Here is a 525,663-nt window from a genome sequence, read left to right as displayed (position 1 = left end):
GGTGGGAACCGGATGGCCAGTGATACCTTCCACAGCTGCAGACATATGTCTGTTTTGGTGGGGCATCCTGGACAGGTGGGGGTGGTGTTCACTGAAAATTGGAGAAACGTATTCAAGATTAACGATCTTGAGGAGAGGATTGATAAACTGTTGATGAAGAGAAGTTAGTCTGTCTCCATGACTGACCTACTGTGTACATGTGGAATGTTTTGTTTGTATCTTTAGTTGTATTGCACAGGTTTCTGGTTGAAATGGTTGAGATCTCTGTAGCTCTGCTTGTTATACAGGGGCTGATTTTTTTTAAAAATGGATCCACCTTTAGGGATGTATTCAACAGTGACTAAGATAATGACATTACTTCAGCAGATTGTCCCTTGAACATATGTTTGATGTCGGCTGTCTTTAGATAGTCTTCCCAAAGACACAGGTGACCAGGACTTGCAAGTGGACCCAATCTGTCCTTGAAGGGAACTGGGTGTTGTAGCACATTAGTTGCTGGCCTTTCGATAGCAACCCCCCCTCTCTCTCTCCCCCCCCTCCCCCCACCCCTCTCTCTCTCCCCCCCCTCCCCCCACCGCAGCCCCAGCCCCAACTGTAGAATGAGTTGGGGTCAGTCTCAATTCAATTGCTAGTGGGCGTGGGCCCAAATCACAAACTGCTCTTTTGGTGCCACGTTTGCACTAAGTTGGCATGGCTGATGGCTGAGGAAAGGAACTCTGGAACCCGGGGCATCATTTTGGGGTTTGAGACCCAAGCCCGTTCTTGGGGCAGAAGAGAGTGTGATTTACTCTACACCTTCTCTACCCAGTCGTGCTCGCTGTTGGTGCTCGGTGCCTGAAATGAAAGTGTTTGTTCCTCATCAAGATGGCATCTCTCACCTTGCTGAGGGCTGAACCCAAAAATATTCTTGGATGGCCAATGGCAAAGAAGATTCTTCAGGGGACGTAGGCCAAGATTCTGTGTTGACCAGAGTATCCTTGTCGTGCACACCTTCATCCATCTCTCTGCCACACTGCCCCACAGTGCTGGAAGAGTTGATGTTACTAAGCCATGAGTTGGCTGAGGTTTGCCTGTAATGTTATTTTGGGACCAGCAGTGTGCTGCCACTTTACCTCTTGACAATGCCTTTTCCCTGGTTGTTAGTTTAATGCAGTAAGGATGGCAATTGGAGCCGGGTCACTGTTCAAACACTGTCACCCTGTAGTTCTACCAGAACCCTCTTCACTTGTTACGTGAATGGTTTGGTTTGCTAGAAGCATCCCTTTACGCTTTGCCACTGCCCCCTGTTCCAGTTCAGTTAATGCCACAGTGCCATAGCCTCAGGAGACACAGGAGCAGCAGCGACAGGCACAATAAGTCAACTGGCTTCCTTCGATGTTGTATGGTTCTGTGATGGGCCTGGGGTGGAGGAGAGAGTCGGTTCATATCTGAGCAGCAGAGATCAAGTGCTTACTGGGCTGGCCTTCTCTTGCCTTGGTGATTGAGAAGGGGATGTCTTGAGGACAAGGTTTCAGTGGTGATCTTTCACCTGAAACAGACCAAATTGGGCTGCCCGTCATCGGGTCACACTGAATTCACCTTTTGGAACACTGGCTCAGTTGAGTGAGTTTGATGCTGAGTAACGATGGGTCACATCTGTTGTGAGAGTGTAAAGTAAACAGTCTTGCAGAGCTGTGCAAGATGGGAGGAGGGTGTAGGCACCAGAAGTTGGTGAAGTTCACATAAATGTGTAGTGCAAATGCATTGTTTTGAATTCTGTTGGGGGAAAATGGTTCTTTTAACCATGCTGTTGGTTTGACAGATAAAAATGGTGCCCTGTCCCAGTCCATCACTTGTTATTTTGTGCGCATCTTGAGTTTCGTAGCTGGATTTTTAATGTTTTCTCTTCAAGCCATCGAGCCAGAGTATGCAGCCTGTCTCTGTTTTCCCCCCCACACCAGCTTGTTGGCACACTGATACTTCAAAGAAGTCTTCCAGATCTCTTAGCTGCTCTTCAGAAGCCTCTCTGATGCTTCCTCCCATCTCTCCCAACACCAGTTGGGGTTTTTTTGCCTTTCATGAGCTTCACAGCTACTCCAGTCTCAGACATTGGGCCTTGCCTCCATATTGTCAGATCAGCAGTCGCTTGTCCTCCTGCTCGAGAATCCCCTTTTACTTTATGTGGAACCCGTGGCTGTTTCCTTCAGCAAGTCCTCTCACTGGTGCGTCCAAAGTACACGTTCCTGTGGTGAGGTCGTGAAACCACTTCCAGCACCTTGTGGATCGCACCTCCCCCTCCCCCCACCACCCCACCACCTCACCCTTCCCCCTTCAAGATTTGTGCTGTCCCAACTGTTTGTTCTGACCCACCCAAGCACATCCTCGGCGCGGTAGAGATGTCACATCACCTCTTGGCTTGTGCCACAGAAGCACCTACACAGTTGGGTTTTCTACTCTACCCACCCCGCCCCCAAATCGCTCGGCCCCAGGGTCCCTGCAGCCGTGTGAGCTGAACCTCCCTTGGCTGGGCTTACTTGAGTAGCCCTCCATGTCCCCCAGTGTTTAGTTGTTGTTGAGATGAAGCACGTCAATTATGGAAGGCCTGGGTTCAGTGTGTCGAACTAGATGATCTGAGATTGTATCCAAAGCACCTTTGCTATATAGGGAGGGAAAAAGCCAAGCTTGGGTTCCTGCTGCTGCTCACTGTTTCTTTGCATGTCGCTTGCAGGAGATGTGGTTGCCGTACAACTGTGCATTGAGTAGCATGTCATGGGTCTTTACTGTCGGTACATTGAGGAATCAGTCTCTTGGACAAATCCTGGAGCAGAGAGAACACTGGTCCAGGAATTGGTTGCAGATGATAGGATACTAGTTTGAAGTTGGGTTCAGTCTGCTCAGACAGCATCTCACCTCTTCTCCTCCTGTCACCCCCATGTCCCTCCCACAGTCAGTGAAATAAATGCAAATCACCCTGCCCTTACTCTCTGAGTGAAACAACTTGTATGCACTTTGTTAACTTATTCTTTTGTTGATTTGATTTTTGTTCCCGATTTTATCTTAATTATCGGTGTTGTGGCCCCAGCACTGCTGAGAGAAGTAGCAGAGGCTGCCTGGTTCTCTGTCCACCCTCTCATCCCACTCTTGAAAAGCCACCACCAAGGCCCTCTGTTCAGCTGTCAACCCCTGCTCATTACAACGTAGCGCACGCACCCTTTGTGTGATCTCACTGCCCAGCCTTGAGCGCACGCACCCCCTTGTATCCTGGCACTGTGGTGGGTTCTTTAGTGCTTGGCACAAGTCTTGTTCCTTGGATGTTAACGGACACCAAAGTTTATCCTTAAAAAAAAGTTTCTGATTAAATGTCCTAACAGGAAGAAGAACAGGCACACGAAGCAATGTTTGATCAGGTCAGGGGTTCATTTGTCGAAGGATTTCCTTGCGCATCAGCTGGAAAAAGTGCGAATTCTGAGGCACCTTTAAGTAACATAGTTCCCAGAGAAAGGGGGGACATTTGTACGCTGGGTCGACCAAGACACATGGTGGCCCAAACGAGATTCTAACTCGAGGGATTCTTAATCTTAAATCGGTCACGGTGAGAGATTCCTCGTGTCTGATTTTTGCTCCATCAGGAGGGAGGCCCTTGGGTCACTAACCAGCGGTTAGACGAAGCAGTACAAGCGCCAGGAAGCGGGGGGGGAGGCAGCATCCGCTTGGCGCGTTCAGTTTTCCGATCTCAACTGAGGCAGCTGGAGAATTTCAGAACGAGGATGACAAGTCATCCAGGGTGTCCCCCCCTGTCCTGAATACCGCTCAGTGACTTGAGGTGGGAGTTGGGGGTGGGGGGGGGGGGGGGGGGGGGAGGTGAGGGGTTTGGGGGGGAGGAGGGGGTGGTTTGCGAACAGGTCACAAGGTTGAACTGTGGATGCTGTCCTGGATGCACCGAAGAGGTGAATCATGGTCAGAGAAGAGAATAATGGCGGGCAGGCTCATTCACGTGGTCCTGCTGCACAACAAGAATCTGTAGAGGAGGAGGAGTGATTGGCTGATTGGCTGATGCGATGTACGACGCAGTTAAGAAAATGGGCTCTTTGAGGCGTGTGCGAGTGCTGTGTGAAACCCTCAGAACCCTGTGGTTGCTGGGAGTAGGATCGTGGGAGGGGAAGATGTTGGCCGGCCTGAGGTGGAGAGGTAGAAATATTGAAACTCGGGGGTGGGGGGGGAGGGATGGAAAAACCCGGGGGGGGGGGTGGGGGGGGCAGGGTGTAGGAAGGAACGGGGAAAGTGTAATATTTTTTGTACAGCAGCTGTTACATCTGCCCTTGCATTAACCTGACTAATAATTCAGCCCCCCCCCTTTAACTGAACTACCAGTGTTTGGTATAATTGACACTTGAACTAGATTTTAGCAGTTTTGTAAAGAAAATATATAAATCGAAAAAATGAGATGCTGCTTTTTCTACTAAAGAGTCACATGATTTTTGTATTTTTGTATCGCAACTTTATTGTCCAGTGATGTTTTCTATTACTAATGCTTGTATGTAATGTTAAACATGGACATGTGACTCTGTAGATATCTAGTAGATACCTCAGTTTTTTTTCAATTTTAAAATCTTATTTTTTTTCTCTAAAATAAGTATATTTCGGTTCTGCAAAGACTGACAGATAATTTATCTTTTAGTTTAGTTGGGAGATAACATATGATATATAAATATATATAAATATATATATATAAAACAGTATGCACACTGTAAAATTAAAAATGTATGAGGTCCTGAGGTATAATGTTTGACAATGAAAATTTGCCAAATAAACGCTTGATTTCTGTGAGAAATTTACTTCCGCGTCCTTTGTGTGGGCATTTGTGTCGTGGCTCGTTTGGACAAGTTCGAGGTGCAATGCAAGGTCACGCTGGGCAAGTTGTGGACATTGACACGTCTTGATGTGACCTGAGTTACACGCATTTCAGTAGTGTACAGGTTTCAGTAGAGTGTACACAAGTATGGATATTTCGGTTTCTGCCTCTCAGAAGTGGCCATGCTGCTTGTGTTGGGGACAACTCAAGTTGGTGAGTTGGGGAGGGAGAAAGAAGAAATAGAACATGAACCAAAGAGGTAGCAAAGTGCCTTTGTTACCTCAAGACACAATTATTCTAATTCACCCCTCCCCGGCCTCCCATTCGAACAAAGTCATTGACCATTTTCTAGGTAAAAACATATCGTTGCTCCGCAGATATTGAACGATTGGCCAACATTCAGGAGAACTTTCAATATCCATGGAACCGTTCAATTAGCGCTGTGAACTTCAGCTCATCCAAAACTCTGCTGCCTGTGTCCTGACTCGCACCCATTCATGTTCACCCATCAACTCTGTGCTCGCTTGGCTACCAGCAGGTGCACAGCCTGGAATTTAAAATTCTCATCCTAGTTCTCAAATCCCCTCATGCTCCCTCCCAGTCTCTAACCTCTTCACATCCTCCCAGGATCTTGGCGTTCCTCCGATTCTGGCCTCTTGTCCACCCCCCGATTTTTTTATCACCACAAACTGGTGACCCTGCCTTCAGTTGCCCTGAGCCTTAGGCTTTGGAATTCCCTCCTTAAACCTCCCTGCTTCCCTGCAAGAGGAAATTTGAGAAGGGTGTTTGAAGTCATGAGGGGTTTAAGATAAATAAAGAGGAACTGTTTCCATTGGCCGAAGTGTCGAGAGGCAGAAGGCACAAATTTTGAGATGATTGACAAAATAACATGAGGAAAATCTTTATTTTTACACACAGTTGAGTGGTTAGGGTGTGGAATGCACTGCCTGATAGCGTTCAGCAGGAGCTTTCCAAGGGGAATTGGATAAATAATTGAAGGTTAAAAAAAATACAGGAATATGGGGATAGAGCCAGGAATTGGGATGAACTGGATTACTCTTTGAATGAGCCAGCACACACTCATTGGGCGAGTGGAGTTACTGTCGCTGGGTCAAAAATCTTGCAACTCCCTTAACAGCGCTGTGGGTGTACCCACACCACATGGACTGCAGCAGTTCGAGGCGGCAGCTCACCACCGCCTTCTCGAGGGCAATGAGATGGGTAATAAATGCTGACCTCGCCCAGCCGCGCCCACATCCCGTCAGAATTTTTTTTAAAAGTCCTCTCGCTTAGCAATTCGCGGCAAATATTCCATGTCCGTCTTGAAAGATTGACCCATGTGCAAGGGAGCACCTTTTGCACATGCAGTCTGCTTATTCAAAACAAGCGTGTTTACAGTCAATAAAAGGGCACACAGTAAAAAATATATCCAACTGACACCAGCAATGGTGCTCTGCATGACTTTGTATGACTTGTTCACTTACTCAAATCAATGGCATCACAACATGATCTCCTCAAGAGCAGAACCAAGTCACTGGCCATTTTCTAAATAAAAGCATATAGTTGTTCTGCAGGCATTGAGTTTTTTTTTAAAAATTCGTTCTTGGGATGTGGGCATCGTTGGCTAGGCCAGCATTTATTGCCCATCCCATTGCCCTTGAGGGCCTTTAAGAGTCAGCCACATTGGTGTGGGTCTGGAGTCATATGTAGGCCAGACCAGGTGAGGTCAGCAGATTTCCTTCCCTAAAGCACATTCGTGAACCTGATTGGTTTTTACAACAATCGACAACGGTTTCATGGTCATCACCAGACTTTTTAATTGAATTCAAATTCTACCATCTGCCGTGATGGGATGCAAACCCAGGTCCCCAGAGCATTACCCTGGGTCTCTGGATTACCCAGTCCAGTGACAATACTGCTACACCACTGCCTCCCCAGAATGAATGGCAAATGGTCAGAAGAACTTGCAATACCCATGAAACTGCAAAGTTAGTCCCTTCAATTGCAAACATTAACAAAACTGAAGGCTTCATGCAAATGAAATGCACCAGATCACTGACAGGTACCACATCCAGACAATTACCCCTTGCCTGTATTTGTTGTTCTGTGATTTGGAGCTAGCCAAATGGGGAAATGGTGATAATGTTGCTGAACTGGTAATCCAGAGGTTAAAAAACAGAAAGTGTTGGGAAAACTCAGCAGGTCTGGGCAGCATCTGCGGAGAGAGAAACTGAGGTCACGTTTCCAGTCCACGTGACTTCTTCCGAGCGAAAGAGAGGTAGAAATGTGATGGGTTTGATACTGTTTAAGAGGGAGTGGAGTAAAATAGAAGGTCAGGGATAGGTGGGAGCTCAGGAGAGATTGACAAAGATGTCACGGACACAAGGCAAACGGAGTGTTAATGGTAATGTTAAAGAAGGTGCTGATAGTGGAATGAGGGTAAGCTGGCAGAACAAGGGTCAGCGCTCTGTGAAGGCACAACATAGAAGCTAGTGACAGGTGGCCCTGTGGTGGGGTGAGTTGTGGGAAAAAGGATAAAGATAAAAAATATAAAAATAAACAAAATTGAATTAAAAAAGGGGTAAAGATGGAGAAGAGAATTCACGGTTTGACTGTTAAATCCGGAAAGCTGTAAAGTGCCTTGCATCTTAATATTGATTTCAACAACTTCAGACCATGAACTCTCTCCTCCATCCTTACCCCTTTTTAAATCCATTTTAAATTTTTTAAATTTATTTAACTTATTTTTTAATATATTTTTAATATCCTTTCTCCCCAACTGCACCCCCCACCCCAAAGAGCCATCTGTCACCTGTTACCATGTTGTGCTTTCACAGAGCGCTGACCCCTGTTCTGCTATTAACACATCCTGCTAACTTACCTTTACGCCACTATCAGCACCTTCTTTAGTCTTTAACGCTACCATTAACACTCCATTTGTCTTGTGTCCATGACATCTTTGTCAATCTCTCCTGACCTGTCCACCTATCCCTGACCTTCTATTTTGCTCCACCTACTCCGCCCCCTCTTAAACAGTATCAAACCCATCACATTTCTACTTCTCTTTCGCTCTGAAGAAGTCATGTAGGCTGGAAACATGACCCCCGTTTCTCTCTCCACAGCTGCTGCCAGACCTGCTGAGTTTTTGCAGCATCCTCTGTTTTTATTTCAGGTTTCCAGCATCCACAGTATTAAACCTGAGGTCCAGGCCAATACTCTGGGAACATGGGTGCTGGTGGAATTTGAATTCAGTTAATAAAAGCTGGTCAGGTGATGGTGACCATGAAACTATCCATTTGTCGTTTCAAACCCATTAGGCTCACTAACGTCCTTCAGGAAAGGAAATCTTCCATCCTTATCCGGTCTGGTCTACATATGTCTCTAGACCCACAGGAATGTGGTTGACTCTTAACTGCCCTCTGAAAGGGTGTGGCAAGCCACTCAGTTCAACAGCAGTTAGGGATGGGCAACATATGCTTGGCTGTGTCCGAGGCACCCGCATCCATGAAAGACTAAACAAGATCGACCCCTTGAGGCTACTTAGCCAGTACAACGCATCCTTTATCAGGGGTAGCTCAAACACATCAACTTATTAAACTGACATATAATATTCCAAATCAGAAACCAATTTCACTGCCTAAATTCAAGGCTTTTGCAGTCACCCTCCCTAAACAAAACAGAGACAAAAAAGTTTGTTGTTTGCAACTCAAAGTGGTGACTTTATGTCCCCACTGACTCCTCCTCCTGAAAGTACCATGCTCTAAGAGGACAATGGCGACCATGGACTTGAATTGGATTTGTCCATGATTATGCTTTGCAAAGTACTGCAGTGGTCTGCCATTGCCTTCTGCAGAATGGCTGACCAGGAAACTCTCCTGATCTTTCCATCTTCCAACATGGAACATGCCATTTAAACAAAGCGCACTGGAAGGGTTTACAGGCTGATAATCAACCTGTTTGGACACATTAGACATTCACCTTCCACGGACATCAAGTCCTGAAGTGGGACTTGAACCCCTAGTTTAGGCTCCTACCACTGCACCACAAGACCTCCTCCCCAAGCTCACCACTGAAGCCAATAATCTTAACGCGATATTGCATTGTGAGACGCTACTTCTTCTGTGAGAGGGGCTACCCCAGAAGCCAGCTCAGAGGGACATTCAAAAGGTCATAGAGATAGACAGAAATTACTTGTTTGTGCTCTGGTCACTATTTCTATCATTCCTTCCAAAAGGTTAACTTCATTCCTATTTGGAGAACATGTGGCCATTAAATATCTGCCACAATGCTAACATTTGTTTATGATGACTCACATGGAGGCATATCATTTGGGAGAAGGCAGTGAGCCTCCTACCCCGTCTCGCCGTCCACACACTATTAATTGGCAGCCAGAAAGGAATATAAAAAGCTACATTCAGAAAGACCTTCCACGTTCTCATCGAGTCACAAATCTCTTCCCAAACTGCTTTACGCAAGTGAACAGCAGGCGGTTTGATGAAGTGAATGATCAGTTCATCTGTTCTGTGTAGCCAAGGAGAAATAAAGGCCTGGACTTTGGCAAAGTGCCTCAATCTCTTTCAGCAGTGCCACGGGATCGTGTACATTAATGAGAGGGAGGGCAGACGGAGCCACGCGGTGACATCTCGTCCAAAGCAGCACTCCTGTCGCGCGGAGGTGGCAGGGACTATGTTCAGCTCGAAGTTCCGGGGCGGGGCTCAAACCCACAATTCCCTGGTACCTCACGACAACAGATGCACCAGCTGAGTCAAGTCATTGTGAATCCCAACTTGCTCCGAAGTCCCATGTCACTCTAAGTTGCCATTTTGGTCAAGCAAGCAAAACGGCTGAGTGCCATATTTCACTCAAGCAATCGTCCCACTTTCATTGCCAAACAGATGCAGGATGGTGCTAGCTCTGGCTACAGACCATCCTAACTTAGCGGCCACCCCGTTCACCTGGAAGAAGGTGGTGAATAGAAAGGATAGCAATGACAATTTCCCCTGAAGCTCGGCAGGATGATGAAGATAATAAAAAAATCTCCAATTACTCCCAAACGCTTATTTAGTTTTCTAGAATTTGTCAGAACAGGTCTTTCCACTCTGCTTAAAATGCCTTTAAGAGACCAGAGGAAATCTCCTGCTCCTCAGATTCCCAAGACAGCGAGTCCAGTGTTTGAGTACGTGCTGTTTAAATAAAACAGGCTCACAGCCTTTGTGCTCACCAACTCCAAGTTCTACTTATTGCAGTTGCTAAAATTGGAAATGTACTAGAAGAGGTCAATTTGCAGGGTTATTGGCAGAAAATGTTACATTACGGGGCTAAACTGCAGGCCTCTTTCAGAGAGCTGCCACAGGCACGATGGGCCGAATGGCCATCTTCTGATTCTCACCATAGTAGCTCACTCGTTAGAAAGGAACCTGTGCATCTATCTGCTTCCAGATGACTATCAACGAAAGCTGGGCGTTAAAGTATACATGCAGTCACCACGACCGACAAGAATTCATCCTCTCTGGGCACGTTCCACCAGAAAGGAACAAGCTCTGTCAACCAGCTTACCACTGCTAGAACCTACACCCCAATCTTACCGCTACCCGTTTGGCATTCATTTCAGTGAACACGCTATCAGTTCTCTGCTCCGGGCAGGGCGAGGTAAGGCACTCCTGTTGGGAATCGTGGTCAATGATGCCCCTCCTGCCGCTATCAGACAAGATTAAACCGCAAAAGTCCACCAGTTGTTTAAAGTTGAGCGCACATTTGGAGACCGTCCAAACAAAGCATTGCTGCTTTGGGAAAACCAGTGGCCAGAAATCAATGAAAGGAACTCGTGTGCTCCTACCTCCAATATAAGAACAGAGGCTGCAAGTCATGTTTATTTTGCAGAATGAACAGAAGTTTTGTGCTGGAGAATTGGAACAGTAATTGTCTTTTTTCTAGCCACATCTGACATCAAATGCACCCAGGTTCAATGCCCAGGTTCAACGCCCAGATTCAACACCCAGGTTCAATGCCCAGGTTCAATGCCCAGGTTCAATGCCCAGGTTCAATGCCCAGGTTCAACGCCCAGGTTCAACGCCCAGGTTCAATGCCCAGGTTCAATGCCCAGGTTGCACTTGTGGTTCACACAGCTCTCTATTATTGGAGTCCTTCTTGCCACATGCTGTAGGCCTATTGTTCGAGATTGATTGCGATGATTGGGGCTTGGTATACCTGCTACTGAAAACTTCCTGCAGCCAAAGAATTTTATAGCACTGAAAGAGGCCATTCAGTCCATTGAACTTGTGCTGGCCTTCTAGAGACCTATCGCATTAGTACCACTAGTCCTGCCCTTTCCCCAGAGCCCTGCAAATGTTTCTTTCTAAAGCAGCCCCCACCACTAAAAGCGAGCATATTAACACAACTTGCCTGATTCAGGAGCTTCAGCCAAATGAGCTACATGTTTGTACATTCTTCTCTGAAAGTTATTTCTAGAGAGAGTTCTTTTGTTTACAGACTGTAGCCAGTCTGTTAACAACTGCCTTATTCTTAATATTGCAAATGATTTGTACTTTGTATCCTGAAACTGGGACAAAGAGGATCTTATTTTTTGAAAAACAAATTTTCTTGGTTGCACTCAAGAGTATCAAACAGCAATCTAGAAAAAGGAGTCAATCTAGATTCTGAAAAAAAAGGGAGGAGTTGAGGAAAATGTTTCCCAGTCTCTATCCCTCTTTTGGCAAGTTTTGTGATAAGCTCGCACCATTCTGCATTTGGTCTCCAGCCCTGGGGTGATGCATACAGGCTTCGGAGAAATGAGTCTTTCAGCCAGTTGTTATATTTGGTCAAGCAAAGGCTGTTTCCCACTTTGAATCTGCTGGCACATTTTGAAGAACTGAGGCGGTCTCCTTGAATTCACAAATAAGACAAGTTTCCACATTGGATGTTTGCCAGAGTGAGAAGGAGGCAAACAGCCAGACAATCATGACTGCTTGAGAGGGTAGGTGATTATTCCTTCAATCTGGCCAGGAATTGAACTCCAAACCCATGGGATATCTGGGCAGCGTTTCAACCTGCTCTTCATTGCCTGAGCGCATGGCCGAACATGGTTGAATGGCACATTAAAGTGAGACATTTGGCAGAAGGAGGGCTTCATGTGGACAGTCAAAGTGTAGCCGTGGACGGTTTGGGTTCTGGATCCAGGATTCCTCACAGTTGGGACAATTTATGAAACAGCAGCTGGTATGTTAACCAAATTAAAGAAATGAATTAGAATATATTGTTATATCAGAGATCTCTCACAGCACATTGAAACATCATGACTGCAGTGGGACTCCTTGTTTCAACTGCTTTTTCCTCACAGGGTTTTACTTATCCCTCTGCCATTCCTCCATCGCCCTTGGTGTCTCACTCTGTCCTCATGAGCAGCAGGAAAAGGGGTCACCTGTGTCAGTGCAGGGAGCCAAATATTGGGTTTGTATGGCTCTGACACATTCCATCACCAGGTGGTACTGTGGCGTGATCGGGTCAAATTATGAGGGTAGGTTGCATGAACTTGGCATGTATCTTGTTGAGTTTTGAAGCTTACGGCGTGATCTAATCAAGGCGGCTGAAGTGATTCAATTGGGTAGATATAGAGAGACCATTTCCTCTAACGACAGCATCCAGAAAAAAGGGGCCATAACAGAGCTCAGCCGTCGAGGAGACGAATTTTGAAGTGCTTTTCCACGCAAAGTGGAATTCTCTCTCCAAAAACGTGTAGCTGCTTGGGGACACTTTCAAGTCTGAGACAGATAGCTTTTTATTACGTCAAGGGACATGGATGTTAGTCTGAGAAATGGAGCCAAGATAGAGATCAGCCATGATCAAACTGAATGACACAGCAGGTCACAGAGCTAAATCGGCCTATTCCTTTTTCCAAAATTCCTACATTCCTATGGTTCAAGGGAGCTCTCCCCATCTGCCTACTTTAAACCACTCTTTGTGTGTCGACAATGATAGCCCCATTTCCAAACACTCCTGGATGCACTGCATCATACAGATGCCCATTATACTCAACAGGATGATTTACTGAGTCCAGATATTCCCAGTGTGTCCAATTTGACACGACCAACCCAAGGTTTTTGGATTGTATTGCTACTATCAGAGCTGGCCACCAACAAATTCTAATCATTACCATGTACAATGCTTGCAAAGACTCCTTCCAGCCAGACTGCTGGCAATATCAAGAGACAAGCTCTGCTTGTGAGTTATTCTAGCCGACCTTGCCAAAATAGAAAAATAATCCCACTAATCATGAGAATATAATTGCCACCTATGATGAGGATCAGCGCCTAGATCCAGAGCTGCAATATCCTGCACACATTACTATTTCAATTTATACATTCCAAGCATAGTGGATCCAGCATTACTCAGTTCTGCCGAAGGGTCATGAAGACTCGAAACGTTAACTGATTTCTTCTCCACCGATGCTGCCAGACCTGCTGAGTTTTTCCAGGTAATTCTGTTTTTGTTATGAAGTCTCCAGGTCTGGCAGCATCTGCGGAGAGGAACACAGTTAACGTTTCTGTTGAAGAGTCATACGGACTCGAAACGTTAACTGTGTTCCTCTCCGCAGATGCTGCCAGACCTGTTGAGTTTTTCCAGGTATTTTTATTTTTATTTTTGTTTTGCATTTACAGCATCCGCAGTTTTTTGCTTTTATGAAGTCTCCAGGGGTGTATTTCACAGTAGTTTGGTTTGTAAATGTTTAAGAATGAACTTGCATGCAATAAGGACACATAGATTGCAGCGTTCAGGAAGGAAGCTCACAGCGACCTTCTCAAGGGCAATTAGGGATGGGCAATAAAGGCTGGCCCAGCCAGAGATGCCCACATCCCGTGAGTGAATTTAAATAAAAGACTCGCATTGCTATCACGCCTTTCACAAGGTCAAGATGTCCCAAAGCACTTCAATGAAGTACTTTTGAAGTGTAGTCACTGTTATAATGTTGGAAGTATGGCAGCCAGCTTGCTCAAAGGAAGCTCCCACAAAAAGCAACGTAGTACTGACAAGATAACCTTTTTCTTAATACGTACATACAAACATACGAATTAGGGGCAGGAATAGGCCACTCAGGCCCTCGAGCCTGCTCCACTATTCAATAAGATCTGAATTGATTGTAGCCTCAACTCCACATTCCCGCTTTCCTCTGGTAACCTTTAACCTTATCAAGAATCTATTAACCTCGGCCTTAAAAATGTTCAAAGACTCTGCTTTTGAGGAAGAGAGTTCCAAGACTCACGACCCTCTGAGAGAAAAAATTTCTCCTCATCTATGTCTTAAATGGGCAACCCCTTATTTAACCCCTTTATTTTTAAACAGTGACCTCTAGTTCTAGATTCTCCCACAAGAGGAAACATCCTCTCAATATCCATCTGATCAAGACCCCTCAGGATCTTATATGTTTCAATCAAGTCGCCTCTTACTCTTCTAAGCTCCAGCGGATACAAAACTAGCCTGTCCAACCTTCCTTCACAAGACAACGCACCCGCTCCAAGTATTAGTCTAGTAAACCTTCTATGAACTGCTTCCAATGCATCTACATCTTTCCCTAAATAAGGAGATCAATACTGTACACAATACTCCAGATGTGGTTCACTAATGCCCTGTACAACTGAAATAACCTCCCTACTTTTGTATTCAATTCCCCTCGCAATAAACAACAACATTCTATTTGCTTTCCTAATTATTTGCTGTACCTGGATACTAACCTTTTGTAATTCGTGCACTAGGACACCCAGATCCCTCTGCATCTCAGAGCTCTGCAATCTCTCACCATTTAGATAATATGCTTCTCTTTTATTCTTCCTGCCAAAATGGACAATTTCACATTTTCCCACATTATACTCCATTTGCCAGATCTTTGCCCACTCACTTAACCGATCTGTATCCCTTTGTAGCCTCATTTTGTCCTCTTCCCAGCTTACTTTCCTACCTATCTTCGTGTCATCAACAAATTCAGCAACCATACCTTCAGTCCCTTTGTCCAAGTCATTTATGTAAATTGTAAAAAGTTGAGGTCTCTGTGGCACACCACTTGCCACCAGAAAATGACTTATTTATGCCTACTCTCTGTTTCCTGTTTGCTACCACTCTTCAATCCATTGCCAATATCTTACCCCCCTGCATCATAAGCTTTTATTTTCGACAATAACCTTTGATGTGGTACCTTATCAAATACCTTCTGGAAATCTAAGTACAGTACATTCACAGTTCCCCTTTATCCACAGCACATGTCACTTATTCAAAGGACTCCAATAAATTGATTAAACATGATTTCCGTTTCACAAATCCATTTTACCCCTGCCTGATCACCTTGAATTTTTCCAAGTCCCCTGCTCTCACATCTTCAATAGTTGCTAATGATATTGATTGAGGGATCAATATTGACCTGGACACTGGGGAGAACTCCCATACACTTCTTCAAAATTGAGTCATGGAATCTTTTCACCTGAGAGAGCTGATGGGCCTCAGCTTAACATTTCATTTGAAACATGGCATGTCTGACAGTCCGGCACTCCCTCAGTACTGCACTGACAGTAAAAAAGGATATATTTGCATTTACACTCAAGTGCAAACCTAGATTGTGCGCTTAAGTCTCTGGCATGGGACTTGAACACACCTCGAACTCAGAGGTGAGAATGCCATCCTCTGAACCACGGGTGACAGTTAGATAAGCATCTTTCACCACCTCAGGAACACCCGCTTTCAATGTTTGGGTGCTGGCTGATGGTGGGGCTGGGAACTGGGGGGGTGGGGAGAAGGCACATTCCTGCATGATGAACAGAGGTGACATAAGTCTTGGAAAGTGAGAGCCTTTGTGAGGGTGCGTGGACAGGGGACAGGTGAGTCTGAAGTAACTTTATTTGGCGAGTCTACTCATTGGAAGTTCTGTTGTGCTCCCGTTGCTCCGCTTGCTGTTTCACTTGCTGCTCTTCCTCTCCTGCATGTTCATCCTCCACATCCTGCGCAAGCTCCCAAGAAGAGCCTTGTTGGTCTGTCAGCTCTGGTGAGGGCGGGCCCACAAATAGGGAAGCGATGATACCTTTAGTGAGCCAAACGCTAATAGTTGCCAACCAAGCCTCTGGTATGTCTTTCTTCCGTTCCTTTTCCTAATCCCAATAACAGTAATTCCGTTTGAAATTCCCTTTAATTCCAAATTAAAGCCAGAGTTTAAAGAGGCCTGAGTGTAAGTCCTGACCCCACTACCAAAAGACTAAAAAGATGCATTTCAGGCAAAGGATCACCAAACCTCTGTATCAATACACAAAATGATCATCTCAACAAGGGATCCATTTCAGTGCAAACTTGGAGCAACTCTTACTGCCACAGCACCTGGTTACTTGAGGTGGAAATGGAATGTAATAGGGTGAGAGGGGCTCGGTACACCTCCCTCCCCCCCATTTTAACACATCTCGACTCGACTACACCTTCCCCCCCCCACACCCACATTTTAACACATCTCGACTCGGCTACACCTCCTCCCCCATTTTAACACAGCTCGACTCGGCTACTCCTCCCCCCCCATTTTAACATAGCTCGACTCGACTACACCTCCCCCCCCCATTTTAACATAGCTCGACTCGACTACACCTCCCCCCCCCCATTTTAACAGAGCTCCACTCGGCTACACCTCCCCCCATTTTAACACAGCTCGACTCGACTACACCTCCCCCCCCCATTTTAACACAGCTCGACTCGGCTACACCTCCCCCCCCCATTATGCCACAGCTCGAGTCGACTACACCTCACCCCCCCATTTTAACACAGCTCGACTCGACTACACCTCACCCCCCATTTTAAAATAGCTCGACTCGGCTACACCTCCCTCCCCATTTTAAAATAGCTCGACTCGACTACACCTCCCCCCCCATTTTAACACAGCGTGACTTGACTACACCCCCACCCCCCATTTAAACACCGCTCGACTCGCCTACACACCCCCCCCACCATTTTAAGACAGCTCGACTCGACTACACCTCCCCCCCCATTTTAACACAGCTCGACTCGGCTACACCTCCCCCCCCCATTTTAACACAGCTCGACTCAACTACACCTCCCCCCCCACAATTTTAACATAGCTCGACTCGTCTACACCACCCCCCCCACATTTTAACACAGCTCGACTCGACAACACCTCCCCCCCCAATTTTAACACAGCTCGACTCGACTACACCTCCCCCCCCATTTTAAAATAGCTCGACTCGACAACACCTCCCCCCCCAATTTTAACACAGCTCGACTCGACTACACCTCCCCCCCCAATTTTAACACAGCTCGACTCGACAACACCTCCCCCCCCACATTTTAACACAGCTCGACTCGGCTACACCTCCCCCCCCCCATTTTAAAACAGCTCGACTCGGCTACACCTCCCCCCCCATTTTAACATAGCTCGACTCGACTAGACACCCCCCCCATTTTAACACACCTCGACTCGGCTACACCTCCCCCCCCCATTTTAACACACCTCGACTCAACTACACCTCCCCCCCCATTTCAATATAGCTCGACTCGGCTACAACTCCCCCCCCCATTATAACATAGCTCGACTCATCTACAAACTCCCCCCCCCCATTTTAACACAGCTCGACTCGGCTACACCCCCCCCCCCATTTTAACATAGCTCGACTCGGCTACACCGCCCCCCCCATTTTAACACAGCTCGACTGGGCTACACCCCCCCCCCCATTTTAACACAGCTCGACTCGGATACACCTCCCCCCCCATTTTAACACAGCTCGACTCGACTACACCTCCCCCCCCCCCATTTTAACACAGATCGACTCGACTACACCTACCCCCCCATTTTAAATCAGCTTGACTCTACTACACCTCCCCCCCCATTTTAAATCAGCTTGACTCGACTACACCTACCCCCCCATTATAACACAGCTCCACTAGGCTACACCTCCCCCAATTTTAACACAGCTCGACATGACTACACCTCCCCCCCCATTTTAACACAGCTCGACTCGACTACACCTCCCCCCCCCCATTTTAACACAGATCGACTCGACTACACCTCCCCCCCCCATTTTAACATAACTCGACTCGACTACACCTCCCCCCCCATTTTAACACAGCTCGACTCGGATACACCTCCCCCCCCATTTTAACACAGCTCGACTCGACTACACCTCCCCCCCCCCATTTTAACACAGCTCGACTCGACTACACCTCCCCCCCCCATTTTAACACAGCTCAACTCGGCTACACCTCCCCCCCCCCATTTTAACACAGCTCAACTCGGCTACACCTCCCCCCCCCATTTTAACACAGCTCGACTCGACTACACCTCCCCCCCCCCATTTTAACACAGCTCAACTCGGCTACACCTCCCCCCCCCCATTTTAACACAGCTCGACTCGGCTACACCTCCCCCCCCCCATTTTAACACACCTCGACTCGGCTACACCTCCCCCCCCATTTTAACATAGTTCGACTCGACTACACCTCCACCCCCCCATTTTAACACACCTCGACTCGACTACACCTCCCCCCCCCCATTTCAACACAGCTCGACTCGACTACACCTCCACCCCCCCATTTTAACATAGTTCGACTCGACTACACCTCCCCCCCCCCATTTTAACACAGCTCGACATGACTACACCTCCCCCCCCCATTTTAACACAGCTCGACTCATCTACACCTCCCCCCCCCCATTTCAATATAGCTCGACTCGGCTACAACTCCCCCCCCCCCCATTTTAACATATCTCGACTCATCTACAAACTCCCCCCCCCCATTTTAACACAGCTCGACTCGGCTACACCTCCCCCCCCCATTTTAACATAGCTCGACTCGGCTACACCGCCCCCCCCATTTTAACACAGCTCGACTCGGCTACACCTCCCCCCCCCCATTTAAACACAGCTCGACTCGACTACACCTCCCCCCCCATTTTAACATAACTCGACTCGACTACACCTCCCCCCCCATTTTAACATAACTCGACTCGACTACACCTCCCCCCCCCATTTTAACATAACTCGACTCGACTACACCTCCCCCCCCATTTTAACATAACTCGACTCGACTACACCTCCCCCCCCATTTTAACACAGCTCGACTCGACTACACCTCCCCCCCCATTTTAACACAGGTCGACTCGGCTACACCTCCCCCCCCCATTTTAACACAGCTCGACTCAGCTACACCTCCCCCCCCCATTTTAACACAGCTCGACTCGGCTACACCTCCCCCCCCCATTTTAACACAGCTCGACTCGACATCACCTCCCCCTCCCATTTTAACACAGCTCGACTCGACATCACCTCCCCCCCCATTTTAACACAGCTCGACTCGACTACACCCCCCCCCCCATTTTAACATAGCTCGACTCGACTACACCTCCCCCCCCCATTTTAAACACAGATCGACTCGGCTACACCTCCCCCCCCAATTTTAACACAGCTCGACTCGATAAACACCCCCCCCATTTTAACATAACTCGACTCGACTACACCCCCCCATTTTAACACAGCTCGACTCGACTACACCTGCACCCCCCCATTTTAACACAGCTCGACTCGACTACACCTCCCCCCCCCATTTTAACACAGCTCGACTCGGCTACACCTCCCCCCCCCCATTTTAACATAGCTCGATTCGGCTAAACCCCCAGCCCCCCCATTTTAACACAGTTCGACTCGACTACACCTCCCCCCCCACCATTTTAACACAGCTCGACTCGGCTACACCTCCCCCCCCCATTTTAACACAGCTCGACTCGGCTACACCTCCCCCCCCCATTTTAACACAGCTCGACTCGGCTACACCTCCCCCCCCAATTTAACACAGCTCGACTCGACTACACCTCCCCCCCCCCATTTTAACTTAACTCGACTCAGCTACACCTCCCCCCCCCCATTTCAATATAGCTCGACTCGGCTACAACTCCCCCCCCCCCCATTTTAACATATCTCGACTCATCTACAAACTCCCCCCCCCCATTTTAACACAGCTCGACTCGGCTACACCCCCCCCCCCATTTTAACATAGCTCGACTCGGCTACACCGCCCCCCCCATTTTAACACAGCTCGACTGGGCTACACCCCCCCCCCCATTTTAACACAGCTCGACTCGGATACACCTCCCCCCCCATTTTAACACAGCTCGACTCGACTACACCTCCCCCCCCCCCATTTTAACACAGATCGACTCGACTACACCTACCCCCCCATTTTAAATCAGCTTGACTCTACTACACCTCCCCCCCCATTTTAAATCAGCTTGACTCTACTACACCTCCCCCCCCATTTTAAATCAGCTTGACTCGACTACACCTACCCCCCCATTATAACACAGCTCCACTAGGCTACACCTCCCCCAATTTTAACACAGCTCGACATGACTACACCTCCCCCCCCATTTTAACACAGCTCGACTCGACTACACCTCCCCCCCCCCATTTTAACACAGATCGACTCGACTACACCTCCCCCCCCCATTTTAACATAACTCGACTCGACTACACCTCCCCCCCCATTTTAACACAGCTCGACTCGGATACACCTCCCCCCCCATTTTAACACAGCTCGACTCGACTACACCTCCCCCCCCCCATTTTAACACAGCTCAACTCGGCTACACCTCCCCCCCCCCATTTTAACACAGCTCGACTCGACTACACCTCCCCCCCCCATTTTAACACAGCTCAACTCGGCTACACCTCCCCCCCCCCATTTTAACACAGCTCGACTCGGCTACACCTCCCCCCCCCATTTTAACACAGCTCGACTCGACTACACCTCCCCCCCCCATTTTAACACAGCTCAACTCGGCTACACCTCCCCCCCCCCATTTTAACACAGCTCAACTCGGCTACACCTCCCCCCCCCATTTTAACACAGCTCGACTCGACTACACCTCCCCCCCCCCATTTTAACACAGCTCAACTCGGCTACACCTCCCCCCCCCCATTTTAACACAGCTCGACTCGGCTACACCTCCCCCCCCCCATTTTAACACACCTCGACTCGGCTACACCTCCCCCCCCATTTTAACATAGTTCGACTCGACTACACCTCCACCCCCCCATTTTAACACACCTCGACTCGACTACACCTCCCCCCCCCCATTTCAACACAGCTCGACTCGACTACACCTCCACCCCCCCATTTTAACATAGTTCGACTCGACTACACCTCCCCCCCCCCATTTTAACACAGCTCGACATGACTACACCTCCCCCCCCCATTTTAACACAGCTCGACTCATCTACACCTCCCCCCCCCCATTTCAATATAGCTCGACTCGGCTACAACTCCCCCCCCCCCCATTTTAACATATCTCGACTCATCTACAAACTCCCCCCCCCCATTTTAACACAGCTCGACTCGGCTACACCTCCCCCCCCCATTTTAACATAGCTCGACTCGGCTACACCGCCCCCCCCATTTTAACACAGCTCGACTCGGCTACACCTCCCCCCCCCCATTTAAACACAGCTCGACTCGACTACACCTCCCCCCCCATTTTAACATAACTCGACTCGACTACACCTCCCCCCCCATTTTAACATAACTCGACTCGACTACACCTCCCCCCCCCATTTTAACATAACTCGACTCGACTACACCTCCCCCCCCATTTTAACATAACTCGACTCGACTACACCTCCCCCCCCATTTTAACACAGCTCGACTCGACTACACCTCCCCCCCCATTTTAACACAGGTCGACTCGGCTACACCTCCCCCCCCCATTTTAACACAGCTCGACTCAGCTACACCTCCCCCCCCATTTTAACACAGCTCGACTCGGCTACACCGCCCCCCCCATTTTAACTTAGCTCGACTCAGCTACACCTCCCCCCCCATTTTAACACAGCTCGACTCGACATCACCTCCCCCTCCCATTTTAACACAGCTCGACTCGACATCACCTCCCCCCCCATTTTAACACAGCTCGACTCGACTACACCCCCCCCCCCATTTTAACATAGCTCGACTCGACTACACCTCCCCCCCCCATTTTAAACACAGATCGACTCGGCTACACCTCCCCCCCCAATTTTAACACAGCTCGACTCGATAAACACCCCCCCCATTTTAACATAACTCGACTCGACTACACCCCCCCATTTTAACACAGCTCGACTCGACTACACCTGCACCCCCCCATTTTAACACAGCTCGACTCGACTACACCTCCCCCCCCCATTTTAACACAGCTCGACTCGGCTACACCTCCCCCCCCCCATTTTAACATAGCTCGATTCGGCTAAACCCCCAGCCCCCCCATTTTAACACAGTTCGACTCGACTACACCTCCCCCCCCACCATTTTAACACAGCTCGACTCGGCTACACCTCCCCCCCCCATTTTAACACAGCTCGACTCGGCTACACCTCCCCCCCCCATTTTAACACAGCTCGACTCGGCTACACCTCCCCCCCCAATTTAACACAGCTCGACTCGACTACACCTCCCCCCCCCCATTTTAACTTAACTCGACTCAGCTACACCTCCCCCCCCCCATTTCAATATAGCTCGACTCGGCTACAACTCCCCCCCCCCCCATTTTAACATATCTCGACTCATCTACAAACTCCCCCCCCCCATTTTAACACAGCTCGACTCGGCTACACCGCCCCCCCCATTTTAACACAGCTCGACTCGGCTACACCTCCCCCCCCCCATTTAAACACAGCTCGACTCGACTACACCTCCCCCCCCATTTTAACATAACTCGACTCGACTACACCTCCCCCCCCATTTTAACATAACTCGACTCGACTACACCTCCCCCCCCCATTTTAACATAACTCGACTCGACTACACCTCCCCCCCCATTTTAACATAACTCGACTCGACTACACCTCCCCCCCCATTTTAACACAGCTCGACTCGACTACACCTCCCCCCCCATTTTAACACAGGTCGACTCGGCTACACCTCCCCCCCCCATTTTAACACAGCTCGACTCAGCTACACCTCCCCCCCCCATTTTAACACAGCTCGACTCGGCTACACCGCCCCCCCCATTTTAACTTAGCTCGACTCAGCTACACCTCCCCCCCCATTTTAACACAGCTCGACTCGACATCACCTCCCCCTCCCATTTTAACACAGCTCGACTCGACATCACCTCCCCCCCCATTTTAACACAGCTCGACTCGGCTACACCTCCCCCCCCCATTTTAACACAGCTCGACTCGACTACACCCCCCCCCCCATTTTAACATAGCTCGACTCGACTACACCTCCCCCCCCCATTTTAAACACAGATCGACTCGATAAACACCCCCCCCATTTTAACACAGCTCGACTCGATGACACCTTCCCCCCCCCATTTTAACACAGCTCGACTCGACTACACCTGCACCCCCCCATTTTAACACAGCTCGACTCGACTACACCTCCCCCCCCCATTTTAACACAGCTCGACTCGGCTACACCTCCCCCCCCCATTTTAACATAGCTCGATTCGGCTAAACCCCCAGCCCCCCCATTTTAACATAGCTCGACTCGACTACACCTCCCCCCCCCATTTTAACACAGTTCGACTCGACTACACCTCCCCCCCCACCATTTTAACACAGCTCGACTCGGCTACACCTCCCCCCCCCATTTTAACACAGCTCGACTCGGCTACACCTCCCCCCCCCATTTTAACACAGCTTGACTCGTCTACAAACGCCCCCCCCATTTTAACACAGCTCGACTCGACTACACCACCCCCCCCATTTTAACACAGCTCGACTCGACTACACCACCCCCCCCATTTTAACACAGCTCGACTCGACTACACCTCCCCCCCCTTTTTTAAATAGCTCGACTCGACTACACCTCCCCCCCCTTTTTTAAATAGCTCGACTCGACTACACCTCCCCCCCCCTTTTAACATAGCTCGACTCGACTACACCTCCCCCCCCCATTTTAACATCGCTCGACTCGGCTACACCTCCCCCCCCCCATTTTAACACAGCTCGACTCGACTACACCAACCCCCATTTTGACATAGATCGACTCATCTAAACCTCCTCCCCCCATTTTAAACACAGCTCGACTCGGCTACACCTCCCCCCCCCATTTTAACACAGCTCGACTCGACTACACCTCCCCCCCCCATTTTAACGCAGCTCGACTCGGCTACACCTCCCCCCCCCATTTTAACACAGCTCGACACGTCTACACCACCCCCCCCCATTTTAAAATAGCTCGACTCGGCTACACCCCCCCCCCCATTTTAACACAGCTCGACACGTCTACACCACCCCCCCCATTTTAATATAGTTCGACTCGACTACACCTCCACCCCCCCATTTTAACATAGCTCGACTCGACTACACCTCCTCCCCCCATTTTAAAATAGCTCGACTCGACTACACCTCCACCCCCCCATTTTAACAGAGCTCCACTCGGCTACACCTCCCCCCATTTTAACACAGCTCGACTCGACTACACCTCCCCCCCCCATTTTAACACAGCTCGACTCGGCTACACCTCCCCCCCCCATTTTGACACAGCTCGAGTCGACTACACCTCACCCCCCCATTTTAACACAGCTCGACTCGACTACACCTCACCCCCCATTTTAAAATAGCTCGACTCGGCTACACCTCCCTCCCCATTTTAAAATAGCTCGACTCGACTACACCTCCCCCCCCATTTTAACACAGCGTGACTTGACTACACCCCCACCCCCCATTTAAACACCGCTCGACTCGCCTACACACCCCCCCCACCATTTTAAGACAGCTCGACTCGACTACACCTCCCCCCCCATTTTAACACAGCTCGACTCGGCTACACCTCCCCCCCCCATTTTAACACAGCTCGACTCAACTACACCTCCCCCCCCACAATTTTAACATAGCTCGACTCGTCTACACCACCCCCCCCACATTTTAACACAGCTCGACTCGACAACACCTCCCCCCCCAATTTTAACACAGCTCGACTCGACTACACCTCCCCCCCCATTTTAAAATAGCTCGACTCGACAACACCTCCCCCCCCAATTTTAACACAGCTCGACTCGACTACACCTCCCCCCCCAATTTTAACACAGCTCGACTCGACTACACCTCCCCCCCCAATTTTAACACAGCTCGACTCGACTACACCTCCCCCCCCAATTTTAACACAGCTCGACTCGACAACACCTCCCCCCCCCCATTTTAAAACAGCTCGACTCGGCTACACCTCCCCCCCCATTTTAACATAGCTCGACTCGGCTATACCCCCCCACCCATTTTAACATAGCTCGACTCGACTAGACACCCCCCCCATTTTAACACACCTCGACTCGGCTACACCTCCCCCCCCCATTTTAACACACCTCGACTCAACTACACCTCCCCCCCCATTTCAATATAGCTCGACTCGGCTACAACTCCCCCCCCCATTATAACATAGCTCGACTCATCTACAAACTCCCCCCCCCCATTTTAACACAGCTCGACTCGGCTACACCCCCCCCCCCATTTTAACATAGCTCGACTCGGCTACACCGCCCCCCCCATTTTAACACAGCTCGACTGGGCTACACCCCCCCCCCCATTTTAACACAGCTCGACTCGGATACACCTCCCCCCCCATTTTAACACAGCTCGACTCGACTACACCTCCCCCCCCCCCATTTTAACACAGATCGACTCGACTACACCTACCCCCCCATTTTAAATCAGCTTGACTCTACTACACCTCCCCCCCCATTTTAAATCAGCTTGACTCTACTACACCTCCCCCCCCATTTTAACACAGCTCGACTCGACTACACCTCCCCCCCCATTTTAACACAGCTCCACTAGGCTACACCTCCCCCAATTTTAACACAGCTCGACATGACTACACCTCCCCCCCCATTTTAACACAGCTCGACTCGACTACACCTCCCCCCCCCCATTTTAACACAGATCGACTCGACTACACCTCCCCCCCCCATTTTAACATAACTCGACTCGACTACACCTCCCCCCCCATTTTAACACAGCTCGACTCGGATACACCTCCCCCCCCATTTTAACACAGCTCGACTCGACTACACCTCCTCCCCCCCATTTTAACACAGCTCAACTCGGCTACACCTCCCCCCCCCATTTTAACACAGCTCAACTCGGCTACACCTCCCCCCCCCCATTTTAACACAGCTCAACTCGGCTACACCTCCCCCCCCCATTTTAACACAGCTCGACTCGACTACACCTCCCCCCCCCCATTTTAACACAGCTCAACTCGGCTACACCTCCCCCCCCCCATTTTAACACAGCTCGACTCGGCTACACCTCCCCCCCCCCATTTTAACACACCTCGACTCGGCTACACCTCCCCCCCCATTTTAACATAGTTCGACTCGACTACACCTCCACCCCCCCATTTTAACACACCTCGACTCGACTACACCTCCCCCCCCCCATTTCAACACAGCTCGACTCGACTACACCTCCACCCCCCCATTTTAACATAGTTCGACTCGACTACACCTCCCCCCCCCCATTTTAACACAGCTCGACATGACTACACCTCCCCCCCCCATTTTAACACAGCTCGACTCATCTAAACCTCCCCCCCCCATTTTAACACAGCTCGACTCGGCTACACCTCCCCCCCCAATTTAACACAGCTCGACTCGACTACACCTCCCCCCCCCCATTTTAACTTAACTCGACTCAGCTACACCTCCCCCCCCCCATTTCAATATAGCTCGACTCGGCTACAACTCCCCCCCCCCCCATTTTAACATATCTCGACTCATCTACAAACTCCCCCCCCCCATTTTAACACAGCTCGACTCGGCTACACCTCCCCCCCCCCATTTTAACATAGCTCGACTCGGCTACACCGCCCCCCCCATTTTAACACAGCTCGACTCGGCTACACCGCCCCCCCCATTTTAACACAGCTCGACTCGGCTACACCGCCCCCCCCATTTAAACACAGCTCGACTCGACTACACCTCCCCCCCCATTTTAACATAACTCGACTCGACTACACCTCCCCCCCCATTTTAACATAACTCGACTCGACTACACCTCCCCCCCCATTTTAACACAGCTCGACTCGACTACACCTCCCCCCCCATTTTAACACAGGTCGACTCGGCTACACCTCCCCCCCCCATTTTAACACAGCTCGACTCAGCTACACCTCCCCCCCCCATTTTAACACAGCTCGACTCGGCTACACCGCCCCCCCCATTTTAACTTAGCTCGACTCAGCTACACCTCCCCCCCCATTTTAACACAGCTCGACTCGACATCACCTCCCCCCCCATTTTAACACAGCTCGACTCGGCTACACCTCCCCCCCCCATTTTAACACAGCTCGATTCGGCTACACCCCCCCCCCCCATTTTAACACAGCTCGACTCGACTACACCCCCCCCCCCATTTTAACATAGCTCGACTCGACTACACCTCCCCCCCCCATTTTAAACACAGATCGACTCGGCTACACCTCCCCCCCCAATTTTAACACAGCTCGACTCGATAAACACCCCCCCCATTTTAACATAACTCGACTCGACTACACCCCCCCATTTTAACACAGCTCGACTCGACTACACCTGCACCCCCCCATTTTAACACAGCTCGACTCGACTACACCTCCCCCCCCCATTTTAACACAGCTCGACTCGGCTAAACCCCCAGCCCCCCCATTTTAACACAGCTCGACTCGACTACACCTGCACCCCCCCATTTTAACACAGCTCGACTCGACTACACCTCCCCCCCCCATTTTAACACAGCTCGACTCGGCTAAACCCCCAGCCCCCCCATTTTAACATAGCTCGACTCGACTACACCTCCCCCCCCCATTTTAACACAGTTCGACTCGACTACACCTCCCCCCCCACCATTTTAACACAGCTCAACTCGGCTACACCTCCCCCCCCCATTTTAACACAGCTCGACTCGGCTACACCTCCCCCCCCCATTTTAACACAGCTCGACTCGGCTACACCTCCCCCCCCAATTTAACACAGCTCGACTCGACTACACCTCCCCCCCCCCATTTTAACTTAACTCGACTCAGCTACACCTCCCCCCCCCCATTTTAACATATCTCGACTCATCTACAAACTCCCCCCCCCCATTTTAACACAGCTCGACTCGGCTACACCTCCCCCCCCCCATTTTAACATAGCTCGACTCGGCTACACCGCCCCCCCCATTTTAACACAGCTCGACTCGGCTACACCTCCCCCCCCCCATTTAAACACAGCTCGACTCGACTACACCTCCCCCCCCATTTTAACATAACTCGACTCGACTACACCTCCCCCCCCATTTTAACATAACTCGACTCGACTACACCTCCCCCCCCATTTTAACACAGCTCGACTCGACTACACCTCCCCCCCCATTTTAACACAGGTCGACTCGGCTACACCTCCCCCCCCCATTTTAACACAGGTCGACTCGGCTACACCTCCCCCCCCCATTTTAACACAGCTCGACTCAGCTACACCTCCCCCCCCCATTTTAACACAGCTCGACTCGGCTACACCGCCCCCCCCATTTTAACTTAGCTCGACTCAGCTACACCTCCCCCCCCATTTTAACACAGCTCGACTCGACATCACCTCCCCCTCCCATTTTAACACAGCTCGACTCGACATCACCTCCCCCCCCATTTTAACACAGCTCGACTCGGCTACACCTCCCCCCCCCATTTTAACACAGCTCGACTCGACTACACCCCCCCCCCCATTTTAACATAGCTCGACTCGACTACACCTCCCCCCCCCATTTTAAACACAGATCGACTCGATAAACACCCCCCCCATTTTAACACAGCTCGACTCGACATCACCTCCCCCTCCCATTTTAACACAGCTCGACTCGACTACACCTCCCCCCCCATTTTAACACAGCTCGACTCGATGACACCTTCCCCCCCCCATTTTAACACAGCTCGACTCGACTACACCTGCACCCCCCCATTTTAACACAGCTCGACTCGACTACACCTCCCCCCCCCATTTTAACACAGCTCGACTCGGCTACACCTCCCCCCCCCCATTTTAACATAGCTCGATTCGGCTAAACCCCCAGCCCCCCCATTTTAACATAGCTCGACTCGACTACACCTCCCCCCCCCATTTTAACACAGCTCGACTCGACTACACCTCCCCCCCCATTTTAACACAGGTCGACTCGGCTACACCTCCCCCCCCCATTTTAACACAGGTCGACTCGGCTACACCTCCCCCCCCCATTTTAACACAGCTCGACTCAGCTACACCTCCCCCCCCCATTTTAACACAGCTCGACTCGGCTACACCGCCCCCCCCATTTTAACTTAGCTCGACTCAGCTACACCTCCCCCCCCATTTTAACACAGCTCGACTCGACATCACCTCCCCCTCCCATTTTAACACAGCTCGACTCGACATCACCTCCCCCCCCATTTTAACACAGCTCGACTCGGCTACACCTCCCCCCCCCATTTTAACACAGCTCGACTCGACTACACCCCCCCCCCCATTTTAACATAGCTCGACTCGACTACACCTCCCCCCCCCATTTTAAACACAGATCGACTCGATAAACACCCCCCCCATTTTAACACAGCTCGACTCGACATCACCTCCCCCTCCCATTTTAACACAGCTCGACTCGACTACACCTCCCCCCCCATTTTAACACAGCTCGACTCGATGACACCTTCCCCCCCCCATTTTAACACAGCTCGACTCGACTACACCTGCACCCCCCCATTTTAACACAGCTCGACTCGACTACACCTCCCCCCCCCATTTTAACACAGCTCGACTCGGCTACACCTCCCCCCCCCCATTTTAACATAGCTCGATTCGGCTAAACCCCCAGCCCCCCCATTTTAACATAGCTCGACTCGACTACACCTCCCCCCCCCATTTTAACACAGTTCGACTCGACTACACCTCCCCCCCCACCATTTTAACACAGCTCGACTCGGCTACACCTCCCCCCCCCATTTTAACACAGCTCGACTCGGCTACACCTCCCCCCCCCATTTTAACACAGCTCGACTCGGCTACACCTCCCCCCCACCATTTTAACACAGCTCGACTCGGCTACACCTCCCCCCCCCATTTTAACACAGTTCGACTCGACTACACCTCCCCCCCCACCATTTTAACACAGCTCGACTCGACTACACCACCCCCCCCATTTTAACACAGCTCGACTCGACTACACCTCCCCCCCCTTTTTTAAATAGCTCGACTCGACTACACCTCCCCCCCCTTTTTTAAATAGCTCGACTCGACTACACCTCCCCCCCCCTTTTAACATAGCTCGACTCGACTACACCTCCCCCCCCCATTTTAACATCGCTCGACTCGGCTACACCTCCCCCCCCCCATTTTAACACAGCTCGACTCGACTACACCAACCCCCATTTTGACATAGATCGACTCATCTAAACCTCCTCCCCCCATTTTAAACACAGCTCGACTCGGCTACACCTCCCCCCCCCATTTTAACACAGCTCGACTCGACTACACCTCCCCCCCCCATTTTAACGCAGCTCGACTCGGCTACACCTCCCCCCCCCATTTTAACACAGCTCGACACGTCTACACCACCCCCCCCCATTTTAAAATAGCTCGACTCGGCTACACCCCCCCCCCCATTTTAACACAGCTCGACACGTCTACACCACCCCCCCCATTTTAATATAGTTCGACTCGGCTACACCTCCTCCCCCCATTTTAAAATAGCTCGACTCGACTACACCTCCACCCCCCCATTTTAACATAGCTCGACTCGACTACACCTCCACCCCCCCATTTTAACATAGCTCGACTCGACTACACCTCCTCCCCCCATTTTAAAATAGCTCGACTCGACTACACCTCCACCCCCCCATTTTAACATAGCTCGACTCGACTACACCTCCCCCCCCCATTTTAAAATAGCTCGACTCGACTACACCTCCACCCCCCCATTTTAACATAGCTCGACTCGACTACACCTCCTCCCCCCATTTTAAAATAGCTCGACTCGACTACACCTCCACCCCCCCATTTTAACATCGCTCGACTCGGTTACACCTCCCCCCCCATTTTAACATAACTCGACTCGACTACACCTCCCCCCACCATTTTAACACAGCTCGACTCGACTAAACCTCCCCCCAATTTTAACACTGCTCGACTTGACTACACCTACCCCCCCCCCCTTTTTAACACAGCTCCACTCGTCTACACCTCCCCCCCCCATTTTAACACAGCTCGACTCGACTACACACCCCCCCCCCCATTTTAACATAGCTCGACTCAACTACACCTCCCCCCCCCATTTTATCATAGCTCGACTCGGCTACACGCCCCCCCCCCATTTAAACACATCGTGACTCGACTACACCCCCACCCCCCATTTTAACACAGCTCGACTCGGCTGCACCTCCCCCCCCCCCATTTTAACACAGATCGACTCGACTACACCTCCCCCCCCATTTTAACACAGCTCGACTCGACTACACCCCCCCCCCAAAATTTTAAGACAGCTCGAATCGACTACACCCCCCCCCCAAAATTTTAAGACAGCTCGAATCGACTACACCTCCCCCCCCATTTTAACACAGCTCGAATCGACTACACCTCCCCCCCCATTTTAACACAGCTCGACTCGGCTACACCTCCTCCCCCCATTTTAACACAGCTCGACTCGTCTACACCTCCCCCCCCCCATTTTAACACAGCTCGACTCGTCTACACCTCCTCCCCCCATTTTAACACAGGTCGACTCGGCTACACCTCCCCCCCCCATTTTAACACAGGTCGACTCGGCTACACCTCCCCCCCCATTTTAACACAGCTCGATTCGGCTACACCTCCCCCCCCATTTTAACACAGCTCGACTCGTCTACACCACCCCCCCCATTTTAAAATAGCTCGACTCGACATCACCTCCCCCTCCCATTTTAACACAGCTCGACTCGGCTACACCTCCCCCCCCCATTTTTAAATAGCTCGACTCGACATCACCTCCCCCTCCCATTTTAACATAGCTCGACTCGACATCACCTCCCCCCCCATTTTAACAGAGCTCGACTCGGCTACACCCCCCCCCCCATTTAAACACATCGTGACTCGACTACACCCCCACCCCCCATTTAAACACCGCTCGACTCGCCTACACCTCCCCCCCCACCATTTTAAGACAGCTCGACTCGACTACACCTCCCCCCCCATTTTAACACAGATCGACTCGTCTACACCTCCCCCCACCATTTTTAAACAGCTCGACTCGACTACACCTCCACCCCCCCATTTTAACATAGCTCGACTCGACTACACCTCCTCCCCCCATTTTAAAATAGCTCGACTCGACTACACCTCCACCCCCCCATTTTAACATAGCTCGACTCGACTACACCTCCCCCCCCCATTTTAAAATAGCTCGACTCGACTACACCTCCCCCCACCATTTTAACATAGCACGACTCGACTACACCTCCCCCCCCATTTTAAAATAGCTCGACTCGACTACACCTCCCCCCACCATTTTAACACAGCTCGACTCGACTACACCTCCCCCCCCCCATTTTAACATCGCTCGACTCGGCTACACCTCCCCCCCACCATTTTAACACAGCTCGACTTGACTACACCTACCCCCCCCCCCTTTTTAACACAGCTCCACTCGTCTACACCACCCCCCCCCATTTTAACACAGCTCGACTTGACTACACCTACCCCCCCCCCCCTTTTTAACACAGCTCGACTCGTCTACACACCCCCCCCCCATTTAAACACATCGTGACTCGACTACACCCCCCACCCCCCCCATTTTAACACAGCTCGACTCGGCTGCACCTCCCCCCCCCCCATTTTAACACAGATCGACTCAACTACACCTCCCCCCCCATTTTAACACATCGCGACTCGACTACACCCCCCCCCCAAAATTTTAAGACAGCTCGAATCGACTACACCTCCCCCCCCATTTTAACACAGCTCGAATCGACTACACCTCCCCCCCCATTTTAACACAGCTCGACTCGGCTACACCTCCCCCCCCCCATTTTAACACAGGTCGACTCGGCTACACCTCCTCCCCCCATTTTAACACAGCTCGATTCGGCTACACCTCCCCCCCCCATTTTAACACAGCTCGATTCGGCTACACCTCCCCCCCCCATTTTAACACAGCTCGATTCGGCTACACCCCCCCCCCCCATTTTAAAATAGCTCGACTCGACTACACCTCCCCCCCCCATTTTAACACAGCTCGATTCGGCTACACCCCCCCCCCCATTTTAAAATAGCTCGACTCGACTACACCCCCCCCCCCATTTTAACACATCTCGACTCGGCTACACCTCCCCCCCCCATTTTAACACATCTCGACTCGACTACACCTACGCCCCCCCATTTTAACACAGATCGACTCGACTACACCTCCCCCCCCCATTTTAAAATAGCTCGACTCGACTACACCCCCCCCCCCATTTTAACACATCTCGACTCGGATACACCTCCCCCCCCCATTTTAACACAGCTCGACTCGGCTACACCTCCCCCCCCCATTTTAACACACCTCAACTCGGCTACACCTCCCCCCCCATTTTAACACACCTCAACTCGGCTACACCTCCCCCCCCCATTTTAACACACCTCAACTCGGCTACACGCCCCCCCCCATTTAAACACATCGTGACTCGACTACACCTCCCCCCCCCCCCCCCCCCCCCATTTTAACACAGCTCGACTCGACTACACCCCCCCCCCCATTTTAAAATAGCTCGACTCGACTACACCTCCCCCCCCCATTTTAAAATAGCTCGACTCGGCTACACCTCCCCCCCCCATTTTAAAATAGCTCGACTCGGCTACACCCCCCCCCCCATTTTAACATAACTCGACTCGACTACACCTCCCCCCCCATTTTAACAGAGCTCGACTCGACTACACCTGCCCCCCCTTTTTAAAATAGTTAGACTCTACTACACCCCCCCCCCATTTTATCATAGCTCGACTCGGCTACACGCCCCCCCCCATTTTAACACAGATCGACTCGACTACACCTCCCCCCCCATTTTAACACAGATCGACTCGACTACACCCCCCCCCCCCATTTTAACACAGATCGACTCGACTACACCTCCCCCCCCCATTTTAACACAGCTCGACTCGACTACACCTCCCCCCCCATTTTAACACAGATCGACTCGACTACACCTCCCCCCACCATTTTTAAACAGCTCGACTCGGCTACACCCCCCCCCCCCATTTAAACACAGCTCGACTCGGCTACACCCCCCCCCCCATTTAAACACATCGTGACTCGACTACACCCCCCCCCCCCATTTAAACACCGCTCGACTCGACTACACCTCCCCCCCACCCATTTTAACACAGCTCGACTCGACTACATCTCCCCCCCCTATTTTGACATAGATCGACTCATCTAAACCTCCCCCCCCCATTTTAAACACAGCTCGATTCGGCTACACCCCCCCCCCCCATTTTAACACAGGTCGACTCGGCTACACATCCCCCCCCATTTTAACACAGCTCGATTCGGCTACACCCCCCCCCCCCATTTTAAACACAGCTCGTCTCGACTACACCTCCCCCCCCCATTTTAACACAGCTCGACTCGGCTACACCCCCCCCCCCCATTTTAAACACAGCTCGTCTCGACTACACCTCCCCCCCCCATTTTAACACAGCTCGACTCGACTACACCTCCACCCCCCCATTTTAACACAGCTCGACTCGGCTACACCTCCCCCTCCCATTTTAACACAGCTCGACTCGGATACACCTCCCCCCCCCATTTTAACACAGCTCGACTCGACTACACCTCCCCCCCCTATTTTTTCATATCTCGACTCGACTACACCTCCCCCCCCCCATTTTAACACAGCTCGACTCGGATACACCCCCCCCCCCTATTTTAACATAGCGCAACTTGGCTACCGCCCCCCCATTTTAACATAGCTCGACTCGACTGCACCTCCCCCACCCCCATTTTAACATAGCTCGACTCGAATGCACCTGTACCCCCCCCCATTTTAACACTGCTCGACTCGGCTACACCCCCCCCCCACTCCATTTTTACACAGCTCGACTCAGCTACACCACCCCCCCCATTTTAACACAGCTCGACTCGGCTACACCCCCCTCCCCCCTCCATTTTAACACAGCTCGACTCAGCTACACCTCCCCCCCCATTTTAACACATATCCACTCGGCTACACCTCCCCCCCCATTTTAACACATATCCACTCGGCTACACCTCCCCCCCCATTTTAACACAGCTCCACTCGGCTACACCTCCCCCCCCCTCCTTTTAACACAGCTCGACTCGGCTACACCTCCACCCCCCATTTCATCAAACCTCAACTTGGCTGCACCTCCCCTCACATGTTAACATAACTCGACTCAGCTACACCTCCCCCCCACCCCCCCTCCCCATTTTCACATAGCTGAACAAGTTTTTGGGGAGTCTAAAGAGGAACTGGTGGTTTTTGTGGAGGAAAGTTGAAGCTGGTGAGTGTGAGTTGGTGTCCTGGATAATCGCATATTTTCTTCTGCTTATACACAGCAGGGGTGGCCACAGATCCAAACTCCTAAATGGTGAATTGAAGACTGATGGCGGATAGTGATGAATACATGGACATTCGTGCAAGCGACAGAGGGATACACCATGGTATCATTAGCTTGAGGGCTGTGACAAGGGATTGCAGTCAGTTTCTGAACAGATATGTGAACTGCCTTACACATGTGCATCAAAGCATCCTTATTTTCTAAATCAACTTATGCTGATTGAAACTAAAGCTGACCATATTTTTCAGTTCATACTTGGACACCGTAGGAGGTATGATCAGCAATTTCGCAGATGACATGAAAATTGGTGGTGTCGCAAATAGTGAGGAGGAAAGCCTTAGATTACAGGATGATATAGATGGGCTGGTAAGGTGGGCAGAGCAGTGGCAAATGGAATTTAATCTTGAGAAGTGTGAGATGATGCTTTTTGGGGTGACTGACATAGCAAGGGAATACACAATGAATGGTAGAACCCTAGAAAGTAGCAAGGATCAGAGGGACCTTGGTGTACATGTCCATAGATCCCTGAAGGCAGCAGCACAAGTGGATAAGGTGGTTAAGAAGGCATATGGGATGCTTGCCTTTATTAGCCAAGGCATAGAATGTAAGAGCAGGGAGGTTATGTTAGAGCTGTATAGAACTCTAGTTAGGCCACAGCTGGAGTACTGTGTGCAGTTCTGGTTGCCACACTAGAGGAAGGATGTGATTGCACTGGCGAGGGTGCAGGGGAGATTCACCAGGATGTTGCCTGGGCTGGAGCATTTCAGCTATGAAGAGAGATTGGATCGACTAGGGTTGTTTTCCTTACAGTAGAGAAGGCTGAGGGGGGACCTGATAGAGGTACACAAAATTATGAGGGTAGATAGGGTAGGTAGGAAGAAACTTTTCCCCTTAGCAGGGATGCCAATAACAGGGGGCAGTGATTTAAGGTAAGGTGAAGGAGCTTTAGAAGGGATCAGGGGAAAGGTTTTTCACCCAGAGGGTGGTGGGAATCTGGAACACGCTGCCTGAGGGGGTGGTAGAGGCAGGAACCTTCACCACATTTAAGAAATATTTAGACAAGCACTTGAAACGCCATAGTTTACAGAGCTAGGGGCCAAGTGCTGGACAATGGGATTAGAATAGAAAGGTGCTTGATGTCCGGCACGCACACGATGGGCCGAAGGCCCTGTTTCTGTGCTGTATCACTCTATGACCACTGAAGGCACTCTGCTGTGGACTTCTTTCTGACCTTTTTTTTTAAAAATCGCAAAAACTTATTCTTCTTTCTTGGTGAAATCCTGTGAACTGATGGTTTCTGAATCTCTCCCGTCGATGTTTGAGAAATGAGACACAGTCAAAGATTGAGAACAAAAGACCGCACGGCACCAAAACCGTATTCAAATTCACCCCCATTGATTGAATTACACCCATGGCGAGTTCTGACCAGGTACAAACCTATGCGGGGCAGGTACATCCCATAACAAGGTGCTCGTGTCACTGAATCATTGCTGAGTTCTCTGAATTTCCACCAGACCTGAGAGAGACCTCAGCCCCCTTGTTTTAGGACAAAAACAAAAATAAAAAACACCTGGAAAAACTCAGCACCTGCGGAGAGGAGCACAAGTCATGCGGACTCGAAACGTTAACTGTGTTCCTCACCGCAGGTGCTGAGATTTCCCAGCTATTTTTATTTTTGCTCTTGTTCTGAATTTCCAACATCCGCAGCTTTATTTTTAAGCTTTTCTCTCTTGTGTTAAGAGTTGGGCCGTTCTGCCGGTGTCCCCCGCACCACAGAGCGCACACGGTGTTTTATTTTTAATTTTTACTGATTTAATGTTACAACTTGAAACACTTGGCTAACCAACAGACATTGTTGTTGCTGCCGCCACCTCTGTAGAGGTTTTTGCGACAAGTTTAGTTTCTGGTACCTCCAAGCGGCTGCGCTACAGTTAAAAACATCTTCGATTACAAGCACCAGGCGGCTGTGGGCTCTTGTGAGAAGCAGGAATGAGAACTCCCTCCCTCCCTCCCTCCCTCCCTCCCTCTCTCCCCCCTGCATTGCCCCGATGTACTAGCTGCAGCTATCCTCTCGAACCAGCTGAGGGAGTCAGGGCTCTTCTCACTGGTGCATTCTAGCCATGGACTGAACTCACAGGGAGAGAGTTCCATAGAGGGAGCCGTTTGCAGCACTGAGCGGTGACAAAGTGGGTTCAGGTTTCTCCCCTCTCCCCCCCCCGCCCCCCAGCCCCTTCCCTTCCCTCCCCTCTCCCCCCACACCCAGCCCCTTCCCTTCCCTCTCCCCCCACCCCCAGCCCCTTCCCTTCCCTCTCCCCACCAGCCCCTTCCCTTCCCTCTCCCCCCACCCCCAGCCCCTTCCCTCCCCTCTCCCCACCCCAGCCCCTTCCCTTCCCTCTCCCCCCCCAGCCCCTTCCCTCCACCCCCCAGCCCCTTCCCTCCCCTCTCCCCCCCAGCCCCTTCCCTCCCCTCTCCCCCCCAGCCCCTTCCCTCTCCTCCCCCCCAGCCCCTTCCCTTCCCTCCCCTCTCCCCCCACTCCCTTCCCTTCCCTCCCCTCTCCCACCACCCCCAGCCCCTTCCCTTCCCTCTCCCCCCACCCCCTTCCCTCCCCCCCACCCCCTTCCCTCCCCTCTCCCTCCACCCCAGCCCCTTCCCTTCCCTCCCCTCTCCCCCCACCCCTTTCCCTCCCCTCTCCCCCCACCCCCAGCCCCTTCCCTCCCCCCACCCCCTTCCCTTCCCTCCCCTCCCCTCTCCCCCCACCCCCAGCCCCTTCCCTCCCCTCCCCCCACCCCCAGCCCCTTCCCTCCCCTCTCCCCCCACCCCCAGCCCCTTCCCTCCCCTCTCCCCCCACCCCCAGCCCCTTCCCTCCCCTCACCCCTCACCCCCAGCCCCTTCCCTTCCCTCCCCTCTCCTTTTGCTTTGAGCTGCATTTCCTGTCAATGCAATTTCCATTGCCTGGGATTCCACACAGCACCGACTCCAGGAATGTGTCAGGGTACGAACCCTTCCCGAAAAGTTTTACATATATATTTTTTTTAAAAACCCAGCCTGAAGCGACACTGTGCTTTATCACTTGCTTGCCAGCTTCAATGCACCGAAGTCCTGGTCAGATGGAGAGGTTTTAAACCCCACCTTTTTATGTTCGATTGATTATAATTCATTCATTCGCGCGGTCGCTCACCGTGTGTTGTCCAGACCCATATTTACAACGTCCATGGACAAGTTTTCGAAGAATCATGGAACGGTGCAGCACAGAGGGAAGCCATTCGCAGTTCTCCAGTCTGCGTGGGAGGCGGTGGACCTGGACCCATTGCTGCCTCTCCACAGAATCGTTAGGGTGTAGAAGGAGGCCATTCGGCCCGTCGTGTCTGCACCAGCTGTCCCAGCATTTTAACCTAGTGCCAATCTCCTGCCCCTTTCCCCGCAACCCTGCACATTGTTTCCATTTAAATAACCATCCGATGCCCTCTTGAATAAAACCATAGAAAAGTTACAGCACAGAAGGAGGCCATTCGACCCATCTTGTCTATGCCAGCCCGAGGACACCAAGGTGCCCTTTCTAATCCCACCTTCCTGCACCTGGCCCATAGCCCTGCAGCTTACAGCACTTTAGGTGCAGATCCAGGTACTTTTTAAAAGAGTTTAAAGTTTCTGCCTCTACCACCAACTTGGGCAGCGAATTCCAGACACCCACTACCCTCTGCGTAAAAAAGTTCCTCCTCATGTCCCCCCTACACCTTCTGCCACTTATCTTGAATCTATGTCCCCTGGTTCTAGAATTCTCCATCAAGGGAAACAAGTTTATCCTGTCCACTCTATCTATTCCCCTCATAATTTTGTACACTTCAATCAAGTCACCTCTCAGCCTTCTTTGTTCTAAGGAAAATAACCCCAACCTATCCAATCTCTCCTCGTAGCTACACTTTTCTAACCCTGGCAACGTGCCTCGATAGAACCCGCCACATTTCCAGGCAGTGCATTCCAAAACCCTAACTACTCGCAGTGTGTAAAAGGTTTTTTTCCCACTTTGCATTTGCTTTTTTTGCAAAACACTTTAAAACTGTGCCCAGGGGAGGGAGTTCCCTCTTTCTCCGCAACCTCTAAATCCTGGCACAAGGCAGGATCGCCGCATCTTTCACATCCTGCAGACGAACTTTATGAAGCTGTTCATCTGCAGAGGATATATCCCGTTTATTTCCTCCCCTCCCGTCCGACTCCTGCTTCGCCCCCCCAGAAAGAAACCGGGAACTGTGTCAGCCAGCATTGAGAAATATTCTGAAGAAGAGTCACATTCAACTTCAACATTAACTCCCTTTCTCCCTCTGCCGAGGCTGCCAGAAATGCTGATTATTGCCAGCACTCTGTGTTTTGAGTTTGTGAAATGCTCCGTTTATTGCTCTTATCTTGACTTGGTGAAGGACTGAGCCTCTGCACACTTTCCAAATGAGTGCTGTTCTCCCCCAGCCTCACCAGTTGTGCAGAAAGAAGGGCACCGAGGAATACTCCTCCTTCTTGCATCCACGTGTCCTTCCTGGTGAGGGGCTGTGGGACAACGGGGAGGGGGTGGATTTGAACAGAGAGATGAAGGTGAGCTACTTTCTTTTGGTCCCTTGACTGCGTAGAGTGCACGTGCAAAGAATGCTTTATTTTGTTTTTGAGGGTGAAACTGTGAAGTTGGAAAACGTGGGATATCTGAAGACTGACATCTTCACCCTAGGTTCACTGGCACTGCGTGAACGAGCGACCACCTTGAGCATTCCAAAATGTTCTTGCAAACAACGTTGTCTATCTGCACTTTAGTCAACAGCAACAACACGTGCCCCTGAATCATGCGGGCACTGCAGTTAAGGCAATGGTGTAGAATTATTTGGCCGAGATCACAAGGCTCACTCATGATAAATGAGCTCGAGATGAGTGAAACAGAATTGACGTTTCGAGTCAGGATGACCCTTCTTCAGAGCAGTACTTCTTCAAGGTAGGCGTTCCTGGAAGAGAAGTGGCAATGAATTAAACACAAAGATAAAAGCAAACGGAATGATGAGGCTCTGAAGGAGGGTCATGCGGACTCGAAACGTTAACTCAGTTTCCCTCTCCACAGATGCTGTCAGACCTGCTGAGTTTTTCCAGAATTTTCTGTTTTTGTTTCAGATTTCCAGCATCCGTGGTATTTTGCTTTTATCAAGGTGAGTGCTTGCATTACCGTGTAGTTTTGATGCAAGCTATTGTGTCCTTCGACATTCTTACGTGAAATGTATGGAAAAGCTGCTGCCGGCACTTTGCTCCCCGGCATTGGGTGTCTCAGAATTCAATCTTGCCATACCTGAGCCCGGAGGACTGACAACCTTCATTGATAGAGCGCCGTCAATATAATAAAATGTCCCAAAGTGCTTTGGAGATGTAGAAAGGGATAGTGGAAGGAAAAAAATAACTGCTCAGAGAAGGATGGTCCAGGAGATGTGCATTTTCAAAAAGGTTTTTTTAGAAGAAGGGAGATGGGGAACAAGACAGAAAGGATTGGAGAGCTAGTTTCATGACAACAGGCCGAGATAGCCATGGGCTCTGTGGTGGCTAGGTTGGGCATGGGACAGCAAAAGAGGCCTCAGTTGGAGGCCATGCACTGGATTGTCAAGATGGATGAGGGTTGCAGCCAGGTCCATTGAAGAGCATAGAAACATAGAAACTAGGAGCGGGAGTAGGCCATTCGGCCCTTTGAGCCTGCTCCGCCATTCATTATGATCATGGCTGATTATCCAACTCAATAGCTTTCTCCCCATATCCTTTGATCCCTTTCGCCCCAAGAGCTATATCTAAATCCTTCTTGAAAAAATACAATGTTTTGGCCTCAGCTACTTTCTGTGGTAGCAAATTCCACAGGCTCACCACTCTCTGGGTGAAGAAATTTCTCCTCATCTTAGTCCTAAATGGTCTACCCAGTATCCTCAGACTGTGACCCCTGGTTCTGGACTCGCCCACCATCGGGAACATCCTTCCTGCATCTACCCTGTCTAGAACATCCTTCCTGCACCTACCCTGTCTAGTCCTGTTAGAATTTTATAGGTTTTTATGAGATCCCCCCTCATTCTTCTGAACTCCAGCGAATGTAATCCTAACCGACTCAATCTCTCCTCATATGTCAGTCCCGCCATCCCAGGAATCAGTCTGGTAAACCTTCACTGCACTCCCTCTATATCAAGAACATCCTTCCTCAGATAAGGAGACCAAAACTGCACACAATATTCCAGGTGTGGTCTCACCAAGGCCGTGTATAATTGCAGCAAGACATCCCTGCTCCTGTACTCGAATCCTCTCGCTATGAAGGCCAACATACCATTTGCCTTCTTTACCGCCTGCTGCACCTGCACGGTTACCTTCAACGATTGGTGTACGAGGACACCCAGGTCTCGTTGCACATTCCCCTCTCTCAATTTATAGCCATTCAGATAATAATCTGCCTTCCTGTTTTTGCTACCAAAGTGGATAACCTCACATTTATCCACATTATACTGCATCTGCCATGCATTTGCCCACTCACTCAGCTTGTCCAAATCACACTGAAGCATCTCTGCATCCTCCTCACAGCTCACCCTCCCACCCGGCTTTGTGTCATCTGCAAATTTGGAGATATTACATTTAGCTCCCTCATCTAAATCATTAACATATATTGTGAACAGCATGTCAGGGGAGGATTTTACATTCAATACACCAGGGAGGGGTGGGCAGTCAAATAGTTGAGCGGTGCAGGAATGATCGGTGACTGGGCTTGTGGCTACATTTTGCATCACAGAATGAACAGCTGGGAGGGGAGCGCACATGGAGCAGCACTGAGAACAGCTAGGACTGGGAGCTCACAGTTCCCAAAGTGGGAGGCAGGTGAGTACAGCCTTGTTCAAGAGAGATGAGTTTAATAAATGGTTAGGCAATTAAATTCAAAGACAAGGCATCAAGATACAAATTCGCTTGGGTATTCAGAGTGTTATATCGTCTTATAATTTGCAAGGGAGTTTGTGATGGTTATATTTGTAGGCGTCCTTCCAGCAATAAAGTTTGGGAAGCATGGAGCTACTTCTAATGGAGTTGAGGCTCCCAGTTCTTCTACTGGAGTTTTTTATTTTCTCTGCCTGTGAAGACTTAGGTCTCAGCCTCCTGGACTGTGCACAGAGTGGAAAGTGAGAGGCATTTTCTACACGTAAAACCGTCATGCCAACTGTTGGTCCTCAGGATCAATGGCTGAAACAGACATGATCTATTTTTCAGCCTTGTGAATGTTAGTGGGACAATGAGCTGTCAGGGACCACATTGCGCAGGCCTCATCATAGTTCCTGGGGTCCGCTGAATTCAGGAACTCAGGAATCGGTGTTGCACTGGCCCAATTTTGATTCAAGACCTGGCCTCACTTCTTCGGTGCACTGACGCCAATGCGAATCACCGATGACCTTAGTTTTTGTTGCACACGGCAAAGCCACAAAGGGCCCATTTATTATAGTCACATTCCACTTTTCAAAATAGGTTCTATCCTGGTTATGAGCACTGCCTTTTCAATGGAGGGATGGATTTTATTCGTGAAGCCTTCAACAGGCTTGGCAACACTCCCTGACCCACAGGATGGCAGAGTGGCCATTAAATTAAAAGCGCTTAAATAGAATTAAAAGTACATCTTCTGCCACTCTTTGCTCGCCCCACCCTTTGCGAATCTCCCACCTAAATTATTTGTGAAAAACCTTGACACAACCAATTAAAATGGGCCATGTCCCTTCACTAAATATTGCCGCCGAGCTGTCAAACCAGCCTACAACCAACAGTGCAGTACAGAACAAGATTGGCATGGTGGAGACAAGAAAGGAGGGCTGCGTTCAGATGTGCCTCTGATCGCTGTCATCTACATGAGAGAGAGCGAGAATAACACTGGACATCTGTCTTTCCATGGTGAATCAATGGGATATATTTTCACCTTGCCACCGGGACATCATACAGGCCTTGGGGATCAGTCACCCGTTGGAGCAAAACTGCCCGCTTTTTCATTTCAATAACAGGCAGCTGATCTGCAACACCAAGGCAGCAAGTCTAAAGTCTAGCTCAAAACAATTCACAAAGCAAGCGTGGGAGAGCATTTGTGAAGGGGGAGCACCCAATTCTCCAGTGTCTCTCCAAGGTTTCCATCAATCTTCAGCTGAGGGTTTGGCCGACAATCGATGGACTTCTCTGGAAATGAATGCTCTGTTGGACAGTCAGAGGGGGCACGGTGTAAATGTACATCAACTTAAATCGACTCTGTTATGGAGATACAGTAGTGTGAATAAGACTAGACAAAATATTACTTCAATATAATTCAGACTTATAAGCAGTCAGAATTTGAATTCATGAAAAATCTATCTTGGACAAACCTGAAAAGTGATCATTTGAATGATGGTAGTTAATCCACCAGGTAAAGTAGTGAAAATTGGACAGGGTGTACAGTGGGTGACCAAATCAATACTATCACTTTCCACCATCGGATCCAGTTGAATGACCTTTTACTACAGGGGCTGCTCTAAATATAGGTGGATGCTACACTGAAGGCACAATGGTCCTACGGCCCTCCCTCATGATCCATCTTTTCCTGGCTTCTTCTCCCTATTGGCAAACAAGCCAAGTGTCTCCCCACTGAGCTCCAGGAGACAAATTACAAACAAGAAAGGGGCAACTGACAGAAAATATAAAATATCAGGAGTTAAAACATATCCATCATGCTTATTATTATGAATAATTATTTCTGTCACTAAATTTATCTTCTTCTATCGCTATGAACTTGTTCTTTTTCCTCTCCAATTCTTCCTCTCCCTCAGACCTACTCAGCATCCTATTCCTTTCATATCCTGCTCTCCATCTTTGTCTCATCAATTACTTGCTGAAGGTTGTCTATGTCCTCCTTTGATTGTGACTGGGTTTTAAAGCAGCCTTAAATGAAAGTGGCAAAAAGAAACCATTTAAATTAGAATTACTGAAGTCGAAAGATTAATTTTACTAATTTAATGCAACGTATAAAGATTGCCTTAAGGATCTTGGTTGAGTGCTTTAGAAACTATCTCGCAATTCAACAATCTTCAACTGCTGCAGTGCTCCTCACAGTGAAAAATGCCTCGAGTAAATGAGGAAAATGATGGAATGGCAGAGACAGGCTGAAAGCACAATTCAGAGAGAGAGGATTGGAAAAAGTATTCACAAGGAACAAGAGGAGAATTTTCCAGGAGTATTCTGAAAAGAGGGAGGGTAGGTTGAGGGATTTAAGGAAGAGTTCCGAAGGAGAGGAGTGGAAGAACAATCAACAAGAATGGAGTGCAAGGGGAGCTCCAGACCCTCAGCACTGTGGTCAACTCTTAGCCAACTTCTATAATGGCCTAGCAAGCCACTCAATTGTGTGAAACCTGCTACAAAAATTCTTGGAACTTCCTGCCTAACAGCGCAATGGGTGTACATTCATCATGTGGACTGCAGCGGTTCAAGAAGAGGGCCCCTCAATGCCTTCCCAAGGGCAATTAGGGATGGGCAACAAATTCTGCCCTTGCCAGTGATGCCCTCATCCCGTGATTGAGTGGGGGCTAAAAAGCCACCTTGGAAGAAACAGGAGGTGCAGTCAGGTGATGTCTGGTTGAAGGGAAGGGCACAGTTGGGATGGGAGGCAGGTGCTGAGGAGGTCTGTAAGCAGCACTGAGGATCATGAAGTCACTGCAATGGCAGGGTATGGGGAACGGGGAGATTTTATAACAGCTGGTTAAAAACAGGGCTGCAGTACAGGTAAATCAAACACATGGCACAGTATTCTCAGAACTAAAGTTGTTTGCACTTCTGGCATTTTTGGCTCCGACCCCACAGCCATTTTGTTGGCCCAGGATCCATGGAATGCTCCATCAATCAAAACAAGGAGAAAAATCAAGACCCACAGAAATTTTATGATTATTTGTACACAAATAAAACCACAAGGACCCACCAATCTGTGGAGTAACCCTTTACACGTGGATTTCGATAGAAATAGGGCTTTGTTGGTTGTTGAGCAGACAGGAGGCATTAGTAAATAGCTTACAAAATCCGTCAAGAGTTTAGCAGGAACATATACGTCAGATGTGAATGAACAAGACAATATTCACAAGGAACAAGAGGAGAATGGAACAGTTACTTCTGTAAGTGGGTGCAACAATTATTTCAGCGACTGATTAAACCAGCACTTGGTTTGAAAAGTATCACCGCACTGCTCCCACTGCCAGATCAATTAGAGTTGTTTTTCTGCCCTTCCAGACATTTTCTGTATCTCTCATGAGCTTTGACGTGGGGGGTGGGTGGGGGTGGAAACAGAACCAAGGGATTACAATACTGGCAGGGCAAAACTTCCTGGGCAATCATGTCTCATGGATTAAACAACCCTCTCCAAAAACAAACAAACAAACAAAATAAAAACTCCTTCTGGTTGAAAAAGGATGTGTGTCTCTGCATCCTGGTGCACACTTGAAAAAAAACCCTGACTTGGCTCTGGGTGTGTACAGATGTGTACACATCTGTCTTCAGCTGATTGTTTATTATTTGCGAAGCTTACACGTCAACATGCACTGGACGTTACACACGGACACGGACTGATTAACGTTAGGAGCACGGTTGGTTATTGCGGAGAGGGGGGTTCAGTTCCCAAAGGTGACAATCTTTTTCAACCAGAAGGATTTTTTTTTTTCTGGAGAGGGTTGTTTAATCCATCTCTAAGGAAGGAGGGGGGGGTCACAGCTGCTGGCAGCCAATGCCGAAGGAGGGTGAAGCTCACCCCGTTCAGCGCTTCGGTGGCCAAGTGCAGATCACGAATTGTGTGACCCTTGGATTACACTTGATGGCTGTTCCCCCAAACCGGAGAAGGGGGGAGAAGACAAATGTCTCCGGGGGTTGGGGGGGAGCACAGGCGTGACTAAACGATAAGGAGATGCTCACAGGTAGATTGGTGTCCGAGAGGACACAGTTACAGACGCGAGGTGACCGCCACCAGAGTTGTCGGAGTGAAAAGGCAGAATGTTCAGAGACTGTTGCACCGCTCGCCACCCACGGGGGCTGTGGGCTTCCGAACAAGGGTCTTCAGGTCTTACGGGGGCCACTGGGACGTGTGTTTTTCCTTTTTCTTTATTTTTTTGAGAAAAGGCGATTTGATTGAGGGGGGCGGGGGGGGTGGGGGAGTTGTCAGGTGGGCGGTCAAACCTTCAGGACTACGTTCAAGAGCAGAGTTGGCAATTGCTGTTCAACCCTGATTAAAATGCGCCCGTGAGGAAACTAGCTGGGATGTTACCTATGAGGGTCGTTTAACAAGCTGCCATCTATTTATTCCATTACCTCCCCCCCCGCACTTCACAGCAGAACAACCAACACACACAAAAAAATCACTAGCTTTTAAATGGGTTAACGCCTCCCCCCACCCTGTTCAATTCACACCCACCAGGACAAGGATTGATTGATTGTTTAAATAGGTCAATAGGAATCGATAGCTCAAAATGTTAACTATTAACACCCAACTCGCTCCCTTCTCACTGCCACAGGGATAAATCGAAATAGCGAAAGTTGGGAAATCCCTCTGCGCGCTCTGCGGTGGACGGAATTTCTGACGCGCGGGGTGGGGCGGACGCGGCGTAGTAGCGGCGGGAGGAGCGGCGAAGTAACGGCGGGAATAAATAATTCCATGAATTTCCCCTTCCGACAAGCGGACAGAACCTGCTCTCTCGTCGTGTGCAACCGGTCGACACAACAATGCTTGAATTGACCCGATCATTCATAATGGGCGCACACCCTGGTTGGAGATATTTACAGATAAATCCTATTTACATACACATCCAAAGATCTGGACAGTAAACCATGTTGCATTTCCTGAGAAATCTTTCCGATAGTGTGACTGAGCGGGAGCTTGCTCAGGGCTGGAGCTGGGTGGACCCAGGGTTGTCCTGGGGCGCTGGTGAAGGGACTCGGACTCATCCCCCGTAGTTGTAGTCTGATTCGTCGCCGTCGCCCTCAGTCTTCATGGAGGCAGGACACTGGATCCTGCCTATCTCCTCCAGGGCGCTGGCTAAGGAGTCAAGGTCTCTGTCATTTTGATGCTGCGCCTCCCATATGTCCAAGAGGGTACCAGCCGGGCTGCTCCTAACCGCAAAGTAGCTCAGGTTCCTGCCAAGCACAAGGACAGAAAGGCCACAGTCAAGAGAGTTTCAGGATCCCTAGGCCATCTAATGAAAAATCAGTCACCCATCAATGTCCTGAAAACTGATCCAGTCTTTCTAAAGACTTTGAAGAAGGTGGTGGGGAGGGGGGTCACACAGACTCGAAATGTTAACTCTTGTTTCTCTCGCCACAGATGTTGCCAGACCTGCTGAGTTTTTTTCCCCAGCACTTTCCGTTTCTGTTCCTGTCTCTCTAAAATTGGCCACTTGCCCACTTTCGAGGATACTTTAAAATTGATCTATTGCAACCGTCAAAGTCGAACGAAAATTGGGGAGAGATGAGCAGTGGGTGGTTGCTCCCGTGTCACCCCTTCTACAATACCACCCAAAGTAAAAATGACCTCCTATGTCTTCTGACCTTAGATCTCACTTGGGTTGAGAGTTGGGATCTCTGCAACTGGCTCAGCACACCAAGGTTGAAGGGCAATGACCACTGCCCAATGACCCTGCCAGTCCATGGTATCTACTGGGAGTATGTATGTATGGAGATAAAAACAAAAAGCTAAAAGCTACTGCGGATGCTGGAAATCCAAAACAAAAACAGAATTACCTGGAAAAACTCAGCAGGTCTGGCAGCATCGGTGGAGAAGAAATCAGTTAACGTTTCAAGTCTTCATGACCCTTCGGCAGAACTGAGTATGATACTCAGTTCTGCCGAAGGGTCATGAAGACTCGAAACGTTAACTGATTTCTTCTCCACCGATGCTGCCAGACCTGCTGAGTTTTTCCAGGTAATTCTGTTTTTGTATGTATGGACACTGGCTCGGAACTATCAAGGTGGGCAGCCATGCCATTCGTAGCTGAATGGCTTACCAGAGCTGGATATCTAGGCTGAACACCGGCCAATCAGGCAAAGTACCTGAGGACACCTGCCGGCGATGATATGTGACAATAACACCTTTAGAAGAAGAGAGCAGAGAAAAATACTGGGAAAGGGGGACAAAAACACAGATCATTTAGTCCACAGATCCTGTAATCTTCTGCCTCTCGGTGGTCATGTGATCGATATCTCCTCTTCACAACCTCTAGTCAACTGAGGAGATACTGACCCTGTGCCCTTACCATCTCTTTTAGTCTCAAGCAAGGCCAATGTGTGGGCTACTGCACTCGGTCACCTACCACTGTTGTTTCTGTTCTTTCCATCCCAAGACAGGACTTGATTTTACAGTTTCTCGGTTTTGGCAATGCTCCACAACAGGGGTTCTCAAGCTTTCCTGTGTTGGGGATGGAGTCTTGGCAAACATTAGCGTGTTGTTGGGAACACACTTCCTATGACATGCCCATGTAAATAGTGACTCCCTGCCCAGGACAGCCTGCAAATATTGACACACACACACACAGGAACTCCGAGGACAACAATCCCAACTTCTGCAGTCTCTCCGCATAACTGAAGTCCTTCAAAGCCAGGTACCATTCTCATAAATCACCTCTGCGCCCCACTGCCACACTGTGTCATCCTTCCTGAAGTGTGATGACCAGAACTGAATACAGAAAGGGGGCTTCAGCATCAGGTGAACTGAGGCAGGGGCAGAGTCAGGCAATGTTACCGAGCTGGAATTAGTCAGTTTTGGTAATGGTGCGGCCACGGGGTCAGAATAAGATACTGAATGGCCTGATTCAGCCTCAGACAGTTGCCACGCAGTAAGGGAATGTCACTTTATATGACCAGAGAAATTATGCACACTCTGGTTCTCAAAATGCTCCTTGCATGGTCCTTCTACATGACTAAAGCAACACATAACTGGAGATCAGCCTAAAATAAGCCTTCATTAGTCCCTTTCCCTCACTCTGGCATAACTGCTATACACAGACTCCAGACTCAAGCTAGTTCCGCTCTTTTCAGATACGCCATGGCAATATGAAAATGATTGTGCAAACTTAAACCTAAATTAAGACAAAGTCTCACTTTTAGGGAGGTTCTGAGTCACCAGCTTGCCCCAGTTGATTTGCTTTGCTTTCATTTACCTGTCGATGTGGAGTTTTTGTGCTAACAGCCGCCAGTCTTTGCCTGAAGCACTGGGAACGTCAAAGGTGGAACAGATTTTCTGTCTGATGGAATACGGGATCTTAAACGTTTTGGGACCTGCTAAAGTGGCCACATCACTTGCAGCCTGCGCACAGAAGTGAACAGCTTCTCTCTCGTTCTGTAAGAGTAGATCGGGGTGTTTAACAATCGTCAACAATTGCAAAGAGCTGTCACATTCATACTAAGGTAACATATATTGAAAAGAAAGTTACTCCTTGTCACTAAAGTATAATAGCTCTCATAATATTATTGTGATTTATTGTAAAAGTAGGTTAATGGTGGGATTTGGATAGCGTCTCTGTGTGAGATTTAATTACATCCTGTCGCCAAGCAGACTGCAGGTTGTACTTTTCAAAAGGAGTAAGGTGTAGAAGTGTCTTTAATATGTTAATGAATAAACATGGTTGGGGTCTCAGTATGTAAGGTGTAAAGGGAATTTGCATTTTTAGATTTGGATTTGGTTTACAAAGGGATCTCAGTCTGTTAATAGCTAGACAAGCAAGTTAAGGAATGTGTTTATTTTTCTCAAGGGTATTGACAACATAGTGGTAACATCAAAAGATTTATATAATGAGAAAGGTAAAGTTCCACAGACATATGGACAATGGAATTTGCACATTAAAGGGAGAAACATGTATAAAGGAGGCTAATGCTGCGTGTCAGGAGGAAGGCATTGTAAGATCTACCAGAAGTGTGAGAAGTCTCCAGTTTTTGTGCATTAAGTCTGCTGTCTACAGAAACCGAAGCTGGGATAAAGCCACTTGGAATTCCACTGTCCAGGCTGTTCTGTTAAACTTGCTGGGTCTATCTAAAATCCATTTCTTTTTAACTGGAAGCCAGGTTAGTTAGGGGTTTTAGGAGTTATTATAGTGGTAATTTGTCGACCTATGTATGTGCTACAAATCTTTTCTGTTGTTGATAAATGTTTAATTTAATTTTTTTTAAAAAGTCTCTGAAGTCAGCGGACTCATTACTTCTGAATTCAGGCCATGTATCTCGAAATAAATACAAATTGCAAAACCGTTGTGATAGCGTGATCAAGTTTCCCTTGTGGATTTGATCCACCTGGCACACATCATCTGCCACGTCATCGCACTTCTTCACACAGGTACCCTGCAGACCATGTCCTCAAAACATGCGTTCCAAATATATTGTCCAGGACCATAGTCATGCTGGTGTATTATTTAAGAAAAATTTGTCAATTGGGAACACCTCATAGCAAACCTTCCAAATAAATTAATACTGCTGGCTGAAAGAAATATTGGTGTTACTGTGTATGATTTGTCTGGTGTCCTGCCATCCAAGTACCACTTACAATCAGCTCATAGATACACGAATATACTGGATGCAATGAGGTATGCAGGGTACTCTGCTTGCATTAATATACTCTTCCTTAAAAATCTCACAGAAATATCTCTTTCCGATAAACAACATGGACAGATCCAAATGATCACTGAATATTTAGGCATAAGACTGACGTGAAAAAGATTTGAGTACATTGTGTATTAAAAAATTTTTTTTCCAATTCCCTAAGCGAAGGCTCCTTGGAGGAAGGAGGAAAAAAATTAATTGAATTAAAATATCCTTTCTAAAAATTATCCCAGAACTGGTAGTTCTCCACCTCATAGAGGACTTGCGTTGTTATTCATAACCTAAGTGAATTTCATTGCGTTTCTGCAATGCACCTCAATGTGAAGAGATGAATTTAATAGAGCAATGTTGTCCATAATATAAGACGTAGGAGCAGGAGTAGGCCATTCGGCCCATCGAGCCTGCTCTGCCATTCAATGAGATCATGGCTGATCTGATAATCCTCAACTCCACTTTCCTGACTTTTACCCATAACCCTCGATTCCCTTACTGATTAAAAATCTGTCTGTCTCAGCCTTGAATATATTTAATGACCCAGCCATTACAGCCCTCTGTAGTAAAGAATTCCACAGATTCACTACCCTCTGAAAGGAGAAATTCCTCCTCATCTTTGTTTTAAATGGGTGACCCCTTACTCTGAGATTATGCCCTCTGGTCCCAGACTCTTCCACAAGGGGAAACAACCTCTCAGCATCTACCCGGTCAAGCCCCCTAAGAATCTTATATGTTTCAATAAGGTCGCCACTCATTCTTCTAAACTCCAATGAGTACAGGCCCAACCTACTCAACCTCTCCTCATAAGAAAATCCCTCCATATCATGGATCAACCTAGTGAACCTTCTCTGGACTGCCTCCAATGCCAGTGTATCTTTCCTTAGATAAGGGGACCAAAATTGTTCACAGTATTCTAGGTGTGGTCCAACTAGTGCCTTGTATAGTTTTAGCAAGACTTCCCTATTTTTATACTCCATTCCCTTTGAAATAAAGGCCAACATTCCATTTGCCATCTGTTATCTGTTGAACTTGTATGCTAGCTTTTTGGGATTCATGCACAAGGGCCCCCAAATCCCTCTGTGCTGCAACCTTCCGCAGTCTTTCTCCATTTAAATAATATTCAGCTCCTCTATTCTTCCTGCCAAAGTTCATAACCTCACATTTTCCCACCTTATATTCCATCTGCCAAGTTTTTGCCCACTCACTTAACCTGTCCATACCTCTCTGTAGACTTTTTGTGTCATCCTGACCACTTACCTTCCTACCTATTTTTGTGTCATCTGCAAACTTGGCAATAGTACATTTACTTCCCTTATCCAAGTCATTAATATATATTATAAATAATTGAGGCCCCAACACTGATCCCTGGGGCACTCCACTAGTTACAGGTTGCCTGAGGATAAATGCTCCCTTTATCCCAGCTCTTTGTCTTCTATTAGTTAGCCAATCCTCTACCCATACTACCCCCAACACCATGGGCTCTTATCTTATTAAGTAGCCTTATGTGCAGTACCTTATTAAACACCTTTTGGAAATCCAAATATTTAACATTTACTGGTTTCCCTTTATCTATCCTGCTTGTTACCTCCTCAAAGAATTCTAATAAATTTGTGAGGCATGACTTCCCCTTCATGAAGCCATGCTGACTCTGCTTGACTAGATTATGTATTTCTAGATGCTCTGCTATTACGTACTTTATAACAGACTCCAACATTTTCCCAATGACAGATGTTAAGCTAACTGGCCTATAGTTACCTGTTTTTTGTCTCCCTCCTTGTTTGAATAAGGGTGTTACATTGGCCATTCTCCAATCCTCTGGGAATTTTCCAGAATCTAAGGATTCTTGGAAGATTACTGTTAGTGCATCCACTATCTCTGTAGCTACTTCCTGTAATATCCTAGGATGTAATGCATCAGGTCCATGGAAATTATCGGCCTTTAGCTCCATTAGTTTCCCTAGTACTTTTCCTCTAGTGATTGCTATTATGTTTATTTCCAACCCCATTTTGCCCCTTGACTATTTGGTATTTTTGGAATGCTATTAGTATCTGCTACTGTGCAGAAGCAAAGTATTTATTCAGCTCCTCTGCCATTTCCTGGTTCCCCATTATTATTTCCTCAGCCTCATTCTCTAAGGGGCCTATGTTCACTTTGGCCTCATTCTTCCTTTTTATATATTTAAAGAATCTTTCTGTCCGTTTTTATATTACTTGCTAGTTTACACTCAAAGCTTATTTTCTCCCTCTTTTTTTTGGTCATCTTTTGTTGGTTTTTAAAACTTTCCCAATCCTCTGGTTTACCACTAATCTTTGCCACATTGTATGCTTTTTCTTTCAATTTGATAATGTCCTTAACTTCCTTGGTTAACCATTGGTTGGTTTATCACCTTCCTTGAATCCTTCTTCCTCACTGGGATATATCTTTGTTGAGCAGCTAATCTAGTTATGAAACTGAAGAGGAATTGGGCTCCAGTCCAGTGAGTGGTTAAAAAGCTTCTTCAACTCAGATTATGCCAACTATTAATGACATCTGTACAATTTCCCTCTACAAAACTCAACGATGGCCACAAAGAAGGTGCAGTATTATATGAAGAAGTGGACTTTCTCTTGAGAAAGGAGGGGTAATGAAGCCGGAGTCTCCTGCAATCCCCACAGTCATCGGCGTAAATGCTCTTGATAGGTGTCAGGCCACAGTTCCCAGGAAGACATGTCTATGGATTGTCATTAACACCATTCTTGGGGAATACAGTCCTGGTGTGGTTTTGCTGCTGGACTAGTGATGCTCAAATTTGGAGTATTAATTCAGGTATGTGAATTCAACTGGCAGTTTGAGAACTTGAAATCAGTCCAAAAAAATCTCTAAATAATAATGAACATAAAACTGGATTGTCGGAAAATCTCAACTTTTTTTTTTTGGGATGAAACCTGCTGTCCATACCAAGTGTGGACCTGAATCCAGTTCTACACCAATACGACTGATTGTTAACTGTTCCCTGAAGTGGTTGAAAAAGTCACTCAGTTGTATCAAACAATGGGCGACCAGGGGTTGGGAATAACTTACATTTATATATCACCCTTCCAAGATGCTTCACAGGAGCATTTTAAAAGAATATTTGACACCGAGCAACGTAAGAAGCTTTTTGTTAACGTTTTAGTTTGACAACTCGGGTACAAATGTGAGGCTTTGTAAGATTGTTATGTTTAGGGACTGTGTCTTTAGGGTAAAATAGGGGAATGAAGGCATCATGTGATTTGTTCTGAATTCTACTGACAACAAGCCTGAGTGGCTTGCTTACTCAAGGTTAAAGGGGGATGGGTAGGTTGTTTTACTAGGAAGATGATGCAAAATATGCACATTTGTAAACAATGACCATGCAGCTGTCCTGATGGTGGATAGACTGTTAGTCTCCAAGTCACGGGGAGGTGTTAGGAATGGCAGGTCTTGTAAATGGTTATACTCTAAACTGTCTATTTAATTCCAAAATAGTATGGAGTTGTGGGGCTCTAGAGGATAGCTAATTACCATTTACACCTGGATACAAGACCCTTGTGATTCACATAGCCATGGAGATGGGTTTTGAGACAGGAAAAGCCCATTGGAAGCCATTCTAGGAGTGAGTTTTCCTAAACACCACTGAACCTCATAGACAGGGTCAGTCTGCATGAATATGAAAAAGAGAGAGAGAGAGAGAGAATGAAGAGATAGAGGTAGCAAGTCTCTATTGTTCACCATACAAAATGATGGTGGGAGCTCATGCTTAGATTGAAGAGACAAAAGTCTGAAGAGTTTAAACAAAGCTGGCAGATTTGCCTTGCTTTGGATAGAGGGGGGGGATCTCCAGAGTAATCCACACTGTGAAATTTAGATCAGGGAGTAGAAGTTGTCCAGCTGGAAAAGAAAAAAAAAATAGCTAAGAATCACTTTGGACCGTGTCCTGGAGAATCAAATGTCTACTGAGGGGACAGTGTAAATTATAACTACAGAGGGAGATTTTCGGTCATTTTACATGTTAAATGGGGAATCTTGTCTGTAGTTTAGAATATAAGCTGCCTACTGAAGTAGTGTTTAGTCATGTTGCTTCGAGTTTGTGTGTCACAGTAAAAGTTTTAAAACTTCAAATCTTGTTGATTGATCCTTTCAGCCATTTACTGGAAGTATGAATTTCTTCTTATAAGTTATCAGTCTCTACACAGATCGTAACACCTTCATCAGAACCAGTGAGCCATCGGTGGTGAACTTTGTTTCTCCCTCCACAGACCTGCTGAACATTTCCAGCATTTTTTGTTTTTATTTCAAAGTTTCATCATCTGTCGTGTTGTTGCTTTTGCAGGGAGATAATAGCACAGGCGACCAAAAGATTAGTCTAAGAGGTGGGTTTCAAGGAATGCCTTAAAGGAGGAGAGAGTCAGAGAGGCTTAGGGAGGTCATTCTTGAGCCTCGGGTCCAGACAGCTGAAGGTGCTGCCGTCGCCATGGATCAACTCAAACTGGTGGCGTGCAAAAGGCTGGAATTGGAGAAGCACAGAGACCTGGAAGGGCTGTGGGGCTGGAGGAGATTATAGAGATAGGGAGGGCGGGTGGGCCGCAGAGAGATTTGAAAGGAAGGTTGAAAATTTTAAAATCGAGGCGTTGCTGTACCAGGAGCCAATATGAGTCAAGGAGCGCAGGGCTGATGGGTGAACAGGACTTGGTGCGGGCTAGAATATTGATTGCAGAGTTTTGCATGGGTCCGAGTTCCTGGAAAGTTGGGTGTCAGGCGGGAGAGCATTGGAATAGTTGAGTCGAGAGGGAAGAAGGTGTGGATGGCAGTTTCAGCAACACATGGCCCGAGTTAGGGACAGAGATGAGCGATATTACGGATAGGAGGTAGGCAGTCTTGGTTATGAGGCAGGTACGTGGCCAGTCTTGCCAGCAACCCCCACATCCTGTAAATGAAGTTTACAAAAGACCATTTATGACACACCAGGATGAAAATAGTTAATTGTGGGCTGCATACTTTGACAAAATGTTCATTAAGAACCTGCTAAAAATGGCCCATGGTTGACTGAAGGGCTAAGCTTGCTTTAATCACAGAGTACACATTGTCCTCTACAAATGGCAAGTTCTCACAGAGCATCTGGACCTAAGTTGGCTGAACTACCTGACACCACAGGATCTGAATTAATCCATATGCAAGCTTGATGAAATCTGTAAGGCAGCTCCTGTCAAGGCCTAAAGGAAGGGCCACAATGGAGAACTAGAGCAGCTTAGGTTTAGAAGAACTAGTCATCATGGACTTGACCTCATGGAGAATCACGACTTGGAATGTTTCCTCTTCTGTGCAAAGGATCTAAAACTACGGATTTTTGTACAACTTGTTTCAAAAAAAAAAGTAAAACCTGCAGGTTCCTCTTAAAAAAAAATATAAGTAAATATATCTCACCCTCAAACAGAAAAGAACATTTCATAGAATGATACAGCCCATTGCATCTATGGCAGGTGTCTTGAAAGAGTTGTTCATTGAATCCCACTCCCCTGTTCTTTCCCCATCGCCCAGCAAGATTTTCCACTTCAAGCATTAATACAAATCCCTTTTGGAAATTATTATTGAATCTCCTTCCACCACCTTTTCAGGCAGCGCGCTCCAGATCTCAACTTGCTGTACTAAAGAATTCTCCTCCTCTTGCCGCTGGCTGTTCTGTCAATCACCTTAAATCTGTTTCCTCAAGTTGCCACTGAAAATACTTTCTCATTATTTCATCTATATGAAACCTTATGCTAAACATTCACTCTCTCCACCACCACTGACACACAATGGCAGCAGCTTGCCAAGGCTCATTCAACAGCACCTTCCAAACCCACGGCTGCTAACATTTAGAAGAACAAAGGCAGCAGATACATGGGAACACCACCACCTCAAAGTTCACCTCCAAACCACTCACCATTGTGACTTGGAAATATATCCTTCACCGTCGCTGGGTCAAAATCCTGGAATCCCCTTTCTAACAGCATTGTGGGTGTACCTACACCACAGGGACTGCAGTGGTTCACCACCTTCTCAAGGGCAATTAGGGATGGGCAACAAATGCTGGCCTAGCAAGTGATACCCATATCCTGCGAATGAATTTAAAGAAAGCTTCATAAATTTGAACGCTCCTTAACCTCGCCTGCTCGAAGGCAAACAATCTCAGATTCTCCAGTCTCTCCATGTAACTGAAATCCCTCATCCTTGGTACTATTACAGTAAATCTCTTCTGTGTCCTCTCCAAGGCTTTAGCACCCTGATACTTAAATATAGCCTGCACCACATGGGGTAGATTTTACCCTCCCGGCAGGGTATAAACAACCAATTTTTATTTCCATGCTTCCTAGGACAGGCAGTGTCACACCTGGATGGAAGGTTGAACATCTTCAGGATGCTTCCCTTTGCCTTTTAATTTTGAATGGCATTCCGTGAAGTGGGAACATTTGCTGGGAAACATGCCTTTACTCACAGATTGAAATGGCAAGGGCCATTTAAAAATGGAAGCCAGTTAGGTTTGAGATGGCCTCAACAGTTGAAGCTTCAAGGTCAGAAGTTGTCTCCTGAGGGACTGTCTTATAGGCTTTCTTGCAGTGCCAGCAAACAAACAAATCAAGACAAAACATCAACACCAAGTGAGCTATAGACTTTCTTTTCCGAAAGGTTTGTTTCAAATCATGAAAGGTTTAGGTCCAGTAAATATAAAGAAACTGTCTCCAATGGTTGAAGGATCGACCAGCAGAGGGCACAGATTTAGGATGTTTGGCAAAAGAATCAGAGGTGATGTGAGGAAAACCTTTCCTGTTAGGTTTTGGATTGCGCAGACTGATAGGGTGGTTGAGACAGATTCAATAATAGCCCTTACTAGGGAATTGGACAAATACTTGAAGGAAAAAAGATGCTCAGGAATGACTTGATGAACCGAAGGGCTCCCTTCTCTGCTATGGTGGTGGGGAGTTAAAACTCGGACAGGGAGTTTAAGTTGCTCTGGCAACAGTCACTTTTACATACATGTTCTAGTCTGAAGCTATGGATCGTGGTGCTCAGGGCTCGAGTTTTCATTCCATCACTTGGCTGACCAGGAATCTCTCCCACTCTTACAAATCACTGGCACGTATGGGGAGGATTTCCGCGTCGCCATGTTATGAATGCACCTTCCTTGGCCATCACTTTCCAGAGCAGGACTCAAACCCAGAGCTTCTGGCTCAAAGGCAGGGATGCTACTACCCACTGCACCACCACCAGCTTCTCCGCTGTACGAGTTCAGAATCTAGCTGTCACAATGGTCTCGAGGCCAACCCAAAATCTAGGCTCCCCATAGAGAAACGTGGCTACGAGGTTTACCTCGAGGATGGAGGTGTTGAGATGAAAGACCTGCTCATCGCCTTTTAGCTGGCGGACGCAGATCTTACAGGAGAGCTGTGTGGTTGCTGAGTTGAATCTTTCCACCCTAAAGGCACAGGGCAGAGGCTGCTGGTTCCTGCACCAGATATGGGAAAAGGCAAATTCCTGCTGGAGACAGAAGACAGAATCAGGCTCCCTCCAGAAAAAATATATATATTTTTAAAAACAATAGATCGACATTAACAAGAGTTCTCGTCTACGGTACTCCTGAATCTGAAGAACAAGATAGAATTTAATTACATTGACACAAAGAGTGAAGTGAAAGGGGATGTGACGAATATATTCTTGAAATATACACTTGTAAGCAGGTTGACTTTAAGGGGTGTCCCTAGGACATAAAACAAGCACAAGAGAGGCATGGAAATACAGAATTCTCAGTAATTTTGTTTTCTTCTTTCATGGGATGTGGGCATTGCTGGCAAGGCCAGCACTTGTTGACCATCTCTAACTGCCCTCAAATTGAGTGACTTGCTAGGCCTTATCAGAGGGCAGTTAAGAGTCAACCATATTGTTGTGGGCCTGGAGTCACATGTAGGCCAGACCAGGCAAGGATGGGAGATTTCCTTCCCTAAAGGACATTAGTGAACCAGATGGGTTCTTATGACAATCGATGATAGTTTCATGGTCACTGTTAGACCAGCTACTGTAGTGGGATTTGAACCCATGTCCCCAGGGAATTAGCCTGGGCCTCTATATGACTAGTTCACTAACACTATGCCACCATCTTGCCCCTAAATGGGCTTCAACTAGTCTTGAGTGGCATCCATTAAACAAGAGTTGGAAAAACCATCTGGTGACTGATGGCTGGATGGTTAAATACAGACACAGGGCCACATTTTCCTTCATCGTGGAGGAAGTTAGAAAGCTTTTTGTATGTGTTTTAATGGACAACACGATGGCAACTGAGTGCAGACGATTTTGTGAAACACAGATACTGGGACAATTATAACACCCTCCCGTGACCCCTCGCACTTCTCAAGCTCCTAACAAGCCTCTTAAGGAGTACAAATATCAACGCAGTTGGAGGCTGTGAGACTTGAATGAAAGTTCTCCAGGAAAGCAAATTCCTCAAAAATTATCCGCAGGACTCTGCAAGGAATCGGAGCTCGGGCTGTTGACCGGATGATACTGATATTTGTCTGTGATGCTGTTTACATTGCTTACAAGACCATGGACCCATAGCCCTTTCTCCTCCTCACAATGCTGCCCATTTCAACAATCACTCCTAGGCTCGCTGACATGCACAGGCTCCTAGTCAAGCAACATCTCATCCTTATTTTCAGGTCTCTCTATGGCCTCGTCTCTCCCTATCTCTATAACATCCTCCAACCCCACAATCCACCGGGATAGCTCCACTCGTCTCATTCTGGCCTCTTGAGCATCTCAGATTTTAAATTGCTTCATTGGGAGCCGTGCCTTCGTTGAAAGCGACCTAAGGTCTTGTTGGATCCTGGTCACTAGTTTAGTTGAACTAATGGATCCGGGTTGCACACTTGTTTCAGGATGACTGAGTTGGTACAGTAGACATCGCAGATCAGTAGACAGCTCTTATGTACAACACATTCTGTTTATTTACAAAAGAACTCAGCAGCTACACTTGTGTGCTTACAACTCAAACCCTGTCTCTACATTGCAGACTCTTACTCTGGACTACTCACTACTGACTACAGACGAAGAAGGTAGCCCACAGTTCTCCGTCATTGGATAATAAGATCATAATAATAAGTTCTAAAACATTCTTCTTAAAGGTATATTACACATCAGATTACCACAGGTCTGGAAATCAAATGCCCAAACCTCCCTAACTCTCTCCATCTCTTTCTTCCTTTAAGATGCTCCTTCAAACATATCTCTCTGGCCAAGTTTTTGGCTCTCTACCCTAATATTGCCTTATACGGTTCAGTGTCAAATAAAACTTTATAACTGCTCCTCCAAAGTGTCTTGGTATATTTTATTACGTTAAAGGCACAATGTAAATATAAGAAGTTGTTTGAAAATCCTTTGAAGTCAGAAAATTATCCTCACACACTCAATCAATAATATTTAACATAAGTTAAATATTATGGTAATTGGGACTACTGTGGGTGGAATTGTGATTCAGCTATTCAGTTCTCTGAGGCTGAACCAGACTAGGTGCAGCTTTGACGCCCTCCCTGACCCTCAGCTGAGCTTCTGACCCCATAATCCACTCCATCACCAAGCCTGCCTACTACCGCCTCCGTGGCATCACATCTCTCCATCCCTGCTTCGCTTCATTAGCTGCTGAAACCCTGCACCAGGTTACCACCTGACTTGCTTCAACTACTCCTCGCGCTGGAGAGTTCCAGATCCTCAGCACTCAGATTACATAAGAAATTTGGATAATTATAGGCTGCAAAAAAAATCATCTTTCATTAATAACACTATTGCACCTGTTCATACAAATAAGTATTCGCCAAAAAGTTGTCACGGTTACAGGAGTGATATAAAAAATTGCAGATGATCATTACAGAGCTAACAACGAAAATTATTAATTATACCTATTGGTAGTATTTGCATTCAGATATTCCAAGGAATTTTTACTTAATGTTTAAGAGGTACATTAGCAATTTACAAAACGCATGTATTACTGAAACGAATAAATTAACTTTGTATTTAATTACACTTCCCAACGCTCAAGCAAACATAAAAATAAATGGGTTCATATGTAATATTAATATCAGCCTTGGTTCACTGGGTAGCACTCTGGTCTCTCAGTCAGAAAAGTTCAAGCTCCACTCCAGATGCTTGGTCTGGGATTTTACGCTTGCAAATCGGGTCTCCTGCCGTCCAGCGCATGTGTGAAATCCGGTGTGGTTATGTTGGCCTGGGAACCTGACATCAACAAGGTGGTTTCCCATAATATGTTTCCCAAAATGTATAAATCCTCAACAGGCAACTGAGCTTGTTGATAAGCCAATTGACCAATTTATCAATGGGGGATGCAATAGCATAGTGGTATTGTCACTGGATAACTAATTCAAAGGTAACTCTAGGGACATGGGTTCAAATCCTACCATAGAAGATGGTGGAATTTGAGTTCAATCAAAATCTGGAATTAAAAGTCTAATGGTGACTATGAAACCATTGTCACTTGTTGTAAAAACCCATCTGGTTCTTTAACACCCTTTAGGAAAGGAAATCTGCCTACATATGACTCCAGATCCACAGCACTGTGGTTGACTCTTAAAAGCCCTCTGAACAAGGGCAATTTGGAATGGGCAATAAGTGCTTGCTGAGCCAGTAATGCCCACATCCCATGAATAAATAAAAATTATGTTGCCCATGTCATAATGTGGTTGACGTGGGCAGGCAAGCGAGAGTCTGTTTTTTAACCATCTAGGTGAAAAAGCAGGAAGGAAGTGGGGTGCATCCTTTGTAGGGGGGGTGCCCTGGCCACATCAAAATGATACTCCCCTTTTGTGCCTTCCCAACTGGCCTCTAAAAGCTGACCCCTCCCACCCCTCCCCTTCTCCCAAGGGTACCCGAACCCTCCCTGCCCAATAAAGCCTGAATTAACTGAGTCAAGGGTCCATTGCTATCTTCATGTTATGATGCTATTGTAACATGTCATGCTATCTTAAGCTATGAAGAGAGGTTGGATCGAAGAAGAACAGGGACGTTCTCCAAGCATCCTGACCATTACCATCAAAAAAATGTCTCCAGTCATTTATTCCATTGATGTTTTTGGGGCATTGCTGTGCACAAATTGGCTTGTGTGTTTGAAAGAAAGGTTTGCATCTATGTAGCACCTTTCCTGTCCTAAGGTTGTCTCAAAGCACTCGGTAGACAATTGAGTACTTTCGAAGTTTTGATCTGTTGTAGTGTGAGAAATGTGTTGTTACTTTACAACGGTTTAATTTTAAAAATTATTCTTTCACGGGACCTGGGCATCGCTGGCTGGGCCAGCATTTATTGCCCATTCCTGATTGCCCTTGAGCAGGTGGTGGTGAGCTGCCTTCTTGAACCGCTACAGTTCATGTGGTGTAGGTACACCCGCAGTACTGTCAGGGAGGGAGTTCCAGGATTTTCAACCCAGTGAAGGAACGGGGATATATTTCCAAGTCAGAATGGTGTGTGGCTTAGAGGGGAACTTCGAGGTGGTGGGGTTCCCATGCATCTGCTGCCCTTGTCCTTCTAGGTGGTAGAGGTTGCAGTTTGGAAAGTGCAGTTGAAGGAGCCTTGGAGAGTTATGTGTATTATTGGCATTATATATTAGTATGTGGAATTCTCCTCCCCAGACAGCAGTGGAGGCTGGGCCATTGAAGAGTTAGACAGATTTTTGATAGACAAGGGAGTCTAGGGTTAGGGAGGGCAGACAGCAAAGTGAAGTTGAGACCACAATCAGACCAGCCATGATCTTATTAAATGGTGGAGCAGGCCTGAAGGGCTGAATGACCTAATTTGCTCCTAACTCCTATGATCCTATGTTCCTATAAGTTGCTACAGTGCATCTTGTATGGTACACACTGTTGTCACTGTGTGTCAGTGGTGCAGAGGGTAAATGTTTAAGGTGGCGGATGGAGTGCTGACCAGGCTGCTTTGTCCTCGATGATGTTGAGCTTTTTGAGTGCTGTGGGAGCTACACTCATCCAGGCAAGTGGAGAGTATTCCATCACACTCCTGACAGTTTTTATATGGCTGGTCTAATTCAGTTTCTGGTCAATGGCAAACCCCCAGGATGTTGATAGTGGGAGATTCATTGATGGTAATGCCATTGAACATCAAGAGCAGATGGGTAGATTCTCTCTTGCTGGAGATGGAATCTAATCATCTCCCATTGACATTCAATGGCATTACCGTTCCTACCATTACACTTCAAAGGCACTTATTGGTTGTGAAGATCATGAACGGTGTTCAATAGGTACAAATTACTTCTTTCTATCTTTAAAAAGAAAGGGGAATAGCTTTGCATTTGTTTCAGGTTAGTTTAGAAAAAGAAAAATCCAAGTCATCCTTGATCTCTACTCGATGCAAATAAACTATGAAACCCAATGGGGCATAAATTCATCTCGGGTGGCACTGAACGGGAGGTATTCGAGCTTTTGCCCATTATATGCAGCACTTGATATTCGGTTCCATTGCAGTCAGTGGAATTGCAAATTCTACCCCAACATTTTTGACATCACCTAGCTCATGTTAAGTCCCAATGTGTATGTTTTGCATTCGTTGTTAAACCTTCATTTTGTGTTTGCAGACAACTGCAACTTCTGAAAGTCGGAAATCATCCTCCTGACTGAATCACACGAGCATTTTTTTTTTTAAACACCAATCCAACAGCTTCATGATCACCTTCACTGACAGCAGATCTTATTTAAATTGTTAAACAGTGCGATTTGATCTCACCTACTCAGAATTTATCTGGACTAAGATTAGTTTCGTTACGTTATCACCAAGCTGCCTATGAGGGAGGGTGTTTTTGCACTGGCAGCTCACTGACCCACATTTCAAAACGAACTGAAGATCAAAATCTATCGGCGCCCACCTCCTCCCCACTCCGCAGACGTCTCTTGATCCTGTTTTACATTCCATCCACCCACCACCTGCCTCTTTTACACATGACACCGAAATTGGGCACATTGGATAATTTTTTTATGGGTAAACATTCATCCACTGTCACTTCTGGGTCTGCATGCATGCTCTAAGCAGCACACAAATGAATAGAAAGTACCTGAAATACACTCAGTTGTTTGATTCTCCACAAGAATTGGGGTACGTCAAGCATGGAGATTTGAAGGCCGTAGGAGTTTGCTTTGAAGTGTAAAGTTCTGGGCTCGTCCAACAGATTTCCGCCTTGGCTCCTCTCCTCGCTCATCACTTCCTGGCATTGAAAGAGCACAGCAGTTAATATTTGCCAGTGAAGAACACATTCTCTCTCAGTTGACAGGTACACTTACAGGTATGTGGTCACAAGAACTTTCTGTTGTGCAAGTGAACAACAGGATGAGTTTGTAAAGTTGTAAATCATTCAGGGCAATTAAAATAGAAAGGCTGCATTTCTATAGCGTCTGTTCGAGTGTGCCAGGAAAATCCCAAGGTACTTCATGGCTGTGGAATTCTTTCAGAAGTGCTTTCAACTGCCCTGCCCCCCACACCCCCGGCATTAATTGCCGGACATGTCAATTATTGCATTCCCATATCAACTGGAGGACGAACAAACTCTTCATTATTGGACTGTACGATTCTTGATTGTAATTCAAACAACTTTTATTCTCCTCCATGTCTCATATTTTTTTACAGCTAATGAACAAAAGCGGCAAAATAAAATTTAATAAGAAACACAACTCATTCCTGTCCCTCTGACTTACCTCCCAGGTGGCCCGCAGCAGTGCCCCGAAAAGAAATCTACAATTCCTGGAGACTCCAGGGCAATCCCGGGGGATGAGCAACCCTAACTTCACTGGATACTAAGGAAGATACAATGGCCAGAAACGAGCTGCAAACCTGAACTTCAAAATGACTATGACTGAAGTAGAAATGACAGTCTGCATGAAAAATCCTTAGATCAGTAACACAACCCATTTCACTGATCAGAACCGGATCTATCAGTGACCAGCATCACAAAAAACAACCTTGAATTCCTCTCTGCTGCAAAGGCTGTGGAATTGGCTGCCAGTAGATGTCAGCCTGGTAGTTTACTTGCCAGTCAGAAGGTTGTGGGTTCAAGCCCCACTCCAGCACCTTAAGCATGTCATCTAGGCTGACAACTTAGTGCAGTACTGAGGGACTTCTGCATTGTCAGGGGTGCCACCCTGAATCACACACATGCACACCAAAGGAGTCCTTTGAAGGAGCTATCCAATTAATCCCACTCCCACTGTTCCTTCCCAAGAGCCCTGTAATTTTTTTTCTGTTTCAAGTATATATCCAATCGCTTTTGAAAGTTATGGTTGAGTCTGAATCCGTCACCCGTTTACACTGTAGATCATAACAATGAGCAAAGAAATTCTCCTCATCTCCCCTCTAGTTCTTTTGACAATTATCTGCAACCTGAGCCTTCAGATTACCAACCAACCTGTCAGTGAAAACAGTTGGAGTGGTTAAACTAAGGTCCCATTACCCTCCCATAAAACAGCCAATGGTACCATTCAAAGATCTCCTGGCCAATATTTACCCCTTAACTAACAATGCCCAAGAATGGAAGAATGGACATGTTGGGCAACTAAAGACAGGAGTGTGTGTGTGTGTGTGTCGGGGGGAAGGGGCGGGGCAGGGTAGTTGGAAGCACTTCCAAAAGAATTCCAAAAGAACATTGTCATTTCAGTTTCTATCACTGTCGTTTGGGGGCCCTCATTGCACCTAAATTGGCTGTACCGTTGTGTACATCACAGCAGTGACAACACTTGAAAAGTACTGCAATGGTTGAAAAGTGCATAGGAGCGTCCAGAGATGTGAAAAGACACCATATAAGTGCAAGTCCTCCATTGTCCAACATGCACAGTGCAGCTTCCACAATTATGGAACAGAACCACTTGTTCAGAACACGTAGCCCATCAGTGCTACAATCTCCCTTTGGTGACAGCTTTCTACAATGCAAAGGAAAACATATTGCACATTCAGAAAAGGAGAGTTCACGTCGCAGGGTTGAAGCCAATGAGAGATGCCCCATTCTCTCTTGGTCAACTACGACCCTTGGCCTAAGCAAGGCCATCCGCAAAAAAAAAAATGCGGAGTTCAGAAACTGTGGGAGGCCATTTCCTTAATGTTACTTTGCTTTTGGGCTTCTGTGTGGACAGAGGTGGGGAAAGAGCCACACCAGGAGCTTGTGCACCCGAGGTACAAAAACAGCAGTGGGCCCTGATGAAACTCCTAATCACAGCCTATGGCCCCCAGTTTAACCTAACCAACCAAAATCACTGGAGAGCGAATTTGGACAGAATGTAAAAAGGTTTTGAAATTGGGTTTCAGCTTTCCTGATATAAATACTCCACTTTGTCCATGATTTATATTCTCTGGTTATGAATCTCCCCTGAGTTTACGTTTTAATTCTTTTCATCTGAGAACGAAGTTTGATCTGACTCACATGACAGGAAGGGGCTGATTGCAAAGTGGTTTGTGATAAATTTGTCACACTTTCTTGTGTGACAGGAGAACTCCTTTTATTAGACTAATCTTGCGAATTCATTTTGCCGTAACTTATGTCCAATTACAGTAGCTAATGATCATTTCTTCAGCACTGACAGCAAGGAGTGGAGGAGGGGAGAATTTCCAGCCAGCACGGAGACTCTGCTTTCTGAATTCTTAGCTCCGTAACACTGGTTTTTAAACCCACCATTTTAGAAGGAGCAGCACCCAGAATACCACTTGCATTTATAAAGCACCTTTATCGAGGGAAAACCACCTGAGGCGCTTGACAGGAACGTGGCCAAACAACAATTGATACTGGGCCACAGGACGAGATTCTAAGGACAGGTGACCAAAAAACTTGGCCGAAGAGGCAGGTTTTAAGGAAGATCTTAAAGAAGGATAGAGAGGTAGAGTGGTTTGGGGAGGGAATTCTGGAGCTTAGGACCTATGCAGCTGAAGGCACGGCCGCCAATGGTGGAGCGAATGAAATCAGGAATGGTCAAAAGGCCAGGATTGGCACAGCACAGAGGACTAGGGGGGTTCGAACCAACCATTGTTACGTTGGGTCGAAAGCATCATCTTTTACACGTATATTACATGTTACAAACAATTTACAATACAGTAACAGGCCATTCTGCCCAACCGATCTGTGCCAGCTATGTTTTACTGTTACATGGGGTGTGCACTTAATAAATCTGCGATACTTAGTATTCAATGTATAAGAATGTAATTGATTTGAGGCATAATTAAAAGTAGGAGCACTCATGCGCGAACAGGAGGATGGTGTGCTTTACCAGCAGGATGAAGATGGATTGTTTACCAATGTCACGGTCACATAAAGGATGTCATTTGTAGAATTGATGAGGACTGCTTCATTGATGTGGCAAGGGGCGGAAACCCAATCAGAGAGGCTGAAACGTGAAGCTGCAGGAAAGCTGAGGCCACAGATCTGGAAGGTGATAATATGTTCAAGGGCCTTGGAAAGGAAGAGGTGATTGCAGTTGGGCCGTTAGTTTACAAGCTCGGGGGGGTAAATCGTGGGTTTTGTGAGGAGAGGGGTGGTGATGGCAGATTTAAAATGGAGGAGCACATCACCTGAAAAGAGGGAACCTCATTACGTTCCCCCACAATCAGAGCGCCAGCACCAGGAGATGAATGACCTCCTCTTGTGCTGTAATCTCTATTCATCTTTAAAAGCTAGCTGTCCCTTATTGAGACTGACCCCAGAATGATTGAGAAATGTTGGTGCTAAGCTGAATTCAAGGTTATGTGCCCAGTGGGATGTTTCCCCCAACGTGGACAGTCCACTGCCCATTGTGCTATCTATCAGGTTTCAGACTGGAGCAGTCAGTTTTGACATGTGAAGCTCAAGTACAAATCAGCTCTGAATGAGGCTCTCAGTTCAGAGTCATCACGTTCACCCAGAACCAGATAGGGAGAGAGATCAGATTAGTTAAAAGTGTCTTAAGACTGTGTTGCCTGACTGCAACCTGTGTAGAGAGGTTCTGGCTGTATAAATCTCATGATAGGACTACTACTAGTTATAGAGGGGGCTGGATACCTCAGATGGTTAGCGTGTGGTTCAGAATAAAGCCAACAGCATGGGTTCAATCCCCATTCAGGTTGAGGTATACTTGGGACCTGCCTCCTCTCCCTGTCCCTGACAGCAAAGGCCTACCTTTGGGAAGAGCACACATGAATGAATGAACTAGTTATAGGTGGGATAACTGTCCATAACACCTGTTACTTACGACCAGTTACACAGAGACAATCAGCAAATTGCTTTATTGTTGGTAATGAATGAAATCTACGTGGTACCAGTATTATTATTAGTTAACAATGCAATTTCAGTGAATTACTATGAGTTACTGGTGCAATCAAAGTTCCTCCCATTGCTGGTTTCCACTCTGCAAATCAGTTGCCCAACATTGCTTCCCCCTCTTCTCTGCCAGAAAAGATGGAGGAAGCTGATTCAATGGCAACTTTCAAAAGGGAATTAGTTGAAAACAAAAAATAATGCAGGGTTATGGGGAAATAGTAGGGGACTGAGACTAGCTAGATAGCTCTTGCAAAGGCACGATGGACCAAATGACCTCCATCTATGCTGTAAGATTCTAATTGTTTGCTCCATACGAATATTCAAAGTTTTCAAATAAATGTTTGCCTCAGTAGTTGCGCTAAAGAAAGTGGAAATTGAAGGCTTGGAGTTTGATGTGAATCTCTCTTGCAGTAAGTGAATGTAAATCAAGCAACTACTTTCTTTAGTGTGTAGTACCTGTAAAGTACTTGGAATATCGTCCATACAATATACTCTGAAGTTGTACTCAAGAGAACTGTAGGACAAACGCCCAAAGACAGCGAGCTTCAGTCTTTTCTCTGCGCACTCTGTGACTGCCTCACCCACGAGTGCATATGTGCCAAGGTGGTCCAACAGGATGTGACAGGAATGGGAATCCAGTAGGCAGTAACACGATGTGGTTTCGTCTTCAAGCAACATCACTTCCTGCAGAAGATTAATGAAACATTGGCAAGTGAGATACAAATTCACGCCAGCAACAATACATCCAATTACTAATAACAAAAACAAAAAATACTCTGAGGTTTAGATAGAACCTATGGAGAGAGAAACAGTGTCAACAATGGCCGCAATTTTAACTTAACCCACCCAATGTGAAATTGGTAGAATCTGGTGTTCTGCACCCTCCCCTCAATCCATAAGCAATATTACTCTCCATTGCAGTTAACAGACGCCAGTCCCATGGGTATCCTGCCCAATGAGTTAGATTAAAACGAGTCCCAGAATATGGGTCAATGATCCTTCATCAGATCCTTCATCGCCCAATGTGTCTGTCTTATTCAAATTGAATAACCATGAAGTTGCAGCTAAATTCTCACCTTGCAAAGAATTAATTTGCTTCCCATTTTAAAGGTTATATGGCCTTCTGAATATTTGCGTGACATGCTGAACTCCTAAGACCGCTTTCTTTTAAAAAAGTGGGGTCAGTTGGTTAATGGGGAAGGGCTCCTATGCTGTTCATTAAATTCCACTTGATTTTCACCCTTTCATTTGGACCTTAGCACACCTCAGTAATAAAAATGCTTACACAATGGCTCAGAAAACTTTTCTTGGATGAGAAACAAAAACAATTCAAATTCTTCCCTCCGATTTCGAACCAGCGTTGAACCATCGAAATGCCTTTGTAACACTGAGATAACAAAGGAAGATTTGTCGCAGGGGTAGAGGTGCAGTGTTGCAATAAAGCTGGAGTAAAATTAACACATGTAGCAATTGCCATTAGAAGATGGTTAGCAGAACAGTGCAGTGCACAAGTGACGAGAGCAGAAATGGTGGTAACTTATGTGGAAAAAAGCTGGGGAAGATTTGTAAGGGATGGCGATTAAAATTAATTTAAATATTAAATAGGAAGTCTGATTCAATTCACATTAATGTTGTCTTAATTAACTAAGACCTATTCTTCAGTGAGCCCTCATTTACACAGTACCAGGCGATTGTTTACATGAGGGCATAATGAATCTACTTAATCACTGACGCATGTGAAGTGCCTTATCCACTTCAAACAGATGAGGCTGTGCACATGCAGACGCACAGCGGGTGACCAGAATCTTATTAAAAGTGAAAGATAATATTTCTCCATTTCTCCCAGTTTGACTGCTACTTTCATGACTGATATGAATGATTTGAACCATTGCAGAATGAAACACAGTGCCTCTTTGGAAATCCGTACCACGCAACACATCATGAGCTAACCTCATTCTTTAACATAAAAGCAAAAAACTGCGGATGCTGTAAATCCAAAATGAAAACAAAAACAAAAATAAAAATAGCTGGAAAAACTCAGCAGGTCTGACATCTGCGGAGAGGAACACAGTTAACGTTTCGAGTCCGAATGACTCTTCATCACAACTAAGGAAAAATAGAAGAGAGGTGAAATATCAGCTGGTTTAAGGGGGGGCGGGGGTGGGACAGGTAGAGCTGGATAGAGGGCCAGTGATAGGTGGAGATTGCCAAAAGATGTCATAGACAAAAGGACCTCTCTTCTATTTTTCCTTAGTTCTGATGAAGAGTCATACGGACTCGAAACGTTAACGGGAACCTGATTCTTTGTTTCTCTTGCATCAATATCACAGATAAGAAATTTGAATGCACCAGGCAGGAAGCACTGAGGCAGCAAAAAACAACCCTTGCACTTGAATGAACAGATCCCAGGCGAGGGAGGGGGGTGGGGGGTAGGGTGTGGGGGGACATTTCTATTGGATTGATTTTGGGTCTCGTTACTGTCAATGTCATATTAATTACATTTTTAAGGTTTGTTCATGTCAAGTACATTGTTAAGGTTAAAAGAAACAGGTGGTGGGTATTAACTGTCTTTGAGCACATATAAATAGAGGATAGCTGGGACATTGGGTTATGTGAGAGGAGAGCTGTAACTCTTTCAGAGTCAAACAATTAAACTCTCTCAACAAGGAAAAGCTCTGTGTCTTAGTTTCAGCTTCACCAGCTGGCTTGGATACTGTTAACAATTACCTGGCCGTTCCTTCATCGTTGCACAGCAAAAATTCTGGAACTCATTCCCTAACAATGCTGTGGTTGTCCCTACACCACACAGACTTCAGCGGTTCAAGAAGGTGGCTCACCATCAGCTTCTCAAGGCATAAGCAATAAATGCTGGCCTTGCCATCACGCTTGCAGTAACCCTCAGCTTAAAGGGAATGGAAAGGTGGGCGGGGGAGGGCATAATGGGGGTTGGGTGGTGATGATTAGGAAGGGGAGTGTGACTAAGAAGAAAGGTAGTGGTGGCTGGAAGGGTAAGTAGTGGTCAGTGGTGATCGGGAAGGTAGAGGGTGGGTTCTGGAGAGTAACATGGAGTGGGGCTGGGGTGGTAGCTGCCAAGAGAAGCCCATGTGGCTTGAACGTGGAGCTGGGAACAAACACATTCAGGTAAGGTTGCAACCAGCTGTGGTCCCTTGAAGGATTGCCAGTTTGGCGTGTGTGAATCCAATGGGCAGAATTGTGTCCTTGGTGGGCGTGCGGGCTCCACAGGCTCGGCGGCGGGCGGACAGCCAACCCCTGCCACCGAAACGGGGCCCACCGCCATTTTGAATAGCCGGTCTGGCCGACAGGAAGTGCTATGCGCTTTCTGTGTCGGGGAGGGGGAGGGAATCCTCAGCTGTCAAAGTGCGCTCTCTCGCACATGCGCGTGAAAGAGCGCACTGCTCCCTGAGGCAAAGTGCTGTCTCAGGGAGATTAGTAACTGTAAAAAACTTAAAAAATAGAAAAATAAAAATATTATTAACATGTCCCCCTCATGTGACAATATCACACGAGATGGGACATGTTAATAAAAACGACATAAACTTTATTAAACTTTTAAAAAACGGACATGGAACCTCATCCCGCCAGTGGATGAGGTTTCATGTGTTATCAGGAGCCCACTGGGGCTCCTGGCCTGCCCGCCAGCCTTAAGGTTGGACGGGCAGGTCTTTAATGATCTTAATTAGCCTGGCAATGGCCTCAATTGGCCATTGACAGGTCAACGGGCGGACAGCTGATTTTGCTGTCCGCCCGCCTTCCTAAAAATTTAAAGGGGGTTCCTCCCGATGTCATCCCATATCACTTTCCCGTCGGAGAGCGGGCCCCGCCCCCAAATCGCTGACGGGAAAATTCTGGCCAATATTGCAGAGGGGGCCTGAAACAGGCGCTAGGCCCCTCATTTGAATGTGTAATGGACAATGAGAATCAAGGTGCTATTTAAGTGGAAGTCTTTCTTTCTTTCACTTCCTTACTTTGCCTGGAGCTACAAGAAAATATGGGAAACGGCCATTTGGCCCATCAAACTTTACTGTTCACCTTTAATTTCCACCAGAGAAATTGTGCCCAAATCCCCCCGCTTCCCTATGGAGAATTAAAATATTTGTCCATCCTCACAGGCAGACTGTTGAATGGCTAGACAGTGACATTCTCTTATCACAGCACAGTGATTCATATTCTGGGAGAATGTGTTAATCTCAGACCATCCATATTCCTGTAATTCTCTCTGATGTGATAACTTAGCTCCTTTATTAAGGAGTGAAGCCAGGTAGCACTGTCTGAGACTTATTCATTTTCAACCTGTGTCCTTCAGCTCTGTACCCCCCCGGTCTAAATCAAACACAGACTGCTTAAGTCGCCATCATTCACTCAGCTCTCATGGTGGTCACGTCGAGACATTAATCTTCTTTACACCAGGAAAACGAGTTAGCCGGACTTCAGTTTAATGTCTCTTCCGAAGGGCAGCACTGCTGACGATGCAAAGCCACCTCGATGCAACACCATCTGTGCTGTTGGAAGGACAGCGAGGAACACAATGTCATTTTATTCACTCCTCCCTGCTGGCCAGTTTAATGGATGGAAGCCGGCCCTCCCTCTGCTGGCTTAAGGAGAGTTTCTCCGAGTCCCAGCTGGAAGGGCAGTTGCCAACTGTCCAGTTTTAGGCCACAAGAGTCTGAGTTTAATGACAACAACAACAATTTGCATATATATCGCGCCTTTCGCGCGACGAAAGCTCCCAAGGCCTTGAGAGAAGTGTTATCAAACAAAATTTGACGTATGGATAGCTGAAGAGAATAGTGGGCAAAGTTGTAGGTTTCATCGAGCATCTTAAAGGAGAGAAAGACAGAGATGTTCGGCGGGGGGGAACTCTTGAGCTTCAGGGCCTTGGCACCCAAAGGCATGGATGCCACTAGAGGATCATTTAAAACTAGGAAGCCGCTCGTGGACAGGATCGGAGAAGCGCAGATATCTCGGAGGAATGTAGGTGGGGAGGGGAAAGACGATGATGGGATTTGAAAACGAGGTTGAAAATTTTAACGTCAAGGGGAGGATTAAATGGGAGCCAATATAGGTCAGTGAACGCAGGGGCGATGGGTCAATGGGGCTTGGTAAGAGTTAGGAAACAGGCAGGGTTCTGAATTAACGGGTGCTATCCAGAAAGAGGGCAACTGAACATCAGAATTTTTTGCCGCTTCAGCACTTTACGATGTAAAGGCCTTAGTTATTAAGGTTTTCAATGAATTCTCAACAGCCCAAAAGCAAACATCAAGAACAAGGGACAACTTGCAGGGCTAATGGGAAACAACGGGGCATGTTGGAAGGAATGTCCTCCTTCTGTGACGTAAGATTCTCTAACTGAAACTAATCCCACCCTGTGTTGCTATCTGCAACTCTCTGCGGTCTCTGCATTCATGAATTACTGGTGTCTTGTGCATCCTCACTTTTCTTTGCCCCACCATTGGTGGCCAGGTCTTCAGCTGCTGTGCTCAAAGCTCTAGAATTTCTGTATTTATTATTCATTCAAGGGTTGTGGGCTTCACTAGCTAGCATTTATTTCCCATCCTTAATTGCCCTTCAGAAGGTGGTGGTGAGCGGCCTTCTTGAACTGCTGCAATCCACGTGGTGTAGGTACACCCACAGTGCTGTTAGGGAGGGAGTTCCAGGATTTTGACCCAGCGACAGTGAAGAAATGGCGATATATTTCCAAGTCAGGATGGTGAGTGGCTTGGAGGGGAAATTCCAGGTGGTGGTGTTCCCATGTCCTTCTAGATGGTAGTGGTCGTGGGTTTGGAAGGTGCTGTCTAAGGAGCCTTGGTGTGTTTCTGCAGTGCATCTTGTAGATGGTACATACTGCTGCCACTGTGCGTCGGTGGTGGAGGGAGTGAAGGGAGGGAGTTTGTGGATGGGGTGCTAACCAAGCGGGCTGCTTTGTCCTGGATGGTGTCAAGCTTCTTGAGTGTTGTGGGAGCTGCACTCATCCAGGCAAGTGGGAAGTATTCCATCACACTCCTGACTTGTGCCTTGTAGATGGTGGACAGGCTTTGGGGAGTCAGCAGGTGAGTTACTCGCCACAGGATTCCTAGCCTCTGACCTGCTTTTGTAATTCCCTCCCTAGACCTCTCTACCTCGTTCTCTTCCTTTAAGATGCTCCTGAAAACCAACATCTTCAACAAACTGTTGGTCCCACGCTCTTATTTAACTCGGTGTCAAACTTCGTTTGATAACACCTCTGTGAAGCGGCTTGGGATATTTTACCACGACAAAGGCTCTGTATAATTGCAAGTTGTTGGTATTGCATTTTTGGATGCAACAAAATGCGGCAACCCGCGTAAATCATTCACCATCCACGCGAGAAACTAGTACAATTATTCAAGAAAATATAAGCAGAAAGCCAAAGAAATTTGAAAGAGGAACATTGACAAATTGTTGAGCAGTGCTTTGACTGTTCATGCTGCACCCCGTGCTCTAAGTGTTAAAAAGCTGTCTCTGCTGCTATTAATGAAGCTTTGACGATTGCTATTTTCTCGCACTGAACAGCAGAACACAAGCACGACACACTTGTAAAGCCAATTAATGCAGATCGGGAAAAGACACAGTAAAAAGAGGCATTTATCCGTAAATGGTCTGGAGGAATTATCGGCACCGAATAGAGTTCAGTGTTTCGTGAGCAAAATACTTCGGCAGAGAGTAAAGAGCACAGTGGGAGAAACCTATTCTGCAATCTATGCATTAATACGTGAAACTTTAATGTCACCATTAGCTCGAGATTCTCATTTCAATAAGTGTCCTGAAGCAAATACATGACCAGGGGCCTTAAGGATGGTGAAAGTACAGGTTAAGAAAGGTCCATTCATGACAGTCGCCCTGGCTTTGTGCATCATTAGTCAACAAGACAGCCCATGTATGAGGGAATGTTTTTAATGTTATAGTACAAAGCCTCAGATGGAGCAATGCTTCATTCCATTTGTTGCTATGCAGAATACCCACCCAGTCACTCGAGCATAACTTTCATTGGCTAATCTGAAAATCAGATGGGACTTGATTTCTCATCTGGAGGGCAACACAATCTTCCCTGAACATGACAATAACAGTAAACTGTATCTACATATCACCTCGAATAATACAAGTCAGAAGGAGGCCATTTGGCAATCGTGCCCGTGCCAGCTCTTTGAAAGAGCGATCCAATGAGCCCCGCTCCCCTGCTCTTTTCCCATCGCCCTGAAAATTTCTTAGTTTGAAGTATACTCAATTTTCCATTGCAAGTTACTATTTAACATGCTTCACCACCCTTTCAGGCAGCCCATTCCAGATCATCACAACTCGCTGTGTAAAATCATTTCCCCTCATTTCCTCCCAAATCTTCTACCACTCCCTTAAATCTGTTCCTTTTGGTGACCGACCGTCCTGTCAATACAAACAATGCCTCCTGACTTACTCTGTCACAATTTTAAACACCTCTCTCCAATTTCCTCACATCCCAGCCTCTCTCGACTCTCCACCGAAATGAGGTCCCGCATCCCTGCTACCGTTTCAACAGATCAACCTCTCCAAAACCGTGACACCTTTCCGAAAGCGTAGTGCCCAGAATTGGCCACAATACTCCATCTCAGGCCTAACTAGTGATCTATAAATATTCAGCGTGACATCCTGTTTTTCCTTGTTTTTACATTTGATTCCTCCACTTATAAAGCCGGGGGTCTCACATGATTTTTTTTTTCATTTTAACAGCCTTCTGAACCTGTCCTTCAACCTTCAAAGATTTGCCAAATTTGTCTCCAGGTACACTCAAGTTTTGCAACCCTTGAATTTGAGGGTGCACGGATGGGGGATGTACCAGAGGAAATGACTGGGTCTGAAGGTAAGGAATGTTTTGTCTGGGGCCAGGAAATACTTCAAAGGTGAGGGAGTGGTTGAGAAAAATTAACAGGAAATGGAAGAGCAGGGGTTTAAGAGTTTGAGCTTTTGAATGCTGTTATGCGTTATTTGGGGAAAGGTTATTCCAAGGGCGATGTGGAAGGAAGAGGGGGAGGTTAAGGAGGTCAAGGGGGTTGCTGGAATAGAGTGTCGTTCAATTTCTGGACTATAAGGTTGAACCACTAAACTTCTGACTTAGAGGCAAAGTTTTTGCCAGCTGAGTTAAGCTGCTCTGGATTGTGTTTCTTAGCTCTTCATTCTTCAGCACCTACGTAATCGGTTGTCAGGAAACAGATGAGTTTCCTAAAATCTTTCCATATTTGTGTTGATGCAAAAGCACCAATCCACCATGGGAACAGGTTCCAGTTTATGAGCTGATGAGGTGGTGGGTGTTAGCATTATATAAACCTATTCATTACTTAGAAGTCTATTTTTCATGTGTTTCTAAATTCAAACCAGGATAAACTGCTGCTCCTGTGTTCACACTCAGGGAATTGAAATCAAAATTTCTCACGATTTCTCTCCGACTCCGAGATATTCTTTCTCAGGACCCTCATTTTTGATCAAGGGTTACTGAGTTATGGAACCAAAGTGGGCAGATGGCTCTGCCTTCTTTCTAAGACCAGATGTGCTCTCACTGAGGCTTTGTATAGCTGCAGCAAAACTCACACTGTCACTGGCCAATACATTCTTTTTGTGCCTCTATGTTGAGTTTTCCTGATTTTGTTTCTTAGCTTGCCCTGCCCAGCCTTAGTAAACTGTTACTAAGTCCAATTTGAGCCTTTACAAAAGCTTACAGAATATTTCCCCTATAATAGGCCATTTATTTAGAAGTAGCCTCATTGGTTTATGTTTAATCACTGCTGTCTGCCCTGGACTGCTGCGCAAGCGGGACGTGTGTACCTGTGTGCCTGAGCCAATGTATGTTGGGTGGATCTGGGATCACATATAGGCCAGACCAGGTAAGGATGGCAGATTTCCTTCCCTAAAGGACATTTGTGAACCAGACGGGTTTTTACGACAGTCAGCAATGGTTTCATGGTCATCATTAGACTTTTAACTCTGGACATTTATTACATTCAAATTCCACTATCTGCAGGGTGGGATTCAAACCTGGGTCCCCAGAGCATTACCCCGGGTCTCTGGATTAAGTCCAGTGACAATGCCACTATGCCATCACCTCCCCTGTAAAAGCATGTTTATGAAGTCCTTGTGTAACTTCCAACTTTAATAACTTTGGATGTGTGCAAAATAGAAGCAAACTTTAATTTGCACAGGAAAGGATAATTCTCCAAGTTTTCACACAATATAGTTCAAATTTCTAGGCTTCAACCTAATTTCTGTGATACATCATTCAATCCGATTTTCCAACTCGTGGAAAACATTCTCCAGTTGCTGCTGAGTAATTTCATGAACATCAACACCACATTAACATTGAAATAACTTCATGAAATATGCTTTCAAATGCTGTTTACAATTTGCTTCTATCACATGCAGATATACAATAGATCACAGAGATCAATATACAAGTAAAATGTACACACCCACAACAATACACACACACACACATACACACACACACACAATACACACACACACACATACACACACACACACAATACACACACATACACATACACACACAACAATACACACACACACACAATTCTTGCTGATTTTTTTTGTTCTGTACTTCAGTTTTAAGACAGCCTGCATCAAATCGCTTAAGATCACCAAATCTATTTAATCTCTCACTCTTTGAGTTATGCATTGTATCTGAACTGAGGTCCAACAATAAATCTATTTTCTGTTGAATCACACAGAGATCCACAGGAGGCCCAGGCCCGTTTTGACTGAATATGTGGGAAGCATGATGATGCCCAAACCATCGTCCAGGGCAGCAGGGCCAACATTTTTTTAAAAAAAAGGCTATCTCAGTAACTCTGCTGGAGCTGGGCGAGAGAGAGAGATCTACAATGAATGCAAAAAGTGTAAATGCGTCCATTGCGCGCAATCCGCTTCTCCAAACTTACCTCCCACTTTCCTGTCAGTGTCTGTCTCTTCAGCTTTATGCTCCAATGCTCTGAACACATCATTGCACAGTGAGGGATAGTCAGAGCAATGGGGTTGGACAAGGTCAGACCCGGCGGCCCACAGGTGACCTCAGGACTCAAGATTATCTCAGCTCCTTCTGGCTGCAGGCTTGAAAGAGGAAAGAGACAAAAAGACAAAAACTGATTAACACACTGATTCAGAACGGCCTGGCTAGAAGTCAACCAGTCCACTGGATGCACTGCAGAACAATCATACTATTAATATAGGTTCATAATCACAATGTGCCAACAACTAACACGCCTGTACAGTACCCTCTCTCTGTTATTTTAGTTGAGGCATTTACTGATTTTTTTCCCAGGTCGGTAACTCCTTAGTTAAAATAGTAGACAAAAGAAGGTTTAATGAACATGTTAAATATTTGGACTTGAGTGTAGACAATTGTCATTTTGCTATCACTCTGGGACATTGCGATTACTGTTTGTAGCTGGCAAACAGGTCACTGAGTAAAAGCTTCCAGTAGCAGTCAGTCTGTGACAACAGGGGCTCCCTGGAGGAGTTTGAAAAGTTCACTTCATTACACAGAAGTCAAAGAGGTTTAAAAATAAAAGAACTGTGACTTATAAATTAGGCTGTGCACTCCCTCGAAGGTTGATGGAGATCCCTGCAGAGTTTCTGATTTAACTGCCGGTGCTGTGTGCTACCGACCTCAACTCTTAAATACTCTGGATCTCCTCCAAAACTAAAATACGAAAGCTAATGAACAACAGTGATCCGAATTTAATAAATACTACTCTCGCTGTTGCTCATGGCAAGCTGGAGGGAATGCCGCTATGTTACGACAGGAACATTGTATGATATCACACACAATGTACTGTTCTGTCTAAGGTGCAGCAGTGTCCTTGAGACTTGTCTCTCCGGCCACAAGTTCGCTGCTGTAAATAGGCGCAACCTGAGGCCAATTATAAACCAGCTGCTGCTGCTGTGTCATTTGGCTGTAGGATTGCCAGTTGTTCATAAATCCCTCGTCCCTCTATCTGGGGACGGTGGCAGGGGGGGGTGGTGGGGAGGGGGGTTGGTGGTGGGGTGGGCGGGTGGTCGTCAGAAGTGATCAGGGATTTTTTTTTTTTAACTTGTTGAAGAAACTTCTGGTCCAGTGGTTTGATTTTGATTTGCTGCTGTCCTATGATGTTTGAGCCCATCAGGGGCTAGTTTGACGCAAACTTTATAAAAATGCCACCTTTTCCAAGTGTGATGGATGCTCTTGATGAGCGGCCTCCAGAGAGATACACAGATTATAATAAGCATTGATTTTCTCTGTTGGTTTTCAATTATGGGATAGAATAAACTGAACGCCTCTGGTGCCTGAAATAACAACAGCCACCTCTCCTCAAAAGCAATTCAGTTCATGGAACGTTTCACTGGCGTGATAAATCCAAATATTTATTTTTCTCCTTTCTCAGTTGATAATTAAAAGAAGCTACTAACAAATGCAAAAACAGAAAATACAGGTCACATTGATAACACTGTTTTAGATGTACACATTGGCTGTACTTGTGCTGGGGAAGGAGCATGAAGACCTGAGACTCTCTTCTCTTGCTCTCTTTATTCTACTTTGGCAGTGTGGTTGGTGCTGCTCTTTAGTGACACGGGTTGTCATGTTGCTGATGTAATTCTTTCTTCTTTCTTTTGATTATGCATAAGCAATTGTACCCGCAGCGAGTTTTGTCAGAACAATAAAAGTGTATTGGGATATGAAGTACTGATATTTTTACAGGAAAACGGAATAAAAATTTACCTAGTCAGGACAAAAGTTAGAAAATGTACCCATGAATTACTCTCTCTGCCAAATATCTACTCCGCTCTTGAGCTTTTCTTGACTAAATATCAAATTTAAAAATAAAAAACAGCAGCAAAGTATTCATGAAAGATCACCGGTCTTTATATGGCACTTTAAAAGGTCACTTAGCAGTCAATTATTTCAGCATCCAGTTCCTGTTGCTATGCAACAAGGCAAACAATTGCACACAGCAAGATTCACAAAGTGCAATTAGGTAGACAACCAGTTAAGCTGTTTTTATTTGGAGGAATGTTGGCCTGGACCCTAGAGAAGCTCTATATCCTTCTTTCAATAGTGCCACAGACTTGGTTGCATTCATCTGAACTGGGGATTTGGTTTAATGTCTCATCTGAAGAATGGCACCTTCAATGGTATAGCACACTCCTGGTATGATACTGAATGTCAATGCAGATTATGTGCTTTTGTTCTGGAGTGGAATGGGACTTGAACTCACAACCCTCAGGTAGGAAAGAGCTATCAATAGAACAAAGCTCAGGCACTAAACCAGGATGATCAAATGATGACTCGTGGACATCAAGTGACCATGAGCCCTGTTAATCTGGCCCAGAAATCCCAGGCTGTTCAGTCCTATTTGCCTTTATTCATCAGCTTGTTCTACTTGAAGTTCACGAGCCTATCTGGTTGAACTGCTTTTGTCACTGCTGCTGCACTTGTAATGCCTGAATCTAAACACCATGAGCACTTGCTTGTGAGGACATGGATTTAAACTTTATACATGGCCTTTAAGGCTTCAAAATAGTCACTCGTGATGATTAAAGACAAAAAACACAAAGTTAAGACTAGGATAAAATCTGCACCAAAAATCACATTGTACTTCCCACACTTTCTTCCAATTGAGCTGTGTTGGTATGTGCATGCAAAAACAATGAGGGAAATATCACTGATATTTTGAACTTTTGAAAATGCATTGATCAAATTCTCTCATGACATATAATGAAGAGTTTATTTCTGATGATGTCTCAAATCCAAGGATATGGCCTGGAGCAGGACCATCCGTCTACAAAGCTGAACATATCACACCATGGTCAAAACCCAGGAGAGGTTATTATTTATAACAAGACAGAGAGATGTTCTTGCAATGCAAAGTGCATGAATTTGCTCTCTGTTCGCGGAGGGAAAAAATCGCAAACCTGTACCCCTGTGGCAGCCTGACTAACTTCCCATGAACAGGAATACAAATGAGCACAGCCAGAAGAACCATCTATCTTTAGATGCTGGTGTTGACTTGGGACACAAAAACATTTGATGGTACTGTACCACTGCCACCGAACCCTGAAGCTATCAAGCCCAGCTTTAAACCTTTTGTATCTCACTTTGTGCTTAAATGTTCCAAGCAACGGTTTTGAAAAACATTCAGACTAATCTGACTGAAAGGGTCTTTTTTGTTTCTTCAACAGCCAGCAATAGAAATCTTTAAGAGGCTCCATGCACAGACACAGAATGAGTTGGGTAAGCTTTGCCCAGTCTTAAATATACACAGCAAGGGAGCAAGAACGGGTGCCCCCTTTGTTGGGCCTGTTCACACAGATTTTAGGATTTTCTTTACAACAAATGCCCGTTAAGTTTCCAGAGGTTTGAGCTGATATCAGTGCATTGAGGACAATGGTGCATAGGAATCAAAGGATCACAGAAATTTACATGACAGCTGGAGGCCATTCGGCCCTTCGTGTGTCTGAATTGGCCAAGGGGAGAATTTTCTCCCCGGTTGGGCGGGCCATTAGGGAGCAGGTGTGGGCGGGCGGGGAGCCAATCGCCGCCCACGATCAGCTCCGCACTGCCATTTTGTGTGGGCAGGCCAATTTAAGGCCCGCCCAGCGTGAGGTGTGGCTCCCAAGGATAGCAGGAGTGGGCGGGCAAGTGGCGGCAGGAGTGCAACGACCACCGGGTCCTGTGGCGACCCGGCAGCCTGTTCAAATACAGCGCTGGCAGCCTTGCAAAGGCTTTTCATCATGGCCAGTGGAAGGGCTCCCCAGAGCTCCGCTGGAGAGCAGGCCTGGCAGGAGGGTAGGCCAGCAGGACAGTGTGCCCCTCAGTTTTCTGATGAGTACCTAGCTGCCCTCCCGGATGAGGTGGTGGCAGCACGGCGGGAGGCAGAGACCCCCCCGTCTGACCAAACGTGCCTGGGAGGTGGCGGCAGAGATAGTCAGCTCCCCTGACGTGGTGCGACGCACGTGGGTCCAGTGCCTCTTGCGCTCGGGAAGGGTGAGTACCACGTTGGCAGAGGTCACTTAACACAGCAGGGTAGGCTTTCGCCCCAAGCACTACCCCTCCACCCCCAACTCTGAGTGCAGTTACAGCATTGAATCCTCCACAGCATGTGTCCCTTGCTGGGTGGGCCAGCAGATATTGCCCATGCCTAGTTCACCCTGAGAGGGTAGTGCTGAGATGGGTTCTGCACCTGCAGCATGTGTGACACTGACACCCAGAGTACAGTTTTGGGGGCAACCTCAAGGGTCTGCACCAGGCGCAGTGCTGGGACTGGGAAGCACGTCAAAGTCAGGGTGCTGACTGACTGAGAGGGGAGCTTCTAGGTGGTGGGCCACCAATCCATCTGCTGCCCTTGACGTGCTTGTGCATCCTTGCTTTGCAAGGTTTGACCGTGTGGTGTCAAATGTAATGGAGGCAGTATGTGGGCAAGTGGGGGGGTCAGCCCTGGCTTCTTGGTGTGAGTGTGCGGCAGCTGTGGGGTGACCAATCACTGGAGTTCTGCAATGTCCCACTCTGGCTGGGGTGGCAGGGATGTGATGGGAATCCAGGTACAGGGTGGATTAATCAATCCTCTGCTCTCCTTTTCAGGAGAAGACTGTACACAATGTGCCATCGAGCGGATGCGGACTGGTGGAGGCCAAGCCCAGTTGGCCATCGTCACCAGATACGAGCAGGCGATGGATCTGGAGAGGCGCCATGCGCCCAGGTCCACTGGTGGCAGTGAGGCTGGGGTGCCACAGGGAGGTAGGCTTGGCGAGCACTGAGGTCACCATGTGTGTCCCAGCAGCCATGGCACTGCTGAATGCTCAGCAATTGAAGTTTCCAACGTGGGTTTCCCATTGATTATGGAAGGATGAGCGCATACTGAGCCGGGGGACAGGCATGCCCATGGAAATTGTCTCCACTTTAACTAATCAAATGTCCTTGTTCTTCCTTTCAGCCTCACCGGAGCAGGGCCAGAAGGATGAGGCAGAGGGGCTGCCTCTAACAGCTGAGGGCCCTGAACAATTGGACTCATCAGCATCACACCATCTCTGCCAGACAGGCACCAGTGCAGATACCAGCACTTTGGTGGGAATTAGATCATCGGCTAGTGTCCCGGGGCATGGGCGGTGAGGGCACTTCACACCCGCTTGAGGTGCGGGCGAAGGCAGAGAGTGTCCATGGCGCCGGCAAGCAGAGGACTGCTGGGAACCAGGCACATGCTCGGTCGGTGGCTGATGATGGGCCTCTGGAGTCGTCCATGAGGCAGCAGATGCTGGAAGCGCAGCAGGGTATGTGGGAGGATCTGGTGGAGATACATGAGGTTATGTGTGGCTTGGTGCCCATGCTGGAGGAGTCCACGCGGAGCATCACCGATGCAATGAGCCTCATGGCCAAGCACCATGCTTCCTCCACGGAGAGAGTGGCAACTCTCGTGGAGAGCTTCCTCCAGGAGACCAATCAGGGCTACCTGGGTTGCACTCAGACCTACAAGCCCTCACAGTGACATTGACCTCAGCTGGTCAGTGCCAGTATGGGAGATGGATTGGGTACCAAGTATTCCAGCTCGGTGCCCATCCGTCAATGGTGAGCAGGGAGGTCCGAAGCAACCTCATGTTGGCGCACGAGCTGCCTGTCGCCTCTGCGGGCTCCTCTCAGGGCACTCCGGATGAGGGCAGCAGCTCCTCTGCCCCACTGCCAGTGACCATGGGATCCGATGAGGCTGCGGTGACTTGGGAGATGCCAGCCGTGGCACTGGCCGCTCCCTCCCAGACGGGGCCATCAAAAGCTCCACGGGCCAGAGGACACCCGCCAAGGTCATCAAGGCCAACAGCACAGCAGAGTGAGCAGGCTGGCTCAGATGCCAGTGCCAGCGATGGGGGAGCACCTAGACCTAGCACCCGGAAACATAAACTTAAGGCACCTTAGGCACATCATGGGTTTCTCACTGCTGGTTTTACGTTGCCCCGCTATGAGTTCATGACCACTCGGTGTGATGCCTAACACCTTTGTAATTATTTTTTTTTGAGCTTCATTTTGTTAAATCATTAAATTTTGATATGTGAACAAGGCTCAGGGTGATTCCTTGCTTCTGCAGGTGGACGGGAACCCATGATGTTATGACTGAGTTGCTTTACATTGAGATTTATTGACAAAGCCCTTAGTTAATGTTACTATCCAGGCAGATTTAGCACTCAGGTGTCGAGTATGGAACCTGCAGTCCTGGCTTGTGTTAAACATCCATTCATGATGGGCTAGCTGAAGATTCATTGGATTAAAGCCTCCCGGGTGTCCCTGCCTCCCTGGAGGATGCCCGGGTCAGCGTCTACCCCCTCAGCGTTCTTGTGTGCGTGCTCATGGACTCATCGTGTGCAGCCGGAGCAACTGCGTCGACATCTTCTTCCTCCACTGTGTGCCCCCCTTTCCAGTGCCAGATTGTGGAGAGCGCAGCATGCAACCACTATCAGCGATACACGATCTGGGGGGTACTGGAGTGCGCCCCCTGAACGGTCCAGGCATCAGAAGCGCATCTTGAGAAGACCGATGGTTCTCTCCGCCACAGCCCTTGTGGAGGTGTGGCTCCTATTGTACTGCTGCTCAGCTTCTGTTCTTGGATGGCGGAGAGGCGTCATGAGCCACCTTTTGAGGGGATAGCCCTTGTCATCCAGCCGGGCTGGAGCACTGAAGAGCCCCGGCACCTGGGAGTGTCTGAGAATGTAGGCGTCGTGGGAGCTGCCTGGGTACCTTGCACAGACTTGTAGAATCTGCATCCTGTGATCACACACTATCTGCACGTTCATGGAGTGGAAGCCCTTCCTGTTGACGAAGGCACCGGGCTCACCTGCTGGCGCCTTGATGGCCACATGTGTACAGTCTATAGCACCCTGGACACGGGGGAAGCCAGCAATGGCCGCGAAGCCTCTGGGTCGCTCTGTCTGATTGGCCTCGGCCCAGCGATAGTGAACGAAAGTCAATGCACACCTGAACAGAGTGTCTGTCACCTGCTTAACACAAGTGCGGACAGGTGATTGGGAGACTCCGCAAAGATCACCCACCGAGCCCTGGAAAGAGCCGGAGGCATAGAAGTTGAGGGCAGCCGTGACCTTCCATGTCAGTGGCATGGGGTGCCCACCCACACAGTTGGCACAGATCTCAGGGCCAATCATCTGACTGTCTCCCTTGAGAGACGGACCCTCCTTCGGCACTGCACCTCAGACATATTGAGGTAGCTGCTTCGCCGCCTATATACCCTGGCAGCAGGATAGTGGCATCTTCTGTGGTCCCTTCCGCCTTGGATCTCCTGTTGGCCCTGCACCCCTTGCGCCTGCGCCTCTCCTCCCAAAGTCCTCCTCCCCCTTCTGGTCCTCCCTTCCTCCTCAGAGAAGGTGCCTCCAGTGGAGAGCACAACTCGCATTCCCAGGCTAAGGGAAGGCTTCCTGAAACCAGCAGGCCCCAAAAATGATGTTGACTCAAGAGTCCTGACCTGAAGCCTGTTACTCCTGTCCAAGCAGCTGCGAAGAGTTTTGAAGTATTCCTGCTCACACAGGCAAGTATCAGTAACTTGAAGCTATTTAATGTCTGACAAATAACACTCGCGACCCTGCTCACCCCTCTTATCCCGCCCGTGGATGAGGTTTATACAAATGTAGCCCACCCGCCTGCCTGTTGCCGTGTGTGACGACCCGAAAATCGCACGGGCCCTGAAAAATCTCCGACAATTGCTGCCTCAAGGGCCTGTTAAGTGGCCCGTGAATTAATGGCGGGTGCGCATCGGAGATCATCGCGCGCCCGCCCACCGAAACATCGCGATGGCGCGTGGTGATGTCGGGACGCTCGCCTGACGTCACCGCGCGTCGTTTTATGTGTCGGCGTGTGGGTCCCGCCCCCAGCGCGCCGACGAGAAAATTCTGGCCCAACAATCACCCATCCCACTCTGGCCCCCTTGGTCCATAGCCTTGAAGGTTACGGCACCTCAGGTGCATCAAAGTACCTTTTCCCATGTTCTAAGCGCTTGTGCCTCTACCACCCTCTCAGGCAGCAAGTTCCAGATCCCCACCACCTTCTAGGCAAACGGTTCCCCCTCTAAACCTCAGACTTCTTACCTTAAATCTACACCCCCTGATCATGGGCCCCTCAATCAAATGGAAACAGGGGCTTCCGATCCACTATCCATTCTATCTACCCTTGGTAAGCAACGGGACAAACAGTCTTCTTAATGAGGCTTCAGGATTGAGAAATAAACAGGGGAAGGACTGAAATTGGGATGAATTAGAATGGGTGAATTAAATGTCAAATCAGGTATAGAAAGAGAGGGAGAGAAAGATTGGATTGAAGGAAAAAAAGAGCCCCCACAAAAAAAATAGAAAAGAAATAAAAATGTAAAATTTGACATATTTTAAATCTTTAAAAGAAATTACAAACTAAAGGAATAAAACTCCAGACACCTTGACTTTCTGGGTAACACAGGTTAACTGACAGTTGCACTTTTCAAGTCGGTAAAAGGACACATATACCGATAAAAGCGAAACTTGACTTTCTTTGGTGAGTTTAATGGCCAATAGATGGTGCAACTAAAGCCACTTCATGAAAATCATGGGGCAGAATTTCCCCCCCACCCCGTCAGTGGGGAAGTTCAGGAGCGAGGCCGCAGAGGTGCGCCTCTGATCGGGGGCGCGCCACCATTTTGCGTGGGCAGGCCAATTAACGCCTGCCCAGCACGAAAGAGTGCACTCATCTCCCTGAGGCTAAGTGCCGCCTCAGGGAGATCGGCTCTACAGTAAAAAAAATCTTTAAAAAATAGAAGAAAAAAATTTCCCTGACATGTTCTCTCATGTGACACTGTCACATGAGTTGGGACATGTCCATCACTTTTAAATAGACTTTAATTACGTTTTTCAAATCCTACATGAAACCCTGTCCCGCCCGTGGATGAGGTTTCACGCTTTTTCTGAAGCCCGCCAGGGCTCCCGGCCTGTCCGTCAACCTTAATCTTGGACAGGCAGGTCCGTTAATTACTTTAATGGCTCTGTTAATGGTCTCAATTGGCCATTGACAGGTCGGTGGGCCCACAGCTGATTCTGCTGAGCTCCCGCCTACCTGAAAATTTAAATGGGGCGCGGTGACGTCGGGAGTTCCGCCCAAGGTCACCGCGCGTTGTTTTACGCATCGGCAAGCGGGCCCCGCCCCCCCCCGCTTGCTGACCGGGAAATCCTGGCCATGGGGGAGTTGTGCGTGATGCCACTTTCATAAAGTTAATAAATTAGCGGCGCAAATTGGCCAGCAACTTGTGATGGTTCACAATTCACTGGTTATCGGAGCTTAGGAAAATGTAACGTAATTTTATTGAAGCACCTAAGACTCTGAAGGGGCTTGATTGGGTTGATACTGAGAGGATGTTTCCCCTCGTCGGGGAATCTGAACCTGGGGGATGGGGGGCACAGTTTCAAAATAAGTCTCCCATTTAAGACTGAGGTGAGGAGGAATTTCTTCTCTCAGAGGGTCATTGATCTTTGGAATTCTCCACCCAGAGAGCAGTGGAGGCTGTATAATTGAAGATATCCAAGGCTGAGCTAGACACATCTATGATCCACAAGGGAATCAAAGGTTATGCAAGGGTGGGGAGGGGTGGGGGTGGGGGGGGAGGCTGCAGGCAGGAAAGTGGAGTTAAGGGCAAAATCGGCTATGATCTGACTGAATGGCGGGGCGGGCTTTTTAAATTCATCTCTGGGATGTGAGCATCGCTGGCTGGGCCTGCATTTATTGCCCATCCCTAATTGCTCTTGAGAAGGTGGTAGTGAACTGCCTTCTTGAACCGCTGCAGGCCATGTGGTGTAGGTACACCCACAGTGCTGTTAGGAAGGGAGTTCCAGGATTTTGACCCAGCGACAGTGAAGGAACAGCCGGTATATTTCCAAGTCAGGTGAGTGACTTGGAGGGGAACTTCCAGGTGGTGGTGTTCCCATTTATCTGCTACCCTTGTCTTTCTAGGTGGTAGTGGTCGTGGGTTTGGAAGATGCTGTCTCAGGAGCCTTGGTGAGTTCCTGCAGTGCATCTTGTATATGGTACTGCTACTGTGCATTGGTGGTGGAGGGAGTGAATGTTTGTGGATGGGGTGCCAATCAAGTGGGTTGCTTTGTCCTAAATGGTGTTGAGCTTCTTGAATGCTGTTGGAGCTGCACTCGCCCAGGCAAGTGGGGAGTATTCCATCACACTCCTGACTTGTGCCTTGTCGATGGTGGACAGGCTTTGGGGAGTCAGGAGATGAGTTACTCGCTGTAGAATTCCCAGCCTCTGACCTGCTCTTGTAGCCACAGTATTTATGTGGCTAGTCCAGTTCAGCTTCTGATCAATGGTAACCCCCAGGGGGTTAACAGTGGCGGACTCAGCAATGGTCATGCATTATATGTCAAGGGGCGATGGTTAGATTCTCTCTTGTTGGAGATGGTCATTGCCTGGCACTTGTGTGGCACAAATGTCACTTGCCACTTGTCAGCCTTAGCCTGGATATTGTCCAGGCTTTGCTGCATTTGGACATGGACTGCTTCAGTATCTGAGGAGTTACGAATGGTGCTGAACATTATGCAATCATCTGTGACTATCCCCACTTCTGCCCTGTGATGCTGGGGACATCGGGAGGAGGCCGAGATGGATCATCCACACAGCACTTCTGGCTGAAGGTTGTTGCAAATGCTTCAGCTTTATCTTTTGCACTGCTGTGCTGGGCTCCTCCATCATTGAGGATGGGGATATTTGTGGAGCCTCCTCCTCCAGTGAGTTGTTCATTGTCCCTCACCATTCGTGACTGGATGTGGCAGAACTGCAGAGTTTAGATCAGATTTGTTGGTTGTGGAAACGCTTAGCTCTGTTTATCACTTGCTGCTTATGATGCTTGGCACGCAAGTCGTCCTGTGTTGTAGGATAACAAGTTGACACCTCATTTTTAGATATGCCTGGTGCTGCTCTTGGCATGCCCTCCTGCACTATTCATTGAACCAGGGTTGATCCCCTGGCTTGATGGTAATGGTAAAGTGGGGGATATGCTGGGTCATGAGGTTACAGATTGCGGTTGAGTACAATTCTGCTGCTGCTGCTGATGGCCCACAGCACCTCATGAATTCCCAGTCTTGAGTTGCTAAATCTGTTTGAAATCTATCCCATATAACATGATGGTAGTGCTACACAACACAATGGAGGGTACCCTCATGGTAAAGATGGGACTTCGTCTCCACAAAGACTGTGCGGTGGTCACTCCTACCGACACTGTCATGGACAGGTGCATCTGCGGCAGGCAGGTTGGTGAGGATGTGGTCAAGTATGTTTTTCCCTCTTGTTGGTTCCCTCACCACCTTCCGCAGACCCAGTCTAGTAGCTATGTCCTTTAGCACTCGGCCAGCTCGGTCAGTAATGGTGCCACCGAGCCACTCTTGGTGATGGACATTGAAGTCTCCCACCCAGAGTACATTCTGTGCCATTGCCACCCTCAGTGCTCCCCCCAAGTGGTGTTCAACATGGAGGAGCACTGATTCATCAGCTGAGGGGGTTGGTGTGTGGTAATCAGCAGGTGGTTTCCTTGCCCATGTTTGGCCATGAGACTTCATAGGGTCCGGAGTCAATGTTGAGGACTCCCTCCCATCTATATACCACTGTGCTGCCACCTCTGCTGGGTCTGTCCTGCCGGTGGGACAGGACCTACCCAGGGGTGGTGATGGTGGTGTCTGGGACATTGTTTGTAAGGTTTGATTCTGTGAGGATGACGATGTCAGGCTGTGGCCTGACTAGTCTGTGAGACAGCTCTCCCAGTTTTGGCACAAGCCCCCAGATGTTAGTAAGGAGGACCTGGCAGGGCTGAATTTGCCTTTGTCGTTTCCGGTGCCTAGGTCGTTGCCAGGTGGTCCGTCCGGTTTCATCCCTTTTAGACTTTGTGGCGGTTTGATACAACTGAGTGGCTGGCTCAGCCATTTCAGAGAGGGCATTTAAGAGTCAACCACACTGCTGTGGGCCCGGAGTCACCTGTAGGCCAGGTTTCCTTCCCTGAAGGGCATTTGTTAGCCCAGATGGGTTTTTCTGACGATCGGCAACGCTTTGTTGAATTCGAATTCCACCGTGTGCCGTGATGGGATTCAAAGCTGGGTCCACAAAGCATTACCCTGGATTACCAGTCCAGTGACAATACCGCTACACCGCCACCTCCCGCAAAGCTTGAGGGGCCAAATGGCCTCCCTATCTACCTTGCGACAAGTTGCTTGTTTGCACATGAACAAATGAATTGTTCAGGTACTGACCTGGCCCTTTTTCGCTGGGTAACAGGTTAGTACAGAATGGAGAGCAGGTGGGATGGAAAACCTGTAAACTCTTTGATAAAGGAAAATGCATCCACGTGAGTGACCATGATTGAGCCTCTGGGGAAATACAGCAAATGCATGCTCGCTGGTTTATGCTCTTCAACTCTTAAGTTATGTTTAAGTCGCTATGTAAATGCAAGTTGTTCTTCTTTCACATCGATGAACGACAATTCCATACTATTCTTCTCAATGCCTGCAGATGTGCGTGCATAACTACGGAAATTGGTCACAAGAAAATGGCCCAAAGGTATTGTTGAAAATTCAAGGCACTGAAAAGGAAGAACTTGCATAACATCGTACGTTTCTCAGGATGTTATCAGGGAGTATGATAGTCACTGGAATAGTAATCCAGAGGCCTGGACTGATGATAGTGACCATGAAACCGCTGGATTGTCATAAAAACCCAACTGGTTCACTGAGGATCTATCAGGAATGAAATCTGCCATCGTTGCCTAGTTCAGCCTATATTTGACTCCATACCCACGTCAATGTGGCTGACTCTCAAATGCCTTCTGAAATGGTCGAGCAAGTCTCTCAGTTGCGTTCAAGAAGGTGGTTCACCACTAACCTCTTGAAGGCAATGAGGAATGGGAAATAAATTCTGGCCTCATCAGCACTGCTCACATTCTGTGAAGGGTTAAAGAAATATTTATTGCTGCGAAAGGGGGTTTCATTGAATAAACAGAGAGACTGCACATGGACATTCATGTAGGCGACTGCAGATATGAAGGAAGCTGCCACAATGCGTTTATCCTAGGGACATAGGACATAGGACTTAGGAGCAGGAATCGAGCCTGCTCCACCTATCACAAAGATCATGGTTGATCTGGTTGTGGCCTCAACTGTACTTTCCTGTCTGGCCCCACCCCACCCCACCCCACCCAACCCCGATCCTATGACAGATGATTGAATCACCAGTATCTCCAGGAATATAGCTACACAACATGTATGGGTTCTGAAGGACTGAGGTGCCATCGTTTGCCAGAGTGTGTGACCGCTGCTCTAAACTATGAAAACAGGCTGAATGAAAATACAGTGAGGCAAGAGGAGGTAAGTAGATGAGGCCATGCTGAGGCAAAGATTCCCTACTTGCATCAGTCTGGCAATGAGCAATTGTACAACTCTGCTGCGTGCGGTCACTGGGTCATGACCCTGTTTGGAGTTCAGTCCTCAAGTAATCAGTCCAAACCTTCACTTGGTGCATCAGACCTATTGCTCCTTTTTTTGCTGCTTCATGGTTCGATACCCCGGCTTGCCTGCACAGCATAAAACTGCTTTCAGGTTATTACTACAAAGCTGATTTTCCGATTGAATTGCTTGCAGTCGCGCATGAGGGCATCTCGATTCATGAGTTCATGGACAGAACTGACTAGATTTTCTGAGATGTGTTCATTTTTAATGCGAGAAATGGAGTCGAGCGGTCTCGTGCCGTTTGCTCGGGGGGAACACAAGGGCTCCACAGCACAGGAGTGGTTTGATTGGCAATCGCATGGAGAAAAGCTGTAAGGGTAACTAGTGTGAGAAAAAGAGACATCTCACCCCCCAAGTCTGACAAGGATTGTCCTTCTGGGGGGAAATACACCTCAGGGATGTTGTTGGAAAAAGACATAGAAAGCTTCACTGTGAGGGTGGAAAGGCTCAAACCTCCCACTAGGCCCTGAAATTGGTATTGTACTCCATTCCCTGGAGCGATTAGCACCTATTCTTCCGAGTTGTGAAAATAACGGAATCAAACTATTTCAAGGAAAGGCACCAGTCAAGAATCCTCGAGCAGTGGCCACCGGACTAGAGTTGTACCCTGTCAAAATTCTGCAGTGAACAATGGAAATTTGCTTCCTCGCCCATTAGATGAATCCTCCTCGGTAAGGCAATGGTGAGAAACACGAGAAGAAGCAAAGCACCATCGTGCAGAAAGGCAGGGAAAATCGCAGTCAACCTTCTCAAGCCCAATCATAGAACAGCATGCTCGGTTGGGTATGATACTTCCTTGTCTCTGCCGCTTCACTTCAGACTTGGGTGAAGCACTTAGTTTGGCATTGGCAGCATTCAATGGGGATGGGCTTTCTTTTAAGTTGGGAAGAAAAGCACAACCTAATGATGATCAAGGAGGCTCTAACTTAATATATCTTAAAGAATTTCCTTCAACTTGTGAGGAAGCCACCTACAGAGTTCTGAAGCATGCAGAGTATTGAAGTGGTAAGATCTTTCTATGGCATTGACTGCAGGGCTTAGAATTTCCACTCTTCCTCATTCTCTTTTTTCTGTCTGCTTGGCATTACTCTCTCTGGATTATTTCACTGACAAGTCTGCAGGCTTTTAATCACTGTCGTGCTGTGACTGTCACTGCAGAAATGTCAGAATAATTTGATATTTTGTGAATTGTAATTTGCATGTAAAATGACAGATAAACATTGCTTTGAAAAATAGTGATTCAGGGAAAATTTTGTTTTGCAATTATTCACTTCCCATTGGGTGTCGCTCTATTCTGGTGGCAGGCAAAAGGAACAAGAGCTCTGGGGCCATCACTGGGATTCAACAGCCTTTCAAAGTTGAAACTTTTCTCAATGAACGACCTCATTATTCTGTGAGGGTTGCTAGCAAGTTAAACCAGGAGATTCACTTAAGGAAGCCTGTGTGACACCCAGCTCTGGGGCTCAACCTCAAAATTTTCTGCTTGGCACACTCAGATGCCCAATTGATTGTGACTCCAGTATATTTAACTTAATTTCTCTGTCATGTGTATGGATATGATATGCATTCAGCATAATCCTGCTTCCTCATGCATGTGTTTCTGTCCCCTCGTTTCGTGGATTCCTGTATCACAAGTCCAATTTCGTATTAATCACACTTCTGACTTTAAATTCAGTGCCAAAGGTTTATCAAGGCTAGGGCACAGGGAATGTCACCAAGATTAGAGCTGATTTTATTTTTGCTCCTGTGCCAACACTAGGACAATTGGTAACTTGCATGCTTGTCCTGGTAGAGGTGCATGAGTTGGAAAACAAGGCTGCACATTTATTATGATAGTTTCAACATGCTCTACATCTGGGAAGGTAAATGGTCAACCTTTTTTTTGGGTTGTAAAGAGGTTTGGAAACATTGGTAGAGATTCCTCCAGCATTGGGAAAATTCGGTTGGAGCTAAATGGTAATGAGCTTTTTGACTTATTCAGAAAACTGCCCATGTTTAGTATCACAACCCGCTGGTATTCATCTTTGCATTGAGACTTCAAACAGAGGCCTCCTCTGCACTCTCAGGTAGATGTTAAAGATCCCATGGCACTAAAGAAGAGCACGGGAGTTCCTCGGGTGCCCTGGCTCATGTTTATCCCTCAGCCAACATCTCTAAAACAGGTCATCTGTTTTACAGAAAATGCTGAAAATTCTTAGGAGAGAGAGCGAGAGCGGTTCAGTGGGTAGCTCCCCTGACTCTGAGCCAGAAGGGTCCGGATACAACTCCCACTCCAGGACTTGCCCACCATGGAGGAACCCAGCCACTGGCGCAGGCAAGCTTGCGTGTACTGGTGCTAGTCCCCCCACTGGATAAATGCGGAGGGTTTGCGGTAGAAAGGACAACTGGCTGTGAAACCACAGGTCAAATCGCCATATGAACACACTCGACCTCTCCCTCCAGCAGCACCGCCGCACACTTTTTCAAAGCTGCGCGTGCCCCCAGTTTCATTTTATTCTTCGCCTCATCCGTCGCCTCAACAAGAAACTTTTTCTCTTTCTCTCAAGTGCTAAGGAACGCAAGCTCCAACAACTCATCGACTCCAACACCCATCTGGGACCCTCCACCCCTGCTTGTCCCTCCGTCCTCACCCCATCTTCCAATCCCAGCCCCAGCAGCGTATTCACTATACCCCCTGACCTTTCCCTCTCCGATGCTGAATGTTCAGTGCTCAGCAAAGGACTTAGTTTCATACCCTTACGCCCTCATCTCAATGAATTTCGGGCTCGGCATGATGCTGAACTCTTCTTCCGCCGTCTTCGTCTCCGTGCTCACTTCTTTGGGCAGGAGTCCTCTCCCCGCTCAACGGATCCTTTCACCCACCTCCAATATTCTCCCTCCACTTGGACCCCTCCCTCTGGATTCTTACCTTCTCTTGATCTTTTCATTGAGAACTGTCGGCGTGACATTAGCCGTCTCAATTTCTCTTCTCCTCTCACCCATTCTAATCTGTCTCTCTCTGAACTCACTGCACTCCGTTCTCTCAGGTCCAACCCCAACATTGTCATCGAACCCGCTGACAAGGGTGGTACTGTTGTTGTCTGGCGCATTGACCTCTACCTCGCGGAGGCTGAGCGTCAACTCGCAGACATTTCCTCCTACCTCTCCCTGGACCATGACTCCACCACAGAACATCAAGCCATTGTTTCCAGGACTGTCACTGACCTCATCTCCTCTGGAGATCTTCCTCCCACAGCTTCCAACTTGATAGTCGCCCAACCTCGGACGGCCCGCTTCTACCTCCTACCCAAAATCCACAAACAGAACTGTCCTGGCAGACCGATCGTGTCAGCCTGTTCCTGCCCCACGGAACTCATTTCTCGTTATCTTGACTCCCTTCTCTCTCCCCTTGTCCAGTCCCTTCCCACCTACATCCGTGATTCCTCTGACACCTTACGTCACATCAACAATTTCCAGTTCCCTGGCCCCAACCGCTTCCTCTTCACCATGGATGTCCAATCTCCCTACACCTCCATCCCCCACCAGGATGGTCTGAGGGCCCTTAGCTTCTTCCTTGAACAGAGGCCCCAACAATCCCCATCCACCACTACTCTCCTCCGTCTGGCTGAACTTGTTCTCACACTGAACAATTTCTCCTTTAACTCCTCTCACTTCCTCCAAATAAAAGGTGTGGCTATGGGTACCCGCATGGGCCCCAGCTATGCCTGTCTCTTTATGGGGTATGTGGAACATTCCTTGTTCCAGTCCTACTCCGGCTCTCTCCCACAACTCTTTCTCCGGTACATCGATGATTACTTCGGTGCTGCTTCATGCTCTCGTCGGGACCTGGAAACATTTATTAATTTTGCTTCCAATCTCCACCCCTCCATCATCTTCACATGGTCCATCTCTGACACTTCTCTTCCCTTCCTTGACCTCTCTGTCTCAATTTCTGATGATAGACTGTCCACCAATATCCATTACAAGCCTACTGACTCCCACAGCTACCTCGACTACAGCTCCTCACACCCCACTTCTTGTAAAGACTCCATCCCATTCTCTCAGTTCCTTCGCCTCCGTCGCATCTGTTCTGATGACGCTACCTTCAAAAACAGCTCCTCTGACATGTCCTCCTTCTTCCTTAACCGAGGTGTTCCATCCACGGTCGTTGACAGGGCCCTCAACCGTGTCCGGCCCATATCCCGCGCATCCTCCCTCACGCCTTCTCCTCCTTCCCAGAAACATGATAGGGTCCCCCTTGTCCTCACTTATCACCCCACCAGCCTCCGCATTCAAAGGATCATCCTCCGCCATTTCCGCCAACTCCAGCATGATGCCACCACCAAACACATCTTCCCTTCACCCCCCCTGACGGCATTCCGTAGGGATCGTTCCCTCCGGGACACCCTGGTCCACTCCTCCATCACCCCCTACTCCTCAACCCCCACTTATGGCACCTCCCCATGCCCACGCAGAAGATGCAACACCTGCCCCTTCACTTCCTCTCTCCTCACCGTCCAAGGGCCCAAACACTCCTTTCAAGTGAAGCAGCATTTCACTTGCATTTCCCCTAGCTTAGTCTACTGCATTCGTTGCTCCCAATGCGGTCTCCTCTACATTGGAGAGACCAAACGCAAACTGGGCGACCGTTTTGCGGAACACCTGCGGTCTGTCCGCAAGAAAGACCCAAACTTCCCTGTCGCTTGCCATTTTAACACTCCACCCTGTTCTCTTGCCCACATGTCTGTCCTTGGCTTGCTGCATTGTTCCAGTGAAGCCCAACGCAAACTGGAGGAACAGCACCTCATCTTCCGACTAGGCACTTTACAGCCCTCTGGGCTGAATATTGAATTCAACAACTTTAGATCTTAAACTCCCCCTCCCCCCATCCCCACCCCGTTTCTTCCCCCCACCCCCCCTTTTTTTTTCAATAATTTATATAGATTCTTCTTTCCCTACCTATTTCCATTATTTTTAAATCTAAACTAATACCTTGTTAGTCTTTCCACCCCACACCCACTAGAGCTGTACTTTGAATATCCTGTCTTCCATTCTTAATTAGCACTTTTCTCAGACAAATGTCACCACCTTCGACACCTCTTTGACCCTTTTGTCTGTGACATCTTTTGATTATCTGCTCATCTCCACAATCACCACACCCTCAATGTGTCTCTTCCCCCACCCCCCACCCACCTTAAACCAATTTATATTTCTCCCTTCTTCTAACTATGCTTCAGTTCTGCCGAAGGGTCATGAGGACTCGAAACGTTAACTGATTTCTTCTCCGCCGATGCTGCCAGACCTGCTGAGTTTTTCCAGGTAATTCTGTTTTTGTTTTGGATTTCCAGCATCCGCAGTAGCTTTTAGCTTTTTGTTTTTATCTTTGGGTCAAATAAAACTGATGGCTGATAGGAGGGGTGAGCAACCAGCATTGTGACAACCTGAATCTCACGTGGGAAAAGCTGAAAGAAACAGGAAGGCTAGAAATCTGACAGTATTCCTGGAGAGACAAACAGTGTTAACACTTCACGTCCACGAGCTTCCATCTGAACAGTTCTCATGAAAGCTCACAGACCTGAAACATTAGCCTCTTTGACCCTCCTGAGGTGCTGCCTGACTTGCTGAGTATTTCTAGCATTTTCTGTTTTTATTTCAGATTCCCAGAATCCTCAGTATTTTGCTTTTGTATTTGGTTATATAGCCACCGTGGGACCTGCTGCACATAAATTGGTTGCCGCATTTCCTATATTACAACAGTGACTGTAGTAGTAGGAAGTAGTAGCAGTAGTGCACTCATGTGTAGTAGAAGGGTCAGGTACATACAGGGTTAAGGTGGAACTGAGTACAGGACCACCCACACAGTGGTATAAGAAGGCACATGATTCAGAGTCAAGGTCAGTCTAGAGATGGACAGAGAAGGATAAAGACCTAGGATAGTGTCAGCTCCTCAACTGTACCCTCTACCGAATATATGTATATAGTTATGAGTTGTCAATAAAGGCTTGCTATTAATATACTCAAGATCACGACACCTACTTCATGGTGTCCGAAGCAGTGTCCTTCCGTGACTACACATTGAAAGTACTTTATTGTCTGTAAAGTGCTTTGGGATATCATGCGATCGTAAAAGGCGCAAGATAAACCTCAGTCTCTCTATATGAAACAACTGAGGCTAAAGCGCTTAAAGATTTAATTTCTGTCAGTTAGACAGCATATGTTGTTAGAATACAACAATCAGTAATGTTTTGTTAAAAACTAGGTGAATCACCAGGAGAGATACACCCAATCTCAACATAATTAGAAGTGCACTCATGTGTTATTATAACAATCTATAATTAGCTGATGTGAAGATAATTATTTATAATAAATACCCTTAATAGTTCTGATATTTCATTTGGAACTTTCAATAGCAAAGTACTAATGAAATGAAGCATTGTGAATACATAATGACTATGTTTTTACTTTTTTTTAAACCATGCAATTAGATTTCAAAGCTTTAATTATTTACTGTTAAAAGTATTCCAGGCAAACAACATAGTTTCATGCTTTTTTAGATGCAATGCCCACAAGCCAAATCTAAGATCAAAAGACAGCTCAAAATGACCAGGAACCTCAATGTATTTTTCAGATTGTTCCCTTGTCTGTGAACTATCAGACCATGAAAGGTCTCTTTAATAAATCCAATTCTCCACTTCAGTTGGCCGCTTAATTTCCCTCACACCCCTGGATACATGGAATCTCAAACATGCGGACTGCAACCTTCCCCATTCCACTATGCACAGAATTTAAAAGTCACATTCACTTGAATATTCATCAGCTCCTACCTGTTTTCACCTTGATTTACTGCGAGATACATTTCCCATGAATTCCCCTCCGGAATTGCTCCCAGTGGAACCAATAAATGGACCCCTGATATGAAAGAAAATTTATCGTTAGTGTCACAAATGAATTTATAAATTTTGTCAAATGTAATTATCATCAGTAAATGGGACTAGGGCTGAAGATTATCAATGGAAGAACGAGATTATTTATTCTGACCCGAAGATTATTTGAACAGGGAATACTTTACCAAAAAAGTTAGAAAGTCAAACTGAATAACATTTATAAAGGAATTGATTGAGCATTGGAAATGATGCTTAATAGCTGGTATGGGGAAAGGACAGATAGATGAGTGGACAGCTCCAGACTCAAGCTAGTATGGGCATCGAGGCAACCGGGCTGGTCGGTTCTGTGTTGTGACTGCTCCAATTTTTTCATGTGAAGCTTTCGAGGAAAGCTGGCAGGCATTGCGGCCAACCATTATCTTGCAAATGTGACCTGCAAACCTGCTTCATCTCAGCCTATTGACTGAAGATCAAAATGTGTGCGCAGGTTTTTCCTTCCAGTCTGATGCCCGCTCAGTAATTTGGATTTGTTTTTGCTGTTTGTCTGCTGCTTTGTTTCTGTGGATGTAAGGGCTTGGTCTACCACATACCTGCTGATGATGGGCATTGGTGACAGGAATTGGAAAGCATGCTGGGGGGCCATACATTCAGCCTTACAACCCATTGAACAAGCGCATGCAGGAACTCAAGAGATCCTTAGAGAGTTTGAAGGTTGGAGGAAGTTACAGGGTTCATCCAAAATGGTAGGGTTTGTATCCCTTTCGGTTCTCAATGTGATTCAGATCTCACATCTGCTCAAAGAGAATTGGAAACTGCGACTGTTGAACCCTGATGAACTCTGGCAGCCATTGGAAACTCATCACAAGCGCTGCATCACGGGTTGTAAACACAGCAAGGTCATTTCTGCTCTGTAACCAAATAATAAATAAGTTCATAAAGAACAGTTTTGCAAGTTCACTGTGCCTAGTGCACAATGGCAGTCTTTTCCTGAAGACCTTGAGTGTGTCCAGAAAAAAAAACATAAATCAGAGAAATTTGGGACCCATTATGGGAAATACCAAAATGATTTGGAACTGAGAAATTTTTCCCCTGTTGGCGTGGGACCAAATTCTAAAATATAGGAATTTCTCTGGACCATGAAGTTCATACATTTTGTCAAAGGAAGGAATATACTGACACTAAGGTGAGTATTGTCCCTTCTAACTCAAGGGATAAATGTTTCAAAGCTTTGTCATTAACTTTAACGACTGGTAAAATTGGGAAGCTGCAAATTGGTGAGAGTATAACCTCACAGCCACTGTTTTATAAGTCTCTGAACATTTAAGCTCTGGGGAGGAAACCGATGTGCCTTTTTTCTGTTCCTTGGTTATAAAACAGATGCATGGCAAATCATTTTAGCAGAGATATGGCCTTCATCCATTCTGTACCACAGATCCTGCCACTAACTTTGTGGGACCCATTCTTAAGAAGTCTGACTAAAATAGGCATTAGATCTCTGAATAGGTTAACTAAGGGCATAATGCCTGTCGAAGGACCGTCTACAAAGTTAATCATTGATAAGCAGGGCAACTAATGGGAGATTTATTTGTAATTGAAGAAAAACTTTCTGTGGAGCCAGGGGGAGAAGGAGTGCTTTCCCCAACTTCATTGTCATATCCACTGCCTTTCCCTGGTCACACTCCCCCATACCCATTCCACACCCCTCCGTCCCTCCTGGAACTTAGCTGGATACTTGTGATTCAAGTGTCTCACGAAGAGCAGACATGACAGGCGCCAGTAGCTCAACCAGGATGTTCATGCAAGAGCACGTCAGAAGCTGGGAATTCTGTGCCGGGTAACTCACCTCCTGACTCCCCAGAGCCTGTCTGCCATCTACAAGGCACAAGTCAGGAGTGTGACGTAATACACTCCACTTGCCTGGATGAGTGTAGCTCCAACAACACTCAAGAAGCTCGACAACATCCCGGACAAAGCAGCCTATTTGATTGGCACCTCATCCGCCATCTTAAACATTCACTCCCTCCACCACCAATGCGCATTGGCAGCAGTGTGTACCATCTACAAGATGCAATGCAGCAACTCACCAAGGTTCCTTTGACAGTATCTTCCAAACCCCCGACCCCTACCACCTAGAAGGGCAAGGGCAGCAGATGCATGGGAACAACATCTCCTGCAAGCTTCTCTCCAAGCTACATAGCATCCTGACTTGGAACTATATCGCTGTTCCTTCACCATTGCTGGGTAAAAATCCTGGGACTTTGTCTCTAACAGTACTGTGTGTGTACCTACACTACAAGGACTGCAGCAGTTCAAGGCAGCTCAATGTCACCTTCTCAAGGGTAATTAGGAACGGGCACTAAATGCTGGCCTAGCCAGTGACACCCACATCCTATGAAAGAAGAAAAAAATAACGAGGCTTGAGAACCAATTTCAGCCTCGCCTCAGTTGGGGCACAGGCTGTCCATGCAGTGGTCAGTTTGGGCCTGGAAACCAGTTCAGGCTGATCTCTGCCGTTGTTCATCTCTACATGAGTGACAGGAGTTTTCTATCATAGTGTTCATAACATTCCTATTTTAGATATTGCCTGTGTTTTGACAGCAATATCACAATGGAAAAAATGGTTTGCACCTATTTCTATTACAAAAGCAATTTTTGGTTGCTTTCATTACCAAACAATATGCTCATGAAGTAGCTACCTTTGTGCAGCAAACAGTCCCGATGGACTGCAAAATAATACTACAATTGAAAAGTGCTGCAGAGATGTGTTTCTTCTCTGTGATATTGTAAAACACAAACTGAAACCCTTCTTATGCCACATGATTGACTGGTCGGAAAAGATCGATACAAACGGATAGTCCAACTTCGTGTTTCATGTTGTAGTTTAAATAAATCCTTCCAAGCTGAAATGGAGAATCTTAGCTTCATTGTTACAGACTCTCAGTTGCTGACCTAAATCTGAAATCCAGCAATTAGTTGGACAATAAGGTGCAAAACCCAAATTAAAGTGTTTCTCAAAGGTTCTAGATGTTTCAGACAGGCTGTTCATTTAACATCTTACAGGTTTTTGTTAACATCATAAGTTCCCCAGGTGACTCTTGGTTTCATTGATCCTTGGGCTGGATTAATGCCACATTCCTTAAGGTTCCAGCTGTTGCAGTCTCCTCTTGGAGGGAACTCAATACCTCAGGACTTCAGCTTGCCTCTGGAGTCTTCTGAGTGCTGCTGCCTTTTCTTCAATGGAGGCCGACCTTAGCCCCTGTGTATTCGCGCAAAAATAACAGAGACTTTGCTCTGAGCATTATTTTTGGTATAATTGTATTTCAGAATGCATCTAAGATTCTACTAGGAGTAGCACAGCAACAGAGACATCTCTGTGCATTCACAATCTCATTAAAATGCAGCAAACCAAGGCTACCCTCTTCCAGATAACAAGTTGCCATCAATTTCACAAATAACCTAAACTGCTGCTGTGCTGAGAAAGCTGCAAAAATGAAGAATTAGGAACCAGGTAACTAATTAAAACTCACATCTCAACTGGTGTACGACCATGCCCTGTGCTTTGATGCCAAGGTCAACAATATACAAGAAGAAGCTCATGGACAGATTACCTCTAATTGCAGAGAAATAAACTAACGCCTAGGTAGAATTTTTCTACACTCTGTCGGTTAAGGCAATTGTCGAAAGGATGTTTCTTCTTGTGGGTGACTCCAGAACTAGGGGGCACTGTTTTAAAATTAGGGGTCACCCTTTTAGGACAGAGACGAGGAGAAATTTTTTCTCTCAGAGAGTTGTGTGACTTTGGAATTCTGTGCCTCAGAGGTGAGATCATTAAATATTTTTAAGGCAGAGATAGATTCTTGTTAGGCAAGGGAATCAAAGGTTATTGGGGCTAGATGGGAATGTGGAAATGGAAACACAACAAGATCAGCCGTGATCTTATTGAGTGGGGGAACAGGCTGGAAGGGCAGAATGGTCTACTCCTGTTCCTATTTCTTATGTTGTTTCCCAAATTCCAGAGTAAATTTTCCCAGACGAGCAGCTCATCACAGTGGAATCAAGCGGTGTTTTCTTTTAATTTATTAATTCCTGAGAAGTGGGCATCACCGGCAAGGTGACCATTTATTGCCCACCCCTTCCTGCCCTTGAGAAGGTGGTGGTGAGCCTTCTTCTTGAACTGCTGCAGTCCATGTGCAGTTTCGGCAGCCTTATCACAGCACCCTTGATTTTCCAGCAGTTTCTACAATGGATTCATTGTTTCATGCTCTTGAAAAGTGTGGAGTCAGTGCAATGAGGGGGAGTCCATGAAAAATTTGCTTTATCCATCTCAGGCAAAAGTAAAGTTACTTCCCCCCCAAGGGCTTCAACAATCTCTCAATCTCAGGTAGGGTTCAGCCTTTCACCCCTCAAGAGAAAATACCTCCTTGAACACAAAGTAAATGATTAGTTTTACTCATAAAGTGAGTCTTAAATCGAAGGGCTTGTACCACATGGTAGAAACTCATCATTCTTCTGGCTGCTGGCAAACATCATCTACAGTGAAATCTCAGGAGTGAAAGTGTATTCTGTACGTGGAGAGAGTGTTAAAGTTTCTTTTCTTTTGGCTTGGCATGCTCGTGTATTTGCAGGGGCAACAATGACTTGTATTTATTTCACATAGAAAGACAAACCGTGGTGTTCCACAGAATGGGTAACAGAAAAATGGATGAGGAACCAATGAAAGAGAGACTGGGAAGGGTGATCAAAAGTTTGGCTGAACAGGTAGGTCTTAATAGGGTTTTCAATGAGGATCTTAAGAAGGAAGAAGGAGGAAAAGGAGAAAAGGGGGAAACATAGAAAGAGGAGTAGACAATTCAGTCTCGTTCGATTAGAGTTTTGGCAAATCTGTACCTCAATATTATTGACCCACCTTGTTACTACATCTTTTGATATCCTAACCAACAAAAATCTGTCAGTCTCAGTCCTGAAAGTTTCAATATCCATAGCCTTTAGGGAGAAAGAATTCTACATTTTTCCCACTCTTTGAGTGAAAAGGTGCTTTCTGATTTCACTCCTTTTGTGCCCCCTTGTTCTGGATTCCCCAAGGAAATAGCTTCCACATATACTCTATTAAATCCTTGTAACACATCAACTAAGCCACCCCTCAACCTTCTCAAATCAAGGGAATACATCGCAAGTTTTTGCAATCTGTCCTCATAATTTAACTCGTTAATCCCTGGCACCATTCAGGTGAATCTGTGCCGCACCTCTTCCTCAGCCAATACATTGGTTGGTTTCTGAAAACTGCATGCAGTGCTCCAGAGAGGTCTGGCCAAGGTAGGTTCTGTACACCTGAAGCATCATTTTTTCCAACCCACATCCCCCCTCCCCACACACGCCAACATCGCCACCGACCCTTTGTATTCCAACTCGCTTAAGCCAAAGGTCAACATTCCATGAACCTCTTTGAAACTTTGTGTACCAGAAGCGATTTGTCTACCATGACACCCTAAATCAGTCTGCTCCTTCAGTTTCTGGTCTCTTTGATTTGTCTTTCTAGGATCCAAAGTGGATGGCCTCACACTTTCCCACACCGAATTCCACCTGCCGCAGCTTTGCCACTAACTTAATCTGTCACTGTCACTTTGTAATTTCCTGCAGGAAGAGATAGAGAAGCGGAGGAGTTGATTGAGCATTGGAATTTCAGAGCTCCTGAAGAAAGAGACACAATTCCTTGGGATATCCTGTAAATATAGACACACTTCCCCGGAATTCCTGCGAATACAGATAGATCCTAGGGATCTCCTGCAACACTCCCATGGACCCCTGAAAATTCAGGCACAATTCCATGGACTTCATGTCAATCTAGACAAAGACCAAGGAATCTCCTGCAAATATAGACACCCTGCCAATTATACAGTTATATATTGGAAAACGTTTTCACCACAGAAGTAACATGTTAGTGAGTAAAGAAATACTGAAAAGTGTAGGATATAAAAATTGTAAACTATGTGGTACAATCGGCCTGATACAGTAGACAGAAAACTAAGGATCTCATGTAGTCACTAATTGAAAATAAGATTCAAAACCAAGCACAAATTGAAAGTGTGGCTTCTGAATCATGGCCACAGTATATTCCAAATAACCCAGTGTTGTGTTATTGTAATGATATAATACCTTGAGCTTATTTACTGTAAAAGACACAAGGCAGCAATCGCTCATAAGGATTGGGTAAACACTACGTGGATTCATTTATTAAGACTAGGGACATGAGAACAGTTACATATATGTATCAAGCTTAAAGACATCAGAGCTGTGTGTATGTGCTCTGCTCAAATCAAAAGTGAAACCAAGACTGGATCACATGACTAATTTCCCTTCCAGTGATGTCATACTGATATTCCTTAAAAGCGTATTACAACATTCTACACCACAATCAGCTTGAAGCTGTTATTGTAAAAATGGGACATCATTACGAAGGCACAAGAGGTGAAACCTTGGTAGCCCTTTACCTAATTACACTCCATGATTTGTTCTTTACTCTGCATTTAATGTAATTTGAAAATGTCACCCGTCCATGTTTTGATTACTGATTCTTTTGCCTTACACTGAACCTCCGTGGTTCTGACATGTAGAGGGCTCTTAACTCCCTGTGCACATTGAGAACCACCTTGAGATTATGAGATGCTTCTGAATGAAGGACTACTTAGAGCAAGTGGAATCTTTCTCAGCCTGTCCCAGCAATTCTAAACATGGAAATAGTTAGTTGCACAAAGGAGCGATCAACAACTGTTGTTTGTGGCTGTAGGATGTAATCTCTCTTAGTTTGTATGCATATGGACATGAATCTCAGGGAAGAAATTGGCTTTGGAGTGTGCGGCGTCAATTCATCAGAATAACACTTGGGTGCAAAGGGTTAAATTCAGAGGCGAGATTGCATAAACATAGTTTGTAGTCCCTTCAATTCTATATCTAACCCATGCTACACTTCCTGTAGGTATAACACAATAACAATTTGCATTTATTTAGCACCTTTAACAAAGTAAAACATCCAAAGGCACTTCATGAGACTGTTATCAAGTAAAATGTAGCACCAAACCGCATAAGCAGATATCAGCACAACATGGAACTATGAGGTAGGTTTTAAAGAGTATCTTAAAAGGGGAGAGACAGATGGAGTCCGAGGAGGGAACTTCCGAGCCGAGGATGCAGGCAGCTTGAAGGCACGACCACCAATGGTGAAGCGATTGGGCAAGTCAAGTCGGTCAGACTTGGCGGAGAGCACTCTTCTCAAAAAAGCATTCAGCTCCCTTTCTGTCACTCTTACTGGTACAAAGTCTTAGTCAGACCCTGCCTAGAGTGCTGCGTTCAGTTTTGGACGCAAATCTCAGGGAAGAAATTGGCCTTGGAGGTGTGTGGCGTCAATTCATCAGAATGACACTTGGGTGTAAAGGGTTAAATTCAGAGGCGAGATTTGCATATACATCGTCTGCACTACCTTCAGTTCAGCAGGTTGAGGGTGATCTAATCAAGATACAGAGAAAGAGTTTCCTTAAGTGGGGGAAGCCAGACAGGGCATAATCTTAAAATTAGAGCTGGGCCATTTAGGGGTGAAATCAGGAGGCACTTTTTTCACATAAAAGATAACACAATGTTGCAGCACATCTCCAGCACATTAAGCTTTTACAACTCCTGGAAATGGTGAAAGAAGAAAACTGGTCCTCATATTTTGACTTTGGGCCAATCCAGCATTGCTCATCTGTGACCTTATGTTGTACTTCTAACTGTTTCTATTGTTATAAGTATTAGCGCAGTACAGTATTTATTGAAGGGTGTCGTGATAATGCACACAGTTAACGTTATGACTTCTCCTAGCAAGTACCCCATTCAAATTCATTGTGTATGGATGTCAGTGCAAAGGATGTCAACTGGCATCTTCTATAACAATGTCACTGCTGTCAAACTAATGTTTTAGCTATTCACAGTTGAATTTCAAGTGGGCTATAAACTGATCCCACTGAATTGTGCAGACAGTAGATGCAATGTGTTGGCAGAGGTAGGTGAGTAGAATAAACCTTAATGATTCCAGTAACTACAGTGAGAAATTCTTCCTATTAAACAACTTCAGGGGAAAGAAACATAGAGGGCAATTCTATGTTTAATTCTCTGTACTCGGAGTTGGTATTCCACATCACCATTGTTGCTTCAACCTCTTGCTACTGCCACTGCTTTGTGAATGGGTGAGGATGGGCAAGGGTCGGTTGGTTTGTTATACGTACTATTCAGTGAACAGTAAAAGCCCGATACAATGAATGAAAATGGAGGGAAAGTTAGATCAAAACTGGATGAAGAAGATGAAGAGGCTCGCTTACGGAGAAATTGGTAATTTACTTTACCAATCAGTCAGCAAAGAACATCTTTAAATGAACACATCTTATGCTGACGTGAGGATTGGGAATCCATATATAGATCATGCTGGTCTGTGAGAATTAAATATCACCAGCAGCTGCAATCACTTGGATTCACAACACCTACGCAAGCTCTCGATTGAAAATACAAAATCCTGATCCTATCCTGAAAGTAATCATCAAAACAAGCATTTGTAGGTTACTTGCTTGACTATCAATTGTGGATTCGTGGACAAGGTACAATCAGTGTTATTGCAGAACCATCAACAAATCTTCAGAGCGAGGTAAAAGGAGATACTTCAAACACTTGTAACTTCCTTTGGTTCGGTGAGGTTCAGAAAGCCTGTTTAATATGAAGTCACTGATGTTCATTTAATGTAAAGGTGCAATCCCTGTTTAAAACCAAGTGTAAACTCCCTGTATAAGAGAGTGAAATTTGTTTTTGGCAGTGGCTGTAGATGGATGAAATCAAATTGGTAGCAATGGGACAGTGCAGAGGGAGCTTTAATCTGTATCTAACCCATGCTGTATCTGCCTTGGGAATGTTTGATGGGATCGTGTCAAGGCAGCTTTCCATTGTATATAACCCATGCCCAGCACAAGTTTGACAGGACAATGCAGAGGGAGCTTTACTCTATATTTAACAATGCTATATCAGACCATTAGTGCTGACAGTAATGTTTAGCGTTTGAAAGAGGGAATAGTCCATTCCCCTAGCCCCAACATCCCCCACTCCAATTAACATAACATTTGAAAAAAACAGTCTCTAACCAAGAGCTTATTTTGAAGTCCTTGAGCACAAGCAGCATTATCTACAGTAATATTCAGCCCGTTCTGAATACATTTCTGGCTTTTGTGTCTGTACTAGAAATTGCATGCACGATTCACACATTTGCAATAAATTATTTTTCCCATCAGACGTGCTTGTTGAAATGCTATCATGCATTTAAATTTACAAGGCAGAGTTCCATCTTTAGAGTGATGAATTTACCCAGTGCATAATGGTACTCAAATTGTATACAGCATTCACTGAACAAATCTTTATAGAATGATCTCTGATATACCCTTTCTGAATCACAAAACAATGAGCTTTTCCAGCTGCAATGATTAGAGTTAAAAAGTCGCAACTAAAAATCATAGCACATCACTGTTTCTAGTCCAACAGCAAAGTTCAGCTTGTAACTTGGTAGCTCTAGTTAGCATTCGTGAATAAAAAGACATTTACTTTCATTTGCACTTTCAGCACACAGCAAATAACCACTTGCATTCAGGGGACCCAAACTATTACAGAATCATTAGATTTTCCAGTAAAGGAGGCCGTTCAGCCCACTGAATGTGTCAGAACACATTCAGCCTTTGTGTTGGTTCTTTGAAATGAATGCACTTTCACCTCTTGTTTATGGATTCAGGTCCCACAAGAGAAATGAGCAGATAAGATTAGGCTGTCTGGAAGTGCTGCACTAACAGAGGGCACTGCCTTGTCAGACAAGACATGAAGCCATTTGCTTGATTCACTGAATGCAAAAGATCCCGTGCATTATTCAAGGGGGAGCAGAGAGTTCTTTGACATCCCTCTCCCAACTAACACTACCACCAACTGATTAAAAGCTCATTCATCTCAGTGTTCTTCCTGGGTCTTGCTACTGACGTTCTCCTCACGATCACTGAATTTCAAAGAAACTCGTGGCTTGTGAAATGCTTTCTGAGACGTTTCTGACAAGCCTGGTTCATTCCTGCATTGTTGCAAGTCCCCCTCGCTACAATTGCTTCAAAAAAAAAGAAAAATACTTTCACGCAAACATTTGGGCACCTTATAGGAAATTAGGTTTGCACAATGCGTTGTTACAAAGGGCCAGCACTGTCAGGCCCACGTAGCATCGGATAATGGGATGCATTTGTGAAAGGGAAGTTGGTAACTGCCCCAATTTACATTTCCACTACATTTCTTGTTTCCTGCTTGAATGTTGCTGGATCTCGCTGGTTTGCAGTCACACGAACCCCTGCCAAACAGCATCCCGGCAAAGTGACCATTCCTCGTTTGTAAGCCCGAAATGGTGGCAGACCATTTAAACGTGGTGGCATCACAACTGAACCTGCCCCCCACCTCCCCCATAGCCGTCGCTAGATCACGGCCCAGTATCCTTCCTGCTTGTGTTGGCACTGGGTGAGGATACGACTAGACTCAGCTCAGTCAGCCTTTTAAAATCAAGTAGACTTCCTGCAAAGACTATTAATGCTCACACGTGAATAATGATCACTAGTGAAGAGACTGGTTATCAGCAAGAATGTCCCAACCAGCAGCGAGTGCTGTCAGGAGACGATGGAGGCAGAAAAGATGTCAGGGAAGGAAGTAAATCAGCAAGTCATTGTTATAAGAATATCCATGTCCATCACCTGGCCAGCTTCTATTGCTGAGATACTACTGTCATTTAGCAAAGAAACACTGAATGTATATTCGCACAATACTCCACTGATTGTTATTTTCGCAGAGGAGTTCAGCTAACAGAAAGATAAATATAGGGGGAATTATAACTATTATAAATTATAAATAGGGTGGAAATAAACACAATTTTAGAAAACTGCACTCCAATGTCAGGTGAAAGCTCAGGATGCAGTGCATAATCAGCAGGTCACAATCTGTACATCAGTGGTTTCATAATTTCTCTATTTCGGTGGGCTCCCAGCCAATATCTGCACAGGAGCCATGGGCAAATATTGAGAAAATCCTGGGGACTCTGTGCAAATCCTGACACAATCCCGGAAAGTCCGACCTTAACTTCTAAAAGGCAGTGCCAGCTCCCCAAAAGAAAATCAGAACAGAAATAAGCGAGCAGATTAACAAACATCCAAAGATACGAGAATCTAATGATAATCGGTACCTGGGGACCAAAGCAAGTCATTTGGGACCCAGCAGGAAAACCTATGCAGCAGATCATGGTGCGAGTGTGAACTCTGACAGCTTATCAAACCAACAACAATTTGCACAAAGCCTTTGGCGTAATTAAACATCCCAAGGCGCTTCACAGTAGTATTAACAACATAAAATCACACATCAAGCCACATGATATGAGGACAGGTTGGCCACAGAGGTAGTTTTTAAGGAGCGTCTTAAGGAGGGAGAGGTTGCGAGGCGGAGAGGGTTAGGCACGGAATTCCAAAGCTTAGGGCTTGGCCAGCTCAAGGTATAGCCACCTACAGTGGAGCCATTAAAGCTGTGGATGAGCAAGAAGCCAATATTGGGGGAGTGCAGACATCTCAGTGGGTAATAGGGCTGGATGAGAGAGAGAGAGAGAGAGAGAGGGATATGGAAACAAGGATGAGAGTTTTCAGATCGAGGCCTTGTTCAACGGGGAGCCAATGTAGGTCAGCAAGCACACCCCTTAATTTGTTAACACTATAATTGTTTTGAGGAGTACTGTTTTTGGGAGAAGCAGCGTGTCTCACAGATTGTGGATGTAAATAAACACAGCGCCTGCTCTTATACAAGATGCTGTGGTACGTGAGAAGCATTCTAAAATGCAGTCTGTGAGAACACAAGTCACCTCTTTCTATTCCAATTATAGTCATACAGATTATTTGTTAACTGTAGGAACCAAATCATTGACTAACCATGTACTTATGAAGAACCATATGCTGTGGCATGAAAGCTAATTCAGCTGCAACAATTCAGCGTTCAGTGGCTGTGAACTGATAGAGCAGATTTCACAAGATTTATTGTGGTGAGAACACAGAATCCTCTAGGAACAATAAAAAGGGCATTCAGTTTAACAAGCCCATCTCTTTGTGATAGATTAACCCACACCAGTATCTGCAATCTCACCCTATCCCTCACATGCTCCTCTCTCTCCAGCAGCACAACTAATCGTCTCTTGAACTCAATCACGCCATGGTCACTTCTAACACTTGCCATCCAGTGAATGGAACGGAGAGATGGTGAAAATGGTGGCTGGCTGCTTCTCACTGGGTTCTTGACAACTCTGTGCTGAGTGCCTTTCACCCCTCATTTTTAAAATGTATCCATTCACAGGATGTGAGCGTCACTGCCGAGGCCAGCATTTATTGCCCACCCTTAATTGCCCTCGAGATGTTGGTGGTGAACTGACTTCTTAAACTGCTGCAACACCCACTGTGCTGTTAGGCAGGGAGCTCTACAATTCTGATCCAGTGACAGTGAAGGATGGTGTGTGACTTGGAAGGGAAGACACAGTTGCAGGCAGTGGTGTTCCTCTTCACCTGCTGCCCTTGTCCTTCCAGGTGATAGTGGTCATGGGTTTGGAAGGTGCTGTAGAAGGAGCCTTGGTGAGTTGCTGCAGTGTTCCACCTCACTGGGCGACCCATTAGCATTAGCATTTAAATGATGCACTTTTGAGCCCAGTGCAAACTTCACTGCTGATTGCGGTCACGATGAACTCAGTGCTGGAATTGCTGGAAACTTGGCAGCAATTCGGAAAAAAGCAACAACTTGTATTCTTAAAACACCCGACACAATCACAGCACATTCCAAAGCATTTAAGAGCCAATTAGGTACTTTTCCAACGTGCAGTCATTGTCCTTAAGTTGGAAATGTGTAACAGCCAATTTGCGCACAGCAGGTTCCCACAAAGCAGTGCGATCATAACTAAATAATCTGTTTTAGTGATGTTGGTGAGGGATAAGCATTGGTCAGGATACCGGGGATAACTCCCCTGCTCTCCTTTGAAATAGTTTAGGTCCACCTGAGAGAGCAGACGGGGTCTCAGTTTAACGCCTCATTCAAAAGACAGCACCTCTCTGACAGTGCAGCACCCTCTCAGTACCGCACTGGAGTGGCAGTAGAGTCCTGGCCAGAAAATGGCCAGCTAAGTTGAGCAGTTTTTTAAGGTATTCTTGTGGGACAAAAGAAGCAGCACTAGCCCTCAGGTCCTCACAGGGAGTAGTGGGTCTTCCCACTGTGGGATTCCCTTCCCTTACCCATCTGCAAATGCCTTCAGACTACTTCGTGCCACCACTTATCTTCGTGCTGGGGTTGTTCCTTTCTGCTGAGTGGCATCCCACTCCTGCCAGCCAGCAAACTTAACATTCCTGCTGGGTTCAGGCCGAAGTCAGTCTTGGAACATGGAAACTAGTTCCAGGAGTTAAAACCAGGACAAGGTGAGGGTGCCGTCAATTATTTTTAATATAACACTGGCGTAACAACAGATGGCAGTAGGATGCAAAAGTAAAGAGGCAACTTCGGGCTATGATTGAGCATTATAGTAGGTAGTGACCTCCTTCTGAGCTAGAAGCTCCAGGTTTAAGTCCCACTCCAGGACCTGGTGTTCATGGAAGAAGAGTTCATGATGTGGTGCAAACAGGTTAATAATCATCCTGCTAATCTTCCCCACCATTCCCCCAAAGGAGGAAGAAGTGTGTGTGAAGATATGAAACAAATGAGCAATGTATGAACTATGTGGCAGGGCTTGGTTGGTAGCACTCTTGCCTTTGAAATGGAAGCCTGTGATTTCAAGCCCCATACCAGCAGTTCATCAAGCAATCTAAGCTTTGTTGCAGGGCTGGAGGGGAGCAAGAAGAGTGCTGCCCTTTCAATGAGAGGTCAGAATCCATCTTGTCATGTGTTGAACTATAAAGCAGTTAGCTACATGTGAAGTCCTCTTGGACACATCATAAGGGCCTGTATAAATGCCACCCTTTCCTCTTCCTAAATAAGGAATTGAACTTTGGGTTATGACAAAGCATCATAGTCAAGGGAGGCTCTGCTCAGTTGTCTGAATTAATGTAAAAGCAAGTGAGAAACTAGTTTGCACGTTCTTAGCTTCATACCTTTCGTCGGCCCCTCCAAGCATCCACCCAGGCAACCGAATATGCCAGAAGTCCTGTTTTCAGCCCTTGTAACTGCAGTGGGGAGGTGCTGAGAACTTGACGCATTGCTTCTTGCGTGTATTTTATCAACACCTCTGTTATTACGAGGGTAAGTCCGGGATGATACCCTCCCGTGATACTCCACTCCATCTGCAACTCCAAGTGAAACCATTAAAGAACTTTGCACTTTAACTTTGATCCCCGGAAGAGAGTCAAAGAGCGGCGACTGGGTCATGAGTTCTTTGTTCACGGGGTCCTGGAAACAAATGGGTCCACTATATGTCCTGCTCACCGTCAGGTCGGGCTGCATTGCTGGGTTCAGAAGCAGAGAATTACCTGGAAAAATGAAATAGAAAACAATATTACTTTTAACCTAGTGTATTTTTAAAAAAAACTTATTCTGTGTCGCCGAGCAAATATCTGAGTGGGTAAAAGCATCTCTTGATGGGTTACTCGTCAAAAGAGACTAGAAGGATTCAGATTTCCTGTATGCTGTGAGCTACATTGGCTTGACTGGGTAGACGGTGGGACACTGTTTCCCCTGGTTGGAAAATAAAGGGTCGGCCATTTCAGACTGAGAGGAGGAAGAATTTCTTCACTGTGAATCTTTGAAACTCTTTACCCCAGAGGGACGTGGACACTCAGGCCGGAATCTGCTGTGCGGTGAGTTTGGAGGTGGGTAGGCATTTAATCAGGCACGAGGGTGGCAGGTGGGGTTCCCACAACCCTCCCACCTCCATCGCGATTAAGTTTGTGGTGGGAAGGATGGTCTTTCCACCTCGCAACCAATTGAGGCCTCATCCCACTGCCGTGGTATTTCCTCAGTGGCAGGTGAGGGCTTGGCACACAGGGAGCATGACAAGCAATCCTGTATGGGGTTGTTTGAGGGTTCCCAGAGAGGTCCCTCGTTCAAAGGCACAATGGGCCTATTTGTGGGGACCTGGCATTAGGAAAGGGTGGGGGCCCTCACTGAGAGCCACCCCTTGCTCCAGGTTCCAGACCCCCTCCCCACCCTGAGGACCCTCACCCCACAACCTCCCCCGCCCTCGCCATCAACTCACCCAGCGATGATCTTGGGCCTTGGGTGAGTGCAGTATTGGCAGCCGCCATCACCTCCCCAGTGACTTTGCTGTGCATCAAAGCTGCTGGCCTCTGATTGGCTGGCAGCTGTTGGCTGGTGGAGGGGTCCCTGATCCCAGGGAAAGGACTACCACTGGCCTGTTAAATGCCTGAGTGGTACAAGATGCTGTCGACCTTCCTGGAAAGAGATGACATGGGACTTTCGCTGGCTCTCCAGCCAGCGGCTGAGACCTCTGCCATCATCACAAGACTCTGGCCTCAGTTAATGATTATTTCAAGGTAGAGACTGATACATTTTTGGTGCTAAGGGAATAAAGGGATATATGAATAGTGCAGCAAAATGGACTTGATGCCAAAGATCAGCCATGATCATGTTGAATGGTACAGCAGGCTGCAGCCACACCTGCTCCTAATTCTAATATTCTTACATTACAGGAATTTGGAGCACCAGAATTGGCCTCAGCATCCTCAGGGGAAAAGAATTCAGCCAAAGTTTCTGCTTCTGATGACTACAAATTTGAACGTTGGGTGAGAAGAGTGGTTTGGCTTTGACTTTTGGTGGCCTTAAGAGCCAAAAAGTCAATGGTGCTATGGATGGTGCTGGGTCTGGACTCTAACAAGGAGGAACTATAGGCATAATCAGGGTATTTACTTTAAAACCAGTTTATTTACACTATTTACAGTTTGTACATAGTTGGTTAATGGGAAGGCAACTCTCCTCAGAGAGCTGCCCATCTGCTGTCTTGAGTACCTGGCATATGACTGCCTGATGTCAGTGTGACAGCATCATGTACCTCATAGATTAGCATGTCCTTTCTGTTAACCCTTTATACTACAAGTGGCAACGTATAGTTGACAAGAGTTACCGCCTTCAGGAGGTGAGGGAGGAAATAGGAGGGCAAAAACACCCCACATGTCTTGAACAGTCCAATGTCAATGGTATAGGTTGCCTGTTTCCTCCAAAAAGGTGGCACATTGGGTTACAAATCTTCCCGTAAATGAACTTCGGAACAAATTATTAGGGTTTGCCAACAAGCAATTTACAATTAATCAATCAACACAAAGTAGGTATTAGTGACAAGCAAGGACTGACACCGACCCAGTGTTTTCAGAAAATTCAATTTGATTACAAAGTGGTTGTGCCGAGGTATTAATCAGCTGCACGCAGAACAGACAGAGTGTTTTGTCAATGACAATAACGGTTGAATAAAGTGCTTTCAATTGATTCAGTTTATCTGTTTATTCTAGTGGGTAATGCTTTTTGTCCAAGTGCACTCGGCTGCAATTATGAAAGCAATTACAATGATTCAAATAGAAAATTACTGTCCTGAAGTTATTAATCTACTTCCTTTAAGTCTTTGCTTCTCCCAAGGTAAACAGCCTTCCCTTCATTTCCAAGGAACACTTGTCCACAAAATGACAATGACCTGTATTGTCACCACTCACTTAAGTGTCAGGTTTTAAGTCCCTTCACGTTTCGCATACTCAAATAGCAGATTAACAGGTTCTGTAGTTACCTTGGTGAATATTAAATTGAAGAGCACTCATCTAAGTGGGTCAATTTCACATTATCCTGGGAACTCTGCCAACGCCTCTCTCTCTCTACAGAGCTAGCTTCAAGGAGTTGTGCAACAATGACCTGAGGTGAATTAGCCATTGGATTGTTCTCCTTCCCCTCACAGCTGCATGTGGTGGAAGGTCAGTGTCTTCTGGCAACAATGTAAATGAGATGGAGAAATCACTGACCCACACTCAACCGTGTCAGCAGGATGCAACTACAGCACAAATACCATAGAGTAAAGATTTTACAGTTTTATGAAAGACACTGTGAATTTGATTTCCCCTGTTTCCTTCTGTGTTTGCCACATATCGGTGGGAACTGTCCAGTAATTGGTTAATGGTTATGTTCATGAGACCATGATGTTGATGATGATGTCAGTGTGACATCAGAGTTGAATGACTAAGAGGCTCCAAGAGAGCTGAGCACAGAACAGTCTGTGACCTGGAAACCATGTGCTGACTGTGAAGGCTTTTTGAAGTTAAACTATACCGACTATCTCAAGTCTGTCAAAAGGAAATAAAACCTCATCAAGGTAAGACAACAAGACATGGTAACAGGCTGAAGGAAGGTGGCAACAGTAAAACCTCTTTAAAACAGAAACATCAACTCCTGATTACTATTTTTGACAATATCATGGATGTGGGGGTTAAGCATTTCTTCTCCCTGAAGCTGGGGCGAGTGGATTTCTGGGATATTGGGTTCCTGCATCTACTGGATTGGTGAGGCTATTGTGTTGCCACAGCTCACAGGAAAATCAGCCAACTCAAAGTTCGCCTTCCTAATGGAACCCACCCCATTTTCTACCGATGGATTTAAAATGGATTAGAAAATTGAGGAGGTTCCTTTATAGACCTGCAATCTTTCAGCCAACTTTCCAATGTCGACTGTGCCCCATAATCCAAAGCCCTCCTGGTCCTTTCTTTTTTTAAGGATCAATTAAACATTTCACTAGAAGTAGCAGGTGTTTTTGATGTGAATAACACATGGCAACCACAGGAAATCTTCCTTCCCCAGCAGGCCTCACCGGACTTTACTTGTGTCTTCTCTGAGTATATAAAATATTGATTGGCCTGTTCATTCAACCTCAACTTGTAAACATACAATTCAAAAGAACAATTCTGCAATAATTAATTTAAAACCATGTAACACACAGCAGGCACTAACCCTGTCTGGCAGCCTTGAAGCTGAAGGATTGGAAACCACCGGTTAAAGCTGAAGAGTCAATAACATCGACACCATATTCACTTTGACTTCTTCGGTACAATGTGATGCCCACGACAAGCATTGCAACTGCTATCACTGCTGCACCAAGGCCAGAGTATAAAGCCACGTCGCTGTTGGTCTCAATACCTAGAAGAGGCAAATGTATTAGACACAACAGTTGTTAGTCGTCATTCTTTGTCTTCCTTAGCCAAGCTGTCAGACATTTACAATGATGACAGCTGGAACTGACTGATTCTGTGTGCACCAAGTCACAATTTTATACCCATCCTTTTTCACGGACAAAAAAAGCACCAACACAGAAGTGAAAAATCCTGTTCCCAAGCGTTTCCTCAATCAGATATATTTTTCACAGAAATGAACTCCGAATAAAAGGGCACCGGATTTTGGCCTGACAATCTCACCCATCCGGACCAGCATTCCTCCAACAACCGACTCCACCAAAAGAAAAAACCAGACGAATTGGTCAGTCATTCATCTAACTTCTGTTGGTGAGATCTTGCTGTGCACAAACTGCTGCCTCACTGCTTCTGCAGCAGCAGGACATGGCACTACAATTGTAAGTGGAGGTGAAGCGTAGATCTGTCTGAGGGAGGAGATTTTGCTAATGTTGTCTTTTTAACCATGGCAATAGAATGAGATGTAATATGAGAAGAAAAAGACATGCAAAAATAACTTGGCATTGACAGTTGAAAAAGAAACCTCCAAAGGCATTTGATGCCCAATGCATCTCCATGAATGATAACACATTTTGAGTTACTGCCTGCACATGCACATGTTACTGTTTGGCTTGTTGACAGTTTGATTTCAGTCATGGTAGGATTAACAAACACTCCGGTGTAATGAATACACTCATAACACCCAATGATTATATCACTTAAGCCACCTGAAGACAATTAACCAGGTGCAGCTGTTTAAAAAAAAATAAATGCCAATCTATTTTACAAAGTAATAAGAACAAGATTCATTAAATTACCATCGGCTCTGCGTAACAAAATGGTTTCTTTTTCTAGAGCCCATTTAGTTCAAATCATTGAATTGTTTCAGTCAATCCCTCTTTCATGTCAGAAAATGATGGGGTCGTGTTTATCGATACTCACACCAACCGCTCAAGCGCAGGCTCTACATTTCTGCGAGAACGCAACACTGTCAGGAGCATCATCACGAAAAACAAGAAAGAAAGACTTGCATTTCTGTAGCGCCTTCCATGACCTTAGAGCTTGCCAAAGTCCTTTACAGCCACTGAAATACTTTGGAGGTGCAGCCACTGTTACAGTGTAGGAAAAGAGGCAGCCAACCTGTGTACAGCAATATCAGTCAGGGCACTGGGGAGAACATAGTATCATGTGATCTTCTACATCCGCCTGAGAGGGCAGACAGTGCCTTGGTTTAACATCACATCCAGAAAACAGCACTCCAGTAATGCAGCACTCCCTGAGTACTGCACTGGGAGTTTCAGCCTAGATTTTTATGCTCAAGTGGGACTTGAACCCACAACCTCTGAACCAGAGGTTAACCTCTGAGCCACAGCTGACGAGATGACACTATCTAAGTGTAATGACCACCCATGTGATTGTGGGCTGGTTGGTTGTTATAAAAGCTCATTACTTTGGATGCTGACCATTCGACATGTGTAACAGCCTTCAAAAATGTCTAGGTGGCTAAATAAATCAAATTGCATTTTTATTCCATGAGATTCTTGAACTTTCAAGAAACATACAGTTTTAGGACTGGATTCTGGAATCCTGTCCATTTCCATATGAAAACCACAAATTGTCGCTCTTGAATTTTTAATAATTTGAATTTTGTGATAATCACTGAGCACAGTATTGGATAACAATTCATTCCTTTTCCCATGGTGGCATCCAGTTCATGTAGGACCCAAGCAGTGGCTAAGATGTTGATGATTCTTCAGCTATCTTTATTTTGTTTATGGGATCTTCCTTCCACAATCTCTCTGCATTTGAAACACTTAATGAAAATGATCTCTATAATCAAGGCTTTTTTAATCCCTATACCTCTTCTCCGACTGGAGGACTATGACAATGCTTGGTTTGCGCTTACCCCCACCAAACGCCTTGGCAAGTTTTCTACGTTATGAAGGCGCCAAACGAACACAAGTCATTGGCATCAAATTGAAGCTCTTCCTCAGATAATGAGAGCTGCTAAAATGGAACAAGCGGAATAATCTTGCTCTGAGTGTGTTTAGTCCTGAAATTCTGAACTGAGTGGTTTTGTGGTGTGGATTAATGTCCATTAAGGGAATCAAAGGAGACGGGGATAGGGTGGAAAAGTGGCGTTCAGATAGAAAGTCAGCCATGTGCTTACTGAATGGCGGATTAGGCTCGAGGGGCTGAATTGTCTACACCTCTTCCTAGTTCTCATATTGTTAAAGTTACGAACATAGGACTAAGGAGAAGGATTGGGCCATTTGGCCCTTCGATCCTGCTGTGCTATTCGTTAAGATCATGGCAGATCTGGTTGTGGCCTCAACTCCACTTGCCTGTCTGCCCCCCCATAACCCTTGTCTCCCTTGTCTATCAAAAATCCATACAACTCAGTCTTGAATAAATTCAATGACCCAGCCTCCGCTACTTTCTGGAAGACAATTCCATAGAGTAATGACCCTCAGAGAGAGATTATAAAGAAGGCAAAGTGAAATAAATTAATTTTGCAGCAGTTAGTATATAAATGCTCTACATTCCTCTGCATTCCTATCTGCTTTGTCCCCACGCCTCCATTGAGAAAGTCAACAACTGCATTCTCAGTGGCCAATACAATAAAACTTACATAAAATAGGAACATCAACAGCAGGTGTGGAGAAGCTATAAACCCAACTATTCCAAGATAAGAGGCATGTCTATAAGTTATTGATTAAAATCCACTATTAACACATTCAATACCAGAATTTACAGGGTGTGATTTCAATGCATCAATGCTTAATATATTCGCACAGAATTCTTCTGTTTGCTATTTGAACAGCTGCACTTAAACAGGTTAATTCCTCTATTAAGTAGTAATTTCATGTGAGAACATTAAGCATTCATATGCTGCCACTTTACAGTCTCATTTCTGGGATCTAATCCTGCATTTTTGCCAACAAGCAATTGATTTCTGTTAGTGAGTCACCATGATCAAAGGCAATTTCACTGTGTGGTTGAAACTGATATGCATATGCCCCACACAGTACATCTTATTTGTGAGACCAGGGTGTATATATTACAAATTCAATCTCCCAATGCAAAGCACAGTAATGTACGCTGGGAGCACACATTAGGCAATTATGCCTGGATGATTAATTTTCATTTTAATGGATAGAACACCCTGGGGGTGTTTGTTGACTTCTGTGCTTGAGTTTGGGGTACAGGTCGGTAAAGTCTATCCTCGTCCACTCATGGGTCTTCCAAAAAAAGTGAGGAATGTTTTATGAAAATCAGACGAGTTGAGAAAAACCAACATTTCTTGGTTTGAGAGAAAATTTTATGCACTTGGAGAATGGGGTGCATTGCTTTTCGAGATATGGGATGATCAGACTTTACTGCAGGCTATCTGAAAAATGTAAAGATTGACATTGCAAGACACTTGGGAAATACTCAAACCATCAAGGTGGTGTACAGAAGAATGTATTAAAATATAAAACAGATCTGTGATCCAGTGTGTGCCGCTTCTCATTATTGTAAAGTTCTGGCAGGTGTCTTCCCACATAAGTAGAGCAACACATATTCTTTCTTGTCGGAGCTGAACCATTGGTATCAAAGGAATAACTTATGAGGAAAGACCAAAGAGGTTGGGACTTACTCACCTTGAAAAGAGGCAACTGAGAGGTTTTATGGAAACGTGCCCTCTATTAAACGACAACAAAAAAAAAAAACATCAATCTGGAGCACTACTTGGAAGGTAATCCAAGAACAAAGGGGGCATAGTTTTAAAATGGCTGTGTGTGGAGGAAGAGGCTGAAGATTTTTTTTTCACATTTGTGAGCTAAGATGGATTTACATGACCTCCCTCAACTGCACTTATCTTGTTAGGTACGGCTTATTTCTAGGAAATTAAAACTAGAATGATTAGAAATACTTACTTTGAGGCTGGACTTCCTGCAGAGGGGTCTGGCCTGTTGAGAGAAACAGAGCAAATAAATTAGTAAGTATGCTATAGCTTTGTATGCAAATGCTATTTTTCATTTTGGGTTCCATTTACTCTGCAGGTTTTTTTCTTGTTGCAACATTTTGTCAGCTGGGGTGGATCATGTGTGGATTGCAGATGCTCTCAGTAGCTCCAAACGTGTGTCTGATGAGCTAGCGGGAGGCACATCTCCATGGAGTATGATTGACAGGATTCATATTTCCCCTGTGTCTTGCCTAGCAACCCTCGACAACAATCTGGCAAACTCATCAAAGTGGATGGACCAAAGTGTCAGACGCACTGTGGTTTTGAAACTGCGATCGAGTGACGAAGAGCAAACCTTAACCACTTGACTGCCAATCCACTTTGAGGCAAGCAACTCTGACCGCTAGCTTTGGCAGCGAGCGTAGCTTCTTTCACGCTCCGTCGCTGAGAATAACCGAAAACAGAACTAGCAACATTTTTTTGCAAAGTGGGTGCAGGTGCAGTTTTTGATTAATTTTTATCTGACAGTTTATTTCCTGTCTCTCCTTGCTGGCATGTGTGTTCCGCTGGCAGCTTCTGAACCCCTTCAGCACAGTGCCCAAATGCCTATTCTATCATGTCCTCAGGGTCTGGTTAGCATCATGACGTCTATACTTCAAGGCTTCCTGGCCCCCCCAGGGTGAACTACTACAAGGTAGTTACGGCCTAGAATCAGGCCTTTCGGCCAAACAAGACCATGTAAGTATTTATACTCCACATGAGCCTCCTCCCATCCTTCTTCAGCTAACCCCGATCAGTGCATCCTTCTATTCCTTTCTCGCTCACCTGCTTATCTTAAACGCATCTGTGCTATTCACCTCAGCTGCTGCCTGTGGTAGTGAGTTCCATGCTCTGAACGTGCTCTAGCGTGAAGCAGCTTCTTCGAAATTCCCTGCTGGACTCATTCTCGGAAGGGGCAGTGAAATTTCTTTCTCACCTCACTGAATGGGGCCACATGCATATCAGGAACAGCCAAATCAGCACACGTTAGTCAGCAGCCCTAGGATTCCACTGTTCTGGGTCACTCAGTGCTGGTTTAGTCATTGAGCCAGCTCTCTCACTTTTCAAATCAATCATGCAGAGGTTTTAGCTTTGTATGATTCTTAAGTGCAGATATGCCACTGACGATCAAAATGCAACATTGGTACATGTTCATATTTATCTGGCGCTGGGAATTCTGAGCTCAGATTTCTATCCTGAGAAGCAAGGGGTCCACTTCCCGATTGCTGGACAGGATGAGGAAGCTACCCATCTCATGCTTCATAAACAGTACAAGCTTGACTCAGATTTGGTCCTCTCCCCTCTGCCAGGAGCCCAGTCCAGTCCCAGTCTGTCATTTGCCTACACACTTGCTGCATTTCCAAGTCATTCAATGTGTGTGAATTGCTTTGACAGCTTTTTGAGAGGCTTGATTCAACACAAAATGAGTGCATGTCTTCTCTTTCTTTCTGATGAGTAAAATTGGATCATTAGGAGTCCCAATTTATTTGAAGACATCAGCAAGCTCACTTTGTGTTCTGGAGCCAAGGCCTCAGGTTAAATAACTGGTTCCTGAAAGTCAGTGAGAGGGATTTAGGATTATCGGATGCACTTGTCTGATTCCTTGGTCCCCTGATTTGGTAAATCTAAACTTTCAACAGAAAAGGCATAAATGGCAGGAAATGAGGCACACGTCAACTAGATGGAGAGGGTAGAAAGGGCAAACATTTTAAATATACAGAAATATCTGAGAATCATTTAAGCATAGAATGATTACAGTACAGCAAAAGGCCAGTCAGCCCACTGTGTCCGTACTGACTCTCTGCAAGAGCAACTTAGGTCATCCCACTGCTCCACCTTTCCCTCGTAGCCCTGCAAGTGTTTTATCTTTGGGATAATTATCTATATCCCTTTTGAAAGTCACAACTGAATCTACGAACACCACACTCAGAGGGAGTGCATTCCAGATCCTCACCACAGGCTATGCAAAAGGGTGCCTTTGGTTCTTTTGCCATTCTCCTGAAATCAGTGCCATCCGCTTGAGGCCAAACCTCCAAATCTTCCTTGCTTTTGTACACTATGCCCTATTTATAAAGCTTTAATGACCACTTTCTCAAACTGCCCTGCCACCTTGAACAATTTGTGCACGTGTATGCCAAGGTCCCTCTGCTCCTATACCCCCTTTAGAATTGTATGCTTGATTTTATGTTGCCTCTCCTTGTTCTCCCTACAAAAAATATATCACTTCACACTTCTCTGTATGAAATTTCATCTGCCACATGCTCACCCATTCCACCAGACTGTCTATGCTCTCTTGGAGTCAATCACTGTCCTCCTCACAGTTCTCAATGCCTCCAAGTTCTTTGTCATCTGAACACTTTGAAATTGTGCCTTGCACAACCACAGACCAAGAGAAGAGAATGGTCTGAATGCCGACTGGGGACCCCCACTTTATACTTTTCTCCAATCTGACAAATAACTGTTCACCACTACCCCATGTTTCCTGTCATTCAGTCAACTTTCTATCAATGCTACTACCATCCCTTTCATTCCATGGACTTCAACTTGGCTGCCAAGCCTGTTATATGGCACTTTATCAAGTGTCTTTTGGAAGTCCTTGCACACCACATCTACCCTTCATCAGTCCTCTCTGATACATCATCAGCAAACTCAATCATAATAGTTAAACACAACTTGCCCTTAATAAATCCGTATAGGCTTTCCATAATGAATCGAGATTTGATGAAATGAGTCTTAAATTTTTTCCTGAGTTATCATTTAAAAGCTTTTGCACCACCAAAGTTAAATTGACTGGGCTCATCCTTACACTTTTTTCTGAACAAGAATGTAATATTTGCAATTCTTCAGCCCTCTGGCACCACCCTTGTCTCTAAGCAGGATTGGAAGATTATGACCACCTCCACGATTTTCACCCTTACTTCCCCCTGGTCCTGGTGACTAATCAACTTTAAGTACAGAAGGCATTTCTCATACCTCCTCTTTTTCAATTTTTTGCCCATCCAGTGTCTCAACTACCTCGTCTTTTACTACGACTTTCGCAGCATCTTCATTGCTAGTGGTGAAGACAGTTGCAAAGTACTCATTTAGTACCTCAGCCTTGCCCCTACCTCCATTTAAGTCCTTTTTCATTCGTCCCTAATTGGCTCCACCCTCCTTTTACTACCCTATTACCATATATATGTCTATAGAAAACTTTAAATTTCCTTCACGTGAGCTTGGATGTTGGTAAAATGGGAAAAACACCAAGAGGGAGGCAAATCTGGACACAGCAAATAATTACAAATAGTTTAAACAATTTACGAATGCTGAGCGGCACATGTGCAGATGATGATCACAGGGTGTGCCACTATCTCTTTTATCTCTGTTATCCTTGAAGAAGTGAAGGAGCCTTGCGGAAAGATGAGGGAAGCTCAACTTTTGCATTCCAGAAATAAAAGGGAAACTCACAAAAAATATTAATCTCTAAAATTAAGGTTAATTCAGATTATTACGCACATGCAAGGCTTGTAAGTGACAGCTAGTGAAAAATAAAACTAGAACATATATTAAGAAGAACTGAATTACTCAGAAGTTGATAAACGTCAAGTGAAGTAATGGTCTGAATTTTTTTTAAAAATATTGCCGAATACCACGGGAAAGCATTTCAAATAATGATTTGCTTTGCAGTGCAGTGGCCATTGCTATGTGGTGGACAAACCAAACTATGAATGACCAAGCAACGTATGAGATGCAAAAATATTGGGGTTTCTCACTGAGCAAATGCAAAGGATGCAAGGCAACCCTGTGCAACAGTGGAACATGAGAAACACATTCACTGCAATTAATTGTGGAGCTTCCTGTTCTTTCTAAATATGAGATGTGGCAACTCATTTTCTTTCACTATAGTTCTCGTAGTTGGCTTTTACCTTGAAATAACGACTGTCCACTAAACGGCAATTAAAAACACTCTCAACAGGTTGCTTAAATCAGCGTAACTAAGTGGGTTTTAGTTTTCAGTTGCTTCACGAAATACCTGCCACTACGTTTACGTACTTTGAATGCACAGCCCCTCAGTACAATTCTCCGACTCCTGGCTCGCTCCCTCGCAGAATTTTCCACCATATCTCGGTTCAGGAGCCACGCACGCACGAACTCTTTGGTGTTCGCATTCAGAGGAGCAGATTGACCACCGGTTCCAGGGTTCCCAGCCACCATCCACTTCGATACACAGAAGGAATAAACAGAAACATGTTTTATTTTTTTTACGAGGCTCAGTTACAGGCAGGCCAGGTGAGAGAACATGCCCTCTTCTTTTGTGATGCTGTCCATGCTGCAATTTTTATGACCGGTGGTAGCTGTTAGTTGAGGCAAGAGCTTTAAAGGCAGAAGTGGTGACCTGACTGTGGGCAAACATTAATTTTCTCATCTGTTTATTTATCACGATTAGCCAAGTAAAACTGCACCGGGCATGTTCAAACATGAGAGGCACTGGAGAAGATGCAAAAGAAAGACTTACAAGGATGATACTGAACTGAGAGGTTAGACCGGCTGGGAAAGCCGAAAGTGACTGAGGCTGTTTTCCCGAGGAAAGTGAAGCTGAAGACTGACCTGACCGAGGTCTTTAAGATAATGAAAGATTTCAACAGGGTAGAAGTAGAAGTGTTTCAACTTGCGAGGAAGACCGAAACTAGGAGCCATAAATCTAAAGATAGTCACTCATAAATTCAATAAATAATTCAGGAGGAACTTCTTTACCCAGAGCATGATTAGAATGTGGAGTCTTCTGGCATAAGAAGTATTTGAGATGAATAGCACAGGTGCCTTTAAGGGGAAGCTGGATAAGTACAGAGAGAGTTTGATGAATTAAGGTGAGGAGAAGCTCAGGTGGAGCACAAACATTGGCACAGACCTGTTTGGCCAAATGGCCTTTTGCTGTGCTGTAAATTCTGTGCAAGTCTATGTAATTAATCTGTTGAATTGATTGAGCCATGAATTAACATATGCAATTTATCACCCAGGTCATAATTTCTCTTTCAATATAATAAAATGTTGCACGATTACCACAAACTGTAAGAAGGGTTTACGTTCAACATGCTTTTGCACAAACATGTGCTTAGTGAAATGCTCTTTCATATTTACAAACACTGGATGCTAGGGGGAAGCAATTCCTATAAGGGAGTATGCCGGATTTTTCCAAGTGTTTGAATTTAGAGGGGGACAAAAAAATTCAGTGAGGTTATTTACAGGAGTGTAATTCTCCCCAGTTGAATTTCCTCAATGCACCGTGCTCAGAAACAAGAACACATCAATATGCCGCAGAGAATTTCCAAGTTTGAGACACAGAGACCAGAATTTTCCAGGCTCTTCAAGGAAGGGCTGGGAGGTGGAAAGGCTGGCAAAATGATGCAGGAAGGAAGTGCCTAAAGTCTTCCTGCCGCCATGCCATTATGCCAGTGGCGAGAAAGTTGGCAGACATGGCCACCCACCGGGAGGCCAAATGAGCCATTTAGGTGACCAATTAAGGGCTACTTTCTGCCTCCGTGGACATTTTGCCCATGTTGGGGGGGACTGCCCAGTGAAATGTGCCATGTAAACCTGACGTTAGTAGGTCTTTGTTAACCAAAGGTATTAATGGATTTGGGGCAAAGACAGGAATACAGAGTGAGGATAGAGATCATCCATGATCTCAGTGAATGGTGGGATACGCTCGAGGGCTAAGTAGCTTCCTCCTATTTCTATTGGTTTTAATTACCATTAGGATTAACATTGTTAACCCTCCTCCATGGACGCATGTGTAGAGTGCTGACTCTTTAGGATTCTTGTTTATCCACAGAATAAATCCAGACAACCTAATTAGGCCTTGAATTAAAGCTCAAGTCTCCGAAAAATTAGTGCACCTTTACAGAGGAGGCTTTTCCCCAACGCTTCAACAATAAATCTTGATGGCGAAAAGTATTCCACTAATTCAATAGCTCCACAGATGTGAGCTCCTCTATGAATACACTTTAAAGATTATGATCAAATGATTAACAGAGAGATTTAAGACAAAATGTCTGGCACATTGCAAATGGCAATGTTGGCTTTGATTCAACTTGTGAAGGACGCAGCTGGCTTTTTTTTTGCAAAGGGATCTTAATAAAATTAAAAATGGAGCTAATGCTGATGATCGGGGCCTTAACTACTTGGGCGATAATGACAGACTTTAGAACTGAACGGTTGAGTTGCGTGGAAAGACGTGTGTAGCAAGGGTCAGAGGTCCACAAAAGTTTTTTCAAAATTCATTCACTGGACATGCACGTGGTTAGGAAGGCCAACATTCAACATTTGTTACACATCCCGACTTGCCCTTGAGAAGTTAGCGAACTGCCTTCTTGAAACGCTGTAGTCTGTTTGGACTATAGTTCCTTTTGACACAACTAAGTAATTTATTAGGCCATTTCAGAGGGCACTTCAGAGTAAACCAGATTGCTGTGGGTCTGGAGTCACATACAGGCCAGACCGGGCGAGGACGGTAGATTTTCTTCCTGAAAGGACATTAGTGGACCATCTGGGTCTTTACGATAATCCAGTGGTTACATGGTCACCATTACTGATACAAGATGTTTATTCCAGGCTTAGTTTATTAACTGAATGTAAATTTCCCAACTGCCCTGGTGGGATTTGAACTCATGTTCCTCAACTATTTGTCCAGTAACACAAACACTTGGCCGCTGACACTGACATTATCCCACTCACAAACTTCCCCACTTTGGAAAAAAAATCAACGATATTTTTGTACTCATATATGCAAAGTCAGACTTCAGCATGACTTGCACAATTTGCCTTATAAATGTTTTGCATTCGGTGTATTGAACCCAGCCCCCCCCATCATGTCAACAACCATGATGTATTCGAGAAAGGCATTCCTGAGCAGTGAATCCATGACGACTGAAAGAAAATGTGGTGAGCGGTGCTCTGAGCGAAGTAAGTGATACAGTGCTTTTTTTAAAATCGTTTTCCTCGAAGAAAAATATACTCTTCAAAAAAAATTTTTTGCAATTACTCCCAATCTTAACACATAGGGAAGAAAATTGCAGGGCTATGGGGAAAGAGAAAGGGAATGGGATTTATTGGACAGCACTTGCTAAATGTAGTAAGGACACCATGGGCTGAATGGCCTTCTTCTGTATGAAAGGATTCTATGAGGCTAAAATTTCTTCAGCAGCAAGTGAAGAACAGTTTTCTGTTTCCCACCAGTGTCTCTTGATTGGTTGTACTTCCCTATAAACACTGAACACGTGCAACTGAACAGCAAAGGGACTGCGGCAAGTGTTGGGGGCAGGAGTGGTGGTGGGTGGGAGGGAGCATTCAGGTTCTACCAGCAGGTAGTGTTCGCTCCAGGATCCAGAGAAAGGGAGGGGTGCCTAATAAAGATGCGTGACAGAGGAACTCCTCTCATCAACCACCCGTCCTTGACGGGATAGGTGCGGAGGGGTGCGTGGGGCGGGGAACGGTGAGGGTGCTTGGTACCAGCAAAGCGACGATGGAAAAGAATGTGGTGGCCTCCCATGTGAAGTTCGTGTTGAGACCTCACCCCACCCTCTTCTCCAGAGATCGGGTCAGGCCTCGGTTCTGGGTGCCCCATTACGGGAATGACATTACAGCCATCAGCAACGTGCAGATTTCCTGGAGTTGGGTGGGGGGGGGGGCGCGGGGGTGAGGGGTTTGGTGGGGTGGGGTGGTGAGGACAGCCGAGAGATGCCAGTAAAATTTACACTCGAGCAGAGAAAGCTAAGATCAGTTTTATCTGGAATCACGGAAGGTTTTGACAGGCTTTGAGTGATGGACAATTTGCATGTGACCAATCCAACGTTTTCTACAGTCTTCCGATCTCCTTTGGCGTTATTCCTAGACTGATGGGAGCACTGCTGTGATGTTTGGCTGCTCATCTAGCCTGCCCCTTTAAGGAGATGTTGAGATGCACCCTGTGGGGAAGTGGTCCAAACACTGAGCTCCATCAGAGGCGAATTGCTGGTGTCTCTCTAGGCTGGCTGTTTCTTCAATTCTCTCAATTGAGAAAGGCCAGGGGGGCTGGATCTCTCCTGTGGGCTCTGAAACCCACCATCAGGCTCAAATAAGGGTCAAAAGCCTGCACCATGTGGGAAACAGTTACTCAATGGGGCGGTCAATTAGCAGCTGGAGGATGGGCTTCCCATCCAATTATGGAGAGGCCTTACAGCTTGAAAGCAGAGCAGGATGCAGTGGAAGGTAAGTGTGGGAGAGGGTGCTTCAAGGTGCCCTCTCTCCTACTTATTTAAAGTTTAAATTAAACATGGCTTTTGCCGTCAGGTCACCCCTGTGGGGTGGGTGGGGCAGCCCCTCCACAGGCTGGCCTGTGGCTGCTGCTGCACCCAGGCAGGCAGGGAAGTGCTCCAAACCTGCCTGGACCACTGGCCCACTGACCTGCCACTGGGCGGTCATGTCCATGCAGCTAAACTGGCCCCTGCCACCTCCGCGAACTGTTGACAGGCCTCAATAAGCCTTTGATGGGTTTAATCGCTCAGCCCCAACCAGCCTCTGGAAAAATGGCCGGTGGAGGTGGTGGGGGGTGGGGGGGGGGGGGGGTGTGGTGGGTGGGGGGCAGCAGGCAGGGAGTCAGGGGACCAGCATGCAGGCTGGCTGCACTATTTTTAGACCCTGCCCGCCTCCATTGCCATCCCCGGCGGGGGCTGGAAATCCAGCATGAAAAATCAGAAAATATCAGCAGAAAATGACTGACTCTCTTTCCTTGCCCTGTCTAAAATTGTTTAAGAATAGCAGGTGGAAAATTGTTGCTTTTTTTATACAAAGTGCGATCTCTGAACTCTGATGTACAAGTGTAACAAATGGCTTTCAAACTTTTTACAGACAGATATCTGGTACAAGTAATGTTTGAAGTCAAATTGAATTCATGGAAAGAACAGTGATGATGCAGTCCATTAAGAGCCTTTAAACCAATGAAAGTTCAAGGAGTGACTCAGAGTTCACCAACTATTCAGCATTTTCTCACTATCAAACTATTTTGCACCAGAACAACTGAAACAGGAAAAATGATGAGTGAGAAAAGTTTTTAGTTTGTTAATTAACAGTCATGAAACATATTCTAATCTTAATATGTATCAGCGATCCAAAGTCAAGAATTAGAAATGTATGCACAGGCCAAACTAGACACTTAACATCAAGTTCAATAATTTCAGATCGTAATTTCTTCCCCCCTTTTTTTGGATGGGAGCTATTGGTGATGATTCTACAATTCCCATTTACACCTCTACTATGTTAGTTTCCTTTGCTTGTCCCATTACCATCTCCTTTTGCCTTGCACCATCATCCCTTTGGTCATCTACTCTATCCTACCCTTCCCCTTTGTTTCTTCACCCTTCCCCTGACTCTGCATTTGCTTAAAACCAGTTACGTCTCAAACGTTTTCCTGCTCTGATGGAGGATCATCTACCTGACAAGTTAACTGTGTTTCTCTCATCATAGACATTTCTAGCATTTTCTGTTTTTATTCCTTCATTACCACTTCTGTGACTCCTGAATGGCAAGAATCCCACTGATTGTAATGATGATGGAAGGAATCTGACTGGATTTTATATCAACTCTGTGAGCATCATCCACTTTAATCTTTTCTGATTGTTGTACTGTTTCAAAAAAATTTCTAATTTATTACCTTCAAGCAGCTAAAATTGCTCAATTCCTCTGCCTTATATTGGTTTCAATAATATGGCTATCAAGTATAAGGTATTTCAGTGTAATGACAATACCTATCACTCTTAGTGCTCTGCTGTGCAGATCCAGTCTTCATGACCATTAGATTGACAAAAATCTATATTAACCTCTTATGGCTGCCAAGCAACCACAGTGTTTGCAATTTTGCCAGTTCTTTTATTTTCAGGTTGAGGCTCTAACCTGGGCAAAGGGAGGAGCAGACAATCTTCTGCACTGAAGTCCCTTCGCAAAATGTTCCTCCATTGAGTGGTGCTGGGTTGGTGCAGGTCCGTGTTCGTTTTTGCCATCCTCTGCCACAATGGATACTACAAGGCGACCATTCTGTCCATGTCGACCAGGCACCATTCACTGAAACAAAAACACCAGTTAGACATATTAACTGCGCTGTGAAGTTGATGAGCAGAAGCAGATTACTGTCTACTCTGCTGGCTAGGTGACAGCCTAGGCCCGGTGTGTAATGTTCCTGCATCTGAGTTAGAATGTTGCGCGTTCAAGCCCTGCCACAGAAACTGTTTCTTCTGCAATACTGAGTGGGGGTGCCGCACTGGTGTTGATGCTGGGCTGGATTTTATGCTCCCTGACCAAGGTTTGAAGGCTGGTAGTGGGGGTTGGGCGGGGGGGGTTGCTCATTAAATTCAGTGAATGGCCTTTCAGATGCCTTCTTGCTCACCCCCTGACCTGTCTCCCGTTTTACAGTGGACAGAGCATGCATCAGGCGCCCGGTCAACACCGCGGACCTATTGGGGCCAATTATGGCCACGTGAAGGCCTCACCTCACCCCGCCACTATTTTACCTGTGGCAAGGTGAGGCCCACACCATGCAGATGGCCCCACAGCTTTCAGAGGGCAGGGTGGTGCCGGGCATGGAGGGTACTTCAGTTGGGGGTCCTGCTGATACGCCAGATTTTCCTTCATTCTGGCCTCCATAACCTCCTCTTCTTCAAGGACTGGCTGTAGCCCCAGCAAATCCAGTGCTGATTGGCTAAGATGTGACTTCTTCTCCAGAGGGTGGAAGGCCATGTACCAATTAACCTCCCTCCGAGTGTAAAGTGGCATTTTTCTTGGGCGGGCTCCTGATGGACCTTTAAGTTGGGGCGGGGGGGGGGGGCCATGGGAATCACGACTCCCTGTAAGATCCAGCCCATCATCTTTCAGATGACATACAGGAGCCAGAGTAGATGCCATTTGGTCCTTGGAGCCTGCTCTGCCATTCAGTTACATTATGGCTGATCATCAACATCAATGCCACTTTCCAGTACCACATCCACATCCCAATTTCCTTCTGACCCAAGAATGTATCAATCTCTGTCTTGAATATACTCAATGACTGAGCATCCACAGCTCTCAGGCGTAGGTAATTCCAAAGACTCACAACCCTCCGAGTGAAGACATCCTCCTCATCTCATTCCGAAATGGCTGACCTAAAACGTTGGGGCGCTGCCTGCCCTCTCAGGTGGGTGCAAAATCTCCCATGCCTGGGAAACATTAATCTATAAGCCAACGCTTAAAGCCTTTTGCTGATTTATTTCCAAGCTGGCTGTGAGAGTTTTCTTTGCTTAACAAGTCTGCCACATTTAGTACTTCACAACAGTCACCACACTTCAAAGGATGGGCTGTGAGTGCTTTGGGCCATCCTGAGGTTGTGAAGGGCACTATGTAAATGCAAGCCTTACTTTAATCCAAACATTGTAAAATGGCTGTACTTCTTACCAAACACAGTCAGTGTGGCAGCTGTGCTGCGTCGTTTGGCAACCACATTTGAGGCAACACAGGTGTAGTTGCCTGAATCGGAGAGATGCGCTTGCTCAATGATTAGATTGTGCTCTGCCGTGGTGTAAACGTTCGGGTCACGCTGAGGATCAATCGGTTCTTCATTCTTCAGCCATTCGACCTACAAAGCGAGACAAAGGAACTGCTGAGATGTAAGTTTCCCAAGCAACACTTTCTGAGGACCTAAGGGCATAAGAATTCGGAACAGGAGTAGGTTATACGGCCCTTCGAGCCCAGGTCCACCGTTCAATAAGATCATGGAATAATTTTAAAGCCAACTCCAATTTTCTGGCGTGTAACCATATCCCTTAATTCCCTTAGTGTCCAAGAATCAACCTATCAATCTCCATCACGAATATATGAAGCAACTGAGCATCATTCTGGGCTCGATTATTCCAAAGGATCACAACCCTCTGAATGAAAACATTTTTCCTCATCTCAGTCCTAAAGGGCTGATCCTTTATCCAGAGACCATGACCCTTCAGTTCTAAGCTCCCCAACCAGGGACAACCAGTCTCTCAAGCAATTAATGTGCAATTAATGTGCAGTTGAACAGGTCTGGAATCCCAGAATCCATATCCATGCAGAAACTCTGCACACAATACCAGCGGTACAGCAGCACCCCTACTCCTTGCAGATCTTTCTCATGGACTTGCAACTCTTAACTCTTGAATGTGTGAGATATCCTGTTCCATGTCCATGGCCAAAGCCCACCAGCAGCCCTTGGGATCCTCCCTGGCGCAACTCTCTCTGGTGATTTTGCGGCATTCCCGGGTGATACAGGGGCAAGCTTCACAGGCTGGTTAATATTTCGCACAGGTAACCACCCCTTCTGCTTATTGAATTAAGAAACTAATATTTTGTGCCCGTCAGTAAGTGATAAATCCCAGCTGTAACACAAATTACGTTTTTCATTTTTCACCAAATTTATAATGAAAACTGTGATCCCCGGGGGTATTTTCACTGACTCAGGAGAGTACAAGAAGGTTAATATTATTCAACTACTTAGAATATCAGATGGCGGCTTTTCATGTAATAAAATACCGGTGATGAATGGCCAACAGAGCTTTCCTTGTGATAGTTTTTTCAGTGCATGTACAAACTGATAGTTCTTCAAAATTATCTACTGTTTAAGAAGGAACATAATTGCTGCGGCAGTCACCATGGTGACAGTCACTGTCTTTCGTCTGGTGCCTGATTATAAGGAAGATGTCATACTGAATGATTTTGCAATGCAGCCTGCGTAGATCAAAAAAGGGACACTTTGGTATTAATTATCCGACTTTAGAAATTCTCGCACTGGTATTTGTGCGCTAGTCTTAATTGCCACGCAAAAGCTACATCCCTGCGATTATTCCGGCCCTGAATGCGACTTGTCCTTGGCTGTTCTTGGTACCGATATTTCAGCTCATATGTTTGTTCAGGGGTGAGGGGAAACAACAGATGGAATCTCTCTGAAACCATCTCTTAAATGCAATCCATATGTGTCGCTTATGTGCTTATGAAGATAAGGCGACTGCTTGCCATTCGTTCATTTCCCAGTATCTCAGAAAATCTAGCCAACAGCACTGCTTCCCTCCCCCAGCCAGCCCCATGAACATTCACTGCTCATTGCCCTGCAAAGCACTCGCAGAGATATCTCTCAGCACACATTGGAGTAGAAATCACTCATGGCCAGAAACAAAGGTGCGCAGGCTGCACAAGCTTGAACTGGGGATGGGGGGGGGTAGTAGTGGAGTGGCAGGAGATCCTCGGGAGCGCGGTGGGGGCTCTGTGATAAACCCGTAAAAGTAATCATTTTACCTCCCATTTTGGTGGCAGCCAAAGGCCCGTTCGTATCCTGCCCCGTGCAGGGCAGCCCAAATTTGGCATGAAACAGTCGCTCAGCCCCTGGTGGACATAAAATGGGCTGATGCCTGTTTTAGACAGCAATCAAGAATGTCCAAACAAAATCTTCAAACTTCGTTCGGTCACTGACAACACTTCGGAGATCCTTGAGGCAGCGAACAAAATTCCGTGACAATTGGTACTTTTAACTCTGTTTTTCATTCATAAAATAGGGGCAATGAGAACCCAACCTTCGCTAAACATCCTTCGCCTCTGTATGAAGACATTCGGCCCCCAATTAAATTAATTCACTCATTTCCCTGGAGGAGTCCAGCATCTCCATCGACAAGGGCAGTTGCAGACCTGTCGATCCTCGTTACTAACATCTGGGGGCTTGTGCCAAAATTGGGAGAGCTGTCTCACAGACTAGTCAAGCAACAGCCTGACATAGTCATCCTCATGGAATCAGACCTTACAGATAATGTCCCAGACACCATCATCACCATCCCTAGGTATGCCCTGTCCCAGCGGCAGGACAGACCCGGCAGAGGTGGTGGCAAAGTGGGATACAGTCGGGAGAGAGTTGCCCTGGGAATCCTTAACATCGACTCCGGACCCCATGAAGTCTCATGGCATCAAGCCAAACATGGGCAAGGAAACCTCCTGCTGATTATCATGTACCGCAGCTGATGAATCAGTGCTCCTCCAAGTTGAACATCACTTGGAGGAAGCACTGAGAGTGGCAAAGGCATGGAGTGTACTCTGGGTGGGGGACTTCAATGTCCATCACCAAGAGTGGCTCGGTAGCACCACTACTGACCGAGCTGGCCGAGTCCTAATTAACATAGCTGCTAGACTGGATCTGCGGCAAGTGGTGAGGGAATCAACAAGAGGGAAAAACATACTTGACCTCAGCCTCACCAACCTGCCCTCCGCGGATGCATCTGTCCATGACAGTAGGAGTGACCACTACACAGTCATTGTGGAGACGAAGTCCGGCCTTCACATTGAGGATACCCTCCATTGTGTTTTGTGGCACTACCACTGTGCTAAACGGGATAGATTTCGAACAGATCTAGCAACTCAAAACTGGGAATCCATGAAGTGTTGTGGGCCATCAGCAGCAGCAGAATTGTACTTGAACACAATCTGTGACCTCATGGCCTGGCATATTCCCCCACTCTACCATTACCATCAAGCCAGGGGATCAACCCTGGTTTAATGAAGAGTGCAGGAGGGCATGCCAGGAGCAGTACCAGGCATATCTAAGAATGAGGTGTCAACCTGGTGAAGCTATAAAACAGGACTACTTGAGTGCCAAACAGCAGAAGCAACAAGTCTTAGACAGAGCTAAGCGATCCCACAACCAAGGGATCAGATCTAAGCTCTGCAGTCCTGCCACATCCAGTCATGAATGGTGGTGGAAAATTTAACAATTCACTGGAGGAGGTGGCTCCACAAATATCCCCATCCTCAATGATGGAGGAGACCAGCACAGCAGTGCAAAAGATAAGGCTGAAGCATTTGCAACAATCTTCAGCCAGAAGTGCCGAGTGGATGATCCATCTCGGCCTCCTCTGGAGGTCCCCAGCATGACAGATGCCAGTCTTCATCCAATTTGATTCACTCCACGTGATATCAGGAAACGGCTGAAGACACTGGATACTGCAAAGGCTATGGGCCCTGACAACATTCCGGCAATAGCACTGAAGACTTGTGCTCCAGAACTTGCCGCGCCCCTAGCCAAGCTGTTCCAGTACAGCTACAACACTGGCATCTACGCGGCGATGTGGAAAATTGCCCAGGTATGTCCTGTACACAAAGAGCAGGACAAATCCAACCTGGCCAATTACCGCCCCATCAGTCTACTCTCCATCATCAGTAAAGTAAAGGAAGGGGTCATCAACAGTGCTATCAAGTGGCACTTGCTCAGCAATAACCTGCTCGCTGATGCCCAGTTTGGGTTCTGTCAGGGCCACTGAGCTCCTGACCTCGTTACTGCCTTGGTTCAAACATGAACAAAAGCTGAGCTCCCGAGGTGAGGTGAGAGTGACTGCCTTTGACATCAAGGCAGCATTTGACCGATGGTGGCATCAAGGAGCCTTAGCAAAACTGGAGTCAATCGGAATCAAGGGAAAAACTTTCTGCTGATTGGAGTCATACCTAGCACAAAGGAAGATGGCTGTGGTTGTTGGAGGTCAGTCATCTCAGCTCCAGGACATCACTGCAGTAGTTCCTCAGGGCAGTGTCCTAGGCCCAACCATCTTCAGCTGCTTCATCAATGGCCTTCCATCCATCATAAGGTCGGAAGAGGGGATGTTCGCTGATTGCACAATGTTCAGCACCATTCGTGACTCTTCAGATACTGAAGCAGTCCATGCAGCAAGACCTGGACAATATCCAGGCTTGGGCTGACAAGTGGCAAGTAATATTTGCACTACACAAGTGTCAGGCAATGATCATCTCCAACAAGAGAGAATCCAACCATCATCCCTTGATGTTCAATGGCATTACCATCACTGAATCCCCCACTATCAACATCTTTGGGGTTACCATTGACCAGAAACTGAACTGGACTAGCCATCTAAATACTGCGGCTACAAGAGCAGGTCAGAGGCTAGGAATCGCGCGATGAGTAACTCGCCTCCTGACTCCCCAAAGCCTGTCCACCATCTACAAGGCACAAGTCAGGAGTGTGATGGAATACTCCCCACTTGCCTGGATGAGTGCAGCTCCTACAACAATGAAGAAGCTGGACACCATCCAGGACAAAGTAGTCCGCTTGATTGGCACCACATCCACAAACATTCACTCCATCCACCTCCAACGCACAGTAGCAGCAGTGTGTACCATCTACGAGATGCACTGCAGAAATTCACCAAGGTTTCTTCGACAGCACCTTCCAAACCCACGACCACTATCACCTAGAAGGACAATGGCAGCAGATAGATGGGAAATTCTCCTCCAAGTCACTCACCATCCTGACTTGGAAATACATCACCATTCCTTCACTGTCGCTGGGTCAAAATCCTGGAACTCCCTTCCGAACTGCATTGTGGGTGTACCTACACTACATGGACTGCAGCGTGGTTCAAGAAGGCAGCTCACCACCACCTTCTCAAGGGCAACCAGGGCTGGGCAATAAATGCTGGCCCAGCCAGTGAAGCCCACATCCCATGAATGAATAAAAAGAAAATCAAGTCTCCATTGGCGACAGGGCAGCTTCATACACTAAGTCCTCACTTAAGGTTGTGGTTGCATTCCTGAAAATTGTGACTTTAAATGAAACAACTTGAAGTTAATCATGGGTTCCCACAGGAATCAATGTAAAAGCCGGAGTTAGGTTCCTCCGGACATTTCTTGCCTGGAAAAAACCATGTATGAGTTGAAATACTGTACTGTACATGTGCAGCACGATGCACTTGTAGTTGGAGTAATTGGCAAAATAAAATAGATCACTGAATACAACATAAATACTCTTTACATTGGAATGAGATTACAGTCAATCACCCAAACAAGCCCTGAGAAGCACAGCTTCCGTGTCTCAGCCAAAGCACCCCTGAAACTCAGCTCAACTTTTTGCAAGCTTTCCTTTCCCACTCGGTTTCTTTTTCTGTCTCTTCTTTCCCACTCTGCCTTTGTCTCTCCTGACAGTTTTCAGGGGTCAGGGAGGCTACCGACGGAGCCGGGGATGGGGGAAAGGGCGGAAGGAGCCGGGGGAGACCACGGAAAGAGCCATGGAGGGCAGGTGAAGGAGCCCGAGGCCCCGCTAACTTGTCCACGCCCCCACCCCTCCCTCTGCTGCCTGGGTTACGCACGCTTTCATCACCCGATCCGTGGCCGGCAGCTGCCCGTCCCTGCCTTGCGATCCCGCTCCCAGATCTCGGGCCTCGCGCTCTCAGCCTGGACCTCTGGCAACTGCGGCAGCGGCTCTGGCCTTAGAACATGGCTGCGGCTGGCCCAGAGTTCGGCGCCGGCGGGGGGTGGGGGGGGGGGGGGGGGGTGCAGAGCACAGGCGGGGGGGGTGGGGCCAGAGCGCAGACGATGTAAAACTGAAAATGGAGACGCAAATCGAAAAAAGAGCCCAAAAGAAGAAAGGACTTTGAAGCGAAATGACTTTAAGTGGGGCGACTTAAAGTGAGGACTTGGTGTCTGGTGCACTTTTGGTGACGGCTGAAGTGACCAATCCGTGAGAGGCAGGTTCTGCCACAAGTACCACATGTGAAGTGGTTATCGGGTGTTGTTGTGGGTTGTTGCTTTCGGTGTTGGCACCTGTTGCCAAGCCGCTGTATCCATTGATCGACAGGACGGCGCATCTGGGCCTACAGGTGATGTCACCATTTTCCTCGGTCATCAGCTAATGTCTCCCAGGTGTAAAAATGGATCTTATCAGCGCTCGTATCACGTTTGCAAGCATCCTTGAAGTAAGAGCTTTCGGCATCCTTCCAGTCACTTGGCTCCGACTAATACGCCACACAGGATATCCTTATGTGTGTGACAGTCTTTCACCTTGCCCAAGCCGGTGAAGTCACCTTTGCTTGATGAATGCTGAAATACTCGGGAGCTTTGCCTTTGAGGCCATCTTTGCCACCTTGTCCTTCCATGAGATGCTCAGTACGCGCCACAAACAGCAAAGATGAAAGTCGTTGAATCCCTTTCTTGCTAATTCTTCCAAGTTTGTGCAATTCGCAAAGAGGTATGAGCTATAGCTTGCACCGTGTTTACTGTGCAAACAGCGTGATGACACGTGTATCGCGCTTATCCAGTTTTCTGGGAGCAAAATCAGGTGTCACAAAAATTACTGCAGGGGAGTTGTGACCAAATGCAACTCTGACGGGTCGCATGTGAAAATCCATTCCTCGCGGGGAGGAAAATTTAGCCTAAGTAAGGTTTAGAAACGATTTTCTCTGCTCCCTTTTATTACCCTCCTTCGTCAGATTTGAAGAGGTAAACATGCTGTTTCTCACTGATGCGATCCATCTGCTGTTGCGTTTTGTCCTAGTTGTTTAAAATGTAAAAGGGCAAACACTGTTATTTTGCTCCTGGGAAATCAATGGTTTAATTCTAATCGGCAATAGGGGGTCTTAAATTGTCCTGTCACAATAACACTCAAAAAGGATGAACTGCTTCAAGACAGGTAAACGCGCGGCTGGAATCAAAATCTAGGTGTTGTAAATCGAAGCATGCCTCTAACTCTGAAAGTCCTCATTCGACGGACATATCAGCCCTATTGAAATTCCAGTGTAAACCCAGGCTCCTGGCTAATAATGAAAAGATCTATAGTGGAAATGCAAGGACATGTATAGATTTGTTCAATAACCCTGTATTGGGCGTCAAGGGATAACTTTGCCTAATTGGTACATTTGTTCCAATTACGTAGAATAATTGCCACACGCTGATTGACACGGCAGTCTTGAAATGAGCTCCGTTAAAGCGAATGGGAGCCCAGTCAGTCTGAGTGTGGTCAACTGCGGCTGCTGCACCCAGCAGCCTCTCAGAACCGACGCCCTCCTTTAACAAGTGCAACATTTCCCATCTTTAAACAATCAATTTGAGCTGGTACTTAAGTGTTGCCTGCAAGGGGACGCCTCAAAGTTAAAAAGAAACATACATGGTATCGGGCAGTGGAATCTAGCTAACGCTGATTAATCAAAGATCCACATCAACATATTTATCTTGTTCTCTTGCACCTCTGTGATTATGCTGTGATTTCATCGAAACAATTAAACACATTAATCTTCATTGCATGGCATTTGTCAGCCACATTCTGGATACAGAGGCCATTATATTCCCTCGTGCATTGTCTAAATTAATCCATGGGGAAATATTGAATCACTTAATCGCGGTGCAGTCATGCAACCCCGGTAAGCACATCTTACCTTCATCAGGTTTAATATATTTCTCATTATATACTGCAGCCACTCAGATGAGTGTTGCTTTTCGTAAATCAATTTGTCCTATTTTCCTGGTTTGGCAGATCCTTATAGAATGAAAGATAGAAAAGGGGCCACTTGGAAAAGCTGAAGTCCTGCCTAAACATTGATATGAATCCATCAAGCTTACAATTTCACAATCCAGCTCATGGACTGGAATGTTTATTTTTAATTTAACACTCAGAGCCCTGCTGCTTGCTAACAGATACCACGGAGAAGCAAAATTCTTCTCTCATGACCTGAAGAAATTAAACCTAGGACTCTATTTTTGGTCATTGATCTCAATGGACAGTCAAATTGGGCTGGTGGCAGAGGCAGTGTTTCACCCAATCCTGCAATTTCCTGATGGGCAAGTTAGGCTCAAATTGCTCCCCTGGGGCTTAATTGGCATCGAAATCTGTGCATCAAGACAATCACAAAAGCATTGATCCTTTGCCGCTGCCACGTTTGCGCAGTGTTAAATGATCAATTGTTTTGGATGAATTTACACAACAGAGTAAATTGGCATTCAAAGGGAAAAAAATGGGTATACTATTGACAGAATGCTTACAGAAGGTGATGGCACAGTGGTATTGTACGAGCTAGACTAGTAATCTAGAGCACCCTGGGGGCCCGGGTTTGAATCCTAGAATGGCAGATGGTGGAATTTGAATTCAATAAAAATGTGGAATTAAAAGCCTAATGAAGACCATGAAACCATTGTCGATTGTTGTAAAAACCCATCTGGTTCACTAATGTCCTTTAGGGAAGGAAATCTGTTGTTTTTACCTGGTCTGGCCTACAAATGACTCCAGGCCAACAGCAAATGTGGTTGACTCTTAAATGCTCTCAGAAATAGCTTAGTTGTATCAAACGCTACAAAGTCACAAAAAAGGAGTGAAACCGGACGGACCACCTGGCATCAACCTCGGCATTGGAAACAACAACAGCAAGCTCAGCCCTGTCAACCCTGCAAGGTCCTCCTTACTAACATCTGGGGGCTAGTGCCAAATTGGGAGAGTTATCTCACAGACTAGTCAAACAACAGCCTGACATAGTCAGACTCACGGAATCATATTTTACAGATAACGTTCCAGACACCACCATCACTATCCTGTCCCATTGGCAGCACAGACCCAGCAGAGGTGGTGGCACAGTGGTATACAGTCAGGAGGGAGTTGACCTGGGAGTTCTCAACATCGACTCTGGACCCCATAAAGTCTCATGGCACCAGGTCAAACATGGGCAAGGAAACTTCCTGCTGATTACCACGTATCCACCTCCCTCAGATGATTCACCACTTAGAGGAAGCACTGAGAGTGGCAAGGGCACAGGATGTACTCTGAGTGGGGGACTTCAGTCCATCACCAAGAGTGGCTCGGTAGCACCGCTACTGACTGAGCTGGCCGAGTCCTAAATGATGTAGCTGCTAGACTGAGTCTGTGGCAGGTGGGGAGAGAACCAACAAAAGGGAAAAACATACTTAACCTCAGCCTCACTAATCTACCTGCCGCAGATGCATCTGTCCATGACAGTATTGGTGTGAGTGACCAACGCACAGCTGTTGTGGAGCCGAAGTTCCTGCCTTCACATTGAGGATACCCTCCATTGTGTTGTGTGGCACTACCATCGTGCTAAACGGTACAGATTTCAAACAGATCTAGCAACTCAAGATTGAGTATCCATGAGGTGCTGTGGGCCATTAGCAGCAGCAGAATTGTACTCGAACACAATCTGTAACCTCATGGCCCGGCATATCCCCCACACTACCATTACCATCAAGCCAGGGGATCAACCCTGGTTCAATGAAGAGTGCATGAGGGCATGCCAGGAGCAGCATCAGGCATACCTAACAATGAAGTATCAACCTGGTGAAGCTATAACACAGGACAACTTGCATGCTAGCATAATCAGCAAGGGTTAGACAGAGCTAAGCAATTCCATAACAACGGATCAGATCTAAGATCTGCAGCCCTGCCACATCCAGTCGTGAATGGTGGTGGACAATTAAACAACTCACTGGAGTAGGAGGCTCCACAAATATCCCCATCCTCAATGATGGAGGAGCCCAGCACATCAGTGCAAAAGACAATCTTCAGACAGAAGTGCTGAGTGGATTATCCATCTCAGCCTCCTCCGGAGGTCCCCAGCATCACAGATGCCAGTCTTCATCCAATTCGATTCACTCCACATGATATCAAGAAATGGTTGAAGGCACTGGATACTGCAAAGGCTATGGGCCCTGACAATATTCCGGCTGTAGTACTAAAGACTTGTGCTCCAGAACTTGCTACGCCCTTAGCCAAGCTGTTCCAGTACAAGTACAACACTAGCATCTACTTGGACAAGTGGAAAATTGCCCAAGTATGTCCTGTACACAAAAAGCAGGCCAAATCCAACCCAGCTAATTACTGCCCCATCAGTCTACTCTCAATCGTAATGCAAGGGGTCATCAACAGTGCTATCAAGCGGCACTTGCTTAGCAATAAACTGTTCACTGATGCCCAGTTTGGGTTCCGCCAGGGCCACTCAGCTCCTGACTTCATTACAGCCTTGGTTCAAACATGAACAAAAGAGCTGAACTCCTGAGGTGAGGTGAGAGTGACTACCCTTGACATCAAGGCCGCATTTGATCGAGTGTGGCATCAATGGGAATTAGGGGGAAAACTCTCCCGCTGGTTGCACAAAGGAAGATGGTTGTGATTGTTGGAGGTCAGTCATCTCAGCTCCAGGACATCACTGCAGTAATTCCCTAGGGTAGTGTCCTAGGTCGAACCATTTTCAACTGCTCCATCAATGACCTTCCTTCTTTCATAAGGTTAGAAGTGGGGATGTTCGCTGATTATGGCACAATGTTCGTCACCATTTGCGACTCCTCAGATACTGAAGCAGTCCATGTCAAAATGCAGCAAGCCATGGACAATATTCAGGATTGGGCAGACAAGTGGCAAGTAACATTCGCACTATACATGTGTCTGGCAATGACCATCTCGAACAAGAGAGAATTTAACCATCGCCCCTTGACATTCAATGACATTACCTTCACTGAAGTCCCCGCTATCAACATCCTGGTGTTACCACTGACCAGAAACTGAACTGGACTAGCCATATAAATACTGTGGCTACAATAGCAGGTCAGAGGCTAGGAATCCTGTTGTGAGTAACTCCCCTCCTGACTCTCCAAAGCCTGTCCACCATCTACAAGGCACAAGTCAGGAGTGTGATGGAATAATCCCCACTTGCCTGGATGAGTGCAGTCCACTTGATTGGAACCACATCCACAAACATTGACTCCCTCAACCACCGACGCACAGTAGCAGAAGTGTGTACCATCTACAAGATGCACTGCAGAAATTCACCAAGGCTCTTTAGACAGCACCTTCCAAACCCACAACCACTACCATTTAGAAGGACAAGGGCAGCAGACAGATGGAAACACCGCCACTGGCAAGTTCCCCTCCAAGCCACTCACTATCCTGACTTGGAAATATATCGCCGTTCCTTCACTGTCGCTGGGTTAAATTCCTGGAACTCGCTCCCTAACAGCACTGTGGGTGTACCTACAACGCATGGACTGCAGCGGTTCAAGAAGGCAGCTCACCCCCACCTTCTCGTGGGCAACTAGGGATGGGCAATAAATGCTGGCCCAGCCAGCGAAGCCACATCCCGTGAGTGAATTTTAATAAAAGCATTCAGCCAAGAGGTCCATGCTGTTTATGCTCCACCTGAACCTCCTCCCATCTTTCTTCATCTAAACCCAGCTCCCTCTTGGGCGGGATTTCATGGACCCCGCTGCCGGGTTTGCAGGCAGTTGGGGCCCATAAAATTCTCCGGATGGCGTTCCTCCGGCCTCCCGCCCGCCCCATCCCCAGTGGGATGAGTGAGGCCTAGGGCTGCTCGCCCATAACCCACTTGAACCGTTAAGTGGGCAATCGATGACAACTTAAGGGCTGTTTGCTGCTGAGCCTTAATTTTAACGCTGGCGGCAGGAGATCAGAAGAAGGGGGGGAACTCGGCAAGTCTCGGGTTGGAAGTCGGGGTGGTGGGGGGGTGGGATGGGGGGTGTGTGGTGGAGGTGCCTCCTTGCTACATTGGAAAACCACACCCCCCAACCACAAGGTCTGCCACCCACGGGTGCTCCCCCGATCTCTCCATCAAGAACCTCCACCCCTCTCTCCCCACCTCCCTGGGCCTCAACTCCTCACCCAGCCGTGAGACCACCCGCACTTACCTGGCCCTGGATTCCGGGACTTTGAACCTTTCCAGTCCCAGTTCTGGCTGCCATTTTATGTGGGTGGGCTAATTAAGGCCCGCCCAGCGTGATCTCCGCCCGGAAGCGCTGTGTGCTCCCTGTGCAGGCGGTGTTGGGGGTGGTGGGGGGGGAGGATATTCCCTGAGCAGGTCTGTGTGCGCGCGTAAGAGGCAAAGTGCTGCCTCAGGGAGATCGGTTGAACTTTTAAAAAGTTATCAAAGGTAAGAAAAAGTTTCCCTGACATGTCCCCCTCATGTGACACTGTTACATCAGCTGGGACATGTCCATTACTTTTATTTAAAAATTTTCCGAACATTTTAATTCCCTCATGAAACCTCAACCTGCCCGTGGATGAGGTTTCATGCTTTTTCGGAAGGCCGCTTGGTCTCTTCGTCTTAAATTAGCTTCCCTTAAATTAATCTATGTTATTCACCTTGACTACTCCCTATGGTAGCGAGATCCACTTCCTCATCACTCCCTGGGTCAAGAGGTTTCTCCTGAATTCCCTACTGGGTTCATGAGTGACTAGTTTGTACTTGTGACCTTCAGTTCAAGTCTCGTCCGCAAGTGGAACTCCCGCGCCCATCGACTTCCCACCCAAGACCAGCGCAGGGGGACTTGCCGTGTTTCCCCCGCCTTCTCCTGATCTCCCGGCACCAGCATTAAAATTGAGGCTTGGCAGGAAACAGCCCTTAAGTTGTCATTGATTAAGGTTGGACGGGCAGGTCCATTAATCTCACGCACCCCGCCGAACTGAAAATCTAAATGAGGCAGGGTGACATCGGGACGCACGCCCAAGGTCACTCCGTGTCATTTTACACGTCAGCGAACGGGCCCTGCCCCCGCTCGCCGACCGGAAAATGCTGCCCCCTATCTCCAGCCAATTAACGCTCCTTGGATACATTCCCCGCTGCCCCTCCAGGCAGCTGGGTGGGAAACAATGCCTCCCAAAAAATCCTGCCCCATGTGTTTATCTAGCTTCCCTTAAATGAATCTATGTTATTCACCTTGACCACTCCCTATGGTAGCGAGTTCCACTTTCTCATCACTCCCTGGGTCAAGGAGTTTCTCCTGAATTCCCTATTGGGCTCATATGTGACCAGTTTACACTTATGACCTTCAGTTCAAGTCTCGTCCGCAAGTGGAACCACCATCTCTACATTATCCTCTCAAACCCTTTCATTATCTTAAGGACCTCTATCAGGATTATAACGCACAGCCTGGAAGCAACACTAGGTTCCAGGGATTCCTGTTCATCCCCTGGTGCCCAGTGTTGTAAGGGCAGCAGACAAGAGCTCGAATTTTTAAGATCAGGTAGCCTTTGCAACTGATTTCGGGTGACTGGCTGCACAGACTCTGGCACTTGCAGTTAAAGGAAATAATTTATCTGCCTATTGCCCAGCACAGTGGCTAATGGTAAAGTAGCGCTGCCAAAGGCATGGAGATGCACCCCAACCAAATCACGACATCATATACACAGGTGCAATGAGGCAAGGTGAATTAGTGAGCAAAAGTTTCCAAGGGAATGGGCTGTCAGAGCGTTCGGAGAAAGCCTGATCGTAGGCTCTATGAAATTGGGTGTTCCGTGCAGGACAACTTCAGAATTTCCAAAAGGTTCCTACGCAAGTGGATGAGGAGCAACAAGGAAGATTGGGTAATCAATGGGGTACCAGGGGCAACCCGCAGCACTGGTGCCTGTGAAGGTCGAGACACTGGTTACGTCAGGTGCCCACTGAAAGTTTATTAAATTAAGCCTCGTACATGTCAAGGAAAAAGCCCAGCCATCTGCTTGTTGTGGCCCATCGTGACTCTGTTGTGCATTGCTGCTTTTACAAGGCCAGCTCATGTTCTTCTGGAGCTGCTCATTGCATTTCCTTGAAGTCCATGACAGTAAAGCAGGCTTGAACAGGTAAAAGCCAGCAATTTATTTTTTTTTCATTCGTGCAACAGTGTAAGTATGTTTGACGTCATGTGCTTTTGTTTAGTGAACCAGTGCACTGTTCAACAACTTGTGTGTTTCTGTTAAGTGAGCCACTATTGTGCGGGGAAGAATATGAGGACAAGAATAGGAACATAGTGACGAATTTATCTCGGTGTGCTCATCATCAATGGGTCTTGCACTGGAATGGCTCTGCGATGAATCTGCTGCGTGGAGGCTGCATGCACGCGTGCGATTCACTGTACACTGTACATACTCTACACAAAACAGGGGAGTGCAAAAAAAATTAATGGAAACCTCAGAGCCTGTACCCATAATATTCATGCATAGCTCTCCTGGTCTTCAATTCCATGTGTGAGCCACCAATCTGGTTGAGCACCGTGGATGGGTTGGGTGGAGGAGGTGAGTTGAAAGAAAAGGCTTTGGTCTTCCCAGTGTTTAAATTGAGAAAGCGCAGTCCATCCAAACTGGATATCAGAAGAGCAGTTTGACAGTCTAGTCGAGAGGTTGCTGATTGCGAATTGAGCTAAATTTCTGCAAAAAAAGAACCCTCCACTCCCAGACATAAGCTGTGTGACTTTGATTGAATTCATTTTTCCTTATTATTGTTGACACAAATCCGTTTTGAAAGTTGGAAAAAAGTCAGAAATATGCAGTTGTTATATATAAGTAGGTGTTGAGTCAGCTTTGTGCACTGTAAGCAAAGGCTGAAGGGAACTGCAGACTGAATTTTAATCAAATAAGTGCTGCAGGCTGGTGGAGACTTGTTATGGGGAGAAAGGGCAGGTGGAAACCTGTAAGAGAAGCACTGTTTCTGAGGACCTCCTCAAAAGGTTGTAATAACAGTTAAGATGTTCTTTCTTTTGTGACGAAATCAGTAGTTTGTCAGCTGTTGTCTGCATTGATTGTGGTTCCATAGCCTGCACTTTTTGAGACAGCCCCTAACTGAAACAGAAACCCAAGTCTCCAGGTTTCTGGCAGGGGAGTTGTAAATTGGAATTCAAGGCTGTGACATCAGACTTCTGAAAAAAAAAAATCAGCCTGTAGCTTAGGTTGCTAGGGAAACAGAAGCTAATTGGGAAGAATGGACGAAGCTGAGAAGTCAAATTTCAGCCAGTGTTCAGAAGAAATACAGGGCTTTTAGCGTTTAGGTTTTTCAGCAGAAGGTGAACAGTTCAATGATGGCGGAGCAGCTGTGCATGTAAGACTGCTAAAGTGGAAAGTTGTGGCACTGGTAGAGAAGGAAACCAAAAAGTCTGATCCTGGGAGTTGCGAAGGATGAGGAAAGGTGTGCCTGTTGGTGGACACTGTACCCTTGGAACTCGGGTCTAGTAAAGCTGCTGTCGGATGGGAGTTCAGGCCGAACTTCTGTGTGAATGAAGGGACTAAAAATCTACTTGGGAAGAACAGAGTTTTGAGGAACTTTGTTGCTGAGATTATTGCCACAGGTGTTGTTGGGACTAGTGAAGAATTCTGAGAAGTCGATCTTTGTTGTATTGTCTATTTAAAGTGAAATTTATAGTTTCTACAGAAAGTAGTTTGCCTGTTGAGTCATGTTTAATTTATGTGGATTTGGTTTTGGATTGTTACAGGAAATGTTTTAAAAAGTGAAATCTTGTCGTCGGTTTCTGCTGTTGGGGTCATTTGGGAAGTTTTGATCTTTCCACAAGGATCCTAACACTTAGCAGAAACTGATACATTTAAAAAATATTAGTATTTCATCTGAGACAAGTGCTTGGGAAATGCTGTTCAAGCTTCAACAACTCTTAGATGTGAATGCCTCTCCCTAACCCTCTTCCTCTTTGCTTTCTTCTGACCTCATCACTCATTCCAATTTCACTCTCTGTTGAATTTTCACTGTTCCCTCTTGACCTTCCCCTCTCTGCCTCCGCACCTACCATTTCAGCCTGCTCCCACCTGATCTCCACTCTCCTGTCCCCACCCATCTACATCCGTGACTCCTCTGAGGCACTCCACCACCAACTAATTCTGGTTTTGGGCCTAACCATCTCCTTTTCACCATGGACGTCTAGACCCGCTGCACCTCCAATACCTGTCCCAACATGGCCATCCAGCCACCCTGAGCTGGAAATCTTCATTGAGTTGGCTTCCAATTTTCAACCCTCTCTCGCCTTTACATAGTGTTCCTCTAACTTTACCTTTCCTCCACTTCTCTGTTCTGTCACCGGGAACAGACTTTCCATTGATATCTACTTCAAATCCATTGGCTCCCAAAATTACCTGAATTATGGGCCAGATCTACCAGCCTCCGGGTCGATGGGGACCGGGCATACGACCCAAGGTGCGCATTGGGACCCCGCGGAAGTCCTGACGAACTGACTCTGTGAGAAATGCCCGGGAAGTTTGAACTTCTGATGGATAATTCTTCTGCTCCCCAGACACCCTCCAAAAAAGACTCCAACTCTGAGTTAGATTTACTAACCTGGATAGTTACCCAGGAAATGGTAGACAGAAAAATCCTAGTCTAACTCCTGGGTAAATGTACAGCTGACCCCACACCCCCACCCCGACCCACCCCTCAACCGCCCGACTACACCCCCCTGACCTGAGCTGACTCGCCCCAACCACCTGACTCCCCACTGAACCCCCTGACTCATCCCTTGACTCCTATGGCTCCCCTCCACCCCACCCAACCTGACTAACCCCCGTCAACTGAGTCTTCTCTGACCCCCCGACCTGACCTGACTAGCCCCTGAACTGACAAACCCTCCCAATCCAACCCACTCACCCACCTGCCTCCCTACCCACCTGCCACCATTCCACCTCACCCGCCAGCCAACCTGCCCACCTGTCACCCTACCCACCTGCGATTCTGCCACCTTACCTACCTGCCACCCTACCGCCTCACTGACCTGCCATCCAACCCACTTACCCAACCCACCTACCCATTCATTCATTCATTCATCCACTCACCCATTCACTAACATTTACAGTGGACACTTAAACTTCTTGGGGCAACCAGTGTCGTTAAAAAAGGGGGCATGACTTCTGCGCTGATTCTCTTTGCTGCTCTTTACGAGGATTCCTGTGCTGAGGGTGCACATCTGCATTGTGGATCAGAAGTCTGGCCTTTTTTTAAACGTACACAGTTAAGTGGTTAGTTTTCTGTCTAATCGGATCGGATACAGGGATTCCAACTCTGAGCCGAAGATTTGGGCCTATAATTCTTCCCACTCCGCTTCCTGTCAGCACTTCCAGTTTCTCCAACTTCGTCACATCGGCATGATGGTGCCAAATTCCACATAAGACCTTCCGAAAAAGCCATCCTTTCTCTCAGCTGAGGATTCCTTCCATTCATGATAGGCACAATCCTTAGCTGCATGTCCCAATTCTTTCACTTCTGCCTCTCCCCCCACCCCACCCTCCCTAGAACCATTACAGGGTGCACCTGGTCCTCCATTTCCACATCATCGGCCTCCACATTTGACATGAAAAACCCTCCACCGCTTTCATCACCTCCAAATTAATCCCATCACCAAAACCTCTCCCTCCCCTCCTCTTTCAGCATGCTGAAGGGACTGTTCCCTCTCTGACCCCCCAGTGCATTCCTCCAGCACCAACTAATACCTGGGTCTCCCTCCTCGCTTTCTCTGGCAGGTAACCCTACCTCCCTCTGTCCTCAGATGTTGCCTGACTTGCTCAGCGCTTCCAGCTCTTCCGTTTTTTTTTGTCTCAGACTCGCAGCCCCAGCAGCATTTTGCTTTTTGTAATAAGGCAGTGTTATTGTTCTTATCTGGCATGTCAGCCTTTTTGAACAGAACCTGATGCAGCAATGCCTAGTGCCTGGTTGGAAAAAGATAACAAGTATGCTTAAATATGCTGATTGAAGCTGTGGCAGGCTTGTGGCATGGGGTCAGGAGGCAGCAGGGAACATTTTGGATCTGCTTCTTAGAATTCATATCAGCACCTTGCTAATGTGGAAGTTTTCTTATTATCTTTGGGCTTAATCCAACGAACCAGACTTCAAGCTGTAACAGTTGGAGCTGCTGAATCTGTATGCTACATTCACATGTCACAGAGTGATTTGTATTTAATTTCAGTGCAGAGTGGATGATGCAATGGCACCAGTACAGAGTAAAGAGGCATCAACCGACAAACAACGAAGCCAAGAACGCCTGGCTGTTCCCTCACTCAACACAAATAAAATATTGCGATTGGCAGGATTTTCTGTGACAATTTTGCACAAGGAGAGGATCAGTAAGCATGCAGTTGGCAGGAACTGACTCTGTTAGTGTTTCTTTGAATCTCAGCTGAAGCCCCTCACCAATCTGAGCATATTTAACAAGATGAAAGTTATTTCAGCTAACCTTAGTTCACTTTCGCCTAATTCTAATTAATGCACAATGATTCCGGTTCCATGACTTCAACACATAAGACATTTTAAAAGTTAAACATTGGTAAAATGATCCTTCAGTTTAACTGTCAGTTCTGGAGCCTCTGAGGGAGAAGATTATAGGTTCAAGTCCAACTTTTCAAAAAATTCTTTCACGGGATGTGGGCTTCGCTGGCTAGCCCGGCATTTGTTGTCCATCCCTAATTGCCCCTTGAGCAGGTGGTGGTGAGCTGCCTCCTTGAACCACTGCGGTCCATGTGGTAACCCACAGTGCTGTTAGGGAGGGAGTTCCAGGATTTTGACCCCCAGCGACGGTGAAGTGATATAGTTCCAAGTCAGGATGTGGCCTGGAGGGGAACTTGCAGGTGCTGGTGTTCCCCATGCCCTTAACCGAGGTAATAGAGGTCACGGGTTTGTAATGTGTTGTCAAAGAAGCCTTGGTGAGTAGCTGCATCTTGTAGATGGTACACACTGCTGTCACTGTGCATCCGTGGTGGAGGCAGTGAATGTTGAAGGTGGTGGATGGACTGCCAGTCAAACTGGCTGCTTTGTCTTGGATGGTGTTGAGCTTCTGAGTGTTGTTGGAGCTGCATTCATCCATATGGTGGACAGGCTCTGGGGAGTCAGGAGGTGAGTTACTTGCCATAGAATTCCAAACCTCTGACCAGATCTTTTAGCCACAGTATTTATATGGCTGGACCACTTCTGTTTCTGGCAAATGGTAACCCCCAGGATGTTGATAGTGGGAGATTCCATGATGGTAGCACCACTGAATATCAAGGAAAGATGGTTAGATTCTCTGTTATTGGTGATGGTTATTGCTGGCACTTGTGCAGTGTGAATGTTATTTGCCACTTACTAGCCCAAGCCTGAATGTTGTCCAGGTCTTGCTGTACATGGACACGGACTACTTCAGTATCTGAGGAATCTTGAATGGGCCTGAACATTGTGCAATCATCAGCGAAAATTCCCACTTCTGACTTTATGATGGAGGACTGGTCATAGATGAAGCAGCTGAAGGTGAATGGGCCTCGGACACCACCCTGAGGAACTCCTATAATTATGTCCTGGGACTGAGATAATTGACCTCCAACAACCACAACCATCTTCGTTTGTGCTAGGTATGACTCCAACCATTGAAGAATTTTCCCCCGATTCCCTTTGACTCCCGTTTTGCTAGGGCTCCTTAGTGTCACACTTGGCTAAATGCTGCCTTGATGTCGAGGGCAGTCACTCTCACCTCACCTCTGGAGTTCAGCTGTTTTGGACCAAGGCTGTGCTGAGGTCAGGGAGTGAGTGATCCTTGAAAAACCCAAACTGAGCGTCAGTGAGTAGGTTATTGCTAACTAAGTGCCACTTGATAGCATTGTCAACGACACCTTCCATAACTTTGCTGATGAGTGAGAGTAGACTGATGGGGTGGTAATTGGCTGGACGGATTTGTGCATCTTTTTGTGGACAGGACATATCTGGGCAATTTTGCACATAGCTGGGTAGATGCCAGTGTTGTAGCTGTACTGGAGCAGCTCAGCTTGGAGCGTGGCTAGTTCTGGAGCACAAGTCTTCAGCACTATTGCCAGAATGTTGTCAGGGCCCTTGGCCTTTTCAGTATCCAGTGCCCTTAGCCATTTCTTGATATCACATGGAGTGCATCAAATTGGCTGAAAACTGGCATCTGTGATGCTGGGGAGCTCCGGAGAAAGCTGAGATTGATCATTCACTTGACACTTCTGGCTGAAGATGGTTGCAAATCCTTCAGTCTTGTCTTTTGCGCTGATGTGCTAATCTCCCCGATCATTGAGCATGCAGATATTTGTGAAGCCTCCTCCTCCTGTTAGTTGTTTCATTGTCCACCACCATTCACAACTGCAGAGCTTAGATCTGATCTGTTGGTTGTGGGATCACTTAGCTCTGTTTATTGCATGTTGCATCCACATTTTGGTGTGCAAGTGGTCCTGTGTTGTACCTTCACAAGTTGACATCTCATCTGTAGCTATGCCTGGTGCTGCTTCTGGTAGAGTGGTAGAGTGGGGGTTGAGACTACAGATTGTGTTTGAATACAATTTTGCTGCTGCTGATGGCGCACAGCGCCTCATGGGCACCCAGTTTTGAGTTGCTAGATCGGTTTGAAATCTATCCCACTTAGCATGATGGTAGTGCCACACAACATGATGAAGGGTATCATCCATGTGAAGATGGGACTTGATTTCTACAAGGACTGTGCGGTGGTCACTCTTACCAATACTGTAATGGACAGATGCATCTGTGACAGGTAGATTGGTGAGGACAAGGTCAATTATGTTATTCCCTCTTGTTAGCTCCTTCACCACCTGCTGCAGACACAGACTAGCAGCTATGTCATTCAGGACTCAGCCAACTTGATCAGTAGTGGTGCTAGGGAGCTACTCTTGGTGATGGGCATTGAAGTCGCCCACCCTGTGTAAATTCTGTCCTCTTGCCACCCTCACCTTTGGTGTTCAACACGGAGGAGCTCTGATTCATCAGCTGAGGGGTGGGTGGGTGGGGGGGGGGGGGCAGTAAGTGGGAATCAAGAAGATTTCCTTGCACATGTTTGACCTGATGTCATGAGACTTCATGTTGTCCAGAGTCAATGTTGAAGGTTTCCAGGGCAGGACCCTGTCAACTCGATACAACTGTGCTGCCATGATCATAATGGCGGTGTCCGGGACATTGTCTGTAAGATATAATTTGGTGAGTATGACAATGTCAGGCTGTTGCTTGACTAGCCTGTGGGACAGCTCTCCCCATTTTGACACTCGCCCCCAGGTGTTGATAAGGGGTGTTATATGTAGGGTCAGCAGGGCTTGGCGTGCTATTGTTGCTTCTGATTTCTAGGTCGACACTAGGTGATCTGTCAAGTTTCATTCCTTTTTGTAGACTTTGTAGTGGGTTGTTGCAACTGAGTGGTTTTCTCGGCGATTTCAGAGGGCACTTAAGAGTCAACCACATTGCTGTGGGTCTGGAGTCACAAGTAGGCTAAACCAGATATGGACGGCAGATTTTCTTCCCTCAAGGACTTGAGTGAACCAGATGGGTTTTTACAACAATCGATGATAGTCACGGTCACCATTACTGTGACTAGCTTTTAAGTCCTGATTTTATTAATTGAATTTAAATTCCACCAGCTGCCATGATGGGACTGGAACCTATGTCCCCAGAGCATTTGTCTGGGCCTCTGGATTACTGGTTCAGTGAGATTACCACTCCACCACCACTCCCCCCTACTCCATAGCCTTCAGCACAAAAATCTCTGCTGATATTTCCAGTGCAGTACTAAAGTGAGTCCTGCATTGTCAAGAGGGGCTACCTTTCTTATGACTCACTCAATGGGCAGCACACGCGTCTCTGAATCATACGGTGTGGGTTCAAGTCTCACTCCAGAGGCTCATAATCTAGACTGACACTTCCATTGCAGAGTGCTGCACTGGCAGAGGTGCTGTCTTTTGGATAAGTCATTAAACAGAGGTCCCGTCTACTTTCTCAGGTGGACGCAAAAGATCACATGGTAGTGTTGAAAGAGGAGCAACAGGGTTCTTGCCAGAATCCTGGCAAGTATTTGTCCTTGAATCAACATCACTAAAACTGATTAACTTGTCGAGCCGTTTGTGAGAACTTGCAGTGCACAAATTGGCTGCCATGTATCCTGCATTGCAACAGTGGCTGCACATCAAAAAGTTCCTCACTGGCTGTAAAGTGCTTTGGGGGTCCTGAGGGCCTAGATGCATGGACAGGCACGCTGCTCACCTTGCTACACGAGAGTTAAAATTTGGCCTCTGTAACGCTGTACAGTCAACCTTCTGGGAAAAAGATGACACCAACGAACAGATGAATGATCGTTGCACATTACATTACATGCACCTCAGCAAGAACCGTTAACAGGTCAGCCACGTCCTGTGCATGTTATCTCCCCACAAGAACTACAAGTAGACAGTGTTGTATTCTTTTGGTCGCCTGAACAGTTATTGGATATGGAACGAAGACACGTAAATGGAATTAAGATACAGATCAGCCATGATCTAATTGAACGGAAGAGGTTTGAGAGACTGTTCCCAAGTACTAAATTGGCTGTAAAGCATTTCCGGACATCATGATGTCATGAAAGGCATACTTAAATGCAAGTTATTTCTTTCTTTGATTGGCCTGCTGCTGTAACAGACCCACGGAGATCTGTATCCCATAACTCAAGCAGTCAGCGTACTGGGCCTCTGCTCTGTACCAGATGGCTCCTCAGCACTGCTAACCCTTCCTAATCTTGTCTCACCAACTCCTGCAATGTGCGTAGCTGTCCATGTGCCTGCTTCGTGTGCAGGTGGTGATGTCTGTGTGCTGATCCTCCAAAGTGGCTGGTTCTCCACGGGGTTCCCTTAGCTCTGTGAGGAGAGCAGATGGGACATTATCAGTACATTAACACACTTATCCCATTTGCATTCTGTATAGCAATCCAGGCACTATTCAAGCATTTGTGCACAGGAAGTGTCTATGGACACATTCATCGAGCCTAGCGCACAAATCACAGAATTTCCAATTGATATGACTTACCGTGAGTTCACGAAGACGCTCAAATCTCCACCGCTGCGATCGTTTTCATGCACTCTGTTCCAAACAAATCCATCATCTTTGATCCGTATCTTGAGGTCTGGAATTCACCAACTGTTGTGTGTAGAAGAGCATTACTTAAGGAGTTTAAAACATGGGCATCTGGCCATGGAAGTTCCTTTCTGCAGGAGAGGAGGTTAGGGATCCAAGCTGATCTTACTTAAGAGCAGCGGTGCCTCAACTTTGTAGTCCATGCTGGTCCCTATGAAGTCAAGTTCAAATGAAAGCTCCTATAAATTTTCATTTTCTCATATCACTGTTGCTAATAGATCTTGCTGTTCTGATCTAGGTTTTATCTAACAGCAGAGCCTAAATATAACCCTTTCTGACAACGTTAGAACATGAGAAATAGGAGCAGGAGTAGGCTATACGAGCATGCTCAGCTATTTACTCGGACCATAGTTGATCTGGAGCTATTCAGGTCGGACAAAGCTGCAAACCTGAACTGGAAGTACGAACGGGACTGGGGTTTCAAGATCCAGATTACCAAAGCGTAGGGTCTGCAAGTTGCCAGCAGCCTGGAATTTAAGCAGTCTCAAAGTAGATGACCAATGGACGGAGAAAGGGAGACTCCATGACTGAATGTCAGAGCCACATCCAGGGGACATGTTTTTAACATGTGTAAATTCTTTATTTTTGATTTTAAAAAGCTCTGTGCCTCAGGGAGCTTTCGTTGCGCCCACCCGTGCGCATGACCAAACTTCTGCGCTGGCCCTCCTCCCGCCCCCGCCCCAGCAGCGCTGAGCGCTTCAGTGCGCATTTCACGCTAGCTGGCCAATTAACGACCGGCCAGCATGAAATTGGTTTCAGCTTCACGACCGCTCCCGGGCCCACCCCCGGGCCCACCCGCCCCACCCACCCGACAAGGTAAAAATCCTGACCGTAGAGTTTGTTTTGAAAGATAGTCAACATTCCATGGATTTTCAGTCTTCAGATGAAGCATGATTTGAGGCTAGGAATATTTGGACGAGGGTGTGCGATGTAATATCTGTGTTCACATTTGCTGGAGCACAGGAATAGGAATATAGAAACATAGGTGCAGGAGTAGGCCATTCGGCCCATCGAGCCTGCTCCACCATTCAAACAGATCATGGCTGATCATCTACCTTTGTGCCATTTTTCCTCCCTATCCCCGTATTCCTCGATGTCATTAGTGTTCATTAATTGATCAGTTTCCGCCTTGACCATGCTCAATGATTGCACTTCCACAGCCTCTGTGGTAGAGAATTTCCAAAGATTCAGCACACTCCTCATCTTAGTCATACATGGCCTGCCCCTTATTCTGAGACTGAGTCCCCTGGCTTTAGACTCACCAGCCAGGGCAAACATCCTGGAGGGAGTATGTCATAACAGAATGACCAGTTTACATAAAGATTGCTTATGACTCAGTGGCTTGCTAGATATAATATCAGGGGATATTAGGAGTCAGCTAATGTGCTAGATTGGAGCCCCATATTCCTGAGGCTGAGTAAGGGCACGGTATTCTCTTTCCTGAAGGACATGAGTGATCCAGTTGGATTTTTCACCACAATCCAGCAGGAAGATTTTGCACATATCCCATATAGTTGTGTGTTAAACAGTGTTGTTGGAACCTAAAATGTAATTAAGTGGGAAATGGAAGTTGACAGGGTATACACTTTAATTAAATGATGGAAAGAATGTTTGCTGCCTCATTCCCCTGGACAAACAGAAGACATCCCATAATTATGCAGCTTTCCCTTGTCTGAAATTTTGACGAATGAGCACAGAAACGCTAAGAGAGCAAAGCCCTTTGTGATTTGGACAGTGCCTTTCAAGGAGTTGGAAACACAAAGACATTTTTGCTGACAACAAATAAAGTGGAGTAATTAGCCATTTAATGGAATATTCCTTGAATTCAATTAGAAGCTAAATGCAGTTGAAGCATCGTAATAAAGTTGACAAGAAATCTCGTGAAGCTTAAACGTCAGATTAGCTCAGTCGGTAGCGCTTTTCTAGTCATCACAAGATGTAAGCGCGGAAGTTGCAGCTTGGAAACAGCCCAACCAGCGCATGTCAATGTTTAACTCTCCACATAAGAAAACAGTTCTCATCAGATTTATTCAACTTGTATCCATCCTTTCAACTTCTCTTCCTTTTTTTTTGCTTATCCGATTTAATCTCGAATCTTGACATAGTGTGGGCCACAGCCACTAATCCTGGAAATGAATTCCACAGATCTCTCTGTGAACAAGCCTTTCCTTGCCTCTGCTTTAAATCTCTTGCATTTAAGCTTATCACGGTGGCCCACTGTTCTTGGTTTCCCGCTTCAATCTGCACTCCGCTGTTCTCTCAACATTTCAAATGCTTTTATTACACCAATGTGTAACCTGCTTTATTCTTTATATTAAAAAAAAAATCAATGGTTCAAGTCTCCCCCTCATACTTGTTTCCTCAGGGCCAAGCAGTTTCCAAGGGATTCTGCAATGTTCCCTTTCTGAAGCCGCAATATCCTTCCTGTGGGGGGGTGAAACCCCAAAGGGCCCACAAGATCGAATCTCGGAGCATCATTGACGATTGACTTTTATATTCCATCCCTGTTGAGATCGAATTTTATTTGCTGTTCTTTTAAGACCTGAGGTGCTGCCTTTGGCATTTTGTGAACCTGTCCCCACCCAATCCTTTTGTTCTTCCGCAGATTAGACAGGATTTGAGAAGAAATCAAGGAGAGCGTTTTTTTTTTTGCCCCAAGGTCTAAAGCTCGCTGTCTGAAAGGACGGTGGAGGCAGAGACCTTCTCCGCATTTAAAAAGCATTTGGATTTGCTTTGGAAGTGCCCCCCCCGCCCCGCCCCCCAGATGATTGAAGACGTGGGAGGTGGGATTAGGAGGGGGGGTGTCTTTTTTTCAGCCAGCACAGACACGATGGGCCGAATGGCCTCCCTCTGCTGTGCCGTAAATTTACACGGGCTGGATTTTATGGGGCACCACAGTCCCTGCAAACTTCCAGTCCGGTGGATTGTCCTGCAAGTATTTAATGGCCGTAAGGCCATCAGCCTAAGCAATTCTCTATTATAAGCAAATTTAAATCCACTTTGTTATTGTCTATAAAATACCACGTTCTGCCTATGTGGGTCCAAGCCTCACACATAGGCCCCGGTACATTATCAATGTTGACACTTTTCTTCACTTATTCTTTCAAGGGATGGGAAGGGCAGCATTTGTTGTCTATTCCCAATTGCCCTTAACCTGAGAGGTTTACTAGGCCATTTTCAGGCAGTTAAGAGTCAACCCCTGTGCATCTATCTGGAGTCACGTGTAGGTCAGGTAACAATGGCAGATTTCCTTCCCAAAGGACACGAGTGAACCAGGTGGGGTTTTACAACAATCGATTCACAGTCATTATCACTGAAAATAGCTTTCAATTCCAGGTTCAGTCGTTTATTGGAGTTAAATTCCACCAGCTCCCCGGGTGGGATTTGAACCCATGCCCCCACCCCAGGGCATCCGCCGGGTCCTCGAGATTACAGATCCAGCAGCATTACCCACCGGGCCACCGTCTCCCTGTCTTGGGTGTGGTAGTGCCGTCGGTGCGGATTGGTGGGTGGGATTTTCTGGCCCTCACACCAGGGCGGGCATTGTCGCGGGCGGGGTGGGAAAATTTTGCAGAGCTGTTGTGAAAGTCAGCGGCTCTCCAAACTTTGCCGTCCCGCCCGTGAGGATGCCCGCCACTGGCGGGGCCCGGAAAATCCTGACGCAGGTGTTAAACCAGGATTCTGTCAGCCTGTGAGGGGCAATTCAGGGTGACGTGCAACCATGGTTAACGTTTCGAGTCCATCTGAGTCCTCTTCAGGGATAAAAGCCGTGAAGAACCCTGTTTTTAACTCTGCTTCTCGCTCCACAGATGCTGTCGGAGCTGCTGAGTTTTCTCAGCACTTTCTGTTTTTGTTTCAGGTTTCCAGCATCCCACTTTAATCTGACGTTCAACATTCCAAGGCACTGTTTTGAAGAAGAGCTGGGAACTCCTGGACGTTTTCTTGGACAAAATTCCTCACTCAGCCAGGGCCTGATTAACTACTCGTTCACCTCGCTGCCTATTGTGGGATTGCACAGCGCACATCGTGGCTGGCGCATTGACTCCCAACAGTCGCAGAAATAATTTGGCCCCTCCAAATGGAGCGTCCTGAGAGATACAATAACATATGATACATCGAGGAGAATGCTCCTTTCTTTTATCCAATCGAGTTTCCCAGCAGGCGCGGACAGGGCCCACTTTTTACCCATTTTAAAAAGGAGTTACTCTTGGGAAAGCTGCTGACAGCCGGACTCCCACTGCCTCCTGGGAGCTGAAGCTAAATATAAATGCTGCATGATGGCGAATTCTACCAGTTACTGGAAATCTGGTTAACTAATCCCACTGTGTCTGTGAAAATCAAATGGAAATGCTCAACTGGATGATCGGAACTGAACTTCCAGCAAAATGCCTTTCAGATAATGGCGTATGTGGATAATCAAGAGGCCCTTGTGTCACCATTATGACATGAGAAGCAAAAAAAAAGACTCACTGAATTTCTTAAGTTATGCCTGCTTACGACAAATCAAAAGCTGCTTTTTACCTTGGCAGAAGGAACTCCCTCGGGGGGACGACAATGCAAGATGATCTTCCCTTCTAGGGGAACCTCTTTCGCCTGTGGATCTTGTTCAAAGTTTTTCCTCAAATCTATTGGGGTGGGGGGGGGAAAAAAAGTCAGCAGGTTAATATATTTTGGAACTCCACGACTAACTTACACCCCTGATCGGGGTTGAAGGTTCAGGTCCCACCGTGACTCGCTCATGCACCCCATGGCTGACGTTGCCTTGGCGCATGTACACAATGCCACCTGGGTGAGGTATCAGAAGGTGCATCGTGCCAATGAATCTGTCCACAGCAAGAGCCGGCATTTTAGAGGAGGGGGGAAAGTTGGGGAAAGAGCAATTGGACAGCTCTTAACAATGAGCCGACACAGGCAGAGTGGGCTGACTGGACTCCTTCTGCGCTGTATGATTCATAATTCATTCAAACTGGCACAATCATCTGACATTTTATAAAGCCTTGGCAACTGACATTGCAGCTCAGTTTTAATTAAAACCTCACTTTTCTGCCCCATTTGTTCTGTTTCTGTCTTTCCACTTGGTCTATTTGCTGTTATGATTTGGAATGCCCTGCCTGAAAGGACGGTTGAAAGCGTAACTTTCAAAGAGAAATCAGAAAATACTTGAAGGGGGGGGTGGAAATTGCAGGGCTATGGAAAAAGAACTGAAGAGTGGGACCAACTGGAGAGCTGTTAAGAATTGCCACAGGTGCAATGGGCCCATTAACCTCCTCCTGCGCTGTATCATTCCACGATTTCAATCATTTTGAGAATTCACACTGATTATAAATGATGCACATGGTTTCCAAGGTCTTATGAACCTTATTGTAAAAAAATGAGGATCCAACTTTTTGAAAGAGGAAATAAACCCTCGAGGAAAAGTTTTTGTTCACAGTACTCAGACATTTGATGGAGAAAACAAACCTGTGACCATCTTCTCGAAGTAACAGAGGATGGACAATAAAAATTCTGGCCTTGCCAGCAACACCCAAATCCCAAGGATGAAAAAAAATAATTATCAAATGGTGGTACAACTTCAGAAGCAAATGGGCGAAATGTCCACATATTGTGTCCATCCAACCTCAACAAAAAGGCAAAGAGGAAGAAACTGAGCCTGTCAGTGATGAACTTATGTCGTATGCTGCCACAGTCATACAGTCATTGAATCATTGCAGCAGAGAAGTCCATGCTGTCTCTCTTTACAGCAATCCAGTCCCATCCCTTCACTCTATCCCTATTGCCTTACAAGTCTATTTCCCTCAAGTGCCATTCAATTTCTTTTTGAAATCATCCTCGGAGGCAGAGAATTCCAGGTCACCACCACCTGATGTGCAAACAAGTCCCTCCCCAGATCCCCACGGCATCTCCTGCCCATGTCAAATCAATGATCCCTCCTGTATATAATCGTCAGTGAATGGGAACAGCTCTTGTTTGTCTACCGTGTCTAAATTTGTCATAATCCTGTGCACCATATCAAAATCCCCCCTCAATCTCCCTTCTCCAGTGAGAACAACCATGTTCCACCAACCCAAACCTGCAGCCAAAATCCTCCAACCCTGGAACCATTTTGGTAAATCTCCTCTGTACCCACTCAAGGACTCCCAAACCCTCCCAAAGTCTGGTGACCAGAACCAGACAGATACCTCAGCCAAATTGAAAAAGTGAGCATTGTATTCCAGGTGAGATTTGGAACAAGACAATCACTTTGTGATTATTACTAACTCATGACCAGACGCATCAATTTTGACATGAATTTTAATCTGCAAAGAGAATAACAGATTGGCAATGCTAATTGCATTGCAACAGATTATTTTTATCATGAAGCTTTACGATTGCCACACTTGTTCTATAATTTCTCAGGAAGGTCTCCTTCTTCCCTTTCCAAACCGCTGAAAACTATTCGACTGAATCTTTGGCATGTTTACATCGAACAAAGAGTTGTGAGCAGTGTGGCTGACATTAATAACCCAATAGGAGAATATCAACAGGAATCGCAACCTGCAAGACATGGTAATTGGAGTGAGTGTTTGCAAGAGATCCGGTTCTTTTGCTCAAGGTGTAAATGCTGTTTTCAGTGAATCTTCTTAATGCCCTGCTCTGAACCACCAGCATCATCACCCTTGATTATGTGTCTCGCATACGTCCATTTCACTTAGAACGTCACAGGGCACTGGATTGCACAACAGGATGAAGAAAGAAAGGCACACACACAGAATGCTTTGAATTGTCTAATTGAAGCAGATCCTTTGCATTTTATAACGCTAACGTGTCTGTTCTCAACATAGAAGGTGCCTGACCTGCTGCACGATTTCAGCATTTTCTGTGTTTGATTCAGTTTTTCAGCATCTGCTGTCTTTTGTTCTTTGGAACACTTGAGCCTATGGCCCAGAGCAAGGAGCTCCAACTGAAATTGGTCAGGGTACACAAACTGAATTGCCGGTTATTTGGGCTTTTATTGGGCTGGTTATTGTGGGCAGGGTACCTTGCAAATGCTGACACATACCCAAGGACCTGCTGTAAAGACTGACACACTCCCAAGGGCCCCCAGTAACTGGAAGCACCCTCTCAGGGACTCCCTGCAAATACTGGAATACTCCCAGGGACCCTGTGAAAATACTGACACACTCCCATGGATCGCCTGTAAATAGTGACACACTCCCAGGGAGTCCCTGTAGATGCTGATGCGTTCCCAGGGAACCTTGTAAATAATAACACACTCATAGAGTCATAGAGGTCCACAGCAAAGAAAATGGCCCTTCGGCCCATCGAGTCTGCACCGGTCAAACAAGTACCTAACTATTCTAATCCTATTTTCTAGCACTAGGCCCATGTATGCCATGGCATCACAAGTGCACATCCAAATACTTCTTAAATGCTATGAGGTAAAGTGCTTTTTTTCCCCAACTTCCAATTTACTGAGTCAGACCACAAAGAATAACAGTTCTGTTCTTGTAAAGAAAACGGTTTCATATTTGTCAACAGAAATCATGGGCTGAATTTTCCATTTGTTGGACGGGCAGGGCTGACCCAATCGCGGGCCGCGGGGTCATTTTACGTGGGCGGGCCAATTAATGCCCGCCCAGCGTGACATCCACACAGAAGCGCTATGCGCTCCTTGTGCGGGTGGGGGGAAATCCCTAAAATCGAGAGTGTGCTCTTTCGCGCATGCATACAAAAGAGCGCACATCTCCCTGAGGCTAAGTGCAGCCTCAGGGAGATCACCTCTACTTTTAAAAATATTAAAAATAGAGAAAAAAAAATTCCCTTACATGTACCCGTCATGTGACAATGTCACATGAGTTGGGACATGTTCATAATTTCCATAACAACTTTATTAAAATTTTGAAAACCCTACGTGAAACCGCATCCCGCTCGTGGATGAGGTTTCATGTTTTTTCTAGTTGCCACTGGGGCTCCTGGCCTGCCCACCAACCTTAAGGTTGGATGGGCAGGTCCCTTAATTGCTTAATTGATCCTGTCAATAGCCTCAATCGGCCATTGACAGGTCAGCGGGCCGGCAGCTGATTTTTCTGTGCCCCCGCCTTCCTGAAAATTTAAATGGGGTGGGATGATGTCAGGGGTTCCACCCGACGTCATCCCGCATCATTTTACGCATCGGTGAGCGGGCCCCGCCCTCCCCTGCTCGCCGACTGTAAAATCCTGCCCCATGTGTGGGTAAGTAAACAGTAACTGCAAAATGGAGAAAGCAAGAAGTAATTGCTGAGAATGGGATCTGTACTGAACCGTGACTTGGTGCATACCTGGGGCTGCACTCTCAGGGAGAGGTCAGTTTTCCTATTTGGCATAAAAGGGGGCAGGAACTCTTGGTATTGTATGAGCTGACTAAAAAGACCTAAAACCTGAATAGCTCGGAGAACTCTAAAGAGCTGGGTGTTCTCCCCGCAGTGGTCAAACTGTGAACCGGGATGTTATTGGTTGGTCGGTTGAAAAGGAACTCTGGAAAGCTACATCATCAGGACTGCTGTGACCGAGAGACAGAGGGTTCATAGAAGTTAACATTCCGAACTGAATATTTAGTTCAACAACTTCAGATCATGAATTCCCTCCTCCATCCCCATCCCCTTTCCAAACCCCCTTTTTCCAATAATTTATATATATTTTTCTTTTCCCACCTGTTTCCATTATTTTTAAATGTATTTCCATCCATTGTTTTATCTCTACCTTTTAGCCTATTTCGATCCCTTCCCCCCACCCCACCCCCACTAGGGCTATCTGTACCTTGCTCGTCCTGTTTTCTACCCTTAATGTCACCTATTAGCACATATCTTAGCTAATGTCACCACCGTCAACACCTCTTTGTCCTTTTGTCTATGACATCTTCGGCAATCTCTTCTTTGCCTCCACCTGCCGCCGAGCCGGTGGGGCTCGCTCGCCCACCAAGGGCAAAATCCTGCCCTATGTCTTGCCGATGATAATCGTAGCTGTGAAGTTCGAAGGTGAAAGCTGTTGGATCGGAATCCTGACCTACCCTGCGTGAATAAAGAACCTCATATTGCCAAACCGTGCAGCCATGTGGTAGCACATTTTGTGCGGGGAGTGATGCAGGGGCTTGTGGCCCTTTAAGATGTATCTTTGTTGCATAGACTGTTTAAAGTGAAATTTTCTTCCTTACTTGAAGTGTCATTCACCTGTTCATTCATGTTTTATTTACTTTGATCCTGATTTGTGTTAAAGTAATAGCTACCAGAAGTGATAAAAAAGAAACTGGGGGGATGGTCCGCTCCTGCTCCCGTTTCTTCAGGGTGTAGTGTAAAAAAAGGGGCGAGTGAATCAACATCCATTTTATATACCCTGTCCAATCCTATTTTCCATCAAAATCAATGGAAAACAAAATCGAAGGGGAGTAAAACAGGCTGGCAAATGGCTATCATCTGGTTTGAATCACCCCTCGAAGATTAAGTACACCCACCCTCAGGAAGCTAGTTTGAAAGACCTCTGCTGTTAAAAAAAAAAATGCACGCTCTTGGATTTAACTGCACCGAGCAGAGATGGGAAATCTTCCACCTCGTTCCTGGGTGGCATTCATCTCTCGTAAATGCTCATTCTGAAGCACAAGTCGTGATAAGTCTGTCCAAAGTGCAAAAACTGGCCTATGCATTATTCAGACCCTGTAGTCCAATGCTGCACTTGGAGGTTGCTTGCACACTGTAATTCACACATTGTTCCAGTGTGGAATTATTCAGGGAGAAATCACAGTTTGATGGAGCACCTACGCTACAGCAGCCAAATCTGGATGGCCTGCATAACAATGGGCTAGCTGTTAAGTTCAGACTTTCAGTTTTGTGCGTGTGTTGCTGAAGTAAAACAATTGGTCATCAGTAATCACTGTATTTTGTTTTCTGCTTACATGCTATTCGCACTGTAGCTTTTCTGCTTTTAGTTGTTCCCTGTTGACTCCAGGCGACGCAGAGGCACCAGTAATCTTCTGGACCGTGAAAATCTTCCACTTGCTGTCGAGAAACATTGATAAGGACCTCTCGAACACTCAGCCCTCCAAGAGAAGAAGAAAAACAAGGACAAAGTAAATAAAGGCGGATTTACCAATCAGTTTATAGGAAATAATTAATTTTTTTTTTAAATGCTGGCCGGACAGCATCTCTCGGGAGAGAAGCAGAATGAACATTTTTGATCAATGCCTTTTCATTCACCAACCTGCGGCGTTAACCCTGTTCCTCGCTGCACAGATGCTGCCTGACCCGCCGTGTATTTCCAGCATTTTTTGTTTTTAATTTCAGATTTCCAGCCCCTTCAGTGTTTTGCATCATGGAAACATTGAAAACTGAAGGCACAGAAGGAGGTCATTTGGCCCATCGTGTCACTGCCAGCACAAAAAGAGCCACCCAGCCTTATCCCACCTTCTATCTCTTGGTTCGTAGCCCTGAAGGTTATGGCGCTTCAAGTGCATGTCCAAGTGTTTTTTTTAATGCATTGAGGGTTTCTCTCTCTACCACCCTTTCAGATAGTGAGTTTCAGACCTTAAGCATCCTTTGCATTTCCAAAAAAAAAAATGCCCCTCTAGGGACGCGAGAATAAGGGAAGCAAACACGTGGCTAAAGGAGTGGTGCGGGAAAGAAGGGTTCCATTTTATGGGGCACTGGCATCAGTATTGGAACAGGAGGGATCTGTACCGCTGGGACGGTCTCCACCTGAACCGGTCTGGGACCAATGTTCTAGTGAAAAGGTTAAATAGGGTGGTCAACAGGACTTTAAACTAGAAAATGGGAGGGGGGGGGGGAAGGAAGGGTAAAACTCCAAGAAGTATGACTAATGGGAAACAAAGCAGCAGGTTAGCGTGTGGGGGGTGGATTCAACTTCATGGAAAATTATGAAAAAACTGAAAAGAAAGGAGAGCTCAGGAGAGGCTATTAAATTCTCCAGAACACAAAATAGGACAGAGTGTTTGGAAAAGGCTAGGAATCTAACTTCAGACACATCAGATAAAAGGACAACAATGAAAAAGGGGACAGGAAATACAGGACTGAAGGTGTTGTATCTGAATGCACGCAGTATACGAAATAAGGTAAATGAGCTTGTGGCGCAGATTGAAATTGGCAGGTATGATGTGATGGGCATCACGGAGACATGGCTGCAAGGGGATCAGGACTGGGAGCTAAATATCCAAGGATATACATCCTATCGAAAAGATAGGCAGGTTGGCAGAGGGGGTGGGGTTGCTTTGTTAGTAAGAAATGAAATTAAATCGATAGCAAGAAACGGTGTAGGGTCAGATGATGTAGAATCTGTGTGGGTAGAGTTGAGGAACCGCAAAGGTTAAAAAAAAAACATAATGGGAGTTATGTACAGGCCTCCGAACAGTGGTCAGGATATGGGGCACAAGATACACCAGGAGATAGAAAAGGCATGTAAGAAAGGCAAGGTTACAGTGATCATGGGGGATTTCAATATGCAGGTAGACTGGGAAAATCAGGTTGGTAGTGGATCCCAAGAAAAGGAATTTGTGGAGATGGCTTTTTGGAGCAGCTTGTGGTGGAGCCCACTAGGAAACAGGCAATTCTAGATTTAGTGATGTGTAATGAGGCAGATTTGATAAAGGAGCTTAAGGTGAAGGAACCCTTAGGAGGAAGTGACCATAATATGATAGAATTTACCCTGCAATTTGAGAGGAAAAAGCTGGAATCAGATGTAATGGTATTACTGTTGAATAAAGGCAACTATAGAGGCATGAGGGAGGAGCTGGCCAGAATTGACTGGGAGATGAGCCTAGCAGGAAAGACAGTGGAACAGCAATGGCAGGAGTTTCTGGGAGTAATTTGGGAGACACAGCAATAATTCATCCTTAGGAAGAAGAAGCATACTAAAGGGAGGACGAGGCAACCATGGCTGACAAGGGAAGTCAGGGACAGCATAAATGCTAAAGAGAAAGCATACAATGCGGCGAAGAGCAGTGGGAAACCAGGGGATTGGGAAGCCTGCAAAGACCAACAGAGGACAACTAAAAAAGAAATAAGGAGGGAGAAGATTAAATATGAGGGTAAACTAGCCAGTAATATAAAAGAAGATTGTAAGAGTTTTTTTTTAGATATATAAAGGGTAAGGGAGAGGCAAAAGTGGACATTGGGCCGCTGGAAAATGACGCTGGAGAAGTAGTAGTGGGGAACAAAGAAATGGTGGAGGAACTGAATAGGTACTTTGCGCCAGTCTTCACGGTGGAAGACACGAGTAACATCCCCAAAGTTCAAGAGAGTCGGGGGGCAGAGGTGAGTATGGTGGCCATTACCAAGGAGAAGGTGCTAGGAAAACTGAAAGGTCTGAAGGTGAATAAATCACCTGGACCAGATGGATTACACCCCAGAGTTCTGAAGGAGATAGCCGAAGAGATAGTGGAGGCGTTAGTGGTGATCTTTCAGGAATCACTGGAATCAGGGAGGGTCCCAGAGGACTGGAAAATCGCTAATGTAACCCTCCAGTTTAAGAAGGGAGTGAGGCAAAAGATGAGAAATTACAGGCCGATTAGCCTGACCTCAGTCGTTGGTAAGATTTTAGAGTCCATTATTAAGGATGAGATTTCAGAATAATTGGAAGTGCATGGTAAAATCAGGCAAAGTCAGCATGGTTTCATCAAGGGGAGGTCATGTCTGACAAATCTGTTAGAATTCTTTGAGGAGGTAACGAGTAGGTTAGACAAAGGAGAGCCAATGGATGTTATCTACTTGGACTTCCAGAAGGCCTTTGACAAGGTGCCGCACAGGAGGCTGCTCAGTAAGATAAGCGCCCATGGTGTTAGAGGCAAGGTACTAGCATGGATAGAAGATTGGCTGTGTGGCAGGAGGCAGAGAGTGGGGATAAGGGGGTCCTTCTCAGGATGGCAGCCGGTGACTAGTGGAGTTCCGCAGGGGTCAGTGTTTGGACCACAACTTTTCACTTTATACATTAATGATCTAGATGAAGGAACTGAGGGCATCCTGGCTAATTTTGCAGATGATACAAAGAAAGGTGGAGGGACAGGTAGTATTGAGGAGGCGGGGAGGCTGCAGAAGGATTTGGACAGGTTAGGAGAATGGGCAAAGAAGTGGCAGATGAAATACAACGTGGGGAAGTGTGAGGTCATGCACTTTGGTAGGAAGAATAGAGGCATAGACTATTTTATAAATGGGGACAGAATTCAGAAATCTGGAGTGCAAAGGGACTTGGGAGTCCTAGTCCAGGATTCTCTTAAGGTTAACTTGCAGGTTGAGTTGATAGTTAGGAAGGCAAATGCAATGTTGGCATTTATTTTGAGAGGACTAGAATATAAAAGCAGGGATGTGCTGCTGAGGCTTTATAAAGCTCTGGTCAGGCCACATTTAGAATATTGTGAGCAATTTTGGGCCCCGTATCTCAGGAAGGATGTTCTGGCCCTGGAGAGGGTCCAGAGGAGATTCACGAGAACGATCCCAGGAATGAAAGGCAACATATGAGGAACGTTTGAGGACTCTGGGTCTATACTCGATGGAGTTTAGAAGGATGGGGGGGATCTGATTGAAACTTACAGAATACTGAAAGGCCTGGATAGAATGGACGTGGGGAAGATGTTTCCATTAGTAGGAGAGACTAGGACCCAAGGGCACAGCCTCAGAGTAAAGGGAAGACCTTTTAGAACAGAGATGAGGAGAAACTTCTTTAGTCAGAGAGTGGTGAATCTATGGAATTCACTGCCACAGAAGGCTGTGGAGGCCAGGTCATTGAGTGTGGTTATGACCAAGATAGATAGGTTCTTGATTGGTAAGGGGATCAAAGGTTACGGGAAGAAGGCGGGAGAATGGGGTTGAGAAATTATCAGAGATGATTGAATGGTGGAGCAGACGCGATGGGCCTAATGGCCTAATTTCTGCTCCTATGTCTTATGTTCTTATGGTCTCTTATCCTTCCACCAATTACTTTAAATCTACGCCCCCGGTTTTTACCTCTCCGCTGGTCAAAATAGGTCTTTCCTATCCACTCTATATGGGCCCCTCGGATTTTTATACACCTCAATTAAATCTCCACTCAGCCTCCTCTGACAGTAGAAAACAATCCCAGGCTATCCAATTATTTTTCTCATCGTTAAAATTTTCCAATCCGAGCAACATCCTCGTAGATCTCTGTAACTTCTCAAGTGCGATCACATCCTTCTTGGTGACCAGGCCCATGCGCAGTACTATTGTTGTGGTCGAAACGAGTATTTTGGACAGTCCTAGCATAATCTGAGTGGGCAAGAATACTGATCACCAGGACCTGGCTGACGTAAAATGCAGCGAAACCTCAGTGCAGCCCAAGACTTTCTGCTCAGTCAGTGCAGGTGGAACCAGCAATTCCTTGAAAACCCCGTTACCTCGGCTGTATTTCTGGCCTCAGGACCGGCATAAAAGCGGAGAGAGAGAGAGTGAGAGTTCGGGGCCACAACATCGGGGAGGGAGGGCAGGAGTTCGGGGGCATAAAAGCGGTGAGAGAAAGAATTTGGAGGGGGGGCCATAAAAATGGGGAGAGAGTGCGAGAGAACGGGGCCAGAAAAGCGGCGAGAGAGCGTGTGAGTGTTTGGGGGCCATAAAAGTGACGAGAGAGAAAGAATTTGCGGCCATAAAAATGGGGAGACAGTGCGAGAGAGCGGAGCCAGAAAAATGGTGAGAGAGAACCTAGGCCAGACCAGGTGAGAATGACAGATTTTCTTCCCTAAGGAACATCAGTGAATGAGATGGGTTTTTACAACAATCGATGATAGTTTCATGGTCACCATTACTGAGAGTGGCTTTCAATTCCAGATTTTATAAATTGAATTTAAATTCCACCAGGTGCCAAGGTGAGACATGAAGCCGTGTCCCCTGGGTGTTAGCTTGGGCCTCTGGATTATTCGTTCAGGTACATCACTGTTACACCACCGTCTCCCCCTCTTAAGAATAGGTTATTGGAGTGGGTGATTAGGATCAAGAAAAGGATTGGTCCATGGTTAAGCTTGGCAAAGTACTGCAGTGGTTTGCCATTGCCTAATGAGAAGGCACAGATTCAAAATAATTGGCAAATGAAGCAAAAGCAATATGACAAAAAAACCTTTTCACGCAGTGCGTGGTTTAGGTCTGGAATGCACTGCCTGAGAGTGTGGTGGAGGTAGGTTCAATCAAGGCATTCAAAAGGGAATTAGATTGTTACCTCGAACAGAAGAATATGCAGGGCTATGGGGAGAGGGCAAGGGAATGGCACTCATGGCACTAGATTCTTGATAAACAAGTGTGGGTGAAAAGTTATCAGGGGTAGGCAGGAGGTTACAATCAGATCAGCCAAGATCTTATTGCATGGCGGAGCAAGCTTGAGGGGCTGAGTGGCCTGCCTACTCCTGCATCTAATTCGTATGTTCGTATGAACTGCTCATTTGGAGAGCCAGTGCAGACACAATGGGCCGAATGGCCTCATTCTGTGCTGTAACAATTCTGTGATTGCATGCCTGTGCAGTGGGTCAGGGATTAAACTCCCTCGTCACCCCTGGGTATTCACACCAGTCCGAGGACACAAATGCACCTCGGCAATCGATAAGAAACAAAGATCGTTTTCAGAGTCAAGAAGCTATTCCTGATCTGATGTGGCCTGTGCTGAATTTACTCTGATCATGCCTGCATTAGCCCCTCTGGCAATCCTGCTTCCGTGCTCCTGTGTCGACCTCCGAATTAGGAACACTGGGGCTTCTCATTCTGTGTTTTTGAGGTGTTTTCACCCTGAGAGCACCCAGGAATTGCAAAGGTGCAGTTTTCACTGGGGGCAGGAGAAAGACAGGACTGTGGCACAGTGCTTCCCTAAACCGGTTTCCAATACTGTCCTCCCTCCCTCCCTCCCTCCCTCCCTCCCTCCTTGTTGATAACTGAGGCAGGCTTTGTCCGTCAAGGGTAGATGAAGTTGAGATACAGACTAGCCATGATCACACTGAAAGCTGGTACAGACACGAGAGGCTGAATGGCCTCCTCCATTCCTACCTTCCCTTTTTGCCCCACCTCCTGATCCACTCAGGAACGGCCTGGGAGGGGGGGCCCAAAAAATCTCAATTATTATTGGTCCATGCAATACCAAGGCCAACACAGATTATCATTAAAAAATTAAATAATCATTTTACAAAGCTAAATGAACTCAAATCAGAGCTTGTTGTTACGTAGCTGTTATGTTTTAACTATGGGTCACTTTGCTTGCGATCCGGTTGCATCTGTTGGCGGGCGAGTTGATTACAATATATGGCAAACACAGAGACCAATATGATATGAAGCACGAGCTATTTAATTACACAAACAACAGAACGTTAACATGATGTTTGCTTCTCCAGCCAGACCCTACTCCAGACTAACATTAACAATGGTAGCCCGCACTACACAGCTATTGGGTCTTACAGTCACATGCTGCACAATCTGCTCACAGGCTCTTAAAAGTATATTACACCTCAGATTACCACAATATCTGACTAGAAGGTAAAGGATGAAACACTTGCAAGGCATTTCACCAGCCATTCCAGAAATCTCACTTGCAGTAAATGACAGTTACTGCAGCTAAAGTTGGCCATCGATTTGTAAATAGCATAAACCTAAATTCAATCCTGTTTTTTCATTGATGATGTTGGTTGAGGGAAGAACCTTATTCTGAACTCGTCCCTGCTATTTCTTTTTCTTTCACAGGATATGTGCATCACTGGCTTGGCCAGCACTTTTATTGCCCATCCCTAATTGCCCTTGAGAAGGTGGTGGTGAGCCGCCTTCTTGAACTGCTGCAGTCCGTGTGGTGTAGGTACACCCACCGTGCTGCTATGGAGCGAGTTCCAGGATTTTGAGCCAGCGACAGTGAAGGAACGGCAATATAGTTCCAAGTCAGGATGGTGAGTGGCTTGGAGGGGAACTTTCAGGTTGTGGTGTTCCCGTGTATCTGCTGCCCTTGACTTTCTAGGTGTTAGAGTTCATGGGTTTGGAAGGTGCTGTTGAAGGAGCCTTGGTTAGTTGCTGCAGTGCATCTTATAGATGGCACACACTGCTGCTACTGTGCGTCGGTGGTGGAGGGGGTGAATGTTTGTGGATGTGGTGCCAATCAAGCAGGCTGCTTTGTCCTGGATGGTGTTGAGCTTCTTGAGTGTTGATGGAGCTGCACTCATCCAGGCAAGTGGGGAGTCTTCCATCACATCCCTGACTTGTGCCTTGTAGATGCTGGATGGGCTTTGGGGAGTCAGGAGGTGAGTTACTCGCCGCAGGATTCCTAGCCTCTGACCTGCTGTTGTAGCCACAGTATTTATATGGCTAGTCCAGTTCAGTTTCTGGTCAAGTTAAGCCCCAGGGTGTTGATAGTGGGGGATTCAGGGATGGTAATGCCATTGAATGCCAACGGGCGGTGCTTAGATTCTCTCTTGTTGGAGATGATCATTGCCTGGCACCTGTGTGGTGTGAATGTTACTTGCCACTTGTCAGCCAAAGCCTGGACATTGTCCAGGTCTTGCTGCATTTGGGCACGCATTTTCAGTATCTGAGGAGTTGCGAATGGTGCTGAACATTGTGCGATCATCAGTGAACATCCCCATATCTGGCCTTATGATGGAAGGAAGCTCATTGATGAAGCAGCTGAAGATGGTTGGGTCTAGGACACTACCCTGAGGAACTCCTGCAGTGATGTCCTGGAGCTGAGATGATTGACCTCCAACAATCACAACATCTCCCTTTGTGCTAGGGATGACTCCAACCAGCAGAGAGTTTTCCCCCGTTTCCCATTGACTCCAGTTTTGCTCAGGCTCCTTGGTGCCGCACTCGGTCAAATGCTGCCTTGGTGTCAAGGGCAGTCACTCTCACCTCATCTGTTCTTCCAAAAAGATTTTCTATTATCCATCTGAACAGGCAACTGGGGCCTCAGTGTGATAGACATATTTTCATGGCAACACCAGTGGTAAGGGAATGGGGTGGAGGATTGATGGGCGTCAAGGGTGAAACACCATCATCCACTGTTTCTTCTGGGATATCCCAGTGGAGTGTCCAAATATGGCTGGGTGTAGGGTGCAAACAAGGATATCTCCTTAGTTCCTAGTGTTTCTGTGATAATAACACTAAGGAAGCAAGGGAGGGAGAGAATTTCAAACTGTGAGGATCCCAGCACCTATAAGCATCTAGCCATCCCTCTATTTTCCTCTTCAACAGTCCCAGAGGTTGTGAAGCTCCTTAGACGGCTCTCATGATCTCTTACACAACCCAGGTGGGAATCCTGCAGGCAGCCGATGCCATATATTAATTGATCCTGACCCCAGGAAGTTGAGGGTGCAGGACGGGTGAAGTAGAAAACAACACCCCTAGACCCTGTCCCAGCTGTTGGAATTGGGTGTAAGGAGTTAGAACTGGGTTGTAATCCTTCTAATTTTTCCTTGGTAGTTACTCTGCTAAGGCAGTCGGAACCATCCAAAGTTTCCAACTTTAAATAGGAATTTCAGAGGGTTCCAGAAGCGGGTAATTGTCCAACAGAAGTTGAAACTTCCTGGGCAATTCCCATGCAGCCCTTGCCTGGAAACTTCCAAACGGTGCTCTAGAACATCTTCCAGGGGACCTCCTTTTGGCGTACACCCCTCCGGGAAATGGAAGATCTGGGCCTAAATTTATGTCATTGGCTAGACACAATAATATATATTGAACTTTGAGGAGACAGGAACCAGGAGGCGGGACTGTTTTCAGGTCCCAAGCCTGCCTCTGGTGTAGTATAAAGGATCAACAGAATAGATGATGGTATAGCACTGGCATCTGGCAGTCGTGTGCTAGGTACTCTAGGCAGCAGACGGGCAACTCTGAAAGGAGATGTGCCTTCTCCGTAACCCATTCTATAGGTACTGTAAATAGTGTAAATGAACTAGTTTTTGAGTTAATACCCTGATATGCCTACAGGTCTTCCTTGTTAGAGCCCAGACCTAGCACATTCCACAACACCTGGTGGGGAAAAAATGGATGTGGACAAGACCCGAAAATACCAGAGGCATGGAGACAGGGTTCCCTGAGCAAATAAGGGCAGAAGGCAGGTTCTTGAAGCTGGAGAGCTGATCAGAGACCTTCCAGTTCGACAGGAGCAGCAGGCTGCAGTGAAGGGTAAGTTGGAGAGGGGGTGCTTTCAATGTGAAGGTGCCCTGTCATCAACTTTTCATAAAATAGTGAATGGAAAAAGGAGCCAGAACACCACTGTAATGGGGGTGTGTGGTGGAGGGGAAAATCACTCTTTGTGGCAGCTGTTACCTGCACCTGCACCAGGCAGGCAGGCAGGCAGGGAGGGCCTCACGTAACAGGGCTCTTAGTGAGTTTAATTGGCTCCCTGCCTCGTGGAACCCGAATCTGCTTGGGCAAAACTTGCCGACACTGGGAATGGGGGTCAGGAAACCAGCTGACTGGCGCTGGTGTTTTTTGGTCTTGTCCACATCCGATCTCAACTTAGGCAGGTCTGAAAATTCTGTCCAAAAGAGGAAGGCGACATCTAAGATCGCTAAACACAAAAAGCTGAGAATCAGAGACAAGCAGAGTTACAGGAGGAAAGTGACAATTTAATTTTTTCACTATGCAATGTTACCTGAGATACACCAGCTAACGGCAATTTATTACCTTGAGAAAAATATATAAGGCATTTAATTGCGCAGCTCTAATTGGCACTCCTATTTAGTACGGTACACACAACTCACTTCACTGTCCAGTTATTCATAGTAACAGCGATAATTTAACATGAAAGTTCAATTGTGTTTCAATGTTTTAGCATAAAATTACAATTAGTGTTACTGTCAATGGCCTCCACATCTTCCTCTCAATACAGCAGCGAAGAAACATCTGCCACATAATTACTGCAAAAATACAATTTGTCAAAACATAGCCATTAATTATGCAGGAAAGAATTTGAACAACGTCATGGATTCTGTACAAAATTGCACAATGTACATTGTTGTAAAAAAGAGAATAAAACTCTTCTTTTATAATTCTGCTGTATTCAGTGAAGGATTTTGGGCACAATATGATTTGCTGCAAATATGTGCCTATTGAAGATTGTTCGCAGTGCAGTGAATGCAATGGACTCCGTTCTCTGTCTTCTTTGGCCTGGTTTCCACTCGGGGTACAATCTATGCAAGTATCAACTAGCCATGACTATCTAGCCCAAGCACCCATGCTTTTTGGGTAAACCACGTGAGTAACAAAGGGTTACTTGTCATGTGTCAGCTGCGGCTCAGTTGGTAGCCCTCTCGCCTGCGTCAGAAGGTTTTGGGTTTCATGCCCCACAACAGATGTGATCACAAAATCTAGGCTGATACTCCAGTGCAGTTCTGAGGGAGTGCTGCACTGTTTGAGGTGCTGCATTTCATGAGAAGTTAAACCATCTGGTTTCTCCAGTGGATGTAAAAGATCCAATGGCACTGGCCCTGGTGTCCTGCGCCAATACCTATCCCTCAATGAACATCACAAAATACAGTTTATCTGATCACTGTGGCACTGCCGTTTGTGGGAGCTTGCTGTGCGCAAACCGGTTACCATGTTCCCCATGTTACAACACTTGACAAAGTATTTCATTGCCAGTAAAGCACTTTGGGACATCCAGTGGTTGTGAAAGGCACTCTATAAATGCAAGTCTTTGATTTTACTTCATGAGGGGCATGAGTTTGAACCCACCCTGAGCAGCTGCCCACAAGCAGGTACTTTCTAGCAGGAGTCGCTGAAAGCTAAAGGAATCCTGTGGATTTTTCACCCTCAGCAATGCATCCAATAGTGAGGCTAACTGCGGAAACCTCACTGGTTGCCTGCCCGAGATTGGAAAAATTGTGGCTGGAGTTCCTCTGTCGTTCAAGGCCACGCCTCATGCCACGCTCAGATCAGTCCACGTCTTCGACACATATTGCACCCTTCGTGACCACAGGATGTCCAAAAGCACTTTACAACCGATAAAGTACTTCTGACGTAAAAGATCCAATGGCACTGGCCCTGGTGTCCTGCGCCAATACTTATCCCTCAACGAACATCACAAAATACAGTTTATCTGATCATTGTGGCACGGCCGTTTGCGGGAGCTTGTTGTGCGCAAACCGCTTACACGTTCCCCACTGTTGTAATGTGGGAAACACAGCAGCAAATTTATGCACAGCAAGCTCCCACGGACAGCAGTATGAAAATGACCCTAATATTAATTTTAGTAATGTCAATTGAGGGATAAAGACTGGTCAGTGTTGCGGTGTAAGTCCCCTGCGCTTCTTCTTAATTTACAGTTTAATATCTCATCTGAAAGCTGGCAGTGAAATACTCCGTCAACACTAACTTATGTTTATATTGGGCCACTAACGCAGTGAAATGTCCCAAGGCACTTCTCAAGAGCATTTTAAAACAAGGTATGACAGCAAGCTGTGTAAGAAGAATATTAGGTCTGATACCCAAAAGACAAGTAGGGTTTAGGGAGAGTCTGAAAGGAGGGATGTGGGTTAGTGAGGCGGAGGGGTGTAGTGGGTGGGAATTCCAGAGCTTGGGGCCGGGTTAACTGAAGGAAAGCAACCAATGTTGCTGTTACTAAAATTGGGGAGGTACAAGAGGCCAGAATTAAAGGAGCGTAGATATTGCGAAAGGCTGAAAGAGATTACAGAGATGCGGAAGGGTGAGGCTGAGGAACGGTTTGAAAACAAGGCTCAGCACTGCACTAGAGGAGTGTCAGCTTTGAGTTTTGGCTCAAATCTCCAGAGTGGGACATGAACACTAGAGAGTGCTACTTAGTGAGCCTCGAAAATTCTTAATTCCAACTTAGGTTTCTTCACCCATCTGAGAATTTTTTCCTTTTGAATATTACCATCTCTTCTATACTGTTTACCTGGCCACACCAGGTTGATATCATCAGTTATACTATTACTGGAAGTCCCCTGCTCCGTACAATTTGTGACGTGTCAAATTGCAAAGGCCAAAACAGACCAGCTGCACACCCCCATAAATCACTTTCCCAAACAGATCTTGGACCGTTTATCCTTTTTTGCCTCCTGTTCTCAAGCACATTAATCGAGCCACCTCCTTCCAGACTCTCTTCAAAGCTCCAGAACTTGAACTTTATCCAATACCTGATTTAAACTTAAGGGGCTTTACTCACATTGAATGGTTTTGTTCACCATTATTAAAATAGCTTGCATTTGTAAACAGCTCCCCAAATATAGATGTTTCACAAAGGCCTTAGCAAAAGATGGCTGTGCAGGAGATAAATAATTTGGGCGAAGGAGTGGGGGTGGGTGGTTGCGAGGGGTGGTTGCGGTGGGGGGCGGTGGTGGGAGTGTGCTGGGGATGGGAAGGAAAGGGGATCAAAGAAATGTTGGAACAGAAAGCTTCCAAGAAAGCTTTAGAATGTCGGGTAGTGAGACGCAGGGATGTAGAGAGAGAATTCCAGAGGGTAGGCAATAGCGGCTGAATTATCAGCTCCCATTGTTGGAGTAGAAGTTGCACTCAAAAGGCATGAAGCTGGAGAAGATTGTTGAAATGAGCTGGAATGGGCACTGAACAGCAAGGCGATCAGGGGCCGCTCTGCACGGCCTGCACAATAACCCCCCTCCCCCCCTCAACACATGAATAACTCAAACATATTTTACCGGGGACCCCTGGGCACAGGGATTGGGTAAACCTCTCCCTGAACGGAGGGGATTGAAGACCAAATTCGCCTTCTCCTCAAAGAATTCCAGTTGGATTCTGAGGCACATCTTATTGTTCCAAAAGGCAGAGCAGCCCTTATGCTTTCCATGTACATGAAAAGAGAATTCACAGTTATTTTCCCCAACAATCGATCCTCTTTTCCTATATCATTCCTTTATCAGGGCCATGGATCAGAAATTCAGCAAAGCACGCACTTTGTATGATTTTCCAAACTATTTAAATTACTGGTTGGAAAATGGAACACAGTGTGCCTGTGAATTTATGATAGGCTTCCCTTAAGTCTCATCTCTCAACTCTCTGCATAACCCCACAACCCTTGCCCTAGACTTGGTACCATGCACATAAAGCATTTCTGAGTTTCATGACAGAAGCCTTTTGAATTTACTGAGCAGCTGCAACCTCCTTCCTGATTTTCAATGACTGGAGGAATCATTTTGAAATAAATACTAAATCAGCTTCTGTCAAGATAAAATCCTGGTCTGCGGAAATAATGTTTGCGAAAAATAAATGGAATAGGCATGCTTTTCCCTGCAAATTTTAGCTCAGCAGATGAAAACAATGGGCGGGATCTTCTGGTCCCGTCTGCCGGTAGAATCATAGCGGTCAGGACAGAAAACCTGAAGGGTCAGCCCAAGGTCCGTTGACTGGAAAATCCCGGCTGGTGTGTCATAGAAATTAAAAGTAAAAATATTGCTGCCAGAAATGCTACTGGTAACACCAAGGATCTCAGACATTACCAGAAGGTTTTACACATCAAAACAGCCTTGTGCACAAAGCCAGAAACTGGGCAGAGGGTTCTTTCTATTGCGTCCAAACTTTTAATCAGGCAGCAAATTCTCACAAGGGGAAGAAAACTTGATAAAATTTTATATGAGACAAGGCTGTGGTGGGGGGGTTGCCAATGCAGACATTGGGCAGGAAAGTGGAGTTGAGGTAGAGGATCGGCCAAGATCTTAATTGTAAAATGGATCCAAGCCACATGGTGAAGTATGAAACAAGATAAATCTTCTCCTTGAGAGTAGGTTTATTCAAAGGATTCAGCATTACAGATCTCTGCCTCCTAACCACCCACCCACGGTCCCAGCTGACTCTCTTAATACTCTTTCTTGAGAATAACAAAAACACAGGTGTGCAAATTCACAAATTAACAGATTAAATTAAAGTGATAGCCCCTGGACTAAGAACTGCAACGAAAGGAAAAGGCAAAATCTTAAAGGAAACTTATCAAAATCAAATCATAATGTGGTTTTGGGGGCTGATGATGCACTCCAGCCCCTGCGTTGCCCACTGGTCACGGAAGGCCTCGATCGTGCCAATGGACACCGCGTGCTCCCTCTCCAAGGACACCTGGGCGGGAACAGGGAGTGCTTCCCACTGCGGGCCCCAGCAGGAATTCGTGCCACATTAATCATGCAGTGGGTGGTTTCCCGATGTTTGGTATGGGCTGGATGGCGCATGCCTCACCGTCATATTCAGACCCCGTACTGAAAAGGCACCCAGGCAGCAACCGACCCAACGCTCAAGGAGGAGAATGCTTGCAGATCACAGGGAACTCCGGCCCCAAACTCAGTGATGCCACCCTAGGAGACCTGCTAAACTGAGTGAAGACCAGGAAGGGGCGGCCTCTATCCAGAGGTTGGGAGGTGGAGGCTGAATCGACAGGCGAACACCAAATGGGAATAAGTCTCCAGGGTGGTCAGTGCCCATGGCTTCCAATGGAGGACTGTCCTACAGTGCAGGAAATGGATGAATGACCTCATCCACTCCATCAGGCTAAGTGAACCCTCAACTGCTCACACTCACCTCACTGACTGTTAGAGGGGACATGGGCCTCAGTGGCAATGTGATAAGTTGATGCCTCATAGCCCCACTGAAGTCCATCCACTCTGCAGGCGGAGAGGCTACTGTGGGTCCCTGACCCTTCCACACAGAGAGCTCACAGGCTGTCTGGGAGGTGGGGGAAGTGGGGAAGGGGCTCAGGTTTGAGGGAACCAGCAAGCACCACTAATGACATGCTTCTGTGAGCCTTTTTCTTATATCTGCATGTTTTCGCCACTCTGGAGTGTGCTGCCCCAGAACTCTTGTGGACAACCCAATCACACGGCGCACAACCCAGTGAGTTATTTGTAAGACTGGAAGCATGAGAAAGATACCTGAAACCCAATAGCTCTCAACCCCACCCTCTCCCTTTGTGCAGGAAAAGGCATTATAGGAGACAAAGGGAGAAGACGGGAGGGGGACAGCCTGACCTCAAGAACCTGACCGACTTCGAGGAGCGGGCAGCCCAGCTGGGATTGGAGGGAACATGACTGAGCCTACCTTGGTGGAGGGGTTGCCAGACGGCCTCCATCCTGTAAGGATACATGCATGTCACATGGAAACCTAAGGGCCAAGCGTTCTTCCATGTTGGAGGCAGCTCATGCAGTCACTCGCTCTCTCTTCTCTCACTTACACCTGCCAGCAGGAAGAGGGCAAAGCAAGAGGACGAAAGCCCTGTCCAGAAGTCACACAAGCCCACAGAGTTCTGAGGACAATGGGGAGGAGGAAGAAAGTGCGCCTGTAGACGACTTGCAGCAGTCACCTGCAACCTCCACCAGTGGAGAGACACCTTGGTGGGTGCTGGGTAGTTCAGGAAGGGTCTCACATTCTGGTGGTCACTGCACGGACATGTGTTCGCAGAAGGTGGGGTGCTGGGAAAGAGGCGTCTGTGACATCTGAGTCAGATGACGAGCCTCTGCGATTGGCTGCTCACAAGATGCTGGTGAGGCAGGAAGAGACCGGAGAATGGCAGGCAGAGGTGGCAAAGGCCCTCAACAGAGTGGCAGATGAGGCGAAGGAGTCCTTCTGCCTGCTCTCTGATGAAGTGTCCTGAACTGTGCACACATGGACGTCTCCATGGGGAGGGTGGCGAACGGCATAGAGCACCTGGTCCAGCAGGTTATGCTGGAGATGTGCACAGACCTGCACTCCATCACTGTAGCCAAGGGTGGGCTTTTGCAGTGGCTATGTGAGAGGGCAAAGGGACACCTCGACCTCCCTCCAGGTGCCCCTTCCCCTCAAGGAGTCAAGCAGGGGTCCTCAGGCACCCAAAGGGAGGAGGAGCAGTAGTTGGAAACCCCTGATCCTCCACTCAGGACTCTCTGAAGATGTCCAGCCCTTCTGAATCCTCCTTCCCTGTGACCCCATCAGCCTCGCCCTCTGTAACCACATAGGGGGCAGCTGCCCCACAGCAGGACAGCCAAAGTAAGCCGGGTCTTGGATTTCCAGAGGAAGGCCACCAAGGTCATCCAAGGCAACACGGTCCACTGATCAGCAGGCTGCCTCTGCTCCTACTGCAGATGGTGGGGAAGTGCCTAGAAGAGTGGGAACGAAAAGTTCAGGAGTTTTGATTTCACATGTGGTTGCACGGGTGCACTATGCTTGTCAATCTTATGACACTTCTGTAAACATAGTACACTTGCACTTTAATGAGACCTGATGTGGTTTATTTGTGATGCAGTCCAGGCCCCCCTCACCCTCCAACCAGCTTCCGAGGGAGACCCAGGCTGGGGTTTATGCACCCCCCCCACTCCCCCCCCCCGCCCCCGGAATCAGGCACGTGCAGGGAGGCAGAGGTATTTGCCAGGGCCCTAGTGAGCCATGAGCAAGAAGCCTCCCGTGCACGCTGAGCTTTGCCCTTCACACTCTCATCTATCCCAAGGTCCGAGCATTGTAAGTACTACATGCTGCGGTTCCCTTCAGTTGTCCAGTTGAACTGACCTGCGTCCCTGCGCCTCCCCAATGACCCAACTCCCGTGCAACATCTTGAGATCTCCACCACGGGGCTCTGCATGGTTGCTTACAGTCTCTGTTGTTGTCATCTTCGAGGTCCAGTCAAATACCTTTTCCCCTCCTCCCCATATCAATTGACACCCCCACCCCTACCCCCGCCCCCAGGAATCATTTTTGACGTCCCTACAGTTCCCCTTCAACCCTCCCCCATCACCCTCCATCCTGTGCAGGTGAATGTCAAAGTTCCATAGCTTCACATGGAGCCCACCACCACCCCCACCCTCATCCTGCGACTCCCAGAACCCGCTTCTGATTCTGTGCCCCCTCCAACAACCCTCAGCGCCCCTTCACCCGCCATTGCAGGGCCCTCATCATCCTACCCTACCGGCTCCCACTGCCCCCTTTAACACTCACCATCCCCTCCTATCACCAATTCCCTGAGTATGCCCCCCCCCAGGACACGTCTATTGACAACACAGACTCCTCCCTCTAAACCCCTTTCCCTCTTCCCCCACTGCCCGTTCACATTTGCTACCCTACCCCCACCGCCAGCACTCGCCTTCCCATCCTCCCACTCCATTCCATGTCCCCCGCAGCATCTCCCACCCCTACCATCCCCAACCACCCCTGCCCCACCTCTTCATTCCTCTCCTTCCCGTCTAATCACCCCACAGCAAAGAGCATCTGCCCCCACCACCACACACCCCCTGCCCTGCCCCACAACAGTGCCTCCTGCAGCCATCCACCTGCAGATTGAAAATCCACCCCCTGAAAGAAGCTACTGTGAGAAGATCGCCCTCCTGGAAACTGCTACAGTGAGGAGGCCCACCAGTGGTTGATGTCCCACCGACCCACTGCTGAACGTGGTGTTCAAGGGTCCGGTTGCCGCAGGCCCCCATCTTCCAGCCTGAAGTCCAGGGGCTGCCCCGGGCATCTCCACGCCACATTGGTCCAGACGCGTTCTGGATCGGTGTGACATCCCGTTGGCGGCGCAGGCAATCGGGCGGGGGGTACGATTCCAGCCGGACCTTCATTTGCATCGCGTTAACGGGACGCAAAATGGTTTCACGCCGGCCTCTGGCGGGAATGGCGACCCGCCATGGCGGGCGGGAGCGCAATATCCTGCCGTTATTTCACGCCGGCGGGAAACTGCTTTTTCAGCTCCCGCCGCATTGTTCCGCAGAAACCCCGCCCCCCCCTACCCGCCGCTGCCCATCTGCCATTAATCCCGCTGCCTGTGGGAACTGGAAAATCCTGCCCTATATCTTTAACAACATAATCAACCAACTGTTAACATTAACAATTGGCAGAGCAGGCCTACTCCTGCTCTGGTTCATCTGAATAAGGGCCAGATCCATATCCAACTCTGGGCCACCTGATATTGGACCCTCCCTGGACTGACTAATTTCGGTCTCTCCCTGGTCTCTAGACGGCCCATTATTGGACTATGTCCAGTTACGAGGCTCCCTGAACCTGATACCAAATGATCTCCAGACCACTCAATATTGAAGTAAACCTGGTTTCTTGGTGCTCATATTGAACTATCTCCACTCCTTAGGCAGCCAATAATGGACGATCTCTGGTCTCCAGGCCACCCCTTATTGCAGTATTTCCAGACAGCCCAATATTGGACTGCCACTCCACCCCCTGATATGGGACTATCTCCAATAGCCCTTTTGCCATTAGTAACTGGCCAGTCCATTTAAATGACGGCCTGCCCTCTACATAGCTCTGCCCAACCCTCCCTGGAAAGGGCACACTCTGCCTGTTGACTGTGCCCTCATCTTCATCTCCGCAAAAGGCAAAATTGACCCCAAGAAGTGTGATGCTGATATGGCGCAGATATAATTTTATAATACCACAATAATAAATGGACCCTTGGATTTTCTAGAGATCGATTAATATAGTAGGTCTTTTATTAATGCATTACCTAAGGCTGTGGCACACAGTACCTAATTTTCCTGTCTTGGGAGAATTATCTTTATACATAAACCTTGACAAAAATCTCTACATCGTTTAAATTTTAATCTGCTGCATTATTAATAGAGCAATGTCCTTGTTTAAATTACTTATGTGCATTCCCGCTTTTAATATGAGTTGGGCGAGAGGTAGTGGACATTCCTTAGCTTAAATCTGTGCCCTCTGGTGACTGACCAACAAATCTCCGCGCTTGCTCAGTCTGCATCTCACAAAATGCTAGATTTTCACATGACTCTGTGGCTACACACTGCCTCCATTGCAGAGAGGAGGTGGTAAAGAATTTGTCAAAATGTCCTGCCTGCTTCTGGTCTGCACAATCAAAATTGGGTCCCTCTTTCTCTCCTTTGAAACTGGGAACAAATCTTATCCATAATCGATGGTGGAAAATCTCTCACGGAACGACAAGAAGAGATTCTGCCTCTTTCGCTTATGCTGACAATGTAAAATCTTGCATTGTCCATCTGAAAAATGCATTGCAACACGCCTCTTTGCATTAACACCCCTGTGGCAACACAGTGCCAGCCAGATTTCAATGAAAGGGAAAAAATGTTCGCACTGACTCCACTATTCCTGCTGCTTGTCCTTTACAATTCTCTCTCTTAATTTACCAAACTTATGTTGTGTCTGGATGAACGATGTGTGAAGCATATGATGGAGGGTGAAGTATCAGTTATTCCCAATGGAAGAAACCGTTGTAAAGTTTCTGTAAGATCAGAAGTCCGATAATGGAAGGGTTTTGATAGAGTCGAAAAGGAAAAAGTGTTTCCACTGACTGGATGGTCAGTCACCAGAGGGCACAGATTTAAGCTAATTGACAAAAGAACCAGGAAGAGAGGAGGAGACATTTTTCTTTTACACAAGTTATGATTGAGAATTCATCACCTGAAATGGTAGTGGAAGCAGAATTAATAGTAATTTCCAAATCCTGATATATACTTATGAAGCAAAAATTTTTAGGGCTATGGGGAAAGAGCTGGGGAGTGGAATTTATTGGTTAGCTTGCTCAAGAGTCAGCTCAACCATGGTGGTCCAAACAGCTTCCTTCTGTGCTGTATCTTCTTATGATTCTCAACAAAACCCCAAGAAGAATTATATTGAACTTTGCTGTTCTCTGCAGTTGTGATCAGTAGAGTTGGGCAGATAGGTGACAGGGAAGCAATACATTTTGGGACAAATAGCAATAGGATTAATTGATAACCTCATAGTGAACGCACCACTAGGTAGCAGCGATGATAATATAATTGAATTTTACATTCGCTTTGATGAGAGACGAGTGTGTCCAAGACTAGCATTTTAAACTTAAATGAGGGCATGAAAGCGGAGCCAGCTAAAGTGAACTGGCAAATGAGGTTAAGGGATGGGTCAATAGAGGCTCAGTGGCCCACATTTAAAGGGATATTTCAGAAAACCCAGGATAGATACATTCCAATGAGAAAGAAAAATTCCAAGGGAGGGGCCCACCATCCGTGGTTAACTTAAAAAGTTAAAGACAGTATCAAACTTAAAGAAAAAGCATATAATTACGCAAAGACGGGCGGCAGGTCAGAAGAATGGAAAGAATGTAAAGGACAGCAAAGAATGACAAAAAAATTATTAAGGAGGGAAAACTTTGAGTACGAGCGAACGGTAGCTGGTAATATAAAGATGGATAGTAAGAGCTTCAATAGATATTTAAATAAGAAAAGATTAAACGAAGTGAGCGTTGGTCCTGTAGAAAGTGCATCTGGGGAATTGATAATGGAAAGTCGGGACATGGCGGATGAACTGAACAAGTATTTTGCTTCAGTCTTGATGAGAGGAGACACAAGTAACATCCCGGAAATAGCTGTAAGTCAGGAAGTGGAAGGGAGGGAGGAACTCAGGAAAATTACAATCACCAGGGAAGTGGTACTGAGCAAATTGTTGGGGCTGTGGGCTGACAAATCCCCAGGTCTGGATGGACTTCATCCTAAGGTCTTGAAAGAAGTGGCTAGTGAAATAGTTGATGCACTGGTTTTAATTTTCCAAAGTTCCAGAGATTCGGGGAAGATTCCATTAGATTGGAAAATAGCAAATGTAACTCCCTTATTCAAAGAGGGAGGGAGACAGAAAGCAGGAAACTACCGGCCATTATGCTTAACATCTGTCACGGGGAAAATGTTAGAAACTGTTATCAAAGGTGTTATAGCAGGGCACTTAGAAAAATTCAAGGCAATCAGGCAGGGTCAACATGGTTTTGTGAAAGGGAAATCAGGTTTAACCAATTTATTGGAGTCCTTTGAAGGGGGTCACATGTGCTGTGGATAAAGGAGAACTGGTGGGTGGGTGTACTGTACTTAGATTTCCAGAAGGCATTTGATAAGGTGCCACATCTAAGGTTATTGCGGAAAATAAAAGGTTATGGTATTTAGGGTAACACATTGACATGGATAGAAGATTGGTAAGCTATCAGGAAGCAGATAGTTGGCATAAATGGGCCTTTTTCTGGTTGGCAGGATGTGACGCGTGGTGTGCCACAGGGATCAGTGCTGGGGCCTCAACTTTTTACAATTTATATAAATTTGCTGATGACACAAAGGTAGGTAGGAAAGTAAATTGTGAAGAGGACATAATGAGGCTACAAATGGACATAGATAGTTTAAGTGAGTGGGCAAAGATCTGGCAAATGGAGTATAATGTGGGCAAATGGGAAATTGTCCATTTTGACAGGAAGAATAAAAAAAGCTCAGTATCTAAATGGTGAGAGATTGCAGAGCTCTGAGATTCAGAGGGATCTGGGTGTCCTAGTGCATGAATTACAAAAGGCTGGTTTGCAGGTGCAGCAGGTAATTAGGAAAGCTAATAGGATGTTATCACTTATTGTGAGGGGAATTGATTACAAAAGTAGGGAGGTTATGCTCCAGTTGTACAGGGCACTGGTGAGACCACATCTGGAGTATTGTGTACAGTACTGGTCTCCTTATTTGAGGAAAGATGTAAATGCATTGGAGGCAGTTTGGAGAAGGTTTACTAGACCAATACCTGGAATGGGTAGGTTGTCTTATGAAGAAAGGTTGGACAGGTTTGGGTTTGTATCCACTGGAGTTCAGAAGACCAAGCGGTGGCTTGATTGAAACCTTTAAGATCCTGAGGGGTCCTGATAGAGTGGATGTGGAAAGGTTGTTTCCTCCCTGTGGGTGAATCTAGAACTAGGGGGTCACTGTTTAAAAATAAGCAGTCACTCATTTAAGACAGAGATGAGGAAATTTTTTTTCTCAGAGTGTTGTAAGTCTTTGGAACTCTCTTCCTCAAGAGGCAGTGGAAGCAGAGTCTTTGAATATTTTTAAGGCAGAGCTAGGTAGATTCTTTATTAACAATGGGGTGAAAGGTTATTGGGGTAGGCAGGAATGTGGAGTTCAGGTTCCAATCAGATCAGCCATGATCTTATTGAATAGCAGAGCAGGCTTGAGGGGCCGAGTGGCCTAATTTTTATGTTCACATGTATTTTCGTATGTTAAGATTCTTACCACCGGCAGCAAACAAATTGAGCAACACACATTCACAGATCGTTAAGTGTGGGAGTGAAAGTAGAAAAGCCCAAAAAAAGGCAACTGTAGTAGGATGCATATAGTTTGGATAAAGGGTCGGTGGAAGATGTCGAGTGAAGGGTTAACATCAAAAGCATCTGATACTGATGTAACTCTGATGTAATATCACACGACTAGATTACAGATCTGGAGGGAGGAGGTCTAACCATGTGCAGAGTCCCTAAGATGTACAGAGAGCTGTAAATAAATGATAATGGTTTGAACAAACTACAATTTTGAACAGCTTACTTAGGGAAAGTAGACAAACCGCAAAGAACCCCATCTGGACCCCGAACACATGACAAAACAGCAGCTGGAACTCATGGGTGGGAGGGATTTTCATCTCATGGCTACCCATTTCTTAGCTTAGCATAAACACGAGCGGCATCCAAGCAATTTTTTTAAAAGGCTCACTTATGGTCCGCAGTCCACACAAGGTGATTTAGAGCAGGTCTTGACATAGGCACTCAATGTTCCTGCCCAAAGCAGGCAGTGTTTAATCCTTACTTGTAGATTAGGGTTTCAGAACATCATTTCTGTCTCGGTGCACATTGCTATTACAAGCTCGTTGACCGCACCCACACACCCTGGATGGTACTAGGTGAGAGGCAGTCATTTCCAGTGATATTTAACAGGAAACTGCTCCCAGGTAAAACACTGGAAAGGTATGGGAGACATTTTACTTCCTTTGCAGCGCAGCCTTTGGCTACTTAAGGCCATTTCAAGTGCAGTTTGTGCACAACTCAGTTCTTAAAAAGACTTCTGACAATGCATGCTTTTAAAACTGTGGAGATCCTTCTGGTCATTTCACTCTGGATAAAAGAGGAACGGGAGCATGGAGAGGCAGGGAAAACAAATTGAGAGATGTGCTTGCAGGAATACTGACTCTCCAAGCAGTCAAGGAGGCTGCACTGCTCTAAGGAGGCTGCCAGAGCTGTGCCGTCTCCTGTAACAAAATCTACTGCTACAGTCAGCAAATTCAATTCTGCCCCTGGACATCTGCTCTCCGTCTGACCAACGCTTCAATTCCATCCCAGCACATCCACTCAGAATGTTAATAAGCACCTGAGTGAGAAGACGGGTTCGTGTTTTGGGTGCAATACCCTCAATACAATCAATTTGTTTTATTATTTCGTGGAATGTTAGTGTTGTGTGAGGCCACCATTTATTGTCCATCCCTAATTGCCCTCGAGAACATAACATGTAAGAACATTAGAAATAGAGCAGGACTAGGCCATTCTGCCCCTCGAGACTGCTCCACCATTCAATACGAACATGGCTGATCTGATTGTGGCTTTAACCCTTAACTTCGCTTGCCTGTATCCCATAACCCTGGACTCCCTTGTCAATCAAACATCTATCTAACTCAGCCTTGAATATATTCAATGACCCAGCCTCCAATGCTCGCTCGGGAAGAGGGTTCCAAACACAAACTCTGAGAGAAGAAATTCCTCCTCACCTCAGTCTTAAATAGGAGACCCATTAGTGCCACTAGTTCTAGACTCCCCTAAGATAGGAAACATCATCTCTGCATCTGCCCTGTCAAGCCCCCTCAGAATCTTACAAGTTTCAATAAGATTACCTCTCATTCTTTTTTACTCCAAAGAGTACAGGCCCAACCTGCTCAATCTTTCCTCATAAGACAAACCCTTCATCACAGGAATCAGGCTAGTGAACCTTCTCTGAACTGCTAAAGCTGGTGGTGAACCACCTTCTTGAACTGCTGCAGTCCACCTGGTGTAGGTACAGCCACAACGCTATGAGGGAGGGAGTTCCAGAATTTTGATCCAATGACAGTGAAGGAGTGATGATATAATACCAGGTCAGGATGTGTGTGGTTTGGAGGGGAACTGAACTGGACTAGCCGTATAAATACGGTGGCTACAAGAGCAGGTCAGAGGCTCGGAATCCTGCGACGAGTAACTCACCTCCTGACTCCACAAAGCCTGTCCACCATCTACAAGGCCCAAGTCAGGAGTATGATGGAATACTCCCCACTTGCCTGGATAAGTGCAGCTCCCACAACACTCAAGAAGCTTGACATCGTCCAGGACAAAGCAGCCCGCTTCATTGGCACCACATCCACAAACATTCGCTCCCTTCACCACCGATGCACAGTAGCAGCAGTGTGTACCATCTACAAGACACACTGCAGAAACTCACCAAGGCTCCTTAGCATCTTCCAAATCCATGACCACTACCATCTAGAAGGACAAGGGCTTCAGACAGATGGGAACACCACCACCTGGAAGTTCCCCTCCAAGGCAGTCACCATCCTGACTTGGAAATATATCGCTGTTCCTTCACTGTCGCTGGGTCAAAATCCTGGAACTCTCTTCCAAACAGCACTGTGGGTGTACCTACACCACACGGAAGCAGCGGTTCAAGAAGGAAGCTCACCATCAGCTTCTCATGGGCAACTAGGGATGGGCAATAAATACTGGTCAAGCCAGCGAAGCCCACATCCCGTGAATGAATAGAGAAAAAACTTGCAGGTGGTGGTGTTCCCATGCGGCTGTGGCCCTTCTCCTTCTAGGTGGTTGGGGTTGCTGGATTGGAAGGTGCTGTCGAAGGAACCTTGGCGAGTTGCTGCAGTGGATATTGTAGATGGTACACACTGCTGCCATCGTGCGCCAGTGTTGGAGGAAACTCCTTCCACAATCAGTGGACCTTCTAAAACTTTGTTCACTTGGGCAGGCAGCATTCTGTGCAACTCCCAGAAGACATGGCTTAATTTCACAGCTTAAACTTGTCATCATCATTCTCGACACCTGTGTGCTCATTAATGCTCATTACTCATTCAGGCTCTGTCTCGGAACACTTTGAGAAAATATATTCAACAGAATTTCACAAATAGATGCGGGTTCTGTGACTATTTTTCTAAAATAAATGTGTAACTGTCTTGAGCTGCCTCTCCTTATCATTTCAGTGTCAAAATTCAGATTGTGGCTTATTCACCATGTTTCTTCATCTGTGATTTTAATTTTTCCGCTGTATGTGGCTGGTTTCAACACTTAAGGTAATTTTGTGGTTTCCAAGCGGATGAAGAAAATGAAGAGGGCCAAATGCAATGCCACCGGGCTGACACTCAGTGACCAGTTAACGAGGATAATGGGGCAGATGCACAGGTCATGCCACCATTGACTAAATATGTTTAGGTGACATTAAGTTGTGGATAGCTTGTAGGTCATGCAGATTTGTAACATAGTTTTCTTTAAGCTGGACATACTGTACTTCTGCAGCGTTAAGTGCTCTTGCTTCAAATCCACCCACTCTTTTTTGGATAGTACTCACAGTGGAATGACTTCTTCTTCCACCTTGTGCCTATCTTTGTGGGTTTTTTTTTCGTTTTCTCTTGCTTTTTGACAGGGACTCATCCTTCTTATCTCCAGAACCATGCTCATCTTCTGTTGAAACATCTTTAATGTCTTTTTCACTATCTGTCTTCTCTTTTGCTCGGTCACTAATTCTTCTTACTTTTGCAGAGTACCCTTCTTCCAGTTTTCCAGGTGATCTGGTAAGTTTTTCAACATTCCTGGATTAGTGATAGAACTGTATTGTCACCCGCTTGTCATGAAATCTTCCTCTTCATCGGCCCGGTTGGAGCCATCCCTACCAGCTGTCTGAGCACGTGGCCCTGGTTGACACAACATTATAATCAGGAGCAAAGGTGCCACCAACTTTCCTAAAAGATCCAATGTCACTATTCAAAGGTGAGCACAGGAGTGGAATGGGCCCTCACTTAAGGCTGAAAGTTGTGGAGGTAAGAGTGACGAAAGGCCATGGAGTGGGTTGCAATGAGAATGAGGAGTTAGAAATCACAACGTGAGAGGGAAGGGAGTCTGATGGAAGTTGATGCGACCGAGTTATAGATGAACAGGGCATTACATGGGAAACGACCAAGGAGACAGTGTGCGAATGAAATGAAATTTGAGTTGCAGTTTGGAGGTCATAGTGAGTACATGACTGGAGAAATGGTTGGAGGAAGAAAACATATTAAAATGTATTGCTTCAGAAATTACTTGTGAACATGATAGAGTTCTTCTCCCTACCCACACAATAATAAGCTTCTCAACACTTTGCTAGGTGGCTAGGTCCCTTTTTTAATCTGAAAATGTTTGTTATGTTGGTGTGTGGGAGCAAACGCTCAGCAGCAAATACATTCTGCCTCATCTCTTTCATTACATTTTGCCAAGGGCTGACACTTCTTTCTGCCAATGTGCAATACATAAAACTTGAAAGCGGTTGATCCAAATGAAATTTGATGGCAGAGTCCTCCAGCTTATTCCCTCCCCTCCCCATCTAGTTCAACATTATTGATTACCTCTTGCTCACTTTCAAGTCTTGCTGCTACAACCTGCACCGTTAATGGGCCGTGGGCCAGGTTGTGCAGGCCACAGCTCGAGCACTGTGAAAAATGCCTCAATTCCCACTCACCCGTTGCATGAAGCTCTGCATGGAGAGCGCTAAGTTGTGTCAGAAGTGCATTCACAATGCATGCCACTGAAGACTTGGCCCTGCGTCATCGAGAGCTGCAAACAGGACTAAACATTCTGGCACAGTCCTTTATAACAGGGATTGGGCAGGAGATGCCTGACAGGGAGGAGGAGATATAAAACATATCCGAGGGGGTCTTCTAATCAAGACATTTAAAATGATGGATTCTGCATTGTAGGATCATAAATAATGACACGGAATTGCTACTTTAAATTCAACTGTGATAACAGGAGAAAGAAATAATGGGCATAATTTTACTGCCCCTTCGCTTCGGGGGGACGGGGCTGTAAAATGCGGCAAGCCGTTCAAAAGTCCATTGACTTCGGTGGGACCACAAAATCCCGCCAGCGTAAAATTCCGCCCAATGATTCCAGCTTGGGAAAGCGAAATTTAGCACCGTGTTTAACTGAGGGGGGTGGGGGGGGGCGTTTGGATGTCAGTGAGAAGCAGTTTCTACACTGTTGGCGGAAAGCTTTTCACAACAAGTGGGTAATTTTGACTGTGGGCATCGTGTGAAATGAACATTAATAAATCAGCATTCCCCTTTCCCATCTCTCTCCAACTTTCATATTAACTTAGTTCAATGCACTTGAAAATCTTGCTATCACCCCTTCTGCAGTGACACCTGAAAAGTGCATGGAATTGCCTTCCAGGCTCCAATGCAACCACTTCGAGGTTTTGCAACTCGGTGAGAAAGCTCCTCACTGGAATCAGTGATTTCACAATTGGATGCGTGCGGGTACTTATTGGCACAATTAGCATCCTGAGGAGATGTCAATGGGGATATTTTAAAATTGCTTTTAACTTGGCTCCAAATTTTATTTGAGCAGCATGGGTTACCCAGAGCTTAGGAAACTGACCAGGGAAACAGAGGCCAGTTTAAGCAGAGGTTCAGGTGAGCAAAGAAAACCCTGGAACACTTTAATAAGCAGCAGATGCCAAGAAGGACGAACTGCAGCCTCCTGTCATGAGGCAGGATGGCCAAAGGCGCTTTCATATCGCATATCCATCGGTAATCTTCTGAAATGAGTGAGCTGCCGGGTGAAGAGCGCATTAATAACCTGCGCTTCCAAGTGTGGCAAGACAAGTAAAATGATGGATTATGCACTGGTGATGTGTTGACTCCTGGTAAAGGGGCACAAATCCAATGAAATATCCATTTTGGAAGTAATTTCATGAATCCCCACTGCCAAAAGGGACAATCTTGTCTGCTGACAGCACAGACTGCCTCCCTTCTACCTACAGAAGCCACCTAAAAAGCTCAAAAGGCAAAACAAAGGTATTTTTTTATAATCGCTCCATCTTTACGTAGAATTACAGAGAATATACAGCACAGAAAGGGGCCATTTGCTAATCTAACTCTGTCAGCCTAACCCTCTATTCCTTTCTCACTCATGTGCTTATCAAGCATTCCCTTAAACACATCTATGTTATTCACATCAACTATTTCCTGTAGTCAGAAGCTCCACATTTTCATCACTGTATGGGCAAAGAAATTTCACTTGAATTCCTGATTTCTTGATTTCAAGAGCAAAGTACCCCAGCTGGTCAATCCTTTCCTGATATGTATAACCTTGTATTCCTGGTATCATCCCTGTAAATCTTTTTCGCACCCTCTCCAGAGGCTCTATATCCTTTCACAATATAAAAAGAAAGACTTGCATTTATATAGATCCTTTCACAACCACTGGATGTCCCAAAGCGCTTTAAAGCCAATTAAGTACTTATTTTTTGACGTCTAGTCACTGTTGTCAAGTTGGAAATACAGCAGGCAATCTGCACACAACAAACTCCCATAAACAGCCATGTGACGATGGTCTCTTTTCATCATGTTGGTAGCGTGCAAAACATTACACAGGATGCCAGGGGTAACTGCTGTGCTCTTCTTCAAAGCAAGTGGATAGAGCCCCATTTTAACCTCTCACCTGAAAACAGCACCTCCAACAGGATAGCACTCCAGCACAGGAGTGTCAATCTTGATTTTTGTGCTTAAGCTCTAGAGTGGGACTTGTACACAGAACCCGGAGACTTAAAGGCAACAGCGCTACCACCTGAGCCACAGCTAATGCACCTTGGTCCCCCGAATGGTACACAGTACTCCAGAATTGGTTTAACCAAGGTTCGACACATAACTTGTCTACTTTTCAATTTTATCCCTCTGCACGCTAGTGCTCAGTTTGCTTTTGTTATGGCCTTGTTAACCTGTGTCGCTACTTTTCATGATTTGTGCATTTGTACTTCCAGATTCCTTTGTTCCTCAACCCCTTTAGATTCTTACTTTCCAAGTAATATATGACTTCATTATTTTTCTTACCAAAGTATAATATTTCACCCTTATCTGCATAGAAATTTATTGGCCAATTACGTCCCATTTTTACTGATGGATTGGATGCTAGTCTGATCTTTATCAGCAGGCCAGTTGGGGTGACCTCAAGCTGTGCGGGTTTAGAGCACAAATGTATCACTGCATTTGGATTAAATTCCTATCTGTTGTTTGAACTATGTTGCGAACCCATTTAAAATAACAGTTTAATGCACTTTGAAGTGACAGGAGATGGTTGCCTTTTGGGTTTTGCCGAGGATTTTTTTGCCCCTGTAAAGGTTATGCTAATTAATGAGGAATATACATTATGTTGAAAATTGAAAAGAAAATGATTTCGTGCTTGTAAATTTGATGCAAGTGGATTACGCTTTCAAAGCAATTTGCGTTGAAAGGCAAAGAATCCAAGAGTAGCCATTGTACTGAGATTACCCAAATGATTTGCTATAGGCCTGTACAGGTGACCTATTTTTACCTCAGAATAATGAGCACGCATTTACATTCTACACTGAGAAACTACCACAGTTGATGTATAGAAGCTTCTGAGTGAGATCCAGGTTAACAGTCTGATACTTTACTGCATCCCTTAATCTGTCATTCATCCTGTCCATCTTCCTTTCAGCGTCTTCCTTCTGTGACAAAGTTCGAATTCTACAAATCTCCAAACTCAGACCAGCTGCACGGCGCTCTCCCATTTCACATTCATGCTGGGAGCACCACTGCCTTCTAATATATTCTGCAAGCCTCAGGCCAACCCTGAGAGGTTTTGCAGAGCCAACTCATTGACTTGCTTCCTGTGCAATCAGTCAACTGAATGTGTTACTGAAATCACCATCCTGTGTGACAGCAAGTTCAAGGAAAAAATTAAGCTGCCTTACTTTGTTTTCCGTGAGTAGCTCACCCAAATGCTGGTCTTCTCTAATTCTTGATTCTACTTCACTATATCATGGGGTAAATATCATCTAACATCCTGTCTCTGGCAGACATCTAACACGCTTTAGGTGCCGCACTCGAAAGTTACTTTCTTCTGGCCTGGAGCTGGGAACTTACCTGCCCATAGGTAAGCTTTCCTCACCCACCGCCAATGACTTCAACTTGACGTCAGCATGGGCCGGATTTTACGTTTTTTGGCCCTGGGCGAGAAAGGCCGAATGGACAGTCAGTTGGTCCGCTCACTCCCACCCCTGCCCTTCCAGATTGTCAAAACAAGCTCCCAGCGGGAAAGCAGCCAATTAGCGGCACAAAGCGAGGGCTCCTTGACCAATCCGGAGTCGATGCCGGGTCGTCATGCGGCAGAACAGGTAGTCCATCTCGACTACAAATTTAAAGGCCCCCTGCTCTCTCAATCTCTCTATATTTCTTATTGGAGGGCTCCCAAAGGTTAATAAATTATGTCATAAAACATTCCACCTTCACCAACAGGACCTGCTGCTACATGCAGCCATGGTCCCAGCGGCAGGCCTTTCCTTCTGCCTCTTCATACCTGCCGTAAAGCATCCCCGAGCTTTCTCCTGTCTGATGCCCAAATAATGAAGCAGGCAAAGAAAAACTCCATTCAGTTGGCTTTTTAATAGCCCCTTAATTGTAATCTAAAAATGGCAGGTGGACTTCCAATGTATGCGCCCTCTTGCCTTCTGTAATATCCATGACTGGTGCAGCGATGGTGTATTACTGACCCAGCGTCATCGCGTCATACTTTACGTTCGCATGGTGGGGTGGGGGGGTGGTGGAGCCGGCTCATTTGTGGCCATAGAATCCAGACCCATATGTCAATTTGCAACATCGGAACCAGCCACAACAATACAGGTCCACCTCAGAAGCAAGGCAACAGGCATATATGACATGGTTCCAACACTTTTTTCCACCACTACCAAAGGCAGCTGAAAGGCAAGGCCGCCAATAGTGGAGCAATTAAAATCTGGGATGATCAAGAAGCCAGAATTGGAGCAGTGCAGAGATCTCAAAGGGTGCTAACTCCAAGAGGTTACAGAGATAGGGAGGGGTGAGGCCAAGGATGAGAATTTCATGATTTCTTGTAATGTATCCTCTGACTTAAATGTCAGCAAACCTACAGGGAAGCCATGAGACAGGAATAAAAATGATGTGGAAACATATGAGAAATGGATAGAGTGGAACGGCAAGAGTCCAAAGAATGGAAACCTGGAAGGAGTGAAATATGAAGAAGCTGAAGAGTTTCAAACTTTGTTGTGAAGACATCTTTAAAAACTAAACACACTTAATATCATTGACGGAAGGAAACTTGCCCTCCTAACCTGGTCTGGCCAGTATGTAACTGCTATTCCACACCAACATGGTTGACCCTTAACTGCCCTCTGTCATGGCCTGGCAAGCCACTCAGTCACATCAAACTGTGAACCAGGGTTGGGATGGACAAAAAAATGATGGCCTTGCCAGGGATGGCCGTATCCTGACTAGTAATTCTTTTTATATGGTCAAGTGCAGAAGCTTAGGAAGGTTCATGTCACTAATGCCACTGTCACTAAACTAAAACTTTGGCACAGTGGCATTGCGCTGGCTGCAGTGATGGGTATGTTTACCAGACAAGTTAGTAGCTGTGACTTTACTGTAGTGATCTGAAATTCTAATAACCTATCTGATAACCTGTGAATCACTACATTGCTAAAATTAGTTTTTTTTCTAAATCACAGACAGTTAAGTGTTCAGGCTGGAGTGAGAAACATTCATTTTTCAAAGCATGTCATTTCTAGCCTCTTCTCTATTAAGGGTTCTTTGTCAGGCATTAAGGACATTTAAATTTGTGCTTAGACATGGTGTTGCCTAGCAATGATGAAAATTAAATAAATGAAACAAAAATTCTCGAATTGAAAGTCGTGTTAGTACAATAGTGAATGGGATCCAAGATCTTTCAATTTTAGTCAAAAGAGATTGTAAGAAACAACAATCACACAATGCTGGCCTCATTTTCATCTTTTCAGTCAGCCAGATCGCAGATTGAGGGATATATTATTGAGCTGTACAAATCAGGAAGGTCCTACCCTCAGTCCTGGTTTGTGCAGAGTCGGTTGAGTCCAAGAAGCAGCGGGGGGACATGCAGATAACCTCAGCACGTCTGGTCCAGGGAGGAGAAGCCCATTCTCACTCCTGCTTAGTTTTCAGTGATGTTCGCTGGAAGGAAGCACCTGTTCATGCAAACAATGGTGGAAATCTGGAACTCTCTTCTCCCCCCAAAAAAGCTTATAGGCTTCAGGCAATTGAAAATGATCAAAACTTAGATTAATACGGGATCCTCGGACTTAGTAGTAGAGGAACAGGTACCAAATCAAGGCAGCTGTGCTGGACCTTTATAAAATCTTGGTTAGGTCTCAGCTAGAGTACTGTGTTCAATTCTAGGGCACCTCACTTTAGGAAGATGTCAAGGTCTTGGAGGGGGTGCAGGGGAAATTCAATGGTACCAGAGGTGAGAAACTTCAGTTATGTGGAGAGGCACTAGAAGCTGGAGTTGTTCTCCTCCGAGCAGAGCAGGTTAACAGGGGATTTGACAGAGATGTTCAAAATCATGAATTATTATGCAAGAGTAAATAATGCAAAACTGTTTCCAGTGGGTAAAGTAGCCAGGTTTAAGGCGGCTGACAAAAGAATCAGAGACGACATGAGGAAACACATTTTTACACAGTGAGCAGGATTTGGAATGCACTGCCTGATAGGGTGGTAGAAACAGATTCAGTAGTAATTTTCAAAAGGGAATTAAATAAGTAATTAATAAAAAAAAATATAGACCTATGGGAGAATATTGGGGGCGGGGGGGGGTGCAATTAACTAGCTATCTCTACCAAACAGCTAGCAAAGGCACAATGGGTTGAATGGTCTCTTTCTATGCTATATAGTTCTTTGATTGCATGATAGATTTTTTGTCAGTGCAGCATATTAAGAGTAACAGGACCAAGATGGAGTTAAGATACGTATTAGCCATGCTCTGATTGAACAGTGGAACAGTCTGAGGGGCTGAATGGTCCACTCCTGTTCCACATTTATTGTGCATGCTGAGTGATCTCAAGATTAGTGTGGCTGGGCGGATCATCCCAAATTTGCACCAAGTGCGGTAGCGGGCGGGAAAAAGGCCGTCTTATCCGCCAGCAACAATGGCGTATCGTCCCATTCCCGCCTCATTAATTATGCAGCCACAGGAAACACGCTGGCTCGCTGATTCGTTAACGCATCTCTGGGATGCCTTTTGAACACCATAGAGGCCCACCACCATGTCCTTTACCCTGGCTCTGGCTGCAGGAGGTCCATCAGTCTCCACTCCGGCTTGGGAGGTGATGGCAATAGTGATCAGTGCCAATGCTACACACAAGAGGTCAGCTATCCAGTGCAGAAAATGGATGAATGATCTCACCTGTGCCGCCAGGGTAAAGCAACCATCTCATCACTCTAAACTCACACACTCACAAGCCCATCACACATTCACTGGCATCTCACTCACTGCCAGCTCAAGGGACATCACCACCCACTCTTACACACACACCCTCACATCTCCATCTGGCCTCATCCCCTATGGAGACTGCCTCCTCAGCACTCACCATCTTCAGGCCACTTGCACAGATCAACATGTGCCCCCCACACATCCCCACGCACACTCCTCCCCCAGTACCGCCCTCGCCCTGCAGCGTCTTCCCTTGCCTGAGGCCACTTCTCCCCCTTCCCCAAGCAGGCCCTGGCCCTGCAGCCATTGAAAAGCCAGCCCCACCTAATGGCTGGTCTGGCAGGTAAGAGAGCTGCCCGTGAGCCGCATTAAAAGTGATGCGGTGCTGCCTGTGATGCCTGGCGCTGATGACCGCAAATGATGCCTGAAGCAAGGTAGGCAAACAAACCTCAAAGTCCCGGGTGAAGTGCAGCTCACCAGGTGCACGTCGCTTATGTACAGTTGTGAAACATGTCAGTGTGATTGCCCAGGTGATCCAGCGTGAGGGGATGATTCCGGTGAGCAGGACATATAATGATATGCAGATATATTACAATAAAGTTCACAACGCCAGAGGGCGGGAAAGGCAGCCCGCCGTTGACAGGCGGAGCGGACGATTGCAATCTGGTTTCATGGCGGCGTGAAACCGACTCTTAGCCTTCCCGGCCTCTTGTCTGCTCACGCCCGCCATGACGCCTGACGTCAACGGGCACGGAAAATACAGCCCCCTGTAAAAACAATCCATGTTCACACAGGCTGCTGACACTCATTCATAGTTCAAGCACCGGGTGTGCGAGGGTTGCGCATGTCTATGGGACAAATACTCAGCATGACTGATCCCTCAGGACAATAAAGTATTAAAGGTGAGACAGTGGCATAATGGTGATGTCACTGCACTGGTAATCCAGAGGCCCCCCCAGCTAATGCTCTGGGCACCTGGGTTCAAATCCCACCAGAGTAGCTGGTGGATTTCATATGCAATTCATAAAAATATGGAAAGTGCAGCTAGTCTCAGTATTGGTGACCATGAAGCTATCATCAATAGCTGTTAAAAACTGGGTCACTAATATCTGCTATGGAAGGAAATCTGCTTTCCTTACCTGGCCTCTCGACAACCTGGTTGACCCTCAACTGTCCTCTGAAATGGCCTCACAAGCCACTCTGTTCAAGGGCAATTTGGGATTGGCAACAAATGTTGGCCTTGCCAGTGGCATCCACATCCCATGAAAGAATTTTTTAAAAACTGGACATGATAACTTGCTACTTCCGTTTGTCTTGGCGATTAATTAAAAAAAAAAATCACACCCATTATCAATTCATAAATTGGGTTTATTCGCTAGTGTGTATCTAATGTATTATGTGACATTACTTCACCCACCATTTTACTGGCAGTGTTAACTAATTTAAGGTAAGCAGGGAAATCCATCAATTGAAATTGCAGGGAGAGAAATATCATACATACCAACAGTTAAATACCTGGTCACAGATACCAGCAACAAACAGTTCTTTGCTGAAATGTTTAATTTAGGGGTTGAAAGTCAGGTTAGTAAAATCCTGACAGTCAGATATCTGGATGATTCCGGTATCAAAATTAAGTGTAATAAAAATAATCGGCACTATTTGTCACTCCTTATCTATTTTCACTGCCAAGCTTTATAGATTTTTTTGCTAAACGATTCAGTTCAATGTCGTGCACCATATCAACGTGGAGCAAGTAGAGAAAGATGAAAAGTTAATTTCAAAGAAATAAACTTTATCTCAGTTGTTTTGTTAACCGAAAGGCAAAGTTTGTAGCAGATATTCCATTTGATTGGTCCGATTTGTGTAAGATACAGCAACACAGTGAGGAACTAACACATGGAGAGGTTGCAGTTATCCCAAAACCACTTCCTTATGCGAGGCCTCTTGGTGGGGGGGGGTGGGGGCGCCCAAGAGGTGGAATCTTCTGTTCACAACGGGTGTTCCGCTCGCTGCCTGAAAGAGCGGCGAGACACCCACACTGACTCGAAGGAGGAAGGGCCACTGTATCTTCTGCCCATTAGGCAGTGAAGTGACCAGTGGTGGGGCCTTCCTCCGGACCGAGGACCCCGCAAGACAACCTCCCGACCGCCAAGAGCTGCCGGCTGATCAGATGAGCGGCGGGCTCTTGCACTGCCACGGAGGAGACCGTGAATGTCGCTGGCATAACACCCCCTTCCTCGCCCCCCATCGGAGTCCCAGGATCGTGGAGCGACCCAGGAGAAAGGTAAAGGCTGTGTGACGGAGTGGATTGGCGGGAGGGGGTGGGACCTTTCTCAGGGTGGGGGTCGCAGGGAGTGGGAAGGGGCCCTTAGGAGGTTATTAACTGGCCACTTAAGGGGCTCAAGCGGAGGCGGGGTGAGAAGGTGGACCATGGGCCTTCCCGCCCAGAACTTACTTCCCGTGGAGGGGGGGAAGGCGTTAGGTATTCCGGTCACTTCACCAAAATCCTGACAGTCGGGTTTTTGAATGGTTACAGTATCAAAATTAAGAATAGCTTAATTAAAGTAACTGCTCCCAGCAATCCTCAGGCTGCGCAAATTCCGTTAACTACCGATGTCAGATCTGTTTGGAACAGGCACATGGTTTAAATTGCGTGTCTTGGAGCCCTGTGCTAAGACACGTGCTCAGAGTCCCACACCCCGACATTAAACGGGGAGCTATAACTCCCTCAGCTCGGTGGAAGAGTGGTGGCCGAGCAGTTAAAATCCAGGCGGTTGACTTAACGACCCATTCTTGCTCTGTCGGAGACTTATTACAAAATGCCCTTCTGTAACTCTTTCGAGTACATTCACAGTTCTTGACTTTTTTTTTTGTTCAAAGTCCTGGAGTGGGACATGAACCCACAACATTCTGACTCAAAGGTGAGGGTGCTATGAACTGAGCCACAGCTGACACCTCGCCCTTCTGTACCTTGGGCATGTTTTCAGTGGAATGAGAAGGTTCACAGGTGATATGTGTTAATGTTGGAATCTTGCAGCAATGGAGTGCATGCTTTAATTGGTAATTAAGAGCAGCCGCCCCCCAGTTGGGTAAAGATGAAGGAATCATTGAAAGAGTGTGAAAAACAGATTACAGGGGAGGTTGGGGGATAAGAGGAGTCTGTGCCATTAATCTGTAGTCTTGGAAATAAACTTGGCTTAGGGAGAAGACTGGCTTCAGGTTGACGAATTAGAACAAAAATTAGCGTAAATCATGGAGTATAAGTCGATCTGACCTATAAGGTAACCGCATTTTCCCAGCCCCAAAAATCATGCTTTTGCATATACTTAAGAGTATAAATCAGCCCCCATTTTGAGCCATGACACGTTATACTTTCATGAGTAGCGAGCGTCAAGTTTTCACTCCACAAATGCATGTTTTACTTCCCGGTACCTTATAACTGGGTGCAGGGGATCAAGCTGGTGATACAAGCTGTGTATTGAAGATGGCTGCAAGTTTAAGTCATGTCCCATTCTTTGTTTCAGATGCTGATGGCATTTCAAAATGGCGACGACCCATGCCCTAATTCACTTTTATACTCGGCGTATAAGCTGATTGCTGTTTTCGAGGCTTCAAAGGTTGAGTTATATGCTGTGATCAATAGTAAATAATTTCCTTCAGAAAATGAAATGTTGGACTACAGTGTACAAGACTAATTTGGGACATGACACGTGGTAAGTGCAATGCGCTTGGGAGGAACAGATGCCTTTGAGCCTGTGTTTCCCAAATCTCTGCACCACTGGGGGTTTTCCTTGCCTTGTGTCAGGCACTGTTACAGACTAATGGAGAGAGATTTATTGCTACGATTAGGCAACAAGTCCATTATTATCATATCGTGTGACTGCCAGGTTGGTGGACGGTGAACTAGATGGACATTGGGGTTTCTTCTTCCAGCAATTCTTGGGTTCCTTCGTGCTGCTGGGTAGACCTGGCGACTGCTTGTACCAGGCGGGAGCCTCATCAATCCACATCAACTGGGGTCCCAAGACTTTGGCACGATTTTAATGTCCTAGATGATTGTCTGTGGATACTCCTCTCGGTAAAAATCTAGTGGACATGGTCCAAGAAAGTCAGAGTAAATGTCTTTTTTTGGGTGGGGTGTGGTCAAGAGGAGCAGGAAAGCCCCCCCCCCCAATTGTCCAAGAGTCAATGCCACTCAGGGCTTCCTCCCCTTACTTCAACCAGACCACCTCTGGGACGTGCCTTCCAGCCAGGCTAGTCAGTCTCTGAGCCTCCTGATATTGTCCGATCTGCTGTTGGCGAGCTGCAGGGAAGCCCATTAGGGGGCGTGCAGTTGGCTGAATGAATGTTAATGAGGCCAACATCTCCTGACAAAGGTCAAATATCTTTTTAAAAATGGGTGATGCTGTGCACATTTTCAAATGATTTAAACTAAGCTGGGTGTAGGGCCTAACAAAATCTATTAAACGCTGCACTGGAGTTATACAGCAAAGCACCACCTTCCCATGGGGGTTGCACATTGCTGTAGTTTGAAGTTTGGACTCCAATCCAGAAATTACAACCTCACTTTTGTATTCTTGCACATCAGAAGCCATCTCTTCACAATGCAAAAAGTAACCCAAGTTCTGACTTATTAAGCCAGTTTCACCGTCTGTCTGAGCAACCCACTGATTCTGGTCTTTTTTTTTTGACAAACAACGCAATTCCTTTCCAAAACTCTCCAGGTAATTTATCAATTATTGTTTTCACCTCCGTGAGCTGAGGAAACCAAAAGCAGTCAGAAAAGAATGAGTGAAAGGGTTTGAGTGGAATTGCATTGTTCATCAAAGAGTCAAGAGCAGAGACAGCTGGTCAGCCAGTATAGATGACTTCATGCTTGGACAGAGCCAGGTGACTAAACTGGAGAGCTTGCAATCCAATCTTAAATCTATGCACAGTAAGTGATCACGCCAGCTCAAGAGTTTACAATCTGGAAATATGAATAGGTAAGATAAATATGAGAAAGACAAAACGTAGATAAGGTCAGTAAACCAAAGAGTTAGACTGCGAAGGCTTAAACGAGTATGTGGAAGATTGATGATTGGCATAAAGAGATATAGCAAACACATACAGCTGAATTTAATGGTAGCGGCAGGGTCCTGCTGCCAGTCAAACTCACTTTGGTGGTCAATGGTGTTGGTTACAGGATTTGTCTGTTAAGGAAGTCTTTGCAGTCTTCTGTCTGTTAATAGCAAGTCTTTATTAACTATTTGTAACTATGTACATATACACAGTAAAGGGTACAGGCAAGGAGCTATCTCCATGTCTAGATCTCTGACCAACATCACCCTGACCCTAGCTCTGGGGCATGTGCCTTCTTACATCACTGTGTGGGCGGGACCGTACTCAGTCCCACATTAACCCTGTATCTATCAGACCCTTACGCTACAAACAAAACCCATGGCTGTATTTTGTCTGCGGAAACCAATTGATTGGCTCTCGCCAGGGCTGCTGTCACTACTAAGGCTGGCCACCCACCCCCGAGAACTATCGCCCAATCAGAGAGCCTGAACCTGCAGGAGGAGGGCACAAAGATGGACGTGCACATCCAGAACCAGCTAACTGGGATCTGTGGCCAGTCAGACAGGCGGGAGTTTGCTATGCGCTTACTGGCTGCTGTGTTTCCCAGTGGTTGCTGTTTTGAGATCCAGGCTTATCGTGTCGCCAGGAGGATAGAAACTACAACTCCCAGCATGCCTTGGGATTTTTTCACCTGAGCAGAACAGGGAGCAGGCATCACATGTGCAATACATCAGAACCTAAAGAAGGGTCATATTTGACTTGAAACATTACCACGGTTTCTCTCTCCACAGATGCTGCCAGACCTGCTGAGTTTTTCCAGTACTCTGTTTTCATTTCAGATCTATAGCAGCTGCAGTATTTTGCTTTTATTTAAATGAAAAAGTCTTCCATATGAAATTCATTCATAATTTCAAAGATTTCCACAAAGCTACCATCCCAGCCTTCTCTCATCTTGAGACAGGCACCCCAACCTGTTCAATATTTCTGAATGTTCAACCCACTTGCTGGGCTATTCTGGTTTTATGGATGTTTCCATTTTTCTTTGAACTTGCTGCTGCCTCACCTAACCTGGAATCACCTGCAGCCCTAAACGTTGGCCCGATCGTGTTGATGACTAGCAAGCACAGCTTAAGCCTGGAGGACTGGGGCCATTGGAAATTTGACATGTTATGCACAACTAATCAAGATTCCTGTCACAAACTATCATCCCTTCTTTCTCACTTTGCAGCAAATTTTTGTTCCAATTAGTAACATCCTTCTTTATTCCAAGACATTGCACTGCAGCTGCAGGTGCCTTTGTGAGGCACCTCATCAAATGCTCCTTGAGATCCACTTTGTAACATCCACTTAGTTCAGTTTCATTCATGTTGCTGTTCAGTTAGTGCCTTTCTCCTTCTTAATGCTCCAGGATTAGTGGCGCCCCAAAGGTGGAAAAGGAAGAGCAACTCTCCCACAGGCTCTTGGTCGGGGCATTTTATTTAGATAAATTAATTAGGAAGGCAGTAGGTAAATCAGGGGAGTGGTGTTTCAAAAGAAGCTCAGAAAAGGAGAGTTTCTTCCAGAATCGAGTGGGACATGGACACCAATCTCATCTGGAACATTTTCCTTTTGGACAACGTTGCTTTTCTGGCAAGCAAACGACCCAAGATTATCCAGATGATGCTCCTGGTACAACTTTCAATACCTAGCTGCAAGCTTTAAACGTCAAGCATGAAAACTTTCAGCACAGCACCTGTCCCCCAATTTATACCCCCGATTCCATTATGTCCTGTTGAAAGCATTCCATTTGCTCCTGTTCTTATACATTAATAGCTCTTCATGACAATGTGATATTATTGGAAATTATTTTACATTGGATTTGCAGTAGAGTCTGTGTCTGTGGGTGTGTCTTAATTGGATTAAAGCCAGCTAGTCTGGGTGCTTTGATGTACAGTAGTTTTGAGATGTAAACAGTAAGGGAGAGGGTGCATTTGCGTTTTGTTGAATAAACCATTCAAAGACTGAGGGTGAAATCTTGCACCTAGCTAGGAGACACCAAGCAATATGTTTATGTTACCAATAAAATTGGTACCATGAAAGGGGTTTTATTGTTAGAAGAGGTAGAGTTCAAAGGGCCTGGTGCTACAATGAGAATTTGCATTCAAAGGGAAGGTTAGGTATATACAGAAGAGATTTGTGTGTGGATGTTGGAGGTATGTGATATCTAAATGCCTGTAAACCTCCAACTGTCTGCAAAGGAAACAAATTGAAAGGAGCCTTATTTTGAATTTGTAAGATAAAATGTGCTTTGCCTGCTTGTCTGTTTAAAGTCTATGGGTTGTTGTTGCCTTGGGGAAGATATTTATCTGGGAGTGATTAATTTGGGGATTTGTTTAAAAGTTATTATGGTAGTAATTTGTAGGCATGTGTATGCGTTTAAATTTGTTGTTAATTAATAAATGTTTAATTTAATTTATATAAAAAATCTCTGGAAGCTTGATGGTTTCATTTCTCAATTAAGAGTTGCATCTCAAACATACCAGTTGAAAATCCAAGACCTTGGGCACATTGCCTTCTCCTCCAACCAGTTGAAGATACTGAGCTCCCCTGACTTTCCAAATGTTTCCATGTTCCTCTGAGCTTCTAGCTGCCTCACACAAATCCATCTGCAATCCAAGATATTTTGCTTTATCCCCTTCCCCGATATCAGAACATATAGGACTATAGGAAATAGGCGCAGGAGTAGGCCATTCAGTCCCTTGAGCCTGCTCTGCCATTTGGCTAGATCATGGCTGACTTCTACCTCAATGCCATTTTCCTGCACAATCCCCATATTCCTTGATATTTTTAATATCTAAAAATCTATCGATCTCTATCCTGAATATGCACAATGATTGATCCTCCACAGCCCTCTCGGGTGGAAAATTCCAAGAATTCACCCATCCTCAGAGTGAAGAAATTTCTCCTCATCTCAGTCTTAAATGGCCTGCCCCTTATTCTGAGACCATGCCCCCTGGTTCCCAAACAGGGGAAACATCCTTCCTGCATCTACCCTGCCAAGCCCTGTAAGAATTTTGTAGGCTTCAATGAGATCACCTCTCATTCTTCTGAACTCTGGAGAATATAGGCCCAGTCTCCTCAATCTCTCCTCATAGGTCAATCCCACCTTCCCAGGGATCAGTCTGGTGAACCTTTGTTGCACTCCCTCTCTGGCAAGCGTATCCTTTAGGTAAGGAGACCAAAACTGGACACAATGCTGCAGATGCAGTCTCATCAAGGCTCGAGACAATTGCAGCAAGACTTCTTTACTCCTGTACTCAAATCCTCTTGCCAAAAAAGGCCAACATACCATTTGCCTTCCTAATTGCTTGATGAACATGCATACAGTCTTTCAGTGACTCATGAACAGGACACCCAGATCCCTTTGGACATCAACGCTTCCCAACCTCTCACCAGTAAAGAAATACTCGGTCTTTCTGTTTTTTTCTACAAAAGTGGATAATATAATGTAATGTCATATGATATAATATAGCATCGTCAATAAACAGTGTGAATGGTTCAAGCATGGACACTGGGGTCCTTGGATACTCAGCAGGTCATAAGCTCCCAGTTAAACTGCTTTCATAAGTTACAGTCCATTAGAAAAACAAAATGGTGATTTTCCTCCTATGATCTCACCTATTTCAAGGAGCCTCAAGTGCTCTTTTAGCACGATGCCCAATACACTTGCCACAACATCAAAAGGAGACGAGAATATATTCTTAATTTATCTCCTGCTTCAAACATTCAACCAGCTGGAGGCCCACTCCAAACACCAAATGGAGCAGCGTCCTTTCCCCCACTCCTTAGTGCAGCAGTTTCTGCACATACCCAATGCAAAGAATTCACCTCTGTAAGAAAACAACCTGCCCTGGAAATACTTTCAAAACGAGGACCTCAGGATCGGTGAATTAAGATGGGCTGAATGGCCTTTCTCATTCCTAATCCCCCAGTCCGCTTGGTCAGCAGTTTGTCCACCAATTTAAAACAATCACTCGCTCCAACGCCAGCACGTACGACCTACAGAATGCACTGCAGCCACTCACCAAGTTCGACAGCAATTTGCCAAACCCCAATTCCATGACCTAGAGGGACGAGGGCAGCAGGAGTATTGGAACAGCATCACTTCCATAGCCCTGTTCAAGGCACACATCATTCTAATCTACAAATGCGCTGCTGTTCCTTCACTGTCACTGAGCCAAAATCCTGGAATTCTCTTACCGGCCAAATACAGTGGCAGTGCCTTCATCACACAGACTGCAGCAATTCAAAAAGGTTACTACATTCTCAAGGGCAATTCAGAATGGCAATAAATATTGGGCTTGCCAGCAACATTCATATTCCAAGAATGATTTTTTTTAAAAAATGATCTTAATCTTGTAAATTGTCTGAACAGGGCTGAATTCAAAATTGTTGAAATAAATACGGTGTGACTGTCTGTTCATCTCTTTTTTCATTTCTTTGATGGGATGTAAGCGTCACCGGCTTTGTTGCCCATCCATAATTGCCCTTGAACTGAGTGCCTTGCTGGGGGCATTGCAGGGGGCAGTTAAGAGTCAACCATATTGCTGCGGGTCTGGGGTCACATGTAGGCCAGACCAGGTGAGGACAGAAGGTTTCCTTCCCTAAAGGACATTAGTGAACCAAATGGTTTCTCACGACAATTGAGTCACCATTGCTGAGATGAACTTTTTCAATTGAAAGTGAAATTAAATTTAATTTAAATTTCACCAGCTGCCATGTTGGAGGAGAAGTGGTAGTAATGTCACTGGATTAACAATCCAAAGGCTCAGGCTAATGCTTTGGGGATACAGGTTCAAATCCCATCATGGCAGCTGATAGTCTCGGTAATAATGACCATGAAACCATTGTCGGTTCTCGTAAAAACCTATCTGGTTCACTATTGCCCTTTAGGGGAGGAAATCTGGTCTGGCCTACATGTGGTTCCAGACCCACAGCAATGTGGTTTACTCATACATGGCCTAGCAAGCCACTCGGTTGTATCAAAAGCGCTATGAAGTCTCAAAGGAATGAAACTGGATGGACCACCTGATATTGGCCTCGGGACCTGAAATGGCAATGGCACACCCAGCCCTGTGGGCCCTGCAAAAGTCCTCCTTCCTAACATCTAGGGGTTTGTACCAAAATTTGGAAAGCTATCCTACAGGCTAGTCAAGCAACAGCCTGACATAGTCATATCTTACAGGCAATGTCCCAGATGTCTGTCCCACTGACAGGACAGACCCATCAGAGGTTGCAGCACAGTGGCATGCAGTCAGGAGGCAGTTGTTCAGGGAGTCCTCAATATCAACTCTGGTTGCCATAAAGTCTCATGGCATTAGGTCAAACCTGGGCAAGGAAACCTCCTTAATACAAAAGGAAAATACTGCGGGTGCTGGAAATCTGAAACAAAACGGGAAATGCTGGAAAAACTCAGCAGGTCTAAAGCGTCTGTGGAGAGAAAGACAGAGTTAACATTTCGAATCCTTATGACTCTTCTTCAGAGCACAAGGAAAGATCTAGGAAACCTCCTGCTGCTTATCATGTACCGCCCCCTCTCAGCTGGAGGACTCCTCTATGTTGAACACCACATGGACAAAGCACCGAAGGTGGCAAGGGTAGAAAATGTACTCTGGGTGGGGGACTTCAATGTCCATCACCAAGAATAGCTTGGTAGCACCACTACAGACTGCGCAGCCGAGTGCTAAAGGACATAGTTGCTAGACTGAGTCTGTGGTAGATAGTGAGGGAACCAACAAGAGGGAAAAACATACTTGACATAAACCTCACCAATCTACCCGTCGCAGGGGCATGTGTCTATGATATTATCGGTAGGAGTGACCAGTTGAGGATACCCTCCACTGTAATTTCTGGTACTACTGCTGTGCTAAATGAGATAGATTTTGAACGATCTATCAACTCAAAACTGGGTATCCATGAGGTGCTGTGGGCCATCAGCAGCAGCAGAATTTGTATACAAACAAAATTTGGAACCTCCTGGCCAGGCATATCCCCCACTCTACCATTACCATCAAGCCAGTGGATTAACACAGATTCAATGAAGAGTGTAGGAGGGTATGCCAGGTGCAGCATGAGGTGTCAATCTAGTGGAGCTACAACACAGGACTACTTGTATGTCAAACAGTGGAGGCAGCATGCGATAGACAGAGCTAAGCGAATCCACAGCCAATGGATGGCATCTAAGCTCTGCAGTCATGACACATCTAATCATGAATGGTGGTAAAGAATTAAACAATTAATAGGAGTAGGAGCCTCCACAAATATCCCCATCCTTAATGATGGCCAAGCCCAAAAACAAGCGTGAGGTATTTGCAACCAGTTTCAGCCAGGAATGCTGAGTGGTTTATCCATTTTGGCCTCCTCCTTAAGTTCTCAGGATCACAGATGCAAGACTTCAGCCAATTCGATTCACTCCACGCAATATCAAGAAACAGCTGGAGGCAATGCATACTGAAAATGATATGGGCCCTGACAACAATCCGGCAATTCTACTGAAGACTTGTGCTCCAGAATTAGCTGCGCCCTTAACCAAGCTGTTCCAGTCCAGGTTGAACACTGGCACCTACCCGGCAATGTGGAACACTGCCCATCTATGTCCTGTCCTCAAAAAGCAGGGCAAATCCAACCTGGCCATCAGTCTACTCTCGAACATCAACAAAGTGATGGAAGGTGTTGAAGACAGTGCTCTCAAGTGGCACTTACTCAGAAACAACTAAACTGATGTTCAGTTTGGGTTCTGCCAGAGACACAGCTCCTGACCTCATTCTTGATCATAAATTCTTTGGCTCTGAATGTGCTATGTAGGAGTACTGAACAATTTCATCTGAAATCCGTCTCTACACTTGTTTAGTGAAGGAAAAGCGGGCCAACAACCCCGCTAAACTAGACAAGCAAGCGAACACATAAAGTGAGTAAGCCACTGTGTAATTTCAGGCCTTCACATTCCAAATACTCTCACTAAGTATTTTTCCTCGTCCGACCTCTTTATTTAAGTCTCACCCAATTGTTTTTCACGAATTGAGATTGTTCATTCCAGCTCCTATATTCAATGCTCATCCAACTTCATTAAACAGCTTCACTCAACGCATTCTCAGTTTTCAACTCCATTTCTTCTCTGCATTGTCCTGTCCTCCAACAAACTGAAAGTCAATTCTCCTGTGCAATTCTACATGGTGATCCAACCGTGTCGGGGGTATCTCAGAGTATCCTTTTAACCTGAAGGCTCCTAAAAAATTTGTTAAGTATCTTTTTTAGCACATCCCATTCATATCATTTACTGCAGAGTAGACAAGGCTCAGAGGCCTTTATCCAACTCCTTTCATCATGCAAACTAGCCTCTTTACTGTCTATCCTTCATCGCTGGTAAGCACAAATCTCATGATTCACTCCTCTCCAAACTTCGTCATCAGAAATCAGATGAATGAATCTCCATCAAACCCAGTTATCCTTCGTTAACGCGTGCTGTTGCCAACTGCACACGATTTTTTCCATGTTTTTCACTGCCTTCCAGATTTTCTTCCTGCTTCATTTTATCACCCACTTATACTTGAGCACCTCTTTCTTGGTAATATCTTATTCCCATCAACAACTCAACAGGAGACAGAGGAGGAAATTGTACACTATTATGATTCTTTTCGAAACAATAAACATAGAAATCTGCGCTCTCTGCTTTGTGATGTAATTGACATACAGAAACCTGAGATCTCCCTACAATTCTTATCCAATATTTTCAAATTTTACCTCCCACAGCCTGTCACAACTTTCTGACAAACCTCTCTTCGCTTATAATGTAACCACCAGGGGTATATTTGTGACTGGTACTGTTCCATTAAGGACACTTAAGAAGCTCTGACTAAATCTCTCTTTATTTTTCTTGCTTGAAAAAGCAGGTCTCAGTCTGTCTATTTTATCTCCTGGTTTGAAAAGAAAAGCACAAGGAAATTTGTATGAATGTCTGTGAACTGGGGTAGCACAGGTTGGAAAACATAACATGCCACTGCCTATGCGTGCAATATATTCTGCGGCAATCGTGCCATCAGGTTTCCTTCCTTCCTTCAAACAATTTAATTCCTCTCCAAGAAAGCCTTTCTGCCTTTTTAACAGACCATACATTTGAGACACACAGTACTTGCTGTCCTTTCCTCGTGTACAGATTTAAGTATTGATGCCACCCAGTTGCAAAATGCTGCTCATAGCTGTTATTGCATCAGCATAATGTTAAACGAAGACACCAAAATGTCAAACCTTGCATCCAGTATAGTGGCAAATGTGAGGCGACTCAGTGAAGATCCCAAGAGACACAAGCTCAGTAATTTAACACAGAATATACCCCAAGGGAGGTAATGGCGTGGAGGGTGACATTGTGCTCTGAAATGAGGAATTGAACTGATAACACACTCTTATGATCTGCCACACTGTTCGTAAGCTTGGTGTCACACTTGACCACATGTTCATGTCATGACTTTGGCTACCTATTTCCAGCTCTATAACATCTCCTGACTTCCATCCTGCCTCAGCTCACCTGCTGCTGAAAACCCATTCACCTCCTTGTTATCTCAAGGATTGGCTACTCCAGTGCACCGGGGCTTGGCAGGGTAGACACTGTGGGGTGATTCCCCTGGTCGGCGAATAGGGAACACGGGGAACACAGTCTCAGGATAATGGGGCCGATCATTTAGGATCGAGAAGAGGAGAAATTTCTTCACTCCAAGGGTTATAGATCTTTGAAATTCTCTACCTGGGAGGGTTGTGGATGCTGCGCCGTTGAGTATATTTCAAGCTGAGATAGACAGGTTTTTGGTTACTCAGGAAATCGAGGGATCTGGGGAAGGGTGAGAAAGTAGAGTTGAAGACGACGCTCCTCCATGATCATACTGAATGGCGCAGCAGGCTTGACAAGCCAAATGGTCCACTCCTACTCCCATTTCTTATGTTCTTCTGTTCACTCCTATCCATCGTCCCACCTTCCACTGTCTGTAAACATCAGATGATTCAAAATTCTGCTGCCCTGTCCTAAACTGCACCAATTCTGTTCATCCGTCTCTCCTGTGCTCGTCGCCCTACATTTACTCCAGGCCGGCAACAAGTCAATTTTTAAAGTTTCATCCTCATTTTCAAATCCGTCCATGGCTTGACCCTTACCTATCTCTGCAATCTCCTATAACCCTACAGTCCTCCCGGAGAATGGTGCTCCTCCAATTCAGGCCCCTTGAGCATCCCCAATTTTAATCGCTCCATGACTGGCGGCCATGCATCCAGCTGCCAAGGCCCTAAGAACTCCCTCCCTAAGCCATCACTACCAGTCTTTCCTCCTTCAAGGTGCTCCTTAAAACCTCCCTCTTCACCAAGCGTCTGACAATCTCATATCTCTCGTATCTCATGTTGCTCGGTGTCAAATTTTGCTTGATAGCCCTCCCTTGGGATGTTGAACTACATTAATGGCAACATATAAACGCACGGTTGCCGTTGTTGTTGATGCCCTGTCCGTTGGGAAACTGAAAAAAAAGCACATGATGCCAGAAAGGAAGAGAAGGGGGATGTTGCTGGGGTTAGGGGAAGAAGGTGTGTGCATCATAACATTAGCATAGACCAGTCGGGCTGAATGGACTGCCTCTGTGCTGAAAATACTTAGACCGGGATTTTTGCCGCCACGCCGCGGGGGATGGAGCAGGTCAGCCAAAAGTCCATTGGCTTTTGGTGGGCCCAGAAAATCCTGGCCGGCCCAGAAAATCCCAGCCTGTGCAACTTCTTTAACGAAAGCTTTAAAATTGTTATTTCCAGCACATCAGCATCTTTGTTTAAAAAGCAGGTCGAGACATTTCCTCTCAATGGGTTAAAATTAGAGGGTGGAACTTGACCTTCCATACTGTATTCCTCAATCTTCTCTTCTTGACTGTTGCTGAGTCTCAGTCCCCAGGCATGCTGGTCACCCTTCAGCATCATGTTGATGCAGGAACTTGGTACGCCATGAGATGACTTCAAGGCTTGGGCCTCAAACTCATGTTTATTACGGGTCTGGGAAACCTTGTCAAGAATTGAACAAAGTGCCCACGCAAAGGGACAAAAAGGATTATTTCTCATCAAAGCAGTCCTTTATGTGAAAAGCTTTCAAAATGGGGAACGTGGATGTGCAGTGGGCTGGTGGGTCTTTCAGATGAGATGCTAAACCCAGATCAGACAAAATGGATGACACATGTCCTTTCATAACCACAGTCAGTGTACTTTGGAGTTAATCACTGCATGTGAACCACTTTAAGATATTTCCGAAGGTGCTATAATAAGGAAGTCTCTGTTGTACAAGGTCCCAACTGAACAAAGCGAAGCTAAGGGCTTGCTTTAAGTTAAAATCCTCTTCCACCGTTTGTGCAGCAACAAAACAAAGGCTAATAAATTCAGATCAGTTCAGAGATATTAACTGGATTGAACAAAACAGCCCATTACTTTTAATTGACTGCTCTGGTAGAGCAGTTAATTATTCTGTGGACCATTAAATGAATGGAGTTAAAAACAATTGAGGCAATTCAACTTAAAGGAAACTCACAAAGAATCTGCTAAATTCAACATATTATGTGGAAGAAAGCAAAGCTTTTTGGCCTGGACTTTAGTTCCTTGTAGTACTTAAAAGTCCAAAATCCAAAATCCCATTATCCTTTGCACTCGACTGAATTCACTTTACCAGTGCAAATTTAAAGGTGATGAGACATAATCCTTTTCGTCCCTTTATGTGAGAACTTTGTCCAATTCTTGACAAGGATTTCCAGACCCGTAATGGACATGAGTTTGAGACATGGGCCTTGAAGTCATGTCATGGTGTACTGAGGTCATCCTGCAACATGATGCTGAAAGTTGACCAGCATGCATGGGGACCGAGACTTAGCAACAGTCAAGAAGAGAAGATTGAGGAAGATTGTATGGAAGGAAGGTCAAATTACAACCTCTAATTTCAAACCACCTCCTCCTCCTCCAAAACCCCCAACCATATATACAAAGGTAGCCATTAACAAATGTAATGGAGGGATAGGAAGAAGTTTCTTTACTTGAGATTGGTCAGAATGTGAAACTAGCTGGGACAATAAATGATTGAGGCAATTAGCTTTGGTGTTTTCTAAAGAAGCTAGACAAGTACACTTAATTGGATGTTAATTGTTTAATTGTTTGCAAGTGGTGGGCATTAACTGGTGATTCACTTGAATCCCTATAAATAGATACAGTTTGCAGCTGAGATTTTTGTGTTAGGAGGTGGATTGGTATTAGTTCTAGATTTCTGCAACTGGCTTTATGACATGTTGTATACAGAAGAGAAAAGGGATTTAAAACAAGAAATTCCAAGGCTGAGATTAGCCAGATGGAGTGAGAGGGGACTTGTGTGCAATATCAACACTGGCACAGGCTAGCTGGGTTGAATACCCATTTCTGTGCTGTGTATTTCATGAAACAAGTCTCTAGCTCATAAGCAGAGGGCTATTGATCAAGCGGAGCAAGTACTGAACAGAATTGCAAAGAAATAATGTAAAATCAAAAGTGCTGAAAATGCCCCAAAAACAGGGCAAAAGGACCCAGATGAAGTCTTGTGAAAACTGGGGTTAGGAGAAGTAGCAACAAACATTCCTTTGTGAAAAGCTGTGCAACAACTGAAATAGGTTGTTAAGAGGGCTGCATTTATGTTACAGAATAGTTAGCTTGGTATTCTTAAAGCAACGAGTTTAATGTTGCAAAGGAACTTCATCTTGATAATTGGCAAAAAAAAGCCAGTGGGGAGATGAGAAATATTTTCACTGAATTGTTGTGACTTGGCATTCACCATCTGAAAGGGTGGTAGGAGCAGGTTCAACAGTAACTTGTAAAAGGGAATTGGGAATATAATTGTGGGCTAAGCAGAAAAAGCAAACAACTGGGACTAATTGGATAGCTCTTTCCAAGAGCTGGCATCAGTACGATGGGCCAAATGGCCACCTCCTGTGATGTAAGATTCTATTATGTCAATTGTCAGCATACATCCCTCTTAGCCCTGTTCAGAGGCTCACCTTCTCTGAACTGCCCTTGTATATGGAGTTACCTGGTGACAATGTGCAGGTTGCACATCTCAAACAAACTTGTTTTCCTCCATGACTGATTTCAATTGTGAAAGAAATGAATGACAGCATGCTGCCCCTGTTTACATTGAAGTTGGTTGCATAATGGGCTGGATACTTCCCATACAGGTCCCTGAATGATCTGCTTTCCAACAATGTGTGTTGAATGGGTATTTGCTGAAGTTTCATCAATTGGGCACTTCATCAAAGAATCTTCAATCGCTCAGCCATTCAATCTGTTTCTCTACCTCAGTTTCTAGATGATTTATTAACAATCAGTTTGATTGAAGTCTCCTTTTTGAAGTTGGTTAAATAAGCTTTGCATCTGCATGTTAGATTGAAGGAAATGATTTCCTCCTGCATTGAGAAACTAAATAGGCTGCCCTCCAGTCACTGATTATCATTGGGCAAGGATTATCTTGGATAGGTGCTGCTTCAGAGCCGAAGTGAGATATGTCTTTATTTTGAGAGCAGAGTTCCCTAGAAACATCTGAATCTGTTTTGCACAGTATTGGTAGTTGGATATGGAGCAATTGGTGCTCATACAGCACCTTCATTTGATGAAGAAAATATTCCATTCGATGAATACATTATTGGACCGGGAATCCAGAGGCCCAAACTCATGATCCAGAGAGATGCATTCAGATCACACCAGGGCATCTCTAATTGCAATTCAATTAGTTATCTGAATCTGGAATAAAAAGCTGTGAAACTGCTGAATTGTCATCAAAGACCCACCTGGCTCTTGAATGCCCCCATTTTTTTTAGTCAAGGGAACCTCATATCCTTAACTGTTCTGGACTATAGGCAACCACAGGCTAACTGCAACAGTTGACCTTTCTCTTGTACTGCTCTCTGAAATGGCTTAGCAATCAAGTCAGTTAAGGTTAATAAATGCTGGCCTTGCCAATGATGCCCAAATCTCATTAACGAATAAAAGAACAGACATTTGCATAACGAGAACAACACTGCCCGCCAGCAATGTTTTATTCACGAGTGCCTTCTAGACAGCAAAAAAAATTCAAACATCAGAGAAGGCTTAAGTATTTATAGAATAGAAATGGGTCAAAAACAAAATGCTGGCAAAAGTGAGCAGGTCTAACAGCATCTGTGGAGAGAGAGAAAGAGCTAACATTTTGAAATGTATTGACTCTTCAGAGCATCTGCAGCATTTTGCTTTTATCGTAGAAACAGGCCATTCAGCCCAACTGGTTCATGTTCTAGATAAGCTGCCTCCTACCCCTCTTTTTCCCCTCTCCTATCAGCATATCCTTCTTTTCTCTCTCGTTTAATCTAGGCTTCTTTGTTGAATGCATCTCTGCTACTGACTTCAACTATTTCTTGTGAGTGAGTTCCACATTGTGTCTCAGGATAAAGAATTTTCTCCTGAGTTTAATTAAAATCACCTGGAGGGTGATAAATGAAACAAGCCTGATTTTTGATTTCTGTTTTCCCTCCATTTGAAGTGGCTTTGTTAATCCTTCAGTTTGGAGTGATCCAATCCTGTATTAATAACCCCACTGCAAACTTGAGATGGTAAAATAAGAGGGTTTGTTTATTTTACGCATGCGCACAAATTGCGGGAAAGGGGTTTCACAATTCCTCCCCATCACCTTTTTCTGTTTTGCACTCATACAGCAAAAGAGGGATAAGGGGAAGAAAGGGGTACTGGGTAAGATCATGATGAAAATGAGAGTAAGGGTTTCACATGAGTCCAGTGGTGTATTCCTTCAGAGCTTTGCAGGATGTTCCGACTTTCCAGGAGTGAGGAATTCCCCAATCGGAGAAAGCACGTAGAGATAAATTAGCCTTGAAGGCACAGATGGAAAAGTTCCAGTAGTGCAGTGTAGATGAGGGCCAGTCACTTCACCCGGACAGAGCTCTTTCTGCTACTACCTGTTGGATGATAAAGTGGTAGACTGCAGTATTACAGATTCTGGCAGCTTGGAGGTCATGTGACATACCTCCCACCACTTCTCCTGTGGCTTGGTCAAAGGATGTATTTTCCCAAGTCTGGAATCTTGACGTATTTTAATAGTGGAGTCAGGATCCCTTTGTCCTTGCAGAGATACCATCTCTGTTGGCTGGAACTCTAGCTTAGCAATGCAAAGGGGGGTTGGTGGATTTCTTTGGAATATGATTGTTAGCAGTCAGAGGGCATTCGCACATCTTTAAACATAACTAGGTCCCTGCTGGTTCCTGAAGTTTGGAAATTCCTCTGCTATGAGTCATGGTTAGTCAGGGTAAAGCCTTGTCCATTTTTAGGAAAAAAATAATCATTTTATAAAGATCTTTAAGTTCTTCGATAGGCCACCCCTCAGTGTCCTATATCATTTTGGCGAAACAACTTAAACTGGCTGAGGGAGGAAGGAAGGACTTTTTGTGTTGCAATGGTACCTCGAGTCCAAGGATGGTTGAACCTTTGCAAATAGGTCATGTTGAACTGGATGTATTGGTTTTTGGTCCATGTGCCCCTCTCCAATTCTGACCACCTTGAGCATCTCTGATTTTTTTAATTGCTCCACCACTGGTAATGAGTTTAAGTACTTGAGCCCTAAGCTTGGGAATTCTCTCCCTAAAACCTCCACCTTTTCTACCTCCTCTCTCTCCTCCCTGAAGACCCTTCTCTTCCTTTTAATTAACTTCCTCCTTGATCAAGTATTTGCTGATGTGGCTTGGTGTCAAATTGTGTTTGATGCTCTTGTGAAGCACCTTTGGGCATTCTTCTACACTTATAGGTGCTAAACAATGCAATGTTGTCTGACTTTCATATGTGGCCCTTGTTTACAAGTATTTGTGCCAAACCTCTTAAATTGAGCTACTTCAACTGAGAAGTTAAATCCGGGGAAAGCAATCACCAGTTATTGCTGCTATGCCTACCCTTCAGTAAGTGAAGGTCCAGTGCAGCAGAAAAGCCCCTAGAAGGACAGCAAAAGGATAGAATCACAGTGCAAAGTGGACTGTGGTCAGTAACATGACAAGAATGTAAAGGAATCTACCAACAACATATGATTCTCTTGGTACTTCTGATGGATTGCACTAGGAGTGTCACCAACCTCTACAGGATGAAAGGCACAGGAGACATAACAGACATGTGGATTAATAAATCGGAGGAGGCCATTCTCTGCACATCTCACGAGAGGTTGTCCAGGGACACACAACAGGGACAAAGCAGGGTACGGCTGCAGCAAAAGAAATAAAACCCAATATAATGCTTGGGGGGGAGAAAAATAAGACACACATTTCTGGACACCAACCAAGAGTATCACTTCAGGGAGAAGTGATGCAAGATAGAAACTGGCTGAGAGAGAAAGCAACTAGATAAAGGATCATGAGTGTTTGCACCCTGAAATCTAGCCAAGGCAGTGGGAGTGGGGCAAGATCATTGAACTAACCAGATTAATTCATCAATAATGGCAATTTCATGGAGGAAGAAAGATCAGAGTCATTTGTCTTAATTAGGAATGGAAAGTTTCTCTCCGGTAAGGTCGCATGGCCTTACAGGGGAAGTGTCAATTTAGGAAGATAACAGATTAGAAAGCAATGAGAAACTACTAATCAAAAGGACTTGGAAAGGAATGAGGAGAATAGTTGGGTTCTGGAGGGAGTAGGGAAGATTCGTCCTCTACATTTTCCTTTTAATGATTTGAAAGTTACAACAGTAGAAGGTGGTGGGGGGGAAAATACAACAGTGCAAGGAGGAAGAGAGAACTGAGGAAACTTTAAAAAGAAACACTGCCTGAGTGGTTCCTTTGCAAACTTTAAGGTGGATATGTAAACATCAGGTTAGGAATGGAGGTTAAATCCTCTAACTAATGGGAGCTTCAAGGTGAATTTCTCATGGTTTTCTGGAGAATGCTTCCTGATGTTGCTGGTTTACTTCAATCTTTTGTGTTTTGTGCCTGTGAAAATTACCCTGCAAGGTCTGGCTAAGGCTGCGAAGGAGTACTCTAGCTGCTGTTGTGAAAATCTGCAATCACTATTTGTCGTCCATGGGTTAGGGGCAGCACTCTCCCTTGCCTTTTTAGTCAGAAGGTTGTGGATTCCAGCCCCACTTCAGATATGTACAGAGCATATGCTGCTTTGCCAGAAGTACCATCTTCTGGATGAGATGTTAAACTGGGGCTGTGTCTGCCTTCTCGGGTGACATATTTTTAAAAAAAAAACAATCCCATAGTGCTGCATTGGAGAGCAGGGGAGTGCTCCCTCATGTCCTGGCCACTATTCATCCCTCATGTCCTGGCCACTATTCATCCCTCAATCAACGTAGTTAATAAGTTGTTGGAATTTGCTGTGCGCACACTGGCTGTTCTGTGTTTCAATAGCGACTGCATTTCAAATTGTATTTTCTTGTTTGTGAAGTTCTTTGGGTATTTATATAGCACCTTACTTAACCATGAGCTGTCCTGTTCTTTCTTGCTATGGAGTACCTGGTAACATCATAAGAGTCATCAATGATGCAAGTCTGAAGCCCAATCACAGTCACTTATGAATACTCAGATCACCAGTTCTGGGTTGCAACCTGAAAGAGGCACACTCGCTCAGCCTCAATACACCCGGGAGGGGATTGGACTGAGACCCTTGAGGGAGGATGCACGGATTTCATTGAAACACACAGACCTGTGCCCATCCAACCTGGGATATGCCTGGAGTAGTGAGCATCTCGACCAACTCAGCTGGCTTGACTTTGGGCCAAATCCACAGGTGGTGTGGTCACTCCCTCGGTCATTCCCAGGAGCCAACTCAGAGGTGCAGGATTATCTGACGGGCTTGTGTTGAAATGGATCAGCCAGTTCCTGCACTTCTCTTTCCATAGCTGAATCAGATGGAAGAACTTGCAGGTTAGGATGCTGGCAGACAAGCACTCAATGTACGCAGCTTGGGGCGAAAAAAATCAGTGACGTTATTAACAAGTAGATATAAACTCTCGAGTAAATTGGTTGCATTGCACTTGGACTTTTTGAGTTTCTCTCTGATTTTGTAGTCGAGCAGCAGTAGAGTGAACTAGAGCCATTCAATGGTAGCCGAGGATGTTCCAAAATGTAAATGCAAATAAAAGCAAGGAGAGATGAAAAGCAGGCTGTCAAGTCACTGTCACATGTTTAGAAACATCTGCACGTGAAGGAATAGGATAAGTCAGCCCTTTTTTGTCTTGGGAGCCTGCTTCACCCTTAGCTACGACCATGGCTGATCTTAAACCTCAACTCCACTTTCCTGCCTACTCCCCACAACCTTTTGATTCCCTGCGTGTCCAAAAATCTATTGATCTCTGTCTCGCACAGACTCGGACTGAGCTTCTATCGCCCTCTGGGGTGAAGGATTCCAAAGATTTCACAACCCTCTAAGTGAAGAAATCTCTGCTCATCTCAGTATGAAATGGCCTACCCCTTACACTCAGGCTGTTTGTTATCCCTTGACTTCTAGGCTCTGCAAATGGGAAATATCCACCTAGCATTTAATCTATTTAGCCCTTCAAAGAATTTAGTTTCTTTACTCGAATACACAAAGTCACTGTTGCTTCCAATGCGTGAAGACAACGTTCTTAAGCACTGTTAATAACCTGAGTCTAATGTGCATAAACTTTGGGGCACAAAACTGGCACTGACAGTCCGTTGAAAATCACTGCTATTTAAGACAATCTCTCACCAGATACACAAACATGCGGGCTTGAGTTAGCTGCTGTCAAGTAGTGACCATGTGATTTTATGCTAAGTGGGGACTGGATGACAGGACCATCCCTTGTGTAGGTTGGGGGGCTAAAGTGTTCCTTATGGGTCTCCAAGAATCACTTGCGCAGCTTTTCCAAAACACAGCAGAAAAGGAAAACTTAAGGGCATAACTCACTTCCTTCAGAGCCTCTTGTGGGAGCTGCGCCATTTCCTAGCTGCAGCTCGGGCTGTGAACTGGGGCTCCCGGGGCCTGGCGGGGACGTGGGGGTGGTGGAGGGGCTGGCTGGGGGGGGGAGAGGCTGGGTGGGGGTGGGGAAAGTGGACCAGCTGCAGCCATCAGCACAGCTGGCATCGTTAGCCCCTTGTGCCGAGCTGTCACTCGGAGCTTTCCTGCCCTCCGATTGGAGGAGAGAATTCTAGAAGCAGAAACCCAGGGAGAGAGAGCATCCCACCATCTCCGTGCACACCCTCCTCAACAACTCCTCCTCCTCCTCCCTCTCAATTTGAGACTTCCTGAAGTGAAAAACGACCAGCTTTTTCTTTCCACTGTCAACGATTCAAATTCGTGAACCAGCTTTGCAAATCATTTTCAAAAACTTACTGCCATGCTGTTATTTCAGATTTGCATGTCCTCACAGGAAAAGCCATTCTTCAAAGTTGTTCACCTGTTTAAAATGTGGAGACGTTCTTCTAGAAACTGTCCATAGTCAGATTGGTAGATATCTGAGTGCACCCTTCAGCATGGTGCAAAGATGGGTAACACCTTCCTGTAGAGGCTCGGTCTGCACTGACAGTGATGAGAACCTCCTGCAGGTAGCCAAGGAGTGAGCTGTCGACTCTCTCCGAAGGATAGGCAGGAGGCGGAAAGCGTGTCCCTCTACATCCTTGTCAGTGTCCCTCTTCCTGCTCTTATCCTTTCCAAAGCAGTGTGTCCAGAAGTAGGTCGCGTTGGGTTTTGTAAGGGTTTAATGTGTGGGGCTGTGTAAGTAGCACCTCCCATAATGACGATGGAGGAGAACACATGACCAGGAGAGGACGGGGAGAATGTTGTTCATGGCTTCAACAGTGTTAACACCCTGTCATGGATAGCCATACATCATCAGTTGTACAAAATAAACCAGTTGTTTGAACATACCAACATCTGAGTAATCATTCCCAAGTTAGATTAAACAACGGTAGAACAAACTAGGGACACTGCTCTAGCTGAGGCCTAACTAGTGTTTTACAAAGATTCTGCATAACAACATCCCTGCTTTGGTACTGAATGCTTTGGCTAATAAGTCGAAGGATCCTACTTGCCTTTCAACAGTCGTCTCAACTTGTCCTGTCAGATCCCAAGGTTTATGTATATACCCCCTAGGTCTTTGTGTTCCTGCATCTTCTAAAAACTATATATTTTTTTTTAAAAACAGTATTTACTGCAACCAATGCTTAAGATAGCAAGTTGCCACGGATGTGCAGTGTCTTGTTTTAAAAGGGTCACTTTTTAAAATTTCTGTCTCTTACATACTCAGTTTCTTTATTTTAAGACACACAAACATTCAATGGAAACCTGACCTGAACAGAGCTGTGTAAATAATAGTTCAGCGAATAACTTTGGGGAAAAATAACCCAAGCAACACCCCTGGAGGGTCAAGAGAATTATTTGGCCATTTTTGGTGTGCTAAACACCACTGATGTCGCCTGGGAAACGCTCGACTCTGCTTGTGCTCAGATTGCAGATTGTGTTCTGGGAACAAACACAGCTCTGGGCCAAAACATAAAGCCCTGTTGTAAGCTTTTGCGAGAACCTGATGCCTTCGTATAAAAAATTAGTTTTTTTAATGAAGTTAAAATTTGCAAGAATACAGCAGCTTTCATGATCTCAGCATGCCTTGAAAGTGCTCGGAAGCCACTTTGGTCTATTGTCTGTGAGCAATTGCGGCAGCTAATTTGCACACAGCCAAGAGCCACATACAGCAAATGAATTGAATAGTCATGGAATCATACAGCACAGAAGGCCATTTGCCATCAGCCATATGCTGGCCCTTCTGAAAGGATAGGCCAATTTAGTCCCACGCCCTAGTTTTTCCACCTATAGCTTTGTAAATTAGTTCTCTTAAACCACGTACTAATCTAGGTGATCACTTCATCTCTGCTGGTATCTAGTAAGGGGGTGAACATTCGTGTAGAATTGAAGTCCATCTGACCACCTTCTCCCGACGAACCTCTGTTCACTGCTGAACCATCACGATGGGAGCTCTGCTCAGCTTCAATTTATCTGTTATCATTGGATCGATTCTGCTACATGCTGTTTCACGTTCCTTTGCAGGAAGATGGCTATGGACGAGAATGAGCGTGTTCTCTCTCTCTCTCTCTCTCCCTGTAATCAGCTGCAGACATGGTAATGATGTCAGTAAAAAGCTCACCCTGGAGTGATTACAGGCAATAAGGGCTCAAATGAGATCATAAATCGCAAGACTGAAATTTTGCTAATATATAACAACAATTTAAAACTCGGATAGAAATTTTCAGCCTTGAAGCCATTGCAGGCTACCTATTTATTTTTTACTGTCTGTGGACAAGGTCGTGAGGGTGATTTAATTCAATAATGTAGCACAGTGGGGAGACACCATAACGGTAAAGGCCTGAATCTTCCAGCAAGTGGCAATTGCCGTCATACTGCCGCTCTGCTCTTAGTTTTCTGTCTCACAGCAGAGTTCTGCATTTCTGGCCGGGACTCCTGATCCAAGCTTCTTCAGAAATGTGGAGCGTCTCCAAAACTGGACTGATTCCTCATGGCGCAAGGTTACTGGGGAGAAAACAAGCCCCACTCCTTTTTTTTAACAGCACTAGCTGCTGTATTATGCTCAGTGTCCAGTCCTGCAATGAAAAGCTCTGGGACGTTTTCAACAGCTTGTTAGTGCATGAGTTGCCTGAGTGATTGGGTGAAGGAGTCGGGGTGGCAACTGGGCAAGGCTGGAGGTTGGATTGAAGGGTAGGGTGGGGAGTGAAGGGGGGGCTGCTGTCAGTGTGATTTTTGGGAGATCAGTTCTATAGTTACCCAAGAGTTAGATTAGGATTTTTTCCTAGGGGTGGCTATGATTGGGGCTAGTGGGGGAGGTGTGGCGGGGGGATGGGGATGTGAAGGCAGGCCACTAACTCCCGGGCTTCAGTCAGATAATCTCAAGTCAGCCTCCGTCCCAAAACTGAGTTGGGGACTAGACGGTGGGGGTGGGAAATCAGATAATGGGAGCCCAAGAACACTGGGGACTGAATGGGAAATGCTCTTTATCCCTTGCCTGGCACTGATGTAATGCTTTGGCAGCCGATGCCAGTGCCAAGAGACACTTGGCATAGGCCTCTAACCAGTCAGGCCCTCCTGCCATGGTTTAAAGGCCCTGGGTTATCACGAACCTCTTGAATCTGAAAATGCCGATGACAACATCATGACTGACTTACTTAGAATTAGTTCCTCTGGTCCCACGCAGCACCATGGCTGATGACATCCTGCAACGACCTGTAAATTTGAATTAGGGCCTTGCTTGCCTGGTCCACTTCAGGGCTGGTGGACATGAGATGTGACCAGGCAGGAAGAGTGCAATCTCGCGTCACGATGATGGCTCAACCTGATCCTAACACACCTTTCCTTCATTTTTGCTAGGTGATAGGGCGATTTGACTGAGAACTATTTGCTTGTAAGCTGGAAATGATAAACATTGAACATTTACTGCATATTCCTTGATATGTATCAGCACTGGCAACATAAAAATGGACCGTGTCGGTCTTTGATCATTCTGGGAGCAATTTTCACCTCGCCCACTCCAAATGGAAGATTATGGGTTTTGCCATTTTGCCATGGTCAGGTGTTGAACCCAAAATTATCGGGGGTTCCCTTCAGAGGTTTGAACTGAGCTAATTGCAGATCTGCTTAGTATTGATTTTCTTTTAATCTGGAAATCACTGGCCCCCTCACGTCTATAAAGTGCTCAAAATTTTCACTTCTGTACTTAAAAATGAACAACCTAGTGCGGCCCTCCCAAGTTCAGGCTGTTGATGGCATCATTTGTGCTGCAACTTTTAAACAACCAGAGCAACTTGTATTTAAATAGCAGAAATGAAACGTCCCAAGGCACTTCACAGGGATATTATGACACTGAGCCACGTAAGGAGATACAAAATGTTGCCGAATGCAGTAGGTTATAAGGAGTGTCTTCACAGAGGAAAGTGAGGTGGAGAGGTGTAGGGAGCATATTAGAGCTTGGGGCTAAAGCAACTGAAGGCAAGGCCATCAATGGTACAGAGATTAAACGTGGTCAGAATTAGAGGAGTGCAGATATCTCAAAAGGTTTGTAGGAGATGACCGAGATAGGGAGGGGTGAGGCTCTGGAAGAATTTGAAAATGAGGGAGAGAATTTTAAATTTGAACATTAATCAACCAGGAGCCAGAGCCAATGTAGGTCAGCTAGTGGAACAGAACTTAACTTGCAGAAAGGCATAGGCAACAAGAGTTTTGGATGACCTCAACACAGGGTTGAATGTGGGAGACCAGACAGGAATGCATCTTAACAATCGAGTCTAGAAGTAACAAAGGTACGAATGCAGATTTAAGCAGCACAGAAGATGAGGCAGGGGCAAAGTCAGCAATGTTACAGACATGGAAATTGACAGTCTTAATGATGGCACGGGCATGAGGTTGGGAGCTCAGCTCAGGATCGAATATGACACCGATCTCAGACGGTAGCCAGGGAGAGAGTTGGAGTCGGTAGCTAGGGAATGGAGTTTGAAGCCGGAACAGTGGCTTCAGCTTTGCCAATATCTAACCAGAAGAAATTTCTGTTCATCCAGGACTAGATATCAGTTAATCAGAGATATTTTAGCAACAGAGGAGGAGTCGGAGGTGGTGGTGAGGTGAGCTGGGTTTTGACAGCATACCTGTAGAAACTAACTGTGCCTTTTGGAGGATCTCGCTGAGGGGCAGCACCTAGATGAGAAATAGGAGGGGGCCGGGGGCCAAGGATAGGTCCTTGGGGGCACCAGAAGTAAGGGTGCAGGGCAGGCAAAATCATTGTATGTGACTCACTGGATATAATGATACAGTGGAAGTAGGTAGGAGCAATCCCAGCTGGATGACAGAGAAGCATTTGAGGAAGTTGTAGTTAACCATGTCAAAAGCTGCATCTAGGTCAAGCATGACGAACAGGGAAAGTTGAAATTTGCATCAAAAACCCACTACTCCACTGCAAGTCAGTGAGGCAGTTACAAGGAAGGACTCAGTGATTGGCCAAATGGCTGCCTCCTGTGCTCCACAGTTCTGATAAGTGCATTATCTGGCCTCACTCCAGGGCAGTACAGACGGCATGCTGCGTGGTTGGGGGAGCTGTCCTTTGGACAAAATGACAAAACCTGGACACTTGTCTGCTCCTCTTGAATAATGCCAATGAATTGCCAATACCTAACTGCAAAAGCAATGTCCCCCTCTCAACCTGCAATACCAACATAAAAACTAACTTGGCCCTTCAACTCCTGGCCCTTCTTGAGATTTTCCTGGATAGGAACTGGCTTCTGAGTTTGCCAAGATAAGTGACTGTACTGCCAAGTGGTTTACTGTTTATGAAGTGATTTGTGACACATTTACATTTCACGTCACCTCATTTTTCAAATAAGTATTTCTTTCTAGTCGAAACAAAGGACAAAACCTCCTACATAAAATGAATATTCATATAAATACTATACATACAATAATTATTTATGTATTTATATGTACGCAATACATCAAATTAAAACAAAATCTGGAATAGTGCATTCAAAACTGTAATCTAACGTCCAGCTTCAGATGAGGGTAACAAGTTAGCCATTTATGGTATAATATGAACACTCTGATTAAATGCCAGCCTTATAGTCACTCCCCTGGTATCCATTACTCAAAATCTCCATCAGCAGGTACAGTGCGTGTTTTGGCAGTGCTCTGCAATGTATTCTGGAACTGACTTCAAAAGCCCTTGGCCAGTACTCTTTTTTTTAACATTGGGGAATCTGGCAAGCATTGTGTCTCATGTGTCTGTTTTATGCTAATCTTGCACAGTGTGATTTGTGCACCAATTGTTGCTAAGACTTAGTGAGATCTTTGACAGAAATGCCTTCATTCAGGCTGGTGCACCAGTGCTTTAATGTGCAAGGATAACTGGGAGTCCAATTTGTTCATGAATAATCTGTTTCATTTTCATGAATTAAAAACTAATATCTTACACAGATTTTTTTTTTTCTTGTTTTATTCATTCTTGGGATGTTAAGCATCACTTGCAAGGCCAGCATTTATTGCCCATCCATAATTCACCTTGAAGCAAGCGGTGGTGAGCCACCAACAATTGAGTGGCTTGCTAGGCCATTTTAGAGGACAGTTAAGAAGAGTTAACCACATTGAGGTCCAACCCCAGGCAAATTTTAGAGGATGTTAGAACATGATGATTCCAGGTGGTAACAGCTCAATGAAGTGTTAAGTACTGCACTGCCACTTTCAGTTTTGTCTGTGTACAGCTTTAGGAAGGGACTTGTCAGGACACTGGGGGCTTTCAAGAGTATATGGGTTACTTCGGTTGGCCTTGCATTGTATAAGGGTGATGCTGGCCTCCTTGAACTTACAATAAATTGACCAGTGGTATCTTTTCCTGCCTTCATTTAACAGTATGTATGGTTGAGGTGAGCAGTACATGAGGCTGCATCATTGGATGGGCACTGCCAGTGTGAATGGGCTTGATAGTCTTTTTCTTGCCCTTAATATTAGGTGCTCAGTTGGATCATTACAATAGCTGAATATTTTAGCCAACATGTTATTTTCGATGGAAAACACCAAGTAATTTAACATAATTAAATATAGGGTGCAAGAAAGTGTCACATGATGGCAATAGTGCTCCTTCACCTTGGCTCCATATCCTTTTTCCTGTTATAATCTTGGTTGCCTTTCCCTGGTTTGACCCAAACATGTTCACTCCACATTACAAAGTGCCTGACCTTTTTTTTTCCTTGTAACGTGAGCTCTCATGCACTGAGCTCTCCACATCATTTATACACCCTGAATCCTCGCTGTATCGAATTATCACCATTCCCATCCTTTCCAAGTGTTCCAAAAGCATCAAGCTCTTTAGCTACCTCAATTTTCCATTCCTCCTAGAATCTACTTGAATCCCAAGCTTAGCAACACTAAACAAGGATTTGCGATTTCACTTGTCTGTCCTTGACTCTTCCATTGCTCTCTTGTCTGTAAAACCAAGTTCAGCCACATTCTTTTCTATGCAGTTATCTTTTTTCCTAATTTTATTTCTGTACAAACTCACCCTGTTGTTAGCATCCTTTACAGCTGGTTGTGATGGTACCTAGCTGAATCCCAGCAATACCTCTCAACTCCTCCACTGCTCCTGATTTTTGTCTCAGTACTTGTCTGACATCCAGTACTGGATGAGCAGGGATTTCCTTCAGCTATGTTTTGGAAAGACTGAAGCCACTGTCATTGGTGTCTCGCCACTGACTTGATCCCTTTCCCTGGGAATTGTCTAAGGTTGAACCTGTTTGTTTTTTTTGTTTGCAGATTTGGTGTCCTATTTGCCCTCATGATGAGCTTCTGACGACACAATTCCTAATCCACATGACCCCCCCCATTACCGCCTCCATAACATCTCCCGACTCTGCCATTGACTTAGATCATCTACCACCAAAACCCTCATCCATGCCACGGTTTCCTCTACATTTGACTATTCTTGACAATTCTAACACTCACCTAGCTGGCATTCCATTCTTCTACCCAGTGTAAACTTCAGATCATCCAAAACTCTGCTGACCATTTCCTAATTCCCATCGTTCACTCGTTATGCCTGTGCTTAATGACCTTTGCTCATGGTGCAGCAATTTGCATGATTGTAGCACCCTAAACAGCCTGTCTTGACCAAGGCCCTAGGCCCTTGGATTTTCTGGGTATGCTGCCTGCTTTGGGATCCTTAAATTTTGAGACTGCTGTCCGCTGAAGACAGACTTGCTACTGCGCTCAAGTTCTGGCTTTGGCTGCAATGGACCATCTGACAATATTCTTCCCAGTGTTTTTGTGGGGGTTTTTTTTCTAATTTTTCCAGTCTCATTCATGAGATCACCTAACTGCCCCCTTGGGTGGATATAAAAGATTCCATGGCAATATTTTGAAGAAGAGCAGGTAAGTTCTCGTCATAATCCCAGGCCAACATTTATCCCACAACCAACATTTTTTAAAAAAACAAATTATCTGGTCATGATCACATTTGCTGTTTGTGGGATCTTATTGTGTGCACATTGCCTGTTGCATTTCCTGCATTGCAATAGGAACTTCATAAAGCATATGGTTGGCTACAAAGTGCTTTGAGATGTCTGGTGGTCATGGAAAATGTTGTATAAATGCAGGACCTTTCTCATTTCAGTACTGACTACATTTCAGCAGTGCTTCATGGGCCGAAAAGCACTTTTCAATGTTCTCTGGTTATGAAAGGCACCATATAAGGTTTTTCTTTGTTCATTCACAATGTGTGTCCCTGGTAAGGCCAAAGCTTATTGCCCATCCATAATGGCCCTCGAGGAGGTGGTTGTTGTTGCCTTTTTGAATACATCCAAGTGGCTTGTTAGGCCACATCGAAGGTCAATTAAGAGCCAACCACATGGCTCTGGTTCTAGAGAAAGATATAGGCCAGACTGGGTAAACGCACAAAATTTCCTTTCCAAAAGGAAACTAGTGAGCCAGTTGGGCTTTTTCAACAACTCTGGTCAATCCATCGTCACCATGACTAGTTTTTTAAAATTCCACATGTAATTAAATTGTATTTAATTTCCTCAGCAGCATTGGTAGGTTTCGAACATGAATCTGGGTTACTCATCTAGGCCTTGATTACCAGTCTAGTAACGCAACCATCATAGAAATACAATTTTTTTTCTTCTTTATCTTTTATACCTCCTAAGATTCACCTTGAGACTTTCTATTTTTTATTTTCAGGCCCTGCAGATCAAATGGTTTCTTCTTAGCTCTTGGCTCTCTTATCAAAATCAACCAAGTTGCTTTTTTCTCTCTTGCAGCTCCCTTAGCTCAAAGCACAGGAGGAGGCCAGCCCTTCATGTACTGCTGCAAACATGTTTCACGCCTCCAACTCTCTGATTAGATTTCAGATTATTTATTCATGTTATAATTGAGGAACCACTCCTCTCCACCCCCTCCATCAACCCCTCATAAGTGAGATGAAGCTTTTGGATTTGGATGTATAAGTGTTGTCATGGTCATGTGATTCTAAGTACAAGAAACTCTAACTACAGGACCTATCTCAAAACAAATGAAAAATCTGTGTATAGCTAATGAACTTCTTGATTTTGTTCACTTTTTTTTTGAACACCAGAATCTATCAGCTCAGTATTCAGAGACCAGAAAAATACAATCACAGTTGGAAAAGAAGTCGATATTACTTTGATCAACAGAAATGGAAAATTACAGTAAATTTGTGTGGGATGAAATACAAAGGACTAGAATAAACAATGTTGAAAGAAATCGCTACTGGATATTGGGTGGCAGGTGGGTGCATGTTTTAACTGAGCAACACTATATTTAAAGTAACTGTGTTCTGGTGTGTATCCCAGATGATCACAACTATTGCAAGTGACTCTCACTTGGCCTGACCAGTTGGAGGCTCAGCCTATATTCTTCACACACCTCTTTTGGGCACCATCCCAAACATAAAAAGGTTTGAGCAATTTTTGCAAATGTCGAACTTTCATTGTCCGAATGTGCATTATTTTGCAAGCTGATATAAGAGTGAATTGATTGGGGGATGCAATGATTCACCATTTTATGCTTCTTGGGTTCTGTGTCCAACAATCAGCCAATATCAACTGAGGGGATGAACTGAGTTGACGTCGGACCGTTTCTTGCTGTTGGTCTCCTTCTTTGCGGAGTGGTCGATGGGTTGAATGGTTGTCAAGAAGTGTGACTGTGGACAGGACAATGAGACCATTAAACTAGATGCTCTAATGTGAAGAGGGCTGGATTGCTATCTTGTCAGACAGACTGAAGGGAGTGATGAGAAACACAGAAATTGGATCGTGAGACACGAAGGTTCAAAGGAACACAGGATGGGGGAGAGGACCAGGAGAGGTCATGAGAGAACCAAAAGATTGATAGAAGTGACAAGTGCCAAGTAGATGCTGATGGGGGAGGGGGAAGGACTGAGTGCTGAGAGAGACTGCTGGGAAAGGGGGAAAGATACAGAGAGAGAAAGAAATGCAAGGAGAGCAAGACCAGGGAGAATGATATATAAAATTGAAGTACAAGAAAAAGGCATGAGAAAGATGGCAAAGAGACCTGCACAAGGCAGGTAAGCAAGATGGAGAGACTTGAGAGGAGGTGACAATTGAGGAAGACAAAACCTAAAGGATCAGACAAGATTATGAAACAGAGAAATGGAAATGTGGGCAAATGAGAGGTTATTACACTTTTCTCTATTGTTTTGTAATCTAAATCACTGCCAGTGGAGTCTGACGGTCTTCTGGAAAGATGTTTAGATGGAGTGTTGCAGTTCAGCCTGATCTCCCTGAACACCCACAACTTCAGATGACTCTCAAAAAAACATGGCTAAAACAAGTATTCCATGCTGCCAATTCTCCCATGTGAACCTTCACAGTAATGATCTATTTGAAGGTGATTCCCTGCCCACTACCCTCCACCACCATGGCCCCCTCCCCACCGCTCCCAAACAGGTAGAGGATAAATCATTTCCATGAGTTTAACATTGATGTGCACGCATGAACTTTGGGAGACATTGGATACTTGAATCAGCTATCTAATGGGATCTATTTGCACTCCACCAAAACCCAGAGTTGCAAAAAGGAGGCTGCATTACCTGTGTACTCGTCCACATGTTCTTCAAGCACGTGTTCATTCTGATGGACCCAGTCTCCATTGCACTTGAAGAAGATCTGCATGGCAGGCATAGCTTTGCAGCGCAGCTTAATGGGGTTGTTCTTCACAATGTAAGAATCCTCCGGTTCAACCAGGAAGCGTGGCAGAGTCCCCAGAGGTATGGATTCAGGCAGGCTATCTCCATTACCGCCCCCTGCTGAGGAAAAATATTGTGAAATTCTGTCAGAATGTGAATATTGCTGGGGAAAATACCAGAAGGCACATTGGATGTCTTGCTGCTACCAACCCTGCCATTTGCACCATCGTAGCACATAACCGCTTGAATAGTGAACCTCAGACAGGCTGACACCCCTGCAGTGGACGTTGATTTGGCTTGAATTCCTTCAAGTGATAGCTGGACCTGATTCTCACTAGGGGAAGGGCATCCCTAACGTGAGGGGAAATCACACAGCGGGTGGTTAGGAATTGGAATGCACTGCCTGATTGTGTGGTAGAGGCAGTTTGAATCATGGCTTTCAAAAAGGACTCGGTTAACTATCTGATTACAAAACAAATGGCAGCACTACGAGGGAAAAAGCGGGAGAGTGGGTCTAGCTGAGTAGCTTAAACAGAGAGCCAGTATAGACACATTGGGCTGAATGGCTGCCTTCAGTGCTGTAACCATTCTGATTCAAATGGTCAGCAATTCGGGGCCAGAGTGGTCTCCTGGATTAGTTTAGATCATGCTGTTGGTGGGGCGATGAGGGGGCTGCTCAGGAATTTCCCAAATTTTTCTGCGTTTTTTAAATCTGGTTTCTCTCTTTTTTTTCTCCCCAAGATTTTTGGGTGGGACAGGGGCGGGGAGCATAAATACTGTATCTATCTAGCAAAATTGCACAGGATCAACTGGACTGGACCAGAAGGTTGTCTCATGTCCGTCATTGTGCTGTTCTGTAGGAAATCTGCAAAAAGATATAAACCAGTTCGCGAACTGCTTCCCAATCACACACTTAATGAAGGGCAACCCCCACACAAGGTCAACTCTGAGACCGCATTCCATTGGGGGAAAATATTCATGGATAAGGCAGCAGAGAATTCAGCACACTGTACCGAGCATGCCTCCTGAGAGGCAAGACCAAAAGGCTTTCCAAAATGAGGTTAAGGTGGATATCTGCTGTGGAATTGGTTTTTAATTTTTATCTTTTTCAATCCACCAATCAAGACATACTTTTTAGAACTTGACACTAAAATACTAATTTTGGGACTGAAGGGGTTTGTTTCTGAACCCCATAGAACACACAGCAAGCCTGACTGCCATACTCAATTTTTTTTTGAGTTACTCATCACAAGGGTTGAAATATCACAAGCTAATTCTCAATTTCCAGATATACACCAAGAGTGTTCCGATGCAGAATCTCCGCACGAAATCTTTGGTCTCGGAGCGTTTACTGTATTTGTAACTCAGCCTGGCACGTTTCCTGTCGGACAGCAAAGCATTGCAATTGGCCCACACTGAAGCTGCATCAGGAAGCAACTGCAAACGGGTCAATCGTTAAGTTTGTTTAACTGAGCACAAGCCTGCAGAAATTGGCTAATTCTCCTGGATGATCTGCCTGTTTTGAGTGGTTGGGTTCATGTGGATTGATTGACCCATGCCAGTCAACAAGTCTGTTGAAAGCATTATCCGCCGGCTGCAGTGTTGGTTGGAATATTTAACTCCACATTCAATTAAGAATAGGGCCAGGAAGCAAAAAACTGCAAATACGGGAATTGAAATATTTGCAAAAGCTTTTCTGAAAAAGTGAGCATTGGTTGACGCTCAGGGGAGAGACTCCTTGTCAGTTCAGTTGAAGCACTTCTGTCTGTCTGTCTGACTCTCTCCCTTTTCAGATGATGACAGATATGTTGTATTTTTGACATTTTCTGCCTTTTACCTGCAATGCAATCAGGTTGTGCATGTCCCAGTGAGGTGGTTTCACTTGATCAGCCCATATTTGTAAGTTTGCTGCTATTTTTCACAATAATTAACAGATGAGGCAGAGGTTTTAAAATTTTTTTTTTCATTCATTTACGGGATGTGGGCTTCTCTGGCTGGGCCAGCATTTATTGCCCATCCCTAGTTGCCCTTGAGAAGGTGGTGGTGAGCTGCTGCCTTGAACTGCTGCAGTCCATGTGGCATAGGTACACCCACAGTGCTGTTAGGAAGGGAGTTCCAGGATTTTGACCCAGCCACAGTGAAGGAACGGCGATATATTTCTAAGTCAGGATGGTAAGTGACTTGGAGGGGAACTTCCCGGTGATGGTTTTCCCATTTATTTGCTGCCTTTCTTCTTCTAGAAGGCAGTGGTTGTGGGTTTGGAAGGTGCTGTCTAAGGAACCTTGGTGAATTCCTGCAGTGCATCTTGTAGATGGCATACGCTGCTGCTACTATGCATTGATGGTGGAGGGAGTGAATGTTTGTGAATGTGGTGCCAATCAAGTGGGCTGCTTTGTCCTGGACAGTGTCCAGCTTCTTGAGTGTTGCATTTCTGAACCTGCGGCAGCTGAAGAGGGTTCTAATTGACAATTTTTTTTTATATAGAATCATTCATGTGATGTAGCAAGACCAGCATTTAATGCTCATCCCTAATTGCTGTCAAAGGTGGTGGTGAACAACCGCCTAATCTGCAGTTTCTTTGGTGATGGTCCTTCCACAGTACTGAGGAGGGACTCACTGGAATTTGACCCAGTGACAATGAAGGAACAGTGACACGTTTGCAAATAAGCATGGTGTGTGACTTAAGGCAGAAAGGTGGTGATGTTCCAAAATGCCTGCTGCCTTGTGGGTTCAGGAGATGCTAACTTCATAAATGCATCTCCTGCTCAAGCAACCTTTTGAACCACAAGTTCAATACCTGAGCTGTACGGAAAAACCAAATTCGATCATGCTTTGCTTAATGTCCACATTTGTAGTTAATATTAATAATATTGTTGGAGTTACAAGTGTGTCTATCTCACTTTCCTCCTCCCTTTTAATATGTTCTTTAAAACCTACCTCTTTGACCAAGCCTGTTACAAAATCTCACCATGTGGATTGGTGCCACGTTTTGTCTAAACACTTCCATGAAGCACCTGGAGACATTTTGCAACATCGAGATACATAATATAAGAACATAAGAAACAGGAGCAGTAGACCATTCGGCCCCTTGAGCCTGCTCTGCCATTCAATAAGATCATGGCTGATCTTCTTGTGTTTCAATTTCTACCATTACCATCTAACCCTGAACCTTAGATTCTTGTTAGGTAAGGGAATCAATTGCCTTAAAAATGTTCAATGACCCCGCCTCCTCCACCTTCTGAGGCAGAATTCCAAAGTCGCACAACCCTCAAGGACGACCCCCTAATTTTAAAATAGTGCCCTCTAGTTTCTGGGCTCACCCACAAGGGGAAACAACCTTTCAACGTCCACCTTGTCAAGGCCATTCAGGAATCTTGTATACTTCAATCACTCCTTTCTAAACCCCAGTGGAAACAAGCCCAGTCTGTCCAACCTTTCCTCATAAGACAACCCACTCATTCCAGGGGCAGAATTTTCTGCTTGACGTACGGGGAGCGGGTCCCACACGTCAGTGTGTAAAATGACGCGCGGTGACATCAGGCGAGCATCCCGATGTCACTGCGCACCATCGCGATATTTCACTGGGTGGGCGCGTGATGAAGTTCGCGTGCCCGCCATTAATTAAGGCCCTTAATTCGTCAATCGGCAATTTTCAGGCGCTTGTGCGATCTTCGGGTCGGCACATGGGCACAGCAGATGAGTAAGAGGCTTTTTTTAATGAACCCCATCCACGGGTGGGATAAGAGGGCTCGGTGGGGTCGTCAATCTGGTCTGTGAAGTATTTATTGCAGAAAGTTTTTTTTAATCTTGCCTGTGTGATCTGTAGCAGTTCAGAATGAATTCCAACAGCTTTCTGTGTACTTTGAACCTTCAGGTCAGCACTCTGCAGTCAGGAATCTTTATCGGGCCTGCAGCTTTCCAGAAGCCTCCCCTTTAGCCTGGGTATGGGCTCTGACATGGCCGCTGGAGGCAGCTCCTCTTGAGGAGGAAGGGAGGGCTAGAATAAGGAGGGCTCCAGGGGAGCCACCTTAGGGAGTATATGCGCAGGCACAAGGGTTGCAGGGCCAAGAGGTAGTTCAAGGTGGAAGGGACCGCAGAAGAAGCACAGGGGAATGCGGAGGGACTACGCACTGAACCGGGACTATACCAAGGAGGCAGGGACACCTGGGAGACTTTAATCCAACGAACCTTCAGCCAGTTCAATACAAATGGATCAGCAGGACCAGCCTTGCCTGGTGCTTCTATACTCAGCACCTCATTGCTAAATCTGCCAGGTCATCAGCTGCGACTAAAGGCTTTGGACATAAACTTGAATGTTGAAACAAACACTCATAACATTTATCTTAAACCTACAGATGCAGAACAAAGGAGCCACCCTCAGCCATAGTAACATGGTTTTTATTTTAACCATTGGAAGTTCTCTCAAATCCAAAGCAAAACGTTAATCAAGCAGAAAAAAATTATAAGTAGCCAAACTCGGGCCAACATACAAGCACCAGTGAGAATCCTGTGGTGTGCCTAAGGTGCCTTTGGCTTTTGTTTATGGGTGCCACGTCTTGGTGCTGCCCCATTGCTCGGAGTGGCATCTGAGACAGCCTGCTGACTCTGCTGTCCTGTTGGCTTCAATGACCTTGGTGGGCGTCTTCTAGCCTGTGGAGCCTGTGCTGGCCCCGCCTGGGAGGGAGCTGCCAGTTCCACAGCTGACATCTCCCCAGTCGCTGCAGCCTCACTTGATGAAGCGGTTAGTGGGAGAGGGGTGGAGCAGCTGGTGCCCTCATCCAGAGCACCGAGAGAGGTGCCCTCAGAGAGGACAGGCAGGTGCTGCACCGACGCGAGGTTGCCCGGACCTCCATGCTCACCGTGGATGGATGGGCTACAAGCTGAGAAGCTTGAAGCCCACACCATTGCCAATGACCAGCTGTGGCCACTGGTGCTGTGAGGGTTTGCAGGTCTGAGCGTAACCCCAGGAGGACCTGATTGTTCTCCTGGAGGCCCCTCCATGAGATTTGCCACTCTCCATGGAGGAAGCATGGGGCTCTGCCATGAGGCTCACTGCATCAGTGATGCTCCGTGTGGAGTCCTCCAACACGGACACCAAGCGAAGCACAGCCTCATGTATCTCCCCTAGATGCTCCCGCCCACCCAGCCACATTTCCTGCAACTGCTCCATCATGGACGACTCCAGAAGCACATCATCATGTGCCTGGTCCCCTGCAGTCCTCCTGCTGATGCCATCAGCACTCTATCTCAGCCAGCTCCTCCAGCGATTGTGAAGTGCCTTCTCAACTGTGTCCCGAGACACTAGCTAATGTTGCAATGCCCACCGAGGTGCTAGTATCTGCGCTGGTGCATGCCTTGGAGAAATGATGTGATGCAGGTGACACTTGAGGGCCCTCAGGTGTGAGAGGGGGGCATCTGTTGCTCCTCCTGGTGGCCATGCTCTGATGATGCTGAAAGGAACAACAAGGATAGTGGATCAGTTACCGTGCACACAGTGACACACTTCATCACTTTCCCCCTGACTCATTATGCGCTCAACCTTCCAGAACCTATGGAAATGAACATTAGTGGGGTGGCAAATAGAGAGGAGGATACCCTTTACATTACAGGTGGATATAGACGGGCTGGTCAGATGGGCTAATGAATGCCAAATGGAATGTTATGTGGATAAGTGAGAGGTGATGCACTTGAGCAGGACAAACAAGGCATGGGAATACACAATGAATGGTAGGACTGTGGAAAATAGAGGATCAGAGGGATCTTGCTGTGCATGTCGACAGTCCCTTGGAGACGCAACTACATGCAGCGTAGAGGGCAGCAGACAGTTCTTGACCTATGACACCTTGAGGCTCCCCTTCCACAATCTCATCGCCGTGAACAGACATGTGTTGGGGTTCTGAGTATGCACCGAGCTGTATCTCCGGCAGGTTGCTCCCAGACTAGTCATGTGTGACCAACAGCGACACATGGTGTGGGGGCGAACTTCTCCTCATGAACCACTCAGGCTGATTTTAAGCATGGGCACTATCTGCTTGCCCACCCAGCATATGAGAAATGCTCAACATGATTTAATGCAGTCACGACAGTAAGACTTGGTGGGCAGGGGAGTCCTGCTAAGGCTACCTGCTGGGTTAAATGCCCAATGCCAACATGGTACTCACCCTTCCAGATCGCAACAAATTGTTGAAGCGCTTACGGCACTGGATCCAGGTGGGCCGCACCATGTCGCGGGAGCTCACCACCTCCTCCCAGGCACGCTTGGTCATGTGGGGGGGGCCTCCTCCTCCCATCCTGGGGGACCAACACCTCCCGCAGTGCTGCCACCTCCTTGAGGGCAGAAAAGCAAGGGGTGCATTGGCCCCTCGCTGGCCAACCCTGCAGCCTGCCCTGCTCCTCTGCCCTTCCCTCTAACGTGCCCTGCTCCGCTGACCCCCTGCGGTGTGACCTGGAACTGGCCATTGTGAGCAGCCTATAGGAGGCTGCCAGGCCTTCCTTTTAAACAGACTACCGTGTCGCCATTGGACCCGGCGGTCTGTGCACACCCGCCACAGCCCACACTCCCACTATCCACGGGAGTCGGCAAATACGCTGGGCGGGCCTTAACTGGCCCTCCCGTGTAAAATGGCGGCGCGGACCCGATCGGGTTTGTGGCCGCTCCAGCTCCACCCGCCCGACAGGCAGAAAATTCTGCCCTAGGTATCAATCTAGTAATCCTTTGAACTGCCTCCAATGCATTTACATCCTTCCTTCCTTTTAAATAAGGAGACCAGAGGTGTGGTCTCACCAATGCCCTGTATAACTGAAGCATAACATCCTTACTTTTATGTTCAAGCCTTCTCGTAATAAGGGATAGCATTCCATGAGCCTTAATTACTTACTGTACCTGCATAGTAACTTTTTGTGACTCATGTACTAGAACACCTAGATCCCTCTGCAGCTCAGGATTATGCAGCTGTTCTCCATTTAAGTAATACTCTGCTTTTTTATTCTTCCTGCCAAAGTGAACAACTTCACATTTTCCCACAATAGCCAGATCTTTACCCACTCATTCAACCTATCCATATCCATCTGCAGCCTCCTCTTGTGCTAACAACAAACTTTCCTACCTATCTTTGTGTCATGGGCAAATTTAGCTACCGTGCCTTCACTCCCTTCATCTAAGTCATTGATGTAAATCATAAAAAGTTGAGGCCCCAGCACAGACCCCTGTGGGACTCCACTCGTCACATCCTGCCAATCAGAAAAAGACCCATTTATGCATACTATGCTTTCTGCTAGCCAGCCAATCTTCTTTCCATGCTAATATCTTACCCCCTACACCATGCACCTTTATTTTCCATAATAACCTTTTGATGTGGCACCTTATCAATTGCCTTCTGGAAATCCAAGTACAGTATATCTACAGGCTCCCCTTTATCCACTGCGCATGTTACTCCTTCAAAAAACTCCAATAGATTGGTTAAACATGATTTTTCTTCCACCACACCATGCTGACTCTTCCCAATTGCCTTGAGCTCTTCTGACTGCCCAGTTATAACCACCTCGATCGATTCTAATAACTTCCCCACGACAGACATCAAGCTAACTGGCCTATAGTTTCCTATTTTCTGCCTCCCTCCCTTCTTGAACATAGGGGTTATATTTGCTACTTTCCTCTGATGCAACCTTTACAGAATCTAGTGAATTTTGGAAAATTAACACCAGCGCATCGACTACCTCATTACCCACCTCTTTTAAGACCCTGGGATGTAGTCCATTGGGACCCGGAGACTTGCCAGCCTGCAGCTCCGTCAATTTGCTCAGTACCATTTCCCTAGTGATTGTAATTTCACCAAGTTCTATTCTCCCATTCACCTCCTGATTTATAGCTATTACTGGAATGTTTTTTTGTATCCTCTATAGTGAACACAGAAGCAAAATATTTGTTCATTTCTTCTGCCATTTCCTTATTATCTACTATTAACTCCCCCCGTCACTCTCTAGGGGACCAACACTCACTTTACTTGCTATTTTCCCTTTTACTTACCTGTAGAAAGTCTTGCTATTCGTTTTTGCATTTCTACTAGCTTCCTCTCGTACTCTAATTTCTTTCTCCTGATTAACCTGTCAGTCATTCTCTGTCGTTCTTTATACTCTGTCCAATCATCTGTTCTGCCACTCCATCTTTGTGGAGTTGTATGCTTTTTCCTTAAGTTTGATGCTTTCCTTAATATCTCTAGTTAACCACGGATGGTGGGTCCTCTCCTTAGAACTTTTAGTTATAGTAGGAAGGTACTTGTTCTGAATACTCTGAAATATCCCCTTAAATATCTGTCACTGCTTCTCTATTGATCTATCCTCTAGCCTAGTTTCCCAGTTCACTTCAGCTAGCTCAGATTTCATCCTCATACAGTTGCCCTTATTTAAGTTTAAGATACGAGTCTTAGACCCGCTCTTCTCCCTTTGAAACTGGATGTAAAATTCAATGATATTGTGGTCGCTGCTACCTTAGGGGTGCCTTTACTCTGAGGTCATTAATTAATCCTGTCACATTATACAATACCAAGTCTAATATAACCTGCTCTCTGGTTGGTTTCAGAGCATGCTGCTCTAAGAAACTATCTCAAGCATTCTAAGAGCTCCTCATCGAGGCTACTACTGTCAATCTGATTTTGCCAGTTTGTGTAGATTTAAAATCATCCATGATTATTGCCATTTCTTTATCACAAGCACACAATATTTTCTCTTGAATACTTTGTCCCTACACTGGCTACTGTGGCCTGTAGACCACTCCCACTAATGGTCTTTTTCCTCCTTTTTCTCATCTCCACCCAAACCAATTCTACATCCTAATCTCCTGAACCAAGATCATCTCTAACTATTGCGCCAATGCCATCTTTGATTAACAGTGCTACCCCTCCACCTTTTTTACCTAGCTTCCTATTGTTCTTGAAGGTCATGTACCCTTCAATATTTAGGACCCTATCTTTGTCGACCTGCAGCCACGTCTCGGTAATTGCTATCCGATCTTATTTATTTACTTCAATGTGTGTCATCAATTATGAATGCTACGTGCATTCGGATAGGGAACCTTCAGTTCTGTCTTTTTGTTACCTTTTGTAACATCTAGGGCAGAATTTTTAGGTTGGTGTGCGGGCATGTGCTCGACACGTCTGAGCAAGAAATAAAGCGCGTTGACGTCGGCCGAGCGTGTCCCATGTCAACATGCGCACTCGCGATATTTCGCTAGGCGAGTGCGCGATGAAGACAGAGGTGCGCCCGCCATTAATTAAGTGGCAAGTTAAGACCTGTGAGACACCAACGTCTCGGAGTTTATGTGGCCCGTGCGATTTTTATTTCTCCCCAGGACATCGCACAGGCTAAATGGGCAGGCCACATTTTCAAAAGCCTCATACATGGGCCAGACAAGAGGGGTCAGTGGGCTTGTAAATGCGAGTAGTTTGTAGTTTAGAATATAACTTGCTGCTGCTTGCTTGTGTGAACAGGACATCTTCTTTTCACTACACAGCTGCTTTGACAGAAATAAGAGGCTTCAATTCGGTACTCGTTTTCCAGGAGGATTGATACCACTTGGGGCTTTCCAGGTATCAGGCAGCCTTCCCTTACCCTGGCAATGGGGATTGTGGTGTCTGTTGGAGACACCACCTCCTGAGGGGGAAGAGAGGGCAAGAAGGGAGAAGAGGCCAGGTGTTCCAATGCAGCTTTCAAGGGATCGACCTGTGGAAGGATAGGCGTGGGCATAAGGGGCGCAGGGCCAGCAGGAAGTCCAAGGTGGAAGGGGCCACAAAAGACCCCACTATCCCGCTGCCAGGGTTTACAGGCGGCGATGCAGCTTCCTCTATGTCTGAGGTGCAATGCCGAAGGAGGTTTCACCTCTCCAGGGAGATTGTGACCTCCATCTGTCAGAGGATCAGCCCTGAGATCAGTTCCAACTGTGAGTGGACACCCCATGCCAGTAGCACTGAACTTCTATGCCTTTGGTTCTTTCCAGGGGTCAGTGGAGGATCTGTGTGGAGTCTTACAATCAGCTGTCCACAGTTGCATCAAGCTGGTGACAGACGCTCTGTTCAGGTGTGCACTGGCTTTCATTCATATGGACAAGGCCAACCAGGCAGAGAGCCAGAGGCTTTGCTGCGATTGTACCCTGAACATGGGGGAAACCAGCAATCGACTGCACACGTGGCCATCAAGGCGCAAGCGGGTGAGCTGGGTGCCTTCGTCAACAGGAAGGGATACCACTCCATCAACATGAAGATAATGTGCGACTAAAGGATGCAGATTCTGCAAGTCTGTGCAAGGTATCCTGGCAGCTCCCATGATGCTTACATCCTGCAACACTCCCAGGTACTGAAGCTCTTCAGTGCTCCAGTCCAACTGGATGGATGGCTGCTGGGTGACAAGGGATATCACCTCAAAAGGTGGCTCCTGATGCCCCTTCACCATCCAAGAACAGAGGCCGAGCAGCGGTATAACAGGAGCCATCGCTCCACAAAGGCGGTGGTAGAGAGAGCCATAGGTCTTCTCAAGATGTGCTTCCGATGCCTGAACCATTGGTGCACTGCAATACCCCCCAGATCATGTGTCACTGAGTGGTTGCATGCTGCTCTCTCTACAATCTGGCGCTGGAAAGGGGGGAAGCAGTGGAGGAAGAAGGTCTTGACACAGCTGCACAAGCAACAGATGATGAGTCCAGTGGTGAGTCCAGGGACAAGTATGGTCAGGAGAACACTGAGGGCATAGACGCTGACCTGGGCAACCTCCTGGGAGGCAGGGACAACCGGGATGCTTTGATCCAAAGCTCCTTCAGCTAGCCTACCAAAAAGAACCACCACCACATGCCAGGGCTACAGGCTCCTTGCTCAATCCCTGACAGGGCCATTTGCTTGGTCATCAACATGCACTATGTGCCATTTCAATGAATTTTAATGAGAAACAAGTCACTCATAACATCATGGGTTACCCTGCAAAACAAATGAAGCACCCAGAGGCTTTTTGAACAAAAACATATTTAATGAAATGGTGCCTGGCATATATTCTACAAGTTAACATTGACAGGTGTTATCCATCACACAAACAAACAATGAACGTAAAAGTTGGGGTAACAAATATCAGTCGTGATCAGTCCATGTTGTGATGAAGGCACTAAAGTTTGCACTTGAGTGCTACCCCCTCGCTGGCACCGGCATTGGAGACAACCTGCTCACTCTGCTGTCCTGTTGGCCTTGACTTTGGTGGGTGTCCTCTGGCCCCTGGAGCCTGTGTTGGCCCCGCCTGGGAGGGAATGGCCAGTGCCAAGACTGGTATCTTCCCAGTTGCCACAGCCTCATCAGATGCCAAGGTCACTGGCAGAGGGGTGGAGGAGCTGCTGCCCTTATCCGGAGCATCCTGAGAAGAGCCTGCAGAGACAACAGACAGCTCGTGCACCCAACGTGAGGTTGCTCTGGACCTCCCTCACCATTGGACAGGTACCTAGCTGGGCTACTGGGTTCCCAATCCATCTCCCTCACTGACGGTGACCATCTGAGGTCATTGCCAGTGTGCAGGTCTGAATGCATCCCCAGGAACCCCTGATTCAGCTCTTGGAGGAGCCTCTCCATGAGAGTTACCACTCTCTATGGAGGGAGGCATTGCACTTGTCCATGAGGGCCAATGCATTGCTTACACTCGCAAGGACTCCTCCGCCATGGAGACCATGACATGCATTCCCTCATACACCTGTGCCAGATCCTCCTGCATACCCTGCTGGGTGTCCAGCATCTGCCTCATGCACGACTCCAGAGGCATATCATCAGCCGCTGACTGAGCACTGTCCTGGTCCCAGTACTGCTGGCGCCCTGGGCAATCTCCGCCTCTGCCTGAACCTTGAGCGAGTGTGAAATGCCCTCACCGTGGTGCACCGAGATAGCAGCTGGCGATCTAATGCCCACCAAGGTGCTGGTCCCTGCTTGGCAGAGAGGGTGTGACGTAGATGTGTTATGATGGGTGTTAGGGGTGGGCCTTCAGGCTCCTCACTCCAATGGGCTTCTGGTGAGCCTTAAAGGAAGAATAAGGACATGTCATGAATTGAAATCATTTCACTGTTACTGTGTATGCCTGGCACCCGGATGAGACAGAGATATGCATCAGGGTGCCCTCGTCTTTCCATTATCCATGGGGGTTCCAGACTCGCATCAATATGGAGATTACAGTGGAATGGTTGCTATTACAGACATTCTCACTTCAGTGCACTGCACTCTTACCTCCCTGTGGCATCCCAACCTCACCGCAGCCGGTTGACCGAGGCGTATGGCGCCTCTCCAGCTCCAGGGCCTCCTGCTCATAACAAATGAGGATGAGGTAGGTGGGAAGGTCCTCTGCCAGTCGGCGGCCTCTCTGCATTGTTATGGGATGTCCTCTCCATAAAGGATAGAGGGGCATTGATTAGTCCACTCTCTACCTGCATTGCCATTGCAGCCTGGCCAATCCCACCTGAGGAATACATCACAGGGCTCAGCTGATTCGTGACCCTGGAGACACAAGACACTCAGTCCAAGCAGCCAGGGCTCACCCCCTTGTCCAGATGCTGCCTTGTTGGCATTTATCACTCACACCCCAAGGTCTCTGAGGTCCAAGGGGAGGGGGATGGGGGATGGGCAGCTCTTAACTGCCCTGTAAAGTGACCCATGCCAACACAGTATTCACCCTTCCCGGTCACAGGAGATCGCTGAAGCGCTTCTGGCACTGCACCCATGTGCACCCCTCCACATCGTAGCTGCTGACCCTGGATGGCACCTCCTCCCAGGCCTTTTGGTGAGGTGGGCAGGGGGAGTCTCCTCCTGCCATCCCTGGGAACAAGGATTTCTCACCGTGCTGCCACCTCCAGGAGGGCAGAGAGGCACTCACCAGAGAAATGCGGGGCCAAAATGCCCCGCCGAACTGCCCTCCCGCCTGCCGTGTCCACCCGCAACGCTGCGCATCGCGAGTTCAACACCCTTCACTGGCAGCCTTCCAAGATCTGCTATGGCTGCACTTGAATTGGCTGCTGGGACACCATTGAACTCGGCAGACATTGAGCACCCACCTCTGCCTCCGCCCATCCCTTCGCGCTCATTCCACAGCCACACCTTACGCTGGCGGGCTTTATTTGTCCCGCCTGCATAAAATCACAGTGCGGAGCCAATCGTGGATGGTGGTCAGGTTCCCAACCACCCCTGTCGAGCACCCCCACCAAGGGCAAAATCCTGCCCCTAGTCTTGACTGTTGATGTATTCTTAGCTTTTTTTTCTCTCTATGCCTTCCTGCATTCTCTGCCCCTTGTTTCTCATATTACTATTTTGCTCTCCTGTCTTGACTCTATGCCTTGAATTACTACCTCTACCCAAGCTTGATCCCTCACCCCTCTTGTTTAGTTTAAAGCCCCCTCTACTTCCCTAGTTATGCGATTTGCGAGGACACTCGTCCCAGCACAGTTCAGGTGTAGACCATCCCAATGGTACAGCCCCCACTCTCCCCAGTACTGATGCCAGTGCCCAGGAAACCGGAATCCACTTCTCCCAAACCAGAGATTACTACCTTTTGAGGTTCTGTTCCTTAATTTGGTACCTAGCTCCTCATACTGACATTGCAGAGCCTCTTTCCTGGTTCTACCTATGTCATTGGTACCTACATGCATCACGACAACTGGATCCTCCCCCTCCCACTGCAAGTTCCTCTCCAGCCCTGGCACCGGGCAGGCAACATAGCCATCTGGAATCTCACTCTTTGCTGCAGAGAACAGTGTCAATCCCCCTCACTATACTATCCCTCACTACCACTACATTCCTTTTGCTCCCCACCCCGCTTGAACGGCTTCCTGTGCCATAGCCAGCCAGCTCATCCACCTTGCAGACTTTGCTTTCATCCACACAGGCTGAGAGTACCTCCAAACCTGTTTGACAATTGCAAAGCCTGAGGCTACTCCCCTACTGTCTGCTCAGTCCCATTACCTGCCTCACTGACAGTACACATCCTCCTGTCCCTCACTGCTGACCAAAACAGATGACCCTCTTCTAAGAGGTGTGACTGTCCTCTGGAATAAAGTATCTGGGTATATTTCCCCCTCCCTCTTAAGTTGCGTAGTGTCTTCATTTCAGCTTCTAGATCAATAATCCTGATCTGGAGTTCCTCAAGCTGCTTACACTTGCTGCAGACGTGTTTGTCATGGATTGCCAGGGTGTCCAAAAGCTCCCACATCTCTCAGCTGCAACAAAACACCTATCCTGCCGTTCTAACTTGTTATTTAGTTAATTTACTTTAATTACTTCCTTCCTATCTATGCTACAATTTACTGTTTATTGAATGCTAGTACCACTGACAACTAAAGGTTATATGCTTCTTAACTACAAGGTATGTGTTTTAGATGTTTGTTTAAATTACTTTATTGCTTTTTAAAATCTTTTATTGTTTGATTTTAATTTTAAAGTTTTCAAATTTTGGTTTATCGTTTTAAAGCTTTAGTTTTTATTTATAGATCTACCTTAATTCGCCTGCCCTGAGCTGGTTTCTCACACACTGTCCCTTAGACTGAGCACTTAGCACTTTCCGGCTAATCAACTTAATAGCTTCCTGTGACGTCACAAGTGGCTTTTAAAAAATTTTTCCCCGGCTCCAGCCACACAGCAGCTGAAACGGTGAAGCAGTGCCCTCCTCAGCTCCTGACTGTCCCCCGCAGGTCCGCTCCACTCCGACTCCCAGCAAGGTGTGACATAAACACAAGGTGATGTTACTGTTGGCCCTGAGAACATAATGGGTCACGATGGGAAGCTTGATGTATTTTCCCAAGCAATGGAACTTAAATTATAATGGGTGCTGTTTACGGGAAGATAGGGAGAAGTTATTTGTTAAGGGGAAAATAACATCTCCACTTCCATTTGATGAGATGTGCTCCTGTTCAGGGGCCTGTTTTTTTGACTGGAAGGCATCAGTCACAGAGATTGTGGTTAAGGCACAGCTTTTAATTGCACATCCTATTTTGGAAAAAAATGATCATGGAGAGTGGAAACAGAAGCTGGTGTTACCTGATCAAAGACATAGCTCAGCTATTTCCCCTGGAATAGATGAGCATTTCAAAAAAAGCCTCGGACCAGATAAAGCAATTTACACTGTTGGGCATCAACTGAATAAGCCGGGGATTTTCAGACCGTGTTGCGAGACATTCTGCACATGATAATACATTCCCAGGGACTCCAGAAAATGCTGATGTGCACCCAGAGGTCCCTGGAAAATATTAATACTGTCAAAAAGATCAACACCTTTTTCAGGGACAGCTACGAATAGTGGCACGTTCCAATGGAACCTTTACAACCCACGAAACCATTGCCGATTGTCATAAAAATCCATCTGGTTCACTAATGTCCTTTTTAGGGAAGGAAATCTGCCCGTCCTTACCTGGTCTGGCCTACATGTGGCTCCAGACGCACAGCAATGTGGTTGACTCTTAAATGCCCTCTGAACAAAGGCAATTAGCGATGGGCAATAAACGTTGGCCTAGCCAGCGACACCCACATCCCACAAACGAAGAGAAAAACAAAATAATGTTTTACCCCCAGGGACATGTGACAAAAACTGACACGCACACTCAGGGGCCCAGTGCAAATACTGATGCACTCCCGGGGGACCTCCTACAAATACCGACACACTCGCAGGGAAGGTCTCTGCAAACAATGACACGTCAAATCCTCCAAATACTGATGCAATGCTAGAGACCTCTCCGCAATTACAAGTGCGGTTCGGAGGACCTCTGCAAATATCGTTAAGCTGCCTCTCTCTGCCTCTCCATTCTGGCTGAAGTTGCCACCCATCTGGTTTAACAGTATATCCTGGTTTGCAAGCCAAATGTCTGCAAACTTCCAAAACCCAGGACCATCACCAAAAGTCAGTTCTTTCAAATGCAAATCAATTGCTTTGTCTGACGCCTTTGCTTTTTCACCGTGCGGGCATTTTAATTGTTAAATTTTATAAGCATTTTCCTTTAGCACTCAGCATATAGAATTTACTTGCAAAACCACGATTTGTGGATGTATTTCTCCCTCCTGCCCCCGCCCTACCACCCGACGACTTCGCGCAGTCAGAGAATTTCGAAGTACCATTCCTTTTTAAGGGATAGCAGCATACCAACACGAGAGGGGGAAGTGTCATGTGATCCAGTCTGTTTCATTGTGGCCTGTGAGCAGAACATGGCGCGCACAGCTCTGCTGCTGATGCCTTCAAACTTCTACCTTGTTGTCCAAATGTCCTCATGTGCCCAGTCTTAATAAATGAGCACACGTTTATGCAATCCCGTACGTGTAGTGCCTTTTAAACACACCACATGGGGAGCAAATTCCTTCCCTCAGTGTCCTGGATAATATTCATTCATTGAGCAACAGCACGGCAAGCATGAGTCACTGGCCATTCAGCTTATAAGCTGTCATGTTTGCCAATGCACGTCAAAGTAATTTGATGTGTGGGAAGTGCCCTGAGACACTTCTGGCTGATGTGATAAGATGTTACAAAAAAATCCAAGTCGTCCTTTTCACCACTCGGGGTGGGGAGGGGGGGAGAGAAAAAAACACAGCAGGGATTTCTGTCGCTTTGGGACATAATTGGGTTGAGGGGATTTAAGTTGTTTTCGTCAGTGATAGCGGAGTAAGTGCATACACTTAGCATCCTGCTGCAAACGCTGCATTACCTTTTATAAACTAAATTAGACTTGTTTCTTCTTTTCATAGTGTGAAGTGGAATCCAAAACAAGTTAACAGTATAAACAGTGATTGTAGCACGCGTGTACCTCCAGCAATGCTGTGCAGTTTCCATGCATGGAAATCGAACAAGACAAGCTGACATATAAACAGCAAATGCTGGAAACAATCAGCAGGCTAATGTTTACTTCTGCACCGAGTCTTGACGTAGCTCGTCCACGTTTTGTAAACCTCTCGCGTTCCCACAGCTGGGCGCAGGCCGCACGGGTGCTTATATTGAGGGGCTGGGGCTTTTTCAGGACCGACCCTTCCGAGCTTCCAAGTATGTTGCCCTGTCGGAGGAGAATCACGTAAACGGAGTACCACTTCGGTTAGTTGTCCGAGGGGCATCACCAAGAATTCATTGTTTGATCGTGTTGTTACAGAAACCTGCCCCCACTGCAAGATTAGAATAACCGTACAAGAGTGCAATTAATTTTCTCTCGCTTTGGCAGTTTTACACCCAGTGCTGGTGCCCATCACGTACTGTTCTCGATCAGAACACGCTAACCCTCGGTGCCAGGATATGGTGTGTTATCACCAGCTCAAAGCTGGGCGATACACGTGTCTTTCAATCGCTTTACCTGTCGTTGAAAATTCGCAACATTTCAAGTGTCTGGGATATTGCTAGTTCAGAAATTTGCTGGGCAAAGGATTTGTATATTTAGGAATCACATTAGGTCGTTCATCTCAAGCCAAATGCCTCTTGCACCCCGCACGAAGCCCAAATTTTTAGGCTCAGAGCCTCCTGTCAATTCCATGACCTCCGTTTCAAAGTGTTTTATATTTGTGCCTCTTTTCTTCCCATGACTTTTTCTGGTCCTTGTCGCCATCCTCATAACGGATTGTGGTATCGACCACTGCAATCTTTCTTTCTTTCTTTCTTTCCTTAAGACCACAAGATGTAGGAGCAGAAGTGGGCCATTCGGCCCATCGAGTCTGCTCTGCCATTCAATGAGATCATGGCTGATCTGATGATCCTCAACTTCACTTTCCTGTCTTTTGCCCATAACCCTTGAATCCTTTACTGATTAAAAATCTGGATCTCAGCTTTGAATATACTTAATGACCCAGCTTCTACAGCCCTCTGCAGTAAAGAACTCCACAGATTCACTACCCTCAGAAGAAATTCCTTCTCATCTCTGTCTTAAGTGGATCTTACTCTGAGATTATGCCCTCTGGTCCTAGACTCTCCCACAGGGGAAACAACCTCTCAGTATCCACCCTGTCATACCCTGAATATAATATCAGGCCATAGGCAGCCATCTTTGGCTATGAGCCTTGGCTCCAGGTATGATGCCCAGCTGTATTTGGCAACACTATTGGTGCAGTCAGTCTAGGATCTTGTTATGACTCTTAATTGGCGTGTTCTTAACAAATGGGCCGCACCCAGAAATGTGAGTGAGGGATTTGTTCGCATCTCCTGCAGCTTTTAGCTGTACTTGGCCGACCCCAAGTTCGGGTTGACCATGTTGGATACAGGATTCATGGTAGTGACACTGTTTAGAAGGCGTGATGATTTGATACAGTATGCCAATTTTCTCTAAGTGTTTGAGATCTTATCTTTGCAATATGAGATGCCAGCACCTTGACTTCTGAGTCTTAACCGCTTTGCAAATTCTCACTCCTTCCATGCAGTGTCTCTATTCACAGGCTTTTGTGTGGTCAGGGCCTGGCTACCCAAAATGGGCATAGCTGCCAAGAAGGGTTCAGTGGGTGGGTGGTCCTCCTCTGGGGTGCAACCATATTTCTCTTGAAGCCATTGAACCCATCTTGGCAGCTATGCCCGTTTTTCCTTGAGGACCTTTTGAGCTCTCGCGATTCTTTGATTGTATCTGTGTTGCTCTCTTGCCCTGGAATTGAAATGACGGCCGTATCACCACATCATTGAACCCTTCAAACGCCTCGCGCTTAGGGATAATTGCGACTGGAATTTGCACTTCTAGCTTGGGCGTGCCGAGCCCGCCAGTCCTGTTGCTGGAACACAGGAGGCCGTCAGTTGTACGGGGTGGGAGGTGTAGGAACTGCTCTGGTGTTCCTGATAATTGGATCTCATTTTATGAGCGTGTTCTGCGACACATTAGAAAGGATCAAATGGGAGTACAACCTGGGGCCGATATGTGCCTTTTAGGACCTCAACTCTTGGTGCTGGTCGGAGGGCTGCTACCTGTGAGCTTCTCCCCCCGCCCCCCCCCAGTCCCCTTCTGGCACGCCTGCCCAGGGATGTTGAGGGTAAATATGCATCTGTTTGGATAATGCGCCCCAATTACTGCAAAGAGCAGGAAGTTCTTGCTCAACCAGAATCATTAGCATAAAACAGATTACCTGGTCACTCTCCTGCATACAGACAACGATTGGTGCGAAATGGGTGTCACTTTTTTCATAAATAAAAAATCAGGCCCAGCGTTTCGAGGAGTAACCATTTGCATGAAGCAGTTTTTCATTCCTAGCCTGATATTAAACCACCACTATTAATACATGGATTTTAATCAAACATCTAAGTTAGGACCTTTTGTCGCCAGCCTCTCCCTCACAAATTTGATGGAATAATCGTGTGCAAGGCGTTCCAAAACAAACAGCCTTCTGTAAAGTTTGAGCTTGTTATTACAGTAAGTTTTCAATTAAGTGCCGTCCACTATTAAATATCAATTAGTTGGTTTCCTTAAAAGCACAGCAGCAGCGAAGAGAGGAGTTTCCGAGGAGTCAGAAGTTTATTTTGTCTGAAGGACAAGTCTGGTCCCTGGGTGTCTTTGTTTAAACATGCACTGCTATTCCCCGGAAGAATAATGTTCCGGTTTCATTAATCAAAAGCGCATGCTTTTTCTAATTTGGTGCTTCTTTAAATGCCCGAGTTTCACTCTTGCATGTTTGCACACACACTCTGAATTTTAGTGCATGTTGAGACAATTTCAAACCAGGTTGTCGGCATTACTTGACTGTGGAGGAGTAAAGATGACAGACAAGTGCAACAGCCTGAAGTGGAGCACCTGCGGAAATGAAGTTTGCCCACACATCCTCGCCTTTTGTGTTTATTGATATGTTCTTCCCCAATTTTGATTCCACGCAAAGTGCAAGCTCAGCCACACTGGTAACATTTTTGCCGCTGGTCATGATGGTATTTGAGGTGAAGCCTCAATCCAGGCTTTGATCTAATGACCTGAGGCAGAGGCTCGTTTCCAGCTGGTTAGAACTAAAAAGCAGCGAGGTTCTGTTGAGATTGCATTGTGCTTTGGTTTGACTATTCCTGGAGTGCAACAAACAGTTCAGGTCCTCATAGGACTTTGAGGCACTGGAGGGGGTTTAATAGAATACCAATATTCACAACGATGAGTCCAAAAGTCAAGAGGACTACTTGTCAGGAAAGACTGAACAGACTGGGACTTTTTGGAAAACAGAAGACGGAAGGATGACATATCCTAATTATAATTGTTAAGATACATAGGTGCAGGGCACTGTTTTAGTACCACCTTGTTAAGTTCTCTGCCTGAAGACAGGTTTAACCTGCAGCGCCATCACCACCTCCAAATCCTGAATCCACCTCACCTGGAATGGGGATCGAACCTCGAGTGTTGGTGCCAATCTGATTACCAGCGGTGCAGCCAATTGAGCAACTGACACACCCAAGGAGTCTTGAGTTGCTGCGGCAACATACTCTTGCATGTTGTAGTCTGGAGCTATGAATAATGATAGAGGCTCCAATTTTCGTCCCAACACATGGCTGACCTAGAATCTCTCGCATTCTTGCAGCCTACCATTGGTGTATGTCGGAGGGATTTACATGTTGATACTGCATCTGCTTGGCCATACTATGAGTTGGCCATGAAGTCCTGGAGTGGAACTTGAACCCAGGGCTTCTGGCCCAGAGGCAGAGTCACCACCTACTGCACCGCAAGACCTCCAATTAAGTACCTAGAGTATTTATAAAGGGAGACTGCTAGAACACTGAGGTGGTCATCAGAAAGCAGACTTATGTAATGCTGCACCCTAAAATAAACCCATTATCAAGAACAGTATTAGTGTTTAATTTCATACTTCCCCATCTGGCTTGGGATCGATTTAACAACCTGCTAGAGGTCTTTAAATAATAAATGCGTTTGATAGGACAGCTATGAGGAAAATATGTCCACTTGCAGGAGAGCTCAAAACTAGAGGTCGCAAATGTAAGTTAGTCACTGATTTAAATCCAGTTCGGAATTCAAGAGAAACTTCTCCCCGTGGTAACGAGTTCCACATTTTAACCACTCTCCCCAGATGAAGGAGTTGAAGTGAATAACAATATGTTGATGGCGCAAGGTGAACCCTGGTAAGGAAAAGGCTGGAGTGCAGCATAAATGTAAACCAGTTTAGCCAATCGGCCCGTTGCTGCTGCACACATGACACCGGTGCCGCTCCAGTCCAGTAGGATGGATGTGCTGGATATCAGGTGGAAGGTTAAAGATCCCATGGCAGCGCTCGAGAATAGGGGCATTCACGTTAACCCACCATCAAATAAACCCGAAAGAAAGGAAAACAGTTATTTATTTAATTGTCCGCAACAGCAATGGCAACTGCACTTAAGGGGGAAAAAAAACAGTTGTTGCGTGAAGTTAAGATGCTGTGACAGGCTGGTGCTTGGGAGCTACAAATATCATTTCCTAACACAAAAATCTATCACCAATGTTGCACTGTTGGATGAACCTTTGATTTCCAGTTAAGTCAAGCTCATAACTTCCTTTTTGAATCTTCAAGTTTATCTGCTTTTTCTAAAGCCTGGAGATTTACTGGGGAGATGTATGACTTTTGTAAAACAGGTGGGATATAGGGGACAGTGGGTCAGCACGCTGTTTCACCCCTCTCCCCATGTATGTTCCCGTTTAAGTCGCTGCCGTGTAGCCTACCTCCCCTAATACGCGGTAAAGCGGAGAGAACCCCACATCGTGGCGTTCCATCGTGTGCTTCAGTCATTCGTACTTTACACTTAGGGCAGAATTTTATGTCCCGTTGGCGGGCGCACATCCGACCCGATTGGGTGTAAAACTGTGTGCGATGTCACCGGGTGAGCGTCCTGACATCATCGCGCACTCGCACAATATTTCGGCCTGTGGGTGCCGGAGCCACGCCCGCCATTAATTAAGAGGCCACTTAACAGTCCAACTAACGGTGATTTTTTTTCCTTGCCCGTGCAGCCAAAACGGGCAGGCAGCCAGCCGACATCTTCATAAACCTCATCCAAGGGCGGGATAAAAAGGGTCAGCAGCATTGCCAGTGTGAGTAGTGAGGAGTCTCGGAGATCGTTTTCTGCTGGTTGCTTATTGGTACTTGGCAGCCTCGTCTCTATTTGGGGCTCCATTTCAGGACTTGTCTGCAAGGCCCCCAGAGCATTCGGACCGTGTGGAGCCTTCCAGGTATCCCAGTCTTCCATTACTCTGGTCATGGGGATTGTAGTCTCTGCTGGAGGCGCCTCCTCTGAGGAGGAAGAGGGGCAGAAGGGAGAGGAGGCCACACGTCCCTGTGCAGATTCCAGGGGAGGGACCTGTGGGAGGAGAGGCACAGGGCCAACAGGTGGTCCAAAGCATAAGGGGCCGCAGAAGATGCCACTATCCAGGTTTTACAGGCAGCAATGCAGCTAACTTGATGTCTGAGGTGCAATGCCGAAGGAGGCTCCACATCTCCAGGGAGTCCGTGACCTCCATTTGCCAGATGATTGGGCCTGAGATCAGCTCCGACTGTGGGTGGACACCCCATGCCAGTGGCTCTGAAGGTCACAGCGGCCCTCACCTCTGTTCCTCCAGCTCTTTCCAGGGGTCAGTGGTGGGGTCTGTGTGGAGTGTCCCAATCAGCTGTCCACAGTTGCGTCAAGCTGCTGACAGAAGCTCTGTTCAGACGGGTCCTGACGTTTTATTCTTTACCGTACGGACAAGGCCAGTCAGGCTGAGCGAGCCAGAGGCTTTGTAGCGATCACTGGGTTCCCCCGCTTCCACTCCATGAACGTGTAGATAGTGTGTGTGATCACAGGATGCTGATTTTACAAGTCTATGCAAGGTACCCAGGCAGTTCCCATGACGTTTACATCCTCAGACACTCCTAGCTGCCAAGGCTGTTTTGTGCTCCAGTCTGACTGGATGGCTGCTGGGTGATAAGGGCTATCCATTGAAGAGGTGGCTCATGATGCCTCTCACCACCCAAAAACAGAGGCAGACAAGCATTACAAGATGAGTCATACCCTGACAAGGGCGGTGATGGAGAGGACCAGAGGCTTATCAAGATGCGCTTCCGATGCCTGGACCGTTCAGGGAGTGCACTACAAGTCCACCCACCCCCCCTCCCAGAGTGGGTGGCATTAATAGTGGCTGCATACTGTGCTCTCCACAATCTGGCACTGGCAAGGGGGGACCCACTGGAAGGAGAGGATCTTGACATAGATGCACAGGCCACGGATAATGAGTCCAGTAGTGAGGCCAAAAATGAGCTGAGGAGAATGGTGAGAGCATGGAGCCAGATCTTGGTAACCCTTGATCCAACGCTCCTTCAGCTATGCTAGCAAAGGTCAGCTTCAACCACATGCCAGGGCTGCTGCCTCCAAGCTGGATGTCTGAATTGGGCCCTTTTTTATTTGAGCACAAAGAACAATCAGTGCCTGTTCAATAAAGCTCAGAGCCACCTGTGTCCAGCATGACAGACTGGTGTTCCCCGCACTAAAGAAATAAACAGGTGAGGCATACTCGGGCCATGATGTATCTTATTCTGACAGGTCAACAATATTTACATAAACGTTTCTGATCTTTAACCCCAGACCAGCAAACCTAAATGAACATATATAAAATCACCTCTATGCTCCCTCTTGTGTTCATGGTGCCTTAAACTTGTGTTTGCAAGTGCTACGTCTTAGTGCTCCCCCTTCGCTGGCAGCGGCATTGGAGACAGCCTGCTATCTTGTTACCCTTGATGACCTTGGAGGTTGTCCTCTAGCCAGTGGAGCCTGTGCTGGCCCCATTTTTGGAGGGAGCAGCCAGTGCCACAGCTGGCATCTCCCCAGATGCCGCAACCTCATCAGATGCAACGGTCACTGGCAGAGGGGCAGTGGAGCTGTTGCCATCTTCCAGAGCACCCTGAGAGGAGCCCGCAGAGACAACAGGCAACATGAGGTCACTCTGGACCTCCCTGCTCACCAATGATGGAGGGGCACCTAACTGGGACACTGGATGCCTCATCCATATCCCACACGGACACTGACCACCTGATGTCAGTGCCTGTGTGAGGGCTTCCAGGTCCCAGCCTCTGATTCTGTTCCTGGAGTTGCCTCTCCATGAGCGTCACCACTCTCTCAAAGGTGGGGGCAGTGCGCTTGGTCATGACAGTCAACGCAATGCAGATGCTCCGCATGGACTCCTCCATCACTGAGACCATGGCAGCATATCCTCATGGATCTCCGCCAGATCCTCCCAAACATCTCGCTGGACATCCAGCATCTGCTGCCTAATGGATAACTTGAGGCTCATCAGCCAGGAGGAAGGCGAGGGTGCTGGTCAGGAAAGCCGGGGGGTGGGGGCAGCAGGGGGCCGAGTGCCCACCTGACCTCCCGCTCGCTGTGTCCAGCCGCACTCGACTCCATTGCGAAAGTAGAGGAGGCCATCCTTCCGTGGTAGCCTTCCAGGGGCTGCCTGGGCCTCTTTATAAACTGGCCGCTGGGTAGCCATTGGACCCCTTCGACCCTTTCTGGCCAGCGCGGAGCCACGTTTCATGCTGGGCGGGTCTTAATTGGCCAGCGTGAAATCGCAGTTGGGGCCCGATCGCAGGCAGCGGACCATTTCCCCACTGCGCCTGTCCGACAACCTCCAAATACTGTCTCCTTAAACCACAGAAGCACAGTTGATCACTGCGACCAACACAAAACTCTCCTTTCGAAGCAGACTAGCTTTTCTTGTGACTTTTAAGTGCAAAAAAGATTTGTGAGGGTGATACCAGAGCTGATGGGGCACAGGGGAGAGGAGTAGGCTTTTTTTTTATGCAGCAAGGTGTTTGCGACTTGGAACAAACTACTTGAAGGGTTGGTGGAAGCAGGTTCAAGAGCAACATTCGAAAGGGAACTGGGTAAATACTTGGAACGAGAAAATGTGTTGGGCTATGGGAAGAGCATGTGAGGGAATAGCTCTTTCAAAGAGTGGGATGGGGCAGTAAACTTTTTTTATTTTGTATCTAACCTGTCCGATACACTGTACTATACCTGCAGTGTTTGCTAAGTGATTGCTAAAATGCAAAGAGCTCCTCTGCCCAATAGCAAAATTTGGGAATGATGTACTTTGGGGCTAGTGATGCAAAGCTACAGCTCATTAACTATATTTTGTGTGTCAAAAGACTGGGTATTAATATCTTGCAAGTAAGTGCACAAAGCTGTTGAGATTTTAATGAAACCCACTGTTAGCACAGTGATATGTGCTGTACAATCTGCAAGTAATTAATTACACTAATCTGCTCCCTGTTGTGTTATATCCTTGTGCTTACAGGACTGAAGGAATCAGAGGGTACGGATAATTGGAACAGGGCAGTAACAAGGTGAAGAGACATGCTTGTGAGGTCTAAAACTGAGGGGGCTCACTCTATTGAAGGCAGCATAGAGAAGAGCAGGCCGAGGGATGAACTAATGGTCTTTAAAATTATGAAGAGGTTTCATCGGGTTGGAGACATACAACTGGCTACTTGTGTGCAAGACCAGAGTGAGGGGTCATAAATATAAAGGTGATTAACACAGTGCTTGCTAATTTTTTCTTGATGTGGCCCCATTTTAATGCCTCAGATTTCACATGACCCCAGAGTGAAAATGTGGGGTGGGGTACCTTAACTCATAAATTCCATCTCCTCCACTCTGTAACATGTTCTGCTTTGCATGCTCGTGTGTGTGTGTGTGGATGTCATGGAATTAGGGACATATTTTCATCTTGTTACTAAGTCTTCTACTTTTACCTCAGAGTTTTTGACAATAAAGCGAACCCTTTACTTGTTAATTTGAGATCTGGCTGGCTTATTTATTCACACAGCTTTTGTACATAATGAAATAAAAAAAACACAGATCTCAGGAGTGGAGAAGAGGATTTTATTCACCCCTCCGGACTTGTTGGTCTAAAAACAAATGCTTTCGTGGGCTTTGTTTATGGAGCAGCAATCAAGCCTCAAAGATCTGTCCATTAAACCGCATTCACCATTAGAACAAACACGAATATTGAAAGGGACCTTGGCAGCTTTTAGCATTTAGTCCAAGCTCCACAGCAGCCATTGCTGCCTCAGAGCTCATGACCCCAAAATCTCATTTCGTGACCACTGGGGCGGAGGGTGGTTGTGACCTACAATTTGGGAAGCCCTGGACTTAAAATTCCAATACGGAATTCTGGAGGAGCTTCTTTACCCAGATGAAGATCCGGAGGTTGAACTCGCCACTTTGAGGGGCAGTTGAAGTAAATGGTCCAAATGCATTTAATGGAAGCATTACATGAAGAGATATGGGAGAAAGGAATAGAGGAGTGTGTTTAAGGCTAGATGATGAGGAGTAGAAGGAGGAAGGAGGCCTATGTGGAATATAAACACTGGCATGGAGTTAATGGGCCAGATGGACAGATTCTGTACTGTAAATCCTATCTACGTATGTTTAATTGTAAATACCCTCCCCTGAAACTGTGAAACGCTCTCTGATCAAAGCAAATTGTTACATTAGCGTGTCTAATTTTGTGCCAGTTTTACACTTTCTGCAAGAGCAGCTTTTAAAAAGTCTGAAACGCAAGGTGAGCTGTTCTGAAGGAAAGCTTAAAAGACAATGAATTGAATGACCTGATTCAGAAATCACATTATAGGGTCACTAATCCCCCAACTGTTGAATTGTCACACTATGCCAAACCGAATTTCTTCCTTCTGTCAGAAGTATAATTTGAAGCCATGGTAATTTTGCTTCTCACCTTAAGACTTTAATTGGAAAAACACTACTATCTCTTGGTTAAAGCAAGAGGCAAAGGAATCTCCCACCAGGATTTGGAGCTCACCGATGGACTGGACATTCAGGGCAGTGTTCATGGAGAGCCACTTTATTGGAGGTGACGTAAGAGTCGTTAAATTCGGGGCCCTGTCTACCGGTTCCAGAAACCGTTCAAGATTCCATAGCACTGTGTGCAGAAGGGCAGTGAGTTCTCTTGGTTTTCTGGCCAACCTTCTTCCCTCAACCCATGCCATCAAGAAGTTATTCACCTCAATTAGGCTGAAGACATTATTTTGTGATAGCTGCCAAGTTTCCTACAACATAGTAGTCACTGCAATCAGAAATAACTCACTGGCTTTGGTGTTAACCTGCCCATCTCGGGAGACTGGGAGACGTGGTTAACCCTGAAAAACAGACAACACAATCCTAACATGAGGCATATGGGCCTGTCCCTGTAAACAGCAGGTGGCCCGTCTATGCACGTGTCCCACCTTGAATCCGATTGGGAGTCTGATTCATATGTTATTGCTGCCAAGTAGAATTCCCAAGGCTTGGGTAACCTGACAGCTGAAGGGAGGCAGAAATGTCAGCTCAAGGGCATTTTATAGCATTCCTTGTAGACCAGAAGAAGCAGGCACATTACCCCCTCTAGCAGCCCCATGATGATAACATTAGCCTCTCCACTTCACTTCACTCCGCTCCTCCATAATTGGAAGGATCTTTTCCCAAAACTTAGCTTTGGTCTTTTGGAGCTGGTTTTCCAACCTGGTCAGGTGGGAGCCAGAATTTTAAAAATGATAACGAGACCCTATTAATTAAATTCCCAAGCTCCTCACTCTTTCCGCTTCCCTCCACTTGCGTTGAATTTGGCACATAGCTGAGAGATGTGACAAGGTGCTATACAAAGCGCACCAGTTTTATTGCCAAGGTAACAAGCTATTTCTAAAATACTGTAGCCACTTGAATCATAACTAAAGAAGTGGGATTGATGAGAACAGAAAGGACACATCCCCTTTGGTATTAAGTTTTCCAACTATCACAACAGTTTATTAGTGGCATCCGTCAGATGCTCGTGATTGTAGGCAAGTTAGTCAAGGGAAATATTTCACTCCACATGTCATTCAGTAAGAGAAGATCTTGAAGTGGTGTAAGCTAAGACAGCCTATCTGACAGCCTTGCTGGCAAATGACAAAAATGATCGTCATATTGATTGGCGTATTAGACCCTTTCCTCCCAGTGAAGCATTGAATATCTGCAAATTGCTTTCTAAAAGTTTCTCGGTATTTCCTCAAGTATGGGTCTGGCCTTAAACGCATCATACATTCTTGTACCATCACAGTTAACACCGAAGCTCAATGGTGCTGAACTGTGAAGAGTGAATGCTCTCAGGTATTTGGTTATCAATGGTTAAGCAAATGAGCAATCCAACAATGACTTGGATCCCTATAGTGATATTGGAGCATTGCCAAAGAAAGTTCTAACGCTGAGCCACACGAGGTGGTATTTAGACAAATTGGTTGTTCAGAGGAGTCAACCTTTAAAACTGACAAGTGGAGGGGCTTAGACAGGAATTGCAGAGCTGAGGACTTAGGGCCCAGGCATCAAAAGGCAGCAGGGGCCAGTTGTGCAGCAATGTAAACTGGGGACGCTGAAGGGGCCAGAACTGAAGGAATGCAGATTATAGGGCTGGAGGAGGTTATAGAGTCGGAAGGGGGTCAAGGCCCCGGAGAGATTTTGAAAATTCCAGCGATGTTGTTCCCCTCAAGGAAGGTAGGAAGCTGTAGTCATTCCCATTTATCCTACTCCATCTCAACATCTGAAACAAAGATCTTTTTCAAAACAAAAACAGAATTACCTGGAAAAACTCAGCAGGTCTGGCAGCATCGGCGGAGAAGAAAAGAGTTGACGTTTCGAGTCCTCATGACCCTTTTTGATGCATTAAATGTTCTCTCATTTTTTGCAGAGATGGTTGCATTATCAATCGCAGCCTGGCATTAAAATATGGATGCTGAACACATTTCTACCAATTTTTTTTTTTTGTCTGCTATTCACACCAATTTCAAATAAAATGGGTGATTGGCTCAGTTCCAGGAGGTGGCAGTGGTTTAAAATGAATGCAGTGAATGCTATTGAAGTCGTATTGCACGCCACGATTTCCAACTTGTTTATTCATCGGAGGGAAGTCTGTCAGCCTCCAGGCTGTCAGAAGTATGAAAACAAAGAAAAGAAAGGCAGGTTGCTCTTTTGTGACCCGAAGTAAGAAATTTATAACCCACTTCAGCAAACTGCGGTTAAATTCAGACCAGAGTGCTTCCTCACCAGCAATAACTGTAGACATGAGTCAGGCTAAACACTGCCAGTGTAGTCCAGACACCAGACTGCCTTGAGTAATGCGAAGGAAGGTCAGCAGAATGTGATCAGACAATGACTCCAGTCTCTGGGGAGGAAGTACTTTGAGAAAGAGTCTCAATGCTAACTATTCAGTTTGGAAATTGCCGTATATACTGGGAACCTTTTGAAAGAAATGTCGAGTTCATCTTACGTGGCAAGGAAAGAACATCAATATTGAGGAAAGGCCATTCAGCCCATCAAGCCCACTTCATCCATAGCCACTGCATGACCCAGTTTATTACCAAGCTCTTTAGCACTCTGGAATTCTTCTTCTATTAAGGTGCAGCATGTGGGACAAACTTACAAACAACAACTTGCACTTGTATAGCACCTTTCAAATCATAAAACACCCCAGAAGCAATATGGAAGAAAATTTGAGACCAGGGGGAATAAGAAGATATTTTTCCAGATGACCAAAAGATTGATCAAAGAGGTAGATTATAAGGAGTGTGTCTTAGAGGAAAGAGAGACAGAAGCAGAGATGTAGGAAGGGCATTCCACAGCTTCAGGGTCAGGCAGCTGAAGGCATAGCCACCAGCTGATTTTAAAATCAGGAATCCTGAAGAGGCCAGAGCTGGCAGGGCACAGACCTAGGGTGGTTGTATGACTGAAGAAGATTACGGAAATGTCTACAGTTCTCTGAGCAGACTTTTGATTTCACGTCACACTGCACCTGATCGAAATCTTCTCCTGAGCAATGTTCTTGTTGCTTTGAGAACCTTCGATCCCCTCGTCAAGAGACACCATTCGCAAAATAAATCCTGCTATTAATTTTGATGAAAGCCATGCTTGAAGCTCAGCTGTGATGTGCTGCAGTCGTGGGTCTGCAGAAACAGCAGAAGCAATAGCAGTGTACATTTGTAACTGTCTTCGCAGAGCTGGTCCATCTCATTTGAGATCAATGCTGGGCTTTTGTAAAGCAACTGCCTATTAGAAATTAAAATGTCACCCATCATCGTAAAAAAACCCTGCATTACGTCAGAAATTGAGAGCGAGCACTAATTGCTGAAGGGTCCCCAAGTAGTGGGGAAAACAACACATCACATCATCTCTCAAACATCGCTGTGGCTGTGACATGCTTTCTTTCCACAGGACTCCAGAACCTACTGTGCTGAAGTCAGCACGACGATGTGTTGACTGCAATAATATGAGTCACAAAGGGGCATATGAAGGGACAGACTTGAAAACATATATTGCAGTCCTTCAACGACCATACATTACTTCCATCTCTTATACCCCTACATAATCTACTTGACAAAATGTCCACCCACCACCCTCATGAATATTGTCATGCAGTACAGACATGAAGATATTCCAAATTTTAAAAAAGCACTTGTTAAAAATCCCGTTTAGAATGGGCCCTGATGATGAACTGTTAAGATGGCTGTCAAGAGTACCAGGTGACCTTTTGCAACTTGAACAGGCTACTAAGCTCCCGAAAAGTTGCAAATTGAGTTGTAATGGCTGGGGGTCTCCCCCTTGAATGGATATGCCTAAACAGCACTCAGTCACTGTGTATTTTCTCACCTGTGACTCTCGAAGCTTACTCCAGAACACCTAGGCTGGGATTTTCTGGCCCTGGTGTTGTGGGACCTGCTGCAGGAGGTTTTGCAGCCAAGCCACAAGTCCATTGACTTTCAGCGGGAGCGGATGATTCCCAGCGGTGGGTGGGGCTGGAACATCCCACCCCTAGACTCTATGGCTCCAGGCTTGCGATGTAATACAGGAAAGCTGTCAAGACCACTTTTCTACAAGGGAAACGTGAAAGGCCATCATTAACTTACATGGTGTATCAATGGCCATTAATCATATGAGTGTAACTGCTCTGATAATGAAAATCTTTCATTCCAAAATCCAGAACAAGACCTGGGCAGTCTGTATAACCAAGATGAAGACCACAGCTACAGGGGCTGTGTCATGAAAAAAGCCGCCTCCGTCTGGTTTCCAAAAACTTCCGAGTTCACCTGTAAAGAGATTGGACCTCGGGGGAAAAATTTTCCCTTGTTGGCGCAGGAGCAGGCGCGGGCATGCGCGCCTCCGATCGGCGCCCCCCAATTGGGAGCATGCCGCCATTTTAAGTGGACGGGCCAAGTAAGGCCCGCTCAGCATGACATCCACCAGGAAGCGCTATGCACTCCCTGTGCGGGCAGGGGTTGGGAGTGGATTCCCTCAGCCAGGAGTGCACTCTTTAGTGCAATGCGTGCAAAAGAGTGCACTGATCTCCCTGAGGCTAAGTGCTGCCTCAGGGAGATCGGCTCAGAATTAAAACCTTTAAGGTAAATGTTTTTTTTTAAATTTCCCTGACATGTCCCCTCTGTCACATGAGTTGGGACATGTCCATCACTTTAACTCAAACCTTTTATTAAATATTTAAAAACCCTCATGAAACCTCGTCCTGCCCGTGGATGAGGTTTCTCACTTTTTCTTAAGCCTGCCAGGGCTCCCGGCCTGCCCGCCAACCCTAAGGCTGACAGGCAGCCCTGTCAATTTCCTAATTTGGTTTATTAATGGCCTCAATAGGCCGTTTGACAGGTCGGTGGGCGCACAGCTGACTTGGCTGAGCCCCCGCCGACCTGAAAATGGAAATGAGGCGGGGTAACGTCGGGAGTTCCACCCAATGCCATCCTAAGTCATTTTATGCGTCGGCGAGCGGGCCCCGCCCCCACCCCCTCTGCCCTGAAGATCCTGCCCCTGGTTGCAACAGCCACCAGTGCCTCTGAGTGTGTGTGGCCTGATGAAAAGTCTTCCCCTCACAGGAACCCTGCAGTTAATCCAGATCTGACCCAGGCCACCTAAACTGTAATTCCAGAGTGGGGAAAGCGCTCTCCTTCACTGCACTCTCCAAAGACACGTGAACCGCTAACTATTCTGTTTTGGTTTTAATACTTGTCGAATATTTAATCTTTGGAGGTGCAATGTGTGATTGACATAGCGTTAGACCTGCTGGTGAGTGTGAATAAACAATCCTTGTTTAACTCCTTTTTGAAGTCAGCTGCTACTAAATTGACTGCACACATTCGCCTTGTCAAACAGATTGTGGACAAATAGGGAAAAGGACAGGGAATTGGGGTTTCAGTTTCTCTCTCTCTCCTATCCGTAACAATATAGCAACCTAAATTGCTTCCATTCCCTCCTCAGTTAGTCTAATCCACACTTTCACCATCCTAGGTATGAAGTCGCTAAATCCAGTCTATCTCCATCTTTCCTCTTCTAAGCTCTAGTCTATTTGTAGAGTTTTTGTGGCATTAGGTAGTGTATGTTTAGGGCACGTACATCTCTGGGTTTTGAATACATTCACAAGATTTCACCTGAAGCTTTGCTTCTCAGGTGGAAACATTTCCATTTCCATACCTTCTCCTAATTCCCAGGTAGACAATTAACTTGGCTTTTTACCTGTGCTCCCAAAACCTATTTGTCTTTACTCTACCTTCCAGTAAAATGAGTTGGATTCTTTCCCTCCTTCCTCTGTCAGAGGGAGGTGTGCAATCTTGGAACTGGGATTTATTTTTCAACTCTTGAGAAATTTTACAGAGGCCAGCATCTTCCGGTCGGTGAGCGGGGGACGGGGCCCGCTCACCGACGCGTAAAATAACGCGGAGTGACATTGGGCGGAGGGGGGAAAATGTTGCCCATAGAATGGGAGGAGACACACACCAGAAGGAAGGGGGGGTGGAAAAAAGAGGTTCGGGGGAAGATGTTTAGGAAGGGAATTCTAGAGCTTAGGGCCTGGGCAGCTGATGGCGCAGCAATCAAAATCAGGGATGTGCAACGGGCCAGAACTGCAGGACCACCGATCTCTCCGAACTGTAGCACTAGAAGAGGTGAGAGAGATGGAGGAGTGGTGTGGTCATGGGGGATTTGAACACCTCAATGAGGATTTTAAGAGTGCTGTTCAGCACAGGGTTGATGTGTGAATGAGGATACGGTCGCTAGAGTTTGGGATGACCTCAAATTTATGCAGGATAGAAAGTGGGCGGCTGGCCCAGAACAGCCTTTGAGGGAAGGTGGAAAGAAAAAATTACCTTTATCAGTCTCAGCAATAATCATCTCAGGGTAAAGACGATCAAGCGCTGACATGATGCTCCGTAATCTCAGTCAACCCAAAACCGTAGCTTTAATGCTGGGTTGTCATTACCTCCCCTCATGGTACTGTGCTGCTACTGTCAGTGTTGCCATTTCCCTGCCCCCCTCCAACAACAGCCATCCCATGGCAATAGGCTGCATAATGCCTTAGATAGAAAACTGTCACTTCTTCATTTGCCAGTGTGTTTAAACATTGGCTTAAACAATGAAGTAGGTGTGACTATTGTTCAATCACCTAAAGACTCTAACATGGAGCTCCTCTCATCTCTTCCTCGTGCAGAGAGGTGGGAACGTGTGATGATGTCAGGCTTGTCGGGTGAAGGCGATATGACAGCTTGCCTATATAGTGCAAATCAGCTCCCGAGCAGGTTCATTGACAGCAATGTGCCTTTTACATTGAAGAGCTGGGCATTCTAGCCTTGCTTTTCAAAAATGGTGAAGAGAATGCCGGATATTTGGTAAACGTGTCTAAACGGTCACATTTATAAAAGGAAAGCATTAGTTTGGCCAGCAACTGACATCAGACACTGAATTATGGTACAGTTCCCACCACTTACAACTTGAACAAACCTAGACTGCCACTCCAGTGCAGTGCTGGAGAAGTGTTGGGCTGTCGGAGCTGCTGCCTTTTCAATGAGACATTCAAGGAGTGCTTAATGGCCGCAAAGTGCTTTGGAGCATCTTGAGGTCCTGAAAAGCACTGGAGAAATGCAAGTCTTTATTTTTCTACTTACAACGGTGATTGGAAAGTTGCTATTGTTTTTCTCTCGAGTGCTCTGTTTAGTCTGGGCAGAAATAGTTTTGCTGACTCACGAGGAATTAGTCACATAGGATTTAGCAACAAATTTAACAATGAATGAAAGAGCGTTTCAGCATTAATTTCCGAAAGGATTTTAAAAGTGAATTACGGAATAAAATCTGATGTGTTTCTCTATGTGGCCTAAATGGTCTTTATTCAATCTCATGCCCTCCCAGGGAAGCAACTCTTGAACCAGTTCAGTCCAAGCACATTGCACTTGCAGCTAATATTAAACTGACTTCAGGCATCTGTCATAAACATGGGTGGAATTTAAGAAGAGGCCCATGGGTCACAAGGAAGAAACACACAAGTCGGTGGCTTCCGCTTATGTGTCGGAAACCAGCCCATACGCAAGTAAAATTAAAACTTAAAAGGCCAGGGGTATGAATGTGTGACACGGGCAATTGCACGGTGATGTGGTATACGTTGGTGGGTCTTGCCATCAGGTGACGAATCAGCAATTCGGGACGGTCTATAAGAGAGCCACCTGCACAAACAGAGCCTCTGCATCAAGGCCACAAATTTTCACTTACTTTTGTTCATCGGTTCAATGGATCAGTACTCTGATCCATTTGGTGTTGCACTTGTTTATCACCCTTAGACCCCTCCAACCTCTCTGCTTCCCCTCCCTCCACCTTTATGAATCTTTCTGGTGCCTTTGTTCTCCTGGGACCTGAACCCCCTCCAACTGCACTGTGGAGATGTCTGAGCCAAGACAGACAGGCCCCACAGTTTAGTGACACCTACCCGCAGGTTCTCCTGCAGGGAACGGCAGGAATTTGCCCTTTCCCACAAATGGCAACAGATGACCATCCCACCTGACCATGCTGGACTGGACAATGATTGCAGAGAAGGTGAGCAACCATGGGGTCCACCAAAGATCCTGGATCCAGTGCAGGAAAAGGGTCAACAATCTGCTCTGATCCTCCAGAGTAAGTGGCACAGTTGCATGTTACCAATGGCTTTCCTTTCTGACCATCAGGCAATATCTGTGTAAGTGGGCAGCTAGGCCAGGTAGGTGAATGTATGGTTAGTCTCTGTACCAAAGCCAAAGCGTGTGACAGTTTAGCTTGTGTGCTTGGATTCAGCATAACACTGAGAGCCCAATTATGTATGATGAGGATGAATGCAGACAAGTGGATCCCTTAACATGTCACTAAATCTGCCTGTTGTCATGCAGGAGAAGCAGACCTATCAAAGGAGAGGGGAAGGACTGGAGCAGCAAACTGAACGTTCTCACCCCTGCTAATGAAGAGGCACTTCAGATTGCAGCAGGGCAGGGTGGCCAAGCAATGGCTGACAGCAAGGCTGGAGTGGCCAGGCATCAGACTGAGAAATGCATCCAACCTGGTGTTGGCAGATGGGTATATAGAATGCATGCGATGAAATGTGATGTGCTCATAGGCTGTGTTCAACCTTAAATGTGGTTCTTTGTGCTCTTCACTGCCGGTCCTCACAATCCCAGGCCACAGCCACTGAAGGCTTCACCCCTGGGGACAATGACAACCCCGACCCAGAAGATGCACCATCATCTGCCTCTTAAACACACTCCAGCACAGTGACATCCACACAGGTCACTGAGGGTTCAAGTTGAGAATTAGAAGCATAATCTGGGGGACACATTTCAGACACGTCCCAGCAGCTAAGGGTGACTCTGACAGCCAAGGACCCTAAAGCATCCCATGCTGCTGATGACTTCTGATCACAGCCACAAGAAGCCTGCTGGACATGTAGCAAAAGGGAGGTGAATGCATAGCATAGATGCCAGAGATTATGCACAGATTTATGTGCATGATGGAGGGGTCCATATTGTTTAATAGGCAGATATCCACTTACTGCATCAGGCAGCAGAAGACATTCTGTGAATCTCAAATGTTGTATTGTTAAACGATAGTTCAGTACAAACACCCAGTTTCCATTCTTCTCTTTATCCTTTCCCTGACCAGAAGCAAAAACCCATTTATTACGGGAAAAACCCATCTCAAGTACTGGCTTCAGTAAGCATTATCTGCTTTCAATTCACTCTGAGGCTTGTCCTAGTTTATTCATAAAGGGACCTGCATATCTAACATTGTCACATGCAAACTATGGCTTCCTCCATGGAAAGGTTGGCCAGGTCTAGCATACAACCTATAGGTGTTCTGACATACATTCGGTCGCTTTAGCCATACAGTAGTGTGGAGAGCGGGATGGGACACCTGGACGTCCTTCGATGCTCCATGGAGGAGAGATTTTTTTCTTATCCCCCTCTTCCTTTGACCCCATTGCCTTCAGAAGGCAAGCCAAGGAGGATGCCCATGCAGGAGACCCCCAATAGGCCAGAGCCCTCAAGGCCTCAGAGGACACTAGTCCTGGTCATCACAGGCAGCAAGCAGACTAGTCCCCCAGCTTAGCTGCTGAAGTCGGGGTTGCACAAGGCGTAGTGGCCCGAAGCCAAAACTTCATGTACGAGAGCGTGAAGCCGGCACAGGTGTTGTAAACACATTCACTTGGTCATATGTAAATATTGCATATTATATCAGTTTCACTTTATTCATGTGTACATGGTCGTAATTTGTAGGGACTCTCTCAGTCGGAAGAATTAACTGTACTGCCTTGCCGGGTGGTGGGCACACATCGATGCTTTTAAATTGTATTCCCCGGTGACCATGTCATAGCTGTAATTTCGGGCACAGACCCTGAACCTTTTACCGAAGTAACAACCTTCCTGGTAGTTGTGGCTAACCCTACTATCAAAAGGAGAACTGCCTTGGTTCCATTCTCAGCTGCTTAGACCAAGCCGATAAGTAATCAATTTTCGAAGTTTCTGTAAAATAATCTCATTTTGGCACTCGAAGTCCGGGGGGGTGGGGTGGGTCACGAACACCAGTCCCTTCCATTAGGCCACTTGGAGTTTGATTCATGGCTGCAGAGAATCAGAGTTTGAGGCACTCTATCCCAATAACCACAGGGGAGGCCGTTTTCAGCCTGCCTATTTGGGAAAGCAGGCAGTTAAAAGCAGGCAGCCTGCTCTTTTACCATCATCTTCAACTTTAACCTGTTCTTCTGAACAGGTGGTAAGGAAACCTGGAGGAAAAAGAGGGTCTGTCCTTTCACAGGCAGATTGGGTTCCAGAGGCATCACTGGAGCCTGACTGCTATTTTAAAGCTTGGCTTTGGGCAGGGAAGCGAGTTGTGGCTTACACACACAGTTATCCCAGCGAGGGAAAAGGAAGGGCCAGAAGGGGCCCTAGGAGACTAATTTACTTGGGCACCAAGAGAAGCACTGTTGCCCTCCAAATCGCCCCCAGACCCCAAACATCCCGTCCCCATTACGGGCAAGTTGGCCTGGGTGCCAAGGATTGTTCCTTTAATCCTCACCAGTGTTCTCCTGCGACCTGTCATTGCCAACTGGCCAATGGGTGAGTGTGAGATTTGGTAATTAAGAGGCCAGTGGCAGGTGACTGAGACCTGGGGTCTTGCCCTCCCTAGCCTGCTGCCTGCCTGATGCCTGCTCTCAAGTGAAAATCGGGAAGAAACAAAGATCATTCCTGCATGAGATCACTGCAAACATCCACTTTGATAATTGTGACTCCCAATTAGTTTCCAAACTATGATGAATGGGAAGTGCCAAGGGGCTTGAGTGGTACACACTGCCCTTCCATCTCATCAATAGCCTTAGACAGATGAGATGAAGCTCTCCGGTGTCAGTTGGTTGCAAAGGTCCAATGTGAAATGAGCGGCTGCACAGGCTCAATCTATTTCTAGATTGTCTTAATGTGCTCTTCATTCAGACAACCAACTGGATGGTGTTGCTTGAGATGGGACATGTCAAGTTATAAATGGTGCAATCTGTCCCCTGAGTGTAAACCTGGGCCTGAGGCCTAATTGAGGGAGCTTCAAATTTGCAAGCTACCTGAACTTCCAGATGGTGGAAACCTTAACACCAAGCCAGACACTCTACTGACTTAGAACATGGTTCCTCCACTGTCACTAGGTCAAAAAGCTGGAACTCCCTTCCTATCAGCACTGTGGATGTAGTGACACCAGATGAAATCCAGTGGTCCAAGAAGGCAGCTCAGTAACGCCTTCTCAAGGGCAGTTAGGGATGGGCAACAAAAGTTGGCCTTGCCAGCAATACTCTCATCCCATGAAAATAACAGAAATATTTTGTTCTGCACAGTGAGGTGAGGTGGGATGTTTGGATATTGTTGGGAAGTGGGTACTCAAAGTCCATCAAATGTCCCAGGTCAAATGCATGGGCAGGTGCAAAGAAACTCACTTTGCTCTGGTTCCCCATCCCAGTGTGAATTTTCCAAGGTCAACACTCTGCTGTCCTTGATGGACATTGCCAATCGCTGCTAAAGTTAAAGTTTTCTGCAATGGAACACAAGCTTGAAGCTCAAAGTTGAGAGGAACCAAACTCATTTCATGGAGAACCACGAGAGTTAAGCGGAGTGGGAATTTCAGCCCCTCAAACTCAGGTCGAGGCACTGGGATCAGTCCTCCTTGATCTCTTGTACATAGTGCAAGCACAGAAACAAGCCATTGAGCCTAACCGATTCACGCAGTCTTTATGCTTCACATGAGCCTCTTCTCGCCCTACTTTATCTCACCCGATGAATATTTAATTGACTCTCCTCTTCCTCAGTTGTTCATCTAGCTATTCCTGTGCTATTTGCCTCAAATACACCTTGTGGTGAGATCCACATTCTAATGACAGGGGAGTCCTGTTTTGGGGGAAAAAATGCATTCATGATGGCACAACGCACGGCAACCATAGTAATCCTTCCCTCAGTGCGTTAGCTCTGTTCCTTGTTCCATATATTATACCTGCTGCAGTACTGTACTTTAATTAGTAAATACAATACCTGTGCAATCTTTCACCAAGTTAAAGTGAAGGGAGTAATATGTTTCCCTTGTTCAGGTCCAAGGCTACATAAGTCACTGCATTGACAAAACACTAACAAGCTGTAAACTAAAGCGGCTGATGCTGTAACTACAGGTAGTGGTTTGCCATGAAATGGGAAATAGATGTACTCTGATCTTATCCACCAAAATAATATCAACTGTAGTTCAGGAAATTAACTGTTGTTCCAGTACAAAGAACTGGGCAGCATAGAATACTCTTATGATCTCCTCCCTTCATGTGCAGTAGAATTTTGCCTCCCACTGCAAAGTGAAGCTTGCCATCCGCTCACTTCTCTCTGCTGAAATGGCCATCAGCCCGAGAGGAGAGAGGGAAGGAAATGAAAACTCTTGTTGGGTAGGGACTGTAAACTGTTGGAAACAGGCACAGCAACTTTGATACTCAACAAATTGGACGATTTTTGCATTCAGATCAAAGAGAAGATGCTTTTAATGATGAGGGTTAAGTAGTTTGTTGGGCCCTACGGTTTGGGTCAGAAGGTGCCTGCAGCATGATTCTGAACCTCAAAGAGCTTTGAAAAGCCAGTTCATATTTCATGTCGTTGTTGTCAATAATGAATAAAACCAGCTTGACAGATGTAATTATAAGAAGAAGGATCTGAAAACCTCCAAAAGCCTTCTCTCCTTGTACAACTCTCTCTCTCTGCAGGGGTCCTTATTAACTGAGTACCTGCTGCTTTTCCATGAATACAGGTCGCAATTTCTGAAAACAATTTTGCTTCTGTAATTTTGTTTAACAGTTACATTAAAATATTTTAAACAATCATCATCTAAACGGGAGGCCAATTAAAAACTACTGAATGAAAATGCTCAACCTTTCCATAATAGCTTTTAAAACTTCTGACTTCTCAGGAATTTAAAAAAAAATACAAAAAGCATGCTTCACAGCATTCAAACTCGCAGCTTGTATACTGCAAGATGAAAGTTGATAACACAGCAGGACCTATGCATGATGTGAGGGGGCCTGATTACCTGGATCATTAAAATGTCATGAACAGGGATAGTTGGGAATCAAAAAAGCTAATGGAAAGCCTTTCATACCTAGCATAAAAGAATAGAAGTCATACGACACTGGAGGACTATTAGCAGTTCTGGGAACACTGGCTCAAATCCCACCATAGCAGCTGGTGGTATTTAACTTCAATTAATAAATCTGGAATTGAAAGCTAGTCTCAGTAATGGTGCAATGAAACTATCATCGATGATTGCAACAAAAAAAAAACACATCTGGTTTGTGAATGTGCTTTTTAGGAAGGAAATGTACCATCCTTACCCGGTCTGGCCTACATGTGACTCCAGACCTACAGCAATGTGGCTGACTCTTAACTTCCCTCTCGAGATGTCCGAGCAAGCAGTCGGTTCAAGGCAATGACAGTTGGGCAACGGATGCTGGTCTTGCCAGTGATGCCCACATCCCGTGAAAGAGTAAATTTTTTTTTAAAAAAGAGCCTTGAAGCAAGTGAAGCCCAGGTTACAACAAAGACACCTGTATGCCAAGGTTAAATTATGAGGGCTTATACAAAATTGCATTGAATTCCATGGAATTTAAAAGATTAAGGGGTGATTGACAAAGACCTTTCAGATATTAAGAGGAACAGCCAGGGGAGTTGGAGGGAAATGATGTCTTCTGAGTCTTGGCTTAGGGATCACAGAATAAAAATTAGAAGATCGTTCAGGAGTGAAATTTACAAAGCACTTTGACACAAAGGTGAAAGAAGTTTGGACTCTCTCTCAAACAGCAATTGATGCTAGGTCAATTGAAAATTTTAAATCGGAGATTGATAATGTTTTGTTAACCAAAAATATTGTGGAAACTGGGCAAAGTTGCTTTTTGTAAAATTCAGAAGTTTTAAAAGCTATTATGGAAAGGTTGAGCATTATCATTCAGTAGTTTTTAATTGGCCTCCCGTTTAGATGATGATTGTTAAAAGTGTTTTAATGTAGCTGTTAAACAAAATTACAGAAGCAAAATTGTTTTCAGAAATTGCGACCTGTATTCATGGAAAAGCAGCAGGTACTCAGTTAATAAGGACCCCTGCAGAGAAAGAGTTGTACAAGGAGAGAAGGCTTTTGATGGAGTTATGTCACATATCAACCATGATCTCACTCAATCAGTGAATGGGGCTCCAAAAGCTAAATGGCCTTCTCCTGTTTCTTACATTCCGAGCAACTTGAAGCAGTTTGATCCCCTGGTGCCCTTCACATGATTCCCATGTCATAATCACAAAAATTAAATCAAGTTAAATGCCCAGTTGGAAGTCTAGCTCAACCATGGCGTGAGCTTCAAATCTGACATCCTATCCATATCTAGGACTGCCTACTTCAATCTTTGAAATATCGCCATCTCCACAATACCTCACTCAATGTCTATCCCTAACATTGTCACTACCTAACTCAACTTTCCTCCTTACTTGCCAGCCAACCACGACCCAGTCCGTGTGTACTTCAACTCGTCTGAAACTCTACCTTCTGTATCCTATCCCACTCATCTATCACTATTGGCTCCTCATTCCTTGATATAAATTCAAAATTCTCATTATTGTCTACAGCCCTCCCCTACACAATCTTTTCCCCAGCTGCACTCTGCAACTTCCTCCAACGTTAAATCCCGGCTCACAATTACCAGCCTTGCTCTATTGCACATTCTTATCCTACCATTCCTCGAAGCTTTGACCCACATAAAGCTCTTCCTAGGCCCCTCTGCCTTACAACATCTATCTCCACTTCTCTCGCTAACATGTAGATATACACCCATTACATGAGTGGGAAATATATTGTAATAAATACGAAGCTACAATTGTTTCTCCTACAGCAAACTTTTAAAAAGTATCCAGCGTTGTATAGTCCTGCCAGAGACTTTGGTGTGTAGTGGGGAGAGCTCTTCTCACGATTTGGTGCTCCATGGAATGTGTCATGGCCAGAATTTGTGTTTTCTTACTGCCTGTAATCAGTATTTTAAGTAAAGAGAGTGTGTGTGTGTTCTTAGCCTCAGAGTGATTGTCCCAATTTAAATAATTTCCAGCAGCAAGCTTCTGAGTTTTAAAATGAAGTTATTTATTATCACATACTTGCCCTGGAAGTTTCAAACATGATGTCTATGTGTCTCTCTCTCTCTCTCTCTCTCTCTAAGGATTCTTAGGTGAGCTGCAAGGTTTCATGTGGCCAAGTTTCCAGGAGGCTGGTTCTCAGGTGAACTTCAAGTCCTTCTCTTTGTTAGGACACTCACACTTGCAAGGTATTGCTATTTATTACCGTGGCTGCTTGGATGTCTTTCAGCTGGTCGAAGTTTTTGGTAGAATCTGTCTGCAGAACAGCTTATTGCTATTAATTTTAAAAAAGGCAACAAACATGGCTGTCTCACCATGTGACCTGTTAAAAGTCTAATTCCAAAGAAGGTGGGTGGCTCGATCGATTATACATCCTGGGTGGTTGGTTGTTTTGGTTAATGAATGACCAATTCAATTTGAAATTTCACTTTTGAATTAGTTTTGGGGACAGCTATTGAGTCAAATCAGCCAGGCAAGTTCCTTTTGTTCCCTCCTGAGACAGAAGCGTTTCATTCTGGAAGAGAAGTCAGGTGATCCTTGGGTGCCCAACTTTTTCTGTAGCCTTTTTTTGACGTTTTTAATAATATAAAGTATGGACAAAGTTCTTAATAAACTGGAACATGACAAGTGTAAAAGTCCAGCGTCAAGCTGGCTTTTTGGAAGTGCTCAGAGATTCTGTCTCAGGCTGGAACGTATAAGTATAACTGCAGCCTAGCCATCCTTTTTTGTTAAGCCTTAGTTCAGAGTGTCCATTAACAACACCGTGTTAAGCCAAGGACTTAGAGTACAGTCTCCAGGCACGTTTGACAGGGGACTTATCCCAGTCATTGCCTTTTTGGCCAGGGGTAGTGGTATTATTCCACACGGCCCTCTTAATACTCAAGGCTCAACAAGAGGTGGATTACAGATCGCACAGCTCTATATTTGACAGAAGCTGCTTCCCTCAAACTGCATTGGCACTTGAGGTGGGCACCTTTCCGCTCCAGACGCACAACTCATTAAAATGTTCATGTCGTACAACAACACCTAACAGTGATAACATGATCTCATAAATATGGATCCTTTTTCACAGCATTGGGAAGGGAGTTCCTGAAAAGAGTACAAATGATGCCAAGTGTTTTCTTAGGCTTATCAGTGCTGGTTGTAGGGTCTGCCCACAATAACATGAGAGCATGAAGGATCACATGACACAGGTAAAATAGCAGCCGAAAAAAACCAAAAAACCTTTTTAACTGAGTAATGGCCCCTATTTTGGATGCTCTTCCGTTGGCTCAAATCCCACAAGGAGAGCTAAACAATTACAGGTCAATCTAGATGATGCTCAATGAAATATCTGCCTGATCCAAAGGGTAACCAACAAAACCTGAATTGAAAACCAGCATTATAAAACCCAATGAGACATCTGACCCTGGAGGCGGGTGGGGGGGGGTCTTCTAATATCCTGCTTGAGGTTTAATGATTTTGTACCCATGCCATCCATCTCTATGATCAAAGTCTACTAAACAATCTGCTCTCTCACCCATGATCCATAGTTCTCATCATTTTAAACACCTGAATCTCCCCTCGAACCACTCTTTTGTTTTCTGTAACGTGTCCTGTTAGTCATGATTGCTCAGGCCACAGAAGTCTTTGGATCATCTTGGTACACCTTGTATGAATTCTTCCCTTTCAGGTCACCAACTTCCACAAACTCATCCGACCTTCTTGAAGGTTCAACATATCCCAATCAAACCACATTTGCTTGAGCAATCTCTGGCACAGATACATTACTATCACCTTGGGAGTGTGGAGCAGGCACAATGGGTTTCTTCCCCTGTGCTATAAATTCATACTGCTGTTAAACTGAAATCCAGGCAGTCCATTAAGTCCTCTTCAGTCTGGTAAAGGTTTGCATTTGCAGAAGTTCTTGAAGTCCTTTCCTGGCATGTACCACCATTTGTAAGTGGTGCCCAGACACAAATGCTCAAACACAACTTTTCTAAAATAATGAGATAGAAAACACAGCTTAATTGGTGGCTGGACAAACACATTTCAGTTTCCTCTTTCCACTTCTGGACTTGTTAGCTGTCAGGGGACCAATGAAACAAACTGGATGAAAGGCATGGGTAAATTAGAGTCAATAATGGGAAAGGAGCAGCAGACAGAAAATGATGTCCTCATTGAAGAGGAAAGTAATGTAGCTAGCAAATAACAGAAAGAAAAGTGTATATATCATCTGGGGTTATTTGTGTTTTTCTTTTGCTATTGATTTTCCCTGTGGCAGATATTGATTCTAATGGCTTAGCTTGGGCTCTGTGTATTTTAATGCCTGGCTCTCTAATATCGAGCTATGGTCATAGTGGTCATTGCAAATAATCCTTATAGGACAGCGGCAACAAAAAAGAAAAATCACTGGCATATTTTTTGGCCAGTTTGAGTGTGGAAAATTAATTGAGTATAGGAGAGTCAAAAGGGAATTAAGTCTATGGGTTACTGGCAGATAATCCATGGCACTGAGTTGAAGATGCAGTTCTTGTATAGATGTTATACTGCTGGATGGAACTGTGTAAATGAGCAGTCTCTTTAAGGCCACAAATATTATAAAGTTTGACATGTGGTGAATAAGAGTGCTTTTTGAAAGTAGGGAAGCTTTCCTCAACTCATCAAGCGGTGATCAAAAACAAATGGATAAAATGAAAGCTTAGGTGTAACAAGGAATAAGAAAGTATGCTACTTTGTTAAGAGGTCCAGGAATGTGGGTATTGCTGGCAAGTCAGCAATTTTTTTGCCCATTCCTAATTGTATTTTGAGAAGGTGGTGGTGAGCCACTGTCATGAACCACTGCAGTCCTTCTGATATAATTACACACACTCATTGCTGTTAGGAAGGGAGTTCCAGGATTGTAGTCCAGCGACAGTGAAGGGATGGTGATTCTAATTCCAAGTTAGGATGATGCATTACTTGGAGGGGAATTTCTAAGTGGTGGTGTTCCCATGCTTCTGCTGCTCTTGTCTTTCTAGGCAGTAGGGGTCGTTTGGGAGATGCTGGCAAAAATTGATTTTCTAGGTTGTTGCTTCCAATCCATCAAAGACATCAGGGGGCTGGGGGTGGGGGCTGGCGTTGGTAACCTTGTGAGACAATGGTTTGTGCCTTGGTGGTCAACTCTGTTAAACATTGCCCGGTGGTGGAGGAAGTAATTTTGACTTAAAACAAAACGGCTCTATGATCTGTTAAACTCTTGTCTCCAATCTGGCTTCCTAAGATTCCAATGCGAGCAAAAATCAAGAGGTGTTTTGAATGAGTTACAGATAAAGCATGTCTTAAATCAGCTGTTGTTATAATAGTCCCAGTTGTTTAACATTTTGGTGTGTTACAACAAAGTGTGATTTGGAAAGGGTGGCGGAGAAAAACAGTCTGATTCAGATGATGCTTTACCCAAGGCCTTACATGTACAGTGAAGGCACACTTACATTTTCAACCTCAAGATGGTAACATCTGTCTCTGCAACACCTGCTGTGGAGCAGTCTAATACCAGGTGTCTCTTGAACCATGAGGAGAGGGGATGCACTTTATGCATTGAATCACTAGGTATAAGGGTGTATATTGCAATTGGTGTGCTGAGGCTGTGGACCCACAGTGCTGAGAACTCTGCAATCTTAGAAGTCACGAGTGCCAATCCCCACAAGATAGTTTGGGACCCCCATGCAAATATTGTCACGTTCCTCAAAACCCAACTCCTGACCCCCAAAAAACAGTGTTAGTTACAAGCATTGTAGTTTTTAAGAAGAAATTATCCAGGAACAGAGGTTGCAGTTGTGTTGACACAGAAATTGTATTTCCACATGTGGGAAACAGCAAAACCAGAGGCCATCGTTATTAGGTATTTGCCAAGAAATCAAATAAGGATTTCAGACGAAACTTCCTGAGTCAGAGCTGTGAGGTTATGTACTCTCCACAGGGAGCAGTTGAGACGAACGGTACAGATGCATTTAAGGTGAAGCTGTATAAGCATATGAAGGAGAAGGAAATAGGGGGTTATGCTGGTAAGAGATGGGAGAGGACTCAAGTGGAGCATAAACGCCAGCAAGGAAGTGGAATGGAAAAATGGCCAATTTGTGTGACTTTGTATGCCTTTCTATACAGCGTGGTCATGGGTTGTGGGAGGCTTGTGTTGTTAGGGCTGGCAGCCTCCAAACCAGCCACTAATCAAACTGCCTTTTCAGTTCTGTTGTTGCAGGTGGATATTAAATATTTAAATATTCAACCATTCAGATATTTTAGGGCGATTTAGGTAGCAGTGGCAATGGGAATGAAGGTATGTGAAGTGCTCAATTAGTCTGTTTAATGGGCTTTAGGTCAGTTCCAAGTGGATTGACCTGAAGGCAGGCAGCATGTTACATAAAGTGCTATTACCTTTACACCTTTAATACGACAGTGTTATGGATTAAATGTGCACTGGTAATGTGCATTCCTCAATTAAATCATTTAGAAAGGATTGACAACTGGGTTGTTAGCGGTATTCATTTTGGCAGCAAAGGTTCATTTATTGGTAGACATTAACCCACAGTATCAAAGGACTATTCACTAAGCACTAATTTGTATTGACATGTTACTCTTGGTGTTAGAAATGAAAGCTGCTCAGGCTTTAGCTTACGGTAGAAGATGGAGATGGACACAGAGTGGGCCAGCCTGCCAGACGGAGATGGACACAGCGGGCCAGCCTGCCAGACGGAGATGGACACAGAGTGGGCCAGCCTGCCAGAGTGCAAGGCCAGAGAAATGCTGACCTGGGAAACTCTTGTCTCACAGGCACATTGCACCCACCTGTTCATCAAACAGGCCAGATGTACAGCCAGTGCTCACTGTATTGCTTACAGGCAGAGTGTCTGATTGGAGTGGTGGGGGGGGGGACCTCTGATCTCTCTTGAGGCCAATCACGCAACCAATACCTCCTTAGAGGGAAGGTATCTTAGGGTTGCAGCTGGCAGGGAGGTGCTGAAAGGGTCAAATTGGCTACGAAAAGCCAGAGGTCCCACTGGTTCTCCAACGCAGTGTCGGAAACCCTAGCCTAGGTGATGGGCAGGAGGTTCTGTTCCTCTCAGTAGGTCAAAGTCCTTCAGGAACCACCTTCATTTCCAGTGGGAAGAGGTCATTTGAGGTCAAGAGCTAAAGAAGCTTAGTTCCTAGCCCATGACTGTAATGCAGAAAGAAATTTAATGACCTCACCACAATTGACAAGGTAAAAACCTGACTTTGTCACCTCAATTATTATCTCCTAACTCTTCCACCATCTGAATCACAGCCTTACTCACCTCCCCTCAACTCTTTGAAAATCACTGCATCATTCCACTTCCTCAGTCAACTACTGCACACTCTAACTTTCAGCAGTTACATCTCACACACAGCATCTGCACCATGCAGTGGCGACAGACGCATTCTTGAAATAGCTCACGTGGCTGTCGCTGATGCACTCCCTCTTTTTCTTGCAGAAGTTCAGGCACAGTATTAGGCAATAGGTAGCAGCTGGTGGCGATTGGGAGGCCTGGGGCACAGCCCCTCTCCATTCAGAGATGATGTGCTTGACATCAGTGACAGGAGTCAGTGGGGAAAACTAGCAAAGACGAATTGTCCGCTGAGACCGGGAGTCTTTTCAGACAATGGGGAGTGGTTTTCTGACCCCACCCGCTGCCCGGATCATCTGATGCCCCTGAAAGACACTGGACTTTAAGCTGGGCGGCTGGATCGCCTGTGGTGGGTCCTGCCACGATGGGGCCGGAAAATTCCGGCCAATCATTCTGAAGAATATGGGCAGATTGCTAATCGGGTTAGTTTTGAAAATGCACCACACAACGCTTAACAGTCAAATGCTTGATGCATTCACATGCAATTCACTTACCTTCCATTAAATGGAGTTGTTAATCCTTTCAATGTGAAAAGCAGGTAAAGGATCTTCACTGAAACATGCAGTGCAATCTTGCTTTAATTATCACAGCATAGCATCAAGACTAATGACAGCACTGGGGTTGTACAACACATAAATCAAGGGTTTTTGATGTCCATGAGAGGTAATGTTGGAAAATAACAGAGCTCCTGTATCAGCAAACTGCAGCTCAATGTGAACAGGAGCGAAACAGTATTTTTAATTACTGTCTCTTTTTATACGGATGACGATGAACATCTAATCTGCTTTTGACTGAACTTCATAACGCACCTACTCCTGAGCTTCTGCTTTTAAAACAAAATTTAATATCACAGCCTTTGGAAAATATCTATTCTCAATTAATTTCGGCACTGAGTTCTGGTTCCCTGAGGCGAATCATTTGAGTAGCATTAAATGGCTGAGGCACAAGCTTGTCTGTCCCTTCATCCAAACTCATTGCACAACTCCCACATTGCTTTTTAATTCACTTTGTTGCAATGCATTAAAAAATAACTCTACTTCCCCTACATTGTTGACATACTTGGTCTGTATGAAATGGAAATTTGACAGTAGATTGCTACCTAGGTTCATTAATGCAGGATGACATGAATTGGTGGAGGTGGAATGAAAAGAATGAATCCTGTCCCAGGGTATCTCAATAACTAAATTCAAAACATTTCTTTACCAAATGTTCACTTAGTGCTCATTCAGGACTTATGCATTAAATTGAATAAAGAACATTGCTGCTTCTGTCATCAATGTGATTATGATAGGATCAAGGTTCTTGTGGAGCATAACTGCAGCCTGGAACTGTATCTGTGCTGTTAACTCAACATATTGCAAGACGTATTTGCTTTGAAGATGCACTTCAATAGCTCCTTTGCTCAGGGCATACTGGACAGAGGAGGAAGGGTTCTAGGTAAAATCCCTGGACTGTGCAAAATTGCTGGAACAGTTGGCGATTCTACTTTAAGCTTCAGCACCTCTGTAGGAGAGGAATGAGGTAAGGATCCCATTCATCAATATGGCGATGCATGCCTTTAAGGACCGAGGCTGGGCACAGGATCAGACTAATCTGTGTTCCCCCAGTACTCACTGTCCAGCTTCACTGCAAACAACAGTCAAAAGTTTGGTCAACGAAGTAGGCTTTAGGGAGTGTTATTTCATGTGACGTGCTTGGGAATTCGTCTGAGAGACCTGCCAGGACATGGTATGCATGCAAAACTTTCTTCCTTTTTAGATGCCGTTATTATACTTCTTATGATTTAATTTAATCCTGTCCCAGCTCTTTCTCTCCTCTATTCCGGGTACTGAGTTGGGTATTCTTTTTCCTCTTGGTTCAGGATTGAGGAGTCAATATGGCTGTGCCATCTGCAGACTATGCTGCGTGTGGGGCAGGTGGTGCTTGAAGAGTTGGGTAGATGAGTAGTTAGCGTGCGCTCTCTGTTGCCTTGACTTTGCCTCTGCACGTTCCTGATGAAGTCTCTCGATGTATTCGGTTGCCTTCCCGAATGGGCCTTCTCCATTTTGGTCAGTCACAAGCCAGGGCCTCCCATGAGCTGGCATCTTCAGGGATGCTTTGAGGACTTTGGGTCTTATACTACTTCTCACACACATTTCCCTCATCATCATCATGATCATCAAGCCAAAACTGGTAGTTATTCTTCATTGTGTTAATCATGCATGCCTTCCTAACAAATGAATAATATTGTAAAATCTCCAATTTGTTTGATTTATGAATTATTCAAACTATGGAATTTATAAATGGATCAAGTTCTCACATAGTTTTTCCTTTTTGCTTCTACCTCTCCTTACGTCACTGATGTACTCACTATTTCTCTCAAAATCCTTCTGGCCTGTGACCCTCCAAGATCTCTGCACTCCTCCAATTCTGGCCTTTGGCGCACCCCCTGATTTTCATCTCACCTCTATGCACATTGTCATTGCCCCACGTATAGATTGTGGGGCGGGGGGGGGGGGGTCTCATAAATTGGATATTATGGTAAAACAAACCGCTAATGGAAACAGAGGTTCAAAGGACAACAAGTTGGCACAGACACAGTGCGAATCTGGGTCGATTCTGCCCAGAGTGCGATGGGAGGCGGGAAAAAGGACGTTTTACCCGCTGGCCGCAATGGTGGGTTTTTGTGCTGTTTCATTCCATTCCCAGAAGGTCCCATCTCATGAAAGATGCGTTCCCGGGAAACACGCCCGGATCACATGCAGGGCGGCCTCTGATTTGCCCGCCCTGCTGTCACCTCAGGCTGTCAGTAATCTGAGCGCCATATCTAAATTACGCCCCCACTAGCACTCTCTCTAAGGCATAGGAAGCTGCTGCAAAGTCACAGCTGCCAAAAGGAGGAAACATGCTGCACCCAAATTTAGCGGTGCTTCCCTCTGGCGCCTGCTGGACACAGTGGAGGCCTGCCACACAGTCCTCTGCCCCTGCAAGGTCACGGATCCAGCAATGGGAGGCGGTGGCCGCAATGGTCAGTGCTCATGCCCTGCAAAAGAGGACAGTCACCCAGTGTCAAAAGAGGATGAATACCATTCTGCCAGGGTAAGTCACTCCTCTTCTTATCACTCTGGACTCTCTCACTCAGAAGCCCATCACACACACAGGCATCTCACTCACTGCCAGTTCAAGGGACATAACAATTCACTGTCTCTCATACACCTTCATCTACCATGCAGATCACATCCTCATCCCATCCATAGCACCACTCGGGACCCACACATCAGGCATCTTCCTCATCTAGCCAAGCAGGCGTCCTGCTTACACTCCCTCTCCATCTGTATTCATGCAGGACAAGCTGGCACACAACAAGAGGGAGAGGTCGCAAACTAATGGAGGAATGCCTGACAACAAGGTCCTGCTGGACTTTCATCCAGCTGGCCGGTGACGGTCTGGACCATTTGCTGCGCTAACGGTGAGGTCGGCAGCGCTCAACCAAGTGAGGATCCATCAGATGACCATGCTGTGAGTGAGGTCCCCTGATCCACAGTCCCCTGCCATGTACTAATTAGCTCTCATCGCTTTCACAGGCACATCAGCTGAGGGATCCATCAGCCAGGTCCTCAACTCAAGCCTTGAAGAAACCTCGGAAGAAGAATCTGATGACATCCTCATTGAAGGCCCTTCACAGCGCTCACCCACACCCTCCACCTTGGTGGGACCTAGTTCGAGAATAGCCTCAGGGTCACAATCTGGTGAGCACATCGCACTGTCTGATCCACAGCAGGCGGAGGCAGAGACTTCCCAGGTCTCCGGCACTTGGAGGATTGCTGGAGGCCAGAAATCTGCTGAGTCTGAGTCAGATGAGGAGCCCCTGCACCCGGTCATACCTCAGTTGCTGGAGCTGCAAAGGCAAGATCGGGAACATCTACAAGGGATGTCTGCTGCTCTCCTCAGATTGCAAGTCTGTCTGCCTTCCTTCTGAGGTGAAAGCGCTGGCATTGCAATGCACCAAGGTCAACACTGGTAGGATGGCGGCCGCCATGGAGGCCCTTATCCAGTACGGCCCTGCACTGCTGCGTGGGCTGAACTACATCGCTGACGGAAGTGTCAATGTGAGAGGGGTGCAGGGCAGCTCTCACTCCAGGTTCTCCTTCCCCTCAATGAGTCAGCCGGGGGCCCTCAGGCACCTATAGGGAGGAAGAAGCACACCCTGGGGCCATCCACCCAGGTAACTCCATATCTGGCCCATCCAAATCCCCCCTTTCTGAGACCCCAGCAGCTCCGATCCACAGGGTGCCACTGCCACACAGCAGGATCCCTAAAGCAGGCCAAGGCCTTTCAGGTCTTGGCCCTCCAGAGGCTGCTCATCAAGGCCATCACAGACAGGGGGTAGCAGTCAGCAGGCTGCCTCCACCTCCACTGTGGATGTCTGGGAACGACAGGGTTAGGAAGGTTAAGAAGATCTAGTTGCACAACCTGGGCATGGGTGTGAATCACTTGTACTTAATGCTCACTATTGTAAATAAACTCCCAAGAATGTCTCCCTACCTATGGCTCCTTGTTCTGATGAGCAGTGTCCATGTCACTCAGATGTGAAACCTTGGTTCCTGGACAAGATAAAGGCAGGTGTCTCAGTCCAGTGCCTCTTCCCTGACCACTGTGCAACCTTCAAACCAAAGTGATAGTCCGGCCTCTCTCACACTGGACACGTTATTGATGTCTGCACTCCGATGGTGTTTGTCATTGCTGCCAGATTGTTGTGGGTAGGCATCACCAGTGTTCCGTCATTCTCTCTGTGTGCTCTCAGCACCTTTATTGAGGTGTGGCCGGTGAAGCTGTGTTCCAGGAGGGGTCAGGAGCATTTAAAGTTTAACGGTTGTACCTCCATGATACGACCCTGATCACAGACAGCAAGCGAGCTGCCCTCAGCCAGACATTCACAGAGGCAATCTTGTCATCATCCTCCACGAATCGTGGGGCTTTGAGGGCCTCCCGGCCGTGCCTGTCTAACCTGGCCAGTGCATTGGCCTCATCGCTGGCATCCCCACTGTCAAGGACATAATCATCATCAACCCCTTCGACATCCTCCAATGGAGGAAATGTGCAGCTCCCCCATATCCTCCTCAGCCAGGTCCTTCCCCGTGTTGCAGTGCCAGATTGTGGAGTGTGTAGAAGCGACAATGATGCGTGACACCCTCGGACAGTATTGCAGTGCTTCACTTCACTTCGAGGGCACTGGAACCTCATTTTCAAAATGCCTATCGTTTGCTCCACCAAAGTCTGGATCATGGCATAGGCCTCGTCCCGTCGCTCTGCTGCAGTCTGAGGCCGCTGCATCAGTCCTCTGTGGGTAGCCCTTGTCCCCCAGGAGCCAACCCTGCAGCCTCTCTGGAGCCTGGAAGATGTCAGGGATCTGAGACCGGCTCAGGATGTAGGAGTCATGAGCACTCCCTGGGAATCGCGCGCAGGCTTGCGGGATATGTTTGTGGTGGTCGCACACCAGCTGAACATTCAGCAAGTGAAAGCCCTTCTGGCTGACGTAGTTGACTGCTTATTGCCACGGAGATCTAAGCGCCACGTGAGTGCAGTCAATGGCACCCTGCATCTGTGGAAAACCAGAGATCTGCGCAAATCCCAGCGCTCTTTGCTTCCTGGCTTTCCTGATCCCAGACGAAATGCACAAAGTTCAGTGCCTTCATGAAGATGCCTTCTGTGACCTCATGGATACACTAGTGCATGGAGGCTTGCAAGATCCTACAGAGGTCACCTGTGGAGCCATGGAAATTTCCACTGGTGTAATAATTGAGCACCGTGGTCACTTTCACGGCCGCTCGCGGTAGAAGAGGACCTCCATGTCCTCGTGGTGCCAAATCCCTGCAGCAGGTGGCATTTGTGACTGACCAGTTCCCTGGACGTGCACAGTCTTTGGCAACACTGGTTGTCACCTGCAGGCTTGACAGGTGCTGCCTATAGACCCTGGGTTAAGTGAGGCACCTAGAAGTGAAAGCTCGCTGTGGATCTTCAGCTGTGTGTGCAACAGGCCCTGCAGCCCCGTCAACTTGAGGGAGGTGCCTTCTCCCTTTACCAAGCCAGGCGCCTCCACTATTCCCTACTTCTTTTCTCTGGTCTCTAAGCCATGAGGCATACTGCTAAATTACCATGCTCCATGATCCTGATGTTCTCCTGCAGGACTAAGAGAGAGAGACGCATGGGTTAGCATGGATGTCCTAAGAACCTCTTTAAGGCCCCTTCACACATGGGGGAGAGTGCTGGCCACCACTTGGATGGCCAGTGCGTAGTGCGCTCATTGGCTGTCCGAAACCCCACCAACCTCTGCCCCACTCCACCTGACTGGCAGCAGCTTCAGCCACTGGACTGCATGCTGTGCTCTCAGCTCAGGTGCAGGCATTTTCCTAACCCGCACTGCAAGTCTGCGCTGTTATCTTGAACCATAATGGATTCTGGTCCAAACCTTACTAAAGACATTGCAAGGGGCTGTGAGCACCTCCACCAATGACTACAGCATGGTCGCCTTTCGCAAGGGGATTGTACAACTTGCCCAGTTGGCCAGTTGTTCTGCTGCCCCCTAAAACGCAGGTTAGTTTACAGCCTGCGCCCTAGGGGCAAAAAGTTCTGGAGCATTTGGTGGCACTTGGGTGCTTTTGCATTGATTGAGCGGAAAAGCTTCAGGGGCCCATCTCCAAGCACGTCAATGGAGCTGCAGCTGCATGGTTTCAGCTGCGGAAGAATGCTCACTTTAGACAAGCTCTTCCAAGTGTGTAGTCGCATCCTTCACCCCGCCCCTCCCCCGCAGTGCTCGAATATTTCCTTCAATCTGTGCTGCCTTGCCCCCGCCCCATCGATTCCCCTGGTCTGTCCACTTATCCGTAAAGATGCAATGTTCTCCAGTTGACCATTCGCTGTGGTAAAACATTGCACACTTCACTCATATCAATAACAATTTTAGATGCTCAATCAAACACCTTCAACAATATTTGAAAAAAAATCTTCCTGAATCTGCTCCAATGGAAAAACTTCACTCATCCCGAAGTCTTCAGACAACTGAAATATCTAAACCTGTCTTTACAAGCAGACATAGAATCTGTGTGTTAAAGTTTAAATAATGTCCTTGTTGGTCTGTTTCTCGAGCTATATTCCTGATATACATTAGCATTCAGATTTAGCATTTGCTCTTGGTGATGAGGGTGCAACAACAACTGTAAAGCGCCTTTTAAAGTAGTGAAAAATTCCTGGCAGCACAAAGAAGCGCTATGAGACATGTCTTGATGTCAGATTCTAAGGAGATGCTTGGACAGGTGAGGTGCTTGGACAGGTGAGGTGCTTGGGCAGGTGAGGTGCTTGGGCAGGTGACCAAAAGCCTGGAGAAAGGGAACCGTTTTAAGGAGCCTCCTGACAAAGGCGAGAGGCTCAGGAGTGCTAAGAAACAAACCTTTGAAAACCTCGAGGGCTATGCAATCCCAATAAAAGAAAGATATTAAGCACCAAGCATAAGCACAAATAAGCTGAAGCAGTTTCAAAAACTGGGTTATGCGAACTTAGGGTTGGCAACCCTCCAGGTTTGGACTGGAGTCTCCAGGAATTAAAAATGAATCTCCAGGAGAAAACATGTAAGGGCATTTAGAAAAAAGTATTTTCATTGAATAGTTTTGTTTGCTAGCTATATTGGATAAAAATCACTGGAGATGGGGAAAAGAGGCTGTATCACTGATGGTCAAGTATCATCCAATCACAGGGTACCAGATTTTCAGAAGTCAAGACCGGCAAACATTGAAAAGCCATGGGAAGACAGGGCTCCATGTTGAATGATCAATGACAGGAGTCTGGGAGAGGGCACTTGAAGATGAAAACTCGTGTTATGACATCTTCCAGAAAATGTCCAGCCAGAGTTGGCAACTCTACCTCAACCCATGAACAGCAAATTGGGCTTCACAACTTGGAGTACTAAAATTCGCCTCCATGTTTTAAATCCCTCCATGTCCGTCCTTCTGTTACTTCCTTCAACCTGACAGCCCTCTTGAGACCCTTCAGCTGTCAAGGCCCTAAGCTCTGGAATTGCCTCTCTAATCCTCTCTGCCTCTCTCTCCCCCCTGAAGATATTCTTTAAAACCAATTCTTGGACCAAGCTTTTGGTCAGCTTGCCTAATATCTCCTTATGTGGCTCGGTGATAAATTTTGTTTGATGCTCCTGTAAATCATCTGGGGATGTTTTAGTATGTTAAAGGTACTATATGCAAGTTCCTGTAGTTGAAAATAAGTATGTATTGTTGCATTTAATATAAACAGGTAAATGTCTCTAGTAAAATGCCCAAATATGAAAGAATTTGACAGCAAATACTGCAAACAGTAACTTTGACCATGGTGACGGCACATTCTCCCTGCCCCACCAGTGACTCTTCACATATCATCTGGGTGTCCACCCCACAGTGACAGGATAACAGACATAACATCTGGAGAGGCCGCGTACGCAGCACAAGCTCTGGTGTTGAGCTTGTGACTCAAACGAACGAGCGGGGCTGTCGAAGTTCATGAAAAGGCTCCAGCCTTTTATAGCAGGGCAGCTTGGGTGAGTTAGAGCCTTGTAAACTCACTGTCACTCGCTGCATTCTACACCCATGTCTCGCTGCAGCAAGGAATGTAAGATACATTTGGTGACATTCAGATAAACCACATTGTGTGCGGCCTTGCAACCTTAGTTTTTGCTTAGAGCTGCAGTTCTGTTTTTTTCACACTGTAATCTAATTTACATTAACGTAGCCTGTTAAGCATTAATTTATGATGCAATAAACATTCCATTTATAATTGAACAATGCTTTAAACACCTTTGGGGATAAGGGCTTCAGGACATTATCTCTGACAGATCAAGCCATTTTGTTCTTGCACCACCACGCTCTTGTATAGCTTACTGTTTCAATTTCCTGCTTTATATTGTTTTTGATGCCACATCCCATAGAGACACAGCTTCTTCTGAGTCCATCTGCATGATCGTGCGAGAGTGTGTTTCTTCGCTCAAGTTATCTGTAGGGATACATTTAATAATGAGGTTCCTTGCATTGAACTGGAGCCTGGGAAATCATTGTGGCGGTGGAGAGATCTAAAAAGAAAATGTTAAAGGAGATTTTCTGCATTCATTTCACAGGGCTTTTAATTTAGTTAATCTTCATTCAGTGTAGTAACAGAAAAGCAAAAGTGGTTTGCCAAGTGGATTTTTGGGAGTCCAATTATTATTCATTCAGGGAGATCAACCCAAGCTATGTGAGGAGAATGCAAAACCGGCATTTAAAAAAAAAATTAGAATAAGGTCACTTTAAATGGTGATGATTAATGACTGGAAGGAGATCTTCATTAGTAGACATTGTTGATCAAAGATTTCAGAGTTTAACCCAAGAGATGAAATTTATGCATTATTAAAGAGGTAGTGAAGCCTCGCGCTTGGCCTTTCTCAGAAGTAGCTTTGAGCCATCAAGCACATACTATTCACAAAGAATAGATTCCTCTGATGACGTGTCACCTTTTTTAACTTATGAACACAATTATTATTGGGGTCAAGCTATGTAGCTCCAGCAATAAAATTGCTGACTCCATTTAGACATTTGGGTTGGAACATGGGGATACAGGCAATGAATAGGAGATTCGGCAAGAAAATTCCAACAAGCAGTTTTCCCCCTCAAAACTTAAAAAAATCTGGCCATATATGAAATTCTCCTTGTGTTTGCAAATGTGTTCCTGATGATAATTAGCTACCCTTTTAAGGTGGTGGTGGACCTTCTCCTTGATGCACTGCAGTCTGCCTTGGAGACAGGCATAATGGGAATTAGTACATGCTGGTTATGTGACTAGACTAAGAATCCAGAAATCTGGATTCAAGATGTAGAAATGAGTTAAAATCTGACTGTGGGAACACGGTTATATTAACACTTTTAAGAAATAAGTCTGGAAGAATCCGTGTCGGTAATGGTGTCCGTGAACGACTTGATCATCGGACACACTGATCCGGTGCACCATTGCTCCTTGGGGAATGAATTCTACCCCCCTAATCTGGACTGGCCTATATGTGACAACGATCCACAGAAATGTGATAGGTGCAGAGTTTCACAACAAAATGGCCAAGGGCTGATTAGGCCCCTTCGCCCCCACGACTCAACATCTCATGACTAAATTATTGAGGTTGTAAAGATTGTCTTTGTGAAGGATAATTCGCTTGTAGAAAACAAAGACTCGGTATACAAACAGTTCGAGCAGTTCTGAAAGTTGCAAGCTACCACAATCCAACTTGCACTCTGAAAAGTTCTGCAAATCTTCTTTATCTCAGCTCCTTGAGGGTAGATTTTAACTACGGGTGAATTGCTGGTGGGAGGACATCAGTGTCGTCCATCTCAAGGCCCCAGTGAAAGTCGCAATGCAAGTCATCGTCAGCAGCCCTTAGATTCTAGAAGTTGGAACGAGATGCTTCATTTTTGTGAAGAATCAAAAGCAATATCAGCATTGTGTCAGATGGGCTATGAATAAGGATAGGATTAAGCCAATTTCCAAGATGGATCTAAACTCCATGAAAAGTTACGCTGCTATGGAGACAAGGAATCTGAGATTACCTGTATATTATACCATAACATTCTATAACAGTGTGAAATGTAGCATGAAAATTAGATCCCAGCAGCACACAGGCCATGCCATTTTATCATATCTAAGAACATAAGAAAAGTCAAGGATGGCAATAAGCTATTAGGTTCATTCAAACTGTTCCCTCCCTAGTATAGAACAAGCCCACAATTCTACAAATAAATCTCCACTGCCCTGCCCTGAGAGATTACTGCAACCATTTATCTTTCCTGGAGTAATGAAGTTACACTTAATATATATCTGAATTAAATTTACTTTCCACTCTAGTTTTTAAATTATAATCTGTGATTTGACTTTGTTATTAGTGTTTTTTTGAGGTTTACCTCATCTGGATACCTTTTAATATTTTATACCCCTTGGTAAAATCTCTCTCTTAAGCATCCTCCCTTTAGAACCACAAACCAGCTTTCTCAAATCTTTTTTTCATAACACTTCCTTTATTTCTTGGACAAATCTTATCTCTTCTCTGGTCCCTTTTACAATTTGATTAGTACATTGAATAAACACATACACACCACAGCTTTGTGCATATGTTTGGTGGCACTCCTTGGCTGGAATTCTCCAGCCCCTCATGTTGGCAGGATCTTCCGGTCCCATCAATGTGAACGGAGATTTCAATGGCTCGCTGGTCCCACCGCGGTGAGGCCAGAAGGTTCCGGCCCTTAAGTCAAGACCTGAAGCAAGGAGCAGCAGTATGTGTGCAGCCTGATCATCTTCTCATGAGCAGCACACACAAATCTTAGACATGTATCAGAAAAGTGCACTTGTGCCCCAATGGTGCATAATTCGGTTGACAATCATTTGTCAGCCTTGCCTGAGTAGTATCAGTCTCACTTCTGAGTTGGGAGGTTGGTTGTGAGATTTGAGCCCATGAGCTGGGGTGACACTGCGATACTGAGCGACTGATACAGCGTCAGGGACATTGTCCTCCGGGTTGAGACACAAAACCGAGTTTTCCCCCCGCAGGAGAATGTACAAGGGGATTCTTTGAGGAAGAGCAGAGGAAATCCACCGATGCCCTGGCCACTTATCCACGGTTACCACCAAAACAGATTAACTTTTTTAAAATTGCTGTTTGTGGGGTCTTGCTGTGTGCAAAGTGTCCATATGACACTGAGTGTCATGGGGTACCCAATAGGTTGTTCTTTTTTCTCCTTTTAATCACTTGGGTCTTTAATTTCATCCAATCCTTACACAAAATGGGGAAGAAATTGCATGGTTCAGGGTGGAGAACCCAACAAGAAGAGTGAGAACAGAACAAATGTACTGAGTATGTGTGTAAGTCGCTAAAATGGAAAAAAAAATCGACTGATGGACATATCAAGAAGAACTGGTCAGCACTTTGGGTGAAACCCCTAATGCACAGGAACAGGAGTAGGCCATCACCTGCTTTGATTTAACATCCCGAGCTCTCGAGTATCTATTGATCTCAGACTCCAACTTATTAATTGAGCTTGCATCGACTAAATGTCCTCAGCAGCCTCTCAAGGGCCAGCCTTCCTCAAGTGTGGACACATTACTCTCGTTGTGGTCTAGCCAGTGCTCTATACAGGTTAAGTATAACTCCCCTGCTTTTGTAGTAAACTTACGTTGAAGCTCAACATCCTGTGTGCTTTGCTAATTACCCCCTCAATATGTTGTGCCACATTCAAATGTCTGCGTGCATCAAACCCCTTGTCCCCACACACTCTAGAACTGTGCCATTAAGTATATATGTGGCCTTGCCCTATTGATTCTGACAAAATGCTGTATAATCCATTAAATTCATGAACATAAAATTTCAGGAGGACTCGATACTGGACAGGTATGGACACCCTACAGTTCAGCTTGAATTGTGCATGGTGCTCATTGGGTTTACAAAAAGTGCACAAGTTCTGATAAGGAAGCAAGAAAAAAGTCTTCGATTTACAGAGTATCTTTCAACACTTTGAACTTCCCAAAGCACTGAAATATTGTCAAAAGTGTTGATATTGTGAAGTTGGAAACAGCAAACAATTTGCAGACACAAAGCTCCCACTAACAGCAATGTAATAATGACCAGGTGATTTTTTTTCCCCCCCCAGTGATGTTGTTTAAGGAGTAAGTATTAGCCAGGGTACGACAGAGCAGTACCCTGCCCCTATCCAAATAGTGCCACATGATCTGTGCCCTGTGAGGGTAGATCGGGTCTTGGTTGAACATTTATCCGAAAGATGGCATCTCTGACAGTGTGGCAGTCTAGATTTTCAAGTCTTTGGAGTGGGGCTTGAACCCACAACCATCTGGTTAAAAGTGAGTGTGCTACCCACTGAACCACATGCAGAATTACACAAACTAAGCTCAGTTAGCTTTAATCTACAACTCCGTGTAGAGGAATAACGACAATGATCACTCATCAGCTTTCGACATCAGATTGAGTTTGCCAGCTGTGAGGATCTGCTCCAAAGTGCTAACATTAACTGTGTAGTCTGATTCCAATCTGGTATTATGGTGATTGAGGATATGAAGAAATGGGGATTGTGGCATCATTTCACTGCTAATTTGTAGTATTGTCCCACTGCATAGATGGAAAGGATGGTTGGTGTCTCATTACATTTCAAGTTGCTTCACATAAAAAGGAGCCACATGCACTGCTGTTATGCTAACAGTAAGATCGCACAAGTACAATGAGATGTATGACCAGTTAACCTCACAATTTATGTTCGTTGGGGGAGAAGGTTGGTCAGGTGTAGTAGCTGAAGGGAAGGGCTCTCCTACAGTCTATCAGGGGTCACGTGATTGTTCTTGGAGGCTCCAACTAATGAGCCCTAAGGGCGGGTAACCTGGTGGGTGGGGCTTTCTTGTCGAGGGTCTGGTTCCAGTGTGTAGCTTCTGAAAAAGCTCTCTGTAATAAAGTTATCTGTTTCACCTGTTTTACCTGTCCGGTACGTCAAGTTGTTACATCAGGGCATCAGGAAACCACTGTGCCATTGTTAAACGAGTGCCAAAGTTAATATTGGGCGGAATCGCCTGGTCCCTTTTGGGGTGGGTGTCAGTGGACAACATGGTGAAGGCCAAACATCGGTTTTACACTGTCGTGAAACCAGTTAGCGATCTTCCGCTCCACCTGTCAATGGCGGGCTGTGTTTCCCACCGCCGCATGTCAGGAACCTAATTTCAATGCTTCAGCATTTCAGTTTTAGCCCTGCTCGCAGGAAACATACCCCCTCCCCCACCCCCACCCCATGCTGGATCATCTGGGCACATCAGTGTGCAATTTCACAACTGTGCAGAGAGGATGTGCACCTGGTGAGCTGCACTTAGCTCAGGACTTCGGGGTTTGTTTGTTTGCTTACCTTGCTTCGGGCAGCACTCGCAGTCATGAGCCCCAGGCTTCGCAGGCAGCACCACATCACTTTTAGTGGGGTCTCACAGGCAGGTCTCTACCTACCAGACCAGCCGGAAGGCAGGGATGGCTTTTCACAGAATTGTTATGGTGTGGGAGGAGGCCATTCGGCCCATCGTTTCTGCACCGGCTCTGAGCATTTTAACTTCGTGCCAATCTCCTGCCTTTTCCCCATAACCCTACACATTGGATGATTACTTAAATAGAAACAATGCCCTCTTGAATGCCTCAATTGAACCTGCCTCCACCACACGTCCAGACAGTGTATTCCAAACCCTAACTACTCGCTGTGTGAAAGTTTTTTTTTCTCAGATTGCATTTACTTCTTTTGCAAAACACTTTAAAACTGTGCCCTCCAGTTCTCAATCCATTTACAAGGAGGAACAGTTTCTCCCTATCTACTGTCTAGACCCCTCATGATTTTGAAAACTTCTATCCAGTTTCCTCTTAGCCTTCTCCTCTCCAAGGAAAATAGTCCCAACTTCTCCAATCTAACCTCATTACTGAAGTGTTTCATCCATGGGACCATTCTCATAAATCTCTTCTGAACTCTCTCAAATGTGTTCACATCCTTCCTATAGTCTGGCGCCCAGAACTCCAGCTGAGGTCTAGCCAGTGTTTTACAGTTCATAAGTTCATCATAACCTCCCTGCTCTTGTACACTCTGCCCCTCCTCAGCCAATTTTGTATCCTTGTTGCTAATGTCCCCTTTATTCCATGACCTATAATTTTGCTCACAAGTCGCATTGTGTCAAACGCCTTTTGGAAGTCTACATGCACCACATCAATGGCCTTGCCCTCATCAACCATCTGTTACTTCTTTTTAAAAAAAAAACTCCAGGTTAGTTAGACATGATTTTCCTTTAACAAATCCATGCTGACTCTTCCCAATCAATCCACGTTTTTCCATGTGACTATAAATTCTATCCCGAATAATGGTTTCCAGAAGTTTTCCCACCTCTGAAGTTAAACTGACTAGTCTGTAATTGCAGGACCTTTTTTTTTGAACAAGGGCATAATGTTTGCAAATCTCCAGTCCTCTGGCACCACCCCCGAATCCAGGCATTGTGAGTGTGTGAGTATAGAGTGATGAGATGGTTGCCTTACTCTGGAGGCATGGATGAGATCATTTATCCTCCTTCTGCACTGGATGGCCAACCTCTTCTGTGCAGTGTTGGCACTGACCACCCCTACCACTGCCACCATCTCCCAAACCAGAGTGGTGAGGCTGGACTCCTCCCTGCAGCCAGAGCTGGGGGTGGAGGTCACCAGGCAGGCTTCCAAATGGCATTCCAGTGACGGGTCATTGAATTATTCTTGACTTTCGCTGGAGCAGTAGTGGGCTGCAAGCATTGAGAACTCTGTGCACAGCTGCAATTTAGATATGGTGCCTGGAGTGAGGTAACAGTGTGGTCACAGCGTGGCGGGCAATTCAGAGGCTGCCCTCCAGCGAGACGGCATGTTTCCTGTGGCTGCATAATTAATGAGGTGGGAAGCAGACAATATGGTGCAAAAACCCACCATGGAGGCCGACAGGTAATATATCGTTTCTCATGCCCGCTACTGCACTTAGTGCAAATCTGGGATGATTCTGCCCCATAATATTTATGGGGTTTGCCTCTGACAGAACAGCCCTCCCTTATTATTGCATGAGGGACTTGTTCTAGCTTGTGGGCTGAGAACCTGGAGTAGCACTTTCACATGCAAGTGTGCCACCAACCTGCGTGGCTTAATAGTTCCCACTAAGGTCCTGACATCTCCCAGCCATAACGTCACACATCAGGGGCTGAATTTTTCCGTTGTGTTGGGTGGGAGCCCGAAGTGGAAGTGCGTGGATCGCTGACTCCCAACACTGGCTTTGAGACGCATGCTATAATATTCCATGCAGCCAATTCATGACTGTTGGGTGGGTTCTCAGCCAACGTGGTCTCTAAGGTGTGCTGCTCATCCAATGGGCCATGGAGGGCAGCACATTGGGGCATCAAGTTGGTAGACTGTGACCCAGAAGGAGGTCATGGCTACTGGACTGTATCAGGTGCACCAGGATGAAGAGGGTTTCGTAAAGGAATAATATTTTGGTGCTGTTGGTAAATAATTTGAAGCACTGATGCGGATAAGTGTCAATTTTGTTGGCGTGTATTTGCTATTGGGAAGATTTCAAGAACTTAGGCGGGCAAGAAAAAGCTGAATGATTTTGAGCATCTCCCTGATGATTATAGGGAGATGTAGGCATCAGACTGTTCATTCTCATTGTCTGTCCACAGATGGACGAGGGAAATAAGCGAGCTGATGATGAGGGAAAAGGACAATAATGGCCCCAAGATTCGATGATGACTCTGTGCAAGTCCTCCTCCATGCTCTCAGCACCAGGCAGGAGGTCCTCATGGCAGCTTGACAGTAAGAGGAGACCTCCCAGCCTGACCAAAGCAACTTGGACAGAGGTCGCAATGGAGGTCTATAGCCTTGGGATCATCACAAGGACCTGGATGCAGTGCAGAAAGCGTCTCAATAGCCTAGGTTTTGCCAGGGTGAGTGATCAATTACAGAGATGAACATTCACAGAGGGATGTAGGGAAAGCTCCATGAGGATGTTGTCTTGTGCATTGACCAAAGGTGTGAGGGGGCATGGTGTACGAATGCCACTATACACCTGACCCAAGGATTATGAAGGGGTGGGTGGGACAGAGTGGGGGAGGGATGAGGAGGGGTGGAAGAAGTGTTGAATGGTACACTGGTTATTTTGTGTTGCAGTTTGTTCTGCCTGTGGAATTCTGAGGTTAGACGTGTGAAGGAACGATTTGTGCAATAGATTCCAAATCATTGCACTGTCTTTGCAGGAGAAGCGGGCCCACAATGCCCGAGAAAGATGCGTGACAGGAGGCAGTGTGCCAAATCAGGTGATCCTCACACCAATAGAGGAGGTGGCGTGAAATCCGCTACTAACTAGTTGAGCTGGTTCATTAGAGGAGGCGAGTTAGGAGGAAAGCCCCATGGTGGTGAGATGGCAAGGGCCGTTGTGCGCAATTGGGAGAGATGTATGTTAACAGGACTATGGGGAGGGTGCATAATGTCAGGTATGCTGTTAGGAAAAAGTCATTGACAATTGCTCAAGAATGCTTTTGTGCACCAGGAAGGAATGACTGATGACATGTTGGAAGTTGTAAAATACAAACAGAGTAAGATCTCTCAGTACTTGAAGTATTGCCAATGCGCAAGTATGGCTCTGCGCGCCCACCTTAAAGGTTGAAGATGGCTGAAGATTTTTGTTTCTTGCACAGGTGCACCATCAACTGCTGCCGTTAACTCCCCAGGATCCGGCACTAACGTTCGAGGAGGAAGAGGAGGCCTCAGAGGGTGCAGCGTCTCATACTTGCTTTGCATCCAGCACCAGCGCAGATATTCTCACCTCGGTGTGGAATCGAGCCTCTGAACTATGGGAATCACAAACTGGTGAGGACACATCACAGTCGCACGTGTAGCCGCAGGAAACAAAGAGGGAATAGGCCTCTGACAATTGGAGGAGAGCCAGATGCTGAGTCCCAGTTAGATGTCAAACCTCAAGAGGGTGGCTCAGGTGGCAGATGCTGGACATCAAGTGCAAGGTATGTGGAGATACCGGAGGGGTTGCACGTTCTGGTATGGACTTTGGAGGTGTCGATCCAGACCGCAAGCTTTTTGTGGACAAGTTATATCTGGAGAAGTTTTCACTTTGTTCGGTAGATGCCGGTGTTGTAGTTGTACTGGCCAGAGGCACAGCTATGTAGTTCTGGAGCAGGAGTCTTCAGAACTACTGGAATGCTGTAGGGACCCATAGCTTTTGCTGTATCCAGTGCACTCCGCCTTCTCTCCTTGATTTTACATGGAGTGAATCGTTTTTGCTTTCAACTGGCTTCCATGTTGGTGTAGACTTCATGAGTTGGCTGCGATGGATCATTCATTCAGCACTCTGTCCGAAGATGGTAAAGGGAGAGACAACTATGCACAGAAGAGTCTTCTTTAGAAGCATGCAGTTATCTTGTTCCATTAGTTATGCACTCATCATAATAGATTCAACATGATTCATTGATTTCATCTGTCGGGGATTTGGATCACGTATAATTCATTCACATTGTCCAGAATAGTGAAGAGCTTCTACACGAGAGGACCTTGAAGTCAAACACACTTGGGAACAAGGTCTACTGGATGTTGTAGGAGAACTGTAGTGTGAAATGAAGGTGCTGTCACACTGAGTTTATCACATAATCATTTGGATCAGGTATGTAATTAGCTACCAGGATTGACACAATTTTATTATACTCCTCAGCTCCTTCATTCACGAAATAACACCATCCAGTTTCATTCTGAATCAATTTGTACTGACTGTCTCTCCAGGAAGTTTGCTCCATTCATCACAAGTTTGCTTCATTCATCAACCTCTTGTGAAGCAGTTAAATATAAACTGTTCCCGCTTGCCTTTTCTGAGCTTGAGTCCTGCCCGTGGTTACAGAGTATGTGGTTACGTTGAACAACTGGTACCCCTTTAAATCCTGAAAACTTGAATAACGTCTCCCCTGAGTCATCTTTCCTCCTGTGTTAAATCCTGGTGTGAATTGTACTCCAATCTGGCACCGAGAACTGAGGGACAGATGCTCTCTCTCAGCATGTGCATAACACTGACAGTTATACTGCTACCTGCATCATCTTAAACAGCATCTGTTTCCTGCTTAATTTGGAGCAATGTGGCTGGCTTCCAGATACAGGGTATAGGCTATGGATGAAATAGATCATTGTGGACTTCAAAGTCCTCAATTTTCCATTTATTTTTTTTTACAGCAAGCTGTACTTCACCATCTGTGTACCTTCATGAAAGTCTTGCTGAAAACCAGTTGGAATACCTTGCTTTTTTTGCACTGCTTTCACCCCAACTCCTCTGAAGACATTGACACATTCTAGACTTTCTCTCCTGTTGTAGAAGAATCGCTTCTCTTTTGGAACTAGAACATTGTAGCCACGGTTAAAGATTTTAACTAACATGTTTTTATCTGCTTGAGTCTCGAGTGTACAGAACAGATTCAGCTGTGGCTCAGCTGGTCGTGCATTTGTCTCTCAATCACACAAGGTTTCTGGTTCAAGTCCTAGTCCAGGGTTTGAGCATAAGGAACCTACTCCAGTGCAGCACTGAGGGAGCACTGCATTATCGGAGGTGCTTTCTTTTGAATGAGATATTAAACCATTTGGCACTTTGGGAGGATATAAGAGATCCTCTGGCACTATTTCAAAGAAAAGTGGGGACAACATTCCCAGTGTCTTGGCCAATATTTATCCCTCAATCAACGTCACAAAAAAAAATAATCTAGTCATTAACATATTGTTGCTTGTGGGAGCTTGCTGAGTTCAACTTAGTGTTTCCTACATTACAACAGTGACCACACATCAAAAGTGCTTCATTGGATGCCTCAAAGCACTTTACAACCAGTGGTCATAAAAACGCTCTAAATGAAAATCTTTCTTTTGTGACATTACAAATGGTTTCATTTGATACTCACATCAGAAAGGAATGAAATGTATCAAGACAACTGCCTGGTCACAAGCTTTCACCTGGGTCCTGGTTCATAGTCAGATTAGAGAAATGGCAGTATAAAACCTGCTCTATCTGCTGGCTGAGGAGATCCTATTTCAAATGAGTCCAGGAAATCTCAGTATAGCAAACCAACATAGGCACAAAGCTGGCACCGATAAGCAATCTTCCTCAGATAGGACAAGGATGGATGGCGAGGAACATGGAAAACTGGCGGAGTATTGAAACTGCTCTGGGCTTGGGGAAGTGTTATTGGAGCTTTGAATTCTTCCAAATTGTTATGTATGGAGTTCTTGATGCTGACACTGAGTAACTGAAATGGAAAGAACGTTAGTTTCTAACATCAATATCCTTGCTAAGCACAAACTCTGTTTCAAATAGTGAAGGGTTTAGGCAGAGCAAATAAAGAGAACTTTCCATTGGCTGCAGGGGCTGATAACTATTTAAGATGATCGGCAATATAGCCAGAGGTGACATGAGGAAAAAGCACTTTTGTGCAACAAATAATTATAGAGTTTGGAAAGGACTGCCTGAAAGGGTGGTCGAAGCATATTCAATAGTAGCTCTCAAAAGGGAATTATATAAATATTTGAAGGGGTAATAAGATGGCAGGGATATGGGGCAAGAGATGGGGTACAGGGCTAAATGGATTGCTCTTGGGAAAAGCTGACTATGACTCGATGGGCTGAATGGTTTGCTTTTGTGCTGTACTTTTCTACGATCCTGAGGGGAAAAAAATATATATATTTTCTTTAAAAGAAAAAGTTTGCCAACTTCAAATGGTTGCCAATTGCTTAAAATAGTTGGTGATAATCGCAGGCAGATTTAAGAGCAGACTGTTCTGTTTGGAAATGTCTCAAGATGTACCCACAATAGAGCAACAATACATTTCAAGAGGTACATGCTGCTTATTCCTCTTCAAGAAGGGGCTCACAGAAAACCAATTAACAATGGCTGGAATTTTATACAGCGGGTAGTGCCTCCACCCCTCTCATGCACACCCCCTTCCCCACCCCCCACCCCAGCTTCTAAAGTCTGGATAAGCCTACCTCTGCATGGTAGCCTTCAGTTGATTTTATGGCTATTGGGCTGTTAATTGGCTTCTGGTGAAACCTCTGCCCCACACCCCACCCCCAGGAATTTTGATTAGATTAGTCAACAGCTCTCTAGTTCCAGCTGGGCCTCCATTGGGCACAGAGTGCTTGAACAGGAGGGACCACTCCCACCAACCTCCAGCTCACAACAAGGCTGCCAGGGTTTACATGGGAGTCACGTCATGTGTGGGAGTCACTAAGCTCCTGGTAAAATACAAGTGGTGGTGGGAAGAGGCCCTTTCATGGCCGTCAATCGGCCATTAAAGGGCCTCAATATGCCCAAGAGCAGGTCAGCCGGCACCTCCTGATGATAAAACACAAGCGGAGGCGGGTAGGCAATGGGCATGGTGCGCCCCCTATCATCCCACCCAATCTTATAATACCCTTGCCTACCAGCCTGCTCCTGGAGGGGGTGGGGCAGGAATGTAAAATTCCATGCTGTGTGGGACTCAACCGGAGGAATGTTTTCACTCAAAGATTAATAAAATTTGCAGAACAAGTTACCAGGAAAGGCTATTTAAGTTAGTGTTGTAAAGGGATTCAAGCGCACATGTCTGGACAGAGAGGGGTGTCTTTGTCATGTAAACACAACAGGGTCCACGTGTAAACTGATGACACCCAGCTCTATTCTGCCATTACCTCATCTGGGCCCTCCTTGTCTTTGGTCATGTAGCTTGTCCAACAATCGAGTACTGGATGAGCAGAGATTTCCTCCAGTTAAATATTGGGAAGACTGAATCCATTTGTCATTTGTCCCTGCCACAAACTCAGTTCTGTAGCCACCAAATCCATCCCTCTCCCTTGAGCTCACACAAAACTCTGCTGCCTGCAGCCTCCAGGGTAACCAGCTGTCCTGTATTTTAAGGAATTGTCCCTTATTTTTAACTTTGTCCTGTGTCCTTTAAGGAACACCTTTTTGTCCTATATTTCTAGGACAGCCCATGGGAGACATTGATTGATTTGATTGATTCTAGAAGACTTCAGGATGAGTTTGAGTGACTGGAGCAGGATTACAAGTGAGTGGGCTGATCAGCAGAGATGATTATGTGACTCCGATGATGAGCTGTAAGTTTTTTGGTTGATTTGTACACCCCTGCCACGATTATGATGTCAAGACCCCCCACCCCTACATCCCCTCAGATTGAAAGCCCCACACACCCCCAACCCCCTAAAAAGTTTCCCCTACTTTTTATTTCATAAGAGTTGGTCACCCCTGGTAACCTCACTCAGCAAGTCCCCTTATCCCCTGTGCTCACTGACCTGCAATGGTTCATGGTCCTGTCAACACCTCAATTTTAAAAGTCTTTTTTTTTTTAATTCCTTGACAAACTTGCCGCTATCCATGTTGCCTCCATCAGCCCCACAAGCCTTTAAAATCTCCAGGTTCTTCCATTTTCTGCATTCCTGACTTTAACCATTCTACCATAGGCTTCCTGATCCCTGAGTCCTGCAACGTACTTCCCGAAACCTCTCGCCTCTGCCCCTCGCCCTCCTCCTCGAGGATATGCCTTAAAATCTATCTCTGCCCGAACTTTCGGTCATCTGTCCTCGTGTTCCTTGAAAGCAGCTCAGTGCGTCATCTTTATCCGAAAGGATGTTTTGCTAGGTTAAAGGAGCTATATCAATACAAGTTGTTGTTGAGCGAGTGGGTGAGAAAGTGAGTGGGTGGCTTCAGTCTTGCAATAACAGCTATCAGCCTGTTTAACAACATGTTTCTCTTCAGAGATTTTTTTTCCTGAATGTACACAGAAACCGAGTGCAAGTGAAATTGCCAAGAGCTGCAAGACCAACTCAAACCCAGGAAAAGTTCAATTCCAATTTGACCAGCTTGAGTTTCTTTTCATAAGGGACAATATTTGTGTATTGACTAACTCTACCACTGTTATTTCAAAAGACAACCTCGGGCAACAGTTTTTTTATTGGAAGTATTTACATTATGTGATAATGTAACAGAAGTGGCAGCGGCTGAAGATAATGCTTGGAAGGCAGACACATCCATCCAGAACTGTTGCTGTAACCCAGAGACTGTCCATTAAAGTAAATGCAGATGGCATCTACTGTCTGTCTGAATACATTGCTTAAATGTAAATTAACAGGGTGCTCATTAGCTGGTGAAAAGGATACAAATCTACAATGAACATAAGACTCTCCAGGAGCTGCATTTCCAGCTTCTAATTTTAGGTTTATTGCTTCACAGATGGTGGAAATTTATACCTGTGCCAAGGCAGCTACTCTTAGTCAGTTTTGGACTGTGCAGAAGAAATTGGCCCAATGGCCAGTACATATGTCTTACCCACGAGAGGTGAGCACTGGACATTAAGTTGCCTAAAAACTCTCTGTTCAATTGGAAGTTTCACCAATTAACAATTACGTTAATTCTTGTCATTGTTATGATCTCGACACCTCCCTATCTCTGTAACCTTTTCCAGCTCCAAAACTCTGAGATATCTGTGGCTTGTCTAATTCTGCCACTTCAGCATCCAATTTTAAACATTTCACCACTGGTGACTATGCCTTCTGTTGCCGAAGCCCTCAACTCTGGAATTCCCTCTCCATATCTCTACCTCTTTGACCAAGTTTTTCAAGTCACCTGTCCTAATATGTTCTTTTGTGGTTGAGTCTCAGATTTTGTTTTATCTGTCTGTGAAGCAATCTCCCTGAACAGCTCTGCCATTCAATAAGATGATGGCTGATCTACTTCAGCTCCACTTTGTTACCCAACATAAGCACCTGGCTGTTGTATCAAAGAAGTGGAACAGGAGGCTGAAAAATCAGCTCTACGTAGGGACCCGAGTGTCCCAAGCGCACTCAGACATCACAGTTTGAGAGGAACAGTGTCATCAGAGTTTTCAAATCTCCCCATGACCTTGCCCCTCCTGATTTCTATATCTTCAGGCCCTACAACCCTGGGAGACCATTTCCGTTCCTCCAATTTTGGCCTCTTGCACATCCCGATTTTTAACTGCTCCACCATTGCTAAGTGTGCTGCCAGCTGTCTGGGCCTTAAACTCTAGGATTCCCTTCCTAAATCTCTGTACCTCAACGCTTCTTTTAAAGGTTGCCTCTTTCACCAACCACTTGGCTAACCTTATATTTCCTTATATGGCTTGGTGTCAAATTTTCTTTGACAAAGCTCCTGTAGTGTACTATTGGACATTTTATGACACTAAAGGTGTTAGATAAATGCAAGGTGATGTTGATGGTTGTCCTTCAAGTTAAAAGAAGATGATGCATGTGCAGACTCATTAACGATGAACAAGGAGATGGTTATGTGATCCCAGTCTGGACGCACAAAGTGGAACCAGTTGGGACATTGGAACGCATATGTTGTGACATGGACAGATGCTGCTCTATGATGTTCATGGGCAGCAATAAGACATTGACGTTGATGCCTTTAATAGGTGACAGGAACTGTTTGGATCAGGGCTCTCCAGTGAATTCCTTCTTGTGCTGACTCTTCCAGCTCATTACGCTGGACGCCGCACCACTTCTGATTTCCCTTAAGCATGTCTTTTGTAGCACTTGCGCAGCCGACCTTGGTTCCTTTTACTAGACGCTAGCTCTCCATACAGCAGCTGTCTCAGGTTGCGATGGTCCTCCGTTCGAATTACATTCCCCACCCAGCGCAGTTGGGCTTTCAGGAGCATTGCCTCAACACTTGCTCTCTGGGCTTGGTCTCAGATTTCAAGGTTTGTGATCGAGTCTGGTCGGCGGATGCCGAGGGTGGGGCGAAGAGTATGCATGTGAAGTTGTTCCAACTGCCTTGATTTGCAGTATAAAGTCAGGGCTCTCGGCCACAGAGGAGGGAAGTAATGACAAGAACGTTGCACATCCTGATCTTCATGGGCAGTCTAATGCTGTGGTGGTTTACTACTCTGATGTGAAGTCTTCTGAGCACCTGGTTTGCTGATCCTAGCTGACGACCGTTGTTGGAGATAATGGTTCCAAGGTATTTGACAAGATTCCTCAGCTTTATCGTAGGAGATGTCTGGTTGAACAATGCTGGAATTTGGCAAGGGCTGGTATAGAACTTCAGTCTTTCCAAAGGTGATGGTCAATCCAAACAGCTTTAAAGCCTCTGAAAGTCTGTCAACCATGACCTGGAAATCCCTCGCTTCCTGAGCCATTAAGGCACAATCATCGGCAAAAAGGACTTCCTGGATGTGTTTCTCAGAAGTTATGGTTTTTGCACTGAGACATCGTAGGTCAAAGAGTGAGCTGTCAAGACGATATTGAAGATACACGCCGTATTCAAGATTCTTGGCAGCATGGCTAAGGACACAGGTAAAGAAGATGTTCAAGAGGACTGCTACAAGAATGCAGCCCTGCTTCACTCCATTTGAGATCTCAAAGGGAGCTGATGATTTTCCATTTGAAAGGATCTGGCCTGTCATTCCGTCTTGGAACAGCTATATGATCTTGACATTTTGGTTTTTTTTTCTAGTCAACCACACCGTTCCAGGATTGTCCAGATTGTCCACTGTTGACTGTGTCAAAGACCTTTGCGAGGTGAACAAAAATTAATTAAAAGGCCATGTTCTGCTCGAGGCATTTTTCTTGGATGTGTCTCACAGCGAACATCATTTCCACTGTGCTGCGACCTGGTCAAAAGCCACACTTGAGTCAGGTAGATTTGTTTCTGCCACAATGATAAGTCTGTTCAGGATGAGGTGCACAAAGATCTTTCCAGCTATTGACACAAATGAGATACCTCTGTAGTTGCCACACTTTGCTGCCTTTGTTTTTGCAGAGAGCCACAATCGTGGCATCGTCAAAGTCATCTGGCATCTTTTCTTCATTCCAAGTGCACAAGAGGAAGTCATGGAAGACCTTGATCATGTCAGGGCCTGCCGCTTTGAAATTTCCGCTTGGATTCCATCTTTTCCTGACGCCTTGATGTTTGTTTATTAGAGGTGGTGGAGGATTGTTGGCTAGAGCAGCCACCCTCTCCCTCTGTGTCTCCCGTCAGTCTCTCTCCAGAGCTGCTCTTGTTGATTGGAAGGTCCTGACACCATTTTTTGATGATGAATCCTTGTCTTGGTTGCAATTAGGCATCTGCTTCCCATGTGTTGATGTTAATAGAGCAGACCTTTATTGGATTTGAAACATTTCTTTGGCGTGTGTTAACAGGATCTCTGGCATACCTCTGGCTAAATTACCTGTTTGGGTAGTGTTGAGTTAGGCATTCTGATGACTTGCCCTGTCTGCCTCAGGTGATTCACTGAGTATTGTGGCCTCTGTATTTGGCGTATCTGTGTGTTTTGAGGATGCTCATGTTTGTTCTCTTTTTTTCTTCCCAGCTGATGCGCAAGATCCTCCTAAGACAGTGTAGATCAGGCCTGTGCGACCAGCAGCCCACAGGCCACATTATGGCCAGTGAAGCCCCTCTATGTCCCCCCCCCGCTCATCGAGCCACTGTTAAAAAATGCCGGTAAGACAGGCTAGTAAGTTCAAAATGCAGCTAAATTAAATTCAAGATTTGGCAAGGGGCTGCCTGTCTAATCAGAGGCTGTTCCTTTCCCTTGTTGTGATTCTTTCAGCAGAAAATGAGGGAGAGAAACAGTTTCTGGGGGAGCAGCAAAACACCAGTGAATGTGTGTGTGTGACCCTCATTCCCACACACCAATACATACACTCTCAGCAGGTGAGAGTGAGTGAGTAAACGCCCTGAGACTGGGAGTGAGCCAGACACACACACACACACACACACACACACACACACACACACACACAAACCCTCTTACAGTCTCATAGTTTTTAGCAAGAATAGATCGATAAAAATGACCATCAATTTATTACTTAGTTGTTTCTTTCCTTTGTACTCAACTTTGTTTTGAAATTCATGTATCTTTTCGAAATCTGCTCATCGGCTCCTTGAGTGAGAAAAAAAACGTAAATGTGCCTCCACCCACCGCCACCACCCAACACACAAAAGGTTGGACAAGCCTGGTGCAGATGATGTTGTTCTCCGAACCTTGATCTGGCATCTGTAAGTTATCCAAGCTTCACTCAGGGAAGCACGGGGAGAACAACTACCCAATGGACTTATAAGTTTAGCGCCAGGTCTGATACGATACCATGTTTCTTGAAGTCATGAGTATGTAATTTATCGTAGGCTGAGCTGGTACATTGGATTCGGTGGTCATCAATATCAGCTATTTGGAATCAGTAGATTGTTTCTGTAGGTAGTACTTATAATAGTATATGGCTTGTGAAAACATGAGTCCTATCTTCTTTAACTGAAGCTAAAAATTACACTTGTGCAGGAGTGCCTTTCCAACATAGAAATTATGGAGAGGTAAGGCACAGCTGATGGAATAAGGCATGGTGAGTGGTGGTTCGTGTGGAGCATGTACACCAGCATAGATCTCTTGGCCCAAATGGTCTGTTTCTGTGCAGGAAATACCATGTAATTCTACAAATATTAATATTAAGTCCTCACACAAGCTAGGTGGACACTACATACATCTGAAAGATGCATGTTTTTGTATAACGTCCGAATGGCTGAGCTGCTTAGTGCCAAATGGGACCTCGTACTCCACTCTTACGTGGTCACTTTTCATTTCCCACTTGTGCAAACAAATATATAAGATTTGGCACTCATGCGCCACCTCTCCAGCTGCCTTCCCTCGCCCCTCCTTGAATGAGTGCTGAATGTTTACTGAACTGCCTGAATCCCTACACACAGTAAATGAAAGCGCCCATCAATAACTTAGGCAACTTCTGTCTACATTATTGCTGCAGTCATTAAATCTCTGGAAGAATTCTGCCTGTCTAATAATTTGACATATGGGGTAGGATTGTAGCAATTTCAAACCTTTTTGGACTTTCAATATTTTAAATTCCATCAGGGCTATAACAGAAAGCAATTTCAACTGTCAGTGTTCAAAATGCAAGTTTTGCATACAAAAACTAATATATTTGATTTCATGTCCAACCGTCTATTCAAGTAATTTGTGCAGTGAAAAATGCGATCTTCATCCACTGAATTATAGGGCATGAGTTCCTATAGTAAGAAAGCTTTAGGGTTCAAGTCCCACTTCATGACTTAGGGCATCTTATCCAGGCTGCTACTCCCAACGCGATACTGAGGGAATGCTGCATTGTCGAAAGTGTTAGTTTTTGCACGAGACATTTGAATCAAGGGGTCATCTGCCATCTCAAATTTGCATTACTGAATGAGTGGTTAGCACAAACGAGCTCTGTTAAGGCTGGTTCCTTCCCAAGTCTAAATTTTAACAGTGACCCATAGGCAACGAGGGAGAACATCAATTCATATTGTTTTAAAGTTAATTATGGCATGTGAGGTTCATTGGCTTGTCCTCGCCCTTGAGAAGGTGGTGGTAAGCCGCTGCAAGGTGGAGTGGTGAAGGTGCTGTCGCGTACCTGACAGCACCAGATTTCCAGGATTTCGACCCAGCTACGATGAAGGAGCAGCTGATATATTTCCAAGTCAGGACGGTGTGTGACTCAGAGGTGCTGGTTTTCCTGTGCACCTGCTGCTCGTGGCTTTGTAGGTAATAGAGATCACAGATTCGGGACGTGATTTCAGGGAGGCTTGGCAAGTTGCTGCAATGCATCTTGTTGACGGTGCACACAACAGTGGCCAGCTAACATGAATCTTAATGATTTTAATTTAATATAAAAAAAAAAGTCGACAATGTGATAATGGGGTATCACATTTGCTGTGTTCAGACTGTGTGAACACTGACAATTACTTTTTTTTTGTGAAAGCTGGCGTGGATTACAGCCGACAGCAACACCACACGAGAACATCATTAGAAATAATTACACAGTGCCAATAAAGAATACTGCATTGGGGTCAAGTGGTCAAGAAATGTTTAGGAGCCAAGTCTTCCCACACAGATGAAATATTGTAGTCAACTTGACGGGCCAGATTATGTTGAAAACATAACAATTTATGCCACCTTTTCAGAACATACCTTAGATCAGATAACACTATTTAGAGAACAGCAGCAGAGTTCTCCCCATTATCCTCGCCAAGATTTATCAACCAGCATCTCACAAGCAGGTTAGTTGATCATCTATCTCATTGCTGTTTGTGGAGCCTTGCTTGAGTGCAAATTGACTACCATATTCCCTATATTACAACACTTCAAAAATGCCTCATTGACTGCAGTGCTTTGGGACATCCTGACATCATCAAAGGCTACATATAAATGCAAGGTTTTTCTTACGCATTAAATCAGCCAATAACTCATGAGGAAGAGGCACCAAGTGAACTGTGAACTGACACAAGTTGCTGATTTGTGCCACTCTGTTGTTAGCTTTGCGCCAAAGACGTGGTGCCCTAAACCACCTTGTGAATTTTATTAAGATGCACATGAATTGTCCAATAAAATCCCCAGTCAGTTAAAACACTTAAGAGCGTAAGTCCCTTTTTAACAATGTGATAAATGTTAATGAGTGCCATACGTTCAAACTCTGTTCCCAGAAAGTGAACAATGATAATTGTGAAGTCTCATTCCTTCAGCTTGTAAATTGTTTCAGGAGACTTGAAATATATCAAATTTTAAACACATTTTTTCTTACTTTTTCCCTCCTGTGTCTTTTCTCTCTCCCTCAATCTGATCTGTATTTTCCCTCTTTCTTTCTGCATCTGATCTGACATTGAACTCACTCACTGTAACTCACTCAACTTCTCTGTCCTCTCTCTACTTAGTTCTCAATCCTAAAACTCATTAGGGACAGATGCTGTTTTCCCTGTTGTTTACCAGACTCCCAGATGTCTCATTGCCCTTGCTGTGCTGTTATCAGTTGCATCTGTAGCAGCTTTGTCAAAATGTCAAAAGCTAAAACACACAAAAGCAAATCTAACTCATGGGGTACACTGCGAGCTGCTGCACACGAGCAAAATGTGGCCCATTATGTTATAACTCGTTGTAAAGTTTGAACCTCTGGTTCAACAGAATATATGTATTTTAGCTCCGGAATACTTTGTGCAAATGTGCATGTCATGCAGTACGGAACCACGCAGGGCAGGAAGATCTTCGGTCTGTGCTTTGCTCATCGATCTCGGCAGAATCTTGCATAAGGGATTCTACAATTGATCTCGGTGTACTTACATAGGGAGTGGGGGAAATATCAGCCAATATCTTGGTCAGTAAAGAAATTTGTAAGTATGGAGGTCAGTGAAGATTGAGGTCAGCTGTGACCTCCATGTGGTGTTCGAGCTGTGTAACAGCAAATATGATCACTGCTGAGTCGACAGATGAATCAAGACTGCTACCAGCAGTGGGTCTGAGTCCTGACAAGTCAGCAATTCTAACAAAGCAGGTGTAGGAAATTGGGGAGGAAGACTCAACGTTAACTCTGTTTATCTCAGCACGGTTGCTACCAGACCTGCTGAGTATTTCAAGCCCTTTCTGTTTTTATTGTAGAAAATGGTGGCCTGTTTTTTTTGTAAGCTTAGCGTCTAACCATTTGTCTTACAGAGCAAAGATTCCAGAGGCTCACACTGACCTGTTTTTGGAAGGAACAGAGTAATACCCTGAGAGAAGACAATGTCACACATAGCAATGTTATATGAAGTAATGTCACACAGAGACCTGACATGGAACTGGTGTTCAGTGCAGCATGAAACCTGACTTGAGAAGTACTCAAAGGGTCCTTTGCATCTAACTGAAGAACCATGAACGTAAAGAAAAATGTTTCAAATGCTCTGACAAATTGGGTGCTCTGTTTCTCAAGATGGGTAAACTCACTGGAAACACTGCAGTGCCGTATGTAACTGCACAGTTCTTTCCAGGACATTGGGTAGTTAACTGAGTGGCAGGTCATATAAACAAAATGGCTGCCCAACTGATGTCTGATGGATTTTTCCCATTACTTTGACGGGTGATGTCTTCAGCAAGAAGACCAGTGGTTCATCTCTAGATTGGTGTCGTCTCCTAAATGATCTTAAAGCAAATCTTGATTTGCTGATCCAATTGCAAATATTAAGTAAAAGTTACTGTTGGAGGGGTGGATGAAGGCACTGGCTTTTCAGCATGCTTGTACGACCCATAAACAATGTGTAAAACTGTGTTTAAAATAAATAAATAAATCAGTACCTGAGAATTAACAGGCTCTCTTACAAGGGTGCCAGAAAGCTGTCACAACACAATTTGTAAACTCTGAAGTCATCCAAACTAGTGAATTTGGAATGAGTTTGTGAAACTTACTCATATATCCCAAGGTCTCAGTGACCTTCACACAGATATTTGTAAATTCAATGGTTCATACAATTCCAATTACTGGATTCTTCTCCTACATTCACGTAGAAAAATGAATCTTGGGCTTAACATCATTTGCAAAGAGTTCACTGACGAAAATAAGCGGCAGGATCTAAAGTCAATTTCTTGCATTTTTTGCAATCATTTATTGATAAAAGTGTGGAGATGATTGTATCAGAATCATATTACTGAATGGTGAGTGCAAATGTAATTTGTATATCATTGACAATATTCAGCTTGGTTAATATATTGGCTTGTTCCACTGATAATCCACTACAGGATTATACAAGATCTGCATTTGCATTAGGATTTAGTTGTTTATTTGGACGAAGATGTACTGTTTTCCCTTGGGAGGGGACACTACATAAACAACAACAGCCTCTTGTAGCATCTTTAATAAAAGGAAATGAAGAGCTGGCACCTGTTCAAAATGAAGGTCTGGGAAAAGCAGGTCTGGCAGCATATGTGGGGAGAGAAACAGAATTCATATTTCGAGCCACAATATGACTCTTCATCGTTATTCCGAAGATCAGAATGCTCTGGGTACCTGGATTCAACTCCTACAATGGCAGCTGGTAAATTCAAGAAACAAATACATCTGGAATGGGAGGGGGGTGGGAAAAAAAAGTCAGACTCGGCAATGTTGACCGCTAAATGGTCGTAAGAACCCATCTGGTTCTTTAGGGGAGGGAAATCTTCTGTCCTTACCTGGTCTGGTCTACATGTGACTCCAGACCCACAGCAATGCGGTTGACTCCTAACTGGCGTCTCAAAGAGAAATTTGGGGTGGACAACAAATGGTGACCTTGACAGTGACACCCACATCCCACGCACAGAGAAACCGATATATTTGGGCCAAGGAACTATGAATTTCATTGTTGAAATCTTAGCTTCTGTTTGAGGTCACCGTGTCAACATCGGGTACCATAATGGCACCAAAGCAGGTACATTATGTCAGGTGGGTATGTTATAAACAACATTACATTTTACATCGGTGATAAGTGTGCAAACGTGGAGTGCTTTAAAAGATCGCCACAGATGCAGGAAGCCATACTATCATATCATCTTGTTGTCTCTTCAATGCAGATAAGGCTTTGTCTCCATCACCCTCCATGGAAGAGCATTTCAGATATTAGTCGTATTTCTGCAACTGTTCTATCAGTTTTGGCCTTTGCCTCTGGTTATGGTGCCTTGGATACAGCAATTTGAATTAAATCACTGTACCAATTAATTTATTGTGTTACTTATATCACGTTTTCTCTCAGTCAAAACTCTCCTGAGGTTCAGGGTAGATCTTGCTAGGTCCAGGACTTCCTCACAAGTCAAGTCCTTTTGATCAGCCTCTCTGCACCCTCGCAATGGGCAGAATGTTGTCCCTGTGACTTGGTGGCCAAAACTGTGCAAGGTAATCAAGGAGTGGTACGGCCAACCCACAGTTGAGTTTGCAGTTTAAGCTAGACACAGCCAAAAGCCCAAATTACAATTTACTGATGTACAGATATTGCTTTTCTGTTTTTCTTTGCTGCCCAATCCACTGTGATTTCACACATGGGGGGTGGAAATTCGTCTCGGGTGGAAGAGGCAGTATATTACCACCCGCCTGTTATGCTTCCCTCCACCTTCTACCCTGATATTCAGTTTTATTCAAGTTAATAGAGCACAGCCTAACACAATCCACTCGACAGTTTGCAGAATTGAAAAACAAAGCAGGTCGCGAGAAGTTTATTATACTTAAATACAAGACAACACAATCAAAATGACAAGTTCTGAAAGGGCTTTCAGCTAAGCCACCAGAGTTCATCTGTCCTTTTTGTCCCTGTCTGTAACCGAGATTGGTAGCAGCTGTGACAACTCAGCTGTATCAATGACATTCAGTGAAGTGTTACACTTAGCAAAAGAACACTGAAATGGGATCTCAGTCAGTCAAAATGCCATCCACTCTTCCATTGGATTGTGCTCTAATCTCAACTCGAGTCAACAGTTAAAACTAAAGATGGAGCTTGTCAAGCTTAAGTGAATGATAAGGAGTGACAACTTCAGGGACACAGCTCTTGAATGCTTCTAAAAAAAGCCAGGAGCAGAATTTTTCGCTTGGTGTGCATGCGCCCGACCTGCTCGAGCATGAAATAACGTGTGATGACGTCAGGCGAGTGTTCTGACATCGCGCACTGGCGCGGTATTTCAGTCGGCGGGCGAGCGTGAGAGTCGGCAGCGCGCCCACCGACAATTAAGATGCCTATTGAGGCCATTAAGGTAGTAATCAACGGTGATTTTCTGTTGGCCCGCCCAACGTTCCGGTTGGCAGGCGGGCAAATCAGCCAGGTGGCCTTTGCCCTTTTGAGGAAACCTCATCCAAGGGTGGGACGAGGTTTCCAATATTGGGGAGAAAAAAAGATGTAAATTACATCAGCTATGTGTTCAGGTGACTGATCCTGGGCATTTTTTTTTCAGCATTTGAAAATCTTTATTTATGGCTTTTGAATTGTTCTGGTCCCTGAGGGCAGCGCTCTGCCTTCAGGGAGCTTTCTGTGAGTGATTTTCCCCCCTCCCCATGTCTGCGCTCGCCCTCCTCCCCACCCCCCCCCCCCCCCCCCTACCCCCCAACTCTGGCCGTGCTGGGCATTTCAGCACACCTCTCATGCTGGCTGACCGTTGACTGGCCAGCCGGTGTGAAATTGCCGTCGGGTGCCGAACGCGGGCGGTGACCCGTTTCCCGGCTGCTCCCGGGCCCGTCGACCATGCCCGCCTGCCGAACTCAAAATCCGGCCCTAGGGAAAGACCGTGATTCCAAGGGAAAAAGGGTGGTGAAAACACGTGACTGGGAATGGTATTGAGGAGCGACGGCGAAATCAGTGTGATGATAGAGAGAGAGAGATTCGGGGAGGCATCTCCACGGGTCAGTTTACGAGTTGACTGACAGTGGCTGCCGAGGGTGGAGTGGAAGGACTCGATGGTGTTTGCCAGAACGTAGCAAGAGGAAATCAGCGAGGTATGCTCGCACAAGGATATGGCAAATCCTGACACACCTCCAGCAAATGCTGACTAACATCCCAAGCACCCCTTGAAAATACCGATGGATGTCCTCGGATGCAAATGTTGACATACTCAGGAACCCTGCTCCCTCAGCCTATACGAAGCAAAGCGGTATTACCTTTGGAGAACAGGTCACAGCAACAATGTGCTTGTAGGGCAACATATATATATATAGGTAAGTAAAGAAATCTGATGACCCTTGCAGGCACCTGACCTTCAGTTTGTTTCAAAGGTGCTGATGAACCTGCTCTGTATTTTCCAGTATTTTGTTTTATTTCCAAAGAATTTAATTTGTTCGTTCCCACTGTGAAATGGGCACTTGCTTTGAGCCTGGGGAAGGCCAGACAGCATCGAGTTATAGGTTGTTAGCTAGCACGAGCCATTTGCTGGGAATTAAATGTGTGTACCTGAGAGTTTTGGGGTGGTGGAGTGGGTGGGGTGGGGTGGGGTGGGGAGGGGGCAAGGGAAGAGATCGGAATCTGTTTGCGATGGGTCTCTCGGAATCGAGTTCAAAGGAATTTTATTGCTGGGTGGAAGGAACATCTTAACTCTGATGTGACATTTTAAGAAGCTTTATTTTCACGGCTCAGGTGACACATTAGATTAATAACAGCTGTAGGTTTTGTGCAACCCAAAAATTCAAAACGACAGTGTGTGTATGTATATATAATAAAAAACAAGTGAATCATTTTGATAGTTCAGGAAGTTGTATCACATTTTTGATTTGTTTCTGTAAATGAAAGGCAGAAACCAGATTCCCTTACACAAAAACCTCCTCCAGGTTCTGTGCTCGCCAAATGACTAAAATACAAAACGAGAAAGGTAGGGGGTCACAGAAGTGTTGGCAAAACTGATGACCCAGTTTTTTTTTAAACCGTTAGTGTACTGTTGCTGTTGAAACACAGGATAGTTTTATACACTTAAACATACAGTCTGCACTTAATTTACAGTTGCTTATTAAAATGATCTGACCGTTCCATTTGTTGCATTAACTCGTCATTTTGCTTTCATATTGTGTTTTAATTATTTGATTTGCTTTCTTCAATGTCTACATTATCATTAGTGGACCGTAATTTAGCATATGAAGAAACTTGATTGCCCGTGGCACTGTTATGGCAGACCACTCAGCTTGTTGAGTCTATTCTGCCATTCTACTCGATCTTGGATGATGTGAACCTCAACTCTCATTGTGGGAAAAATGTTCCCGCCATCGGGGGGGAAGTGCGGGAGCGTGCGCAAGTGGGGGCACCTCCAATCGGCGCCCCCCGATTGGGGGTGTGCCACCATTTTACGTCGGCGGGCCAATTCAGGCCCACCCAGCGTGATATCCACCAGGAAGCGCTATGTGCTCCCTGTGCGGGCGGTGGGGGGGTGATTCCCTCAGCCAGGATTGCGTTCTTTCACGCATGCGCGCACAGATCTCCCTGAGGCTAAGCGCTGCCTCAGGGAGATCGGTTTGGAATTAAAATTTTTAATAGAAATGGTTTTAAAAAATTTTCCCTGACATGTCCCCTCATGTGACACTATCACATGAGTTGGGGGCATGTCCATAACTTTTTTTGAAAGCTTTGATAATTTAAATACCCTCATGAAACCTCATCCCGCCCATGGATGAGGTTTCATGCTTTTTCCGAAGCCCACCAACCTTGACCTTAAGGTTGGACGGGCAGGTCCATTAATAACCTTAATTAGTGTTTCAATGGCCTCAATAGGCCGTTGACAGTCCGGTGGGCGCACAGCTGACTCGGCTGCACCCCCGCCGACCTGAAAATAGAAATGACGCGGGGTGACATCGAGAGTTCCACCCAACGTCATCCCGCATCATTTTACGCGTCGGCGGGCGGGTCCTGCGCCCACTCGCCAACAGGAAGATCCTGCCCTGTTTGTGTCAGTTGGTAACATTCCTGCCTCTGAATCAGAAGGTTGCACTCCAGGGCTTTGAGCACAACCATCAAGCCTGGACCTCCAGTGTAGCATTGAGGGAGTATGCACTGTCAGAGGTGTCATCTTTTGGATGAGACGCTAAACCAAAGTCTCACCTGCGCTCTTATGTGGATGTAAAAGATACTGCAGCACTACTTTAAATAAGAACAGGGGAGTTTTCTTGAGTAATTCTCAACCAACAAAACCAGATTATCTGGTCATTATCACAGTGCAGTTTACAGGGTCTTGTTGTGTGCGATTTCCTAAATGACAACAGTGAATACACTTTACAAGCATTTCATTGGCTGTGGAGTGCTTCGGGTCATGTATAGTGGTCTGAAAGGCGTGATATAAATGCAACCCTTTTGAGGCATGGTTCTAATGTTCTTGCTGTGAACCTGGCCTGTCCCTTCATGCAGTCAGCTTGGGTACTCGCATGTCGAGAGGTGGTCAGACTAAGCACACCCTGAGCTCAAGTATAGACGAATTGTTGTGGCTGGGACTTGTATCTCGTTTGGCAGGTGTGTACACCAATTGCACGCACACATGCAGGTCTCATGTGGCTTTGTTCATTCTGAGTCAGAGAAAATATGCTGCCATATCCTCGATAGCACATGATATATTATTAAGGCCACTGATCTCTGGTAATTAAGTAAGAGACATGTTTTGATTAAAAGATAACGGGAATTTCTTTTGGTTCAAATAGTGCCAATTTTAAAAATGGAACTTGTATGTTAGTTTGCCAAGGCACTGAATTTTACGTTATACAAAAGCAAGGTTGTAGCGAAGATGCGACAGATTGCAGGTTGCTGGGGGCACATGGAAATTCTGAAGATTGGAAACTGAGCTGGTGTGGTTTCACTTGGTCTAGGGGTATAGGAGCAGTTCAGCAGTTAGTGGCATTTGGAGAAAGGGAAATCCTTTGAGTAATGATGCGGCATTCAGATTGCGAATGGAGCATGAAAAAGCGGCAGAAGAGGGTGGGCGGTCTGGGTGTAGAAACACTGGGGCCATGTTGGCTGTGAGTAGGAGAGGGATTTTAGTGGTAGACCTTCCAATTCAGTCCCCCAAAAGGTAGACGCCAACATTAATGAGCCTCTTCACCACTCCCTAAACATCATCTCCAAAAATCAAATATCATCAATCTGAATTGTTTGCAGAGAGGTGCAGTATTGATAAGATAGGATAAAAGACTTTGGGAAAAGTCACCTTTGGAATACAAATCGTCTGTAAGCCACAGGTATGCTTTTCAAAGGAACGGATGGTCTGATTAGAGGCCAGATGCTTGTAGCAACAATAAATCCTTAATGAGGCAAAGAAGGAGGTCATAATCACATTCATCCATCCCTGGAAGACAGCAGATATTGGGGAAAAAAAAAACAGATTTGGGTATTTTGTGCAAATCTGCACATTTACGTACAAAACTCAAGTCACTTCAAAGCAATTCACTCAACCATTGTTTCCTTCATGGGATGTGAGCATCACTGGTATTTGTTTCACATCCCTCATTGCCCTGGAGCTGAGTGACTTGCTAGGCCATTAGAGGGGGCATTTGAAAGTCAACCACATTGCTGTCCTTACTTGATCTGGCCTACATGTGACCCCAGAGCCACAGCAGATTTCCTTCCCTTAAGGGCATTAGTCAATCAGATTAGCTTTTTACAACAAGCAATGATAAGTTTTATGGTCGCCATTATTGAGACTAGCTTTCAATTGCTGATTTTTTTAGATTAATTGAATTTAAGATCCACCAGATGCTATGGTGGATTTTGAACCCAGTCCCTATAGCATTAACCTGGATCTTTGGATTACTGGTCAAGTGACATTATCACTACACCGCACTGTCTTCCTTTTGAAGTGATGGTCATTTTGATATTAAACGTTAGAGTTGTCAAATTTTTCCACAAGTTTTCTTCCTAAATAACTCCCTAACCCTGTATTTATCAATCATACAGTGGGGGGATAGAATGGAAGGGAACCAGAACATTCTAATGAGATGGTTTCTTTTGCTACATTATAGACCGAAAATGAAGACAAACAGTGCAAGGGCCAGAATTGATGCACATACAGGGCTTTTTAACGATTCTGATCAAAGATATTCAAATGGATCCTCTGGCCAAATAGAAACAGTGTCCAGTAACATACATGAGATCAGGCAGGAAACAGTCACACAAGAAATATAACTCAGGAACAGCACACTGCGGATGAGAAAATTATTCATTATTCCCTTTAAGGAACAAATTGCAACAGACACTCAAAAGACCTGCAATGAGCATAGCAGCAGGTGAAGGCAAGTACAACCTAGAATGTGAATTTATATCAATTAAGTTTCCAGTCTTAGGCCATGTGACTACTATGTGTTTATATTTGTATCAATCAGTAATTAACCTTGCTTTAAATAAAAAGAGCTACACATATTGCTAATACTGGCACTCTCTCTTTGGACTCCAGTTGACCAGATCGAGGAACTCCTCACTGCTCTTTGCATTCGTTTGCAGAAACATTCCGAAAGACTTGGCTCTGGATCACAGGGCTACTTGCGTGCCAAACAGCATAAGCAGCAATCGATAGACAGAGCAAAGTGATTCCACAACCAATGGATTTGACCTAAGCTCTGCAGTCCTGCCACATCCAGTTGTGAATGGTGGTGGACAATTAAACAACTCACTGGAGGAGGAGGCGGCGCCATAAGTATCCCCATCCTCAATGTGCATCCTCAATTTGCACGTCAGTGCAAAAGATAAGGCTGAAGCATTCACAACAATCTTCAGCCAGAAATGCCGAGTGGATGGTCCATCTCTGCCTCCTTCGGAGGTCCCCAGCATCACAGATGCCAGTCTTCAACCAATTTGATTCACTCCACGTGATGTCAAGAAATGGCTGAAGGCACTGGATACTGCAAACGCTATGGTCCCTGACAATATCCGGCAATTGTACTGAAGGCTTGTACTCCAGAACTTGTTGTGCCCTTAACCAAGCTGTTCCAGTACAACTACAACAAAGGCATCTACCCGGCAGAATGGAAAATTGCCCAGGTATGTCCTGTATACAAAAAGCAGGACAAAGCTAACCCAACCAGTTACCACCCCATCAGTCTACTCTCGATCATCAGTAAAGTGATGGAAGGGGTCATCAACAGTGCTATCAAATGACACTTGCTTAGCAATAGCCTGCTCACTAATGCCCAGTTTGGGTTCCACCAGGGTCACTCAGCTGCTGACCGCTTTACAGCCTTGGTTCAAACATGGACAAAAGAACTGAGCTCCAGAGATGAGGTAAGGGTGACTGCCCTTAACATCAAGGCAGCATTTGACCAAATGTGGCATCAAGGAGCAGTAGCAAAATTGGAGTCAATGGGAATCGTGGGTTTGGGGAAACTCTCCATTGGTTGGAGACATACCTAATACAAAGGAAGACGGTTGTGGTTGCTGGAAGTCAATCATCTCCACTCGAGGATATCACTGCAGGAGTTCCTCAGGGTAGTGTCCTGGGCCGAACCATTTTAAGCATCAATGACCTTCATTCATAAGGTCAGAAGTGTGGATGTTTGCTGATTTGCACCATTCAAGACTCATCAGATGCTGAAGCAGTCCATGTCTAAATGCAGCAAGACCTGGACAATGTCCAGGCTTGGGCTGACCAGTGGCAAGCGCCACACAAGTGCTGGGCAATGACCATCTCCAACAAGAGAATCTAACCATCGCCCCTTGACCTTCAATGGCATTACTGTAGTAATTATAGTTTTGATAAACATTAGGACTGTAGCTTTAAGAATAATCCTGTGTAGTAAGATCACATGATCTGTGTAAACCAATGAGTTTGCAGCACGGGGAATCTCTAGGAGAGAGGAGTTCTTGAGTTGTGGAGTTAGATGCAGACATGTAGTTGCTGCTGCTGTCTTATAAATAAAGTTCAATGTTTCCAACAAGAAAAATTGCCTGGAAAATCAGCTCTATAATAATTAACATCGTTGAATGCCCCAGTATCAACATCCTGGAAGTTACCATTGACCAGAAATCGAACTGGATTCGCCAGATAAATACTGTGGCTATAAGAGCAGGTCAGAGGCTAGGAAACCTGCGACGAGCAACTCCCCTCCCCAAAGCCTGTCCACCAGAAAAAAAAAATCTCCAAGGCACAAGTCCGGAGAGTGAAGGAATACTCGCCACTTGCCTGGTCGAGTGCAGCTTCAACAACACTCAAGAAGCTTGACACCGTCCAGGACAAAGCAGTCCGCTTGATTAGCACCCCATCCACAAACATTCACTCCCTCCACCACCGACGCACAGTAGCAGCAGTGTATACCATATACAAGACGCACTGCAGGAACTCACCAAGGCTCCTTAAACAGCACCTTCCAAACCCACGACGGCTCCAACTGAGAAGGGCAAGGGCAGCAGACACATAGGAACACCACCACCTGCAAGTTCCCCTCCAAGCCACTCGCCATCCTGACTTGGAAATATATCGCTGTTCCTTCACTGTCACTGGGTCAAAATCCTGCAAGTCCCACTCCTAACAGCACTGTGGGTGTACCTACACCACATGGACTGCAGCGGTTCAAGAAGGTAGCTCACCACCACCCCCTCAAGGGCAAGTAGGGGTGGGCAATAAATGCGGCCTAGCCAGCGATGCCCACATCCTGTGAAAGAATTTAAAATTAATTAAAGGATCACATTAATAGTCACACTTTTGAGTTCCTGAAAAAGTGCATTCCGGAGTAAGAAAGATGAAGGAATTTTGCATTTATACAGCACTTTCACGCCATCAGGACTCCTCAAAGCAATTTGCAGTCATGTAAGTGCTTCTTCTAAAATTTAGTCACTGTTGTAATGTCCGAAACACGGCAGCCAATTTGAGAACAACAAGTTGCCACAAACAGCAACGTGATAATCACCAGATCATCTATTTATTTTTTGTGTTATGTTGGTTGAGGGATAAAGATTGGTGATGACACCAAGGAGAATTCCCTTGTTCATCTTTGAAATAGCGCCAAGGGATATTTTACATCCACCTGTTAGTGCGATTAGGCTTTATTCCAACATAGCCAAGATGTAGGAAGGAAGGATTATATACAATTTGGCAGTTTTATGATCAAAGCAATATTTACACGCTGTTATCCCTGTTCTCCCACTGTTGCTCAATCAATTCATGTATCCGTGCTTACAAGCATGCCTGGACAATACCAAGCTTCACTGTGCAGCAACCCTTAGTGGGAAATGCTTGCTCTACACCCATATAGCTCCCACATGTTGTTTGGCACAATGGGCAAAGGAGCCTCATTTTTGGGATTGTCATTCTTCACTTGGTCGCTGATTTGCTGGTGCAGTTCTGGATTGTCGCGTGTTCAGAAAAGTGTCTTCCTCTTCTGTGTCCATCCTTACCAAACGAGTCGGCTGTAGGGTTGCTAATTCTGAGTGCAAGTACTTGGGCAGGTTTCACCACATGGGGAAAAAATTTGCCCCCCCCGTTGCGGGGGGCAAAGAGCGGGCGCGCCTCTGATCGGTGCCCCCAGTCGGGGGTGTGCTGCCATTTTATGTGGGCGGGCCAATTAAGGCCTGCCCAATGTGACGTTCGCTCAAAAGTGCTATGCGCTCCCTGTGCAGGTGGGGGCGGGGGGGGGGGGGGGGGGTGTGATTCCTTCAACCGGGAGTTCGCGAAAGAGTGCACAAATCTCCTTGAGGCTAAGCGCTGCCTCAGGGAGATTGTCTCCGATTTAAAACTTTAAATAAAGAGGTTTAAAACATTTCCCTGCCATGTCCCCTCATGTGACGCTGTCATGAGTTGGGACATGTCCAAAGCTTTTATTTGAAAGATGTGATAATTTAAAGACCCTCATCCCGCCCGTGGATGAGGTTTCATGCTTTTTCCAACGCCCGCCAGGGCTCCCGGCCTGCCCGCCAACCTTAAGGTTGGACGGGCAGGTCCATTAATGGCCTTAATTACTGTCTCGATGGCCTCAATAGGCCGTTGACAGGTCAGCGGGCGTGCAGCTGACTCGGCTGTGCCCTCGTCGACCTGAAAATGGAAATGACGTCGGGAGTTCCGCCCGACGTCATCCCGCGTCATTTTACGCATGGGCGAGTGGGCCCCACCCCCGTTCGCCGACCGGAAGATCCTGCCCATGGTCTCATGTCCCCAGCTATCTTGCCCAAACACTGCTCACATTTGGCTGTCCAATATGTCCATCTTTGCGTTTGTTGTTAAAGTGTCTAATTTTATGATTCATATGTTTTAGGAGCATAAATTTTAGTGGGGGATTGAAGTCATTAATTGTAAGATAATGGAAACACCTGGTTTTGGAGGCTGGTGAACGAAGCTAAAGTGATGCCAATTCTAAGGGTAACCTGTGATTATTTTGTCAAGGACAGGATTTGTCTGGTCTCTTTCAGTACGTCAGCATGTTTCTAAGTAAAGTGTGTGTATTTCCCTAAACTCAGATTAATTTAAAATAAATGCCAGCAGCAGGATTTTTGGTGATTTTTAAAAATGAGGTTATTCATTATCTCACAATTGCCCCAGATGTTGCAACATAATGTCTCAATCGTTCGTGTCTCTCACACTCTCTCTCTCTCTCTCTCAATGCAAAGATGCGATACAGATGAAGTTAATAAGCAATTATAAAAATTGATTTTATCACCCAGCCTTGGAATCGATGCAGGCCTGATACCATCTTGGTTGAGCTGATAATTTAGTTGGAGTGAAGGCCTTTTACGAACAGAGGATTGTCATGAAGCGGCAAAGCCTCTTGTAGACGGATAGCCAGGAGGTTGGTTCTCAATTGTCCTTGGAAGTTAGGACAAGTGCAGTAATTTGGTTGCAATAGAAGACTTTCTGCTATGATGTCTCAGCTCTTTCAGATGAGAGAAACACACGAGCGAGCATGCATGCACGCACGCATGCATACAGCAAGTGTGTGTCTGTGTGTATCTATGTTCAGGTTGCCTTAAACTGCAGTCCCTGAAAGTCAGTTTCAGTCACATGACTGCAGGATTAACACTTACTGCATCATGGTGGTCTCGACCCAATATCAGTTGACAATGCTAAGTCACTGTTATCTCTGTCCCAACTTAAGCTCAGATCGTATCCTTGTGTTCAGTATGGCACTCTGAGGCCAACAGCCTCGAGATTTCATATTCCTCAAAATCTGGCTCATCCTTACACAATGAGATGTTTAAACTTCATAGGTGGCTGCAAGATACCTTTAATCAGGTCCATGTTTAGCTCAACACTGTCCACAGAATCAAATACTGTCCACAGTTTAAATGGCCATAGTCGCATGTTAAGTTACAGCCATCTTAAAAGGCTCTGTGGCCAGTTTCACAAAGTATGATCTTACAGTCCATAATACCCAATATCTTCATTAATGCACTGAGCATGACTATTTAATCAGGTCAGAGTTGGAAGTAGGAAAACAATAAACAATAGGTGGTCCCCAATTATCTTCGTAAAAGGGGGAAATTGCAGTTGTCTGCATTAGAAGGAGAAATTATTCATTCGGGTCTCAGAATCGAACGGGTGTTTTGGAAGGTAAAATTCATGGCTTGAATCTCTATCTGGGACATCCCAGGTGCATCATGTTGCCATGAGGATAGATTGTAGGAAGGTTTCTTTTGTTTTGGGTTCATCTGTGATTTTTTTTTTTTCTCACAGAACAGTTGGTTGGAGCCTGGGAGCAGCTTTGAGAAGCAGAGGGAATTTGCCAGAAAATGTAGACCATTCGTGCAAAAAGGCTATTGGAAACCAAAGGGGTTTGAGACTTTTGGAGTCAGTGAGCAAGACAAGCAATGAGGCTTGAATGGGGTGTTCACAATCGAGGGGTGGTAAGGAAAGTTGGAAGGTTGCCTACTTGGATGCCAGCACAAGGATCACAAGAATTCTCATACCTCTGGGAAGAGCTGGATCACTGAGGAGAATAAAAGTGAACTCCTGACAGCTGTGGCATATCTTGGTTTGGACTCGGGAGAAGTGACGGAATCCTCAAGAACCTGCAAAGTACAGGGGAACTCTTTGTTGGAAATAGCAAGAGAACAGGAAGCCTGTTTTTATGTCGTGGTCTAAGGAAGAGGTTCAGAGGCATAGAGTCTGAACAGTGACTATTTATGGTAGAACAGAACCTGTGTACAGATATACAAAACAGCAGGATTCTTCAGCTCAAACCATGAGCTCTCTCCATTCAGACAACTACTAGTCATGTGGCTCCCGACATCATCATGTGGGCAGGACTGTTTACCCAGTCCCACGTTAACCTAGTCCTGAAGACCCTAATGCCACAAAGTGGACAGCTGAGATTTTCAGCTTTGAAATCTAAATGTTTCCAAAATATATTAAGTTTAAGAGTACTTGTTTTGTTTAACTCTTGTGCAGTACAAGTTTTCGTTGAAACATGAACCCTGTGGCGTAATTCTTTCGGTTACGAACTGGGAGTTTGAATTCCTTTATAGAAGTTACTGGTCTCCAGCGAGATTATATCAGCATGCCAAGTGAACAGATGCTTTATCACTCAGTTGAATGACTCCTGACTGTCGGTCAAACAGCCAATTTTGTCATCTCCAATATTTTCATAATGAATGGCGAAAATGAAAGCAACAATGCTATTTTTATTAATGCCACAGTGACTTCTTTTCTCCTGGGCTTCTGAGGGCTGGAGATTCATCGACCCCAGTCAGCTGTGCTCCTAAGGCCTCTACAACTAGGCACCAGCAAATATGCACAAAGTTAAACTTTTCAGAGCTCTTGTACAGCCTTGTGTAAGGACTGTTACCATAGCTATTACAAGTAACCCGAACCTTAAATGTTGGTTAGGATCCACTGGTAACATACTAGATTCTGAGGAAGTTTCAAGTTTAAGCATTGCGCCAGGGTGTAAGGGGATATTTTAGGCACATAATCCATTACAATTCTGACTAAATGTTGCACAGTTGGAAGTGTTATCTTCAGGTGAGATGTAAATTAGGGATGCATCTGATGCTTCAGATGGGTGTTAAGGGGTCCCACTGCACTGTTCTAAAAAGTATGGAGTTCTTCCAGTGTACTTGCTGACCCAATCATTATTGTTTGTTGGGCAAATGGTTGCTGTAATTGCCAACATAACAGTCATTAAAACCTAATTCACTTTGTGAAAAGCTTTGAAAAAGTTTTGTTCTGAGAAAGTGTAACCTATATCGTGAAAAGGGAGGCAAAATCTATTGTTTTAGCACAGTTCAGGACACGGACCAGGATTTTCTGTGCCCACTGGTGTTGGGCGTGTTCAGGTGGCGCGAGCGGACAATGTGGTGAGAAGGCCAAAAATCAGTTCCACGACATTGTGAAACCAGTTTGCAATCGTCCGTTGAGCCCGTCCTTGGCGGGCTGTGTTCCCTGCCATCGGATGTCTGGAAGCTCAATGTAATATATCTGCATAGCATAAGGCCAGTTGGCCAGACTCATTTCCCTCCCCACCACCCCCACTGGATTGTCCGCCAACCTCTGCGGGAAAACACATCGACGTGTTTCATGATCGCATATATAAAGCCGGCACTTGGCAGGCTGCACTTCGTTCAGGACTTAATGATTGTTTGCCTATCTTGCTTCGGTCAGCACTTGCAGTCATCGGCGCATGGCTTCACAAACAGCACCACATCACTTTTAGTGGGGCTCACAGGTAGGTCTCTACTTACCAGATCAGCCCTGTGTGGGTGCTTTTCAATGGCTGCCAGGGTTAGGGCTTGCTTGGAGAAGGGGGAGAAATGGCCTCGGGCAAGGGAAGATGCTGCACGATAAGGACTGTCCTGGGGAAGGGGCATCCCAGGGTCTGTGCAAGTTGTCTCAAGGTGGTGAGGGCTGAGGAGGCAGTCTCCAGAGGGGATGAGGCCAGATGGAGATGTGAGGGTGTGTGTGTGAGAGAGAGTGAGTGGTGATGTCCCTTGGGCTGGCAGTGAGTGAGATGCCAGTGAATGCGTGATGGCCTTGTGGGTGAGGGAGTTTAGAGTGATGAGATCGTTGCCATACCCTGACAGCACGGATGAGATCACTGACCCTCTATCTGCATTGCATGGCTTTGTCTTCTGTGCAGCAGTCCTTGGCTGGAAGCACGCAGCTGCACTTTAAATATGGCGCCCGGCATGATGAAGTAGCGAGGTGATGGTGTGGTGGGCAAATTAGAGCCCACCCACCATGGAAACGGCGTGTTTCCCGGGAATGCATAATTAATGCGGTAGGACTGGGACGATACAACGTGAGAAGCCGCTATTGTGGCCAGTGGGTAAAACGTCGTTTTTCCCACCTGCTACCGCATTTGGTACAAATGTGGGAAGAATCTGCCCACTGTGTGGGGCTTTTGCTAATGTGTCAGGTATCGTTTGTACAGGAATTCCCAAAGAGATATCAACAGCAAAACTGAAACTTCTTACCTCAACTGCAGCCTGCGCTCAGATCTCCGTTTGATGTGGCAGGAGTGGTGCATTGACTGTTGAGGCTGAGCAATGGGCAATAATTGTGTGGGAGAGGTAGAAGAGCATAAGTGATGTGGTGAAACCTTATTTAGGCTAAGAGTCAACGGTGCAGAAGGGAAGGGGAATAGAGGAAAGGTAGGAAAAATGAATGCAAGCTTGGTGCCATATAGTCGCTCCTCTTAATTTACTTCACCTTTTCCCCTATCCAAGTTGGATGGATTTCGGTCAGAAAACAGCATTTTAGGATGCAGCATCTGAGTAATTTGAGACATGACGTATGGTAATTGTGTGCGCATGCGTGTGAAGAATATATGATTTTGAACCTATGGTTCCCAGAACACACCATCATCATTGGAGATAAAAGCAAAATGGTTTTCCTCACCTTGCGCCTGGGTCTGTTATAAACTAATTCTTAGACTGTTTGCTGTGATTAGGCAACAATTCCATCATTGCATCATGCAACTATCATGTACTGGATATAGGAATTGCTGGATGATAAAAGACCATGTTCCAATCTTGATACCCTTCACATGGTGTTTTTCAATTTATGGCAGCATTCGGCTGCTCTGGAGAGTTGAGGTGAAAAGCAAACTCCGTGCATGTCGGCACATTTCAGTACATGAAGTGAATATGAGAAGTTCCAGTTCTGAGCCTTGTGACACTGAGTTCAATGGCACAGTTCTCAGTTAACTGAAGAAAAGTCTTGCGCAATGGAAGAAGGGTGGAAGAGTTCGTGAATCATCAATAACTTAATTTAGTTGCTTGTCTCTCTTCAAACAATTCTAGCTTCAATCTAAAATCTGTCCAAGGAGCCTTGGTGAATTCCTGCAGTGCATCTTGTAGGTAGTACAGACTGCTGCCACTGTGCGTCACTGGTGGAGGGTGTGAATATTTGTGGATGTGGTGCCAATCAAGCGGGCTGCTTTGCCTTGGATGGTGTCAAACTTCTCTTGCTGTTACAACAAAGCACGGGATGACGGGTCCAAAAAGTATAAAATTTACAGGGAATGAATCAATGATCAACACACATTTCAATCAATTTTTGCAGGGGTTCCTGGACATATAGTAATATCTGTTGGGGTCCTTGGGTATAAGTCAATACTTGCTGTGGTGTCTGGGTATATATTCATATTTGTAACAGTCCCTGTGTGTGTACATCAATATTTGCAGACATTCCTGGGTACACATAATTATTTGCTGAGATTCCACGTGTATATCGATGATTGCAGAGGGTTTTTCTCACAACTAAAGTAACAAGGCCAGTCCTAAAGGATTCAATAATTTCACTCTGCATTTCCAATTGCTCCCTTGCACAGATTTTCTGCCTGTTAGTGTTCCAACCCAAGCATCAGATATTAGCCCAATAAACAAGATGTTATTTTTATTAAAAATGGATGTAAATCTGACATTTACAAATGCCCACACTTAGCATGATTTAATAAACCTCACCCTTTAAATAGCTTCTAGAATGTATTAAACAAATCTTCAAGGGTCAGTAAACATGAAATGAAATGTAATAAATGTTTAATTAATTTCAATAATACCTGATGCAACTGCACTTTGTGCAACAAAAATCTTGTGTTAAATTAAATAGCGAACTGTATGCAGAATTTAAAGTCAGCGTGTGATGAATCTATAGTGAATAAATCATCAAATTCTTAAAGCGACTGGTTTAATTCCACCCCCCCCCGTTATTTATATTAATGAAATACCGTTTCATTAGATCATCTCCAGTTGCTGGTCAACACAAATATCTGTAGTAAAACCATGAGAAAACAGAAGAAAACTTCAGAAGGCCAGAAATTATGCAACAAGCTTTTAAACTGGGCTGTGCTTTTTGGTACTGTCAGGGGGCTAAGATCTCGCTACATATTTATATATCATCATGGCTAATTTCTAAAATGTTTAAAAACTGGACAAAGGCTTTAAAAAGACTGAAACTATTCCTGACTGTGACTCAAACAAAAGGAACTTGCTGGCATTTAGAACAGCTGCCACCTCATTATCGATAATGACCCAAGTGACTGCAGAGACAAAATTCCAAGGGAACTGTACCAAGGCCATTTACATTTCTTAGGCGAGGCCAAGCCAGGCCAACAGAGACAGCCAGTGTGCTAGGAAAAAGGGCTCTGAAACCTCTTTTGAAATCCTAATGGTTGAAACATTACCAATCTGAAAAATCCAGGCTAAGCAAAAATGGAGAGGTGGGAGTCACATGAGCTCCCTCCCCCCTGCCCCACAACCCCCAAGCTGGTGGAACTTGTAATATTGCCTTGTGAAACTGCAAAGCAGTCTGCCACCTTCCATCAAGGATCATCAGCAGCTCAGAACCAGAGCTCTGTCCAGGTTTAAATGCCTGGCCCCATCTACACTTTCTACTGGAACTTCTGTACTAGTGCCTACAAGACTAATTCATCCCGCATGTGCCTATCCCATCATGAAAGTCATATCTACTGGAGAAGTGAAGTCTCCAGCATCACCATTGGACTTAGATTCTGGACTCACATGATACTCTAATTATTTATTTTGTGGTCTTTGCCCTGTTTTTCCTCCATTCCCCCCTTTTATTGTATGAGTAAAAACGGAGGTTACTTTGTGACTCTCCTCTTGGGTACGAGTTTACCCTACCTCGAGTTTTCTGTGGAGTTGTCAAGAAATTGGATCACACCAAAACTGAGGGGCTGGGAAAATATTTAAAACCACTTATAAAGGGGAAAGACGAAAATCGCAAAACTTTTCTGTTTACGGATGAGTGGTGAGGGGGAAAATCAGGGATGTTTAAATTAATCCCCCTCTGTCTGTAACAGTGCTTAACCCAATTCTACCCTTTCTGCATGTCATCTCTACACCTCCCAACCCTTCTCCTCTTTAATAAGCCTTTATTACATTACAGATAGTATGGCCAGGATTTTCCCCTCAGCGATTTGGGGGCGGGGCCCGTTCGCCGAGGGGAAGATGACGTCGGGAGGAATCTTTAAATTTTTGGGAAGGCAGGCGGACAATGAAATCAGCTGTCCGCCCGCTGACCTGTCAATGGCCAATTGAGGCCATTGCCAGGCTAGTTAAGATAATTAAAGACCCTGCCCATCCAAGCTTAAGGCTGGCGAGCAGGCCAGGAGCCCCAGCGGGCTCTAGATTATTCCCGAAACTTCATCCACTGGCGGGATGAAGTTTCATGTCCGTTTTTTTAAAAATGTAATAAATTTTAAGTGTTTATTATTAACATGTCCCATCTCATGTGACATTGTCACATGAGGGGGGACATGTTAATAATTTTAATAATTTTCTATTTTTAGAGTTTACTTACCTCTCTCGAATCTCCCTGAGACAGGACTTTGCCTCAGGGAGCAGTGCGCACTTTGACAGATGGGGAATCCCTCCCTCCACCGGCACAGGAAGCGCACAGCAGGCAGGCCGCTGGGTGGGCCTTAATTGGCCCGCCCACTCAAAATGGCGGCAGGCCCCGTTTCGGTGGTGGGGGTCGGCTGTCTGCCCGCCGCCGAGCCGGTGGGGCCTGCCCGCCATCCGGGGGCAAAATTCTGCCCTACATAAATTGCTGTTCATCAACTCACGATGAGCTGTGAGCTGAGCGAAAGGGTGCAAACAGCACAAGAGTCAACAATGGGTTTGATCTGGGATTATCGCATTGCAACAAGGTGCATTTATGTAACTCATGTAAAGTGGAGAAAACATCCCAAGGCACTTCAGAAGAAAACAATCACAATCAAACAAAAAAGGACATCAATCCAAAGGAGGACGTATTTGGAGGGATGACTTGATCTTGGCTAAAGATGTACATATTAAGCAGGGTCATAAAGGAGGGGGGATGGAGAGATTTGAGGGTGAGAATGCCAGCACTCTGATTGGGAGGGTTGCACAATTTGTGGAGTTGAAGTTAACCGACTATTTCCTCCCCCTCCCCCCAGCCCCTGCAAGTTCCTTGTTGGTGTTAGCATAGGCACCACAAAGTCACAATTTTCTCTGAGCACACCAGCTAGGCGATTTGTATAAACGCTGTCAGTTCTCTCTCTACACACTTGCCCTTCAAATGCCTTTCCTCACGCTTCACATCAAGGAAGTGGTGTTGCTGGGGAGATTCTGTCTGCAGCCAATGCAGTGCAGCTGGAGAATGGAGCAGTACATCTGTGTCAACAGACCTGCTGTTCCAGTAAAGATGTCTCCGAGGAGCTCAAGCCAAGAAGGCACTGGAGGTAGGTGCACATGATCATTCAGTACTTTTCACCTTGTCTATCATAATCAGAATTGCCAGTTTTCTCCAGAGACCTATGCCACCCAAGTTTCACACTGGGCTTGGAGTCACTGAGCCAAACTATCTCCAGTACCCAGACTCAACATAGAACGGCTACCAGAACTGCTCTAATAGACAATCAAAGTGACAATCAACAGCAAATTGTGCCTTGTCCAAAGTAGAAGGGCTAATTAGTGCTCAGCTGTGGCTCAGTTCATAGCACCCTCGCCTTTGAATCAGAGGGTTGTGGGTTCATGTCCCACTCCCGGAAACCAAGAACTGTGATTGTACTCAAAAGAGTTGCAATCTGTGACTGTTGATAACTCGAAAGAGTTTCATATTCATTGCTTGAACAGGCTTGGTTTGCAAATACTGTTGCAGACATTGCTGGCAATGACCATGACACCTGTATATTCATCAAGAACAGATTGTCAGAAGTCATGAAAAGAGGAGGATAGGCTGGAATTTGGAGGGTACTATGCTTATCATAATCCCAGCTCCTTACACTTCAGTGTTTAAAAAGCTCCATGCACAAAAAGACACTTGTGGGCACCGCTTTGAGCAGGTTCTAAAGAAATGTTTCGTAAAGGACCTTGCAATAGACCAAAAGCCTGTTGACAGAATAATAGGTACATATGAATGATAGATTTGTTGGAACAATTAACTTCCACCTACACAAGCCAGGACATTCACACTGCATACCTGACTCATCATTACCTGCATATCTGCTAAGTCAAAGTACTGTCTACTCAAACATGGTGAGCATGGTAAGTTAAGCTCCATATTACAATGAAAACTCACCTTCGATAATACTTCATAAATCCTGCCCAGCTGTGACTAAACCCTTAAGGGTTTAAAACAAGTGAAACTTTAGATCCGGTATTGGATCTTGCAATCTCTGCTGTAAATGGATTGTAACTGGCAGCAGAAAAGGGCAAAGTTCAATGATGATGTCTCCCACATCTTCGTAGAGACATTCCACACTGGTCTTTTATTGTTCTCTAGTAACTTTTGCAGCAAGGGCTAACAACATAGATTTAATGGAGGGTTTCATTTATGCCGTAAACTGAGGAACAGTGAGGTACGGTACATATCTCATGGTAGGTACAGCACATCCAGTAGCTGCTGACTTAAAACCGATATGTGGCTCCACTTGTCACACAAGGTATTTTTGAGTAAACAGGTCACTCATGTATCCCATTGAAACCTCAGTACTGAACCATCACGCCCATTTAAGCACAACCATGATCTCTGCTGAGACCAGCTTGCTTCACATTTCCTTGAAATTCATGCACATTAATTTTGACTACCTGGCTCGTACACTGTGCAAAGCCTTGACCAGCTAGCATGCTCTGCTGGAGATTTCTGGGCTTCCTTGATGTCCCACTGTCACTTCAGTACAGTCTCTGAGGGTGTGGGAGACATCATCATTGAACTTTGCCCTCTGCCACTGCCAGTTACAATCCATTTACAGGCAGAGATTGCAAAATCCATTACAGGATCTAAAATTGCACTTGTTTTAAAGACTTAAGGGTTTAGTCACAGCTGGGCAGGATTTATGAAGTATTATCGAAGGTGAGTTTTCATTGCAATATGGAGCTTAACTTCAAACTGTGAACTGCTCAGATTCACTTCACCAATTTAGCTCCGCTCCATGACTCCAGACAGATCACTTTCTTTTCCTTATACTTGCTAAATGTAATTTCAAGCCGAACTCAATCTCAGAAGTCAAAATCACTTAGAATTTAGTGCCTTTGCTTCCTCTCTTCCACCGATGTGGAAGAACCACTGGACTGGTCTTCCCTTTCCAAACCCACCACCTAGCTATGTCTCTCCCTACCTACAAAGCCTTATCCCTGATTACACCCTTAACCAACTCAGCCACCTATTCCCCGGCTCCTTGCTGATGACCAGCTATGACCATATCTGCTTGAGAAACACCTTGGAACATTTTGCAATGTTAAAAGGCTGTTCCATGTCAGTTTATCTTCCAGCTACCCATCGGCCCACACATCCAGTCTACTCTCTCAAGTAGATGCATGGCAATATTGCAAACAGCAGGAAAATTCTCCTTTGGTATCCTGACCAATATTTATTTCTGAACAAAGTCACTAAAACAGATCAGCTAGTCTTTATCGGATTGTTGTTTGTGGGAGTTTGCTGTGTACAAATTGGTTATTGCAATTTCTACATTACAACTGTCCTTGCACTTCAATAGTACCTAATTGGATGTGAATCATTTTGGGACACCCTGAGGTATTACACAAATGCACGTCTTTACTTGCATTTGGTAATAATCGATGCGGGCTTGAAGCCACCAGTATCCCCACACTTAGGACTTCCACTGGGATCCTTCTTCAGAAGGGGCTCTTAGCCTAAACATTTTCAACTGTTTCTTCAATGAATTTCCTTCATATGGTCAGAAGTGGGTTTGATTGATACATGCAGCAATTTGATGATTACATAGTGTTCATTTCCATTTGGGACTCCTCAGATCCTAAAACAGCCTCCATGTCCACATGCAGCAATATCTGAATAATATTTAGGCTTACAAAGCAAGTAACATTCACCCCACACAAGTGCCAGGTGATGGCCATCTCCAACAAGGGAGAATCTAACTACTACCCCTTGACATTCAGTGGCATTACAATCACTGTGTTCATCACCATCAACACCCTGGGGGTCACAATTAACCAGAAACTTAAAAGATATGCCACATAAATAATGTGGCTACAAAAACAAGTCAGAGGCTGGGTATTCTGTGGCAAGTGACTGAAACCGTGTAACTCTCCAAAGCCTTTCCACCATCTACAAGGAATAAAGTCAAGAGTGTGATGGAATACTCTTCAATGACCTGGATGAGTTCAGCTGCAACAAAACTTTAGAAACTCCATCATTCAGGACAAAGCAGCCACTTGATTGGCACTTTCACCATCACTGGCACACCATGGCTGGAGTGTGTACCAACTACAAGATACATGTAGCAACTGACTGAGACTTAGTCGATAGCACCTCCAAAACCATGACCCCTTTTGCTGAAAAGCACGTGGACAGCATATACATGTGAACAACACCGCCTGCAAGTTCTCCTACCGGTTGCAACTCGTTCCTAGCAGTACTGCAGGAGTACTCGCACCACATGGAGTGAAGTGGTTGAAGGCGCTGGCTCAACACAAGCTTCTCAAGGTCAATTAGGGATGGGCAATCAATGCTGCTCTTGCCAGTCCCATGAATCAAAAAAAAGGTCCTCTATAAATGATTCCACAGAACATCTGATTTGACTCCAAGGGCTTTGCATCCGTGTGGGGCCCCTCAAGTGCACTGTCAAGAAAAAGTCATCACCCTGTCTCCAGCCCAGGCTAAAATCTTGTAAGACTTAATGTTGGCAAGAGAGGCTCACATAATTCCCCTGCTCACTCCTAACATCTGAAGGATACCAATTTACCTGCTGTTTGTGTTCCTGGCACTATTTCTAATGCATACAACAGCTAACTGCACCAGGTGATCTGACTTTCTTTTCAGAGTGAATTTCCATCAAGCTACTGAGTATTTAGTTTTCAGTTCTCGAAGTTCAGTGATTTTCTTTTTCGCCAACAGCTGTGCCATTTAATTTGTGAATTTCCAAAAACAGGATTTTACATACCTGATCCCCAGAGAAGCCCGAGAGTGAAGTGTAGTGTAAACAACTTCAGATCCTTGCCACTGCTTGAGTGAAGTTGTCGCTGCGTTTCAGCAGGAAATTTATGCAGCTGACATAAATGTTAAAGACGGAACAACATGAATGTCAAAACTTGACTGGGTGTTGAAGCTTATAATAATACCAGCCTGCCCAAGAGATCGCTCTTGTTAATTGGTATTTTCAGGCGAAGCTGCTGACAATCTCTTGATGAGGTTCTGTCATTGCTAATTGCCAGGGCCTTGGGAGGTTCTTTGATGACACTTCCTTGCGGACCATGGAGATGCTGCTCAATATTTGTTAGCTGATGTCTATTGAAGCAGCTTTGTTCCAAATTTCCCATCCCTCAAGTAAGATATTAAAATAAGGTCTCACCTACTGCATGTTAATCAAACTGAAGCACTCACTGTCTTCAGCGAGGGTAACCATAGTGGGAGAGATTTTAACACTTTGTGCCTGGCAGAAATGAGGGCAGCAGCAGGGTTAAAATGGAGGCAATTGATGATCACCCCCTGGGATCTTATGCTGAATGGCTGAAGTGTCCCCTCACTCTCATGACCTGATGGAAATTTTGGGGCACATGATTTTGCAAATTGAGTCTGAGAGACACCACTTTAAATGCTTATAGGGACATCCACTCACATGGTACAGCAGAAGGGCCTGAGAATAAAGAGGGCTGCTGGTACCCCATGCTCTCCCCAACCCGGAAAACCCCCAATTGCAACCCCTCCCCGAAGACCTGCAGTTCAGTTGGCCAAGTTGTTAGCCTCCATACTGCCTGATGATATGCTGGTGCAAAGTTGACATCAGAAGGCTTTGTTAACTAAATGGACTTGCCCACCCTTGCCACTCTTCAAGCACTCCTAGGCAGCCAGCCACCACACTCTGCTTGTGTGCCACCCACAAGTTAAAATCTACCCCTGTCTCTGGCAAGGTTCATCATGACTGTCAGGTGAAAATTTTACAATCCTTCGTTGGTCAGACACACACAAAAAGGCGTTGTATCCCATAACAGTCGTTCCTCAGTGGTTTCATATGGAATCTATTATCTCAAGTCACTTCAGCCATGGCTCAATGGCATCTGTGGCAGCAGATTGTGGGTTCAATTTCCCCCTCCAGAGACTAGCACATAATCCAAGCCAGCATTCCACATGCAGTATGATGGGAGTGCTGTACTATCAGAAGTGCTGCTTCTTGGATGGGGTGTTCAACTGATGCACCATATGCTCTTTAAGGCAGATGTCAAAGATTACAAAATATATATTTTCTAAGACAATTGCATTCACACACTAGCTACAAGATGAATTAATGTGACCAATATTTATGACATTCTGTTGACTTGCTGCCCATAACCGTAGCTTGTCTCCCTTGGGAGCCTCGTGCTTCTGATTAGACACAGGCAAAGTACCAGAGGATTGGAGGTCTGCGAACTTTGTACTATTATTTAAAAAGAGTGCGAGGGATAGGCCATATGATTGTAGGCTGGTCAGTCTGACTTTGGTGGTGGGCAAATTATTAGAATCGATTCTAAGAGACAGGATAAACTGTCACTCAGAAAGGAACCAATTGATCAGGGGCAGTCAGCATGGCTTTATTAGGGGAAGGTCGTGTCTTACCAATTTAATCAAACTTTTTGAGGAAGTAACAAGGAGGATTGATGAGGGTAGTGCAGTGGATGTTGTCAACATGGATTTCAGGAAGGCATTTGACAAGGTTCCACATGACAGACTGGTCAGGAAAGTGAGATCTCATGGGATACAGGGGAATGTGGTGAGTTGGATCCAAAATTGGCTCACCGACAGGGAACAAAAGGTTCTGGTCAATGGATGATTTTTCCAAATGGGAAACAGTTTCCAGTGGTGTTCCACAGGGCTCACTGTTGGCTCCCTTGCTGTTTGTTGTATATATTAATGATTTGGACTTAAATGTGGATAGTATGATTGGGAAATTTGCAGATGACAGAAACATTGGCCATGTAGTTGACAGTGCAAAGGATAGCAGTTGTCTCAAATGGTTTGGTTGAGTCGGTTGAAAAGTGCCAGATGGAATTCAATCCAAAGAAGTGTAAGGTACTGCATTTGGGGAGGGCAAACATAGCTAAGGAATACACAATAAATGGAAGGATATTGGGTGAGGTAGAGGAAGTGAGAGACCTTGGCGTGCATGTCCACAGGTCCTTAAAGGTGGCAGGACAGGTGGATAAAGTGGTAAAGAAAGCAATTGGAATGCTTTCCTTTATTGGACAGAATATTGGATAGAATACAAAAGCAGGGGTGTAATGGTGGAACTGTATAAAACGCTGGTTAGGCCACAGCTGGAATTTTGTGCACAGTCTGGTCACCACATTAGAGGAAGGACATTATTGCTCTGGAGGGAATGAAGAGGAGATTTACAAGAATGTTGCCAGGCGTTGAAAATTGCAGATATGAAGATTGAAAGATTGAATAGGCTGGGGTTGTTTTCCTTAGAACTGAGGAAGCTGAAGGGTGACCTGATTGAGGTGTACAAGATTGAGGGACCTAGATAGAATAGACAGGAAAGACCTGTTTCCCCGAGCAGAGAGGTCACTGACCAGGGGCAAAGATTTAAGGTGATTGCTAGGAGGGTCAGAAGGGACTTAAGGAAAAATGTCTTCACCCAAAGGGTGGTAGGTGTTTGAAATTCACTGCCTGATTTGGTGGTGGAGGCAGAAACTCAACTCATTCAAAAGATACCTGGATCTGCACCTGAAGTGCTGTTACCTGCAAGGTGATGGACTGGTTGCTGGAAGGTGGGATTAGAATGGGCAGCTAGTTTTTTATTTTTCAGCTGGTGCAGACATGATGGGCTGAATGGCCTACTTCTGTGCTGTAACTTTTCTATGGTTCTATACATGCTTACCAAAACATCCAATAGGGAATCTGGACAAGATTCACTGACCCAGAGAGTGGTGAGACAATGGAACATGGTACCACACGGCGTGGTTGAGGTGAATAGTATAGATGAATTTAAGCGGTAGCTGGTTGATCATATGGAGGAGAAGGGAACAGAGGTTTATGCTGACTGAATTGCAAAACCAGCTGAGCCCAGACCTCCTAGTCTCATGATCTCTTTTTCTCTCCTCCTCCCTTGGGGGCCATTGAATCAGCAGAGAGTGGTGACCTGCATGGAAAAGCACATTCTTTTCAGGGAACGCCTGACAGGGACCCCCTACCCCATGAATATGTTAAAAGTGGAAATCGGAAACGCAGTGTAAAAGCATCTTGTGCTGCGATGTACAGAATTCTGTGCTAGACAATTGCAGCGCATCAACACTCTCACTGCTGAAACAGAGGGGATACTTCCATTCCATCCGTCCGGGTTGGCTTCAGAGTAAGGTTGCAGAATTGCACTGCTTCACCATGTCCTCTACAAAAACAACACTTTTCTATAAATGTTCGGTTGTCCTTCATCTGGAAGTTCCAGGTGAGGTTGTGGAAGGTTCAGCCTGGAATCACAGAATGATACAGCATCCAGGTAAAGGCCATTCGGTCCACCTTGCCTGTGCCGTTCTTTGAAGGAGCTATCCAATATGTCCCACTCACCTGTTCTTTCCCCATGACCCTGCAAAATGTTCCCTTTCCAGTATTTATCCAATCCCCTATTGAAAGTTACCCTTGAATCTACCTTTACCACACATGAAGCCAGCACACTCCAAATCATAACCCATTGCTGTGTTTAAACAAAAACCTCCACTACTGTCCTCTGGTTCTTCTGCCATGTTGTACATGTTGTGACACAAAAGAGTGTTATGAAGTTATAATCGGCAGATAGCGTTGGGGAGGATAGGTACGGGGGCAACCTGTAGACAAAATTTTAAAATAAATGCAGGAACTATAGGCCATTAAGTCAACTGAGATCAGTGTGTTGACAAAAGCTAATGCTGAGCTAAATCAGTCCTGAACTGTATCATCATAAAAACAGAGCAAGTAACCTGAAGGCACTGTGCTCTTTCATAGCACTTCACATTATGTGCAATTCACGGTGCCAAAGGAATTCTGCAACCAACAATCGAACCATGAAATCTCTTGTGATGGCCAATATTTGCATCCTGAGGAAGGCTATTGGTTTCTCAAAGACACCAGACAAGGATGGCAGTGCCTTAAGATGCCTCATCATAGAATCATGGAACTAACCGTGCAGCACAGGAGGAGATCATTTGGCTCATTCCAAAAAAAAATACAAGCCAGTTAGTCCCATTCCCCTCTGCATTCCCCACATCACTGCCATTTTCCCTCCTTCAATTATTCATCCAATTCTCTTCTGGAACATACAACTGAATCTGGTGAATGGGAAGTTTAATTGTCTATGGTACCTTGTTGTTTCAATGCACGAAGCAAGGCCATGCTTGTAATGTGCCCCCGACCTGGAACAGCACTGAGATTTCCCGACGGCACATTGTAACATGTTCGTGTTTAGGTGCGTCCCACCCGGCCAACAACCACCCCACTGAAGAGTTTGAAAGGTGCTGCTCAAGATGACGCCTCCTTCAGCACGACTTATATCTTATTTGCATAACATGAATTTAATTAAAATGGGTAGGCTGGGGCTGCTATTTAAATAATACAAGTGTTTGACAGCTTTATAGAGATGTAATATAAATCAGTTTTACACCAAGATAAACAGGTTTGTGTCAAATGTTAAAATATTCCATTTGTTGCTGCATAATCACCACTGGGACTGAACTGAGCTGAGTGAAGGTTAGTTTAAAAAAAAAGTTGCTTTTGCAATTTAACATGCAAGATAGAATGCATTTCATTATTCATGTAGGACAAGGTAAAGTAGTGAGTTGTCAGGGAAGAAATATGGACAGCTTAAAATAAGGAATGGAAATGAGTATTTAAATGTTTAAACTTATTAGTATATTAAGCTGATGTGCCTCTCAATACTCCCACAGGCCACCTAACCACCTGTTGTACATACAGAAGGAGCTAATATGTAAATAGGAGCTTCGGTTCATTCATAAAACATGCGGTTAACAACTTTGTCAAAATTAATTTGCATTATAAACTCAGAAGGGCAGAAGTGCTCACTAACTTTGTGATCTTCAGAAACTCAGAAATAACTGCACTTGGGCTCACAGAGAGTGGTGGGGGGGAGGGGAGGTTGTTGGCCCTGTTGCCCACAAGGTTTAATTTCCACAAAATGCCAGCTGTACGTGGGACTTGGGGAGATGTACTACTACCACACCAGATGACATTTTGGCTGAGGTATACACCTGAAAGTAAGTGGTCAGCCCCACTGGGGCTATTTTTGTAACGTTGACTCACTTCATGATTTGCAGGCTTGAAGTGGGTAATAGTTGCACAGCGGTGAGTTTATTGTACTAATTACATCGTCTTGGTTGCAGTTAAGTTCTTTAAAAGCCAGGAGGAAATGTTCCAACATGATGGTCTGCGAGTTGTTTTGTTTCCATTTAAATAAACATTTTCTAACTAAAACGAGCATTTCTACTGCCAGTTTAACAGGACAGAGGATTCTGAAATGCAAGGGGCCAAGATTCCTCTACCGTTCCCCTGGCCAGGAGCCCTGAACTTGCATGTTTCTGTAGTTCTGATATTTCCCCTCCTGTCCTCTCTGAGCTCAGCTTGTCCATGAGACCCCAACTCTTGCTCCCTCGACTTGATTCCTACTGAACTGCTGACCATTCAAGTTCTCCTCCTGGCCCCCATGTCTCTCGCTCTCTTTAGTTTTTGTCTCTCTCTCTCTTAAAACTGCCACCATTAGCCCTCTCCTCAAAAAAAACAGCCCTTTATTCTATTGTCCTTGCAAACTATCATCCCATCTCCAACCTTCCTTTCCCCTCCATTCCTTGAACATGTTTTTGCCTCCCAAAACCATGGCCACCTTGCCCAGAACTACAATTTGATGCCCTTCAATCAGTTTTCCACCCCTGCTAGAAATGGCTATCCAAGTCAAAAATGACATCCTCTTTTGTGACTGTGGCACAGATGAACGTTCCTTCCTCATCCTTCTCAACCAGTCTGTGGCCCCTGACACAGTTTACCACACCAACCTCCTCCAATGCCCTCTCTCCTCTTTCCTCCAGCTGGGTGGTACTGCTTTTACTTAGTTCCATTCCCATCGACATCATTATAGCCAGAGTATCACTGGCAATGGCTTCTCTTCCTGTTCCCACACCATTACCTCTGGTCTTCAACGAAGATCCATTATTTGTCATCTACCTGCTGCCCTTGAACGAATCCTCCAAAAGCACAGCATTAGTTTTCACATGATGTTGATGACACACAGTTCAACCTCGCCACCACCCCTCTCAACTCCTCCACTGATGCTAAACTACTCAACTGCTTTTGGGACATACAGCACCAGATGAGCAGAAATTTCCTCCGATTAAACATTTGGGAAGAATGAAGCCTTTGTTTTTTGGTTTCTGTTTCCCTGACTCCCAGTTCCATCCCTCTCCCTGGCAACAGTCTGAGACCAAACCAATCTATTCGTAAACTCTGCCATACTTGATCCCAAGATGAGTTCCAACTGCATGATCACAGCGTCACAAAGTCTGCCTGTTTCCACCTCTGTAACATCGCCTGACTTCTGACCCCCCCACCCCCCACAACCGCTTGTCTCAGCTCATCTGCTGCTGAAACCCCCATGAAAGCCTTGGTTATCTCTGGCCTTGACCATACCAACACACTCCTGGCAGGGTTCCAGTAAACATGAGGTCATCCAAAACACTGCCCGTGTCTTAACTTTCCTCAAGTTGTGCTCACCGGTCACCTGTGGGCTTGCTAATTTACACTGGCTCCTGGTCAAGCAACCTCTTTACCTTAACGTGTTCATCATTGTTGTCAAATCCCTCCATGTCCTTCACAAAAACAAAAATTGCTGGAAAAACTCAGGTCTAACAGCATCTCTGGAGAAAACAAAAAGAGCTAACGTTTCGAGTCCGCATGACACTTCTTCAGAGTCCCTTCTTTTGTTTCAGGTTTCCAACATCCGCAGTATTTTGCTTTTACCCTCCATATCTTTGCCTCTCCATATCTCTGTCATCTCCTCCAGCCCCACAACCCCGCTCCCCCACCCCGCCTGAGATATCTGCGCTCATCCAATTCTGGCCTCTTAAGCATCCTCCATTTTAATTGCTCCTGCATTGCTGGCCGCGTCTTTAGCTGCTGAGGTCCTAAACTCTGGAATTCCCTCCCTCAGCCTCTCCATCTCTCTACCTTGCTTTCCTCTTTCAAAGGGCAGGATTTTCTGGCTGGCGGACGGGCAGGGCAGCGGGCGCAGACCCAATCGCCACCCGTGATGGGGTCCGCACAGCTTTCGAAGGCTGACAAACATGGCTACTGGAAGGGCTCCCCAGGGAGCACTGCTGGTGAGCAGGCCAGGCAGGAGGGCAGGGCAGAGGGGGCACTGTGCCCCTCGTTTCTCTGATGATCGCCTTGCTGCCCTCCTTGAGGGAGGTGGCAGCACGATGGGAGGTTCTTGTACCTCAGGACGGGAGGAGGCGCCCCCCCCCCCCCCTCCATATGACCAAACGTGCCTGGGAGGAGGTGGCAGAGATGGTGAGCTCCCACGACGTGGTGTGGCGCACGTGGATCCAGCGTCGCAAGCACTTCAACAACCTCTTGTGCTCGGGAAACGTGAGGACCATGTTGGCTTTGGACACTTAACCCAGCAGGTAGACTTTCCCCCCTACTGCGCTCCCCCCTCCCCCAAGTCTGAGTGTAGTGCCTGCATTGAATCATTGACAGCATGTGTGCCTCGCTGGGTGGGCCAGCAGATATTACCCATGCCAAGGTCAGCCTGAGGGGGTGGTGATGAAATGGGTTCTGCCCCCGCAGCATGTGGTACTCTGAGACCCACATTACTGTTTTGGGGGCAACCTGGAGGATCTGCACCTGGGCGCAGGGCTGGAACTCCAGGATATGTCAAAGTCAGGGTGATGAGATGCTGGGAGGGGAGCTTCAAGGTGGCGTTGGCACCGATCGATCTGCTGCCCTCTGCACTCCATGTGCTTGCGCCTCCTTGGTATGGAAGGTTAGACTGTGGTGCCAAATGTGATGTAGGCAGCATTTGGCCAAGGGGGGGTGGGGTGGGGAACAGGCCTAGCATTTTTGTGTGAGTGTTCGGCAGCAGCGGGGTGAGGAGGCACTGGAGCCCTGATATGTCCCACTCTGGTTGGGGTGGGCCGTGCACAAAGAGAGTCCATGTACAATTTGCACTAATCAAAGCTCTTCTCTCCTTTTCAGGAGAAGAATGCACATAATGCAGCCGGGCGGGTGAGGACTGGCGGAGGGCTGGCCCAGGTGGCGATGCTTAGCCGGTTCGAGCAGGAGGCGCTACATCTGGAGAGGTGCCAGGCACCCAGGTCCACCGGTGTCGGTGAGGCTGGGGTGCCACGGGCAGGTATGTTTGCCCAGCAGCGAGGTCACCATTGTTCTCCCAGCAGCTGGGGCAGTGCTGAATGTTCAGTGATTGAAGTTTGCAACATGGCTTGACCATTGCTTATGGAAGGATGAGTGCAGAATGATCTGGCGGACAGGGATGCACATTGACAGTGTCTCCACGTCAACTGATCCAATGTCCTTGTTCTTCCTTTCGGCATCAGCGGAGCAGGGCCGGGAGGAGAAGCAGCAGAGGCCCCCTCTACCCCCCCCAAAGTCTCGGACTCACCAGCATCACACCATCTCTGCCAGGCTGGCACCAGCGCAGATACTAGCACCTCAGGATTTACAATCATTGGCTAGTGCCCCGGAGCATAGCGGTGAGGGCACTTCACAGTCACTTGAGGAGCTGGCAGAGACAGACTGCCCATGGCGCCAGCAGTCGGAGGACTGCAGGGGACCAGGGACATGCTCAGTCAGCGCCTGATGATGTGCCTCTGGAGTAGTCCACAGCACAGCAAATGCAGGAAATGTGGCAGGGAGCATCTGGTGGAGATACATGAAGCTATGCTTGGCTTGGTGTCCGTGCTGGAGGAGTCTATGTGGGCCATTGCCGATGCAATGAACCTCATGGCTGAGTGCCATATGTCCTCCATGGAGAGAGTGGTGACTCTTGTGAAGAGGCTCCTTCAGGAGACCAATCAGGGCAGCTTGGAGATGCACTCGGACCAGCAAGCCCTCGCATTGGCATTGACTTCAGCTGGTCAGTGCCAGTGTGGGAGATGGTCTGGGCACAAAGTTTCCCAGCTCGGTGTCCATCTATCCACGGTGAGCAGGGAGGTCCAATCTGACCTTACGTCGGCGCAGCAGCTGCCTGTCGTCTCTGCGGGCACCTCCTCAGGGCGCTCCGGATGAGGGCACCAGCGCCTCCGCCCCTCTCCCAATGACCGTTGCATCCGATGAGGCTGTGACGACTGGGGAGATGCCAGTTGTGGAACTGGCATCTCCCTCCCAGGCGGGGCCAGCACAGGCTCCACAGTCCAGAGGACGACCGCCAAGGTCATCGAGGCCAACAGGACAGCAGAGTCAGCAGGCTGGCTCAGATGCCAGCCCCAGCGATGGGGTACCAAGACGTAGCACCTAAAAGCATAAACATAAGGCACCTTAGGCACACCACAGGTTTTTCACTGGTGCTTTTGTGTTGGCCCACAACAAGGTCTTTGAGTTGATGTGATGTTGAACACCTTTGTCATTTTGTTCTCTTAAGTTCCTTTCGTTATAATATTAAATTCAGACATGTCACCATGGCTGAGGGTGCCTCTTTTCTTCTGCAGGTGGATGGTTACCAATAATGTTATGAGTGATTTGTGGGACATTCAGCTTTATTAACAAGGCCCTTAGTTAATGTCCCTATCCAGGTAGATTTTGCACTCAGGTATTGAGTATGGAGCCTGCAGCCCAGGCTTGACCTGGAGGTCCATCTGTGGTGTGCTAGCTGAAGGTTCATTGGATTAAAGCCTCCTGGGTGTCCCTGCCTCCCTGGTGTATACCCGGGTCAGCGTCTATCCCCTCAGCATTTCCCTGTGCATGCTCATCCTCGGACTCACTGCTGGACTCATCATGTGCAGCCGCAGCTACTGCGTCGACATCATCTTCGTCCACTGCACTGAAGCAGTTTATCTTCTTGGCTATAGATGCATACTGGTGGATACAAATGCATTTCATTGGCCCTCTTGGTCCATGTTATCTTACAGTTTTTAATGGGTTTTTTTCTGCATGTCAGGAAGAGGAATCTGCACTTATCATGAGGAGGATGTTCAGTGCTGGGGAATTGGAAAACTTTGCTTTTCCTTGCTCATAGCCAGAAGAGTATTTTCACACTATTTCATACCTAAAACTTATTACCTGGTCACTTATTTCATTGCTGTTTATGGGAGCTTTCAATGTGCAAAATGGCCGCCACGGTTCATGTTTAACTATAGTTCATAGGCTGGAAAGTGCTTTGGGGCAGACTTGCCCTTTCCAGCGCAAGATTGTGGAGAGCGCAGCATGCAACCACTATCAGTGACACACAATCTGGCGGGTATTGCAGTGCGCCCCCTTAACGGTCCAGGCATTGGAAGTGCATCTTGAGAAGACCGATGGCTGTCTCCACCACAACCCTTGTGGTGCCGTGGCTCCTATTGTAGCACTGCTCAGCTTCTGTTCTTGGGTGGCGGAGAGGCGTCATGAGCCACCTTCTGAGGGGATAGCCCTTGTCACCCAGCAGCCATCCATCAAGCTGGGCCAGAGCACTGAAGAGCCCCGGCACCTGGGAGTGTCTGAGGATGTAGGCATTGTGGGAGCTGCCTGGGTACCTTGCACAGACTTGCAGAATCTGCATCCTGTGATCACACACTATCTGCACGTTCATGGAGTAGAAACCCTTCCTGTTGACAAAGGCACCAGGCTCACCTGCTGGTGCCTTGATGGCCACATTTGCACAGTCTATTGCACCCTGGATGCGGGGGAAGCCAGCAATAGCCCCGAAGCCTCTGGCTCGCTGTGTCTGACTTGCCTAGTGCCATCTCATAGGATGGAGGTCAATGCACGCCTGAACAGAGCGTCTGTAACCTGCTTGACACCACAAAGATCACCCGCCAAGCCCTGGAAGGAGCCAGAGGCAGAGAAGTTGAGGGCAGCTGTGACCTTTAGAGCCACTGGCATGGGGTGTCCACCCACACAATTAGCGGAGATCTCGGGCCCAATCATCTGACAGATTTAGTTGACCATCTCCCTTGAGAGACGCAGCCTCCTTCGGCACTGCATCTCGGACATATTGAGGTAGCTGCTTCGCTGCCTGTATACCCTGGCAGCAGGATAGTGGCATCTTCTGCTGCCCCTTCCACCTTGGACTACCTCTTGGCCCTGTGCCCCTTCTGCCAGCGCCTGTCCTCCCAAAGGTGGCTTTCCTTGAGCCTGAATATGCACTCCTGGCCTCCTCCCCTTTCTAGCCCTCCCTTCCTCCTCTGAGGAGGTGCCTCCAGTGGAGAGTTCAACTCCCATTCCCAGGCTAAGGGAAGGCTTCCTGAAACCCGCAGGCCCAAAAACGATTCTTCACTGAAGAGTGCTGACCTGAAGGTTGAGAGTCCAGTCCAAGCAGCTGGTGTGCGTGTTGGAAGTATTGCAGCTCAGAGGCAAGTATCAGTAACTTTGCAAAATCAATATTTGACAGAGCACACCCGCGATCCCACTGAGTCCTCTTATCCCGCCCGTGGGTGAGGTTTATACAACCCGAAGGTCGCACGGGCACTGAAAAATTGCCGTCAATTGGCGCCTCAAGGGCCTTAAGTGGCCCGTTAATTAGTGGCGGGTGTGCATCGGATATCATCGCGCGCCCGCTCAACAAAATATCGCAGTGGCGCACAGTGATGTTGGGATGCTCGCCCGACGTCACCAGGTGTCATTTTAAGCTTCGGTGTGCGGGTCCCGCCCCCCCCATGCCAACGAGAAACTTCTGCCCGAAGACTTTTTCCTTAAAGCCTACCTTCTTGCCTAAGATTTTGGTAATCTGTCCCAAGATCTCCTTATGTGGCACAGTGTCATACTTTGATTTATAATGTTTGTGTGAAGCACCCTTCGGATATTTTATTATGTTGATGATAGTATATAAATATGAACTGTTGTATTTTCCACATCGGGGTTCATCTTAACAGCATCTGCGTTTTGGCCTCAGTTTCTCTGCCCAGTCACACTGAAAATTTGCATTGTGCTCCTGTGCACGGTTCAATATAGATTTAAATATTGGTTAAACACTGCCAATTATTCAGTAGACATGCATCATTTGACACTGAAAGGTGACAACCTGGATCTTAACAATCTATACTCAACATTTAGGGAATGGTTCAAGGCAGGCAGACAGAAGGAAAAAGAGGAAGCAAAAAGATCTTGGCTGGGATTTTCTGGCCCTGGTGAGGAGGGTCCCAGTCACTTTGGCAGTGTCAGAAGGTCCCGCTGGCGAGAGGGGCTGCAAAATTCTAGCCCTTGTTTTGAGGCACAAGGCTTAGAATGAGAAAACTATTCTGAACAAACTATCATATTTTTCCTAATTTTATTGTGGGATATTTTAAAGCAGGCATGTGTGTGTGTGTGTGTGTGGCTGATTTAATTAAACTAGAGATGATTGAACAGTAAGGTTTAAATCATCAAAGGCGTTAGGTGTAAAACAGGCATTTGAAATGGAGATGAGTGAAGCTAAGGTGAGGTCAGCATATACAGTTTGAATTAAATTTGCATTTTTTGATAAGTGGGAAAAGCGTTTGATATTTTCAAAGGGGCATGATCATATTTTTTACAACTGACAAGATAAGTAAGGCAAAATGATTAGGTTGATTTTTCCCAAAAGTGCTGGCCATAATGAGAACATGAAAGATTTTTATATTCTGGGAAAAATACCTTTTAAAGACAAGTTGAAACAATGGGATTTACAAATCAGAAAGGGAGAAATATATTCAAAGTGGGATGGAAGGCTGTGTGAGATGTGGCCATGTGAGATCTTGAAAGGTGCAGTGTGTGAAACATTCTGGTGGGAAAAGCCTCCAGCCAATCTCCAGAAGTTTGCTGTTCCAGTAACCAAAGTTGTGTTAAAAGCCTTTGGAATTCCACTGTCCAGTGGATGCTTGTGGTAATATTGCTGGATGACTTGATAAATTCAAAATCTATTGCCTTAAAAGGGCTGTGTAGTTGGGAATCTGGTTAAGTAGAAATGTTGGAACTGTTATAACTGCGTAACTGTAATCTGGTGTGTGTAAGTTTTTTTCTTATTTTGTTAATAAATGTTTTAATTTGATCTTTAAAATCTCTAAAGGTGTGAGTGGACACATTACTTCCGACTTCAGTGCACAAGCCTTATCGCAATAAATACAAATTGCAAAATTGTTGTGATTGTGTGGCCAAGTTTCCCTTGTAGATTTGGTCAGTCTGACAAATACCACCTGCCATATCATAATAACCAGTTTAATTAAACATCCATCCTTCAATTCGTATGTCCAGATTGTGTCCAAACCCACATGAAGGACTCTGGCCCTTCACCTTTGGGATTCGACTTAAATCAAGCGCAAATTGATAGAAAGGAGAAAATAGAGAGACTTGTACTTAACTTTCAGTCTGTCCCAAAGCACTTTCCAGCCTATGAACTATAGTTAAACATGAACCGTGGTGGCCATTTTGCACATTGAAAGCTCCCATAAACAGCAATGAAATAAGTGACCAGGTAATAAGTTTTAGGTATGAAATAGTGTGTAAATACTCTTCTGGCTGTGAGCAAGGAAAAGCAAAGTTTTCCAATTCCCCAGCACTGAACACCCTCCTCATGATAAATGCAGATTCCTCTTCCTGACATGCAGAAAAAAACCCATTAAAAACTGTAAGACAACATGGACCAAGAGGGCCAATGAAATGCATTTATATCCACCAGTATGCATCTATAGCCAAGAAGATAAACTGCTTCAGTGCAGTGATGATGCATTACCTGCAACAACTCAGCATTGATGCTCAATAACTAGCAGCTGGATAAGTATCTCAGCATATAATCAGTTGCATTGGCGTATAAATTTATTGGACTTAGAACACCACAGGAAAAATAGTCAATAATGCTAAACGACAACTTCTCAGCAGTTTTATTATGGAAGTTGGGGCTGCTGGCTTCCGCAAGTTTGCACAATGAGAAATTTCATCTTCTCGTTTTCAATTCCCGACTCGCAGACCGAGCGAAGAGGGAGGCTTTGATTGTGTGCCTGAAATGGGACAAACCTGAAGTAACAGCACCAAAATCTATTACATCCTGATTACATCCATCAGCCATGGCTGTGTGCAGTCAATTGTGAACATCAGTATTTAATCCGTAAAAAGGAACTAATGAGAAAATTTAAAATGGAATCCACGCACCAGTAGCTTTGGAGGATTTTTTTTTTGCTGGGATTAATGATCTACTGGCATGCCATCTACATGCTGATGTGGGATGCTCAGTGAGGTTGTTCACTGGCTAAAATGACACCAGTATTTGGTTTTTTTTGCTTGCTTTACACTCATTACACATGGTTTAGCTTTTAAAGCGTGTTTCTACTGACACTTAAAGGCTGGTGTACAGTCGTAATCCCTGTTGTCTCACTCGCCCTATATATACACCGACCTACTTGCACCACAGTTGGAACCATAGAACTGGAGATATTTACAGCAGAGAAGGAGGCCATTCAGTCCCACAGGTCTACAACAGCTCTTGAAAACAACAATGTCAAAAGCAATCCCCCTACCCCTGTTCTCTCTCTGTGGCCCTATAACTTCCTCAGCTCCCAAAAAAAAACGTAGCCTTGAAAAGGTGCAATGATTTAGCTTCAAACTGCAGTGAAGTATTCCACATTCTGACAACTCTCCACCTTCTGACTTACTAAACTCCTGCAGTTACCCAATCGGATATCCCTCAGCCTTGGCTTTTGCCAATTTGTGCCAAAAGCAGGAGCTTCCCATCAGGGAAGGAGGTGAATTTACAAGGGCTGCAGGCACTCCCTATGGGACAAACACACTGCCTCGACCTCTCCGCCTCACTCTCCTCCATTAAGCTGCTCCTTAAAAACCCATCTCCTTGCTCCAGCTTTTGATCAGCTGTCCTCACATCTTCTTCCATGGCTTGGAATTTTGTTTGACAATAAAATACGCCCGGACTCCTCCCCTCCCACTGCCCCCACTACAGTGGAGCATAATGTTAAAGGTGCCGTCCAAATCCAAGTTCTTGTTGTTGTAATGGCTTGGTGGATCTCTCAGAACTTTGGCTCGACCTTGAAAATGATAGGATCAAAAAAGGAAAATGTACACCATGACTATTGTGTGAGCCGTGTTCGTGTGTTAAAAAAGTAAAAGCCTTGAAATTACACCCCGTGAAGGTCAGTGAACAAACACTCGGACACAATAGCTTACTCTGCTGTTTTAACGGAAGGATTACATCATTGTTTAAAAAAAATTAAATCCTTTGGTAAAATCGTAAAGAAATAGGAGCACGTTCATGCACTAATTTTCCCATTGTTTAATTTTAAGACCAAAGTGCAAGATATAGGATAAAACAGCATTCACTTGAGGCAGCCTCCAACTATGTAGGGTGTAAAGCAAAGGATAAAATCATCACGGCTTTGCAAGGCAACAGTCAAGTGCGTAAAGCTTTAGTTTCGTGAGTTGGAACAGCAACCACATTTTGCTGCTTTAACTATGTTGAGGAAAAAATGCAGACCTGTGCATCACGTCATGAACAAGGTCTTACAATCACACTGAGAGTTGCACGAAAATCCTGAGGTCCCCAGCATCACGGGGACGCCCGTGTTCAGTCAATTCAAATCACTTCACGTGATATCAAGAAATGGCTGAAGGCACTGGATACTGCAACATTCTGGCAATAGTACTGAAGACCTAAGCTCGGAACCAAATGCGCCCCAAGCTAAACTGTTCTAGTACAGCTGAAACGCAGGCAATGTGGAACATTGCCCAGGTATCTCCTGTCCACAAAAGGCAGGACAAACGCAACCCAGCCAATTACTATCCCCTCAGTCTACTTTCAATCATCAGCAAAGTGATGTCTTCAACACTCCTTTCAAGCAATGCTTACACTTACTCACTGACGCTCAGTTTGGGTTCTGCCAGGGTCTCTCAGCTCCTGACCTCATCATAGCCATGGTCTAAACATGGACAAAAGAGCTGAACTCAAGAGGTGAGGCAAGAGTGGCTGCCCTTGACATGAAAACAGCATTTGACCAAGTGTGGCATCAAGAAGCACTGGAAAAACGGAAGTCAATGGCAATAAGGGGAAAAACTCTCCACTGGTTGGAATCATGCCTAGAATAAAGGAAGATGGCTGTGGTTCTTGGGGGGGGTCAATCATCTCAGCCCCGGAACATCACTGCAGGAGGTTCTCATGATAGTGTCCTCGGCCCAACCATCTTCAGCTGCATCATCAATGACCATCATAAGGTCAGAAGTGGGAATGTTCGCTGATGATTACACAATGTTCAGCACCATGTGCGACTCCTCAGACATTGAAGCAGTCTATATCCAAATGCAACAACATTCAGGCTTGGGCTGATAAGTGGCAAGTAACATTTGCGCCACAGAAGTGCCAGGCAATGGCCATCTCCAACAAGAGAGAATCAGTGGCAGCAGTGTGTACCGTACACAAGATGCACTGCAGCAATTCACCAAGGTTCCTTCAACAGCACCTTCCAAACCTGTGACCCCTACCACCCAGAAGGACAGGTGCAGCAGATACATGGGAACACCACCACCTTCAAGTTCCCCTCCAAGCAGCACACCATCCTGACTTGGAAATATAACGTTGTTCCTTCTTCACTGGGTCAAAATCCTGGAACTCCCTCCCCAACAGTGTGTGTGTATGTGTGTGTGTACCTACACCACATGGACTGCAGTGGTTCAAGAAGGCAGCTCACCACCGCTCTCAAGGGCAATTAAGGATGGGCAAAAAATGCTGTATTGCCACACCCATGGATGAATTGCTCAACCAGTCACGTGTCCTCGTTAGCAGCAATTGGTTGTGGATGTGTTTACCTCCGGCAAATAACTGTGGCAAGAGAAGTAATGATCAAGGGTGACAGCAGCCTAAGTGTGGAGCACAGAGGGAACATTTCCATTCTTGCAATTCTGTGAAACTGGAAGCTGATTTATAACTGATAAGCGTGGATGCAGTTTTGAACACCTATCTTCTGAAATTCCTTCGAGTGCTACAAAAACTGATTATTATTACACTGCAGTAAAACTGTCAACTCTGAGGCCACCCTCTCAGCTGTTATATCACCAGCCTCGCTAAAAGCTGTGTGAAAATTGCTCTTGGCAGCTTTCTGTTTCTTTCCCTCCGCGCTGCACAGGCACAGGGGAAATGCTTTGGGTAAGACGTCAGACCGACACCCCACCTACTTTCTCGGGTGGGGGTTGTGAAAGATTCTGTGGCCCTAGTCAAAAGACAAGCTGTCCTTAACATTTACCCCTTTAACTAACATGCATGAACTGGTCTTTTAATTCATTTGGGACCTTGCTGTGTGCAAATTGGCTGCTGCATTAACTTAAACAGCAACAGCAGTTCAAAGTGATTCATTTGCTCTGAAGTGCTTTGAAGCATTACAAGGATGTGATAAGGTATTCCATATAAATGCCGGTCACTTCTTTCAAACATAATATTGTACGAAGCAACATCTTGGCAGGGGGGAAAAAAAAAAATCAACAGAAATAAACTTACCGATCTTTCAAAACAAAAACAGAAATTAGAAATTCAATTCTTGCTGCCCTGACCTGTGATATGGTGTTGTTCCTGGTAAAATTATATCTGAGAAATCTTCGACCCGTTCCAAACTGTTCAATAATGCACACGCACACGGTGATCAAACAAAATCAAATCAATGCTGATGGAAATTATAACATCAGGACTGAAATGCATGAAAGAATGAGAGGGTTCAACCTGTGGGTCAAGAAAAGATGTAAGCTAAATAAACAGCAACCAAAATGATCGATGGGACAATTAAATTTTAACTGGCGGGGGTTGTGGGGGGGTGGGAAAGCAATTGATACAAAGCCTACAGGGGTTAAAGGTAAAGGAAAGCTACAGGATGATAGAAATTCATTGAAACAGATTAAAAGAGGTTTGGCAACACACGAGGTGCAAACTATTCCTTTGAAAGGAGCACAGAAAATGATGGGTGATGACATTATTAGAACAGTTTTACACTTGGGGTGCTCAGATTGTAAAGGAGAGAAAAGGGATTGAGATTGAACACGTATATTTTGACAATTTTCTTTTCGATGCTTTCCGAAGTCTTCAACAAAAAGTCATCACGGACTCGTAACCCACTTTATATATGTCCAACATTCCTGAGGGTTTTGAAGTCTGTGGGCTTCAAATACGCCTGCTCAGTGTCTATTTTCCAGCCTCTAAACAGCCTAAGACCTCAGTATGGTGGGCAGAAAGTGTTGTAATAAGCCTAAAGGGGAGATCACAGCATGCCATCACTCAAAGGAAAGTGTGTCATGCGATCCAGCCTCTGTTTCACTTTGGCGTATGAGCAGAACACAGTAGACACAGCCCTGCTGTTGATGTCTTCAAGCTTTCCATCCACGTATATAGTTCCCATGTGCCTAGTTTAAATAAATGAACCCACAACATGTTTACACAATCCCTTATGAGTGATCGGTGCCTTTATAAAAACATAACAGGAAGTACGCACACATTTCCAGTTGGGAATCCTCCCTCCACCATATTGTAAAAGCAAAGCAAAATGTTGTACAGTCCCCAGGATTGAAAGCATCCTGAGGCCCCTCACATATGTAAGTTAGAGGCCTAATGGTTGTTTATAGCTCTCACTGCGGGATGGGCTTGTCCTGAGGCTGCACCGAGTAAAATGAGACATTTGGGTGGCCCGCGACGAGGAAGGTCAATTTTTGAAATTCGCTCACTTGAACGTGGGGTCGAGAGGCACAGAAGAGCTACCTACCGCCAATGCCATATTTAAAGAACATGGGCTGCCAGTGCCTATGCCCGCTGGTAAGCATCGTTTCCCCCAACTCAGGTTCAGATCTCTATCCCAACTTCTGATCACCCATCTAGCTTCCACAGTCTCCTACTTCCTGACCCCTAATTCCCCAGCTTCTCATCTCTCTTCCTCACAGCCCCCTATCCTTACCAAGTTAGTTTCATCCCTTCCTATCGCCTCTCGAACCAAACCCCACCCCCACCACCACCACCCACAGCTTCATACCTCCAGAGTCCAATCACAACCCTGCCCACAACTATCTCCCGACCGATTCCTCTGCCTGGCTTCTGTTGTTGCTCACTGCTGTCAGGATCCACTCGCCTGCTCCCCCTGTCCCATCACCTGTCCCCGGACTCTGATGCCCTTCGCCAGCCAGGTGCCATAAACCAAAGGGTGCGGAGGATGATGAGGGAGGAAATTTGTGGGTCACCGGCTCTTCTTGGGAAGGAATCATTGAGTGATGCTAAGATTCCATAAAGATATGGGAGCCGGCTATTGTCATACCCACAAATAAACAGCAGGATTAGAACAGCTTGGGGTTGGCCAAAGCAAGGCTCGTTGAACTTAAAAATGTGCATTGGAAATTAAACTGTCAACACTCTGCAGCTGCCAAGGACATAAGGACACTGGGCTGCGAGTTTGGGGAAGAAGGGGTCAAATGCCTGCTCGCAGCCTTGATTGTGCTGGAAGGTCAGAACACCTTTCACCAAAATGGTTTTCCATTTAAAGTTCTGCCTATCCTTCCTGACAGAATGGCACTTTCTACAAATCATGTTCTATGAATGACTCTGAGCAATCCACTTCTTCTGTTTTTTTTTAGAAAAAAAACACAACTGCCCCAAATTGTTTCCCTCCACAACAATTCGTGTCCCCACACTGTTTGTACAGGGCAAGTCAATTTGTGAAGCCAACAGCAAAAACCACGACCCGCGCTCGACATTATGCGTGGGAGCAGCACCACTCCAGGAAATGAAAAAAACGTGACAAATGAGCTTTATTTTAGAATGAAAAGTTGTACACGGCCTGCTTGGTTTCATCAATTACGTTAATAGTCTGCCAGTTTTGAGCCAATCTTTCCCTCTTACTGAAGCTAATGATATTGAAAACCAACCAATTCTACCTCTGTCAACTTGGCGCAGTTGGTAGCACTCTTCAAAGGCAGTCAGCAGATTGTAGGTTTAACTCCCACTGCAGGCTGTTACTCCCACGCACTGCTTTATGAACAGAGATGGCCATCCTTCAGACGAGACATTGAGACAAACTCCTCCGGGTGGTCGGTGGAAACGTTAAAGTTCTGGTGCATTATTTGAAATGGGAGCAGGGAATTCTACCAGCGTCTGGCCATCAATCCTTCTATTATTCATCATGAGCCAAAATCTACCAAAGACAGATGAAGCAGTCATCCATCTCCTTGATTTCCGGGTCATTTTGCTCAGTGAAATGGGAACTGTTTGTCTACGTTACATTTCAAGGTAATTAATTGAATGTGAAAGGCTTTTGGATGTTTGAGAGACGTGATAAGGTGCTCATCTTTGTTCCTAGCAGGGCAAAAAGTTACTGTACACTTGCTCTCTAATAGTGTGATAGATTGCAGTATGCCTCACATAGGAATGGGAGAAGAATATGCAGCATTTTGAGTCACTTGTGCGAATCAATAAGATCATGCTGATCTACAGTCTAACTCTATCCACCTGCCTTGGCTTCATATCCCTTTAATACCCTTGGCCAGCAAAAATCTATTGATCTCAGATTCAAATTTATTAATTGAGCTAGGATCAGCTGCTTCCATGGGATAGAGCTCCATACTTCTCCCACCCTTTGCATGATCGAGTGTTTCCTTTCCTCCTAAGTGGCCTCTCTCTGGCTTGAAGGTTATGTCACCTTTATCACTTCAGGAGATGAATATTATCAGCTGTGCCAAATATTTCTGTAAAAAGTTAAACTGTTCTTCAGCAAAGTTATTTACCGAAGCATGGAGTACAGATGAGATAGTGACGAGTCTGTTTCTCAGCAACTTGATCAAATATATTTATGCTATAGCTGTCCAGTTTAACCCCAGACATAACTTGATACACAACAGGACAATTGTTCCAACATTCAACTCATAACTTATCTGCAACAGGAGGGAATTCAAATGAATTAACCAGCATTCTGCCTTTCTTTTCTAAGAAAATGCAAGGCCCTGTGAAGTCACATTCATGAATGCATTCAGAATGCAACTCACCCTGTGATTAGCTTAAAAGAACCCAAAGTATTTTGTTAATCATCTCAATAACATCTCTGGAGAAGTCATTCGGTTTCTGACTCATTCCAGCCGTGATGGTCATGTCCATTACTCAGAGGATTCAATATTATCTCATTCTTATTCTCAGTTACTCCTCATTCCATATGCCCTCAAAATCAGGTGACTGTTCTTTCAGCTACTCCATGCTTGCCTCTGCAAGTTCCTCCTCTTCCCCTTACTATACTCCCCATTTTCATAAGCCTCCTAGTAACGGCGCTGTGGCTGCACCTTTTTGTCTTTCCAAGAATTTTCCTCATTATCTCCCATTTCTTTCTCTGTACCAGCATTCGGACATCTCTAGGTGAAGGGTACTGCAGAAATTTAACTGAGTTTCCCTGAGTTAATAGCAATAAAGAACATGGAAAGAGGAGTAGACCATTCAGCCCTGCTAACTTGTTTTGTCATTCAATTAGGCCCTGATTGGTACATCCAGCTGCCATTTTGTTCAATGCCACTACAGAAGGAAATGAAAAGCACACTTTCCAACAGGAACGATCTGCCTCTCATCCCATTTCCCTAACCCTTCTGTCCCCTGTTTTAGCAGCCTTAATAACCAACTGGTAAGGCACCGTTCAAGCATTTGGTGCTTTGCCACGAGCAGTGTGGGAGGAAAGAGACCATTGCATCTTTTAAAGGTAAAATGGAATAAATATTTGAATTAGAGGAAAGGTACAGGATTATCTCTCTGGGGAGAGAGCGGGGAATTAAATCATTCTAAATTACACCAGCCGAAAGAGACAACACAGACACAAGGGGCTGAATGCTGTGAACCTCCAATGGTTCCACGTGCTCATGATGCTCAGTGTGAAAACATTTCTTCCAAATTCTTCCCTTTGCCCTAAGGTTGATAATCCTATATCCAACTGGTACCAATTCGCCAACCATCTATTTGGTCCCTGCCCTCTCAAAAACTAATCTATTTCACTGAGAAAAAGCTGTTGTTCAGGGCAGCAGAAATCTGAAACTCTTTCCTCCCCACAAAAGGCTGAGGATGCTAGAACAACAGGAGATTGAGGTCAATAGATTTTAGTTAAGTTGCAGGCTCAAGGGGCTAAATGGCCTACTCCTGTTCTTAACACTAATGTGCTTCTCACTACAAACTCTCGTTTCTGGTGCTATTTTAGTAAACCTTTGCTGTACCCTTTCCATGATGTGAGTATCAGCTTTACAAGAAGGTACTAAATCTTTTAAGCGCAGCCTGACCAATGACTGTGTTCATTGCCCATGCACAAAATGCAGCTTCCTTTTTGATACTTGTCCTGTTCCCATTGATTGCAGTGCAGTATCGCAAGAAAGGGCCAATGAAAGAGAATTGAATTTTCCAGCCAGTTAAAGCCATTTTTTTTTTTTAAATCGCCTGAGATACTTCTGTGTAAGGAGCTAAAGACACTTATGGCGAACTCTCAGCATTAACTGTCTGGTGCAATCAGCAGAACAGTCTTCACAGCAGCAGTCACCAATGCTATAATCCCTTGTCACCACTTTCAGCTTGTTTGGACAAGTCTCACGTTGTACCAACTTCTTTATGCCTCTGTGACCTTTGCTCTGCCTCAGAGTACAGACCCAGCTCTTTTCTGTTGAGGCCTTTGCAAGCAACCTCCTCAGTGCACCCTTGTAACCTCCGACCCGACCACCACCACCCCCACCCCGCCCAACCCACCACCACTTCTCTCCACAACCACCTCGACTTTCTACAGTTTTCAGCCACCTCTTTCACATTTCCTCAGACACACAAACGGGCGGCCCAGCCTGACTGCAATTGCTCATCTGACAATCTGTCCTCCAGGTGACAACTGTCGTTCTTTGCAGGTCTATTTTTGAGAATGCCTCGAGCTTTTTCTTTCCAAGCATCTGTCAGTCGCCAGCTTTCAAGCTGGTACCAAGGCTGAGAAGGAATGGTTGCTTCCAGTATTGTGTAACTCTCAACAATGCTTAGTTGAATAACACATCAATAAATATTAAAGCCATGCTGTGTCACACACAACAAGTTGCATCCTGTTGCAAGTACAATCATATGAAGTAAGTTCATGGATGGTTGAAGAGGAAATATCCAGTCAATTTTTTTTCACGGTTGAAATCGAGTGAGGGAGTATGCCGTGGCTTGGCAGATAATCACCAACTCTTTGAGTGTCAACTAAGGGTCATTAGGCAGCATTCTCACCTCCAAGTCGGAAGGTTATGGGTTCAAGTTTTCAAGAACCGGTCCAGAACACACACATCGAGCCAATATTCCAGCGCGTTACTGAGGGAGTGCTGCAGTGTTGTTGGTATTGTCTTTCAGATGATGCTTGAAGTCAAGGCTCTGTCTGCTCTCTCAGGTGGAAAGAAGATCATCCCGTGGTACTACTTCAAAGAAAAGCAGGTGTCCATGCCAACTTCAATCCCTTAACCAAGATCGCTGAAACAGATTATCTAGTCAATCGTTTCATTGCTGTTTGTGAGAGCTTTTTGTGTGTAAATTGGCTGCTGTGTGTCCTTTGGAAAATGAGTCTAAGGAACTAATAATGGCAAATGAATTGAACAGCTATTTTGCATCGGTCTTCACCATAGAGGATACGAGTAACACCCCAGAAATAGCTGTAAATCAGGAAATGGAAGGGAGATAGGAACTCAAAGTTATAATCACTAGCAAGTCATACTTAACAAATTGTCGGAGCTGCAGGCTGACAAGTCCCTGGGTCCTGATAGACTTCATCCTTGGATGGTACAAGTGGCTTGTGAGACAGTTGATGTGTTAGTTTTAATTTTCCAAAGTTCCCTAGATTTGGGCAAGTTCCGTTAGATTGGAAAATAGGAAATGTAATTCCTTTATTCAATAAGGGAGGGAGACAGAAAGCAGGAAACTACAGGCCAGTTAGTCTAACACCTGTCATAGGGAAGATGTTAAAAGCTATTATTAAAGAAATTATAACAGGGCACTTCGAAAAATTCAAGGCAATCAGGCAGAGTCAACATGGTTTTGGGAAAGGGAATTCATGTTTAACCAACTTACTGGAGTTCTTTGAAAAAGTAACATGCAGTGGATAAAAGGGTGGATGTACTGTATTTCAATTTCCAAAAGGCATTTGATAAGGTGCCACATCAAAGATTATTGGTGGAAAATAAAAGCTCATGATATATTGGCATAGACAGAAGATTGGCAAGCTAACAGGAAACAGTAGGCATAAAAGGGTGATGTTCTGGTTGGCAAGGTGTCATGAGTGGTGTGCCACAGGGATCAGTGCTGGGGCCTCAACTCTTGGCAATTCATATCAATGATCTGTTTGAAAGGACCAAAGGTAATGGTTGCTGAATTAGCTGATGACACAAAGATAGGTAGGAAATAAGTTGTGAAGAGGCCATAAGAAGGCTACAAAGGGATATAGATAGTTTAAGCGAGTTGGCAAAGGTCTGGCAAATGGAGTGTAATGTGCAAAAATGTGAAATTATCCATTTTGGCAGGAAGAACTTTTTAAAGTGTATGTTATCTAAATGGTGAGAGATTGCAGAGCTCTGAGATGCAGAGGGATCCTCGTGTATGAATCTCAAAAGGTTCGTATGCAGGTACAGCAAGCAATTGGGAAAGCTAATAGAATGTTATTATTTATTGCAAGGGGAATTGATTACAAAAATTAGGGAGGTTACACTTCAGTTATGCAGGCCATTGGTGAGACCACATCTGGAGCATTGTGTACAGCGTTGGTTTCCTGAAGCAGTTCAGAGAAGGTTGACCAGACAAATAGCTGGAATGGGTAGGTTGTCTTATAAGGAGAGGTTGGATAGGATAGGCTTTTATCTGCTGGAGTTTGGAAGGGTAAGCGATGACTTGATTGAAACATATAAGACTCTGAGGGGGGTCTTGACAGGGTAGAGGTAGAGAGGATGTTTCCTCTTGTGGGAGAATCTAGAACTAGGGGTCACTGTTTAAAATAAGTCGCTCAATTAGGACAGATGAGGAAACATTTTTGCTGAGGGCCGAGAGTCTTTGGAACTCTCTCAAAAGGCGGTGGAAGCCGAGTCCTCGAGTACTTTTAACGTGGAGGTAGATAGATTCTTGATAAGCAAGGGATGAAAGGTTATTGGGGTAGGCGGGAATGTGGAGTTGAGCTTACAATCAGATCAGCCATGATATTATTGAATGGCAGAGCAGGCTCAAGGGGGCCAAGTGACCCACTCCTGCTCCTAATTCATACGTTCATATGTTGATTACAACAGCACCTATATTTTAAAAAGCACTTGATTGGTGTAAAGTGCGTTTGGGCATCCTAAATGGGCAAGTTTCTCTTTCCTTACTTTCTTTGAGATTTTTAAAGCTGTTTTTGAAGTCCTGGATACAGAGGAGGACATTCCAGGTCGGCAGTGATCCTGTACTAGTGTTGCTCAATGGATGGGGAAAGAGAGGAGACGGTCATACTAAGAGAGTGATCCAGCAATATGTGAGCACTGGGAGTGAAGTGGTCTCTTTTTCACCAGAGACCCTCTTCTCTCCCACAGTTCTGCCTGGTAGCTCACAGGAAACTGGCAGCCTTTTCTCTGCTGGCCTTTGTGTCTCTCTGTGAGACCTCTCTTGCTCGTGTGCATTCTCTCTTTCTCTCTCTCTTTCTCTCTCTCTCTCTCTCTCTTTCTCTCTCTTTGTTTTCTATCCAAAAACTTGGAGGCTGAATGTCTGTTCACATTTAGCCAGTTGTTCTTGCCTTTGTTTTAAGGTGTGAGCAGTTTGCTGGCTAAGTCTCAATCTGGGACACCCTGTTCCCATGGCCACACAGGCTTGTTGTTGGACAGAAATCCGATCACATGACCCTCTTCATTTTACCCTGAATTGAACAGACAGTCCCAAAACATAATCACCTTATAAAACCTTGCATTCACAACACTCTGGGGTAGAGAATTTCAAAAATTCACATCCCTCTGAATGAGAAACATTTCTCCTCATCTCAGTCCTAAATGGCTGACCCCTTACCGTGATACTGTAACCCTGTGGTCAAGACTCCTCAGTCAACGGAAACATCTTCCCTGCGTCTGCCCTATCAAGAATTTTATACATTTCAATCAGGTCACCTCTCATTCTTCGAAATTCAAAGGAATAAAGGCCCAGTCTACTCGATCTCTCCTCACATGACAAATCTCTGATCCCAGGAATAAGTCTAGTGAGCCTTTGTAGCACTCATTCTAAGACAACTATAACATTGATTGGATAAGGAAACCAAATATGTACATTGTACTCGAGAAGTAAATGACATACAAATAAATGCACGATGGACTGAAGTCACCTGCTAATCACCATTACTCCTGCAATAATGTCATTTTGTCTGAGCCATGTTACCACTTAGACTGTTACGATTATGAATAGCTTTTTTCTCATGAGGCATTTTTTTTTTAATTCATTGGATGTGGGTGTGGGCGTCGCTGGCTAGGCCAGCATTTATTGTCCATCGCTACATTGCCCTTGGTTCAGAGGCATTTAAAGAGTCAACCGCTTTGCTGTGGCTTGGAGTCACATGTAGGCCAGACCGGGTAAGGACTGCAGATTTCCTTCCCTAAAGGACTTTTAATTCCAGTTTCTTTAAAAAATTGAATTCAAATTTCACCATCTGCCGTGGTGGGATTCGAACCCGGGCCCCTGCGGCTTGCAATGAAGGCCAACATACCATTTGCCTTCCTAAATGCTTGCTGCACCTGCCTGTTTATTTTCATTGACTGGTGTACAAGGACACCCAGATCCCTTTGTACATTCACATTTCCCAATATATCACCATGTGAGTAATACTCTGCCTCTGTTTTTCACACCGAAGCGTATAACTTGACGTTTATCCACGTTATACTGCATCTGATGTGTTTGCCCACACACACACACAACTTGTCTAAATCGTCCTGAAGCCTCCTTGCATCCTTCTCACAACTCTCAACCCCGCCTAGTTTTGTGTCATCAGCAAACATGGAAAGATTGCATTTGGTTCCCTCACCCAAGTCATTTATAAATATTGTGAATAGCTGGGGCCCAAGCACTGATCCCTGCGGTACACCACTAGTCACCGCCTGCTACCCGGAAAAAGGTCCATTTATTCCCGCTCTGTTTCAGGTCTGTCAACCAATTCTCAAACCATGACAGTATATTACCCCCCAATCCCATGTGCTTTAATTTTGCCCACTAGCCTCTTCTGTGGGACCTTATCAAAAGCCACCTTGAAATCCAAATACACCACATCCACTGGTTCTCCCTTATCTATTCTACTAGTTACATTCTCAAAAAACTCCAGTCGATTAGTTAAGCATGATTTCCCTTTCATAAACCCATGCTGACTTTGTCTAATCCCGTTAATGCTTTCCAAGTGTTGTTACCACAGCCGGGATTTTCCAGCCCTGTCACGGGCAGGACCCGCCGCGGGTGAGGCAGTGCCCTAGCCAGGAGTCCACTGACTTGAGGCGGGACAGGAATATCCCGACGGTGGGCGGGTGCTGAAAATCCCACCCCATGTCTTTTAAAATAGACTCTAGCATTTTCCCCACTACTGATGTTAGGCTAACTGGTCTGTAGTTCTGTTTTTTCTTGCCCTCCTTTTTCAAATAGTGGGGTTACAAATGCCACTCTCCAATCTGTAGAAACTGCTCCAGAGTCTATAGCATTTTGGAAGGTGACCACCAATGCGCCCAATATTTCCAGGGCCACTTCTTTTAGTACCCTTGGGTGTAGATTATCAGGCCCTGGGGATTTTTCAGCCTTTAACCCCACTAATTTCTCTAGCACCATTTTTGTACTAATACTGATTTTCTTCAATTCCCCCCTCTCACTAGACCCTTGGTTCCCTAGCATTTCTGGGAAATTATTTGTGTCCTCTTTTGTGAAGACTGAACCAAAATATATGTTCAATTCTTGTATCATTTCTTCATTCCCCATTATAATTTCCCCTGTTTCTGACTGTAAGGGACCTACATTTGTCTTTGGTAATCCTTTTCTCTTCACATATTTATAGAAGCTTTTACAGTCAGTTTTTATGTTGCCTGCAAATTTACTCTCATGCTCCATTTTCCCCTTCTTGGTCAATCCTTTTGTCCACTTTTACTGAATTCTAGACTGCTCCCAATCCTCAGGCTTGCTGCTTTTTCTGACAATTTTATGTCTCCTCTTTGGATCTAATACTATCCCTAATTTCTTTTGTAATCCATGGTTGAGCCTCTTTTCCTGTTATATTTTTGCACCAGACAGGAATGAATAATTGTTGTAATTCATACATACATTCCTTAAATATTAGCCATTGCCTATCCACTGTCAACCCTTTTTAGTAAGGTTCCCCAATCCATCATTGCCAAATCATGACTCATACCTTCGTAGTTCTCTTTATTTAGATTCAGGACCCTAGTTTTGGATTCAGCTTCTTCACTCTCCATCTTAATGAACAATTCTATCATTTTATGGTCGCTTTTCCCCAGGGTTGTTAATTAATCCTTTCTCATTGCACAATACCCAGTCTAGGATAGCCTACTCTCTAGTTGGTTCCTCAACATATTGGTCTAAAAAACCATCACATATACACTCCAAGAAATCCTCCTCCAAAGTATTATTGCTAGTTTGGTTTGTCCAATCTATTTGTAGATTAAAGACACTCATGATTACAGTTGTACCCTTATTGCATGCATCTTTAATTTCCTGTCTAATGCCTTCCCTTACATCTCCATGACTCTTTGGGGGCCTATAGACAATCCCCACCAACATTTTCTGCCCCTTGGTGTTTCTTATCTCCACCCAAACAGATTCCACGTAATGATTTTCCGAGCTAATATCCTTCCTCATTATTGTATTGATTTCCTCCTTTACTAACAGCGCTACCCCACCTCCTTTCCCTATTTGTCTGTCCTTCCTAAATATTGAATACCCCTGGATGTTCAGTTCTCACCCTTGGTCACCCTGCAGCCATGTTTCCGTAATTGCAGCTATATCATAACCGTTTATATCTATCTGCGCTGTTAATACATCTACCTTATTGCGAATGCTCTATGCATTAAGATACAATGCCTTTAGACTTGTCTTTTTAACCTTGTTAGTCATTTTAGCTTTATTTTGCACTGTGACGCCATTTGTTTCTCACCCTTGTTTTTTCTGCCTTCTACTTTTGCTTCTTACTTTTCTATCTTTCATTTCTATCCTTGTTTTCCCCCTCCTCTGTCTCCTTGCTCAGGTTCCCATTCCCCTGTCATTCTAGTTTAAACCCTCCCCAACAGCACTAGCAAATCCGCGCCCCCCACCCCCTACCCCCACCCCCACTCCCACCCCGAGGACATTGGTCCCGGCCCTGCCCAGATGCAACCTGTCCTGTTTGTACTGGTCCCAACCTCCCCAGAACAGGCCCCAATGTCCCAGGAATCTGAATCCCTCCCCTCTACACCATTTCTTCAGCCACGTATTCATCCAATATATCCTGTTGTTTCTACTCTCACTAGCACGTGGCACTGGTAGTAATCCTGAGATTACTACCTTTTGAGGTCCTACTTTTTAATTTACGTCCAAACTCCCTATATTCAGCTTGTATGACCTCATCCTTTTTTTTACCTATGTCGTTGGTACCAATATGTACCATGACCACTGGCTGTTTGCCCTCTCCCTTCAGAATGCCCCGAAGCCTCTCTGAGACATCCTTGACCCTTGCACCAGGGAGGCAGCACACCATCCTGGGGTCTCTTGAGGCTGCAAAAACGCCTGTTTGTTCCCCTTGCTATTGAATCCGCTACCACTATAGCCCTGCCACTCTTCTTCCTCCCATCTTGTGCAGCACAGCCACCTGTGGTGCCATGGGCTTGGCTCCTGCTGCTTTCCCCTGAGAAGTCGTCTCCCCCAACAGTATCCAAAATGGTAAATCTGTTAGCGAAGGGGGGGGGGGCAGCCATAGGGGACTCCTGCGCTACCTTCCTTCCTCTAGTCTGCCTAGTGGTCACCCATCCCCTTTTTGCCTGTTCAGTCTTTACCTGCAGTGTGACCACCTCACTGAAGGTGCTGTCCATGATAATCTCAGCATTGCAGATGCTCCACAGTGAATCTACCTGCAGCTCTAGCTCCAAAATGCGGTTAGCCAGTAGCTGCAGCTAGACACACTCCCTGCACACATGGTCACCAGCAGTGCAGGAGGAGCAGAGTGCGAGCTCTGGAATTCTGATGGGTGAAGGCGAACAGCTCGTGATACATATTGGTACAAACGACATGGGTTTAAAAAGGGATGAGGTCATGGAATACTAGAAATTATAGCACAGGGAGAGACCAAAAGTTCACCATACCAAAGCATTTAGCTGTTAATATCACACTGTCAGGCCCAGACCATAAATTATTAGTGAACTGTCCCCGTGTTCTTTAAAAATATAGTGATAAGCTCAACACTAATTATAAATTTGATGGCTTGGTCAGAGTTGATTCGTTACTTTCTTTTGGGTCTAACACCCTGTCACATCGACACTGCCGTTCACTTGATAGATGTTGAAGAGGCCTTAGAGGTTATTCTATCGCTACAACTCTGTTATTTTTATCTGTAGTCTTAAGTTAATGAGCAGTCAAGCATGAAACTCTCATCTCTCACACACACAGACATGCAATCAATTCGCATCTTACTTTGGTGATGTTCAATGTCGGAGGAGATGGTGGCAGCCTATCTGAAATATTACGGTGCACAGTTGCGCTTATACATAGGGCAGGATTTTACCTTGTTGGGCGGGCGGGCCCAGGAGCAGTTGCAAAGCCGATCGGGCCCTGCCAATGAACGGCCAGCCAGCGTGAAACGCATGCTACAATGCTGAGCGCGGCCGGGGTGGGGGCGGGAGGGGGGGTGGGTTAGGGTGAGACATGGAAGTTTGCACATGCACACGGGTGTGCGCAATGAAAGCTCCCTGAGGCACAGAACTGCCTCAGGGAGTTGAAGATTTTTAAAATCCAGAAATAAAGATCTTACAAATGTTAAAAAACATGTCCCTTCATGTGACTCTGTCACATGAGCAGGAACATGTTATAAATGACATTTTAACATTGAAAAACATTTTTTGGTTCCTTTTGGAAACCTCATCCTGTCAGTGGATGAAGTTTTATAAAAAAAGTCCAAAGGCTGCCTGGCCGATTCGCAAAAAATTGAATTCAATTAATACCTTAATGACCTTAATAGGCCTGTTGATTGTCGGCGGCTGGGCGCCAGAATCGGCAGCGCGCCTGCCGACCGAAATATTGCCCGAGTGCGAGATGACATTGGGACACTCGCCCGATGCCATCGTGCGTCATTTTAAGCGGGTCAGGGGCACGCCCACCTGCTCAGTGAAAAATTCAGCCCATAACATTGAAAAATAAAATCTCCCCTCTTTTTTTTTAAATGATCGGCGTTGAATTTCAGATGGTTACTGGCTAAAGTGCCACCCCAAGACGTTCAGAGTATAATCGTAGGTGACGCTCCAATGCACTAAAGCAGAGAAAAAGAGCTTGCGCTTTTTCAGCATTCTTGGAATGTTCCAGAATGCACGATTATCACTTTCTGACGTCTGTTTGTGATGGCCAGGGCAAACACTGCAGCTACTTTGCGCACAGTGAGGTCTCACAAACAGTAACTGAGTCAAATGACCTGGCTATCTTGTGATGGTGGCTATGATTCACAAAGGAATGTTTTCTAAGTCGCTGCCTGTTCCCAAGGGATCTTTTAGTCACCTGAGCAGGTAAGTGGGGCTTGACGTCAATTTTTCATCTGACCATTCATTCAGCAATTCCTCGAACTGTACTGAAACGTAAGAACATAAGAAGTAGAAGCAGAAGCAGGCCATATGATCCCTCAAACCTGCAGTAAGATCATGGTTGATCTTCTAGCTCAACTCCCCCTTTCCTGCCCAATCCCTGACATCCCTTGATCCCTTAGCACCCAAAAATTTATCAGTCTCTGTCTTGATTATATTCAACAACTGAGCATCCACAGCCCTCTGGGGAAGAGAATTCCAAAAGTTCCCATGCTCCAGGTGAAGAATGTTGTCCTCACATCAGTCCTAAATGGTTGACCCAGGCTTTCTCCTCTGGTTCCTAGTTCTAAACTCTCCAGCCAGGGGGAATAGCCTCTCAACAGCTACCCAGTAATATCCTCTCATTATATTGTACTTTTCATCAGATCACCTCTCATTCTTCTAAACTCTAGAGAATGCTGCTCTGTTCTACCCAATGCCTTCTCATGAGACAACCCTCTCACCTGGGAATTAATCTAGTGAGCCTTTGCTGCACCCCTCCAAAGCAAGTACATTCTTCCTTAGGAAAGGAAAGTGTACTGTGTACAGTTTTGGTCTCCTTACTTCAAAAAAATATAGTTGCATTAGAAGCAGTTCAGAGAAGGTTCACTCGACTGATTCCAGGAATGAAGGGGTGATCTTATGAGGAGAGGTTGGACAGGTTGGGCCTGTATCCATTGGAGTTTAGAAGAATGAGAGGTGTTCTTATTGAAACAGCTGAGATCCTGAGGGGGACTTGAAAGGGTGAATGCTGAGAGGACGTTTCTCCTTGTGGGAGAGGCTAGAACTAGAGGGCACGGTTTAAAAATATAGGGTCTCCCATTTAAAATGGAGATGAGAAATGCTTTTCTCTCAAGAAGGTCATTGGTCTGTGGAATTCGCTTCCCCCAGAGGATAGTGCAGACAGGGTCATTAAATTAGATTATTGATGAACAAGGCAGTCCAAGGGTCTGGTGGGGGGAGTGGATGTTGACAGAAAGGGGGAGTTAAGGCCACAAGCAGATTAGATTATGATCTTACGAAATGGCAGGGCAAGCTGCAGGGGCCAAATGGCCAACTAAATGGGACACTGGAGTGTCAGCCTAGAAGGTATGCTCAAGTCTGCCATGTTCCTTGAACCCACAGTCTCCTGATTCCCTAATTTTCCCCCTCCTCTCCAGGAAGGTGCTGACTCATCATACAGTAGTATTCTATCATCACTAAAAGCCTCCTCAGAACCTCATCCAAACTTTTCCTGTAACCCTCGACAATCATTGTCATGAGGTCAAAACTTGAAGTGCCTTATTAAACAATATAAGGGTGTGTCTTCACCACACACAACTCATCAGCTCAACAGCTCCTTCTCAATAGCAATCAGCGATGGACAATAAATGCTGGCCTTGCCCAAGTCATGTAAATGGTCTCAACATCCATAAAGTTGTTCTTTCCAGCACAGAGTGATAAACTGTGATCAGAAGCAGGCATACATGATCAAGGACAATTAAAATGCTATAAGCGTCACTTGAGTTGATGTTACCCTAACTCAACATTGATCAGGCAATGAACCTGGGAACACTACAAGGAGCTACGCTGGGCAGGTGGGGGTCCAGGGGAGTTGGGAAGATGGGATTTCGTTAATTGGTTTTGAATTCAGAACGGTGTCTGGATATAAACCTCCACTGTTATTGCATTATGTAGTGAAGAGACTGCAGAAGTGTCAGCTTAATGGCATTCTAGAACTCGAGTGCATATTCTAGGCTCACATTCTGATGGAGCACTGAGGGAGTGCAACATTGTCAGAGGTGCCATTCGAGGACAAGCTGCATCTGCCTGTTCCGGTGCACGTGAAAATTCCTGTGACATGATTCAGTGGAAAGAAACACAGGTCATTCTCCCATTATGGCAATGTTCTTTCCTCCAACAAGACTACCAAAATGAATTGCTGGTCGTTCAACTCACTGGAGATTATAGAATCCCTGTGCAATGATTACTGTACTTCCAAGTTATTCACGGTAATTTGAGTGCCAGTAGATATGTCTGAGCAACATAAAAAGTTTGTTACTTTAACGGTATGAAAGGAAATGGAGCCAAGACAGGGACAATTGAGTTCATGCAATTGAATGGCACAGCAGATTTGAGGGACTAAATGGCCTGCTCCTGTACTAATACCTTTCTTCTCTACATTGAAGATCAGAGAAAAATATACAATTTCCCGAGAGAAATGTGACTTAAATGTCTTTTCCCACAAATGATAAAAATCCTCTGGTTCTTGGTCATTTAAAAAAAAACACTTTTGAGGATTTGATCCCAAACATGAAAGAGGATTGAAGCAACAATCAGGAGAGATGAGAACAGGAGTATCCAAAACCAGTCTCCTCATGGGCCACACATAAAGAATTACAATTGAAAACACCTGGTAACCATTAACAATAATCACTTCTCTCAGCTTAATTGCTTTTATATTGCACTGCAATCACGTCAAAAATAATAAGGAAACAACAAAACTGATGGATTTCACATTGCCTGCTCCCCACCCCCCAGGGATTTCAATATTTATTGATGTTTGAAAAACTTTTGATGCATCAAACACCAATAAAGCTTCAAGTCCCTTGAGAAACAAGCAGAGTACATGCATGCTGTCAAATTTGCTGGTATTCAGTGAACTGTCTATTGCTGCCTGGTTCTCCTGCCTGGCCCACCTCATATGATTATTTGGCTGTTGATCGTTTTGAACTTTGCAAGTTTGGCATACGTGATGGAAAGCTGCTGCTTCAGTCATGAAATTGTAGCATAACCTGGAATTCACCTGGCATCTGGGGGCACTGATTTTTGCTGCAACACCACTTTCTACATCCCTCGGTCCTCTCCTGCTTCAAAATGATCATCCTGTTTTGAGAATTTCTATGTGGCCTCCTCCAGCCCGAAAACTCTCTCCGATCTCTGCGCTCCTCTAATTCTGGAACCTTAAGCATCCCCAATTTTAGTCATTCAAACAATGGTGGGTCGTGCTTTTGGTTGCAAAGGTCCTCAGCTCTTGAATTGACTCCCTAAACTTGTCTGCTTCTCTGCCTTTCTCCTTTAAGTCACTTCTTAAATCTTACCTCGCTGTGGCTCAGTTCATAGCACCCTCGCCTTTGAATCAGAGGGTTGTGGGTTCATGTCCCACTCCTGGAAAACCAAGAACTGTGATTGTACTCGAAAGAAGTTGCAATCTGTGACTGTTGGTAACTCGAAAGAGTTTCCCCTGCCCTAATAGCTCCTGATGTGGTTTGGCGTCAAATTTAGTTTCATAATTGCTCCTTGGTACATTTTATTCTGTTAAAGGCACTTGATAAATGAAAGTTGTTGTTTGCCAACACGGCAATACTTTATATATCCACGCTGTTTAATAAAATAAACAAAATAAAGCCTTCCCTTTTTGTTTCTGTTGCTTTGTTCCTTTCTAAACTCGATGGAAATCCTCCACTGTTACAGCGGTGGGTTTCCAATGTGTCAGTACAACCTGTGTGAAGTTAAACACTGGGTTAACTGCTTTCCACGCAATGAACAAGCTTAAAATAGCGCACACCCACAAATTGAATGAATGTTTGTGACCGTGTGCTTGCCCGAGAGTGAGAGGAAAACTTCAGTGCAGCAAAGTTCAGATCTTTTTAGTGAGCACAAAGTTTCTCAATATTCATACTCGTCATATTCAGACAACAGAGCCCAACCAGTGGAGGAATTTCACGTTGCTGCATAGCCTCCCATGGTGCAGCTAACACACAAAGACAGCTGATTGGTGAGCTAGTTGCTCAAGCAGATTGCCCTTTTCCAGGGGTCTATCTGAGGACTGATAGAATTCATCAGATATGGCTCATCAGGTTCCATGCCAGTGCCTGCAGGGAACTTTGACAATGTGAAATGAACATTTTCTATTATGTTTACATACAGATACATGAAATTTTGCATTTTATTTTCATTTGTGCCTACAGGGAAACATTTTGATACACTTGGATTTGTTGACAGCAACCCATGTTTTGCATTCGAGCCCCATCAGCTCAGCCAGGCCCCAGCACCTTTGGTATTGGTTCCTAGGATTTGGCTGGGCTATCCCACCCACACTCACTAGGTACCCCATTAGTTGCAGGGAAAGGGGTCATTGCTTCTGCCTTGATTGCTTTTGTCTCAGTGGGTAGAACTCACCTCCTGAGACTGAAGGTCAGAGAGTCATAGAATGGTCACAGCACAGAAGGAGTCCATTCAGTCTGTTGTGCCAGTGCCAGATCTTTTTAAGAACTACTCAGCTAGTCCTGCTTGCCTGTCTTTTCACCGAAGCTTGGCAATTCTTTTTTCTCTTTAGATAATTATCCAATTCCCTTTTGAAAGCCACAAATGAATCTGCTTCAATGACAATTTCAAAGCGCATCCCAGATCCTAAAAACTCGCTGCGTAACAAAGTTTTTGCCTCCAGTCACTTGTGGTTCTTTTGCCAGTCACCTTACATCAGTGTCCTCTGGTTCTCAACCCTGCCCATGGATGTCAGTCCCATTCCAGGGACTTGAGCACAAAAATCTCGGCTGACAGGCCAGTGTAGTACTGAAGGAATGCTGCACTATTGGAGATGCTGTCTTTGAAATCGGCATTAAACTGAGATCCTATCTGCTCTCTCAAGTGGACATTAAAGAGCTCATTACACTATTTCTAGAAGAAGAGGCTGGGAACAATATGTATGTATCAACTCACATCTCAAAAGCAGATTATTGGGTCAATGAAAAAGAAGGCTTGAGGGGTGACTTAACGGATGTTTTAAAATTGAAAGGTTTAAAAGAGTGGGTTTAGTGAAAATGTTTCCACTTGTGGGGTAGCGCGTAACTGGAGACCAGGAATATAAGATCGTCACCAAGAAATACAATCGGGAATTCAGAAGAATCTTATTCACCTGAACAGCAGTGAGAATATGGAACTTGCAAACACAGGAAGTAGTAGAGGTTTATAGCATAGACACATTTTAAGGGAAAGTGAGACAAGCATTTGAGCGAGAAGGGTAGATTCGGTGGGAGGAGGCTCGAGTGAAGCATAAACATCGGCATGGACTGTTTGGGCAAAATGGCCTTTTCTATGCCCGTAAATCCGATATAATTATCACAATTATCACATCGTTGTTTGTGGGAGCTTGTTGTGTGCTGTGTTTCCGACATTCCAACTGTGGCTATACTTCAAAAAGTACTTCATCGGCTGTAAAGCGATTTGCGAAGTCCTGAGGTCGTGAGAGACACGATATAAATGCAAGGCTTCTTTTCCCCTATCTCCCCCTGCCTCTTGCACACCGCAACAACCCTCCTGGCTACTTGAAAATATATTTAAATTAACATTTTTTTAATATTGTAACTGTTCTGATTTCATTTAAAAAAAAATCTTCTCAAGGTCATGCTCCCTAACCTAAAATATGCAAACAATCACCAGCGTGCCTGAAAGGTGGGATGGTCTCCTCTTCCTCTCTTAACGTCACAGTCTAACAATTGGTTCAGTGCCAAAGAATTAATTTCATCAAGTCAATCTCATCAATGATTCCTTATTTGTGCGGATTGCTGCAATAACTTAGGACAATAAATCCCAAGAGACTTATGTGCATGAAGGACAAAGGTCGCCCTTTCTGGCCAGATATAGTGCTGTTTTCAATGTTCTCAGCCTCCCTGTAGCATCCTCCCACTACAAGCGCTGACTTATATCTGACTTGTTGTCACTGTTAATATGATGAAAGGGGACAGAAGAGGAGATTGCAAGCTTTCAAAATTCAGCCAACCAAAGTGTCACATTTTTGTCTGTAGCCATTAACTAGATCAAGTGAAAGTGTTTTTGCTTTTGAAAGGTTGGCCTGGAGCTATCATTTTCCATCTTCCCCACACAGACTCGTGCACCACAAGGGCAACATACTGTAGAATAGATTAAAAAAAAAACTTGAAAACCTACTCCTTGTGGCAGTGTTTCCAAAATGTTTAATTCAAAGTGCAATATCACGGCTGCCAGAGTCACATGATAATCACTTGGCTGGGGTTGATGGGTGCGCAGGGCTATTTATCCAGGCTTTTTTTATTTAACCTCTGCAAGTCTGTTTTTTACAGAGCCGCACAATAACCTTGCTAACCTTGATCAAATGTTGATTATTCACTCGTCACTAGGAGATTGTGCAGAAGCTCCATTTACCTCGATCCAGGATCCACATTTTGGAAACATGGCATTGAATTAAATAATGGGATCTCCCAAAGCTCAGTCAACAGTTAGAGTGAGAGAGTGATGGACACGGACCTCCTGCTCACTTTTAACAGTTTCTGCACCGCGCTTGATAATCTGTGGGCTGCCATCCATGTGATCATACTCACCGTTGCCCTCAAAGTGGTTGAGTCTGTGGTTGAACTTCATGGCGCCAGCAGGTGACTGTGCCACAATAGGTAAATCACCTGGTCTTCAGACAGAAGGTCCGATGCCTGCCCGCTGCCTGGTAGAGGCATCCTCAGTCCCTGTGCAATGGGACAATCCAAATTCAGGTTGCATGGATAAGGATCATTCAGCCTTCTTGATGGGTCCAGGCCAATTCCCTCATCTCAGCTCAGCTCAGCTGAACATCTAATATGAAAACCTGCACCTGAGACAATGTGGCACTCCCTCAGCATCAGCCCAGTCTACCTGCCTTCTGATTCAGAATAGAGTGGCACCAAAGCTGCTTCAGTGAAAATCTTGCAATCAGAGGATCTTATAACACAGGAGGCCATTCAGCCTGTCATGCCTCTGCTAGCTCTTTGAAAGAGCTGTCCGACTGAGTCCCACACCCCAGCTTCTTCCCCACAACCTTGCAAATTAGTTCTGCTCAAGTCTATGTCCAATTATCATTTGAAAGTCCTGATGGAATCTGATTCCACCACGTTTTCCAGTGCTGTGTTCCAGTTCTGAACAACCCTCTGTATGAAGATATGGCTCCTCATGTTCCCCTGGCTCCTTGGCCAATTATTTTAAGGCTATGACCTCTGGTTACCAACCCACTTGCAAAAGGAAACAGTTTCTCCCTACTTTCTCAGTTCAAACCCAACAATTTTGAACACCTCTGTCAAGACCTCTGGTGAAAACCTCATTTACAAAGCAGCACCTGGGACAATGCAGCACTCCCTCAGTATCAGCCTAGATTTACTTGCTGAGGTTCTGTCTTACGGCGTGGAATCGAAAGTGCTACCAGCTGATCCAGTGAGCAACTGGTGAAATGAAAATCTTGCAAGGATGCCGAACACGTACAACAGATGGATCTCTGCCCATTTCCAATCCTGGCTGGCCCCCATACTCTGGCTCGTGATGGGTAAGGTGGTAGGTGTTCCCACTGACCCAGCGGGCACAGAACACAAATTAAATGTACAGTTTGACAAACTCAGTAAAAACAAGGATGAGTCACTCTGCTGGAGGTAAAACCAATCTGCTCAGGCATTGAATCCATAATCCATCTGAATAAAATGATAACATTCAGAAAAAAAGTGCATTGTTCTTCAAATGGCTGTACAAATCTGCACGCTTATTTGCATTTAACCGTTTCACTGCCAACGTTGCTAACTGACCTTGCAATGTATAATCAGCCTTCCCTTCTCATTCAAGTGAATTCTGTGATTCAGATACAGCTGACCTTGGCACCGATATTACTCTCAACATGAAAATATTTACTTGAGCCAAATCTCTTGCTTGGAACCCATCTGCTGTTGAATTTTCTCTCATCAGGAGTAACAGGGGCAAAACATTAATTCCAGGCTTTGGGAAGGTGAGGTCAAGACTTGATGTATGCAAAAACCTGTGTAAAACCCATAATATATTGATGTGTGCTGCTCCCCTGCAGTATGCAGTGAACATACAAACCAATTCGATTAATTAAAAAAAAAAATCTCAAACAGTCACAGCCACCAGCTGTGTACTGGGTCCACAATTCCAACTGCTTTCAGCTGAGTAACTGACCCTATCTTTGGACATTATAGAAAGATAAATGCAATATGAAGCATTTTCAAGGACAAACACATCTTGTGCTGAGCACCTAATGTGCAAATGTCTCCTACCTCATGATGTATTATCCTCCAGGTAACACACCCTCCCAGCACATTGCCCTCCACAGTACACACCTTGCCCTGTGCACTATCCCCCACATCACACACCCTCTTAGTGCATTATCGTCCATGTAACACACTCCCGCTCTGTGCACTGCCCTTCAGGACATGCAGTACACACACACACGCACACACACACCTGACCAGGTATGATTATCCACATAGTTCACTCCAACCTGTGTGGGTTCTCCCACATAACTTGCTCCAGCAAATGTCCTGCCAAACAAATAACTTTCTCCTTTCCAACAAATAACTTTCTCCTTTCCTAATTTACATTTATTCTGTGGTATACCTTCATGTGTCGTGACAAGAAGGAAAAAAATAGGATGGCGAAGAGGGATGGGAAACAAAGAGTGTTGCTCAAGGCTGAGGAAAATGACTTTTATAAACACGAGTAGAAAAAGCAAAGTCAAAGAACAAGTGGCACCACTTAGAGGTGCAAATGAGAGAGAGAAGTGACAGAGATGGTGAGTAAGATTTTCACATGAACTTTACAGAGAAAGTTGATACGCAAGGACGGTTCTCTGGGGGACATGGATCCACTAATAGAGATAAATATTTTAAAGAAAGCTTGATTCAAAGTAGAAGAGCCACCAGGCCCAGATGGTTTTCATCCCAGGCTGCTGGGGAGGAAGTATTTGCATGAGGGAATTGTGCTGAAGGAAATGTAAGATGCCACTAAAATAATTAGGATTGCTGAAGAAATTAGGGAAGAAGACATTTTTTAATATTGAGGAAAACATATAGCTTGGACTGAATTAAATGCAGTAATTCAATCTTACTCTCACGGTTTATGACACTGACTGAATTACTGCCTTGGAACTGATGCATGAGTCATCTATTAGAAAGCAGGCAAGTTTTACTGCTGCTTAAGATTAGAAAGAGATTTACATAGACAGTGAACCAAATCCGATTCTTCAAACAGCCTTAGCTTTTGCCTTGCAGTTCTATTTAGCGTGAGAGTGTCTGACAAGGGTCTACCACCAACATCATATCATATTACAGTCCTGTCACATCAATAATTGCGGCCCAAGAGAATCCAAACATTTTGTCTTCAGAGGCCACACCACAGTGAACCACAAAGCCCCACAGGCAACTGATAATGTCAAGATATTATTTCCCCATTAGTACCCTTAAAAGGAAGAAAAGGAAGGAAGGAACATAAGGAATAGGTGATGGAGTAGGCTATACGACCCTCGAGTCTGCTCCGCCATTCAATGAGATCATTGCTGAACTTCTACACCAATTCCATTTACCTATTCTATCCAAATAACCCTTGATTCCCTTCCTTTCCAAAAATCGACTTATGTCGGCCTTGAATCTACTCAACAATTGGGCAACCACAGTAAGAACAAGAACATGAGAAATAGGAGAAGGAGTTGGTCCCTTGAGCCTGCTCAGCCACTCAATAAGATCATGGCTGATCCAACTGTGGCCTTAATTCCAGTTTGCTGCATGTTCCTCATAACCTTTGACTCCTTTTGTAGATCAAAAATCTGTCCATCTCAGCCTTGAATATATCCAATGATGCAGCTTCTACTGCTCTCTCGGGTGTAGAGCATTCCGAAGATTAACAACCTTCTGAGGGAGGAAACTCCTCCTCATCTCTGTCTTAAATGGCAGAAAACTTATTTTGAAACTGTACTCCCTAGTTCTAAGTTCCCCCTCAAGGAGAAATAACCCCTCTGCATCTGCCCTCTCAAGCTCCCTCAGATCTTATGTCTTTCAATAAGATCACCTCTCATTCTTCTAAACTCCAATGAGTGTGGGCCCAAACTGCTCAACCTTTTCTCATAAGACAGCCCCTTGTCCCAGGAATCAACCTCGTGAACTGTCTCTGAATTGTTTCCAATGCAAGTATATCCCTCCTTAAATCAGGAGACCAAAACTGTATGCGGACTCCAAGTCTCTCCAATTCCCTGTGTAGTTGTAACAAGGCTTCCCTACTGGTATACTCCATCACCCTTGCAATAAAGGCCAACATTCTTGTTGCCTTGCAAATTACTTGGCATACCTGCATGCTAGCATTTTGTGATTCCATGCATGAGGACATCAAGATCCCACTTTACCGCAGCATTCTGCAGTCTTTCTCCACTTAATTAATACCCTGCTTTTCTATTTTCCTGTCAAAGTGGACAACCTCACATTTTCCCATTATACTCTATCTACCAGATGTTTGCCCACTCACTAAACCTATCTATATGCCTTTGCAGACTCTTTGTGCCCTTCTCACAAGGGCTCACCACCACTGTTATGACACAGCAGTTGGTAAACGCTGAGTTGTTTAAATCCAGAGGGAAACTTGAACAACTGTCATAACCTAGATTTTCAATTGGTATGTTTGAGATGCAGCTCTGAATTCAGGAATAAAACCACCGATCCTCAAGAGGTTTTTTATATAAAACTAAATTAAACACTGCTTCATTTAACAAGAAATTAAACACATACACATGTCTACAAATTACTACCATAATACCTTTTAAACAAATCCCCAAATTAATCACTCCCAGGTAAATCTCCACCAAGGCAACAATAACCCATAGACTTTAAACAGACACCAGGCAAAGCACATTTGACCTTACGAATTCAAAATTAAGTCCCTTGCAATTTGGTTCCTTTGCAGACACAGTTGTAGGCTTACAGGCTGCTTAGATCTTACATGCCTCTGCCTCTCTCACACAAACTCCTCTCGATTTATACCTAGCTTTCCTTTTGAATGTAAATTTTCCATTGTATTACTAGTTTTTAATTTTACCTCTCCAAACAATAATCCTTTCATTCCACCAATTTTATTAGTAATATAAACAAATTGCTTGGTGTCTCCCAGCTAGGTGCAAGTTTTTACTCCCTTCTTTTGAATGGTTTATTCAGCAAATGCAAATTTAGCCTTTACCTTCTATCCTTAGGTTTATCTAATTACATCTCAAAACTGCGATACATCAAGGCACCCAGACTTTAATCTAATTAAGCCACACACAGACACACACGTAGACGCAGACCCTACTACATTTCCAGTTTAAAAATAATTTCCAGTAACATTACGCTCATTAATATCTCTTCATGACACCACCACCTCAAGGGCAATTCAGGATGGGCAATAAATGCTGTCCCAGCCAGCAATGCCCACATCTCATGAAAGAATAATAAAAAATGAAAAAAAAATGCTTTCTTACCTATCTTTGTATCATCAGCAAATTTGGCTGCAATATACTCGGTCCCTTCATCAAAGTCATTTAATATAGATGGCAAATAGCTGAGGCCGCAGCACTGATTCCTGCGGCACTCCAGTCATTACAGTTTGCCAAGCTGAAAAATGACCCATTTATCCCAACTTTTGGTTTCCTGTCAGTTAGCCAATCTTCTATCTATGCTAATATATCACCCCCAAAATCATGAGCTCTTATCTTGTGCAGTAAACTTTTGTGTGGCACCTCCATGAATACCATTTTGAAATCCAAATACACTCCATCTACTGGTTCCCCTTTATCCACTCTGCTTGTTAGATCCTCAAAGAATGCTAATAAATTTGCTAAACACTATTTCCCTTTCATCAAACCATCTTGACTCTGCTTGATTGTAGTATGATTTTTTTAAATGTCCTGCTGCAGCTTCCTTAATAATGGATTACAGCACTTTTTCAATGACAGATGTTAGAACATAGGAATTAGGAGCAGCAGTAGGCCACTTGGCTCCTTGATACTGAATTAATTAAAATACTCAACTCCATATTCTGCCTACCCCCGATAACCTTTGTTAATCTAGAATCTATCTACCTCCGCCTTAAAAAATATTCAATGACCTGCCTCACCATTCTCCGGTCAAGCGAGGCTCTGAGAGAAAAACTTTCTCCTCATCTCTGTCTTGTATGAGAGACCCCTTAATTTGAAACAATGTTCCCTCATTCTTGTCTCTCCCATAAGATGAAAACCGCTTTCAGCGTCCACCCAGTCAAGTCCAAGTGCAGCAAGACCTGGACAATATCCAGGCTTGGGCCGACAAGTGGCAAGTAACATTCGTACCCCACAAGTGTCTGGCAATGACCATCTCCAACAAGAGAGAATCCAACCATTGTCCCTTGATGTTCAATGGCATTACTATTACTGAATCCCCCACTATCAACATCCTGGGGGTTACCATTGACCAGAAACTGAACTGCACTAGCCATATAAATACTGTAGCTACAAGAGCAGGTCAGAGGCTAGGAATCATGTGACGAGTAACTCACCTCCTGACTCCCCAAAGTCTGCCCATAAGGCTCAAGTCAGGAGTATGATGGAATACTCCCCACTTGCCTGGATGAGTGCAACTCCCACAACACTCAAGAAGCTTGACAACATCCAGGACAAAGCAGTCCACTTGATTGGCACCACAACCACAAACATTCACTCCCTCCACCACCGACTCACAGTAGCAGCAGTGTGTGTACCATCTACAAGATGCACTGCAGGAATTCACCAAAGCTCCTTCGACAGCACCTTCCAAACCCACGACCACTACCATCTAGAAGTCAAGGGCAGCAGATAGATGGGAAAACCACCATCTAGAAGTTCCCCTCCAAGTCACTCACCATCCTGATGTGGAAATACATCGCCGTTCCTGCACTGTCACTGCGTCAAAATCCTGGAACTCCCTCCCTAACAGCACTGTGGGTCATCACATGGACTGCAGCGGTTCAAGAAAGCAGCTCACCACCACCTTCTCAAGAGCAACAAATGCTGGCCCAGCCAGCGAAGCCCACATCCCATGAATGAATTTTTAAAAAGTCCCCTCTCAAGATCACCTCTCATTCTTCTAAACTCCAATGGATGCAGGCCAATAATTCCTTGCTTTCTGTCTCCCTCCTTTTCTGAATAGAGGTGTTACATTTGGGGTTTTCTAATCCACAATTGAGGGAATTTTGGAAGATTACAACCAAAGTATCCACAACCTTCTTGGGCAGATAATTCCCAAGATTTGTAACCCCTGGAATGAAGAAATTTGTCCTCAGCTCTGTCCTAAATGGCCGACTCTCCAGTTCAAGACTTTCTTATGAAAAAAGCCTCTCAGCGTCTCCCCGTCAAGCTATCTCAGAATCTTACTTGTTTCAATAAGATAAGCTCTCCTTCTTCTAAAATCCATAGAATACAAGCCCATTCTACTCAAACTCTTGACCTTCTTACCTAAGGAGGAATATATCTGTCTTAAAGTCGGGTGAAACGAAGCTTCACTAGATTAATTCCTGGGACTCGAGGGTGGTCCTATGGCAAGAGTTTGAGTAGAATGGGCTTATATTCTATGTACACTTTATTCCAGCTGTGACCTCTCACCACCAGGTGTGATCTCACCAAAGGGCCATATACTGGAAGGCTGGATGGAAGGAAGGAACCTGCATTTCTATAGCACCTTTCACAACCTCAGGACGTCCCAAAGCAATTGATAACCAATCAAGTACTTCTAAGTGTCGTCACCTTGTCATGCAGGAAATTGGCCACCAATCTTGCATGGCAAGCTCCTACAAACAGAAATCTGAAAATAACTGGATGACCTGATTTTCTGTTCTTCGTTAAGGCCAAAATATTGGCCACAATCAGGAAGAACTCCCCTGGTTGTCTTTGCATAGCATCAGAGGGATCTTTTACATCCACCTGAGAGGGCAAACGTGGGCCTGGGTTTACTGTTGCATCTGAAAGAGGATAGCTACCATAAAGCAGTCCTTCAATCAGACTAGGTTTTGAGTTCAAGTCTGGAGATCTTAAGCTGCTTATACCACAAACCTTAGTTTTCAGGTTTAACATCTATGCACTCGTAGTACGAGGACAAATCTTCCAACCACTGGGATCTGTGAAATTGTGAACAAGTCAGGATATGTCAACACAAATAGGAACATACTTAGTTCATGAGCCAGACTGTCAGGGCTGGATGGCTGCAGATAGGCACTTGGCTTCAACTTGGACACTCCCAAGCTTACTCATGCATTCTGTCACTAACTTCAGAGGGGAAATAGAGCTGCAAGACATGTGCCAGATGTGATCATGTGTAAAGAAAAAAGTTAACCAGTTTAATATAAACAGGCTGCCCGTTAGTGCACCAAAGAATCTGATGTTCTTCAGTTGTGAACAGTATATAGTCTGATTTAAACTTCAGTATACACCATTATTCTGCTTATCACAGACAGGCATTTGCCAACTGTATGACCTCAGCTGGTGCTTCTGACAATCTATCCCACCTGGACTTGCACAACCCGAAAACCCCCCTCCCCACCTCGAGTTATCACCTCCAACAAGCGGCTGTGTACTTTCTGTTGTAATAATTAAAACTTCAGGTTGAGAGAACATCTGTCAATCCAGGAATGCCAAAGATACTGGAGTCTGAGGGATGTTTGTGTGGCTGATCCCGACTCTGGGGCGCCGTCACTGGTGACAGCGCTGTAATTTTGGGGAGATCTGGAGTCTGAGCATGCTATATAGCGCTCAGCTTTGCTTGCGATGTACCACTGGTGGCTGATCAGCCAAGTGGAAACCCGGAACACACACAGCCTCATCCTTTGCACTGTTTTCAATAGCTGATCACAGGAAATTTGGAATGGGCAGAACCATGAAGACGCCATGAATCCAAAGGGCCAAGGTCAAACCACTGGAAGACAAGCAGATGTTTTCTCTTAAAAAAAAAAGCCCTCTCCGAGTTTTGGTAATGGCAAGTATTAAAAAATAAAATGGGCCAGATCTTCCAATTCCAACAGTGGCAAATGTTGGGACATAGCTACTGGCCTGCTTTAGGATCCATCAGAAGTCCCTCACCTGCACACATGGGCGTATTTACTCAGGAATTTCAACTTCAATGGGCAGGCTTGTGCTGCCCGGGAGGTTATGAGAATATCTTCGATGCTGACCTCAGCGGCTGAGACTTGGGTCCGATGCGTGATACTTACCCAGATACTTATGCCAATATTATTACACTCTTTCATTTCTGGTATAAGTCAGTGAATAACAGCAGAACCCAACCCACCGCCCCTCACAAATACCCACCACCACCAGCTGCTCCCCAGAATATGTCCTCCGATCCAACTTCCCCCCCCACCCCCTTCACCCGATTTGACAACCCCCCCCCGACCCGAGCAGCCACTCCCACCCCTGTAAAACAACCACTCCCGTTCACTAACTTCACTGAAACCCTTTAAGAGCTTCAGCTGCTGTCCTCAGCTAAGTTTTTGATGTCAACTCTACCGCGCTCCCCTTTGCCAGTGCTCCCTGTGGACGGCTGTGCTGAAGCTGCATCTGGGACAGGAAGTCCCGACTGCAAGAACACAAAAAGATCGGGCCGCAGTTAACTTTGCACTCTGCGGTGAAGCTGAACATCGCCAGGGAATTTACTTCCACCTCCCTTGCAGGCAGGCATCACCCTAACTTTTAGAAGAGAATTGGATAAACAATTGAAGGAAGAAAATTTACAGGGCTATGGGGAAAGAACAGGGGAGTGGGACCAACTGGATTAAAAAAGCCTCTTGTCACCTCTCGTTCTTTTGCCAAGCACCTTATAGCTGTGACCTCTGAGTACTTCCCCTCCATGTCAGCTGACATTGTTAATGGTTCTCTCTCCTGGGGGGCCCCTCTCTCCTAATCTACTATCATCACCCCTCAAAACAGGAATACTCGGACCATCCAACCTTACAAACTATCCCCCCCCATCCCCAACCTCCCTTTCTCCTCCAAAGTCCTTGAACATATTGCCACCTTTTAAATTTGTGCTCAGCTTTCCCCAAATTCGGTAGTGAATCCTGCTGTGCGCTTTCCACTATAGCTCTTGTCAAAGTCACAAGTGACATGTGGGGCTGTCACTTCCAGGGAATGGCAATCACAGTTGGATTGCAACCCCGCGCCGAATGACTTGCCCTGAAATGCAGCCACACCTCTCTCGCCCAACCTTCCAACTTAGGCCAGGTGAGAAAAGTGCAGTGGGTTCCTGAGACCTTGTATTGAGGGCAGCTGAGTCCAAGGAAGACATGCTCCCCCTTTTTTATGGCATTAGCTGCCATAAAGCAGGTAGGTTTAAAGGTCCAGCTACTTGGAGAAGCCAGGGAGAAGCTAAGTGTATAAGCGAAGTGGATAGGATGGGTCAGGGATGGGGTGTGGTCAAGGGTGGTGGGCACTGGTGATCAGGGGAGTGGGGGTGGCAGTCGGAGGGTGTGGGTGGTCAATTGGGGGCGGGTGGGGGAGGGTGTTTGGGGGCATCAGTATGTTAGTTGCCCAGGAGTTAAGTGATTTTAATTCTTCCAACTTTTTCTGGATAACTATTGCTGGAAGACAGTCGGAACCACCCGGGATCCCCAGCATGAGGAAGTGCCAAAGTAAACGGCATGGCGGGCAAATGGGAGGCCACCTGCCAGCCAGCGAGACGGCGCGTTTCCTATGGCCGCATAATTAATGAGGCAGGAATGGGACAATACGGTGTGAAAAGCTGTCATTGTGGCTGGCGGGTAAAACGTCCTTTTCCCCACCCGCTACCACATGGAGTGAAAATCTGGGACGATTCCCCCATTGTCTTCGGTCCCCAGCACAAACGCCGCTCCTTCGGCACCATTTCCATCCCTCTCCCTGGAAAATGTCTATGGCTGTACCAGACTGGTCACAACCTCGCTGCTGTATTTTAATCACGTGATGACCTTCCGACGCTAAGGCCACTTATTTCCACCTCCACAATGTTGCCCGTTTCTGCCTCGCCTCAGCTCTGCTTCAGGAACACTCATTTATGCCTTCATTACCTTGAGATTTAATGACCCGTATTTCGAATATGTCCATCAAGCCTCTAAACCTCACCAGCTGGAGACTAACCCCAGCTTCTCAGTCTCTCCACATGACACCAGTCCCTCATATCTGCTCACACTCTAGTAAGTCTCTTGTGCTCCTTTTCTAAGGCCTCGACATGCTTTCTGAAGTATGCTGTCCAGAATTGAACACACTACAGTACCCAGCTGAGACCTAATCAGTACAAATTAATATTAACGTCCCAAACTTCCTCACGGTGGGGAAAATGAGCATGGGTAACAAGGCGAAGAGTAAAAGGAGGGGTGATTGAACATGCGGCCTGAGAAACCGGTTTTGAGGAAGCTTTTGAAGATGGGAACTGGTTTTGTAAGGGGCAATGCTCCATGTTCTCGTTCTCGAATGCGGAGCTGAAGATGTGAACTGGGGGGGGGGCACACGAGCTCACCAGTGGCAGACCACTGGACAGAGGCTGATGTTTGGAGCTGTTTTCTTCCTAATCGGAAGCCTCGTGATGGAGTTTCTGCATGTTATCTTACTCTGTCGATACACAGTGTGCGTGACTGGTTTAAACTGATGAATGTGAAGAGAAATGGTACTGTGGGACATGGAAAATGAAGAGCTCGATGAACGAGCGTGGTCTAACCACAAGATTAATGTAATATATCAAAAGGGCTGAGGTTATTAGCCTCAGTGGCTCAGACTGCTGGTTGCCAAGCTGGCAAACTGGGACAGAGAGAAGTGCAAATAAGGGGAGATGGTAGCCTAGTGATGATGTCACTGGACTAGTGATCCAGGTGACCAGGCTAATTCTCTGGGGACGTGGGTTCAAACCCCACCAAGGCCTCTGGTGGAATTTAAATCAATGAATGAACTGTAGAACTGAAAGCTTGTCTCCGCAATGATGAGAATGAAACTATTGTCGATTGTCATAAGAATACATCTGGTTCACCGATGTCCTTTAGGGAAGGAAATCTGCCATCCTTATCAGGTCTACATGTGGCTCTAGATCCACAGTTCATGAGCATTAAGGATGGGCAACAAATGATGGCCTTACCAGCGCTGCCCAAACCCCATGAAAGAATAAATTGAAATTTTTAAAAATGCTGGTAACAGATATGAAGGAAGAGCATAAGATGGTGGAAATGCACAGCAGGTCCATGCATCTGAAAGTGAAAGATGGCCTGGCATTTCGGCTGGGACCTTTTTTTTGTCCACTTCATGTATGACTTTGCTTCAGTGCATTTCAGCTGGTTCAGTTCAGTCACAGTGAAAAGAGTGCAGCTTTGGGCACCCTATTGTACAAAAGGCTCAAAAGCCACAGACCCGTGTATACTGTAGGTTCATCGGGATAATGCCAAAGATTGGAAATGTATTTCTGAGAGAGACTTGAGCTTTTAAGGCAATCTCAACTGGAGCAGACAGGCTCATAGGGCATTGAATAGCATGTTTTTTTCTTAAATATGAAGGATTTTGATCGGCTGAATGGGGAAAGACTGTTTACACTGATTGGGGAATCCGCGACAAGGGTGATCATTTAAAGTGATTACACAGGCAGTGAGTAGAGTGGGAGAAATTTCTTTATGCAGTGGTTGATGAACCATGGAATGCAATGCCACAGAGAGTGGCTGTGGAAGAGACCATTGCTTCTCTTAAGGATGAACTGGATAAATATTCGAAGCTCAAGAAGTTACAGGGCTGTGAGATTAGTTTTAGGCTGCTCTGGCATACAATCAGACTGCTGGCCTCCGCTGCATTGCAAACTTCCTTTCCTTGTGAGTGCGATCATTATCCATGCATTTCGAACGGGAACTTTCCAAGGTCCAGCAGTTTCAATGCAGCTGACCTGCTTTGTATTTGTAGGCATTTCTATGTGGATTTCCAACACCCCCGGTGAACCTTTCTTTCTCAGCTCTTCGTTAAAGTACAACTACCTGTGAGAGAGTGGGTTTGATTTTGTTGGTCGGATAGGTAATTCCATTGCTGTTAAAGGTCACAGTTAAGAGTAAATGTCTGCAGCTTTGGGTTTCTCATCTGGAATAAGCTTGGCTACTGTCCTTGTCTTTGTATCGTGAATTTTACTCTGCCATTTCTGAAGCTTCAAATTCATCCTTCCCGCATTGTGCTCCCCAAATCCTGCTGCACCTTGGGTCTCAAGCATGAGCAATGTGCAATGATGTATTTCACAAGCCTGTTGAGAATTTCCCCACGCCCGCTCAGAAATAGGGCTACAGTACACTGAATCTCCATCTGACATCCTTTACAGAGTGCAATCTGCAATGTGTCATGTGGAGCAAAAGCAAGTGTGTTTTAATAACGCATTCTATTTCACATGCAATACTACGCCTGTCTATTTCCAATCCCTGACTGGAGGAGGTAACCTCTGTAAAAAGATGAAAGACTTGAATTTATACAGCACTTTTAATGATCACTGGACCTTTCAAAGTGTTTTAAAGCCAATTAAATACTTTTAAGTGTAGTCACTGTTGTGATATGGGAAACGTGGCAGCCAATATGTACACAATAAACTCCCACAAATAGTAATGTGACAATGATGAGATAATCTGCTTTATCATGTTTATTGAGGGATAAACAGTGCCAGAGCATCAGGGAGAATTCCGGTGCTCCTCACCAAAGTAGTGCTATGGGATCTTTTATATCCACTGAAGCAAAGGTGGATGGGACCTTAGTTTAACATCTTATACGAAAGACAGCATCTCTGACAGTACAATATCCCCTCAGTGCCGCACTGGAGTATCAGCCTTCATTTTTGTGCTCAAACTCTCGAGTGGGACTTGAGCCCAGAGCCTTGCGATGCAGAGTTGCAATTGCTACCAACTATCACTTGTGAAACAAATCAAATAAATAAATAAAAGATGACACTTGATTGCTCCTTAGCTGTCATAATGACTGGATTTAGCATTGCCCCGTGACCTGGATAACCTTAATACTAAGCGCAACCCCCAAGTCCTAATGAAACCGAATACATGAATAAAATATTTGAAACAAGCCTGGTAGTCCACACATGCTCCTTATTCACTGTAAATAAGGTGCTGAAACAGTGAACACAATGAAGACCGAGAAAATCAACACATCTACTCACAACTTAACAGCTGAGCAAAAACCTTGAACTCTGTCCACGTGGTGTGCTGGCAGATTTTCAACCTGCGCTTCACTTAGTTGCATATTCACATTCAGATGCTGTCACTGTGTAGCTCCCCAGTGTCTGACAAAAGCAACAGCAAATCTTGCTCTCTGGAGAGCTTTCCTGAACATGACTTAAGTATACCTGCAGCACACACAAGAACCAGTTAATTGATCTTTAACTGATTTGTGCTTCAATAGATTCTGAGAAAAAAAACAAGGCACTGATGTCTTGAAAGGTTTAAAGGAAATGGACTTGCAGAGATCCCCAGGAGGAAAGATGTATAATCATTTAGAGCAGGAGATAGATTACACACAAACGTAGGGAAACCTTGAGAACTAAAATTGGATACACAAATCAAGTCACACATCTAGTAAGATTCACAAAATCAGACTTTAAAATAGCGAGTGACAAATGGCGCTGGGCAAGTTTAACATATCAGGCTGTCTATAGTACTGGGGCAGTGATTAATATGAAGCTAAGCTAATAAACGACAGTGATAGCTGATCTGTGTGTGCAGCAATACTCCATGAGGAACACAAGTAATTCACATAGTTAACGACAGGAGAATCATCAATAGCTCATCTTGTTTATTGGATGTACACCACTGATGGATGGGAGTTATCACTCACATCGCGGTGTCAGCACATGCAAATAAAATTATGTTAATGAAGCATGAACCTCTGCATTAAACAAAATATAGGTACCATTAAAGCCCTCTAAATGGGATATCTAATCATGAAAAAGAAACTAAGCCTTTTTTTGCAGTGCCATTAGGAACAGCGAGGGGGGAAATTCATCTTGGGGCCAGTGTGCTAATCAGCAATGACATTAATATTAAACAGTCCCATGATTTTGGGGCAAAATAGTTGTTTGTTCTTTCATGCAGTTCCCATAATTTCCTGTTGTACTGAATGGAGGTGGCAGGCTGTTTATTATCTCCTTCTTGAATAATGCAAACGAAGCTGAAGGCAGACGTCGAGGTTGAACACGGAGCTTTAATGAAAGCTTCCTCTAGCTTCTGCTACATGTGCTGCTTTGCGTGCAGGCTAACTAATACGGCTGCTACACGTGGCATTGTATCACGTGATGATAAAACTATTCTCATAAACATATATTTCTACTGGATATTGTACATATTAGCAAGCACACGATCACAACATCTCCCTTTCCTATAAAATAAAAATCAATATCGTCGAACCTTAATATGTCCAGAAGCAAGTAACCTGTATGGTGCGTAACAATGGGCAACTGGAACCACAATTGACAGAGAACCTCCAACTGTGCCAAGGAGATTTGAAAAGCAGACTGCAACAGATGCCGGAAATCTGAAATAAAAACATTTGGAACGCTGCTTTTCAAGGCATTGCCTGGGCTTTGTAGTCTCGGACGCGTACCGGTCACTGGCTGACTAGACCAGAACCTGTAAGCACGACATGAGGATGCTTCCTGGGGAAGTGGTGGCAATGTGGTATTGTCACTGGACAAATAAGCCAGAGGCTCAGGATAATTCTCTCTGGGGACCTGGGTTCGAATCCCACAGTGGCAGATGGTGAAATTTTGAATTCAATCAATGAAAACCTGGAATTAATCATTTCATGGTCATCGTTGTGCTCATGGTCGTAAAAACCCACCTGCTCCCTTTAGGGAAGGAAATCTGCTGTCCTTACCTGGTCTGGCCTACATGTGACTCCAGACCTCCAGCAATGTGGTTGACTCTTAAATGCCCTCTGAAATGGCCTTGCAAGCTACCCAGTTGTACCAAACCACCAGAAAGGCAAAAAGAAATGAAACCAGATGGATCACCCGGCAAAGACCTAGGCACTGGAAATGGCAAAGTCAGCCCTGTCGACCCTGCAAAATCCTCCCTACCAACATCCGGTGGCTTGTGCCAAAATTGGGAGAGCTGTCTCACAGAGAGCTTGTCAAGGAACAGCCTGACATAGCTGTCCTCATGGAATCACACCTTACAGACAATGTCCCAGACGCCACCAACACCAATACTTGTTATATTCTGTCCCACCAGCAGAACTGGTCGTCTGTGAGTCCTCAACATCAACTGTTGCATCAGGCCAATCATGGGTCAGGAAACCTCCTGCTGATTTCCACGTACATCCCCCAACAGCTGATGAGTCAGTGCTCCTCCATGTTGAACACCACTTGGAAGAAGCACCAAGGGTGGCAATGGCGCAGAATGTACTCTGGGTGGGGGACTTCAATGTCCATCACCAAGAGTGGCTCGTTAGAACCACCACTGACCGAGCTGGCCAAGTCCTAAAGGATATAGCTGCTAGACTGGGTCTGCAGCAAGTGGTGAGGGAACCAATTAAGAGGGAAAAACATACCCAACCTCCCCAACATGCCTATTGCAGATGCATCTGTCCATGACAGTATTGGTAGGAGTGACGACCACACAGTTGTGGAGATGAAGTCCTGTCTTCACATTGAGGATACCTTCCATCGTGTTGTGTGGCACAACCACCGTGCTAGATGGGATAGATTTTGAGCAGATCTATCAACTCAAGACTGGGCAACCATGAGGCACAGTGGGCCTCCAGCAGCAGCAGTAGAATTGTACTCGAACACAATCTGTAACCTCATGACCCAGCATCTCCTCCACTCTATCATTACCATCAAGCCAGGGGGATCAACCCTGGTTCAGTGAAGAGTGCAGGAGGGCATTTCAGGAGGAGCACCAGGCATAACTAAAGATGAAGTGTCAACCTGGTGAAGCTACAACAGAGGACTACTTGCGTGCAAAACAGCACAAGCAGCAAGTGATACAGAGCTGAGCGATTGCATAACTAATGGATCAGCTATGAGCTCTGCAGTCTTGCCACATAATGTCATGAATCGTTGTGGACAATTAAACAACTCACCATAGGAGGGGGCTCCACAAATATCCCCCTCCGCAATAGGGAAGCCCAGCAAATCAGTGCGAAAGATAAGGCTGAAGCATTTGCTACAATCTTCAGCCAAAAGCGCCGAGTGGATGATCCATCTCGGCCTCCTCCAGAGGTGCCCACCTTCACCGTCTTCAGCCAATTCGATTCACTCCACATGATATCAAGAAATGACTGAAGGCACTGGATGCTGCAAAGACTTGTGCTCCAGAGCTTGCTGTGCTCCTAGCCAAGCTGTTCCAGTAAAGCTACAACACTAGCATCTACCCGGCTATGTGGAGAGTTGCCCAGATATGTCCTGTACACAAAAAACAGGACAAATCTAAGCCGGCCAATTATCGCCCCATCAGTCTACTCTCGGTCATCATTAAAGTGATGAAAGGGGTCGTCAACAGTGCTATCAAACATCACTTGCTTATCAATAGCTTGCTCACTGATGCTCAGTTCGGGTTCCGCTAGGATCACTGAGCTCCTGGTGCCGTGACAGCCTTGGTTCAAACACGGACAAAAGAGTTGAACTCCAGAGGTGAGCTGAGAGTCACTGCCCTTGACATCAAGGCCGCATTTGACCGAGTGTGGTGTCGAGGAGCCCTAGCAAAACTGGAGTCAATGGGAATCGGGGAAAACTCTCCATTGGTTGGAGTCATACCTCACACAAAGGAAGATGGTTGTGGTTGTTGGAGGTCAACCATCTCAGTTCCAGCACATCACTGCAGGAGTTCCTCAGGGTCATGTCCTCGGCCTAACCATCTTCCACTGCTTCATCAATGACCTCCCTTCCATCATGAGGTCAGAAGTAGGGATGTTCGCTGATGATTGCACAATGTTCAGCACCATCTGCAACTTCTCAGATATTGAGACAATCGATGTCCAAATGCAGCAAGATCTGGGTGATATCCAGGTCTGGGCTGAAAGTGGAAAGCAACATTCATGCCACTCAACTGCCAGGCAATGACCATTTCCAACAAGGGAGAATCTAACCATTGTCCCTTGATGTTCAATGGCATTACCATCACTGAACCCCCCACTATCAATATCCTGGAGGTTACCATTGACCAGAAACTGAATTGGATGACTGTGGCTACAAGAGCAGGTCAGAGGCTAGGAATCTTGCAGCAAGTAACTCACCTCCTTACTCTCCAAAGCCTGTCCATCATCTGCAAGGCACAAGTCTGGAGTGTGATGGAATACTCTCCACTTGCCTGGATGATTGCAACTCAAGAAGCTTGACACCATCCAGGACAAAGCAGCCTGCTTGATTGGCACCACATACACAAACATTCACTCCCTCCATCATTGTGTGTCAGTGGCAACAGTTATACCATTTATAAAATGCACTGCAGGAACTCATCAACGCTCCTTCAACAGCACTTTCCAAACCCACAACTGCTACTACCTTGAAGGAAAAGGGCAGCAGACACATGTGAACACACCACATCTGGAAGTTCCCCTCGAAGCTACACCATCCTGACTTAGAAATATAATACTGTTCCTTCACTGTCTCTGGGTCAAAATCCTGGAACTCTCCCCCTAACAGTACTGTGGGTGTACCTACACTACATGGACTACAGCAGTTTAAGGTGGCAGCTCACTACAACTATCTCAAAGGCAATTAGGGATTGGCAATAAATGCTAGCCTATTGAGTGATGATTCTATGAATGAATAAAAAAATTTTTGAGCCATCTGTTCCTTCACTCCGCAGATTGTGTTCAGACTGACCATGCACAGGTATCATGATGTTCGGTTTGCGTGAAGGCTAGCAGAGAGTTCCCTGAGGTGAGATCGATTTCCTTTGCAGTCCCGCACCATTTGGTGTTGTCATCTCATATGAACGTGATTCTTTGCCTACCTTGGACACCTCTGCTGGAATCCAAATGTGTTCTTTCCAACATAAGACCCTCACATTCTGGCCAATGTTTTGTGGCGGCAACTCTGCACCTGCATGCAAATCATGAAAGTTTTACATCCTGTAATGCAGATGGTCTGTGTTCTCAGAAGATTTGGTGAGGTGGTAACTCAACAACGCAGTGGGTGATCAAACAGAATCCCAGATTGTGATGGTAATCCAGAGTCTAATGGCATTGCTTAAAGATGCTATAAAACAACTTGGATATATTGTCCGCCTTTTGAACACGGATGTGACTGCCCTGACCCTACATTCGGCCATCCCGTTTGAAAGAGGGTATCGGGGCAGTGATGTGATGTGGCTGACTGACCATTGTTCACACAGATTCTGCAATGGGTTTCCACTGTGCTGCGGACTGCTGTTGGACATCACTTCGACCGGGCCACCAAAAAATCCTAAAGATGGCACTCGACATGTCTCGAAGCTTCTGCACCAAAGACAACTCTCAGTGGCAGTCAGTCACAAGCAGGGTTCCCCTGTTGCTCACCTCCCTTTACCTCTGGGTGGTGTACTTCTGTGGTTTGAGCATTACCCACTCTGGCTTCTCCAAGCCTTCCTGCTTTTGGGCCTTCTGCAAAACTTGGCCCAGTGCCCTCTAAGCCCGTAGGCTTTGCATGTGTCAGCGTGTGCCGGGCACCAACGTAGTTTACGGGGGGAGCCCACAGTTACCACAAACCTTTTTCCGTTTTGGTGCCCTGTATATGGTACCTGCAGACATTTCAGACCCTAAGGCTCACAAACATTGTCTCCCTGCGACAACTGCCTTGTAAATGCATAACGTGAACTCCAAGCAATGTCCCTTCGGTTTTCTCAGGGGGTCCTTCCGGAACACTTCACCGGGAGTGGAGACACTAACCAACTCCGTAATTCATTCCGAGAGTTGAGCATCAGAGAAATCACAGTCTTTTGCTTTCCCTCTGCATTGTTTAACAAAGTTGTCTAGGCATTTGTCAGCTTTCAGACTGCACCACATGAATTCCAGGTGGGATACCCTGAAGTTGGGCGTTGATCTTAAGCTGACTTTCCAATGTTGTCCAGAGTTGAGGTGGAATCTTCTGGTCCACCTCAAACAGCCCAGGGGCATTAATTCTGCACAGACTCTCATTTCCGCTGGCAATCCTAACCTTCAGAGCTTGCTTCTCCCCAACCACAACCTCGTGGTCTTGGAAACACAGTTCAATTCCCTGTCTTAACAATCTGAACTCTCCGAGGACATAGGATGTTACCCATCGCCATTTCATCTCTGGAAATCTGGCTGCCAATGCCTAAGCCTTTTATTCTTTTCCTCCCCGAACGGGGCAAGTTTGCTTTAAGGTGGCAGCAAGCTGAAATGTCTGCAGAGCTGAGGAGGAGTCATGCCTTGAGCAATGTCGCGGCAGTACAGGCTTTTGGCTTGCAGGTGAGAGAGGCTCCGACACCGGGGTCGGCAAATGGCAGGCCAAGTGTGGCAATGGCGGGAAGGACTGCACGCCGAAACAGGACGCTGCAGTGAACTCAGCAGCTGAAACTGCCGTTGCTTTTTAGTACTGCCGGCTTGGGCTGAACCAGGAGTGCGCTTGATTACACTACCCATACAGTCATTCACCGATGTGGAAGTGATGATTCAACTGCATTGTTTCAGGTCGGGCTTCGGAGTTAAATCGCTGTTTCAGCTGCTGTTAAATGCAGTCAGCTCACTACCGCCGCCACCGTGTTTTATTATCTCTTCCTCGACTAATACAAACAAAGCTGAAGGTAGACGCAAAAGTTGAACACAGAACTTTAATGAAGGCTTCTTCTTGCTGTTGCTGCATGTGCTGCTTTGTGTGCAAGCTAACTAAGATGGCTGCTGCATGTGACATTGCCTCACTTCCTGTGATTACATAACTATTTACATAAACATACCTTTAGCTGAGTATATTTTACACATTAGCAAGCACACTATCACAACACAGTTTACTAGTATTCTTCAGACAGAAGAACTACTTGGGATAAAAAAAGGACTTGTGTAGGAGCAATGTGTACCCTTAAATAGAGCAGGAACACAGAGTTCTAAAGGAGATAGAGAGTGATACCAAATAATTACTTGAACTATCTGAGAGGGAAACGTAATTGGATCCCAAATGGTAAAAGCAAAATACTGCGGATGCTGGAAATCCGAAACAAAAACAAAAATTGCTGGAAAAAACTCAGCAGGTCTGACAGCATCTGCGGAGAGAAAGACAGAGTTAGCATTTTGAGTCTGTATCGGACTCGAAACGTTAACCCTGTCTTTCTCTCCACAGATGCTGTCAGACCTGCTGCAATTTTTGGATCCTAGATGAGACTGTTAGTCAGACGGTGGAAACTATAAAAGGAAAAAAATCTATAATAAAGAGAGAAAGAGTTGCATTTCTATCACGCCTTTCAGGTCCTCCAGGATGTACTAAAGTGCCCTACTGCCAATGAAATGCTTTTCAAGTGTCATTGTTGTTGTAGTGTTAGAAACACAGACCGAAGCTCCCACAAACATTCATGTGACAATGATCATATAATCTGCTCTCGTGATGTTGATTGGGGGATAAACATGGGCCAGGACACTGTGGAGAACACTCCTGATCTTATTCAAAATAGTGCTTTGGAATCATTTACTTCCCCCTGGCCTCAGTTTAGCATCCCATTGGCAACTCCAGGAAGATAGGAGTGCAGTACTGAGGGGCTGCTCTGCTGTGCTATGAAAGCACTTCTTCCGTACGCACTAGAGTGTCAGCCTGGTTTCCGTGCTCAAGTCTCCAGAGTGGGTCTTAAACCCACAACCTGTTGACTCAACCATACTGAGCCATGGCTGACACTCAATAAGTTCTACACACATGAATGCTGGAACAAGACATGTGAACTGCAATGGGAAACTGCAGTATAGAAAGAACTTAAGTGTTAAAGCTCTGGATGTATTGGGCAACAGGGAGGCTAAGGTGATCCCATGGGGCATGGAAAGATACTGAATGATCTCCTCTGGCTGTTCACTTATAACAAGAAAAGAGTAAAACTAATACTAGGAGCACACTGCAGACCACCAGGCCAGGATAAAGACAGCTTACAAAAGGACAAGAATGCAAAGTGAAACAGAGGTTAACACCAGTCACATGCGCTCCGGGGAATCAAGAATTGGGAGTAATCCAAATAAGAGAACATCAGGAGATACCATGCTAAGAAAAGCTTCAGGGGCTCAGAACAAACAAATCTCTAAAGCAGAACTGCATTTAACAAGTGTTTGAGCAGAAAAAGGACAAGATCAGAACGTACGCACATCTTTGAATGTGACAGGACAAGATGATTTGGCTGTTGTAAAAGTAAGTGGGAGCCTAGGCTTTTATAAATCGAGACGCTGTCCACAAAAGCAAGAAAGTTGTGTTAAGCTCATTATAAATCAAGCCTCAACTGGAATATTGGGCATAATCTTGAGCCCTGCCTTGTGGCAAGTTGGGTGGCAGGAGGGCATTTAATCGGGCAGCAGGTGGCGATCCTGCCACCTTCCCACCTCCATCCCAATTGAGTCCGTGTTGTGAAGCTTCATGGTTGGCCCACCCGCCCTGCCGCAAATTGAGGCCCTTAAGTGGGCAATTAATGACCTCGTAAGGGTCACGTCCTGCAGTCGCCACTATTAACCCAGCGTTGGATGGGGTGGGGGGCACTTGCTACGCACGGAGCATGAAAAGCAAACGCTGGTGTGTCTGCTTGCAGGCTCCCAGGGGTGGGGGGAGGGGGTCCATCATTCGAAGGCACAGCGCCTGATCGAGGGAGCCCACAATGGGAAGGGCTGGGGGGGGAGGGGTGCCTCCTGAGAGACCCCCCCACTACTCCACAACCCACCTCCTGCCTTCACTCACCTCTGCCTGGCTCCCTCTTCGAGCTGAGGCCTTGGGTTGTAGTGCCAGCGCCTCTGAGTACAGAAATCTGCCACTGATCGACTGACAGCTCTCAGCAGGCGCTTGTTCTCCCACCCACCGCCCTCCGGTGTTGGTAATCCTGGGACAAGCCTGGCACTGGCCTGTTACGTACCTGAGTGGCATAAGATGGCTTTGGGCCTTCTCAATAGCAAGATTCTGCCCCTACTGTATCCAATTCTGGGCACCACGCTTCAGGGAGGGCGTCAAGACCTTGGAAAGGGTTCAGAGGAGATTGACCTGACTGACCTCAGGGGTGAAAGGTTTCAGACATGTGCAGACACTAGCAAAGCTGGTGTTGCCCCCCCCCTTAGTTCTAAACCCTTCTATTCAATCTGCTCTTTGTAGAGCTTTGAAAGTGTAGATAGGAAGAAACTGTTTCCTCTGGAAGGAGGGTCAGTAACCAGATTCAAGATAATTTTCAAAAAACATTAGGAGTTTTTTTTTAATCGGATGAGTTGCAGTGGTCTAGAACGCATTGTCTGAAAGGGTGGCGAAAGCAGATTCAACGGTAACTTTCAAAAGAAAGGTTAGATGAATCTGGTCAGGCAGCCTAGAAAATTGTTCCTCAAATTAGAGACTTTCCAGGGGCCCGCGAAATACCTGAGCTGCACGTCACACGAGTTGCAGCCTGCAGACTCATGATAAACAGGTCATCGCCCTGAAACATTAACTTTATTTCTCTCTCCACAGATGCTACCCGACCTGCTGTGAGTACTCCAACATTTTCTGCTTTTATTTCAGATTTCCGGCATCCACAATATTTTGTTTTCCCTCCTCTGGAAAAAGTTGCTGTTACTGCAAAAATGTGTTTCAACCAAACAGAATCCCTACTAATTGGCATCAGTTGTTCTGATTAAGCATGAAAACCACATTTTCTGTTTAACGGAAAACTGAGGGGATTCATTTTCAGTGCCCTCCTCTCCAGGAATTGGGGTTTGGCCGTTCTTGGTGTATTATGGTCACTGATTTTACGGCCCTGATGCCAACTGTGAGAAAAGGCCATTTGGCCCATCAAGCCCACTCCATTCGGACTGCACATCCAATCATTCCAATCCACAACACATTTTCCCCTTTCTCCTGTGAGCTCACTTGAAAGAAAAAAGTTATTTTTGCCCTTTTTCACCTACAATAAATCAAGTAATGCTTTTATATCTATTTATGAAGCACGTTCTTGTTATATTTTCATGTTATCAGCAAGTAAATGTGCTTAACGTTCTAAAATCAAATAAGCAGAGCTATTTTCTCTGCTGGCATTATCTTCTCCCACAGAAAGCAAATTATAGGTACCATCCAGCCTGGGGATAGTTGCAGTTTCTGGGAGCCCACACCCTTCCATCATAAATAGAATGTTTATTTTAAAATGGACGCTCTGAATTGACTGGGCAAATCAGTTTGCACTTCCGACCAGTAATTACCATTGCAAACACAAGTGATTGTCTTTCTACAGTTGTGCAACAGTGCCCCTACACTGAGTGGTCTTCAAGAGTTGCGTGCACTTGAATAGCTCTGCAAACAGAAGGGGCCGATGTCATTCTCCGATGGATGACTTTTATTTTGGAGGTGTGCAACCAACTGCAGACCTCTGTTTCTTCCCGTGTCAGCTGGAACCCTATGGTTAAATAGCGGAAAACATTTGAAAATGGAGTATTTGTGGATGGGACACATGCAGTTAATGGGGGAGCAATTCTTCTACTTCTGATCTCTCATCAGAGTGTGTTAATGCACCCAATACATGGAAACAAAAACTTAGATCAATGTCGCGCCTTGAATGTGATAAAACATCTGGCTTCGTGGTAGAGGTTTGAAAACAAAAATTGACACAGGTCACACAAGACGGCAAAAGCTTGGTCAAAGAGGTAGATTTTAAGAGACATCTTAAAGGAGGAGCAAGTGAAAGAGCAGCAGAGAGATTTAAGAAGAGGATTGCAGAGCTCAGAGTCTTGGCATCTAAAGACACGGCTACCAAAGGAGGAGCCATTAAGCTTGAGGATGTTCAAGTGGGGAAACTTGGAGAAACACAGATATCTCGGAGAGTCATGGGGCAGGAGTGGATGACAGAAATAGGGAGGGTCGAGGGATTTGAGAACGAGGATGAGGCACCTGCAATGATTCGGGAATAAAACATTGCTGAGGACGCGATTTGCCTTATGATGTCGCTAACCTCATCCTGGAACCAAATCTCCTTCCATCTGTTGTTGAAATAGGAAATGCCCTCACCTCCCAATGAAAATTAATCCAAATAAAGGTGTGCTTAGAGTCTTCGAACAACTGAGCTTCATGAAGACCAGAACAAAGTCAATATGAAGGGCAACAAATGGAGAAAACTTACAAAAAGAACTGAAGATGGATTCCAGCTATTGAGAGGCAGGAAACAGCTGTGATGTTATGACCTAAATGGACCAAAAGGCTTCAGGTTCCATTTCCACTCACTTCTGGGAAGCAGAGGGACCATATAATTGGCCTCAGCGCCCCTGGCTTATGGAGGGAGGTGGGGGGTGGGTACAGAGCTCTCTCCTGATTATTGCTGAAAAAAGACATTTTGTCAAAGCTTTCTGTCTTGCACTCACTAGGACAATCACAAGAATGACTCATGTGGTATATGGATTTCAGTGCCAGTCTGATGCTAGGTATCAAGGTTATACGTCCCAAAAACTGGTGTGTCGTACCAAACAGCATGTCCCTTCCGCTGTTCGCAATGGGCAAGGTAAAGACCATACCCAACCAGCCCATGCTTGCAAAACTCAAAACACAGTGCCCAACATTAGATGTGATTCAGCAATTGGACAATGTTTGCTAAATAATCCTCAGTGTGCTAAAAGTTACGCTGACAACCAATTTAAGATTGTAAGTTGGGCTCACAAGGTGGCGCATTTGCATCTACTGGAAGCTACATAAATTAATACACAGGGCCTTGTACTTTGCAGACAGAAAGAGCAAGTATACACATTGCGCTTATTTCAGTTAAACAAAATAAGCGATAGCTATTTGCTGGTTCATTCCTCAGGGCAATGCCTTGACCAATCAGAGTTAAGCAGCCTGGTTTAAATTTCAAACAGGGCTTGGCAGTTAACTGTCAGTCACCATTAACTGGTGCATTCTTCATGGCAACGCCTCAACCAGTCAGAGCCCACTTGCAAACCAATCAGCGCTCTCATCTCATACAATATAAATTTGCTGCTTCCCCCTGACATTGGTATTCTTGTGATTGTCCTGATGAGTGCAAGGTGAAAAGCTTTGACAAAATATCTTTTTGCAGCAATACTCATGTTCTCTACTAACAAACGATGATCTTTCCTGATTATTATATGATGCCCTCTGGCAGATCTGGGTCAGGTTAGGCCGTGAAGCTTCACATGGCTGAGCAGCCTACCAACACCCACGGTCTCGGCCTTGGCTGAGGTTCCAAGGTCAGTGAAGCAAGTAGAGCCCAGTAAATCGGGAAGGATAAAATTAGGGGAAAACCCATTTCCTAAATGTTTTTAGTCTTGGGCAGCAAATGTGTCAAACTCTCACAGTAAGCCTGATCGGAAAGCTGTGGTCGAACGGCAGTTCTCCAGCTTCGTGCTGATCTTCTTCAGATTAATGCACGGCTTTGTCGTTTTTTTTCCCCCCAACGCGTTAGCTTTAAAAATGCGGCTGGGCTACGAATCTGCTGACGCCTTCAGCAGCAGCATGCCAAGCCTGCGGTTTGAGGCCATTAAGCCGATGCATCAAGTGAGAGTAACACAGTAAATGGAAAGTAAAATTTAACAAATTATAGCCCACTTCAGGTTAGGGTAATCAAACACTTAACTTGGAATTTGTATGAAGGCAGGAAGCAGGTTTTTCAAATTATCAGGGACTTAACCTAGCGTACATAACTTCAGAGGACATTCAATGACTGCACTATTTCTGCATCAATTCACCTTGCTCAGCAAGTTCAGCATTTTCTCAGGATTGTTCAGAGAATTCTGGCTTGGAGCACAGTTTTTATGCAAGTGCATCTGCATGTGCCCCAACTCTCTTGTGCCTCGATGCTATCAAAACATTATCTCTTAACTTGTTCCGCTCTTTCCAAACTTGGCAGCGACCTGCTTTATTAGTGTCCCCATTCCCCCAATGCTGAGACTAAAGTGCAGTCCAGGGTGGGGGAGTGCTTCACTGTCAGACTTGCCATCTTTCAAATGAGATGTTAAACCAAGACCCCACCTACATGTTCAATCAGGCATAAGGGAACTTATGCTTTGGGAGGCTGTGTCATAGTGGTATTGTCGCTAGATGAGTAAACCAGAGATGCTCGAGGGACTGGGGTTTGAATTCCACCACTGCAGACTTGAATTCAATAAAGAAATCTGGAACTAAAAGTCTAATGATGAGCATGAAACCACTATTGATTGTCATAAAAACCCATCTGGTTGACTGATGTCCTTTAGGGAAGGAAATCTACTGTTCTTACCTGGTCTGGCCTACATGTGACTCCAGGCTCCCAAGCAATGAAACACCCACTGAAATGGCCTAGCAAGCCACTAAGAAGTCTCAAAGCAATGAAACCGGATGGACCACCCAGCAGCTACCTAGGCACCGACAACGGCAAACTCAGCCCTGTCGACCCTGCAAAATCCTCCTTTCCAACATCTGGGGGCTTTCACAGACTAGCCATACTCATGGAATCATACCTTACATACATCACCATCCCTGTGGTATACACTCGGGAAGGAGTTGCCTTGTGAGTCCTCAAGATTGGCTCCGGACCCAATGAAGTCTCATGGCATCAGGTCAAACATGGAGAAGAAAACCTCCTGCTGATTACCACATACCGCCCTCCCTCAGCTGATGAGTCAGTGCTCCTCCATGTTGAAAACCACTTGGAGAAAACACTGAGGGTGGTAAGGGCACAAAATGTACTCTGGGTGGGGGACTTCAATGTCCGTCACCAAGAGTGGCTCGGTAGCACCACCACTGACCGAGCTGGCCGAGTTCTAAAGCACATAGCTGCTAGACTGGGTCTGCGACAGGTGGTGAGGGAACCAACAAGAGGGAAAAACATACTTGACCTCATCCTCACCAACCTGCCTGCCACAGATGCATTTGTCCATGACAGTATTGGTAGGAGTGACCACCTTGTGGAAACGAATTGAGGACACCCTCCGTCATGTTGTGCGGCACTACCACCATGCTAAATGGGATAAGTTTCAAACAAATCTAGCAACTCGACTGGGCATCCATGAGGCGCTGTGGGCCATCAGCAGCAGCAGAATTGTACTTGAACACAATCTGTAACCTCATGGCCTGGCATATCCCCTGCTCTACCATTACTACCAAGCCAAGGATCAACCCTGGTTCAATGAAGAGTGCAGGAGGGCATGGCAGAAGCAAAACCAGGCGTACCTAAAAATGAAGTGTCAATCAACAAAACAAGACTATTTGCGTGCCAAACAGCACAAGCAAAAAGAGACAGACGGAGCTAAGCAATCCCACAACGAACGGATCAGATCTAAGCTCTGCAGTCCCACCATATCCAGTCATGAATGGTGGTGGACAATTAAACAACCCACTGGAGGAGGAGGGTCCACAAATATACCCATGCTCAATGGTGGGGTAGCCCAGCACGTCAGTACAAAAGATAAGGCTGAAGCATTTGCTATAATCTTCAGCCAGAAATGCCAAGTGCACGATCCATCTTAGCCTCCCCAACATCACAGATGCCAGTCTTCAGCCAATTTGATTCACTCCATGTGATATCGAGAAGCGGCTGAAGGCACAGGATGGGCCCTGACAATATTCCAGCAATAGTACTCAAGGCTTGTGCTCCAGAACTTGCCGCACCCCGAAACAAGCTATTCCAGTACAGCTACAACACTGGCATCTACCCGGCAATGTGGAAAATTCCCCAGGGATGTCCTGTACACAAAAAGCAGGACAAATCCAACCCGCCCAATTACCGCCCTCTCAGTTTACTCTCGATCATCAGTAAAGTGGTGGAAGAGGTCATCAGCAGTGCTATCAAATGGCACTTGTTTCACAATAGCCTGCTCACTGATGCTCAGTTTGTGTTCCACTTGGATCACTGAACTCCTGACCCCGCCTGGTTCAAACATGGACAAAAGACCTGAACTCCAGAGGTGAGGTGAGAGAGACTGGCCTTGACATCAAGGCAGCGTTTGACCGAGTGTGATTACAATGGGATTATCAGGTCTTCCCGCATAACAACACTTATTTATTGGCTGGGAGGTGCTTTGGGACAGTTTGAGGATGTGAAAAGTGGCATAGAAGTGCATGTTTTTTTTCTTTCTAATCGGTCAAGGGTTAGATTGTTCTGTTTGAACAGAAGTGCAAAATTGCACTTAGTCAAAGAGAAAGCACAAATGATGAAGCACATTCCCACACAGCCCAGAACAACTTTGTGCCTCATAATGTTACTTCATCCTAACTTCTCAGCTAACTCCATGTACGTGCCAGTCACTTTCAAAACATAGCCGGGTAGATGCCAGTGTTGTAGCTGCACTGGAGCAGCTTGGCTAGTGGCGCTGCAAGTTCTGGAGCACAAATCTTCAGTACTGTTGCCGGAATATTGTCAGGGCTCATAGCCTCTGCAGCATTCAGCCATTTCTTCAACAATATTCCCAGGACACAAAAATACTTAATTCAGAACTGAAGAAGAGCCAACAAGTATTCACGTGATTTACCTGCAGGAGAAACTTTCAGAGATCAGCAAAATGGTGCCTGGAACTTTCCGGCCCCTCCTGCTGGCGGGATTTTCTGGTCCCGCCAAAGTCAACGGATATTTGAAAAGCCCATCACCTCTGTCACGGGGCAAACAGCTGCGGCAGGGCCAGGAAATACCGGCCTGTGTTTCAATAGTGATCTTGAATGGCTGGGCTGAGTGGAGTTGAGACTGCTTCCGCCTCTGAGGTACGGAGGCAGGACATTAGGTGTATAAGGGAGACACAGCAACAGAGAGTGAGATGGGGACAGAGAGTTAGACAGAAAGAGAGATGGAGAGAGAGACAAACGCAGAAAAGGAGAGACTAACGCAGAGAAGGAGAGACTGAGAAAAAAGGAGTGAAAGAGAAAGGGACAATGTGTAAAGTGCTTTTGCAGTTGCTGGTCCTTATCATAGTTAATAGCTTTTATTAAGTAGAATTTGTACCATATGCAGTTTTCTCTAAAGACCTTGACGATGCTGTTCCCAGTGATAGCATGGATATTCACACAGTCCTATAATGGACTAAATTAACACTTCATCACTTCACTCCCTAAGTCAATATTCTCAAAAAGATTAACCTGATATTGCACATCCACCACCTTGTTAAAAGGGTCGTGAGTCTCTGCAGTGAAGTCACCAGGCTCTTACTTTAGGATTCAAGGACCTTAGCTATGTTAGGGCAAACAAACAGTGTGCCTGAAAATGGCGAGAGATGGATGGTATTTGATCAAGAAATTGTGACGACTTAAATGTTCTTAAAAGTTTACAGTTAGATTGCTCAGACTCTTTTCTTGGTGAGCCTACAGAGAGACCCTTATGTCAACAGAGCAACAGACTTGCTGTCCCATCCACCCTCTGCAGCACTGGGGGAATGATGGGCACATTGAGCAACTTGTGGAGACTGACACTGAAACACTTGGCAAGATTCAGAGGCAAGCACAAGAGTGGAAAGAGGAGTCACCTCACACACCGTCTGGATGAGCCAAACTGAATGTTTCAGCGCTCGGTCATTCGAGGATCTTAGGTAAATAGAGGGTATTGCATGATGGGAATAAAAACAGGAGGGACAGCAGCTTTGCCAGTGAGAGCAAACATGGCTCTGGAATAGATGAATGTGATCTAAAAGGTGTTACTTTGATGTCCAACACCGGCCTCATTGAAACAAGATGAGACAGCAATTCACAAAGCAAATAGGAAGCTGGGCTACACTCCCAAATCAATTATATGAAGGCAAATCAATTATGTTCAAATCCCCAGATGCAATGTTGAAGCTCCCGAGATGTAAATTGTGTACTGGACCAAGGTCCTATCATTCCCACCAACACTGCAGCTGAAACGAAGGGAGGAAACAAGGCTGATCCCTCAGTTGAGAGGGGAAGGATATTTGTCAAAGCAAATAAACTAAGGCCCTTCGCTCTCAAAAGGAAATAACTCCAAGACGCCCTAAAAGATGAAAGGTAACAGAATGGAAAAAGGAAACCCAGAATAATACCTTCAAATAATAGGGAAGGAAATCTGCCGCCCTTACTTGGTCTGGCTCCAGACCCACAGCAATGTGGTTGACTCTTAAAAATGCCCTCTGAAGAAGGGCAATTAGGGATGGGCAATAAATGCTGGCCTGGCCAGTGATGCCTACATCCCATCAAGGAATAAAAAAATCAAATAATGTCACGGCAGTAGAACAAGAAGGCAAAGGGAGAATTTTAGCACAGACACCCATCAAGTATTTATTTAATTATAGGGAGAGTCAATCATTGCTACATCAGTATTACAGGGCAGGAGATCGGCCCTGGGAACACTTAACTCCCAAGGATGTAGCTTTAAGGCTGTTATGAAAGTTAATGAAGTTGGTCTTCTGGGAGGATGGGGTGAAATAACCCAACTTCATCCATGCCCATCTTGTGATGAGAAATAAACAGTAAGAGTATGGAAAGGGCCCCCGGCTCACATGAACACATCGGTTTAGATTCGACATGTGTTCCTGAAGACCCGGTGTCATTCAGCCACGAAGAACATGTCAAATGGATTTGGTCCAGGAAAGAAATTGCTGTCTGTGCTGAGTAATGTCGCCATCACAGGTTGGTGAAGAAAGAAAGAAAGCAAAAGGGCAACAGGTTGTAAAATGCTCTGTCAGCACTGGATGAGATGAGAGCATTTTACAAAGGCTCAAATAACGAATGAATTACCTTCCATCCTGATATAACATCTAATAGTGAAAGGGAAAGCTAAGTGCACAATTTCAGTGCCTCTGGAGCCTGATGTGGTTGTAGCTCAGACATTAAAATATGAAATTACTGGTGGCAACACTGAACCTATTGCAGTCCATTTGCTGTGGCCCATTACCACTAACCAAGTCTCTCAAGCCTGGTCATTCATATAAAAAGCCCATCCAGTGCTATTACAAATCCATTACTACAGGACATTTTCATTGGCGTCTGTTTGCTCAACCAGCAACTGACTTCATCCAGGTTTCGTTTGAAACAGTAAATCAGTATTCAAGGGATGTGTCGCGAGGAGCTGGCAGTAATGCAGCTTTGCTGAAAGCCACTTGCTGAATAGTCATTTTACCTCGATTAGCAACCAAGGTGCAACAAAAGGTAAAGTTTTCCAACTCGTGACTGATCAGATCTTGCTGATCTTGCTAGTCATAGAACAATTAATCAGACACTATTTTAACCAGAATAGAACTGCAAGTATCCTTTCTCCCCACAATCAAACCTCTATTTCTGGGCACTTTGCTTGTAACGAATATCAGTGCAATGAATAGAACATTTCTGTTTCAATGTTTGCCCTGGTCACGTGGAATTTACAAAACAAATGCAACTGAGCCATCCCCAGGGCTCCTATAAAGTATTTCAAAGTATCAACAGCACATTTAAGCCAAAGACCCAAGCCAGTGTTTTGCGTTTCACATGAGCCTCCTCCCACCCCTCTTCCTCTAACTTCATGAATATATCCTTCTAAAGTCCTTGCTTTAAGTTGCCTTGTTTTAAGTTGTTTCGATTCAGCAGCATGTAGCTGTTTGGTAGTACAGAACTTGAGTAAGGTTAAAAAAAAAAGCCTTTTTTTTTTGTTGAAGCTTTTGCACTGATCAGGACAATTCACAAGAATACCAAATGTAAAGGGAACAACAATTTATACTGTATGAGAAGAGTGCTGATTGGTTGACAAGTGGATTCTGATTGGTAGACGCATTGCCCTGAGCAATGAGCCAGAGAATGGCTGTCACTTATTCTGTTCAGCTGAAACAGGCGCAATGTGTCTACAGGTTCTTTCTGTCTGCAAAGACCAAGGCCCTGTGTATTAATGTAGCTTCCAGTAGACGCAAATTCGCCACACGGCGAGCCCGAATGACGATCTTAAATCGGATGTCGGCATAATTCTATGCACACTGAGGATTATTTAGTGAATGTTGTCCAATCGTGCAATCACATCTCAGGTTGGTCACTGTGCTTTGAGTTTTGCAAGCACGGGCTGGTTGGGTACGGTTAGTACCTTGCCCGTTATGAACAGCACAAGTGAGTTGTTGTCTTAGGGACGTATGACATCCATACCTAGCATCACACTGGCACTGAAATTTATGTATCACATTAGTCATTTGTGTGATAGGCAAAATGTCATTTTGGCTTGACAGCAGCATCCGGTTAGTTGTGAATATCACTCATGTTACTCCTGCATAGTGGCAGCAAGAAACAGCTAGCTTCATCTGTTGCTCAAATTTTTGAGATACCTTTCCCTTCCAGGGTAACCTGAGGCAGACTTGGCACTTTTCAGGGATGAAAGTGACAGCCTTAGGCTCGTTCATGAGTTTGCACATCATGAGAGTGACTGCCCTTTACATCAAGGTCGCATTTGACAGAGTGTAGCGTCAAGGAGCCCTAGCAAAACTGGAATCGATGGGAAACAGGAGGAAAACTCTCCTCTGGTTGGAACCATACTGAGCACAAAAGAGGATGGTTGTGGTTGTTGGAGGTCAGTCATCTCAGCTCTAGGACATCACTGCAGGAGTTCCTCAGGGTATTGTCCTCGGCCCAACCATCTTCAGCTGCTTCATCAATAATCTTCCTTCTATCATAAGGTCAGAAGTGGGGATGTTCACTGATGATTGCACAATGTTCAGCACCATTCGTGACTCCTCAGACACTGAAGCAGTCTATGTCCAAATGCAGCAAGACCTGGACAATATTCAGGCTTGGGCTGACAAGTGACAAGTAACATTCGCGCCACACAAGTGTCAGGCAATGACCATCTCCAACAAGAGAGAATCCAACCATCATCCCTTGATGTTCATTGGTATTACCATCACTGAATCCCCCACTATCAACGTTCTGGGGGTTACCATTGACCAGAAACTGAACTGGACTAGCCATATAAATACTGTGGCGACAAGAGCAGGTCAGAGGCTAGGAATTGTGCGATGAGTAACCCACCTACTGACTCCACAAAGCCTGTCCACCATCTACAAGGTACAGGTCAGGAGTGTGATGGAATACTCCCCACTTGCCTGGATGAGTGCAGATCCCACAACACTCAAGAAGCTTGACACTGTCCAGGACAAAGCAGCCCGCTTGATTGGCACCACAACCACAAACATTCACTCCCTCCACCACCGACGCACAGTAGCAGCAGTGTGTACCAGCTATATGATGCACTGTAGGAATTCACCAAGGCTCCTTCGACAGCACCTTCCAAACCCACAACCACTACCATCTAGAAGGACAAGGGCACCAGATAGATGGGAACACCACCACCTGGAAATTCCTCTCCAAGTCACTCACCGCCCTGACTTGGAAATATATCGCCGTTCCTTCACTGTCGCTAGGTCGAAATCCTGGAACTCCCTTCCTAACAGCACTGAGGGTGTACCTACACCACATGGACTGCTGCAGTTCAAGAAGGCACCTCACTACCACCTTCTCAAGAACAATTCCAAATGGGCAATAAATACCGGCCCAGTCAGGAAAGCACATCCCATGAAGGAGTTTTTTAAAACAGCGCAAAATGATCTGATCAGGATAGCCATTATCCTGCAGGATGCCTTTGATGCACCTGCCTTCAACGTCAAATTTGCATGGTCAGCAAATGGTTCAGGCCCTATTTACACGGTTGCCGATCAGGCCAATCTTAGTGCGCACGGAAATGTCAGAGTCCCAATGCGTATATTGACCAGTGAAAGTAGGCTTGCAGTAGAGCATGGTAAAGAACCCCCTGGCAGATTTCTCAACTAGTAATTCAAGGAAGGGGAGTTCATTTCACCTGCTCCGTTTTAAAGGTAAATTTGAATGCAGGATGGAGCCCATTAAGATGTGAGGAAATTATTACATACAGCTGCAGATTTAATAAGCAAACTTATTATCCACATATCGGAAATATGCAAGGGGTAGGAGGTTGGGGTCCAAGACACGTTTCTCACGGAGCCCAGTGAAGATGTTTGCGAGGACAGGGCCGAGAGAGGATCCCATGGCAACACCACCTATTTGGGCATGCATGGTGTCATTGAACCTGAACTCAACTGTGTGAGTTGTCGAGTTCATACATTTGATGAATTACTGATTCCAGCAATGGTAGCAGATCTAGACTGCCCCGATATAGTGTTGTAGCGCAAACTGCCCAGTATACCTCAGTCGATCCTGGAAGGAAAACTATCTCAAAAATTTGAGCAATGAGTTTCATGCTGCTAGCTGTTTTCGCCACTAACACAATCATGCCGTCAAGCCAAAAAGACATTCTGCCTATCACACAAATGAGTAATATGGTGTAGGAATTTCAGTGCCAGTGTGATGGTAGATATGTAAGCTGTACTGCTTTTAAAAATTAATTTACGGGATGTGGGCATCACTGGCTGGGCCGGCATTTATTGCCCATCCCTAGTTGCCCTTGAGAAGGTGGTGGTGAGCTGCCTTCTCGAACTGCTGCAGTCCATGTGGTGTAGGTGCACCCACAGTGCTGTTAGGGAGGGGGTTCCAGGGCTTGGACCCAACGATAGTGAAGGAACCCACAGTCTTTGCTGTATCCAGTGTCTTCAGCTGTTTCTTGATAGCACGTGGAGTGAATCGAATTGGCTGAAGACTGGAATCTGGGGACCTCCGGAGGAGGCTGAGATGGATTAATTTACTTGGCACTTCTGGCTGAAGATTGTTGCAAATGCTTAAATGCTTCCGCCTTATGTTTTGCACTGCTGTGCTGGGCTCCTCCATCATTGAGGATGGGGATATTTGTGGACCCTCCTCCTCCAGTGAGTCGTTTAATTGTCCACCACCACTCATCACTGGATGTGGCAGGACTGCAGAGCTTAGATCTGATCTTTTGGTTGTGGAGTTGCTTAGCTCAGTCTATCACTTTCTGGTCTGGCACGCAAGTAGTCATGTGTTATAGCTTCACCAGGTTGAATCCTCATTTTTCAGTATGCCTGGTACTGCTCCTGGCATGCTCTCCTGCACTCTTGATTGAACCAGAGCTGATCCCTTGGTTTAGTGGTAATGGGAGAGCGGGGATATGCCAGGCCATGAGGTTACAGGTTGTGGTTGAATACAATTCTTATGCTGCTGATGGCTACAGCACCTCATGGATGCCCAGTATTACTGTTCAAAATCTATCCCATCTAGCACGGTGGTAATGCCACACAACACGATGCCAGGGTATCCTCAATGTGAAGGCGGGACTTCATCTAAAGGGCCGTGCAGTGGTCACTCCTGCCAATAATGTTATGGACAGATGCATCTGCGGCAGGTAGGTTGGTGAGGATGAGGTCAAGTATGTTTTTTCCCTCTTGTTGGTTCCCTCACCACCTACCGCTGACCCAGTTGAGCAGCTATGTCCTTTAGGGATCGGTCAGTAGTGGTGCTACTGAGCCACTCTTGGTGATGGGCATTGAAGTCCCCCACTCAGAGTACATTCTGTGCCCATGCCACCCTCAGTGCTTCCTCCAAGCGGCGTTCAACATGGGAATACTGATTCATCAGCTGTTGAGGGAGGGCAGTACGTGGTAATCAGCAGGCGCTTTCCTTGTCTATGTTTGACCTGATGCCATGAGGCTTCATGGGGGCTGGGGTCAATGTTGAGGACTCCCAGGGCAACTCCCTCCGATTGTATACCACTGTGCTGCCACCTCTGCTGCTTGTCTCTTGTCAGTGGGACAGGACATACCCAGGGATGGTAATGGTGGTGTCTGAGACATGACCTGTAAGGTATGATTTTGTAAGTATGACTTACAGGTTGTAAGTCAGGCTGCTGCTTGACTAGTCTGTGAGACAGCTCTCCCAATTTTGGCACAAGCCCCAGATGTATTCCTTTGTCCTGTTGCGCTTATCTAGTTTCTCTTTAATTGTGTCTATACTATTTGCCTCAAATATACCCTGTGGTAGCAAGTTCCACATTCTCACCATTCTCTGTGTAAAGAAGTTTCTCCTGAATTTCCTGTTAGATTTATTAACGACTAATATTTGTCGCTCCGAGCTCTGTTCTCACCCACATGCCCCATATCGAACCTTACCGGAATCTGAGAAATGTTTATTCGGTCTCCCCTCAATCTTCTCCTTTCTACAAAGAGACCCAGCCTCAGTCTGCCCTGGAGCAAGCATTGGAAGAGATGCGAGGGAGAGTGCCCGACTGTCCCTCTCAGAAATTACTTCCGGTCTCCAGTCTTCTGAGTATCATAGACATTTATAGCACAAAAAGAAGCCAAACAAGTTGTCACCCAGTCAAGTCACACTTTCCAGCTCTTGACCGGCAGCCTTGTAGATTACGCGTAATGCATATGCAAGTACTTTTTAAATAAGGGTTTCTGCCTCTACCACCCTATTCAGGCAGTGAGTTCCTGATCCCCATCGCTAACTGGTTGAGGAAACTTCCTCTCAAATTCCTCTAAACCTCCTACGTCTTACCCTCAATCTATGCCATCCCACCTTCCCAGGACAGCATTGTCAACTTGTATAAGGAACGACATGCAAGTCTCAAACCACTGCACTGCACCACAAAATTGCATTCTGGTATCTTCTCCCTTCATTTTCCCTCAGCTGAAATCAAGGCACTTGACATGAACAAGGGGGAATATGTTCCGTGTGACAGCCAGAGCAAAGATATAAACAGGTTTATACCATCGCAAGCATACTGAAGAAATCTCTCCTGCTGTCTTTCCTACTCAAGGGCCATGGAATTGGAATTCATTCCTGGCTTCAGCCTTCCACCTTCCCCACAATGTAGGGACTTCTAAAATCTAAAGTGCATATTTTTCCTTCAGCTACTTCATCAGTGACCTGTCCTAAAGGTTAGAAGTGGGACTGTTTGCTCATGACTGCGCAGTGTTCAGCTCCTTTGGCAATTCCTCAGATAATGAGGCATTCCACATCATCCACATCAAGAGGACCAGGATAACACCCAGGCTTGGAACAGTTTTTGGGACATTTTCACTAGACGTCTGCCAGGCAATGACTATCCTCACAAAGTAAACTGAATCGTAGCCCTCAGACATTCAATGGCATTACCATTGCTGAGATACTCATCCTAAGGGACAGCATTGACCGGATGCTCAACATAAATGCCATGGCCACAAAAGAATGTGAGTGACAGTATATTCTGCAGCTTGGCTCACCTGACCCTCTGAATCACATCCCCACCTAAAAGTCAGGACTGCAGCTGAATGCTATCCACTTGCCTGGATAAGTGCAGTTGCAAAAACGCTGAAGAAGTTCTGCACCATCCAGGAGAAGTCATTAATTTGGTTGGCATTCTAACCATTGTCTTAAATAATCCACTCCCCACAGCTGTGGAGCAGTGAGCACGATCTACGGGATGCACTGCAGCATCCCACCAAGGCTCCTTCAACAGCACCTTCCAAACCTCCGCAGCCTAGAAGACAAGGGCAGCAGAGAGACGGGAACACCGCCACTTCCAAGTCATGCATCATCCTGACTTGGAACTCTATAGCCAGTCCTCCTTTAATGCTGGGTCAAAATCCTGGAATTCTCTACCTAACAGCACTGTGGGAGTACTTTCACCACACAGACTGCAGCGATTCAAGAAAGCGGCTCACCATCACCTTCTCCGAGGCTAAGGGTGGACAATAAATGCCAGCTTTGCCAGTGATGGCCAAATCTTAAAAAAAGGAATTTTATAAAACTGCAATTGCTGTACACCCCTGGGTTAGAGCAAGCTAACGTCAATCAGAGTTGCTACTCCTGATGGCTTTCCATTCACGAGTGCTTCAATTATTAGCGATGAAAGATCCCCCAATGCTATTCAATGAAAACTAGGGATTTCTCCTAATTTTTTGACCTATATTCCGCACTCACTTAAAGAACAAATTAATTGATGTTAATTGGTGTTTCATGGAGCTAGCTGTATGTAAGATGTGCAACAATAGGCAATTTGAATTCATTGTACGTGAGGCTTTAATTTGTTTGAAATCAGGCCTCATATAACTGCATCTCTCATTTATAAGCCTACTTTTAAAAGATGCATTATTTGTGTCAAGATCTGTCTCATCAGCACTCAAAAATAACGTAGAATTTGGCTCAAAGAAAGGATCTATTAAGTCTATTACATTCTGTAATACAATTAAAGCTCACAATCTATTTCACTTCTGTTGATTTCAAGAGAGATTAAAAGCCGATCCTTGAGAGAACTGTGGGCAATCTTCAAGGCTCTCAGTACTTAGTGATCTATCTCACTCAATTTACACTTTCCTTAATCATTGAAATTCTCAAGCACTTGCGCCTCGTAACTTAAAAGTAACAAGTGATGTTTGTCATCATTCGCTGCTTGGAAATGAAAAGCTTTCCCCCTCCCCTCCCACAGCTTCAGTGAACCTCAAGAAGGAGCAACTAGTGTTGTTCTATGACACTTTAAATATTCCACATTGCATTTCAGTTCTGTCTGGCAGCAGTTGCAGAGACAATTCCTGGTCTACAAATCCCCTTCTACTGTCATTTCATGGCAAATATTCTTTGTTGCAATTCATATTGTCACACTTGCCTGTGAAGTTTTCAAGATGTCATCTCACACTCTGAATGAGATCGAACGAAAAACTCCCCCTCCAGGTGCAGTGAGTAAATGAATCACCTTATGCCAAGGGGGGAGAGGGCGGTGACGCGGTCATGTTGCTGGACTTGTGATCCAGAGAGTACGGCCCATGCTCTGGGAACATAGGTTCACATCCCATCATGGCAGCTGGTGGCATTTGAACTCCGTTAATAAAACCTGGGATATTAAGCTCATCTCAGGAACGGTGACCATGATAACTATCATCGTTGTAAAAACCCATCTTGTTCACGAATGTTTTTTAGGGGAGGAAATCTGCCCCCCTCACCTGGTCTGGCCTACCTGTGACTCCAGACCCCACAGCAACGTCGTTCACTGTTAACAGCTCTTTGAAATGATCCAGCAGGGTCAGTTCAAGCGAAATTAGGGATGGGAAACAAAAGCTGCCTTTGGCAGTGATGCCCACGTCCCATGAAAGAACAAAGGAAAAAAATAACATCTTCGGACCTGCTCTCGTAGCCATGGCATGCGTGTGGCTGGTCCACTTTCATTCTTACTCAGTGGAAACTAGTGTGTTCCAATGGAAGTACGCAGTACCACGCTACCAACTGTTAAATTAATGCTGTATTTGGCATGTACAAAAAAAAAGTGTGTTCAGTTGCTATGACATTATCCTTAGCTGAAAATGGAAGCAGGAATTCCAAAAACAGTCAAGGCAAACAGAGATAAAGATTGCACAGGATAGGATAGTTGTGGGAGAGAATGAGAAAGAGAGGCAGAGAGAGAGAGAGAGAGAGAGGTAAAATTTCACCACAGTGGGATTTTATGGTCCCGCTTAAGCCGATGGAGTTTAGAATGGCTCGTCACATTTTACGGTCCCATCCCTGCTACAACAGGGTCGTGAAATTCCAGCCAGGGAGAAAGTGTGTGAGAGAGAGAGAGAGGCAGACACCATGTGATTGTACATGTGTGCGCATTCCTTTCTCCCTGGAGCATTCCTTTAGTTCGCAGTACACCTTACTTATTACAGAACATGCATTTAAGGACACGATGGTAATACAAAGGAAAGGAAGCTATTAGTTCTTGGGCATGATGCCAAGCTTCTTCATAGATGATGAAGGTAGATTTAAATAAAAGTGGACGGTACAGAAATTCTTCAAATATAATCGCTTCTTAAAACTATCTGTTTTCATTTTAAATTTTGCAGGAGCCTGCCGTTTAATTCTCTGTGGTGACCTCCGGATAATCGCAGATCCCAAGCTGCTTCGAATGGATTAGTGAAAGGCTCAGGAACTTAGGATAGAACTTTTCTCTCACTCAATCGGCAGGAAGTAAAAACTATTAACCAAACAAGCTAAAAAAGTTCTCCTTACACACACCACACACCTATGCACACACCCGCACACACACACACAGACACACACAGACACATACACACACCCCCGCCCGGCATACATGCACACACACACGCACACCCATGCGCACACCCACAACCGCATACAGACACACACCCACACGCAGACACAACAACCCAGTTTGAGGAAGTCTTCCGCTCACAAAAAAAAATCAATGCAGTTTTAAAAGACACACAACAATGGTTACTACTTAGACTTCAATACTGGTTTTACAGACGAGTTCTATCCAGAATAGGGTGCATTAAGCACACCCAGAAAGAAAAGATAAATATTAAGTAAGATTCAATTGCCAATAAGAAAGTAAAAATAACTTAAACAGAACAAAATAAGCAGTTAAGCAGGCAAAGTCTTCACAGAGCCTCCCGATAAACCTACTTGTTACCTGCTATTTTTCTCCTCTCTAAACACTTTGGGGCATTTTCCATGTGAAAGGTGCTACATAAATTGAAATTAAAGCTGTCATTTGCAATCAGGAATGTGACCCAATGGGGTGATGTCCCACCAACTTCAGTTATTTTAATGGAAGTGTGGCTTGAAAAGGGTTCTAGAGCGATCACAAAAAAATGAGGAGCTGCCAGGAGGCTGCCTCGATGTACCCGTCGGACGCCCCAAGCAGCAGGGACTGTCCCGATTATGGCCAATAGCAGCAGAGGCATAAAGTGGTCATAAATTGTCATTTAATTACCTTAATTGGTAATTACCAATAACTTACCAAACCACTGCCCTGCACACCTTTGGAAATAGTTGCGTGGTCGGACAGAATTTGAAAAAAGAGACATGCTGTTAAAGATCTCTAACTTGCACTCATTAGGACAGATGCTAGAATGCCAGTTTCATAGGGAGCAACAATTTATACTGCATGAGAAAATGATGCTGATTGGTTGATATTGGTTGAGGCATTGCCACAATGCAGTAGCAACAGGATGATGTCATTGAGCCAGAAAGATGTTTCACATGTCACAGAAATGGGGAATGTGTTCTATTTCAGTGCCGGTGCAATGCCGGGTACGTGGGCCGTACATCCAAAAAAAACTGGTGGATCATTTTCAAACAGCATGTCCCTTTGGCTTTTAGCAATAGGCAGGGTACAGACTGCACTCAACCAGACCGTGCTTGAAAAACCCAGAATATAATGTCCAACGTGAGATGCGATTCCACGACTGAACAGAACTTACTGGACAATTCAGTGTGTGCTAAGGATTACAGTAACAACCAATTTAAGATTATCAGTTGGGCTCAAAATGTGGCTCACTTATGTTTGCTGGAAGCAACATATTCTCAGGCAGGGATCTGTCCTCTGAAGGCAAAAAGAACATGTTACGAACATGTGCTTACATCAAATATTGATTTTCAATTCATCGGCTGGAAACAGGAATTGGACTTATAAAAAGACGTTCTTTTTTGAAACAGGATAAAGTGATACCAACTTGGATCAAGATGGCCAACACTAATTTCCATTACTATGTATTTCACACTTCAATCCTGAGGAGAGAAAATCTGGCAAATCTTCAAAACTTACCAAGGGCAATGACCGCCTCCCCGCAACAACACCCCCCACCTCCCCCAGGGATTGTGAATGACCTACTTTCCTGCCCTATTGACAAGATATTTTTATAGAAATCACCAACAGTATTCAACAGGTGAAGATGAACTATTCAAAGGTTAACTGCTTGGACGAAAGAATTTGAGTTTTAAGAAAGCTCTCCAGACGAGCTAATTGAGTTATAATTGGAATCTACAACTATGTATGAATTATTGGCAGTTGTCGAGAGACCACATGACCAGCCAAGTCTTTTGTGGTTTTAGCACGTGGGTTTCTCAGCAAAACTGAACTGGCAGTTGAGCTACATGGAGCTCCTCCTCTCCCTCTCTCTCCACCCAACTAATAAGTCTGAACACTGTCTATTAATTTGATTATGACTCCATTCTGCAGCAGACAGTGATTTTAAAGGAAGAACCCAACTCCGCTTCTGTGTCTCCAGGAGAACAACCAACTCTGATGTCTACGTCTTTAAATCAAGAGCATCAAGACCATCGAATTCAGCCTGCAGCTTGTCGAGTCTCCAAGCTGCGAACGGTGAACTTCTTTTATTTCTTGTGGACTCTATCTTCCTGTCATCTATGTTTGTGTGGGTGAACTTTGATTGAGTGTGTTGAACTTAAGAGTTTATGTGTGCGTGTGTGTGTGTGTATATACAGAAGGCAGAGCGAGGGGGAGGCGATGGCATCGTGGTATTGTTGCTGGACTAGTGATCCAGAGACCCAAGGTAATGCTCTGGGGACCAGGCTTCGAATCACACCAGGGCAGATGGTGGAATTTGAATTCAATGAAAATCTGGAATTAAAAGTTTAATGATAACCATGAAACCATTGTCGATTGTTGCAAAAGCTTATCTGGTTCACTAGTGTCCTTTAGGGAAGGAAATTTGTCATCCTTATCTGGTGTGGCCTGACTCCAGACCCACAGCAAAGTGGCTGACTCTGAAATAGCCCAGCGAGGCACTCAGTTGTAACAAAGTCACAAAAAAGGAATGGAACTGGACAGACCATCTAGCATCGACCTAGGCACCGGAAATGACAACGGCAATCTCAGCCCTGTTGACCCTGCAAAGTCCTCCTTACTAACATATGGGGGCTAGTCACAGACTAGTCAAGCAACAGCCTGACATAGTCATCCTCACGGAATCATACCTTACAGATAATGTCCCAGAGACTACAATCACCATCCCTGGGTATGTCTTGTCCCACAGGCAGGACGGAGGACAGGCCCAGCTGAGGTGTGGCATACAGTTGGGAGAGATTTGCCCTGGGAGTACTCAACATCGACCCTGCGCCTCATGAAGTCTCATGGCATCAGGTCAAACATGGGAAAGGAAACCTCCTGCTGATTACCATGTACTGCCCTCCCTCAGCTGATGAATCAGTGCTCCTCCATGTTTAACAGCACTTGGAGGGAGCACTGAGGGTAAAAAGGGCGCAGAATGTACTCTGGGTGGGGGTGGGCGGCTTCAATGTCCATCACCAAGAGTGGCTCGGTAGCACCACTACTGACTGAGCTGGCTGAGCCCTAAAGGACATAGCTGTGAGACTGGGTCTGCGGCAGGTGGTGAGGGAAACACAAGAGGGGAAAACATACTTGACCTCATCTTCACCAACCTATCTGCTGCAGATGCATCTGTCCAAGACAGCATTGGTAGGAGTGACCAGTGCATAATTGTTGTGGAGCCGAAGTCCTGCCTTCACATTGAGGATACCCTCCATTGTGTTGTGTGGCACTACCACCATGCTGAATGGGATAGATTTCAGGCCTAGGAACTCAGGACTGGGCATCCATGAGATGCTGTGGGCCATCAGCAGCAGCAGAATTGTACTCGAACACAATCTGTAACCTCATGGCCCAGCACATCCCCCACTCTACCATTACTATCAAGCCTGGGGGTCAACCCTGGTTCATTGAAGAGTGCAGGAGGGCATGCCAGGAGCAGCACCAGGCATAACTAAAAATGAGGTGTCAACCTGGTAAAGCTCCAACACAGGACTACTTGTGTGCATGATAGACAGTGATAGACAGGGATAAGCGATCCTACAACCAATGGATCAGATCTAAGCTCTGCAGTCCTGCTACATCCATGAATGGTGGTGGACACTTAAACAACTCATTGGAGGAGGAGGCTCCACAAATATCCCCATCCTCAATGATGGAGGAGCCCAGTACATCAGTGCAAAAGACAAGGCTGAAGCATTTACTACAATCTTCAGCCAGAAGAGCCGAGTGGATGATCCATCTCGGCCTCCTTTGGAGGTCCCCAGCATCACAGATTCCAAGCTTCAGCCAATTCGATTAACTCCACGTGGTATCAAGAAACGGCTGAAGGCACTGGATACTGCAAAGGCTATGGGCCCTGACAATATTCTAGCAATAGTGCTGAAGACTCGTGCTCCAGAACTTGCCGCGCCCCTGGCCAAGCTGTTCCAGTACAGCTACAACACTGGCATCTACCCGGCTATGTGGAAACTTGCCCAGGTATGTCCTGTACACAAAGTAGGACAAATCCAACCTGGCCAATTACCGCCCCATCAGTCTACTCTCCATCATCAGTAAAGTGATGGAAGGGATCATCAACAGTGCTATCAAGCAGCACTTGCTTAGCAACAAACTGCTCACTGATGCCCAGTTTGGGTTCTGCCAGGGCCACTCAGCTCCTGACCTCATTACAACCTTGGTTCAAACGTGGACAAAAGAGCTGAACTCCCGAGGTGAGAGTAACTACCCTTGACATCATAGCAGCATTTGACCAAATGTGGCATCAAGAAGCCTTAGCAAAACTGGAGTCGATGGGAGTCAGGGGGAAAACTACACTGGTTGGAGTCATACCTAGCACAAAGGAAGATGGTTGTGGTTGTTGCAGCCCCAGGACATCACTGCAGGAGTTCCTCAGGGTAGTGTCCTCGGCCTAACCATCTTCAGCTGCTTCATCAATGACCTTCCTTCTATATAAGGTCTGAAGTGGGGATGTTTGCTGATGATTGCACAATGTTCAGCACCATTCACAACTCCTCAGATATTGAAGCAGTCCATGTCCAAATGTAGCAAGACCTGGACAATATCCAGGCTTGGGCTGACAAGATGCAAGTAACATTCATGCCACAGAAGTGTCAGGCAATGACCATCTCCAACAAGAGAGAATCCAACCATGGCCCCTTGATGTTCAATGGCATTACCATCACTGAATCCCCCACTATCAACATCCTGGGGGTTACCATTGAACAGAAACTGAATTGGACTAGCCATATAAATACTGTGGCGACAAGAGCAGGTCAGAGGCTAGGAATCATGCAATGAGTAACTCACCTCCTGACTCCCAAAAGCCTGTCCACCATCTACAATGCATAAGTCCGGAGTGTGATGGAATACTCCCCATATGCCTGGATGAGTGCAGATCCTAAAACATTCAAGAAGCTTGACACCGTCCAGGACAAAGCAGTCCACTTGATTGTCACCACATTCACAAACATTCACTCCCTCCACCACCGACGCACAGTAGCAGCATGTGTACCATCTACAAGATGCACTGCAGGAATTCACCAAGGTTCCTTTGACAGCACCTTCCAAACCCACGACCACTACCATCTAGAAGGACAAGGGCAGCAGGTAGATGGGAACACCACCACCTGGACAATAAATGCTGGCCCAGCCAGCGAAGTCCACATTCCGTGAATGAATAAACAAAAATTATTCTTTTACCCAGAATGGTTTAAATTTAATAAAACTAACCTCCTCCTTTGTCAAACGCATGAAAATCTACAACTGTTTTTTTTATGGTCCCAATGTTAAGCAGTTAAATATTCATTGAATTGACAAGTGTAACCTTGGTTAAAAAGAAAAACCTGTTGCAGTCAAACGAGGAGAGGGAAGATAGGGGAGCCATTCGACCCCTCCTCCCCTGGTCATAACAAACCTGTCCAAAAATTGTGCCTTTTATTTAAATTGAACACAAGCCTAGGGGACAATGGTTCCCTGGTGCATTCTCTATGGCAACTCCTTGACAAATAAAAGTCAACTAGCCAATGAATCACCACCCTTTTCTCATGCAGTGTAAATTGTTGTTCCCTTTGAAGTTTGGCATTCTTCCGTCTGTCCTGATGAGTCCAAGGTCAACAACTTCGACAGCAAGTCTCTTTTTTTTTATCAGCAATAGCTTTGGAAATATCCGGTGGTGGTGGAAAGACATTCGGCTTCTCTCCCGAAGCCTTCCATCCCCATTCTATCAGCCCTCCTGCCTTCCAGCCCATTTCCAGAGGTCTATTAAAATTCCAGCCATCATTTCTCAGCTCAGTTCACTTTACTCATACCTCGAATCCTCACCCTTAACATTTTCATTTCAACCATGTAATAAGGTGAATAAAAAGGCAATGCTGAAGCAGTGATCTATATCCTTTTCTTTGCATTCATCAACAGTAAATAGGCTCCCAGGGCAACAATTCTTCTGGTGTCTACATGTATAGATTTTTGACTATAAAGATTTAATTACCAGCACCGCTCGCAAATCCACAGCCCCATTCTTTGACAACCCCTTAACAATTTGCAAATATATGAAAACGAAGGACGGGGAGACAGTAGCCATACTGTAACTTTTTCAGTCTCCAGAGAGGAAAAAGCTTTCAGCCACTAGGCCTGGAACGTCAAAACTTGACATCAATGGATTTCTTATGTCACTAATCAGGGTAACTAGAAGGGTTCTGACCTCAGAGTTCATGGACAAACTCCATTGAATCTGCTGTCCATTGGGACCAATATGGCCTGTGTTCTCAAACTCTGACAAGATGCCCAATAAATGGTTGATGCTGAGCAGTGACAAACTGAACAAATTGCTGTTTAGAGGACGTCAATGGCAGAATTCTTCAGCCAGATACTTAAACTGAATAGGACAGTCGAGAGGCAAATTGAGGCACAGAGGAACCATTCAGTTACAGCAATACAGGACCAGCAAGATTAATGGTGGGCATGGTCATCTCTAATTGGTTTGGATAAACAGCGTACAGGAGCAAGGGGAGTCATTTGAGGCATCTTCGACTGAATCAGATGACCATTAAAACACTAAGTGCAGTTCAACACTAATCTATCTAACATAATTGCCAAGATGCCAGTCATAACTTTCCAGATCCTATTTTCGCAGGATTTATTTGCTGTCTCAGGACAGATTTCTTCTCCCATTTAATTGTGTAATTTACATTTTCTGAAACCACCATCCTTGCAGTCACTGAATTGCAAGCAGTTTTCTGCCATTTCATTATGACAACTGGGAGCTGAGCCTAGAAAGGCCAGTGTTTATCAATAACTCTAAACAGTCAGTTTATAGAGGGTCCTATCTGGGATGATTGTCCATTACTGCAGAATTAAAGGCCACAGTTTCTTTACTGTTTTATATGTATCCTCACCTCCCATCAGTTGTGGACTTTACGAGTTGTAAGTCCGCTACACTATCACATCACTTGTCATTCAACTGCAGACACATTCCTGGTATCATCTGTAAGAGCAGACACTCTGGCAGCATGCCGTACTCGTCAGGCATGCACAGTGGGGCTTCCAAGGGCTGGACTGTAAGACCTCCACCAGCATGTTTGAAGCGGGGGGCTCTCTTAAAATGCAGCATATGGCCTGCCCACCGCCCCCCTGCTTGTCCCTGAACTGCCTCCCATTTTATGGAGGGGCAGTAGAGGTGTTGGGCAGCCACTCACCCTCAAGTCTGTTATAGCCCTTATGTGGCCAATTAATGGCCACTTAAGTGGCTCATCCCACCCCGCCGCTATTTTACCCATCACAGGGGGAGGCCCAGGCAAACGGGTAGCTCAGCGAGCTGGTGTCAGGCAAGAAGGGGTGGACCACTTTTGGGGATCCTGTACCCATTAGAGGCATCTCCCCTCTTACATTATATCCTCTCTTCAACACTCACCTCCTACCCTCACAAACCCTCACCCACCCTCCTCCCTCACTCTCACTTTGGCCAGCCAGTCAGACCCCACCAATACCCCAGACTAAGCTTCAATCCAGCTTCCATAACCTCCTCTTCCAAACGTTCTGACTGTAGTCCCAGCAGCTTTTTAAGGCTGGGCTTCCTCCCCACATGGAGGCAGAAGTCTCGTCCTGAGTCAATTACCACCCCGCTGAGTGTAAAATGGCTCTGGGGCAGTCAGTTTTTTGTGGGGTGACTCCCAGCTGACTTTTTAATTGATATTGGGTCGGGGAGGATAGAACATGGTGCTCCACAAATTTCAGACCCAAATCCCTGGCACTGCTGTCCAATGTATCTAGGTCAATCTCCACCCATCAACCTTATTACCAAGACCAATTTTTGGTTCTGGGAAGTTGAAGGTTGATGCAGCATTAGCTTCATTTGATACAAGGTAAGCCAGTCAACATGAAAGCACAACCACGTGCTCCTCATGCCTTCAGGCGATCCTGAGAAGGTGGTGCATCTGCAATGATCCCAGAAGAATTGTCAAAATACTGCCTTCAATATGTGGTTCCCGGTTAATGCCAAAACTTGGGCGAGTTTGGCATCAACTTGAAATGCTGGAAATACTCAGCAGGTCCGGCAGTAATTGTGGAGGGCAAAGCAGAGTTAACGGTTCAGTTAATGATGACTTTGTGTCAGAACTTATCTGACCCCGTTCTGATGAAACGTCATTGACCTGAAACGTTAACTCTGCCTAACCTGCCTGATTATTTCCAGCATTTCCTGTTTTTATTTCAGATTTCCAGCATCAACAATGTTTTACATATGAATTCAGTATCTGTTTCCTTCAAGCACCAGCAGTGGTATATTGTATTAAGTGCAGGAGACATTGTCCAACAAGGAACAGAGAGCACAACTCCCATTCCCAGGCTAAGGGAAGGCTGCCTGAAACCAGCAGGGCCCCAGACATGATGTTTTCTCCAGAGTCCTGACCTGAAGCCTGTTACTCCTGTCCAAGCAGCTGTGAAGAGTTTTGAAGTATTCCTGCTCACACAGGCAAGTATCAGAAACTTCCACAATTAAATATCTAACAGATACCACTCGCGACCCCACTCACCCCTCTTATCCCGCCTGTGGATGAGCTTTATACAGACATCCCCCCCACCCGTCTGCCTGTTGCGCCCGTGCGACATCCTGAAGATCGCACGGGTCCCCTGAAAAATCCCCGGCAACTGCTGCCTCAAGGGCCTGAAGTGGATGACTGATTAATGGTGGTCGCGCATCTAAAAACATCGCGCGCCCGCCCGCCTATATATCGCAATGGTGCACAGTGACGTCGAGACGCTCGCCCAACGACACCGCGCGTCATTTTACGTGTTGGCGTGTGGGGCTTGCCCCCTCCGGCCCCAACGGGAAAGTTCCAGCCTATATTGTTTTTCAAATAAGGGGACCAAAACTGCACACACTATTCCAGATGTGGTCTCACCCAAGACCCTGTACATGTAAATCAATAAATAAAGAAGCAAGCACTCGAGAATATTTCCTGGGGATGAAGACATTGACCTTAAGATAAACCTTAAGCCTTCAAAAGTCACCTTTTCCCCCTTCAGACTCTCAATGTATTTCATCACCTGTAAGACAAGGGGAGGAATGGGTGGGGACACCTGGATGAGCACTTGGCATGTCATAACATTCAAGGCTATGGGCCAAGTGCTGGTAAATGGGATTAGGTAGGTAGGCAGGTCAGGTGTTTCTCACGTGTCGGTGCAGACTCGATGGGCCGAAGGGCCTCTTTTGCACTGTGTGATTCTGTGATCATCTCAGGGCAAGACAAAAATAAGTAAATGCTTTCAAATTGGGATGGGTAATGTCACAAGTGCCTGGCGCCTTGAGATGTATTTCTACATTGAAGGTGACCAATAAATATGATTTGTTTTTGTTGCTGGAGCAGGATTTGAGGCTCCAAGCTGGAAGACAATATTTCTGCTGTAGCTTAAACTGTTCGGAAGGTTTCATTCCACAAGACACTTTGTCAGCAATAACAGCAAGGAGCTGACACAAACCCTGATGAACTGATGATGGGAAGGCGAGAAGTAGATTGAGCGGCAGTAGGGAGCAGGATTAGTTTGCAGTGGAGCATTGACAAATCGACAGCAGGTCGTTTATTTAATTCAGCTTTCTAATTCCAAATCTAAAATCTTTCAATCAAAAGCACAAAATTGAGTAGACTGTGACAGTGACAACTGAAACCCAGGAACACTGCTGTCATTGGTGAGCGAGACGTCATAACAGGGTCGGTGATTTGTTAATTTTTTTTCACACAACTAACGATGTCTGTGTGGACATGAGATGCTACCACACAAATTGCTGTCCTTGTTTCAAAAGTGAAAGAAGGAAATTCCTAGAAGTACATAGCATCCGAAAAGCCTTCCTAAACTGTCCTTTCCCTTTCCAGACGCTAGAAAGGGCCATTCTAAATTTTCTGCACTAATTTAGGTTTCCATTGTTTACAGTTTTCTATCTCCTTGCACCTCCACTGTCATATTTCTGCCAAACAAATAAATGAAGATTTTCCAACAATACGCAGGCCTGTAGTTCAAACAGGCGCTAGACCTGTGCTATTTCTGGTTGCTAGACTGGTGCCAGAAATTGATGAAAAACCGTTTTTACTTTCCAGGCAGTAAAAGGTGACCTTCCATGTGGAGGCTGTGAAGTTGAATTGGCCAGTCCTCGGCCTCATCCTTACTCCCATTCCAAAACAATTGCCCAGTACACAGAAAACAACGATGTTCTTTAGTCTGTCACCATGCCAGTAAGGGACAAATTCATTTTCCAAACTCTTTCTTCAAAGCTCACTCAGGCATGGTTATCCTGCAATTGGCTTGTACATTAAAGGTATCAGGAAATTCACAAGTGTTTCAGTGAAATGTCAATGAACATTTTGTACCTTCCTTTGTGCAGCATCAAGATTCTAAATAATTTCTTTGCACTTGCTGTCTTGAGGTGCTGCACAGAAATCAGTTCCTGTCACTCCCTCACTCTCCTCTGGACAGTTTCGAATGGTCAAGTTTGATGACTGGTTCTGAGTGAGAGTAATTGGGCTCCCAAACGTAACATTACAAGGAGATGTTATCTTTCGGCCGTGTTTGTGCAGGGTCCAATCACCCAGACTTGCAAAACTCCCAGTGCTTCTGGATGTTTATCTTGTTATATTTGTTCGCAGCAGAAGCCAAAAGTCACTTGAGCAAGAAAATACAGGGAAAAACAACAAAATCGCAAACCAGATTCAGCTTTACCACACTGTACAAAATCTCAAATTACGAATATTTGCCACGAACATAAAACTGCTAAAGGTTTGAAGAAGTTACGCTAACTGCCTCAGAAACATTATAGAATTCGTCTCATTTATCCAAACATTTTGCTAATACCAAGCTCAGTTTCACGGGGATTATTTTTAGATTTTCATTTCTAAACTGTTTTAACATTTGCACCAGTCGAAGTTTTATTGACCAAACCGACAATATTAGTGGATCAATTCTCAAGGCGTTTCTATGCACTCCTCAAAATGCTCTTCATGGACATTAACCCATTTATTGCAAATGGGTTAATCTCTCTGATAAGATGACCAAGATAACACGTTAAGCGTTTGTCCAACAATATCAGTTGCTGCAGTTTCTAGCCTTAAATGTTGGTGCAGGAGTTATTTAAATTAAAACATTTCATTGTTCATAACTTTGGGCTTGACTCTTTTAACACATTCCTATGCCTGTTAATAAGTTATTTCAAAAGGTTTCTAAAAAGTTGTGATTATAGCCATACAAGCTGTACACTGCACAAAGATTTTAATCTGTATATATTTTCATTTCTCTTTTCAGGCTTTGTTGTCTTTTATGGTAACAAGTTAATGCCTAAAGCAGATCCATGACATTTAACCCTTACAGTACTAGGAAATCCATCCAGCCATTGTCATCCTCCAGCAGAAGGCCCAGTCAGAACTTGTTGATTTTATTGCAATATCCAAGCCAAAGGTCAATGTGGCTGCATCATTTTGAGGCCATCTACAGAATCTTAGAAGCCTCAAAAACAGCTTTGAAAATTGATTCTCAGCTCTCATACAAGTCCTTGCGAAAAGAGAATGAACTGCTACCACTTCTAAACGGTTGGTGGGAAGGTGAGGAGTCAATAACTTATGTAAAACTACATGGATAAATGGGTTGCAAAAGATGCAGAACAGATAGGAAAGAGTAAGATTGAATGGGATATGAGAATAGGAAGAAGACAGAGTTAAGGATTAATAATCCAACTTGTTTCTATTTTAGAGAAGCAGACTTTCCAATATGCAAAGGATGGCTTTGAAGTTGCTCAAGAGGAAAGCCGAGCTTGTCCTCGGCTTTTAGTGCTTGGATATGCATTATGAGCAAAGCTTGTGTAAGGGAATAGAACCACAAAATAGGACAGGCCAGCACAGGAGGGGGGTCATTCATGCCATCGAGGCTACTTTAGAAGAGCAACGCAATAAGTCTCACTCCCCTGCTCTTTAGCCTTATTCCTGCACATTCTAACCAGTGTCTGAGCAAAGAAATTTCTTCTGAGTTAAGGATTGAATAAGTTTCAGTCATGATGTCAACTTCAAGAGATTAAAGTGCAACTTCAGTGGCTAGGGTAATAAACATAGATGAAGGGATCTATTAACTGCATAGAAAAATAATGGTTAATAGAATGTGCTCTTCAAAGAGGTCACAGTTATTTCAAGTTGGTCTTGTTTAAGGGAAGTGGCCTTTCAGATAAACACCAACTGCTTACATGAATAGGCTGTCTTCAAAGGTCATGAGGTAATATCTGTGATATAGATCTTTGTAATATATATAAGCATGGTTCTCAACAGGTTTACAGAGAGATCAAAAGATATGGAAATCAATTCTGTTTACGGCTAGGCCAATCACTGTGCTGTAAGTCAGTAAAGTCTATTCTGCATGTTCCACCACCAAGTTACTCGAAACATTTCGGTATGAAGGAACTTAAATACTAACACCGAGCATCAAAGGAAATGAAAATGAAGCAGCTTTTATCAAGGACGTTTGTTGTATTGTGCTGCTCATTCACTAAGTAAAGGAGGAATCTGGAGCCAGTCTTTCCTGAACATGGGTTTATTCACAAAACCAGAGAACACAGAAACAGACCTTCTTTGGGCTACAAACAAGCCAGTCTGGCCCAGAGGAATACTATCACTCATTTGGCCCAACTTCTCTCTGTTGGTGTTTTTACTCCACATGAGCTTTCTCTCACTCAAATTAACAATTCCCACCAGTTTGTCACCCAGCCCAATCATAACCATCTACTGAACATACCAAAAGCCCAGCAACAATCCCCATCAAATGATAATGCTGAAATCAATGAGAAAGAAATAAAAACAGAAAATGCTGGAAATAGTCAGTTGGTCTGTCATCATCTGGAGAGAGAAACGTTTCAGGTCAATGACTTTTCAGAGTTGACCTGAAACATTAAGTCTGTTTCTCACTCCGCAGATGCAGCCAGACCTGCTGAGCATTTCCAGCATTTTCTGTTTTTATATCAGATTTTCAGCATCAGCAGCATTTTGCTTTTCAACTGGAAAGAACTTGGTTTGTGTTCGTAACTCTGCAAAATGTGTCTCAGAGAAGCAAATTCGATATTTTGAGACAAGACCTCCCAGTGGCTTTGTCGTTGCCTTGTATCGCTTTGGTACTTCTAGCAATTACTAGACAGAAATAGTGGCAGTCTGCAGGAAGGTATGGTCCCACTATGGTGTTATTTCCAAGCTCGTTTAATTGGATTCAGAGCAGTATATGTGGCAGAGATCTGTTGTCATGAGTTGAGTGCATGTGTCTTCCAGTACCTATTACAAGTTTCAGCACACTTATTTTCAAAAAGCTCCTTTGCAAGCTGTTTACTCCTCACTGCTGTGAGTTTCCATTGGACAGGTTACCTCCTGGAACAGCACACAAGCGGCCACTGTTCATACCTGATCCTGGACAGTAAACATTGGCTGATTATTCACTCACAAGGGCTATCAAGGCTAAGCCCTATCCTAATCTCAACCAGCATCCACACACGTGGACCTTCCAGCCAAGGCTTGAACGCTAACTGATTTTCTACCCGGTACCCCAAGAGACAATCTGGCCAATTGCGGCATCCTTGCTGTCACTCCAGCTGAGATCTCCTGATTGAGCACAGATCAAAGATCAGTCCAGGTACCTCATGGCTCCTCACTACCACCTCATAGCTACTCGCAAAGAAACTTGTTCAACCATCAGAGGACGCTGCCTCCTCGACAGGAACAGATGCAAAGAGCTGGTGTGACAGCAACTGCACTGCAGGAGAGGGGATCCAAGACATGTTTGGTAACAAGACTCCAGAGATCTATTTTCAACCAAGGAACAGACTGTAGCAATCATTAAAAACAAACTCTGGACTACTCCCATTTATTATTGCCTCATTTTACATGATGTGCACCAGTTTTTGCAGTGTTCCTCAATCAAGAAATAATCAATTATTTTCATGCTCAGATTCCTAATTGAAACTGTTAAAACACATTTTCTCATTTTTGGTACACTTTGCCAAGTCTCCATATAATTTATGAAGTGGTTCAATTACACACTTTATTCATCATGCAGACCAGTCTCTGTTTATTTTATAATTACTACATCATAATTGCTGTCTAATTACAATTTTGTAATCAATTCAACTGTGCAGAGGAAGAGTTTGTATTATGTTGTGACATTAATTTGGTCATCATTTCTCCATATTATGACTTGGTTTACAGTGATTGGTTTACTCAAACCGGTTTTATGATTAACTAAATGAAGTACCACCAAAAAACATTTAATTCAACATCTAAATAATTTGTATAATAAAGCAGCAAAGGAGTCTGAGCAATCTAAAATAAGAGGCTAGAAATGGTTCTGCCACCTCAAAGTGGAAGTCAGGCAGCCCACACGCATGGTTCGCAAGTTGCAAGGCCAGTTTCTAAAATATTCTTTATCCATTGCGAAACAGGAGCTGGCCTCGTTCATTTTCACCATATCTTACAGTTTGAAGTGCTGCCTTGAACTGTGAACAGCAAGCAAAGAGAAAGGAGCAAAGAGAGTGAAATACACAAGTAACATCCTATCACACATCTCAGGAACTTGTCAAGTACATGAATGATCTTCAAGTGCTTTACTATGTCATAAGCCAATTTGTGCAAAGCAAGATGTCAAAGAATAATAATAATGATGACATTTAAGCTGCTTTCCCCTGTGGACTTGAGGGAGAATTGCTGGATATAGGTAAATGGGATTGGAGTTAAATATTACATCTGAAGAAGAATACTCACAACAGTGCATTACTTACGAACATAGGAAATAGAAGCCTGCTCCGCCATTCAATAAGATCGTGGCTGATCTATTTGTGACTCGAATTCCACATTCCTATCTACCCCCCGATAACCTTTTGGTTCCGTTAGCTAACAAGAATCTAACTACTTACGCCTTAAAAGTATTCAATGACCCCCACCTCCACTGCCTCCTGAGGCAGAGAGTTCCAAAGTCACACAACACACTTGAGAAAAAAAGAATTCTCCTCATCTCTGTCCCAAAAGGGAAACCCCTAATTTTAAAACAGTGCCCCCTAGTTCTGGACTCACCCACAAGAGGAAACATCCTTTCCACATCCACCTTGTCAATACCATTCAGGATCTTATATATTTCAATCAAGTCACCCTTCATCTTCTTAACTCCAGTGGAAAGTGGATTTAAAGTGGTTAAACATGAGTTCCCTTTCACAAAACCTTGCTGACTCTTCCCAATTACCTTGAGTTTCTCTAACTGCCCAATATAAACTCTTTCATGATCGATTCTAACACCTTCCCCACAATAGACATCAAGCTAACTGGCCTCTAGTTTCCTGTTTTCCACCTCCCTCCCTTCTTGAATGGAGGGGTTATATTTGCTACTTTCCAGTCTGATGGAACCTTCCCAGAATCAAGCAAATTTTGGACAACTAACACCAGCACATCTACTGTCGCATTCGTCAGCTCTTTTAAGACCCTAGGATGAAGTCCATCGAGACCCCGGAGACTTGTCAGGATGACAAGCTCCAGCAGCTCAGTCAGTTTGGTCCGTACCACTTCCCTTGTGATTGTAATTTCACCAAGTTCCCTTCTCCCTTCCACTCCTTGATTTATAGCTATTACTGGAATGTTTTTTGTATCCTCTATAATGAACACAAAAGCAAAATACTTGTTCATTTCATCTGCCATTTCCTTATTATCTACTATTAACTCCCCAATGCCACTCTCCAAAGGAACACTTTACTTACTCTTTTCCTTTTTAAATACCTGTAGAAACTCTTGCTACCCATTTTTACATTTCTAGCTAGCTTCCTCGCATACTCTAATTTCTTTCTTCTGATTAACCTTTCAGTCATTCTCTGCCGTCCTTTACATTCTGACCAATCAACTGACCTGTCACTTATCTGTGCAGTTATATGCTTTTTCCTTAAGTTTGATGCCTTCCTTAACTTCTTTAGTTCACCAAAAATGATGGGTCTTCCCCTTAGAATTTTTCTTTTCAGGAGAATATAGTTATTCTGAAATATCCCCTTAAATGTCTGCCACTGCTTCTCAATTGATCTATCCCCATAGCCTAGCATCCCAGCTAGCTCAGCTTTCATGCCATCATGGTTGCCCTTATTTAAGTTTAAAATACTAAACTTAGACCCACTCTTCTCCCTTTCAAACAGAATGTAACATTTAACCATATTATGGTGCCTGTTGCCCAGGGGTGCCTTTGCTCTGAGGTCATTAATTAATCCTGACACATTACACAATACCAAGTCTAGTATAACCTGCTCTCTGGTTGGCTCCAGAATGTGCTCTCTAAAAAAAACTATCTCAAAAGCATTCTATGAACTCCTGATCAAGGCTACTACTGCCAATCTGATTTTTCCAGTTACGTGTAGATGAAGATCACCCAAGGGGATTTTTGCTGTCCCTTAATCACACGCTCCCAGTATTTCTTCTTATACACTTTGTTCGACATCTTGGTTACTGTTAGGGAGGCCTGTAGACCACTCCCACTAGTGACTTCTTTCCTCTACTATTCCTCATCTCCACCCATACCAATTCTACATCCTGATCTCCTGAATCAAGGTCATCTCTAACTATTGCACCAGTGCCATCCTTGATCAACAGTGCTACCCCTCTACCTTTGCCTAGCTTCCTATTCTTCTTGAATGTCATATACCTCTCAATATTCAGGACCCAATGCTTGTCATCGCGTAGCCACATCTCTGTAATTGCTATCAGATCATATTTATTTACTTCAATGTGCGTCATCAATTCATTTACTTTATTATGAATGCTACACGTATTTAGATACAGAGCCTTTAGCTTTGTCTTTTTGTTATCTTTGTAGCATCTAGTTTTGACTGTTGGAGTATTCATAGGTTTTATCTCTGTCCCTTCGTGCCATTCTATGACCCTCATTTCCCATATTAGTATTATGGTCTCCTGCTTTGAATCTATCCCTTGATTTGCCACATCTACTCGAGCTTGATCCCTCTTCCCCCTTGTTAGTTTAAAGCACCCTCTAATTCCCTAGTTATGTGATTCGCAAGGACACTCGTCCCAGCACGGTTCAGGTGTAGACCGTCCCAACAGTACAGCCCCCACTTTCCCCCAGTATGGGTGCCAGTGCCCCACAACCCAGAATCCACTTCTCCCACACCAGTCTTTGAGCCATACATTCATCTCTCAAATCTTATTTGCCCTCTGTCAATTTGTATGTGGCTCAGGTAATAATCCAGGGATTATTACCTTTGAGGTTCTGCTTCTTAATTTGGTACCTAGCTTCTCATACTGACTATGCAGAACCTCTTTCCTTGTCCTGCCTATGTCATTGATCATACCCGTTCTGAGCCGGCATGGACTATGACAACTGGTTCCTCCCCCTCCCACTGCAAGTTCCTCTCCAGCCCTGAGCAGATGTCCTGAACCCTAACACTGGGCAGGCAGCACAGCCTTCTGGACTCTCGCTCTTTGCTGCAGAGAACAGAGTGTCAATCCCCCTCACTATACTGTCCCTTGCTAACACTACATTCTTGTTTGCTCCCCCCACGTGAATGGCTTCCTGTACCATGGTGCCATGGCCAGCCTGACCATCCACCTTACAGACCTCGCTTTCGTCCACACAAGGTGTGAGCACCTCAAACCTGTCAGACAATTGCAAACTCGGAGGCTCCTCCTCCACTCGATCCCTTTACCTGCCTCACTCAAGGTCACATCCTCCTGTTTCTCACCGCTGACCAAAACAGGTGATCCTGTTCTAAGAGGAATAACCATCTTCTGGAACAAAGGCCAGGATTTTGAGACCCCGTGGTGGGAGGGACCCGCCACAGGTGAGACCCGCTGCGGGCGAGGCGGTACCCCAGCCAGAAGTCCGTTGACTTGCAGCAGGACCGGACGATCCCAGCAGCGGGCGGGTGCGGAAAACCCCGCCCAAAGTGTCCAGGTATTTCTCCCCCTCTCCTTATGTTTTGTAATGTCTGCAGCTCAGCTTCCAGGTCAATAACGCTGATCCGGAATTCCTCTAACTGTTTGCACTTTCTGCAGATGTGTTTGTCAGGGGTCGCCTTGGCATCCAAAAGCTACCTCATTACACAGCTGGAACATAACACCTGTCCTGCCATTGTTACTTATGTCATTTAGTTAACTTAATTTAATTACTCACTTAATTAACTTAGAATAATTCCTATGTATACTACACCTCTTTCCCCCATGCACCAAATTCCCACGTGAACCTAATTTGCTACTCACTCAGGCTCCGTCTCACTCCGGCTGTCTCCTCGCGCCCCCCTTACTCCCTCAGCACTGCACAGGAGTGACAACCTGGCTTCCAAACCCAAATCTCGCAGTGGAGCTTGAATCCACAATCTTTCGACTAAATTGATAAGCCAGCTGAAGAAAGGTGATGCCAAATTCTTTCACGTTTGGGCCACCATGATCTTCAGTGAAGATCTTAATCAGCTGAGTTTCAGAGCTAGGTTAACTGTTAGACTGAAATAAGAATAACAAGAGTTGTCACACCACTAAGCTGGGTGCTTCAAGTTGCAAATATAACATTTAGGAACCAGATTTCCTGGTTTCTTTCTTATCGTGTCCACGGACAGTCTATACATGGCCCAGCCAGAACTGGATACATTTTTGAGCCCTGTTGTTGAATTCAGCAAGATCTTCATCAGTGCAGGGTTCCTCTAGCGATTGACTTTGCAGGAGATGTTGCATAGTCTGTGGCTCAGTTCCACCTTCACAAGTTGTCGGGCAGGTTGTATATCCCCATTTGCTTAGTGACACCTTTGAACAACCTACACCAGCCCTAAGTCTGTTAAGGCACTTCCATGTTGCCCAGTGACAATTAGCTCCTGGGGGAAGGCTTTCATCCGGTAGAATTTTCAGCACTGGGGGTTGTTCGAGACTGTCAAACATCAGATGAGAGGCACCCTCTACATGGTCATACACCTACACCCAGCCACCTAAAGTCAAGGAAGAGCTTCATGAACAGTGTTGTTCCATTACAATCAACCCCATCTGAAGCCCGCATCGCCTTGTGGAAAGACCGGCTCGATTTCCTGCTGTTTGCCCATGATGAACACATCCAGGAAGAAGGTTCAGGGAAAAAGGGTCCAAGACCTGTTGCAGAGGATCTGCACCTCTTTCACAACACTACAATCTATCATTGACAAAGGTTCAGAATAGGTATTGCACCCGGCCATCTGCCCCACTTTGGGAGAAGGCTCACAGAGTGATCAACACCAGGGGTGCAGGGTGGGGAGGGGGGTCAAGTGAAATCTTCTGTAGTAGCCCATCCCGGATCCTGATTGACTGAAGACACAAAGAACAGCAGCCATTAGACTTCCTCCATGCTGCCTGAGGAAATTTAGATGTTTCTAGCCGCTGACCTCTATCAGAGAGCACAAATTTCAAAGACCTGACATATGGCTGTACACCTGAGAGGCCGTCAGCTCTGCTCAGATTTTCTCCTTTTGCCAGCACCATCCCAACACCATCCTAATGTCATAAGACAGGAAAGAGCAGCATTTGACTGGTGAGGGGGAGGCTGAGAAAATCCCCTACACGCACTTTGTTCAGTCCCAAATAGATGCTATGATAAAACAGGCACGAATTGGAAATCTATCAAGCATTACCACACTGTGCTTGACTGCCCTGTTGGTAACCTGAGTTTGCCTAACCATCAATCAACCGTGCATCCATAATGGGTGAGCAAGGCTGGATAGAGAACAGCTGTGTATGTTGGTCAAATGTGTTATGACGTGGCAGGTGATGTGTGCCAGGTGGACCAAATCCACGAGGGAAACCTGGCCATGCTATCACAATGGTTTTGCAATTCGAATTTATTCCATAGGGTTTGGGCACTGAGTTCAGAAGTAATGAGTCCACTAACATCATTAGAGATTTAAAAAGCTAAATTAAAACATTTATGAACAGAAGAAAAGATTTCAAGCACATATATAAGATTACAGTTACTTAATACTATAACAAATCCCAAAATATCTAATGAACCTGACTCCCAACTACAAAACCCCTTTAAGACAACAGTCCGAAATAGATTTTAAATTTAAATATCAAGCCAGCAAGTTTACTATTGCGCCCACTCGACAGTGGTATTCCAAAGGCTTTCTCCAACTTTAGTTACTGGACACAGCATGCTTTTGCAAAAATGACTGGAGGCTTCCCCAAGGCTGTTTGGATCTTAATGGTCAACCCACCCCCACACCCCTCCCCAACATAGCCTTTCATTCCTCTTTATCTGTGTTTTTCTCTCTCTTTAATCTGTAAATTCCATTATTCTATATGTCTTTATAAATTTACTTTTCCCATAATATAAAAATCTTCCCTGTTGCCAATATGTTCAGTACCTTTTGGGGAAAATCAACATAATATCCTTGCCCTATTTATGTTGTTAGTTGTAAACATCCTACCATCCCTTTGAAACCCAAACAACTCCTTCACTTGTCTAAAAATGAAAATTTCCTTCCCACCCTACATGCTAAGCCTTCATCCATGTTTACGCATTAGCATTTCAAATGCTTTTTATCCCTAACTTCCTTTGATAATTTCAAGCTTGCAGTTTATCTGACTCTAATTCAATTAAATCACCATCTACACTCACACCCACAAAGCTACTTTACAATAAACCACAATAACATGAAAAATATTATTGTTTCGTGACAAATGTCTAACCAATTGGTCAAATGAACAAATGCTTGTCCTAGAGCTAGGTTTCAGGGAGCATCTTAAAGGAAGGGAGGTAGGTAGAGAGGCAGAGAGGTTTAGGGAGGGAATTGCAGAGTTTAGGGCCCGGGCAGCTGCCGATGGTGGAGCAATTAAAATCGGGTGCGTGGGAGAGGCCAGAATTGGAATAGCACAGAGATTTCGGAGGTTGCAAGGCAGGAGGAGGTGACAGAGATACTTACTGCGGACTTAACATGATGCCATTAAGTCTGAGCTGTGCAAGGTCACCAAACCTATAGTCACTTCCTGTATGCTCACTTCATCCATTCTCCTTTGCAATGCAGAGTTTGTTGAAGGCAACTTCACTTCTTTCTCAGCCCATTTATTTTCAGGGGGGGATATTGGGGGGCACGGATGCCCTGTCAGACACTGATGGCCAGGGCACGGTTTGTAATTGATGTACAATAGCTTCCTCACTGAAGGATTCAATAAGTATAATCACTGGAAGGTAACTGGAATTCAATCTGTAGTTGATGGCTGGGAAAATAACTCAGTGTGAACTAATTTAGGTAAATTTGTTTAATCTCAACTCAGCTCAGCGCTGACGTGAGCATCTTCTGAGGACTGCATTGTCTCCGGGGAAATAGCATAGATACAGTGGGAGTACATTCGTAGCTTAGCAAAACGTGAAACTAAAGCTAAGAAGTGGTGAATATAAATAAAAGCAAAATACTGCAGATGCTGGAAATCTGAAATCTGAACACAGTTGGCACACTGTTTACAATGGGTACGAAAACACATAAAAAGAAACTGAAGAACATTTCTCGGAGATACACAAAAGAGCCCTTTAATATCTGGCCTGATTTGTAAAGGCTGCCAGAAGGTTCTACAACTGTAAAAGCCTTTAGATTTGCACAATACCCACAAATAATTACATTCACCCTGGAGATCAAATGTTTGCTGCAATAATCAAGCAGATTAAGGTGTTGTGCAGAATCCAAATGGATGTCAAGAATTGCAATAACAAAAGTAGCTTTAAAAGATCCTTGGAAGTTGCATAATATTTTCAGATCCTTTGAGTTGGATGCATCAATATTCAACAACGAGCCACTGTGTCAGGCGGCAGTCATTTCAAGACAATTGTGCACATTTGGCTGAATGCAAAAGATATAGGGCATAATCGCCTCAGATGTGCAATTGGTGCAGTAGCGGTCGGTAAAACGATGTTTTACACGCTAGCCACAATGGCAGCATCCCACGCCGTATCCTCCCAAACCTGCTGCATTAATTATGCATTCCCGGGAAACACGCTGATTCCATGGCAGACGAGCTCACATCCGCCTGTCGTGCCATTAGCTCGCTGCTTCATCACGTCGGGCGCCACTTTTAAAGGGCAGCCGCCTGCACACCTCTCAATGTTTCCAGCCCAGGACTGCTGCAAGAAGACTGCAGCCCCCGCTTCAGTGACGCAACCCTCGAGCGTCTTTTGAGCGCCGTGGAGGCCCGCCGTGATGTCCTCTACTCCCACTCTGGCTGCAGGACGGGCAGCTGCATCATCAATCCAGCATGGGAGGGGGTGGTAGTAGTGATGGTGGTGGAGTGGGCCACGTTAGGCCCTTCACTCACTTTGAGGAGTGTGCCATCGCGCTGACTGGTGAGGACATAAACCACGCCTGCGGTGATAGTGAGGTCGGCAGTGAACACCCAGGTGAGGATCCTGCACCACATTATCCCTCTCTCAATGCAGCTGTATGTGCTCTCTCTCCTGTTTTTGACTGTGCTGCCATGCACCAATTATCTCTATTTTGGTTCAGATGGAGCTCTGTCAAGCGACCGTGCCCCTCAGCCAGCCAGTCCCTCTATTCACATCCTCACCTCCAGCCAAGAGGCCGTTCCCTCCTTTGAAGGGCTGAAATAAGCAGCCTGGAAGACCCATCACAGCACTTACCCACACCCTGCAACAGCGCAGAGACACAGGCCTCGGTGGGGCCTGGATCTAGAGCAGGCTCGAGTTGACAATCTGGCGGTTACTGCGTGGACACATGTCCGCAGCAGGAGGAGGTCGCTTCAGCCGAGCTCCCCGGCACTCGGAGGGCTGCTGGGGAAGAGGCATCTGTGAGGTCCGAGTCAGATGACGAGCCTCTGGGTTTGGCTTTCCAACTCATCCTGGAGAGTCAGCAGGAAGTGTGGGAACATGACAAGAGCTGTTGGAAGCCCTCAACAGAGTGGCACATGAGTCAGAGGAATGCGCCCATCGCAGGAGCCATGGGTGAGTTCCTGCCGTGGCAACACGAGAGGGAATGGGGCACCTCGATGTCCCTCCAGGTGCTCCTTCCCCTCAAGGAGTCAGACCGGATTCCCCGGGCACCTGAAGGGAGGAGTAGCTGCAGCTGGACGCTGGACAATGCTGGGTCATCCACTCAGGAATCTCAGAGGCTGCCCTCTCCCTCCAAGCCCCCTTTGCCTGTGAGCCCCTCAACCTCAACCTTTGTATTTGCTTGCCAAAGAGTGATTCTGGAGGGAGAAGTGTGTGTGAGTGTGTGGAAGGGGCTTTTGGAGCCACGTGCAAGCATCTCCCTCGCATGCAGCTCCCTCCCGTATCACACCCACCTCAATGTCCTGAGCATTTTCAAGGCTGCCTGCTGGGGTTCACTTTCAGTTGTCCATCTGAGCTGACCGCCCAGCCACTGATCACACTCCCATGCAGCACTTGATCTCGCCCACCATGACTCTCATTTCACTTTCGATTTAGACAGCATGATCTTGATTTGGTTTGTCATGTATATTCCCCTCCCCCAGTCATCCTTGCCCCATCACAGTTGACGCCCCTGGCATCACCTTCCACCTCCCCTCCGTGACCTACCAGCCACAGTGATATACAGATGTATTACGAAGAGGTTCCTGACGTCCAATGGCGTGGAACGTGGCCCGCCATTGACAGGCTGAAAGGACAATCTCCAACTGGTTTCACGACGTCGTGAAACCGATTTGTGGCCTTCTCATAGAAACATAGAAACTAGGAGCAGGAGTGGGCCATTCAGCCCTTCGAGCCTGCTCCGCCATTCATCATGATCATGGCTGATCATCCAACTCAATAGCCTGCTCCCGCTTTCTCCCCATACCCTTTGATCCCTTTCTCGCCATAATGTCCGCTCACACCGCCAAGCACGCCCAACGCCAGCAGGCACGGATGATTCCAGCCTTAGGAGTGCTGGTTTTCCTGGTGCCACCCATTCAGTTCTGTGGCTCACTTCATCTCATAGAGGCACTGGCTCCTCAGCATTGTGCGATACCCTGAACATTGCGGGTTAGGAGGTCTCCCGACTATGCAACTTGACCCTTTCCTCATCCAGCATCCACGCAAAGGCCGGGTGAATGAGAAGCAAGTCAGCAGTGGCATTTTTGGCTGGTCCTGCCCTTGCTCAGTTCGGGTTGGCAAGGCCAATTTTAGTGGCTTGACTGGATTGCCTGGCAGAGAGAAGGGCCTCCTTCTGTGCTGCAATCAGTCCGTGACCGCCAATCCCACCTGAGATTGGCTATTGGTTGGATAACTTTACTGATCCAACAGAAGATTCTGATCATTTTGTAACCTTTACAGGAAAACTTCACACCAATGACAAGGTCAGACACAGAAAGATTCTGGAGACCCCAAGCAGCTAAGTGAGAACAGATGTTTGCTAAATTCAGCAGAATGTTCAGAGTGAAATGAAATTATCATCCTCTAGCAAAAACAACAGAAGAAGAAATGAAGCTCTTGACCATTACATCAAAAAATTGTACTGATCAGAAACTTGAAAACTGTGTCTGAGAAATGATCCAGAAAGGCCATTTCACAGATGATGTGCCCTGGCTATAGAGGCAGTGCTGTCCTGGAGGGCAGCAATATTCATTTCAGATTCACATTCACCGTCTTTCCCCCGACACCAGAGGGAAAGAGAAACACAGACCATAAAATAAACTGAGCAGGGCAGTGCAAGAAAGGCTGAATGAGAAGTCAGGGAGTATTTTCTTCATGTGAATAATTAAATAACAAAGGAAAAGCTGTCTCGCAGTGACTGTGCACGGTCAGGCTGTGGATGGAGAGTCTATAAAGGCTCAAAATCATCTTAACCTTGCAGAAAAGGTTTCTGGACATCCTGGATGTGGCTATGATACTCCCCACACCAGTCAGAGTTTGGAGGGCATTCTGGTTATCCACTCAGAGTAATGAGGATTACGGTAATGAACGGTATTACAGTAGTAAGTACAGTATTAAGTGGGCCTGGGACACGGTTGGTACGACCATTTTCTATACGAAGAAAATATTTTCTTCTCTGGATGTTTCTTAAGCTGGCAAGGCCATGTTTATTGTCCATCTCTAGTTGCCCTGAAAGGGTGATGTTTAGATTTCTCACTGAGCTTCTGTAGCCGACAATTGCATTGACACCGTATATTTAATGTAGTAAAATGTCCTAAGGCGTGTTATCAGAACAAGTTTGATGCAGGGCCGCGTAAGGAGATATTGGGACCGGTGGTGACTTGGAGGTTAGGGTATAACTGTGACACTGTTGCTGAAGCAAAGTTGGGTGTGAAGATGACGCAATTGCTGTTTTTACAGTATCTACACTATTCCTCTTTACTGGTCCCACTTATAGATCATAAAAAATCTTGTGTGGTCCACAATTTCTACCCACAAACATTATTTCTTATTGTCACGATTTTTGCCCACACTTTTGAGCTGACATTTACATTCAGATTTGCTATGTTAATGGCCTCAGCATAGCACAGGCTCTGGCCACTAAGTGACTGCACGGATTGAGATTCTGAAGCCTTTCACCTTACTCCATGAACTTCTCGTATTTCAATTGTCTCCCATCACAGTTTTAGTCAAACTCCTTCATAGCGTCACTGATAACCGCATCACACAGTTGGAGGAGGGTGAAATTGATCTGTGCACTTCGGGGCTGATCGCGGATCTCCAGTCTGTTTTATATGATAGTAATCTGCATCAGGGCAGGTTCTCCACTCACTTCCCCACTCCTTGTGATCTTGCATTTTCCCCTTCAGTTGTTCGGAAGGGCCTCCCATTTTCAATTTCAAATTGTCTAACGTCACCATTCCTTTGTCCCTCATGATCGACATCCCTCTTAGCTTCCTTCGCTCATCCCCTTCAGCAAGTTTTCATATCTTAGAAATAAGACCAAACCCTGTTCCCTTTTCTTGCTGCTGTTCACGAACGACCTTTCCTCCTCCGCCATCCTGAAAGCTCATTCGCTACTCTTGCATTATCTCCCACTGACCCACTCCATCCTTCTCGCCGCCCTGTTCGTGAGTCGCCCAATGCTGTGGTCAGCGTGACAAGCTATGGCCAACAGGGGAACGAGTGAATTTTCAGTGCCGAAGAGCTTGAACCTCGAAGGACAATGGGTGCTTACACGCGGAGGACCCATTGGCAAGAGGGCCTGTGTCTCCACTAAGCATAGGAGGAGGTAACGAGAAACCGCCTCGTATTTGTCCCCTCGTCAAATTGCTCGTGCCAGTCAAAACTCACGGCCTGTTTGATATCCTGCCCAATTTTGTTTTTCCACTGGACTTCAATCAGAAGACCAGGTGTGGTGCAAAGCAGGTTGCTGAATTGTCATCAATCCGCCGCAAATTACTGATATAAATCAATCTCACCGCCCCACCCCCTCACCTGCCCTAACTGTTCCACCTTGATCGCCAGTTCACCAGCCTGAAGCAAATTTGTCACACACAGACTGGTGACTTAAAACTTCTCCCTGCTCTGACAATGCACCCTGGGGGAATTAAAGTTCACAACAACAGTGCAATTAGCCAGTGGCACACAAGTTGATACACATGTCTGACATGTTTGTCTGAAATTTTCTTTGTTCTATTTCAGCAGAACCTCTAACCTGCGCACCAGCACCTCTGCTGAAGATAGCACAGTGAGGAATTCCACGCTGTAAGCGCTTACATGCTAATACCTCATGGAGTAATTTCAGGGTCACCATGTTCTAACCAGGCGACAGAGGTTCACAGTTGAAATAATTAATATGCAACACATGAACTCACGGTGCCTGTTGTGCGTTTGGCTCGCAGCTGTGAGTCATTCAGTTCAGCTTCCCTGTTGTCGAGGTTTTAGATTTTAGTGAATGGTGCAACCTTAATACTGAAAAGTGGGAATGCAAACAGCCTCGATTCAGATTAATTCATATTAAGATAAAGCAACATGACTCAACACCCAAATATTCTTATTCTCCTATCATTACGAACTGGACATCTCGAGCTCCAGTCCACATATTACATACTTTAAAAAGAATTGCATTTATATAGTACCTGGTCAGGTTTCTCAAATATCTCAAAGCAATTCATATGTGTCCCTTTCAAAGGGCAGTCCCTTATGAAGTCAACCGCCACTTGCATTTTGTGCACAGCAAGACCCAGCAGTGGGATGAATCGCCAATTAATAAAATATTGGTGCTCTGTCATTGGATGAATGTTTCCAAAAGAAATCTTTGCTCATCACATTTCCGTAAACCTTTAATGCCTATCTAAACTAGAACTTGAGCACTACAATCAAGACCAACAAATCAGTGCAGTAATGATGGAGTGCTGCATTGTCAGTGGTGTCACCTTTCAGATGAGCCATTAAGCCGAGGCCTGTCTACCCCCTGACGTGGACGTAGAGGTGTTCCCACGGCACTATTTCGAAGAAGAGCAGGGCAGTTGTCCGGTGTCCCGGACGATATCTACTCCTCAGTCAACATCAAAAGAACAGATTCTCCGGTCATTATCATATTGTGGTGTGTGGGAGCTGGCTAAGCACAACTTGGCAGCCACGTTTCCTGCATTACAACAGTGATTACACTTTAAAGTAATTCACTGATTCTAAAGAGCTTTGGGGTGTCTTGAAGTTGTGGAAGGTGCTATATAAATGCCAGTCTTTATTTGTTTATTGGAACAGAGAGCAGCTCGATTTCAATGTCAATAATGGTAGGAGTCCTTCAGCGCTCACAAATGGAACGCAGCCAAGCTTCTGGGTTGGATTTTATGGGGAAAGCGGTATTGTGAACCAACCCAACTTTAAAAAAAGGCCACCCTGCATCGATACCACGCTGTCGGCAGCCTAAACAAGCAGATGGGCGGGACTTGCGTGCCTCAGCGGGAGGAAGTCCCAATCTCAAAAGGTGCTGGCCAATCCGATTGACTGGGAACTCCAGCAGCTCCAGCAGCATCAGGATTCTGCAGTAGGCACTGCTGGGACTGCAAGCAGTCTCATCATGAAGACAGCAATGCACCCCGGACTCTAGATGAGTCAAGGATTTTCAGGTGGGGAGGGATCGAGCACCCAAGGGAGAGGAGGCGAGGGCAGTGATTGTGGTGGGGGGGGGGCGGGGGTGGGGGGGGGGGGGGTGTAGTTTGGAGGCCAGACGGGGAACCGCAGAGGGCAGGTATCATCTTGATCATCTTTGTGGGTGGGGGAAGGTGGGGGGGGTGGTGCGGTGAGGCGAGGCGGGAAATTGCCCCCAAGGCGCACAGGGCACCCACCCAAGGGTGCACCCCATTCCTTCCCACGTTTTCACTTCCGATGGTGAAAAAGTGGACCTCCCCACTCTTGCCAACCTCATTGTGACGTGGGTAGTGTAACATTTGGGTCAACTGGCTGTTTAACAAGCTCAATTGCGTGTGAGTGATTTTTTTTTTAAAAACGGCGGGCTGCTGATCTTGCCACGGGACTGAAGCTGACCACCCCCTTATCCTCCTTCAGCCCCCCCACCAAAAGTAGGAGTCTTTTCAACGGAACCAATGTCAAGAACAATCGCTGGCTCCCTTTATGTGGGATTGGAAGACTTTCGGCATTTTGATTCTACACACATTTTTTTTGATCCGTATCTGGATGCTGATTCTGGAGCTTTGGGGACCGCAGATTTTAAAACACATGCAACAGAGATGGTAGGAGATAAGGAAGCAGCCTAACAGTATTTGAAAGTCTATCATTTCGTTTATGAGATGTGAATGCTGATGTAATTCTTAGTTTAACTTTAGCATCCCGATATAAAATCTGATAAAGGCTTCTTCAATTTGCAGATTGAATTCAACGCCCACCCATGACATGAAATAGTTCAGTTTCTCTGTGTCGCTTCTGCTACTGGTACTGGGAGATAAACACTTCATTGCCTTGATAATAAAGTTTCAGCAGAGCCAAGGGTTTTCCACAATAAACACTCCAACAAGCTTCTGTTTTTTTTAGTATTCCCATCCATCAACATGACAGGAGGCATTTCAGCCAGCAATTACTGATTACCTGATTTTAAAAGCAGTGGAGGTAAAGAGAAGGTTGGAGAGCGGGTCAGTAACACAGCAGGTACGTGTCTTTGACAAGTGAAGTGAAGTTCAAATGTACAAGTCCCACTGAAATTCCCAGTGGCGAAAACACAAGAACAGGTTATCTGGGGAGCAGAAGTTTCTTCCCCCTTCTTTTTCTAGTTGTTCAAAAATGCATGAGTTCTGTTTGAAGTTATTTCTAAAAATAAAATTACTTTGATATCAGACCCTCACAAATTCATAGATGACAGTTCACAGAAACCCTTGTAGCTGCCTCTGTGCACATAGCATAATAAATATGGGCTGAGCAACAAAGTCACAAGTGGAGGTTCTGAAAGCCTCGTCCTCACCGAGTTAGAGACCAAGTACACATCCTCAGTTGACTTTTTCCCTGCTTTGATAAAAGACACCCAGGCAGCAATAACCTGTGCTGGGTCAGTTACTCACTGAGCGTAGCTCACGAATGCAATGCGAATGTAGTCATGGGTCCCGGACCTGTTGCTCACTCAAGGGGGAAAAAAATCCTTGGAAGATATTTTGTCAACAAAGTTTTATTCATAAGTGACATTTTTGTTCATTCTCCAACACTTCTCTCCAGCAGTGGTACTGATGTCACATGGACAGCTCACTTATCGGGCACAGGGCAATACCACGAGGTCAAATAATTTGGGTGAAGCTTAAAATATTGCTCATGATGCCAAGCAATTGTGTTTTCAATATTTTTTTTTTACAATCTTCACTTTTCTTCAACAGGAAGTACTTATAAAATATAGAACAGAATCATAGAATGGTTCCAGCACAGGAGGCCATTCAGTCAGTCATAAGCATGCTGGCACTCTACAAGAATTCAGTGAATTCTGATAATCTTACATAAAAGAAAATCACATTTGATAAAATGGAATAAAGTGGTGCTGAAATTTCACGATGTTAATGCACGCTATGTGATCTTACCAAGCTTTACAATAGATAACAGGTAGTCACATGCTGTTAAGTTGCCTTTTTCCCCCTTGGTTGTCTTTTGTATGAATGTTTTAGCATCTCCAGCTCAGGTTAAAGGAATTGCATTATTTCAAAGAAGTTATAACCTCTGTAAAATAGCAGACAAAGAAATGGCAAAAACATGAAGCATTTGTAAACTAATATTCAGCTCGTGTACTTTCATTAGGCCAAACTGCGGTTGCTGTGGTGTTTGGATGAATTGTGAAATAGCCACTAAAACTTTTATTTTCGAGACATGAGCTGAACGAAACTACGAATTACACTGAATGCAAGTTGGGTGAAGAGCCTTGAACTTGGGGTCACAGTCTCGGGATAAGGGCTTGTCCATTTAGGATTATAATGAGCAGAAATTTCTTCACTTGTTCCACTTTGGAACTCTCCAGCCTGCAGGTGTGGCTGCTCAATCTTTTGAGTGTTGTGTGAGCCTGCGTGCCATTGTAATGTAAAGGTGCTCAGCAGGGCAAGGGTTAAAGTGGGACTAGAGAATAGCACCATCCACGGTATGATCACAAGACAGGTGAGCAAAACTACAAAAAAAGAGCTGTACTTACATTGTAGAGTATGCAGCAGTCCCAGGGGCTCAGCCGAATGCAGAAGCTGGAAGACAGCTGCAAGTGAAAAGGAAATTAAAAAGGGAAGGCCTGCAGAGAAAAAACCTGAAAGATCTGGAAGGGAACGAGGCAGCCTATCACCAAAGAGCCCGTAAATGTCATAAAAGCGTGTGAAAATCAAAAACTAAGAAACCAACAGGCTGCAGACGACCTGAGTGAAAAAAAGAATGGTTACTGCCTTAAATGACATTTAAAGCTGCCACTCATCCAAAACAAAACAGCCATGGGCAGGAAATTAGAAAAGCCAGGCCCAATTTTGATAAGGAAATGGCTAAACCAGACCCAAGAACGGGAGTTTTGGAGAAAAGAATTTTTAGTTTTCAGGACAATTACAGGATTAAATAAGGAATCAGAAGAAGTACATGTTGACAACTTTTTATTCGTGTTTGGTTCATTTGCAGGTGAAGTACTCCGCAGCCAACATATAGATCAATACTCAACAACATTTGGTGAGATATTAACAGGCTTTGATAGATATTTTAAACTCCAAGTTGTGGAGAGCACAAACCCTAGAAGGTCGAGCACACCCCAAAAAGCACCATGGGCAACAAAAGACCCCAGAGAGGGTGACAGAAAACTCTAGGCAGGGAGCCAACAGACCCCAGAGCTAGGGCGACAGAAGACCTCAGAGCAAGGGAGACAATATTCAAGTAAGCCACAAGATGGATTCCAACTCTGTCAGTGCAATGAAATGCACGAGCCAAAGAGTTTAGTGCAGAAGAAAGAAATGGCTGAGAAGCAGCTGAAATGCTTAAAAATAGAGCTTTTTGAAAATGCTAACATGGTACCCAAACCACAACAGCAGATGGCTGTGAATGAAGGAAAGCTACCTGAGGTAACTCAAAAGAAGCAAAATGTGCATGTTTGCATCAGGGCTGAACTGCAAGATTTGGAGTGCAAGATTCAAGCTTTGAAAGCGCACGATAAACTGAAGTTTTCAATGAACCGAGCTGTTCAAGATTTGAACAAACAAATTTCAGAGACCACACAAAGGTACCAGGAGGAAATAACAACCCTCAATTCCACAGTTTGCCACTTGGCAAATCCAAGTGGGAGTCGAGAAAACTCAACGAGATACATAACCAGGCAAAACAGCAGCCAGGAAAGGCAAGCAAAGAAGTTACAACCCTGAAAAACTCCGTGAAGAATTATTACCTCAGAAAAAGCTGCACTGGAACTCGGTTGCAAAGAAAGGATGTACTGAAGCCTAGGCTGAGTTGGCAAGAGGTCAACAAGAAAATAAACAGTTGAAAGAACAACTGATTGTCCTTCAAGATCAAATGCAAAAGAAATGCGTAACCATTCAGCAATATGAAGAAATGAAGACTGTCTTAAACAGCAGCATGGAAGAACTGCAGAAGAACCTTAAGGAGACTCTGCTGAATTTTAGGAAAACTCAAGATGAAGCAAGCGAGCTTTGCAAAGAAAAGAAAAACCTGGTTGAAAGGCTTTCAGACACTACAAGGATACCTCAGGTCAAAGTTTATATCTCTGGAAAATTACGAAGAGAAGCAGAATAAATGTAACGTCACTCTGAACAATCTGAAGAACCAGCTGGCAGAGAAGACTCAGCAATGTTCCATACTCCAAAAGCCACAAGAAAAAGACAGAGGAGCTGAAGAGCCAGCTGAATGACAATGAGGGAGCATTGAAAGGAAAAGCTGTAGAACTTCCTTTCCAAGCTGTGAGCAGATAATGAAGCCATGAGCAGCATAACTATAGGACTGAAACAAGTTAAGACTGCCTGGCCAACAGTGAAACCAAAACGAAGGACAAGGACCAAGTTATGTTGCAGACAGAGAAAGAGAAGACAAAAATGAGATTGAAAAATATAAATACGACACTGAAGCACAAGGAACCAGGAGAACAAATAGCACTGGATGTCTCAGACGTACTGAGAACCACTGAGTTGTTGAAGAATGAAGTGGCTGAAATGAAAATCAAGACCAAGAATATCTGAAAAAAGTTGAGCACTTACAAGGAAAAGTACAAGTTCTCACAAAGGAGCGTGAAGGGTCTCAGGTACAACCAGCAAGAGTAAAATTTAAAAATGTGAGCTCAAAGGACAGCACACACGAATCAGACTCTGCTAAGGAAACAAAGATACAAACCTGTTCTGTTGAAGGGTCATGAGGACTCGAAACGTCAACTCTTTTCTTCTCCGCCGATGCTGCCAGACCTGCTGAGTTTTTCCAGGTAATTCTGTTTTTGTTCTGCTAAGGAAAAACTGGTCAGTGTAGAGGACCAACTTTCACATACAGAAGATGAGCTTGATGAAATGCTGGAACTTCATCGTGAGAAGAGCAATGAAATTCTTGAACTTCTATCCAATCTGAAGACAATGAAAAATGAGATGCACAGTGTGGAAGAGAAAATCCAGACTTTAAAAGCAGAAAAGGAAAATCCAGGGAAACAGATTGACGATCTCGCGAGCGAATTAGAAGAATCTAAGGAGCGGTCAGTGACCATGGAAGGAAGACTCTGAAAAGAACTGAATGCCCAGGCGAAGTTGTTAAGTGTGTAGAAGGGTCTTGCAGGTAACTCTGAATCAAAAACAACTGCACTCACCAGAGTAGTGGCTGAGTTGAGAGAAAAGATTCATAAGCTTGCAAAATGATTTGAAAATAAAACAGCAAACAAATGTTTGGCTGAAATTGTGAACAAGTAAAGATGAAGGTTCCAATTGCGAAACGTCAACATACAGCAAGATTATGGCATACGCCACGGGAAAAGAAAATTCGAGCCTACTCCACAAATGAAGGAGCGCACATTCCCTGCGGAAGGAATGGGACAAACCCACAATGTCTGAAAAAAGCAGACGGGTTGTTAATAAAGAGAAACGCAACTCAAAGGAGCATAAAAAGCAATCAAACAGAGATAACCAAGTGCCAGAAACCACGAAGACTCGAAACGTTAACTGATTTCTTCTCCACCGATGCTGCCAGACCTGCTGAGTTTTTCCAGTTAATTCTGTTTTTGTTTTGGATTTCCAGCATCCGCAGTAGCTTTTAGCTTTTTGTTTTTATATCTGCCAGAAACCAGATTACTACAACCATTCCTCCAAAAGTGAAGGGATAGCAAGTAAAGATTGTATTGTAAATAGCTATACTCTGTTGGAAGGGAGGAAAGTTTCCTTTTGAGAAAGGGGGTATTGTGCGTGCCTACATGCCATTGTAATGTAAAGGTGCTCGGCAGAGCAAGGGTTAATGTGGGATGATGTAAAGAGTCACATGGCAATAGACTTGGAGAACAGTCTAGAAGGAACCTGCATGGGAGCAGCACCATGTATGGCAGGAACTGGGATCTGTACATAGTTAAGGATTACCAATAAATTATTCATGTTTAAACATACAAGTCTCATGATCTCATCAAACGAACACGTAACACAGCTATATTTAAGACTGATGTTGGTAGGTTTTTTGACATCAATAGATATGGGGATAGGGCAGGAAAGTGGAGTTGAGTCAGAAGATTAGGCACTGTGTTATTAAATGAATGGTAGGGCAAGCTGGCCTTGGCCTGCTTCTGTTCCAATTTCTACGTTATGTTCTTAAACCTGCTTATCACGTGATGTGTACTGTAAGATCAGGCTGGGGGTTCTGTGGTACAGGCGAGGAGGAAAAGGTCAAAAATGTTAAAGGCTTGACCTGAACAGGTGGTGGAAGCAGGTTCTATGGGAACATTCAAAAGACACCCGGGTTTAGACTTGAAAAACTAACTTGCAAGATTATAAGGAAAAAGCTGGGATGTGCTGCAAAATTTTTTTCTGCACAATTACTTGCATATCTGAGAGCCAGTAGAGGCATAATGGGCCGAATGGCAGCCTTACGTGCTGCAAGATTCTCGCCTGCACAAGCCTTCAGTGTGCCAAGCAAATGCAGCCTCTTTCCATAAGTCTGTCAAAGGTTTCCCGAGGTCTCAATACCCTGAGCTGAAAGGTTTAAAATGACTAACTATTGTTCCTACCCAAACTAACCAGTGCAGCCCAGTGGGTTTTCAGCCACAGACTGTTAGTGGGAGAATATTTATGCTAAATTTGTGCAGAAGTTAATAACCCCAACAAGTCTGGGTACCCCTCTGTCACGCCGTGGTTCACAGAAGAACAGCAATTACTCATTTTTTTTCCTGCTCTCGCATATGCTCAGTTAGTCATGCTCATGACAAGTATGTAGAGCCACGATGGGCTTTCTGAGACAGAGAGAGATAGACCTCATGATAATCTGGGCACCGCCCCCTCCCCCGCCCCACCCTATAGCACTCGTGTACGCAGGCCCAGTAGCCTACGATCTGAAACTCGTGTACGCAGGCCCAGTATCCTACGATCTGAAACTCGTGTACACAGGCCCAGTATCCTATGATCTGAAACTCGTGTACGCAGGCCCAGTAGCCTACAATCTGAAACTCGTGTACGCAGGCCCAGTATCCTACGATCTGAAACTTGTGTACGCAGGCCCAGTATCCTATGATCTGAAACTCGTGTACGCAGGCCCAGTATCCTACGATCTGAAACTCGTGTACGCAGGCCCAGTATCCTACGATCTGAAACTCTGCCCTTAGATGTTCAGTGTACGAGACAGAGGATAACTGCAATTTGTCCTGCTCAAGTATCCAAGATCAACAATCACCCACAAAGTGCAGCACCTTATGTGAAACGAACATTCGACTATCTCTTCTGAAAGCCGTGAATGACTCAGAAACATCAACTATATGGTGACTTCAACGTAGTATTTAGGTCCCAAGGTGCTTTACAGTACCATTATCAAACAGAATTTGACGCCAAGCCACATAGGGATATGTTAGGATATGACCAACGAGGCATGTTTTAAAGGAAGTGAGAGGCAGGTTGAGAGGGAGAGAGATTAAGGAAGCAAATCCAGAGCTCAGGGTCCAGGTAACTGAAAGCACAGCCGCCAATGGGGGAGCGATTTAAAATTGGGGATTCTATAGAAATTAGAATTGGAGGGGTGCTGCTGCTTTCTCAAGAGGGTTGTATGGAGAGAGAGAAAATGACAAGAATAGGGAGGGGTGAGGCCATGGAAGGATTTGGAAACGAGGATGAGAATTTTAAAATCGAGGCGTTGCTGAATCAGGAGCTAATAGAGGTCAGTGAGCAGGTTAAGAATGTTTGATCAGATGTCTTTACATTTTGGTGAACATACAAAAACCAAATGAAAGAACAAGATCGTGATTCAGTGCAATACTTAACAAAAAGAACTGGGAGCCGAAAGAATTAAAATTCATCTCATAATGAGTTTCTTACACAGCTAAATGAGCAATGGGCTTTTTAGCTGGAGTCGTTTTTTTTTAGACCTTTAGCGTGTGATGCTGCACATGAATGATGTAAATTTCCAGTTCACCCACAGTGCTGGGTTCTTTGCTGGAACTGAGGACTGTTGGAGAGTCCAGTAGTTTCAATTACCCTGCAGTTAGTTAGTCTTAACTACGCCAATGAGTTAAGACAGTGGCACAAATTGTTAGTGTGATTGCCTTTGACCAGTCACACAGTTTTCTATGGCCTGTTAATGGTCTTGACTATGTGTAATTTAATCAGCAGCTAAACAATGCCTGAAGCACCCTAATTAATTCACAGATCATTTCATCCCTGCAGTCTGGCAGCCTGGTCTCATTACCTTCATTTTGAAATTGGGTAAGGGAAGGCACCTTGGGCTGAATTTTTAGGCTTCACCAAGGCAGATAGATGGTGGTTGAAAATTATGAAGCTGACCATTATGCTAGCTTCCCAACTCCATTCCCGGTGTCGTGAATTTTGACCAACACAGGTTCGGAGCGTGTCAAAGCCACCCACTGCCATGACGAGAGCAGTCAATAGGTTCATTAACGTGTTACAATTACCAGGCTTTATAAGATGGTTGTTAGGTTTTGTGACTGTGTTTTGAATTTATGGTAAAATGATTTGGGGGGGGGGGGGGGGGTCATGTGACCTGTTCTGGCTGCTATCAGTAAGTTTGGGTGACGTGACTGTTAAAGATTAAACAAAGGCCCAGGTTGCTTTGCTGGAAAGAAGTTGTGAGGTGTTTATTCTTGGAGACAGCGGCAACAGCATCTGTGTCTCCAAAGTCGCAGAAAGGTGTTGAGAATGTTAGGTTGTAAACAGCTGTGCTTGAAATTGTCCATTTAGCTCCAAGATAAAATAGAGTGGGTTTTAAACAATGGCTAATCATCATTTCTACCTGAATACAAGGTCCATGTGATTCACATTGCCATGAGATGGACTTGGAGAGGGCAGGGTTTCTAGGATATCCCTGAAATTCACAGACACAGCTAGTCTGCAGGATCCGGGAGAGACAGAGAGTAGCTAGAGGCTGAAAGTCATTAAGGTTCACTGCACAGGAATGCAGATGGGAGCTCAGGCTTGCATGGAAAGACTAAATCTGTGATGATTTAAACAAGACTGGAAGACTTGCCTAGGTTCAACCAAGTGGAGGAATCTCCAGGAGATCCCTTAATCATGAAAGACACTGTAGATTTAAAAGTTGCCAGACTGGGAAAGGAAAAGAATGGAAGTAAACCTCGGGAGTTAAGAATCACTTTGGACTGGGCCTTTGCAAGTGAATGTCTAATGAAAGGACAGTGTAAAGTCAACCCGGGAAGTGATTTTTCTCAGCTGTTGTGTTAAAAATAAATGGGAGTTTGGTTCAAAGCTGCACAAGTAAAAGAGTGCTTTTAGTTTGTTTATTACAGTAAAAGTTGTAAAAGGTGAAATCTTGTCTTGTCAGCCTTTCTGCTACTAACTGGAAATCCAATTACTTTTTTAAAAGTTAACCGTCCTTATGGAAATTGTAACCAATGGCCTTGTTACCCAGGGATTAAGCAGACTGACTGGTCTGACTATTTTCCAGTGTCCCAATGTGATGGGTGCAGTTCAACTGCCTTGAGGCAGGCACCAAGTAGCAGGCTGAGGTGCCAAAGCTCCGGCGGGCCCTACAGACTATACCTGTCTGCCTGGATGGAGATACAGTCAAAGGTTCCCCAGTAGAAGGGCTTTCCCTGCCCATGGTGGTTACCCGGTTGCTTTCTGTATTTCCTCTTTAAATTTTTTTAGAAAAGTGACTGAGAGGACACTTTGTTGAAATGCCCTCTCAATTTCCTAACTTCTCACGCAGCTACGTGTTCCTCTGAAGCTAAAGGGCCTCTGGTTGGCCTTCTGGGTTTCAAAGTCCAACCACTGCCCTTAAGACAGGGAACCTGACTCCATGCCAACTCACTGGGCGCCCTGGTCAACATTCCAAAAGAGTGGCTGTTTCCCTCCCAGGCGTAGGTTTGGGATCCAGGAACAATTCTGGAGATTGTTTCCTGCCATCAAAATGAAAATTCAGCCCCTTAACTCTGGCAATCTTTACGACTATGAGATAAAATACTGAAATCTAGCTCTTTATGTCACATCGCCTTTTTTTATGCATGCACCTTGTGCAGTCTTCAATTCTGTTATAACACATCTGTCTGTATGGTACCAGAATGCAAATCAGGCACAGCATAAGCTCTGGCATAGAGTGGTTGGGCCAAATAGTCTGGTTCTGTGCTGTATATTCTATATAAACTCACAGTGTCAAGTGACCTGGTCATAAACGTTTGAACACATTTGCTCAATGCAAGTCACAAATCAAATCCATTTTCCACTTGGGGCTTTTCATGCAGAAAGAATTCAATTTAATGCATGTCCTATTGAGAGTTTCATTAACCCCCTACTGAAACAGCTGATGATGGAAAATGGATCTCAAGTATAGCTGGCTCTCTTCAAAGCAGTGTTCAACATTGCTTGAGAGAGCATTACATGGTTTCAAAACCGCAAATAATTCCCAAAGCATTCAGGTTTGTAGTATAGACACCGTGTATGGAAACAGCACCCAGGGATATGGCTGGTACACACAGTTAGCTCCACAAGGTAACACAGGGCACTCACGAGAACTATCTTCCCATCAGTCATGACACCAGCTGAAGAATATATTTCAAACAGCTGTGGGCACCGAGTGTCACCCGTAAGCAATGCAACCCACACCAATCCCTCCCAAGCATGTTGATTTTCTGCTCTGTGGGAGCCCTGCCAAACCTGCAACCAAAGCTGAACTTACTTTGAATTAATAAGTCAAGGGAAAATTGCCTCAAGCAGAAACATAAATATAATGCTTATTCTGGTGAAGATAATCTGTGTAACTCACTTGTAATGCGTTTTTCTGGTAAGACGGCCTCTTTTGCATGTTGACAGCCCTCAAAAACCAACCATCTTCTCCTTGCTTGCTCCAGAATGCTGCAACATAATTTGCCGTAGACTGACAGGATCTGTCTCCATGCAGTAAGCTCCTGTTTTCAGCTGGAGCTGTGCACACTATTGTCCTTTGTCATGAGTAAATGGTCGGGACAAGAAAATCCAGCATCGACTCCCAGCCCAGTTTTTCCCCTCAAAGGAATCGAAGCCCAGGCCAGATGGCTGCATAAAGCAACGAGCCTAGTAAGGGGACACTGGTTAGGCAAGACTTTGATTTTAAGATTCTCAACCTTGTTTTCAAATCCCTCCATGGCCTCACCTTTCCCTCTCGCTGCAATCTCCTCCAGCTCCACAACCTTCCAAAATATCTGCATTCCTCCATTCTGGTCTCTTAAGCATCTCTTACTTTAATCCCTCCACCGCTGGTGCCTGTGCCTTCAGCTGCCTAGACCCCAAGCTGTGGAATTGCCTCCATAAGCCTCTCCACCTCTCTTCCATCTTTTAAAGTACTGCTCAACCTTTCTGACCACGCTTTTGGTCATGTGTCCTAATATCTTATGAGCTCAGTATCAAATTTTGCTTTCACGTTCTCCTGTGAAGAGCTTTAGAACATGTTAGTACATCACAGATGCTATATAAATACATACAAGTTGTTGGTCTTATAGCGGCAGAAGAGGTAAGCTGTAGAAGGTGGCAAGGCTACATTTGAATGCCACTGTCGTACCAGTATTCTCTTATGAGAAGCCTGACGTTTGTTTCAAACAATTGCATAAGTTTGTTATTGGCCAACAACTGAAGGAAACTGTTGGGTTTTAAAATAACTACTTTCCTTAATGTTCATAGGCTCTTAATTCAGAGCTTGATGAATCTAGTGGAAACTTTGCTGCTCAAGTGAGAAAATGTAAAGGTTGTGGAAAAAAAAACCCAGCCGAATTACTGCCTCATTAATATTTAATCCAGAATGTTGCTTCCCAACCCGCTGCAGAATCAGAGTGACTATTCCCTTGTGAGTTGCTGTAAGGAAGTATCCATCAATGAAACAGCAAAGACATACACTCAATCTTATGTGAAAAAGTCAGGCAATATCCAACTAGGTACTAAATTAAACACTAAAAAGTCATATTGGTGCTTACACAGCCTTCCAACTGTACGTACTCATGAAAATTATAAATCTGAAAACTGGAAAGTGGATTGGTCATGCGCAGCTTAATAAAAATATCATAGTGCGCAAATTATAATTGGTGAGATGAAAGTAATTAAATCTGTCGATAATCAACGAGGTCCGTGACATTGTCCATTGATCCATCGTCCTAATTAACTTAATTCATTTAAACTGCATGTCTTAATATTATTGCATCTTGTCGAGTTTGGAAATTACATTGATGCAAATTAAACTGCAGGGACCAGAACAAGACAAACCCAGGTAACTTTAGGACTGTTATCAGGAATCTCTTCTTCATACAAAGTTAACAAACGTGAGGTAAATAAAACATTCAGAGCAGTGGAGGTCAAAACGCTAAAATCATTTAGCACCACACGGTTGCGAGACAATGACAATATCCAACAAGAAAGAATCTAACCATCATCCCTTGACATTCAACAGCATTACCATCACTAAATCTCCCACCATCAATGTCCTGGGAGTTACCATTGACATAAAAGTTTAACTGGGCCATCCATATTAAATACTACGGCTACAACAGCAGGTCAGAGCCTGGCTTTATGTAGCAAGTAACTCACCTCCCAACTCCCCAAAGCCTGTCCACCACCTACAAGGCACAAGTCAGGAGTGTGATGGAATACTCTCCACTTGCCTGGATGAGTGCAGCTCCAGCAACACTCAAGAAGCTTAACACCACCCAAGACAAAGCAGTCCATTTAATCAGCACCCCCTTCAACATTCAGTCCCTCCACCACCAACACACAGTGGCAGCAGTGTGTACCATCTACAAGATGCACTGCAGCAACTCACCAAGGATCCTTCCACAACCCTTCCAAACATGGAACCTCTGCCACCCAGAAAGACAAGAGCAGCAGATGCTTAGGAACACCATCACCTCCTCGTACCCCTCCAATTACACACAATCCCAACTTGGAAATATCTCGCCACACCTCCACTCGCTGCATCAAAATCCTAAAAACAGCAATGTGGGTGCACCTACACCACTCAGCAGCGGTTCAAGAATACAACTCACCACCACCTTCTCAAGGGCAATTAGGGATGAACAACAAAATGTTGGTTTTGCCACTAATGCTCACATCCCAGTAAAGAATGAAAAAAATTAAACGGATGTTCTGAAAGGGGAGAAATGTTAGGATCTCTTTGGATCGATGAATTAAGTTGGGATGAGTGGCCTGTCTGAATCGTGATGATCGAGTGAATTGAAATTAATGATGGAAATTTGCATTAGATGGATACATTTTCCAAAGTGTGTATAACCTTGTTCCTTTACGATGCCAGGGTAAGCAAAAAGCAAGACCTCTATTTTTTTTTTCCAAACCAGTAGATTGGAAATCATGGAATGATACAGCACAGAAGGAGGCTATTCAGCCCACCATACCTGTGCCAACTCTCTAAAAGATCTAATAAGCCTCATTCCATTTTTCTCCAATTCCTAATTAAAAACTGTAAGTGATTTTACTTCCATCAAGGTTTTCTGTCAGGCATTCCATGTTTTGATAACTCTATTCAAGAAAAAAAAAATTCTCCGAGCCAGTTACTCTTTTTTGGTGCTTTACCTTATATTTATGCCACTAGCTCGCAGCTCACCAAACAGTTGAAGTAGAATAAATCAGGGGAAAGTACCAAGCTCACTCAGAATTTTGAACATCTCCTCATAGCCTTCTTTATTCTAATGCAAAGAGACAGAATGTCAAGCGGCTCTCCTCCAAACTGATCTTAATGGCTCGCTATGCACTCTCTCCATAGTTGGGGTAACAAGTGCCTGTGCCTTCCCATAATTGGCTCAAAGGAAAGTGTAGGGATGCAGAATATAAGTGCTCTTTAAAAACAAGTGGCGAGATCGAATGCATTTAAGCCAATTGGTTATTTTTTTTTTTTGCCATAGATTTGTTTAGCAGATCCCCAAGTAGCCTCGAAAAGGTGAGCTGTGCAGGAACACAAACTGCTTTTGGGAAAGAGGGAGTAAGTAAAAAGACAAGTACTTTGGGATTTTTTTGCCCACTTAACTAGAAATTGACCAGATTCAAAAATTAAGATCAAAGCAAAGCTCTGAAGAAGGATCAGACGGACTCGAAACGTTAACTCTGTTTCTCTCTACACAGATGCTGCTAGACCTGCTGAGATTTTCCGGCATTTTCTGTTTTTGCTTCAGGTTCAAAAATTGATTGGCCTCAGACCAAGGTTGTATTTGACTCCAAGTCGACTTAGCATCCAACCATGGGATTGGAAATGTCCTACCTTCTAAGCAGACAATGGGTTTGGTCAAATGAACCTGCAAGTCCGAAACCTCTGTTTGCTGCAACAAAGACTGCTAACTCAGCACCTCTCTTGGCCAACTCTAAACAATGAAACCATCATAATATTGCTGCAACGAGGCAGATAAAAATTACTACAGTGCTTGTCCTTAAGTGAATCCTCGCTTTGCTCCAAGTCTGCGATTCAAATATCTACTTGGGGTAGATGGTGACGTGATGGTGATAATGGTGTTCCAGAGTCCTTGGCTAATGCTCTGGATACACGGGCTCAAATCCCAACATGGCAGCTGGTGGAATTAGAATTCAATTAATAAATCTGGAAATTGAAAGCTAGTCTCAGTAATGGTGAGCATGAAAGTATCATTGATTGTTGTTAAAAACCCACCTCATTCACTAATGTCCCTTTTAGGGAAGAAAATCTGTCATCCTTACTCGGTCTGTCCTACATGTGACTCCAGACCCACAGCACTGTGGTTGACTGTTAACTTCCCTCCGAAATGGCCTAAAAAGTCAAAATGTTCAAGGGAAATTAGGGATGGGAAACAAATGCTGGCCTCGCCAGTGACAACCACATCCCATGAAAGAATCAAAGAAACTACACTGACACAAACCAGACTCAAACATTTGGCTCCAAATACTGTTATTTGTACATTAGTATGCTGCAAATGGCTTGTGTAAAGCCAGTCATGATAAATAGACATCCAAAAGGATTATTGTTCGATCAGTATTACTTCTGTGACTAAGACAATATTATCTTAGATACCAACATTTCCAGATGAGACTATTTCAACTTCCTCCAAGCAGCCAGGGTCAATCCCAAAAAGCGTGCAGGTTTCTGAATATTGTAGCCCTCAATAGAATAAAGCATTGAGGGAAACGACCATTGTGCCAGCAGCAGAATACAAGCTTCTGGATGCAAGAGATCTGATGGTTCTGGTATTAATTACAGAGCTAACACTTCAGCCTACTGGGAATATTGTCTTCAACTTACTTGCAAAAATGTAATTAACACCTCAAAGGGAACACATGTTTTTATTTAAAATGGTCACTTTGGGTTACGTTTCCCTCTCCAAGTTGTGATTAACAAGAAAATAGGCATATCGAAACCAGTGAGAAAAACCTGCTAGATAAAGAAAAAGGGCCTTTATTTTACATTCTTTTTAAAACCCAATCTCACAGATTGCTTGAAATGTGTTTGTGACAATAGACAATCCTAGAACTGGAGAGAACAGTTTCATCTGGTATTCTCCCATTAAACAGCATGACGGCGTGTTCAGGATATTGGCAGGCAGGGCTCATACTGAATGGTGTTTCAGAAGCCCAGAAGATCACGCACAGGCCCTGCCCTGCAAGGTTTGCAGTGGCTGCACTAGGTTAAACAGATAACGCGGAACAAGCGCAACTCTTGCCTTCTTCCTCTCAAAATCCATATCTGGGAATTTCCTGGTTTGCTGGCTACTCAATACACTACAGTCAGGCAGCAGCATCAACGCAGGGGGTCTAAAACTCATTCTTAAGACAAGGAAATTATTCCAATCCCATTTATTTTCCTTCATGTTCAACACTTACGGAATCTCAAGCGCAAAAAGCTGGGTTTTTTTTTGAGAGGGTGAAAACTGGGCATGACATGAAGTTTACATACAGACAAACAAGAAAGAAGCATGTTGTGAAGGCAAAGTAGTTCATCAGGAATACTCTTTTGGTGAAAAGTAGGCAGTAACTCTGGTCCCGCCTGCATTACCCACATAAAATTTCTACTGTCATGTAATATTTGTTTCAAAAAGGAGATGGAGTCTGGGGATGCTACTGGAAGTTAGAATGAAGTTGTACGTCGAGATGGTCACGTGTTTCACATGTAAAAATCGCTCAACTCATTGGTGTGGAGGATGTCGTCATGAAGGTCGAAAATTAGAGTTCAAGAGTGGAAATGTGAGGACAGATGATTCTCTCTTGGAGAGCAAGAAGTATTCATGTAGATCATTCACTCAGGGGATTAAATAGTAGGACAAAGACATTGATAGGTGGACTGCACATTGTCCAAGGAAAGAACAGGCTTGTTAGCCTTTTATTTCTCATGCATACTTCACTGTCCTTTAAAAGTCCAGTGTATAAACTACTTGTTTGGAGATTTTTGATTTCTTTGTAAAGCTTCTTTGACCTTGACAATGACATGAAAAGAGACAGTACAGTTGGCATCTAACGAGAGTTATCCACACTGACTGAAACAACTCTTTGAGGTAGGGCATCAATTGAGATGGTAAACAGCGACCAAAAGCAAAAAAAATAAGCTGTTTCTGAGCTGTGGGCTCATGGAGACTGTGTTGAAATTTCCACAAAACTCATTTCACTGCAGCTGTTAACTGGGAATGCAGTAAAGCTCTTTTTCATTTTACTGCTCAGCTTTTAAGACCTTTCCCATCCATCAGATTATGGCAGCATTAATAACAGGAGGTTTGCAACATCATTACAGGCTTCTGCACTTCTAAGATTCCAAAGTGCCGATCTGTTCATGTTCATTTACTCTCCCTTGCCGAAAACACAGATTTAGCACAGCACTGTTTAAATATTATCTTTGAAATGTGAAGAAGTTGGGGAATTCAATGGTACAGCTGGTTGCAAATCCCTCACTTTCTCAAAAGGCCAGTAAAGGAATAATAAAAAGCAAAGAATCATCTGTAGAGAGATTTTTGCTTAAAATATTTGGTTTTAATCAGCCGAAAGCCTCCAGACATCTGAACAACAGCCAAAGAACTGTATTGATGAGATGTCTAAATTTTATCCTCATGGCTTCTAAGGTGTGTAGCATTGAGCACCACACTGCCACATCGTAAGTTCAGATCAATTGTTGTTGATAGCAACACATTTTGTTTTTCTAATTTGGAGGTTTATTCCCAGTGGTGCCATTCCAATAAACCGTCTGCACCCTCTCCAAAACCTTGACCTTCTTACCAACGTGTGGTGCCCAGAAATGAATACAATACTCCTTCGTGACAACATCCTCCACACTGATGAGAAATTTTTGCATTTGAAACACTTCACAGAATAACAGAACTGTTATGGTGTAGAAGGAGGCCATTCAGCCCATCGTGTCTGCACTGGCTCTCTGAGCCAATCTCCTGCCCTTTCCCCGTAACCCTGCACATTGTATCTACTTAAATAATCACCCAATGCCCTCTTGAATGCCTAAATTGAACCTGCCTCCACCACACTTCCCGGCAGTGCATTCCAAATCCTAACTACTCACTGTGTGAAAAAGTTTCACACTCTCGACATGTAACTACATTCTAACTTCCTGTAGCATACTCCAGATGAGGCCTAACCAGTGTTTTAGCACAGCTACCTTGCTGTTGTGCTCCATTAGAAAAGCCATATGCTTTTTTTATACAGCCTTCCTACCTTCAAAGAAAAGCAAGAATACTATCCCCCCACCCTCCCCCTAACACCATCTTCTCCCAAAATTGCTGAATCTTACTTGGGTCTGGTTTCATAAGATAAAAGCAAAAAACTGCGGATGCTGGAAATCCAAAACAAAAACAAAAATACCTGGAAAAACTCAGCAGGTCTGGCAGCATCTGTGGAGAGGAGCACAGTTAACGTTTCGAGTCTGCATGACTCTTCAACAGTTGAAGAGTCATGCGGACTCGAAACGTTAACTGTGTTCCTCTCCACAGATGCTGCCAGACCTGCTGAGTTTTTCCAGGTATTTTTGTTTTTGTTATGGTTTTATATGCACTGATCAGCAATCTTGTGCTTCTATCACATGAAGACTTTTTGTGTGCAAGCCTAAGTATATGTTTCTTTATGGGTTGTCATTTTATATGAACATGTTCACTTGAACAATCAGCAGGACTCGGGGGAAGGGAAAAAGTTACATTTAATTGACATGTACAAAGTATCCGGCCACCTTCCAAGAAAAGTAGAGGTGTCAGCTGTGGCTCAGTTCATAGCACCCTCGCCTTTGAATCAGAAGGTTCTGGGTTCATATCCCACTCCTGGAAAAACCAAGAACTGTGATTGTACTCAAAAGAGTTGCAATCTGTGACTGTTGATAACTCGAAAAGAGTATCAACCCCAGTAGGGGTGTCAGCTGTGGCTTAGTTCATAGCACCCTCGCCTTTGAATCAGAGGGTTGTGGGTTCATGTCCCACTCCCGGAAACCAAGAACTGTGATTGTACTCAAAAGAGTTGCAATCTGTGACTGTTGATAACTCGAAAGAATTTTAGAGGTGTCAGCTGTGGCTCAGTTCATAGCACCCTCGCCTTTGAATCAGAGGGTTGTGGGTTCATGTCCCACTCCCGGAAACCAAGAACTGCGATTGTACTCGAAAGAGTTGCAATCTGTGACTGTTGATAACTCGAAAGAGTTTCCAAGAAAAGTAGAGGTGTCAGCTGTGGCTCAGTTCATATCACCCTTGCCTTTGAATCAGAAGGTTGTGGGTTCATGTCCCACTCCCGGAAAAACCAAGAACTGTGATTGTACTCGAAAGAGTTGCAATCTGTGACTGTTGATAACTCGAAAGAGTTTCCAAGAAAAGTACACATGCTGAAAGCCACTCAATGTTCTGTACTGATGTCACAGTTTTATTGTATGCAAAGCTCCTATTCTTCTCAGACCTCTCTCTATTTTCCTTGACCTGCCTGTCCCATTCCTCTGTTTATTCCATTTTGCGGCGACAGGCTGACTAAAATTGAAAACTCTTCTCCTACATTGCTTGAACATTTGGCTCTGAGTGTTGAAACAACACATTTTATGGTTGTGTTATGCTACAGGTACCATCAGAACCAACACATCACATCTGCCATGCCTTTGGCTATTTTAATTCATTCATTGGGAAACAACAGAATTGAAATCAAATCCCAAACAAAGATGGGTGGTCGTAAAAATTCTAAAACCTTCAAATGCAACAAATCCTGCCTCCATTTAAGGGTTTAATGGAGCTGTGCTTGATTGCATGCGAGTCAGTTATTTGGCAGAGATGAGTCCATCCTCAGTAGAGGCATTTCATTCATTAGAAAATGATGAGACGATTGTCAAATGAATTTAATTTGGGATTTGCATGTAACGCCTCTGGCACAGGTTTCCCAGGCGTCGAGATACCCAACAATGAAAAGATGGAGCGATTCAGCAGCACTTTGTGGCGTTGCTTAAGTTGTTCACATTGCCCAATGTCAATAAAGAGGTAGTGCTTACAGCTGCTTTGTCAATTCTCCTTGGCAAGTGTTTTGCAGAAATTTTATGTGACTTTAGGAGTCTGAAGACCTTCAAATGGTTAACTTCAGAATGGGGAGCACCATGGTGCTTTCTATAGGACATCGGACGAGGAAGACGATTACCATCCATTGCAACAAAGTCTTGCTGTGGTGAGATTTGCAGGTGGATAAGAGGGAGATGCACAACAGGAAGGTGCACAAGAGCAGAAAGCAGAATAGAGTGGAGAGCAGCAGAATAGGGTGTGACAAAGGGGCCGTAATCACAGGAAGTATGACCCAAGTAAGCTAGTATACAGACAGAGGTTCAGCTTCCTGAATCTATCTTTCTTGTGCTGACTTGTGAATTGTGAATCACCAGGTGAAAACCCAACCATCTCTCGCACTGAATTCACCCAAGCGTAAGAAGGCGCACGGCTGTATAGCCTGTGATGGTGCACCCTCAGAATGACTAAGGTCCTCTCAGGAATCGTCATCCTGCATGTCCACAGACTTTTGCTCTGCATATGAAGGCCATGCTAGACAAAAGAAAGGGACATCAATTAGTCCTGGAAAGTAACAATCTTGACTATTACCATATTCGGGCTTCACATAGTTCAGTCATTGATAAAATTACATTTGCATGTGTGTCAAAGAAATTTTTTAATATTGTGACCAGACATCTCTGAATTCTCAGTCTCTCCAACTCCAATTGAGGGCAATGCAGGCATGACATTTATCTCCATGGGACCGTCCTCTGTAACAATAAACTGGACTTATTTGTGGAAGGCCTCCCTCTTGTATTTTTCATTCACTTCTCCCAAACAGGAGAAAGAACAGATTTGAGAGCAACTGTAGGTCAAGCACTCACCCAATCGACGCAGGGCATTTGGTGAGCGTGTCTATCAGAGAGATCTATCACATTGTATCAGGATTGGGGTGAGTGACGGTAATGGATGGGAAAATGGAGAAGTGGGGAAGTGCACACAAAATGAAGGCTGGGTATTGTTGAAACCTAAAACAAAACAAAAACAGAATTACCTGGAAAAACTCAGCAAGTCTGGCAGCATCGGCGGAGAAGAAATCAGTCAACGTTTCGAGCCTCCATGGCCCTTCGGCAGAACTGCAGCATAGTTTCAACAAGGGAGAAATATAAATTGGTTTAAGGTGGGTGGGGGGGGGAAGAGACACATTGAGGGTGTGGTGTGAGCAGATAATCAAAAGATGTCAGAGACAAAAGGGTCAAAGAGGTGTCGAAGGTGGTGGTCTTTGTCTGAGAAAAGTGCTAATTAAGAATGGAAGACAGGATATTCAAAGTACAGCTCTAGTGGGGGTGGGGTGGAAAGACTAAAGGTTTTAGTTTTAGATTTAAAAATAATGGAAATAGGTGGGGAAAGAAGAATCTATATAAATTATTGAAAGAAAAGCGGGTGGGGGGGGGAAAAGAAACGGGGTGGGGATGGGGGGAGGGGGAGTTTAAGATCTAAAGTTGTTGAATTCAATATTCAGCCCAGAGGGCTGTAAAGTGCCTAGTCGGAAGATGAGGTGCTGTTCCTCCAGTTTGCGTTGGGCTTCACTGGAACAATGCAGCAAGCCAAGGACAGACATGTTGGCAAGAGAACAGGGTGGAGTGTTAAAATGGCAAGCGACAGGGAGGTTTGGGTCTTTCTTGCGGACAGACCGCAGGTGTTCCGCAAAACGGTCGCCCAGTTTGCGTTTGGTCTCTCCAATGTAGAGGAGACTGCATTGGGAGCAACGAATGCAGTAGACTAAGTTAGGGGAAATGCAAGTGAAATGCTGCTTCACTTGAAAGGAGTGTTTGGGCCCTTGGACGGTGAGGAGAGAGGAAGTGAAGGGGCAGGTGTTGCATCTTCTGCGTGGGCATGGGGAGGTGCCATAAGTGGGGGTTGAGGAGTAGGGGGTGATGGAGGAGTGGACCAGGGTGTCCCGGAGGGAACGATCCCTACGGAATGCCGTCAAGGGGGGTGAAGGGAAGATGTGTTTGGTGGTGGCATCATGCTGGAGTTGGCGGAAATGGCGGAGGATGATCCTTTGAATGCGGAGGCTGGTGGGGTGATAAGTGAGGACAAGGGGGACCCTATCATGTTTCTGGGAAGGAGGAGAAGGCGTGAGGGAGGATGCGCGGGATATGGGCCGGACACGGTTGAGGGCCCTGTCAACGACCGTGGATGGAAAACCTCGGTTAAGGAAGAAGGAGGACATGTCAGAGGAGCTGTTTTTGAAGGTAGCGTCATCAGAACAGATGCGACGGAGGCGAAGGAACTGAGAGAATGGGATGGAGTCTTTACAGGAAGCGGGGTGTGAGGAGCTGTAGTCGAGGTAGCTGTGGGAGTCGGTAGGCTTGTAATGGATATTGGTGGACAGTCTATCATCAGAAATTGAGACAGAGAGGTCAAGGAAGGGAAGAGAAGTGTCAGAGATGGACCATGTGAAAATGATGGAGGGGTGGAGATTGGAAGCAAAATTAATAAATTTTTCCAGGTCCCGACGAGAGCATGAAGCAGCACCGAAGTAATCATCGATGTACCGGAGAAAGAGTTGTGGGAGGGGGCCGGAGTAGGACTGGAACAAGGAATGTTCCACATACCCCATAAAGAGACAGGCATAGCTGGGGCCCATGCGGGTACCCATAGCCACACCTTTTATTTGGAGGAAGTGAGAGGAGTTAAAGGAGAAATTGTTCAGTGTGAGAACAAGTTCAGCCAGACGGAGGAGAGTAGTGGTGGATGGGGATTGTTGGGGCCTCTGTTCAAGGAAGAAGCTAAGGGCCCTCAGACCATCCTGGTGGGGGATGGAGGTGTAGAGGGATTGGACATCCATGGTGAAGAGGAAGCGGTTGGGGCCAGGGAACTGGAAATTGTTGATGTGACGTAAGGTGTCAGAGGAATCACGGATGTAGGTGGGAAGGGACTGGACAAGGGGAGAGAGAAGGGAGTCAAGATAACGAGAAATGAGTTCCGTGGGGCAGGAACAGGCTGACACGATCGGTCTGCCAGGACAGTTCTGTTTGTGGATTTTGGGTAGGATGTAGAAGCGGGCCGTCCGAGGTTGGGCGACTATCAAGTTGGAAGCTGTGGGAGGAAGATCTCCAGAGGAGATGAGGTCAGTGACAGTCCTGGAAACAATGGCTTGATGTTCTGTGGTGGGGTCATGGTCCAGGGAGAGGTAGGAGGAAGTGTCTGCGAGTTGACGCTCAGCCTCCGCGAGGTAGAGGTCAATGCGCCAGACAACAACAGTACCACCCTTGTCAGCGGGTTTGATGACAATGTTGGGGTTGGACCTGAGAGAACGGAGTGCAGTAAGTTCAGAGAGAGACAGATTAGAATGGGTGAGAGGAGCAGAGAAATTGAGACGGCTAATGTCACGCCGACAGTTATCAATGAAAAGATCAAGAGAAGGTAAGAATCCAGAGGGAGGGGTCCAAGTGGAGGGAGAATATTGGAGGTGGGTAAAAGGATCCGTTGAACGGGGAGAGGACTCCTGCCCAAAGAAGTGAGCACGGAGACGAAGACGGCGGAAGAAGAGTTCAGCATCATGCCGAGCCCAAAATTCATTGAGATGAGGGCGTAAGGGTATGAAACTAAGTCCTTTGCTGAGCACTGAACGTTCAGCATCGGAGAGGGGAAGGTCAGGGGGTATAGTGAATACGCGGCTGGGGCTGGGATTGGAAGATGGGGTGAGGACGGAGGGACAAGCAGGGGTGGAGGGTCCCAGATGGGTGTTGGAGTCGATGAGTTGTTGGAGCTTGCGTTCCTTAGCACTTGAGAGAAAGAGAAAAAGTTTCTTGTTGAGGCGATGGATGAGGCGAAGAATAAAATGAAACTGGGGGCACGCGCAGCTTTGAAAAAGGGTGCGGCGGTGCTGCTGGAGGGAGAGGTCGAGTGTGTTCATATGGCGGCGCATGGGACTGAGTGTGGATCTCAGAATGCGACGGGAACAGCAGTCCAAGAAACGTTTTATGTCCCGGAGATACCTGTAATCCTGGGTGGGTTCGAAACAAGAGGGATGGAATTTCAGTTGAAATCCACGTGGGGTGAGTCGGAGACAGAGACAGTCACTGAGAAAGGAGATATGGCTGTGAAAGCGGGTTTTAGTAAACACCTTGTCAAACACCAGGAGAGAAATGGAAAGCAATGAAGGTGAGCAGGGCAGAAGAGACAGTCGGAAATCCTGTCGGAGGACAGAACCGTACTTCTTCCAAGAGGGCATTTTTTTGAAGAGAGGTGGCAGTCAATTAAACACAGAGATAAAAACAAAAAGCTAAAAGCTACTGCGGATGCTGGAAATCCAAAACAAAACAAAAACAGAATTACCTGGAAAAACTCAGCAAGTCTGGCAGCATCGGCGGAGAAGAAATCAGTCAACGTTTCGAGCCTCCATGGCCCTTCGGCAGAACTGCAGCATAGTTTCAACAAGGGAGAAATATAAATTGGTTTAAGGTGGGTGGGGGGCGGGGGGGAAGAGACACATTGAGGATGTGGTGTGAGCAGATAATCAAAAGATGTCAGAGACAAAAGGGTCAAAGAGATGTCGAAGGTGGTGGTCTTTGTCTGAGAAAAGTGCTAATTAAGAATGGAATACAGGATATTCAAAGTACAGCTCTAGTGGGGGTGGGGTGGAAAGACTAAAGGTTTTAGTTTTAGATTTAAAAATAATGGAAATAGGTGGGGAAAGAAGAATCTATATAAATAATTGAAAGAAAAGCGGGTGTGGGGGGGAAAAGAAACGGGGTGGGGATGGGGGGAGGGGGAGTTTAAGATCTAAAGTTGTTGAATTCAATATTCAGCCCAGAGGGCTGTAAAGTGCCTAGTCGGAAGATGAGGTGCTGTTCCTCCAGTTTGCGTTGGGCTTCACTGGAACAATGCAGCAAGCCAAGGACAGACATGTTGGCAAGAGAACAGGGTGGAGTGTTGAAATGGCAAGCGACAGGGAGGTTTGGGTCTTTCTTGCGGACAGACCGCAGGTGTTCCGCAAAACGGTCGCCCAGTTATCTTGACTCCCTTCTCTCTCCCCTTGTCCAGTCCCTTCCCACCTACATCCGTGATTCCTCTGACACCTTACGTCACATCAACAATTTCCAGTTCCCTGGCCCCAACCGCTTCCTCTTCACCATGGATGTCCAATCCCTCTACACCTCCATCCCCCACCAGGATGGTCTGAGGGCCCTTAGCTTCTTCCTTGAACAGAGGCCCCAACAATCCCCATCCACCACTACTCTCCTCCGTCTGGCTGAACTTGTTCTCACACTGAACAATTTCTCCTTTAACTCCTCTCACTTCCTCCAAATAAAAGGTGTGGCTATGGGTACCCGCATGGGCCCCAGCTATGCCTGTCTCTTTTTGGGGTATGTGGAACATTCCTTGTTCCAGTCCTACTCCGGCCCCCTCCCACAACTCTTTCTCCGGTACATCGATGATTACTTCGGTGTTGCTTCATGCTCTCGTCGGGACCTGGAAAAATTTATTAATTTTGCTTCCAATCTCCACCCCTCCATCATCTTCACATGGTCCATCTCTGACACTTCTCTTCCCTTCCTTGACCTCTCTGTCTCAATTTCTGATGATAGACTGTCCACCAATATCCATTACAAGCCTACCGACTCCCACAGCTACCTCGACTACAGCTCCTCACACCCCGCTTCCTGTAAAGACTCCATCCCATTCTCTCAGTTCCTTCGCCTCCGTCGCATCTGTTCTGATGACGCTACCTTCAAAAACAGCTCCTCTGACATGTCCTCCTTCTTCCTTAACCGAGGTTTTCCATCCACGGTCGTTGACAGGGCCCTCAACCGTGTCCGGCCCATATCCCGCGCATCCTCCCTCACGCCTTCTCCTCCTTCCCAGAAACATGATAGGGTCCCCCTTGTCCTCACTTATCACCCCACCAGCCTCCGCATTCAAAGGATCATCCTCCGCCATTTCCGCCAACTCCAGCATGATGCCACCACCAAACACATCTTCCCTTCACCCCCCTTGACGGCATTCCGTAGGGATCGTTCCCTCCGGGACACCCTGGTCCACTCCTCCATCACCCCCTACTCCTCAACCCCCACTTATGGCACCTCCCCATGCCCACGCAGAAGATGCAACACCTGCCCCTTCACTTCCTCTCTCCTCACCGTCCAAGGGCCCAAACACTCCTTTCAAGTGAAGCAGCATTTCACTTGCATTTCCCCTAACTTAGTCTACTGCATTCGTTGCTCCCAATGCAGTCTCCTCTACATTGGAGAGACCAAACGCAAACTGGGCGACCGTTTTGCGGAACACCTGCGGTCTGTCCGCAAGAAAGACCCAAACCTCCCTGTCGCTTGCCATTTTAACACTCCACCCTGTTCTCTTGCCAACATGTCTGTCCTTGGCTTGCTGCATTGTTCCAGTGAAGCCCAACGCAAACTGGAGGAACAGCACCTCATCTTCCGACTAGGCACTTTACAGCCCTCTGGGCTGAATATTGAATTCAACAACTTTAGATCTTAAACTCCCCCTCCCCCCATCCCCACCCCGTTTCTTTTCCCCCCCCACCCGCTTTTCTTTCAATAATTTATATAGATTCTTCTTTCCCCACCTATTTCCATTATTTTTAAATCTAAAACTAAAACCTTTAGTCTTTCCACCCCACCCCCACTAGAGCTGTACTTTGAATATCCTGTATTCCATTCTTAATTAGCACTTTTCTCAGACAAAGACCACCACCTTCGACATCTCTTTGACCCTTTTGTCTCTGACATCTTTTGATTATCTGCTCACACCACACCCTCAATGTGTCTCTTCCCCCCCGCCCCCCCTCCCACCTTAAACCAATTTATATTTCTCCCATGTTGAAACTATGCTGCAGTTCTGCCGAAGGGCCATGGAGGCTCGAAACGTTGACTGATTTCTTCTCCGCCGATGCTGCCAGACTTGCTGAGTTTTTCCAGGTAAATCTGTTTTTGTTTTGTTTTGGATTTCCAGCATCCGCAGTAGCTTTTAGCTTTTTGCTTTTATTGTTGAAACCTAGCTGGGTATGGGGAATGGTGAGGTGGGGTACACTTGACAAGACAGAGTTGGTTTGTCAAGCACAGTTTATGAATGAATCAATAACTTTACTCACTTTTTCTGATCTCGTTAGTCATTAAACTCTTTCCTGCACTGCACCCAGGACCAGGACAGAAAGCTTTTCCTTTGTTGCCTCCAACCACATTTGGAACATCAGCAGTTTTCTCCCTCCCATTGCTGAGGATCAGTGTGTCCCCCCTTTCCCCTCACTGCAGCTGGTGGCAATTCAAGAGAAGGGTCTCTGAAACTGGGTGTTGGCCTTGCTCATGGTGAAGCCGCATTAAACACCTCCCAACTCCTCCAAATTCCATTTTTGCACTGGACCTTTCAGAAGTCACCCTGAGATTGCATCACACAGGGGTCCATCACATCTGCTGTGCAGCTTCGTACACAAAACCCAGCAGAATAAGTGTAAATCACTCAGTCAGTTAAAAATCAGAGAATCTGATTTGCTAAACAAAAACAAAAATACCTGGAAAAACTCAGAGAGGAACACAGTTAATGTTTCGAGTCCGCATGTCTCTTCAACAGAACTAAGGAAAAATAGAAAAGGGGTGAAATATAAGCTGGTTTAAGGGGTGGGGGGTGGTCGGGACAAGAAGAGCTGGATAGAGGGCCAGTGATAGGTGGAGATAACCAAAAGATGTCATAGACAAAAGAACAAAGAGGTGTTGACGGTGGTGATATTATTTAAGGAATGTGCTAATTAAGGGTAGAAAGCAGGACGAGCAAGGTACAGATAGCCCTAGTGGGGGCGGGGTGGGGTGAAGGAATCGAAAAAGGCTAAAAGGTAGAAATAAAACAATGGATGGAAATACATTTAAAAATAATGGAAATAGGTGGGAAAAGAAAAATCTATATAAATTATCGGAAAAAACAAAGAGGGGGGAAACCCGCTGACAAGGGTGGTGCTGTTGTTGTCTGGCGCACTGACCTCTACCTCGCGGAGACTGAGCGTCAACTCGCAGACACTTCCTCCTACCTCTCCCTGGACCATGACCCCACCACAGAACATCAAGCCATTGTTTACTGACTGACTGTTACTGACCTCATCTCCTCTGGAGATCTTCGTTCCACAGCTTCCAATCTGATAGTCTCCCAACTTTGGACGGCCCGCTTCTACCTCCAACCCAAAATCCACAAACAGGACTGTCCCGGCAGACCGATCGTGTCAGCCTGTTCCTGCCCCACGGAACTCATTTCTTGCTATCTTGATTCCCTTCTCTCTCCCCTTGTCCAGTCCCTTCCCACCTACATCCGTGATTCCTCTGACACCCTACATCATATCAACAATTTCCAGTTCCCTGGCCCCAACCGCTTCCTCTTCACCATGGATGTCCAATCCCTCTACACCTCCATCCCCCACCGGGATGGTCTGAGGGCCCTTAGCTTCTTCCTTGAACAGAGGCCCCAACAATCCCCATCCACCACTACTCTCCTCCGTCTGGCTGAACTTGTTCTCACACTGAACAAATTCAACTTAAACTCCTCTCACTTCCTCCAAATAAAAGGTGTGGCTATGGGTACCCGCATGGGCCCCAGCTATGCCTGTCCCTTTATGGGGTATGTGGAACATTCCTTGTTCCAGTCCTACTCCGGCCCCCTCCCACAACTCTTTCTCCGGTACATCGATGATTACTTCGGTGCTGCTTCATGCTCTCGTCTGGACCTGGAAAAATTTATTAATTTTGCTTCCAATTTCCACCCCTCCATTATTTTCACATGGTCCATCTCTGACACTTCCCTTCCCTTCCTTGACCTCTCTGTCTCAATTTCTGGTAATAGGCTGTCCACCAATATTCATTACAAGCCTACCGACTCCCACAGCTACCTCGACTACAGCTCCTCACACCCCGCTTCCTGTAAGGACTCCATCCCATTCTCTCAGTTCCTTCGCCTCCGTTGCATCTGTTCTGATGATGCCACTTTCAAAAACAGTTATTCTGACATGTCCTCCTTCTTCCTTAACCGAGGTTTTCCACCCACGGTCGTTGACAGGGCCCATCTCCCGCACATCCGCCCTCACACGTTCTTCTCCCTCGCAGAAACATGATAGGGTCCCCCTTGTCCTCACTTATCACCCCACCAGCCTCCACATTCAAAGGATCATCCTCCGCCATTTCCGCCAACTCCAGCATAATGCCACCACCGAACACATCTTCCCTTCATCCCCCCGGCGGCATTCCGTAGGGATCGTTCCCTCCGTGACACCCTGGTCCACTCCTCCATCACCCCCTACACCTCAACCCCCCTCCCACGGCACCTTCCCATGCAACCGCAGAAGATGCAACACCTGCCCCTTCACTTCCTCTCTCCAAGGGGCTAAACACTCATTTCAAGTGAAGCAGCATTTCACTTGCACTTCCCTCAACTTAGTCTACTGCATTCGTTGCTCCCGATGCGGTTTCCTCTATATTGGAGAGACCAAACGCAGACTGGGTGACCGCTTAGCAGAACACCTTCGGTCTGTCCGCAAGCATTACCAAGATCTCCCTGTCGCTTGCCATTTCAACACTCCACCCTGCTCTCATGCCCACATGTCCGTCCTTGGCTTGCTGCATTGTTCCAGTGAAGCTCAACGCAAACTGGAAGAACAGCACCTCATCTTCCGACTAGGCACTTTACAGCCTTCCGGACTGAATATTGAGTTCAACAATTTTAGATCATGAACTCTCTCCTCCATCCCCACCCCCTTTCCGATTTTCCCCCTCCTTTTTGTTTTTTCCAATAATTTATATAGATTTTTCTTTTCCCACCTATTTCCATTATTTTTAAATGTATTTCCATTTCTTGTTTTATCTCTACCTTTTAGCCTTTTTCGATTCCTTCACCCCACCCCACCCCCAATAGGGCTATCTGTACCTTGCTCGTCCTGCTTTCTACCCTTAATTAGCACATTCCTTAGATAATATCACCACCTTCAACACCTCTTTGTCCTTTTGTCTGTGACATCTTTTGGTTATCTCCACCTATCATTGTTTTGTCTGTGACATCTTTTGGTTATCTCCACCTATCACTGGCCCTCTATCCAGCTCTTCTTGTCCCACCCCCTTAAACCAGCTTATATTTCACCCCTTTTCTATTTTTCCTTAGTTCTGTTGAAGAGTCATGCGGACTCAAAACGTTAACTGTGTTCCTCTCCGCAGATGCTGCCAGACCCGCTGAGTTTTTCCAGGTGATTTTGTTTTTGTTTTGGATTTCCAGCATCCGCAGTTTTTTGCTTTTAATCTGATTTGCTAAGTCTTCTTCCTGTTTTGCTGTACATAGTTCCAGTCCTCTCCTCAGAATCCACCTCAACATTGGGGTGATTGTCTTTATTTCAGGCGTATCTATTGTTGCTGGTGACCTTGTTATATCTTTTGTAGCTATACATTATACTGCAATAGTGAAGACACTTCAAAAGCACTTACTTGGCTGTAAAGTGCATCCCGAGGTCTATATGGCACTGTTTAAATGACAGTATTTAACTCAGGGACTGCAGTGTTTAAAGAAGGCAGCTCACCACCACCTTCTCAAGGGCAATTAAGGATGGGAAATAAATGCTGGCCCAGCCAGTGAAGCCCACATCCCATGAACAAATTTTTTTTTTAAAGTTTTTCCTTCACAGACACAAATCTGTGTTTTTTCTCTGACACACTGGCACAAGATGAACCTCGAAAAGACCCTTCATCAAAGAATATTTCCAACTTGGTAAAATGATAGCCCAATTATTCTAATGGCACATATGCCACATTAACAGTATATTCTCATTTAAATTAAGTCCAACAGGAATGGTAAATGACAGTGATGTGCAGCAGTGACAGATGATCAATAAATATCAAATTCCCTGTATAGAACACATACAACACCTGCCCTTTTCATATAACCGCTTTAATGTGATCAGTGCCTCTCAGCTGTGCCTCGGTTCGTACCACTTTCATCTTTGAGTCAGAAGTTGTGGATTTGAAGTCCTTTTCCAGCAACTTGAAAACAAAACTTTAGACTGTTCTGTCAGAGGTGCTGTCTTTCAGACGAGATGTTGAACTGAGGCCCCTCTTGTCTCTCAGGTGGACGTAAAAGATCCCATGACACTCTTTCAAAGGAGAGCAGGGGAGTTGTCCCTCGCATCCTTGTCAATATTCATTCTTTATTCAACGTCACTAAAACAGGTTATCTGGTCATATCACACTGCTGTCTGTCAGGGCTTAGTTTGTGCAAATTGGCTACCTACATTATCTTTCCCACATTACAACAGTGATACACTTAAAAAAGTAATTCATTGGCTTTAAAGGGCTTTGGGGCAACCTGAGGTTGTGAAAGGCGCTATAGAAACGCAAGTCATTTTTAATCATCTGGAAATGATATTCTAAGTTATCTGTACCATTTAAAACTTTTGCATGCTTCTGTTAAACTCAATTCTCCACAGCTTCTCAAATCTTTCCTTGCAGCTCATCCATCCCCTGTGCATTTCTGTTCTTTTCTGCAGCCTCTCCCACTGTCACTCTGCTGAGCATGAGCTAGACCCCTGACGCACGAGAGAAACGCCACAGGTGAGCAGGTCTTTAAGGCCTTTCTCATTCCAAGACACGACACTGGACAAAGGAAATGATGGAAAGCCACAAGAGGGCATGTCCTTGCCTGGATGGCAAAAAAAAAAGACTTCAAAAACTGTATTGAACAGACATTTTACAGTGCGCTATGTGGGATTTAAAGTTTACGGAGAAAGGAAACAATTTTTTTTCCCATTTCTATTGAAACTGCTCATCAGACTGCACGGAATTATGTAGAATTGCGTTTTAAGCACAAATCCTGCTTATAGCAGATGGTGAGCTATTATAACATAATGCAAATCTAGTGCAGCAAAAATTAAACAGCATTACCCACTTTTTAAGCAGAAACAATGCTTAATGTTTCTGGCAATTTCCCAAATGCCAAAACATCACTACAATATATGCAAATAAATCAATTTAGCTCAACCTGACATCAACAGCTGCTATGATTTTGCACATTTACATTTTTCCCCTTCCCATTTTATATATTGTCATTCTATGCAATTTTCTCCTCTGGTGCCCAATTTTAATTGTTTGCAGCTTTGGGCTACCCTGACACTGCTCATCTTTGCAGAAGTTAAGGCAATTAGCGTGGGCATAGACTGAAAAAAATACTAGAAATAGTTACAGCCAACAAGGAGGATAAAGGGCCGGCTTGCCTCAACACAAGTGACCATCACTGTCGCTGATCCAAACCAATAGGCTTTTACTGTATAAAACTGGATAAATCACAAACTGTTGGATGGTTGGTAGCCAAGACATCAAGCATATCATAAGCAGGTTAAAACTCTAAGCTCTATGGGAAAGGAGAAAACTGAGGGGAGACTGGATCGAGGTCTACAAGATTGTGAAATGAGATGCTAGGGTATCCATGGAGAAGATCTTCCCACTTGTGGGTGAGGCCATTAGAAATATAAGATCACCACTAATAAATCTAATAGGGAACTCAAGGGGAACTTTTTTTACCCTGAATTGTGAGAATGTGGAACTCGCTATCACGAGGGGTAGTTGAGGCAAAAAGAACAGATGCATTTAAAGGGAAGCTAGATAAACATGAGGGATAAAGAGATAAAGGTCATGTTAATAATGTTAAATGAAGTGGCGTGGCAGGAGATTTGCATGGAGCATAAACACTTGTATCAGCCTGTTGGGCTAAATGGCCTATTTCTGTGGTGCAAATGTTTTATGTAGCGGGGAGTTGTGCTGGGCCTCCACCAAGTAGGTGATGATAATGGTGCAGAGTGTTGCACTGGGGAATTGGTCAGCCTCTGTGGGCCCCTGCGACGCTGGGAGCTGTATGTTTGGCAGGCTGGGGGGGGGGGGCGGGTGCGCAAAGCCAGAGGCACGGGGAGCAGGCAGGAGCAGGGGAGATCAGCCTGAGGCCAATGCCGGGGCCTGGAGACGAGGTGAGGAGGACAGAGCGAGCATTCTGCAGCATGAGCTGGAGTGGAGAAGAAAATTGGGAGGGAAAAAAAATAAACCAAAATAAATGAAGAAAAACTAGAGTGAGATGCAATAAATTTGGGGATCACTGCTAAAATGGGCACTTCTGCTTATTTTTATATTTGCTCATGAGTTGCGAGTTTCACTGGCAAGACCAGCATTTATTGCCCATCCCCAATTCCCCATTTGTTCCCACTGGCCAGTCCAGGAACACAAGTTGAGCTTTTTCATATGCCTAAGGTCTGACCAACTCGTCAGGTTGAAGGCAATGGACGATGAACCGTATCAGAACGCTGGCATTCACTGTCATCTTGGGTTAGGAAAGGCTTCCTCTACACTGCTCAACAAAGATTTATTGTATAGTTTGAGAGGGGGGGGGGTGGGGGGGGGAAGAGATAAAAAGACCACTGGTTCAGCAGGGAATACTCCCCAAGCAGTGGACTGGTGGGTGGAGGCTGTTGGGGATTTCCAATGTGGATCAGCTGCAACAAAATTAAACCCTCTATCTGCCAAGAGCATCGGTGTCAGCTGTGGCTCAGTTCATAGCACCCTCGCCTTTGAATCAGAGGGTTGTGGGTTCATGTCCCAATCCTGGAAAAACCAAGAACTGTGATTGTACTCGAAAGAAGTTGCAATCTGTGACTGTTGGTAACTCGAAAGAGTTTCTAACTGACCTAGCTATTTCTCACACAAACCACGCTGTCAAAGTGAGAATGCCAATTTGTACTAAGTAAACCCAATTTCTCTACTTCAGACACATACCTACCTGGGGTTCAGAGGGAAATGCCCCCAGTCTCAATTTATTTTGGACCGTGAGACAGCGACTTCCATCCTATTTATATAGAAGCAAAATATTGCGCTTGCTGGAAGTCTGATATAAAAATAGAAAATGCTGGAAATACTCAGCAGGACCAAGAAACAGTTAAGGTTTCCAGTCATTGACCTTTCACCTTTGCCCTTTAATCGCGTCCCCTGCTGAATAGGTGGTCCCTTGCTCTTTGGCTATACAATAAATCTTTCACTATTGGTTGAGCAGTGTAGGGAAAACCTTTCCTAAGAAAGCCTGACTGCAGATATGAACTTCGAAAAATGGTTAATTCACACGTTGCTGACTGCCATTCATCCTATTCATGTTGGATTCTGCCCACAGCCCCCTGAGGTAAAGCAAACTGATTGTCTAAACATGGGACCAATCACACCTGGATACAAAGGAATCCGTGTCACTTTCTTCAATAGAGTAATCAACCTGTTAAGGAGGTCACAGCAATCAAATGCACTCAACAGTTCTCACTTCTTTAACTTTCAAAACAACCCAGGAAACAAAATGAAAAATTACATGCCAGGAGCAGACACGGCAATTACTGTCCCCTCGAGCAACAAGAGGCAGAGCTCTAAAGGAATTTTTTTTTTCATTCATGGGATGTGGGCTTCGCCGGCTGGGCCAGCATTTATTGCCCATTCCTTGTTGCCCTTGAGAAGGTGGTGGTGAGCTGCCTTCTTGAACTGCTGCGGTCCACGTGGTGTAGGTACACCCACAGTGTACCTTGGGAATCAAGAATGTCTGCCATGGATTCATCTCATGAACCCCAGTCACAGAAACTGCTTATCTCAGGACATTCCCAAACAAACACGTAACAGCTGTCACATCGTTTTTATCTGGACGTTAATTTAAAAAGCATTAAGAATATTTTTACGAAGGCAATTGCCCATCCAAGATAGATGAGCAGAATCTAGCCCAAGATCTACCCACCAATTGCCTGATAGCGCCATCACGCTGAAACGTGATGTTTCCAGTAACGATTTCACTGGAGAAAACTGATTCTTGCGCGAACAGGATTTAAAAAAGGGCGTACATTTCATTTAATGTCTTACCCAACTCTCCATGGGTATATCTAATTAATAAAAATGGAGCTCAGCTGGAAGCTGAAATTAATGGGTTGCCGAAATTAACAGGTTGTCTTACATACAAAGTTATTATCATGGATGGTATCGCACCTCCTACTCGATAAAGTACACTAACATTCCTGTTCTGAACTCTCCAATCCCACTGTCCTTTCTACTGCGCTGCCTATCCTCTCTCTAATCTCCTGTTCATGCAGACTGAGAGACAGCATTCAATGAATTCTCTGCTCTCTGGAAAGCTACAGCTTTAGCTCAGTAGGGAGCATTCTCACCACTGAGACAGAAGGCTGTGGCTTCAGGACCCCATTCCAAGGACATGAGCACAAAAATCGAGGCTGACCCTCTGATGCAGTACTGAGGGAGTGTTGGGCTGTCAAATGTGCTGTCTTTTGAAATGTACTAGGAGAATGTACTAGGCCTCATCTGCTCTCTCTGGTGGACGTAAAGAATCTGGCCCAGATCTTCCAGTCTCGGAATCATCAGAGACCGCCCGTACGACCCAAGATGCACATCAGAATCCCGCAGAAGTCCCGACGCGCTGACCTCTATGGGAAATGCCTGGAAATTCCGAACTTCCAATGGGCAATTTTCCTGCTCCCTGGAACCCTCCGCAAGGGTTTCCAGCTCTAAGCTAGTGTCAGAGATTTCGGACAGTTCTGTGGGACTTAACTGAATAGTTACCCAGGAAAGGTAGACAGCAAAATCCTAGTCTAACTCCTGGGTAACTACAGTACTGACAACTCCCACCACCAAACCAACTCATACTGACTCCCCTGACTAGTCCCTCGGACCCCCTGACCCGACCCACCTACACCCCCATGAGTAGACCTGACTACCCCCCACCACCTGGCTACCCCTCCCGAACTGACCTGACTGCCTGTCCTGACCCGACCCAACTACCACATGCCGCCCTACCCACCTGCCACCCTACCTACCACCTCAAACACCTGCGGCGTAACACACCTGCCACCATACCCACCTATCTACCACCTCAAACACCAGCCACGATCCACCTGCCTTCTCTCCCACCTGCCACTCTACCCACTTAGCTCACCTATTTACCCACCCTACCACCCTATCCATTCACAAACATTCACCCATTCACTAACATTCACACTGGACCTTTAAACTCACCAGACGGCAGCTGTAAAAAAAAAAGTGGTCATGTGCTGTCTATCCCCTGACACCACAGCGCAGCCATGGAGTTCTCGGATGGACGCTGGGCTTCGCATTTCTGGATAAGCCAGGCCAGGAAGACCCGGCAAGAAACGAGGAGCAGTGTCTAGGTGTGCAAAGTTCAAGCGCAGCGGCAATGTGACCATGATTGCCACTTTGTGAAAGGGCTGTCAAAAAGTAATTTATTGATCGTCAAGTGCTTTGGGTCAACCTGAGGTCATGACAGGCTTTATATTATAGCAACACAAAAACAGAATTACCTGGAGAAACTCAGCAGGTCTGGCAGCATCGGGGGAGAAGAAAAGAGTCGACATTTCGAGTCCTCATGACCCTTCAACAGCCCTAAGTGCTTTCTCCTGTACAGTCGAGGCTACATTGGTTACCTCTCTGTCCATTTCTGGAGATTAGGGCAGTGCGTGCCACTGTTGGAAGTAGCTCCCAGGCCACTCCAAAAACAATATCATCCTGGAGGAAAAACCCTTTCGCTGCAATGAGAACCAAAGCCAGGAACCTCCTGGGCCAATCCACAGTGGCTGGATCAGGATGAGACAAAATGTGCTGGCTATATTTATTGCACGGATTTTTAAAAAATAAATGCGAGAAAATGGCACAGAATTTTGAAACCAGTATTTCAATGGTTCCGTAGAAATTCAAAAACTATGCCTATGGAATGGTGTTAATCGTTAATTGTACCCAACAACATCACCTAAATCAAAAAATAATCGCTGCAAATCAAACTGCCACTCCAAAAGTTTGATACCGTTATATTGTTTTATTATTCATAAAGAGATACAAACTAATTGTTATGAGTATATGCATCCTGGGTGCCTCAGTTGACTGCTACACAACAGTCATGTGTCGAGGAACAATGCATCAGTCCACTGGCCATATGGACAGCTCCTGCATTTTGAGTCCTAAGTGTGATTATTTCTAACCAGAAGAGATAATAGCTACCTTCCAATTTAATTGTGCAAACACTTAAAATACTGGGCTCCAGGTTATCTTATGGTTTTAAATATTCAAGCGCTTTTCAAGATTTTTTAATAGACAGTTGTCAAGTTTCATCTCTTCACTGTAACCTTGGGTTCCCTGAGGCAGCAGCCCAGGTGTCCAGACTACTGATAATAAAGGCTCCCTACAAAATGAAATGGCTGATATCAAATAAAAGTATCTCCTGTGACTGCATTGACTTCTGTTTTGAACAAGTAGCTATATAATAAATGCCGTGATTTTGTGCATGACACTTGACAAGATATAAAACAACCCTGTGGTTTCTTTGTGCTCAGTCTAACTACAATGGTTATTCTTCCCCCGACAACTCTGAATAAAATTTGTCCTAGTTTGTAAAAATCAGTACAGCCAATCTCTTGTTTAAGCATCATTGCTCAAAAATTGCAGGCAGATAGGAGCGCGTTTTTCATTCAAAGCCCATTCCTCAATATCATCCTTCAAACCTTTGCTCAAGGGTTTGCAAGAACTACCAGCAGCTGCAAAGTGACCACTCAGTGTTGCAGTAGGTCATAAAACGGTACCGCTTATAAATTCACCAGTCACAGGCTTCCAGCATGGAAATGCCCTCAATAGGAGCATCTGGCAAAGAACCAACTCAACCATGATGTAGTCTGATCACTGACACACTCCCTCCAAGTGCAGCTTCCCACTGACAGCACACAGTCGGTTAATTTACTCTTGTATTCCTCAAGGGATCAGTTGGGAAATTGTCTCAGGAATAATGAGGGATTGGGGGGAAGGATAGGCTAACATTTCAAAGATCTGAAAGCCGACCTGATCCTATCTCGACACGCCCATTCTGGTTTGAATGAAAGCGGAATTGGGCGGATGTGTCGGTATTATTGAATGTACAAATGCAGCTATGTGCCTCACATTTGAATAGACCTGTCGATTTCCTGGCTGTTGGTTGGGTTTCTCCAGCACTCTACCCTCCCACTTCGGTCATCTTCCAGAGACTGACAGAGAGAGAGAGAGAGGAAGGCAGAGCGATAGGAAGTAGACAGAGAGATAAAAAAAAGAGGAAAAGTGGGAGAGAGAGGGAAAGAGAGAGAGACAGAGACAGATGGAGGATGAGAGAAATAGACAGAGTGGGAGGGGGAAATAGAGAGACAGGGAGAGACAAGCAGAGAGAGGGAGTGAAAGAGAGAGAGAGAGAAAGAGAGAGGAGGGAAGGGAGACAGAGAGATGAGATGAGGGAGACAGAGAGAAGAAGGGAAATCACCTTGCGTTCCTGACAGCAAGCCACTGTCACAACAATGGAGCTTGGTATCGTTTTGTGTCCATCTTCCAAAAAAACATACAATTCACACCACAGTCCATGTGTAGTCCAAAATTTTGTTTGTTAAGATGGAATTACTGCTCACAAGCAGGAGTTGGGAAGAAAATGAAGGCTCCAGAAAATCAAAATGAGGGGGCGTTGGACCTTGAAGCCACTTCTCTTTATAATAATCATCAGGTCAGAGCTCGAGCCAAGAAGAGACGGGGCATCGACTCAGGATCATCAGAATGTTTCAGAACACGGAATGCTTTATCACAAATGTCAATGGGAGCAGACATGAACACATCATTCGAAAGGGCATTGATAAAGCAATATAAAAAATAAAGAATACAGAGAGACAGATTAAAGTGGGCAGCTCCAGTTTTAGAGTTGGCATTGGCACACGTGCAAGGGGTTGAAAGGCCTCCTTTTGCATTGGAATTTTTCTGATATCTAACGTTGAAACAATCGATTCTGCTCTTGGTTGGAATCTCACTCAAAAGATTTCTGAGGAATTAAGTTTCTATTCAATACATAAGTTGGCATATCTTCCCAATATCCAAGTTGGGTCGTTTAAAAATCAGCACAGACAGCATCATGTCATAAATCGTGCAAATGTGCATTTGGGCACAGTACTAAATAAGCCAGATAAGGAAGAATCATAAACTCGCCAATGTTGAAAGAGGAATAAAATATATATTTCAGTCTATATTTGTTCTGGGTTAAGTGTTTATCATAGGAACAAGCAGCAGCATTGACAGAAGCTCAGTCTGTTTTGTGTTGCAAAGTGAATTTGTGTGGGAGTCAACTTGGGGACTGGGTGGGTGAGCTGAGGAAGGTCAGCAATGTAAATACATTCTAAGTAGATAGATAATTATTGTCTCCTCATTTCTTCACGCTGACAAACAGGCGTAAATTGTACTTGAGAACAGCTTAATTTTCCCTCATTATTTGGTGCAAAAGCTGCTTCAACATCCAGAAAAAAAGTAATTGCATGAGATTATACTTCAAATAAGAACTTAAGGGTAATGAGGCAGTCAAAAAAAGTTCATTTCAAGCAATTTAAAATGCCTGAATTACAGGACTGTGAGATGAATACAAGGTGGCATAAGATTGTGATAATCCTATTATGCTACAGGAACATTGCAGTATCATTAAATCCTTGGACAGGAACCCTGTGCCTAATTAACTCCACCTTTCACTACTGGCTGGTGACTGTGTGGGTAGAGTGGTAGCATTTCTGTCCGCTCGTCCAGTGCACATGCATGCTCTTGACAGCAATTAAAACAGGGAAACTAATCACCGAACAATAAATAGGACATAAATCTTTGACCTCAGGTTTCAAAATTAAAATGTATGGCTCTCATGCACTGAGAAAGATGAACGCTGCAGCACTGAACGCTTGCAGGATCCATGTACTGAACACAGATAGAAAAGAATTAAAATTCAAAATACACAGTCGACTACTGACTGTGATTTTCTGGCAATTACTTCCTAAATTTCCAGCATCAGACTCTCAAGCACCAGTCAATCATTGTAGACTTAGCACACTCCCAGTTGGGATGTACCAATGTAGTGTTTAAATTTCTGCAGCAGTACTGTCCATCTGGAGAATCCTAACATACTTGTCTGATAAAAGGTTATTGACCTGAAGCTTTTGCATGTATATTTATCCACTGATCTTCTAACAACATATAAAGTGCAGCATGTGTGCAACCTTCATATCACTTTTAATTTTTGAAGTAAATTTTCCACAAGTGAGACAGACATTTATATAGCTCCTTTCACAAGCTCAGGATGTAGTAAAGCACTTCACAGCCATTGAAAGACTTCTGAAGGAAACACAGAAGCTGCTGAAAATACTCAGCAGGTCAGGCAGCATCTATGGGAAGAGAAATAGAGTTCGTGTTTCAGATGGATGACCTTTCGTTAGATGAAAGATTCTAACAAAAAGCCACTGCTCTGAAACATGAACTCTATTACAGATTCCCCACATTGTGGTACTTTGCTCATGTACCTTTGAAGTATAGTCACTGCTTTACGTAGGAAACTTACACTTACCTCAGATTTCATAATCATTAAAGGGCAGTAAGTCACAACCGAACAAACAATTTAATGTCGTAAAGAAAAGGACATGTTGGGAATACTCAGTAGGTCAGGCATACAGTATCTGTGGCCACAGAAACAGAATTAACAGTTCAGGGTGATGACATTAGGTGTTGTGTAAGCAAGTTAATGTATCAATCAAGTGGAAAGCAGGAACCAAAATTCTAAAATAATGGAACTCAAAAAAATGTTGCATCTTCTGACGTGTCGGACAAGCTTCTGTCGGATGCCCGCACCTAATCAAATGGCCCGAGTTCAAACTCATGGAGGTCTCTTGGAGTGGTCGCTGCTAGCAGGCGGCAGCTGTCAGATTACTAGCTATGGTTGGCAGAAAGACTGGCCATTTGTTACTGACAAGCCACGTCACCTCTAATCAAAAATTAGCAAGAACAAAACCCCTGCACAACTAAAACAATCAAAATTAATTTCACAGAAACAAAGAAACATACAGCACAGAAGGAGGTCAGTCAGTCCATTGTATCTCTGCTGGCTTTTGCAAAATCCAGCTGTGCTTTCTTCTAGGCCTCACTTTTTGCCTGAACCCTGTAAGTTTGTCATCCTCAAGTTCCTGTCGAACTCCCTTTTAAAAATATTTATGGAATCAACTTCCACTACCTTTTCAGGGAAAGCGTTTTAGATCCAGAAGGAAAAAAAATGCTCTTCCTTGATCTCCTCTCTCGAACTTTTGCCAATCACTTTAAACCTATGGCCCTTAGTCATTGAGAATTGTTCCTTTGTCCAGTCTCCCAAAACCTCTCACCATCCTAACAACCTCAAGTAGGTTCGCGTTTTCTGTATGAAATTGCAAAGCCAAGGCATAAACGTCAACGTTTTCCTGAGAATACCTTAAGGAAACTTACACTTACCTCAGATTTCATAATCATTAAAGGGCAGTAAGTCACAACCGAACAAACAATTTAATGTCGTAAAGAAAAGGACATGTTGGGAATACTCAGTAGGTCAGGCATACAGTATCTGTGACCACAGAAACAGAATTAACAGTTCAGGGTGATGCCATTAGGTGTTGTGTAAGCAAGTTAATGTACCAACCAAGCGGAAAACAGGAACCAAAAATTGCAAAGCCAAGGCATAAACGTCAACGTTTTCCTGAGAATACCTTAAGTTGCAACGTTAGAGTGTCACATTTTGTCTGATACCATTCCCGTGCAACACCTTGGGACATTTAACGAGGTTAAAGGTGTCAGGTAAATGCAAGTAGCTGTCACTCAGCCTATGTTAAACAGGTGATAAATGAATGATTAAATGATGCCAAACATCGACATAGAGGGTTAGTTAGTAATGTAATTTAACAGGTTCTAGTATCCACCTTTATTCTATTTGTTTACAAAAATTAAAACAATAATTTTCATTGAAACAAGGAGCGAGGTGGGGAAAAGCTCTCAATTTCGGAGACACCCTGAATTCAGCGATTGGCAGAAATAAGCTCCACTCAATTGCTCCATGCAGTTTGGAAGGATCTTTGGTTAATTGTAAAAGTTAAAATTAACAAGGTTAAACTTGAGTTTTGTCTTGCTATTGAACAGTGGAGTTTATGGAGCTGTGTGATGGACAAGCAAGATACAAATTATTTGGTGAGCATCAGTCAAAAAACACTTGCTTCCGTGACTCCCTGGGAATTTCTAAACAGTTTTTTCCCCCAATTCGCTCAGTGAAAATGCCTGCGTTTCCAAAATCCACCACCCAGTTCCAAAAAAATGCAACATTTCCACTCGCCATGAGCAAAACCAGAAGAAATAAGCTTGAAGAAGTCCTGCATCCAGCCCACAGCAATCACATCAAGGGGCCAGGCGTTTGTCAGACTTTTCTACAATTGGCTCAAAAATCATTGATAAAAGAACAAATCACAACAACTGGGCAATCACAACTGTTTTTTTTTGGTGAATGAAATGCCAGTTGGTTGCTGATTATTTTTCTGATCTACACAAACTTCCCTCAGCAACATCAATTCGCCTCTGGTTGACCTCAGGATGTGCTGTTCCCCTATCAGAGATAACAATCAAAGTAGGAAGGAGAGATTAAATACCTTTTCATAAACACGCTGCAAATCGCAGACTACCCATGAACAATGCCACGAGAGATCAGTTAGTTGCAAAGATTAATTAATTATGTATTACAACTCCAAAGGTGAAATTAACAGTGTAATCTCATTAGAGTTGTTACAGAAAGAACATAAATGCTAGGCCTTACAGATCAATTTCAATAGCCATGATGGCATCAAGCTGAAAGCTCTCCAAACAGTACAGTGACAGCTTATCATATGAAATGCCAATGAATTTGGCACGACGGAAAAGCTATAGGTGCTGTCAAACAATAATGAGGCATGGCTTTCTTGATATTTCCCATCTCACAGATGCATGTAAAAGGGCATATACTGGCTAATGACTGAGAAAGTTTGTGCGTTCATCCATCAGCATTTCTTTTCTTTTTCGGCACCTGCTACGTTCACAGAATACCAGTGCACAGCGTTTGCCTGAATGAAGTGCCTGTACAGCGTCTGAGATTGCTTTCCATGCAATTTGCACCAGCAGCAACTGATAACTATCAGACATTTGGTTGAACAGAAAACATATAACTTATCTGGGCCTCCCAAGGGAATCTGAGACTGGGGGAAAGTTTATTAAATGAAAGCACGATCAATGATTGACTGCTGCAATTAACAAGCAAACACCTTAGCTTCATCACAGTTTATTTGTTTGCACGTTATGGCTATAAAAAGGTGATTATACAGGTATAATGCTCAAGAAAAGAGGGAATTAATTATCCATCTAGAAGTGATTTACTAAAAGACACGTTGCTTTACTTTAGTGCATTTTTACAACATTTAATACAAAGTCCACAGTGCGTGGGCTGGCAGGGCTAAAATAGTAATTCAATCTCAAGTTTGGATGCAAGAATCCCTCTCGTAAATTTGATTGCATCCTCTGGGAATACTAACTCTAACTTTCCCCATTGCAGCTTCAGCACAGATGGGTTTAGCATCTCGTGTAAAGACAGCACCTCCTACACTGCAGTGCTCCTTCAGCACTGCGCTGGAGTCTCAGCCAATGGAATGCGCTGAAGTCCTTGTGTAAGCTTTGAGCTTCCAACTTAAGGCCTGGAAGTAAAACGCGTTGATGACTGCGGCAAACAAGACAAGATTACTTCAAAATCCACGGCATTGCAACATGGTTACGTTGCCCCATGAGAGGCAGTGGGAGTGCTCTCGCCTCTGCAGCAAATGGTTGAAGGCTTAGACTACACTCCAGAAACTTCAACAAAAAGCCTAGGCTGACACATCCCCAGCACAGTACTGAGCAAGTGCTGAATTATTGGGCTAGTGTCATTTTTCAGATGACTGGAGTACTGCGTACAGTCCTGGGCACTGCATTTTAGGAAGGATGTGAAGGCATTGGAGGAAGTGCAGAAGAGGTTTACGAGAATGATTCCAGGGATGAGAAACTTCAGTTATGAAGGTAGGTTTGAGAAGTTGGGACTCTTGTCCTTGGAGAAAAGAAGGCTGAGAGGAGATTTGATAGAAGTGTTCAAAATCATGAGGGGCCTGGACCGGGTGGATCGGGGGAAATTGTTCCCATTGGCGGAAAGATTGAGAACCAGAAGGCACAGATTTAAGGTAAATGGTAAAAGAAGCAAAAGAGATATGAAGAAACATTTTCACACAGCGAGTGGTCCAGGTCTGGAATTCACTGCCTGTGAGTGTGGTGGAGGCAGGTTCAATCGAGGCATTCAAGAGGGAATTAGATGAGTATTTGAAAGCAAACAATGTGCAGGGTTACAGGGAGAGGGCAGGAGATTGGCACTAGGTGAAATGTTCATTTGGAGAGCTGGTGCAGGCATGATGGGCTGAATGGCCTCCTTCTGCATTGCAATAATTCTGTGATTTGGTGAATAAACCAAAGGCCTGTCTGCCCTCTCGGACAGATGTGAAAGATCCCGTGACAGTGCTTGGAATAAGGGTAGGGTCCTGGTCTGATATTTATCCCTCAGCTAACACGACTCAAACTCATTATCTGGCCATTATCACCCTGCTCTTTGTGGAACATGCAGAGCACACGTTGCCTGCCACCTTTCCTACACTGCAACAGCAACTACACTTCAAAAGTACTTCAGCGGCAGTAAAGTGTTTTGGGACATTGTGAGGTCAGAAAGGCGCTATATAAAAGCAAGTCACACTTATTAAATTCATGGTCCCTCTATCATCAATTTTAATTAACTTGAGGTAATGATGTTGCCCCTGGGAGGCAGCCACGAGATCAGTCTTGAAGACATCTCAGAAAGAAGTGGATAATATAAGCACTGGCACGAGATGGAGATGCTGCCAGCTTCACTGGGTGTAGGTCGGTACAATGGTCAGTTCACTGGGACAGTGCTGGGATAGTCCACCTCCACCCAACTGCTCAGGGTTTATTTTTTTAACCAGAGACTACTGAATGCCCACAAAGTAACTTTCAACCAACGGCAGCGCCATTGCCATTATGTCTGATTTTCCACACTGTGCAACGCGCACCTCTCCTGCCCAGGATCATCTTGAAATCATGATGCTATACAAAAGAGGCATTAACGGTCTGGACCCCATGCAAGGTTGATGTTCTGGCACCCAATTTTTCAGACCTGCTGACAGTTAAGCCACAGGTAAAGTATGCTGTTCAAAGTCAAAAGCGTTTTGCAGTGGAGTGTACAATGTATTATTGTGCTGCATTGAAGCTAGCTTGTGCCTTCAAAGCCACAAGGAATGTAATGAGACGCCCTCCTTAAAGTGAAGTTCATTATTATTAGGCACAATCTGAAACAAATTGGAGGGCAATTGTTTGTCTCAATTGCTCTTCGAAAGAGCTGGCATAGACTCAATGGGCCCAATGACATCCTTCTCTACTGTACGATTCTTTTAATGGCAATTGGCTGTGAATCCCTGGCCTCAACACCAACAAGAAATGTTGCTCCCTCCTCCTGTTTCTCCTTGACCTCTTCCCCACTAACCTGTCTGCTTACCAATAAGTCTCTCCCCTTCTCTGTCTCTGACCTTTCAGTCCCCTTGTTTTTCACTCATAGACTTGGGGCAATTGCTGAGTGTGGGGAAAGATCAGACAGTGGTTGCACCCCAGGTTTTGGAAGACACAAGTTGGAGAGGACCAGAAGGGAGAACTTGGAGGACCAGAATGAGCCCGCATGAGTGAGAAACTAAGTTCAAGCATGATGGAAGGATGAAGAAAGCAGAACGACACAACTACTTTTTGTTAAAATTTTTGGTTTTTGAAGACAAAAAAAAACATTGCACTTTCCTGCATATTTTGTTTGACATTTTTCTAAGTACATCAGTGTAACTGCCAGTTTCTCCAGTCATCTTTTCCTCTTTCCCCTGCTACACAGTGCAAAACCGAAGGGTGGAAACTCAACCTGCACATACCCCAAAGAGGCTCCATGCTCAACAGCTGGGGCTGCAACTTCAAACCTGCCAAAATGCTGATTTGGTGCCAATGATTCCAGGAAGCCAATGCCGCCATCTGGAAAATCTGTGTCTCAGGCAGTGTTACCAATCCTCAGGCTCCCACAGCTCCAGATAGAGCTATCCAGCTCAGGCTGGTTTGAAATTGCATCACACGTGGAGCTGCTTTTGATTCAAAAAGAATAGCAGAAGACTGAGTGTTGCAAAAGCCGAACAAAATTCTCATCAGGTTATTTTCAGCTGTGGCTCAGTGTGGTAGCACTCTTGCCTCTGGAGGTTTTGGGATCAAAGAAGGGACCTGTACACAAAAATCAAGGCTCACACTCAAGTGCAGTACTGAGGTAGTGCTATGTTTCGGATGACAGGTTAAATAATGGTTCTTTGTGCCCTCTCAGGTGGCACAATTTTGAAAAAGAGCAGAGGAGCTATCCCTGGTGTCCTGGCCCATATTTATCCCTCCAACAATGCCACAAAACAAATTATCTGATCATTACCACATGCTGTTTGTGAGAGCTTGCTGTGTGCAAATTGGCTGCTGCACTTCCTACATTACAAGTGCAGTCAGTATTTTAAGCTCTCCCCGTGACGGGTTTGGAGGTGGGGAGGGTACTCCCCATAAGGCAGGGTGGTGGCTGGCGGGGAGCCTAACATCTTCCTGCCTCCACCCTGATTAAGTCCATGGTGGCAAGGCCCATGGGTGGCCTTCCCACCCGCCGCCAACTGACGCCCTTAAGTGGGCAATTCATGCCCAATTAAGGGTCTCATCCCACTGTCGCTGGTATAAACCCAATGGCAGGCGGGCCTGTGGCAATGTGGGGAGCATGATGAACAAATCTGTGCAGGTTTTTTGTGGTCTCCTGTGGGGTCGTTGGGGGGGATGTGGGTGGGAGTGGGGGAGGGTTCAAAGGCACTTGGCCTAATTGAGGGACAGGTATTTGGGAGGGAGGGGGTGCGGTTAAGAGCCACCCTTCTTCCCTTGCTGCCGACCTCCTAACACCCCAGCCCGCAAAAGTCCTCCCGCCATCACATCTGAATTCAGGGATCCAACAAAGATCCAGGCCTTGAGTGGGTGTCTTTGCTGCAGCAGCCACCACCTCCCACAAATGAGCTCAGTGGGCAGGTTCCCCGTCTTCAGGGGCCCTGACCCTGTGGAAGGCCGAACGATGGCCTCTCAACTGCCTGACTGGCATGTAATACCAGGAGGAGGCAACGCGGGTCTTGCTCTGGCTCCCCAGCTGTAAGTGTGTCATTATATGAGCTATTGCATCCGCAAAATCACTCACTGAGAAAACAGTTTTCCATTATTGACAGTGAACCTGAGGAGTTGGACATGCCTATACATCAAGAGATGCAGCTACCTTGGAATAGTGTTCATTTTTGTCATGATATATTGGAGTCAAGACAATGCAAAGCCAGTGTCATAACACCAACGGAGGTCAGTCCAAAGAAACTAACACAGTCACTAGCAGTAAAGGAATGGCAGCTCTATAATGGGATTTCTTACACTGCAGTGATATGAATTCCTAAAACCCTTCAAAAACACATGGATGATTTATCAGAAGACAGCCTGCTGCAGAATATTACTGTAATGTGGCTGTAAATATTGTCATTTGCTGCCCCTTCTGTGCATGTATTGATCAGAGAAGAATGTCACTTAGCGACCAAGTTTCAGTCATTTAAAACGTTGGTTTCCAATCAGACCAGAGCTGGCCACCAGAAGATGGGCGTTGCGGGAGGAGGGGTACTCCGGGCAGTGGTGAGCACCATGGTCACTGCTGTTATTTCAATCCCACAGGTGGTCAACACCTTTCTCCCAGCCATTAGGTCCTTCCTCCACTCTCTGCTACCTCACACCGCAGTTAGAGAGACTGGTAGAAAATATAACTGATAGTTAGCCAACCCTCATTTCCCGCAGTGAGACCATGAAGCCGACTTGTCTGCTAGTATTATTCTGATGCAGAACATACGACATCACTTGTGCGGCACAAATTCATACTTTACGGAAACTCTCCTTTCTACAGCAGCTTATCTTGATGTTAGCTGAATACCAAAGTGAGGTTTGATAACATTAGGTACGGTGCTGCCACACGCATTTTTTTACTTAACAGCTGGATTCACAAAGCCCAATCAAATACACAGCGAAAGGAACACATTCCAGCGTTCCATGGGACATTCTTGGTATTCTGTGGTTGTTTTTGGAGGTTAGATCCCAGAAAAACCATGACTGTTGAAATGTGATTTGTCAATGAGGATAATTTTCACCTTCAATGCATTGCAAACTGAAGCCGTGAACGGCTCCACATGATTCAGGACAATGAGGCAAGCTTAGGAACAAATTCAACAGGTAGGAAAAGACACAAGGGGTACATTGCAGACCAACATCCATGGTACCTGCTTGTTATCTGAGGCCCAGGTTTTCGCTACAATGGGGAGGCTCTCTGTCGAGGTGAAAAGCCCAGAAATGTCCGAAAGTTCTAAGTCCCGCCCCTGAACAGGGCATGTTCCATTTTCGCAGGGGCGAGAGTGGAGTGGAACCAGGGTTCGCACTTGCACAGTTTATGGAGGCAGCTGGCCATTTAAATCACCAGCTGTCTCCGCTGAAGTGGGATTTTGGAAAGCCAGAAATGTGAAACCCGAAACGTGCAGACTGGAGCGGGTAAAAGGAGGTCTGGCCTTTGTGGATTCATTTGGATAGCCACAGTACCCTTTTGGAGAGTTTGAGGTACCCCTTTCAACATGGTCCTGTGACACCCTTGGGATTGTTGAAAGTGAACATGAGAATGCATTTTTTATGCATAAACTCACTGTAACTGTCAAGCTGACTGGGAACTGTCAAAGAACTGTCCAGCTGTCAAAGAACTGGATTGGGATGAGAAGGCAGAGGGGCTATAAAAAAGCTATGGGGATGTGGGGGACACAGGAGGTACGAGGGGCCATGGGGGCTGATAGAGGGGTATGGGTTGGCAAAGGGGCATGAGGAGCCATGGGGGTGGGTAAAGGGGCATGGGCATATGAGGGGCCATGGGGATGGATGGGTGGGGGGGCATGAGCTATGGACTACAAAGCAAGGCTGTGAGATTAAGCACAACTGCACTTTCAAAAGAGCCAACATAGGCATGATAGGTCGAATCACCTCTTTCTGTGCCATGAGTTTCTATGATTCTACATCGGCAATTTGCACTTATAAAGCATTTAACAGAGTCACATTGTGTTTCATGGGAAGGGGGAAATAAAAGTGAGGAAAACCAGACACAACAGGCAGTGACTAAAAATATGTTGTGGCAGGAAAGTGGGGAGCAGAGCAGGAGATGGATTGGTGGGGTAGCTTCACTCTGGCGCAATAGTCAACATATATCTGAACACAGAAGAAAATACAAGTTGTAAGCAGAAATCTCAACTTAAATAGCTGCATATAATGACAGCTGGGGTTTATGAGGTTAATTGGGCCTCACGGTAACTCAACATGTTTTCTTCTCACAAGCAAGAAAATTGACCCAAAAATGTGCCTCACAACCTACGCAACCCAATCATAAATTGGAAGGATCCAATGAATGTAGCAAGGACAAGCTCAATTATCACAAGTTTCAGGTACAAGTCATGTTCATGTCATTGAAGTGGAATAATTGCCAGGAAGCAAACTATTAATAAGCAAAGCATTGGAGAAATAACTATAAAAGTAAATACTTGATCTACATTACACTCTATCAGAGACAGAGGATTATCAAAAACATTGTCTCCTGAAGCAGGCATCAATAAAACAAGTCTCTTGTGCTGTGTGCCAGTGTCAGTCAAAGATGTTTGGTTCAGCATTGTGTGTCACTAATGCCTTTTGAAAAGTGTCTTTGAGTATGCAGCTCATGCCCTTCTATATTGATCATAATCTTTACATTATTAATACTTCTGTACTTCACGTTTAGACATGTACTGAGGCAGTTTGTTTCTTCAGTCATGATCCAACCCCTTAACCTGAGTTTTGATCTGTTTTGAAACTATGGGAAGATTGTTCTGATGAAGAACTAATGTTGGAAAAAAAACTATTTTCGGCCTGGGCATAGTGTTCTGATATTGTCGAGTGAAGACTTCGTGAGCCTGACTTCAAGTCTGCGTCAGTGAATAGTTTTGAGTGAGTTAAAATTTCGGATGATCGGATCCAATTTTCCAGGATTTAACAATTAATGCCTTATTATTAATGCCTTAATCAAAATAATAGAGGAATTTTGGTACGGTATTACAGAACTTGCATTTATGCTGAGCCTATAACTCAGCAAGTAGGAGTATGGGAATGAAATGGACCTACCATTCAGATGACTGGGGGTTATGGCACAAGAAGTGCGTTTTGGCGAAGGTTTTTGTATGTGGGTAGTAATGGAGCAATTTTAGGAGGAAAAATCCAGACTTTGAAGGCATGGCTACAATGCCACGGGCCGTGGAGTGGAAGGAGAAGAAGCAGTGGGGTCACAGATAAGAGCAGCCAGTGGTGAAAACGGGGACACAGGATGAGGAGAAGATTGCAGAGGCGGGATGGGGCAAGCGCAAAGAGGAATGAGGATTTCAAAAATCAATGTGCTGTAGGCCAGACAACCAGTGGAAAAGAACCAAGATATGCATGAAAGTGACTTCCAGGCTTCAATAATCTACAAAGGTAAATGAAACAGTTGGCAGATCAGTGTTTATTCAGATAAGGGAATTACAACGAATGCAATCCACAAAATATGAATTCAATATTTTTTCTACCAATTGTAATTATTTGCCATGAGCAATTTACAATTAGGCAAAATTCTCTCTTAGATTAAAGTTATCTAGAAAAAACAACATTAGGTGAAAGTTGTTTTGCACTAATACAACTGTTTTCGAAGATATGAAGCTGATTATTGTGTTTTAAAGGGGACTTGTCTTTGTACCAAATATTAGGCAAATACTGAATATGATGATTGCATGTATGAACTCACGTATAAGATGATCCAGTAATAAGATGAATGCCCCTCCCAGCACCCCAAACTTGCCACAGCCCTAAAAACATGGATGTTCAATTGAGTGACCTGCACATTTAAAGAAGAGATGAGAAACCAGAAATGAGAGAGAGGGAAAAGTGATACTGGTGAGTCCAAAGCAGATGGGACAATCCATGTTAGGAACAAGCAAATACACTGCTCAGTGCCACCTACAATGATGTGCAAAAAGACAACTCCCTCTTTTTCAAACTCCAAATATAGAGCTAAATTCCTAGTCTCACATCTAAGCAGTTTTCATTTGAGCATGTAGAATTGTTCAACCAAGGTCAATTTGTTTCACCCTTTATTATACTGCTAGTTGTTCAACACGATTACAATGGAATTGTTGACTAATCATTGCAATCAATCTCTTGCCAATTTGTCTACAATAAATCCAGGCACAAAGCAAGGAAGCAGGGAAGGCTTTTGTACACCATAGTTCCAACGTCACATAACTAACTATTCCTCGCAAACTGATTTGTAGAGTGAAATGACATTGTCTCCTCTCAAATGACGACATGCGTTACTTAACACAGGTTAAGCTTTTTACTCGAACATCATTTTTCAAAATTTACACACTGTAAATTGTCAGGAAGAGGGGACTATATCAGCTAAATGCATGACACAATGTGCGTGACACTCAATACCTAATGCCATTTCTGCTATCACTGTGCCATTAAGTGGCATAAGTGAAAGGTCAGCTCACTTGACCTTTCTCAAGGTAAGTGTTCTAAAGCGATGCAATAATGTAGAGAGTCAAAAAACACTTGCACTTATCGAGCATCGCTCAGGAACATCCTAAAGTGCTTCCCACTGAAGCACCATGCAGTGTAATGACTTATGTAGGATAACACAAAATCGTTTTGCACAAAACAAGATCCACAGAAGGGATAATTCTTAATGGCATGAGATCTTCAACATTCGCTCAAACTACTGAACAAGGAGGTGATGTTACAGTGTGGGCTCCAGGACCCCAAATTCCCCACAATACTTTCACTGATTTTAAAGAACTGGGAAACATGTTCTGTAAGCATCCTCAAAGAACGCTGTGTTTTTATTTGTTGCTATATTTGGGGAAATGCAGCATCGATTTAATCATTAACAGTAATAGCTATCAAATGCATACTGGAGAATCACTTGCTCTTTGACTACATCTCCTGTCTATCCTAATGATGAAAAACATCGCACGTTACTTACCAATAAAATGCACAACGCGAAAAGTGATTGGTTAAACATTAAATGGTACAAAACAAATACTGCAATGAGAAAAGTAGAATTAAGGAAGCAATATACCCTCGCAACTAAGATGCCTTTTCGCAGGTCCTTTGAATGAAATGCAGAGCCATCTTTCTCCCGGTATACAGTCTGTTATCTTAAAATATATTTTTCAGGGTCAGGTGTGTAATTTGTAAGCTTTCAGTACCCAGCAAGCCAGAACTAAAGATTAACAGCCAGAACTGGAATATTTATTCCCATGCAACTTCCTTGGTATAAAACCAATTCTTAAAAAGAAGCAGTCAAAAAATAATAATCATCACTCCAAGGTAAATAACAGTATTGCAATTACCACAAAATATCCAGATTATTTTAATACCACACAACTTTTAAGAATTACACTTCCAATTGACAAAATGCTGCATATGTCAATATCTTAAACCTGCTCCCCCACCATCTACGATAATGTTTCTAGATTCAGGTGATCTCTGTAGTTTACCATTTTGTATTTTATGAATATTTTATCTCTTCACAACTCCAGTTAATTGGCAGTATACAAGAATGTAAAACTAAAGACAGAAATGCCTATGTAGTCAAAAACTGATCCTCAGTTTTATGGTATGCCTGGAGCACAGCACCTCTGACCATACAGCACACCCTCAGTTTAGGCTGGGGAGTCAGGTTAGATAAATTCAAGTCCTAGAGTGACTCTTCAGCTCAAAATCTTATAACTTGAAAAGCAGGAGTGTTGCCAACTGAACCAAAGGAACGCACAGATCATAATCCCAATTGGGACATCACTGATTTATTGGATTGTCAAAATATTGTCGGCTAATGTTTTTGCTGAGAGGGTCTAGTGAGAATTTATAATCTTGCTTTGTTTTCTTTTGCGCTTGTGGAATTTATGAGAGAGAAGGAGACTGATGTAACGATTAAGAGTAACCTTCTCCACAGTCACTGCAATAACTAATTGGAAGAGGCAACGCTAAATGGGTCAAACTCTCATATCTTTTTATCCAATCATTTCAGTCACCCATCTTAAGCAGACTTCATGGTGGCTCAATCCGTCTTTGCCTGGACTGAGCTTACATGAACCGAGTTTCCACTTTGGGCGCAATCAGGAAATATGGCCCCACTGGGGTAAGGTTAGAGTTCAAGTTGCCACTATAATGCATTTGCATAAATACAAACAAAAAGTCATGAACTCACGGAATAGAATGCAATCTTATATTCCTCTTTGCATAAAAAAATCATTGATGTACTTCAGAGTGGTACCCTGGTGCACTTTTAACAATCCAAGCTGAAAATTGGGTCTGAATTTTCAGCTCGGCGGGTGGGTGCGATCGGCGGTCCCAGGAGCCACTAGGAGCCAACCGTGATCAGCCCCCGACCGCGATTTCACGCTGGCTGGCCAATTAATGGCCAGCCAGCATGAAGCACGCGCTGATACGATCAGCGTTGCCTGGGTTGAGGGCGGGAGGAGGGCATGCGCTGAAGTCAGGGCGGGGGGCAGGGGAGTGCGGAATGAAAGCTCCCTGAAGGCAGAGAGCCGCCTCGGGGAGCTGAAGAATTTAAAGACCACAAAATAAAGATTTTAAAAACTGGGAAAAAAATGCACCCGCATCGGAAACAGTCACCTGCACATATACAGCATGAAAATTCTATCCAATCATTTTTTAAAAAAAATTTAATGATGGAAACCTCATCCCGCCCTTGGATGAGGTTTCCTGAAAAATGCAAAGGCTGCCTGGCTGATTCGTTCGCCCGCCAACTATAAGTGTGGCCGGGCAGTGAAAAATCCTAGTTAATTGCGCCGTTCAAGGGCTGAGGGGTCCTCTTAATTGTTGGTGGGCATGCTTCCAAGTTTAGCGCGCGCCCGCCGACCGAAATATCACGCAAGTGCACGATGAGTTTGGGACACTCGCCTGGCATCATCAGGTGCTATTTTACACTCAAGGGTGTTGGGCGTGCGCCCACACATCGAACGAAAAATTCCAGCCACCATTCCCTGTCATATCTCCCATCCAACAAGATCAGAGCACCACAGGGAGTACAAAATCGCCTCCAGCAACTTGACCACAGGTCCAGGCACAAAACCAGCAGCTGTCTTATTCACCAGCTCACAGCCACCTCTCGCTCCCACTATCAACCTGCTGGCGAAGAATTTAAGCTCTTTATGTTAAAAAGACATTGCAATGGTGGAATCTAAACAGGGCACTGAGTGAATTCTTCAAAGGGTCCATTTAAATGGCCATCAATAAATGACTAAAGATTCACAGATAGGCAATCTAGCTTCTCAGTGGAGTATTATTTGTCTTCTATTTATTTAGTGTGCAATATTGCTTTCTGATCAGCTTGGAACTATTCAGTCAACTAAGTGGAGGATACTGCACCTACTTGACTAATTAAGAGGTTTGCATAATATAAAGGTGGATGGTCCATGGCCCCCATAGACAGTGATCTAGCAATGAAGAGGAGGGGAGGAAACAGCACAGAAAAGAGAATTCAAGAATGGGTTGATTAATGTACATCTACTAATCTAGCTGCAAAATTGCCACATGCAATATTGCACACTAAATAAATAGAAGACAAATAATACTCTACTGAGAAGCTTACCACTCAATTAGTGATAGTGATAGCCAGCAGGTATTCCCTATGGCAGTCATAGATAGTTACTACCAACATAGCGGGTTCAGTGAAGCTGAGTGCAATTGTGCCCTCAAGGTATAGAAATCACACTATTTCCCAGTATTGCCGGAGAAAAGAACATACACACAGCAGAGGGTGCAGAATAAAACTTGCAGCAAATTAGAAGATTATGGATGAAAAAGAGAACATGCTGGAATCTGTCAGCAGGCAACATCTGTTACGAGGGAAAAAGAGAGCCAATGTTTCATGTCAATGACCTTGAATCAGGATGATCATCCACCTGAAACACTAACTCCATTTCTCTCTCCACAGATGCTGCCCATCGTGCTGAGCGTTTCTAGCATTCCCTCATTTTTTATTTCAGATTTCCACTATCTGCAGTATTTTACTTTTGTTTTGGCAGATTATGAACAGCTACAGTAGACACAGTTCAGCCGCAGCTCTATATTATCCATGCATAACACTCTGCTTAGTGGCACAGAATGCAAGTGCCACCTTGGGCCTTTTACTCCAAGCTGTTTTAGCATCTCACTTTGAATGTGGAAGCAAGTTGGTTTTGTATTCCATGCATCCCTTCCCGCCAACTAAAATGTAGGGTACTTTAGAAGCCAGAGCAACCAGTAGTTAGAACAAAAAAAACTTGCATCAACATCACTGAGGGAATTGAGAACTTAGCATCTGGATTGGCCAATAGAGTAAAGGTTCCAATAACAACAACAAGAACTTGCATTTGCATAGCATCTTTAACGCAGTAAAATGATCCAAGGATGCTTCACATGAGTGGTATCAAACAAAATCTGACACCGAGTAAAACAAGGGGAAATCAAGACAGATGGCCAAAAACTTGCTAAAAGTTTTAAGGTTGGCTTAAAGACGGAACAGGGGTAGAAAGGCAGAGAGGTTTAGAGAGGGAATTTCAGAGTCAAGGGCCTCGGTATCTGAAAGCATGGCTGCTAAAGGTGCAGCAATAAAAGTCAAGGGTGTACAACAGGCCAAACTGATTGAGTTCTGAGTGAGTTGTAGGGCTGGAGCAAGAAACAGAGATAGGGAGGTGGAGTGGAGGGGCAGTAAGGCCATGAAGAGGTTTGAAAACAAGGATGTAAATCAACCAGGAACAACACACTCAATAAATTCTGCAGGATTGAAGTGGGTACGGAAGAATCAGCTGGAGGTTATGGATCTGTTCAAGAGCTTAACCTGACCCTTCGTCAAATAGGAGCAAACCAAATTTTCCTTTTTGCTGGTGGTTGACAGGCAGAGTTGAAATATTATCTCTGTTACTTAAACCAAATTTGCGCTGCTGCAGGATCTCCTCTGGTGGTGCTTGCCCATCATGGTAGGTTACAGGACGTGTCAACTTATGAGAGGTAGGATGATGATGAAGTGGGCAGACTGTGACAAAGTGGCCAATCGGAAGAATGAAAGAGTTGTTATCGTGCCACGCATACATTTAAAATGTGATGCACAAGGCTTTTATTACAGAAGATAAATAGTGTGCCCCATGGGAGGTTGCAGTTCAGTAATGCATTAGAAGACCAATAAACAACAAATGGGTCTCCAGAGCCAGGTTTACACTTGGCATTCTGACAACAGTGCCAGGCCTGCCCATGTGCATTGGAGGAAGGTAAAGCCTCTTAAATGAGGAACTGAATGATGAACCCGTGAACCACAATTCCTTCCTGCCCAACCCGAGAATGAGTGGTGCATCAGGCATCAATTAAAAATAGGATTCTCAATAATTGTATTAACAGCAGGATCCTTGAAGAAGGTGGCTTTCTCCCTGTAACTTTTCAAATTTTCTTGTACGTTTTAGGGTAAACTGGTGGGACGGGCGTGGGGGATTGTATTCACAATCCATATATCTCACTGTGATTGTAATATTATAATTAAAAAGTCATTGAAACAGCATAGCATTGTGGAAACTATTAAATTTGCATTAATTCTAAATTACATTCATCATATTTCTGCTTTCTCGGAGACAAAGACGACAAGTCTTTTCCAGTACATTTGTTTAACCTAGAGAGAGGAAAGGAGAAAGAGACGAAAAGGGAAAGGCAGATGTGAGTGAGGATCGGTCTGTAAATCAATAGAGAAGTAAATTATGCCAATTTCACAATAGTCTGGTAAATTCTGTGCATCTGCATTCTCTCACATTGCCCATGTTAAAATGGGGCTGAACAATGCCGCTGGCAATTTGTTTTAACTTAGCTCTCATCCAATTCCTGCTAAATGCTCAATCACAGCTGTATCATGCATGCAAATTTCAACTCCGATGTCTTCAAGCTCCCCATAAAGAAAATTCCTCTAACAGATTAGAGAGTACAAAAGTTTTCAAAAATTTAAATCCAGTTAATAAAGTTTCCCCCACCCCTCCCGCCACCTCAAAAAATCTCCCAGTTAATCTCCCAGAAAATGCAGAGTTAAATGACGGTCAGTCATTCAGCCAACAAAATATTGCTCTGCGTCTGGTACTCTCTCTAATTGTATATATGCTTTCCTGAAAAACACACTTCAATTTGTTCCTTTCTCTCCCTCACTAAAGAATATGCACTTCCGCAACAGATGAATGATTGGGGGTTTCACAAAAGATAATCAGTCCAAGTTGCTTTTTCTGATATACATTAATGACCTAGACCTTGGTGTAGAGGGCACAGTTTCAAAGTTTGCAGATGAAACAAAACTCAGCAGCATTGTGAACTGTGAGGAGGCTCGAGCAGAACTCCAAAAGGACGTAGACAAGTTGGCGGAATGGGCAGACAGGTGACAGATGAAGTTCAACGTTGAAAAATGCTAAGTGATTCATTTTAGTAAAAAGGATATGGAGAGACGATATAAAATTCTAAAAAGGGTGCAGGAAGGACCTGGGTGTATATGTGCGTAAGTAATTGAAGGTGGTAGGACAGGTTGAGAGCACAGCTAATTAAGCATACAGTATCCTAGGCTTTGTTAATGGGGGCATAGTGTACAACAGCAACAAGGTAATGTTGAATTTGCATATGTTTGGCCTCAGCTGGAGTATTGTGTCCAGTTCTGGGCACGGCACTTTAGGAAGGATGTGAAGGCGTTGGAGAGAGTGCAGAAAATATTCCCAAGAATGGTTCCAAGGATGAGGAACTTCAGTTATGAAGATAGATTGGAGAAGTTGGGGAAATTGGTACTGTTTTCCTTGAAGAGAAGGCTGAGAGGAGGCCTGATAGAGGTATTCAAAATCATCAGGGGTCTGGCCAGAGTAGACTGGGAGTAACTGTTCCCACTCGAGAATGAGAGGACACAGATTTAAAGTAATTGGTAATAGAAGCAAAAGCAATATGAGGAAAATCTTATTCACGCAGCCAATGGTTAGGGTTTGGAATGCACTGCCTGAGAGTGCGGCGGAGGCAGGTTCAACTGAATCATTCAAAAGGGAATTAGGCTATCCGAAAAGGAAGAATGTGCAGGGTCACAGGGCAAAGGCAGGAGAATAGCACTAAATGAATTGCTCATTCGGAGAGCTGGTGCAAAAGACAATGGGCTGAATGGCCTCTTGCTGCTCTGTAACAATTCCACGATTCTGTGAAGTATCCATCCAGTCTACAAACTAAAGTACTGCTCTGAGAAAGGGATCTTCCACAAAGCTTTACTCAATACTATAAACTGCACGTTACTCAACTAAAGTCAACTGCTGCTTCAATTAAAGGCATCAGCAACAACTGGAAAAGCTAGAAAGGGAGTTTAATGAATGTGAATTTTTACTATGCTCTTTGACCTCAGTACAATCACAATGATTTTTCAGTAACAGCTTGTACTGGAAAGGAACTCAATTGATTCCATTAGCATTCAGATTAAGTCTAGCCTGGGCTGTTGATGGAACCTTAGACTTTTCTGAAAAGACTTGCACTGTCCTTGAGAAGGTCAGACTGCAGCACTTGTCTAAAGGGCTTCCCAGGCTGATGCAGTGCCTGGGACTTCCAGAGGGAGGCACACTTGGACAGGATGAAAATCATCAATCAATCAGAAGTGAGTGCATGATCTTAATCTGGTCCAACAATTTGGACGCACACAGACTGAACATGTCACATTTGATAGCACAAACTTATTTTCTACAGAATAGCCAAAATCATTTAAAAAAAGAGATCCTTACATGTCAAAACATTACAAAAGCTCACCCTGCACCCGCCCTCCCCGGTGATTATATGTTGGAGACATATAGATGGAGACATTGCAAGGTTCGTATCCAAGCACCAATTCATTTGAACCCCTGTCCCTCAGATCAGGCAGGCTGGTTACATTCACAGCATTTTATTGCCGTTGCTTTCATGCAGGCATTTTTTTTCAGCCTGATCTATGACCAACTAACAGACCCTGATCCACCATAACTCAAACACATAGGCAAGGTTTGTACGGTCTGTTGAAGGGGAATATTCCAGACAGCATTGCACATTCGAGGAAGAAAATGAATTTCCAATATATATACATATATATATACATACATCGTATTTAAACACAACTTTTGAAAGAAAAAAGTTCACAGGAAATTCATTGCTAACATATTTATTAGCATGTAGTAAAAGTATACACACACTACATGCGTGTATTGAAAGAATCGAAATCCACGCAGCGGGTATGCAGAGAAGGGGTTTGTTTTTTGAACTCGGTGCATGCGTTCATCTACCTGGACACAGGAAGTGGTCTGGCTATTCAGTCCGTGCTCCCAGAACATCTTTCCGATGTCCCACGCCTTGCAACAAGTGTACATGGGGTTGGGGGGCGGACGGAGAAACTTGCAGCTGCAAACCGGCGCAGTTAGTGGGGCAAATTCTCACCCCAAACCTCACTTGGAAGACAGTTTCTCTGCTTAGAAGTAAGAGAATCCTACATTAAATGCCAAGAGTTAAGTGTGAGATGACAATGCGCTAAATGCATTGATAGCACCCCCCCACCCAAAAAAAAGCAACGCCAAACTGATGATGTGAAGAAAACTTGGATGTTTCTGAAACCGACAGACGACCCCCCCCCCCCAAAAAAAAACCCCCTGCAAAACCCTTGCAACGTTTGATATCAGCAGCTCAGGACAATCCCACCTTGTCCTCTGCTCTAAATGTCATAAAGTGTTGCAGTGAAATCTCTCAATGGAAGGTCAGTTTGAAGCCAAGGGGAGGAGGGGTGCAGTTTTACATCTCGGGGTGAGGGTCATGCTTTGAACCGGGGTTCGCTGACAGCTTGGGAGAAGCACTGGGGGAAAAAAAAATAAATTAAATAAATAAATCTGTTTCCAGGACGGTCGTTGAAAAGCAGAAAGATTAAACACTTGCTTGCCGCGGAACAAGTGAAAGGTGAGAGAGGAGCTGTTTTGCAACAGTCCCTCTCGGTCATTCCGATCCAGTAATTGAAAAATCGATGCAGTGTCCTGCAGCCAGAGATAGCGGGGTGAAAAATAGACGCTCTCTGTTCACCTTCCACAGTTTACAGCCTCTCAATCCAATTCATTTTTCCAGGCTGCTCTGGGCACTTTCAGCCTCATGAATGCCTGGGCCAATGCTTTTTTTTTCTTCCCCCTTTTCGCCCTCACAACCACCACATGCGACTCAATTATTGCCCCCACCACCCACCACCAGTTTGACAACTTGCATGCAGACCGGTGCGAGTCAGGCTGCAGCAGTGGCAAGTGAATTAGTTAAAGTGTCAGGACATAAACATTTAAAACTGGGTGGGCAGTTACAGCCTTGCGTTTACAGGTCAGGATGAAGAAGAGGAGCCTGGTGCACGGGCAAGTGACAGGTTCGGACTGTCTGTCCCTCTTTTGCTCCTGTCATGAACTTACTTGGGCTGTCACTCTGTCCGGGAGCCACGCACGCAACACCTCTCGCTTTCGGCGAGGGACAAGTGCAGGTCCCCTCCAGCACTGCCCAACACTTCAACCGCATTTACAACCAGCATTGGGGAGAGAAAAAAGCAAGTGACAATTTGCTCATTTTATTTCCCTCCCTCCCCACCTCCCCACCCAACCTCTTACCCTTCTCCCCTCGACTTGTGGCGCAGAGAGCCCAAGGAAGCAGCCAGCAGCAGCAGCAGCAGCATCCCAACAGCAGTTTCCTCATGGTCCCTTGACTCGGTGGGGTTGGGGTTGGGGTTTGGGGGGGGGGGCTCCCTGGATGCGTGCAAACCTTCGCAAGCCCTGCGACTTCTTTAACTCTAACGATAGCGGGTCATCTTGTGCCCTGGGGGGGGTGGGTGGGGGTAGTGGGGGGTAGGGGGGTGTTGCTGGATGGCTGTCTGGCGGCGGATCCTCTCCACACCGCACTTGCAGCCAGCACTTGAACCAAAAACTCAGGCTCTGCCCAGCGGATCCCAGGGTCTTTGCTATTTTTTTTTGGGGGGCAACCTGCTGCGCTCCAGCCCAATCTCATTGAGCCGGGGCTCCTTGACCGGCGGCCGCCTCCTCCAATCAGCGCCGTGCTGCAGGTATCCGCGTTCCACAAATGGAACGTTACGGATCGCAGGCGGCCAATGGGAGGCTGGAGCGGAAGCGCGTGCGTCCCTCTCGCCCCCCCCTCCCCAGGCTGGGTTTAAGACGCGTGTCGTTCTGCAGCAGTCAGGCTGCTGTTGTGCAATGGGCTCAGCTGGAGGAGATGATGCTGTTTGCTCGCAGACACATACACACACACACAACACACACACACACAGAGAGAGAGAGAGGGGTTGGAATAAACATTATTTGGAGAGGAAACGGGGTGGGAAAGAGTCAGCAGTGCGCTCAGCAGTGGGCAAGGCTGGAACCCTTTCTTTGATCTCCCCACCCTTCTGCAGTCAGACCGCCGGAGTGAATCGGTGCCCGGCTTGGTGAATCGGCAAGTCCCGGAGTGCGGGCACCGGGCGAATTTGAGAAAGCAGCTTGGTTTCGGCAAGGACAACATTGACACAGGGCTCCGCGCAAAACAGCATCGATGTTAAATCACTGGGGCTCAAAACCGAAAGGCACGCAAAAGTTGGTATTTCTCTTGTGTTTTACTTAAACCTGTTGCGTTACCCTTGCGTTGAGAAATGAGCCCTGCTGATGGAACAGATGCAAAGATCTAAATGTTGCATTCTATTCCGAAACCTCACAGCATAAGGACATTGTCGTACATACAATAATCCATTTGTTTATTTTTTTTTGAGAACTATTTTTTTATTAATAGGAAGGGCTATAGAATTTATATTTGAGTGTTTTTGGAAATGTGCCAGATCTTTAACGTTCCAAATTGTGTCACATAAACCCAATAAAATTAGAAGACCAATTAGAAATAAGACACCAACAGGAATAGAATGCATCTTTACTTGAGGTGCTGTTTAACATTGGCTAACCCCAAAATGAAACAGACACACTTGATTATAAGCAAAATGATGTAACCATCATATTACAACCATTTAGTTCATGATGAACATCGTATGTACTGCACTAGTTAAGTCCAGCTCAACATAGCAGTATTAGATTGGTAATTAATGTTACACAGTGCGTATTACATAGTGACAGTTTGTCTCAGTTGGTAGCACTCTCACCTCTGAGTCAGAAGGTAGGAGGATCAATCACATAACTCAAACTGTGTTGCTGCAAGTGCTGTCTCTTTGACAAATGAGATGTTTTGATTTGGCTGTTCAGGTAGATGTTGAAAGATTTCATGGCACCAGCTGAAGGGAAATGCTCCCAGTAAAAACGGCCAACACACCTCCCTCAATCAGCACCAAGGAAGAAACATTTAAATAGTGCCTTTCATGATCACAAGACATGGAGAACGCTTTAAAGCCAGTGATGTACTTTTGAAGCCTTTTCAATGTTGCAAAGTAGGAAATGCAGCTGCCAATTTGCACACAGCAAGCTTCCACAAACAACAATGTGACGATGAGCAGTTAATCTGTTTTTACAGCATTTTTCGGGGGATAAATGTTGGGCAGGCTCCCAGGGGAAAGCCAGTGCTCCCCTTTGAAATATTGTCACGGGATCTTTTACATACACCTGATAGGACAGTCAGGGCCTAAATTTAACATCTCATCACAAACTGAACTGGACCAGCCAGATAAATACTGTGGCTACAAGAGCAGGTCAGAGGCTGGGAATCCTGCGGAGAGTAACTCACCTCCTGAATCCCCAAAACCTGCCCACCATCCACAAGGCACAAGTCAGGAGTGTGATGGAATACTCTGCTCTTGCCTGAATGTGTGGGGCTCCAACAACACTCAAGAAGCTTGACTCCATCAAGGCCAAAGCAGCCCGCTGATTGGCACCACATCCACTACAATAAACATTTACTGCCTTCACTACCGACGCACTGTGGCAGCAGTGTGTACCATATACAAGATGCATTGCAGCAACCCACCAAACCTCCCTCAACAGCACCATCCACACCCGTGACCTCTACCATCTAGAAGGACAAGGGCAGCGGATGCAAATGAACCACGACCTGCAAATTCCCCTCCAAGCCACAAAGGGTCCTGCCTTGGAAATATATCGCCATTCCTTCACCGTCCCTAGGTCAGAATCCTGGAACTCCCTCCCTAACAGGACTGTGGGTGTACTTACACCACATGGACTGCAGCAGTTCATAAGACATAGGACCATAAGACATAGGAGCAGAAATTAGGCCATTCGGCCCATCGAGTCTGCTCCGCCATTCAATCATGGCTGATAAGTTTCTCAAACCCATTCTCCCACCTTCCCCCCGTAACCTTTGATCCCCTTACCAATCAAGAACCTATCTATTATGGTCTTAAATACATTCAATGACCTGGCCTCCACAGCCTTCTGTGGCAATGAATTCCATAGATTCACCACTCTCTGGCTAAAGAAGTTTCTCCTCATCTCTGTTCTAAAAGGTCTTCCCTTTACTCTGAGGCTGTGCCCTCGGGTCCTAGTCTCTCCTACTAATGGAAATATCTTCCCCACGTCCACTCTATCCAGGCCTTACAGTATTCTGTAAGTTTCAATCCGATCCCCTCTCATCCTTCTAAAATCCATTGAGTATGGACTCAGAGTCCTCAATATTCCTCATATGTTAAGCCTTTCATTCCTGGGATCGTTCTCGTAAACCTCCTCTGGACCCTCTCCAGGGCCAGAACATCTTTCCTGAGATACGGGGCCCAGAATTGGTCACAATATGCTAAATGTGGTCTGACCAGAGCCTTATAAAGCCTCGGCAGCACATCCCTGCTTTTATATTCTAGTCCTCTCGAAATAAATGCCAACGTCGCATTTGCCTTCCCAACTACCAACACAACCTGCAAGTTAACCTTAAGAGAATCCTGGACTAGGACTCCCAAGTCCCTTTGCACTCCAGATTTCTGAATTCTCTCCCCATTTAGAAAATAGTCTATGCCTCTATTCTTCCTACCAAAATGCATGACCTCACACTTCCCCACGTTGTATTCCATCTGCCACTTCTTTGCCCATTCTCCTAACCTGTCCAAATCCTTCTGCAGCCTCCCCGCCTCCTCAATACTACCTGTGCCTCCACCTATCTTTGTATCATCTGCAAACTTAGCCAGGATGCCCTCAGTTCCTTCATCATTAATGAATCATTAGATCATTAATGTATAAAGTGAAAAGTTGTGGTCCCAACACTGACCCCTGCCGAACTCCACTAGTCACCGGCCACCATCCTTATCCCTATCCCCTTATCCCCACTCTCTGCCTCCTGCCAGACAGCCAATCTTCTATCCATGCTAGTACCTTGCCTCTAACACCATGGGCTCTTATCTTACTGAGCAGCCTCCTGTGCGGCACCTTGTCAAAGGCCTTCTGGAAGTCCAAGTAGATAACATCCATTGGCTCTCCTTTGTCTAACCTACTCGTTACCTCCTCAAAGAATTCTAACAGATTTGTCAGGCATGACTTCCCCTTGATGAAACCATGCTGACTTTGCCCTATTTTACCATGCACTTCCAAGTATTCTGAAATCTCATCCTTAATAATGGACTCTAAAATCTTACCAACGACCGAGGTCAGGCTAATAGGCCTGTAATTTCCCGTCTTTTGCCTCACTCCCTTCTTAAACAGCGGGGTTACATTAGCGATTTTCCAGTCCTCTGGGACTCTCCCTGACTCCAGTGATTCCTGAAACTATCTCTATTATCTCTTCAGCTATCTCCTCCACTATCTCTTCAGCTATCTCCTTCAGAACTCTGGGATGTAATTCATCTGGTCCAGGTGATTTATCCACCTTCAGACCTTTCAGTTTTCCCAGCACCTTCTCCTTGGTAATGGCCACCATACTCACCTCTGCCCCCCGACTCTCTTAAACTTTGGGGATGTTACTCATGTCTTCCACCATGAAGACTGATGCAAAGTACCTATTCAGTTCCTCCACCATTTCTTTGTTCCCACTACTATTCTCCAACGTCATTTTCCAGTGGCCCAATGTCCACTTTTGCCTCTCTCTTACCCTTTATATATCTAAAAAAAACTCTTGCAATCTTCTTTTATATTACTGGCTAGTTTACCCTCATATTTAATCTTCTCCCTCCTTATTTCTTTTTTAGTTGTCCTCTGTTGGTCTTTGTAGGCTTCCCAATCCCCTGGTTTCCCACTGCTCTTCACCGCATTGTATGCTTTCTCTTTAGCTTTTATGTTGTCCCTGACTTCCCTTGTCAGCTCTGATTGCCTCGTCCTCCCTTTAGTATGCTTCTTCTTCCTAGGGATGAATTTTTGCTGTGTCTCCCAAATTACTCCCAGAAACTCCTGCCATTGCTGTTCCACTGTCTTTCCTGCTAGGCTCATCTCCCAGTCAATCCTGGCCAACTCCTCCCTCATGCCTCTGTAGTTGCCTTTATTCAACTGTAATACCGTTACATCTGATTCCAGCTTTTCCCTCTCAAATTGCAGGGTAAATTCTATCATATTATGGTCACTTCCTCTTAAGGGTTCCTTCACCTTAAGCTCCCTTATCAAATCTGCCTCATTACACAACACTAAATCTAGAATTGCCTGTTCCCTAGTGGGCTCCACCACAAGCCGCTCCAAAAAGCCATCTCGTAGACATTCCACAAATTCCTTTTCTTGGGATCCACTACCAACCTGATTTTCCCAGTCTACCTGCATATTGAAATCCCCCATGATCACTGTAACCTTGCCTTTCTTACATGCCTTTTCTATCTCCTGGTGTATCTTGTGCCCCACATCCTGACTACTGTTCGGAGGCCTGTACATAACTCCCATTATGGTTTTTTTACTTTTGCGATTCCTCAACTCTACCCACACAGATTCTACATCATCTGACCCTATGTTGTTTCTTGCTATTGATTTAATTTCATTTCTTACTAACAAAGCACCCCACCCCCTCTGCCAACCTGCTTATCTTTTCGATAGGATGCATATCCTTGGATATTTAGCTCTTAGTCCTGATCCCCTTGCAGCCATGTCTCCGTGATGCCCACCACATCATACCTGCCAATTTCAATCTGCGCCATAAGCTCATTTACCTTATTTTGTATACTGCGTGCATTCAGATACAACACCTTCAGTCCTGTATTTCCCGTCCCCTTTCTCATTGTCATTCCTTTATCTGATGTGCTTGAAGTTAGATTCCTAGCCCTTTCCAAACACTCTGTCCTATTTTGTGTTCTGGAGAATTTAATAGCCTCTCCTGGGCTCTCCTTTCTTTTCGGTTTTTTCATAATTTTCCATGAAGTTGAATCCACCCCCCCCACCACATGCTAACCTGCTGCTTTGTTTCCCATTAGTCATACTTCTTGGAGTTTTACCCTTCCCTTCCCCCCCACTTTCTAGTTTAAAGTCTTATTGACCACCCTATTTACCCTTTTCGCTAAGACAGCTCACCTTCTCAAAGGCAATTAGGGATCGGCAATAAATGCTTGCCACATCCCATGAATGGATAAATGAAAAAAAAAACAGCACTTCTGAAAGAGCATCACTCCCAAAGTACTCTGCTGGAATGTTAACCTTGATTTTTATGTTCTGGGATCAGATGTCATTGCATGTGAGACACATTATTCTTTCATCTCCAAGACAGGGTGCCAGATTGCATTAGATATGCTGTCCTTTCCTTTTCTGGAACCAGGTGTCACAGTACGTTAGACAGATTGTCCTTTGTCTGCTGAGCAAAGGAGATTGAGAGGGGATTTGATTGAGACGTAAAAGATCATGACTAGTTTAGATAAGATAAACAAAGAAATCAGTTCTTATTGGCTGATGGGACACAGATTAAAGGTTTCGGGCAAGAGATGCAAAAGGGATGTGAGGTAGACTGTTTTTACACAGCATACGGTAATGACCTGGAACTCACTGCCTCTGAGGGTGGTGGAAGCAGAGACTATGAGTGATTTCAAAACGAAATTGGATGGGCACTTGAGCACGTAAACCTGCAGAGTAAAGGAAATAGAGCAATGGAACAGGACTGACTCGCTCGCTCTATATAGAGCTGGCATGCATTCAATGTGCCTGTGACGAATGTCTAGTTCATGGTTCATGTTAATATTTTAGAGATAATGTTTAGTTCTGGAAAGATTAAAGTTTAACTAGATAATATGAGAAATGTAACTAAAGCAGCTTGGAGTCTATAACATTTAAAAGGTTGGGGCCATGTTGAGTTCAGGGGTTAACAGCTAAAAGGGTAACATCCTAAAAATAGCAGGTGGACTTACTTAGCTGGAGAGCTGGAGATGTGATGTCGACACTGCTTGCAAAGATGTGCAATCCAGAGAGATGTTTTGTTTTGGAAGTTGGAGTTAAATTAATTTAAAAGCATTCAGTGAACTGTAAAAGGCTACATTGTCATGGAGATGGGTGGAGCGTAAGAAAGTTCTCTGGTTTCAATTTATCTGTGTGTTTGCTGGAAGAGGGGAGCTCATTGCAGTTTAGACCTCTTGTGGTTTGCAGCTCACAGAGAAGCCCTGGGAGCTGTAAGCAGGCCCCAGGCAGTTAGGGATCAGGAAAGTGGTGGGGAGCTGAGAAGGTCGCAGGAGAAAGTTAGGATTCAAGAGAAGCCCTGGGAGTCATTTATAGCTCAGTATAGCTGGGAGACTGAAGCTCGGGAAAACCCAGGGTCAGTGCAGGTGTAGTAAAGCTAGTGGTTTGCAAAAGAGTTAGAATTGAGTAGGTCATTAAAGGTGGGAGTGCAGCTTTGTGAATACCGTGGAATGCAGTCTCTGGAGGGGACATTGAACCATCAGAAGGTGAACAGTCATGAGGCAGTGTGAGTCAGAGCAGCTTTTGAGGGAATTCAGAGGCTAAATATTTGAAAGGGAAGAGTTAAAATCCCTCCTGAGGGAAACAGAGCTTGACCGAAATTTTATGACTCACAGTGGTCACTGACATCTGGGTGGGTTGCTGAGAAATTCATGGGATATGTCTTGGTCGCATCTGCCATTTAATGTGCAGTGTGGCGTGTTTGACCACAGTTTTCTTTTCAATTCACATTTACCTCACGTTAATTCTGAATGTTCGAGTATAAGATAGGTATTGTAAAATGATTTTTTTTTCTGACTTTGTACTCTAAAGTTTACTTTGTTTGTTTAAAATTGTAGAACCTTTTGGCTTTATTCTCCTAGTGGGTAACTGGGATTTCAAACTTTGTTTACCTTAAACTAAAGTTACTGGTCCCTAACCAAATCATAACAGACCAAAAGATCTCCTCCTGTGCCACAATGAATCTTTGCGCCAGATGTTCATTGAATCGGATTGACTTTGGGAGCCTTTAAACATGGCAGGCAGGAACCAGATGCAGAAGTCCATTTCCAGCAGATCACATTTTTGCCAGCAGGACAGGGTGTGAATCACACAGGCAGGAAACCCGAACTCAGGAGGTGTCAATGCTGTAAATGCTGTGACAGTTGAGTGCATGTTCTAGTTGTGATTAGGAGCAGCTGATACTCATTGGGGAAAGGTTGGGGCACATACATAGGAACCAGTTACCACCTGTGTGGAGGAGAAACTGCGTGGAAGGGAAAGGTAGTCTGCACTTAGGTTTACTCACAAAATCCAGTATAACTTATGTTGAGGACAGACTGGCTCCAGCGTCTTCCTTTACCAGATGCCTTCTCAGCAAAAAAAACAGCTGAGACATATGAAATTTGTGCTGAGTTTAAACAGACCCCCATTTTGCTGTATGGAGGACGTTAAGCAGCAGCATGAGAGTCATAAATTTATGACAGAGATGTAAATACACTTGATGAGTGGATAAGGTCTGTTTAAGCGTCATTATCTGAAGTTATTTAAATCCCCATCTCCTTAACATTAAAAAAAACAGGCTGCATTTGTCAGAGTTAAAAGAAACACTGGCTGTTGGACTGCATTGATTAACAGGCCACCTGGTATAGCTTAGAAAAATACCATTGCCACCTGTTCCTGCAATTTCAATAGAGTTTATTGTTGACATTTACCAAAGGTTGATATTACAGCTGAGTCCATTATGAATGCTTGCCTGAATTTCAAAAGCTCCAAAAGTATTTATGTCAACAGAGGGGCTGAGCTTGCATTTTGTTTGGCAGTTTTAAGAGTCTATTAAAGGACTAGTGTCTTTTATGTGGTTATTGAATAGAAGTGTGGTTGTTTTCAATAACACATTGACCACTTGAGGGGATTTAAAATCTTTGAATTAGTTGAATGAGTGAGAATTTTTTCTGTATCATGTGTGTATGAATGAGAGCTCTATTGGATTGCTTGAATTTTAATTTGTTTTCACCTCCACATGGCTCCTGAGGTCTGCCCACTCTGGATATTGAATGAGTGGCTATGGAGGTGGCATAGGGACATAAGGTGGCATTGGAAACATGGGTGGACATGGTTAGGGCATGGGGGTATGAGGGGAAATGGGAATGGATGGAGGTAAGAGCTGGCATGGAGGGGGCATGGGGAGTGGATGGGGGAGTGAGACAGAGTGAGGGCTAGGGAGCCTGACAACTTTTCCAATGACTGGGACCAAGCCCCAGAGAACCAAGGTAGGCCTTTTAACTAGACTGTCTTGGGCAGTCACCCGCCTCCATGGCTACCTCCTATCTGCTTCTGGAGTTGGTGGGGCCGCTTTGATCTTGCTGCCACCTCCCCGGAGAGAAAATTGGGTGTGGCAGGGCCCTGTTCCCAACTCGAGCTATCCACCTCAGTATCGAAAACCCAGCCCAAGACTCTGTAACTTCTGGAGTGAGACTTGAGCCCTCAACCTTCTGATCTGCCAGCAACAGAGCTTCCAGCAGGGATGTGGCTGACACACCACCAGAAAAAAAATCAACTGGTTCCTCGGCTCACCAATGTTTTTGGGATCTTCCTTTGTCGTGCTTGAGTGTCAACTGAGGTAGTGAACAGAAGGTCGAGGATGGAATTAGAACCCACAACTTTCCAACTCAGACACAATCCTGCACCAGCTAGGCAAAACTGACACAACAGTTTAGCCGCAAGAGAAATAAGTCAAAAAAACTTTGTATGATTCATCAACTTTATTTTTTAAAACTTAAGAAAGCAATTCAAACTTTAAAAAAAAAGGATACACAAAACAGTGCAGGTCAATCCAGGTGAAATATCAGAGGGTAAAGAGTTTCGAAAGTGAAACTGGGTGAACACAGGTTATCTGGCACCTCTGACTATAATGAGTCAGAATTACCTTCTGCTCAAGTTCGCTGGCAACACTCTGGTTAGCTTTTCACCTTGGTGCCAGGGAAATCAGCAAGTGATTAGGATCTTCAGAAAAGAAGGGACTGTCTGTTCTTTGTTCATCTTTCCTGGGACTGTAAAGTTATAACTTAATAAATTCCAATGGATTATAAAAAAAACGGACATGTGAATCTGCCGGTCTTTATTAAAACCGCAACATTTTAATTTCCTTGCAAATGAAAACTGGAAGGTTTCTACAATGGATGGTTGATCTGCTAGGCCAACAACAAACAAACCTGCGTTTATATAGCACCGTTAACAAAGTAAGCTATCCCACGGCACTTCACAGGAGCATAATCAGTCAAAAACAGTTACGGAGCCAATGGATACATCAACAGAGGTGTGCAAAAGCCTCGTTTAAAGGTTTTAAGGAGCATCTTCAGGGAACGAATTTCAGTCATTTGGACTTAGATGGCTAAAGGCACTGCTGCCAAAGGTGGGATGAAGGAAACGGGAGATGCACAAGAGGCTAGGATTCAAAAAACATAGAGATCTTGGAGGTTCGTCAGACTTGAGGATGCCACAGAGATAGGGAGGCGAGGCCATGGAGGGATTTGAATTTGATAAGAATTTTAAAATGGTGGCGTTGCTGGACAGGAGCCAATGTCAGTCAACAAGCAAAGAAGTGATGGCAGGATGGTGGAGTACAAGCTTGGATAAAGGCAGCAGAGCTTTAGATGAGGTCACATTTGCAGAAGGTGGAGGATTGGATTCCGGCTCAGAAAACACTGCCGCAGTTAAATGTAGAGCTAGCAAAAGCATGGACAGCTAGGGAACTGAAGATGATGTCTTGGGCCTTCCCAATACATCACTGGAGGAGATTTTGCTTCACCCAGGACTGCATGATAAAACAGAGACAGTGAAGGGATTGTGAGAGGTGCCAGTGAGGCAGAGCTAGATATTGTCAGTCTGTGTGTGAAACCTATTGTGTGTCTTTAGACAATGTTGCTGAGGATAACATGTTAATGAGAAATGGGAGGGGAGTGAAGGACAGGTCCTTAGGAGTTGTTCTATGTGGGAATATAACTCTAATCTTGATAGAACTCCAGAATACAGCTGTGTATACAGCCTTAAGGTCTCGCTCTACTTGGATTTGACACAACATGGAGTGTAGCTCCAGCTCATATAAAAATTATGACAATGTGTTCTGAGAGTATAGGTTATATTTCTTTGACATTTTCTAAACTTGAAGTTGGCTCAGTGGGTAGCACTTTGATGTCTGATTCAGAAAGTTGAGAGTTCAAGTTTTTCACTCCGGCGATTTGAGCACAAAATTTAGGCTGACACTTCAACACAGCACTGAGGCAGTCTAACACTGTCAGAAGGTGCTGTCTTTCAAATAAAGAATTGAACTGAAACCTTATCTGCTCGTTAGGCTGGTATAAAATATCCCACACGCATTTTCAAAGAGGAGTAGAAGGGATTTCTGCAAATATTTATTCCAGAACCAACATCAGTAAAAAGCAAACGGACGACCTGGACCTTGCTGTTCATGGGAGTTTGCTGTGCACACATTGGCTGCCATGTTTTCTACTTCACAACAATGACCACAGTTCAAGAGTATTCACTGGATGCAAAACACTTGGGACATCCTGAGGTTGTGAAAGGCACCTTATGAATGCATGTCTGTCTTTCCTGCTTCCTTTCTTCCTTTTCTCTCTGACAGCTAGTGTCTTGATGGTGTGAACTTTCTCACTTGCACCATCAAAATGCTTAAAATCCGGGATTGGAAATCTGTGAGTGCGTACGCTATGTGCGTAGATCTTGCTCTCCTGATGACAAAAGCAATGTTCACAAACAGCCAGTATGAAAAAGACGCTGCAGGCTTTGAATGCATATTGCAGTGAGTAATCTCAGATTGGTGGTCAAAAGTTTCCGAGAAGGGTATTAGCAATTTTTCAATCATCCCCCTCCTGTTATTCTGAAAAGGTGAAATATTTTTCCCTGTTGGGCTCTACCTTATTTTAAAATATTTCCCCAGATCACTGTAATATGGAGTGAGAACTTTCCTCCCACGTGTCCTGTCGAAACACAATCTGTTGGGTTTTATTTTGTGATGTAAAGCATTTACATCGATACTGCAAACATGCCAGTCTCCTATGCTTCAAAACAAACAAGCGCACTGCCATACAGGCTGCTAGTAAAATCCAGCTGTTGTACATTCACAGGATGATTTGCTCCTGTTATTTTCTCCATGTGTGCAGGGATACAGACACAAAAGGCACTATCCTCTCATAGGTACAATCCAACATTAGCTCTGTCGTCCCTGCTCCACCAGTTGCAGTCCGAAAATGAGGAAGGAACCAACAGTGCAAAGTTGTGGACATAGGATCTGCCATTGGGCTAAGGCTGCCTGTTTGATGAGAGTGAACAGACCCATTCCTAAATTCTGACACTCTGGGTCTCCGTGGAGCTCAGTCATGTCAAAGAGATCATCTCTGGGCACTGAATGGCCAATTCAGATTCGCCTATTGTTGTTACGTAATTTGCCGAAACACAGGATTACATAGGATACCTGGCACAGGAACTGGTCATTCGATCCAACCAATCCATGTTGGTATTTTATCCTCCATTCGAGCCTCCTCCCACCTTTCCTTTGAAAAGAGCCTAACGTCTGCCTCAGGCACGGGTGTAGAATACCTCCTGTTTATCCTTATCCAGCATTACAGGCAGTGCACTTCCATCTTGAAGAATGTATATAATTCCTGCTTGCCATTTTGGAGCATGATAGGCCATCTGATGCCTGAAAATGGATGCCATGTGGCCCATATTCTAAGCCAAAGTATCAAAAAGAGACAGGTGCGCCTTGTTCAATGTCCCCTAACAAAGCAAAGTAAACCTGGTAATGTAAACTATGTCATACCGTTGGGCATGCTGCTCAGGGTAATGAGAAATTGGTCTGTGCAGAACATGAGCAACTGGGTGAAGTGGGCCATACCAGTCCAACACCCCCATCATAAAAATATCAAATCATATTGAAATCAGTGCCATAGGTTGTGTTTGCGCAATTATCGACCATTATCCTGAAAGCAATGATCAATATGGCAAACAGCTCCCTTTCAAGTGCTGGCATTTGAATGGCTGGAAGGAGATCAGAGGTGTTGAATATATTAAACACAGGAGAAAACAGAGATGCGAAATAACTATTCAGCTCATTGAATTTTACTCCTTTCCCATCACACCATTCAATTGTATTTTAAAGAACACAGATGTTCTTTTCTCTACTCTCTGAAGCAAATTGCAAACATACCTCAACGAGTAAGGAATTAATTCCCAATAACTATTTTAAATTCATTTTTCACTTAATTACATTCACATCTTCTGGTCCCACCTTCCAGGCTTACTTCAAGGAAAAAAATTAATTTATCTACACCTTTTAATATGTTATGAATCCCATTGAGGAGACCTCCTATCGCTGTCTCTGTGAAGCTCAAGCTTCTCAAATATTTCCTCATAGATTGTTTATACTTGGGATTGATCTTGTCGCGCTTCTTAGAGCCTCACAGTCAGAAGTCTTGGGTTTAGCATGCAATCTGTCCACTACAAATCAGTCATGGGAATGAGCTGGCAAGGCTAGGAGTATTTTGAAACTATGCAGACCTCCCTTCAGGTCACCAGTGTAAATAACACATTCGGTCTTGGAGGTCTTTTCCAGAAGTTTACGAAGGGAAGGTGAGGTAGATGTGTGATTGTGGAACTAAGTGGGCTTTTCACCATCACCAGACAGTGATGATATATTTGTTGAGTAATTATAATAAATCTCTATCAATTAGTGCACAACAGACCTAGAAGTGACTCTAAAAAAAATCCCAGGTGTGGAGAGCTTTGGGAAGTATAGAACCAACACCATCTTTGCCTCACAAGGTGGAACTGCACCTGTTGGATAGAACACAACACACCCCACAAGAACCAGGTGGACAAAAGAACCCTGGTTGTTTACAATCTGAGTGAGTAGCTTATGGGCTGCATCAGAAACTGAGGAAACATCATGCGGTGAAGTACCCTGTCCTGAGGGCAAAAACACAATTTCTTCCAAGGCCACCATTCAATCCCATGAAGTTGGCATTTTCACAGGACCATAGGGTACTCAAAGTGACCCAAACTCCACCCTCCTCGCAACAGGACCTCAAGAGGTGGCCAAGCCTCTCCCTATAAGTGATGCTCACAAGCTCCGAAGTCCAACCCCTCCATCAATACAATCTCTCATTTGCCAAAAGATGGACATTGACCCCAGTTGGAGCTCAACATGGAGAATTTTACTGATCAGTTTTTTTTTAAAAAATGACTCGATATAGTGCAAAGTGCTGGCCCAAAGTTTAACCCAAGAAATAGAAATAACAATATGCAGTCACATCTTACATATAGATTCATACAATATTTCTTTATTGGCTACTTTCAGAGTAAATCACTTCTGTTGAAAACAGTGGATATGTTTAAATATTCTAAACACTGAATCTATCATTTATTGTCACTACAGCTTGTGTATTTAATGTCAGTCTGGAGGAAAAAAACAGTCTTTTGCTTCAGTAAATCAAACTAAAATCACATGTACTATTCCAATTTGATGAGTAACCTGCCTCATTCCCCTCTCGGCTTGAGTTCTGAGTCGAACAATAATATGTGCTTTGAATCTGCACACTGATTCCACCTGACACCATGTAAATTAAGCTTTTGACTAACTGGCAATGCCATTGTGGTGCCAGCATGTCACAGATGAGCGCACTTCTCTTCCGATCAAAAGGAACACTCAGTGCTTTTTTTGCAGCTGCTATTTGTTTTCCCCTTTGTCACTGAAGTGTCTCTGCAGCAATAATTTAAAGACATTGTGAACTATTATCCGAAAATCATCCAGCTAGATGTCGCTGTGTATGATGTGCTTATATCTGAAATTTGATACAAACCCAGTACATGTCTGCAACCAGCAGAGCTCAGGGGCTTTTTAATGCAGGCCAACTGAGGCTCGTTAAAATTAAACCTCAAAATTGGCATTCAATGAAATTGAAGGGAAGCAGAACTGGCAAATTAAGCATTACATTCACTGATTTTAAAGCAATTTGTAGAACTGCTCCTCAATGTTCTTTTCATATAGAGAATGTCAGCATTTGCAAAGATTTTAAAATAATCTCTGTTTTCCCCACTAGTTCTCCCCTTTTCCACCTCATCTCTTCAGGAAACATGAACCCTTTGTGGGGTGGTTTTAAAAGCACCAGTCCTCCTGTGGCAGTGACGTCTGGTAGAAATCACTGACCAGCCACTGCTGTTGTTGTGATGACACTGTGGTAGTCACATGAATTAACCTTGATTTTTAAAAATGCCTTGCAATATACTCATATAAATGAGGTTAATGTTCTTCATAACTGTATGCATTCCGAACAAATATCTGTCCACTTACTAGGGGCAATGCAGAGGGGAGCAGCAAAACAATCTCTTGTGAAAGAGAGATTAGATCCAAGCAATAAAAAGATAACAATCAAAAATGTGAAAGTACCCCTGCAAGGTCCCACGAATGACAAATCAGTTAATTTGTAGTCAGGGATATAGACGAGGACGATGAGAATTTACTGCACTTGTTTCAGTAGTACTGTGTGCTCACTGACATCCATCAGAACATCCATATGGAGATGCACAACATCTCATTCAAAGGATGGCAGATGTAGCAATGCCACAGCCATTCAGTGAAGCACTGTAGTGCTAGGCTTGGTTCTGTACCCAAATTTGTCGCTGTGCTTGAACCCAGAGGCAAGAATGGTACTCATTCCCTCTGTCACACTTTGTTTCAGGCTGAATAACTTTAGCTTATCTATTAAATCCTCAGAGGTAACCTTTCTTACACAAGAGATCTTTTTTGCTGCTCTCCTCTGCATTCCCCTAGTAAGTGGAAGACCATTTTCCTACAGGACTATTTTTTAATTGGTACAAGCTTCACCATGTAACCTAATGCCATAACACTGCTCTTGTTCTTCTCCATTTAAATTTTGCCAAAGAGTAAAAAGAAACTTGAAAGGCACACAGACAAACCAAACTAATCCAGACACAAAATACAGCCAAAGCACTGTGGAATAACTTATGCGATGGTCGACGGTATGAAGTGGTCTTCTTCGACAGCACCTCCCAAACCTGCAAACTCTGTCACAAGGGCTGCAGCTGCTTGGGAATACCACTACCTTTAAGCTCCCCTCCAAGTTATACACCACTCAGACTTGGAAGTATATCGCTGTTCCTTCCTTGTTGTTAAGTCAAAGTTCTGGAACTGTGTCAATGGCAGCTGCCTACATATGATAGCTCTTAAGCTTCAAAAAGAATGAATTAGCTGTGGGGCAGCCTGAGGAAATTATGAGATGTTCTATAAATGGGATTTATTTTCTTACTGTTCCATTCAATGTGCTTTTTTATGCATTCCAAAATGGTAAGATCGTGGAATAGTTACAATGCAGAAGGCAGCCATTCAGCCCATTGTGTCTGTGCCAGCTCTTGCAACAGCAACTCAGCTCATCCCACTCACCCACCTTTTTCGCATAGCCTTAAATTTTTTTCCCCTTCAGATAATTACCCAATTCCCTTTTGAAAGCCATGATTCAAACTGCCTCCACCACGTTCAGACAGTGCACCACTGTCCGCATAAAAAAGTGTTTCCTCAATGCAGTCCATGAACACCATTCCCTGTTGGAGATCAAAGGCAGACTGCCTTATCCTCAGGTTTAACATCCAACTTGAGCTCCTTCCCCAATCAGAGACATTTTATTTCTATCCTGCATGAGTGCTTTGTCATTTTCTGATACTCCCTGTTCATAGACCTCCCCATTTACTTCTGAGAAGATTTTATGGATTCTGCATTCATTGTGATTGGCTGCAATTTACTATATACAAGTACAGCTCAAAGGGAGAAGAAATTGTGCCTGTGTTCATGTCTCAAATGGATTGCCACGATAGGAATCATGACTCTTGGTTGTTTGTTCCCAATTCTGCAAAATGAATTTGCCAGCTTTTAACTTATTGATTTGCTTCATAACCTAAAACACTTAAATCTTATTTGGCAGACAATTCTTTGACATTTTGTGAACCGCACATGGCTGATTATGAAGGACACTGAGCTGAACAGCACAATCAGCAGTGTCTTATCCTGGGTTCAGCACAACTGGCATAAACCTTAAGCAAAAACTTTCAGAATTTTAGAGAAGGCTTATCTTCTGTGTTAAAAACATAAGAGAGCTTGGAAAGGGAAAGACTTTCCCTTTAGCCATGTAGCCCATGCTTCTGCATTCCATGCATGACTAACAAAATTCTCTTCTTCATTAAAAAGTCATGTTTAATTAAGACAACTGTTATTTCTGGGTCACGTTCTGATCCTTTCTTTAGGAAACTGCAGGGATATCATTTCTGCTATGTGCTGATAAACCATGGGGTACATGCACGTAATGTCCATTGGTGAGCTTGAAGACTTCCACAGCTAGTGATCTTGGCAGGATGTTAATTGCTTTATTGACCGGAATTACCAATTTCTAAGTTGGCCTAAGTTTGGACAGGCTGTTCATCCATCACAAGCGGTGCCCTCTATAAGGTATTTTTACCTGTAATCAGACCTCAATGATGTTCTATCAGTCCGGGTGATTTCTAAGGAAACAGCATCTATAAATGTTCATGCAGTAATATGACAGGAAGCTGCTGTGTATTTTCAGTATTTTCTCTTTCCACATTAGAAAGAACTTCAATCTTGTGAGCTTTATCTTTTCAGAGAACTACATTAAGGCAGATTTATGGCTGGTTGTATTCTCTCAGCAATAAAACCAGAGGGATATTGAAGAACAGCAGAGGAAACATCATCTCTCAAGTTACATTTCAATATTTTTTGACAGATATCCAGACATGTGATTTCCAGAGTGCTAATTTTTAAAGGGAAGGATGTGATTAATAGCCGTGAGTCACTTGTCATGTTGTGAAATATGACATTTGATTAAATCTGAAGAATTTGCGACTTGTATGAGGTTACAAAACACTCCATAAAAACATTCAAAGAACATGAATTATAAGGGCAGTGAATATTCTGGTTGGAGGACCATTGAGTCTTTCAGTGCCTGGCTAGTCGAGGAGTGCACAAGTGAAGCTTGTTCCACATCTGAAGAACTCTTTGAGCACTTGAAGATTCTGAGGAGATAAGGTAGAGATTGGTAATAGATCAACATCCTGGAACTCCCTCCCTAACAGCACTGTGGGTGTACTCACATCGCATGGACCGCAGCAGTTCAAAAAGCCAGCTCACCACCACCTTCTCAAGGGCAATTAGGGATGGGCAATAAATGCTGGCCTAGCCAGCGGCGCCCACATCCCATGTAAGAATACAAAAAACACTGAGAGGTTGTTTCCCTAGCTGGAGAATCTAGGACACAGGAACACAGCCTCAGGTAGTGATCAATCAGGTAGGAGCGAGATGAGGAGAAAATTCTTGACTCAGAGAGTTGTCAATACTTTTAATTGCTTATATTCAAGGGCGTGATAGACAGACTTATGATCTCTCAGGGAATCAAGGGATATCGGGAGCAGCCGGTAAAGTGGAGTTGAGGTAGAAGATCAGAGATGGTGGCTTTTTTTTTCATTCACGGGACGTGAGCTTCACTGGCTAGGCCAGCACTTATTGTCCATCCCTAGTTGTCCTTGAGAAGGTGGTGGTGAGCTGCCTTCTTAAACCACTGCAGTCCATGCCAGTGTAGTGATAACGTCACTAGACTAGTAATCCAGAGACCCAGACAAATGCTCTGGGGACATGGGTTCAAATCCTACTTTGGCAGCTGGTAGAATTTGAATTCAATGAAATTTGGTATTGAAAGCTAGTCTCAGTAATGGTGACCATTAATGAAACTGTCATCAAATGTTATAAAAACCCATCTGGTTCACTCATGTCCTTCAGGGAAGGAAACCTGGTCTGACTTCAGAGCCACAGCAATGTGGTTGACTCTTAACTGCCCTCTGAAATGGCCTAGCAAGCCACTCAGATCAAGGGCAATTAGGGATGGGCAACAAATGCTGGCCTTGCCAGGGATGCCCACATCCCATTAAAGAATAATTGTTAAAAATGACAGTATTGTATGATAGTCACCTTATTTAAGAATAATTTTTAAAAATGACAGTATTGAATGATGGTCACCTTATTTAAGAATAATTTTTTAAAATGACAGTATTGAATGGTGGTCACCTTATTTAAGGAAGGATGTAAAAGCGTTGGAAGCAGTTCAGAGAACGTTTACCAGACTAATACCTGGAATGGGCAGGTTGTCTTATGGGGAAAGGTTGGACAGGCTAGGCTTGTATCCACTGGAGTTTAGAAGAGTAAGAGGTGATTCGATTGAAACATATAAGATCCTGAGGGGACTTGGCAGGGTGGATGTGGAGAGGATGTTTCCTCTTGTGGGAGAATCTAGAGCTAGGGGTCACCGTTTAAAAATAAGGGGTCGCCCATTTCAAATGGAGGAGGCGAAATTTTTTTTCTCTCAGAGGGTCGTGAGTCTTTGGAACTCTGTTCTGAAAAGGTGGTGGAATCAGAGTCTTTGAATATTTTTAAGGCAGAGATGGATAGATTCTAGGTATGAAGGGGGTGATAGGTTATCGGGGATAGGTGGGATGCAGATTTGAGGTTTCTATCAGATCAGCCATGACCTTATTAAATGGCGGAGCAGGCTAAAGGGGTCAAGTGGCCTACTCCTGCTCCTTGTTTGTATGTTTGTATGATGGAACAGGATTGAGGTTGACTCCTGCTCTTACGTTCTTATGCAATATTCACACCAAAAAAAGGAAATGAAGAAAATGAAAATCAGAAGGAAGTGAAAATTGGTCCCAGCATTTCAGGAGTGAAGTATCTGAGCCCCTCCAGAACAGGTCAGAATATTGATGTCGAGCTATCTGTGATTTGCTATTCATTCATTTCTGTCCATGAACAACACAACTTGCATTTGTTTGGCTATTTAAAATAGTAAAACATACTAATGTTATTCACAGGAATATTATTAAACAACATTTGACACTGAGCCACATAAGGAGATATTAAGACAGTTGACCAAAAGTTTGGTCAAGTAAATTCCACAGTGTAGGGCCTAGGCAACTGAAGGCCTGGCTGCCAGTGACGGAGCTATGAAAATTGAGGTGGCTGGTGTCACAAAAATGCCTCTTTATTTTTGAAGAGTGACTTTTAAAAACCTTCCGACTGACTAGAAATTTGGTACTTTAAAAATGAGACAGCAAACTGCTTTAAAATGCAAGGCCACTTTCCAAGGTGAAGGTGAGAAAAGCAAACAAGAACCCCCTCCAAAAGGAAGTGTGAAAAGAGAGACATTTCAAAGGAAATCTACAATCATCAAAACCTAACACTCTAACTAAGGAAGAGATCAAAAATACAAAGTAAAAATAGAATTACCTGGAAAAACTCAGCAGGTCTGGCAGCATCGGCGGAGAAGAAAAGAGTTGACGTTTCGAGTCCTCATGACCCTTCAGCAGAACTGAGTGAAGTTAGGAGAGGGGTGAAATATAAGCTGGTTTAAGGTGGAGGGGGGAGAGAAGTTGGGGGGGGTGGTGGTTGTAGGGACAAGCAAGCCGTGTTAAGAGCAGATAATCAAAAGATGTTACAGACAAAGGAACAGAGAGGTGTTAAAGGTGGTGATATTATCTAAGAGAATGTGCTAATTAAGAATGGATGGCAGGACACTCAAAGTACAGCACTAGTGGGGGTGGGGTGGAAAGATTTAAAAATAATGGAAATAGGTGGGAAAAGAAAAATCTATATAAATTATTGGAAAAAACAAAAGGGAGGGGGAAGAAACAGAAATGGGGTGGGGATGGGGGAGGGAGTTTAAGATCTAAAGTTGTTGAATTCAATATTCAGCCCAGAAGGCTGTAAAGTGCCTAGTCGGAAGATGAGGTGCTGTTCCTCCAGTTTGCGTTGGGCTTCACTGGAACAATGCAGCAAGCCAAGGACAGACATGTGGGCAAGAGAGCAGGGTGAAGTGTTAAAATGGCAAGCGACAGGGAGGTTTGGGTCTTTCTTGCGGACAGACCGCAGGTGTTCTGCAAAGCAGTCGCCCAGTTTGCGTTTGGTCTCTCCAATGTAGAGGAGACCGCATTGGGAGCAACGAATGCAGTGGACTAAGTTAGGGGAAATGCAAGTGAAATGCTGCTTCACTTGAAAGGAGTGTTTGGGCCCTTGGACGGTGAGGAGAGAGGAAGTGAAGGGGCAGGTGTTGCATCTTCTGCGTGGGCATGGGGAGGTGCCATAGGTGGGGGTTGAGGAGTAGGGGGTAATGGAGGAGTGGACCAGGGTGTCCCGGAGGGAACGATCCCTACGGAATGCCGCCGGGGGGGTGAAGGGAAGATGTGTTTGGTGGTGGCATCATGCTGGAGTTGGCGGAAATGGCGGAGGATGATCCTTTGAATGCGGAGGCTGGTGGGGTGATAAGTGAGGACAAGGGGGACCCTATCATGTTTCTGGGAGGGAGGAGAAAGCGTGAGGGCGGATGCGCGGGAGATGGTCCGGACACAGTTGAGGGCCCTGTCAACGACCGTGGGTGGAAAACCTCGGTTAAGGAAGAAGGAGGACATGTCAGAGGAACTGTTTTTGAAGGTAGCATCATCAGAACAGATGCGACGGAGGCAAAGGAACTGAGAGAATGGGATGGAGTCCTTACATGAAGTGGGGTGTGAGGAGCTGTAGTCCAGGTAGCTGTGGGAGTCGGTAGGCTTGTAATGGATATTGGTGGACAGTCTATCATCAGAAATTGAGACAGAGAGGTCAAGGAAGGGAAGGGAAGTGTCAGATATGGACCATGTGAAAATGATGGAGGGGTGGAAATTGGAAGCAAAATTAATAAATTTTTCCAGGTCCCGACAAGAGCATGAAGCCGCACCGAAGTAATCATCGATGTACCGGAGACAGAGTTGTGGGAGGGGGCCGGAGTAGGACTGGAACAAGGAATGTTCCACATACCCCATAAAGAGACAGGCATAGCTGGGGCCCATGCGGGTACCCATAGCCACACCTTTTATTTGGAGGAAGTGAGAGGAGTTAAAAGAGAAATTGTTCAGTGTGAGAACAAGTTCAGCCAGACGGAGGATAGTAGTGGTGGATGGGGATTGTTCGGGCCTCTGTTCAAGAAAGAATCTAAGGGCCTTCAGACCATCCTGGTGGGGGATGGAGGTGTAGAGGGATTGGACGTCCATGGTGAAGAGGAGGCGGTTGGGGCCAGGGAACTGGAAATTGTTGATGTGACGTAAGGTGTCAGAGGAATCACAGATGTAGGTGGGAAGGGACTGGACAAGGGGAGAGAGAAGGGAGTCAAGATAACGAGAAATGAGTTCCATGGGGCAGAAACAGGCTGACACGATCGGTCTGCCGGGACAGTTCTGTTTGTGGATTTTGGGTAGGAGGTAGAAGCGGGCCGTCCGAGGTTGGGCGACTATCAGGTTGGAAGCTGTGGAAGGAAGATCTCCAGAGGAGATGAGGTCAGTGACAGTCCTGGAAACAATGGCTTGATGTTCCTTGGTGGGGTCATGGTCCAGGGAGAGGTAGGAGGAAGTGTCTGCGAGTTGACGCTCAGCCTCCGCGAGGTAGCGGTCAGTGCGCCAGACAACAACAGCACCACCCTTGTCAGTGGGTTTGATGACAATGTTGGGGTTGAACCTGAGAGAACGGAGTGCAGTAAGTTCAGAGAGAGACAGATTAGAATGGGTGAGAGGAGCAGAGAAATTGAGACGCTGGCAGTTCTCAATGAAAAGATCAAGAGAAGGTAAGAATCCAGAGGGAGGGGTCCAGGTGGAGGGAGAATATTGGAGGTGGGTAAAAGGATCCGTTGAACGGGGAGAGGACTCCTGCCCAAAGAAGTGAGCACGGAGACGAAGACGGCGGAAGAAGAGTTCAGCATCGTGCCGAGCCCGAAATTCATTGAGATGAGGGCGTAAGGGTATGAAACTAAGTCCTTTGCTGAGCACTGAACATTCAGCATCGGAGAGGGGAAGGTCAGGGGGTATAGTGAATACACGGCTGGGGCTGGGATTGGAAGATGGGATGGGGACGGAGGGACAAGCAGGGGTGGAGGGTCCCAGATGGGTGTTGGTGTCGATGAGTTGTTGGAGCATACAAATACAAAGTGTTGAATTTTCATCAACATTAAAGACAATGGGAACTGCTAACCAGCCAGATACATCCAACAGACACTCAAACCCTGCTGCGGAGGATGAAATAACCCCATCTCCCATTGATTTCGGCTATCGTGAAATGTGTCAAAAGTTTCTGAGATGAAAGATCAAAATGTGCTTTCTTGTTCTGCAACAATGACTGCTAGACATGTTAATCAAATTCCTTTTTGTGAATATACAGACAGAAGGGTTTAAGAACTGGTTTTGCCAAGCCAGAGAGAGAGAGAGAGAGGTCATGGAAGTCATCTGGAAAATCTGCTGAAGGGACTAGTAAGGAATCTCTCTCTCTCGTTTCCACTGGAGTTTAGAAGAGCGAGGGGTGATTTGATTGAAGTATATAAGATCCTGAACAGCCTTGACAAGGTGGACATCGAAAGGATGTTTCCTCTTGTGGGTGAGTCCAGAACTAGGGAGCACTGTTTTAAAATTAGGGGTCACCCTTTTAGGACAGAGACGAGGAGAATTTTTTTCTCTGAGGGTTGTGTAACTTTGGAACTCTCTGCCTCAGAAGATGGTGGAGGCTGGGTCATTGAATATTTTTAAGGCAGAGGTAAGTAGATTCTTGTTAGGCAAGGGAATCAAAGGTTATCGGGGTTAGATAAGAATGTGGAAGTTGAAATGCAAGAAGATCAGCCATGATCTTATTGAATGGCGCAGCAGGCTTAAGGGGCCGAATGGTCTATTCCTGTTCCTATTTCTTATGTTCTTAAGTTAAGAAACTCCCAATCTCTACAGTATAAAAGTCTAACCCAAGAGTTAGTGACTGTCCATCGGAAAGAACCTGAGGAGAAGCCCATTGATTTCTGGGAGACAGATCACGGAATTAAAAGGAAGAAAATTGGTTCCAGCAAAGTGCAGTTACCTGGACTTCAACTCAACTCCAAGATTTGAAAGGAAACAGGCAAACTTCAAACTGCCGCAACATTCAATGATCTACACCTCAAGGACAAGCAAAGGACTTAATCATGTATTCTTTTAACTTTTATTTGGACTCTAACTTTTCTTACTTCTGATATCTCTCTGTGTGTGGCATCGTGCCTTTTATTATTTTTCCTTGGGTTTAGTCGCCAATAAACTTTCTTTTTCTTTGACTCAAGAAAACCTGGTTTAATTGGCTCCTTATTAAAGAGTAAATACATTTAGATTGGAAAAAGCATCTAAGGGCAAAAGAAGTTTAAACGCCTTTGGTGCAACCAATGGAGGAGGCTGAATAAAGGGGAGCCTGTTCATCCCTCCTCACCCAGCTGTAACACTAGAACTAGAGGAACGCAGATGTCTTGGAGGGCTGTGGAGGAAGTTACAAAGATAGGGTGGGCATGAGGCCATGGAGGGACTGGAAAAGAAGCATTCCATCAGGAAATGTTGTGGACAGGATACCGATCCAAGGGCTAGCTTAAAGAAAACCTACCATGGACAGCCCTGCTGAATCTTGTAACATCTACCATTTCCTTATGAGCAAGTCTTCTCATCCAGGAAGCCAGTACATCCTGGCAGCTTCCAGAGTAATCAGCTCACCAGCAGCTGTACTGGCAGAGATTCCAGCCAGCCAGCCAGCTGTGATTTGGTAATCTCACTGTGAACTGTTTTACAACTTCTGAAAACTGTGGACAAGTTTATTTTAACAAAATCTACAGCAGCTTTGATGCGCTTACTGTTTAGCATGTTAGTTACTGTTCGGTAGGTCTGAAGAAGTCTTCCTAGTCATACGCAGGTTAACTGTAAGTCTTTATTGACTCTTAGAACTATTTACAAATATACAGTAAAGGGTACTAGGAACTAACTCCCTGCTTGCTGGTATACACGGCTCTGTTCAACACTGGACAGACCCTGGGTGCAGGTTATGTGTTCTCTTACATCACTGCGTGCGCAGTACTGTACTCAGTCCCATGTTAACCCTATGTGTGCCAGACCTTTGTACAACACTTAACACTGCTGAACATTGCACTCTGCATGCACCAACTAAGGTCCACATCAAGAAGAGCCTCACTTGCAGACATCAGTGGGATGTCATGTTGTTGTGCAGCATAAACAGGCACTCATTTACACTATTAATCTTGGTGCAATCTGGGCGAAATCAGATAGGTGAAATTTCAACG

General features: G+C 45.5%; 1 protein-coding gene across 1 annotated transcript; it reads right to left on the bottom strand.

Annotated features, from left to right (window-relative positions):
* Positions 1-46,485: 46,485 nt before the first annotated feature.
* On the bottom strand, positions 46,486-500,870 carry LOC144694635 (netrin receptor UNC5D-like). The gene is made up of 18 exons (XM_078565228.1): positions 500,774-500,870; positions 232,256-232,471; positions 165,264-165,407; positions 159,881-159,984; positions 132,348-132,528; positions 130,818-130,985; positions 124,944-125,108; positions 120,840-120,876; positions 118,784-118,794; positions 116,709-116,894; positions 112,865-113,239; positions 98,622-98,706; positions 78,216-78,384; positions 68,713-68,940; positions 64,042-64,191; positions 58,293-58,457; positions 49,523-49,701; positions 46,486-47,504 (listed from the first exon to the last, which is right to left on the bottom strand). Exons 1-18 carry the CDS (start codon positions 500,856-500,858, stop codon positions 47,312-47,314), a joined length of 2,841 nt encoding a protein of 946 aa, XP_078421354.1. The 5' UTR covers positions 500,859-500,870; the 3' UTR covers positions 46,486-47,311.
* Positions 500,871-525,663: the final 24,793 nt, after the last annotated feature.

This window comes from Cetorhinus maximus, chromosome 20, assembly GCF_964194155.1.
Source record: "Cetorhinus maximus chromosome 20, sCetMax3.hap1.1, whole genome shotgun sequence".
Lineage (NCBI taxonomy): Eukaryota > Metazoa > Chordata > Chondrichthyes > Lamniformes > Cetorhinidae > Cetorhinus > Cetorhinus maximus.
Note: the sequence above shows the minus strand (reverse complement) of the source record. Positions and strands in the feature narration are given on the sequence as shown.

Bases quoted from the DNA above. Each gene is read 5' to 3' on its own strand.
- LOC144694635 (XM_078565228.1), bottom strand. From the start codon at position 500,858: ATGAGGAAACTGCTGTTGGGATGCTGCTGCTGCTGCTGCTGGCTGCTT. The intron at 78,385-98,621 runs GTAGGAGCTGAT...TCCTCTTTCAAG, and splicing joins GTAAATCAAGGTGAAAACAG to CCTGCAGCCAGAAGGAGCTG. The intron at 58,458-64,041 runs GTACTTTCTATT...TGTCTCCAGCAG, and splicing joins AACAACTGAGTGTATTTCAG to GAATTTGCCTTTTCCCATAT.